General features: G+C 29.4%; 34 protein-coding genes and 1 pseudogene across 74 annotated transcripts; 17 read left to right on the top strand and 18 right to left on the bottom strand.

The window, feature by feature from the left end:
• The first annotated feature begins 815 nt into the window (after positions 1-815).
• Positions 816-5,142, top strand: LOC126835279 (protein Star). Of its 3 annotated transcripts, none has more exons than XM_050567759.1 (6): positions 816-1,209; positions 1,282-1,303; positions 1,582-1,772; positions 3,044-3,238; positions 3,404-3,643; positions 4,716-5,142. In XM_050567759.1, exons 1-6 carry the CDS (start codon positions 1,189-1,191, stop codon positions 4,890-4,892), a joined length of 846 nt encoding a protein of 281 aa, XP_050423716.1. In that variant the 5' UTR covers positions 816-1,188; the 3' UTR covers positions 4,893-5,142. The 3 variants fall into 3 exon arrangements, with proteins under 3 accessions (XP_050423716.1, XP_050423715.1, XP_050423714.1); XM_050567757.1 differs by having other exon boundaries at positions 817-1,209; positions 1,282-1,314; XM_050567758.1 differs by lacking the exon at positions 1,282-1,303.
• Positions 5,143-9,397: 4,255 nt separating this feature from the next.
• LOC126835687 (arrestin domain-containing protein 3-like) lies at positions 9,398-36,528 on the bottom strand. Of its 2 annotated transcripts, XM_050568431.1 has the most exons (9): positions 36,398-36,528; positions 27,650-27,856; positions 18,089-18,205; positions 17,895-18,016; positions 17,716-17,811; positions 15,507-15,686; positions 12,759-12,971; positions 10,730-10,844; positions 9,398-10,398 (listed from the first exon to the last, which is right to left on the bottom strand). In XM_050568431.1, exons 2-9 carry the CDS (start codon positions 27,759-27,761, stop codon positions 10,235-10,237), a joined length of 1,119 nt encoding a protein of 372 aa, XP_050424388.1. In that variant the 5' UTR covers positions 27,762-27,856; positions 36,398-36,528; the 3' UTR covers positions 9,398-10,234. The 2 variants fall into 2 exon arrangements, with proteins under 2 accessions (XP_050424388.1, XP_050424389.1); XM_050568432.1 differs by lacking the exons at positions 27,650-27,856; positions 36,398-36,528 and adding an exon at positions 19,696-19,836.
• Positions 36,529-43,872: 7,344 nt separating this feature from the next.
• LOC126835335 (prestin-like) lies at positions 43,873-73,789 on the bottom strand. Of its 9 annotated transcripts, none has more exons than XM_050567829.1 (4): positions 73,610-73,789; positions 73,192-73,265; positions 48,177-49,131; positions 43,873-46,478 (listed from the first exon to the last, which is right to left on the bottom strand). In XM_050567829.1, exons 2-4 carry the CDS (start codon positions 73,209-73,211, stop codon positions 45,444-45,446), a joined length of 2,010 nt encoding a protein of 669 aa, XP_050423786.1. In that variant the 5' UTR covers positions 73,212-73,265; positions 73,610-73,789; the 3' UTR covers positions 43,873-45,443. The 9 variants fall into 9 exon arrangements, with proteins under 9 accessions (XP_050423786.1, XP_050423787.1, XP_050423788.1 ...); XM_050567830.1 differs by having other exon boundaries at positions 73,614-73,789; XM_050567831.1 differs by lacking the exon at positions 73,610-73,789 and adding an exon at positions 73,330-73,392.
• A 218-nt stretch (positions 73,790-74,007) lies between these two features.
• On the top strand, positions 74,008-78,681 carry LOC126835154 (SCL-interrupting locus protein homolog). Of its 3 annotated transcripts, none has more exons than XM_050567464.1 (8): positions 74,008-74,274; positions 74,361-75,127; positions 75,253-75,372; positions 75,929-75,992; positions 76,080-76,177; positions 76,262-76,374; positions 77,314-77,442; positions 78,383-78,681. In XM_050567464.1, the coding sequence occupies exons 1-8, from the start codon at positions 74,209-74,211 to the stop codon at positions 78,499-78,501; spliced, it is 1,476 nt and encodes a 491-aa protein (XP_050423421.1). In that variant the 5' UTR covers positions 74,008-74,208; the 3' UTR covers positions 78,502-78,681. The 3 variants fall into 3 exon arrangements, with proteins under 3 accessions (XP_050423421.1, XP_050423420.1, XP_050423422.1); XM_050567463.1 differs by having other exon boundaries at positions 74,010-74,274; positions 78,380-78,679; XM_050567465.1 differs by lacking the exon at positions 74,008-74,274 and having other exon boundaries at positions 74,392-74,513; positions 74,611-75,127; positions 78,380-78,681.
• LOC126835156 (iron-sulfur cluster assembly 1 homolog, mitochondrial) lies at positions 76,419-80,534 on the bottom strand. Its single transcript, XM_050567468.1, has 5 exons — positions 80,315-80,534; positions 79,518-79,571; positions 79,344-79,449; positions 78,790-78,952; positions 76,419-76,607 (listed from the first exon to the last, which is right to left on the bottom strand). Exons 1-4 carry the CDS (start codon positions 80,390-80,392, stop codon positions 78,804-78,806), a joined length of 387 nt encoding a protein of 128 aa, XP_050423425.1. The 5' UTR covers positions 80,393-80,534; the 3' UTR covers positions 76,419-76,607; positions 78,790-78,803.
• A 2,711-nt stretch (positions 80,535-83,245) lies between these two features.
• LOC126835155 (mediator of RNA polymerase II transcription subunit 26) lies at positions 83,246-89,825 on the top strand. Its single transcript, XM_050567467.1, has 4 exons — positions 83,246-83,308; positions 88,134-88,208; positions 88,276-88,503; positions 88,567-89,825. Exons 1-4 carry the CDS (start codon positions 83,246-83,248, stop codon positions 89,209-89,211), a joined length of 1,011 nt encoding a protein of 336 aa, XP_050423424.1. The 3' UTR covers positions 89,212-89,825.
• Positions 89,826-91,498: 1,673 nt separating this feature from the next.
• On the top strand, positions 91,499-104,503 carry LOC126836205 (PHD finger protein 20-like). 2 transcript variants are annotated; one of them, XM_050569402.1, is made up of 18 exons: positions 91,499-91,720; positions 92,311-92,454; positions 92,562-92,707; positions 96,436-96,524; positions 97,494-97,563; positions 97,632-97,796; positions 98,166-98,277; positions 98,530-98,696; positions 99,808-99,893; positions 99,976-100,202; positions 100,666-100,764; positions 100,828-100,964; positions 101,942-102,081; positions 102,707-102,873; positions 102,947-103,078; positions 103,428-103,516; positions 103,605-103,733; positions 103,800-104,502. In XM_050569402.1, exons 1-18 carry the CDS (start codon positions 91,668-91,670, stop codon positions 103,940-103,942), a joined length of 2,295 nt encoding a protein of 764 aa, XP_050425359.1. In that variant the 5' UTR covers positions 91,499-91,667; the 3' UTR covers positions 103,943-104,502. The 2 variants fall into 2 exon arrangements, with proteins under 2 accessions (XP_050425359.1, XP_050425360.1); XM_050569403.1 differs by lacking the exons at positions 91,499-91,720; positions 92,311-92,454; positions 92,562-92,707 and adding an exon at positions 93,336-93,355 and having other exon boundaries at positions 103,800-104,503.
• Positions 103,979-108,659, bottom strand: LOC126835870 (gustatory receptor for sugar taste 64f-like). The gene is made up of 9 exons (XM_050568718.1): positions 108,628-108,659; positions 106,562-106,788; positions 106,131-106,334; positions 105,958-106,073; positions 105,607-105,831; positions 105,095-105,249; positions 104,873-105,038; positions 104,180-104,269; positions 103,979-104,116 (listed from the first exon to the last, which is right to left on the bottom strand). Exons 1-9 carry the CDS (start codon positions 108,657-108,659, stop codon positions 104,057-104,059), a joined length of 1,275 nt encoding a protein of 424 aa, XP_050424675.1. The 3' UTR covers positions 103,979-104,056.
• A 1,970-nt stretch (positions 108,660-110,629) lies between these two features.
• LOC126836206 (BTB/POZ domain-containing protein KCTD5-like) lies at positions 110,630-114,128 on the bottom strand. The gene is made up of 5 exons (XM_050569405.1): positions 113,746-114,128; positions 112,527-112,635; positions 112,270-112,460; positions 112,082-112,204; positions 110,630-111,042 (listed from the first exon to the last, which is right to left on the bottom strand). The coding sequence occupies exons 1-5, from the start codon at positions 113,941-113,943 to the stop codon at positions 111,013-111,015; spliced, it is 651 nt and encodes a 216-aa protein (XP_050425362.1). The 5' UTR covers positions 113,944-114,128; the 3' UTR covers positions 110,630-111,012.
• A 261-nt stretch (positions 114,129-114,389) lies between these two features.
• Positions 114,390-125,047, top strand: LOC126836203 (uncharacterized). Of its 3 annotated transcripts, none has more exons than XM_050569399.1 (3): positions 114,390-114,559; positions 119,864-121,144; positions 123,297-125,047. In XM_050569399.1, the coding sequence occupies exons 2-3, from the start codon at positions 119,889-119,891 to the stop codon at positions 124,588-124,590; spliced, it is 2,550 nt and encodes an 849-aa protein (XP_050425356.1). In that variant the 5' UTR covers positions 114,390-114,559; positions 119,864-119,888; the 3' UTR covers positions 124,591-125,047. The 3 variants fall into 3 exon arrangements, with proteins under 3 accessions (XP_050425356.1, XP_050425357.1, XP_050425358.1); XM_050569400.1 differs by having other exon boundaries at positions 119,854-121,144; XM_050569401.1 differs by lacking the exon at positions 114,390-114,559 and adding an exon at positions 119,159-119,330.
• Positions 125,048-126,470: 1,423 nt separating this feature from the next.
• Positions 126,471-137,988, bottom strand: LOC126835697 (glycogen phosphorylase). 2 transcript variants are annotated; one of them, XM_050568445.1, is made up of 14 exons: positions 137,591-137,988; positions 130,913-131,197; positions 130,713-130,844; positions 130,518-130,629; positions 129,707-129,852; positions 129,330-129,644; positions 129,105-129,268; positions 128,642-128,756; positions 128,388-128,570; positions 127,941-128,066; positions 127,655-127,876; positions 127,151-127,413; positions 127,005-127,071; positions 126,471-126,927 (listed from the first exon to the last, which is right to left on the bottom strand). In XM_050568445.1, the coding sequence occupies exons 1-14, from the start codon at positions 137,834-137,836 to the stop codon at positions 126,754-126,756; spliced, it is 2,550 nt and encodes an 849-aa protein (XP_050424402.1). In that variant the 5' UTR covers positions 137,837-137,988; the 3' UTR covers positions 126,471-126,753. The 2 variants fall into 2 exon arrangements, with proteins under 2 accessions (XP_050424402.1, XP_050424403.1); XM_050568446.1 differs by lacking the exon at positions 137,591-137,988 and adding an exon at positions 133,141-133,478.
• Positions 132,211-149,947, top strand: LOC126835701 (uncharacterized). Of its 6 annotated transcripts, none has more exons than XM_050568460.1 (3): positions 132,211-132,250; positions 146,223-146,759; positions 147,689-149,947. In XM_050568460.1, exons 2-3 carry the CDS (start codon positions 146,223-146,225, stop codon positions 148,256-148,258), a joined length of 1,107 nt encoding a protein of 368 aa, XP_050424417.1. In that variant the 5' UTR covers positions 132,211-132,250; the 3' UTR covers positions 148,259-149,947. The 6 variants fall into 6 exon arrangements, with proteins under 6 accessions (XP_050424417.1, XP_050424416.1, XP_050424412.1 ...); XM_050568459.1 differs by lacking the exon at positions 132,211-132,250 and adding an exon at positions 133,219-133,504; XM_050568455.1 differs by lacking the exon at positions 132,211-132,250 and adding an exon at positions 143,286-143,496.
• A 1,048-nt stretch (positions 149,948-150,995) lies between these two features.
• On the bottom strand, positions 150,996-168,259 carry LOC126835700 (reticulon-1-B-like). The gene is made up of 6 exons (XM_050568454.1): positions 167,449-168,259; positions 163,515-163,550; positions 151,717-151,927; positions 151,425-151,633; positions 151,251-151,356; positions 150,996-151,181 (listed from the first exon to the last, which is right to left on the bottom strand). Exons 1-6 carry the CDS (start codon positions 168,026-168,028, stop codon positions 151,124-151,126), a joined length of 1,200 nt encoding a protein of 399 aa, XP_050424411.1. The 5' UTR covers positions 168,029-168,259; the 3' UTR covers positions 150,996-151,123.
• LOC126835698 (serine palmitoyltransferase 2) lies at positions 165,706-174,933 on the top strand. 8 transcript variants are annotated; one of them, XR_007685241.1, is made up of 11 exons: positions 166,032-166,181; positions 169,855-169,926; positions 170,021-170,185; positions 170,563-170,717; positions 170,775-171,139; positions 171,275-171,438; positions 171,501-171,662; positions 172,309-172,571; positions 172,662-172,791; positions 173,490-173,568; positions 174,676-174,933. XR_007685241.1 is itself a non-coding variant. In XM_050568452.1 (10 exons), the coding sequence occupies exons 2-10, from the start codon at positions 169,864-169,866 to the stop codon at positions 174,772-174,774; spliced, it is 1,566 nt and encodes a 521-aa protein (XP_050424409.1). In that variant the 5' UTR covers positions 165,706-165,724; positions 169,855-169,863; the 3' UTR covers positions 174,775-174,933. The 8 variants fall into 8 exon arrangements, 7 of the variants coding, with proteins under 7 accessions (XP_050424409.1, XP_050424407.1, XP_050424404.1 ...); XM_050568452.1 differs by lacking the exons at positions 166,032-166,181; positions 173,490-173,568 and adding an exon at positions 165,706-165,724; XM_050568450.1 differs by lacking the exon at positions 173,490-173,568 and having other exon boundaries at positions 166,032-166,177.
• Positions 174,934-175,317: 384 nt separating this feature from the next.
• LOC126835704 (transcription initiation factor TFIID subunit 11) lies at positions 175,318-177,647 on the top strand. The gene is made up of 4 exons (XM_050568462.1): positions 175,318-175,629; positions 175,705-175,792; positions 175,904-176,000; positions 177,369-177,647. Exons 1-4 carry the CDS (start codon positions 175,442-175,444, stop codon positions 177,500-177,502), a joined length of 507 nt encoding a protein of 168 aa, XP_050424419.1. The 5' UTR covers positions 175,318-175,441; the 3' UTR covers positions 177,503-177,647.
• A 974-nt stretch (positions 177,648-178,621) lies between these two features.
• LOC126835703 (uncharacterized) lies at positions 178,622-182,276 on the bottom strand. Its single transcript, XM_050568461.1, has 7 exons — positions 182,162-182,276; positions 181,890-182,073; positions 181,616-181,769; positions 180,498-180,611; positions 180,225-180,409; positions 179,165-179,375; positions 178,622-178,867 (listed from the first exon to the last, which is right to left on the bottom strand). The coding sequence occupies exons 1-6, from the start codon at positions 182,232-182,234 to the stop codon at positions 179,174-179,176; spliced, it is 912 nt and encodes a 303-aa protein (XP_050424418.1). The 5' UTR covers positions 182,235-182,276; the 3' UTR covers positions 178,622-178,867; positions 179,165-179,173.
• Positions 182,277-187,191: 4,915 nt separating this feature from the next.
• On the top strand, positions 187,192-189,358 carry LOC126835534 (UDP-sugar transporter UST74c). The gene is made up of 3 exons (XM_050568194.1): positions 187,192-187,565; positions 188,070-188,781; positions 188,840-189,358. Exons 2-3 carry the CDS (start codon positions 188,105-188,107, stop codon positions 189,147-189,149), a joined length of 987 nt encoding a protein of 328 aa, XP_050424151.1. The 5' UTR covers positions 187,192-187,565; positions 188,070-188,104; the 3' UTR covers positions 189,150-189,358.
• A 1,271-nt stretch (positions 189,359-190,629) lies between these two features.
• On the bottom strand, positions 190,630-196,542 carry LOC126835772 (polyhomeotic-proximal chromatin protein-like). 5 transcript variants are annotated; one of them, XM_050568576.1, is made up of 10 exons: positions 196,249-196,542; positions 194,959-195,312; positions 194,599-194,895; positions 194,389-194,529; positions 194,164-194,323; positions 193,357-193,828; positions 192,592-193,286; positions 192,335-192,522; positions 191,215-191,355; positions 190,631-191,157 (listed from the first exon to the last, which is right to left on the bottom strand). In XM_050568576.1, exons 2-10 carry the CDS (start codon positions 195,289-195,291, stop codon positions 190,933-190,935), a joined length of 2,652 nt encoding a protein of 883 aa, XP_050424533.1. In that variant the 5' UTR covers positions 195,292-195,312; positions 196,249-196,542; the 3' UTR covers positions 190,631-190,932. The 5 variants fall into 5 exon arrangements, with proteins under 5 accessions (XP_050424535.1, XP_050424533.1, XP_050424530.1 ...); XM_050568578.1 differs by lacking the exon at positions 194,389-194,529 and having other exon boundaries at positions 190,630-191,157; positions 194,530-194,895; XM_050568573.1 differs by having other exon boundaries at positions 194,389-194,895.
• An 8,251-nt stretch (positions 196,543-204,793) lies between these two features.
• On the top strand, positions 204,794-207,043 carry LOC126835769 (autophagy protein 5). 2 transcript variants are annotated; one of them, XM_050568569.1, is made up of 6 exons: positions 204,794-204,943; positions 205,123-205,208; positions 205,520-205,645; positions 206,356-206,480; positions 206,557-206,757; positions 206,820-207,043. In XM_050568569.1, the coding sequence occupies exons 1-6, from the start codon at positions 204,911-204,913 to the stop codon at positions 206,924-206,926; spliced, it is 678 nt and encodes a 225-aa protein (XP_050424526.1). In that variant the 5' UTR covers positions 204,794-204,910; the 3' UTR covers positions 206,927-207,043. The 2 variants fall into 2 exon arrangements, with proteins under 2 accessions (XP_050424526.1, XP_050424525.1); XM_050568568.1 differs by having other exon boundaries at positions 204,794-205,059.
• An 18-nt stretch (positions 207,044-207,061) lies between these two features.
• On the bottom strand, positions 207,062-209,706 carry LOC126835768 (surfeit locus protein 6 homolog). Its single transcript, XM_050568567.1, has 4 exons — positions 209,485-209,706; positions 208,716-208,751; positions 207,763-207,840; positions 207,062-207,684 (listed from the first exon to the last, which is right to left on the bottom strand). Exons 1-4 carry the CDS (start codon positions 209,603-209,605, stop codon positions 207,077-207,079), a joined length of 843 nt encoding a protein of 280 aa, XP_050424524.1. The 5' UTR covers positions 209,606-209,706; the 3' UTR covers positions 207,062-207,076.
• Positions 209,707-213,535: 3,829 nt separating this feature from the next.
• On the bottom strand, positions 213,536-217,496 carry LOC126835633 (uncharacterized). The gene is made up of 4 exons (XM_050568338.1): positions 217,106-217,496; positions 215,300-215,468; positions 214,600-214,657; positions 213,536-214,518 (listed from the first exon to the last, which is right to left on the bottom strand). Exons 1-4 carry the CDS (start codon positions 217,182-217,184, stop codon positions 214,291-214,293), a joined length of 534 nt encoding a protein of 177 aa, XP_050424295.1. The 5' UTR covers positions 217,185-217,496; the 3' UTR covers positions 213,536-214,290.
• Positions 217,497-219,230: 1,734 nt separating this feature from the next.
• Positions 219,231-225,395, bottom strand: LOC126835217 (uncharacterized). 3 transcript variants are annotated; one of them, XM_050567637.1, is made up of 11 exons: positions 225,327-225,388; positions 225,006-225,197; positions 222,658-222,892; positions 222,372-222,573; positions 222,137-222,313; positions 221,815-222,071; positions 221,540-221,751; positions 220,405-220,762; positions 220,073-220,336; positions 219,820-220,016; positions 219,231-219,397 (listed from the first exon to the last, which is right to left on the bottom strand). In XM_050567637.1, exons 3-11 carry the CDS (start codon positions 222,862-222,864, stop codon positions 219,265-219,267), a joined length of 2,007 nt encoding a protein of 668 aa, XP_050423594.1. In that variant the 5' UTR covers positions 222,865-222,892; positions 225,006-225,197; positions 225,327-225,388; the 3' UTR covers positions 219,231-219,264. The 3 variants fall into 3 exon arrangements, with proteins under 3 accessions (XP_050423594.1, XP_050423593.1, XP_050423592.1); XM_050567636.1 differs by lacking the exon at positions 225,006-225,197 and having other exon boundaries at positions 225,327-225,395; XM_050567635.1 differs by lacking the exons at positions 225,006-225,197; positions 225,327-225,388 and adding an exon at positions 223,395-223,596.
• A 91-nt stretch (positions 225,396-225,486) lies between these two features.
• Positions 225,487-228,761, top strand: LOC126835218 (endonuclease G, mitochondrial-like). Of its 2 annotated transcripts, none has more exons than XM_050567639.1 (5): positions 225,487-225,801; positions 227,099-227,292; positions 227,728-227,964; positions 228,042-228,186; positions 228,299-228,761. In XM_050567639.1, exons 1-5 carry the CDS (start codon positions 225,586-225,588, stop codon positions 228,383-228,385), a joined length of 879 nt encoding a protein of 292 aa, XP_050423596.1. In that variant the 5' UTR covers positions 225,487-225,585; the 3' UTR covers positions 228,386-228,761. The 2 variants fall into 2 exon arrangements, with proteins under 2 accessions (XP_050423596.1, XP_050423595.1); XM_050567638.1 differs by having other exon boundaries at positions 225,489-225,801; positions 228,042-228,222; positions 228,299-228,757.
• A 38-nt stretch (positions 228,762-228,799) lies between these two features.
• Positions 228,800-232,862, bottom strand: LOC126835219 (mitochondrial glycine transporter-like). Its single transcript, XM_050567641.1, has 7 exons — positions 232,593-232,862; positions 232,386-232,492; positions 232,236-232,320; positions 231,908-232,087; positions 230,845-231,016; positions 229,753-229,910; positions 228,800-228,974 (listed from the first exon to the last, which is right to left on the bottom strand). The coding sequence occupies exons 1-7, from the start codon at positions 232,647-232,649 to the stop codon at positions 228,855-228,857; spliced, it is 879 nt and encodes a 292-aa protein (XP_050423598.1). The 5' UTR covers positions 232,650-232,862; the 3' UTR covers positions 228,800-228,854.
• A 4,090-nt stretch (positions 232,863-236,952) lies between these two features.
• On the bottom strand, positions 236,953-253,663 carry LOC126836267 (fatty acid synthase). Its single transcript, XM_050569517.1, has 24 exons — positions 253,321-253,663; positions 253,003-253,155; positions 251,304-251,477; positions 250,034-250,473; positions 249,532-249,960; positions 249,278-249,415; positions 248,988-249,218; positions 248,199-248,920; positions 247,581-247,842; positions 247,138-247,498; positions 244,450-244,629; positions 243,189-243,340; positions 242,943-243,110; positions 242,587-242,871; positions 242,288-242,490; positions 240,304-240,844; positions 240,060-240,239; positions 239,801-239,999; positions 239,381-239,710; positions 238,922-239,169; positions 237,852-238,838; positions 237,522-237,782; positions 237,216-237,461; positions 236,953-237,144 (listed from the first exon to the last, which is right to left on the bottom strand). The coding sequence occupies exons 1-24, from the start codon at positions 253,535-253,537 to the stop codon at positions 237,046-237,048; spliced, it is 7,206 nt and encodes a 2,401-aa protein (XP_050425474.1). The 5' UTR covers positions 253,538-253,663; the 3' UTR covers positions 236,953-237,045.
• Positions 253,664-257,454: 3,791 nt separating this feature from the next.
• Positions 257,455-259,243, bottom strand: LOC126835241 (uncharacterized; annotated as a pseudogene).
• LOC126835240 (CXXC-type zinc finger protein 1-like) lies at positions 258,951-265,645 on the bottom strand. Its single transcript, XM_050567692.1, has 11 exons — positions 265,422-265,645; positions 265,235-265,356; positions 264,645-264,735; positions 264,482-264,584; positions 263,998-264,158; positions 263,583-263,777; positions 262,166-262,303; positions 261,568-261,726; positions 261,326-261,487; positions 261,094-261,231; positions 258,951-260,098 (listed from the first exon to the last, which is right to left on the bottom strand). Exons 1-11 carry the CDS (start codon positions 265,434-265,436, stop codon positions 259,895-259,897), a joined length of 1,488 nt encoding a protein of 495 aa, XP_050423649.1. The 5' UTR covers positions 265,437-265,645; the 3' UTR covers positions 258,951-259,894.
• A 227-nt stretch (positions 265,646-265,872) lies between these two features.
• Positions 265,873-274,918, top strand: LOC126835239 (bromodomain-containing protein 7). Its single transcript, XM_050567691.1, has 11 exons — positions 265,873-266,160; positions 266,419-266,724; positions 266,810-267,051; positions 267,152-267,444; positions 267,515-267,623; positions 268,241-268,424; positions 268,489-268,624; positions 270,281-270,603; positions 271,260-271,406; positions 273,516-273,697; positions 274,415-274,918. Exons 2-11 carry the CDS (start codon positions 266,514-266,516, stop codon positions 274,589-274,591), a joined length of 2,004 nt encoding a protein of 667 aa, XP_050423648.1. The 5' UTR covers positions 265,873-266,160; positions 266,419-266,513; the 3' UTR covers positions 274,592-274,918.
• A 2,323-nt stretch (positions 274,919-277,241) lies between these two features.
• On the top strand, positions 277,242-287,142 carry LOC126835450 (transportin-1). The gene is made up of 20 exons (XM_050568047.1): positions 277,242-277,568; positions 278,244-278,319; positions 279,345-279,598; positions 280,152-280,285; positions 280,350-280,431; positions 280,622-280,744; positions 280,823-281,002; positions 281,082-281,238; positions 281,384-281,536; positions 281,602-281,774; positions 282,181-282,330; positions 282,872-283,033; positions 283,173-283,280; positions 283,363-283,609; positions 283,715-283,813; positions 283,879-283,974; positions 284,851-284,926; positions 285,125-285,299; positions 286,127-286,241; positions 286,297-287,142. Exons 1-19 carry the CDS (start codon positions 277,464-277,466, stop codon positions 286,232-286,234), a joined length of 2,658 nt encoding a protein of 885 aa, XP_050424004.1. The 5' UTR covers positions 277,242-277,463; the 3' UTR covers positions 286,235-286,241; positions 286,297-287,142.
• Positions 287,143-291,183: 4,041 nt separating this feature from the next.
• Positions 291,184-294,078, bottom strand: LOC126835269 (F-box/WD repeat-containing protein 9-like). Its single transcript, XM_050567744.1, has 8 exons — positions 293,780-294,078; positions 293,543-293,714; positions 293,329-293,468; positions 293,025-293,254; positions 292,703-292,955; positions 292,355-292,471; positions 292,106-292,285; positions 291,184-292,026 (listed from the first exon to the last, which is right to left on the bottom strand). The coding sequence occupies exons 1-8, from the start codon at positions 293,858-293,860 to the stop codon at positions 291,955-291,957; spliced, it is 1,245 nt and encodes a 414-aa protein (XP_050423701.1). The 5' UTR covers positions 293,861-294,078; the 3' UTR covers positions 291,184-291,954.
• A 15,247-nt stretch (positions 294,079-309,325) lies between these two features.
• On the top strand, positions 309,326-322,064 carry LOC126835270 (short stature homeobox protein 2-like). The gene is made up of 5 exons (XM_050567745.1): positions 309,326-309,746; positions 317,411-317,646; positions 318,127-318,184; positions 320,674-320,828; positions 321,468-322,064. The coding sequence occupies exons 1-5, from the start codon at positions 309,545-309,547 to the stop codon at positions 321,657-321,659; spliced, it is 843 nt and encodes a 280-aa protein (XP_050423702.1). The 5' UTR covers positions 309,326-309,544; the 3' UTR covers positions 321,660-322,064.
• Positions 322,065-330,685: 8,621 nt separating this feature from the next.
• On the top strand, positions 330,686-334,643 carry LOC126835291 (glucosidase 2 subunit beta-like). Its single transcript, XM_050567782.1, has 9 exons — positions 330,686-330,900; positions 331,001-331,213; positions 331,400-331,575; positions 332,324-332,547; positions 332,611-332,689; positions 333,418-333,697; positions 333,754-333,944; positions 334,018-334,155; positions 334,215-334,643. The coding sequence occupies exons 1-9, from the start codon at positions 330,798-330,800 to the stop codon at positions 334,371-334,373; spliced, it is 1,563 nt and encodes a 520-aa protein (XP_050423739.1). The 5' UTR covers positions 330,686-330,797; the 3' UTR covers positions 334,374-334,643.
• Positions 334,644-335,213: 570 nt separating this feature from the next.
• Positions 335,214-338,881, top strand: LOC126835492 (uncharacterized). Of its 3 annotated transcripts, none has more exons than XM_050568128.1 (5): positions 335,214-335,482; positions 335,555-335,621; positions 335,695-337,003; positions 337,062-337,183; positions 338,103-338,881. In XM_050568128.1, the coding sequence occupies exons 2-5, from the start codon at positions 335,601-335,603 to the stop codon at positions 338,304-338,306; spliced, it is 1,656 nt and encodes a 551-aa protein (XP_050424085.1). In that variant the 5' UTR covers positions 335,214-335,482; positions 335,555-335,600; the 3' UTR covers positions 338,307-338,881. The 3 variants fall into 3 exon arrangements, with proteins under 3 accessions (XP_050424085.1, XP_050424084.1, XP_050424086.1); XM_050568127.1 differs by having other exon boundaries at positions 335,214-335,496; XM_050568129.1 differs by having other exon boundaries at positions 335,214-335,621; positions 335,671-337,003.
• Positions 338,882-338,895: 14 nt separating this feature from the next.
• On the bottom strand, positions 338,896-339,760 carry LOC126835493 (cytochrome c oxidase subunit 5A, mitochondrial). The gene is made up of 3 exons (XM_050568130.1): positions 339,547-339,760; positions 339,308-339,452; positions 338,896-339,234 (listed from the first exon to the last, which is right to left on the bottom strand). The coding sequence occupies exons 1-3, from the start codon at positions 339,648-339,650 to the stop codon at positions 339,010-339,012; spliced, it is 474 nt and encodes a 157-aa protein (XP_050424087.1). The 5' UTR covers positions 339,651-339,760; the 3' UTR covers positions 338,896-339,009.
• Positions 339,761-347,887: 8,127 nt separating this feature from the next.
• Positions 347,888-396,390, top strand: LOC126835582 (uncharacterized). Of its 2 annotated transcripts, XR_007685226.1 has the most exons (8): positions 347,888-348,355; positions 374,404-374,540; positions 388,037-388,250; positions 391,664-391,705; positions 393,371-393,531; positions 395,042-395,201; positions 395,389-395,590; positions 395,764-396,388. XR_007685226.1 is itself a non-coding variant. In XM_050568256.1 (7 exons), the coding sequence occupies exons 1-7, from the start codon at positions 348,301-348,303 to the stop codon at positions 395,499-395,501; spliced, it is 882 nt and encodes a 293-aa protein (XP_050424213.1). In that variant the 5' UTR covers positions 347,888-348,300; the 3' UTR covers positions 395,502-396,390. The 2 variants fall into 2 exon arrangements, 1 of the variants encoding a protein (XP_050424213.1); XM_050568256.1 differs by having other exon boundaries at positions 395,389-396,390.
• Positions 396,391-409,351: the final 12,961 nt, after the last annotated feature.

Raw genomic sequence — 409,351 nt, 5'->3', positions numbered from 1 at the left:
GATATTAAGTCATAATAATAACTGAAGTTTTCAATTTTTTGTTTATCTTTTTTTGATTAATTCTTTAGTTCCATTTAACTTTTAAAATTTTGTCAACATTTCAAACTTTAATATTTTTAAAAATATTTATTCAAATACTGGATAACGACCAGTCAACATTTTTAGTAAATTATTTTTAATTTAAAAAGTTTAAAAAAATAATGATATAAAGTACAGCCCTATCATTAAAAATATATTTATAAAAATTCACTATTGTAAAATAACATGGACCAAATGTCTTCAAAAAGACAGCTACAAAACTGTAAATATTTTTAAAGAAAATGAGTGTCTTACGTTAAATTATAGGGTAAATGGATTATCTTGTATATTATGCTGCCTATATATAAACATCAGGCGTACACGATAATTTTTGATAAAAGATAAATAATTGTGATAAAATTTGAGAACCCGGCACGCGACGGAATATAACAAGGATCTTCGGTGAGAAATAGAAAATTTCACGATTTGCCCACGAGGAGCGCTAGCAGTATCTCACTTTTTCATATTTTTTGATAAGAACTCTTGTAGAAGCCGATAGAATCACAGAATTGACTAAATTAGTCTAACAGAATAGACTATATTTAGTCTATTATGTGATAGAACATTGCTACGTATGGCCGTTGTGCCGTGTTATCTTTTCAGTGGTTGTGCAACCATTTATCTATAGCCATGTTTGTGGTTATCTCTGATAGGAGTGTTAAGGACTGATAATGTTGTCAATTATTGACATTAGATAACGATTCTTATCAATACACATGTATACATTATGAGTATTACTATAATTATAATCTAGTGTTCGGTGCCAATGGTTGAAGAATATCTGTAATTTTTCACTTTTACTACAGTTTTAATTACTTAGCCTGACTTATTCTTATCGTATACAAATGTTTAACTATATATTATATTTTGTCTCTTGTGCGATTTGATGAATACAAGTTAAAACATCTATGCTATGTAAAAAGATGTAGTATACTGTTTTGCTCTTCTTTCATTTACTTATGTAGGAAAATGTATTATTGTAATAATTCAATCGAGTAAAATCATTTTGGCTCAAAATGAAACGTATATCGAAAAAATGTTGTCTTTTGTTTATACTAGCTTTTTTAATGATTTGTATGTTCAACTTTTTTACATCTAGACATAATCCGGATGACTATAAATCTTTTGAAGGTGAGTTTTCCTTTTCTTTTTACCAACTTATATGCTTGTGTTATTTTCAATATTTAAAATATTTAATTTCAGAAGTGTGGAGTACATACTACAGGTATCCAAAGGGTAATACTAGTTTGAATTTACTATCATCTATTAGACTCAAAAATATAATATATCAATTAGTAATTTTAAATATGCATGTATATATTTTAAAGATTGCATGTTAAATTGTATTTTTTTTTAATAAAATACATTTACTTAGGTAGTTAATATAAATAAACGTTTTTTTTAAAATAGTGTCTGTGTTTATGCATGAGCTAATTTTTTGTATAAGTTGTTTTATTTATGATATTATGAAAAAAAATTTTTTTTATTTTTTGTTTTACTTAGATGATGGTTTAAATGGCCCGATAATTTCAATGAACAATTCAAAATTGGTAAAAAAACTGAGTGATCATTTTCTAGTCAAACCTTTACAAGAAAATAAAGGTAAACGGTTGCAATACAAGCTTTCCAATATGCAATTAGTTGATACATCAATGGGACAGGCTACAGAAATAAGCAAAATTATTGATTATAAAGTAATGACCTACAAAAAATTGAGGTTTTCCCATGACAAAGGTCATTTAACAATTGAAGTAGAAAATTCCAACCGTCTAAACAAAATATTAAAACCACCTTAATACACATTCTTGCTACACGGATGTACAGATAATCATTAGTTTCTAATATTGTAGGTATTATATTGATGCATTTAATGTTTTTAACCTAATAATTAAACGGTTTACTCACTAAGAGAAGATATTAGTCTTTTTTTAGCAAACACCACAAATCAATAAACTAACAATTAACAAAAACTTGTATACTATCATACAGTACGAGTAGTTACATTGTAATGTTCCTTATAATTACCCGTTTATTATTTTTAACATAACCTACTTATTATCTTAACAACAGTTACCAACAAAGTAAAAACTATAGATTATACTAGTGGCAATCATTTTATATTAATACAATTATGTAATTATTATTAACATAAAAACATTTATATATAAATGTTATGTTATGAGTTGATTATAATGGAAAAAAGTTTTTAAACTAAAAAAAATTAACCCGTTGTCCGAAAATAATTGTTAAGACCCTTTTGACGATTACATTGTTTGTTAAATTTTACGTGTTTGTCAAATTGTTTGATTGTACTTCATTGTATGCAGGCTTGTTTGACGCAAACGTCATGCCACGACAAGGAGAAACCCAAAATTAAGGGGATGTTTGACAAATTTGTTTGATGAAAACGTGAAGTTTGACCAAAAAATTGTCAAACAAATTTGATCGTCTACAGGGTTCTTTAAATTTAATCATTTAATGAAGTTGAATTAACCAATCATTGGCGCAATTAGAGGAGGACTAGGGAAGTTCAAATCATTCTAAACTCGTTCAGACTCTAAAAAAATGCCAGCAACAAATAGACATAGCCTCCAAGTAAGGGTTATAATTTTTAATAAAATTCTGAGGAAGCTTTCAGAGTTCTTACAATGTCTGAACTTCGTTAGCCCTCTCTCTGGTTCCACCAATGTGACCAATCATGTGCCACTGAATGATGTATAAGGAATCTCTAAATGTCTATTGGTACAATGACCTTTTAATTATCACTCATACCCTGCATGCATATATTTTTCAGGACAATGAAAATTACTAAGCTAATTTTTTTGGCTTTTATCATATAGTGTAAGCCCTTTTTTTATATTTTTAAGATTGCACAAAAAGTGTTGTAATTCCATGGGCCTTTGTCATTTTAAAGCCTTCTCCTTTTTTAAAATTAATTTGTGTTAAAATACTGGTTTATTTTTAGAAAGGAGGATTCTTTATCGAATGTGGTGCTTTAGATGGTGAAACAAGATCAAATACATTATATTTTGAAAGATTTTTTGGTTGGAACGGATTACTCATTGAAGCTGATCCGTTAAATTTTGCTAAAATGTTAAGGAAAGGTCGAAGAGCTTATTTATCACCGACTTGTTTAAGCATTAATCCGTATCCAGAAATTGTAAGTACTTACACTTAGTACGGTATGTGTATAAGTGTCTCAGTTTAATTATATAAACTGACTTGTACAAATCAGGTTTCCCAAATATTTAAACTAGTAAAAAAATATAATCGTTTTTTTGTAATTTAATCTAAAATAACTTTTTCGTTTTGATGGTTTCTACAGGTATCTTTTCTTCAACGTAGCAATATGGGTCGAATTGCAAGTGATGAAGTGGTAGAAGATGAAGTAATACCAAATGATATAGAGAGAAAAAATGCGCCTAGAGTTAGAGTTCAGTGTTTTCCTCTTTATACATACTTGTTAGCACTTAATATTACAGTGGTAGACTATTTCAGTTTGGATGTGGAGGGTTCAGAACTCAATGTGTTAAAAACAATACCATTTGATAAGATTGACATCAAAGTGAGATTACTCTATGACATTATATTTGAAGTAATGACAACCAAAAGTCAGTGTTGAGCATTCTGCATTATCTAGATAAACAATTTGTCTGTACTTACTATTTTTTCGACTAATATATCGTTCAATTATTCGTAATTTATAATGTTAAATACCAAGTTTAAGTTTTTTTTTTTGTCTACTCAAAAACCGCATCTTAGCCTTTTTAACTTTGATGCAAATCTGAGATGGTAAGATCTTAAGATGAGTTTTTTTGTGTGTGTGTCCCTGTAGTCTATACCTACTATAGCTTTTGAATCATACGACCAATTTACTCGTTCAGCAACTATGTTAATTAGAAATTCTATCTAGCTGGTACCAAAGCTTATAATTTTAAACGTAAATAAATGTTCAAAATATTTTGTGTGCATTTTTAATAGTTAACGAGGTATATTTGAACTTTTAACTTTACCTTTAAAAGAATCAACTGACTGATCGAGTAAATCAGTCCAAGGGTTTAAAAGTTGAAGAAGATACGAACAAAAAAATAAACAGCTTCATATCAAAATTAAAATTACCACCTAGAGAACTTTTAAAAAGAGGCGAAATTAAAAAACTTTAACTTATCATTATAGAAAAATGTATTATTTGAAATAATCAAAAAATAGATACAAAGATTGTTTAAAACTTATTCAGTGTTTTTGAATAAATATATTATTTAATTAAAACATTTATCTATACATTTAAATGATTTTATTCGAATATTTTTTTTACCTTTTATTTGTTATTAAAAAATGTTATCTAGATAACCATTTGCCACTGCCCAAAAAGATAAATTTGGCAGTTTTGATCAAAAAAGCATTTTTTAAAAATACAATAATTGTATTTGTTTTTCTATTTCATCTAATTTTGAAAAATATATTGAAAACTAATAAACATAGAGCATAAAAAAACTTTAAAATCTTAATATTTATTTTGCTTTCCTGCAAAATTTTCTTTAAATCGCATGCCTTTTAGGTTCTCACTACTTCATTTATACAATAAATAGAAATAGTTCATAATAATAACAACATTTTATAAATGTTTTTTTTTTTAGACTCTGTCAGTAGAATTCTTTCATGTAAAAGAGGGTGATGATGGTGTACGGAAATTTTTGGAAGACAAAGGTTATATAGTGACGGGAAAAGTGACCCGAGATGACAGATTAGCGAATGATTACATATTTGCAAAGCCATCAGTATTGAAACAAAACATATCGTTTTATGAAACCTAATAAGTGTAACACACACTATACATAATGAAAATATATTTCCAATTGTTTGGACTGAATTTAATAATGTGGTAATTGATAAACCTACATTATTACAAATAATCTTTAAACTTGCATACTAAACACGTGGCCTTATAAGAATATTAATAATTATTTTGTTAACGTTTGTCTTGAACAAATAATATTTATTTGGAAAATATTTGCAATATATACTTTTAATTATTGATCATATGTGTATTTGATTTCCTATCAAGGACATATTTGTATGTTTTAATTTTAAAATAAATGTATTTTACATAAACCTTATGTGAATTCGTAAATCAGTATATGCTTGTGTGTGTATAAATTCATTGCGATTTATATTTCTAGTCATTAATTTGATAAATTCACTTATTATTATTATGATTTTGAATTAATATTTTGAACAGCAATACAGTTGAAGGGTACAGTAGAAGAAGGGTAGAAATCCATTTATAAAATTTTTTTTCAAATAGTTTTTTATCAATTTTTGTCATTCATTTTTTTTTATTTATTCAATAGATCGTTTAAATAAATTCATTTTTTTAATAGAATAACATTTAATGTGATTTTTTTTTTGTTCTTATGTAAGAGGGAGAGGAATTCACGAACTTTGCTATACTCAAAAATATTCATACATGGACTAGTCCCTTCTTTCCCTGTGCCCTTCAGTTGTAATGAAAAAAACATTTACTGTACAAAAAATTTGTTACAATTGCTCAAAATTATTATTTAATTGATAAACTAACTATTATTTATGTTATTGTTAGTATTATTATTATTACTGTAATAAGTATAACAAATGTATTTTTAGTAGGTAGATATTATTTATTATATATTATTATTTTAGCAAATGTATTAATATATTAGCAATGAATAAATTTGGCTGTATTTAATTATTTATTTACAAATTGTACGTAACACAAACTAACATATTGGGTACTTAGAACTAATATCAATTAATTGAATTATTCTTATTTTGTACAGCCAACAAGAAAAATGTAATTGTTTTCTAAAAATAAATTATATTTTACATTTGTGACGTAATATTAATAATGCAGTTGTATATTATAGTACAAATATTAAAAAGGTGTTAATTGTTAATTGCTGTGCCTGCATAAAAGCCTGATTACATTAGCGATATTATTTTATTATAATTATAAGTATATAATTTGTTTAAAATCATAATAAGTGTATTTTTATTATTTTAGAATTCAACATTGTATAATAATTAATATAGTTATTTTCAAAATAAGTTGTTTTTTATTTTTACTAACATGAATAATTGAACTAAATTCAAATAGTAAATGAACATTATATTCATTCATTGATAACATAAAGGTTACAATTAGGTTGTTACTTGTTTAGAAAACCAAGAATAATTTTAACAAGGTTCATATTATAAGAATAAAATAAATGGGTCTAAACCCTTGTAGATACTCTTTAAAAGTTTTGAATTTATCATAACACATACTTATAAATTATAGTATTATAATAATAATTATACATATGTTCCTGTGAACTTTGAGAATTATAGCTGGTCAATGTGAAATACAAATTAATAAGTTTAATATTCACATACTTTATTGACTAATGATAAAGTTAGACAAAATAAGTTACTGATAATTTATTATTTATTTAATCATCCAAGATTTTCACTCATAAGTCGTAAGTTATGATCTGGTCAAAACTTTAAATAAGAAAGTACAAAATTGTTCTATTCCATTCCGGATGGGCATAATTTGATTGTTAGCTGTATCTATATTTGTATATAATTTTTTAAAATTATTTAACATAATATTTAATGTTACTTAGCAATTAATTTCAATATATTAAGCGGTAAAAATGTAAAACCTAAATGACCCCATTTTCATTAATGCGTGATTGATCTTGCAGTATTTGGGCTATTGTCGAACTTTGGGAAATTTGGGGTTAAATTTTGTTATTGCGAGTTGTCACAACTCACATGGCCATGGCACAAGGAACTGAGGTCTGAGGGTTACGAATTTTAAAACGTGTTTATTTATTGATCATAATGATATCCTCAAAACATAATATTGATCCGAAAGTCACCTAAGACCATGTACCTACCCTACTATTCATAAGGAATCTAAAAATTGATTTTTAATTACAACACTGCATTATTTCTAAGACCACATAACGCATTCCTTTAATTTCAGAGAATTAGGAACAAGTGATTCCATTTGGAAAAAGACATTTTTCTATTGGTTTTTTTTATTTTTAGTGTAACACCATTCGAATCACCATCAGTTTTTTCAGAGATTACTCGACGTAGATAATTAAAATATGAAACGTCTGTATTAAGTATTAGCTTAATACACACGTAACTCATAAGTTGAATTTTGACTTACAGGTTTAGTCTGTCAGTTGTTATAGAACATTATTATTATTAGCGTATGGCATATTTTGACCGGGAGGCGGGAGTAGGTCGGTGCTCTAACCTATTCGAGCCTACTTTGGTCGCCAGATGGCGCATGCCATTTCTGCCATGCAGTCGGAGAGGAGGATGGCGGCTTCTTTTGCTCGCCCAGCAAACGGTGTCAGTGAGCACTGAGCGCTAACACACTGCCGCCTTACCCATCTGGCCACTCCTCAAAGTTGTCATAAATGTTTCAGCGAGTTAAATAGGTTACGCCAAAGCCCGCAAAAGGGTGGCCTAAAACGAACCCCGAGATATTAGGAAAATGTATGCTCTGAAAATTACAATTTTTTTGTTTTATTCTTCGTTGCCGTTATTAATTGATGTGGTCGCTGGTCCCTTATTTCGTTAATTAAACAACGTTTAATGTATTCTAAAAAAAAAGAGGAAAACGCTTGTTGGCGTTTATCAAGGTTACCCTATATATTTTATTTATTGGGTCAATTATTTTGCGTTATGCTCTGAGCCGACCTGGCCACACTCGTATGCCCCCCAGCCGTATGGAAAACAAAGAATGGGCAACAAAAGTTCAATCTATGTTTCCCTTGAAATTCCCGAAAATCAAAAACATTGTCAGTATATGTAAATAAATTTGACAAATTATTTTAGAAACATTAATAGGCTTGATTAAAACACATATACATTAAAATATGTGCTTTTTCACATTGATGACGAAATCAGATTTAGTCGGTCGGAATTACTTTTGAAGTTATAAGTTTCTTTTTTTTTTAGTCCAATAACTTCGTGAATTTTGCCTTTTTTAATTGTTTTTCCAACATTTTTTTTATGTTAATAAAATGGCTCAAACAGAAATTGATTATCATACTTACTTTTCAAGCTATAGTCAGGCTTGACACTTTTTAATACAAAAATTAATTATTCTTCGTTTGATCCATGACATTTTTAACTCATTCATATAATTTACTATTTACTATTTTCAACTTTAAGTTGTTAAGAAAACAAGTATGTACCTAACGAATATTTATAAATATTTGTTTTCCAAATTAGTCGTGACTTGGGGGGGGGGGAAGTGATATATTAATTTCTGGGGAAAATTACCCCTTCAGATCACCCTTGTATATTATTATTATTTTTTTGTTTAATTATTGATCATTTTTTTTTTTTAAATCCCAGTGTATTTTTGAGGAAATTTTTATGGGTGCCCCTTAAGAGATTTAGAATCCGGGGCCCTTTGGGTGCCAAGCCGACCCTAAACTTATGCTAATACATAATAAATCTATCAATTCTACTTAAGTAAACAACTGACAGTACGGGACACTAACTGCACAATTATTATTTGCACTATCCAATTTTTTTTTAGAAGACGTTAAAAAATTTATAAAAAAATTTTTAAAAAAATGTATTCTCCTGTAATAATTGTATACTTATATACCCTTTTGGTTTTCACCATTTGCCATATTTATAACTAAAGTATAATATTATTTAATAGGTATGTATAATATATAATTGTGCGATATATATCTAGTACTCGTATTAAAACAGCAAGTCATAGATTTTGAGTATATTATTATTATGTCGGTAGTCTGTACGATTGTCTGATTTGACGTACCTTGATTTTATCAGTTTATAGCATAGTGTAAAATATAAAGAGGTGAACTCAAATTTACTAGCTTCTATGCGATAGTGAAGAAAACAGAAGGACTAACAACAGTATGAGCACACAAAAGAAACGATTTATCGAACGGTATTTTTTCTTCTAACTGGGCAGGTTTTTTTTAGTCCTTCTGTTTGCGTCACATTAAAACTACTATAGCCAACCCTTGATTTTTACATTATAAAACCAACATTATCTATCCACCAAAAAATTGTATACATTGATCTAGGTTTAAATATTTTTATCTTTGGTTGAGCATAACACGTACACGACTTCCATATTTCAAAAATACATAAAAGATTTTTAGAATTTAAAATACTTAATTAAAAAGTTTATATAATAAAAGTGCGAAAGCCAAACATTAATTTAGATTCATTAAAAAAATAAGTAATAAGAAATGCATAAACAATAAACGTACATAAAATAGCAGTCGTTATCAAATGTACGAAGAAAAAAATCTATAAACTAATGTTGAGTTGGTTTGTACAGCATATTTAATTTAGATTGATTTTTTCAAATTAAATTAAATAAAACAAAATTAATAATGAAAACATTGAATAATATATCAAGATAATAATTACCATAACAGCATAACTTGTCTTTATTATTGGGTAACACGTTTTTACCGCAGCCTAATTATCTGTGGCGAGGTTAGTTATAATCATGTGATGTTATGGCAGAAGAGGATAAATGAAAATTGCGATTTTCGGGTTAAGTTTTAAACTTGTATAATCAAGAAAGATGATTATCAAAGACTAAATCACAACTAATTAAAATCACTAAAAAATCAAAATTAATTGTATGGTAACTTATATTGTGCTTATTCGTTGATTAAGGGTAAATGTAAACGCTAATATATCATACTCCTTTGGCCAACAAGGAATACATCGGATTTTAATCTACCCTCTCACTCCTTACATTTTAGATAGATTTTATTATCTAAGATATTATACACTTTCGCCATTAATTCTCAACTTGCGATAAGCACAATATGTTATCTAATAAGCCTACAGTTCTTTAATTTGTAGATATATTGGGTACAATTTATTGTACATTTTGTGTATATTCTTCTTCCAAATTATACTTAGTATATTAAATAATAATAATCTACACAGATGGTGTTGATTATATGTTTTTCAAGTATGCCCGAAATTTGTGCAGGTTTGTCTGAATTATCGTCAACAGACAACGTGTAAATGTTTAATAGTGTTATAGAAAATTATAATTTATCATTCCCATCACTATAACACAAACGCGGGGTCTCATCGTTTATTAAGAGGTGGCGATTGGATTAGGAACGTCATCGGGCTCCCTTATGGACACGTATACAGGTCTGTATATAACAACCTGTTCTGCATGAGTACCGTCGTATACGTCGCCAAGCATGAACTCGGGTCCAATATATTTGCCGCCCTCCACATGTTCACACGCTACACCTGTGAACAAATAATGCACATATAGTAGAAAATATCAGAGAGATATCAATTATAGATAAGATGATTTGACTAGGCAGTAAGATTAGAAAGAAATTAAATAGTAAAATGGGCAGAAGAGAATAAAGAGAGGGATAGATCAGAGAAAAAAGTGTATGTTACAAAAAGTAGATACGTGGAGGTGTATGGAGTTATAGCTGTAAAATGGTAACGAATAGAGGAATGCGTAGAGAGAGACATGAGTTTAAATTGGATTAAAATAGATTTTTTTAAGAAAATGTAAACATACAATGTTTAAACATTTGTAAGAATACTTTTCCCGAGTTTTACTTACTGTAATATATTTTTGGTGTTTGGTTACGATTAGGTATTCGGAAAGGTACCGTTCCAATTGTTATTGGAAAACACATGTTAAGATCTTCGACGCCATTACCCAAATCTACACAAACCTAAAGTTATCAAATATTATAATAAAATTATTTTTTAAATATTTTACTTAATATTGTGCTAAATATTTTATGAAAATGAAAATTGATTTACAATCTAAACATTAGATTAAACATGTACCATCTGGCAAAACAGTATTCGGAGTTGGCTGCAATGCAGCTGAACAGGCTACAAAAATATAAATGGATCTTTACTAAACTGTACTGAGTTCGTATTTTTAAACATAATTCTGCACTTTTTTATTTTATAAATGTCTTTAAAATATAAAAACATTTAAACAATCTTACGATTCAATGGTGAAAAGCAAACCGTAATCACTAAAATCACAGGTCTGCTGGTCGTAATTGTCTCTGCAAAGTGCAGCTTGCCTGTATCTGTTTTGATGTCATTCTATAATGAGTGTTATATTTATTATTTTATATGAAATCGGTGTCACTGAAGTTTCTGATACTTCATATTATTATTATTATTCTTTTCGAAAACAAGTTATAAACGGATAAAAGTGTGATCAAGTTATAATATGAGTTTGGCAGTTTTGTATTCACGAAACGTTTCTAATAACCCGTATCCATTGCAAGTGATATCTTATAGTAAAAGTTTTAATAACACTTATATGGTATAATATATCTAGGAGTCGCTTTGTGAAATTGTATGAGCTAAGAGCGTTTAATCTTAAATTCTTAAGACGAAGGCACACGTCACTCGGAACAGTACAACTAAACACACAAACCCATATTACATTTACCTGTTTATGTAATAATATTCAAAATATCTCAAAATAAAAAAAATCATAATATGCTGAATTAAAAAAGTCGGGGTGAAAGATATAATGGTAAATACTGTGATTTTTAGTACATTGATTATTTTAAATAACACAATCTGCTTTTGCCTTTTATTACCTATCATACTACATGTACACAGGGTGTCTTTCGTTGTTTTAACAATTTAATATACAATTTAAATGTAAAAATACCAACGTTATCTGAGTTACCCTGAGTCAATAAACTTTATCTTAAAAACTCTTTTTTTTTTAATTTTCTTAATTATATTTATTTAAAAATTTAATTTATTTTATTTAAAAAAAACTTTAAAATAGTTTTGTGAAATTTTAAACACGTTTTTCTCAAAACAATGTTTTCAAAGACTGTGACCACTATATTTTAAAAACTTCTCAACATTTTCCAGTGGAATTTATACAGCATTTTTTAGGCATGGAAAACTAGTGCTTAAATTAATGATTTTTTTTTATCAATAATTTTTTTTTTATAAAAAAGTGCTTTTCCCCTTAAACTGCATGCATAAACTATCAGATTAAGTACTAGGACAAAGTATTAAACTAATCATTTTTTGTCTTTAAGTGATTTTAAATAAACCACTAAGAAATAATAATGGTGACCGTAAGGCACTATTATTGTAAAAGAGTGTCCAATAATCTAGCTGATAACTTGATCCAAACTTCATATTTTGGTTCGGATTTTAGGTATATAAATTTTGTTTTAAATATAGTGTGAAAACTAGGTATTATAATATTATGTAAAACAAAAAACAACATACAACAGATTAAGAAAAAATTTAAATGCCTTTTTTTTTTAATTCTCTAATTATCCTTTAAAAATTAAGACGTTCACCGAAATCCCTGGAATTTCACTTTACAAATTTATAACGTTCAAAATTCAACCAATGTCTTGTGATATGCCAGTAAAAAATATTATTTATTTTATATCCCTTTCCGCCTCCCATAAATTGTAAATATGCAATACACGCAAAAGATGTTTTGGTAAATATTAAGTTTTCATACATGACACCGAATTTACAGCGGCATATTCACGTCAAAAAACGATTAAGACTACTTAGATTAGCATTATAAATGATATTATACTTAGTTTTGTGTGTGTGGATTTTAACTTCTACCATACCTGTAGTACATAATAGATTTGCAAAAGTTTGCAGATACCCAATACCAATGTTGGCGGCATCACCGGTAAGATCAGACCATCGGCAGAGTCCCATTGCGACACACACCCATTTTGGATGGGTTCGCCAGTATACTCCAGCACTAAATGTTGGACGTCCTTTTGATATATTGAGTTAGTCGGACTCTGCTTCTTTTTGATTGTATAGTGCACATTCTGGAAATCAACATAATAGCTATTGTTATTTTGTTAATAGAGTTTATTTAATGATCTATAATTTTATTTAGTAATAATATTTTGTCCCCAATGAGACATGGTGTGGCGCAGGGGTCAACTGAGATTAAGCTGTGTCTTTCGCTGGTTGTTTCCAGATGGATGACGTAGTACACGAACCCAACAACCAATCAATAAGCTAGTTAATGGCGATGCTTAAAAATAATAATGTTAATAATATGAACAGCAGAAAAACAAATGAAATAGAATTGTATATGAAATATTTAATGAAATCAGATGGATAGATTATCACTTTCAATGAATTGTATATAATGATATTTTATACAATCGTAATAATTTCATAATTGTAATAATGAAATTTGCGGATGACAACGGTCAACGAGAAACCACCGAACCATTACCACTTCCCCATGATGGGCAACTCTTGTCACTAGTAGTGCAGGAGTTGTCCAAACCGACCTAAAAGGTCGTAGACTAAAAAATAAAGAAATTAAGTGAAATTATTACGATAATAATTTTAAAAATGAAATTACTTTTTATTTTGAGATAGATATTTTTAAATAATAAATTACAATCTGTTTCTGTGCATAAAAAATAATATAATCCATTTTAGGATTCCCCGCATCGTGTATAGTTTAACTACTATAGGAGAATATTTTATGATACGTTAGCTATCCCATTGTACTCCGATGAATTATGTCAATTTCAGTGGCATGAGATTAATTTATACTACGAATCATGGATCGACCGCTATTCCAAGTATGTAAATGACATTTCGACGTTACTATTAAAAAGATGACAAATATGTATACATTTTTAATTAAACCATGAATATACGGTAAAATTCGTAAAAATAAATTAAAAATATTGAAGACAGTAAAGTCAGCATTGTTAGCATTACTCAAAGTTGGCACTACTAATTGAACTGCAAATTTAAGAGTTGCGCCGACAGCGGAAACAATAAGAGATAACAGATTTAGATGGTTTGAATGTATTGAAAATATTGAGGGAAGTGAAAAAGTATTACACTTAGAGGATTGCCGTAGAGAGATTTAGTCTTCTTCTTGTGTCTGGTTAGAATAGCTAATAATCACAGTTAGTATAAAAATAGGTAATAAATATATAAATAAATAAATAAAAGCCAGTACAGTGGGGTCGGGGTATAATGGGGACGGAGAGGTCACAGGTCTACAGATTTTATTATAACTGAAAGTGATAAAATCACTTTTAAATAAACGCTTCGAATCTGTGGATAGTATGTTCAAACCAGTTATAGCGGTTTAGAAGACATCGTGGGACCAGCAATAATGTACTTAAAATGTACTATATTTTAGTCTTGTGCGGGGTGGAAACGATAAGGGTTGATCGTCTGTCTATAAAAATGTACTGTCATAGTTACCCATGTATCGTAATTAACAATATAATGAAAATATTTTCATTACCTGTTAACTATTGGCTTGTTGAATGTTGGTTTACTCACACATAGCAACCTAGAAACTGACTACGGCCAAAGTGTAAATTTACCCCATTTTTGGTGTTTTTCCTTAAAAAAAAATTACTACAGATTTTGGAGAAAATTGTATATGTTGCTAAGTGATAACCGAGGTAACCACAGCGCTACACCATGTCTCTCAAATTAATGTTAAGTATGATTGAATCTTTATGAAAATTTTGAGGCGTACATACAGCAGCTTAGCCTTTCTAAATATGAATTAGAAAACTTCAACAAATTGTACGTAAGGAGTTTGTATATTTTATTAAAAGAGGTAAGATCTCACGAAATGTGAAAATAAACATTTATTCCCCGTGAAAATATTATGCCTTCAGTAAATTGTGCAAAACCGATATTGTAATTCTCACAAAAGTACTCTCATCTCTTACGCCTTGAACTTATTATACTTTTAACTTTATTTTTTAACGTTAAACCCTATACCCTAATTTAATTAAATATCTTTATAACTTTAAATAATATATTAGCCATGCATTTATATAAATACAATTGAATTGTATTATTATATTATCAACTCAAAATAAGTTCACAACATCAAGAAATTTAATCAAACTGGGGCTATTTACATTTTATAGTAGGCGTGGGTGGTAGTTGTTGAATTTTAAATGATGGTAGTAAACTGTACCTAATTGTATACTTACAAACATATATTAGTACGTTTTTGGTTCATAATAATACATTTTTTACAGATTTAAAATTTTCAAAATAAAATATTAAAATTACTATACTATGCTTTTCAATACTATTTTTTAATATTTTTCTAGCTAAGCAGCTGTTATTATGTGTTAAAATGTTACATCATTAATTATATAAAACATTTTTTTTTTTTTAGTAATAGTTGGATATCTGAAACTAAATAATTTTTGTTTAGTACTATTTGTACTTTAATATTTTGCAAGATTTACAAAAACATTTTTTTAGGGTATAAAGGAAGTAAAGCTGTGCTGTGAAAAATGTTTTTAAGTGTGCAGTTTACTACAATTATTAAATATCTACAGAATATTTACTTGAAATAACTTGACTTTGAGCCTTATGTCACTTTTATTTTGGTTCTTTATGTTGGCTTTAAGCCGCAGTGCCTCGCCGCATACATATGCCGTTCTCTCTAGATAGCAATCCAACACTATTTTGTTCCTTTTGTAACACATGCAGCATCTTGACATCTTTTCCACCTTTTCAATAGGTTTCTAAAGGCAAAAAATTAAAATTAATAGTAAACACCTTAGTAGATTATCAGCTGACGATGTATATTAACCGTGCAATGTTCAAGTTTATAAAATATATTATATAATAAATAGACATTTTTTTATGTTTAGGTGAAATCAGTTAAGTACAATTAATTGATTTAAACTCGGGCCAATCAGTTTACTCTCGATTTCCCGAAATCCCTTGCCGACCTAATATCATTACACATTTTTATACCGTGAACCGTTTTAAGCCAGACTACTTTTATCAGGACCATTAATTGGAGGGCCAACATAAATGGGTTGTGTCAATATAAAACCGCCAATAGCTGTGGGGAGAAATGGAATTAGAAAGTCTTAATTGAAATAAAACAATCATATTATAACAATGATTTCTTATATAAAAGTAAAATAAAAAATATATTATCAGGTTAGGTGGTAGCTCAAGTCGGCTACTGGCGCAGTCATTGCCCCATTGATTACTGTTTATGGCATTTGATTGTGTTTTCATTTCTCTAATTATATGCAACATGTTTTATTTAACTGTATTAAAAAAATATTTAAAAAATACAGTATGTGGTATTTTAATTTGTCCAAATTTAAGAAAGTGAATTGAGAAAAACAATTTTCCCTACGCGCTAGTTCATTCTGTTAAAAATACTTCAAAGTTCATACATTCATTTTTTCACATATATTCATTTGTAAATCATTTTTACTTATTCTTTGTCAGAATATGATTATTTATATTGAGTTAATGTGACCCATTCTATATTTGTAATGTCCTTATCCTTTCATTTCCTTATCCATTACAATAATGAATACAATTATCTGTATTCAATCTGACAGATAATTAATTGTATTATATACAATTATATTCTTGCTTTAATTAAAACGGTAATATCAAATAAAATTTAGTTAAATATTTTCGGGAAGAAGCAACGTGTGGGTTTGAATATTAATTAAGTAATACGTGTATTGCGGTGTATTACGGTGTGACCTACCTTGGTCTCTTACGATTTATTAAACTTTCAAAACAAAATTATTCATGATAACAGATAAACAAAATAATAATATTAATCTTTTTTTAGATATAATGTATTTTAATAGCTCTATCTTAATTCTTACTAAATGCCTACTGAAGGTTATAGTACATTTTTCAGGCTCTGGTTAATCTTCTAGTTATATAGAGTTTATCGAGAATACCTTTGTTAAATACTATTGAAAAAAATCACTGACCACGTATCTACACCACACTTCTTTGTACAATTGTTTTTTTTATAATCTATGAGAATACCAAACGACTTTATCCTAATTGAAATAATCTGTCAGAAGGGCCTCAATGAATCTTATTAGATTATTTGTATAATGTTCATAACAACATTGAGCAACTTATCACTTATGGTTATATATAATAAAATAATAGGGTCTGTCGTTAGCGCTGAAGATGACAACATTGTTGCCGAAATACGTCGCACACGCGGAGAGTATATAATTTTTTATGGTTCAGGGTTTTAAATATTATTTTATTGTTTCATACTTAATCGAATAAATTATAAAAATGTCTTACAAATGAAACTTGAACTCTGTTTACGAGGTAGTGTCGTTATCAGTCCTGATAATATATTATTGACATTGTCAGAGCGAGAGTTAAAATCATAGGGTAATCGGCTAACTTCCATACAAAATATAATGTTTAAAAAAAATGATTTACAAAATGTAGATAAAATATTATTAAAATACGGAGAAAATTATCATACTATTTAAAATATATGAATAAACATAACACAGCAAATATTTTTATAATACTAAAACAACATTTATGAAATATTGTTGTATTGACATTTAATATCTTGCCGAAACATGATTTTATAATATAAACAATATTTTTGAAAATCTTTTATAATACATTTTTCCTGTATGGGTTGTTGTTTTATTATATTTATCTTATTGTTTTGCGTATACTAGACGTACCATAACTTTGCACAATAAAAATATCGTTAAGATTGTATTTATAATGGATTTTTCTACTTACTAGATATTGATCGTCCATGCAATCTATATGCGGTCCTATGACAGTAATGTATTTCATCCCATGGGGCGACGATGCATATGGAATATCGAGTGTAACCTAAAGAGTATCCGAGAAAAAAAATTAAAAATGGCTTAAGCTATACATTTTTTGAATTGTGTAGTTTTCACATGCATTCTTACCTTAATGTAGTATCTAATATATCCCGGTTTGCTTTCAAATGAACACGGTAGTGAAGTCTGAGGTAACTGAAACCTAAATGGGAATTGGTGTAGTCCACGTGGCAAAATTGGAACAGAGCTGTCTAATGAAAATATAATTCACAGTAAGGTTTATTTGTATCAAACGTTTGTTAATTTTATTATGTATTAATTACCCCCTAATATAGACTTATTTTCCACAAAACATTGTTCGTCCATTACAGTCGGCCCGGCAATGTTATCTAAAACTTTCCATTCGGCGTGAGCTTTTCCTCTGAGTACTATCCTCATAGCTGTAAATTAAAAATAATTATTGTTTCTTTAGATATTGCTACATCAAACGACAGTAAAAAAAAACATATGATTAAAATATCATTAACTCGAAAGATATATGACACCTTTTCTTTAAATTATCGTTTTAATCATAGTTTTTGTGAAACTCGTTTCGTTTAACAATTGCATGTTTAATTATTTATTGATTTATTATTAGGTATTATTAATATTAGCTGTTTGCTTTGTAAATTATTAATAACAAAGTATATCGCTTTTATAAAAGCATTTTAATATTATTTACCTCTATGCTTCAACTACGATAAGAGCATTTTAAATATATATATGGTTATAAACTATTTGAGTTCTTGTTAATTACACTTAAAGAAAATTAATTTTTAGCTACGATACAATTTTAGCATGCTTAGCCTTGCCCCCTTAATCCGAAAACAATACTAAATAGCGACACTAAAATTGCGTTATTAAATTAGCACGCCAACTTAAACATATAATAAATAATAACATATAAGATGCCATCGAAATAATAACGAATCGTCACAACTAAAGCTATGCTATTTCCACTTTGGTGGATTATGTCTATCGTGCGAAATATTGTTAAGTAAATTACTGGTCGCTTATTAAGCGACCATAAACTAAAGGTATTATATTATGTTTATGGTACAGTTGTCTAAAACTATTGCATACATGTATTTTTTTTTCGAAAATTATGTGATACTACAATTGATTCTGAGATATCAATGCCAAATAAAAAAAAATTAGTTGTGTGCCAAAGAAAAGACATAAAAATTTCAAAAAAGTTTAATACAGATTTTTCAGAAAATTTTAATATTAAATTTGCTACCTACAGTCCAATTTTCTGACCTTAAGTCCTAAAACTTTTGCCAGAAAAGCGAAATAACATAAAGTTTTCATCCCTTCTGGGGGAAAAGGTTTATAATAGTTTTTTTGGATATTACCTAATAAATAAGAAAAAATATATAACTTCATATTTTTGAAATGGTTTAATATAATTTTCCGAGTGAATATTAAATATATTTACAGTATAATTTGTACAACCTTAAGTCATAAAACAGCTTTAGAAAATAAAACTGAAATACAAACATCAATGATATCTGCTCAAGAAAAAACAAGCTTAACAACAAAAGGGGCATGACTCCCACTGCATGGAAGTACATAGGAACATGGATATGTCTTAATATACAAGTATAGGACCCTGACAAACCCTGAAACTGAATTAAGTAGGTACACAATTATGACGGACTCACAAACTTTGTTTTCGGTAAAACTAATTTAACTGTAGTTCCTAATAATAAATATTTACAGGAACTACTATGATGATGTTTCATGTTATTATCATAATAAACGCATATTATTTGCAATGTTTTTATGTATTAATATTAAAAGCTATACATAATCGGTAATAAGGCTATGTCGCTGTAAAGTTAACAGCGGGTCAAATAATCCTACTGTTCTCGTGTTACATTGTTGTTACCGTATCGCCTTTCGAATCGCTGACCCAGACAGTTTAAATTCACCATTTGAATCCATTTTGAAATACAAATGAAGGATTTTCGCAGACGTTTACACTGCGTCCTATAACCTAATTTGACGGATGATCGGCCGCTTGTGTTTATCGATTTCTCTCCTTATTATCGTCCGACATCATTATACGAGTGCTAAAATATTCATTAATTATTATTAAGGCTAATACATTTTTTTTGGGGGATTTTCACAATACACGAGTACAAGTAATTATCATAGATTTGTATCATTGTTTATTAATTTTTCGTCTGCGAATCTTCCTTTTCACATTTGGTTTTAAGTCCAAGGACAAGCGTGTATTAACGCGCAAATACGTGCTATTATTACCTAAAGGACAATCATTTTGGGTCACAAAAATAAGTCTCACGTGGTCTTTTCACTGAGGTCGTTCTTATGACTTAGAACTTTGAAACTACATTATATAATAAATTTGAAAGTATCATACGTTTATGTTTTTATCTAAATAATTTATAAAATCAAGAATGATCCTCTTCTTCTCCTTGATTCCATTTATTTGGGGTCGGCCACTCCAAAGAATGAATTACGTAATAAAAAATATTTATATTTATTATTAATTTTATGTATTTTTTACACAGCAAAATTACGTTTTTCTAAACTTTTTTTACTGAAAAATAGAATAAACGAATTTTTACATTTTTGGTATCAGGATATACCTTCCGGAATTCCGACACAATCTGTATCAGGTATTGATTCTGTTCCTCATTCTTTGTTATTATTGAATTATACGGTACTAAGCAGAGGCTAACATTTTTTTTTACCTAAAAGTACCAATTAAGGTAATTTATTAATTCATACTTAATAGTAACACTGATCCTCGACAATTTCATGTAAATTAAATTTTTTTCGTCAATAATTTGCCCTTGTAATACAATAATCAATTTAAAATAGGGAAATTGCATGTATTTTAAACGGAAAACTTCTCCTTGTTACAGGGAATGATTAGGATCGGATTAGAAAGTTCAAAGTTGGCTTAATATGTTTTTTTCAATCGAATGGGGGCACAATTGAAATTCGGAAATCGTACAATTAAGAACCACCCTAATCTACATACATCTTTCAGCGCTCTGTATACCTACATACTTAGGTAACTGAAAAAGTATATATATATAAATGCATTAGGAAATTTATGTATTAAGAAAATTAGTGTAATTATAATTGTTAACAAAAAGCATTTTACAGACGAGTCTGCAACCACGAAAGAGCATTTTCATGTCTCGTTGAAGTACCGATTAAATTTTGCGTGCTACAACACATAATTTAAAAAATTTAACATCCCCATTTAACAATCATTTGGTTGCTCAGTCTTACACAATATGTATGCACCAAAATCCATTTTTAAATTTTAATATGAGAAATGTCAATAGAATAATTTTGTGAACTATACCAAGTTACTTCTATTCTTAAATAGCTATATTTTAATTATGTATTTTCAGCATGCTTCCTAAACTCATACTCGATGATTAACGCTGGGATAATACTCTCTTTTATTACATACTCGAAAACGTTACTAAATTGTAAGTAATAACTAGAAACTTTATTTGAGTTATCTACAAAGTTATCAGAGTGATCTACTGATATTCTAGTTGTTGATTTATATCTCGCGCTTTTCTACATTTCTAATCATTTGATAATTAATTGTTTCTCTTTCCTTTGATCAGTCTTGGTATTGCACTTCAATAGTTTACAATTAATTAGAACCTTGTTGCCTATAATGATTTCTTAGTAGTCTTAGCTTTGTTGTTATAATTAAAAAATGTTTTCTTTGTTTTGTAAATGGATTTCCCTATAAAAAAGAATGTCCTAATTTTGCTTAAGAACTATTTATATTTTTTTAAGACTTTGTTTCCGGTACTACTTTACACGTGGTTTCCAAGTATTGAATCGTTAATTTTATTTGAGTAGTTAACTTTAATAACAAGATCTCAACAAGAAAATAAAGGAATGTTATAATGAAAACTGAATGGTGAAAACAAAAAGTATACAGTTTGTAAAAACAATTATGAGTTGTTCATTAGTTAGACTTAATGTACTCGTATATTGCACATGTACAAGACCCTAACCAGTTAACAACATATCGCTTATCCGGTGGAACAATGGTGTAAGTGCAAATTTAACTGTTCTTCAGAAAACGTGATTTAAAATTTTAGTGTAATGGTAACCGTACACGATGGTAAACGACAAAACTGCTCTCTAACGGTCAATAATAGGTATTGTCCGTAATACACTTATGCCATTGTTTTACTCGATAAAATGAAATGTTATCGTACTGTTTTCGTACTTAAGTCAAAATGTCAAAAATTTGCACTTACACCATTGTTCCGCCGGAGAAGCGATATACCTACCGTCATAATAATACATTTTGTAAACTTGAATTTTTCATAAGCCGGTAAAGTATAAGAAAATTAATATTTTCGGTTTATAGTAAACAATTTTTCTCAATTCTTTGCTTCAATGCATAGAAATAAGAACATTATCATCTAATTAAATGAGAAAATAAATGATGTCAAATTGAAAATGTGTTCGATGCGGCTACTCTGTAAAATAACAAAATAATAGACCTCCCCGGATTTAATTTAATTTAAAAAAATTTAGTGTCTATTTTTCAAGCTCGTATTTTAAGGATCAATTTTCAAAATAATGCAATTTTTAAGAGAAATAGTGAATTTGACAAGCAGTCAATTAAAACAATTGTACAAACACAACGCGATGGCTATACATAATGTTTTGCGGTCGATTCCTAGTTACAACATCCAGAAAGATATAAAGGCAAAAGTAATAGACCATTAGCTATCAAAAGCAGAGCATTTGTTTTTATGAGGTTCATTGTTTATTATAGGTAGTTTTTAGTTTTACACGTATTTTGGTCATTATTGAACATAACAATTGAAAAGAAATTCCTGGCAAAAGGCCAAATGATACTGCAAATCATGTCTGCGAAGTATTTTTCAATATTGAAAGATATTGATGTATTCACTACCGAACGAATTTAATTTTAAAACCATAAAAGTTTAAACTAGATTACGGGGCTATATATCATATGCTGATTCGTACGATTTACCTTTTTGGGAACACGATTGCGTATGGTGGTTGTATAACAATGGAAACCTGTAAAACGTCACGATTGCGTATGAAACGTTGCCAAATTTCTAATTATACAATTTTCAAAGTACACCATAATAAGTTTTGTGATTTTAAAGTTAAAAACTAATTATCTAAAAATTACCATTAAAATAATTTATAAAATACAACTTTTTTGTGCATGGTTTTTACAAAAAAAAGTTAAGTATAGATACCAAAATAATAAAAAGGATCTACCCATTAAAGGGGTCGGAGCACAACTAGTTTTCATGCAGTTTAGGCCAATAAGCGGCTCTAAATTAGACATAACTGAATTTTCAAAAATAATATCATAATTTTGAAGGTCTTCAAAAGAGAAAATTGAAAATCGTCTTCCTATGAAACCTAGAACATTTTTCAACAATTGCATACATATTTAAAAAATTTAAATCCAACATTGGAAAGTATGTCTTATTTAGCAGTGCTTATTGGTCTAAAACGCATGAAAACTAGTTGTGCTCCGACCCCCTTAATAGGAGATTGAATCCGTTTAAAATGAGATGTAGCCATATTTTTATTGATACCTTTTGAAATTGAACATATTTCCCAGGTGGCAACGTTGCACAAAAATAACGTACGGAATCGTGTTATAAAAAAGGTACCGCCGATGAGCAGCGTACGCAATCGTATTCTACCCCTCCCAGCTAAGTTTTTTTGACAGCAACTTTTAAAAATTAAATGGTAACGCATACATTTTATTAATTTTTCAATTTTAGAATAATGTACTAAGCAAATTGACTGGTTGATAACCAGTTTTGGACAACTATTTTTAAAGTTATAAGAGTTCAAAAGTTAGGATGGGAGGGAAAGTGCGGTTGGGAAATTCACAAAGATAAAAATAATACCTACTGCACTTGAATCTTGAATAACTTCAAAAATAGTTATCCAAAACTAGTTACCGATCAGTCAAAATTTGTAGTACATTATTCTCAATTTAAAAAGTTACTAAAATGTATGCGTTACCATTTAAGTTTCAAAAGTTGCTGTCAAAAAAACTAAGTAAGGAGGGGGTGAAAACAAAAGAAATACTGAAAAATTGAGCATAAAAACATTATGGAAAAAAAATTCAATAATTAATGTAACCCAATGAGATATTGAGTGGCCCGTGATAAAAAAATCACCTTGTATATATATATATATATATATATATATTAAATTTTGAAAAAACTGGTGGCATGGAGAACAACGCTTTGGGTCTAGTGTACGTGCACCGTCTACACTTGCGCATACTGACCTGACTAGATTAGGGTTAAATACTGTTTAGAAGTGCTTTCTACCATTAACATCGACTTATTTATTGTGCAAAATGCTTTACAAACTATACCGCACCTCTAGAACGAGACTGCCACAACTCAAAATTTATCATTTTTGAGTTATGACCACTTTCGGGTAGCCAAATATCAGCTCTACTCAGTGGAAGAACGCCACAATTCAATAACATTTTTAATTTTGCCACTAGAAAGATGTGTTATTGTAGAATTATTCAATTTTTAGCTAATTTTCAAAGCAACAAAGCCATATTTACTTTATGACAACATACATTTTTTTCATTTATCCAATTAATATTATTGAAGTCAAAATTCAAGACTGCCTCATTTCGATTTGTGGCTTTCTTACGCTATATAAAAAATAATTTTCTGGTTCTGTAATTTAAAATGCAACACTGCTATAATAAATTTTACGGCTACAAAATGTACATAGCTTAAATTCAATACTGCCATATTTTAGTATATGGCTATCTTAAAATCATTTTGTGTATGCAATACAGACACATCTCAAAATATGGCAGTCTTGCATTCACTTATAAAATTGTAAGCGGATATAAGTCTAACTTTTTGGGTTTAAGTTAATATTTCATAACATTTGAAGAAGTCATATTGTAAAAAATGTTTGTAAGTATTTAAGTTTTTATTTTCAAACGCATAGCTAAAAAAACGCTGTAAAATATCGTAGTTACAAACTTCAAATCACTTTTTCTCAAAACTATAAATTTTGAGTTGTAGCAGTTTTGTTCTAGAGGTGCAATTATTACAAGTACCTTTAGTATACATTGCTAATATAGGTATAAAAATGTATGGCTATGATTACAACCGTTTAATATGGTTATAAAATACTAATTTCCCCAAAATGAAATAAGGTTTTTATTAGGCAAATACGTAAATTTTGTTTTACAACTTAAATATTTATGAATAGTATAATGTATATTTTACATTGATTATGTATCCAGCTCAAGTTGTATAAACAGTATTTAAATTCTAAAGAATTTTACAAACAAACCTATTTCCGATTTGCACCCAAGTCAAAAAAATAATAATCTGGTTAGTTCATTGTTTAACGTATCATAAGGTTAAGTATATTTTTAAGAAACAATTTCTTTTATGAATAAGCTGTAGGACTATTTCTCTGAATCACTAGAATCACTGAATCTCGAATTTCTCTACTGGGATTACCGTTGTTACTTTCAAACTATTTCCATCAATATTAATAATACTATATTATTATTGTTATTATTTATTAGTTGTGTGGGCACTGTTTATGTGTGCCAACAAGTATTGGGCACATCTGTCCATTTATCCAAAGTCATTGCGACATGACAAAAGAGGGATTAAGTTGGAAGAGATAAAATGGAATAGTGGAGGGAAAGTGAAAAGAAAAATAAATCTCAAAGATTACTTCGGAGTCGAGTATATTGCGTCGACTACCGAAAATAGGGTAACATTCTACGATGTTAAGTTTGTTTATGCCTCTTGCCCGTACTACTAAGACCCCAGAAGTTCAGTATTTCCAAGTGTCGTCATGACTGAAATATCGATTTGTCAACAAAAACATTCGCATTTCCTTTTAAATATAGACCGTATAAAAGTGTAAACCTACTTACAGATTGTATAAAATATTATACACACTGCATTCATGATTATTAAACACAAATAAAAAATGATATACCGCATCAGTAGTACTAATCTGTTTGTACACAAGAACGGAAAACGAAACATGATAACTGTACAGCAATAAACGTAAATAAATAAAAGGGAGGACGAATTGATATAATAGAAATATCAAATATCAACCCCAACGACTTTACCTTTGTGGTAATCTAATGCACGGAAGACTGTGTCCGAATGTCAAAAATGATAAAACTGACCGGTTTTCACAATTTAAGGTAACATTAATTTTATTACATGTTTTTTTGTTTACAATACTCGTTTTACATCCTTACTTTTACTGTTTCATGTCAACATTAATCAGTACTCGCATTATCCTTAAAACAAACTGTAGTAGTCAATATAATTGCCTTTCTTTCTTCAACTTATATGAACAACGTACACACAATACCGCAGTCCATAGTTAAATACTGGTTGACATCCGTGGTATTGTTGTACTCAACCAATAATTTTGGAATTGTGACATTTCAAACGGATGATACGCGTCACATAATATGTACACTTATATTATATTAGTCCTTGTGTACTTCGTGATTCTTTTTCTTAGAATTGTTTTTCAAATTAAATATTCGCTCACGCAGACAATCGATGCAATTTAATTGCTTTTCGACAACATTATAATTTGAATGTACCAAAGAAAAAGCGGAATAAATGAAACAACAGCTCAAAATACACTTCACCGATTCGGGAACAAATAATTGATTTTGACATGGAAATGTAATATTATAAATATACATGATAAATAATACTTTTTGAACATGTTTTCTGATCAAACGCGAAATGTAAAAATAATAAAATTTAAAAAAAAAATTATTATTACTATTATAATTATTTTAAATAAAATACTCTTGTAGAGTTAAACAATCATCTATTAATATTTAAAACAAACCCTAAATATTTGTAAGTGGTCAAATTAACACGAATAGTAAGTAATAACAGTATGTATAACACATCCAGTACATCTTGGTACTATTCAGCATTCATTCACTAAGTTAGTTCGCCCAAAAGGGTGGATGGGATCAAGATGAGTTGAAGAGGTTATACCAATAATTAGTCTATTCACATTTAAATTAACTGGGAATGTTATACATTTTTCCATATCCCTGTAGTCTGCAATATACATTTTAGTTTTATTTATGGCAAATGCATACAATAAACTACTATTACACAACCAAAACAAAGATAAAACCTTTTACATGTTATAGTTCCATTCTAGATCTACCTTCGGTCAGTGTGAACCAAGTCCATCAAAGCTGATTTACAGTAATTGGTTCCTAAATTGTTTTTCGTATAATCTACTCGGCTAAGATTTAAGTTCAGGGCAGGAGCAAAGATGGAGGTAAATATATTTTTATCTGCGCGCATTTCCCAACCGCACTTCTTCATCCATCATAACTTTTAAATTCTTTTAACTTTAAAAATAGTTATCCAAAACTGGTTATCGACCAGTTAAAATGTTTAGTACATTATTCTCAATTAAAAATGTTAATAAAATGTATGCGTTACCATTTAAGTTTCAAAAGTTGCTATCAAATTAACCAAGTTGGGAAGAGTAAAAACAATAAAAATGGTGAAAAATTGCGATCATATTGTATAAAAACATTATGAAAAAAAAAATTAAATTATTAACTAAACCTAGTGAGATATTGAGTGGTTCACGAGATTATGATCACCCTGTATAATAGCAAAACAACTATATTGACAGAATGAGTACCTATTCTGGTACTAATATTATAATATGATTGTTAGAGGACAACCATTTTACATTGAATCGACGTACTGTGTAAATCTAAAACTATTATAATTTCACTTATCGTAGCTTACATTTTAGCTTGAAGTTCTCGATTGTGTTTAAAATCACTTGGCCCTCAAGTATTTCACCGGCATAAAACATTTCCTTATCTAATTGTATTTGAAAATCTTTTATGTAGTCCATGATGTCGGCGACTGCTGTTAATTAAACAAAATTATGTCAAGATCTTGATACTATAACACAGTTGATACATTATTCAGTGTCATTTTCTACAAGTTCTGAAAAATACAAAACAGATAAATAAATTAAATGATTAACTTTTATATATTATATAGGTATATTTAGTTAATTATTAGCGTCGACGTACATAAGAATATCTATAAGGACTCACATTTATTTATTATATTATTAATTTAGTTCATAAAATTATTGTATAAATAAACCCACTGCTTTTAAAAATAAATTTAATGTACATGGATTGTAAGGGTAGAAAGTAATTACTTCTACGCGCAAATGAATATAGTAAAATTAATAAAAGCAAAATGGTTTGATTTCAATGAAATTTACTAACCACTCATAGATGTTGAAGGGACCAAAAAACATTATTTATTAAACATTTAATGAACGTACCCGGCATTTAAGAGTTGGCTTAAAGTCAGGACTTTAAATCTGAAAAGCCCAAATACCTTATAGTATTAAAAACCCAAAACCAAAATATAAGATTAGAATTAAAATAAACGTTTATTTTCGATTTTATTCAGCAACCAAAATCAAAAACCTATTACAAAAAATACTAAATAGAAACCGGTTACTAAATGGTAGTGTAAGTTGGGTTTCAACTAGGTCGATAGTGGGAACAAAGAGGTCACATGTCTACAGGAATGATTATACCTGTTGATTTACTCATGTTGGCAACTAGGCTAGCAAACTAGTACTCCAGGTTAGCAACCTGGAAATTGACTACGATCCGGTCAAAGTGTAATTCTCCCCGTTTTTCGTTGGTTTCTTTTATAAATAACAGTTTGTCTATTCATTATTGAGAAAATAGTGAATGTTATACTTTAAAGGCTCCGCTACTTTTTTAATTCACCAATCCTCTCAACCTCGTAAAATTTGTTAATTCTTAACCTAATAAAAATGACAAGACATACTTATCAATAAATCAATCAACAAAGCGATAAAAGAACGTCGGTACGCTTGGTGGTCGTAAATGGGTGGCTTGAGTGATATGGACTCTGTTGTAGGTAGGAAAGTGAACTACGCTTTGAAAATGAAATGACAAATGGCATAATATGTGCTTGAATGTATGTATTAAGGTATTATGGAATTCCGAACACGCAAAACGCACAAGGATTCGCTTGACCGACGCCAACCCTTGTAACAATTCTCGACCCTTACTCGCCATTCTCTCAGCATACGTACACCATGCCCGTGTAACTTCACAATATCCCCAGGTCGTCCATTATCACTACACCCTTGAAAATTGCAATAATGCCGATCTATTGTTATTTTTTTCACTACCACTATCTATAATGTATGATGACCTGTATTATTTGGCTAAAATTAATTCTATCTTTCCTATAACCTGACCATTTTAAAATTGATGTTTCATTAGTTGTTAGTTAGTGTTAATTTACTAAAACTTAATAGATTATACAACTAACTCAAATAATACAACTAAAAAAATATCTTTTTTACGTTGGTGAAGATTTACAAAAAAAAATATTGTTATGTTATATTTAAGAAGACTAAATACACAATAACATATACAGCTGAAACAACTTCAAAAGGGCGGTGGTGGTAAATACAAAAGGGTATACGTGTAGGCAATTTAATGTTCACTGGGTTTTGAACAAATGTATATTGAAACTAAACGCTAAGAACAAATATATAAAACTTTTAAACGCTTGAAACCACGATAAAATATAGATATCGTTATGTAGTATGGTCCAATGCGCATTATGAAACAATTTAATTCTTAATGGAACCTAACAAAAGTTGAGAATGGGTGCCATTTACGAAGTTCTAGACTGATAAAATATTATAGATATTGATCTTAATCTTGGTTGGATACTTGGATATTATAGGTTTGCCAATAAAATGAGAAATCCAGTTAGAACGGTGATAGTTTTCAGCGTCATTGGTATATTGGTTGATAACACAATAATGAAATTGACTATACTATAGTGTCTATTCACCCGGTAGTGAACAGTCCTGTATGTAAACAATTCAAACGTTTTTTTTTTGGTAAATATTGACCAGTGACTTACGTCTAAATTATAATTGTATACATAAAACAAAAGCAAAAACACCGCTGTAAATGCTAGTGCTTTCAATCATTATTCATTACGTTTCTCAAGAAAACAAAATTAACTATTTCTATTGTCCTCGAGTGGCATACTAAAATAAGCAATCACAATTTTGTTATTAAAACTCTGTTTGAACTTAATTGTCCATACTAATATATAGTTTGCAAATTAATGATACGTGTGGTTACTAACACATTTTTATACATAAAAATAGAAATATTTTTTGTAAACTAAATAATTTATTCACTTTAAATAAAGAAACATGGTAATATATTTATTAATTATTACTAAAGTATTAGAGAACTGTATGTATACCCAGCGCACAGTGGTCTAAAATGAATTTTTAGTGCATTATAAGTAATACCTTTAATTTTTTATGTTAGGAAACCGAAGGATAGGTCAAATTGTATGATTTGTGATCCCTAAATTTAAGTTTAACATAAATATACATTTTTTTTTTAAACAATTTAGAACAAATCTCTTATTTTAATGGTTAGGGAATGGAGTCTTTTTGTGAAATATTATAGATATTTTTTCAACTTCGTAAAAATATTGTTTTGTATATAGACTTACATATTTTTAGGATTACTAATTTCAATTATATCATTTTTTTAATGAACTCTCAAACATTCAGAGTTAGGAGCGGTTAAAATGCGTTAGAGTGTTGTTTTTTAGTTTTGTACAATTTATTATATCGCATATCGGTTTATATTAATTTGGGAACGCTGAACTCGAATTTTATATAAAATCCTGTATTAATATCCATTTAAAATTCGTTTTTATAGTACCTAACTGATAAGTTATAATCTATTTTCCAAGGTAATAAAATTGCCAGCAACTCAAAAGTGGTTAAAGGGAGATAAAGTAGCTTAAAATTACTTTAAATGTCCATATGATATTTATTTAAAAAATTATAAAAGTTAATTAAAATTGATGAAAGTTAAAGTACTATAATATCAGTCGAAGTTCACGGGATAAACGAACAAAGCATACGTGTTTGCTCAGGATAATACATTTCTTATCTGTAATTATTGCGATGCAGGTATCCAAAAGGTTATACTTGAATTTTGAAATCGGTATACTATAGATAACCAATAATTTGTTATTGACAACTCTTTTTTACTACTGTTGACGCGCTAACGTTCATATTGGACCACAAAACAATAAAATAAATACAAATATTTTACTTTAGTAACTAATGATTGCTGAAAAGAAGAATAAGGTCACCACGGTCTCAATGGATATTATAAAAAGTTGCCACGCCAAGTAAGATTAGGTTAGGTTAAGTTGTAATTATCACAAAAAAAGAGAAGCGAAAAAAGATATATTAGGGATATTTGGTAAAAAATTGTTTTCATAATGCTCGTAAAGAGAAAAACAGAATGATTTTAATCATAATATATTATATAATAAACATCAGCTATTTTAGCGTTTAGGTTAAATACATGTCTTTAATGTATTTAACTTGTAATAATAACATTTATACATGTTGAAAGCTATAAATTAAATACTGAACAGTTGTTTCGAAAAGAAATATTAACTTGGAGTTATTAGTTTTTGCAGATTCGAGCACTCTCATTTAACCGCCACACGCTATGCACAAGTATAACAAAATTGCCTATAAAAGTGTCAAAGCCACAAACTAATTTTGTTTATTTTCTAAGCCAAACGTGTGTTCATAGCGGTTATTAAAAAAGACTGTATCCGAACTTCTTCCGGCAAGTCTTCTCGTTGAAATCGAGTAACGTATAATCGATAAAAAGGAAAATATTAAATGTGAGATGCACATTATAATATGAAAAACAGTGCATTTTTTTTTAGAGCTAATGTGGAAATATATTGTAGACAGGTTTTCAAAAGCGATAAAAAGGAAAGTTATTTGTAGTTCATTAATGAGCGAGTTGTTATTATATTTTTAATTTAAACATTGTGTGGTTGTTCATGATTCGTGTGCGTTTTTAAAAGATGAAGCGAAAATAATCTATCTGCTACGCAAAAATGTCTAGTTACAATAATTGTAATTCACAATTTAAGTTTGTTTAATTAATTTCTCATTTCACTGTTATCTCTCATACTAGTGGACAAATAAGCCCAGGCTAATAAATATTTCATTTTTTTTAAATATCGGGATACTGCCATTCTGAATAGATGCACCTCAGTTTGTATCAAGTATCATTTTCGTATCTGGGGGCTTCAGTACTGTCAATTAGTTTTGTTCCATAACACATCACTAGTAGCTATATAAACATGAAAAATAATCCCTAATAATTAGGTTAATGGAGACCCGCCTTTTTTTATATATTGTTCAGTTTTTTGTATGTTGACATGGATATGTCTTATGGCTGGGGGTCATAAGAAAATCTATGCATGCGTGCATCACGCTGAGGAAAATTTGTGCGTGTGGCGCGATTTAGCGTTTGTAAGTGATTATATATTAGAGATAAGAGATTAGGTTCTCCTAATTATGTACACCTAATTTTAAGTAGGTACTATAAATTTTGACATGGATAATATATCTTATGACTGGGGTCATTCTGAAAATTTGTCCATTTGAATCATGGAAGAATTATGTTATGAAAATAACAGTTGCAGGATATATAAGGATATTAGGATACATAAGGATTTAAGGACGTATAAGGATAGTCAAATGAATTTGTTAGGTAGGCACTTACTTATCGGCGAACCACAGATATTATTTAAGAAAAATGTTGAATATTGTTAAATATTGCCAGTAAATCGATTAAGGCCAGATATTATAAAACAACTAAAAAACGTTTGACCAGGACATTTAATTAAGACAATACTATCATCATATATCACAAGGAGATTATAAATCGGAAATAATCATATACTTATCACTATCAGGACATATCCATGTAATGATGTATCTGCATGAAGTTTTATAATTATAATTCGTAATTATATTTTGTGTAGTTATTTATGTATAACATAGATTGGTGGATTATTTTAAGGAAAACAACGAAGGAACCTAAAAAGTAGCCCTAAAAAGTATAACAAAAAAAATTTGATACTAAGAAGTTGTTTAATATTTAGACTCGGAACTACTGAATATATCTACTATATTTTATTGTTTATATTTTATCTAAATTTATTCAAATAGAAACTAAAATTAAGACATTATAAAGTTATTAAAATAGTTTAGAATGTACATTACAAAAGGTTTTATTTTCTAAATTACAACTGTAGTAAAATATGTTACCTACTCAAAAATAATTATTGTCTAGACAGTAGACCCTTATCAGTTATATACAATACATATGTGTTTATGTATAAATATGCATTTTAAATAATTTTTTAGATTTAAAAATGATATTATTCCATTTTTATTACTATCGAAGTATACAATGTATAGACTTTTCGAGACTTCCTCAGATAAACGGCCTGCAATAGGATTATAAACGGTCCCAAATTAGTGAAAACTATTTTTGTATACAGTTCTCTCCATTATATCACTACGATTTAACAGTTGGAACTTGGAATACATTTAGGGATCTAGGGTAAATTTACTTGCACCCTGTTACTGTAACCCACGCTCTTGGAAATGTGTTTCATTTATATTATTTTAATTATTACTAGTAATCATAGTAAAAATCACTAGTGTTCATACAATATACGTAACGCGTGCTGAGTTCATTAAGTGGAATTTAGTCGAAACTAAATTCTAGTCTTAAGTTCTAGACTAAATCAAAACCATTATTGCTCTAATTTCAAAACCAATAGAAATAGTGTAAACATTTCATTTTAAACGGGAATATTCTCTAAACTATACTCCCTTTGGATTATAAGTTTTTTTTAAAACACTTTTGAAATTATTTTCTTTTTCTCTTATTTAATAAAAACTTAGGCATTGTCGCAGTGAATATACACTTTCATTCTTCGAGTTTCATCGTTTTATCTTGGGAGTAATAATGAGATAGTTTCCTCCTTGCTTTCTTCATACAGTATTCTAGCCGTTAAATTTGCTCCAAATTTCACTTAAAATATACAATGTAAATTTATGCATAATAGTCTTATACACCAACATGTATTTACGCATGTGTTATACATTTATATACATATAAAATACGTATACATTTATGCCTGTTTTTTTCTTAAAAATACTTAACGTACTAAGAAGCAACATTTTTTTAAAATATATATTGGGAGTGGAAAATTGTTTCTATTGTGGCTTGGACTCCTAGATACAAGAATTTTCTAGTCTAGAAATTAATTTAATTAAAAATGTATTTAAAAACTATTAAAATTATTAATTTTCTAATATAATGAATTAAATAAATACTAATCAATATTAATATTTAATATTACTTAATTAGTTTATAACTGAATGTTTCAATAAAGGATATATTAATATATATTATCCATAAACAAAAGAGGTCAGTTTGTAATAGTTGCATTTTGCTTACAATTTTTATACATTTTAAAAGTTAGATATAATAGAAATAAAAAGTAAAAATTATTCAAGTAAGAAAAAAAACAGTCACTCATCTTGCGTAACAATATAATATAAAAATAACAATATAATTAACCAACACTATAAAGTACTTAATAGTATAATAAAGTAAAACTTGCATCAAGTTATAATAGAAATTCAAAAATATAAATCTTTCAGGTAAAAAAAGTTGAACACAACCCAAACACCACTGACAAGATGGTATTTTTTAATTAAAATTGTACTTTATAATTTTATACACCAATTATTAATAAAATATAAATGTATAATACGTGCCAACCCTGGTTGTTACTTGTTTCTACTTATATAAGGTTGTCTCTTCTTTAATTTAAAATATTTTATATCAAATAACATTATATGATATTATTTTATCCAACTTCTATAAAAAAAAATTATAAAAAAGTCCTTTGTTATTTTAAAAGTATTTACAACTATAACTGGCCCGAAAAACTTAAAAATAAATTAAGCCATACTTAAACCATAAATCAACTTAGTCACGTACAAATATCGTTAGATCGAATATTTATTTAATTTTTTGTTCGGGGAAATATCAACAAGACATTCTTTTATCGAACAATAGATTGATTTTATTAACTGTTGCAAGTATTATTATTTTTGTTCAAAAATGTATAGTAATAATGTAACATGGCATATTTATTTTAACTGTGAATCGCATTAGCACTGTTTTACAGACTTAATATAGTGATTGCATGTAAAATGCATAAAATAATTAACAAAACAGATTTTATCAAAAACTTTAAAGTCTATTTAGTACCGACAAAATCATTCTTTTAATTCTTAATAACTTTAACTGTTGACTGTTATTTAAATTGTAGTTGCTCTTTGGTTTTATAATATACAGAACAATTTTGTATTTTATTTAATTTGCTACCTATAATATGCTGTTAATCATATAAATTATAATAAAAATGTCGACTAAATTTAAAAAAGTATAATACTTAATTGTTGGTTTTAAATAAAACAATATTGTATTGACCCCATTTATTTATAAGTACTTATTTATAAGTATTCCCCTGGCTGTAATTCTACGTATAAAAGATAACTAATTTTAATATTAGAATTTTTTTTCAGTCGTAGAAACTGTAAAAAAATATTAGTTGTTATTACCTAAGATAGTTCCTTACTTCCTTATCCCAATTTTAATACCTACCCTATTTTCTGAATTCTTTACTTTGCACAAATTCCTTTATTCTACAATATATGTCAAACGTTAATGAATTACTAATTATATCAAGTTTTCTAAAGGTTTTTCTAATGACTTAAAAGACAGAATATTTTATTTTGTGTTACTCCATATTTATAATTCGGCGTTCCAAACTCTACTCGGTCTAAATCATTCATTGTCGTTCAGACTGGCTTAATACGTCTAATAATAAATATGTGGAGTAGATATTCATCGACATTTAATAATTAACACAATACAATATACTCTATTACATACATAATAACGGTTAACCTAACACGGTTATTCTAAAACAAGAATTGCCGTATCCGTAAATTACTTAGTGATTTTTTTAGTTATATACACATCTCGTTAAGTAATTTTTAAAATTTACAAACAGAGGTGGCAAATTAAACAACAAATTGCCATTTATGAACATTTCAACGATACATTAATGTAGGTAATAGCAGCTATTTGATTTATTACAAGTAATTTGCTCTATTACAATTATGTTAGTATAATGTGTTTTACCATCAGATCCCTTATGGTTGAACACGTAAAAACAGTAAGATAAGAATACTCTATGTATAATTGTCTTTTGTTAAAACGCAACATTCTTATTATTTTAAAGACGTAACACAATATTACAGTATAGGTACATATATGTATTGAGTGTGAATTAAAAACATATTATGCCCGTCATAGAGATATTTATTTTGTATCTATGAGTCTTCAGTATTTCCGTTAATTACCTCTGTGCGGCAATTTGAATGTTATATAACACACTATTCGTTTGTAAAATATAAATATTTATAATAATTATAACGTGTTGAAAATTAAAACGATCATTACTCACGATTCGAATGATCTGCAGAATATGTTGTATTGTTTGTCGGTGCGATTATTATTTTAAAAATTGATGATATGTAACAATAAATTTAGTAACCCGAAAGAAAATTAAACGACTGATGTCTAGCATTGAACAACTCTACGGTGGAACGTCGACGAGCCAACTGAAAATCTCCAAACGGCGCCAAGCGGCGACCTCCCCTGGGAAACACCGCTAGGGGATGTTGCTGACGACGGAGTGTGCGCGCATAGTAACCCCAAAACAACGTATTTATGCTCCAGTCATTTCAGAGGTACACATTTGGAATTTAAAAAAAAATAACAACAACAGATACAGACTTAGTATCCGTATTATTATTACCTACATTTATAGTAGTGCCACGGATAGGCCGAATAACCGAATCGACATGTTTTTAACTACATCGTGAAAAAACGCTTCACGAATAATATTCTTATAAGTTGGAATCAAGTTGAACAAAAATGTTTTAGTGTAATCATCACTCACTTTTTTTTCTCTTTTTTTTTTGTTAATACTTAACGCATTTTATTTCGAACGATTCATCTTAATAGGTTTTTGTGAAGTATACACGTATACACTTATAGAAACAAGCCCCTCATTAATTTGAGTAAATAACGCAGGCAACGGTGGTTGCTATACAACAGCATCTATCCTTATTGTTACTCCAATTCAAACTTAAATTAATGTAGCCATATTATGTACTGTTTTTGTACGTTTCGTTTAATACGTTAGTTTTTATGATAACTATATTACGGTTCTTACGATAATTTTGTTTGTAAAGTGCGTTTTAACTTTTCTAACGGCAAATGAGTTCACATTTAACGGGTCGCCTACGTTCACCCACCCCATCTCTCGCCCCCGTGGTAGGTTTCTTAAACCAATCGAGCAGCGTGTGGGCTTTATTTAGTTATTTCAGATAGACTACATCGCTGTCGGTTTACGGAATAATAAGCATAGCGGGTAGGCTACAAAAACACAACCTTTGCAACGCTGCAAACGAGAATAAATAAAATATAAATGATTTGCTGGTAATCCCTGAACGAAAAAGCGAAAAAATGTGATAAATAAAATTCTATATGGTCGATAACCAGTTTTTAGTAAATAGTTTTAAGATTATTAAAATTAACTTTGGCCATTAGCTGGTGAGTTTTCGGTTGGGTTTGTGTAGGTGTGTAACCAGTGGCGTAGTTATGGGGGGGATGATGGGGAGTAAAATAAAAACATAATACCTTTAACCTACCAAGTCCTTATCTTGGTTTTCACATTGTACCTATCATACAGTTCCGAAATCAGCTCTTCAAGCTCTAACTGAGTGTGATGATCAAATGTTTCCCAATTTATTTAAAATTATAAACATTTAATGCACATTGGCAGTATCAACCACCACACCGGAGCGGATGTTTTCCACTCTAAAAAGAGTAAAGACATATTTGAGAAACACCATGTGTGAAGTAAGAACAAAAAATGCTAACATTTTATGCATTGTGATTAAATAATTGTCAATGCATCTTAATAATAATTAACTATTATTTCTTTTAAAACAGGAACGGATTGGATTGGATTGAATGGATTAGCTATGCTGGCAGTTCATAAAAATATAGAACTAGATACTGAGGAAATAATAGATGAGCTAGCCAAAAAACCTAGAAAAATAGATTTAATTTTATAAATAAATTATGACCCCTCTAATAAAGTTAATTTGTTTCAAATATTCAATGTATTATAAATTATCAAGTATTTAACTGTGTACAGAAGTATATTAAAAAAATCGAGTGAGCCGTGGAAATTACTCACAATAGTTATGTGTAAACATTTTTAGTTTTTAAGTGTGGCATAATAAGTACTACATACAAGATCCGATAACATGCGATATTACTAAAAAATATATTTGCATAAAAAAACAAACCAGTAAACTTGTGAAACACAAAATCATTTTATTTTACAATATTATATAGTTTGTGTTGCAAGTTGTATAAGACGGGTTACGCACCATGGCTGTGATGTACAGCTGCTTGGAGTATATACAATTAGTTTATACAATAATAATATAAGTTATGCGAAAGTTGTTAATGTATAATAACATTATATGATATGTGAAAGTTTCAAATGAATAACGATATAAATTACAATGACACTGACGATTATCCACACTAGAAACAGCGGCAGAAATACCATGATAGTCAGTTGTTTCAGCAACAGTGCATAAAAAGTCAATATAAGTAGCAAAGGTGCAATAGCCGTGAGTAAGAGAACCAGTATTACAATACTAGCAAAAATCAGCACAATAGCTACTGCACTGACCACAACTGCGTAACGCACCTTTGCGAATAGGCCTTTGCCTATTTTCTGGATGCCAGTCAGAAAGGTCGTTCCAACAACCTGTTAAATACATTTGAAGAATACAGCGATAGAGTTAAATTTCAAAAATTAATTTTACACTCACAAGTTCTGGTCGGTGGGGTAGGTATATAACTGTTAAAAACAAAATAATATGTAAATTTCTAAGAGAAGTTTATTACTTGTGTGTCGACCTGCAGGTTCGACGAATCCGGTTTTCCGCATTCAATAAGAGAAGTTCTGTCAAGTCTTTTGACTTCGGGCAACACCATGCAAAAACCCGGGTAGGAAATCATATCTACACTCCAGTGCAAATGGCGGCTATCCATCGTCAAATTTCAAATGACTTCATGTAGTGCTGACTGGCGCGTTGTTCCAATCAACACAACGACCATCAACACAAAAACCGTAGAATATAGTTTATACATATTGTATTAGCTGTAAGAAATCCTTTGAAACAGGAAAAATTAGCAAAAACGGTTTGGAGAAATATGTTGTTTTACACTGAAATGGTGCGGTGAAACAAATGTAATATTAACATCAATAATAACAGTTACGATATAAACAAGCCGTTTTAATACATATGTACCTATATTAAGAGTATTTGCCAGCATATAAATAAGTCTATAATATGTTTTTATAATAACATATTTGTTACTTTTTCTTTTTTGAGTGCCGTATTCGTATATGTTAGACCTATCTTCTAAGACTAATTTCCAACTCATAAATTCTAAAATTGCAAAAAAATTTCTAAAAAAAAAAACCCATACATTTTATGAAAAAAATTGTGTTTATAAAATATTATTTTACACCAATTCCTTATAACTATATAGGTATATTGTAGGAAAATGTATTTATTATTTTATCGGGTGAGCCCTGCATTAGTTCACTCTCAAAATAATTGTAATTTTTTAGTTTTTATTTTTGAAAACATTTTTACTACAATATTGAACAATATTTAAATTTTTATCTTTTTTTTTTTTGAAATTTTCTGGAGCTTTATCGACCTTAAAAACTATATATTTATTTAGTTAACTGTATAAGAGTTTAATTAAAATTTTAAATTAAGAATAATTTACTAAAAGCATTGTTCGAAAATCAATTTTGAATAATCATTTTAAAGTTCTTAAGTTTTTAAGATTAATTAATTAATTTATTTATTTATTTTAAGTAATATATATTTAGTAATTTATATTAATCAACTCTTATCCTAAATTTGTAGTACATTATTCTCAATTTAAAAAGTTAATGAAATGTTTGTGTTGCCATTTAAGTTTCAAATGTCGATAAAGCTCTAAAAAAATACTGCAAATATAAAAATTTGAATATTAAAAAATTGTTTTAAAAATAAAAACTTAACTAAATTTCAACAATTTTAAGAGAAAACTGGTGTAAAGAATCGGCCGGTATATCCTAGGAGTTCTCAAGTCTTTTATTATCATAAAAAAAAACTAGTGAGCCGTGGAAATTACTCACAATAGTTATGTGTAAACATTTTTAGTTTTTAAGTGTGGCATAATAAGTACTACATACAAGAGATGATTCGATGTTAATACCAGGAAATTCACATAAAAGAATATCTTTTGAACAATGTGGAGCAGTGGAGGTCTTTTTAAATCGTTATCATACCAGAATCTATCACATACACTACATACAGCACCAAAGTTATTGTGTAAGAACCTCGATTGAAATTGAGCGTGAGCTTTGGAATCAGGGACGGCGCCAAGGGGGAGCGAGGGTGGGCGGTCGCCCCTCATAACAAATTCTTGCCCTTCTCTCGCCCCCCCCCAGATATTTTGCTAAATAGTATAATTTTAAATATTTGATTATTATTCCTAAGTAACTTTCCTAAAACCCAGATTTTGAAAAACTGTATTTTTATGTATACAAATTTAGTTATTACAGAAATTGTGAAAACAATTGTTGTTTTGATGTAAACCTGTTTATCTATACAAATTTAGTTATTAGTTATGACATTGCCACTAAATGTGGCCTTTTTTTATCAATATATTTTGAGTGTTTTTGCAATAGGTTATCAATAATCCGTCGCCCATATAATTATGTGTTTTGGTGTATATTTATACATATATATATATATATATATATAATTATAATATTTACGTTTGTGTTTGTGTTTTCCAAAAATTTAGTGTTTATTGACGGATTGTTTTGGTTTAATAGAATGTAGGTATAACACGATAACTATAATCTCCACTGACTGGTTGTTAGGCGTTTTATAAGCCTTCATTTTTACTTCGACTTTCATAGAGTACAATAAGAGCTATATGATGGCCGACAGGTAAAAATAACGCTTATTTAAAAAAGTTGCCTTACTTAAATTGTACACTAGTATATATTGTCTCTTAATCTGTAATAAATTCATATTTTATACTATTTCACTGATAAATATTAAAGTCATTCACTGATAAATTATTATAATTGTTTTTTATTGACAGAAGTAGGTAAAATTATTGTGGTTGCCCCTCCAAAAAATTCACTTGACCTTTTCCGCCCCCCTAGGAAAAAAATTCTGGCGCCGTGCCTGTTTGGAATGTTTATAATATTCATCATATGAGGCCACAGTGGTATATTCTGAAGTTTCAATAGTAGTTCTATCTTCTAATGATTGTTCAAGTTCTGATGAAGTTGATAACATTTACTGAGGCGAATGGGATATATTTGGAGGATACATTATTGACAATGTAGTGGAAGTACTAGTAGATGCTACTTGAGAAGTTCTGAAAATAGTTTTTTGGCGCTCTTTGAATTCTTTTTGTCTCTCCGCGTTTGTCTTAGGCATAGCTAAAATGTTACAAAAGTTGTTTTTTTGTGTGAAACGGGATCGAAATCAAAGTTATTTATTATTTATTGGTTATTTATGTAACGATCTAGTTTTCCAATGTTTGGTTTTCTAATCAACTTATTTACTTATTGTAAAAAATATGAAATTTATACTAGATAATTAAAAAATTATTTTTCTTACTACTCTCTTAAGAATCATGTTGTATGAACACAGCACTCGTAGATGGTACTTGGTACAAGATGGTATAAGCTGGTTCCAGTCTTATTTTTTTGGCCTTATGGCGCTCTTCGTATTTGTTTGGTTGTTCCGCGTATGTGTCAGGCATAGCTTACATGTTACAAAAATATGTTTAAGGTGAATCGGAATCGAACCCAGTTTATTTATTTTACGTTACGGCCTAAACATATAAATATACCTATTTTTTTTTTTTTTTTTAATAGCAATGATATGTAGTTGTTAATTATTTAAATTTAACCACACAAAGAAATAACATGAAAGTAAAGAGAGAGAAAACTAAAAAAAAGTTTTCGGATTAAACGGATTGGAACTCCGGTTCGTGAGCGTCTCTTACTTTACTGCATTACGCACTTGTCGATGCATCTAATTTAGTTAAATGGATACATTTTTATTTCTTAAGCACAATATATCAATTAAAAACACGAAAACTAATGTGAGCCAAATCGGTCCTTCGTGCACTGTAATACCTCCAATAGAATGATCGTTAAACTAAATAATATCCATACCGCTTTAGCTTATGACAAACATTTTATTGGTTTGTAATAATGATGAGTTTTTAAAATGTTCTCTTCGGGGCTATACCAAATCCTTTTTAACCGAAGACATAAAATTTAATAATTAATTACAAAAAAAATTATTTCATATCATTTTTTATTTATTAATTCAATAGTTGATTATGTAAGCAATTCACTATTGTTTCCTTTCAAAGCCTAAAAATCGTCGAAATATTGAAACATCTTTAAACACTTTTGACATTTTTATGTCTTTACTTTGAAACACAACCGGAAAAATCGACACCGACACCGGTTATCATAACGAAAAAATCAGCTGATTTATCTGATAAGAGAGATAAGAGATAAGGGAAGGAGATAGGAATTGGTCTCACAATATGTACAACTACCGATTTGACAGTACCCTTAAGCTATTTTCTGTGTCATTTCCCCGAAAATAGAACAACATCCTTCCTCGCAATTTTAAATCTAAGAAACAAGACAATCGGCGACTGATTTATGGGCAGGCAACATAGAGAGTTGAGTTAAAACATAGGAACATAGCAAGTATGGCAACATAGGAAGTTGCGACAATTCATCTGGAGGTGGTAATATTTTTTTTACAAACTTAAAACCACTGTAGAATGGCTAATATAATTAGTTGCCTAGAGGCGGAAAATATTTAAATTCACCTCTGAAGAAAATATAGCCACATTTTTTAATGGCATTTTAATATTATCTAATATATAATTTCCATTGAATGGTCTTTGAGCAGAAACTCGACCACTAAGGTTTAAGCAAATAGATTTATGTAAATATTAATTTGTTATGAATTTATATTTTAAACGGACACATAAACAAAATAATACATTTCTCAAAATAATCTTTTTAACAATGAACAAACACTTAAATTTAAGTACGTACAGCGCGTTTTAATAAACAAATATATATAGGTATATTATATTATAATAATTTTGATCTAAAGACTAGGACGGTACGATAACATTACAGACTAAGTACCCGTTAATCACGCACTATCGTATCGTTATATTATATAATAATAAGTATTGAAATTTGTCAATAAAATACACGCACTTGCTAAATGCTAGGTTAAGTTTCTCTGATGGTAACTTCGGTTTACTTAAGTTAAGGACAAAAATCACTAGTCACTGGACAAACCACGGCGGCGATAATATAATCGCACCGATCTACTGATACGCCGACATCTTACATACAAAAAAAATGTTTTTTTTAATATAAAACACCTATACACAATTTTAGAATCCGAGTAAACCTCTCTTCTAAACCGTAGTGTAATAAGCGTTTTGACTAATAATACTTAATAGATCTAAAAATCACAATATAATATAAATCATGTGGGTGTTATTACAGTTTATTGTATGACCCTGTAGTAATCGGAAAACTAGAAAAAAAAACATAGCCTAATTAAATAAATAAAAAACAATCAAATACATAACAAATAGTATTATAACAAGAATATCGAAATAACATAATATATTATATTATAATAGATAATACGTATACCTATATAATAATGTTATATATTTTGTGTATAATCAAAATATTAATCATAACTATTAGTTATTAGCATTTCATAACAATCATTATATTATATAATTTATATACATACAAGTAAAGATAATAATTATTTTATCAAATAACATCACAATGGAATGACGATAAAATATAAAGATTACTATTATATTAGAAAGAAAAAACAAATCTATATACAAATATTTTACCAAAAACCCGTAAAAAAACTAAACAACACAGCCCGCAGTCGACATACTATTAGTATATTAATATAATATATTTAATTAACAATAATAGGTACTCTCGTAGGGGGGTTCGGTGGTGTCAAACGCAAGTCAGGGTGCTTTCGCCAAAACCAATAATTATTAATCTGCGTCTGAATTGTGTTTACACGGTTCAAGATGAGTATGTGCTTAAGGAACGCGACATATAGCCAAGAGAAAACCAAACGTTTCCCAGGAAAAGCGTGCAGTATGTCTATTGTGTCGATTTAGCGAGAAAGATTTTCAAAAAAAACATCAACATCAACCCTATATCCCTCTCCAGAACTATTCTACAATTAGAAAAACGTATGTAACCGTTACTCGAATGGAGACAAACAAACCCCATCCCAACCGCGGAAGCAACCTAATGTTTTTAAACATTATGCGTCTTGTTGATCATCCATCGTCAGTTATAAACATCGGACGATAATCTGATAAAAATTGTCAGTAGAAAAATAATTCAAACCTACTTCCTTTGACTTCGGCGAGTTAGGTCGGACTGGCCTGGTTCCTCTCTCTTACTCTATCGACAATCGGGTTGGCGCAAAATCCGAACAAGGTCTTCAACGTTCGTTTCAATAGATATTTATGGTCAATTTCGAATCAACTTCACAAATCGCGTTAGTGCATAATAATTTCAGACGGCGTTTTCGATCCGACCACAGCAACTTGACGTCCCTTGCGGCTCGTTGATAATTGGTAATAAAAAAAAGGAACCTTCGTTACAACAACACGTGTACCGATTAACCACGTCCGACGATACCTCCTATATCTGACCTGCAATTGAAACGGCCTACAGTAAACGATATTGAAGGTCAAGATGATGATGTGTTCGTCTTTGCGTTGCTGAAATTATTGCCAATAGCTATTTATACCTTATCGACGGTAATGTGGACGTTATTCAAAAGGTATCCGTTAACCGGTAAGTTAGTAATTATTACCCGGGGATGGATAGAGGAACTAAAAACCCGTATATACGTCCGACCGATAAGAGAATCTCTTGAGCAATCGTAAAGGGAGCAATACTATATTGTGTAGGTCAGGGATAAGTGTATGTAATAATCAAGCTTCGTTCCGTATACCCGAGAACCCGCGCTAAGACCACGAGGAGCGTTGACGTGAATTTCAAAATTTATCTACAGTTTAACACTACTGTCGGTCCAATCGGTAGCGAAACAATTAAAACAACACCCGTCAGTTTAACGACATAACACTTAAAAAATATGAATAAATAAAATTAAATTTAAAAAATTAGCGGTCGACCGAAACGAAGGATTGAGACTAATGCGCTTTTGGTGGAAGCGATTGACGGTTAGGTTGTCGAAGAATGGACACATACATGGCAAACATCAACTACTGTTGTCCTGGTTATAATAATAAACAGCGGCGTCGTGCACGGACGGGAAAAAGTGCACGGAACCGAATCTAGGCGATTGCATGCAGTCGTAGATGTTCCCCGAAACAGCAGCCACGTACACGAACAGGCCGGCTCCGTTGAGCTGGTCGACAATCTGAGCGAACATGGACAGGCCCGACGTATCGATGTAGTGCATGCCGGCCAAATCGAATATGACACACTGAGTTTTCACCACCGTCTCCTTGCCGTTGTTTATCGATATGGTGATGGGCACCATGTCGCCGCCGTCGTACCGCGAGAATATGTCGGTGATCTTTTTCTTGAACACGTTCCGGTTGGTCACGTTCAAGCTGCCCGAGTAGTGGATGATCCTGAGTCGGGGCACTTCCACCGCCTTCTTGTACCTGGCCATGTCCACGTACAAATCGGTGTCGGGTATCCGGCCCAGTATGTACACGCCGCTGCCGATGCCCTGGCTGAACACGAAGAACAGCGACACGACTACGCCGGCCAGCAGGCCCACGTCGATTTCCACCAATATGACCGTCAGGTACGTGACAAGCCAGATGATGGCATCCATTTTCGACGTTTTCCATATGCGGCAAATGTCAAACACTTGCAGCAAGATGTCCTTGAGCGCCACCACGGTAATGCCGGCCAACACACACCTGGGAAGTGGCTGGAACAGATGGCCAATCCACAGAACGACGGCCACCAGCAAACCGGCCGATATGATACTGGCCATTTGGGTTTTGCCGCCCACAGTCTGTTGGGTGGCGCTTCGGGACAACGATGCGGCGAACGGAAGACAAGAGAAAAACGAACCGAACACGTTGCCTACGCCCTGGGCCAACAACTCCTGGTTGGTGTCTATTGAATATTTTAGTTTTTCCGAAAACAACAACGCCATCGACATGGTAATGGAATAGGCCACTATGGCGATTATAACGCTCTCGGTAAGCACGCTCAACAGTAAATTTACCGGCGGAGGCTTGAAGTCCGGTAAGCCTCTTTCTATTTCACCGATCTGTAAAAAAAAATATGTTTATATAAAATTCAGTGCAGAAACACAACGATAGTATTTTACGCGCATGCGGTTATTTATCATTATTTTCGTAGATTTCTTTCTTGGCCGTAAATTGACATTAGTTAGACAAATTAAATGTGAACTACTATAGAAACCTAAAAAATCATATTTTATGGTTTCTACGACTTTAGCGAATTTCTTCTATTGTAAATCGAAACCCCAATTTTCTTAAAATACGTTTACGTTATAAAACAAAATGTTTACATACCAATAGTAATAAATAATAATGTTATAAATTATGAATTAATGTGTAAAATTAATTTTTATAAGAGAGTAAGAAAACTGGCAGAGAGAATCCGTACGGATGTGTAAAAGAGTCTTAAAAGAGTCAAGATCAAATTTCAACGGTCACTTAAATCATTGAGGATTAAGGAGTACATCTCTCTCTATCGTTTAACATCCGCTATTCCCATCGATCTTAGACGGTTTGGATTTGACATTTTTGGGCTTATAGCTGGCTGCTGACCTAACTCTACCAAACAAATTGGCTCCAGAGAGAGGTGCAGGTGGGCATTTCTCCTCCCAGACAGTTGCCCGCCCGGAGGAACAAACCGCCGCGCCAGTGGCCGAGATTCGAACCGGCAAACGTGCGTTGGTACGTTACCGCCTTATCTGACTCCGTCACGTGCATCATACAATTCCATTCACTGTGGACGTTATCGAACGAAAAAAAGAAAGCAGAGTTCTCATTTTATCTATACCGTATCAAAAAGACAAAATAACTTAAATTGAATCCGCGAAGAGACCGGCTAGAAGACGGCTAGCCGTAACACCGTCGACAACTCAACCGAGAGCTTAACACTTTACAGTATCTTTAGTTTCGATCATCTTTTGTCTTGCGACACAAGGCTCAACATTTGGCACATTAACTATCCTGTAGATAGCGATTTACCTGTCTAACATAACATAAATGATCAAATACAATCTAAAGACCTTTTATTCGGTAAAATCCGTTAGTGTTAAATGTTAGTTTTATACGGCGAATTAGCAACAAACAGTGCATTCTTCGATATTATTGATATTGTCATCGTGAACACTGCAACTCACTTTAATACTTTCTTACTTTGCTGGTTTATACTGTGCTTGGTTTGGACTTTACTGGTATAAAAAAACCATCTATTGATTCGCATCATAATTAACTGAACTAATTGTTATAAATTCTAATTTTAAACGATATCACATGTCCATTGGTACTGTATTACGTTTTAAAAAAGTGGCATGGAAATAACTGACATTCATTGGTCGTCACTCGTTAACCGACATTTTATCATACCGTCAATAATAAGCGACGTGTTACAATCAATTAAATCAACAAACTACAGATCCAAAGTGAATCTAATCAATGTCTATAAGGTGATTAAATTTACCCCCACCTGTCAACGCTATAGAGCATTCTTAAATTGCTACAGATTAATAAGGTATCACTGGGCGATATGCGTGAATAAAAAGCCTAACACTGTGCCTAGTTGCTGAAATCTAGGTGTAGCAATTTCTGTAACATTTATTTTTTCAAGTTTGTTCACCTTATTAATAAAGTAATTTCTACTTAAAGCTCCCATTACTGTATAATATAATATAATAATACTACAAGCATATAGCTAACGGTCTAGGACTTAATATATGTCGTCCATCACTTACTTGTCTAATGTTGTAGTCGGTGGATAGGCTAGTAAACTCGAAAACGGCCGACCCGATAATGATGACGATCAGTTCTATCGGTATAGGTATCAACAGTTTTTTGTTGATCCACGCTTTCACGTGCAAGTTGTAGATGAGCAACATCGCTATGGTCATGCAGGACACTATGACCGTGGCCACGTTCAGCGAGCTTATGTGGTTTCCGATATCACAGTACGTGAGCACGATTTGGAATAACCCGTTGTGACTTCCGATTTTCACTCCTAGCATTTCTTTCATTTGAGATGTGACCACGTGGACGGCGGCACCGGCCGTAAATCCACTGACTAGAGTCTCGGACAGTATCGTGCAGACCACGCCCAACCGGAAGACGTACATAAGTATTTGCACGAGCCCGACCATCAAGGTGACGGCAGTGGCCACCTCGATGGGCGTGTACAGCGGCACGTGCGCCTGCGACACCGAGTCAGTAAACGGTTTAGCAAGCACGGCGGCTGTTTTGTCGTTGACGTTGGCGTATTGGTTAACTACCTTGCCGGTCATCAAGCAAATAACCGAGAACGTGCCCATTGATACGTGCCTGGACGTGCCCAACAAGCTGTAAACGATTACCGGTAATATGGCCATGTACAGACCGACGGTGGGGTCGACGTTTCCGAGCATGGCGTACGCCATGCCTTGCGGTATGTTCAGGACGGCCACGGTGAATCCGGCCACAAAGTCTTTAAAGAGATCCTCCGACCAGTTGTAGTTGGTGAATAGCCAGTCGATAGCCGGTACCACGGACTTGGCGTCCGACCATTTCAGCTTGGACACTTTTTTCCGTTTGCCGGTCTCCTCCATATTGGTGTCGCCGCCATTGCTATAGACGTCGTTGAGATCCTCCAGCTGGTAAACGGGCCGTTTCACGTTGATCACTACGGAGCCGCTCAGTTTGCCCATGACTCGGCTGTACCTGCAAACGCAAAGCGAAACACTGAAATTATACTGCATTTTTTTTGTACAATATTCATAGAAAACATAATATATTATGATAAGAAAAAAATATTTTATCATCAATCGTAACGACATCGAAGCGCTACGACTAACACGAGATTAAATACGTAATTATACAAGCTGTCCCGACCCGGCGTTGCCCGTGTATTAGTGTATTAGGCACACAATCAACTGATTGGATCACTGTATCTCTGTGGTATGAAAAATGATACCGTAGATCTATTGATAACTATTGCCACTATTGATAATCATATAAATTAATAGTAATTAATTAAAAACATTTTCTATCGGATCAAATTGTGAACCTTTCTCGAATCAACTTAATCGCGTACACAAAATTTCATAAAAATCTAATATAATATAATGTGTACGTCTAGATCTAACCAATAATTATCCACCAAAAACCTTTTAAACAGCTCAACGATTATACACCATAGACGAATTCCTTATCGCTTATAATAAATTACAACTATTTTATCTAATAATTTAACAATACTTTTAATTTGAAGAATACTCTTCGTTAAAACTCAAAGAAATTCACTTAAACATGTCCAAACAAAGGACACGCCTATAATAATTGTTCAACAATACTACGACATTGATAAAAGTTGTCACGCAAAATTTTAAAAATAATTCATCAAAATAGAATATTTATGTTTCATACATTTTACAGTCCATAGTTATTTACTACTATTATCAACTCTAAGCATATAAATACTTAAGTCATTATCTGCTAAATAAACATTGTTTCTAAAGTGAATACCCAACAAAGAAACTAAAACACGTTATACCCGGTTGCGCCAAGGTAGCAGAAATTAACGAGTTTTGAGTCAAACCACGTGGTCATCGGTCCGACCTCCTCAAAATTTTTCTTCTTTTGGTCTAAAAGGAGACTTTTTTTTTTTTGAAATTTTGATTACTCATTTTTACCCCTAAAATAGAAATGTTTAAGTTATTTTTCAAGAAAAATCGATTTCGACCGGTTTTAAATTTCTGAAATTATTATAATAAAATCAAAGACTCAGATCAGTTGTTTTAATCTAATAAAGGAATTAGCCGAGATTGATTTCTAATTTTTTTTTGTAATTAAAATGCTTTTTTTCTATCTGTAAAAAAATATGTAATATCAGTTTTGTTATTTAAAATATAAAATATGTCTTAGTAATAGTTGATTTTCTGCATATTTAGGTAGTAAAGAGTGAAAAATGTTCCTTACAACTAAAATTAAAAATAATACATGGGTATGGGTGTGGCGTAGTGGAAACCTCAGCTGCCACGCGGCATCTGAGGTTAACTGTGTCCGTTGCTGCTTGATCCCGGATGGGTGACCACCCGGGATATTTAGCTGCAACCCATGCCATGTCCCCACCACACGTGTTCTATACCTACAAAAATCGAACCAAACACAAAACCCAACCAAAAATCTAACAAACAGATAATAATGACCAAAGTTATAAAGCTTAAAAAATTACAAAATATAAAATTAAAATTTCAACTAACTTAAATTATTAACTCAATAGATATTAATAGAAGCAAGAGAAACTAAAACGTTGATCACTTTGGTGCATGTTTTCTTCTTACCAGTGATTATTGTAGGTATGAAACTGAACCACAGAATTCTTAATAAATTACATCTATACACAACTAAATAGTATTATTTTGATTTCTTTTCGTAAGGTGCATTTTTCATTTTTTACTCACAAAATATGCATAACATCAAATTTTACCAAGACATATATATGTATATTTTTTTTTATTAATAAATAAATTATATATTTTTTCAGATTTTGAAATTCAAAAATGATAGTTACAAAAAAAAATAGAAATCAATCTTGGCCCATTCCCATAATTAGATAAAAACAACTGATGTGTGTAACTGATTTTATTATAGACATTTTAAAAATTTAAAACTGGTCGAAATCGATTTTTCTTGAAAAATAACAAAAAATCTCTATTTTAGGGGTAGTATATTATAGAAAAGTGATAAAATTTCAAAGAAATAAATGTCTTTTAGATCAAAAGAAGTTTAAAATAAAATTCGAAAATTTTGAGATCGGTCCGATGACCGAGTAAGACTCAGAATGCCCTAGTATAACATTATACAACTATATAACTACATAACACTAAAGATGTTATGAGTGACATATTTCTGAGAAATAAAAAATAAACACAATTAATATGGTAAATAACAAATGATCTTGTACTTCAGTTACTTATGAATTATGATAATGATTAAAAACAATTGTACTGCCACTAGTACAAAATTATGTTCAGTGTCGCAATAATAGTTTATTTAAGGGGAACAGAAAGTACTATTTAATAATGGGCAAAGGATAGGCATTATTTGACAAAAATTAATCTAGTAGCCATTTTAAATATGCTGTCTAATTTTAAGGTGACAAAGTATTTAGTTTTTTTAACAAACGAATAAAACCTCTTAAGTTAATTTTCTCCGAGTTATGGCGAACGTTTGATAAAAAAAAATTACACTTATGAAGTTCTCTAAGGGGGCTAGCTAAAAAGCCCATTTTTGATTTAGCTACTAGAAAATTAGTTAGCTTTATAAGACGAAACTATAAAAAAGGAAAAATACATCTTAACAACTTTATAACAAAATAAACATTTTAAATCGGTTCGGTAGACACTTCAGAATGTGACTATCGCATTTTAATCTTTATTTGTTGCTTAACTATGGCACAATGTTCCTACTCAATTAACAGACTTTCGACCTATAGACTTGCTAGCATGTGACTAGTACGACTAGTAATAGTCAACATTGTTAATATTAAAACGATAAATCGGCCGTTGTAAAAACAAAGGAGCCTACATTTTTATTAATATCCACATTTGAAGAATAATGTATCTATAAACGCATAACTGTTTTCATTCCTCAGTTTAGTACCTGTCGATCAACTCATTTAACTTACTCAAACCATCACAAGATAGTTTGAGACATAATTATCCTTCGAGATAATTTAAAGAAAAAAGAAGTGTTGCCACACAAAGAATAACATGCTAATGAAATATCCTAATTATATATATATAATTGACACAATCATTTAGCAAACAACAATACCAACCTTCAGCGATATTTCTTTTATATTTGGCTCGGTGGTTATCGTAAGGTTATTTATCATTGAACTATAATAGAACGCAATTATTTATATTATAATAATCACGTCATAATAACGAAATCTTTTCTAATTATAATTAACTGCCCTAATATCCAAATTATCAAACGAATTTGCTACTTTATCATTTACTGGATGCCTCGTCTAAAACATCGACTGTCTCAGCAAAAAAATCGCTACTTTATTTTTGTAACTTTAAAAAAGAGAAAAAAAACAAAATTTCGATTTTGAGTTCATATTTTATTTTTTATGTTTTCTTATACAAGTTTCTTTTACTCGTAGACAGAAATTTAAAATATTATTTCGTCGGAAATAGAGAAAAAAAGGATTGTTCGTTTTTGTTATTAACTCAAATCGAGTTACGACTTTCTACGCTGTAATAGTCAATATATGTTTTTACATTGTATGTTATTTATAAATGTTTTTATTGATATATCATTGATGACTGATCGATTGATTTTCATTACACATCCGTTAAAAATCTGCACAACAGTTACATAAGCCAAAAGTATAAGCTTTTAAATAATTATAAGTAGTATACCCTATACCGTATAAGAGCGGTAGTGCGCAGAAACACATTAATCTCATATGCAGCTAGGAGTGGATACGCTTTGGTTTTTGTACAATACTGCTCTTAACTGGGATATAGTAAAGAAGAGTGATTTAATTTAGCGCTGAACGTATTGCATGCATTACAATTAGATTATAGTATCCTTTATACTCTATACTAACTATACTTCTATATCTAACTTTTTAAATTAAGAATAATTTACTGAAAATTTTAACTGGTCGATAACCAGTTTTGGTTAATTAAAAATTTTAGGATAGGAGGAAGGGTAGTGAGTAGTAATATTTTTATCTACCCGCATTACTTAACCGCACTTCCCCACCCGTCCTAACTTTTAAACTTTACTTACAATAACTGATTAAACCCAATGAAACATTGAGTAGAATACTTTAAAAAAAATCACCTTCTATTATCTCTTAGTTGCTATGTGATTTATATCTTAATCTAATTATTTTTTTAGCAGTTAGTATCAATTTTAAAGTATCAAACGGTATTTCATTTTTACCAAATTTGTAAATGTTAAAAATTGAATTTTATAAATTATAGTACCTAAGGATAATACTAAATAGGTAAACCCAACCCAATCTTGTATAATCTGACCTAGTCGAACCTCCTTTAAAATTAATATATGCCACTAACTAACTATAGTGAACTGAAATTTTCTATAACCTCTATCATTTCTATAAACAAAAGTTTGCAGTTATTTTATTAGTGCTGAGATATTGAGATAATTTAGTGTAAACACTCACTTATTTTATTTTATCAACTATTTTTTATACCAGTTATAATAATAATTTACAGTAGAAATATAAACTAACTGTTGAGAGAAAAATCTTAAAAGCAATTTCACTAATTGTAAGTAACTAAAAAACGCTTAAACAGATTCAGTCGTTCCACGACCGTTTAAGATTGAAAGTCGTAAAATCATAATATATTATGGCCAATACATTTTTAAGATTTTGTAACAATAAACAAGAAATCAGTAATAGCCCTAAAGCTAAATAATTACACGTATAATTTGTAGTTTCGTATCTGTATTCGTGTTGGGGATTGATTTTTGTAAATGAAGTCGTGGCTATAAAATTTACATACATCGTGCGAGTGTAAAATATCTTAAAAAATGTGTTAAGAAATTTGTTGGGTAATAAAAATAACTATTCTCGCTGTAGTTATAATTCCATGACTCACTGAATATTTAAAATCATAAAAAAACAAGACTAGTGTATTGTTTGTTAATCATTTATATTACCTCCACTTGCAGCAGCTGCACAAAAGCTTAAAATGAGTTTTTAGTTTTCAAGTATTTTATTTAGATGGTTCTGATATTAAACACATGTATATGTGTTAATATGAAAAAATAAAAATACATTATAATAGACATGACATTTGCAGATGGTACTTTTTTAAAAAATTATTATTTTGTTTAAAACAAGTTTAAACATCATTATTCTTAGAATATAAAATATAATATTAATTTTTCCAAATTATTTTTTAAAGTAACTCTTTAAGTTTAAACGATTCCAGGTATACATTTGTGTCATTTATTCAAAATTATCTTCTGAAAATATTGACTGTTCTAAAACCAGTTTCGAATAATATTCACTTTAATTTTCAAAAAAGACAATTCGTTAATGATTTAAATCATGTTGTATAATTTCATGGCTATCAATGAGATAAACCAAAACAGACAGGAAAACCAAATGTGTTGTAAATGTGTTATTATTACATGTCAACATTAAAAAAATGTAATTTTTCTTGTCAGGCAGCATGAACAATTAAGGTAAAATAATTCAATAGTTTCTGAGATATTATTCTTCAATTCCCTACAAATTTTAAAAAGCAGGGAATAGTACAATTATTTATGTGTGACCCGGCACACGTCTATATTAGTTAAATAAATTTACATTTACCTATATTGAAACGAAATCCAGTCCTCCCTCCTATGTCTTAGGTTCTAAATTCTAAACGACGAAGGAACCAAAAGTTGAACACGTTTACAGTAATTTAAATTTATATAATATATAAATATTACGATTATGACTGCTATATTGTTTTTGTGGCTGGGAGCCCGTCTTTAATATATTATGGATTATAGCAAAAATTCCAGTAAAAAAGTGATAATTGTACGTAATCCTCAAAAATAAAATATCAAACACTTATCAGTCTCGGCCTAAGTATTCCTTCTGATTGATTATTCTGTATTATTCTTTCACCAGCTATAATACAAAGATGAATTTTAAATCGACAAGTATAACAGTATCAATAAAACAACTACTTAGTAATAATTATTTACTAAGATAGGGAAGTACAGTTTAGTAAACAATCACTTAATATTATTGGATCAACCAATTGTACAATAATAAACATCTTAAACAATAGAAATAATAGTAGTAATTAATACATTAAAATTATATCTATTACAAGATATAAAATAAATATATAGATAACCGTACTATATGACGCATAATATAAAACATTGTCTATTTAAGCATAGATTTGTGTTGAGTGTATGAAATACAGATAATACTGAACAAAACCCTTTACTAGCACAAATATCAAATATATAAATATATTATAAATTAATCGTCAAAGTAATTAAAACCTACAATATATTATATATATTTTTTAATAAAAGTTTTCAGCGTACTTACAATCAGAAAAACTTCATTAGCTCTACATTTTCTTAAAACGTACTGTTGTTGATGAGGTAATTAGTACAGACGATAAAATGATTAGTGAACTCAACAAGGTACTCGATAGTTGATACTGTAAGGCTTAACTATTTTATTTAAAACAAAAGTATGTTGAAATAATAGGTTATAGTTTAATATGAAAATATGATAAAATGCACATCACAACAAATATAATAACTTCATTCGCTTATTACAACAAACAATTATCTGAGCAACAAACATTATTCGATGATCGAAAATAGCGATTAGATGTGTGTAAATTGAAATGGTTCACAATAAAATACAGAAGATTATTTTGAATCACATAACTATCATATTAATATTGTCATTATATCGTACGGTAGGAAAATCATTTTTAATAAACTATATTAGTTGTGATATCATAATATCATAATTTTTGTAAGTTACCTCTATAGTTTTTTTATTAACCATCTTCAACAATGAGCGATTATTATTAAAAATAGTTAAACGATTGAAAAATTGTACTCGATAACATTAAAAACTACTAATTATTGACACTCGTATAATAGCGACAGATTTTCTTCTCCCTACCCCATATGTACAAATAACATTGTAACTATGTGAAAATGAGTCATAAGAATAAATACTTTTTTGTTTTTCGAAGAGAAGAATGTCCTTTTTTCTTTGTTATCATAAATTTTAATTTTAATAATTCAGTTCAATAATCGCACGGCGTTTGCTTCAGTTACTATTCGGGCCACTGTTATTATTATTATTTTGATATTATTTACTTAACGTTAAAACATTGCTAGTACAAGACGTATATTGCCTATTATATGAAGAGAAAATAGGAAAAGGCAGGCACATTGTAAAATCAACAACGATTTATATTAGTATAAGAAATTAAAATATTTTAATTAGCTATTCGTCTATTCCTTAAACTTCAACAAATAAACCAAAATTACCATAATAATAATTTAATGTTAATCGATACAACTAACAAAAATATGCAAATCATTAAAAATAGATAAAAATATATCAAAACTTGCTGAAATGATTTAACTAGACATTACAGGACATTTGCTGACAAACCACATACATATAGTAACTTTTCTAAAATTCTCAGAAATTTTCTAGGAACTAATAGACATAAACACATGCCTAAACTATACTTATACCTCACTAACTGGTTCTATTATAAAGCTATGAACTAACTTAAAATGAACAATTTATAATTTAGCCTAAAGTAAAAAAAAAACGTTCGTTGCATGCAGAATCCGAGTACCTATGTCTGGTCTCTTTAGTAAAAATAGAATGCCAACGGAATTTATAGCAAATATAAGTTAATAAAAGCATCCGTTCTAAAAACTAAGTACTCATTAAACTTGTTAATCGCAACGCGCAGACATACCGTCAGATTAAAATAAATAGTACATAAATAATACACATGTATTGCGCACCATTTCGTTACAAGTGTATTTAATTTTTTAAATATACAGCCGAGGTTCAATTTACAAATATGCAGTACAGTATGATTAGTTAATCACAGTGAATATCACTGAGAAAATATAAAATAATAACTAAAAAGTAAACATGGGGCCAAGGTTAGCGAAATGAGAGTTTGTTTGTGAGAGTGAATTGGAACATGGTGGCATTTTTAAGTAAGTCGGAAGAAAGATAAAGGATGTGAAAGGGAATAAAGGAACGGGTATGGCGCGAAGGGGTGTCCTCACATTTGCGGTCATTACCTTTTTGGTGGCACTTGCGGTCACTCTTTTTTTTAAACTATTATAACTTATTCAAAAGACACACAACTAATAATTTTGTTGAAACAGCAGATTGAACTTACAAACTAATAGACCTCTACCAATTTTTTTAGCTCTGTACAATTCATTTGAGAATTAATTTGATTGGATAGGAACCAGGAGAGGAAGCGGAGGTTCGCCAAATGCTTATGATCGACAAAGCATGAAAATCCCAACACAAGTAGGACAGGTGAATAATCGTGGGGTGGGCAGGAAATGTTGAGCCTCAAAGCAACCGTCCGGAGGAACTTAGTTTGAACACGCTCTATCATGTTGCCAGCGACAGTTTGTTAGGGTCCCAGAAGATAGAATCGTACTCAAAGTAGTTAAGCGTACACCGTATACGAGCAACATAGAGGGATTTGAGTGGCGCAAGAAGGCGAAATATTATTTCAGTTCATTTAATCAACGTAAAAATTACAAATAATTATATCATGTTCTCAAATTTTGTACTTATGCGACTTATCATTAAAATAGGTTTAAAAGAAAATAAATATCACAATACGTACAATAACACTCGGTTTAAAACCGCATGAGTGTTAAGGAATCGCGTACCTATTTAAAAAAATTTAAAAATTAAAGAAAAGTCAAAAAACGTTTAAGCGTTTCCCGGTACGCCATTTACAATATTTTTCGCATAACAAATAAAAACGTTTTAACTTAGATACCCTGGGAACTTATTATTATAGTTGCACAATAAAACCAAACATAAATTAGTATTCTTAAACCTAATTCCTAAAATATACAGCCCATAGTCTGAAGCATTCTGTTATTTACAAAAATTAGGAAAAATATATTTTTTTCTCAAATACGATATCTATACTTAAACAAGTATAAATATAATGGATATATTTTTTAAATTATGATGTAAAGTAATTTTACGAGCGGGTTTTCTCATTATAACATAACAATGGATACGTGTATAATGCACCGATAATGTTTTAACTGACAAAAGTCAAGGTTAAACCTAGCCAATAGTTCATATTATGAAAAAAATTATTGTTTTTTTTAAATTATTTATTACATTTTGTTAGTTAAATAATTATTATTTTACTATTCTAATCTAACCTAACTTACCTCTATTTTTATTCAACAATGAAATATTTCTAATGGCTCATTAAGGAATAACGGTTTGTACATTCAACCATAATTTTGTATTAATTTAAGTATCTTAATTTATACTGAATCCAGGAAATTTTAATTTTTTCCAAACAAATAATTTTGTTTGCCTAAAAAGTTGTCATTAAAATTTGGCAAGTACTAGAATCTAAGATAGAATTGGGCATCATTCGAATGTAATTTAATTTAAATAATTTAGTGAGTAAGAGTTTATTCGTTTATCATGTTATACTTTTTTTTTAAAGAGAATATTCTTAACTCATCGTCAACTCAGAGTGTTACCTATTATTTTTTCAATTTAAATTATGATATTTTATTTTAATTAACTGTGTACAATTACTATTCTTAAATTATTTTAAATTTCACTGAATTTAACACTGATTTACGATGTATACTATTATACAACTGATTAATATATAGTTGATATTATGATTAACAATATTTTACATTATCCAATAATTATCGACGCAAGCGTTAACCTACAACAATCGTAAACCGACTTTAAAATAATGTAATAAATAAGTTTTTGTAATCATTAATCTGACTACTGATCTAAAATAAAAAATTATCATTTAATAAACAATAAATAAATTAGTATAGCGTAATGCCTATCAACAATATTTACTAAGATACACGCTATTACATAATAGTAATACTATCATAGCAAAATGTCATTTAAAAAATAATGTCGAAAATAATCATGGCGAGTGATAGTTATTAAAGATTAAAATCATAATAATTACATATTATTGTGCTTCTCAAAATGACTGTGCAACTTTAATAATAGTGACATAATAATTTAACTTGTTATAAAACAAACAATTTAAAGTATACCTTGATTATCAAAATGTATTAAGTGGTCATTAACCATAACAATTATTTAAGTAACCGCTCTGACGTCATATAATTTATATCAAAATTTGATATAATCAAAGCATTTGAATTGGTCGGCCGATTTATTTTCCGACCTTCATGACGATGTTATAATAAAGACAAACGTTACCATCGATCAATGAATTGTCATGTGTCTTAACGAGAGTACGATGTTGTAACACTGTAACGATGAAATGAACGCACAAGACAAAATAAAACAAACGAACAATTATTATTATTAGCCAGTGACACACATAAACCGTCTGATATGTATTGAATTTCAGAAAGAAAAAAAGGCAAAAAGGTTGTCAACTAACAAAACCAAAAGCCGTGTACTTGTATAGAGAGCGTAAAAAAACCGAGTGTCTTCGAACAAAAACAAATACTAACACACTTTGCGATTCCCTCTCTTCATAAAGCCTCCGGCATTAGCATTTAGCCTAGACGTCACGGCTAATGTTTGCATGCAAGTAATACATGTTGATCGCTAACCATTCAAACGCAGATGACAACCAACAACGTGTGGAAACCAAACAAATTATCTACGTATATATTTAACATACATAAGGGACCAGGGTAAAATATGTATACGCAAAAGTAGTTTCCCGTCAAGAGTTCAATGTGTAATTGATTACATTACACGTAACACCTATGAACTTCTAAGGGTTTAAACCCTTCTAGTTTCTTATAAAAGAAATATCCCGATTCAAGAATGATTGACACATCACTAGCTATATAATACACTTTATTGTTTGGCCGTCATCCCTCTTCTTAAACAATTTAATTCTCAATATTTTATTTGACTTAATACTTTTGATAATTTTATAGTAAATGTTAAAAACGCTTAAGATAAATCAATGTTAATGTGATTTTTTGCTTAATTATTTTTTTTTATCGAAATGTCCATTGTTTTATCAAAAATTTCAATTGAAAGCTTTTAATAATATGTCAATTCATTTTAAAAAAAAAAATTTTAATGTAAAAGAAATATGTACATAATAAATGTATTTTATTAATTGATTAAAACTTGTACGGCGTTTGTTAATATTATTTACATTTACAAATTTAATAATATAAAATATAGCAAAAACACAAATATTTATAAAATTTTTAATTTACCTACTGTGAAGGCCGAGGTTGTTCTATGTATGTGTGAGTGCCTTTTAATAAGTACTTCGTTAATCAAAAATTTGTTCGAAAATCTGCTCGGTTTTTTTTGTTAACGTCCGACGTTTGGTTACAAAATAAAAATAATAATAAACAAATTTAACTAAACATAAAAAAACAAAAAACAATGGCAATCTCAAACAAACACACCAGCACACAAATTTGTTTTTTAAATCACGCGGTGTGGACGTTAATGTTGACTTTATCGCAATGACGGGTGCCTCGCGATTTTGCCGTTTATTAACCGAGTCGGAACGCACTCGTCGAGGACACGGACTCACGCAGCTCTTCCGAACCAACCGCGGTTGCAGTATGGCTAATTTTAAACAACACGGCAGTTATTATAATTTTACAGTATTTGATGATTGTGTGTGTACATAAAATTGAAAAAAAAAAAAGTATAAAAAAAACACAAAACCGCCAATTAAACCGTTCGGTTGGCGCTTCCGACTTTACGGCGGTGGGTTTTTTATATTTTTATTTTTTGTTAACTATTGTTTTAATCTTTTTTCTTAATTATTAACTATAATATAATAATTACAATAATAGTTTTTTTCCGTTCTGATGAACAGCGAACTTATAGGTATAATATAACGTATACAGCTAGTATAATAATATTTTAGAACGACGCGAACGTGGGAAAAGCTAAACGCCTCTAACGTGTGCCGGTCGTATAACAATTGAGTATAGGTAAAAAACATGTATAAGCACATGATCGTGCCACGCGAAAGGTGGTGAACAGTGTTGAAATTTCGCGACCCGACCGCGAAAACTGGAAATTCTAGTTGCGTTTGCCACCGACCGTCCTGTGCGTTTTTGTATACAAATATAATAAAAATAAAAATAAATCGGTCAGTCAAGCTATGATAAAAAAACGAGCCAAAACGGCAACCCGATTTATATTATTTATTATTATTTTAATATAACAACACGGACACCCTGCCATCGGTTGCAGACGCTTTAAAATAATAACACAATATAATTATAATACATGAATAAAATTCTGAAAGAAAAAACACATTAGAGAGTTTTAAATAGGAGATACTCGGTATGACGTCCAAATATTACTTTTCTAGTGTTCGTACACCAGGTTAAAATGGTATCATTAAATATTCTGATTTTTTGTTCGGGGATAAATCATAACTATTACCTACGGTATAAATTCCTACCAACATTTATTTTTATTTTTAAATTACACAATCAGCTCCAAATTATAAAGTTTACAAATCTAGAAATCACAAGTCTGAGAAATTGACAAACGGATGTGGTCAAAACAGTATTCATAAAATGTAATGTTTTTATTATTTAAATAGCAACTAAACAAAACTAATTTGATTTAAATTATTCAACAACAAACATAAATATGCAAGTTTTTATTTACTCAATATTTCATTTGCTTAAATTCTTAGAATATTGTCAATGGATAGTCGTTAAAAAATAAATTGCTTATGAATTAACAAAATATTATATTATTTTCAGATTTTACTCGCTTTCGATGTTAGGTTTCTAGGGCGAATTTACTAGATTACCCTATTTATACCTATCAGAAAAAATCTTCAACTCCTTAATTAAATTACAGCCAGGGTAGATTGAAATAAAAATATCAATGAATCTAAAAAACTAAATTATTAATTATAAAAATATGATGCAAGCCCGAGGATGAATTAGTTTTAAACTATAACAATAATGATCGCTGGAATACTACAGTAATTAGTATTACTATACAACATTAACTCTGAATCACACTATTATTAATTAGTATCGTCATAAAATAATAAAAATCGACATCTTATTATTGATAAATTTGTATTACTAAAAAACACCTTGATTGGGTTCCATTTTTTTCTCCGTAACCATTGACCGAATTAACAAGGTTACTGCGAATATTAATTTCCAATCATCCTGGAAACTTTGCGGTAGCCAACTGTATCTATATGCTTATGTTGACCCGCCAGTGGCTGTAATCAGCACCGGCCATCGTTAGGAACAAAATAATAAAAATATGTCTATAGTATCGATCTATCGAAGGTTGTTGAGTTGGAGAATTGATAAATCACATGAATTTTGCAACACATTGTGTATATTATACAGTAAATGTATTAAAAGGATGTTGACCTAATGCCCTAATATCGTTGCGCCATGACCGTAGAAGTTGTATTCATGGACAGACCTTTTCACACTTGACACTACCCTTCTGCATTTTACCTATACAACATAATGTTGTACAATGTTAAGAGAAAAGTAATAATTTTAATGTAAGAACAAAATTACTCATAGTAATTTTACAAAAATAGTTTAATAAAACCTTAGTATAATTTTGTTTTCTTAATCGATGGTCATTTATTATCTGGATGTAAACTTTGAGCCTGATTTTCTCAAAATAAATAAAATTTCACTTATATACCCCTTGTGTTCTAGGCAACTCATTTGAGTACTGTCATACCATTAACTTTAAAAAAAAAATGTAGTTCAAGAAATGGCCATAAAGTATCAAAACGAAAGTTTAAAAGTTGAACCTCGATAACAACACTAACATTCAGTCAAATTGTGATCGCTTGAAATAAAATTCGTGTATTACTATGGTAAACGTATACCAAAAACCTCTAATATTTTTCAATTTTTAATAACAACGAGACAGCAATACATTACAATTTGCGATACGTTTGATACAATAACAAAACTTAATAGACGAAACGCTCTTTTATTGGTAAACAAATACAAACTTAACAATGTCAATTTGATTTATCAAACAAAAAACTCAAAAATAAGATAAAAAATGTTTTTCTTTCTTTTGAGTTTTAACAAAATAATATGTTTAATAACATTGTGTAAATAAACAAAAATAATTATGTTTTACTAAATTTTGAATGTGTATACACAAACAGTTATTTATAAACCCTATTAACCCAATATATCAAACAAATAACTACAAAACAGTTTATATGCTAATAAATAATTATAATAATAACATATTACATAACAATGTTTAATTTAAATACGTGTTTTGATGTACAAGCAATCAGTTTTTACGCCTTATCCTTTAAAAAATTAAACAATTAAAAAAATACTTAATTCTTATTCAATTATACCTTGGTGTAGCAATTCGTAAGTATTAGATAATATTATGTATATGTATAATTAATAAAAATTACTTTTACAATAATTTACAACTACATTTGTCTCGACCACTAAGAATTTATCATACTCTCGGTTTAATGACGACCATGAGAGATATTAGTTGTATTTTTAAAAACATAATAATTACTACCACGCAATCTTATTTTTATAAAAGAAGCAATTAGCTGTTGCCTGTTGTCGCGTTTTAAGACAATCTGACAATAATAGTGCGTATTCGAGAGTTAGTTTCTTAAACTAACAAAAAATATACATCGATACCTTAGAGCACACAAGCGCTACGTTAATTTTTTTTCAAAATCGTGATTTTGGGTTCATTTGATACAGTTTTTTATCACGAATTCAGGTATACCAAAATCACGATTTTTAAAAAAATGTACATAGCACTTGTGTGCTTTAAAGTATCGATAATATGGTTTGAACAGATCTAAAATAATGAATTTTAATTTTTGTCCAAAATAAATTATGCTGATACATTAACAATCCCTTCATTTATTCTAAAAGTATTACAACGCTCTACTTTCATTATTTTGAAACATAATTGAGAAAGAAAACCCACGCACTTTTATAGAAAATTAAGTTTGATTCTCACTTGCTAAAAGTACGAGATTAGTCCTCTTAAACCTAAGGTAAATTTTTTAAAACTAAGTAATATGTATCGTGGAATAAACAAGTTAGTAGTCCATAGGAGGACGAGTGGGCGAGTGGTTAAGGCGTCGGAGTGTTCGGCGCTCACTGACGCTAGTTTGACACTAGGTCACGGGCTCTTCGTTTGCCGGGCAAGAAATCGTCTGGTGTATAAGAGACGATGACATCCCCCTTTTCGACGACAGACTAACGACCCGTACCGGATAGCGAATCTGTCATAAAACCGCCTTCCAAGGAGATGGCAGCGACGGCCTTACATCGGTAACTACTGGAGTCCACATACTAAATATTAAATAGTAAATATTTTACCTACTCCTGGAATGCGAGATAAATCTAGAATGAACAATATATCCGCCTACAATTTGCTAACCATATAAAAACATAATAAAGGATATCTCGAATTATACTATTTTTTGCTTTATATAACATACAGTTAGTAACACTTACACATGTCATATATCGTTACAGTAGAGAGCGTTATAGATAAACGTGAATAGGTTATCTTTTAATCAGTTGTGTTACACGGATTCATTGTACTATATATATAAAAACCTACTTAATTTCTTCGATATGAACTATAAAATAAATATGATTATACAATTGCCTTACAAATTGCAGTAAAAGCAGACAAATATTTGATAATAGTGTAATCAATTTATATGTTACACTATATAATATTGTATACATTACTCATATCAAGTTTTTAAGGTCCATTGGTAAATCATGGTATGAAAAGGCAAACATAGATGTTTTATTCACCATAAAATGTAACATTTGTCATGATAATTTTTAGAACCCCCGATGATACTAAATGAAACGTATAACGGGAATGCTTTAGTAGAACATACTAAAAAAATACCTTTTAACAACACCCATTACAAAAATGTTGCCCATTTAATTTTGCTAACAAAAAAAGCCCATCAGCTTGGCTAAACAACAGGTTAAATTTATGTTTTAGTCAATATAAATTACGTGTTTAGGCAACAAAAACGTTTAGCATCGAAGCAAAAAGTTATTAATTTCATAATAATGTGTGTGTTAAATATTTTAAAAACATATAATTAACTTGTTTTTTGTACAACTTTGTAAAATGTATAGAAACAAACTGGACACGTTTTATATTTTTTTAACCTACTTGATCATAAAATATTATAAATATTAGAACGCTAAAGTCGAACAAAATTTCTACTCTGTTCCTTCTTATAGAACATCCACATTTTTTTTATACACACGATAACCTATTAAAGTGCCTAATAGACAATGAATATTATATACATTACTATATATCAGCCTGATCTCTTAACCATGCTCGAGAAACTATCATTATATTACGTCATAACAATAAAGCATTTTCAAATTATTTTGCTCTAAGCATAAATAAAATCTTTGTAAAATAGCATAATTTCAAAACACGTGTGTTGCTGGCTAGAAACTAAACATTATTAACATTATATACATGCGTATATAATTCAACTGAAACTGTTGAAAAAAATCGCTAATGTCATTATAATTGTCAAACTATGATCTTGCGGTTTAACACAGACGCCATGGTGTCATCAGTATAATATATTATTGTGAAATTCGGATGTAATTCGATAACTTGCCCACTGTGTGGTTGCAACATTTTTTTTAACTCTTACTCCTCTTAACAAAACCACTATTGTTAATTAATATGGTAGGGCGTAGGCCGACAGTTTCGAACTTGGAAGAAACGGTATTTTTTTTAAAAACGTAAAAACTGAAAAGACACATACCGATTATCACTGGAGTCGAAAAACGTGCCATAGTTTTCCGCCTTGATTATGTCTCCATCCATAAGGAAATCGACTGGTATCAATATAATGTATTTGGTATAATTAGGTATATAACAGCAAAAACTACGGCGGTTATTCACCTTTACCAGTACGACGACGACTTACTACTAACACACAAAACCCAAAACAGTTCAATACGGTTGTAAATTGATAATGTACAAGAATGTTTAACCGTATACTTATGTGTTGACGGGATAAAGTACTCGAAACAATACACAGATAGCAAAAGTACACATTTATAAGTAAAGCTAAATTAACAAAAGGAAATAAAATATGAAACGCCCGATTTAGATAGCTTCTAGATTAAACAATTTACTGATTTACACTGTGATTAATGATAGAGTGAAAAGTATACATATCGAAAAAAACGTGGTACATTAATTTGTTCTCGGTATTCCAAAGGTTAAGCCATGGCAGAAAAATTACACGACGATTAGATAAATATATTTTAGATTCTAAGCAGATTTACTATTTCCTATGAGAACGATATCTCTAAAATTCTTTGACAGGGTTTTCCGTATTGGCCCAACAATATATCAAAATAGAATGATAACTCACAATTCCAAATTAAGGTCTTTCTACTCTCAAATTTGAGTATGAATAATATACAATCTCTTAAGTCCATGCCTTATGTTACATTGTTATCAATCGTTCTGTTAATTCAATTCTGATTTCCTATTGAAGTTAACACTTAAGTCTAAAAGATAAACTATAAACATTTAACAGCTACAACAATACAATCAAAACAATTACTTCTCACGCAACAATTTAGAAGTATAAATAAATGAGGTTTAGAGGAAAATATTAGTTATATAATATTATAAAGTATAATATTAGTTTAATCTTTCAAAAATATCATTAATGTAATTAAAGAATTTTGAATACATAGAAAATATTATTAAGGCATTCGTGTCCTTAATATTCAATTTCCTGACAAAATATGTACATATTTTTTTTTTGACATGAATAAATTAAAAATATTGTGATAATATATTTTTATTTTTATTTTTCAATAATATATTATTAAAATATAATTTTGCTGTGCAAATTGGGCATTAGGTACGCTACAATTCTTAATTTCAAAATTAGTTCGAAATGAAAAATGGGAAATCTAGGTAGTATGAATATCATGACTTGTATACGTATAACTTATTTTTTTAAAGACAACAATATAAGCTACACAACTGTATATTATTTTGCCTATACTAAAAAAATAGGAATCTTAAACCAATTATATTGTTTACGTAACCATAACAAATTGTTGTTGCTTTAAAAAAATATTCAAATTTTGTACTGTCCTACAAATTACAACTTGATAATAGAACGGCCTGACAAAATTTCTAGTAAAATTATTATTATAAATACAAATTTTAAATATTATTATACAGTTTTAATAGTCTACTCTACTGCATAAAACATTTGAAAAATAATTAATAACTTGAGATTAAGAAAATAAATATTTGCAGCGTTTATAATAAAAAAATATATTTTATTATTGTTTTCTAAAAAAATAATAAAAATCATTATATTTGTAATACGTATAGGTGTGTCAAAACTGATAATGTACTGCTATTTTATAAAATTTGTTATTGCTTATTAATTGTCTTATAAGGCCTTTAACAATAATTATATTATTTTTTATCAAAACAAAGCTATGCAGATTGCGTTTCACTCGTTCGATGATTTAAGAGCAAACCCTCTTATTATAAAATCGAAACCTTGACATTTTAAAAGAAATGTCATAACTTATTTTCAATATATTTATTATTTTGTTTCATATGTACTGTAAAAAAAATACATATTTAGAACAGTCATAACTCATTTCCAGGAAATATAATTCTAAGTAGTCAGTAAGTCTAATTTGGACACGGCCACGGTCACGGTGTTCATTTATTTTATTCACAGCTTAACAGCAGATAGCATAATATTGTGCAATATATATACAGTGTAATGTAAAGTTCTACTGAGCTTCAAATGAGACATTCAGGATACTTTATGGGTACAATAAATGGTATTTATTTTTTTTTTTTATTTTAAAATTATTTAAAATGGAACTCGTATCTCATTAAAAAATTGTCTTACGAAAAAAATAATGTCAAATTTGAAATCGGGAGAAAAAATCTTGTTGAATTGATATATAACCCGATTTTTTTGTATCGGGACACATTTGCATCCATTAAGTGGCCGACATCTGACCGAAACCAACATAATATGGTAAGGGACACATCATTATCAGTTAGAATTATATACTCAATTCAGAGTCGTTAGAATTATTTTATATTAAATTATGTGTCGCATGTCATATGTTGGTTTTGGTCAGATGCCGGCCACTCGGTATATTTATTGTACACATAGAGCATCCTAAATGTCTTATTTAAAGCTCGGTAGAACTTTACATTACACCCTGTGTTTAATATTGTGTTATAGCAGCTAAACTCTATGCGTAAACGCAGTAACGCCTACAATACATATACACTTTTTTTTAATTACTGACTGAGCGGTATAATTAATTATTGCACTTATAAAGCAGCAGTAGTATGTTAACATCAATTTTTTGTTTTTATATAGTTAATATCTAACTAAATTCGAATTTATGTGCAAATTTTGTGTTGACAATATTACACGTTATTATCGTTTGATTAAAAGACACATACTTGCCTTTTTTTTAAAAAAAATATAAAAGACAAGTTTAAACTGCTTTCATGCAGATTGCAGAGCCTAAGATCAATGGGGAAAAATTTAATTTATTTGTTGACATCTTGATATTTTACATACTTTAAAGCATAGTCTTTCGGTCATTCGGGAGACATTCAGCATACTTCAAAAACTTGCAATTCCAGAGGTTGTTCTTAATTGAAATATTACTTTGATCTCCGAATTCCGTAAATTATAGTAGAAAATAACCAAACCTCAAAAAGTTAAATATTATTTTGTTTTTATTAGTATTTTCAGAATAAAAGAATTTTCCAATGATTTTTATGAGGCATTTATTAATTCGGGTTTCTCTTATATCACAATTCAATTTGACAGAAATATTATTTTTAGATTTATCAACCAAACAATTTTTTCCTTAGAAATTTTACGTGTTAAGGAAATTAATTTGTAGCAGTTTTGGGTTTATAATTGAAAAATTTATTAGATAGTGTCTGTTTAGTCCTATGGACAAAGTTCCCCCAATTTTTTAAAACTGAGTAATTTGTATTTTTTTTAGTTATAATTTAGGTTACCCATTTTTGTGAGCTATACCTCAATACTATAGCCACCATTTTTGTTAGGAGAACACTAGATAGTACAGATTAGTTGCACTTAAATTCCCTAAACTTTTAGTATATTGAGTATATTATAATTGAGTATACTTTTTCACTCACACACAACCTAGAAAATTACAACGGTCAAAAAAACTGAATCTAATGAACACCAGTGATATGTCCAAAGAGCATAAATAATTGTTTAACTACAAATACCCGTAAAATTCTATGTCCTTGGTGGATTTTTTTTTAAGAGCTCAAGAGTTAAATTCTATACCTCAAAAATGATATTAAGTGGACTATGGACATAGCCAAGGTGAATCCACCTTGGACATAGCACTTGGTGAGCTTCGAGGTATCGATATGAGATATCAGTAGATTGGGAAAGTTGTATAGAAGGGAACGAGCAAATAAACATATAGATTAGTTGAATACTTTCTTAGTTACAAGTAAAAGAGTACAACATTTTTGAGGTCTCGAGATACTTGTTTTATCAAATATTTTATATATATGATAACCGCGCGGCGCCAGGTGTTGTTGCTGACGGAGAGGAATCAGATCGGATCGGGTCGGGGGAACGCCCACCATTACAACAAGACGTCGTTACTGACTGAGGTATATAGACAAACGACAATGCGTTGTGTCTTTGTTAGATTCGACGCCTTGCCAGTGATTTTTATGTGTTGGGTATTTTTTGTTATTTATCTGGTATTGTTGTAGTCTTCTTATGCATTTGCAATGATTATTTTACTACCAGTAGAACATTTTATATTCACATATACTCATATATCTCTGAAGTACTCAAAAATGTAATTAAAAACATTAGCACGCTAAATGCACAAGTTGTCACTCATAAAGATAATATTATAAAACTAAATTAAAAAAATAAAATGTTTTCATTTTCGCAATTCTATATTCTGTAATAATAAGTGAATACTCTGTGTCATTTCTACTTCTATGTACAAAAAAAACTACTGATGTCCCAACAATAACACTTCGTTAATTCAGTGTGAATGGTCGCTAAGTTAAAATAAAAATAAGTGTTTCAACATAAGCTTTAAAATATGTGATATAGTATAAAAACTAAGTAAATACTATAACGCAATGTATGTATTATACATCGTTGTCAACAAATACAAATTACAAATCTGTCTACATTTAAAAAAACAGTCATGAAAATTTTGTTTACATATTGATAACCACAAAAATTATTTTTTCAACTTTTAGCGGGAAATTATATGTTATTAACGTTTATCACTTGATTGATAATTAGTCTGTAGTCGGAACAAATAATAAATATAACAATAAAGTTTACTTGGCAGGAAGTCGAGGTTTTTTTTCCTACTTCCGACCTAGTAAATATAGCACTTGTTATAATAGGAATATAGTTGGAAAACTATAGCAGGAAAACAAACTTCGACTTCCGGCTAAGTTAACTGAATTTAAAGGTTTTCACGTATTACATTATGGTATTTACTTTTCCTATATTATATCACGTATTTTAAGGCTTATGTTGAAATACTTTTTTTTTTTACTTGGCAACCATTTACACTTGAGTTAACGAAGTGTTTTTGTTGGGATATGTTTTAACAGGAAAGAGGAATCTATTTTGATAACTAATTTTTTCCACTTCTACAACGCGTACAGGCTTTATTTTTTATAAAGTTATGTTTCTATTTTGAACAGAAAGTTACTACAAATAATCCCATTTCAGTTTTTAAAAAACATTTGGATTCTTCAAAACATTTACAATAACATTAAGAACGAAAATAAAAAATGAACTTCGATCGATACATCAAACAAGAATTGAAAAATGTATATCTACGTTTTTAACGTTCCTTTTTCCCACCGATCGTGTTTAGATAGATGCTTTAGATTTGGCATTTTTGAGCTTATAGACCCTGGCTACCGACCTAACGCTACCAAAAAAGATGGTTCCAGGTGCAGGTGGCCATTTAAATAATATTCCATACAATTTTTTAACTAATTTGAAATTTTTTTTTTTTAAAGATATTTTAAGTTTAAAATACGTAAATTATTGGATGTTTTTCTCAATTTGAAGAGGTTCAATAAAATCTTTCAGGTACGATTTGTAATCTATAGAGTTACTACATTAAGATATCGGTTTAGTGATTGAGAAGCTATCAACACAAAAAAACATATCGTGTTAAATACAATACTTTCTCAGCTATGTATCGAAGAAGATAAATGTCAATGTAGGTGTCACTAAAAAAATAGAGAGAAATTTTAAAAGGGTGTTCAAACATCAAGTGGGACATAGAGGACTCAAAAGATCCCAATTAGGGTTTTATTCTACTTCGCTCTAATGTTACAAAACTTTACCCAGAACCAATTAGTTTGTTATGAGTATAGCATAACTTCGTGTGACGGAAACAAATATTTTTGGTACGTACTAAGCAAAGACCGCGATCATCTTGCCCTATGCTAAATTGAACCGAATTGGGTCAGTAAAAATTATCGGAGGACCGATACGTCCTTTTTTACGAAGTATTTATTTTTCTACTCAGACCATCGCGATTTTTTTAAGGTTCCTCTTTTGGTCTAGGACGGGCAAGACTTATTTACTGTTAATTTTTTTTTCTGGTCGAAATGATAAAGAAGCTATATAAAAATTATTTCAGTCACTAGGCTACCAATAAATACGTGTATACGTTACTTAAGGTATTGTCCAAGACTCCATTCCATATAATATCACCCTCCATATCTTAGTTTTGAACTTGCGACTTACAACTGCTTGTGCTTATATCGATTTTCTCTGATAACTTTTTACAATTCAATAAGCGCTTTGCATGTATAGAAAAAATTGAATTTCTTACGGTATAACATTAAAGCATGTATATTTTTTTGGATTTAACAAGGTACAAAAATATACCGTTGACGTAGCAAGGAACAACGAACGTGTTGGTAACCAATAGCAGTATATAAAAACCTATTTTTGACGATGGCGTAAAAATGTGTCTGAACTTGATGACACAAATTGTTTTGTGTATCCAGCCCAAAAACATATCTATGTTAATAATTTAGCGGGGAAATCCACAGCAAATAACTTAATAATTTGATAATGAACTATTTACACTAACATTAAAAACAAATAATGAAGCTCCGTTAAAAAACACAGTTTTTAATTTTACATTAAACATTTTTACACAACTATTAATTGTTCAAAATATTTTTTGTATGGTGGCAAATTGGGGACGGCTTGGAACAACTTTAAAATCCATCTAATTCAGCAACCAAAATAAATTATACCCACGCGGATTTTGTCAATATTATAGAAATCCCCGCATATTACGTATAAGCGTTTTCGAATTTCATAAAATTAAAAAACTCAATTTGTCAACTCTCAAGTGTGCAAAAATTATGATCACAAAATATTTCCGTCCTACATTATCAGCAAAAATACGATATATTTAAAACGTATGTTAACGGTCGGACAAATAGAAAACATTTTTAATCGATAACTGTCAATTCTTATATTTGTAAATGCTTAGTGTTAATGACCCTTGGACAAGGTAAGCATCGAGTTCTACTGAAAACTCGCAATTAGTCTAAACGTATAGACACGAAAAGTTATTAGATATAAGTATTAGTACTGCTGTATAATTTAGTCATTATAATAAGAAATAAGCTAACGGCACGGCGGTTGAACTGAATTTTAAATATAAATCGTTTTTACTCGGTACGAACCACAGGCCAAGTTGGAGGGATGTAAGTTTCAAAAATATACACGGCTGAGTCCATAATTAAATATTATAACACGTTTTTATGGTGCATATTGTTTGATTGAATCTAAGACTATGGATAAGAAATAATTTTGTTTTTTAAATTGGACTTACCCTTTTCGATCCACGTCCATTTTAATAGGATTAACAATTATTACTGTAGTTGGTAACACTAAAGATTTTTCATCCTGGAAGTGAAACAAAATTAAATAGGTACATTAATTAATTTTTTTTAATTTTAGCACAACGCACTGTCAGCTAATTTGGAAAAAAAATCGTCAACTCGTATGTCGATAAGTTTAATGGTCAAATGAAACACGTTACTAGTATTTTTACATAACAAGGAAGTAGACATTGTTTGACCTTACATGCGATATGCACGACATTGAAAATAGTGAATGTGGAATTATCAATTATCATTTTTAGAGTCGTGAAGAATACTGTAAGCCGTTTCAATACATTTCGCCATTATAAAACACACAATGTTAAGACAAAATATAATTTCAAAAAATGTTGTAAAACAAATACTTACTTACTTTAGATTAAGAAACAAAAATTTAAACCGAACCATATCACACTGTTAACACGCATTAAAATAGTTTAAAACATAATTACATTTTTGAACCATTATAACAATTTCAGGTAATTACATTTAATTAAAAAAACGAGCAAATAGCTGCAGAACAGCAACTTAGTCAACCGCTAAATAGCAGTTGACCATTATTTTTACGAAATAGTGATACTAGATTATCAATATGATTTGTTATCGTTTAAGAGATAAATATTTTCCAAAGATGTTTGAATTATTTATATATAACTAAGATATTGTAAAAGCGGTGGAAAATATTGATAACCACAAAAATTATTCTTTCAACTTTTAGCGGGAAATAATATGTTATTAACGTTTATCACTTGATTGATAATTAGACTGAAGTCGGAACAAATAATAAATAAAAGACTTTTGATCATAAAACATAAATCATAATTTGTGCCCTATCATACGTATTAAAGTGTTATTATAAAAATATATTAAAATTAATAACCAAAATTACTCAAAAAAAAAACCAGGTGGTACAATTTATTGTTCTAATTGTTTAATAATATTAAAGTATATACTGAAAATAAGATTCGATGTATTTAAACGGTCGTTATGATGAACTTGAACCACGTCCTGTTCCCAAACCAACACAGTTTCAAGTAATTTTCATTTAAGTTATAACGAACATTATGATATTGTGTATAAGACAAATCGCATTATTTGAATATTCTAAATAATTTTTCAGGAAATAATAGCGAAACCTGAGGTTCCAGAATTATCATTGGTTTTTGATTCCGATAATAACTCAAAAGGCTCGCATAAAAGTCCATCGACAATCACCAGTCGAAAAACCCAAGAAACGTATAATGAATGGAAATGTCGTCAGAATCGTTCACCGGTGCGTAGAGAAAATCATTATTATGAGCCCCGTGAAAAGCCTTATTCTTCTACGTCATCTTACGATTATGATCATTACACTTACAATCGTTTCTCAGATAACCAAAGGTCTTCCTATAAATCTGAAAGTGAATGCCACAAATGTTCTTGTCAAAACACTCCAACGGTAAAAGATATATACTCTATGATGCAGATGCAAAATGATCAGATGAAATTCTTATTGGAAACTATACAAAAATTGTTAGTAACTGTTTTGGCTAATCAACAAACTTCACATAAATGTTGCTGCTCTGAACGAGAAAATTGTAAAAAAGATATTAGTATTTATAAAGATAACTTTATGCCTAACAAAAATTTAAATCAAAGTGAAACCTCTTCAAATAAATATAATGAAATTCAAGTTCAAGAGAAACCACATGTTTTTAAAACAAATGATAATAATCTGAAACCTAACATAACAGAAAATGGTTCAAAACAATATACTAGTAAATCTAGTAATAAAGCTAGTAAACAAGATGAAAATACTAAAAACCCTAAAGACCTTAAAAGTGATGACCCGCATCTTAAAAAAGACTCGAAAAAAGAAAAAATAGAAAAGGCATATTCTATTCATAGGTATTAAATAATATTTATAATAAATTATGTATAATAATAATTTTAACACTACAGACATGTTATTTAGTTTCTTTTTTTATTATTTTTGAGATTTTAGCTTATATTTATTTTGTTTTATTAATAAGTGATGAATCATTCGAGTTAAATGAAAATGATGTTCAAGTAGTTGAAGCACCAATATCACCAGAACAATCAATTCATATTGAAATGAAATCGTCATCGTCTGATGATGATTGTAGCAATAGGTAATGTATTTTTTTATTTATTGTTGTTCAATAAAACTATAATTTTATACAGGATAATCAATTTAATGTAAGACTTATTTCTCAAAAAAACTAATTGTAGTTATTTAGTTTGTTTTTTTTTAGATATTTTTGTTTATGTTATTTTACAATATTATTAAATTATTAAATATTTCTAGCTTTTATTAACTTCTAAAACTTAAATGGTAACGTGTATATTTCGTTAATTTTAGAAAATAATGCGCCTAGATCAAAATAATACTACTCGCCCGTCCCTTCCATCTTAAATTTTAAACTCTATTAATATTAGTTATTCCAAACTGGTTATTACCCAGTCAACATTTTAAGAAAACTATTCTTAATTTAAATATATTCGTAAATTAAATATATATACCATTTAAGTTTTAAAAGTTTATAGAGCTCTGGAACAAACAAAGAACAGAAAGGTAAAAATTTGAATATTGTGAATTAACCTAAATTAACGTATCTCCAAAAATAAAAACTACAAAATTTTATTATTTTAAGAGAAATAATCCCTGTATTTACATTAATTTTTTAGTGAAAATGAAGATGAAAACGAGAAAAAGATTGAAGTTGGATGGACAATGTACAATAACATTCTTGTTAGTAGAAATAACATTATTTACCCTTTTGAAAAAAGTTTTAACATATACATGGCAAACATTGTTTGCATGGTTCAATGTTTTTAGGGACAAGTGAACGACCTGCTGAAAGATAAAAATGAACCGAAGTCAGATGCCGTCAAACCAGTAGAACATGTCCAACCTCCTATAATAACTAAACCAATGTAAAAGTTTGTTAACCTTTAATGGCTTCATTTCATTGTCAACAAACATTTAAATAGATTCAATTATTTTCTTTATCACTTTAGGAATTTTGAATCGTACAAACATTTTATGTTGCCCAAAAATGGTGAAATTGACTCCAGTTTACAAATGCAAGCATTAGCAATGCAATACTTATCACCCGAACAAGCTGTGAAATGTATGTATAAACAATATCTTACTTTTTGACATTAACTCAAATAATATTCAACAAACAACAATTTTTTTATTAATAAAAGTGATAATATATACAACTTAAATCAATGTTCTTCTCATAAGAGTTTACTTGTTTCACATATTATGTATATTTATTACTTATTAAGCACTGACTAACGCTTTTCTATTTATTCTGTGGTCAAACATAATTGGTTCTATGTGTATTCATCCTCGAACCTACAAAATTAATTAAAATAAAAACTCATTAAAAATAAATTTTTTTTATTCATTCTTATTCAAAAGAATAAGAATATATTGCATTTCATACAAATTGTGTAAAAACTTACAACATTACCTATTGATCATTAAACTATTTAAACTCTAATCACATATTTTACTCTTTCTAAAGAAGAAAAATCAACATTAATTGTTGATCAATAGATATGGAAAATCTTGATAATGTATACAATTTTAAAAGTTTTTCAAAATTTGAAAGGTTCTATAGGACATCCACAATACCTAGTATCTAAATTTGGTTACTATATATATATTTATCAAGCAAAGCTTTAGCTGATCTGAATTTTGATGTGATTTTTGTCTTATTAATTAAGAAATATTTATTGTGATCTATGAAGAATTGTATACGTCATGTATAGTCAATGCTGTGGCCTGGCATAGGTGACACTACAGCCTAGTATAAGCAATTCAGTAGCCTGAAATTGTACATTTTATTTTGTTTAAAAAAAATAAGGCTATTTCACTATATTTAACGCAAACTATTTAAATATCAAAATAAAAATAGGGCTCAAAAATTATACCTACCCTAACGCCTATGAATTAAATACCCCGTGTATAAATACCCATTAATACAAAAATATTGTGTATTACTATCTTTTACTATTGTCAAATGTTAAGTAATCATTATTATTTTATTTTTTTTTAGTTGATATAAATCAGCATTTAGTACCTGCAACACAACCAAATTTGAAGTCTGCCAATAACTTTTCTTTTGCAACATTACAATACATGGAAAGATATCAGTTAATCAACCCACAGAACAATTACACGCCAGGTAATAGAAATTCCATTAAGCATGATATTTCAACCAACTAAACAATCTTTAATTTTATGTAATTTGTATGATATTTTTGTAACAGTAGTAACAATTTAGGTAGATATAGTTAAGAAGAAGTCATACCACCTATTCATTAAGGAGTTCGGTATAGGCATTTTTTTGCAAAATTCTAATTTAATGTTTAAACTGCGATGTGTAATTATTAGTTAAGTAATTAGGACTCCTTTTCATTAGTTGATTTATTTTTCGGGCAATCACAGCATCCTTAACAGCGATTTAGAAAAAAAATTAATCTAAACATAGCTACATAGAATGCGTTTTACTCGATCCATAGTGGTTTTAGAGCAAAAACACCTATTTTAAAATCGAAAATAACAACATTTCAAAACAAAGTCATATCATATTTTGAAAATAATAACGTGAATAAAAGTAAGTTGCTTTAAAAAAGTATAAAAAATGTGATTTAAAATTTTTTTTTTTTGTTAAAATAGGTTTATCAAAAAACCTAATTTTACCTAAAAACATCACGGAGCGAGTAAAATGTATTTTGCTTAGGTATGTTTTAATGATGAAAAATTGGGTGTATAATGTCCTCTTAAGAAAATAAGTAATACTGTGTAGAAAACAGAATGTTTATTTCTTTTTCGTTTAACTTCCAAGCAGTCGTGCTTTTGAAAACCTTATTAATGGTCGCGCCACGGTATTTACACCGCTTCCTAACATGAGAGAACTTTTTTTTTGCCTATTGTGTTTATAATCTATCAATTAGAGAATAGAGAATTCACACCAGTATGACTTCACACATTTAAAAGCAGTGCTTTATTTTTCAATGAAGCCGGTGGTAACACCGCTGGTGCGACTGCTAGGTGGATAAAACTTATGAAAATAGCTAATGCTGTAAGTGAAAAAAATCTCAACTTGTATTGTTTTTTAGAAGTGATCCATAAGTTATCTTCGGGATCTTCAAACAAAAAAAAAAAATCTTCACGGAAGAACAAAGCTCAGTCAAAAATACTTAATGTTACAGAGCTTAAACAACAACCAAAATTATTATAAAAACAATTTTGATGCGTTTTCATAAATTAAATTTTTTTATAGATATATATATATACTTAAATGTTAAACCTACATATTATGTTACAATTTAATATTTAATGGCTCATATTTTATTAATTATAAGATCCACATTGTTATCACTATTGAATAACTAATACCTATCATATAATTACTTTATATTTAAACATAATATTTTTTATTCATATTTATATAAACATTTTTTATTAATAATAAATTATAACTAAAATTTTGAATTAAGAAAAAACCTGGTTATATGAGTTGACTTACTGAGTATTCAGTATTCAGATGTTAAAACTTTCACCACAACCACATATTCCTTTGATGTTGGGATTGTAAAAGATAAACTCTGATGATAATTTTGATTCGACATAATCCATTTCTGTACCGAGCAGTGTTAACTGAGCTTTTCTATCTATGAACACTCTGATTCCTAGAACAAAAGAATATTTCAAACAGTTTTATTTATTTAACTTTGAAGTAAAAAAATTGCTGCCCAATGTATTGGTTTTGGACTTTATGAACGAATAAAACAAAATATATAAATTATCCATCATTGGTGATGACTTGTTACAAAACCTTTAAAAGCTATTTTGTACTTAATTACTTCAAGTTACTGCGATAAAAATTATAAAAAAAAATACAGCAGGAGACACCGTTTTGACAATCATGCATAGAAAGTTTGTATATGAAGTTATTACTATTATGATTATCAGATATACACTGTATATGACTCTTTAGAATTAACACTAGTATTTTTCTAAGTATATTTTAATGTTGGGTATGGTAACTATCATATTATATTACTAGTTATAATAAAGTACCATCTTGAACAACTTCTTCATCTAATTTATGTTTTTCACTTGCGTAGTCAAGAGTATAACTAAGGCCATTGCAACCACGTTGTTTCACACCAATTTTAAGACCAATCTAGAAAACAAATTTCAATACATCTAATTATTTTATTGATTGCGACACATAAATGAAAAAATCCTTACATATTCCGTTTTCCCTGAAAGAATTTTTTTCAGTTGTCCAATGGCCGAAGGAGTCTACAATAGTCAAAAAAACATTTCAATATTAACCCATACCATTTACATCATATATTGGTTCCTAACTATTATGTTCATCTTAAATTTTATTAATTTTAATAAAAAATGTTGATACATATTTCACCTTCCAAATAAGCAGAGCTATACTCTATCTAAGTCAAGTTTATTCACTTGACTGGTAAAAACTGTTTGTATTCATGAATCCCCTCACATTAATGTCATCGACTATGAGTACTGATATCAAACGTGGGTAAACTTAACTTGAATAGAGTAGAGGTAGGCAACATTTTTTTTGCAATGTAACCGGAATCGAACCAAATACCTTTAGTACCAAATTCAACAGCTCATACCACTCGCATCAGAGTTAGAAAAATTTGTTTTTTTAGGTATGCATAAACCTAATAACACCCATAGGTTTAGGGCTAATACCAAATATTTACTGGGCCTAAACTAAAAGAATCTGCTCGTCTTTTTATGCCAACTCTGTTGCACATTATTAGATACAATTAAATAATTAATACCTTATAAGATTATCTATAATATTATTAATTTAAGCAAATTCGGCATTGATGAATTAAGAAAAATTCAAAAAACTAAGAATAAGCTTTTTATGTAGGAAAAGTTGTGAAATAGTTATTTATTTCTTAGTCAGTTTTAATGGGAAAAACAAAATACTATTAAATAGTTGATGGTTAACTAATATATACTTAAAGAGTTTGTTAAAATATAATTCCAATACAAACCAAGGTGAGTGCAGCTTTTGTCTGCCGTTTAGCTCCGATGACCGCTTTTATTGAGGCAGAAGCTATACGTCCGGCCATTGTAATTTCTTTAAATACTGAACATATTTCTAATAGTTATATACAATGCCAATGGCACAATCTTAAATTAAAAGCACCTAAGCCAAAATAAAATGAATTTTTTTTCATAGCATTGTACTGTTATGAAATAATAACATCCTAATCATTTTATTTTTATCATGTATGTTGTTATCAAATACTATCATGTGTTCATACATCTTATACCAACTTTACTACTATAACGTAATACCTACTATAGTTGTAGTATAATATTGTATATAGTGTCCGTGGACCGCCGTGAGGGCGCTACTCGTCTATGATTGCCACACTTCATGACGTACACGCATTCGAATTCTCAGTTAGGTAATAATGTATACGTATATTTAAATAATTTAATAATATGTATACAATTATGATAGCCATTAGCCATTATAGTCGTGACCGCACTACCGGAAGTTCCATCTATTTTATTATAAATTATAATATTAGTAAAAGGACATAGGCAGTGTTACCAATTAGTGATAATAAACAATCGACTTTAAATTAATACAAATTGTTGAAAAATGAAATAAGTAAATTATAAATGTAAAATACATTTTCTTCACAATTAATTTTCTAAAGCAATGTTTGTACATATTCAATACTCCTCTAATAATACGTTTTACTAGTTAGAGGCTTGCATGGTATTGAAATAAGAATTATTTAAAATCGTAAACTATTTTCAGCACTAAAATATGTATATACTAAACATTTATACGTTGTATTTTTTATTAGAAAACTCGATTAATATTTTTTCAGCTAGTAAACTAAAAAAAAGAAATTAAAATTCCTTTAGTTTCACGTAAAAATAATTTTAAACCAACGATTTAAAAGAACAGCGTTGAATGGAAGAATTTCTCTAGCGTTTTGCGCTGTAAAATTACAAGAAACAATAGTTTATTTTTTTATATACTTAAAATTATAAAAATGCATCCTATCCATTTTGTATAGCTTTATAAAATTTGTATATGTATATTATGAATAATGATAACATCATTATCTTTAAGGACCGTGATATTTGACACAAATCGATTATTATACTTGACTAAAATTTTCTACAACACAGGTAGGTACCTAAAATAATTTTAAAATCCTAATTGTGTTTTTAATGATAATTATCCAAACAGTAGCTATTTAACACCAACAATAATTGCATCATGTCATGAATGCATATTAACAAAATAGAATTGTAAGTTAAGAAACACGAAATCGTTTTACGATGATAACGTTTACTAAATATCCAGTATTTTATTTTCTTGAATAACGTCTCGTATTATTTAATATTAGATATTTTTGTTTGTGTAACCGCGATAAAACAAATATCTGTGACCTAGTTAGTTGATAGCGTTTCGCCTCTAACAATTATTCAGTTTTTGCGATCTGTAGTTTCCAATAAAATCACTAATCATATGTCTAAATTCAAAATTCTTAATAGTTAAAATTTCAATAAAAATCTAAAAGGCGGTTGACTAACTCGAAACCGCTGTTCCCATATTCTTTTAGATTTTAGTGCTCTTAGGAGTTGTGTAAACAGTACAACTATTTCACACAATACTTTGATGTTTTATCACTTTTGACGATTAAAAGAATTTTTTTGGTCAGCTTTGTTGATATAATTATTTTAATATTTCTATCCGAAATGGTACCTCAAGTTTTTAAAACCAATTGTTAAAAAATAAAGGTTGTCCGTTACCGTGGGTATGACACCTAGAAGCATAACATTAGTATATAATATTTGTATTATTTTTTGTTCATGCTCATACGTATATCTTAATATAGTTAAGTTTTTGGGCGCTAGGACGACGAAATCGTCGTTTTTGGATCTGTCATTAACGACATAGATATGGAAATTATCAAAAATCATTACCATAATGACCGGACGCCTTTAAGCCTACACTAAACCGAATATCGTGATCGTTAGCAAACTTTAGTTGTTACGACCTCATACTGTACTATAACTTTTAAGGTTGTTGTAATCGAAAGACGAACTATCGATGGTACGGACACACGAACTGTGTCGATATGAAATTCGCCAACGATCTGCCCCGTTATCTTATTTGACTTTCTGAGTAAGTAGGCATGAAAAACATACTAAACTGTAAGTAAAAGGGGATTAACGCGTGGAGCCGCCGATTAAAATGTAATGAAACATAATATCATTTAAACGCCATTGCAATAGAACTCGGCCACATTAAACGGTTTCCACTTTCCACGGCTGACACTTGGCTACAAAATACATAGAAGGCACGATTACATGACTTGTATATGTATATATAATATCAATATCATTATTATCAGGTGTTTTCGCAATTTATCGTCAAAACAACCGTAGAGTGTAGACCCAAGACCGTAGTGCGACTCGGCGAGGCGACAGTTTAGACACCAGACGGCTTTTGTTATCAAAATTCAACGGCCGTTGCCAACCTACAGATAAAATCGTTAATTGAAAAAACGTCCACAGACGGCAGAGGTTGCCTTCCATTCATTTTCGAAGGCCACGGCCGTTTCGCAGCGTCGACGTTGAGCGATCGGTAGCAAGGCGGGTCCGGGGTCGCTAGTAGACGAACGGCGGGGAGACCGTAGCGCAACGTTACGTCTGATGAGTGCGGCAACGTCGCAGTAGCCGATCGGCTGTGATCGTCGGACGTCGCCTGCGATCGGCCCGTGCCGTTCGCGTAGCCTGGTCGCTTTCGTGTGCCCAACGCCGCCAATCGCCGTTACTGCGGCTCGGGAGCCAGCGGCGGCCCTCAGTGCACGTCCGCCATCACTGTAAGTTGTGCTGTGCGTGCTGATGTGGGCCGACGTGCTCTCCGAACTGAGACCGAATAGGGCCTCATGCAGAAGACTTTTTTCGACATAAAACATAGGTTATTGAGCGCATTGGACGATGAATACAATGTAAGACACTATTATTTTTACAAAACTCCCGTAATATATATAATTTTCTAATTTTTTTTTTGTATGAAAATAACTTGGTCGAGTATATCCGATAATTTGTATTTTATTGTTAATTTATGAACAGTGGTTTATACGTGGTGGTGTTTTACTCGAAGGAAAACGTAACGGCAGCCTGGTTTTTTAATTTCGCCGTGCGTGTCCTGTAACCTTTTTAGTTTCTCCTGTCATTCCTCGACGTACCGTCCGTATGCGTTCAGACGAGCCGTCGACGTCGGCGTGGCGTTAGCGGCCGACGGACGCCCGTGCGGCCCGAGACATCCGCGAGGTTATGTGTGCCGCTGCGGTCGCGGTAACGGGCGCGCGCGCGCGGTGTCCGTGTGTAATGGCCGAAAATAGGTTCCACGCAACGTCGACGGCGGGCGTAGCGAGCACTGATGCACGTTATTCCATCTAACATGGCTTTACGTGCGACACTGCGCATGCGTAATGTCGATTATTGTAGTTTTTTTTTTTTTCCTTCTCGCCGTTTCTCTGTTCTCTACCGCCGCCCATGCGTTTTCCATGTCGTTTGCGATTACGCTTCGAGCGTACCGTGAAAATATTAACCTCCGACGACATCGCTGGTACTTCTGTTTTTCTTGCATTTCTTCCGTCGACTACCTGCAGGTGTCGTAGTCGCCTGCTGCTTAATGCGACCATTTGTCTTTTACGGCGGTTAATCGTTGAAATTCCATGAAACAATTATTTTGTCTCGTCTTCTTGATCGCGATTCCAGTTCTCCATAGAATGTGACAACGACAACGCTTTCCCTTGGCGTTCGCCTTTTATGTATAATATTGACGATATAATTAATCATTGCGTTCGATAGATGCGCTAGGTATTATCAGGAAAATACGATTAATAATCTTGATTCGCGACAGTATTAAAACCGCGCGTCCTCATAGCCACATGTGACATTCAAAAAAATATATTATCTACTAAATTTATTTTTCTTGAAAATGTACAGTATAAATGAACGAATGTTGAAATAGAAATTTATTTGTACAAAAAAACATTGACGAGGAACAATACTAATAAATAGTTTAAATCCGGATTTTCTGTGTGAAATTCATGCAGTTTTGATTTCAGTTTTATATCGTTAACATTCGTAATAAATATTTTTAATTTTGATTAAACAAATTGTGTTAGTATAGAATATTTTTTAGACTTTTGAATAGCTATAATAGTGTTTTAGCAGAAATTCTGATTTCATCCTTAGTATTCATTTCGTAAAGGAAAGCTAATGACACCCGCTGTTAAATATATAAAAACCAGGCTGTTGCACTAACTGTACTCTTTTATGTTTGGTCATGGTTTTGAATAATAAATCTTGAACAAACCCATATTCATTTACGTTTGTATGCTTAAAATAACTGTGATCTATAGTAGGTTTATTGTATTTTAATCTGGGATTGAAAACGTTACCAAGCCAATTTACACAATTGTAGGTAATATAATAGTCAGATAGCTTAAATAATTATGAACTTTTAATAAAAAAAAAGTAAAAAAGGTTTTAAAGTTAAGTTGTCCTTTACAGGAACAATATTTGATAAAAGTTCCAAAAACCATAACTTGATTTTTTTTTTACCTGGTCTAAACCAGTTAAGCTATCTGACTGTCATGCTTCCAATCATTTGAATCTACTTTTGTGGTAGTTATAACAAGGAGTTACATGATATATACTACTACAATCCCACTTGAGTCGCATTAAAACATTATTTACAGTATAAGAAAATAATTATTTTTCTTACACTAATTGTTTTTGAAATGTATATTTTGTATAATTGTTAGGATATATTGAAATACCTAAAATTAAATAGTATTGCCTAGTTTATGTCTACATACATAATTTGTATTATTTCTGTTTTTTGTATGTCAACAATTCATTGTGGTTAGGAAGAAACTATAAACCAAAAAAGTATTCCCTTTAGTTTTACAAAAAATAACATAACACTTAAAACTTCTTAACTGATTTGTGTCTTGTTTCTTGCATTTCCTACCTTAGTACAAGTTAAATTGACATTTTAAACAGTATAATGCATTAAATTATATTTAATTTGTTTATTAGTTACATCATTTCTAGTTAAATGTGTTTTCTATTTTTATTTAAATTATATTTTATATTAATATAATATGTATTATACTATTTATGTACTTTTTGTTTTAACAATTTTTACTTACAGTAATAATAATAAAATTATATTAATTGCCTACTTGTAATTTATGAGTACAACATGTTTTCCATTTATTTTCTGTTTCTTCTTTTAAATACTCATTACTATTGTTCAAAATGAAAAAGATAACTGTTAGGACTTAACATATCCTATACTTTTATGTGCGTACTGTATTTATAGTTTAAACATTCTTAATCTAGATCATTATAGGTCAAGGAAACTACAAATAATTAAACAAACAAAAATAACAAAACATCTAATATAATTTATTTTTTGTCGATCACACATTTTGAGATATTATGTCTATTTTTACAATTATTTATTTATGATTAAATATTAATCCAAGTATAACTTGGGGTGTTTTAATTTGTATACAAATTTTAAACAAGTTTTAAGGTTGTTATTTAATTTTTTCCATTCCAATATTTCCTATCCTTCATTGCCTGTTTTTGCTTAGTACATTCACAATTTAAAGAATTGTTTAAAGAAAAATAATGCACTTCTTAATAGGCTTACGTAGTAATGTTGCCTATTTAAATAACGTAGTTATAAAAAAAAAATTGAAATTCTTTAGATTCAATTTATAAAAAAATTATAATTTTATTAAAAAAAAAAATTGTATTAATTGTAAATAGGTAATCACCAAATCAAATTTTAACTTTAAACTTATAATTATTCTACTTAAGATGTTTATTTCAAACATCCAATATTACATTTTTTTCCATTTTGTTACTATTTTATAAAAAAATCATGTTAAATTTTAAAACAACGTCGAAACTAAATTTAAGGAAATTTCAAGTTGTTAAGAAAACAGCCTATATTGTTCAATGAAATTCTTAACATATGTGCTTACAATACTATGTGTACTCTGTAATTTTGAAGAAGTATGGCATTGTCTACCTACTATTTACTAAAATATGGTGATCTGCTATAATAATATAATACCTTTTGTTCAAATATCTTTAAAACAACAAAATGTGAAAAATATATAAATATCAATAAACAAAATTAATTAATGTTGACAAATTATTTTAGAAGGATTACATTTTTTATTAAAAAAGTTCTTGCAAACAATTACTTTTAAGGAATAAATAAAAAAATAAACCTACTATTTTATTTTAATATCTGGAATTTATACATTAATTTTTTTTTATAATTCAAAAGAGCTGTTGACATAAGAAAATAATCGCTTGTTGATATTAATTTTGGATAATAATAATTCTAAATGTTATACATGATGAAAGCAGTAGACGGTGGATTATGTTATAATTACTAGTAATTGTACTTCTATATATTATAATGTACTCTATTACTATTTACTTCTCCACTCATCTTGACATTGAAATATTTCCCAAAGGTCAATTTTGTATAAATAGTTTGAATTTTTCAAATAAAGGTAAATCTGTATTTTCCTTGGAAAAAATACAATAGGTTGAGTGTGTTTTTTTATGATTTTAAATATTATCTCCGAGAAAATAAGTTGTTTAAATTAATATATTTTATGATGTTAAGAGAAATGATTTATTTACAAATTTGGTGTTTTAACAATTTATTATCTGAAAAACTTTTCTGTTGAAATCTAGAATTTAAAAAAGTTATTTTTTTTACCGATAAATTATTATTATTCTTATTCATAAATAAAGTGTATTTAAGGTTTTAATTGGTCTTAGTTATAGCAAGGTCATTCTTTAAAAATATATGTATTCTATATTTTAAAATTAATCCAATAAAGCGGGAGGTGTGGCGCAGTGGACATCTCAGATGCCACATGGCACTTGAGGTTAATCTGTGTCCGTTGCTGCTTGATCCCGGATGGGTGACCACCCGGGATTTTTAGCAGCGACCTACACTATCAACCTCGGATGCATGGCTGAAATGCCATGCAACCCGGCGACCGAACTGGCATAAAGTTAGCCATAGCCACTCCCGGTCAATACGCTATATGCATTATTATTATAATCCAATAATATATGACAATGTATAGCTGTAGTATTAGATTATGGTTTTTTTTTTTGTTATACTTTTGATAGAACTACAACTCAACTAAGTATATAAGTTATCTAAAATCAAATTTATAAGAAAAATTAATTATTTCCCAGACATTCCAGTTTTTTAACATTAATGTTTTTTTTTAATACATATTTTAAATATTTGTCAATAATTAAACACATTTCCATTAAATAATAATATCTTAATACTAACTTTCTATGGACCTTTCCATTTGTCAACGTTCACACTTTAATTTTGATTATTATTTCTTGTACTTTTTTTGGCTTTTTATTTTGGTTGAATTTCTTATACATTCAACTTATTTTTATTTAAACATACAGTTTATGGGGATAAAAATCTTAAATTATATGTGTCTATTGAATTTAAAAACAGATTCCTTCTCGCTATTGCGTCGAGGCTTAAAATAAAATGTTCGTACTACAATGCATTAAATTTATTAATTAAATAATTTTTGTACTCTTGATTCTTAGTTTTTTTTTTAGCTTTAGACAAATAATGCCAATAGTAAACATTTTTTCTTGTAATGGTGTACTATAGTCCATAATTGCACCTAACCAGTCAATATAAAAGCAATATTAAAAAAAAAAATTTTTGTGATATAGGTTACCGACATGTCTACAGTGTTTGAAGTCATTTCAACCCTTGAACAACTTTCAGTTACCACCGAGGTGCTTGAGGTATATATCAATATATTGGTTGTTAATTTTTATTTTGTTATTATTATTGTGTAATTGTTGATTCTAGGCAACTCGGATTGGTAAAATGGTCAATGAATTGCGACGTAAAACTGTGGACAAACAATTGGCTAAACGTGCAAAAGAACTTGTACAACGATGGCGTAACTTGATGATAAATAAAGCGGAAGCCATACAACAGGCAAAGCTGCCGCCTTCCTCGCAATCCAATGGCATGCTTAATAATTGTTATAAAAGACCAATCACTTCGCCAGATCAATGTACAGCACCTCTAAAAGTATGAACTTGTTTTCTTGACTTGGAAAATTAAATTTTTTTGTTAAATACGTTTGTAATTTAGAAACCAAAACTAAATGGAATATCCACTCAGAGCTCAACCATCACGTCTCCACCTGTTAAAAAATCACCAGAACCTATAACTAGTCCAGTCAATGAGCTCGAACAGGACCCAGAACCCGCTCAAGATCCTCCAGTTCCCAAAAAGCGTGGTCGGAAAAAAGGAGGTAAGAATTCCTCAAAATTAGGAATCAAAACTTCTAACCCTGTAGATTTAGAGAGAATGGTAACCATTGGATCCAGTAAACTCAAAACCACTCAAGAAATAATTGCGTCATTGCGAAAAGATGACGAGAATTATCAGTTAGAGGAAAAACCACAGACGCCTGTGCAAGAGTTCCAAGACGAGCTGTCTACAACACAGGTTGACAAGGCTAGTCGACCAAATGTTGCGGATATTGATCGCCAAATACAGGAAATATATAACAGGTTACCTCCGCTGGATTTAGGCACTATAGACTGGAGTTCCCCAACCCCATCGCCGACACGATTGCCTCCATCACCCACTGATTTAATCGATGGAGCTCAAATCGAAGGCATTACTGGTAATTGGGAAAACGAAAATTTTAGAGAGTGGCATGAGGTCTTGACTAGGACAAATGATACTGGTGAACCGCTTGTCATACTACCATACGTGATAATTGACTGACAGGGATATTTTTTTCTACTAGACTTTGTGATAAAGACATTTCAAGTCTTAATATTGTATATAATAAAAAGTAACTTTTTAATTAAACTGTAAAAAGAAATATTTATAATATTTACATAGACATGTATCCAATTACTTAATGTGTCTTATGAAAAAAAAGTTCTTTATATTTAATTATGTGTCTTGTAATACTGTAAAAAAAAAACCTTTTGTTTATCCATGTATAATTTATTAAAACTAAACGTGAAAATATCCTTGATCAAAGTAATTAAATGCTTTATTTTCAAATAGAATATTCAATTTGATTCATTACATTGGCAAATTAAGCTAGTCAAAGACCAAGTTTAATTTATAATAAAATTAATGTTATGAATTGTCTTGTATTTTTTTTATATATACACACATATTAATAATAAATGTGTTTATGTGTCAGCAAACAGAAACATTTTGCATTAAAATTGCGTAGCATATCTGTGCCTTTATATTCATGTATTTTTTGTATTATTATATAATATAATATATAATCAAGTTCTCATCATAAAATATTACATGATGTGTGTTACCATGGTAATAATGTCCAATAACTGTTAAAAGAAAAACTAATATTTTGATCTAAATTAGGTACATTTTTAAACAAGTTGTTCACTTTTCATTATTATTTATTTACGTTCATATTTTGTTTTTTTTTTTTTTTTTTCAATCAAAGAACTTCCTAAATACCTTATTGTTTTAGATAAATTGTTAAATTATTGTAAATATGATTTTTTTTTCTTTTTGTTATTTTTGACCTATAGTTATTATTTTATTGACGTACATATTCATCAATAATTTTTTTTTTATCATAACACATTTACTTGGGTACATTTTCTATGTAATAGCTGTTAAGCGTACCACAAGTTACTCTTTTGATTCGTTTCACAGTATTGTGTACTTTGTTGACGTATAATAAAATACAATAATTGGTTCTTTTTTTATTAATTATAGTGTTTTGTTATTATTCCCTGATATCCGTTTGTATTGCATCTTATTATATTGACCAATACAATACATTTTTTTTGTCGTCAAATATTTTGACATAGATTTGTTATTATATAGTAATTGTTATGAATGTACATAACATTGGACTGATTCAAAAATAATATTTTTTTTCTACCTTTGATTTGTTTTTTTTTTTTAAAAAGAAGAAATATTTAAAATTTCCGCCTTCTAGGACAATTCTAAGTGGTTCCTATAGAGCCATATTTTTCCCCACTTGATAAAAACATAAAAAATAAATTTGTAATCAAATTGTCATAACTTCAAAACTTTTTTTTTTTAATATATATATATATATATATAGCCTTTATTATTATTATAAAATATTTGGCTCAACAATTAAACAGTAAATGTAAGGTTACATTATTGACATGAGGTTACAACCTTCAAAACTTATAAATCTTTTTTTTTAATTTAGATTTTGAGAGCTACCAATGAAAATTAACAAGATCAAATGTCTAGTATTTCTTAGCGTAAAAGTATCAGTTTTTAGAATCTTTTTTAAATTTAAAAAATATTTATGAGTTATAACGATTTTAATAAAAAAATATTTTTTATGTATTAATCAAACGAGGAAAAAAATGATAGCGTCTCTATATGAACCGCTTAGAATCGTCCTAGAAGGCTGAAATTTTAAATATTTCATTATTTTCGACAAATAAAAACGATTCAGGGGTTGCAACTTGCAAAAAACAATTTTTTTTCTGGGACAGAATGTATAATGATTACGTTAACAAACAAAAAATAAACTTCTATTACAAAAGACGACATAATTAGGAATTACATACAAGTGTTGTCTAAATGCAATTGAGGTTTAAATTGTTCTTAACAAAGTCTCTGAACTGATTTAATTAACCGTTTATTTATGCTTAATTAAATAATCATGGTAGTGTGTACAGTAGTCAGTATGAACATAGATATATATATATATATCGTTTACTATGTTCTGGAGGAATCATAGAGCATAGATAATAAAAACCATGTTTTTAATATCTATGGGAAGAACGTGAACTAGATTTATTTATTTGATGCTACCATAAACACTAAACAGGCAACAGCGGGACGGGGACAACCTCTGACGCGACTGGTAAATACAAGCAAACAAATGGCGCCCAATACACAACATTCTTTGTAACGTCTTTGGTTGTTAGGGTTCTTTATCAGTTATTTCGCATTAACTTTACTTGGTTTTTTTAGTTAACCACATTTTTATCTATATTATATTATTGTATACTGTATATTAATTATTATCATCTTACTTATATAGTAATAGTAATTGGTAATTTTAATCGTCGATAAAGCGTTCTTGTTAGTAAAAGCCGCTAACATTAAAATAAACGTTGTATTACGAAAAATCTTTATTTCTTTTGTATTAATTAGTGTATATTATCGCCTAGTACGTTTTTATTTAAAGTGTATCAATGGATTACGACATCGGAACTAAACTTTTAATTCAGTCTCCTGGCAATGATTGGTAAGCATATGTAATTTTTAATACACGTTAAGTTAAATTTTAATTAAAATGTATTGATTATCTTCGAGAACAGTCATGACGTAACCGTATTAATAAAACAATTATCAAATCGGTTCATATTTTATTCAGTTTGGGTTTAAGTCTGATTTTTTTACTAAAATAGGGGCTGTCTAGAATGACATATGTTTTTAGTTTAAAATAATTAGAAGTCGACATAATAAAACCAATGACGTAAGTAAAAAGATAGGTATGAGACATGAGTTATGATCACAACATACCCAGTGATACACATACCCATCAAGTGTCTGGTTTGCCGCTACATGAAATATATATAAAATTTAAGTTTAGAAAACAAACCGAAACAAAATAAGAAAGTTATAAAAATGAAAAATGTATACCCATTTATTTTGTTATGGTTATACTATAATGTTTTATAATATTCATGACTGATTTATCTTTACTGTTCACTTCATAACATATGAATTTAATCTGAATATTAAGAAATATTAGTTGTTACATTATGAATTAAAATTTAACAATTATGGTTAATTAACATAGTCATTGTAATTGTGAATAATTTGTTTTTTTAGGGTGCCAGCTGTAGTAGAAGAAGATGATGGAGATGAAATTTTTATATCATACACTAATGGTAACTGTGCAAACGAATGGATTAATAAAGACAGTCATCGAATTTGGCCAATGAATAAAGAATGGGAATTAAATAAAAATCCCAGGTAGTATAATTTTTTATTAATTAATAAAAATGTAGTATTGATATGTAACTTGTAGTTATGCAACTGAACTAATAAAATGTTTAAAATAATTACTAAAATATTTTTAGTGAGACTCAACAAATTGCTGTATCTGAAATAAAGCCAATTGAAACCCCAATTGAAAAAGAAGTTGTAAAAAAACTTTCAACTGGATCTAAGTCTGCTGGCGTATTCAAAGTGAAATTTAAAAAAGATGCTACTAAAACAAAAAAAGGTAGGGTTAAACTCCTGAAATGAATGTGTAAAACAAAAATAATAGGATAATGTTTTTTATTATGATAGGCATACTGGTCATATATAAGAATGTATATTTAACAAAAATATTTTACAGTATATTATTATAGTTTTTTTAAAAATTTAAACAAGAGTAAAATGTCGAAATTAGTGAACAAGTTGTGTGAAAAGGATCAGTTTGGAATCTCTGTAAAAGAATATTATATTTGGTTAGGATGTCACATGATGATTACAGTGTATGTTGAAAAAACTTTTTCAAATATTTTATCAATTGACTACAATTTCATCAAATAATATTTTATGATTAACCCCCAAGAATATTGTATTTTTCTATATTATCACGGTACATAAAAGTTACAAGATAAGTGTTGTGAATTAGATATTAGTACTCAGATAATATGAAGTAGTGAAAAAACTGTACCTATGCTTATAATCTCAATCATTTAGTTAGATTTTTGGAATAATCGTAACTTAAGTTTGTTGTGGTACAAGTGGTAAAATACTTTTTCTGGGAGTGTTTTAGAACAAATTACTAATTGATAAGAGTATTGATAGTAAGATCATATTACTCTACCTAATAGCCTTAGATCAATTAGAAATAATGACACTAGTGACAATACTGTGAACAGTAAGTATACTATGGGCGGTATCATGTAATAGCAAGTATATACTTTTTGTTAAATTCCTTTACCATTACGCATTGCACTTACAAATTTGAAGACTTGTCAATTTTTTATTTTTTATTTACTATAAGATAAACAGATATTTAATGCCTTTACACTAATCATTTGTATATATATCTATTGGTGTTCCTACAACTCTTCTTTGTATGCGTGTCCTCATGACAAAAAATCTTCTACTCTATCTGCAGGTACATAATTTTTGTTACGAGTACACTCATACATATAGCACACAGCATAAACCCAAGTAGCTAAGCATCATAGGACACAATGAAACAATGTCTACCCACCTAAAAAATAGACGAATAATTTAGTATTATTATATTAAAATTACATATTTGAATGAAAAACAAAATATATATATATATATATATTTTTTTTTTTCAAACCCCTTTTTCTTTGTTTTTAGAATAGTGTTGTTGCGGGCACACGCTTGCGATATCCAGCAGGCCAATACAGTAGGCAGCAAATATTTTGTTACTGTATAAGAGTATATATGAGAAAATATCTCATTTTGTCGCACGTAGTGTTCAAGGGAAATTGGAAAACAGGAGAGGGAGAAATGTTGCGCTATGAGATGTGTCTCCCCGTTTTTAATTTTTGTTTTATTTTATTTTAAAGTAATCGTTATTATAGTTATCATAGTTTGTTTCATTCTGTTATGTTATTGCCTGGTTTGTAATTAATTACTTCAAGATCTTTCAAGTTCATAAATAAATTAAATAAGAGTGTAAATAATATTGAACATAATAATGATTTCATTAGTCAGATTTTAAAAGATGGCATTCAAAACTACTTTTATGAAAGAAAATAAAAGCGTAGTGCTATTTTTTTTTTAACATCTCGACCTAAAGACCTACACTTCTCCACTGATAAACTCTACAGCTACTTACACCTCTGAAATTATCTTATGTGCATATTTTTAGTGTCATGTTAAGCAACACTATTTTATAAAAACTGTACTAAGTCTACTTAAACTAATATTCTTAAGTATATTTATAATATAATTTCTTCTATTAATATATACCAAGTATGTGCTTCGTACTACTATACAAAAAAAAGTAACTTAAGAATACCTATTCAACTAAAAACTACATGCTTTTTTGGTGACTTGCCAAACAATTGATAAGTTCAAACAGCTCAGTTACATTATTTATTTGCTATTAATAGAGTAGAGGTAGCTCTTTTAAAATTTGTACTTAATTTTATTTTTTCTATTCTACTGTCAGAGCTATAAGGTATTATACTAGGTGTAAAAATTATAATTTTTTATTTAACTTAATATTTTAGTTTGAAAATTTACTATATACCGTAACTACTTAAAATTGAAATATTTTTTTGGGTTTTTCTAGATTTACAAGTTGACAATTATTAAAGGGTTTTTGAAAATGTTAAACATTGATATTTTAATTTAAGTGTTATTAACGGGTATTAAATACCACGATTACACCATTAAGGGGCCTCTACTTATATTCATTTATTTATTTAAAAAAAAAAGTTTATTAAAAACAAAAAAGTATGAAATTGATGAGATCACTCTTAAATAAAAAACTTTGATGTGAATCTGTAGACAGTAAAAGTAATAATTATCAATACAATTTGTTGTAATGAAATTATATTTTTAGTATTATGCTAGATATAATTAGGGTTGATCGTCTGTCTATAATATTCCTTAATAAAAAATGGTTTATGTTATAGCCCCTTTAAAGACCTCAAGATCTCTCATTTTGAATATTTATTAGAAAAAAGTTATCACTGTTTTGAAAAAAATAAAAACTTTAACAACAAGTACTAAGATAAATAATGAACATAATAAAAAAAGGTATATCATTGTCTCTAAAATATTATCATCATTCTATTTCATAATAGGTGGTTTAGTTCTACCACCATTAACCGAGTAAAATGCATTCTGGGTAGCTAGGTTTAGACAAAAATATATTTAAAATTACGGGCAAGGTTGCTGGTAGTAAAAAAAAAATTGAATATCAAAAAACAGTCCTAATTACTGAATTTCTAATTACATACTACATATTTAGCTTTTTATTAGGGTTTTACAAAAAAATTACCTATACCTTAAAACCTTAATAAATAAAGGGGGTATAAGTCTAAACTAAAGCACCTTTTCTAAGGGAAAAACTTTTTGATATTTTTTGTTTTTTTATGTTATCAATAGAATTATATGCAAAGAATATTCCATTCAAATTTAAAATTAATTAGATTAGTTTTAAAGAATTTATAGTACACCATAGTTTTAAGTTGACGTATAATATATATATATATATATATATATATATATATATACATAATAATACATTATACATTTTGTGGGTATTTTTCGTATTTTTGACAGGGAATGTATGTATAACATAGCATACATTTATTTTGTCATAATAACATAATTTCTTTTACTAACTGTAAAAGAATGTAATAATTTTTATTATTTTTAATTTAATTACGGTTTTTTTTTGCGCTTTAAAACATTTTGGCTCAATTTTTTTTCTGGTCAAAGACCTGTTTATAATTTGATTAAAGCTCAAATTTTTGCTATTTTCTTAAAAGCACAGAATATCATTTAAAAAAAATCAACTAGGAATTTTCAGTGGAATAAACTAGAATTATGTCAATTGCCATATAAAACAAATACAGTTACATTGAATAATAAGTTAAATAAGGGATTAAGGTATAATTGTGCTGGAATTCTAGATAGTCGTTAAGTTTAGTTACTTGTATAAAGTTGAAATAGTTGTTTTCAATCGGGTCTTTCCCTAAAAGTTTTTCCAAGTCTGTTGGTAGATTGTCTTTAGTTTGGTATTTTATATGGATTTTTAAGTTGCATGTTTTAACAATATTTATTAAACTTACTAATTTATTAAAATTTAAATTATTAAACAGTTTATGTAAAATCAATTTTTATTCATCTAATTTTTATTTATATAAAACTAACTAATATAACAATTTTATTAAAACTTATAATATTATGCTTAAAAATATCCAAACAATAATTTTGTATCTGTTGTATGTTTTCTAGATACAAAACACAAAGAATCAAAAACATCAAGAGATATTAAAAAAATATCTGGGAACAATCCTAAACAGCAGTTGTCAACTAATTCTACAGTAAGTACTTAATTACATCATTGTTTATGAATGTTAGATGAAGTGGCAAATTGGGATAATGCGGCAGTACTTTTTTACAAACTATTGGCACTTTGAAACTTACTAGGTTACTAGCTGTTTTTCTCTAGATAGACAAAAACAATCTGGAAAGATTTTTTTAACTATTTAAAATTTTAACAATCTTATACTTGATGGTTTTTTATACCTAATCTGTACTGTATTTTCAGTATAGAAACTTGCAACTTAGTTTAAACTTAGTACTTAATAGTACTTAATACTTGCAACACTGTTTATTTTTAGCAGTCTTAATAAAAAAAACAAAACACAACTCTACCAAATAATACGTTTGAGGAAAACATTGTTTTTTTCAACGATACCTAACAACAATATAATATACAGGTTGCGAGGCAGGAATAAACCTTTTTTGAAATAAGTAATACAACGTTAATTATTAAAAATGAATCATTAATTTTTTTATTAGAAACATTCATCTGTTTTCTAGTGTTCCTACAATCCTTTTTGGGTGTAGTGATTTTTTGAATAAGTTAATCAATATTAAAATGTAGTTGAAATTGCCGCAGTGTTCACTACCAACTGACTTGTCTGTATGTATGTATATCGTAAGCATAAACGTGGTGTGTCAAAGTAGACAAAGGCATGATGGCTACTAATTAAAAAAATACATCTCATGAAGAATAAAATAACATAACTATTCCTACACTGCACGCTATAAATTAGCCTTACTCATATTTATTAGATATATTATACAATTTAATTTTTAGGAAATTATTATTTTTTTTTTTTTTAATTGTGTTTAAATGAATAACCTAACATAAAATATATTAATGACCTTATTAATACCCTCTATCAGTCGCTCAGGGTAAAAATTTACCTTAGTCACACTAAATTTAAGCACGCGACTAGTAAAAATTTAATTTTATTCTAATTTATTTTCTTTATTTTTTTTAGAAAGATTCAAAAATGTTCTTACAAGATTCAGACAATTCTAAAATGATAAGACCTGGAACAAATAATGATTGTAATTAAAACAAATAATTAATTAAATTGATGATGACTAAAAATGTATTAATCTTATCCTATGCTTAGCTCTTTCAAAAGATTTGCCTCTAATTGAAAAACCTATTGACGAAACAAGTAACTTACCAAAATCTGATAACTTTGAAGAATTACTGGAGGATATAGAAGCAGAAGCAGAAATTTGTTCTCCCACAAAATCATCCATACGAGGCATTGACAAACAAAAAAAGAAAAGTAATTATTAATTACACATAGCAGTATATGTAACACTGTTTTTACTATTATTGTAGTCGTAATGACAAGGTATTTTTAAGTATTACTGTGTATTTAAATATTACTAGCTATTATTCTAAATACCTTAACAATTTCATAGTTTTCCTTTTTAAAAACACATTTAATTTTAATTAATGTTATTTTATAAATACTACAAAATTAAATGGTGGAGTGCAGTATTATTATTTTTATCTGCGCACATTACTCAACTGCACTTCCCTTCCCATTGCCTTGTATTTATACTTATATGTGTATAAACGATTGAAACATAGTTTAGTCCAGTTTTTTATTTATCTTAACTTGTATTTATTGTTTTATATTATTTTTAAGGGAAAAAATTTTTTGGACAAAGAAAACGACCCGAAAAAAGACCATGTTTATCAAAAAGTATTGAAAATAAAAAAAATTTGCTAGTTGTTAAACTAAATCCTCACAGAATAAAGTAAGTAAAAAAAAAACTCTCAAACTTTAATTGATTTCTTGATTTTTATAATAAAGTCGTGTCCTTTTTTTTTATATATACAATATTATCGCGTTTAAATGAGAGGGCGGATTTAGTACATATCAGCTACCTCTACCAGACTTCATTATTTTAAATAAATATTGTTGTCACGATTTTTAAAACAAATTACTTGAATAAAATTCAAAGTTCAAAATAATTAATTAATTCAAAATAATTATTTAACCATTACAGAAGAAAAAATACTTCTACTCCACATAAATCAAAAAATGTAAACCACTCAACTCCTCCAGCAAAGAAATTGAAGCTCTCGTTGCCTATCAAGGATTCAGTAGAAGAACGAAGTCCTCAAACACCTACAACATTTAGTCAATTAGCCAACAATATGATATTGCAAAAAAGTAATAAATATAATTTAAGCTTCGATGATATTGGTTTTACAATAATGTGGGCTTTTTTTGTGTCTGTATACATTGTAATTTTTTTAATACTGGACCAATTCTATCGAGTAGCAACTCTATAATTCACAAATTTCATCTAGTTAGTACTTTAGGGGGTAAAAGTTGAAAAAGTTCATTTCTTTACGGTTCAAATTTGAAAAAACAAAAAAAAAACCATATGAGTTTTAAAGTTTTTACTTTGAGAAAAATTGTTGAAATTTACAAGAAATATTTATTTGGTATGCCCCTATACGTTAATAGTCTCAAATTTAAATTATACCTATTCCCCCCTCCGCGGGGGGGTGCAAGGTTTTTGTTTTTTAGCCGTAATTTTAGGACTGTTTAGTTAAAAATTTGTCTGAAGTTGGAACTCTAATGTATACATAGCATATAAAACGAAGAAAATAATCCAGTATAGCGGGGTCAGGGCATAGAGGAATTTTAGAGCATAGTGGGGTTGGGGCACAGTTGATTCAGAGCATAGTAGGGGCGGATAGGTCACAGGTCTACAGGACTTTATTATTAATAAAAGTGATAAAATCACTTTCAAATAAATGCTTTAATGCTAATTTTTAAACACTGCGCCTCACTTTAATACTTTCTTGCTGGGCTGGTTCATACTACTGATTCGCATCAAAGCGTTTATTTGAAAGTGATTTTATAACTTTCAGTTGTAATAATTCCTGTAAACCTGTGACCCACTGTGCCCCAACCTCATATTACTGGCTTATAAACATTTATTGTATCTTTGTAATTATTAAATTACTAAAGCTGTCACTATGTCACTTTGATAGTCAAATAACTGTATGAAATAAAAATGCATGAAAGGCTTAAAACATTTCTGTCGGACAGTAATATCAGTGGCAAGACACAATTCATCAGACATTTCTGAACTAGGCTGAAATAAATGTTCCAATTGGGAATTATTGACTGTTGTATTTTCATTATTGAAAACTTGTTTTTGTCTATGGCCACATAAATTATATTTTCAATTGACACATTGTTTCATAAAAAAAAAATTATCGTATGATGGGTTTTCTAAAATGCTTATATAATTTTATTTTTATTATAGTAAGATTGGAGTCATCCAACAAACAAGGGTTCAGATGTCCTAAACAGGAGTGCAGTAAATTGTTCCGTAAAGAAAATTTATTAATGGTCTGTACTCAGTAGATAAGTTTTTATTTGAAAAAAATGTGTTCCAATTTTTTTTTTTTTCATTTGTTATTGTAATTTTTAGATGCACATCAAGCATTATCATTCGGAGTACACTGACCTTTTAGTCTCTACACCAAATGTAACTGATCTCGCAACGGCTAGAATTGAAGGTGAAAATGTTGATGATTTATCGCCATCTTATTTCCTACACAGAATATCTCAACTAGAAGCAAAGAAAACAGTTGGGAATACACCTTGTGAATCACCATCAATCAATATGACGCCACCTTCAACATTAAAATTTCCAGAGTTAGTGTTTTGTATTTTTTTTTTTTTTTTTTTTTTACAAGGTTTTACTACCAAGAATCAAATAACAAATTTAAAATTAAATTCAAAACATTGTCTGTATATTGTTCCACCTCAAATTTTAACTTGAAACAAGTAACTAGATGTTGGTTAATTAGGGTCAAACAACAGACTATTTAAAATAAAAAATTCTTCTTTTCTTTTTATTTGAAATAAACAGTCCACACATAGTATGTACAATAAGCACTATGATGAATAAGAATATAAATCCAAACCTGTACTACAAAAAAAAAAATAGAAATTAGCACGTGTCATGAGGGTGTTCAGTTTTTAGTTTTAGGAAAACTTACGTATAGAGATTTCTATAAAAAACCACTAGTTTAAAAAAATTTAGAAATTGCAATAACAAAAAAAACATAAACATTTATATTTTTAAATTATTAACTATAATATTTTATTATATTAGACTAGAATTGGACAATGTATCATTCCAATCAGAAAATTTGAATTCATCTTATGTCTCCAATGATAAAGTAGAAAATGTGACTCAGTCGTACGAATCAAAGTAAGAATAGAATGCATGTTAACAATAACATCTTAATTGGTATTATTTTTTTTAATTTATTAGGGATTCTGGTTTCTCTACTGACACAATTGAATTGGGAAGATTGTTATCCGAAACATTTAATAAAGAGTCTGCTTTAGTTAAAGAACCAATTATTAAGAAAATACCTGTGGCGGATACTTATGAAAACGAAACTCGCGGTAAGCTATACGACATGTTCTAACAAACAATGTACAACACAATATAGTTTTCTCCTATGCCTTTATCCCAACTATACAGGGTCAGCTTAGCCACCCTTATCTTAAACCGCCAATCCAAACAATCTCCTACATCATCTTTATGTTCACCAGCAGTCCCCATATCATTCTTAATTGCGTCCAGCCACCTTTTTTTCGGTCTCATCTCCTCTTTCCTCCTATGTTTATTTTCATTACCTTTACTGAATTCTACTCCTTTCTCCTCATAACAATCCTCAAACCATCTCGGTCTATTTTCTCTTATTTTATCCGTTATCAAAGCATAATTACTTCTTACGTATTCATTCTTTATCCTATCATTTCACTGTTCTATTTTCCTCTGTACCGCCAAACATTCTACAATATAGTCGGTCTCACTACACTAATAGTTTCATTCTAATTTCTCGTCACATAAAATACTTGATGCTTCTCTCCACTTCTTTCCTCTTGTCTTCTTCCTCCTTACCCATACTCTATATATTCTGTTTTAGTTATAATATTAAATAATAATTCTAAGTCCCTTTAAATGCTATTCTCCACTCCTCAAACCTATGCTAAACTTCTTTCATATTTTCCCCTACCAAAAATATTATCTGCAAACATAATGCACCATGATACCTCATTCTGTATTTCCTTCTTAACTTCATCTGTTAAAACAGAAAACAAGTAATAAGGGCTCAAAGCAGAACCCTAGTGCACACCTACTCTATCCCTAAAATCTTCTGTTACTTCACACATACTTTTGACACTCATATTTGAACCATTATACATATCTTCTATCAAACTCCTTTTTCATTAACGCCCATAAGCATCATCACGATGAAGCACCGTTAAATGCCATAGAACTACACTAATCGCACTAATTTGTACTAAAGACCTATTTTACAATTATTTTTGCAATAATATGCAATTATCTATTTACAATTGTTTTATTGTTGCAGACAGCTGTGATACCATAAGTATGACTTCAGATCGTCATTATAAAATTAAAAAAAATAAATCTGAAATTGAATCTTTACGTAAAGAAGAAGTTATAAATTGTTCTTGTGGATCGAATCAAGAAGACGGTTTAATGATTCAAGTATAAGATTTAATCAACTTTATCAATACTATATATCATATGCAATTTTTTTTTTTGTTTACTTGAGTAATCTTTATTTTATTACTTGATCAGACAATATTTAGATGTGACTAAATTGTTTTGTTCATTTGATTAATGATATGTTTTTTTCTTTTGACTATATATTTTTCAATTATGAAGCTATAATATTTGGAGTAGGCTCTCTAGAAAGATCACAAAAAAAACTTTGAAAAAAGTTCATGAGAAAAATGTTAGATTTATTACTGATTTGTTGGCTAAATTATTTCTTAACATGAAAAAAAAACAGAATTTTTATTTTTAAATGAACTTTTAGGTAGTGATCAAATATTTTTCCCAAATACTTTTTTGAAGTTTTTTTCATAATTTGTCCAATGAGCTCATTCCAAATATTAACTTCAAATTCAAAAAGATATAGTCATAAGAAAAAAATATATCATTTTTGCACGTTTTAATCAAACAGTTAAGACAAAATAACTTTGAGTCACCTAAATATTATCCAATCTCCAAATGTTGACATTTCTTTTCTTTAACCTTAAAGATTATTATTAGTAAACAAAAACAAAATTTGTTTGAGTCGTTCTAATATATATGTATTTTTTATTAGTGTGATGTTTGTCTATGTTGGCAACATGGTTTTTGTAATAAAATTGATTCTGAAGATCAAGTTCCAGATAATTATATTTGCTTTAGTTGCCTGAATCCTTCGAAGAAAAGACGCTCTAAGCAATACGATTATTTACAAGATTGGAGAAAAGAAGGAAAAATTGCTACGTAAGATTTAGTGCATGTTATACAATTTATATTTAAAAGTATTATTATTTACATTTATTTATTTCTCTCCTAGTGTTCTACAACATAAAGATGAACGAAGAAAAAAAGATGAAAATATTTTAAAACAAACCCATCAGTTAGTTGCTGAAGTCATTGAACATAATGACTATTTGCATAGTCTGGTTGTTAAAACTGTCATTTACGGGTATATTTTAAACTTTTTAAGGATTATATTTCTTATATTATATTATTTTATATTATACAAGCTATCCGGACTTGGCGTTGCCCAAGATTTAGTCTGCCAGGGCTGAGTAAAATAATTCCCACCCCCACCTTCATCCCCATCCATCATCTCTAATATCTTATCATATATCAGATAACAGCGTGACAGCGTTTTTGTGACACTTTTTTCGGTTATTATATCCTCTTACTCAAGGGTCCCAGTCTCAGTCCTATATATATATATATATATATATAGATTAGTTATATTATACTATATTAATTATATTGTATTACTTACGATTTTGTCCAATTAAATATGTTTTTCTTTATAGGCAAACTCCGGATCATCCTAAATTGTATTTGTGGTCTGATCAAAGTTCAAATAGAAACGATGAACCTCCTCCTGATAAACTCGAAGAATGTAATTTAATATTGTGTTCAATGTATCTTATATTGTTGATTTTTTTTTTAGTAATAATTTAATTAGGTATTGTTGATAATTGTTTTAGTGTTAAGAGGTCCAGTGCCAGAAAAACCTATCAACACAGCTGAGTGTCGAAAAAATTTGCTTGACGAAATGAATGAAGGCTTTGATAATTTAGAAGCCAGAATCAGTTTGTTTGAATCAAAAGTTAATGGTAATTTTAATTCAACTGTTATAATATAAAATTGATATTATAACTACGACCAACTACGGTTTACAGGCATAGAAGACCAAGTGAATGGTAGTATTGATCATGAAGTCTTATCAAATACTGTAACAATGTTAATAAGAGATTTAAAATCAATTCGTCATCACTTATCGTTAGAAAACAAAAACAAGGAAGCCACATCTAACAGTACTTAAACATTTGTTTTTTTTTCTTATATTTAATTAGTTATTTATAGTTTCACATTTACAGATATAAAAGTATATAAAAAAGTATGTTTTGTGTACAACAAATTATGTACTACTTATACGTTATTTTGTATTTTGAAGTTGTATAAGCACAATTTCATAGGTTAAAATTGCTCCTGCAACCTAAAAGAAATAAAGGTGCAAAATTGTTTTATTTATATCAATATGACTTTAGGATTTACTTACACCTAAAAGAAAATTCCTTGTGATTGAAAACATTTTTAGCCCGGTTAGAGCTACATAGTCTGAAGTCACCTCTTGTAGAAACCGCTGGGTCTTAGGGAAAATAAAACTATTTATATAATATCATTACATTTATTTTGTTTTAAAAGATTTTTGATAATTTTGCTAAAAATTTTAATTTTACAGTAAATAACCTAAAAAAAGAGTTTTTCAGAAATTATTTTCAGTTATTTTTACCTTATTTAATATAAACGTATAGATTAGTTTTATTTGTCTTATACCATCACTAAAAGCATAATAAGTTACCACTGGCTTATTATTAGAAACTATATATATATATATATATATATATAATACGATTAAAACTATAGTAACTTATTATTTTTTAGCTTTGATGTTTTAATTTGGCATTTGTTTTTTTTTTTTTATTATAAAATTCTTTGGTTTAATATTTAATTATGCATTATTAAGGAATATTATTAAAATAATGTAAAATATACTTATTTGTAATATTTTAGTCTGTATCTTTGATTCTAAATTATACAATAATAAATGTATATTTTGTTTTTTATATTATGCTATTTTTTTTTTTTACTCGCAATAAACCGAATCATTATTTACAAGATTGTGAAAGGCAATGTTCCTACTATAAAGAATTAAAATGGAAATTTTCATAAAATAAAATAAATAATTTACTTCTATACTGTAACTGTGTGTTGGGCACATGAATATTTCCGGAACAATTTTTTTACTCTCGTCGTTTATAGCAGACGCTTGCATGACGACTGCAGTTGTTCGAAATACCAGAAACAGGAATGAATACATGTAGAACAGCGTTCTGAAGTAGCTGTGCTTAATGGAACTGATAATAAAATTAAAAATTAAGTAATTAATTTGGTCAACTACATTATGACTCACTCGATTTCTGTAATCAGCTGAGCGCAAATAAAGTAGATATTGCTGCCTATTGACAGCGCTACTATAATATTTATGTGATCGTCAATTTTTTTTACTAGATGAGTAAGAGATGTGTACGTTTCGCGGTATTCCCTCCATTGTGACATGGTTAACATCTGCAGAATATAGGTAGGTACATAATATTTAATAAAAGGAATCCAAGGTACAGACATCTGTATCTATATAATATGATATAATGGATGTATATATGTATAATGGTACTGTGTACAACTGCCAAATCTATAAACCGCCTGACGTATGTAAGTGAAAAAAATAGATATGCATTGGGTCTGAAATGACCCAGTCTTGTTTTTTGTAACTCGGCGAATGACCTTGGCATATTCTATACATTTCTTATAAAACTGTTAAATTTTAAACAAATTATTTTTAAATAAAAGCCCTTTCTCTCCGAAAAATGTACACTATATGTGTATCATAGAGATCTACCATCGATATAGTTTCGGTAAATTTACCTGTCCTCTAACACTAAGCATAGCGTTGGTTAGCTTTTTGAACTGAGCCGCCAGAGCTGAGCTGACCAACATGATAAATAGATCCGTAAAGTTCCAGAGGAACGTCGCCGATAGACTTAGCCACATCACCAGAAACCCTTTTACAGGATTGTAACTGGTATAATCGTCATACAGATACCAGTGGGTTTTCAACGAAAACCGTTCGAGATATCCTATGAACGACACCTGTAAGTTTGGCAAAGATGTTTTCAATAAATTGTCAAGTTTATCTTTTTTTTTCAGTAGGTCCAAATTGTTATGACACATAAAAATCATTGACAAAAAAAAATATACCATGTCGACTGAACTCACAGACTGGTCGATCAAGACGAAACTCGTGTTGGCATCGTGATCCAACAGGGACATAGCGGCTATGTCGTCCTTTCCCCCGGGTCTTGTGTTCAGCCAATTGTGTAAACCGTGTTCAGCTGTAAACGATTATTATAACCACGAGAAGAAACATTTACAAGACTTGCACTACAAACCGAACGCCAAAGTGAGTAAGACAACGGCTAAGTTGGTCGACTTCCACCCGAGCAAAGGTGCGCCAAATCTTTTCATAGACACTTCCACGGAGCGCCAGTCTTGCATCAGCTTTGGCCATTTTTTCGCCAACTTAATGAACATCCACAGAGCACAGCAAGCGTTCCCGTAGAATATGCTACCCGACGTGGCTTTTTTTATTCCCCCTGCGAACAGGTAGGTCGTGACCCAACATTATCATAATATACTTACCCTTACAAAGAAAAAAACAGAAGTCACTTTTGTTAAAATGGCATACAATTCGTTTTTCTTAAAGATTAAAATAAAAGCGACTTCTCTGTTTTTTTCCAGTAACATATATTATAACATCCACGATCCACCGGCCACATGTACCGTTTGCCAGGTGTCTCTATAAGTCGCTGGGGTACTGTACCTTTGGCGGTGAGATTATCTTGATTTAGATTTCTTATGGTGTAGTCAAGTGAAAATATCTCTATGGCTGCGAATCCACAGAACAACAACACTGAGTAAATGGTGACTGGCGATAACCAGCTAAAGGACAGTTTGTAGACGTCCCTCTTGTAAATACCGCTCACAGGAAACACACCAAATACGGATGCGAACGTGAGAACATACCGAATGTAATAATGAACTCCAGTCCTAAAATTCAAGTTGTTACTTGTTATGAACCAATAAGTATACTATATAAACCTTTTAGCGTAAGTAAATTTAGGTAATACATACGCTTTAAACAAGCGTAACACTGTATTGACTTATATAGGAAATTCAAAGCCAAGCCGACTTAAGACAAAGGTATGTATTATCTTCCATTCTATCCAATATAATATATGGCATTGGAAAAAGTTGTGTGAAAATCTCGAGAAATGGATTTAAATGAAAATGGAACGTTACTAGCATATGCTGACGTTGTAGTATTACTCGGGGACTTTCAGACAATCTAAGAAAATACAAAAAAATCTAGTAGAAGAACGAGTTTAAATATAAACGAGAGTAAAACAAATTACATTAAAAAACAAGTATTATGCAAAGTAGAGCAACAGAGCGATATAATTATGTATCAAAACAAATAAATTATACATCACTTACCTACTTATAGCTTATAGATATACCTTTTGCTGAATATTGGTTTTTTTGACTTGGGATGGGGGAACTATTAAAAAAAAAATTTTTTTTTACTTTAGGTTTATATACACCAAAAGACGCTAGTTTTGTAAGGTATTACGAAAACCATTTTAAAAATTATCTTTTTTCACTACATACTAATGTGGGAGCCAAATCGAGTTTTTTAGAAATGAAACGTCATATTTTTTTTATTAGAAAAATAAGTTTATTATTAGTCTTTTGCCTGGTACATTTTTTCGGTTCCATCGGTACTAGAGTATTGATTGCTAAATGTGATTTAAATTATGACGTTTTCACAACGAGCACAATTAAATGAATGGTTAATTTGTCCAAAATAACTGATCAATGGTGAATGTTATTAATAAGTCGATTAAGGCCAAATTAAAAAAAAAAAAACATTTGGCCATAACATAAAATTAAGACTATATATTATTATTCTTTAACGTCGCGATCATTTAATGAACGGTTTCAAGAAAACTGAGTCTACTATGTTCTTCTTCTGATTCATTTTTTTTTTCGTAAGGGATGGAAAATAATATTCATACACTATATATATACAGTACTGTATAACATTTATACAGTTTAGGTGGTACTCGCCTGTTTAAATAGTTGTTGAATTCTTTTGCGTTAAATTCCTGAACAACGTCACTGCAGGGAGACACTGAGTTATGTTGTGTTCTCTTTGTACCGTAACGAGTAGTTAAGCTCGCCGGGATTTTGGTATGCACTTTCATCCTACAAAATGTAATGACTGACCGATTGTAATACGGTTGTCTACGGTTGCAAACATATTTTGATCGCAGCCCGACCGTACATATTTTTATAGACGCCTTTAAACGTGCAAAAACATTCTAATGAAAGGTCTCCACGACTAGAAACCGTGTAATTATCGGTGGACGTACTTGTTTTATGTGTTTTCCTTTTTACATTTTTCATATCCAATGTTTATGACGGGTGAACAGTATTTACGAGGACGTCTCTACGTTTACCTACTTGTCCGCAGGGAGTTAAAATAATAATTATTATTAACGCGCGCACACCCTATAATTTTAACCGTTTAACGTTTAAAATAACATAAATAAATAAAGGTGAAATGAATTATTAATTGAAAACCCAGTAAGCGGGTTATGGCGAAATGCGACTAACATATATAGGAGCGACGTGTTTTGTTTTACCGTCAAATAATAATAATAAAAATAATCATTATCGTTAATAAAATTAAATACAAAAAGTAATAATAAATGTTTTTATTCAAACTTAGCAATTATCTGTCAAGCGGCACAATAATAATGGTGTTGCAATTTGCAATACATAAAATATAATTTTACGTTTACTCTCAGACATTTTATCCCAAACCCTGCCCCATTTCTGTAGTCTGTAGGACTCATAGGCGCAATTAGGGAGGGGCTTGGGGGTATTAGCACCCTCAATTTTAAAATAAGCACCTTTAATATTTTTCGTGTTAATGTATTAAAACCTCTGCTTATCGAAATGTTAATTAAAAAAAAACAAAAGCTTTATGCAGAGTTGACAACGGTATTTATTATTCAATATAATTAATCAATTTTTGGTGGCTATCGCACTTCCCATTAAATCTACATCTTGTAAACGTTCGTTTTCTGTTTTAAGAAAAATGATGATTTGACTTACGGGTTCAATGAGACAGGGGGCAGTCTTACAGATTTGCCAGTATTATATACAGAAAATATGACAAATTTAATTAACATAAACAAAGTTATTTACAGATACAGCAAAATATAAAAATTCTGTAAATTGTAATATTGCATATATTTTTATTATTTTTTGCAATAAAATTTAAATGCTAATAAACTAGTGTTAAATAATAAATTATTATACAACATCCTTGCTCAAAAAAACCATTAACCTCAGTTCATCAACTTAGGTCTTACCCTCCAAATGTGTGTCCCCGCCCCTTGCTCGCCCTACAGGCCATCAATTCAACGTAACCTCAGGACCTCCTAAACACAATTGTATGTGTTATTTTTTTTTGTGCGAATTTTAAATAAGTTACAAGTTATAGAATTTTCAAAATGTGGCTGCTATCTGGAACACCCTGTATTATTTATTTACTGTTACGTAGTATGATTATTTTTTTTTAAGAAATTCATATTCTAATCGAATCGGCTTTTCTTTTATCTTATTGTTACTTATTACTATCTTCCACCCACTAGTTATCTAATGTTTTTTTTCCTCCAAAGACCTAACTAGAATGTTTTTAAACCTTATGTGGACGCATATTTAACCCATGATTTTGAAATTGTGGGAAATGCAGTAGGTATGCATATCCGCTTAGCATACACTTAAATTTGGATCACAAGTGTGATATTTATTTAGCTTATTAGCCTTGATAGACGCTACCCGAAATCTGACTAAGATCTTAATTTAAAAATATTGCAGATGAGGTTCTTCCTTAAATTATTTAATTATTAATAAAACATTTGTCTATGTATTAAACATATACACTTAATTAATATATAAACACAATATTACTTTGAAAACAAATTATTTAGATAATCAAAAAAAAAAAAAGGAAAAATTAAATAAATTATACCAAATTTATTATATTTATTTGCAATACGAAAAGAAAGCTTATGAATTAATATGTTATTTATGTATAATTAAATTCATGGTAATAATTAATGAACACAGAATTTCATATTATATTATGTTTAACACTATTACCTGACTGGCAATAATTTGCATAATTACTTTTTAATAAACAGAACAAATTAATGTAATAAATAGATCATAATTAATAAGTAAAATATTACAATAAATTAATACAAAATATTATTATCACTGATAATACTAACTATTAAGAGTTTATCAAAATTATATTCAAGTTCAATCAGTTATAAAAAACAAAAATATTTATAGGTAGTATAGCTGTAATGGTCAAATATTTCGTATAATTTATATAATGGATGAATAAGAAATATTTATAAAACAATAACAATATATTCTATAAATGTATATAATATAGGTACATACTATATACTAGTATAAATAAATTTACATAAGCCATTGTAAGATAGTGACGTGTAAAAAAAAGTAAAAAAACTGTATCAATGAAAATAGACCAAAGAAACTAATTTACAAAAGAGTAACCATATTACTTAAAATTAATTAATAATTATTAATATATAATGTTTATACCTTTTTTACAGATGCTATAAACATTAAACGACTCTCAGTCCTATATTTCTGTCTATTATTAGAATTTAATGGTTAAAAATATTAAGATTACAAGCAATTATCGACAACAATTTACACAACATAAAAGTAGTGATCGTTATAATAATTATAACGATTGCAATTATTGTAGCAACATAATATTTTTTGAGTAATGAGATTACAAAATGTTTATATTAATTAATCTCCAATATTTATAGATATATTTAAAACATTTAAAATAGAACTCATAGTGATATTTTTTTGTAGAATTTTAAATTATTTTACAGCAGGAGATTTACATATTTTCATTAACAACTCAGTATGTAAATGTAAAAATAACATATAATAAATTAATGATGATTAATTTACATACTGGAACTCTACTAATAAATTAACAAAAGCAGAATTATTTGATTATGATCTAGTGTTTTGACGAGTATTCATAAATCTTCCAACTGACTTACTACATAGATCTTTGGTTACATAATATATCGTCTTGAAAAATTTGCATACATGCATGACAACCGATTTAGTCGACTGTATATATCACATACGGGATGCTCTTTGTTGCAATTCCTGGAATATTTTAAAATACATTAACAACTTACTGGCTGCTTGTAATAGTTGTTAGGCAATAGAATATAATAATCAATAGGACAAATAATTTATAACATCATGTGTATCATAGATCATAGATCAAAACATAAATAATAAAACATTATTTGAAAAACAAAAAAGAGGTGAAATATTTTATAAAAAAGTAAAAAATATGGAAAATTATGTTATTTATGCATAACTATTTTAACTATTTTGATGACTATGGTCGTTTAATCGATTTTCTATGAAATTTTACCTCTTTTTGATTTTATGGAGAACCCAGTTTGAAATTTACACATGAAGGGCACAGGGGAAAAACGGTAGTAGTCACATTATGAAATTTTTTTTTTTTAAATAGTTTTTTTCAATTTATGCGATTATTTTTTTTATTTATATCAATAAATTGTTTAAATAAATACATTTTTTATTAGAATAGCATTTATTGTGATTTTTTTTGTTCTTTTGTAAGAGGGAGAGGAATTCACAAACTTTGTTTTTGCTATACTCTAAAAATTTTATAATATGACTACTACCGTTTTGCCCCTGTGCTCTTCACTTTTTATGTAAAACTATCTCAGCTTTTTGAAAAATATTCGAAAAATTCTCAAATTTTAGGCAACACAAAAAAACAAAATTTTTTTAGATTATAATCTCAGTTCTAATAACTTTCTGTTACTTGAAAAAGTAAATCAAATAATATTTTTTAGTTGGCCGAAGATAATATAAAAAAGATGTATCACGAAAAAAACTCAAAATACTTTTGACGACCATGGCCAAACAAATTTAAGAAAATTGTTTTCATCGTAACAGACATGCAGTGTAATTTTCAAAAAAATTTGAGGTGGTCGCTCTAAATGTTTGTTCATATATGGTGTTTTGACCCATCTATTTTTTAATAATAAAGAAGTTATTAATTGAAAACATCTGTTCTTTAGGTGCCACCCTACATATAATGTGTAATTAAAATAATTATAAAATTATATTGCAAAAAAAAATAATAATAACAAGCAATAATTACTTTGGCTTTGTCGGTGGACTCAGTCTTTGGCGAATCAGCAAGGCCTTCTTCTCTTGACACAACACACAAAAACTCGGCTTGATCATAATTGCCATAATTGTATTTGGATCCAATATTCACCAACTAAAAATGAATAGTTGTCATTTCATTAAATATAATTAATATTTATAACAATATACAAAAATTACTTGTTCGAATTTCCATTCATCAGACATTGTAGAAACCATCCACGTGAGTTCATCTTCATGACATTGCAGCACTCGATAAGTATGCTTTTTTGATTGTTCTGAACAGAGCTTTTTGTCTCTCTGTTCTATCCGTTCTTTAATTATGTTTATTAATTCGGTTATGTTGTAGAATTCGGCTTCTTCCAATACACCTATATAATAAAACAATAGTTACCATAACAAATATTAAATATATTACAATAATTAAATATAGTTACCTTCTTCAGCAAGGTTTTTATTTAATACCAATTTTCCATGTCTAAGATAATTTAAAATCGGGCTAAAATAAGTAGGATCACGATCGATCATGTACGCTCCCGTTTCATCCTTAAATAAATAAAAAATATTAACAAAATATATAAAAAATTGTAAGGTGTCTAGAAATAAAAAAATGAAACAAATTGTTTTTAACAAATGTAGGTATTTTATATTTTAATTTACATATTAACAGGATGCTACACATATCACTTTTAAATAGGTTATATATAGGCAATGTTTCTTAATAAACGTTTAAACTTAAAACGATAATGTGAACTTTTTTGGATAGTAATGACAATTTGTTTTTTTTTCAAAAATGAATTTATCAACAGTATAAACCAAAAAGTGATTTAATTTAAAAACTCATCAAAAGGTATAGTATATTAATGTTATATATACTATGTTCTATATCATATAAGGTGTATCCCACATTCCATATCCTAAAACATTTCTATACAATAACACACTTATATAGGATGAAGTATAGATATAGTATATTCTAATGTTCATGTTTTTTCTCCATTTTTGATAATAAATATGCCCAGCAATGTATACAAAATGCTTACCCTTTTTCATGTATGAAAAACGATTCCCGGTCATTTCCTCGAATCCAAAATCCCGACAACCCTTTTCCCGACAAGCTATTACCCCGACAATAAAATCTGGTTTAATCTAATCAAAAAATGGTTTATTTAGTATAGTTATAGGACGATTTTGTGTGCCAAGATGCGAAGGAAGCAGCAAGCAAGATCTGCATTCAGGAACACATCCTTAGCAGCGTCACTAAATAACACTGGCTACTTAGCAGCCAGAGTGTTACTTATTATTATATATTATTATTATTATACTTGTTGGGAAATTTCTTGTCGGGAGAAATGTTGTTGGGAAAAGTGCTGTCGGGATTTCGGATGGTAATCATGAAATGCCTAGTCTTTTAAAAAGATTATCTTCGACTACAACAATTTTACAGACTTAAACACTTTGTTGGGGAGAAAATGGACAGGTTTTGGAAAAGGATTCTTAAAAAAATGAATCTATAGTGTTTTTAGAAATACATAAATCCAGAAAAAGTTTAATATTATAGATTAGAAATATATTCCCTTTTTTTTGTTAGTTGAAATAATTTAGTCAATAGTATTTAATATAGTTTTTGATTATCTAACAATTATAACAACGTACCATGTCGGATATGAGTTCAGATTCTTCTGAACAAAGTCTGCATAAAAAGGAGTTAGGGTCCTTACATAGAGTTGACTTCGTGGTCAGAAAACAAGTACCTCCTACGTTTAGCTTGACCCACTGTGCGGTGTTGCTTAAGGATTTGTTTAACTTTAATCGCGATCCTTTTTGCTGAACTACATTGTCATTAGCACTCATTGTAGTTACACAGTAATTACACGGAAGAGAAAATTGTAAAAAATATTATTGACAAGCTATGAACTAACAAAAAAAAAAAACAATTCAAATTATAACATACACGTTTTAACAGAATTATTTTCGTACACATTAAATACTTTCTTCTTTGAAATTTTAATTTTAAAACTAAAAAACATTATCATAACTCAAAAAGTATCATGTTTGATAACAATGGTAGGCGGGTTCCCATAGACATAAAATATATTATTATATCCATGATATTACAAGATCGTGATTATAGCTATTAGTTGATACCATAGACCTATAAAGATCCCTTTCTTTATAGGTCTATGGTTGATACCACTCAACAATATTGATACAATTCACAATTTGTTTAACCGGGGATACCTATCATAATTGGTTTATAGTATACCATAGTGTTACCAGATAGCGCTTTCCGAGTTCATTTCATGTGCATGCGGATTACAACAAGTATATTATTGTCTGTATACAGTTCGTCAACAATACAGATCGTTTTGTATTTAACTTGTCAGCACGCTTTTCAATCACAAACTTTAAAATTTAAATTTTCACAAATATATAATTTGAAAATGCTAAATATCACCGTCAGATGAAAGTAAGTCTACATTTTTCAATATACCTAGTTTTATCGTGCGCTCGGACAGTAATAACACATCAAATAGATACCAAACTCTGTACAAGCTCCACAATACTGAATACACATTATTTATATTATCTGCTTTAAAATTTAAACAAAATATATAATAATTCATACGAATTTAGAATGCTAGGATCAAGAGTAATGTTTTTTTGATAAAAATAACGACTAATCATAAAACTAGAAGACGTAGTACCACAGAAACAATTTAATTTATTTATCATAATATTCTGTGGTTTGTAATATTGTTTAACATTGATAACTGATGTCACAGGACACAGAGTTATTATGGGCTTTGGCTTGTATAACTCAACAGATATATATAATAAACTATGTAACTATTGTAACAACCACGATGTAGAGAAGATAAGGTTACGCCACTCCAACCAAATCAGTGGGCCAAGAAATTACGGCATTTTGTCACGTAGATAGCGCCACCATTCACCCGGAGTCCGACTTTTACATGGAACTAATAGGGGTTTTTACATATTATTATCATACGTTATGCCGGGTCCACACAGAGGTTTTTAAAAAACAAAACAAAAACTCAACTTTTTTCTGTTTATAAAAAACAAAGCTGTCAAAAACATTTGTCCACACGGAATTGAAAAAAATTCTCAAAAAAAAAACATGAACAAAGTTCAAATACTATGTTTGTATTTTGTTTTTGTTTTCATCTATCCATACTGAAAAGATCGTTTTAAAATTGTGTTCATACTTTTATACTAGTTTAGACTTTAGTCTGCTTTCGAAGTGCGATCTATTCGGTTCTTGGTTAGTTCGTTTTTATTTTTTTTATTTTAATAATAAAATTGTTTAAAAAATTAAAATAACAATGTGGAAACTTAAAAGAAATATCGAAGATAGATTTAGTGCGTCAGTTGTTTTAAATTTATTTTTATAATTTAATTCTTTGGTATTCTATAATATTGGAGTTTCGCGGTATAACTCGATCAATTTACATGTTTCATCTACAGACCATTTTTTTTACTCATGGTATAAAATATAAATAATTCAAAAACAAAAATACAATTTAAATTCACAACACACAAAAATAATTTACAAACGAAAAATCGGTACAGGACTAGTCGCTTGAAATGGTCTCGACTGTATTGACACGATGGTCGATGAATGTTTTTATTTTTATACACATTGTGTCCAAACCGACCTATAGTGTTCATAAAAACACAAACAAAACAAAAACATCAACAAAATTTCCCACTACTAACGGGACATTTTGTTGAAAAAAACAAAATTGTTTGGAAATTGTCAAAAAACATCGTTTTTTTGTTTTGTTTTAATATTGTTCGCTCTGTGTGGACCCGGCATTACTGTCATTTTTATTGATAAATAAAAATATATTACGTGTAATTTAATTTTAATTTAGACTATAGATTATATATTATTTTAAAAACCACAATATTCGTTTATGTAGTCTAATAAATGTATTATTTATTCTAGTTCCTATTCGACAAAAGACGTTTTTGGTCGAACGTTGACTATCCTTTTATAATAATATATATATACCACCACCCCCCCCCCCCCCGCTATATCGAATTTTAAGCACCAGAGAAGTTTTTTAAATTGAGTTTATAGTTTTTGAAGGTCTAAAGAATAATTGCACGAAAAATGCAGTTCCCTAAAAACTAAGTGAAACTAGAAAATTTTACAAGATAAAGCTTAATATAGGGTAATTAAAAGGGACTTATAAAGTAGGGTATATTAAAACGGGGATCGGAGAATTATTTAGCATATGTTAATTTTAATACCTCTGACTTAATAAACGGAGCCTTATCCATTTGAGTGAACACACTTTAGTACGCTTTTACATAACAATAGATAATTTTTTTCCGATTGTTATGTGATAACCACGTCGACGTCATCAATATAGATTACGTGTTTTTTAAAATAAATGCGGGCAATGCTTCTGGCGACTTGAGGCTGACGACCAAACGATTAAATTAACAATAACGCTTAATTGCAAATTGTAAAACAATATAAAAGACAATTAAATTCAATGATATTTTGTCAGTCGACTTTACCGTAACCACATGTCATCACTCAAGAGTGCTCGGTTGTCGCTGTCCGTCTACAAGGTTTAAGCTCGAGAGTTCGTTCATTTAACACCTAGTAGTCTCTCCTCTTTCCTCGTGCACTTGTCTGGCGATTCGTTCGCACCTTATACTTTCCTCTCCACACACACGTGTCTTGCGATTCGTTCGTACTGCGTGTGCTTACATTTCCTTAGGTACTCGTGTCTTGCGATTCGTTCGCACCTTGTACCTATCCTTTCTCAATCTCTAATTCTTTTTAATCCAATGGTAAACAACGCCTCTTCGACATCCGCGAAGAACCCGGACGGCAACCCGTTATACTCTAGTGCTCTGACTGTGTATACATCAAGAGAGTAGAGAGTCTCTTTTTACTTTCTCTTTGTCTTACGACACGATTATTTTAATTTCTCAAAATAAGTATCACTTGTATAAGGTGGATATTTATTACATTCATAAACCCCAATTAAGTGTCTCCGAATACGTGCAATTCCTAGGGACGAAGCAGGGATATATTCTCTACATTGTGTTCCTAAGGATGATATTTGCATCACCAATAATTGTTTATATTTTGTGTCTACATAATATACCGCGGCATATATAATTATATAAAATACTGTTGTTCTTATTCATTTTTATCGGTGTCTTTGGCCTATGCCTTATGAACTTAACTTACGTTCATCATTTAAGGAAATTATCGAATATTAAGTTTTATTAAATGGATCCACGACGTCACTGATTAATTGCTCTGTATAGTTAGACCAATTATATAGACTGGCGTTTCAAAGTAGGAAGAAAACTAATATTCGAAAATTGAATTTATTCCCTTTTGAAATACCATACCTCATATTATACAGTATGGTGTAATGGTCAGATCTCCTTGAGATACAATATTGACCATGCCATGACACGTGTAAAACATTATTGCTTACTGTTGTTTTGGGTAGATTTTAATTAAGATGTAATACTTAGTTAGCATTTAAGCATTTTATCATTGTACTCAATTCTATGTAAATGACGTTGTTAATACTTGTTTACCACAAGTATTAGGATATGCTAGCTTGCATTCTTGTACTATAAAACCCCAATGAAACAGCGAGTATGTATTCAATTGCTCTTACTTGTTTTACCCGTGCAAGTACTGTTTATAAAAGTGATATATTAAATTGAATCAAATCTATCTTGGCAGTTTATTTGTTTTACTAAAGTCTAAATCATTTAATTACTATATTTCGTATACTGTTAAGATAGTGTTTGTATTGAACGCTACAGTTCATTACAATGGATAATTTTTATGAATGCTACTGTAGTTATTAAAATGTATTAATATATACAATTTAAAGTACAATAATATACTTATAATTCATTTATAGAACAATTCTACACTTATGTATTATTATTCCTATTATATAAAATTTATAATTAAGTGTAATGTTATGTATAGGCTATTGAAACCTCTTTTCTTTCACTATCAACATTTTTCAATTCCTTATTCGATTTAATTAACAACTATACATTTATCCTAATATACCTATTAATAAATGTATGTTCAGATTAATGTGTAATTAGTTCTTAGATATTATATATTTTACAAATAATTAACATAAAAAAAATAACGTTTATCGCCCATAAGCCGTATAGAAAATATCGGCCTCCGGGCGAATGGTGGCGCCGCCTGTGCAGCAAGGCTGAACTACCAAAATGCCTGAGCATTCGACCCCGTAATTTTACTAATAAGAAGTTGAGTAGCGTCACCTTATCTTCTCTACATCGTGGTAACAACTAATAAACTATTGTAATAACTATACTATACTATTATGATACAGTATATTAGCTTACTTAGTTTTTTTATTGCTATGAGCAGCGTCATGTTCTTATGATTCATTATACATTATGTACAACTATTACATAATAGTGCATAATATTTATTGTTTTGACAACGCATACCTACATTTTTAATAAATATGAATTATAATGTTTCTTTTTACTTCATTCAATAATTTAGCTGTGGAAAAAAGTATTTTTTACGATTTCTTTGTTTAATGTTATGTTACTCTATAGCCTATATTACTGTTATTATTTTACTGAATTTTAAATAGTAATAAGTAACAACGTTTGTAAAAAATTAACAAATCCTTAAACACTTCTTTATCTTTAGATCTCTCTTCGTATAATAGTAACATATGAGTTATGATTAATCTGTTTAAACCTTACGTTTTTTTCGTGGGACGGTGGACATCCTAAATAATAATTGTTATGTTGACATTATTTATTTAGGGTATGGCACATTTAACCGGGCCTAGTTTGGTTGCCAGATGGCGCATGACATTTCTGTCATGCTTAGAGGGGTGGTGGGAAAGCCAGACTCTTCATTTTGCCATGAATACGTCTGTTCGAACTCGCCTACAGCCGTTTGTATACCTGGAACCTGCATGTATAGAACGCTTTACGGGGCACTATACCTACTTATCTCTGAAACTACTGGATCGATATACCTAAGCGCGTTTTTTTTAATTCGTAGATAAGTCCTCAACAAAGAACATAGGCCTTATGGTTGATGGAATGGAAATGTAATTACGTCTGTAAATTCGGTGTCATGATCGAAAAACTGAGCCACAAAATGACCTGCAAATTGATGACGAAATTCCAGATAGATCCCAGCTATAGGACATAATCATGTAAAAAAAATGGCTTTAAAAACTCATAAAATATAGATTTTATTGAACATTTTTTCCTACAAAAGTTGTTAGTTTTGACGAGAACATTTTTTTGGTAAACAACCATTTAAAAAAAGCGTGTTCATATAACATATAATTTGTTCGGCCATTTCGAATTTTGTATCATTTTTTTAATCTTCTTTCAGTGTAACTCTAAAGTTTAAAGCCACTATAGGACTTTTTGATTGAATTAGTTTTTTTTGAAAAATATCCATTATTATTTTAAAATGACACAAGTGGTATATTATACAAAATTTATTAATACCAAACTATTTTTTGATTTCTTCATTAAGAATATATTTATTTAGTGAAATAATTATTGACACATTACACAGTAATAAATAAAAACCATTGTTTTAGCTTTAAATTTAAATTTTTCAAAAAAATTGACGAAACCGAACCCTACTATATTTTAGGGTATATACCTTTCTCTTAATGTGACTTTTAATTGACATTGGGGATATTATAATTTAATGAAATATAGTTTTTTTCAGATATAATACATTAGAAAACCATTCTATGATGGATGAATACGGAAATCCGACCCCCGGGACGTCTATGGAATTTGAGAATATTGTCGTTACTGCAAATTCGTGTGATTTTACTTGGTTGGTAAACGAATTCAAACACAGCGATACCGACGAAGATGAAAAACCCGATGTATCTAATGACGGTTATATGTTTGACGGTAATTACCATGATTTATCGGAACAGAAATCACAAGGCGATCCGGATGACGGCATGAAAGATTTTTTCGACGAAATCAGGACAATTGATTTTGACAGTATAGAGCAAAAGAGCAGCAGCTTACGCGAGGAGTTGTTAGATAGATGTGTTAGCTTTATCGACACCATAGGCCGCAATATTGTCCACTTGGAAGAAACGAGGAGTACCTTTATGACAAACATTGCAGTGTCAAAAAGAAACGCGGCCAAAGCCCACAAAGTGATTAAATATGAACGAAAGTTATTGTCAGATATGGCTATTCCAGACCTTAAGAAAAAAGCGCATCTGGCGAATTTTTTCAAAATAGGGCTATCGAATTGTCCACATAATCCTCATTTGATGGAATTATACGAAACCGGTAGGCTGATATTGTCTTATAACGGCCGGTTCATACTGGAAGAATGCGTGGAGAGAAACTTGTGGAATCAAGAGTTCAAGAACAAACTGGAGCAAGCCATACACGAAGAAGTATTGGACAAAATCAAAACTCCTATGCTAGCCCAACAGGCGCGGCTAGGACGAGATCTGGTCGCCATTGACGACCCGGTCATAAAAAGAAAAATCAAAGTCGAAATCATGGAAATCCAAAAAGAATTGGACGTGTTGTCAAAGACGCCATTTCAACGTTTGGTTTTTCAATTCATGGAGTCTGACACCAAGTACGACTGGCTTCACATCGCCAAAGTGACAAACAAATCGGACGTGCAGTGTCAGCGATTCTGGAACCTCATGCTGAAGCCCTACGTATCTAGATCCAAATGGACCAAAGAAGAAGACAAAAACTTAATAAAACTCGCCAAAAAGTATGGCGAGAAAAACTGGACGCATATCGCCGAAGAGTTGGAAACAAACCGCAATGAGCTGCAGTGTTTTGTTCATTATCAAAAGTACAAAGGGAATTTATATACAAAAGGCAAATGGTCCAAAGAGGAGGACATCAAACTTATGAGAGTGATCAAAGAAAATTCAATCGAAAAAATGATCAATTGGCAAAAAGTATACTATGGCATGCACGACTCGGGGCGTTCAAACGACCAGATTTACAACAGGTAGGATTTTCCAGCTGTTCTGACTTAAATTAAAAAAAAAAAAAATTATTTTTATTTTATAATCTTTATATGTTACTAAACAATCAAGCATTTTTTTTTTATTTTACATATTTTAATAGCCAAAAAAAATTAATTAATTATCGGCATTTTTATTTTCAAAATAACAGAAAAAACAATATGTGTTTAGTTCACTTGGCTATAACTCCAGTTCAAAAAATGTTGAAATTTTACATTTACACCAGTAATCATATACTAATGAGATCCTAGAAAAAAAAAGTTGATTTTTTGAACATTTTTAATGGCCTATTTTTGCCACCTAAATTTCATTCTCAGACCACTGTGCGGCAGATATAAATTATGATGTATCTGTGGCTTATGTATGTATAGCAAAAACTTTCCTCTATAATAATACCCAAATACACTACCCAATACATCATACCTTATGATGTAATTTTTTAGCTACAGATGAGAGGTATGAATGAGTCGTTGCGTCGCCCGTCCCCGATTCAACAAAGTCCTTAATAAATTTATCACATAATGTTTTATATTGTAAGGTTTTTTTGTAATTTAAATTTGGTTTAATATTAAGATGTGACATTAGTGGCGTGCGCAGGAATTTTGTATGAAGAGGGATGTCATAAATAATGTCATGTAATTGTGGTTAATGTCTTTGATATCACTTATCAGTTACCACAGCACATATTTTCGATGATAAATTTTGTTTTCAACGAGTACGTACAAATTACATACTACATAGTATGTTGATGAACTTCAATGTTAAAAGTATAAAAAAGGCCCTTGGGGGGATCCGGGGATATATCCCCCTTTGCACGCCACTGTGTGACACATACATTTTATAATACTTATAACTCAATGAATTTGGACTTTGTTGAATAGGGCCCGCTCTTTTCTTTTTAGTAAAAAATAAAAGATGTTTAACATTATTTAAAAAATGTTGTTAATTTTCGGTTGTTTTCAAAGTAATTGACATTTTAACAAAAATTTGCTACAATTGATTGGTAAATTGTTCTTGTAGTAAATTAATTGTTTAGTTTTTTAATATATTTAACTTTTTTAGTATATTTTAGAAAAGCATGTTTTTAAAAGAAGTTTTTTTTAAATTAATTAATTTAATTTTTTACTTTTTAGTCCTATTAAAGGTACTTAATAATTGTGAATAGATTATTGAATTAATTTTAGAAGATTTAAAAAAACATGACATTTTAGTGAAATGACCTCTATATTTGACCCCCCGGCATTTGCGACCTAGATGCCCGGGTCCCTTCCGTGTCAGGTACTTAGTATTTTTCATCTGAATTTCCTTCTAAAAATATCTGATTTTAAAACTGTATGCTGTAATTATTTTTAACGTCAACGTTTGACGGCTATCGATATAGTTGTTATGTGTGGGTATCCCGATATCAATGTTATTATAGATCAAAGTAGTCTAAAAAGCGGTAATTACGTGGTGTTTAGTTTTAATTTTAATATAATTTGTGTAAAATGGAAGTAACTAAAGAAATGACAAGCGAAAAAGGTAAAACCCTTAACATTTTAAATGGTTTTAAATTTAGTTTCCACAAAAAACTGATACATATACAGAATTAGGTACTACTATCGGTTACCTATTGCACATGTAAAGTAAAATACACACTATAATTGATTATTCTAAAATAGTATACAATTTGGTAGTACGCAGATTGCAAGTATTTATGTAAAGTTATTAAAAATAAGTAAAGTTTCGTTGTACTGTGTACCTGGTTTAATAGGGATCGTTGGGAAGGAATTCGGATAACCTTGAGAGGAACTCGGATGAAAAATATTGAATACCTGGTACGGGAAGCAACTAGTAGTTTATGACCCAAAATATTACGATAAGAAATAAAGGTCACCGGAGGGAACTCAGATATTCTTGGGAGGCAACAAGTGTGCGCCCATTTTATTTGAATAATTTTTTTTTCTCGAAAATATGGGTTAATATTTTTCTTTTTATTCGTTATTCGAACTTTTTATCTAGAAAACGATATTACTCAACACTGCTCTAGTGACCTCAGAAACTATTTAATATTTATAAATATATAACAAAAACGCTCAAATCAGCTATTTCACGCGTTTTAATGCTCAAAAAGAGAAATTTAAATGGATGTTTTAGGTGGATGTTTAGCTTGAAGCCGGGTATCAAAAAGGGTCTACTGGACGACAAGGAAAAGATGATAATCAGTGCGGCCCAAAAAAACAATATTCCAGCTTCCGTCGTGTCTATGAATCTGACTAATAGAACTACTACGCAAATTCGAAACGCTTATCGACGAAACTTATCCTATTTGAGCGAAATATATCGTGGCGGTTGGGTTCCCGAAGAGGACAAGCTGTTGTTGAGTGCCGTTAACCGACACGCGCCCAATGAATGGACTTGGTCTGAAATATCTAAGCAAGTGCCTGGACGTAATGCCGAACAGTGCCGGCACAGGTTCAAACTAATCGAGAAAAAAATCGAACAGAATCCGAACCTGACCATCGATTGCTTCCCGAGGGCCACGCATACGTACCGAGTAAAAACACTTCCGGAATTGCCCGACGACTTAGAAAGCGTTCACAACGTTGTGTTCGAAGGATTCAAGGAAAGTCGACAGTCCCTTAAGGCGCGTAACCAGCTCGAAGAAACGGACGCCGACCGCAAACTCAAAAAAGCCTTCCTAGATAACGCATATATCAAAAACCATTGTAATTTTTCCAGCAAGTGCGAGCTACTGAATTATGTGCTCAACTACTTGGGGGCCGATCTCAGGGTTCCGGACGAAATAGTGCACAAAGACGATTTCGTGGACGAAGGGCTTATGTCCATGTTGACTTACCTTAAACAATCGTCCAACCAAGCGTTAACGTTTCCTAACGCTCATACGGGACCGGACGAAGGGTGCGACATGGTAGACTTTGATTTTATCCACGAAGGGGTCCAAGGCGCTTTGAGGACCAGTGACATAATCAATTCTAGCATGAGCGAATTGCGAGGCCTTATGGACATACGGGTGAGAGACATCGATTGCCTAATTAAGAAAGAGGTTAAGAAAGAGTTCAAGTATCCAGAAATCAAACAGCTTGTGTTACCTTTGCACGCAATGGGTTCGGTCCCACCAAACTATGAAACATTCAAAATGCTGTACACGTACGTATCGAGTCTGAGTAGTTGTCTGAAAACCGATACCACGATAAACCCCGGTGTAGAATTCGATTGGGACAGTGAAGAGTCAAAAAAGCTCCATCATCGCCTGGTGACCATCTTCCGGTGGCCCGCTCTGTTCTCAGGAATGGTCGACTACAATGTGGACAAATTGAACATGCTAATCAAAACCGAAGTAACCGAAGACCAGATTAATGAGACCGCCCACCATTTGGGTCTCGATAGAAAAAAAAAACCCGATTTCAATCTGAAACTATTTTTATAGGTCCCACTACTTTTGTTTTTACACACGAATGGTGTTTTTTTTTTTAAGATATTTCCTAAAAACCGGCACAGAGTTCACTTATTTTTAATGAAAGTTTAAAAATTAAACCTCAAAGTTAAAATTGATATATAGAGAAGTCGACACAGTTATTACAGATATAGTTATTACAGTAATAAGAAATTAAACCGTAAGAGTGAGGCAATAGTACAAAATCTCATAAACTGTATAATGCATACCAAACATTCAAAACCGAACGCACAAATTGCACTTTAAATTGTGTTGTCTTTTTAACACTTTTAGTATTGCGTTTTGTAAGCCCTTCTAGTTCTAGAAAAAAAAATTAATTACCAATAAGTGTTTCCTAATTTCTTTCTGTATTAACAATAAAATAATTTGCCGATCATCACATGTGTTAAATATGGTAGCCGAACTACAAAAAAAAAAAAAACAAACTCCGTCTCTTTTTGGAATATGAGGGTTAAAGTTCCTTTCATGATTTTAACTATTATTATTAGGTATTATACAATATATTAAAGTATTATATAAGATATTATAACTAAGTCAAAACTAATAAAAAATTAACCCTTCACTGCATGAATTTTTTTTTAACCATATTCTATAAATGTTCTTAATACTACTTAAAACAATTAAAATACATTTTTTTTTTTAGTTTTGGTTTCATGGAAAACGCTAATTAAAGAATTTGGAACATTGTGCATACAAAGATGTATAGCATGAGCGGGTATAAACAATAAATATAATTGTTCCATATATGGAACATTATGCAATGAAGGGTTAAGCAAAATTACATTTTCAAGTGAAAATTTAACAAATCATATTTTTCATTTTGAGTAATGTGGTTAACATTATTCCTATATTGGTTAAACCATTGATATAATTTTAATTCAATATTCCTTATCCGCACAGTTACAAAAAAAAAACATGTTTAATGTTTACTTTGTAAGTTATGACATTTACTTAATCATTTTTACTTGTTTTTTATAGTTTTGTTATTTGATGTGTATATTGCAAAAGACTGAATAGTTATAGAATGTTTATATATCAATATCACCTTTCACTGTTATTTTTTTAGAATAATAATTTTGTACCTTACAATGTTGCAATGTGTTAACACTTTTTAGTTAGTATTCTCAATATTTATATTCAATTGTAATTTTGTAATAAAAATATTTGTTAACAAATGTATTAATTTTCAAGTAAACAGGTTTTTAATGTAATTTGCGATCTTATTATTTATTTCAAACGAATCTATAAGAAATGGATATTGCCAACAGATTTGATATTTATTAGAATGGACATAAAACACTTATTGTTAACTAAAATTTAGCTAACATTAATAAAAAAAACAGCTAACAATTCTATTTTAGTTAGTGTTTTTAATAGAATTATGTAATATTAAAAGTAGTGACAGGACATTACACAACATAAGTTAATCTTAATAATCGGTATAAGTCCAAAGGCCAGATTTGTTAAAAACTATTTTAAAAAATATGTATAAAATACATTTTAAATATTATGTTTAAAAAAGTATTTAAATACAATACATATTCAAACACAATCTCGGAAATGTATTCACAATAGCTGTGTATGTGTAATTTTAGTTTCTTAAAAACTATTTTTTATTAATTTTGATTATTTAAAAAAAAAAATACAATGAATTATAATGTAATTATTAAGGACAATTTTAGTCCTATTCCCTTTTTGGCTTGCATATTATTCAATAATTATTGTTGTGTATATATTGTATAGATTATAGAATTATTAAGATAATATCGGTTTGTATGGTAAATGAATAAATTATTTATTTTGTTTCATCAAATACCTAGAAGTTTGATTGAAATAATAATAATATCGATACATTATTATAAAATATGATATTTAATGCATTAATATTTTAGTATTTGACAACATAATATAATTCACTAAAAATTAATAAAAACAGTGAATATAATAAAAACAATCAACTATAAATTAATAATTTGTTTCAAATTTAAATTAAGTAATTTTAATAAAAAATAATAAAACACAAAAACTTGAGGAAAAAGTGAGGAACACAATTTTGTAAAGATTAATAAGAATCTATTGCTTAAAAATTATACATAAAAACATATATTTGCATCTATTAAATAAAAACACAAGAAATTAGACTTGTGGCTTTGGAAGATCAGCAATGCGCTCATGGGGGGCTGGTAACTTTTCCCATGTTGGTTCAACACCCCAGATATCTCTGGCATATTCAGTGATGGTGCGATCTGAAGAGAACTTTCCTGACGAAGCGATGTTTAAAATGGCCATACGTGTCCATTTTATTTGGTCCTGAGTAAATTCAAAAGTATTAATAATATAATGCTTTGTTATGAGATTGGGGGAAGTGTACAAATTTACAAGCATACCATGTATGTTTCGTCGACCTTGTCTTGGGCTTTAATGTAGTCCTCGTAGTCGGCTAACAAGAAGAATCTAGTGAGTGAACAAAATGCTCGTTGAAATAATTAACTTATCAACGTGTTTAAGCTTACAGGACAATGAAAGTTCTCACCTGTCCCATTTAAGAAGTACGTCGACAATATCCTTAAATTCGTCTGGATTGTTGGGGCTGTAGTAACCATTTTGGATCTGGTCGACGCATTGCTTGAGTTCCGGATTCGATTCATAGTATGTATATGCATTGTATCCTTTTCTCTTTAACAGTTCAACATCGTCGACTGTCATTCCAAAAATGAACATGTTTTCTGCTCCCATCTCTTCAGCCATTTCCACGTTAGCACCGTCCAAAGTGCCGATGGTTAACGCGCCATTCAGCTAGAAAAAAATAAAAGTGTAGAGTAAAACTGACAATGGTAACGGTGATCAGTTAAATTTATATGAATAAAACCGTACAAAAAAAATGTTTGTCGGTAAATGGGCGTTTAAAAAATTATGAAGTTTTACAAGATTATTGGCAGTTTTTCAAAGATATTTATAATTTTTAGGACATAGAAAATATTACGATTGATCAGTTGACTATTAAAATCTCTCTGGGTCCTATGCCATCGGTACTTACCATAAACTTCATGTTTGCGGTTCCGGATGCTTCGGTGCCGGCTGTGGAAATTTGTTCGCTGAGATCAGCTGCGGGTATAATTTTTTCGGCAAATGTCACACGGTAATTCTCTAAGTACAACACTTTCAGGCGGTCACCAACCACGGGATCGTTATTCACTATGTTGGCTACGTAGTTGATGAGCTTGATGATTTTTTTGGCCATATAATATCCAGGAGCAGCCTAGTACATAAGTATAAGAAATTAATATAAAGCAAATATTTTATTTCTTAAAGTTTTGTCTAACTTTTCCGCCAATCATCACGGTTCTGGCAACAAATTCACCATCTGGATTTTTCTTGATTCGATTGTACTGAGTGATAATATGCAAGCAGTTTAGCAATTGTCTCTTGTACTCATGAATTCTTTTCACCTAAATTAAAATAAAATAAAATGAATAGATTAAAACATTTACTAAATGAGACAAATTACTAAAATGTACTATCACGCGCACAAAAAAATATTAATATTTTTTAAATAAATTTAAAATGTTTATGGCCAAAAATATATTTGTATAATATTTTCACATTTTTTTAAAATATTAATTTAATATTTTGCTGTCAGAGATAAAATATCTACAACACTATACACAACATGTAACTTGAGCGTTTAGACTAAGATTAAAGATAGGATAAACCTTTTATCAATTAGATTTTAAACAATAGAATAACATTTATTAGGATGGATTACATACTTGAATATCAAACATTGAATTAGGATTAAGCTTGACATTATACTCAGTTTCCAACCAGTGAGCTAGTTTCATTTTGTTTTCTTGTTTAACTTTTTGTATGTCTAACATGAAACTCTGATCATCCGCTAGTTCCTTTAATTTACTGAGTTCTTCCAAATGTGTTATCCAGTTATCACCGATTCTCTATAAGCAAACATAACATAATTTATGTTAGATTCCGTTTATAAGTACTTAGACAAAACTAAGAGTATTACCTCTCCAATGATATCAGACAAATTTGGGTTGCAAAGAAGCAACCATCTTCTAGGAGTAATTCCGTTGGTTTTGTTTTGGAACTTTTCTGGTGTAAGCTCAAAGAAATCTCTGAATCTGTAAATAACCAAATACAACAGACACATTTAGTATGTACTATTTCACCCTTGCAACTTTTTCAAACAATTTGAGTGAGAAAACTGAAACCAAAATTATAATCTTATTTCAGCTTCACAGCTGTCACACTTTCATTATTCATAATTAGTACAGCCTAACATCTATACTGATATCGGCAAGTATGGCATTTTTCATGTTAAATCAGTCTTGCAACTTCACTTTCAAAAAAGTATCGTCACTATTTTAAGAAGGCGCCTACACTTTCACAATTTTTTTCAGACCAAACACTTGAATACCCTTAGAAAATTTGAGGTAATTTTATTATCATCGATTTAGTTTTAAACTTACAAGTCGTTCTTAAGGATATCCGAGTGGATACGAGCAACTCCATTGACGATGTGTGATCCAACAATAGACAAATGTGCCATGTTTACTCTTTTGTCCCCGTCTTCTTCTATCAGAGACATTCGCTTCATGCGTGCTAAGTCACCCGGCCATTTCTTTTGAACAACCTGTGAGCAAATTATAATCACTTAATAATAATTCTATAGTGCAAATGTTAATATTAATTACTTGTAAATGTAAGAAGTTAATATGGTAAATGATTTGCATGTGTCTCGGCAACATTGAACCCATTAATGACACAGCCCATCTTTCCATGGCTTCAGGTAACACTGTGTGGTTGGTATACCCGCACGTCTTCACGGTTATGTCCCAAGCATCTTCCCACGTTAAACCTTCAATGTCGATCAGGATTCTCATCAATTCAGGAATGGCCAAAGATGGATGAGTGTCATTCAGTTGTATAGCAACTTTAGATGGAAACTCGGAGAAGTCGGCTCGCACCTGTGCTCCTGGTTTGGCCGCTTTAAACCTCCGAATAATGTCCTAAAAACAATAAGCATCACTACAGCACTCCACTATATAACACTCACGAGTCTAGCAATTACTTGTAGTGTAGCCGAGCACATGAAATATTCTTGTTTTAAACGCAACTCTTTACCTTCAAATGAATTGTCATTGGGGTATAAAACGCGAGTAATGTTTTCGGCCAAGTTTCTGTCGAGAACTGCTTCAATGTAGTCGCCGTCATTGACTATAACCAACAATTAAATTTTACTTGTTTAGGTTGGAAAAATCTCGTGAGTGAGTCAATTTTTAGATAAGGGCATATCCAATAAAGGTTGTTCCTTAATAAATTTGATACACTCCAACCATTTTTGGTGGAGGTATTATTATACATAGTAAGTGAAAGTTATATGTTAAAAAATTATCAAATTATTTTAGGCGTTTTCCTAATTTTAAGAATGAAGAAGTGAGCTCATTCAATTTTTACCTCCTTAGAAGTACAAAGACACTATTTGAGATCTATAGATATGCTGATTGAGCAAATCATTCCAGTAGAAAAAAAGTTACTGTGTGTACACACAATATAAAAAGGAAACTCATCATTAAAAAATTAATAACTTTTCTTCAGCTATGCATCTAAGCTAAAATATAGCTGAAGTTTATTACTAATGGTATTAGAATAATTGGAGTCCATTGGTAGTGTGATAGGATTTTAAGCAAAAGTTAAGAAATTAGTAGGGAATGGTGGTGAAGTAAAGAAGAAGTTATATTTATATTAATCTATATTTATGTACATTTTAAAACTTTCATTTAATTTGTTATTTTTAATGAACTATGGTTGAAGGTATATTTTAATACTTTAAAAATGAATAGTTTTCTAACCTAATTTCCCTTAAAAGAACTAATACTTACAGAATTTTAAGTTGAATTCTACAGGAGACTTGGCAGACCACAGACGCATAGTGTTCACAATATTATTTTGATACCCCGGGACCGGACTGTCATAAGGCATTGCAAATACGACCTAAACAAAAAAAATTGGGACTATAAAATATCATTCAATGGTTCTTATCAATAGATATTAATATACAAATGTATACATTATACCTGAGTGTCGATCCACTTTTTCCCAGTCGGTGTGTCAAGAACCTTACCAAAGAAATGAATGGGTAACATGTACTCAGGTCTAGCCTTTTCCCATGGATTTCCAAAACGAAGCCAATCGTCAGGTTCTTCGATCTGCAATATATTTGTTATAATTTATAAAATACTGAACTGGCATATCATTAGGAATTCGTGAGTTTTACCTGTTCTCCATTAATGATCTTCTGGGCGAATATACCGTATTCATATCTCAAGCCGTATCCATAAGCCGCCAAACCCAAAGTAGCCATGGAATCAAGAAAACAGGCAGCCAGTCTACCCAAACCACCATTTCCTAAGCCCGCGTCCTCTTCGAGATCTTCAAGTTCTTCTATGTCTAATCCCATTTGATATAACGCCTCATCGACACTACTTTGGATACCCAAGTTAATCATGGTATTTTGTAGAGAACGACCTACCAGATATTCAAGGGACATGTAGTAAATACGCTGAAAAAAATGATTATTCAAATATACAGTTAATATTTTGTTTATGATAATTTGACACACATAATCATGTATTTCAGACTGGATAAAAAATCTTAATTAAATCTTTTTAACATAAATTAAAATTATATAATAGCAACGAAATTTTTATAAATCTATATACTTGTGATAGATGAGAATATATAAAGTTTTGGTAATTTAGTATTGGGATTGCAGGTATTCTGAAATATATTTTTGTAAACAAGTCCAAACTAATGATGTACTTATTTTTAATGCTTTTTTTTAATAAGCTTGTTTTTCTCAGCTTACTTTTTCTTTTTGAATATCTATTTGTAATTTTTAAGTTTTAAATCACTTCTTAATATTGTAGTAAATATTCATGAGTCGCTTGCAATAGTAATATGGCAAGTTGCATGTTGTATGTCTAAAGTGTTAGCTTTAGACAGTTTTTTTTTTCCCCTTTATTAATAAATACACAATCTGTTCCAATTTGGTATAATCAGAATATTGGCTAAAATAATAGTATAACATGAAAAGAACATGATAAAAGAAGCCACCCATTGATGACACTTTTAAGTGATTATTTTTTAATTTTTTGTCTGATTTATGTCTGTTCATTCAGTTAATAGGTCTCTACACCATTTGCGCTTCAAGCGTCTCGGAGGATTACCAGGAATAACATTAGTTGACAGACCTTTTATTAGGGGATTGGAGTGAGTGGCTAGTCGAGTGTGGAATCTTTTGTAATATGTTATAGCTTCTTCTTTTACAGTTTTAATTTTTATATCAGTATGGAGGGTATAATTTGAAACGTATGGAGGGGAGTTGGTTAATTTTCTTAAAGTAATATTTTGAAATGCCTGGATTCTATTTAAATTTGATTTTTTGGCATTTCCCCATAGTTGGAGACCATAGGTCCAAATGGGTTTAATATGGGATTTATAAATTAGTAGTTTTAAGTTTAAGTTAGTATGTTTGTTATTAATAAGTAACGTTTTAAGCATGCGGATTCGAAGGTTTAATTGAATTCTTTTTGCACGAATATGATGGACCCAGGTAAGTCGGCGGTCTAGGGTTAAACCAAGATATTAAAGCTTTAGACAGAGTAAATTGTAAAATAATGTGAAGTGATAACATGGGTTATTAATATTTAATAAAAAAAAAAAAAACCATTGATACCTGTGACCCAATTGATTATGAAACACTACTTCTAATTGGCACGATTAACTTGCAAGGTATGAAATTCATTATGAAACATAATGCTATTATTATCATACACATTGACCCAATTCGAACTCAAATTCAAAGAAAATGGTAACTTATTCATCTAGACATTACCAAATATTTTATTGAGATTTATTAGTTTTTAAGTAAATTGGATATTTTATTTTTCAATAGTACCTATTGGTTAGATGTGTAAACGGAATAAAATGTGTTAATATCAATAATAAAGCAATCAATTCAATACACGCTACAAATCATTTGCATTAAAAAAATGTATTTTTTATTTTAATAGTCAATATTAATTGTTTAAGTATAAACTTATATAAGGTTCATCGTCAAATTTAACAGACATTTAAGTCAATTTTCTTTAAAATAGATAGTTATAGTAGTAAAAAAAAAATTTTGAGTTAATTATTATTTTGTTCACTAGCATATTTTTAGTCATCATTATGGCGTGAGAGTAGTGTAGATAATATTATATTATATTGCATACAGAGGGTGTGGCGAACTTAAGAGGGCCATATTATGCTCATTTATTTGACTATTCGTGAGTCGAAGAAAAATGTATTTAAATGTAATTTAATGTATTGAAGAAAAAACAAAAGATAAATATTCCCAACATTTTAGTCGATTACAGCTGATTATTTTGGCGAAAGGTGATCGAATTTAAGTAGGTTTAGTTAAGTATAATCAGTTTTAAAAGAGTCGGCCTTGAACATCACCTTTGGGTCGGTTTCGTGATAGTGTTGCTGTGTGCGAATCCATCTGGAAGTCAGGTTATCTCTGACCATGTACGCGAGAGCAAAAAAATAGTCCCTGACCGTCGCTACGTTTCTGTCTTTGACCAGAGTGAAGTGCAAGTGCCTGTTGAAGGATTTTTTTAGAGAAGTAACGTCCTCCAGGCCCGCGATGGACCGCACACTTATTTGCTTCCGGAGCTGATCGATATTCGACATGGTTGACAATAAATAAACTGTATTTTACTGTTGGTCGACGGTCAAGAATAACATACGGTGTATATAACGATTGCACGGACGACAATGCGGGACTAGCAGCACTGGGCGGCAGTCGACTGCAGATCTCGAGGTAAAGAAGTGACAAAAATATTTCATGGGCAATTTGCAGCAGACAGTGTCGACAAAACATGTACAGTGTACATAACTAAAATTCAAAGAATTAAAAAAAAAAATACCCTAAATTTGACCCTATAAACCAATTTTACCGCAGCGTTTAGAGTTTGCTCTGATATTATAAGACTTTCTAGATGACTATTATATTACCATCAGCGTTTGAGTTTTGACACATTTTTATTTTCCCTTCACCGAACGACTTAGTAATAATATTATTGTCTATGCGCCGCAAGTATTTTTAGATGCACACACAACCACGTTAATGGCCTGTTGGCCACGATTCACAAACATGGTGTGTTCATCATGTACAGTACTATTATAATCGCATCGACTATAGGAATATTATAGCGCAATTACCATAAACAAAATACCGAAAGTCCTCTATGAGTACGATGATGATTAGTCGATTAGTTATTATACATTTTAGAGCCATTGCCCACTTGAACCATTATTAAAAAATATGATTTTTTTTTAAATGAGTAGTTAAAAAATACAATTGTTCATCGGAAGATTTTGTGGGGTTCTGCACCCCTTGAATTACTTGTTATTATTATCACAAAGTAAATGAATTGTTTATATTAAATTATAACAACGTTGGTTACAATTGTTTCGGGATTCCTACATTAGCTTACCCACCCAGGTGGGTAAAATTTATAAATATATGTATTGATAGAGAAATAGAAAATTATTTTAAATTAGCTTTTGTGTTTATTGAATATTGTTGATTCTAAACATACTATGAGCATTATAGGTATCTTAATATAGTAGTAGTGTTATGCGATAAATGCAGCCGCGCATAATGTATCTATTTTTAAACAGTTTCGCGCAAAAACTGACTAAAAAATTAGAAATTCACTCTAGCTTGCATTGGGCCTCGCTAAAACCTCATGGGTTTTCTATGTAGGTATTTAAGTATTTAATAGTTTAAATAATCGGTGAAAAATGTGCTCGGAAAAACCTATGTGCTTTTTAATTTATACTTGTATTTTGTCGAATAATCATTCAAAACTCGTTTTCTTTTAAGCAGTATATTTTCAGTTGATTTAAGTTCCTAAAATAATTAAATACAATTTTAAGTCACTATTTAGTACCATAAAAATCTGAATTATTTTTTTAATAAAAACAAATTAATATTTAATAAAAACAAATTAATATTTAATAAAAAAATATTAATATTTAATAATATAATATAACAAATATTTAATTTTAAATACGTAAAATTATTATTAAGTACTATATTAGATACATTTTTTTGATTTATGTCTATATTAAAAACAATTTCTAAAAATACAGGGTTATCCAATTATTAAAGAAAAACACTCATTTTCTTGAAAAATAATTGCAATTTTTATAGTTTTTTTTTCTCGAATACATTCTCATTTAAGTTTTAAAAGTTGATAGCACTGGTAAAAAGCACTAGAAAAGGTAAATATTTGATATTTTTATAATATTACACAATAGCATAAATAAAAATTCGTTTAATAAGTAAAACAACATAACTGTAATTATATTGCGAGAAAATGAGTGTCTTACGTTGAATAGATTTTCCGATAAATTAAAAAGTCTTCTAAATAAAATTTATTTTTAAGTATAAATACATATTATTTATTCATAAATGTTTTGCATCATTGAATAATTATATATTATGTTTGCACTGGCCCCAATTGTTATTAAATATTATAGAAATAGAACCGGGAATTTTTTTTTTCATCAATCGGGAAATTGATTTAACATCATTATGATTATTATTATGGTGTAAAATAAAATTAATTAATGGTAAAACCAACATATTGACGATAACAATTGTATTAATATAATAAAGGAAAATTCATTACATAGAAAAAACTTTGCGAATATATTATATATATATAGGTGTATATATAATTTATTATCAATGAGGTTTATTTTCTTACTCGTCACAATGAAATTGTATAAAAATGTAGTTTTCAAAAAATATCTGGAAGTAAAATCTATTAAAAAAATAATACGCTCCATAATTTGTTGATATATTACCAAAAATCTGTGCAAAATAGGTATAAAATTATGTTGTGCTATGTCAATGTGGCAACATCCAGAAAATATGTAATAATATTTGTGTGATACAGCGATAGTGTATTTTCAACTAAACCGTTGCCAGATATCCATGTTTAAATATAAAACTTCTTTCATCAAGGTCAAAAGTTATTAACCTTGAAACAGTAGACATTTTTAACTTAATAAAGGAATATATTATGGCAATAGACCACAATAATCAATAGAAAAAGACTTATTTTTTTGAATATTAACAATTTTTCAAAAATATTCATTATTAAGAGGCCTTAATGATTATTGTTTTTTTAAACATCATTTTTTTCTTCATTACATAATAATATTCTTGATTTGATCACTTACTTTTAAGTTAACAGATTTATTAAATTCTTAAATATAATAACTATAATGTAACTTTTAAATAAAAATAAATGTTTTCCTATTATAATATCTAGTCGGTAAATTTATGGCATATTTTTATGGCGATCGAAAAATATGTCACAAGATAGTGCATGTCAAGTTTACATTGTAAACGCATATACCTTTTACGTGACAAAATATTTAACAGACGGTATACTTATCTCCAATTCTAGCCTTTTTAAAATATGCCAAATAAGTAAACTACACAGAGTAGTATTACATATGGTAGGTTTTAGTACAATTTCATAAGAAACGTTATGGGTATAGACCGTAGTATAGTTTGCATAGGTCAGAGCTGAATAACGTAAACTAATTCAATATTTGTTGAATTTTTTTTTTGGCATTGCAGTAAGTACATAAATTTACACTTTAAAGTTTTGAAGCAGCTAATGATAAAGGGAAACGAAACAAAATGGTATATACCTACATTTTATTAAAAATGCGATTTATTTGGCTCTTCGAAGAACCAGATAAAATTGTTAACATTTTAAATTTATTTTTTACAATAATACTATTTTATTTTAATTAATTAAGTTTAATTATAAAACTACAGTTACAAAACGTACATATATTATACACCTATGTTTATAACATTTATTTAAAAAAATAATTTTATTATTTAATAGATAAAAAAAATTCAAATTTGTAAAGATAGACAGGTCATAAAATTTGAGTATAATAAATTTTTATGTCATCCGAAAGATCCAACCACTATTTCAAAAATAAATAACCAAAACCATAAAATATAATTTATATGAATAACTCAAATATCTATGTTGAACTATTTAAATTTTAAATGTTTATAAGTATTAAGCCCAATAAAATTCCATTGTACATTCATTAGTTTTTAACTGTACAGTATACCCAGACAATATTTTAGAATATATTAGAACTTTTAAAATTATAATTTTTTTATACTTTTACAGTTAATAGTTTGCCAAATTTCGAATTTACAAAAATAAAACCCCATTTCTTAAGTGCTAAAATCACAAGGGACATTTAAACATAATAAAAAAAGACTGTATTAACGTTTTAAACTAATAATTTGCTAAAAACTTCGACTAGTCGATAAGCAGTTTTTAATAATTACTTATTAAGTTATTAAAGTAAAACATTTAGGACGGGAAAAAGGATAGACTGTAGTATACTTTTTACCTGAGCGATTACTAACTAGATTGTTAAAATTACCAAAATTTAATATTTTAATGTTACTAGCACTACTGTTAGGATGAAGTTTGCACAATGCTTTATCGAAGTGAACCAAGTAGGAAATTTTATCCTGCCCAAGATTTAATGGGCAAAGATGGGCATTATTCAATACATCTTTATTCAAATATAAAAACAATTTTCAAGCATTTAATTCATGAATAATTATTTTTACTTTTGAACAAAAATGTTTTTATTCGTGAAAAAAGTTATTATAAAAATCTTCAAGTTTGATAGTATATATTTATAAGGTAGGTGTGAATGAGCACGCATTACTTTTGTCTAATTTACATAGTTTACTCAATGTTATATTGGTCACGCAGTTTATCAAAAAGTAATACACCAGACGATCAAAAAAAAATTGTAATTGATATTTTGGGAAACTTACTTTTGGGTTTATCGCGTATTGGTGTTGTTGCGTTCTGATCCATCGTGAGACCAGACTATCCCTGACGGAATGCGCCAGTGCGTAGTAGTAATCCCTAACGGTGGCCACGTTTCTGTCTTTGACCAGGGTGAAGTGAAGGTGTCGGTTGAAAGTCTTTTTCATGGCCACCACGTCCTCCACGTCAGCGATGGATTTGACGCTGATTTGTTTGCGTTTCTCCACTTTGGGCTTGTTGTTCACCACCATGATGCAGTGTTATTTAAACGCTAACTTGTAAAAAAAAAAGAACGAATAAGTTTTGTTTGTGATAATTAATTTAGTGAGTTGTAGCGAATTTTAATCACAACGTCTAAGACTCGCCCGACTTGATAGCTGGTAGAGCACTGCAGTCGGCGACCGGTTTTACAACGGGCATCGGCCGCTGACCGGCGTCCTATCCGAGTGTACCCTAGTTTAGATAAGCCGAACTCATTAAAACACGGCTAATCGCTTTTCGTATCAAAGTCGTGTTGGGTTTATACTTTTAAAAGATAAATTACGGCTGTTATTCTCATAAATACACTACATATCACAGTGTTATCGTTTCGGTGCCGCCGATGTTGGCATAATATATAATATCTAAATGGGCAATCTAATTTTAGAATGTAGACACATGTTTTTTACAACAGCAGCAGCGTCCCGTGGGTTTATTTTGTTTTTAAAGCTTGGTCATGCGGACGCTCATGTGAGGACAAAGGTGAACGCATGACCGTTTCACGAGGAACCGGTGGACGCAGCTCGTTAATTGCTGTTTTAAGACGGTGAAATTCCACAGTTATAGCACTAAATTTTAACGATTAACACAGTACCAATTAGGTAATGATATTTACAAAAATCCCCAACTATTCGGGGTTGTAGTTAGAGTCTCTAGACTATCACTATCACATTTCTATAGGATAAATTACAATTTTTTTCCATCAAAACTGCTTTGCAAAAGACAAACGGTCAATATTCACAGTAAAATGACCAAAAGTTCACAACACATAGAAGAGAAGAGAACGTTATCTGTGTCGTAAAGTTTTTTTTTAGTAATACTCAGTCTCACTAACTTAAAAATGAAGAAACAAAACAAAATCTTTACGAACGAATGACTTAGATTGTGTTTGTGATCAAAAAATTAAATAAATCATTAAGGCATAAGTAAAGTTCTTCTCTGTGTACTGTACAAATTATGAAATTCTACTACGAGTACAACACTTTGTCCTCAGCACAATGAAATTGCGGCCAAAATACAGGTGGTGTGTCATCATCTGCGATAATAATTTAATATTTATATTTGTCTGTTTAATAAATTAATTATTAATAATATCTATAAATAAAAAAGCTCGGGGGGTGATTTTTTACCTAAGTACTAAATTTATAAAAACATCAAAACTTATAAGCAGGTATGTGGTTGGTACAAATTTGAAGTTAGAACTTCAGATTTTAATAAATTGCTAGATATTATGAAATATTAGCTATGGGTGGTCGTAATTTTTTTTAAGTAATTATTAATTAATTTTTATTAAAAAATAATAATTACACTATTAATTTACCATAATCTATTATGACATACATTATTAATACAATTATAAAAAAAAGGTTATCTCTACAAGTAGTTAATAGTGAATAGGTAATGCTTGGTTTTAATTAGCGTTGCCAAAAAGTGATAACAAATATCCTAATTAATATTTATTTTTAGCCAAATTTAATCATCTCGTAGCAAGGTTGTGTGCATATTTAAATTATCAATGTTAACATTTTCCGTTGATATCAATTTAACACATAAATGTAATAAATGTTTAAAAAGTTGATGCATAACCATTAGTTATAATATATCATCAATAGAAGCGACACGGCCGCTCAGCTTTAATTAGACGTGATTGAATGTTCTCGAAGTCCAAAAAAACCCGAGATAAGACCTGCTTGGTCGTCAACAAAATGTTGTATGGAACTTTTGTTTAAAAGTTTTCACGAAGAAGTTAAAATAAAAGTTTTTATTAGAAATGTATTTTGCGAAAATCCCTCACTCCCCCTAGTTAGCCTTATGGGGATATTGTCATTAGGAAATACAAATTAATATATTTAAATATATTTATCAATAAAAACTATTCAATCTGTTTATTTTAAATTTAGAAAATAGTTTAGGAATGTTTAAGTGGTAAAAATGTTTATCAAATTAAAATACTTACCATAATGTAGTAACACAATTAGTTTAATAAAATTGAACATCACAATTTTTTAATGAGATCAGAATTATTAAATTTGGTTAAAATTAAATACAAGTTAACCTTTTTTTTAAAAAATCAAGCTATTATCAAAGTTGTAAGGATTAAAACTTTTGTTGACTTTTGCGTTTTTTCAGTTCTTAACAAGGTGGCATCGTTTACGCCATGTAAAACACTTACAATAACACAGTTATTTTGAGGGCATACAGTTATAAAGATATAATTTACCATTTTTCTGATTAATAAAACATTTTGAATAACTGTTATTTTCTAAATTCCCAAAATGTATACCAGATAACAATAATCTTATGTGTGCGCAGTGGTATTGGATGTCACTTGTCAGTTGTCACCCGATATTTAACTGTGTATGTCGCTTCTTGATCCCGGATGGGTGACCACCCGAGATTTTCAACGGTGGCCATCATTCCATATCCGTATTGTACGTGTAAGACAGGCGCTTAATATTGAACTTGTATAAGGGTCAAACCACTGAAATAGAAGTAAATGAAAGCAGGAGAGAAGCGAAAATTCGTCAAGGAGTAAGGCAAGGTTGCCCTTTATCTCCATATTTGTTTAATTTATTTATTGAACATGCAATAGATGAAATGAAAGACCACTCTAGAGGAATATCGATAAATGGGAAACGGTTTCACTCCATCCGCTTTGCAGATGACATAGCTCTTCTAGCTGACAGCGAGGAAGAGTTGAATTTAATGCTTCATATACTTGACTCGTCTCTAGACAAGTACAAACTAAAAATTAACTCCAAAAAAACAAAAGTTATGGTTATAAGTAAAGTTATAACAAATATAAATATAACGCTCAACAATGAGCAGTTACAACAAGTAAATGAATTCTGTTATTTAGGAAGCTTGATAACAGATGACAATAAAGCTACGAAAGAAATAAGAAGACGAATTACATTAGCAAAACAAGCTTTCGAGAAAAAACGGACACTTCTTGCTAATAAACATCTGAGTATAAGTTCAAGAAAGAAATTCGTAAAAACATACATTTGGAGTATATTACTATATGGTTGTGAATAGTGGACGATAGGAAAATATGAAAAAGATAGGCTGGAGGCGACGGAGATGTGGATGTGGAAGAAAATGACAGGAACAAGCTGGATAGAACATAAGACGAATGAAGCAGTGCTGAACGAGGTCAATGAAGAAAGAACAGTGATGAACACAGTAATGAAAAGAAAAATAAAGCTAATTGGTCATCTACTAAGACACAATGAGTTCATCGCCATCATTATAGAAGGAAAAATAGCTGGTAAAAGAACTAGAGGAAGACCGAGTAAGTCCTTTTTTGAAGAAATCTTCCGTTGGATGGGTTGTACCTCTTACCAAAGTCTTAAGAGGAGGGCATGTGACAGACATGATTGGCTACAACAACAAGGCTTGGCCTTTAGAAGCTGATGATGATTGTACGTGTTTACACTACCCAAAACCAACTGGTAAAAAAATAAATGTAGTTTCCGAAGCTAAAAACATAGTAATAATGTTTGTACTGTCAATATAATATTTGGAATCCATTGTGTAATATTAATATGACTCGCGCATAGAACATTTTTCACATTTAAATTTTTACAGATAAATACGGAAAAAACAACAAGACTAAGCCTAAACAATATAATATAATTAATTTGATTCAATCGAAAATGGTTTTGTTTTTAATCAGTTATGTTTATTTACGTTACACGTTGCATAACTTTGAACTTTTGAAATTGGCATATTATTGATACGTTTACACTGATAAAATTGTAATTAATAATGTAATTATAAGATAACGTGTAGTCCATAATGCTTTACTTTAACATAAAATATACAATCATGTTTCATCTTAAGTCTTATATTATACAAATTGTATTAAATAATTAGTAATTACCTACTATAATACAATATTAGTTGAATTTGTTGCTTTTTACAAGACTAGATTAAATTTAATGAACAAATCGATACAAATACAAATAGATACTAAATGCAAATTAAGAATACAAAAACAATTTTATTTCTTCTTTGCTTTGCATTGAAGTTTAATGAGTAAGAATACGATCACATCGAGAAAATATGAACCGAGAACTTTCCCCCACAATGTTCCAAAATTGAAAAAAGCTAGCCATAGTTTTTTGAAAATATTATTTTGGTAAAGATTTTTTGTTTGTAAAATTTCCAAAAATTGCATTTCAAAAACCTGTTTATTTCACTACTATTATTTTAAAAATAAATTGATGTGTAAGATGTTTGGAAATGGAACTTGGTGAACCTATGTTATAATTTATTACAATAAAAATAAAATGTACTACAAAATTGTTTCTATAATTTATACTAGTAAATAAATGAAATGATAGATAGTATTGTAATTTGTTTAAAAAATAACCTTATCTTTGTTCACGTTTCATTGGTTTCGTTAGTAAAACGAGCATTGATATTTTAACTTAACGGCGGGGCACGACATATACATTGATTATGCAAGACGCGGGGGCAATATCTAATAAGTAATAACCACACGTTATTTTGTTAAATTTAAATTTTACATTCATCTACTAGCCATTATGTATTTACCTAAAATTACAATAAGAGACATACACAATATAATTTATTTTATTGGTGAAAAAAAAACATAGCAATTCATTTTGTATGGGATCGTTTTCCAAAGTAATTGGAACAAATGTACTTTACCGGGCACCCTTTTTTTCGATTTTTTTTTCTTTTAATCGATAGTACGTTTAATGCTAATGAATTTTTTGCCGAACGTCTGTAACTCCGAAACTAAGTTCGTCCGGCAAAAAATTCATTAGCAAAATTTCATCAGCATTAAACGTACTATCGATTAAAAAAAAAAAAATCGAAAAAAAAGGTGCCCGGTAAAGTACACTTATACCAAATAAAAAATAAAACATCTTAATCCCCTCAATAAGAGGTGAATTTTAAAACTGATAACACATTTGGGTTTTGTGACCACTAAATCTCACTATTCGTCATTTTTTGGGGTACATAATATTTGAGAACTATTAGTATTGGTCAGATTTTTTTTATTTTGCAACCCTGTGCCCCCCCCAATTTTAAAGAAATCCTAACTATTTATCGGATTACTAAGTTATCGTAGTTATCTAAAAAAAAACAAATAAATAAATATTTAAGATAATCCTACAATATAGATTAAAATAGACGAATATTTATTTTGTTGGGACTTGGGTATAACATGAAATGGTCATAAAACCAAAGTAACTAATAATGGCAATACAAATGATGATAATGGAAAATAATAACTATCAATAATAAAAAGTATAATATGTACTGTGTACAACCATAAGTCACAACATATTTTTGCAAGCCGGTTATTGTTTTTTTTGTCGGTAAAGTGTTAGTTTTCTACAAAACATACGTGCGGTTTATAAACATTTGAACGCGACAACTGCAACTGACAACAGTATTGTTTACTCACGAGTCGGGTGTTGGCATAGGTGTTATTCTCAGTCAGTATTCGAATGCGGTTTAACAAACAAACTCTATTATTGTTATTTTTGTTTTTTGAAAATTGCTATTTGTTCGTCGTTTCCGCTTGTTTGCTACTATCTGGTCTTATCATTACTAGTGCACGTTTTCGGTCGGGAAATTATCATTTGGGATATGTTACACACTGCTTAACAACGTAAGTCCCAGTATGTAGTATGTACACTCGAATGTCTATTATCTATAATATCGATTGTCTAATTTAAAGTCAATAATCCTTTAACAGGAGTAATTTGCTCTAAATAAACTAGTATTTATGGTCATCGTAGGCTGTTATTATATATGAAGTCATTGTTTTATTATACTTATCGTGGGAGAGTATTATATACTTATAGTGACTAGACTTCTCTTTTACGAGGGTCAAGGGTTTTTCTTCTTTTTAAGGATGTCCTCGGTTGTCGGGCGTCTTTCAAAAAAATAAATCAAAACGTCTTTTATTTTTACACGATATGTTTATTTTTATATTTCTAAATAATTATTTATAAAAATTCGATTCTGTTTTACTTAAAAATAATTTATGGCGTAATGTAACGTTGTAATGTAACTGTAATGCCTATTGCCTACCAATGTCCAAATGCTCGCATGTGTATGCCATTATTATCGCCACTGTATTATTCGGGCGTGCTCGGTTCGCGACGTGGTCGCTCCACTGCTTGTCGGTTTTTATTGAATTATATGGAATCTGGTGTTTTGTTTGGAAATTTTAGAACCAACTAAAGTTATTAAACACCCGAAGTCTGTTGATGACATGCGTATGAAGTTCCTGAACTGTTCACTGATTTCTTGTTCCCGGTGAGTGTTCAGTAAATCTGATCCATTATACAAGTCTCTTATACAAAGCTGTTTGCCATCATCTTCTATGTTTTCTTCGGTTTTTATTTTTGTTAATAATACTGTTAATTTAATTTAATACTATTAGTTAATATTTTATTTAAATAGTTTTTCGAATAAAAGTTGATTATTCGTATAAACACAAATAACTATACAAATACTGACTAAATTAACTATTATACGTGATTAATTTCATTTACTCGTGACTAATTTAACTATTGTTCAAGATTAATATTTTGAATCATTGTTATTCGTAATTAATGATTTGTTTTTTACTTAATACTCGTTTGATCAATGATCATTTAATTAATTTATATTAATCAATTAGTTTTAGGGGAAACAAAAAAAAAACACTCATAGTTTAAAATCATACATAATAATATTAAATTGTGAAAAAGTGTATCTCTTAAATCTCTAATAGCTTTATTCGCGTGTACCAACAAAAAAGTTAACTTTTTAGTTTTGGTCATGATTAATTTTTTCAATCATGATTTATTCAACTTTTGCTCATGATTAACTTTTTCAATCATGACTAATTTAACTATTATTCGCGTTAAATTTTTTAATCATGATTAATTTAACTATTACCCATGACTATATATTTCAATCATGACTAATTTAATCGTACTTCAAAGTTGAAATTTGTATTCATGATTAATTGTATTTGTTATTGTATGATTAAATTAATCATGATTATGTAATGACTAAAATGTTTAGTCATCGAGTTAACTTTTAACTTAAATAAAAATTGTCCATCTCTGATTGTACATTAAAATGAAAGCAGCATTAGCAACTTTTAAATTTGATATTTTGATAATACGTGCGCACATTCACTAGGACGTTTGGTAAAACAATGATTTTAAAGCGTTATACTGTTGTGGTGTTCAGAAATAGTATAGTGCTATAATAAAATATGTTATATGACTGTGCAACTATTGACAACCATGATATAAGTACTTATATTATTATCTATTAGAAAGTTATTTCCAGAAATGAACAGAATTTTGCTAGTGTTCTCTGCAAATCAAACGCTAGATGAAACACCTAAAGCACTATTGAACTGGGGAACCATGTTTACTTTTTGTACTTTCTTTGATGAGTAGTTTTCATAACAGTTTGAAAGAAGTAGAAAATGAAAGGGATTAAATCTGTGAGGTTATTAAATAATAAATTATTATTATTATTATTTTCATTATTTATTTGTTATATACAATCTATACAATGTAGTATAATGAGTATAATTGATAGTTCTGTTTACAAAATAGCATGTTTGAATTGAGTAAGAAACCGCCTGCCGACGACACTCAACTGGATTTTTTTTTTGTTACTGTTGTAATAAGTCTCGGCACCACTTACGTTTTAATCTTTTAGGAGGGTTTCTTAGCATGTCATGCTAGGTTTTTAGCCAGAGTGTTTGGATGACTGAATAGTGAGTTGTGATATCTGTTATATGACTGTATAAAGCATCCAGGAACTGTTTTCATGTTGAAGTTATTGCAGAGAGTTATGTTTGATACATACTAAGGATAATTAGTGATCGGACAAAACGTTTTGTTTCGGACAGTTTGTATTTTATTAAGTTTTTATATTTTTGCAGCTCCCTAGATTTGTAAGCCGTAGGTCCATAATTTCTTAGCAACTTCAAAGGTATTCAAATTGAAACCGGGGGAAATATAGAATACAGTGTTTCTCCAGGGGATAATGATTTTGGAGGAAGTCATAAGAGAAATGTTAGAAGCGAGCGAGCTTTATACTTCTTCTGTAGCATCGTTGTCTGTTTCAGGTGAGAGTGGAGTTGAAACGGACGCACACAAAAGACAATCTGATGGACGGCTGTAGCAAAACGGCAAAAATATAGGGCGCAAGGTCGAGGGTATTGGCGGTCCGCGATGGTAACGTCAACTGATTAATTAGGTGAGCGCGGAGTGCATTGTCGGGGGTGCTGTGTCCGTAGGTTTGTATAGCCATCGTTTAAGCGTTTGGTACACTGTCATTAAAAACAGCTATAATGATTATTTCGTTTTATTTGTATAGATGAAGATAAGTCGCGGGCAAATAGTGAGCGTATGTCCAAAATGCGTACATTTGGACAGGGCGACCAAAGAGGACTACGCGAACACCTTGCACGCGGGCGTCAGTAAGGCGATGGACGACATAACGGGACAGATTAAGTCCATCTACTTTTATGTGGTATCCACCATCATGGTGATAGCGCTGTTGTTCGTGGCCACGTATCTAGTGGTCAGGTGCAATAGTTCGTTTCGGCACCACAACAACGACTCGCACTTGAGGTCTTTCCATAGAAGATCGGCGCCCGCCGATGTGGTGGACGCCACGTCCCTAGTCAATTCCAAAAAGTTGTACGCTGAAGAACCAGACCGCCGAGCGACCAAGCTGATTGCGCTCGATTTGGGCGTGACCGACGTGCACTACGTGTTCATAAGTGACTCGTGGCCGTCATGGATGTCCATGTGCTCACTGGAGTCCGCGGTGAGCGCTGTCGGCGACAATGGACGTGTCAACGTGTTTTTGGTAAACGGCACCAAGACTGACCACCAAAAACAGAAATCGGTCAGTGTTCACGCATTAAAACAACTATACTATTTTAACGGTGACAGTATGCATTTTAATTGCAATAGTATATATAGTATGTATAAAAGGACTATTCAGGCAAGAAGTGGGGGGAATGAATCTTTGGATAACTACCGTTCACCGTTGTACTATGCTTGAACTTCATCGCTACGACTTTATTCCTTTGATCCCCCTTGCATCTTCTAACTGTGCTATCTTATACATACCATTGATAAACTATGCAAATATTTAAAATTTGGAAATCACGCTAATGCATTGCTGGCTCCCACTTGTGAACGGGAAGTTGTTCAACACGGCGTGGGCTATTTATGTATAGTTAATCAATGCTTATACTATGATAATTTTTGTTCTGTACTGATTTTACCTTTATAGTAACCATTTTATATTTTGGTATACATATACAGGAATTTATTTTCAAATTAAATGTTATCTTACTTTTATTAAGGACGAAAACATAATGCTAAAATTGTGTGCCTAACTTAAGAAAAACAAAACAAAAACCCTTTAATTTGAATGACTCATTTTTTGTTTTCTTCAATGATGATGTTTCTTAACGATTTTATACCCTAGACAGTTGTTAGTCTATCGCCAGAGAGGATCAAGGCTCTTTTTTATTAGATAAATATTAACCAATAAACTATTTTGTGCAAACCAAACTGAACAAATTGTTATCTATAAACAAACAACTACAAATTATAAAAATTAAATCCTACGTTAGTTTATATCTTAACGGTTGGGAAATGCTTAGCTTTTCGTCTAGATACAACACATTAATAATTCAAAAGTTCAATAGGGGAGGGGGCACTAAATCTTTTATCCAAATATTAGGACGCCATTAGTATATTTAAATATTAAACATGTCGTTTATCGGTAAATATAATGTAATTGACTTACTATGTACGATGTAGGTAGAACTATTGGCCAGCTTGGAAGGACTGTCGGCGACGTACGGCAATCGGCTAAACGTGGTGAACGTGGATCTAGAAGAGTGTCTGGACTGCTCGCCGTTTCGGGGGTTGAATCTGGACGGGCGCACTGCCCTGGCCAAGTTTGTCGTCGAGCTGGTGTTGTTGTGGCAGTTCGGTGGCACCGTGCTGGACGCCGGTGTAGTGGCCGTCCACGGCCACGTGTACCGGGCTTCAGGCACGGCAGTTGAGTACGACCATCAAGAAATCAGTTCGCCGATCGCATGCCACGATTTCATTTACAACGCAATGTTGTGTACCAAGGACTTCATAATTGATGCAAAAAAGCCGTTTGGTACGAAGAGCGGCAGATGGATAATGGACAAGACCGTCAAGGTGTTTCGGTACGCCACTAAAGACGTACGGCCGTTGAACGAACGTGTGGTATGCAAGAACGGTGTGGTGACCGACTATTGTTACTATGTAGAAGCCGACCACGTAGAGTACTATGACACATCATATGTGCACAGTTTCTGTCCCGTTGTATGGAACACGTCCCAAGTACCCGCATGACTCGACAAAACCATCCAAAACTATTAACTAATTTCATGATTATTGGCGCTAAGCTCTCAATTTTTAATTTTTTTATTTACACTATCATTATAATTGTAAGCAAACGAGTAACAAACGATTATTATTTAAGAATTAAATAAATACGAGTAAGTATAAATTAAAATTCAGAGGCGCCAAACCTGTTGTTTCACATACCATGATAAGTGGGCGATTTTTTTTTCGGGAGAACGGTTAGGTTAGGAGCACGGGAGGAGATCTAAAGGGTCATCTTTTCGCTCTCTAACGCCCGCAACGAGCCGGCGACCTCCCCTTAAACCGCCGATGTGTTATGGGGGAGAATTATATCATTTTACTACCCGTACGAAACCGGGTACAACAGCTAGTTATAAAATTCTAAAAAAAGTTATCTGAGCGCACGGCATTGCGCTAGGCCAAGTTCCAGCAAAACCAGTGTATCTACACGAACCAATTCATCTAGTTTTTCTAACCCACATTTTAACAGAGATATCTTGTTGTTTAAGATAAACTTTTGAAATTTGAAACATAGATTAAGTTCGAGTAGCTTAGGTTAATGTAAAACATTGAGCCCTTAATATTAATCCATTTCAAAAGGGGAGAATTTCAAAGTTTTAATTTTTGTTACCGACTCACTCAAAATTAATGACGCTTTAGGGAGTGTAGTTCTAAATGCACGATGTGTGTGACGCTCAGATTCCCGCGCCGTCGAAACAAACGCGTTCTCTTTCAGCGTTACAATAATATGGCAATAAGCAATTGTTTGTAAGTAAATACTTATCAAATATATTGTTTTCTTATTTTTTTTTTCGGTTATCAAATACAGAATATTTTAATAATCGTAATAATATCATTATTTAATTCAGTCTGTATACTCTATATCCGTGTTTTTTTCGCCGGAGAATTCGTTCGTTCGTTCTAAGTATAAAAAATAATAGCCAGTGCCGCTTTTCTAAGAAAAATTGTATTAGAGAAAAATCTAACGCGCGGCTCTATGTTCGAAATGCTCCCACTAATGCCTCGCAAAAAGGAATGATATCTCAAAAACAAAAACCGAACAGTGAAAAAGGGCCAAGTTCCAGACCTCCTCCCAAAAAAAGTCAGCCTATCAAAGTCTATATTGTGGCCAAGTCTGTTTTATGCTTTATTCTGGAAATTCATGTTTCATTCAGAAACTGGCCAAGTGTCGAGCAATACATTATACAAAGAGAGGTGTTGTTAAGAAAGTAGGAGTGAAGTAAATACATTTGAACACTTATTCCGAAACCCTGCTAATCCTCTACAAGTGATTGAAACATTTTCTGTTTCTTTAATTTAGACGAATGAAATTTTATATTTAAGAGAAAATGAAATGAAATAGTAAAAATATCTAAATTAGAAATACATAATTAATCCAAAACAAACCATAAAATATAAAAACCTCGTTGAAAACTTCAATTCAGAATTCAAAAATACAGCTCAATTATAGTTTAATTAGGCTATTATGGTTATAAATATTAAATGCTAGTCTAATGTTGTTTTACAAGAATTAAGTAGTCCCTAAAGTTGGCACTCTCAGTTATTTCGCAAATACACGGGTTACAAAAATGATATATTATATTATTACAGTATTATGCTCGTATATTTTTAAAATAGTCAAATTTTATAGATTTTGTAAGACGTTCTAAAAATAATTAAAAATGGAATTTCGTGTAGACATTTACATCGAGTTACTCTCGAAAGTTGCATTTACCTAAAATTGGGCAGCCAACTCAATGGTCGCCCGCACATTACCTAAGAAATCAAAATCGTAATACAATTTTTCCGATTCTGGCCAAATTATAAAAAAAAACAAACATTCTCAATTTCTCTTCAAAGCTAATATTATTTTATTGTAAAAATGTAAGCACTGCTTAAGACAGATTGGTAAATTACAAAAGAATCGACATGTATATTTTTATGAAATAGTTTAACAAATACCAGAGGACAAATTCAATATGAAATAAAAATAAATACACTTTATGTAGTTAATGTCGCTGTATTAATGTTAAAATGTATAATATTGTTTAATAAACATACAGATATCTTTATTTAAATGTAATCTTATATAATTTCTATATAGCGTAATAAAAGTAAATTACTGAATACATGATTTTGATTCAAAAGAATATATATATATATATATATATTTATATTATTTTATATAAATCCTGATTTGCTAGTAAGGTTAAACTTTAAATGAGCCTTAAAATTTAGATTTACATACTTGTAAAATATTTATATATTGTATATAAATAGCTAAACTCAATAAAACTGTATTGTATAAAATACATTTTAACCCTACTTAAATGTATGTAGAATAATATAGAAAACTAGAACAAAATGTATATAATCGAAAAAACTTAAAAGCCTACAACAGAGTAAATATAAGTATACACAAACAATTAGCGTTGATACATTAAGCTAGCTTGCTTCGCTATTAGCTGATGAAGGTAAAAATGTGTAAAATGGAGAAGACAAAATAACATTTTACCGGAAGCTAAACCAGACTATACACGGTATATATCATATAATAACTCACAAACCTTTACATGAATATAATATTATTATGTATAGTGAAATAATATTGACACAAAAAACATTCTACACGCGTTCCTCCCTATAATAAGTTAGAAAATAAATAAATTAACCTAACGGGATCGTCATGTGTACTTTTTGATAAAATAGTAGAAATGTTGTATATTAAATTTACTGGGACATGTTTTTATGTATTTATAAAAAAAAAAAAAAATAAGAATAATTCATGTTGGCCTATAATAGAAATTGTCGACCACAACAAATTATGATGGTTCCGTAAACCAATATAGGTGTTTATTCCTTCTTCTTTGCTTCCGTCTCTTTTTTGCCAATTGGAATAGCAGCTCTCACTCTACAAAACATAATTTTATTATAATAAGCAGGGTGTAAAGCAGTAAAATAACATAATAAGTTATCTCACTTGTTAGTCAGATCAGCAATTTTGCTTCTAACCAAATCGATGTTTTGATCAATTTGAGTCTTGTTGCTTTCATACACCTTTGGCAATGTAAACAAGGCGAGGAATCCTAAAACGGTAGGGAAAATGATAAATACATTAAATTTTTTAGGTACAAAATCAAATTTGCCATCTTACCAATAATTATTAAGGTGAGACCGTTGAACCATGCTCCTACATAAGTCATTACCCATAGGATGCCAAATAACTTGGCGGAGTCTACCAAATCTTCAACAATCAATAAGCGACGGAGTTCAACTAGCACTGCATTGAGGTGTACAATGATTAACTTGCTCAATTCTTCAGCTTTTTCCTCCGGCAACCTGACGTCTAAGTCCGAGACAAATCTAGTTTATTTAGTTAACAAATTATAATTAATTTAAATTATCACAAAAATTGTAACTTTATTGATTAAAATCATTAAACTTACTGGAGTGGATTGTTTACTGGAGAAGCCTTATTAACTGTCTGCATTACAGTGTAGTAAAGACGTACTAAAAGGCTTCCAATCTGTACACCCAGACCAATATATGCGACAACACTGAACAAAGACATGTATGAGAATGACAGCAATACAGTTAGTATAGTTGCAAACACAGCGCCAGACGATACAGGATTTCTCCAGTAAACCAACGCTTCGACTGAAAAAAAAAAACAAACAAGAATAGTATTAGTCATGTTAGGTTTTAAAACTAACTATCACACGGGAACCATAAAACCACAATTGTATTAGGAAAAAATCTATTTTACCAGATACCTTTTTTTATTTAATCGAAAGTACTTTTTACACTATAACGAACGAATCTGTAAAACTTTTGCGCCGTTCGCCATTAGGTAGTTTAGAAGTTAAGATCGCGCGAATACTGTGGAACGCTGGCGAAAAAGATGGTCTCATACACTGTCGGGTTTGGACCGGGAGCATTATTGGTTTCTTTTGAGTTAAATTGAACGAAAAGTAAGAAATTTAATTAAAACTCAGCAATGGCTTGGTTGTACGTGAAAAACATTAGAATAGGATAATAAACGTAACATGACGCAAATTCTTGATAGACCCCAGCCAAAAGTCAAAACACTGATTGAGTAGTTAACGAAATAAAAGTTTAGGACCGATAGTCTGTAAATTGCCGATTTATTAGAATGGATTCTAGAATGGCTGTTTAATAAAATTACGATATTTTTTAAAAATCGACTAAAACTTCGCACAACTTTAAAGAAAAAACTTTTTTTTTAACCTATTATATTTTATTTATATAAAACATTGGAAGAGAGTTGGTATACGTCAAGTAGGTATTTAAGAACAGCGGTAAAAAGATAACAATAAAAAATGTTTGATTGTTTTTCAAGTGTTTTTCGAACAAAAATACAATCTACATATTTCGCACAATTATAAATAATTAATAAGTTATTTTCGAAGTGAACGTTAATAAGAGTAGTAAATACCGATCGTGCATTTTTACAATCCGGTTTAATATTATGTATATAATTATTATGCCAGGTGGCAATTTAAAATATGTAATTATATAGCAAAATTAATGGTGCTCGTCGACATTTCGAAAACGATAAACTAAAATAATGTTCATACTTTTCAACAAAACGTAATGGTACTAAATAGTTTATAAAATATCTGGTAAAGATGGGTAAGTGGATAAGTGGGTTCCCCAACATCATGTCTAGGATTTTCGCAAAGAGTGGATGCCACAATCCAGAGGTGTTTGAGGCCATTGACTCGTTACAGCAAGTAAAGTCAATAGTTGAATGACTGGCGATGTGATTTACAGTACCGCGGGGGTTTCCTAATATTAACGCAAATCAGAAAATAACTAGCGTTAAATTTAATACTCATAGACTTAATACACACAAATTAGTCTACGGTTATAACAGAGCAATGTTTATATTAGGTTTTATGAGGATAGCTAACACACAAGCTATATAAAAGATAACACATGGCAAATAACACACAGATAGAAACGGAGTCGACATATAAAATTAACTTCAAATTAAGTAAACAAAATGTTTTTTACTACGAAGATGTAGTAAAATAAATATACTGCAATACACGTTGACGTGCATATTTTTCTATTTTATACTTGGACACCCTAACTTGTAAGCCGAGAGGGTTCAGGTTACCCGTGATCCGTGTTAGCGTTATGTAGAAAATGATGGTGAGAAAAGGTTTGTTTAAGCTTTGACTACGTTATACTCGTGCGCTATAAAAATAATAGTCTCAGAATTGCCCAGAACAGATAAAAGAAACTTGTAAATGCTAAGATCGTTTCCTCATGATGGGGGGTGAACTTGAGCCACAAGTTTAGGGTTATACTCTGATTAAAGATAAAGGTTTCAGCATACCTAATAAATTGGCAATTAATCATAAAGCAAGTATCGAATGTCAAGTAAACCGATTCATTCTGATTGTTTATAAAATATTCATCCATTTTCCGTGGTACAAACAAACAACATCTAGTGAGGTATTGAGACTGACAAAGAAAGTTAGAGAGCTAGAAGACCGCCACGTTACAGCTGTTCATCTTTGTAACCAACCAGATTGATATTAAAAACCGAAACCGGGGTAACGGAAAACGGTCGAGACTGATCACCTAACGGTACAATATTCAATGCTGTTCGTATGTAACCGGTCGTGGCCGACGGAATACAAGCCAACCCAGAACAAAAAATAAAACTGGACACGAATAATTTATAACGTTTTATACGTTACAGTGACGACTTCTTGAAATACAAACCATAGATCTTATACATTATAACATATTTAGCTAATTCGACGATATAACACATTTAAAAAATCATTTGTTTACTCAAATTTAATGATCTGACCACGGGTGACGGGTTGATTTTTAACGTCCCAAGGGGCAAATTGATATATTTATTTTAAACACCCTAAACGGACATCACGTTTACATCCCGGTTTATGGGTTATAAAACTTCAAAACAAACCTGGTCCCCTCTCGGGCAACACCACGGCAGGCGCCGCGTAACCGTTGTTGGATCTACTGTACTTTTTGGGCGCCATTTTCAAGCAGAGAAACAAACACGATGGTGGACAGTAAAAACAACAGTCGACAGCAACGAAATAGAACAGTCGACGCGCTACTTGAACACCGTACAACGACGACACTAAGACGGTCTAGAGACTTGGCCGGGCGAACAGCGACGACGATATAGGATCCACCGTACGCCACAAGACAAAACGACGGCCAACGAATTCCACGTAGCAGAGCTAACCCCCCTCTCCGCCCCCACACCACCACAGCTGTTCTGTCCCACCATCGCTGTGGCACTTCCACATGTGCGTTCGGGCGGCGGCAACGTCGGGACTAGGCTGATACGACACAAAAAAAAAACGGCCGTTATGCTCTTATGTTTTTATTGTCGGTGTTAGTATTGTTGAAGTGTAACTACTAACTTGGTACACGTATGAATATTGATTAACAACAACGGAATATGGATCGCACGCGGCCGATGTGTTGTCCACCAACACGTGTTCAAACATACACACGAACACTCGCAAATAGCAAACATCACCATCGCTCATCAAAATACTGTTGGTTTCGGTATAAGTGGATAAGCCAAACCGACAAAAATCAAAACCTGATGTTGGCAGTTGATAAATGATAATGACAGAAAATCATGTATACAGTATACTGTAAACTCCTCCAAACATTTACGTTCCAACTTATAACGTTGTTTTCAGAAAGAATAAAATAATAAGAAAAAAACTTACAGGTGCTGTCATAGGAGAGAGAATAGGGTTAAATCGGGGGCCGGCTTGACCCTCTCTACTCTCTCCTACATATAATTTTGACAGATAACAAATAGTAATAAGTACCAATAGTTAAATTATAAGTCGTTATTAATATGTATATTTTAAAACAACATATTTCAAACGATCGAAACCGAGAAAACCCGTCGTCTATTAAATAAAGGAGAGATATTATTTTGTAAAATATTGACTATTGTTGAAATTGTATTCTTATTGTAACTATTTATTCTTTAGAATATAATAAAATACAATAGCGTAAAGCGATACTGCGGTCAATGATAGTCCACCATTGGACTAAGATTTTTAACTGCAAATTAAAAAAAACAATGCCTTACTTTTTTAGTTGAAATTTTAATATGAATAATAATCTACGACTGAAGTCCGACGAATTTAGAAATATATATATATATATATATATATTATATATATATTATACTACTACCATTGATAATTAATGTTTCTACTATCCGGCCTATCTGTGTTTTCACTAAAGTTAATGTGAAGATGATTTAAAATATAATATTAGGTTAGGTTACCTACCCAATAAATTAAATCTTTATTTTACGTTAGTTGTTTAGTATGCGATGATGGTGACGTCGCGATCAAAGTGTTTATACTTTTACAAATTTTTTCAATTTTGTAGGATATGATTTATTGATTATATAAAATATTACGCATAGACACTAGTAAAGAATTTGATTAGAAAATTTAAAGTTGGCAATTAACAGTTATTATTTAGGATTACTCTCTTATCCTAATTGTCAAAATTTGGACACTAAGTTCTATTACAGGCTACAGCTCATAAGGATTAAAACTGTCTGCTCGTAACTTTTTACACGTCCACAACTATTCAGAAATACTTAAATGTTTCAAGTTTATAACGAAGATAGAAAAACTCAAGCTTGCGCTCATAAATAAAAAGTGGCATTAAAAATAGATGACAGGGTCAAACGTCTGGAATGAGTCGTGTAAAATATTACTATATTCTACTAACAATCTGTACTTCGTTCATCATGTGTCTTAATAGTTTAATTTTTTAGTTTTTGATTATTCATTATTATTTATTACTTAAATTCTATAAAAAGTAAAACCTGTTAAATTTAAATTTTGTTTAAATAATATGTTATAAATATATAATTTATAAAAATCAAATAATAAAGTCGATAAATAGAAAAAGGCATCAACTTGAATATGAAATCCTATTTTTCTGTAACATACAAATATGGCAATAAGAATATTCTTATACAAGAGTAATGAACTGACATACAATAATATAATTTCTTCATGAAAACTGTGACTTTGAAATTCTGTCTATGTTAACAGAAATTAAAAATTATTATTGTTCCTGTAATCCCGCCTGTCCCTGATTACACCGTGGTAACCCTGTACATTTTAGATAACCCAGAAGGGTATTTAAGTTGAATTCGATAAATTATGAAAAGAAACCAATTTATGAAATCAATAACGGTCTTCATAGACAGGTGTTTATGTCCTCCCGTCCTTTAATGATTAATGTGAACAAAATGATTTCTCGTTGAATTGCAATAACGCAGTCAAATTTATGATTATTTTTAAATTCATTCACTAGTATGATTTATTTGTTATTTGTTTATTAGTTTGCTAATGAACGCGAAAAAGAGTCAATAAGAATTATTGCATAACATTTTTATTTAAAAGAAGTGTTAAACGAAAAAATATGTCAATATTTAGAATACTAAATAATATTGTATAAGAATACTTTAACGAATGTCGGTATTGTTTAATTGAAATAAGTATAAACAACTCGACAAATTTTTAACGTCAAACTAAACAATCAAAATTTGTAAAGATTAACATTTAATTTTAGAAAAATTACAAGTTAAATCAAACGATTTCCGTACTTTGGTTGATACACATTGTAATTGTCTATATTAACATTCACTAAAAAATCCTTGTGTTTTGAGTTTTATACGTTATATTAAAATACATATTATTATGAACGTGAGAAGATAAAAACATGTCGAAGACGGTAAGTTGATTACTTAAAAAAACAATAAAATTATTATAATTTATTACCGAATACCGTTGCTCATTAATCATAGTAATAGTTTCATGTGTTCATATGCAGGTAATACATGAAGAACAAATTACATTTTTAAAATATTTATTTAAAATGAAACAAAATGATTTATTGTTTATTTGTAGCAAAATAGAACGGAGCACTGATTTTCTATATGCGATAAAAATGTTTTATTTTGTTCTTGCGTTTTGTTGTGAATAAGAACATACGAAGCATTTAAAGATACAGATTTATAAAAGTTCGATTGTCAAATTAATTAACGGGAACACGTTTAAAAAAAAATTAACTCAAAAGTTGTTACTATTACCAACCCGTTATAAAAAATTATTCATCAAATAAAATCATTTAATGTAATATTGATAAGCGTTGTGAAGGCATTTCAACATAATACAATATAAATGAAACCAAAATTAAAGCTAACAAATTACATTTATATTTAAATAAATGTGTTAAATAATTTAATAATTAAAATTTAAACATTCTATTTTTACAATAAATATGGTATAGTTGAAGGAACAATTTTGTCTGTAAAAAATGTTTGAATTTTAAATATAACCTAGCTAATTCAGGCTTAGGTAATTTTAGTTGTGTATAGATATATATATTTTTTAAATACAACCTACGAGAAGATTGCCGCCACGTATTGGTTTCGATTGGAACTGTCCCTTCTGTTTTAATCTATTCTGTGGTTAAACTAGATTAACCACAGTAGTGATGGGCCTAAATTAGTGAATTTCAGCCATTCCCCGTGGTACTATGAACGCTATCTATGTGATAACTTATGCTGACAAGTGTTTAAAAACCATATGAAACAGCATCGACACTATGTGTTATGTGTATACATTACACTATAGAAGCTATTAACTACGCATTTTTAACTACTCGGAATCTAAACTGTTAGATTTGCAATCTTAAATATTTGTATACGTCGAGTTATACTACTTTAAATATCTAATAGGTCAATAGGCGTCTAACACATTGAACTTTAAACAAACACATGACTCAAACAAAATTATTAAATGCAATATTGATAAGCGTAGTGTAGGAATTTCAACATAATAAATAATAAATAATAAAATAAAAACCAAAATTAAAGCTAACAAAGTAAAATTTATAATTGCGCAACATATTATAATATGCATTGATGATAAAACGTAATTGTTATGTACATAAACAATTTTGAGTCCTATAAAGAGACCGCGATCAGTTTTGAATTTTAAATTTAAATATCAACAATACTAAAATTGATCGCAAAGAAACAATATTTCGGGTACAAAGAGGTGGTCGTTAAATTTGAATAATAAACTAGACTCTAGAGCTACCTTATTATTAGTTATTATAAACATCTGCAGCTAGTTCAAAGTTCACATACATAATTGTTTATATTCGATATGCATATTATAAGTATGTGCTGAAAACAACATACACCAAAAAATTTTTTTTTTATTTACAGAAACATTATTAGTTTTGCTACTGCTTAATTATAATAATAACTAAGTAATAAAAAAGATTTGTTATGAATCGTTTTAACCATTATTATAATTCTTAAAATATTTATATAACATTAAAATTATTTTATTTTATGGTGTATAACATATTACTTTATGTCATCATCATCATGTAACTTAACGGGCCATGAAGGCCCAACGCTGCCACCATGAGATGGTTTCTTGACGAATTCGCTTCCGGGACGGGTTGTCAATCCGTCGCCGAAGAGGGGGATGGCGGTTCCTTTTTACCGGACGATTGCTCGCCCAGCAAACGGAGCGCCTGTGACCGAGTGTCGAACCGGCGACAGTGAGCGCTGACACACTGCGGCCTTATCCACTCGGCCACTCCTCTTCTTTTTATTACTTTATGTAATCAAGAAAAATAAAAAATTGAAAAATGACTAATTGAGATGTTAATTTTCAATTGTAATTGTAAAATTGCTTTTAAGTGTTGTGTATATTATTTTAAAGATAAAATAACTTTAAAATTGCAAGGAAAACTAACATCTCAATTAAATCAATTTTCAGCTGTCTATTTTATTTTATTTCAAAATATTACATTTTTATAGATAGTATCTTTAGATAGTAAAGAAAAAACTGTACGTCCTAAATAAAATTGATTTGAGAAATTATTAATTCAGCTCATTATGTACAGGATTCTTAAATCATAACTTATTTCAATTAAGTATTTAAATGAAATTTAGTCTTAAAGACGTAGAAGGCACACATTACAGTTTTAATAGTAGTATCGTTCAAACTAGACATTCATGATTCATTAAATAAACAAATTATTGTATAACATTATATCATTCGTTTTATCTGTCTTAATTTTTTTTTTATGTTGACAGTAATACATCTCGTTTAGAACAAAATATAATCTCGGTTGTGTTTTACCAACTGCATACGATATTTACAATGAAATAATAATACATTTAAAAATTATACATGTCAACGAATAATGAAAATACGCAGTTAACTCCCATCTTATTTACTAGGTTACCTAAAATTGTAAACAAAATAATGAAAAATAAATGCTAAACAATGACGGCCGAGGACAGCTTCAGCAATAATGCAAAACATTTAAGTTAAGAATAATGCGAGGTAATCGATACATACAGGATGTATTACGTTATAAATTTACAGGTAAATGCGATTTAATTTTGAATGTAATAATACGTCAATTATTACTCTATATATAAATTATAATACATCTACTCATATTATCGCGTTATGGTATTTTAGTAGTAAACAAAGTACAAACAATAGCTTTTGCACAATGGAAAAGTAATAAGGTTGTAATTGTGTACCTTCCGTCATTGTCGTGTTTTAACGAATTTACCGTACAAGGTTACAGAAAGCGATACTACTGCAACGCATTTAACGACTGGTCGAACATCTTGCCGCTTAAAATAAACCTCGTTTTTTACCTTGCTAAGCTAAACGGTCTTCCGACGCAGTCCCCCTAGCGGAACAATTTTTCGTTTGATTTTTCCATCGCCATGTTATTATTTTTGGGTGGAATACTTCCCCTTGCCCGCCAAAACGGTAATTAAAAAAACCCGTTTCCGCGGCAGCCTCGCCAAATAAAAAACTTGTGCAAATCTACTTACGTTGTTCTTTTTTCACTCCCATGGCGACAGACAATTGTATACTGACGATTTACGATTCCAACTCGAAAAATTGTTTAAAAAAAAAAAACTGTGCAAAACTATCACTACAACTGCAACTATCGATGACACATATTCGACGGACTATGGGCGCACTGCGGTAATGTATTTTTTTTTTAATGGGTATATATTTTTTGTCTACCGATCTATTTTTACGGTCGACACACTGGCTCAAGCGCACGTTTATTTCTAATTATACTGTTCAGCTGAACTCAGCAAATAGCGCACAGCGCACACCACGGTTTCCGAGCAAACGAATAATGCGCACACCTACAACGAGCAACACACGACAACACTGCACTGCAAACGGCCGACGGTTATCCCTCGCGAGCCAACACCCCCAACGAGACAATGGAACAGATCAAGGACGGCAACGGCGCTGGCGGAAGCATAGGATACTGACGCGTTTCTACTACTGAGTACTGATGGGCTACGAATGCTACGATATGATCACTACTACTGCGCTCGTGAGGGACAAATGGTAATGCGTAGCGGCGCACAGGGCCCTTATTGCGTCGCAACATTATAAACTCGGCGTATACACACGCGCTCCGCGTGACGATAACATTATTATTGGCGGTAAACACGATCAATATTTAGGCGAAGCCGATGGTGGCGTTGGCGGAAGCCTGTTGTTAGGACACATCGCCGCAGGGTCAGGGATCGCGGTGCAATAAAAACAAAGAAAAAAAACCAAAGAACCAGCTGACATCCCAAAATCCCAAGGTGTAATTAGAACCAGCAGTCTGTAGTAGACTAACTATATATTATAACATACAGCAGCTGCTTCTATGCCAACGACATAGTATAATATTGTTTTGTCTAAGAGCCCGTCCGAAGGCTGTCGTTCCGCAACACGCACAACGCAGCACACCAGTGCTTTTGACTACCATCCGTCCCTTGTTTATTACCAACGGTCGATTATAATTATATTCATTATATTACAATTATTTCTAACACGCGCATAATAATTATAATTCAACTAATATAAATAATATATTGTTTATGACTAAAAATAGAAAAGAAATCTGGATATTTTATTTCACGTCATTGTCCTTAAATGCATTACTATGTTTTATTCTAACCTAACCCACACTAATCATACATGAATGAGAACATTTAGGCGTACGCATCACACAGCCTACAACCGTATTGGTGAAGTAATGGAACCCAATTTTTTAAGAGCAAAAAAATACCAATGACGTACTCCTAATATTATACAATATGCATTATCCATCCGACTACTGGATACATATTAATTACTAACGGTAATTTCATTTTATCTTTTTAATCCTTATGGAATATTTTATTAAACTACTGATTAACAAGATGTACGGCAGTTTGGCAAGAAAGAATCTGACTCGGTCCACGTAGTGATCACACTAAGTACGCTGTACGACGTTATCCAACCGCGCCAGACTAATATTTTTTAGATTTTATCATTAAAAAAACGCGTTTATGGGTTTTATCACGCCTTATCGGCTCGACGGACTTACACTAGTGATGGGAATTCAAAAATACGGATTTTCACAAAAAAGCAATTTCAGCCATTTGAAAATATTATAAATATTCATTCAAATTTCAAGTAAAATGTTTGTTATAAAAAATAAAACAACACCAAAAAGATAAATTGCTTTTGGATTTCGGATTTGTTGAAATCCGAAAGCAATTCATTTTCAAAGTTAAGCTTTTTTTTTTTAATTTTCAATAAAACATTTTACTTTGGTACACTGTTTTATATTTAATGATATTTAGTATTTAAAAGATTTTTAAGTTCCTTAAATATAGTTTTATGTGAAAATCTGGACTTTAAGATTCTCTTCACTAATTTAAACGGGCAATAAATAAAAAATTATTTTACTCACTAAATTAAGTTTTATTCACTGAGTACTAAGCTTTCTTGGGTAGCTAAGCTACCCAAGATGGTATAGGTCCCGAAGACTTGCCCTCTAGAAGAGGGGGTAGTGGGAAAGGGGATGCCATATAAAAATAATCAAAAACTACCAAATAATCAACTTTTTGGGATAAATAAATATCCGGGCTACGCAACGCCGGATAACTCTGTTAGTACAATAATAACTGTAATCGAATTCATTTAGTCTAATTTCCCGATCTTAAGTCCTAAAACTGTCAACAAATCGAAAGAAAGAACAAATTACCACCCATTAAGGTTTAATATTTTCTTCATTTTTTAATGCATATAGTAGTATTAAATCAAAAGAATATTAAACAAGTTTTGAACACATTAGACTTTTTTTCAAAAAGTTATAGTGTATCGAAGTTTTAAGTTGAAACATTTTTATAGTAATTTTCTCGATTTAGTAAGGATAGAGGTTAATTTTCCATTTTTTGCGTTCAAAAGTATTATTCGATTTTTTATCTATATAAAAGACTTACTACATAAAAAATACTCTTTATATTAACTTAAGATATTAGCGATTTGTGTGATCGACTGTAATGTTATTTTTATCCGTGTGTAGCCGCGCACTACTCGACTACATGTCAACTTCTCGTCTTAGAATGCAAATAACTCGAAGAGTATTTATTTGGAAATTTAAAATCAGTTATAATTTTTCATTACATTATTGTTCTACATAAATATCAAATAGCAGTGCTATTTGATATTTTGTTTCATTTAGTTACCCACCCTTAAATAATACTCCTGAAAATAATATTTTCAACTTGAAAACAAAAAACTAATACTGATAATTCAATCAATAATTTATTTTAAATAATTAATTAACTAAAAAAAAATTTGTAAATTGAAATCTCGATCACCCCGTTTTTTATTTAATAATAATAGCGAACATTTTTTGTTAGCTAAATAAACTATTTAAGTAGTCCAAACATCAAAGTTATTGAAAGTCAAGGTTGTAATTTATCATTCAATTTATCACAATTTTTTTAATTTTGTCGAGTTATTCATTTAGGGTTGACTACAAATTATTGTAATATCAACGAACTATTAATTGTTTAATAAATGGAAATTTATAATTATTAGTTTTTCACATTTACACATTAATTATCAAGTTTTAAAAATCGGTTATTACTTATCAACATAAATATTATATTATAAATGTATGAATCAATGAATATATATATATAGTGTGCATGTGAACATACTGTGTTGATTATAATTAGTTCCTTAAAAATGCATTCACTGTTAACTGTACAAAGAAATATCTATGTAAACAGTTAAACGATCAAAATAATAAAAATTTACATACAACATACCTTGAGGTGGTAACTTCTCCGGGTTGAACCATTTATCTGAAAATAATGAAATCATTGCTATTATTATTTATAAAAATAAAGTTAACTTCTGGCGATAGAGATTATTTGATATACATATTACAATAATAACAAATAGTGAGTATTAATAGTTGACAGTTGTAAGTTATAAAAGGTAGTTGGTAAATGGTTTTTCTTTTCATGCGAGATTAAAACACTAATTTTTTAATCAATGTCAAACAGGCCGGCCTAATTATGTAATTTTATATACAGGTTATCTATAATATAGTATCAGATTATTATAATTTACTAGTTGTAAATTCTAAGATTGCCTAACGAATAGTTTTGTTGTATTTTAAATGTAAAAAAACGGGTAAGAAGTTATTACAAGGAAGATAAACACTGTAGTAAATACATAAAAAAAATGCAGGTAGAATTAATAAGCATCACTCACTAGGATGAATAACAACGTTAAAAAAATCGATGACAGTGAGTCGATTGCCTTTAGATTGTTCAGATTCTGTGTCCGCATTCATTTTAAATAATAGTTTGATAAATCGATATGCCAAGCCACTACTGAAGTCACAATAATATTATAATACGACTTATAATTTGACTAAAAACGGTAAATATAAAAAAAAACAACGTTCGAAATATTGTTGGTTATTTCTTGTTAGTTACAAAACATGAACTAACGTCTACTCTCCACAAATCAACGGCGCAACGAATGGCGATTGTTGCCCATTTAGTATTAATGATATAGATATCATTACAAGACCGATAATATTCTACTAAGGCGCGCGTAAGGTCATACTTACAAGATATAAATAGGCGTAGAATTTCACATTTTTCAGAAATGAAATAAAATCTCTTCAATTGTATCATGTACGATAATATAATATACATATATATATATATATATATATATATATATATATATATATATTATACATAGAGCAAGTATTGTAACAATTAAACAACCATATAATGGTTTATATGACATTAATAAATAGAAAAAAAAAAAAATTTTTGTTGCGCGTCAGATTGTCAAATTTCCCTACATATGTAAGTGTAATTCTGTTAAACAATCTATTCTTTGGATCTCCTAACTCCTTTCAATAAGAAAAAAATAAAAACAGATAGTTGAAAACCACTAATCACCATACAATTTATTAACGCAATTATAAAATGGGGCCCGGGTGCAGGGGGCTTTATTCTTTAAGAATCCCCCTGTGTTATACAGTGTTAACTAATGTGAAAATGATTAAATTTCTGATTTAGTTTAGGGTATAAATTATAAGTGCACATTTAGTGAATTTCCTATTTAGTCATTTAAAAATTGTTATTAGATCAGTTAATTGCTGACCCAAAGGAAATATCCCTCGCCCATATATACTTTTAACAAAAATAACTTAAAAATGAATTATTCAATATTAGTTATAACTTATAACTAATCGATATTTTTGGAAAAACTTAGGTGTTTTTAAAAATAAAGCATACAAAAAAAAATGTGTTTTCAATGAAAGCATTACTCCCCCCCCCCCAAATACAAACTTCTGTATACGCCACTGTGAAGAGGAGCTGGAAGCAGCAAATTAAAATTATTGTTGTCTACTGTCATTAACAGAATAATATATTTTTTTTAAAACCATTATTAGGTATTAGGTATTTATTAGGTCTTCTAAAAGTTTTAGTGTACTAGTACATCCGTCATCTATACAGATTTAAAGATCAAAACTAAATCTAAAAAATTTGAATAATGGTTTCTAATAGCTTTACTGATAATCGTAAATGTGAAAATAAAGTCTTGATATTTAATTATATAACATAGACTTACTGTTACAGTAAAACTGCTCAGTTTTAAAGAAATACAATTTTTTTTTTAGATATTTCGCTATAACTGATGTAAAGTTCTGATCTTGCTGTTTAGTGCTTTATTTTTCAGTTGCCTCTCCAATTTTATAATTTCTACATAGGTGAATAGGTCTACATTTTTTGTTTTCATGCACCACAACATTAAATGAGAAAAATTCACATAACCTTGTTTGGTAAAAATTGTAATAATAAAAAACTAAACTAATTGTGAAATGATGATATGGCCTCGTAAAAAAAACAATAAAATACTGATTTGAATCTACATAACATTGAATAACAAAATAAATCATAAAACTATTTCAGTGTGCAGTTTCATGTCATAACATAAGTTATAGAAAGTAAGTATCTATACAATTCTTTGTAAATTAATATAATTATATAAATTAGTAAGTAACATAATAACATAATTATCTAATACTTTTAAAGGAATCTTCTTAAAATAACACATTATAGTGTGGTTTGTATCTTGAATATTTAGTTTCTAAACATATTATGCATATTCATTGTTAAAAAAAAATGTTAATGAAACACTATATTATTATTCATAAAAAGGGCTCTTGGTGTCAATTTTAAACAGCCATAATATTATTCAACAAAATAATTATAGAGGAAAAAATTGTGTATGCTTTATTATTAATACGCAATACATAATGCATATTAGTAGTCAAGTGCTTTATTGTGTGCGAGTTAAACAGTTTAAAAAGATGTGTTAATGGATAGTATTAAAAAAAAAGTTATTAAATTTTCATATATAAATCATAAATACACATTACACAGTACAAACTACTGAAGCTAGTAAGTAAATATTTTAAACTAAGTTTTATTATTTAGTGGCAAGAGTAAATTAATTATTAATATTGGACTTGACCTGCTCTATACAACATATATCTATTTTTTAGAATTAGCTTTATGTCAATAGATTCATCAAATTTTGTAATAAAAATTGATATATTATATAAGTAAATTTAGTAAAAATTTAAGTTGAGTAGTATCTAAAATTATTATGATGAATTTTTTTTTTTTACTGGACAGTTTTAATTTATACAATATATTATGTTAAAGTACAAGAAAAAACAAACTTTTACTTATTAAAAAATTAAAGTCCATTAAACAAGCTAAGATTTAGCTATTTACCAATTATCATACACTAACTATTTAATATCATAATGCATTAGCTATTAATATAACTAATCCTCATAATAAATATAAAGTAAAGCAAATTGAGTTACTTTTTCTGTTTTCGTAGATGTAAAAATATTTTTCCTAAATAATAACAGCCTTTGGATTCTAAATATCTAAAAGGGCACCCTAAATACATTATATATATTTCACACAGTTTTACAATTATTTATTCTTAGCAAATCCCACTTATTGTGTTAAATGGTCGGTCCCAGAGACTCCACTGCCCCAAAAAAACTGGGGGCCTCTATAGAATTAATGATCCATCGTGTCATAGATATTACTAAAAATATCATCATAATGATGTTCATTAATACAAATTAAATACTCAATACTTATGAAAATATCAAGACAGCCTGTGGTATAGCCGAGATGCCATAAAAAACTATGAATCATTAATCAACCCTATATTATAAGTACAACAAACTATAGTGCAAATTTAATTTTTTTTTTATTCTCCTAGGCTCCTAATACATCATAACCGGACTTTTAAATTTCATAAAATTATAAATTAAAAAACTCAATGTACCCAAAAGCGAATTATTTTATAAAAAGGGAATAAACTTTAAACAAAACACCTTTAGGGAATACAAAAATAAAATGTTCAATGAAAAAATTAACATTAATAGCTGTAAAATTACCATAAGAAAAATAGCACTATATGAATAGCATCAATTTTATGTCGCTATCATTTTTTTATCTTTGTATCAACAATATTAATCTTTTCTTGCGTATTAAGGCACAAATGTACTTAAAATTATTCTGCCGTTAGTCAACCTTTCATAATTTATTAGTACGGCAGATTATAAAATTATTATTTATTATAATTGAAAACTCATAAAATAATTAAAACTTTTAAACAGTTATATAAGTTAATCCTCACCTAGACCAATTCTGCTAAACAGTTCTTCAGGTCCAATTTTTATATCGCATACATCTCCCTTGTCAGCTGAATCCGTTTTTACTACCACAGTAGAATCATCTTGAAGGACAGTATCCATTTTAACTTCTATTTCTTTTTTTGGAATAAATTCAGTTTTAGGAACATCAATTATTTTAGGTTCTTCTTTAGTAATTTCTACTGGTTCTACATAATCTTTCTCTTCCATCTTTGGAATTTCAGCACTAGGAATATCGTCTAACGTATAAGAATATGGTTTAGGACTAAGCAATGTTTCAGTTTCTGACATTATATTATGATCGTCTTTAGGATCAACTTTTATGTCAACTTCAGTATCAATATTCTCTTTAGGTTCTTGTTCAATTACCAACATATTTTCAAGGGAGGACAATTTTTCAACGCCGACAACTTTTTCAGGCATAAGTATGAGATCGGAATTATCATCTTGAAAATTTGGTTTTATATCTTCCGATAATAAGTCATCATCTGGGTCTGATGAAATTAGTTTTGGTGCGGGTTCCAATATGTTAGTGTCCAAATCCAGAAGTTTCTGATCTTCCATTGTAAATTTACGTATTAAAAAAGTATACTAAAAACTAATAGGAAATTTTGCAGTCTATGATTGTATAGTGTAGACAGTGTACCTAGTCAAACATCCGTTTTTCTCAAAATCCAAATAACTGAACATCCAAGAAAACGTGTGATATTTGATAAAAATAAAAAATAATTTAACTCCATAACAGGCAACAGCTGATAGTAATTTGATAACTTTTAACTTGAGAATCGATAATCAGTACCATGACTATATAAATAAAACGACCATAACCGCTACTCGCTAGATAGTAGATAATACTAGATGCTTGCGCAGGCCGCAGGATATTATATTTTCTTCCCCAAACTTGGAAAAAAAAATATCACGTGTAATTTCTCGTTATAACATCTTCCATGTCTGGGGATGTTATCTATGTTATAAATTGTAATTCCGTCATGCAGCACGATTTAAGATAATATTATCTTAAATCGTGTCATGCAGGGAAGACATAGATAATAAATGTTTCGGAATAACATACTCAATGAACGGGCTTAATACAAATATTAAATATGTGTGTAAAGATATGTAAAACATACAATAAATTTATAATATGACTTCATTAAAAAAGTACTCAAGAGTGGAATTTTCTTCCAATGTCACTAATTAAATACTGCATTATAAACCAAACACCTTCTTTTATCCATTTAAATAAAATATACGTATACAAAAGTAAAATATAAAGTTAAATTTTTAATGACCGATGAATAGCTATCGACTCAAAATTTGATGTTACTGGCATTGAAAATGTAATTATCAGTCACGAGCCGCGAGTCGCGACATAATATCATACAATCATTTTTTAACCGTGCGCCATATTTCTTTAACTGGGAACACAAATGCGCATGAACAGATCACCTCATGACGTCATCAGGTACCGACGGCTCGCTGGAACTACACGCGTCACGCATGCTCCGACCTCCGTCTAATAGTAAAAGATCTATGATTTTGTGCCGGTATGTTCACCATGTTATCTTTTGGAACAGAGTGCCGCCCAAAAGTTCGTAATCTAACGATTATGCCTGTTTTATTTCGTCACAGTAAATTTAAACCATGCCAATCGTAACAGCACGTTGCTATATTGTCCGTGATTCCCACTAATATAATAATTATATTTATAATATTAAGTGGCCTCGCGACTGTGTTACAATTGGGCATAAATAGACCCTTGCAATTTCCATCGTCCTATGTTCCCATTCTAAAAAAAGTTTTTAATTCCTAATCATCTCTTCTCTGGTTTATAGTACCGGCTTTAAGCTGTTATTATTTTCCAATATTTTATAATAGTTTAAACAAATTTGTTTACAAAAACTATTTTCATATAAAAACAAAAATGAGAAAAGTTAATCAATACTACTGAATCACAGTAGCGAGGTTCCTATAACAAAATAAAACTGTTAATAAATTTTTAAACAATTTGTCATATTGTTTCAAAATTATTTTGTTGACTGGATGAAATAAAAAAAACAATATAACAGAAATAAAATTTCGCATTTAAAATTTCTTGGAGGGCTGTATTTTAATTTGAATTTTATAACGAACAGTACAGCGTACGATAGGTTAGTAGATATTGATAAGGGATAAGGATTAACAATCATATTATTAAATTTTTTTATGTTAAATTAAAATTTTTATTTCTTTTTAAACTTACTAAACAGTAATCAGCATAAACAATATTTTGTGTTATTAACAATGCTAATTGTAATTAGTTACTCAATTTTTCAACCAATTGTAACAATTAAATACTTAAGGGTACATAGAAAAAGTTATATTTATTTTAACTTATTTACAATTTTCAGAGGTAAACAATGAATACAGTGATCAATAGCTTTTCTAAAAATGAATCAGAAATACACGAATTTCAACAAAAGGTAACTTAATTTAGTAAAACAATTTTTTCATCTTTTGTTTACTATTTATTTAAAAAAATAACTAGTATAATGTTTAGTTAATTTTTTTTCATAGAGACCTAAATTCATTTATGCACAGTGCAATACTGAAGAATCATACGAAAGAATGCCATTTTATACCACAATAATGGCCACTTTGGGATTCTATTTTTTGATAATTATTGGCTTGGTGAATCATTTAATATTTACTCCCAAAGTAGCAACAGAGAAAAATCGAGATGTAAGAAATATTTTTTATTTTATTTCTTATTGGTATATAATATTTAAAGTTAAGTAATAAAGTAATAAAATAATAAAATATTAAAAAATATTCTTCCCAAAAAAAGAATTCACTTCAGTATAGTAGTGTATATAATATATGTATCTTTCAGTAGTAATGCTATCATCATCATTCATCAGTATTCAAAAATGTCATCAGGTTGAGCTTAGTCTGTAGTAAATTACACTTATACACTACTACTGAAAAATATTTTATTTTTATTGTGAAGGTTTTTTTAAATATTTATTATACCATATATGGAAAATATATATAACCACAAGTCTTGCTCAGGGTTTTTTCCAGATAAATACTTACAGCCTCATTTTTTTTTTGCTTAGGGTTATCCTCCATTGTACAACAAGTTTGAAAGTATATTTCTAAGGTATGTGTTTCGGCGAGTGAAAGATTGTTTTAATCGTGTAGTATGTGGTCTACCAGGTGGATTAATAGAAATTCGTGACAGAGTTACTCATGATAATAACTGGTCATTTGAGTAAGAATACATTTTTTTTTTTAAATGATTACCTTATTATATGTTATATTTTTGCAGGGTCTTAGATACAACATCTAAATTTTTGAATTTAGGTTCATATAACTATTTAGGTTTTGCTCAAAATACTGGATTATGCTTTGATGACACAGTTAGAGCAATAAAAAGATATGGCTGGACAATTGGTAGTTCTCGTCAAGAACTAGGCACCAACCCTTTACACCTTGAATTAGAAAAACTTACAGCTGAATTCTTAGGGGTTGATGATGCCATAGTATTTGGAATGGGATTTGCTACTAATGCTCTCAATTTACCAGCCATTATTACACCACAATGTTTAGTCTTAAGCGATGAGTATAATCATGCATCAGTTATCTTAGGAATTCGATTATCAGGAGCTATATCTATGGTCTATAAACATAATGGTAAACCAATTTTATAATATAACAAATTAAATACTCTAAAACGGTGAAGATTTTTAGAATAAAAAATGTATTTTATTGTTTTTATAATGACATAAATTAAATTAATTTTAGAAAATATTTTTCTTTTATTATTAGACGTGGAAAATTTAGAAGAACTGATCCGCAAAAATATTGTAACTGGTCATCCAAAAACAAAAAAACCTTGGGAAAAAATATTTATCATAACTGAGGGTATTTTCAGTATGGAAGGATCTATAGTAAAACTTCCTGAAATTATTGCTATAAAAAAAAAATACAAAGTAATATTTAACAAAAGGAATATTATATAAATCAATGATAATTTAATAAATGGTATTTATAGGTATATTTATATGTTGATGAAGCTCACAGTATAGGAGCTTTAGGACCAAATGGAGGCGGTGTTTTGGATTACTACAAGTGTTGTCCAAAAGATGTAGACATTCTGATGGGAACATATACTAAATCGTTTGGTTCTGCTGGAGGGTATATTGCTGGAAATAAAGTTTGTATAAATAAACTCATGTTTTTTAAACCTACTAATTATGTAATACTGGTTTATTCATCCAAAGTTTAATTATTATGAATCGCTATTTTTGTATGTTAAATAAACCTTGCGTAGACTCTCTTTTCATTTCTTATCAGTGTTGTTGTTTTTTTTTTTGAGCTCTGAAAAATATTTCTAGAGGGGGGTGTGGACATTTCTTTAAATGTATCTTAATGTAAGTTTTAATTTAATTAATTTATATTATTTAGTAATTTAAGAAAAAATTATTATACAAAGATATGTATCATAATACCTCATTAGTGTGAGGATCATTACTTAAATCATTAACAATGAATGTAGAAATTCTCGGTAGTAAAATGTGGCCAATACAACCTTCTACATTTTCAAAGAATATTCAAGTAAGACATTTCTAGTGTCCCTAAAATCCCCTATTCTAACCCTACTATTCCCCATTATAGTAGTTATGTACCTCTAAGGCATATAGAGTTGCACACCTAGAGTTACACATCTAGAATACAGTTAAAATAACATGTGCAATATCTACATCCATTGTAAATTAATTAAGGTAAAGAATAAGAGATTATTATATTTATAATTAAAATTATTTAACTAAGCAACTTAAAGTTTTTTGTTTAAATTTCAGGATTTAATAGATTATCTAAGGAAGAATAGTCATGCTTCATGTTATGCTATGTCTATGTCACCTCCAGTCGCTCAAATAATAATAAGCTCTATGTCAGTAATAATGGGAAGACGGCAGTGTGATGAAGGACAAAGACGAATTAATCACCTAGCAAGTAATGTTCAATATTTCAGGAAGAAGTTAAAAGCTATGGGTTGTATTGTCTATGGTAATGATGATTCACCTGTTGTTCCTATGCTTGTGTATATGATATCTAAAGTGGGGTGAGAAATTAGTCACATTTTGTTTAGCAATATACTTTATTCAGCACTGTAAATTGTTTTATTCAACTTAAAATGTTTTCCTATGTTTAGAGCTACAATTCGAGAGTTTAACAAGTACAATATAGCCACGGTTGGTGTAGGATTTCCAGCTACACCTTTGTTACAAAGCAGAATACGTTTTTGCATGTCTGCTGCACTTACTAAAGAACAACTTGATGAAGTAATTATAGTTTGTATTTAAATGTATTTGGTCAAAGAACTTATACCTATAGTGCAGGCGCGTGGCGGAGTGAGATAAGGCGTCAGTGTATCGACGCACGGTTGCCGAATCGAATCTCGGCCATTGGCGGTTTGTTTCTCAGCTATAAGCCCAAGAATGCCAAATCTAATCCGTCTAAGCCCTAATTGCCAGGAATTACGGATGTTAAACGTAAGAGAGAGAGAGGTCAAAAAACCTATACCACAAACGGCCCAAACATATTTACAAGCCCGTACTGGTCCACCAGGTGTGCCCTAACCCTATAGTCAAATAGCGCCCTGCACCACCATTTTCAGTGTCTCCCACCATCGCGCCCCAGTATTTTAGTGCGCTGCTACATGGTACTTGTTATCCACCCTAACCTTGCACAAGCTCTGCTATTCTGAGGCAGGCGTTGGAAACTAAAATACACAAGCATATAAAGGTAGAGGCTCAACCAAACATGTTCATATAAATGAATAGTATTTGAATTACAATTTTTTTATAAAAAAAAAATACTGTACACCTATGACATATCAACTGAGTGAGTTTCGGATATATCCACGTCGAATGTTTTGTGCCGACGTTTCAGACTCTTTGCAGAGTCCATCTTCAGGGCAACTCACTCGGTTGATATATCAATCCACGAAAGTTTTAACGTATTCATACCCATGACATAGTTTTAGTGACACCTCACAACCCACATCATGCTGCTATACTTCGCGGTCGAGCATCAACTATCATATACTTACAATCTGGGTATGTCATAATTTTGGACATAAAAACAGAATAAATACAAAAATTTGTTGGGCAAGAATACACACATATTTAAATAATTGAATTTTTATATAAATACGAGTATAATATATAATATATGTAGGTATATATTTTTCCTTCAAAATACCAAATAATTGTTGTTGAAAATAATTTAGTTTTATTTCTTCATCAATCATTGAACCATCGTAAACTATACTCTATAGTAAATTGTCTATAAAGTTGCGGCCAGAGTGGTCTGAAAAAAAAAAAGTAGAATATAATCAAAAAAGTAATAAAACTAGCACAATTTAAGCTGTTAAATATACGATTCGTGTTAAATACTAATGGTATGTCCTACAAAAGATTTGAAAATTGGCTACCAAATTATGTTCAATTCTTCTGACGTCATCAACTTGTAAGTAAGTTTTCAAATCAATATTTTGATTTTCAGAGTAGTATTGTGACAACCTAAAAAAAAAAAAGATTATATTTTCCAACTTAAATTTTTTTATTTTGGACCACTGAGTGCCTGTAAACATTTTAAAAATAATTTTAGAAGCTATTACAGTAAAATCAGTTTTTGTCAGTGAAAAGTATAATGACAGAATATAACAATTGATAAGTTTATTTCAATAAAATTCCGATAAAGTATAGCTTATGTTAAAGTAGATATAATTTTAAAAGTAAAAAGAAAACATAGAAGTTAAAATTTTTATGTTCAATATCATAAAAACTTTAAAATGATAAATTAAAAAATATCTCTTTATAATTAGATAAATTAATCATAATTAATTAATCTACGGTTTACAATTTTTCATATATTCTGCAAACTTTGTATTACACACAGAAATAACACATTTTTGCTGTGACAACATTTTTCATTATGGTGTAAAACATCTATATAAATGAATCCGTGAATCACGTGAAATAGGGAGGTCTAATTTTTTTTACAAATTTCAATGAATATTTGTTATACGAATACTTAACTAGATGTTGTATTTATACATTTTTTGAATGACTTTTTTTTTAACTATCGGGATCTAAATTGTATAAGTTCATGTTTTAACTTTTAACTACACATTTTATTCATAACTGTATTGTTGTTAATAGGTTCTTGAAGTTACAGAAAAAGTAGTGGATAAAATTGGCTTGCGATACTCAAGAAAACCTAGACCTACTACTCATATTCTGTATGACGATGGAATCTGATACTATTTTTATAAAAGCAAACTTTTTGAAGTAATTTAATATTATTTTACTAGTATTGTATATGACTAGTACACTGTTATACATGTTCTATTTTTGAATAGTCCGAAAATTACTTATTATTGTGTTAAAACTTTACGATTATTCATGACATATTATATTTTACCTAAATATAATACTATGAAATTTAAATATTTTCGTTTTTTATTCCTTATATATATATTGACAGAGATGTGCAAAATGGATTGCAATCCATAATCGATTACAGAGGGGAGGGATTACGGATTACATTTATGATCTAGGATTATTTGTGATTGTATACGTGTGCGGTGTAAACTGTAAACTAGGCCTATGTCTTAGACATTGGAAATTTATTTATTTATGCGATTTGAACAAAGTGGTAGCAACCTTTTCAAAACGAACACTTTGGTGTACACTTGTTATGAAAAATAATACAGTTTTGGTAAAACAAACAAAACTATTCTTATTATCAAATATTAATGATAAATGATAATATTATCTTATCAATACAGTCGAGATACAAACAAAGATTGATTTAATTATTACTTTTGATTTTTAAACTACCATTATTAAACAATAAATATTGTTAAAAGAATAATTTTTACCCTTTAATATTAAATTAAAAGAAATAATACATAATATAAACAAAATGGAAAGTATTTTCAACAAAGATCACGACAATGAATCTTCAAGCTTCAAAGATTATAGCCAAGAAGATATGTTTTTAGCTCCAGAACCAAAACGTTCAAATAACCATCAGTTATCAGACTCGTTTAGTAAGAAAAAGAAAGACAAAAGTAAAAAACAAATTGAATCAGAAGAGAGAGAGAAAATGCGGTAATTTATATAGTATAATATTATATTACAAAAGTGTAATTAAGCTGCTACATGGTGTTTTCTAAACTATTACAGTGTACTTGTATCAAACTTCACAGAAGAACAATTAGATAGGTATGAAATGTATAGACGATCAGTATTTCCTAAAGCTGCTATTAAAAGGGTTAGTATGGGAAAAGCTTGCAAATTAAGTTTTAAGTCTTATCCACTAATTGATAATGAACCTAGTATAAATACCGCTTACATTTTTAAATGCTTACGTGTTTTTTTTTAGATTGTACAAACTATAACAGGAAATTCAGTGTCTCAAAATGTTGTAATTGCTATGTCTGGAATTGCCAAAGTATTTATTGGTGAAATAGTTGAAGAAGGTAAATAAAATATTTATTATTATGCAAATTTGTAATTATACAATACCTAATAATAATGACTTTTCTAATTTAAGTGCCCAATATAAATTAAAATCTAAAATAATATTTTACAAGTTTATATATCATTTTGAAGATGAAAATATAACAAATCTGAAAAGTTTTTGAATATAGGTTTTTATTAAATACTAGTTCTTGCACTGTACCAAACTCTGTTTGCCTTTATAGATTATTTATCATATGATAAAGTTGCAAATAATGGCGAGGACTTGCCAGAAATCTTAATTCAAATATCTAAGTCTGTTGTAATTCCTTTTAAGCACTTAAGCCAATGTATTTTAAAATACGGATCACCTATTCAAAGTCTGCGAGTTAAATCTGATATTGATTTTATTAATTACCTTAAAGACCATTTCCTTGAACTAGTAGCTTTTCATTATGTATTTATATAATTATTGAACACCACATTTATCTACAAATTAGATCCCCTTTCAACTTTTCCACCCTAGCCTCTAGACGTGAGATGACTTATATTTCTTTTATTTACAAATTAATTGAACTTTATCTCCTCTTAACTGTTCTATTTCCATATTCTACTTATTGACACAACACTAATTATTAAATAAATTCTTCAACTCCAAGAGCTATGGCGTGCTGTAACAAACACTTTTTCTTTTCACTATTTAGCGAGATTCTAAATTTATATTTTATGTTATGTTAGACACATAAAATGAGTATAGAAAATAATTTTAATGTATACTTAGGTACTAATATATATATATTTTTTGTTACACAATATATTGTTTAATTTCTAAGCTTCTTAATTTATATAGCTGGATATTTGCCATTTTATTAATTTGAATAAATTATTATTATTATTATTGCAGTATAAATAAATTTAAAAAAATAATTACCAAATTAAAGGCCTATAGTTTTTCATCCAAACTAAGCTTCCTTGTTACTGATTTTAAATTTTCAGTTATAATAAACTTTAAATTATATAATAAAGAGTTTATAATAATTTCTTCCTGACCTGTCTGTGATAACACATCTACATTGCAATATAAATTTTAAATAAATATTTAAAGAGCTGCGGGCATTTCAAAACGTAATGACATTTTGCCTGTATGCCTAAACTTTCGACGGTCGTTACTCTCGACTTATCTGTTTTTCCCTGGTTCGAGCGCATAAAAGATACAATACGTCAATACAAATTATTATTTGATACCAAAATCTCATTTTCAAAAAAAAATTGACATTGATTTTTTTTCCCCGTAGCCCCTTATATACTTATTTTTACTTTGTTAGCCACTAGGATATTAATTATTATATCATTTAAGTCATTGGCAATTATTTTTATTATACATTTAGCCCTTGATATAATGGAGGCTCAAGAGGACTCTGGACCATTGCATCCTAAACACTTGAGAGAAGCTGTTAGAAGGCTAAGAAAACGAGGAGCTATTCCATCATCAAAAGGTAGAAAAACCCCATTTTATATTTAATTTATACATATTAAATAATTATTGAAATCATGTTTTTAATCAATTATTTGTTTTTATTTAATTGTACTATTTATTATATTTGACTAAATTGCAAAAGTGATGACTTATAAGAACTATAAAAAATAAAATTTATTCTTACTGCAAATGTGTATAAAATATTTGTTTAGGAATATATCATAGTTTATATCTTCCGGTTTTAGTTTATGGCCTTGAAGAGACCATACTGATACTTTTCAACCTATTTCCAAAAAATGAGCTTATCTTTTTTTTGCAAATATACAATTTTTGCAGATGTGAATACCAATTATATGTGAGAACTTATATTTAAAATGTTCCAGTATGAACTTCTATTATTAGAATTTGTATGAAACCGTTTTCACCACAACTTATACAACAGATTTATTAAAAAAAAGTTCTTACGACAGGTTTTTAAGGAAAAGTTATTTTGATAAAAATTCTTGTTGGACTTTTATGTTAAAAATTTAACTAGAAAAGTTCTTGTGAATGTATTAATATTACGTGCTTCTTTTTTTCTAATCTTCTATCTTACTAGTTTTCTAAGTTACTTAATCATACATCTCTCGCATCTTTTTCTGAGTTTAATAGCCTAATAGCAAATAACATTGAACCAAGGTTTTCTTACTTGTCGTTGACTCCCTATTGTTACTACTGCCGCCTTTTGGATGATGTTTTTTAAATTCTACCACATTGATTCCACCTCCTATTTTTTTATTTATGTGCAAGCTATATCTATCAGACCCCTAGGTTATTTAATTTAAGAACATCCAAACGCCACGCCTATGTTTCCTTTAAGACTCTTTTCCTTAGTACAACTTTTAGTTTACCACTGACTAAGAAGTGGTCTGACCCACGCCAGGTTTTCACATTCGCGTTTACAAGGATATGTTGTTCTGATTCACATATTTAGCATCTGGCAAGATCCATGTTTCCTTATGAATATCCTTGCATGGGAACATGGTATACTTCATTTTTAGATTTCTACCCGAGGAAAAATTGATTAGTCTATATCCATTATCATTGAAGACTAGATGCAATACTGTGACTTCCAATACTGGATTTGTAAAATTCTCTTCCAACTTTCACATTGAAATCCCCTAAGATTACTTGTATACAATTGGACGGAATCCTGTTCAGGGTATTTTTTTAGTAAGATGTAAAAACTATCTTTAACATCATCTTCATTATCTTTAGTTGGCGCTTGTGCATTTAAAAAAGTCACCCTATCTCACTTTAAAGGTTAATATGGTGAGTTTCGGGCTAACTACTCCATAATCTACTATATGTGGCACCAAATTTTTGTTCACTGCAAAACACCGCATCCTCCTTGACCATGCTGCCCACATGCTCCAAAAAAAAAAAAAAAGGGTTGTATTAAATTTTGTTGTATTAAATTATACCTTACTTAAATGTCATTTAAAATCCTTTATAATTTATAAGATATAATATAAAATCTCATATATAATTTTTTTAGAGTATTATATCACTTAACAAATTGTATGATTTGAATAAAATTGAAATTTTAGATTCATTCACGATTAAATGTATAAAGAAGAAAACACAAATTACACATTAGTATGATAAAAATTGTAATAAGATATATTTTTAATTTTAAATCGTATTTACATACACATTACACAATACCTTCAAATATTAATACATTTTTATTTGTATGATATTAGTTGTAGCAGAAGATATTAAACGCAAATCATAAGGAGACATTTGACATTCTTCGGATAGATATTCAGTTATTAACTCAATTTTTTCATCGTTAAAATCCAAAAAGTAGGTTGCTGTTATAATTATTGCAGCTGCTGTACTTATTTTTCCATACTCAGCAAATAAAAACTGCATTCTAAGGCCAAAAATTAATATCATTATAGAGATTAGAGCATCATCCTAATTATTATTAATAATTAGGGAATCTAAGTTCATGCTTTTTAAACAACCTAAATATGCAAGTATTTATGTGCTAAAAATTACCTATGTAAAAAATGGCCTCTCTTACAAGTCCATAACATCGGCACATAAAAAAAAAACGGATACATGCCAAAATTATCAAGTTAATATTTCAATTCATGAAATTTTTACTCATGTATATCAAGGTTGTGTTTTAATTTTTTTGTTAAAAACTAAAAATTTACATATTATCTTTTTGTATGAGCACACTTACATACCCATAAGTGATACATGGGTGGTTCTTATTTTCCAAATTTCTTTTAGTTCTATTTTGTGCAGTTGGGTGAAAAAAATAAGAATAGATTTTGTGCCATTTAAACAAATTAAAGTTGAGGTACACAGCGTTTGAATATTTAATCAAATTACTTCATAAAACAGTTGACAAATAATTATAATTTGTTAAACGCAAAAATAATAAAGTATAAATAGATATTGTAATCAAACGTGAAATTACTAATTAAATTTTATATCCACCCTTTTAAAATGAATTAATAGCAATAAGTTTCTACCAATTTTACACTTATTAATAGTTTCCAATTACAATAAATAACTATTAAGATTATCGTAGATGTATCTATTATATTGATAAAAACTTTAAACAAATAAATATTTTAATACAATTTTTAAAAAAATTGTTGATAGTGTTTTTTTGTTAGTTTTAGATATTTGTCTGGGTTCTTCTACTATGGCAAAAATTATTTTAGATAGGAATAATTTTATATACTCATATAATTTGTTAACACACTTTTCACTGTAAGAGTATTGCCTCTGTCCTATTTTTTTGTACTGCAGGTGATCATAAATCTCATTAAAATGTATGTAAACAAAGTCTGTTAACATTGTACACATTGACAGTAAATCAGTTTTGTTTTCATAATCAATGAAGTAAATGAAATACTCCACAAACAAAAATATTGTTGGCTCATTTAACTAAAAATATAACATAAATACAAGTTGTTGTTTAGAAAAATTAAAAACATACCAATACAATATATCCTTATTCATTTTATATATTTACTTTATAATCAATTGTATTAAATACATTAAATTCAGAACAAATAATACTTTTTATTGTGTAATTGTGTCCACATCGGTTCAAAATATTTTTGATTTTCTTTAATTTTCTTAGGCACTATAATTTTAAAAATAAGTACAATATGCTTAATTATTTATTTTTATTAACTAGTAAATGGATAATAGTACTAGAATGTGGGAAAAAATTCAACAGGGAATCACATGAAGAAGTAGAAATGGCTTCAATGATTAGTTTTATAAGACAACAATTAGAAAATGTCTAGGACATGTAATGTGTATAAGTGAAGAAAAAAGTATCAAAACAGTAATATCCTGAAAGCCTACAGTAAAGAGACCACTAGGAAAACTCGGAAAAAGGTGGTTTAAATAGATAAGAAAGAATATGAGACCACAGTAAGAAGACATTAAGAGAAATAGTGATGGCAGCAAAAACTCTTGTAGCGTAAATGCTCGTAAGAGATTAACACCTATTAACAAATTTTACATAGAAAAAAGTATCATAACATTAAGGGGAATGGAAAGCGTTAAAATTTTTACAAATAAAGACTAAAACGTGGAGTCACTTACCAGTATGTGTTCTAACTTGTCTACCGAACCGATTTCAACATTTTTTTTTTTTTGTTATAAAGTTTAACATCTACTTTACGGGGACTAAAAGGCCGATTTTTCATTTTTGTTTTCAAACAAAATTTATAAGCATTTTTATTTTTACTTTTTTATAGTTTTTTCTAATACATCCAACTTTTTTAATCGCTAAATAAAAAATTGGCCTTTCAGCCCCCAAAGAAAAAATAGTAAGCTTCACAATAAAAAAAAAAAAAATAGACTTTTGTCCAATAGATACACCAGAAAAAAACTTCTACAAAAGTTATTTTTATCAAACTTTCGCAGAGTAGAATTTTTTTATGGTTGAGCACCTGTCAACCTTAGTTTAAGTAAAATAAATATGAAATAAAAGAATCTACACTATTTTTTTTTTTTTAAATTAGCACAACAATTGCATGCATGTATAAAAAAGAAATAATAATTATACCGGATCTCATTTTTAGATAATTATAACATCTAAGTAATAATTTTAGTATATATTTATAAACTTCTTACAGTAGATTGTTGTGAATATTTTGTTACCAACTGCATACATGACATAATATAAAGGCATGATTGTTTTTGACAAGAATCTAAAACTTTTAGCCACTTCTTATTGTAATGTTTATAAACTTTGTAGTATTTTTGTAAAAAATATTTATTTAAGAACCTACAAAATTGACAATAGTGTAATTTTAATATGTTATTAGTTTGCAACTATAACTTAGTTATAATTTAGCCAAAAATATTTAATTTTCAACTATATTAAAAAGCAACTATTTAAACTAACCGATCAAATAATTCAACACACTTATATTTTACACTGTCATTTACACCACAGAGTTCCGCAACTTTGAATATAAACATGACCACTTTTGGTGAAATAGATCTGTATAATAAGATGTCATTCAATGTAAAATTAGTTCCCAGAACTTCATTTTTATACAACATGAACCATTCTCTATTATATGTTTCTGAAACATTAGTATTAACAAATGACATGATATCAAAAATACTTTTAATAATTAAAAGTTAGTGATATACAAGATAATATTATTATACTTTCGGCATGTTCTTTGTAATTTGTTTCACCAGGCCAAAGCTTTATGATATTAACATTAAGGTTATAGTTCATTTTCTTAAATTTTAAACTATATATGAAAATATGATAAAAATGTTTTTCATAATAAAAATTTAGGAACTATATTATTTTATTAATATTGTTGTATCATGTATTGCGATTTTAATTATCAAGTTCTTAGAGTGACGTGCATTAAATAAAAAAACACTTTCGATATTGTAAATAAATATAATTATTATTCACTAACACGAAATGAGAAAAACTGAAACATAATCAAGGAAATATAATTAACTGCGGACTGAGGTACCCTTACAGAGGTACCAACTATTAATATTCTACAGTTCCAAGAATACATTTATTACACATCCCGCTGGTCTATTTTTAATATTTCAGTTTTATATTGTCCCGTAGACCTCTAATTTTATTATTAAATGTTAGTTCTTGTTGTTGGAAAGAAGTGAATAGTTATTGCGGCTGGCTGAACTTAGATAGTTAGATGTAATAAATAAGTGATAACCATAACCAATATATAGTTCACTGGGCTATTTTTCGATGGTGCGGTAAATGTCGGGTACACTGAACTGACTACATGGAACGCGCATTGTGAAAATAAATTGGCTACACACGGATTCCGCCATTTTGAGTACTGTCACGGATAAAACGGTGTAATATATCACTTATTCCATGATAGAAATCTGATAACATCGTATAATCTTTTATCACCGGTTAAAAAAATGATATCAACAATATGAAGTCAGAAACCATCATCGAAAATCACTCAATAAAGTTAGATACGGTAGGTAAAATTAGAAAACGGACTCAAAATGGCGGCCTCCTAAACGGGTCACTTTTATTATATGGAAAATATTTAAATATGCATTATGCGCGTTCCATGTATTCAGTTCAGTGGTCGGGTATCGTTAGGTGGCACTGCGCTACGGTTATATTTTAGTAATGATTTAGTAATTTAGGGAAGGTAACATTGTGAGCGCTGCAAACGCTCTGATTGACGCATGTGCTGCTACACCATTTTTCAGTTTTCACACAACCGTCTAGTGGCGGGCTTTTTTTGTAACTGGCAACTGCTGTTAGTCGGCTGCTTATGAAAATGTCCCCTAGTAGGAGGCTGCCATTTTGTGTACCGTTATTGTTTTGTCCATGATATTTATTGTTTTTTCTATGATTTATCATATATATATATATATGACAGTGTTATCACATTGACCCACAGATATATATAATAAACTAGATTGCTATAACTAACGCACGATGTAGAGAAGATAAGGTGACGCCACTCCAACCAAATCAGTGGGTCAAGAAATTACGGCATTTTGGTAGTACAATTTTGTCACGTAGATAGCGCCACCATTCGCCCGGAGGCCGACTTTTACATGGAGCTAATAGGGTTTTTTACATATTATTATACGTTACTGTCATTTTTATTACTATATAAAAACATATTACATGTAATTTTATTTGATTACAGGACTATAGATTATATATTATTTTAAAAACCACAATATTCGTATATGTAGTCTAATTAAATGTACTATTTATTCTAATTCCTATTCCACAAAATACGTTTATAGTCGAACGATGACTATCCTTTTATAACAATATATGAAATTATTCTATACGATATATAATATAATAACACGTATTATGTACAAGAAAACAATTTTCCTCAACCCCTCCCTCCCCCTTCCTATATCGAATTTTAAGCACCAGAGAAGTTTTTTCAAATTGAGTTTATAGTTGTTGAAGGTCTAAAAAATAATTCGTTATAAAGAATAACGAAATTTCTCGACTTATAGTTCCGAAGATATTTTAATTCTTACTTAGGTAGCCGCAATTCCCCTTAACACTTAATAATTAAAATATAATTATTAAATTATTATTATTTATTTACTTCAAGTTCTAAATTACTTCATAGAGTAACATTGTAACAGTTATATAATAAATACCTATAATACTTAAAACACAATTTTTTTTGGCTCTAGTGGGTTTAAACCCGAACCCTTCCCCTGTAATACACCACTGTACATAACAATACATTCTTTCCGATTATTTTAATTTACCCCCGAAAAATAAGCATCGCTTGTGTAAGGAGGATATTAATTATTTTAATAAACCCCAATTAAGTGTCTTCGAAAGCCCGACTACCGTGTAGTTCAAGCCCAAATATACGTGCAATGCCTAGGGACGAAGTAGCGACATATTCTCTGCATTGTGTTCCTAGAGATGATATTTTCATCACAAATAATTGTTTATATTTTGTGTCTACATAATAAACCGCGGCATATATAATTATAAAATACTGTTGTTCTTATTCATTTTTACAAATAACATTCATTGACTAATGTAGATCTTTTAGATTTATAATTTATTGGCAATATTTGCTCTACTATAGTTTTATTCTATTACTGATCTAGAATTTAGAAATTATGACCATGTATACTAATGACTAATTAGTATTGGAATACTACTTTATATTAGTAGAGTAGCTAAAATAATAAAATAAATAACTGTGCTGGACAAAGACTAGATCAGAATAAATTTAATTTAATTAATTATGAAAGCTATATTCTAGTGCTAATATTTACTTTAATGCCGTTAAAAAACACAGTTTTCGCAATTAAAAAGTTAACAAAATAATTACTTATTACTAAATAAGACAATACAAATAATAAAAACTCCAAATAAAGAATAATTAACATAAAAATAAAACGTTTATTGTCCATAAGCCGTAGAAAGTATCGGCCTCCAGGCGAATGGTGGCGCCACCTGTACAGCGAAGCTGAACTACCAAAATGCCTGAAGCATTCGACCCCAGATTTTTACTGATAAGAAGTTGAGTGGTGTCACCTTATCTTCTCTACATCGTGCCTGAAGCATTCGACCCCAGATTTTTACTGATAAGAAGTTGAGTGGTATCACCTTATCTTCTCTACATCGTGAACTAACGATACGAACAAGGTGGATTTATCAGGTGTTAACACTCGCTACCCATTACCGTACGAAAGGTTGATGGACAATATCGCACCAGTTGAACACTCTGCTAGATCGCGTTGGTTACCCGATAAAGTCTCAACAATGCATGTACAGCATACGCAAAATTGATTTAAATTGAAGTTATTTACATCAAATATCAATTATATTAAAGTTTTATTAATTTTGGTTGTTGTAATACATTACGAAATTTATTAAAGTGTTATTTAGAATTAATTATTTCAATTAGTAATTAGTTATGCCCAAATAGGTACCTTTTGGCTTCTGCATTAATAAGTGCATACCTTCCTATACTGCATTAAATAAATATCAATGTTGAACTGAAATATTACTCAGTACAACATTGATAAAAAAAAACATTAAAAAATGGAGTAGTTCTTAAAATATTACGCATTTCTTGTACAACAATAGTACTAAAAAATAATATTGAACAGAAATTGTATACATGACAGCAGTAGTCAAAGGGTTAAAATACTGGGTGATTCTTTTAACGCCCTACATTAGTTTACTCTTAAAATAATTGCAAATGTGTAGTGGTTATTTTTGAAAAACATTTTGATTATACTATATTACTATATAAAACAATATTTAAATTTTTATCTTTTTTAGTATTTTCTAGAGCTTTATCAACTTTTGAAACTTAAATGGTAACGTAAATATATTTTTAACTTTTTAAATTAACAATAATTTGCTGAAGATGAAGTGAAGCTAAATTTCTGTCGGCTCTTGGAATTTTTTGATTCCATTTATCAATCATATCCTACATAATAATAAAACTATATAACTGAGCAAATTGAAGTTGTACCCTATGTTTTATTGCATAATATATGTTGGAATTCCTAATTTAGATCTTACTCAACTCTACCTTTAAACTGTCCCTAACTTAACTATATACAATATTTAAAATTGCTATTAAATAGATTGCTGCATGTATTCAATAATTATTGTCAATTTTTACTAGTCTATACTTGATATTTGTTTTAACTTTCATTAAACTGACTCATTCATGTTTTAGTCTGGCTAAGAAATTGTTAAAAACTAACTACTAAATAGTATAAAGTTCTGTACGAATACCATGTCATAAGAATTAAACCCGAAGCATCCTAAATCATTATCGAGTTTACCAAATATTTGAGTTAGCATAATATCTGCGAAGGATGAAACATAGATGGATATTTTTTATTTTCATTTTTGTATGATTTAATATCATTGGGCAATCCAGTATTGCACCCAGGTACAAAACATTTGTTGGGCATTATTTGGTTAAAAAACGTAACTAAGTCTTAAGTCTAAAAAAATCTTAATTGAACAACGTGTGCAGCATTAATCGCGCTCAAAGGGATGATTTTCAAAACAAAAGCTCATGTTTTTTGAGACTTTATCGGGTATCCAACGCCATCTAGCGGAGAATTCAACTGGTGCGTTTTTTTCAATCAGTTAATCGGCAGAGTGTTAACACCTGCTAAATCCACCTTGGATACGAATTGTAGCCGACGGTCGGTCCGCCATTCTGGTGGGATATATGTGTGTTACCAATGCATATAATAACAAACACATATATATATGTGATTGTTATAAACCACAGATATATATAATAAACTAGATTGCTAACTAGCGATACGAATTGAAGCCGACGGTCCGTCATTCAGGTGGGATTTATGTGTGTTATCAATCCATATAATATATATATCTGTATATATTATTATATCAATATTATATATATATATATATATATATATATATATATATATATGTAATTGTTATAAACATATATTATTCTCGCGTGATAAGGTTCTAATTCCCACCGAAATGGCTGCTTCTATCTTCTCTATTGGTGGCACGTACAGCTAGCAATCTAGTTTATTATATATATCTATGATGCCGCCATATAATATTAAAAAAAAATGATGATATTTTATGTTGTTACCACGATGATGGTTACTTTACATGTGTTAACCTGTAATTTTTCTTATCTATTACATGCATTATCAGTTAATTTCGGCAAAGTACTTACAAGTACTAGTAGATAGTATTTAGTAATCACTAATCATAGTTAATAATTCATATTTATTATTTTATATATTTAGTCACATCTTGAGCCTTGACGGCTTGATTGATGTGTGGCTTCATTTCTGTAGTTTTAATTTTAAGAATAAAGTGTCAATGGTTATTTATACAAAATGTGTGCTGATATTATTACCTCTATATGGTCTATCACAATTAAATCAAATCGTACAATCGTTGGAATTAGAAACACAACCTAAAACGGAACAATAGGTATTTCTATAAAAGTCTTATTGTTGTAATCGACGTTGAAGTGCTATGATACATAAGAGTTAATATTTAATTTTTATCCAGTTTTAAAAAGAAACACAGGTAAGAACATTTATCCTATTAATTCTCAATCTTTTAATTTAACATCCTTAAAAACCAGAGTCTAATATACATTTTAAAATAAATTCAGTTATATATTTTTCTATTGCATTTGATCCAATATTATATTGAACATTAATTGTAGCTACTATCATTGTATTATTCAGTAAATTATTATTCAATATTAGCATCACTAACATCTTTTATCTATCTAGTTACTATACTGATTCCTTATTGTTTCTATTTTTATATATTTTGTATATTTAACTCATAAACATAATATTATATAATTTTATTTATATTTAGTGTTTACTTTTTAAATATTCTTAAACTTAAAAAATATATTTCCGAATAGTCAATATGCTTAAACTAAACACTTTGACGATAAGCAACTTATATTTGTAATACCCTAAAATTACATTGAAATTACAAAATAATAATATTTTAAATTTATTTATTAAACTGTTACTGTCATTTGCTAATTTATGTATGTAATTTTTTTTACAGTTAAATAGTCAAAATGAGTTAATGTATACATAACTATGGCTGAAACAAGAGAGGATGAATCTCTTGTTGATTCCTCAGTGATAACTTCATTTACAAAAATCAGTACAGCATTGTTTTATGCAGCGGCATCTATGCTAATCACTGTTGTAAATAAATCTGTACTTACTAGTTATGGATTTCCATCATTTCAATTCTTAGCTATCTGTCAAATGTTTATGACTGTAATTGTGTTGTTTATAGCCAAAAGTTTAGGAAAATTAAAATTTCCAGACATTAATAGATATACATTTATTGATACATTTCCAATGCCTTTAATATACTTAGGTAATATTGAATTTGGTTTAGGCGGCACTAAAGAACTGAGTTTGCCAATGTTTACCATGTTAAGACGTTTCTCTATTTTAATTACTATGTTAGGTGAATACTATTTACTCAGCATTAGACCAAAATTATCAGTAAAAATTTCTGTAGGTTTGATGGTATCTGGTGCTATAATAGCTTCCAGCAATGATTTAGGGTTTAATTTTCATGGTTACATATATGTATTATTCAGCGATGTGTTAACTGCCGCTAATGGAGTTTTCACTAAAAAGAAACTAAATTCAAAAAAAGAAATGGGAAAATATGGACTAATGTACTATTCATCATTATTTATGATGCCACCAGCATTAATACTTATGTATCTCTCTGGAGATTTGGAGAAAGTATATAGGTAATGTAACATAACCAGATTTATTTTTGTGTGTACTTATCATTTGTTGTATTTTCAGATATGGCTATTGGTTACATATCCCATTTTTAATACAAATGTTTGTATCATCTTTTATGGGTTTTATCTTAAACTACAGTATTATGTTGTGTACACAACATAATTCTGCATTAACAACTACTATTATTGGATGTCTTAAAAACATATTTGTTACTTATTTGGGCATGTTTATTGGTGGGGATTATGTGTACACTTTGAATAATTTTATTGGAATTAATATAAGTGTGATTGGTAGCCTTTTTTATACTTATGTCACGTTTAGACCATCCACCCCTGCTCAGATAAAAACACCTGGTACCATAAACGTGTAAGACTTGTACACTAAAATCCCCTATATTTAATATTTATTTTAATTGTTATCTGTATTTATTGTATGTACAATTCATACAAATTATATATTATGTTTATTATGTAATTTTATCAAATGTATACAAATAAATAATATAGTTAGCTACCTTTCTTATTTTTTTTAGATTTTAAATAATAAAAAATCAAAATTGTGAAAAGGCATTTTTTAATCAAAATAATGTCGGTCTTTTCAATAAATAAAATTTCTTAGCAAAATGTATTTTTAATTAATTTAATTTTAATGTCCTTTGTTTTTTTACTTGTGATATTAATAATTGTGTTATATTTTCATTCAAACAGGGTCGACTTCCTTAAGAGGGCGTCGCACCGGTGATTTTTCAGTGGCAAAAACATGTTTCTAAACTATGTATTGAGCGTTATACTTGGAATAATGAAAAAAACGCACCGTCTTGCCCTCCGGATTATTATTCACTATTAATTTTATAATGGGTACTTTTACTCTAAAAGCAAAATTAAGCGAGTTATTTTTAGTCTGCTTAAACATGTAGAGATGAAAAAACATTTTTAAATCGCTTTCAAGGATACTGTGATAGTCCAGAAAATAAATTAGCTACCAAAATAGAGTCCTAGTTATTGAACTAATAATTACACATCACAGTTTAATCTTTAAATTAAGATTTTGTAAAAAATTGCCTATACTTTACTCCTTAAAAATGGGCGGTGTGACGCCCTCTTAATGATTCTTCACATGTTTTTAACCATCATTAGTATGCAATCAATTCAATTCAACATAAATCCATATCTTTTCTTGTTATATGTAGAATATATTCACTTTTACTGGATTCTACATCCCTCTTTACTAATATCTTGATATTTTTACTATGTCATGCAAAAATATTGTCTATTAATTTTAACAACTTTGAGACAGTCAACACAAAAGAAATAGGTAGAATTATAATTATTTTTATTAAATATTTACTTTCCAATAACAACTCTGAAAACATTGATATTTTTTGCATTAATAGAATTAGTTAAAATCTTCAAAGATCACTTGGAATTTGCCATAAGTATAGAGTTATTCTAAAAATAGAAATTATAAAGAATTTTCGAAATGATAATAGTCTTAAGTCACTAAAGTTTTAGATATGTGTCATCAGTACTTTGCCTTAAATGGGGATAGTGACACCCTTACACTAGACGGTTACTTGCTTAAATGTAAATCTAGTAGCAGTAAGCGATAACACTGCTGCCTTGCACATTTGGCCCATCATGCTTTTTCAATGAAAAAATCATACTTAGTTTATAGTATAAAAACTAAATATATATATGGTTCCCAAATATTATAAATAAAGGCTGTATAATAAATTAATAATACTATGTAATAAAAAAAATTGTAATTTTACATTTTTCATTACATTGAAAAATAATAAAAATCTGTGAACACAAGTTAAAATCTATGATGCACAGTAATAAAATACAAAAACGCACTTAATGTTGATATAAAAAAAAGTTAAGTTTAAGAGTACAAATTTAAGAAAAAGTCGAAGACTAGGAAGAATCTCTTAAAAAATTGGAAATATTTATTAAATACTCATTAAAACTAGGTACTTAAAAATGACATGGTTACATTAAGTTTTCAAGCCAATTAAACAAGTAATTTAGGACAATTTCAGTAGCCTAGGATTTAAAAATAACACTCGTTCAGTGTCAATTAAATAAAAAAATTAAATTACATCAAATACAGTCACTAATTCACTTTAACAAGTGCACATAATACCAGTCTTTTTATTGGGCATTTGCAGGGGGCACAAGTTCTGGGTTTTCTGAACGCATCGAATCAAGCTTGGCGAAAATTTTTAATGCAGGCCCCAACTTCATAGACATATCTCGTATGAGATGATCTTCTTTGAGTAACATTAACGCTTGACCGTCAATCTCATGACTTTCAAAGTCTGCAGCTATTTCTTCACTTTCAGTTAGTTGACCAATAAATTTCCTAACATCTTTAACCTGGAAAACGTTCACATAAATAGTTGATTTTAAAGAAGACATAAAATAATAACATACAGTCCATGTTAGAGGATTTATAGATGACAATTCTGTTATCAAATCAGTCTTGTTTTCTGAATCATTTTGCATTCGGTTCGGTGGATCGACTGATGAACTTGTATTACTAGAATCGCCCACTGATCCAATACTTTCACACTCCTAGCAAAAAAATCAGCATTTTTTAAATTTAATTTGTTTTAACAATATTGTTAGTAAAATTATAATGAAGTCCAATCAAAATATATATTTAATAATTTACTTTTTTTTTTTAAATGGCCAAGCACTTTGTCTAGCTAAATTAAATAAAGGAAACAGTAGAAAATTAAGGGCTTAACTGTCCCAAATATTTCTTATATTCACTCTTGGTATGCAGAAAATAACAATTATTTTAAATTTTTTATAATACAAGAAAAAAGGTTAATTTAAAAATATAATTTTATGGCCAATAAATAAATACTTTAACCTATTAACGCCCGTAGCTATTTTTTTTCTAATTTTTGAGTCCCAAAAGGGACCACTGGGCGCTAATAGGTTAAACCATTAACGCTGGAATATTACAACTTTTTTTTTATTGTCGCAAATAGTGAAATTTCCACTAGACTTTTATTTTTTAAGAATATCTTTGCCATTGCCATATGACAGCGCATAATGCGTATGGGTTCTAAGGGAACCGTTTTATATGGCATAAATGAAAAAACATTGTAAGAACATAGGAGCATAATATTTATTATGAAAAAAATTATACTACTTAAGCAGTTGAATAGTTTTTCGTTAGAAAAAATAATAGAATATATTTATTATTTTTTCTATATGAGAATACTCCTTTAAGGTTACACATCAACTTTTGAAGGAAAAGCCCCCCAAGCCTAAGTAGTACACCATAATGTCTAGCCTTTCCCCTCTTTTAAATAGTGACTCAGCTACGCTTATCTAGAACTGCCATCAATTTCATACTATTTTGATTAAATATTTAAATACAAGCTACACATAACTAAACACACACAACATATACATTTGATAATTGTAAAGAATTAAAATATTTAAATGAAGCCTAAACCACAAAAAATAACACTGGTATGACATAACAAATACTTAAAATGAGCACATTTTTAGAACTAAATTAAAAAGCTCAACATACCCAATTTTTCCCATTCTTTTTATCCACTTGACCATTTTTCAAATTATTTTCAAACATTTTAGAGCATTCTTGAGAACAAAAACGTTTCGATTTCTTTTTTATCTTAAATTTCTGGAGTTCTTCATGTTTTCCACAATAATCACACTTGATATTCTCTTGAGAATTTATGTCCGATTTAGATTTTTTATCTAAAAAAAAAAAAAAAAAATTCAGTATCAACTATAATTTAAGAAACATAATAAAGTATCAGTTATTACTAGGAGGTTCATCATCTAGTTTGATGTTTTCTTTATCTTGAGTACTATTAGCCATATCAGCCAGAGTGCATGAACGGTTTACAGGGAATGGTTGATCTGCCTCTTGAATGACAAATCCTTCGATTACATGAGTTAATACTTGTGGCTTTACTAGAGCCTTAGGTAATCCCTTGTCCCTACTGTTATCCTCATTTGTTGTAACTGGCAATGTCACAGATGAACTTTCATGTACCTCAGATGCTGAGACATTAGTTGTTTCTTGTGATTGCATAGCATTCATTTTAGAAGATTCATCAGGTTTAATTGGAGGAGTCATAACAGGCGTCGATTGAACCTGAGGTAGAGCAGGAATTGGAGATTGTACTGAAGTATGAGGAGCACATGATACAACTGGTATTACAGGCCTGTCAAGTATAGTAATTTGTTGCTGGGGCTGACTACTGACAACGGCTTGACCTTGTTGCAACTGATGAATGTGAATTTTTTGTGGAGAATTCATAGACAACGGTTTAATTATTTGTTGTTGTTGATACGTAACTTGGGGTGACTGCATGCTCACAATTTGATGATTTGGAGATTGCATGCTTACTAACTTTATTTGTTGTTGAGCTTGCTGTTGTTGTAAATGCTGAACTTGCATTGTTTGTTGCTGCTGGATCTGAGGCACTATTTGTCCTGAGCTTGTTAAAATCATTCTGAAACACAAATAATATAATACTTTAGTAATTGTTGATAACTAAAGCAACAGTTTTATATTTTAATTACTTGTTAGCGTTAACAGTTTGTTGCGGGGACTGAGATTGAGAAGGTTTAGTTTGATTGGTTTGATTAGCAGCATCCGATTTGTGCGGAGCTATACTAAATCCTTGACGAATATTGGTTTTGGGTCTTACTTTAAGTTGTGATTTTTGCATTTGATTCAGATGTTGTGTACCAGTTGATGTTTGAGTTGAAATTGTAGCATTTGGACGAATTGTATGGCCTGATGGTAAAATTGAAAGTTGGCGGTTTGCTCCCATACCAGTAGGAGTGGCGACTACTTTGGGTTGTATATCAGCGCGTTGTGATTTTATTGCAGTGGTCGTTCCGGCACTTACCATTTGTCCTATATTTTGCATGACCCCACCACTCGTTTGCATCATTGTTTGGCCATGGTGTTGTTGGAGATGTTGAGGAGGAGGATTTTGTATAAACATAGGAGTTTGAACTTGTTGTTGGCCGTCTTGCTGTGGAGTACCTAAATAAATTTACACAGAGCGATAATTAAAAAAACAATAGTTATTTATTAAAAACACAGGTAGTACACTTAGTAATAAGTTATCAATTTACATTAACTTAAACAAGCGTATACAAAGACCACCAAATGTCTTATTGGGAAACAAAGTTAAGAGACCCCATTGGGCAATTTTATTTTCGGAACATTATTAATTGTTCTTGAATACCAATTACCCAAATATGTTATATTCACCACTATCATATTCCCTCCGAGTCATACAATATTAATACTTCATAACATAAACATTTTTCAACAAAGCACAATATTAATTATTTAACATAAAACAAAAAAATTACCTCTTATAAATATTGGATGATTTTGTGTTGTTAATAGTGCTTGAGGCTGAGGTGTGGCCCATGTAATTCCTTGGGGAAGAGAAGTGTTAAACTGCCAAGGTGAAAATTGCATAGGTTGAGCATTTTGTTGTACAGTTCTTCCAGTAGCACAACTTGTATACTGAAAACAAATTTTTTTTAATGAATATACCGCTATAACTAAACTAATATTTAATGAAAATGTACAGTTTGTTGCATTTCATTCTGCTTCATATTTGGCTGGCTACTAATCACTCCCAGTTGACCGATGACAAGTGTTTGATTAGTAGTTGTTGGTATAGCAGCGTAACCAGCAGGAAACGAAGTAGCTTGTCCCTGTGATAATACCTGTTTATGTGCATTAGATGTGGTGATCATCTGCTGAGATTGAAATTGCTTATTTGGAGCTGCTATCACCTGTATAGCACCAGAAGGTTGATGTTGCAACATGGCTCCAGGCATAATTAGCTGACCCTGAGCATTATACTGCAAAAATTGGGCTCCCTGTTGAATTAACTGAACTCTACCATGATTCCAATCATTGATTTGTTGAATTTGGGTTTGTTGTTGTTGTTGTTGTGGAGCTGGTGTTTGTCCTTGCATAGGATGTTGTTGTTGAACTTGACCCTGTTGTTGAGCTTGTATGTTTGTCATTTGTACTTGGCCTTGTTGCTGTTGTGGCTGGATAGTTGAAATTTGCATTTGTCCAGAAGTCTAGGCAAATTATAAAAATTAGTGATATACATCAAATAATTGAAAAATACTAGAGAAAATTACCTCAATAGACGACATTGATGCTGAGGAATGTGGAATGCCATTGGTTCCATCTGATGACATTTGCATCGTAATTGTTTGCTGACCATTGGCTACAGCAACTTGCTGTGTTTGTTGTTGCTGCTGTTGTTGAGATTGTTGTTGTTGCATGTCTACCTGATTTTGAGGCTGTTGGATCATAACTTGTATTTGCTGTGGTTGTTGCATTTGTTGCATTTGCTGGGTTTGCTGAGTTTGGCCTTGTTGCTGTTGATTTTGTTGTTGTTGCTGTTGTGTTTGTTGCATTTGTTGTACGTCTGTGGCGGCAGGCTGCTGTTGTGCCGACGCCTCACTCATTTTTAAACTCGCTCATAAAAACTGTAAAAGTGAAAATAATATTTTGTTATCATATATTAATAATATAATTATGATAAAAAAAAGTAACTGGCAATATGTACTAATAGTACAAATAAAAATGGAATATAATCCTTATATATATTTATATGTAAAAGATCAGACAAATTATATGTTCCGATTTTTTTGGTGAGGCCTTTGAATAATTTCCCAATTTTTTTTCACAGAGTAATTGAAAATACTGAGTTGTACTTGGGTTTACACTATTCGTTTAATATTAGACTTTAAATTTACTTTTATATATTTTTAGATAGGTTCTTTTAGTTGAATTAATTTCTATCAGTTCAGTTATACTTATCAATGCTGATTAATCATTTTTTAATACAACTTGGCCACTAGCTTAACTTAGAGAATTCACCAGAGGAACGAAAATAAAAAATTAAATTATTGATATCATTACCATAAATATTTCACACCAAAACATGCACTCTTGCAGGCAAAAAAAAAAAGAAATACTTAAGTAGTAATAACAAGATTTTAAACACTTGGCACAAGATGTTATGGAAAAGAACAAGAGAGGGGAACGAGACGGAGGCAATATCCCAGATACTGTACGTTGCATTTTACAACAAGAGGCTCATAACCACTACCTGCTGGGAGTTGTTTACGACCGCTTTCATTTCCATCGCATTAACATACAAAACACACACACGCACAAACGAAGATACGTTAACCTGTGGTATCGGATGACGGCATTACAAACGGAGTCTACGAAAACCTCGCAAGGGCGCAAAACGGAATACTAGCAGTGAACACCTAACAGCGTACTGCGTACAGACAACAACAACATAATAATAATAACAATAATACACAATCAATGGACCATAGCAGTTAGCACCGATGGCTGTTATCGATTATCATGTCGACAACGATCCAGCGGCACCACCGCTGTTCGCTCACCTTTGAGTACGCCGTCGGACTGGAAAAACAAATATGCGTTCGCGTCGCCACGGCCGGGTGGTGGAAAAATCGCAAGTGCACCGTATAAAAATGAATTAAAAAAAAAAAATAAAAACTGATCATTAATCAATTGTTGTTTATCCCAACGGCCGCGTTCCGAATGATAATTCTGATGTTGATATTATTATCAATACCGTACCATGCATACTATATTATTATACCATAAGTATAACGGTACGACATCGTTTGTGACGACTGACGACAGCGTATTCACGTATCCCATTTAGATATTATACTGTATACAGTCCACAGGACTGTCGCCGTTCGAATTCCCCCACTGCCGCCACTGATTTATGGGGTCGGCGCGTACGAGGACGGAGAGGGGGATGAATGGCCGGCGGGTTGGCGTTGGAAACGCAGCGCGGTCGCGTTTGCGCACACCTCTCCCCTCCCCTGGCTACGGTCGTCATCCGGACTGACCAATGGCGGCGGCGCACCAATAAAGGCACTTGCGCGCGTACGCCGGATTCTTTGGGTGTAAATTGTAATATAAGTAATAGCTCGAAACCCGGAGGGGCTGCGCTGCGCACGTCGTCTGACGACCACGGGCCAACGTAGAGCATACACAGAGGACATCGGGACAAAAGAACGCGCAGCATCCAGCATCACTTAACAGTAAACACTCAGTCCGTATTATATCGTATAATAATGATAGCAAAAACCCCAGCCGACAGTACAATACAATAATAATATCATGTTATAATATTGTCTCTGCGACAATTCCGTGAAGCGTTCTTTGTCAAATAAAACGCGTAAACGCATTTTTTGCATTACTCATCACCGTCCTATTAAAATTCTCGAACGAGGACATGCTGACCACCTTTTCCCATCGCGAATCTTTTATCTCATTGTCTAGCAGCCCGTTTATAATAAATATTATTAGATGCATAAAAAGGTTGTAAAATCGCGTTGAACGCATTATAAAACCAGTTTTTAAATATTAAAATAAACCCAGTTGTACTCGGAGGTTTATCTCTATATTTATATAGGTACACGATCTAAACGGGCGGGTTATATACATATTTTTTTATTTTTAGAAGTACCAAACGGTGTTGTTTTTAACGCACTCTGTATATGATTAAAGGAATACTTTAAAAACGGCGACCGCGCTGACTAAAGATGTGTTTATATATATATATATATATATATATATATATACACATACTTGACAATGCATGCAAACGTATGATATGCGCAACGCGCTGCACGACTGCGGAGTACGAGAGAAATGAGAATTGGCTGGCGACGGTAGTGGTTATAATATGATGGTAGGTATATAATGTGTATAGTAACTACGGCCGGCACTGATCTCATCCAATACACGCTTGGGAGGTGGAAAAGTTTTACGAACCCACCCACCGAAAACCAAACCAACCGACACGCGCACTCTATGTCATTTATCGTGTTTTGCATTATACCCACTTCAAGTATCCGCCGTGGTTTATCCAGCCCACAGACGCGTATATGTGTGTATGCTTATGTCATTTAAATTTTGTTTGTTGTTTGGCGACAGGAGGGCAAGGCATGAATGATGGGGCGCGTATGCCGTAACCTATATAATATTATGGAGTATAGAAAACTTAATCATGGTTGGAACAAATTTTTCAAAAATATACGTATAGATACATGTATAAATACCTACATTGTTTTTAAAATATTCTTAGGTACATATTTGTGTGGTTACAACGAAAAAAGCAACTTCAAAATAATACACCTACTTATGTCTTATAATACGATATAGGTACATATAATAAAACTTTTTCAGTCCCTGTGGCATTTGGAAGTAGTGTGGATATATTACTACTAGTGGGTACCTATTATACCAACATATATCAATTACCATAGGCGCAGATGCAATTTTTTAATTTGGGGAGAGAGTTGCAAAAATTGATCATACACAGACCCATGGCGGCATCGCCTACCCACATAATTCACCGCAAATGCTACTTTATACAGCCAAAATTTCAACCTTTCCCTTTATAATCGAGAAAAATACGTTAAAATGTGCATAATTTTCGACTTTCAAATTCGGAATAGTATATAAGCTAAATAGCTATAACTTAGTAAAAAATCATGAAATTAGTTATTTGGGTTACAACATATTCTTTAAAAAAATAAGTCTTGTCTATTTCCTATAAGTTATATGGAATTTTGTTTATATTAAGGTCTTTTAGGGGTGGTTTTTGGGTTCAGGATTTAAAATTTGATAGTTTTGTGTGATGTATGCAATTATAAAGTACAAACAATTTCAAACATTTGTTGACTGTTGTCAGTTTAAGGAAAAACTAAAAAAACGTACGAGTATAAATAATTAGATACCTACCTACGTATATTAATTTTTTTTTTACCTACTTTCTAAATTAAGTTTTTTTATTGAAGCGTATTTTTTGAAACTTATTTCTTGCTTTTAATTATAATAGCTAATATCTAAAGACCTGCTACTCCCCTACAAGGCTATGACCTATTCTATTTTTTTGCTCTTAATTCCATTTCTAAGGCTTGTTTCACACATACACGGTTTTCCGTATACACCGTAGATACGTGTCTACTATGTAACTTTGAACCGTGTGGACTCTAACAATACATACTAATAGTATTTTATCAAGTATACCCAAATTAACATATTTTGTCACCTCTTTTCACGGTAAAACATTAATAGTCAACTGTTGTGACTTGTGTAACCATAACCATAGATATACAATTTATCTTCATCGAAATTTTCCTATTCATTATTATTTATTAGTACCTATGTCCTATCTGCAAGGGGTGGACACTCAAAATTTAACAAGGTGGATAAATTTATCACTAAAAAATGTAGAGACTATCTTCTTATTTATCAATTAGTAGGTACAATGTTATTTCTACACGTTAGATGTGTATAGATATAATTTTAGGATAAATGAGAAATAGCATAGCGGCCTCCATCCGAAAATCATTGTTTACATTAAGTGTCCTCTCTGATTTAATCTACTCTGTGGTATGTATAATGTATTCCTGGAATTCAGAACTAAAAATACATCTCTACTTCTGTTTGTAAGTATATGAAAGGATATGCTGTAAATCATTTTCAGTATCTAGCAAAATTTGCTTTATGGAAAACTGTGGGAATGGCGTGCATATAAACTAAAATATATTATGTAAACATAATTTTACTTAAATCAAAATGATTATTTTTTTTGCTCGGTATAAAAATATACTAGCTATAATTTTACTGTTAATTTTTCGATACTTAATTTCCCAGTTTTAAAGTATAATTTCTTTAAACCAATGCATGGTATTCCCCAAGAAGTCGGTAATGTCACGCACCACTTGGCAAATGATTTACCTAAACAATATTAATTATATATTTTAAAACTGGCTAATTAATTATTAAATTATTAACATTCATCTTATAGCCAGTATATTTCAGTGCGGCGGCTCGTGGTGCACAAAATAATAACTAACAAGCATTTACAATGATGTAACATGTTTTTACTGGTTTAAAATAATGTATCTTATTAATAATATGTAAGTAATTTATCATAACTTAATTATAATTAAAATTAAAATTTTTAGTTAAATATTTGTTTTATATGTAAAGTTGAGTCTTCTCTCTTTAGATTCAGCAAAAACGTCTATAACTTTATTATTAAAATCAGGAATATTCATAACGAAGTTATGAATATTCCTAAAAATATACTATATTTTTATACAAACAAAAAAATAATCATCACGATTTAAGTAAAATTATGTTTACACTTTACAGTACCTATACATATTAGGTTATATACACGTCATTCCCTCAGTCTCCCCTACTCTTATTAAAAATCACGTGCATGCCATTGCCCATTAGCCAACTAAATGCATGTTATTATCCCGTTAAACTTTTTCAAAAAATACAACTATAGTGAGGATTCAAAATATATACCAACATCATATGACTATATGTATTAAAATTAAACCTGAGATGGTGATCAACTAAATTATATGTGTTACAATTAAAAATAATGTAACACAATTTAACTTATCACGTTAAGCAAAACCAATTGTCAGTAGCAATTATACCGTTTTTTACGTTTGAGCTTGTATCTCAGAAAATATATTTTATTTTATTAATATTTTATCAGTGTTAAAATTATTTGGCAGTTGATAAGATTTATTTATTATCTAATCGTTTTTATCTAGTAACATGAACAATATCATAGTCAGATTATGAGAATTGGCAATGTGTTAGAGCCTAGTATTGCCCGATGCGCGACATTCCCCCAGTTTCTCCTATTTATTGCTTTTATATTAGTTTAATAATTGTGACATCCGTTGACAAGGAGCTCTTATTTTTATTGTTATTTTATTTTAATGGGTATAAACTCTAAAAGTATGTATAATAAACTTAAAACTGGTATGGCGATCGTTGCACAATACGAGTAACAAAAAAGCACCGACAAATTATGAGGTAATTAACAAGCTTTAGAATTTAAATAGGCTAGAATGTTTAGTAACAGATTTCTGATTTTACAATAATTATTATAACATATAAAATACACATGGTGCTTATAAATGCTAAAAGCGAATCAATTACAAACAGATCTGTGATGAATGATATAAAAAGTGGGGTTAGACTTAGTGGAACGAGCTGGAACAGGAAAATTTAGAAATTCCGGTCAATCGTTATTATTTTTTAAGAATATTATACAGAAAAATTAAATCTAGTTTATTTCTTCGCTTTTTAAAAAAGTTAAGATTTAAAGATCAAGGATTGGACTGTAGGAGGAATGAGGTGCTCTAGACATGTTGCAATTAAAACAAAGGAAGCGTATAAACGCATATACTAGACAATTTCCAATACCTTCTAGTTTTTATAGTTTAGTTAAGGCGAAAGTTTGATAGAAAATTACGTATGGGGCTAAAACACCGATTTTTGATTTAGCAATTAATAAATTAGTTCGATTTATTAGAAAAACTATAAAATAGTAAAAATATAAATGTTTTTTGAACTTGCTTAAGCTGATAAGCGATAACCTTACTGAAGAGTAGTTTTTGTTTTTGTGTTCTAGATTTAGTGATAAAAAGTCATTTGTATCTGTAGGTAAGCGGTGTTTATTACGGCAACAATTTTCCTGTGGACCTATTTACTCGATTAGCACCTCTATAGGCCGTGATCGTGTACGATTGATACTAGTTGGTGGATCAAAAGTAGAAAGAGTCAACTTCATTACTCCTAAAATTGGTACAAACCAAAAAAAAAACATGACTGGTCAATTTTTTTTTATAAACGATTTTTATTTAGGTACAAAGTTGTCAGCATCCACAACAATTGTTCACAATGGTGATTTGTATTGCCTTATAATGTAAGATATGTTGAATGTATGATTAAATCTATGCGATGGTATTTTGTAATATATTCAATGCTAAGAAATTTAATTTTTTTACTAGCGAAATTGCGCCCTTGTAGATAAGTAGGACTGATTTACAAAAAAAACACCTATTTTATATACTTCACACAGAGTTCAAAATGTAAATGTAAATTGTGTATATTTCCAATAAGTGTAAATCGTACCACTTACCACTGATGTTAGAATAATTTCTCCTTCACCAAACTTTTACCAAATGTTCTACTCACTTATAAGTAAGTATTGCATGAATTTGAAAAAATTTTCGTTCAGTCACATTTGTGTTGTGGGTCATTAAAGTAAGTAGTTTTCGGCGAAATACACACGTTTGGAGCCATAAATTAATAGCAAAAAGAAACTAGGTAGCTTAGGGGAGAATGGGGGAATACCAGTCAGTGGGTAATACCGGTCAATGGCATACCTCTTAAAATATGATAGCTAAAATTTAGGTGAGCACATAATTTGATAACTGTTGCTACCAGAATCTAATACCAGATGTTTCAAAATAATAAAGAACTTATTTCCCACCAAAAATTTTTTTTTATCACTTCTGTTGTAATATTTTTCCAAAACAAAACTCATTTCAAATTAAGAATTTCTAATTTTTTACTATGTTGACTGTATCTAATATATCACAAACTGGCAAGAATTGCATTTATTTGCTCATAATATACCTAAATATTACAGCTTTTAAGTAAATACATGTATTTTAAAAAAAATCTGATAGGGGTAATACTAGTCAAAACTGATAGAGTAATAATGGTCTAACATAACTTATGTAATCTTACCTAACTAATATTTCCATTAAATATACAATGTCTTTGAACAATATCATTGTATAATAAATCTGTACTGATAACATGATATTTTGATCATAATTTGTATGTTTTTTAGGAACTTTAATTTTTCCCTATCATTTTACAATTTACATGTGTTTTGGTAACTGATATTACCCCGCTATATGGGTAATGGCGGTCAATTGAAGGGGTCCGTGCAAAAACGAGACAACTCCAATTTTGGCCGTTTCCAAATAAGAAAAATTTGACGAGTATATCTGTGTAAGGACGAGACAAATCCGACCACCGGTATAGGAAATATAATGGAACTGGAGCTGTCTGGTTTTTTTTTTCCATTGAAAAACCAGATAGCTCCGGAGTTATCTGGTTTTTGCGCCGAATGTTGTCTACACTAAAATCAGTTGTCTTAAAGTAAGAATAAATAATATTAATAATTTTTTGATAAAAAAAAAAAATTGAAATAATAAATACAAAGTTCGGGTCAAAAAACAAGATAGCTCCAACAATTTTGGGTTAATTTTAGCTCACATCTCAAATCAAAAACCTTAATCAAATCACGTACTACGTCATCTTTTTCATCATGGTCTAATATATATTAATTGATATTACCATTAGTTTTACCTTAAACTCAATATTTTTAAAATAGTTTTTTTGTTTCTTGAAAAGTTTAAAAAAATGGAGTTGTCTCGTTTTTGCACGGACCCCTTCAATTGCACTTTAAAAAAAAAAAATTTTACTTAATTTTAAAAATCTGAAACACACACATAACACCTAACAAGTTTATAGTTCGATTTCAAGAGAGAACGGAATTTCTGGACTTATAGTTCCAAAAATATTTCTAGTGGCCGCAATTCCCCCACCTTCCCCTATGTCCTACCTAATCAGTTCCTATATTAATTATAGAGGAATTTGGGGTATTTAAGTTGTTATCATTATTATTTGAATTAGAGTATACAAAATATGCAATATATATATATATATATATATATATATATATATATACACAGTCTGACCTGAATACTGGCTGGTGGTGTTTGGATCAGACCGGAGTCGAGCGGTGCGCACACAGAGATAACCGGTGATAACCGTAGGCGAATTAAGGTACACAAATAATGATAAAGAAGTCCGTATGGTATGCGTAGGTGCGTGATGGTAAATCTCGACTCAAGAGCATAACAATAGTATGTAACGCGAATGTCATCTCAGTGTGTCAGCGCTCCCTACCTAATTAGGTAATTAGTGATGTGTCAATAGGTTCGGGGCGCGAAGTAACGGTCGGGTGAAATGTGACCGTTACAATAAGGTGTAATTTATTTTTCGTCAAGATATTATTAGGGGGTAGTATTTAAATAAAATTATAAAATGTCACGTGCCTAATCAAAATATATGATTTTGAAGTTGCTAATTTAAATTTTAGTATAGGTTTTAAAATGTACTCTAATAGTCTAATTTAAGGGTAGGAGAGGTACATTTTTATATGAATTGTAAAGTACCAAATAGACCTATCAAAAGGAAAAATATATATTTTAATGACACTGAATTCAACTATAAGATCAAATTTTTAACCCATTCAACATAATGATTATCTAAGGGTTATTTTATATTTAGAGATTCAATTACAAATGTTTTTGCATTTGAAAATAATATTTCATTGTAAATCTTATACATTACCTATTTGATATCAATGATCCCAAAGCCATTATGATGGCGTCCGACATATAATTTTAAATGTTAAATTAACAAATGTCTATAATATAGTGTATACAATATAAATTTTACAATTTTAAATTATACAATATGGGTTAAAGCATTAGGTAGCATACGCAACAAGCGTTAAGAAAACATTTTAAGCAAAAAGTAATGACCAATCAGTGACCTGCATTATATACATATGAAAGGCACAGGGGATTGGGGAAGAAGGGTAGTAGTCTAATCGACGATTTTTCAGGAGAGCAAAAACAAAGTTAGTTTGCGAGTACAAATCTGTATGTCAACCGTTTCCAAAGCGCAAAGTTGGCCCCACTATAACCTCTCTTCTACCAAATTGATTTCGACACTTAATAGTAGCCCCATTGTACCATTGATTGGTGTCATTATCAAGAAATTGAAAAAATAGACTAATACCTTTTTCCCCATTGTGCCCTTCATATAATAATTACATATTTACTACAAAAATATAAATTATAATCTCTTGATAGTAGGTCTATCCGTCTATGCACTGTGCAGTGACAGGGCCCCACTGACGGGCGACGGCTGACTGACTGGATAAAACACCAATACGTTGATAACAAATATTTTATGATAAATTGATAACACAATCAATATTTATAACAAAAACTATTATAATGTATTTTAATATTTAATTAACAAATTTAAAAAGAAAATGTACTTAAATTTAAATTTTAGATAATTTGTTTTAAATCCACCCAATGGCAAATGATACGGAAATCCTTCAGAACTTGTGGAATGGTAAGTTAGCTGTATGTTTTCAACTAGACGAACAAGAAATTCATGGTATTCAAAATCCTGAACCCATCTACTTAATGGTACCTAGAATGAGTTATTTTCCACTAGTGTGTGACAAAGTAAGACAATTGAAATTTATTTACTCTTTTATATGACACTTGTAATTTCATTTTTTTATTTAGGTTAAGAAACATTTTGTCAAACATGTAGACCCCGAAAAACAAGAAATGGAAATGTGGTTAGATTTTAATAACACTGCATTAAAATGGTAAGAGAAATACATTTTAATACCCCTAGAAATGGGTGGACAAAGTCCAATGGACAAATTAAGAGCAGCCCTAAATTTAAAAAATGGCTATTTTATTTATTACAGTACCTCCCTGTACCAGGTCTGGTTTATATTATATTTAGGTCTGAATATAATATAAATAACCTTAAGTGGAAGCGATCTAATCGGCAAAATTGTTCCTCAGCTCAGACAACCCTATCTCTTGTTCTCTTCATAAAAAGTTCTTGATCGATATTGTGAAATTTTAGAACATTTGATTTAACTTTTAAAATTATTCGCCATTTTTTCAGGAACTATCCTATAGGTGTACTTTATGATCTCTTTACTTTTAAAGACAAACAAGCAGAATTACCATGGCAAGTTACAGTTCATTTTGATAATTTCCCAGAAGATCAACTGATTCGATGTTCTTGCAGGTAACATAAATTTATATAATATTTACAAGTATAAGGTGTCAACTTCAGTTAAATGAGTATTGCCATTTGTTATCATTACTACTAGGTTAATATTTTATTACTAATGTTGCATCTTTGTCACATAAAGGTCTAAGTAAGTCTTTTAATTAGGAAGGCAAGAGCTGAAATCTCAAGCTTTTTTGGTTTTTACTTGTACCTGAGTAATTGGACATATCATTGTCATGAAAAACCCATCCTTAAATTTACTCATTAGTTCTATCCATGATTATAAGTTACCATCCACATCTATTACATGAATAAATCAGGCAACTGCCTTTTAAGAAACCATGGTCGTCGTATAAACAACATTGATGCCACTGAACTCAATTTCATAAATATTCTAAAGATAATAACATACCAACAAATGTTAATGCAATAAAAGAGGGAAATTGATTAGCAGAAACCTCAGACAAATTACAATAAAGACTATATCACATTCAAACAATTTTGATATAATTTATAACATGACAGTTCTTCGAAGTGATGTATTTCTTTTCTAAGAAAGACATTATTTAAAATAAGTTTGTTGGTTATAACTTATAAGTAACTATTTTATTACAAATCTCACAAGCAGCAACATAAGAATCAGTAAAAAAATGATAAAACATTTTAGCCAGGGATAATTAATATATTTTATTGTTTAATTTTCAAATAGGTGTGTATTTTTTTAGAGAAGTAGTCGAGTCAAATTTTATGTCTTCAATGAAAGAAGCGGATATGTTAAAGCATAAGAGTCAAGTTTTTTCAACTATGCAGCGCCACCAACATAACCAATTATGGACCGGACTGTTAAATGGTAGTAATTACAAAAATGATTATGTAGCTTCTGAAATATTAATTTGACAACATATAAATATACATACTTTCTATAGATAAATTTGAACAGTTTTGGTCAGAAAATAAAAAACTCATGGAGCCTACTGATGGTGCATGTTTTAAATATATACCAGTACATTTTTACCATTCAGGTTCTTTAGTCATGACCCAATCGTTAGTTAAGCCGCTTACTGATGAAGGAAATTATGTAACATTAGAAGAACTTATTAAAATTACCTATCCATCACTGGAAAAAGGTAAGTCTAATGTTATAATTCACTTATCATTCTGAACTTGCAGATTTTAATATAAATTTCAGTCGATATTTTCACACATGGGATACATATTCCGAATGATACACCAATACAGTGGATGAGCGAGCACATGAGTTACCTTGATAATTTCCTACATTTAATTATAGTTTAAGGTGTTATCTGTAAAAAAAGAAATACACTTTTGCCAAAATAATTAAAACTGTAAAATTTGATACGTTTTTGTAATATATTTATAATAAATATATGTATAGTATGATTACTGTTTTTATACATTTTAAAATAATTTTTTTAAATTTTATTATTAATTTACACCAGGAACAAACCGGCCTTTTTTTATTGCTTTCTTTTTAATTTTTTCTTTTTTGTCTTGTTTTCTTTTTAATAGATTATTTGTACGCTTATCTTGTCTTTCTTTTTTAGTATTTTCAACTATATTTTTTCTTTCTTCCCATTTAGTTTTACTAACTTTCTTTTGTCTATCCTTTCTGGCAATGGTTTTCTTTAATAGGTCAACATTATCTTTTACTTTTGTTCCTTCAGCTTTGGCCAAAAGATTCTTCCACGAGTCATGTTCTTTTAGTTTTTGAGCTTTGGCCGTTTCACCAGATTTTTCTAACTCTTCATATAATTGTTGTTTGGATTTTATCTCTTCTAGAGCTTGTTTTGCATTTGTATTAATGACAGCAGGTACACTAGTAGTTTCCGCCCCCAAGAAATTTATTTTGTTAAATACTAATTTTGCTTTTCCGTTTTTAACTCCATTTACTTTTTGAGTTTTTTCAGCAGATTTCTCCACTTCATCAGTAGATTTTTTTTCTCCTTTAATTTTTTCATGAATTTTTTTCTTTCGTTTTATCTTGTTTTGAAGCTTATTTTTTATTATTTTTCCTCTATAAGTGTATTTTTTTTCTGAAAATACAAAAAAAAAAATAAGATGATTATGAAAAATAGCAAATAAAAAAAAGTTGTATTGAAGTCAAACAAAACCTCGTATTGCTGCAAGTCTGGTGTGTAGTTCATCTAAACTTTGTGCTCTGTGTATTTCGTCACTGGCTAATATTGGTTCTAGAAATTATTAAAATAAATATTTACTTGAAAACTACAGTTAAAATTTGAATTTTTATAGTTAATAATTCATCAGCCTCCGGGTAAAAATGAGTTCATTTTTGCCAAAAATAGGGTTATGTCACCGTAAAATTCAAATTTTAATAAATAGGTATAAGAGGTTATCTCATTGCAACTTTTAAACTAACCCTTTTTACCTGGAGGCTGTCGATTTTTGTAATTCTAGGTTGCTATGTGTAAGTCAAACAGGTATTTGAAAGTATTTTCTTTACATTTTTAATTACGATATATGGGTAATAATGCCAATAATTATTGTATTCACCCAAATACTAAAATCACATTTTTAGCACACTATGTCATTATATTGCTATTAATGATATTTGTATTTTTAGTATAACAGATTTTCATCAAAGTGTTAATTTGAAAGTGATTTTACCACATTCAGTTGTAATAATTTATTTAGACCTATGACTTCATCTCCTCAATATTTGCTCTGTCCCCATTATGCACCAACCGGAAACCAAACTTTACTGGCTTTTTTATTTTTATGATACTTCTAAATAGGATGTATAAGTTTGAGGCATTTATAAAACCTACTCACACACACATTTAAATGACCCTTCTTTGATTACATTTTATTTTAAATAACCGAGTTTGATTCACACAACACCGTGAAATGGAATTTATCCAACCACATCATGCAATGTCTGCTTGTTTTGGCGGGCCTAAGGAATTAAAATAAATGTGGAAAATGTATACTTGGCCATAGGCCCTTTCAAGTGTTTTTACATAAATTAATATAATATAGTTTTTTTTATAAAAATAGATAAAATAAAAACCATGTCAACAAATTATGAAAACTTTTAATAACTTACTTCGAACTTTTATACTACAATCACTGTCTTCTGAATCTATAACACATAAAACAAAACATAAATTTTGTTTAAAGTTCATTTTTTTTGACATTTTTTATTTATATTTTTAATGTTTAACAATAAGTGTGTAAGGTATTATAAAAAGTAACTAACATTCTGTAATAAATTATTTTTTTAGAGTTTAAAAGCCTTATGTTTGTTGAAAACATTATTACAATAACCTAGATTGAAATAAGCTAGTCAAGTTTAAAAATGTAGAAACTAAAAGTTAAAAAGACCAACATTAAAAACTCTTTAGAAAAGTAAATATCAATATAATAGAAATATTTTTTGTGTAGACCTGTAAAATAGGAGCCAAATCTTAATAGTACTTACTGTATTTGCTTTAGGTCAACATTTCAATTGTACTTTAAATTTTAAATAGAAGAAAATGATAAAAAATTCATGGTTTTAATTATATTGTACTATTATAAAATTGATGACTTAGCACACAGATGTTACGATTGCACTTTTTGGCAAATGGTATTGATTAATGTAAAGGTAGAAAGAGGTTCCTAATAGCCACCTGCATTGTGTACAAATAATAGAAGACAGACTCAAACTCCATTCTTGAATATTTTTAAAAATGTTGTTTTAACATATCTGTACTATGCAATTGACAAAAAACATTGAGCAATTAATTATTCAAAATTGATTTTATTAGCAGTAGATAATTAACTTAAATATTTACTCTAAAAAAAAAAAAATTCAAAATGCACATGTTTTTTACCTGAATCTTCTACTCGCACAGGCAATTTCACTTGACTCAACACAGTACTAACAAACTCAAATTCTTTATTAAAAATATCTTTTACGTCTTCTTGTTTTAAGGAAGTCATAATGAGATGCATTTAAGAAAAAATCGTCAATAATTTTTAAGCTACGAATAACAAAACAAAAATTAAAATTTATTAAATTTAAAATGTGATTGTAAAATCTAACACATTATATTGATCATTATCAAATCTCAAATATCAACATATCTTTTTATCACCACTCTCGCCAACGTAAATTTGAGCCAAAGACCATATATAACTATAATATTGTAGATTTTCTTATACATTTTAATGGAGATAACACAGTTACCACGAATGTTGCGTGCTACGAATGACAATTGCTTCGACGACAATAGACACGAATACATTAGTAAATGTTACTGCGAAATTATGTTGCTATTTTTTTTTGCCGAGATTTACAGTTACATACTTACATCGAAGTACAATTTTTAATTACTGCTTCAAATTACATTTACCTTAATATGACTTATCAAAAAATCTTGATGTTATGATTTCGCTATTTTATAATTTATAGTAAAACTAAGTTTACTTAAACTCGGATTAAATTTGATTGATAAATTCAGAATTATTTTAATCTTAAACCGAGATTAGATCTACGACATTTTAACCGCCGATTGTTAAAATTGGTTTTAACACTATGTTTTTTTAATAATAACAATAATATACAATATACAATTTATAATAGTAATAAATTTACGCTATTGAGGTAATTTACAATTTGTTAAAATTAGTTTTATACAATAATATGTTTAAATATGTACAACAATATGCATTAAACTTAAAAAATAATTTACCAATTACAATTACAATTATAGAGAAAAAGAAAATAAGTATGAATAAGTACACTTGTAGTGTTAATAAAGGACCACGTATAAAACATATAAATAATAAAAAACCTAAGTTGAAATTGTTTATTGAGAGCACTCGACTAATTAAAATTTCAAAAAGTCAACATTTTTTATTGAATTACGCGAATTTGGTTTACTGGAGCGAGAAAAATCGTAGGAAGGTACATTAATATTCATTACACGAAACCAATCTTAATTTTTCAGGACAGTCTATTATATTTGTATAATTGATGATATAGGTATTTATTTATATGATATATTTTTGAATATATCATAAAAATTCCTTTTACACGAAAAAGGTGTAGTTTTAAAATGCTGTCAACATAGTATTTTACAGTCGATTCAACAATTAGCTTTGTTTTTTTAAAACTTTAAAAAGTAAACAGTATAGGAATCGTTTCTGGATCAATTGAATTTTGTCGATTTTTATAGAATTGATAGGGAGACTATATTATAATTTATAATAAGAGCATATTCGAGGACTGACCAAACCAAATTTTAGTAGGTTTAATGTATGTGATTTATGCGTTTTATATTGTTAACACTTTTACACAGGGACGGATTTATGGGAGGGGGCTCGCGTGGGACAATCCTTAGGGCCCCACACAATTATATTAATGTGAGGCCTCCACAAAATAAGTACGTTGTAATAATCTCTTGGTGCAGTACAACGTTCATTACTTAGTAGTAAGTTTCATCTCAAATTTTGGAATAATTGAATATTATTACATAATGTTTATTTTGGATGTTGCGGTTAAACGGTAACCGACAAATCGCAATGTGATCCTCCAGCACAATATTTTATCAAGTATGGAAAAAAAAATGTTCCCGAGCCTAGTCCGACACTGGTTTAAAATTAAATAAACGTTTTATAAATCATGACCCGGGCTTATGCTTTTGAAATTTACTATATAAATCATAGACCATGGATTAAACATTTAATGTTTTATAAATATAATACATATTATACGAAAATACAGTTGTAATATATTATGTTAAATAATAATAATATTATTAACTTAAATGAACTTTGTGTTAATCGTTATCAATAAAAGTATTTTTAAAAATTTAAAAGGGTACAAATAAAAAGTATATTTAATTTATTATTAGCTCAGTATTAATTTATAACGTCGGAAATTATTAATTGGTAAAACATGAAGTTTACACGATTACACGGCAAAGAAGATATATATATATATATATATATATATATTATATATATTATTTATATAATATAGCTATTTATCTAGCTTAAGAACATTGGACGTTTGATCATCTAACAATTTAAAGTGGAATAGTTGATTTAAAAATAGACGCAGCCATATTTAAACTAGTAAATGATTTTGTAAATTAATTTATGGTTTTAGAATAATTGGTTGTAAGTGGTAAGTGGAAATAATTGGTTTTTAAGATAACAGTCAGTAATGACACAATAAATAATATAATATTAATTGGTTCCCAATAATTAATCATTTGAATTAACTTGAGAATAAATTGTACTATGTGCATAAAATCATAAAAAGGTAGCTAATAAAATAATAAAACATTCTAGAATTCAAAGCAATTTAATTTTTTCACTCAAAAAATGCACAAACATGTTAATTTTTAAAGGCAATACTATAAATGATTATTTACAAAGGTTAAATTTTACAGACACAAAAACTCAGTCAAATTTGAACATATACTATATATTTATGTTTCAAGTTTCATTGAAACTAAAAAAATTACTTTTATCACAGCCGTATAGTTTGTCTAAATGTAAAAATATTAGTCAATACTCAAAAGTAATACAAATTAAACATTATAAATCTACTATAACTTCTTAATCATATTCTTAAGAGTCTCAATAAAATAGAACAACAAATGACCAATAACAAAAACAATTACCAACTATTATTTCTAACTAAATGCATTCAAACAAAATCCTGGGGATTTTAGGTCTTAAGTTAAATCCAATTGATTTCCCACAAGGTTCTTCGATTTGAAAATTAGGAAAATATTTATTTAAATAAATTTAACACAACCTATTATATTTTTTTACAATTTTCATTTCAAATCACACAAAACATTTTAAAAAAATGGTAATTATACGAAATTTAATTTACATTGATCATTTATCAATTGGTCTTTATTCTTAAAAAAACTATACTTAAATACTGCTTTGTTATGGATTTTTTTTGTAAACAAGCAATAATATAAAATAGCATATTTTAGTATTATTAAAAAAAAAAAAACTGTTTGTAGTTAACATAATTCTTATCACCCTAATGTTCATAACACAATATTATTATAACAATGATATATTTTTAAGTTAAATGCAAGAAGTAGTATGTTGTAAAAAAAGGATTATATGGTTTTGTTAAATAAAAAATAAGAAAATAATTAGTTGTATGGTTTGAAGGTATTGTTTACTCAAGATATTGTTTGCTGCAAATTTGTTGAGTTTAAATGCAAAATTAGGCATCTTCTTTTAGCGTAATAAAAATACATAAAATAATAGTGTTAGTATTATTATTTCAATGATATATAAATACTGTTAGATACCTTTTTAACATACAAATATTTATATTTGAAATCTATTACGCAAAAATTCCAATAACTTTCTTACAAACAGCAAACATATCTACAATAGGCCATTAAGTATTAAGAGTAAGTGTACAAAACATTATTAGTAATTTGTGAACCAGTCACAGTGCTTAGAAAAGTAACTTAAATTTGTAATTAATTGTAACTAATTGTAATGACTAGCAGCATTGACTAAGTTGTTGAAAAGGCATCACAAAATCTACTTTGTTCTTGTGTGTAAAACATTCTTACACTTTCTACTACATTCACAATTTCATATATCTAGTTAAAAAACATGTTACAATTACCTCTACACAAAACTTAAAGGTCATAAATCAAGTATCTAATTTAGTATCATGACTCATGATACTAAATTAGATACTAACATAATTATTTCACAAAGAAAAAAAATATGCGTGTAAAAAATGTTAACCTGTGTTTTAACCTAGTTTCAAATAAATTTATAAAAAATTGCCAATATTATAATAATAAAACAAAGTGAATGATAAAACAAATTTTAAATGTTAATAAAGAAATTTTACACTTCTTAGTAATTTTGTGATAGCACGACCTCTTAAAACATAAATTTAAATTTAATTGATTATATTCTTAAATAATCGACTTAAAATAGTTATTCTTTAGTATACAATTCATAGAGAACATTATATAATATATATTATACTATATTAAAATAAACTTTACGAATTGTTGTCAAGTCTTTTAGTTAAATTATTAGCTGCAATGACTAAAATTAAAAATCAAGCTTTCAGAATGAAAACATACACCCAATGGCATTGTTAAGCATATATTTATAATTTATATAGGTAATGGGAAATAGCTCATTAATTGGTATTTTTAAGCATTGTCTACACTAGCGAACTGCAAACTGCAACAATCACATAACATATGCATGTCTTTTTAATAACGTTTTGCTGTAATACAAATGTGATGCAAGTTTTGGGTTAAGCTCGCTAGAATAGACAAGAAATAATTATGTTTTATAACAAATATATTTAAAAAAAGAAAGTTGAGAGGAAGAAAATAATTTATAGTTAAGAACATTCTATATGTCGTAATCTAGACAAAACATTTACCTCAAAGTATGGAAAGTGTGGTTTACTAAATAGATTAAGAGAAATAGATATATTTTCATACTAGAACAAAACACGGCCAATGACAGACAACAAAGTCTTACAATAACTCCAGAAACGCATTATTAAGTTAAATGTTCTGTTTATAGTCTCAGTGATTAGTCTACGACTATAATAATGTGAAAGTTTGCTGTAATGTTAATTAAACATGTTTTGTTTTAAAGAAGTTTGTACTTTATAAAAGTTCAGTATGGAAAGCACAATGTTCTTGGTCGAATTGGATAACCGAGTTGGAGACGTTAAGTTGTGGTGACCACGTACGATGTAAGGAACGCGATATGTTATTTGACCAAGGCTTTGGAGAATTACGTATTCGAGCACGTTCCCATTCCATTAACAATGCATGTGTACGATGCATTCTTTCTAACCGTTGTTCTTCAATTGATTCTTTATAATCAGCACCCTGTTAATCAAGTAAGTTAATATGTATTTAATTAGGAAAACTTAATTCGTCCTATAAAAAACTAATTAATCAATTTCGCACCATTTCTATTTTTTCATCCAACATTTTGAAAAAATTAAGTTGACTAGATGATGGTTGTCTAAAAAAAAAAAAGTAAATAGTTATAAAACAGAGCTAAAAATAAAAATAATCTATCAGTAAAACACAAGTCTAATAAAAAAAAATCCTTAAATTGATATATAAATTAAATTGATTAAATAAATAGAGGTATGCATGGATGTATGGATAAATTGATGTTCATGTCCAAATAATTTATTTTATTTTAACTAAAGAAACTTCTCTTTATTATTAATTATCTCGAGAAAACCCAAGAATTTAGTAAAATAATACTAATACCCATAATATCATAAGGACACATAGCCCTTCAGAGAATTGACTAAGCGGTCTTTGAAAAATGTATGAATTATGTACATACAAAAGTTAAAATTTTCTTTTGTAATATTATTATTGTTAAATAAAAGTCAACAGCTGATCTACAAAAGATTACTACACTATGATTTAAACTAATTTGAATTATTCAAGATATTTGTAGATTTTGCTCATTCACTTTAACTATTTATTAACTTTTTAAGCAAATAATTTTAAGCCAGATATACAATATCTACAAAATCTTTCTAAAAGTATTTATAGTAGTTTTTATATGGCTAAAATAATGGTTTGTGTGGTGTCTAATGTACATTTTTGTGTCTGCATATAAGATTAAAAAAAAGTTCATATTTACGGATTGACAAATATTGTAGGAGATTGTGGTGGTGATAGGCGATGTTGTAATGGACTAGTGTCATCCACTTCAGATATATCACACAAGTTATTTACGGATGGTGTACTTGTCAACTGCATTTGTTCTTCATTATGATTTTCATAAGTACTTGCATCACTTTTTTCATCATCTAAAATTATTAATTAAAACATAGAGAACTTAAGTTTGATAAAATACACCCTCGTAATTTTTCACAGCACTTTGGTTCTATACCTTATTCAAAGTATAAACATACAACAATTAATAAAAGACAAATTGTATATTTTTATTATCACTTAATGATTATTTACAATCTTCCTACACGTATTCAGTAGTAATATAAACAAATGATTGTATTACATAATGATTAAAATCATATTACAACAGTATATAACAGTAGGCGACGGGTGCCGGTTACCAAGACAGCAGACATTAGCACCATAAGCCTATTATTTAATGTTTTAATTATGATTCGCGTCGCCGACAACAGCTCTATGGTAATGGTGCCGTCGTCGCACACAGCTCCTGCCGCCTACTATCATATACACGGAAAAGTTTAAAGTTTAAGTAGCTATAACTTTTGAACTAGAAGAGTCCAATTCAAGTTCCTTCGGGATACTTTGTTAGAATAGGGGCTAACGCCCACAAACTCTCAAAGGAAAAAAAAACTTGCCTGAATTAACCTGATACTACTCTGACAGCATCAGCAACCTAGCGAGACTGAACTTCAGCTACCATTTAAAATAATAAAAAATAATAGGTTAATGGTTCTAATGTCCGCTGCCTTGGTAACTGGCGCCCATCGTCTACTGTTCTATACACAGAAAAGTTCAATGTTCAAGTAAGTATAACTTTTAAACTAGAGAAGTTTGCCGATTTCTGATTTCAGATTTGTAGTCAACGTAAAAAATATTACTAGATGATAAAAATAAAGGTGTCCAGTAAAGTAAATTTATGCCACCATCTATCTATTAATTCCACATTCTTTTAGGTCTTAATAACTATGGATTAGTTTGGAATAGTGTAATAATAATCTAAAGGAAGCAATAAATGAGATACACATAAGTAGTTAAATATAAAATACAATTTTAGCAGGAGAGATTAGAAGAAAAAGCTTAATCAGGAAACATTAAAACACAAAACAATTAACTTAAAAGGGAGTTTTTGTAAAATGATTTACCGCATAGGTTAACAAATAACACTAAAGCTCAATTCATATTTGCGGTCTCGGATCGGCCTGGTCACGGTCAAGGATTATGACGTATTATTCACATTTACGGTCACAAACAATCAAATCTAGACAGTTGGCTCCCTTGATTTCTTTCCAGATATTGGATTAAAAATTTGTATCACAATATTTACCATGTAAAAAATCGTACAACACACTAGTTCAATTAAAAATTCGTCATCTATTGTGAAAAATGTAGGATACAACCTAGACTAGCGCGATGATTGATTCACACTAGGCAGTCTTGATCAAAAAGCTCGCGATCGTGGCGATCACGAGCTTTTTGATAGAGACAGGATCTGACTGCGACCAATAGTGTGAACCGTTCCATTAGGTTATGCACTACCGATTTTTACCGTATAGTGACCTGACCGAACCGATACCTCGAATTTAATGGGGCTTCAAATTATTTTTCCATTATTAGTATAGGTACGTATTAAATAGTATAAGTGTTATCTGCTAAACGATACTGTACAACATTTAAGGTTGTGCATAAACTACCTTTGTCTTTGGAAGTTACAATAAAAATTAAAAATTAATAGTTACAACAAATGTATTACCTGAATCCTTACGCTTATTTTTTTTCTTTTTGGATTTCTTGGTGAAAGATAATCCAAAATGACTTGGGCCACAGCCCATACTAGGCTCAAACAGTGTAAGAAATATTTGCTTTAAAGCTTACATTGATAAGTTTTGGTAAGCAAACTTTGCTTGGTATGTATAAATCCACATAAAACTGGACCTAACATTTAATACGAATTCAATGATATTCATCTATACAAATTTTTCAATAATTTACTGGAAAACTAATGTTTTCTATCGACAACTTTGGTAATTCATTATATACTCATTAATATTAATTAAAAGTGTTATAATATGTTATATCAGCCGTTTAATTGGAAAACCAAAATATATATTTTTTGAATTTTTTTTACGATACGGGATACCTACTAATATTTGTTTGATAATTGTTTCTATTCCGTCATGTTTTGGACTGATAACAAAAATGATAATAGAAATTCGGGAAACGTCAAACGAATAATATATAAAGGCTAAATCACAGAATAGTCTCGACTAAAAATGGCTACACTGCAAATTACTACGGCAGAATAATGAACTCGATTTAAAAATTGTTTAGAGCTTACAAATTATAAATTATTTTAAGAAAGTTCGATGTTGTCTGATAAGGGCTAAGGCCTCGAATTTAATTTAAATTTTAAAAGAAAACACGTTATAGATTTATAAAGTTCTCAATTAAAATATAATTAAAAAGTGTATGATTTTTAAGTTTTTGACGAAAAAGTCATTATATAGTCTTAGCTAATTGAGAAAATATAATAAAAAAGCAAAAAACTATGTCGCGGTACACGCGATTGAAGTAAAACTTCAACTATCATTACTGGACATTGTTTTATAATTAAGTAATTTTGCGACGAGTTATTATTTTGTGGCTGGTAAAAGTGATTTTGTTCTAGAATAAAAGACGTAAACCTTTGCCCATCATTCGATTAAATCAACAAAATGCATTTTGGTTATTTCCTTGATGTGTCGTAAAATGTATACCACATTCAATGTTGAGAGATCATTTTAGTTTATAATTTGAGAATAAGCGTTCGGAAAAATGTTAAACGTTTCACGGCAGGATTGAACCGTGGACCTGTTGTGTTAACGGCTAAACACCTCATATGACATAAAATCGTATCGCAAATTTCTGTTGTGTCTAGACTATAAGTTTTTCACTATTGTATTCTACCAAATTTCTATTTAGACACTTGTTTATTAACTTGTGTTTTTCAAGACTAAATAAAGTATCAAGTATCATTTTTTTAAATCTGCATTTTGAAAGCCCTACTAAGTAAGACCTACTCCTACTAAATATTAATACCCGTAGTGAAATTTGATAGGATTATTTTCAAATTATCTTCATTATACCTAGCAGCTTTAAAGATTTTTTATAGTCGTTAAGATAATATCTTAACATGATTTACATCTATTATAACCAAATGTTTTTAATTAGTCACTAATAAGTGTTAATAAGTCTTAGTCTAAGTTCTTATACCCATTTTACTTTTCGTTTCAAAATATAGATCCAGTGAGCGTGAGCTTAAATGACAGAAATATATTAATAAAATATTTTATATTTTAAAAAAGCCAAAAAAGGGAGTGGGCTAGTGGCCTCCTTTACAGATTAATAGATTTTAGAATTGTGAAGAACGCTGATAATATAAATGCATAAAAACAAAAAATTAAAAAATGTTCCAATTATTAAAAATATTCGTCGGATGTATCAAATAGTTTTCATGTATTATTAACTGAATAAAATAAAATAATATAATAGATATACACATTTATTTTTAAACAAATTTTATCGGAACTATTTAGGATGACTGTAGTTAACTATAAAGAAACTTAATAAAGAGCAAATTGCATATAACTTATAAGACAGTTAGTTTAGCTATAACTATAACCTAAATTTGTTATAATAGTGAAACATAATATAATGAACTTATAAGAGTAAAATATTGTATTGAAAAAACTCTTAGGTATAACAATTGCTTAACATAATTAGTACATTAATTAACTTAAAGAAAATAATCTATAACAAAGTCTGTAAGTATAAAATTGTGTTAGCTGTAGTCAAATAAATGTATGATATTATAATTATAACATATAATATAATAAAACACTTTTTAAAAAATATATATTCAAACATAAAATTTTAAAATTCTCCATTTATAAATGATGCAATTATTTTACCGACATACTTATCAAAACCCACAATATACAACATATTGCCTCTTCCAAGATTACTTTGTTGACTATGCTTACCATTAAGGCAACATACTATAACTCTAAAACAGACATATAAACATTGTATAATTTTAATTTATAATTATAAAAATTGAAACAAATGTTTTATGTTTTAAAAGAACAAAGCAAGTTTTTATTTTTTAAAGTTATATTAATTTTAAACAATTATAATTGAATAATACCATAGATTTTAAAATATTCAAATATTTCATGTGGGATTTCCACTGTTAAGAGTTACCCTCATCACAATTTATAGGTGAGCAAACGTTAGAAATTCCATTCTTGAGAATCATATATAACTACCATTTTTTCAAAATGATAAGTTTTATTGAAAAAAAACATTATAGCACGTAAATACAAGGTTATTAAAAAATGTACACATTCACCAATGCGACATGGTGTTTATGACTTTAAATATATTATTATTTATCATCAATAAAAAATAAATCCAAATATTACTCACTTCACTGGCTTTTTCAAGAATTTACTGTATTCACTCATTGATTTTTTTATGTTTAATAAATGCATATTATTAGTTCCTAAAAATACAAATACATCATATTCCATATTTTTTTCTTTAGCCCCATCTATCACAGTCATAGGGTGCACAGGTTTTACAGTAGTATCCTTATTGTCAGTATCTAAAGGTTCAACAGGTGGCTAAAACAAATGGTATTATATTATATTGGTTTTTATAAAAAATTCCTAATAATTACTTTATACAAAATACTCTTTAAATCTTCATAAGTTAGATATTTGTCTTCAGGAATTTCAACTGGATCATTTATTTTCCCAATGTCATCTAAACATGTTATAAAGGGTTTTTTGTTAAGTGATTTTTCATGCCCAATTAAAGACAATGTTATCAATGTAATAGCTTCATGAATGTGTATTAAACGTGTATAAGCACATCTTTTAAGTTTAATATATGGCCGACAATCATATGCTATTAAAATACGACTTCTTGTAGGTTGTAATAACTAAAAAAAATGTCAAAAATAATTTATTTAGATTGAATTTATTTTGTTCAAATAAATGTATTAATTACTTCTAGAGTTCTATTTATTAAATCTTTAGATAGCAGCTCTACTATTGGTTGTAATACTTGTGGGGGTGGCTTTAACAATGTAATAGTTCCAATTTGATTGGTTTGATTCTCCTTTGACATAATTGATTCTACAGTAGGTTTTTTTTTATCAGATTTTGATGACTTTAGTTCAATTTTCTTGTCTACACTAGATTTGGAATTAGACCTGCTATTCGAAACGGAACCCTGTTTTGATGGTGCAGCTTGATTATTTTCCCTTTGCTTTGACTGAACAATTACTTTCAATTTGTTTTCAGGTATGCTAGTGCTTCCATTTTCTTGTTTTTTTGTTAAGTTATTTTGTAATTGTACAATATTTCTAAAAAGAAAAACATTTCATTATGGCATGTAGTATTAATTTGTTTTGTTTAAAACGTTGGCTACCCGGCGTCTCACAGCATGACAAGCGTTGGCTACCAAGTTATTTTTGAGAAAACTTCCCTGTAATACTAAAGCAGTATTGTAGGAACTAAATAAGATAAAAAAAAACTCAATAACACCATTATGATCCAGTAAATATGAAAATAAAGAATAAAACAATTTTAAAACCATTCAATGTCACTTTTCTGGTACTCAAATGAAAACATAGTGAGAGTGACTGGGTATCTGACGCGTCATACGAAAAGTAGCACCGTTCGTGACTTCTTATAAAGACTAGCAACGTTCACAGATTCTTACAAAAACTAACATAGTTATGACTTCTTACGAAGACTAGCACTGCTCGTGACTTGTTGCCCTTGGTGCCAACAGTGCAAGTTTTTGTAAGAACTTGAACGGTGCTACTTTTCAAAAGACACGTCGGTGTATACTTGGTAACCAACAAAAGTTTTATAAAAATAGGCTCAGTAGCCAACGTTTTAATGATTTTGGAATCTATATTTTACGAACACAAGAGAAAGTCATCGTTTGACTGTTTAGGGTTAAAGTAAAAAAATTAGTAGAAAATATGGCAGGTCAAATTTTATTGCCTTAGAAATATGGCTACTGTGCCTATACATGAATAAGATACAGAGTTAAAATGCAATGGTATAAACTATAAGTAAAATATAATATAAACTTTAGTGAAATAAAAATAGTTATAACACAAATTACTTACGGACCAGTCCTGCTATATCTAGCATATTGAATGAACGACTCTATAGGATGTATTTGTTCTTTTTCCAAATCTTTTATGTCGTTAAATCTTAAAATGTAATGCCATAATACGTCATGAGGAGGTCTATTTATAAATAACTTCCTTTTAGATAAATTAAAAGTGCATTCCAATAGTGATCTAAGCGGCATATGCATTATAAGTGAAGAAATAATCTAAAAATATATTAAAAACATTATAATACAATAAAATAAATAAATTATTTCTCTTCAACTGACTTCATTATCATTTAGCATAGCTTCAGTATTAATTAATTGTCCACCCAATTTGTTCAGTTTAATATCTTTGTATAAATTCTCAACATTCAAATATTGTAAATTATGTATTTGTTTTAAGTAATTGTATATAAATGTTAATTCATTTCGCTCACGTTTTTCACAGTCACTTTCATTTGCAACTGCAATTAGTTTAGGTTTAAATATTTCCTCAACCTTTTCCATCCCATGAAGTGTGTAAATAATATATATTTGATGATCTGTAACAATTTTTTTGTATAATCAAAATTTTTTATGGATATACTTTTGATTTGTATTGTTGTACTTGGATTAGATGAATGAATATGAATGAGTTTCATTAAATCTTTATGGGTCCATCCCTCAAATTTCTGATTTATTGTGATTTTTTCAATGGTTTTTAAAGGATCTTCATTTAAATACCATTTAATCAAGGCCTTACGAAACCCTCTTCCAAAACCAGATAATTTTTTAGATAAAAAACCTGAAATTGTACTTAACATTTTTATTTTAACATTGAATTTAAATAAATATTAGTCTACCTTGTTCGTAAAGAATATCTATAGCGACTTTACTAAAGTAGGTAAACATTAGGAATTTCATGCCATCAGTACAAATTAATGGAAAAGCATCATAAGCCGCCTTTACCATTTTCACACAAGATTTATTTATACTTGATTTAGCACAAATAGCCAAAGAAAGGATTAAGTGTTCTTCATTGTAAAGTTTGCCTTCTTTATGAACCTGGTAGGCAAAAATAAATTACACTAGTTAAAATGAATTGCATTAACAATTTAACATCATTAAAATATATTTGTATAATAAAACCTTTAAAATGATTGGAACAATAGAATCAATTTCATCAGGTTTGTTTTTCTTCACAATTTTTCCAATTAATTTTACACCTATATAACATTCATAGTGAATTTTAGTCCAAAACTTTTGCCGAATTGGTGGAGGAACATAAATAGAATGTTCATGTCCCAAATAAAAGAACCGGCGCAATTTATACTCAATTAATGAGTATGATGACATATTCACTCAATTTATGGCAATAATAAACCTAAAAAAAAACTTAATTAATACTATGAAACCATATAATTTTAACCCTTTGTTGGTATAAATGTTAATAATACAATTAAACTATTCAGTATGACTGTCAATTTTATTTAAAACTTTATATTAATATTTGTTTTAGTTATTGTTACTATTGTTAATATAGTATTATTTCTATAAGAGGTACATACAGTTTCAAAACAATTTCTCGTTATTTAATGGCGCCGTCTATTTATGTATGTTAAAAAAAAGGTTGCCAAATAAATGACAAATCCCTTGACACCGAAACCGTGGATACTAACAATGAAATAAATGTAGGTAAAATTTAGATACCTATTGTTATAACTAAAATTTCATAAAGCTTATAGCAACTAGCTCTAGGTCAACCTAATAGTTCATTATTGTATAAGAAAATATCTATAATAAACTGTGAGTAAATTTTATTTTATTGTGATTTTCTAGATACTTGTTAAATATTTGAGTTAATTAGTATTTGCAAATATACTCACAAATTGCAACAAATATAAATACAACAAGAAAAGAGAAAACAGTGTTAGTTACTGAATCAAAATAGAATGAACAATTAATAGTGTCGATTGAATGAATTTGTATACAACTAATATGACATTATTTTAGATGAAAAAAGTAACGATAAATTTTTAAATTCAAAATGAACGTCATATTGTTTTAAAAACTTAGAAACAAATATTGCTTTTCATAATCATAACTCAAATGTAGGAAATAAGAATGACCAAGATGATAAGGATATCACATTTAAAGTAAACTCAAATGGTGGACACTGATAAAAATGAACACGGTAAAGATCCTTATCACTAAAAAACGCGTCGGCCATCTTGTAAATATACTAACACCATAATAAATTATATCAATACATTATTATTTTTAGTTCTTCTTCTTCTAGGCTTTTACAGGCCTTTAAGGCCCATCGCCGCAACAACATGTTGTCTCCGCCCCTCTCTGTCTCTTGCGCATTCTTCTGCGTTTCTTACATTCAGTAGTTTTAAGTCTTCCTGTATTCTATCCACCCATCTCTGTCTAGGCCGTCCTCTAGGTCTCTTAGTGTTGGGTTTCCATTTAGTTATTAAACCAATGATTCCTTTGGACCTCCAAACGTGTCCTACCCAGCTTATCCTCGTACTTTTTAGGGTCCCAATAATGGTAGGTTCTTTAAAAAGATTATCCAATTCTTCGTTGTTTCTTATTTCATTCTCTCCATCGTTATTTCTCTTTGGACCGAAGATTTTCCTTAATATCTTTCTTTCAAACACTTCTAACTTTTTTTCATCTGATTTTGTCGTGGCCCATGCACTACATGCATACAGAGCAATTGGCTTAAATATGACTTGTTTAACGTAATTTTAGACTTTATGGATAGTAAACTTGATTTGAATAATGACATTAGACTAGTATAGTAGCATCGATTTGCTGCCATCAGTCGTTTTTTCATTATTTTTAGTAGTATGTATAAAAATATAGTTATAATTTATTATGACTATAGCACATTTAGAACATGGCCGTCACTTTTTTGTTTACATTTAAGCAACCGTAAACACTATGTCTAATAAAATATATCTTTTCGACAGTGAACACACATAACACTAAACACATTATCTTCTTCAATACATACATCGATCAAATTTTCGATAACCTTATAAAGAGTATATTATTTATAAATAATGACTGATATAATAATAATTTAACTCTACTTTCATTCCTTTGATTTTTTTTACAGTATTTTGTGCTAATTTTTCTCTTAATTAATTTTTAATTATTATTTTTCACTTAGCTGTATACATGTAATATTTATACTATAACCACTATTTAAATATTATTCTAATAATTGTAAAACGCTATACCTATAATTAAGAATTGTGTTTATGTATTAATAAAAACCGTGAAAGTTTGCTGTCGGTTGGCCACCCAGGATTAAGTGCAGCACGCCAAATTTGGTTGTATACAAAAAATTGGTATCTTAATTTACCCGCTACAAATATGTAGTCTGTAGATGCCTTTTTTTTTTAATCTTCACCCAATAGTCTTTATTAATTTTTATTTGTTTTCGTGGTTTTAATTATTAAAATACCATAAAAGTGGGTTACTTGCACAGAGTATAGACCAGCAGCTTATATCAAAATAATATACATGGATTATAGACTGAGCTTCGGAACTATAAAGGTGTCTATGATCTATTCGTATCTGGATTAGACTTTGGTACGCGTCTATGGTATGGATACACGATTTTCAAGAAGTTCAAGAAGAAGGAAAAATCCGATATGTATCATTGTATACCGCTGTAACGTACAATAAACTTCTTTAACACTAGTTTGTATTGGTATGTATCGAAAGGTATTATTTCCTTTCTTTCTTCGCGCATAACGGATTTTTCCTGATACGTATCACTACAAAAAATCAATACGTACCGAAAAAGATTTCTTGAAAATCTTGATGTAATCTTGAACAATTTTTCGATTTCGAGTTCTTATTGGCTGTCTCTTCTGATTATTCTGTGATATTATTATTTATAAGTGATAACTGGTTATCAAAACCATTGATTAATTTACATTTGTATTTGGTATTTAATTATAAAATCAATGTCAAAACTAAACGTTTTAGAATTTAGTTAAAATTCATAATATATATTATATTTAATTTTTCAAACTTGTATTACCTATTTTTAAAATGTTTTTAAAATTTCCATCCTTAAAACAAACATTTTCAGCTGCTATTGTTGGTGTTTCAAGTTTTTGTTTTGGAGTTTTGTGGGATAGTAAATTTAAAAATCTTCAAAGTTCTAACTATGTTTCAACTTTTAAAATATTTGATGCTGTCAATGCTGATAGTATTGTTCCCATAGACCATCAAACCATTTTAACTAAAGAACAAAGGGTATCTCAAGTAAGATTATACCTACTATTATATTATCTAAAATAAACTACACAGTTCATTCAAAAAGTTTTAGGGCTAATTTCTTAGCTTTGATGTGTTAGTACTTAGCATCAACTAAGTTTTACATTAACTAATATATTAGTTTTACAATGATGTGATTTTTATTTTGTGACCGCAATAATTTTTTTTTTCTTTTGTACTGATTTACTTGAGTATTAACTCAGTTGATCCATAATTGTATGGAATTTGTACTCAGAAGTAGAAAAGTTCATCCCTTCCCCTTTAAATCGGGAAAACACACAGAAAATGTACATATTTTTGTAAACTAAAAATTATGGAGCTATACATTTTAAAAAAATAGTCAAATTTGTATGGAATATTCTTTACATATAGTACTATCGACAAATCAAACAAATATCATAAACCTTTTCTCCAAAAATAGGTAGAACTCTTTTTCTTTAATTCACTTTTTGTGAAGTTAGGGATTAAGATCTGATAATTAGTCCGAAGTTAGGTCTAAAATAGAGCTAAACAATATACAGTTTTCACAAAAATCTGTTGTCAAACTTTTTTTTATTGAGAAAAGACCAACAAAAATAGGGACAAATTACACTTTTGCTATTGTAATTACAGAGTGTATCTCCATACCCACTGTACTAGCTTTTTCTAAGATAAAAATAATGAGTTAGGGCAATAATTTTTATTCAGTTTTTAACATACGCCTTTTCTACACAAAATTTGAAATGCTTATTCAGTCGCTTGAAGGCTTTGGGGAAATCAGCTTCTGTATTGCATTGTAATATCCTTGTCACGTTTTGTTGGATGGCCCCACACCATCAAAAACGCTCTGATTCATGGCGGTTTAAGCTTTGGGAGTAGAAAAAAGTATGCCGAAGCCAAATCCGGGAGTTTGATGTATAACAGTAACTGATTTTTTGGCCAAAAACTGGGACTCAAAAGCAATGAATCAAAAGGGCGTTTTTGAGGAGTACTGGAGCAGTAAAACCCATTGCCCTGTGCAGTACCATTGTGCGGGTGCACTGGAATATTGCAGAACTACTTTTTGGTAACTTGGAAAAACCTAATGTTACTCTGTTCTGTCGTATGAATTATAATATGGCATAGTAAAAACTTGCATTTTAAATCACCACAGTTCACTTCTATGTTTAGTTAACTACACACATAGTGCTACTTTAAATGTTTATAAAAAGTTAGTCCCGGAACTTTTTGAATAAACTGTGTATGTATTATAATACTTTTACAGTGAGTTTTACCTGTTAAAAAGTAATCTATTTATTTTTATTAGATAATGAAATACGGATTTCCAGGACTGGAGAACGTACGGTCATATAATAATTTTGTTTTATCATATGATCAAAGAAATAGGATACCTCATTGGGTTTTAGAACATTTAACTCCTGAGAGTGTAAAATATAATCCCAAAGTTGATAGATCATTGTGTGACTTTTTTGAAGATACTTCTTTTCATCATTTTTATAGGTAATTTTTGTTATTAAAAGCGGTGGCTTGAAAAATCTATTTATGAGGTTGTTGTTTCTCATTACAATAAGGTTTTGATTAGTAATTTTTTTTGTTAATATTAATGGTAGGATATTGATATATTATTATTTTGATAGTTGTTATGCACAATGATACTACCACAAAGTGATAATAAATTTAACATTTTTTTTTTACTACAGTGTCACTGTAAGTATCAAGTAAACCTTTCTATATACATTTTATTTAACTTGATAATATTATTTTAACAACTTATGTTTTACTATTATTAAAATTTTGCACATGCAAGTGTGTACTCATAATAAAACTATTTAAAGTTTTTGTATTTCATTAACAAAATCTTCTTTATTGTCTGATTACAAAAAAAAAGTTATAAACAAATTATCATTGTTACTTAAATTGAATTTTGAATTTTAGAGCCACAAACGCAGATTATAAACATAGTGGTTTTGATCGAGGTCACTTAGCTGCTGCTGGAAATCATAAAGCTAGTCAAGAATTTGTGAATGAAACGTTTGTATTATCTAATATTGCTCCCCAAGTTGGTAAAGGGTTTAATCGAGATGCATGGAACAATTTAGAAAAATATGTGAGAAAAAAAGCTAGAAATAATAAAAATGTATATGTGTGTTCCGGCCCATTATTCTTACCAAAGTAAATTTATTACCTACCTGTATTATTTAGTTTATTCACTATAGGATCTTTCAGTAATTTATTATAAATGACCTTAGGAAAGGAGAAGATAATAAATTATGGGTTAAATATCAAGTAATTGGTGACAACCATGTTGCAGTTCCTACTCATTTTTATAAAATCATTGTGACCGAAGGAAATGATTCAAAATTCTATTTGGAATGTTATGTTATGCCAAATCAAGTAATTCCTAATAGTATACCATTGAAAGATTTTCAAGTACAGAACTTTTTTTAATTATAAATAACATTTAATAATAAAACCAAGTAATCATTTAATTTTTTGTGTTTTGCAGATGCCCTTAGAAGTTATTGAACGCGCGTCGGGCTTACAATTTTTTAAACAACTGACACTAGATAAATTTATAAAAATAAATAGTTAATGCAATAAATACTGTCTTAATATATTGTACAATATACCAAATATATGAGTAGTCTACTGCTGATTTTAAATTAAATTAAATTGTAATTATTAAAAGAATGTTTAGTTATATAAACCATAATGTCAACCTAACAGATAACATTTAACTCTGAAATGTAAATGTTCTATTTATCATATTTTATCAGATAGCTTTTATTTAAGCCAATATTTGTACATAAATACCTACAGTCTACACAACATTTTTTTGTATTTTCTCCTAGCTAGTAGATTGGTTTGTTAAAAAAAGGGATTCACTGTTTAGTGTCTTTTTCAACACCTCTAAAATGCTTGAAAAATAATAAATCCCTTTTGAAGAGAAGGAAAATCATAATTGTTAGCTTTTAACAAAAATACAAACCTTTTTTTTAAACACAACTTAAAATTTAATTTATTTGAACACATTCTAACAATATTATAATTTAGATATTAAATCACATATGTTTTAATTGTATTAATAGTGTTTCATATACTGTCCAGGACAATGCTGTCATTAATGTTCGTCTGGTCAATCGCAGAGATAGCCCTTTAAAATAACCAATTGCTCCATATTTCTGCAAATAATTATTATTATATGATTATAACGGTAATTACCAATCAGCATGGACTTCACCAAAAGGAAAATCAAATTTTACTAAAAGAAAGTTTTTTTTTTACAACAAGAAAACATTATAAATTACATTTTTTCTGAAATGAAACAAAAAAATACTTAGTATGATGGTACAATTATTGTACTCATCCCAATTTTGGAACTACGATGAAAATATCTGTTTTGAGTGTCTAATTCTATAGAAAAGTTTTAATCAATTTCGATATATTTTAGATGGCGGCAGCCGGCAACATTTAAAATTAATGGACAAGTTTCAGATAATTAGTAGTCATACTTGTAGTGAAAATTAACCAAAAAGTCTACTTGCCATCAGAATCCCACAAGAAGTAACATATTTCTTTTACTTATTATAATACATGTTTTATGAACACTAGAGTATCTATAAAGTAAAATTCTTATTATAAGAAATAACAAAAAAACAACATATTTGTTTTTTTAAAAATTTAAATACGTCTCGACTACCGAGGTCAGGTTTTGGCCTAGCCCCCAACTGGGTTCGGACATTCAACTCAATTTGTGGAATTGATTTACAAGGAAAACAACGAACATAAATTAGATATGTAAAATAAAAAAAATTGTTTAGGGAGGCCCTTTAGAGAATTAGAATCAGAGATCCTTAAAGTACCAAACTGACCATGTATAAAGTTATTGGCACCAATGATTAGGTACGTATTATCATTACAGTAGCAAAATAATAACAGTAATTGGGTTAACTTGCTTACTTGATTTATTAGTATTATTGTATCAAAAAATAATAATTTGTCTTTCGATAATTGCTGACTTGTTTTAATTACATCAAAAGGATGAGTTATCAACGAAGCAAATAATCCAGATAACAATCCACAACCAAAAATATAAAATGAATGACTATGGACAGATTCTGAAAAAAAAATATAGCGCACAATTTTATTTCACTATGATTTTATTAAACATTATTTCATGTTAGACAGGAGGAAGTCATAGCCCCACCATTTAAACAAGGAGTTAGGTGTAGAATATTTTTGCAAAATTTAATGTAAAGGTTAAACTATGATGTCTAATGATTAGTTCAGTAATTAGGACTATATTTTGGTAATTTTGAACTATCACAGCATATTTGACAGGTATTGAAACCATTTTTTGAAATCTAAACATAGCTATGAATATTCTCTATTATTGACTAAATAATAATCGTCGAAAATTTCTTATTTTTACATATTTAAAATAATGAGATCTTTATCTAGGTTCTCTCGTCAGCTTTTTATTTTTATAAGCCCAACATTCACAATTTATATTTTAATTCTGACATGTTTTTTCTTATTTAAGTAGTGCTAGTATTTAAAGGTAAAATATAAGTTTTCTAAAAAAACAGACCAGAGAGTCTAGTTAAAGTTCTTCTCCTTTTAACAGTATCAACATGTTTTTCCATGATCATTTCACTTTGACCTATAGCTTTCCCATAAACACGGTTTTACAATTATTTTTAAAGGAAGTGATGTCCTCTTAAATAATAAGTTTATAATTTAGTTTTCTAAAAATTTGTTTAAGAAATTTATCAACTTTTGAAACTATTATGATATAATCAATAGTTTTGATTAACAATTAGAACTACCATCGAGTATAAACTAGAACCAATACTCAATGGTATTACTTGATATAGAGGTTATTAGTAGCTAAAAGTGAGACTTAAAAAGAAGTACAACATATAACTCTAGTTTACCTTTACATATCTTCTCGATTTTTAATTTTAAATGCTTAAAATTAATTTTAACTTCAACTTGTAAATTGATAATTGGATATTTTTTCCATAAATTACAGATGTATATTTATACTACCTTCAACCTTTGCTATGTCTTTTAGTTTTACATAAGACATAAAATATAAAGCAGAAAAAGGAGCATCACGTAACACTGTGGCAGTCCATCCACGACACAGTACTTTCCATCCTTCTAATTTATAAATATTCAATAGCCCATCAGCCAAACTATTATAACGGTATTGACCACTCTAAAATAATTAAAAATAATTAGTTTAAAGTAAATAATTTATACAGATGATTGAATACAATATATTATTCTAATTAATCAGGCCTTATTGCAATCTATTTTTACCTAAAAATCAAATATGCTTCACATGAAAAACTCATGGCTTGTAGAGTGGATTGATTTACAATATTTTAATTATGTGTGTCAAAATTAACATTTGAACATGAGGTTTTTTTTTTAAATACATTTTTGTAGTTTTTAGTAATTGAATAAAAATATGGAGATCAATGCGAACTGTAAAGTTATTCTATTTCAACCTATAACATTTTTATCAAAATATGACCACTTTATAAGGTGCGAGTTTTTCTAGTAGACATTTTTCACAATTAAAATGGATAAAGCAATTATAGAAAAAGTAAAAATCATATCCTTAAAATAAATTGACATAGTTGAAATTTATTAAAACAGCTGAAAAATCCTGAATATATTATGTTTTATTAAGAAAAATTATATACAACTTCATTTTTTGTTAACAAGTATATTTTTAGATAGTTTTAAATATATTTTAGAAAACTTAATCTCGTAAGCTAATTACTTTTATTTTAAACAATATGACTTAATATGCAATTTATTCTAGCAAGTTTCCTTTTTTTTGTAGTAAAGTTAGGTATAAATTAGAAATGGAAGGAAAAACTGTGTTTAATAATAACTGGTTAGAATACATATGTATGATATCATGTGTATATGAATAAATGAGTTTTTCTATTATATAAAATAAAAATAGTCATTTTTTTGACAACTTTAATTTGTAGTAGTTAGGTATTATACTAGCATAATTATAATACTTAAGTCCCATTTTTTAATATGAATCTAATAATTTAGTTCATAAACATTTTCAATATTTAAATCTTACTTCTAATCGAGTTTTTAAAACTGTAAAAGGCATTAGTATAGAAGCAACAATACATCTTGAACTAAAACCAGCTATCCCAGAGTTGATCATAGAAGGTTGATAGTTATTGACTAATTGTGAATGTAGCAGTTGAGTAAGAGTAATGTGAATGCCAACTCCTGGAATATTACGTGCTAGAGACTAAAGAAAAGTTTTAGTTGAATATTTATTATTTCAGTTAAAAATAAAAAAATTGTAGTTTTTTGAATAAACTAGATTAAGTATTTAAGAGTATATTAATATTATTTTTTTTTGGAGTGAAATTTAACTATTGAGAATACATTCTTACTGCAGTTAGTCCTCTCCAGAAACCATAAAGAGAATCTTGTTGCCAGATTAATTTGGTTGCATCATTTATTCTTAGCTTGTTGTTACTAAAAAAAAAAGAGAAATAAATTAGCATTAAAAAATGAAATAATAATAACTGGTATGAATCTACTTTTTAGGGTTTTGTAACACAGTTTTAACGACATCAAGTGGCTGAAACATAATAGTTGAGAATAATCCGGAAGTTGAACTAGCAATCAATGATTTTACAATTGGGTACTGTTAAACATAAAAATAAAAAAAAATTATATTGTAAATATAAATAACACTTTATTAATTTATTGTATTATAATTTATATTAAATAAAATAACTAGGTACTTGTTGAAAAATGTTGAAGACATAAATGGCTGAACCATTTTGATCTATTGATGACATCTTGGTTAGAAGATCTCATAACTAATGTTATTATTGCATTCATTTAGTATACCTTGTACAATGTAATTTATCGAGTACAAGTGTTTCACGATTAAACTTTGAAGTGAAATGTTACATGATACTTACACGACTTTGTAACAAAGACAAATAAAATAAATACCAAACTCTTCTATATGGCAATATTGTTGTACTAATAATAAGTGAATAATAGTAAGCATTGATAATAAAAATCTCAATGATAGTGACGGGTTTGTTGTTATCTATAAAATTACAGATTATATTAATAGTATAATATCAAAATATGTAATACTATGTTCCGTGTCCCAAAGAGCAGAGTTGGTAGCAGGACAAAACGTCAAAACTCCGCCCGACAAATACCCGCCAAAAAAAAACCGCCTCTCAGTTACGCTAACGGGGAACATTGACAATATCTGTATACAATACACGATTATTAATGGTGTTAGTTATGATCCATCTTATTTGACTATATTGATTTTTAATTATGAATTTATATATTTGACAATTATTCTAGAAATTATTATTGTAATAGCTTTGTTCGTTTTGAAAAAAAAGTGTACACTATTAGTGTACCTACACAATTAGAGTAGTGTCTGGGTTAAGTGTAAGGGGTGTGACACAAGTTTTGTTTATAAAGTGAAACATTTTAAAAAAAATGAAAACTTAAATACTTATTAAAATAGTTTAACGAATAATAAGGTGTAATTCACTGAGTTAATTGATATTATGTAATATTTTTATTTACAAATCCCATAAAGCAAACTAATTTTAATATTTTAAAAATGCTGTCAAATATGTTTTCATTTTTTTTTTAAAGATGTTTTGGCGCAAAAAACTTAGTTTTGAACTTTTATTACGCATATAGGATATATTTTTGTAAAAAAGCATATGTTTCTACTTTGGACAGAGGTTACCTAAAATTACACGCTTATGAAAAAACACTTGAATTCTTCAAAAAATTATCAGGGCATCGATCGTGGCACAATTTATAAATTATTTTTAATTAATTAATTATTTCAATGTAAAAAACTCCAATATTGAACTTTTTTTAACTGAAATAAATAATTAACAAAAAAATAATTTTAAAATTATGCCACGATTAATGCCTTGAAAATGTTGTGAAGAATTACATATATTTTCAAAACTAAAATTGGAGTATTCTTAAAAAAAGTACGTTTGAAGTAGAAACACATGTTTTTGTACAACAATAGATCCTACATGCGGTATAAAAATTGAAAAAAAATAATGTGACAAACAACATTTCATGTCATCGTTTATACGTTATGATTTTCTCTTTATTTAAACGAAGGAGCAACAATTCGTTACAGTTAAATTATTATCTACACATAAGTCGTCAAATAAAGTATTATTTTTTATGATATTTACATTTAAATATTTCATGTAACTCTGGTTTAGTAATTTAGGATAGGCTCAATAAAAGAGAGATGATGAACCAGCTTAGAAATGTCATTGCCGATATTTAATATAGAATAATAACTACTTTGTGTCTGGAAAACTATAATTAATTGCATTGTATGGCAGTTACGTCAATAAAACCCCAAAAATTATGCACTAGTAAATTCGATTTGTAGTATAATTACCTGTTATGCGAAATGCGAATATATGATTATAAACAGGGTAATCAAAAATATTAAACGTTTTACTTTACAGTAATGTTTTTATGACGGGTTGGAAAAAGTGGGGTTAGGTGGAAAATGTAATAGACTAATATAAAAATATAGGGATAGTGACGAGTGGTCAAAAGACGAATGCTTCGGCACACAATGATTTAAGTTTAATAAAAATTATTCCTAAAGCACTGGAACATATTTTGTAAGTGAGTTTTAAATTCAAATTAGAAGCAGTAAATCGCTCAGAATATTGATATCAGGCTGATTGTCTTTTTTTTTATTGTACGTATGCATTTCGTCCTGTTTTATTTGCTTGTTAGTTCAATTATATAAGTATTTAATACTTAAATATATTAATTTAACTATGAATCCTTTAGAAACGCTAATTCGACGTTGGAAAGTTATGGTGAAAATGAGTTGCTAAAACAAAGTAAGCCTGGTTGGTATATTACGGGTGTAATTAATATTTTTCACCTCAGTAAAAAATATATGCTAAACCCGCCACTGGTCAATGTCGCTATTTATATAATTAAGACTATAGTTAATCGTAGATATTCCAATAATAATTAAAACTACAATTGGTAGATGTCCATTGCATCATTACTTATAAGTTATAAATTATAATGAAATACTTATTATCGAAGATATTATTATTTCTTTATTTTTATGGTCATTATACTTATCCTTTTATTTAACTACTCTTAAACAGAATTTAGCTATTAAATTTCATTTTCATATTGGATTTTGTCTAATATTTCATATTGATAATTTAACTAGTATTAAAAATTAAATAAGATTTGTAATAATATATAACATATATTTTGTAAGTACCTATACAAAATACTATCTTTGTCATTTGTAGTCAACAATGGCGAATACAGACTTGCATTTAATAGTAAGTGTTTTAGAATATAAATATAAACATGATCTTCATGAATTTCAAGTTACTTATAAAATACAACAATCTGGCACTAATTGTTTGTTAAGAGGGTGCCACACACCCGTTATTTTCTTAAAAAAACCCGCCTTGCGCGGATTAATTTTACAAAAGCTGTAATCAAAACTAAGAAACCAAATTTTCTCAACGTACATCAATAGGACTATGTCTGCCAACTCATTAAAGACTATTAAGAACTAATTAAGACTACAAAACTTGATAGTGGCGGCTTATGTCAAAGATTATTTCATAACACCAACATAAATTCTGATAACTATAAACTTTAACTGTTGTTATTATTATTGACATCCGAGTATTGTATCTTGTGTTTAGATTAGTCAAGTCCTTGGTCTTGACTAATCAGTCTGTGTGCTCGTCTCGTGCAAACTAGGCTTAAGAAATAGGGTCTTACGTCAGGAAAGAGTTGTTCTGCGCAGTTACCGTTATATTTGTAACATAATTTATATAAGTAATAGATGAATTGGTATTCGTTAAATGACATGTTAATGGTAGAAAATGTTACAATATTATAGTAATTTCTTTGTCACTTTCGAGGACTAACCGACAGCCGACCTGCTCATCAGTCATGAAATCTTAGGTCACAATGGTGAAGAATAAAAAGAGGCATAGGCCAACATTTTTTAACCTGTCTGCAATAGATATAATATTACAGTCTGGTTATCTAAATTGTTTTTATTTTTTGAAAATTTAAAAGTATAATAACTTGTTTTTTATTTTTTTATTTTGTACATTTATTTTTAATGTTATAATGTAATAAAATGTATATTACATTAATCAAAGTTGTTTTCGTTAACTTATAAAATTGTATATGAGCATGTGTTGTTCAACTCGCTTGTTTTTTTTAACTAATCGGTTTTGTAATTTAGTTTATTGCACTATAGTATATTTATAATAATTAATTTAAATTAATTGTGCTAGTGTTTGTATCAAGTTATTCGTGTTATTTACATCTACCTTGTGATCAAAGTCACGCGACTCGCACGTATAAATACAACAATCGCGACTACCATCTTTTCCCTGCATCACCACAGTGTTTATTAACATACCTACTTATATGAACAACAGGCTAAAATAGCTGGCACTGAAAGTTCATGGATTAGAATGACTTAACTGAATGGTCCAAAAAGTAGCTAGATGTACTACAAATATAAACTACATTTTAAAGAATTGAAATTACATTTTTTTTTTGTATATTTTTTCAAATATTTAGGCTTTTTTTTATTTTTTGTACATTTATTATTTTCGATACTAACAGCATATTTTGTATTTAAAATTTATTTTTATCTAAATATACCAATAAAATAGTAAAACTATAGATTTTTTTTTTTGGAAAATTAGAGAATTGTGCGGTGTACCATAAATAAATATTATCAGACGAAAAAAAATTGTTTAGTATAGGCCATTTTCAGCTCATAAATGCATGGATATTTTGGTTATATTTAGAACATAACTTTTAGGCTCTATTATCCTAAATAATGAAATTCTACCCTGTCCTATTAATAACTGTTATATGTTTTTAGGACAATGAAAATAAAGCTAAATGACATTTAATAGACAATATTACATCCAATTAAATTTCTTTTGTAGACTGTAGTCCTATACAGTTAAATAAGATTAAACTAACCAATTAGCTACCTACATTCTTCGCGACTACAATTGTGAATTTTTCATACTTTTACCAACTTCTTATGCGTGATAATATAATTAGAAATACTTCATGTATTTTATTTAAAATAAATAACTCATTCAACTAAAACACACAAACAGTGGATATTTACAACATTTTAGATCATGACGATTTCATAATAAGTTCAGCAACTTTTTTGTTTTCTAACATTGTGTAGTGATTTCCTTCGACAAAGTGGACAATGACTGGTGTTTCAAAATACTGTAGGATAAAAATAAATTTGTTATGCATTTAAATAGTTTCTAAATTATTAGTAGTTTAACAGTTATTACCTTTGAGAGTCCATAGTCTTCAGTTATTGGAAGACTGAATTCGTCTGGACGTATCAATAGAGCAGGTGTCTTTAAATTACCATTCGGGTTTTCTTTATAAGAGATAATTGCTTGTATTTTGTAGTAGACGCTTGTCAGTAATATTTTTTGGTATTCTTGGCTATAATATGAGTCTTCGGGAGATTTACTTATCAAGAAATTCAAGCGTTCTTCCCATGTATTGAGACTGTAAAGCTCAGCTTCATACTAAAACAAATAACCATTAGAAAAAAATATATCATTCACCTTAAGACTAATAAAACGTACTTTTGACTTGTCTGTTGGCCAAACTAAATCGAGGAATCTCATTATTAGTTTTACTTGTGTTTCGTGCTCTTGTGATCTTTCACCTCTAAGCGAAAACTCAGTGGTAATTTTCAAAAACATAGGACCACTATCAATCAACCATAATTTTCCTTTGCGATTATTTTTTTCCAATAGCTTAACTAGTTCAAGTGCAATGAGTCCACCAAATGAATATCCAAGAATTAAGAATTCTTGATTGATGGGTAGTCGCTCTTCGAGTACCTACAATAATAGTTAATATATTTTTATGAATAGTATTAGTACAAATATAAGCATAACAGATATACGTACTAAATAATGGGCGGCTGCCATGTCTTCGATAGTTCGTGCTTCACTCTTTATATCGTATTGTAAACATAATATTTGCATGTCTAAGTTCTTTGCTAGAGGTTCCATAATTGACGAAATACCCTCAAGACCCGGTATAACGAATAAAGTGCGTTGGCTACTGGTAGGTTGTTCTATGGTGGAGCCATCATCGCATAAAGATGGTATACGCATAATAGAATTGTAAGCAGTCGCTTCATCTCCAACTACACGAATCAAGTAATTCAAGCCCACATCAGGTAAGTTGGTAATTGATTTTATATCTTCAGTTTTCTTTTCGTTTTTGTCGTCTGATGATTCAATTTCTTGTAACTTAGCGAATGTCAGACTCCTGATGTCCTGAGGAGTTAAAAAGACTTCAAACTGTCTTTCCAAAGTTTGTTTTATTTCCACAGCCATCATCGAGTCCATACCCAGTTCAGCTAAGGTCGAATGTAAACTAATAGTCTTCAAATCTCTAAGACCAAGTATATTGATTACGGTATCGACTATCGTGCCCGCATTACTACCGGTTGCTCGTTTTTCTGCGACCACCATGCTTGAAACTATAGGATATGTTTTCTGGTTTATTAAATCATCTAAGATTTCTAAACAATTCCCAATTTTTTGCTGTAAAGTGCCGCCAATGACTACTTCTTGATCGTGGTCTTCTGCCATGTCAGCTACTAAACCTACATCACCCACTGCACCCCATTCTACAGCCAATGCCGGTAAGCCATCCGAATGTCGTAGTTCGCATATTCTTTCCATAACAGAGTTGGACATACCATAATTTGTCTGGCCAGCATTTCCACGACCACAACTGACACTTGAGAAAATTACAAAATGCTTGAGTTGTGGACACATAGTCCTAGAATATTTATCGAGGTATACTGTTGCAATAGATTTAGGCCCGGCTGAAGCTACGAAGTTTTCTTCTGTTTGGTTTTCAAACAAAGCATCTTTTAAAACCTAACATATATACAACACATATTTTTAAAGTACCTGTATTATCAAATAGATATTAAAACGTTGTCATTATATTATTTACTTACCACGGCAAGGTTAAATATTCCAGCAACGGGTCCCATTTTATTGGCTTGTGCCAGTAATTCTTTTACACCTTCCTCGGTTGTAATGTCTGCAGTTGATATGACAACATTAGTGCCATAAGATTCCCATACACGTTTTCTCATAGCTTGGTATCCGTTTCTTATACCGGACCTTGTAGTTAGAACAATATTTCGAGCGTTTCTCAAAACCAACCAATCGGCCAGTTCAAGACCAAATCCTCCAAGACCACCTATATTCGGTATGAACTTTTTAAACGAAATAATGAAAATATAAAATTTGTTGTTTTTTCATAATGGTCGTCTAACTATTTGTTTTGTTCTATATAAAAAAATATCTAGATATTTGTATGAACACATTACGATGCATCCTAACATCTATGAATACGTACCTATGTAGTTTTAGTTTCTACTTTTAGTTTACTAGTAATTGTAAATAATTACCACAAATTATACAAGATGAATTTTCGTCAAACATCACTCGTGGATATGCTAATTTTAAATATGGTTTTGGTTTAACAGCAATTCCTTTTTCTTCTTCAGGTCGAACTTTTATAAGTACTTTGCCAATGTGTTTACCAGCAGCCATATATCTAAATGCTTGTTCTATTTGATCTGATTCAAAAACAGTTCGCACTAAAGGCTTGATAGCACCCTGATCGATAAGTGTTTGAACTCCATCCTTTAGCAAATTTTTCCATTCCTTTGGACTATCGAATAAAGAGTCCAACATAACGCCGTGGAAACTGATTTCTTTTAAAAACACTTCCATACCTATGGTAAATGGTTATATGTTTTCATTACGTCATGTATAATTTTGTTAAAATGTGTTGTACATATATTTTTTTTTAAAAGTAGACTTACCCAACATACTGTTGTTGGCCAAATCAAACTTTCCGATTTCTAAGAAACGTCCACCAGTAGCTAAACATCTCACGGAGGCAAGAAGTTTTTCTTCTGCTAGTGAGTTTAATACTATATCTACGCCTCTACCATTTGTTTCCATCATAATCATTTGCTCGAAAGAAGTATCTCTGGAATTGCCAATATGACTTTCTGGTATCTAGAAATTAGTTTTTGTTAAACATATTCGTGAAAATAATATGTTCAGTATATTATATACTTGTGGGAAATTGTTTTTAATGAATTCTCGTTTTTCCGGCGTCCCCACCGTAGTGAAAATTTCACACTCATAATGAAGTGCTAAGTATATCGCAGCTTGGCCAACTCCACCGGTACCAGCATGAATGAGAACAGAATCACCCCGTCTTATACGACCACTGAGCACCAAAGCGTAATACACCTAAAGAAGCATTACAGTTTAGAAGTTAATGTTGGTCAAACATTGAAAGAGTTCTATTTCTTACAGTTCCATAGACAACTGGAACAGTTGCCGCTTCTTCTAATGTCCAATCATCGGGTATTTTCCAACTTATATATGGATCATTACATATTAATGTAGATAAAGCTCGACATTGTATCATTCCCATATTTCTTTCTCCGCGTTCAGTCCATCCAGCATATTCAAAACCTATTACACTTTCTTGATTGATTCGACCTTTAGCCACCACCTCAGGAGCAAGCTTTGCAGTAGCTAACATAATGTCACGGAAATTCAAGGCAGCATAACATACATGTATAATTTGGGTATTATCTGACAGTTTCCTTGAATAAGGTTTTAATGGTCCAGACAGCCATTTCAACGATGAAAGATCTCCTCGTACCAATGAATTTATATATGCATGTTCGCATTCGACCAAGGATGGTGGTTCGAGAACCAAATGTCTATACGAGCCCCAAGCATTGTTTTTAAACACATTTAATGCTAAATCTTTTTTCAGTTGTTCCTGGTAAAATTGATTATCTAGAGAGAAAGCTGGTGCATTCGAATCCATTATGAATACACATCTAAACAATTACAATAAAAAATGGTTCATTTATTAATTAATTATATAATTGTAAAAAAACAACTAATTTATATTCTTGCTTTTAAATTTCTTCGCTTCAATAAAAAAAAATATTCAAAATCTTTAGCGATCGTTTAAATTTAGGAATTAGTACTTATCATAAAGTTCTATATAATAGAATGTAAGGGTTTATGAGAGTAGATTTAAAATGTACTGAAATATCTCATTTTTCTAAAAAAACTTAAGCAGCACTTGCGATTATACAGGGTGTAATGTAAAGTTCTACCGAGCATTAAATGAGACATTAAGGATGCTCTATGGGTACAATAAATGGTATTCATTTTTTTTTTAAATTTAAAAATTATTTAAAATATAACTCGTATCTCATTAAAAAATTGTCTTACGAAAAAAAAAATTTCATATTTGAAATCGGGAGAAAAAATCTTGTTGAATTGATATGTAACATGATTTTTTGGTGTCTAGCCACACATACGTCCACAGGGTGGCCACCGAGTGGCCGGCATGTGACTAAAACCAACATATGGCATGCGACACATCATTTAATATAAAATAATTCTAAGGATACCACTGAATTGAGAATAAAATTCTACCCAAAATGATGGGTCATCTGTCATATGTTGGTTTTGGTCACATGCCGGCCACTCATTGGCCACTTGATGGACGCAAGGTGGCCAGATACCAAAAAATCATGTTACTTATCAATTCAACAATATTTTTTCTCTCAATTTCAAATCTGAAATAATTTTTTTTGTAAGACAATTTTTAAATGAGATACGAGTTCTATTTTAAATAATTTTAAAATTAAAAAAAAAATTAATACTATTTATTGTACCCATAGAGCATCCTGAATGTCTCATTTGAAGCTCGGTAGAACTTTACATTACACCCTCTATATTATAAAATAATTAAATATTTAAATAAATTCTTGACCACAAAGATAATTCTCTATGAGTATACGTATTTCGACAGCAATGTTACCATCATCAATGCATATAACAGACTGAGTCAGTCAATAATAACATTGCTGCCGAACTACGCATATGTTATAGAACATTATTTTTGTGGTTAAGGATTTATTTAAATATTTTATTTTTATTTGTTGTTAGCGCTGAAGATGGCCAAATAGTCTCCAAAATACGCGTATTCATGTACATTTTTTTTTGGATTGAGTTTTTGATAATATTAATTTCAGTAAATTGGATAAATATAATGTACAATCAAAAAATCGAATATGAAGCCTTTTTGTTAACTCGAACCCGACCAGTTAGTATAAATGGTGTAAGTAGAGATTAAGGTTTTTTCAAGCTATTATGTACAGGATACAGTATTGGTCCTTTACCCTATATTAATGATTTCTATTAAGGTTCGAATGCACTAATATTTTTTTGGCTAACACTATTGTTCTAATTGATGTTTCGCGTACCTAGTTCTATTGCCTTCTGGTTCCTTTCTGATACAATTGAAGAGACCAATTATTCCGTTAGATGTATCATTTTCTGCTAAAAGTATGACTTTCTGTTTGGCTGTAGCTTCGTCGCTTTTCAAAGCATTTTGCAAAGTAGGCAACCATGAAAATTCGGTGCTTGAAATTTTTATGACGAGTGGAGCACCGTTCTCTTCAACTGGCTAAAAGTAATTTTAATTATATATTTGTGTTCATTAAACATAAGTTTTTTTATACCATAATTTTAACATAAACATGAATATAGCATTTTGTCTTACTTTCTTAACGAGGAAAAGTCTTTCGCTTTCTAAAGTAGCATCGAAACATACATCAACAAGATTTGCTGGTGGAACTACATTTTGCTTTTCGCGGGATAGCAAGAATCCCCCAGGTTTAAGTGTATTGAAAACTTGTTCTAACAAAACGATGTCCTCCAGAACTCCAGTCCCGACCGAAAAAAGAACTGATTGGTCCCCTGGTAATTTTTTATCTTCGACCGTTATATTAGATGGAATGTCTTTCAGTTGAGGATGATTTCCATCAGACAATACAGTTACTTCAGGCTGTCCATAAAACAGAAAACAGTTTTTAAAAAAAAATGTACGTTAACTGGTCGACGATGCACACGAAGTACCTGTAAAAGTGGTAAATCCGCTAAAACATTCAGAATGATGGGACTTATTATTTGGACGTCTGAATTTATAGTTTTATTCAAAATTTCTACCGTTTTTATATTGATACCCATTACGTTTTCAATAACCAAGTGCAAAGAAATACGAACAATATCATCTAATGAATATTTCTAGAATATAAAAATAATTAAGATATTACACAAAATCAAACAATAATAATTACTATAATATATTTAGTTTATATTTACCAATTGAGATATATTTGGCACAAATACATATTTTTCTAAAACAGGATCAGCAAGTGGCTTCCGCTTAGAAATTGCATTTGCATGAAGCCCTCTAATTTCCACACCTCCAGATTGTATAAGATCTATTTCCGGATACACGTACACAGGAATTTCTAATAAAATTTGTAAAAACTATTAATTTTCAACAGGTTAGCCAATTTACTAAATTACTATACAGTTTACTTAAAAAAAATTCAAGGTGATCCATTAAACGAAAGCCATTGTTATACCAACATTTTAAATAAAAAAATAATCTGTGATGTTGACTAGTCGATAATCAGTTTTGAATAATTAATTTTGAATTTATTAACGATTAAAAGTGTAGATAGGGGCAAATGAGCTGCGAAATAGAATTTGTATTTATGTTTACTCCACTGCACTTCCTCTATGTCTAATTTTAAAAACACTAATAGATTATTTTTGTTTAGTAGAATATATATATATAATAATTATTATGTAAATAATTTAATTAAAAAATAGTAAAATAAAATAAAAAATTTTAATTATATTCCGAGAAAATAAATGACTATACGCAAAATTTTAAATAGGTATATAAAAACATTTTTATATAAAAATAGATATATTGCCTAATTTTTTATAAATCTCAAATCGATTAAAACTAATTTCTTGTGTATTGCAATTGTATCTATAAGCATTGATTATAAATATAATAAATATAATTTATAATCAATGCTATAAGATACACAGGTATAGGTTATCTAAAACTGATTTAGAGATTAAAAATCTTAGAACACTAGGTACCCATTTTGGATGTTTGTTAAAGTTCACCTTAAATAATACAATTTGAAGATACAAAGCACAATAAACTTAGCGATCTTTTAAGTTATAGTTATAAAAAGCGTGCACTGTGCACATAGTTGGGCATTTTTTATTTAAATAACGAGTAATAACTAATTTATTTGAATAATCTCTTTATACGATACTATTTTAAGATGACTTATCCAAATAATTGTTTTATTTAAACATTTTTATAAGAATAATCGCAATAAAGTTTTTAAATTATGTCAAAAATAAAATAATTAACCTAAGAAAAATAAAATATTTAAAAAAACTCGGAATAAATCATTTAATCAAAGTTCTTTTTTATTTGAATAATTATTATATAAAACTATTCGACGGGTATTCGAATAAAAAATGATTTAAATAATGCCCAACTCTGACTGTGCATTATTATTTATACTTATGTGTTATAAAATATTACCAGTATTTTCAGTTGGAAGAGTTGACAAAACCGAAGCGTGCTTTTTCACATCAATTGTAAGTTTTTGTAAAGAGGTTGGAACAAAAAGTCCTCTAGTATCTTCTCTTAGAATTTGAATTTGTAACATATTGTCCATAAATGCAACCCAATTATTAAACCATCCAATACTTCCAACAGTAGCTGAAAATGTTTAGTATTAAAAACATATATAAAAAAAAGTCAGTATAAAAGTGTCGGGGCATAGTGGTAACGGAGTATATGGTGGCCGAGGAGATATTTATATGAATTATTTCAACTGAAAGTGATAAAATCAATTTTAAAAAATTACTTCGTTGTGAACCTATAATTATTGTAGAAATACAAATCCCCTGTTGGTCCAGGGTTAGAATATGTCCACAGTAACAGGAAAGTTTGGACTTGGAATAAGAAAGCAAAGCGGTGATAGAATTATAGAATTCTGTAAGGAAAGGGATATGATAATCACCAACACAATGTTCTCACTGTGATTGATTGAAGAACTAATACTGTTTAAGGTTTTTGTACAAAGAAATAAAACACAACATATTATTAACTAACAAATACAATAATGATTATTACAAGCTAAAAAGAAAACATACATAGCAAAACTAGCTAATAAAGATAGTAACAACATTATGATAACACTCGTAGCCAAAACGCAGAAAATATACTTGGACTATGCCTGAAGGAGGTAATAGGTATCAGTTGAACTGTATACTAGTTAAAAAATAACATAGAAATCAAGCAAAGTAAAAGTTATCCGGTAGCAGATGTAGATTCAGAACATACTCTTGTAATCATAAAAACAAGATAATGCCTATAAGAAATCAAGAGACATAGAAAAAATTAAGCAGGAAGAAACAAAATGAAAATTTTACTAAGAGGTAAATGGAATAATTATGAGAAAAACAAACAAAAAACAGGGAAATGACGAGGATACATTGGAAATGCTTAAAGAAACAATCACAAAAACGGCTGACTTAATTTAGGAAAACATAAAAACAATCCGATAAAGCCATGGATTAGCACCAAACTAGTAAAACTCAAAGAAACAGGAAGAAATTATAAAAATAGAAAAACAGAAGAGAGTACAAAAAATACAGAAACATGGTGAACAGAGAAGCTAAGAGAGCAAAAAAGGAATGGGTAGAAAATCGCAAAAGGCTGAAGTGTTAAAGCTTGTAAAATTATAAAACTATTTTTTGGTACAAACAAAAGTGGAGTAAAAATTCTCAGAGGAAAATACGAAAAAATAGTTTTGGAAGAAAAAGAAAACTTGATAGTCTGAAAGAATACATTGAAGAGTTGTATAAAATAGAAAGCATGGATAAAAGGCATAGAACCCCCCAGAAGTGAGAATGAAAATCATGACTCTATCGGACCTACCATCCGATGACGAGGGAATCCGATGATCGTGATGACGAGGGAAGAAACTGAATCAACAGCTAAAACATAATAAAGCCCCTTGAATTGATAATCTGAATGGCAAACTGTTGATGACCTTAGAAGGAATTGGAAAAGAAAGTACTGTGTAGTATAATAACAAATGCCTATGAAACAGGTCCTGAAGACTTCGAAAAATGCGTAATAATACCTATACCATAGAAGAAAAATAAGGAAAAATGCGAAGAGTATAGAATAATAAACCTAATATCACATTCGTCGAAGATTCTAACAAAAAAAGTACATAAACAGATAGAAAAGAAAATAGAAGAAAATTTAACAGGATATCAGTTTGGGTTTAGAAAGAATAAAAGAACAAAGGAAGCAATAATGTGTCTTAGACTAATCATAGAAAAAATTATAGCAGACAGTAAAGAGAACCTAGAAGGAATGCTTCAAACAATTAATAATACACCTAAACAAGAATATAATATGAATATTAATAAGGCTAAGACAAAAATACTAGTTTATAGCAGCCAGCAAGTAAATACGAACATAAGTATGGACAGTATAAAATTAGGAAGCAAAGTCACAAGTTTCGGGAAAAGTGCCACAGACATGAATTGTAGAATAGTACAAGCCAAGCAGGTATTTTTCAAAAAAACTACTAACCACAAATGCAATAAATATAAACATTAGAAAAGCATTAATAAAAACATTTGTGTAGAGCTCAGTTTTTTTGGAGGGTTTTCCTTTAATAAAAAAAGTTAAAATACAGATTTTTGAGAAAATTGTATATTTTATACCTCCACACTAGATCTACCTTCAGTAAATTTGTACATCTAAGTCTTGAAACTTTGCTCGAAAAAGAGAAATAAATAAAAAGTTTCCGCCACTTCTAGAGGAAAGAATTTATGATATTTTGTTTAGTTTGTTAACGTTTATCTATTGTACTTTAAGTGAAGAATATTCTATAGAAATTTAGACCTAATTCGACTATGTTCAAAATATTTGTAGCGTGCTGTAGTTTAATAATTCGTACATTTTTTTAGTGTTATTCTCGATTTTGAAGGAAGAAGGGTGTACTTCTCTCTTCTGACTACCAAAGTATCAATCGCATACGATTACGGACCGATAGAGATTTGCTATTCGGGTAAATCAATCCACAGGACTAACACACAATAAAAAAACATTATTGTAAAACTTAAACCTTCCCAGCTACCGCATCGAAAGTAAAACACTTCATTTCAGAGATCTAAAATAGTGTATTAAAAATATAAACCTTACCATCTAGATTTACTCGATTTAAACTTCTAAACAACCCGTGGTAGTTGTACCCTCTGAGTCTCAACTCTTTGTAAATGTCTTTTTTGTTGAGATCTGTTTCATTGATGACGTTTGGATGAGGTGGCATGTCGATCATTTTTTTATTGACATCGTTTGGAATATATAAACGACCAGTAACAACAGGTGCTCCACTCTCGACCACTTCAAATGTTCCACTACCTTTTTGGACCATTACGACGAATTCCACGACACCGTCTTTAGGAATATTTGTTGCTCTTTGGAAACGAACGTTCTCAAAACATATTGGTACTTCAGAATAAAGCTCTCCACGCATCAGAGCAAGTGTTTCCCAAGCTAAAACCTTTTTGTTTACAAAATTAAAATGTTAAAGAAGCTTAGAGAAAACAATTTTAAATCGTTGTTTTTATAGTATTCAATCATACTAGGTAGCCGGTAGCGGGGAATAAATTTCTGCCGTCAATGACGTGACCACCTATATATTCGTTTTCATCATCCTTCAAAGATATTGAAATGTTACGCTCGCCTGATTTTATTTTGTCTTGCACACGGTACATAGTGACAAACCAGTCTTCCGAATGTTCCCATCGCACTAGAGGCGCAATCATTGGTGTGCCTCGACTTACCGGAAATTCGATTTCCGGATAAAGTTTGCTCAATTTCGGATTAAGACCCAATTCAAACAGTCTGTACAGAGCAAGAATATTTAGGGTCGAATATTTGTTTTTACTTACGTTATATAAATGTATAATATAATTTGACAGATTAAACGTACAAATAAACAATTACAATTTTATTTTAAATATCATAATAGTCAGACACAATATATTTATTGGCGCAACTAAAGACAAGGAAGCTAGGGGAATTCTTTCAAATTTTTTCAGGCTCTCGAAAAATGTGGGTAAAGCAAATCAGACATATCTCCCAAGAAACGGTTTTAATTTTTACCGAAATTCTGGGAGAGCTTTGAGAGTTTTTAAACAGTGTAAACAGCTTTACCCAGCCCTTTATTAGTTGCGCCAAAGCATTTATTATGATCTTACTTTCCAAATGCTGTTAGCATATAATCGAGTCCATCATCACGGTTTTTGTTCATCAACTCGATGTTTGAAATGTTCTTCTCCGACGATTTTAGAATATTTTGTAAAATTCCATGAGGACCTACCTCAATCACTGTTGCATTTTTCGGTAAACGTTCTAGTGCTTCGCCAAACAAGACGTTATTTAACAAATTGTTTACAGCATATTCTGCTGAAAAGTGTTTCGCAACATCGGTATTCCATTTGTCTTCAGGTATTGAAGTGCTTATCCATTTTTCTGAACGCTTTTTGGGATTGGACACAATTTTTTTAAGGTATTCAAATATTTTTGGTGCTGCTTTTTCGAATGCTTTCGAATGATAAGGTGTACTATTCGTACTGATAATTTGAGTGAAAATGTTTTTCGACTTCAACTGAGAAATAAATTGGTCTACTTGTTCTTTTGCTCCTATTATAGTACAGCTGTTTACCGAGTTTTGCCAAACAACTTCGATGTTTACAGGAAGAGCGTTTTGTATTTCTTGATAACCTATGCCAACAAACGCCAATTCGCCCGAAGGTAGTTTTGATTCTATTATAGCAATTCCCGTGTAATACGCAAGTTTGATTGTCTCCTCAGTCGTAAGACACCCGTCGGCATATGCACAAACATATTCGCCCAGCGAATGACCAATTAAGAAGTCTGGAGTAATTTCAGCATAAGATAATACATCAAATAACGCAATCTAAAAACACAAGCGAAGTATTATAAATAAATACTTTATTTCACATTTTTTAAATATGTATATTTACTTGCATAGCTGCAATTCCCACAATTAAGTTCACGGGATTGTTGAACGTTCCGAGATCCAAGTCAGTTATAACTTTTATCAAATCGACTCCTAACGGTTTGAGAATATTGTGGCATTTATTAATTGATGCACTGAAAGCCGGTAACTTCATTAATGACTTTCCCATTCCTGGCCATTGAGCGCCAATGCCCGAAAATACAAAGCATACAGGTTGTGTTTCGCCGGAATAATACTAAAAAACAAGCATTGGGTTTTTACAACCGAATTCAATGAATCAATTAATATTTATACCTGTATATCAATTGGCCTATTTATTTTTAAATTTTTTGATAGAATAGTATATCCTCTGTAAATATGTCCAGGAATCTCGTCAGCTTGAATATCGTGGAACAAACGCACATATTCTCTATCTAGCGGTCTTGATATTAACTTTAAACATATTAATCATAAATTAGATATTTTCTATTTTTTATCAATTGAACATCATTGCATAATATTAGTGTATACTTAATTTCGATTGTATATTGTTTGGTATAAATACTTACGTCATTTAGCATAACTGACACAGCTTCTTCTGTTCTGCCAGATGCCACTACTAATCTAGGTAAATCATCATCAGGAAGGCCATTGTTTATTTTATTCTTCTTGTTCCAGTCGAGTAATACGTGACAATTAGCGCCGCCAAAACCAAAGGAATTTATTCCAACCATACCACCATTCCAAGGTGTTTTGTCAGCGACTACGCTAATACGGCCGTTGAAGAAAGAGCTGATATCTTCCCTAGGCGTGTTAAAATTTATGTTGGGAGGTATATAACCAGTCTCCATGGCTATTATAACTTTCGCCACAGAACACAGTCCTGACGCTGGCTCTGAATGTCCAATATTGGATTTCACAGAACCTATTAATAAAGGCTCTTTGCGACCAGGGCAGAATACGTTTTCAAGAGCTTTTACCTCTTCAGGATCGCCGACCTATTGAAGTAAATCACTAATATGATTAATAATATCCTTGATAAACAATTATGAAGTTAAATGAAATAATTACTTTTGTTCCAGTTCCGTGGGCTTCGATCCAAGCCAGAGTATTGGGTTTTATTTCACATTCTTCGTAAAATTCTTCTAATAATCTCTGTTGTAACGGCCCCGAAGGGTACGTGATTCCTTGTTCCTTGTAACCGTCGCAATTGGTTTTGGCGTGAATGAGCCTGGCATATATTCGTTTGGCACATTTCGATTTTTGTAAGTATACAACGCAAACCGCTTCCGATCTAACGTATCCATTAGCTGCTTCGTCGAACGATTTACACCGTCCGTCCATGGATAGTACACCCAAACGTGCAAATTGAAGAGATACGTACGGATGAAGACACAGGTTACAGCCACCGACCAATGCAGCATCGCAATGGCCATCGCGAATTGCTTTGTAAGCGTGCTCCAATGCATATAAACTCGAAGAACAGGCAGAGTCCACAGTGTAACTAGGACCTTGATAAAAATTGAATACATTACTATTTTTAAAAGAGAATTTAATAGATTTTTTATTCAGTATTGTTTTTAAATACTTTCTTTTTTTTTCTACTCTAATAATAATTTCTAATGCTTAAACTAGAGCATCTATCGTTTTTTGTCAATCTGCATTTTGAAAGTCCAACACCTAATTAGTATTCACTAGGAGTTGAGGAAAGCAAGGAATATTTTCTTAAACAATTTTTTTTTATTAAACCGCCTATTTTAATAAAAGCTTCTGCTATAGACTTGATCATACAATGTCCCGCGCATATCGGCGACAGACAATATTGTATAACAATGAATAAACATTCATAGGTGTAACTAGGTCTCTGAACTAGAGGGGCTACAGTGCCAGCTGTTGTTTTCAAAATACTTTCGCACTCCCCCCCCCCTACCTCATGTAGGCAAGTATCAGAATATTTTATAAATAATATTTATATCTAAAATTTTAAAAAATTAATAAAATAAGTAAATTACAATCTGAGCTTCGATATTTTTCACCAAATACATTTATTATAATATTTACTCTATTTTATTAGACGTCTTTCGTTTAATGCATACACAGATCTTAGAAAAATCTATCTTGTGACATTGTTGAGCGAATATAACATGTGTAGTTACGGATGCGACGCATTATGTAGCCTTTGAACTATTAGAGCGCTTTTCTAGAGACTTGGGGGTAGCTGTGCCTTTGCAAACATTAGATATGATATGGATGAGAGACAAAGCTAGTTAGGGTAATTGATAAGATTGAATCACAAAATGTGTACGACTCTACTGTTTTCCCCGTAACAACAATTTCTTACCATTCACTCCCAACCAATATGATATTCTGTTGGCGAGCATTGCACGTGCACATCCCGTGAGACCAAAACCATTCACTTGTAATCTTTCGTAAAACCATGTTTTCTCGGACTCACTAAAGCAAGCTCCGACAAACACTCCTGTCTTTGATCCTTTCAATGATTTGGGAGAATAACCTAATGTATACAAGTATAAAATATGTTTAATAAACCAAAATAAATATTATATCACGAACATTTATCTCTATCTAAGTCTTTATATGTTATTTCATTATAATATCATACGCTTAATTATTGTTACAGGACTCGGTTATTTGAATGTCTACTCAAAATGAAAATACAAAGCGATTTATAAACATAAGACCCTAAATTTCTTTAAAAATAATTGTAATTTTATAGTTGTTCTTTTTTTAAAAAACTTTAATTATTGTTATTTTACAATATTATAAAAATTACGAAGTATTTACCTTTCTTAGTATTTTACAGTGCTATTAACTTTCGAAATTTAAATAATACGTCTATATGTAATTAATTTTTTTTAAATAAGAATAATTTGCTTTAAATGGTGACTGATCGATAATCAGTTTTGATTGATTACTTTCAAAGTTATTAAAGCTTAAAATTTAGGACGGGAGTCCTTGTGCGATTGAGTAAAAATAATATACTACACTCCGATTTCGCACTTCCAACATTAATAACTTCAAATAAATTATTTAAAACTGGTTATCGATCCACCAACATTTTTTGGTAATTATTCTTAATTAAAAAAATTAATAAAATATATACGCTACTATTTATTTTTCAAAAGTTGATAGAGCTCTTGAATTTACCGAAAAACATAAAAATTTGGATGTTGTCTATTATTATAAAATAACATAATAGTTAAAGTGTCTTCAAATAGAAAAACTAAAAATTTGAAAAATTTAAAAAAACGAGTGGCTTATATAAATAGATTACCATGTATGTTACAATAGCGTTGAGTGTTATTTATAAACTATAGGTGACAGTTGGATAGATTAGTACATAGGTGAAACGGGCTACCGCCCGACACGAATTAATTAGCATGGTTGTATAGAGTGACTTAAACAACTTATTATCTCATAATTTTAGATAATTATAAAATTTCTTAATGTTTATATTTTTTGTTATAAAAGCTTTAGTTTTGATTAATTACTCCTCAAAATAAAAATAATAACCAATAACATTGTGTACCTAACTAATTTTTTTTTTTTTTTGAGTATTTTAAGAGACATTTTCTAATAAATTATCTATAATTTATTTATTGGAATTTAGTCCTGAAAGCCCAGGCACGAAAATTCTGCTAAATGTAATCGTAAAAAACAAAATTCATAAATACATTTTTTTATTATAACGCTTATTTTTAATTAAAAACAGTGTGATTACGCAGGAGGTTGGTAATTTCTTTTTCCGTCAATAAACATTTAAATACAACTTTATTAGGTATTAAATTATATGTTTTATGTTTATTCAATTTAATTTTAAGAACCTAACAACGAAAATAAAGCCTAAAGAAAAGGTAAAAAAAAAGGTTTTTATCGTCCTTGAACTGTTATACGTTCTTAATATATAATATGTGTATAGTATTATTACGGTACCAATTGTTTTCTTAGTAGATAATTGTTATAATTAAATTGTAATAAACCTCGGCGCTTGTAAATATATGTTTTTTTTATAATTATACCTGAATCCATAATTGCTTCGTACGCTTTTTCCAGGATAATACGACACATAGGGTCCATTGTGTGAGCTTGTTTATAATGAATACCGAAAAAGGCCGCATCAAATTTATTTACTTCGTTCAATTTTCCAGTACGCTGAGGAATTTCCGGGTGTCCTATACAAACAAACAACGTCGAATGTAGTGTTTAATAATTATATAATATTTATAATAACTATAATTGCATATTTATAATTATTATGTCGTCTAACGGTTTGAACAAAAATCGGTATTAATAGGCATACATATTTATATGTATATATTAATTATTGTGATCCATACCAATAGTCCATCGTCTGTCGTCGTCCGATATAAGGTCCACTTTATTGAAAAGATTTTCAGCGAAATTCGGTAGGCCGTCGGAGTTCGGGAACGATCCAGAAAATCCAGATATGACAATCTCGTCACCGGGATCGCATTGCACTAGTTTCCGACCGGCGTTCAACGCTATTTCTCTGTCGGCCTTGATCTTAAGCTCGATGGCTTGTTGTCTTGACATTTTCCCGACTAAAATATAACGTACACTAATATACTAAAATATATTGTGTGTGTGTGTGTTTAAATCTGGTTATCGTCGGTCGTCGTCGCTCGAAAGGGAAAAATACACTGTACACTGTCAAGAAGTGCGAACCTGCCGCTGCTTTTATTTTTATATAACCGTTACATATTTATTAATTGTGTAAATGAATCTACCCAGTGCACAGGATGCGCCGGTGATTTGCATATCGTACGATCGGTACAGGTCTTAAGGTCGTAGATCAGCGCATGTGTCTTAATCTAAGGGCGAATAATTTAACAGTTTATTATGTACAACATTCGGAACCACAAAATCACAATAACATTGTATTTATTGTACGTTTAAAAACTTAAAACGTGCATTTTAATGTATTTAAGTATTGAAAACACAATTACTAAAATTATTTTTAGTCAATGTATTTGATTTTGCATATAGTCACACATCCGATATGATGTGTAAATTATGTACGGAGTTATTGAATATTATTTTTTTTTTTTTTTTTGTAATATTAGGGAATTATATTATATTTATTTTTGATATATTTTAAATTTATATCGTAATCAAATACTTCATTCTGGCCGTGCAACATGTCTCTACAATAAGAAAAAAAAAATTGCGTCCATGTACCACACTGAGTTTTAGATATTGTATACTATAAATTATCAGATAAAAACGGTTAAATCTATAAATCCGTGGAATTAATGGAATAAATTATGATTGTAATGTAATTTCGTTACATATAATTTGTATACTTTAGAACTAGAAGCATATATGTATAATGTATAATAATATACTATATGATAACTAGCGTATTGCTGATATTTGTAAAATCCAAGGAGGTTAAGGAGCTGAGACCCTTCTACCCATACGTTTTTTTTAGTATTATGTAGTATTATGGTTAGATTTTTTTTATAACGGAACTCAGTGCTCAGAAAACGTTTAAGTTTTAATATAATTTGTATTTTATAAATTAATGGAAAACACGGATCCAAAACTTATCGACCAGTCAACATTTTTAGAACATTATTCTTTATCACTATTTTTGCTAACCTAACCTAACTTAGCAAAATTTGTTGTAAAACAAATTATAACGTTATTCGGTATAACATTCTCGGAGCAAATAAATTAAAAACATTATTCGGTTTAACGTTTTTGGGGTAAAAAAAATTATAACGTTATTCCTAGTTTACGTTCTTAGATATAATTTTGAACTGAACAAATAAATAACGGTTAACGAAACCCTGGTTTTTCGACATTCCTGAAAAAGTAATTTTTTTAATTGTTACAATTTTGATATACATAGGTGTGCGATATTATAATAATGCATACAACAAATAGCAATCACTGTAAAACCAAAAGACAATACAAGTACACCAACCAACTATAATTGTAAAATTAAGCATCATCTGACATCCTGTCTCAAAACTGGTATTGAACTCTATAATATAGTATAGGTGAGTTCAATAAGTACCTATAGGTACTTATTCAAAACACTTTGTAACGTAATGCAATTTTCCATGATCAAATTTAAATATTAATTAGCTAGGTACTATCAACTAATTATAATTTTGAATTTTCTATACAAGATTGCAGCTGACAATATTCTATACAATTTAAATGACTATTTATTTACTCAGCGTGGAAAATATAATAATATAATCATGTTTTTGGGCTGGATTCACAATTAAAAATACGTTCAAATAAATGCACACCTTATATTATAAAAAGTTCCTTACTTATTGTTTTTTTTCTCGAAAATTATAGTTAGGTAGGTAGTTATTATTGGAGGTACCCTACATCACGTCCCACAGTAGTTGATTTCATAATAAAACGCATTTCATTTTTTAAGTAGTTTAAATTAACAGAAAATAATTTAAGTAAAGACTTTTAGTTGTAAAGTACAAATTAATTCGTAATTTGTAGTTAATATGTTGCCTAGTTGTACTACAGTCTACATGTAATTTGCATAATGCATACTGTAAACACAAGAAATATAGTCGTATACACGTATTAAATCTTCTTAAATTAAAAGCGCCTTTATGATATGAGGTTAAAAATATAATATATAAATTTAGCATTTATAAAAAAATAAGTCTGTATCAAATATAAACTTAATTTTTTCTCATTTCCTTTTGAATTTAAAATTGAATGTACAAAAATCTACCTAACATTTGTACAAATACGACAGAGGTTATGAAATTATTATGGTCATTAGCCGTAATCAAGAGGATTATTTTTAGTTTAAATTAAAATCAATTGTAGTTAAGCATTTAAAAAAATGCAAAGTATCCACACTAAAAGCGGATACATAGGCACATATGTCATATGTCTTATGACCGAGTAAATGTCAATTTAAGTATACCAACATTTCTAATTTTCTAATTTTTTTGTTGGCCAAAAGTTTTTTTAGTAGTTTTTAATATTTGGCCTTAATCGATTTATTGGCAATATTCACTTGGTTAGTTATTTTGAGTCAATTTTCATTCATTCCATTCATTCAAGTTAACTGGTCGGAACCAAGAACACCGTAGCAGACATATACGGCCTTATATATATATATATCACATATGAAAATGTCTTCTGTGGTTGCGGACTTGTACGCAAGCTGTCGACATCAAGCCCATCTTTATCACCAATTCCATCCTTTTACAACAGCTTGCGTACGAGTCCGCAACCACAGGAGACATTTTATCTCTGATCTCTTATCTTTAATACATTAACTCTATTTTATCTTTAATCTCTTATCTCTAATCTCCTCCTTCCTTCCTCCGCAGCTGCCGAGTGTGACGTCAGAGTAACATCTAGCGTTTCGTTTCGGACACATTTTTAGAATGACCCCAGCGATAGAACATATACATGTTAAAATCTTCACATAAGATATATTTTCATTAAATTATAATCTGAAATTGGATCAACGTTCTTCAAATTTATTTTACAAGTGAAATTTTGGTGTTTATATTAATGAAAAAATATCATGAATATGATAATGAATAGTGAATACTAAATTAAAATGTCTTCCAATGGGCCACAATAGCCTTCTTTATATACACAAAATACAGAACCTTACAAATATGATGCCTTACATCTACTCTTTTACTTTTTCTACTCTTCACTGCATAGCTCTTAGTAATGAACAATTATCACTTTATTCCTTCATTTCTTCCCATAATGCCCTTTTCTCGATTTCTGAAAACTTTCTAACTAAAAACGTCGTTATTATTAATTAACTTATAATGAAATAGTTAACTTTTTTTCTTCCAAAGCATTTTCTATAAACAGTTTTTTTTAATGTAATGTTCTTGATATTATAGTTGTTATACATATAATTTAATTATGTAATGTATAAGAACGTTTAATATTTATTTGTACACATGTCTATAAAGGTAATTGTCAAAAAAACATTTCTGTAAAATAAATCTTTAAACATTATAATAAAATTATAAAATTACTTTGCATATCAATTACATTATTTTAACATTTATTTTTAAGTGTTTTTAACTATGCGATAAGGTATACAGGAACGACAGAATATATGAAAACAGATTGTTCACTCGGGCCTATAACAATAGGATTGAAAATAAAGCTCTATGATGGCCCGCCAATATCAAAGTGACCGTCTGAAGGGAATTTGTTTTTAAACGTGTTCGCGGGCTTTCGCATTTGTTAAATAATTCAGTTAAACAGAATGTTTCTCTTGTATTTACCAAACATTTTATAAGTATTAATAACCATAATTTAATAATATTATTTTTACAATTACAGTTGTTTTATATTATCTTACGCACTATATAATAGTATGACGTATCCAAGGGAAATAATTTTAATTTCAATAGTAAAATACAATTAATAAATAATAATACATTTAATAATTAAACATTTTAAAATTCCCAATAAGTACATATAATGCATTATAAACATAACATATCCATACTTATTAATATATCATTTTAATTATTTCTAACATAGAGAAATAGTAAGCTGTCCACCGTATGGCATGACAACTGACAGAGCAAGCATTAATCAACTATGAATAGTATTGACACGCAGTATTTAATTACATTGTTATTGTAAAAATAATATAAATTAAAAAAATAAATAAAATAATACAAACTATTATAAAAAAAGTATTAAAACACTAGTATTGCATATTTATATACCTAGTTATGCATGTTTTAAAATAACCAATTTTTTATTTACTATAATTCTATAGGCTACTCGGATAAAAGTCGTGTCTTTAAAAGTATAATTGGCGTACAAAATGCGCATACGCGCCTGCTAATAGATTAAAATAAATAAAAAATAACGAACATGAAATAATTAGTAAAAATGAATAAATCACAAAGGTCACATATATAAAATAGTACAATTGTTAGTAAAAAAGTATAAAAAGTATTAATAAGAAATTAAAATAATGCATATTAATTTATTTATACATGTTTTAAAATAGCCAATTTCCCCCTTTTTTACATCTAAAATAAATAAAAATAAACAGTAAAAATTAATAAATCACACTAACGTCACATAAATAAAATAGTCAAATGATTAGTAAAATGGTAAAAAAAAAATGATAAAAGATAAAAAGATTATTTACAAATGTATTAAAATGGCCAATTTCCTATTCTTTCTAATTTTTCTGATATTGACTTTTTTTTAAAAAATTTAATTGCGGCATGAATCCGGAATCTTATAAAATAATCTTTATTAAAATAGATATAAGGATGGTTAAATGTAATATATAGCATAGCTAATTTTAATTTATTTCCTACTTCTTTTTCAATGGAAATTAAGGGAAATCTACTCATAAACATATTTTCAAGCTGGTGAATAAAATCATAGAACTCGTGGTGTGGCATCATTAGATTTCCAAAAGCGGAATTATCTTTGTCTTCGTATGCTTTAAAATAACAAAGTAATAACGGGGTATCGGTTTCTTTTTGGGTTTTAGCGTAATTAATGCAGATATCACAACTATGTTTTTCGATACATTTTTTCATTAAAAATCCACATACATAAGTAAACGTGGTTTGTTCCGGAGCGATAAATTTCTATACCTACTCAGTTGAATTTATTTGAAGTGGATTTTTAAATTGAAAAGGCGTTTTTTCGGGAAACAATACTTTAATAGAATCATTGTCAATGGGGTTTTCATTCATATTACTTATAATAGCATCCGAGTACTGTGTACAGTTTGCATTTTCAGAATAATGGAAATGATTCTGGCAAAACATTTTTTTAAACGACCAAAAAAATTGGACTGGTGTCGGATTTATATTATTACCAGTATGCTGTTGCCTAAAGGTACCAAACAAATTTTCTAAGCAGTCCTGGTTAATTCGATTTGTGTACAGAACAGGTCTAAAAGGTCTATTAAAATATTTCAAGCCGGGTCGCTTTGATAAATTAAATGTCAAACAATTTTTCCATATTTTCAATAAAATTAATTGTGGGCAGTGATGCATCAGGTAAAATGTTTATTTCTTTAAAGGCTTTCATTCCAGCAGTGACACTCATACTAAATACTTAGGCGGCTAAATAAACACGCATTTTTTCAAAGGGCCCAGGGAAGATATGAGAGTGTTAATTTAGGAGCCGCTCGCAAATTATTTTTGTTGTCTTCAGAGTAAAAAGTAATCAAATGTTTTTTTTAATTAAGTGGCCATCAAATTAAAAATTATGTTAAAAAAACATGTTCTGGGTAGCTTTTAATAAATGGGGAGGGTTTTCATATCTGTTCTTCCAACGCAAAGCAATTTTGATGGGAATTTTGTTTTTAATTTATCTTATAGGATTACTGTGATAATGTAACGAAAGATGGCAATCGCCAATCACTAAAGAATCCTCATTACTGTATTAATAAGTATACACTGTATTGCAAGCTCTTATTAAGATTTTGGGAAAAATTGCCTATACTTTACTCCTTAAAAATGGGTGGTATAGTGTCCATTTATACGACAGTATTACAAACTATTAAATTTATTTACCAGTTACCAATCAAAAATATTGATTTAAAATAGTTGAATTACTCAAGTAGCTATAGGTAACAATTCTTGAATGATTTACTGAAGTTTTGCCTAGAAGGTTCTCAGCAAACACAATGATAAATATTTTCTTGGTACAATTCTGGGTAAAACAGAATCAATCAAATAACAGTTATGAATTTTTCATATTTTTATTAAATTTTACATCAAGGTTAATGGATAATTACAATTGAATTATGAATACAAATTTTAAGGGATAGAAAAAAAACACAAGTACTCATAAGTAAAGAATGTTTCATTAAACACATCCAGAGGTCACCATTCTTGTAAATGAATTTTCATTCAGAATAGTAACTCAGCACTATTCATCAGGTGCTACGGTTAATTTTGATAAAGTACTAGGATTGTTTTCTCTTTGATGTTTGGAATTAGCTTCAGATGTAAGGCGTTCCATCATATCATGGTCATACGTTGAATGTAACATTAAAGCTAAAACACCAGCACGTGTTGACATTCTATGTCTTATCTGCCGTTCTTTCTCAACTAATTCATCTAGTTTTAACCACTATAAATAATACAGATATGTAAATAAAAAAATATCAAATTGATAGACAAAAGTAATTATATTAAATTACATAATATGTGATGCGGAAAGCGAAAAAGGAAAAGGGAATAATTATTGGAATCTTCAAAAATTTGAAGTTCAAGTTAGAGGTATTAACTGAGTCTTAATTGATTTTTAAACAGTTTGAGAATGGTGCGTATTCGTAGTTAAAATTATGACTAAGTTATTGTAATTTTAAGTTTGCCAACAAAAGATTCCTTTTTACATCACATATAATAAACACAAATTTGTTTTTGCAAATTAATTTAAATATAAGGTAGCATAGTTACACATTACCAACATCATATTTGTTATTTTTAATATATAAAGCTGAGTTGACGTCTGTACACACTTTATAATAAGATACATCGCAGGACCGTTCAACTCAAATTATGCAGGGCAACTTAATTTGTCTGGGATATAAACAAAGTGGAGTTATTAACCTCAAAACTTACTCTCTCCACTTCCAGAAACTACATTGCAAAGCAATCAAATTTTAATTTTGTCTACGTAAAATTAATTAATTGAGGAACATTTTGTTAAATTAGTTTGTCGTTTTATAAAAATTTAAATAGTAGCACAATTATTGGAAAAACCAATATCCAAGTAGATACACTGACTGAATAAATGTCAGTTTGAATGTGGAAAATTATCTCGATATAACTACTAATACAAACTATGTGAACCGTTAGGTATAATTATAATGTTTCGTATCAAAATTCAGCGACGGTTAAACCCCTATTACATTCAAAACTATGAACTGATACAGTGATAGGAAGCCTTGTAAAATTTACATTGATAAGCTGTCTGTGAGACCGGTGCGAACTAGTTACAAGTTAAAAACAAACAGAACATAGGGGAGAAATATAAAGCTACAAAGCAAGTTGTTCATACCGGGTAAGAAGTTGGCTATTAAATAGCATACTTAATTAGTTATACATGATAATTTAATGTACCTGGCGAACTCTTTCCATGTCAATTTCAGCACGTCTTAATTTGTCCCAGCAGAAATGTTTAATGCAATTTTTTTTTGGAGCGCGACAAAATTCCCCAGTTAAATTGAATACATTTGAAACCAATGGACAACCACATACCTAAATTCAATTAATTGAATAACAATTTTTTTTTTTTTTTAATTTGAAGAATATAAATAATAAAAGATACATTAAATATTAAATTATCATTTACCTCAGTGTCGCTTATAATAGTAAAGTCTTTGAAATGTTCTGGACATAATACTCTTAATCTTTTACAATAGGTACCTTGCGACGAGTTATAAAAATCACAAAACATGTTGTTACCATCAATTCTAGTCTTGTATATAGATCCAAATGATGATTGACTTTCATACTGAATGTATTTAATACATTTATGAATTTATTAATTTATAATACTCAAACAGTCTTATTTAATTATATTTAAAGTTAAACCTTGTTAAAACATTTTTCCATATGTTTAATAGCAGTTCTAGTATGTATTTCATGTCCACAAGTCACACAATGCATGCTCATTTCTTCATCAACGTCTTGTACTTCTTGATTTAGATCCACAGTTAGTAATTTCGACTTTTCTAATAATTTATCTAACTCCTAAAGCAATAAAGATAATAAAATATTTAGTTTCAAAATTCCAAGGGGATAATATAGATCATAGTATTTAACATAATATTTTTAAATAAGTTAACTCAGTTTTAAAAAACAAACGATAGATTGGAAGCTCCAAAATTAACTAACAACACAAATATTAAGAGCAATAAATTGTATAATTATTTTTTTAACAAGTTAATAATATTATTTAAAATTTTTAAAAAATAATTTATTTAAAAATCGCAGAAGTAATTTTAAATTTATAGTTCAATTTAGAATTATAATATATTAATTAAGGCCCATGCATGTTGCTATTTGTCAAAAATTTAAATAAAAGCAAAATATGTTTTTCTACATTTATATTCATCATCATGTCCCTTAAAAATAAAAGTACCTGTATACAATACTAAAATATAGCTAGTTTAATTTTGTAAATTTTTACCTTATGTCTCTTGTCTAATTCTTTTAATATATCTCTGACTTCTAGCTGCTCCTTCCTTACTACTTCTAAGTTTTTTTTATTAGTTTCTTCGGCAATGCATGGTGATAAACTCCATTCTTGGAGTCTTGGAGGTAGCACCTATAAAAAAAAAGTTAAATATTTTATAGATATCCTTCTTATATAACAACTGTGGTCATGTTTTTGGTTTTACATTTTAAAAATATAATACAATTTGAAATTGATTTTAATTAATTGACATAAAATTATTAAATTAGGTTTTTTAGTTTATACTTAGATACATTATTATATTATCAAAATACTCTGATAGGTATTATAGAAAATTGGACATTTATCTTAAAGGTAGTTATTTTTTAAATGGTGTATCTCATTTCTAATTTAAGAAATGTAATTTGTTAAGTCAATGTTAAATTAAAAAGCTGGGGAAAATAACAAACATATATTATATATTTAAAATCTTAAATTATCTAGTCTTTGACTTTTTTGAAAAATGTTTTTGTTTATCACTCATGTAGAAAATTTCGAAAACTACAAGATTCAATATTTAATTTATTAGCTGTTAACTTTATGTGTTAAAAAAATAAAAATATGCAATCTAATAATTTAATATTTTTTTAATTCTCACATCAAATGAACTGGCAGTTAATGGATGGAAATTCCACTATCTAGCTATTAAACCCAGTCAGACAGCAACTGGAGGTTGAGTGACCACCAGAGTATATTTGCTCTAGACAATATTATTTTAAAAAAAGTCGTAATAATTATAAATGTATTAATATTACCTTTAAAATTATAAATATTTTTTTTTCCCTAGATAGTTTACGGTAAAGGATGGGGGGAAAAACAACAAGTGATTTACCCATTTGAATACATTGGAAAATCGTTTTTTCCATTGCCTCACCCTTTATACAAATATTTCTTAAGACAACTTTTTAAAAAATTACTAAATAATACAATAAAATTTGAAAACTTTTTATAACACACAATAATTAAAAAAAAAAATAATATCTACTAAATAGGTCTTCACTATCATTTGTAAATTTTGAATTTGTATATTGTAGCTAATTTTCTTTTGCCTTAATTGTTTTATGAATATATAATTTAGTTTGAAGCTGAGTAATTAAATATGTATAGACAACCGATATTTATATTTAGTATCGAATAAGTACTTATGTCGTGGCCGAGAGAATTAACGCAGCAGTGCTTTTATGTACTAGCTGTGATTTGACTTTGTCACTGGGCTTTTCTTCCGCTAGGCAGGCAACTGTCTAGAGAATGAAATGACCACCTGACTGATGTGGAAGGAAACGAGAAACCACCACACTATAAATCTCCTTCCCTAGGATACAACTCTTGTTTTTATAAAAGTTGTCAACCAACCTAAAAAAAAAGTACTTACATGAAAAATTCTTGCATTGGCCAAATTTATCCCACATTTATCCGAGCAGTATTTTGAATTATGTCTAGCCATTTGTGTACAACCAGGGCCATAACATTGGCCACGATTTGCGACTGGTAAATTAATATTGTGTTCTGCATCAGAACTCGAGTCTTTACGTTTTCGTTTAATGGGTTTTGATGCTGATCTATTTTCCTATTTTAAATCATAATAATATTCTGAAATTATCTTTATAATTTATAATCAGTCATTTTTAATATAAATATAAAACTGTGTTCACTTAATGAGTAGATATAGATATATATAAGTTGCAATAATCAACATATCATTTAAATGCAGTTCTGTTAGGTCATCATGATACACTCTTATACATACATACAGAAGTAAATTAATTAAATTCAATTTTTTGTAAGACCTGTTTGTTGAGTTTTTGACATTTTCTGTTTTCACATAAGTTTGTTCCACCAAATCTTCGCATTTCAATACACCCAAAACACAATCCACAGTCTTCAGTTTGTTTGCAGTTATCACATCGACCACATGATTTGTACTTGTGATGATGTCTTCCACGATTGTCTAATTAAATTTATTACAAAAATATAATACACAATGATAGTAAAAAACAAAATTTCTGTCATGTAATGTAAATTTATTTTATTAATAAATAGATAATCTTTATTATTAAATTATCTTGAGACTTTTGGACAAATATATTTTTTGAGAAATAATCAAACAGACAATAATCAGTCAATAATCAGACAGTGCCACAAAGATTTACTTGAAATGCCAAAAAAATAGGTTCTATACAAAAACTATATTAATTTTATTATTGAGCCCAAGGAAAAAACACGTTCCCCTGATTCAATATTTTATGATGAATAAACTATGTATATTCATACCAAGTTTACTAGTATCAAATTGATCATTTTTTTCTTTATTTTCACTACGACTTAATGAAGTCTTAAATACTGTTTTCAATGTAGGGTCTTCAGATTTACATTTCTAAAAAAAAAAAAAATAGTGTAAAATACGCACATATTTAACTTTATAATATATACATACATCACAAAAATATTGTTTAATAAGCTTAGATTGTTTTCTTGTTATTCCTATACAGTCACCGTGATACCAATCTTCACATGCATCACAACCTCTGTAACAATTTATGAAACTATAAATTTTAATTTTATTTCATTTTTACTTTTATAAACAATAATAAGTTAAAATCAAAACAAATACTTTTGCACTACAATTTTAGAAAGGAACTTCACTAATTAGGTTTGAAATAACCTTTAACCCTTTTATGGCTGTACCTTTCAGATAAAATAATAGATCAAACTGATGACTGTTCAAGTAAAACAACTATGCGATTACTTCACCATACAGGCTTACAAATTATCTACATAAAACGCTAGTGCGTAATGAAAAAATTAACATTTAGCTGCTATGGGTATTGTTGAAAATCCCACAAGTCCTACCAAATTAAACCATTTATCTTTATTGGTTAAACCGTAGTAGTTATGAAGTGATCCATGTAATATTTTTAGTTTGAGTGAATAGGTAAAGTTCATTTTTTGTTTGGTTTTCCTGTTTTATTCTATGTTTAACCATTACCGCCAACGTGTTAAGAATTGACAATTAAGTGTATTTACATCATAAATCTTGAACTATCAGATGATCGACAAATACAGTAAGCTTGGCCATCTTGTTTAAGCAGAGTAGCGATTTTTGACTTACGCTCAGGAAGCATAAATTGCTTAGCTATTTCTTCTTTCTAGAATTACAAATTATTATTTATAAAAACACAAAGTTAATCTTACACTACATCTTAGGACTTACAGAAAGTCTGGACATTGTTAATATTTTAAATGTAATTGGAGGCTAGAATCTAAAACTAACTATAATTAATATTAAAAAATGAAATCCAACATCTAAACAGAAATATCATTTATTAACTATTAATTTTAGCAAATAACTAGTGAGTAGTGACTTGTAAAGTTTATTTGTAAATTACAGGAATGCATTATTAGTTAAAAAATAACCCCATAAATAATAAAGATTCTTCATTATCTGTCATGAAAAATTAAAAACAATTTGTATTATCTGCTGGGAAATAGTGCAGTGTATCTTGTTAAAGAACGGAAAATACAAGCGTTCTTTTTAAATTTTAATCCATGAATATTCATGGAAGAACATCGTTATTGTTTTGTCTAACCACGAAAATTACTTTTCCGTTGATAAAATTTAGGGGTGATTGTGATTTGTATAAGATTTTTACTATTATGTTTTTTGTTTACACTTTTGACTTTAATCGACTATCAACATACACAGTTGCAATTTGCATTGATTAATTAGTTAATCATTGTTATTTATTATCCGTCTACCTACTTCAAGTGTGTTTTTTGTAATTCCAGTTTTGTGAAAATTATTAATAGTATACATCTATACTATAAAGTATTTTATTAAACTATTATACTTTTATCCTTTTTAACATTTTTATTCAAACTGGCGTCTTTTGATGAAGCTAATGAGTTTGAAAGTAAGAAGCGAAAGAAACACAAGCGAGATAAATATGAAGGTAAATTGAATAAGAATTTTGTGTGGGAAAATGTTGAGTGTTAAACCGGTGGCAGTAAGTATTAATGCACTGCCGCCTTACCCACTCAGATACTCGTCCTCCTCAATACAGTACTGATAGTTTTACTATGAATAAAACAAAAAATAGTTTGTTCCAATTTAAGTACATAGGTATCAATTTAATTTTCTCCCAGTTTTCAGTAGTATACAAACGAAACAAAATTTTTAACAAACTTGATAATTTATAATTTTGTTTCAGACAAAGAAAAACCAGGTGGTTTAAAATTGATTTTAAAAGTGGGTAGTGGGAGTTGCTTACCTACTGATGAAGTAGTTAATAATGGAAATCATGAAATGGAGGATTATTTAACAAAATCACATAAAAAAAAGAAAAAGAAACACAAGCATCATAAAGAAAAAAAAAAGAGGTTGCGGGATGATGTCATAATGCATGAAGATGTGAGTTTAGGTGAAGAAACTCTAGCAGAAGCACCGTTGTCAAAGCGTAATGGAGATTTGGGTAATGAAAACCGATTGCCATTGAAATATGATGAGTCTCAAGTTGGTGAGTTATTACATTATAATTTATAATATAATATTATATATATATATATATATATATATAATTTTGTTTTAAATAAATGTTTTAGTTTCAAATGAATGGGTATCAGATGATGCTAATAACCTTAATGAAAACCGCCAGACCTTGCAACAATTACTAACACATTTGTTGAGAGCCTTAGAGCGCCGTGACCCACAACAATTATTTGCTTGGCCAGTGACTGATCGCATTGCACCTAATTATTCTCGTATGATATCTAAACCAATGGACTTTGAAACAATACGAAAAAATATTCAAGGCAATCGCTATGGTAGTCTTAACGCATTTTTCGTAAGATCACATTATTATAATTATCATATTTCTTTAGATGTTTATTACGTCTATGTGGACTATTATTATAAATGTTTATGGCATAATTTACAATTTTTAGGCTGATATCAAACTGATGTGTGAGAATGCCATGACATACAATCAACCAGAAACCATTTACTACAAGCAAGCTAAACGTCTTCTTCACGCAGGTTTAAAACTTACTGGTCCTGAAAAATTGAAAGCTTTGTTAACTGCATTGCCTGGAATGGCGAATATCCCACCATCTCAATTGGGTTTTGATATTAATCAGGATTACCATGGAGATACGTCAAATGATACAATAATTGAAAATAATGACCGCTCATCTGAAAGACTCCTTGATATTGATCAATCAAACCAACGCAAATTATTGTATATTTTATTATTATATTAAACTGCTCATAAGTCTATGTATGCATTTAATCGATTACTTTTATTTTAGATCAAAGTTTGAAGCAATACCTGATAATATGACACCTGAAGAAATCCTTAAACAAACACAAAATGCTGCTAAAACTGCTTCTGACAAATTGGCTACTAAAAATACTAAGGTATTTTATATAATACTATGCTTTTTTGATTTTAAACCATGAAGTGTAGCTTAGTTGGGTGTCTAGTTATTAACCAGACATTTCTTAGTATATTTTGAAAAAAATCTAATTTAAAGCTTTATCTACATATAATTATTAGTGAAGTAATTAGGACTTCTTTGGTAGTTAATTTTTTTTTGATTAACAGCAAATTTAAGTGTTTTTCAAATAGATGTAGTTATGCAGAATGCGTTTTACTCAGTCCATGGTGGTTTTAGATCAAAAGCTATGTATTATGATGAAATCGAATGATGATACAGTTTTAATGACAATGACAAAGACTTCTATTTTTAGTATGTCATAATTTAGCTTAATACTTGATGAAAATAAGGAGTTTTTTACTACTTAAAAACTGTGAACTTTTTATCTAAGAAGTATTTTGATAAAAGCATGTGTCATTGTTTTTAAAATATTGTTCTCTTTCATTTTTACCATGGGCGATTTTGCTTTAAAACTATGATGGACCTATTTAAATGTATTCTGAGTAGTCAGGTTTTACTCTAGAAATTAGTAATTATAATGTCCTCAAGTTAAATTGATATAATGTCAATAAATTTTATTTCTAATTTTTTTAATAGATGGGATTTTTAAAACAACAAAACAATGGATCTACATCTTTGTCAATCTTAGTTCCAAATGATGGTATTAATCCAGAAACAGGAGAACGTCCTGTTCTTTTAGGATCATTAATTGGAAAACTTACTCATGGAGTTGGATCACTCTCAGGCTTTCGTGAAGATAGACGTAATATGGTGAAAACTGGTGCGTTGTTAACATTTGTATATGAAATGTCACTTTATTTAAAAACAACAATTTTTTTGTCTAGTAAAACCTTTATATTATGGTGCATTTGGTTCTTACGCTCCTACATATGATTCAACATTTGCCAATATAACAAAAGAAGAATCTGATTTGGTTTTGAGTACGTATGGAGATGAAGCATCTGCACAATATGCAGAGAGGTAAATAAATAATTTATATTTTAGACTTTTGAAACCTTATCAACTGTTATATATAAAATGGTTGATAAGGCTTAAAAATTATTAAGTGGCATACCAAATTATTAGAGCTGCCGATTAAACGTGTAAGTAAATTAAAGCCGCAATTCTATACGTGTATTTTAAATACACGTGAAGGACAAGATTCGTGTAGTTTGAATACACGTGTAGAAGTTTGTGTAGTTATAAGTACACGTGTACCTGTAACTACACATATTCGGTATTCTTACAACTGTAAGTTTTAATAAGACCTGTAGTTTTACGTGATACTCTTCTTTAATTAATGCTTTTCACTAAGATAAAGTATTATGGCCATTGGGTCAAGTTAGTGGAATTTCGGTTCCTACACGTGTATTTATAATTACACGAACTTATACTCGTGAATTCGAACTACAAAAACTTTTCCTACAAGTGTATTTATAATACACGTGTAGAATCGTCGGCTCTACAAATTATTTACTACCTCTTTCTCTTTCTCTCGCGTTGGTTCATCTTATTCTCAAACATGATGTGGATGTTTGGCATTTTCGTAGCTAATATCCAAGCTTGTAGTTCTTCTCCTGGTTCGTCTGTGTTGTTATACCCCCAAGTAGTACTTTGGCTGTTAAAATCGCCAGTTACTAGAGCGGGGTTGCTGATAACTGGCAGAGAGCTGGGTGCCCAGTTTAACATTGGTGGTTTGTATACGTTATATATTGAGAATCCATTTATGCTGACACCTATGGTAGCTATATCGCCGTGTGTAGTTGTGTGTAGGATGCTATGCGATTTTATGGTATCTTTGACGTAGATAGCTAGTCCATACTTTGGATGTAGGTATTGGCATGCGAGGGTAAATCCAGTGATTGAGTATTTTGAAGCCCTATCTTGTGGGACATGAGTTTCTTGGAGAGAAAGGACGTCCGCTGCTTCATCCTTCGCAACGCGGGCAAGATAGTCACATTTGGCTTTGGACAGGCCTTCGACGTTAAGTTGAAGTACTGTGAGAGTAGGATCCGGGGTACAGTTTAGACCGGGGGGTCCTCGTCCATGCGGTAGCCTTGAAAAAGGCTGTTTTCATTGTTTGATGTTAGTGAAACGCTCATATATTGGCCGTGTATCCAGCGAAGGACGGCAGTCGAAGTGTTGGCTATTAGTCGTCTTACGTATTTCCGAAGAATAACTGCGTGCAGTGGTGGCCTCGTGCAGGCTGCCAACAAACACCCCCTTTAAAATTGATAGCTTTCAAAATTAATTCCTTTCTTAAGATTAGATGGGCAATCCATATTGCAAGGGATATTATGTCTATACTATATATACATATATTAATTATTTTGATATTATGCGGCATGGCTTTCCATGCATTGAAAACGGTATGTAGTATATTGCAGTTTCAACCGAAAACACCATTTAATGAGACGACACACCATTATTTTTTCCTAAAAAAAAATTTAACAAATTCTTATCTGCTTAACTAGTATTTTTTGAATAATGACGAATGATTGTACAATTATGACATTTATTTTTAAACTTGCTTTATTATTGATAGGAAATATACAATATCTATAATAGCTTGTTCAACTTGTAATGTTAAATTTCTTTTAGAGTAATAATAATAATAATATTTGTAATTTTATTTAGTATCTTAAATTTCACCAAGGATTCTGATTATGCTATGACTATGGCTGATAACTTGCTTGATTTAATGACTGGTGGAGATCATAGAAAAACAAAACGTATCTTAGAAGACCGAAAAAAACAAAAAAATATAAATGAAGACAGTAAGAAATCTATTCAACTACAGCAACCTGGGTCTGTTCAACCATTAGTTAATTCACAAGTTAATATTGGGTTATCAAATAATATATCTACAAATAATCAAACAAAAACAGCACCAATACAAATTGACCAATTAAAATCACTATCCGAGCTGGGAATTGATACAAAATTTATTGACTATTTCCGTAAGTATATTATTTTAAGACAGTTCAACTAATCCCTGCCTATTACGATGAAAAGAATGTTCTCAAATTTTTTTAAAATTATTTTGGCCACGATCAAATAAAGTATTTAAAATTTTTTTTCTTAACTCTTCTTTTTTTATAGTATTCTTTAACAATAAAAAATAAGTATTAAAAATCAGTTTCTTATGTAAAATAATCTCTGCTTTCTGAAAAAAATATTTTTAATCATTTTTGTGTGAGTGACAGAAAGTCATTAAAATTGAGTTTATCATCTAGTTGGTTTTTTCGTGTTACCCAAAATTTAAGGATTTTTCTAGTATTTTTTCTGGAAGTTGAGATAATTTTACACAAAATGTGTAAATTTAAAACTTGGTTCTCCATAAAAACACTTAGAAAAACAAAAAAAGAGATGAAATTTCATAGAAAAATTTCAAAAAAACGGTAATAAATGACCACAATAATCAAAATAGTTATACATAAAAATAAGATTATTTTTAATTTTTCCACTTTTCTATGAAATTTCACCTCTTTTTTTTTTTTCAGCGCGTTTTTATAAAGAACCCAATTTAAAATTATTAAAATATATTCATATATTATTAAATTTAAATGTCTGTTTTTTCAGTTTTTTCATTTTTTTTTTTTTGTTGTGATTTTAGAAGAGCAAAGTGTATTTCAAGATAGATTAGATCAAGTTGGTGGTTTATTAGGCCGTTTACAAAATGTACAAAACCAACGACTTAGTGCTCCTCTTCCACAACATCTTTCCCAAATTGCACAGCCTTCTCAACATGAAATACAATTAGGTAATCAACATTTCTATTATTAGGTGCTTCTTATAAATTGTTAATTAGTTTTATAATAGAGTCACTTTATTTGTTTTTTTTATAAAAACTATTATTTAATGAAAACCCAATAGACAAAAATATTCTCTTTAATGCGAGTACGTATTTCGTCAACTACGTTGCCAGCGCTAACTGAGGAAAAACCAGCAATACATTTTCCTTATACAGTAGTGATGGCGTCGTACAGAAAGCAAAGACTTATCGTTAACCCTATTTTTTACAAAATACATTAAATGACTGTAAAAGACTTAAGATCCAATTTTAGTGTAGGTGAGATAAGAAATAATTATAAAAGACAAACTAATAAGTGGTACTTTTTGGAAAATCATTAAGAGGGGTCCCCTTATTAACATACTAAAAATCCCACCCTCCACCTTTTTACTAATATTTTGGAGGAAGTTATAAATACCTCCAAAACTGTTTTGTTAAATTCTTGAAAAATATTATACTTAGGACAAAACTTTTCCCACAAAAGTTGTTCCTTGTGTAATTATCTATAAGTTTGCTCCTTAAACTAAATTTCTTAAGTACTAAGTTGAAACATTATTTTTTTCGTTGTCTAACATTGACAATATTATCATCGCTATCTTCATTGGAATTTACTTGCACTTTGTAGGTGTTAATGACACCAAGTTAAATTTCTTCACAGCAAGTTTAGTAAAACACGAATAACAGAAGGTGTTCAGTGGTGTTTCTTTTTTTGGTGCTCCATAAGTTGCTTGCAGGTTTTTTATTGACACACTGCAAACTTATTATGGCGATGTATTGGAATTGTAATAAACTATGGACACACAGTCTAATCGATCGCTGAATGTGTGTGTTTCTTTCCTTTAGTTTTCATATTTAATTTGGTTATCAACTATTTTAGTTAATAAATGTAAGAAAGGTAATTTTTCATTTTGTATATAAATTGAATTTATGGGTTTTAAAAATTTAATTTTTGTTAATAATTGCATGTCAAAATCTTTGGGTTTTGTTAGAATAACACCAACATAATATCTTATCCGTTTTCTTGGAAATTTGGTAAAACTGTTTTTGCGTTTTCAAGTTTGTCTATAAGTAACTCATCTATAAAAGGTTAAACAAAATAAAGAAACAGCATGAGCAATTCCTTATCACCTTTCTCTTAGTATGTCGTGAGTGCTGATGATGATAGCATTGTTACCAAAATATATGTGTAGGCTAAAATATATTATTTTTTAGTGTAATACTTTATTATGTTATTACTTAACCATTTATAACCCCAAGTTTTGCTTAGGTTTTTTTTAAATTAAAATAATTAAAATGTTTACAGTTTTTGTGTTATCCAAGATTGCTTAACATTTTTACCACTAACTAATTATTAAAATAAATTAACTACTTATGGGAGTGATGCAGTGGTATGAGGTGTCAAACTTGGTATTAAAGATATCGAGTTGGACTCCCATGACACTGTGAAACAGATATTGTCTACCCCACCAAATACAAGCTTTGATTATTTGAGGGGGGGGGGGGCAAAATATCAGAAATATAATCTAAAATAATACTGGTAATAATATTATACTCGATTATCATACATACGTATGGATTCATAGATGTAGGGGTATTTAAGTATGCTCATACTGATGGAAAATATGTTTTTTTTTTTAATAATAATTATTAAGTATTATAAAATGAAAAAGAAATGAAATGTAATACTCTGTGTATTAACATATGTAATTGTAATATGTAATATGTAATCTGATTTTGCCATGTGTTCATTAGTTTAAAAATATTCAAAAAGATTCATTTCATGACAACACAAAATATTATTTTTCAAACTTTTTGAGTATATATATAATATATATATATATATATATGTATATTTTTAACTTTTTTTTTTATATATTTAATTTTTATACTATTTTCATGGCCAAGTTTGGCTGTTTTTTTTTAACAAATGAAATTTAATTATTAATTAGTAAACAGTGTCTAACAACAACTAACAGTATGAAAAGTTAATGAAATTCACAAATTACAATTGCATATTATCGTATTTTTTTTTATTATAAATTTAACAAGTAATCATTAACTGTATTATTTTAATAACAGCGGATAAAATTACTGAATCGCTGACAGAAAATTTAAAAAGAGTTCCTCCTTCAGCTGTAATGTCAGTTACTGGCGTACGAAAAGCAATGGGAGTGGCCCAAATATCTCAGATAGATATTGGACAAAATAATTGTCATTCATCGAGTGTAGTAATAGGTTCGTCCAGCCACCAACAAACACAGGTATGTTGCGTATAATAGTTGGCTTTTTTTTCCAATTTTTATTTTAATACTTTTAAAAACTTAGTTCTGCTCTTAAAGTTTTGTTTTTAAATATATTACTGATTTTTTGTAATTTTTCTCTATCACAAGTGTATTAAGCTATTAGCAAAACTTAAAACAAATTTTTAAATTATAATATTTCAAAAATAAAAAAAAAAACATGATCTTTTACATAAAAAAATCAAAAATCTGTTTCCTACAAAGCCTAGTAAAGTTTCCAAATTATTCTTAAAGCTTTACAGAATTGTAATCAGACCATCCTAAATAACTGAAATTTTGTCTGGCTTTTTTATAAGTGAATAATTAATTTATAAAGCTAACTATTTACGATACCACATTGTTTTTTGTGTAAACTACATTGGTATATTAAATACATTGCATGTGTAATAATTGAAAAAAAAAATGTGTGTAGTTAAGGGTTGATCTAATGAATAGTTTTTTATCTTTTTGTCTAGGATAATATTAACCATCATTAATATTAAAATTCTTTCACAATTTATATAAATATGATCATAGTCCATAAAATGTAGTTTTTAATAGTTTATTTTGGTCTTATTAAAAATGTATTGATCCCATGTAGTACTTCCTAGAAGTAATGTCTGGCGTGTATGTGGCGATTAACATTAAACTTTTAGTTAATATTAAATATAATACTAATTGTAATGTGTCTAACTTAAGGTATCATTGCTTAATGATGGAATACAAGAACGTGTCGATGCTGTTGAAGGAACTGTCTCAGGAGTTGATCTAGAGTCAGAACTTAGAGAATTTCTTGAAAGTGATCCAACATTAACTAGTTTTCCATTGCATGACGAAAATGATCGAACTATTGAAGAAATATTGTCAGAATCATAAATTATAAAAATGTATTTTATCTATATTATATTTATCTTGTGGATGTTTGAGTTTGTATTTTAAGTGGTTATTAGCATATAATAATACTAGTAGTAAAGTTTTTATGACACTAAATATTAATTAAATGTTTGTTTTTAATTTATACATTTTTTTTTATTGATTCAAATAATTCTTAAAATAGTATAAGAACAAAAGTATATACTATAATATTACTGTATTTATTTTATAATCTGCTGATATCTAGACATAAAACTTGCATTTTATTAATTACTTAATGTAAAGTTGAATTAGAAGTAAATGTAAATAAAATGTCAAACACATTAGAAATAAGAAATCGCTTTTGGCCATAACATATGTTAAATAAAATTAACATTTAAGTATTTTTCCATGTTTTACATTATAAGTGAATTATTAATATTATTTAGGTATACAATAAAAATGACAAATTGTAAATATTTCAAAACTTAGTCATTAATTATTACTTATTATTATACTGTAAAATATTAAAACAATTTAAAATTGTAATAGTTTATAGTGTAACATATTGAACAATTATAATACATTATTATACCCATGTGTTGACTATATTTTAAGGTTTAAATAAATAGCATTGTGTATGCTGGTTAAAAGTTAAGACCGCTGTCATCATCTAGCTTTTATCATGCAAGCTTAACAGGACATGAAGGCCCAACACTGCTATCATGAGATGGTTACTAGGCAGATCCGTTTTCCAGGAAAGTAGTCAGTCCGTCGCTGGAGAGTAGGATGGCAGCTCCTTTTCACCGTACGATTGCTCGCCTGGCAAACAGTGCGCCCGTGACTGAGTGTCAAACTAGCAACAGTCAGCGGTAATACACTGCCACATTACCCACTCAGCCACTCCTACTCCTCCTCCTCGGCCGCTCTTAACTATAAAAGTATGAAAACGAATAACTTAAAAAAGTCTAATATTGATATTAATCTTATGAGATATTGACTGGTTCCTAGTTAGCGAATCACTTTTTATGTACATTTTAATTATATACTTATTTAGATTATCTATTTTTATTACTAACTATTAAATAAATATTTCCCCAGATATAAATTGGTACAAAATAAAAAATAAGTTACACAAAAAAAAAAAACAAACATAAAATAAAAAGACAACACAGTGGTCTTAAGGGATAAAAGGAATGGAAGAAAGAGAAGTCCGTATAGTCGGCACTCGGCATATTCTATGTTATGACAAAATATATCCATTACATTATTAAAATTTAACATGTGTATACATATAATTATGTATGCCAAATAAAAAATACAAGATATCATTAAAATCGTACGTCAGTCAGAATGTTAAAATTGGATATATATGTATTACAAAATAATATTTCTATTATACAAACAAGTGTACCTATAAAACAAATTTCATTTGGTCCACAAAAAGCACACAGTACTTAGTAAAATCTCTTAATTTTTCTTCTATTTAGCTCCATAGAAGTTAGAACTAAATAAAACATCATTATTCCTGGCACTATGTCCAATTTTTATGTAGCTCTGCATAATTTCCTAGCAGTTGGTATTTGTAAAATATTTTTTTTAATAATCTATAGGCCATTATTGTTTTGAAGAAATATATGGTTAGAGTTATTTGCTTCAGTTTGGATAGAATACTTCATACAAATAATCTACAGATATATTCATCGATGATAATTGTTTTTGTGTTCAGTTAAACACTTATTTTGCAATTCACGACCTTGGATTCTCAAATCTTGTTTACTGAGGATACTTACAGAAAGCACTTAAATAGTTTGGGTACACATAAAAACTCATAACAAGGCTGCATTCAGAATTTGATGTTGTGTTCAATGAATTTGTGGAATACGACAATTTTTTATACAATAAAAATAAATAATGATATAATCCCCTACTAAAATTATTATCTTCTTCTTGTCTACAGCCTCAAGGACCACACTGACAAACGAAGCTCGTTCTACCTATCTCACTACCTAGAGCTAATTCCCTCCAATATATATGTGGATCTCAAGTTTTCTTTTTTTCATTTCTAATTTGATCTACCCATCTTGTACGTGGGCACCCTAATAGTCTTTTATTTTAAAGGATACATTGTACGAATTTATCAAAGTTCCTAAGAAATCTTTCCTCCACGAGTATCCTGTCCATTGAGTTTTTTCAAAATGTAATAATTTATGTATAAGTATCAATATAATTATTTAATATAATAATTAATATAATTCAACTAGGTATTCAAGGCAAAGGATTTTCTATTTCCCTGGTTTAAAATTCAAAGCAACTTACAGCTTTCGTGTTTGTAGTTTGACGTTATTTTAGACCATATAATATATAGGTAATTAACTTAAGAAAGTTTTTCATATATTTAAAAAAAAATGCATTTTAATTACATTTTATATTTAAATTTGTGTTTTTATAAATCGTATAGGATTCCCGAATTCCGGTTATATACAGCACATAATTTGTACGTACCTAACCTAAAATATATTTTTAAATTTGGCGCCACTCACGCGGCATCGTTGAGGATGGAGGCATAGCCGGTAGAAATACGCGTGTCATCGTTGAGTCCGTGTTAGTAATCGTTATTAAAAAGAGAAAAATATTTGTTATCGACTTTACAAATATTATCGCATTACGGCCGATTTTGGTATATCTGCTGTTAAAAATTTTGTCGTGTCTACTGTCCACAGTGCATATTCATTTTTCAGTACCCGTTGTTAAGGCCTGAACCGTTTTGATCTAAAAAAACTTTTTTTTTTGTATACTTGTTTTTGCTCGACAATTTTATTATCTTTTTATAAATCTTGTATTTTGTTATTTAGAACGTGTTAGTAGTTGTTCTTTTCGTTACAATCGGTGTAGCATGATAATGACTTGGCAACCGCAAGAAGAGGGATTAAGGCAAATCATTCAACTGCTTAAAGAATCTCAGTCACCAGACACTGTAATCCAACGAACAGTGCAACAAGTATCCTTTAAATCTTAATTACCAATCATTATTTACACCAGTAATCGTCTGGGTAAACTATAGAATTAGGTAGTCACATTTTGAGTATGGTGTTGGAAAACCACCTGCTGTAATATTTTAAGCTTGAGTTTTTATGAAAAATTTGTTGTGTTCCAACATTCACAAATTTCAAATATTTTATTTACCTAAAAGTACCTGTTGTGTTTTAAATAACATTTTATTTAATTATAATTTCCCATTTTAATAGTGATAAGACCCTAGTAAACTGTAAGAAGTTAACGTTTGTCTCTGTATTTGTAATATTATTAGAGGATGTATTGGTATTGTTTGCTTTTTAAAAATTGACGTTTGATTCATTAATTTAAGTGTTAAATTTTGGATTTTTGAAATTGTTATGAAATATTATTTTTGTAGTTGAATTTTGTAAAACACAATAAATTATTCAATCAGACTATTTAAATTTATACACATAGACTTATTGTTAATTTCTTATATATGTATATCAAATTGCAACTAACCTTTTCAACTACTTTTATTCACTTATAAATTTGAGTATTTTGACGCTAAAACCAGACAATTTCATTTTGGTTCTTATATTGTATTAATTAATTGGAAATACTGTAAAAGAAGAATTTGTTTGTTCTTTATATAATTTTTCTTAGTAATATGAATTAGAAACTAGAAGAATTGAATCAAGTAGCTGATTTCAACAACTATCTTATATTTGTTCTGACGAAACTTACATCGGAAGGTAAGATTATTCACAACTTATATGATGGGTCTGGATGGGTACAACTACTTAACCGCACAAAACTTGAAACAAAAATTTAAGTTTTTCAATATATGTATGATAAATTAATCTAAAAACTTTGGACAAATTTTATCGATGTAGTTTGAGAAAGCATGGTAAATAACATGTTTTACCAAGAAATTAAAATACAAAAAATATTACTGTAAAATGATACTAACCAAAAACACTTCATATACTGTTAATTTATCTTTGACTCTACAATATATAAAAAAGTTAATGCTGATATGTAGTTAAAGTTAATTATTTGAAAAAGTCATAAGTTAAATGGTATAAAATTAATAACATTTAAGTTATTACCTAACGTATACTTTTTAAATTAAAGTAAATAATTTACATTAAATTTCATATAAAATCTAATAATCAAGTTTAAAAATTACATTTTATTTATTTGTTATACCTGTGTTTATTTAATAACATTTATGTTGTGTCTAAAGATAAACAGTATATTTTTTGATATTGCACATACAGTGCAGTGTACTATAGCAGTGCAGTAGTTATTAAGCATGTGCAGTAAGATGTATAATTTTGCTCGTCTATTAACCTCGGTTAGATCTTGGATACAACACGTTCCATGGATAAGATAGACTGGAGGTCTGTCCAATGTAAATTATATAAGCTATTTATTATAATTGTCAAGTGATAACATTTTTCATACTCACGTAAACTTACAATAGTTCTTATGATGTAGCTTTCATCAGTTTAAACTTATTTATTAATTTAAATTTTAAACCCCTCCCAAATGAAAGGTTAGATTAGGTAATAACTCACATACTTAATTTGTTTTTATATTTTGTTTGAAAAAAATAATATACTAGCATAGAAACTAAAACATGTTACTCCCAGCTGTGCCAGCGCATCCGATCATTTTTAATACTATTTTTAAGTAATTTAATTGTATAATGAACATTTATGTTGTATTGTATTGTTTTTAATAAATAATTGATTGATTTTTTTTTGTCATTTAGATGAACCTACAAGATCATTAAGTGGTTTAATTTTAAAAAACAATATCAAAAGTCACTATGAAACTTTATCTCCTTCAGTAACGGAGTTTGTGAAGTCTGAGTGTTTAACTGCAGTTGGAGATACATCACCATTAATAAGAGCAACCGTTGGTATACTAATTACAACAATAGCATCACGTGGTATCAATACATGGCCTGAATTGCTGCCAGCTTTATGCCAAATGCTCGACTCCGCTGATTATAATGTTTGTGAGGTAAGATAATATAAAAAATATTATACTTGCGAGAGAGAATGCATAACGTTCACACATTCAAATGACTGTGCTACACTGTCTCAAAGTTAAATTTCTGCCACGCACTTTGTGTCACTGTACAGCGGTCACTAAAAATCAGAGCACTCCAATAGTGGGCGATGTGTTTTGTTGGTGGAAGGTGCTCGAGGAAGTTTACTGGTAAAGATGCAATAGAATGAACAAGTTACAGTAGGCAGTCATTTACGTTCTCTCATGAGACGGAGTATAACAAATTACATATTGGTTAGGCATATTGGATAGTATTTTATAATAAACTGACTCTTCTCTTGTGAGACGAAGTATAACTATAGTGCATGAAATAAATAATATCTGAACTTCACGAATTTAAAGAAATTCAATTCTAATGCTTCCAGCGTAATTAAATAACTAAAATTAAAAATAATATTTAAAGTGTAGTTACTCATTCTTTCTCTTAAAATAGTAAAATCAAAGAAATCTGCATTTCTCTTTATTCCTTATCAATTATCATCGTTTAAATGTTTTATTATTTTAGGGTGCATTTGGAGCACTGCAGAAAATTTGTGAGGATTCATCTGACTACTTAGAAGATGACAGACAAAACAAGCCTCTTGATATTCTTATTCCAAAATTTCTACATTTTTTTAAACATTCAAGCCCAAAAATTAGGTAAAACTCTTTATATTTTGTATAACTTTAAATAATTAATAGAAATGTTACATGATTTTTACAGGTCTCATGCAATTGGCTGTGTGAATCAGTTTATTGTCCAAAAAACTCCTTCTTTAATGAATCACATTGATATGTTTTTAGAGGTAAAATCAAATACATTTTTATGTCTGTATTATAATTTCACTTTAACTTTATCTTTAAAGTAAAGATAATTATTTTCAAGTATTTACTGAAGTAATTCAATATAACTATTTAACATATTTTAATATTTGGCAAAATTTTAAACTTCGGCAAACATTTTAGTTTTATACAATTCTTTAACTTTATTTTTAGAACTTATTTCATTTGGCAGTCGATGATGAAGCAGATGTTAGAAAAAATGTGTGTAGAGCAATAGTTATGCTTTTAGAAGTAAGAATGGACAGATTACTTCCACATCTCCACGATATCATAGAGGTTAATATATTATTCTTATAAATAATAATATTTTTATTTATGATAACTTTTAAATATTTTATCATCTCTTGGACACAGTATATGTTATTAAGAACACAAGATCCAGATGAAAATGTGGCATTAGAAGCTTGTGAATTTTGGTTATCTATTGCCGAACAACAAATATGTAAAGAAGCTCTTACTCCTTATTTACCTAGACTTATACCAATTCTTGTTAATGGAATGCGTTATTCAGAAATTGATGTAATATTGTTGAAGGTTTGATCTTATAATTCCTTAATAACATTACAATCATATAATCATTTATTATAAACATTATTATGTTATTTATTTATAGGGCGATGTTGAAGAAGACGAAAATGTTCCTGACCGCGAAGAAGATATTCGTCCGAGATTTCATAAATCACGCACACATGGTCATGAAGAAGATAATAATGAAGAAGAAGATGAAGATAACTTAGGAGATGATAGCAGTTTGTCTGACTGGAATCTAAGTTAGTTAATATTACAAACTAAAATAGTATTTTTTTACCTTTTTGTCATCCTTTTTTCCCTGTAAATATTATTTAAGTATCAAAATGTATTGTAAATAATGTTTACCAAAATATAGTTAATACTTTTGTTATTTAAATTATCTAGGGAAATGTAGTGCAGCTGCTCTAGATGTATTGGCTAATGTATTTAAAGAAGATATTCTTCCTATACTGATGCCTATTTTAAAAGAAACCCTTTCTTCAAATGAATGGGAAGTCAAAGAATCTGGTATCTTAGCCCTTGGTGCCATTGCTGAAGGTATTTATTAGTTAAATTAATATTTATTTTTCCGTTTTTTAATTTTGAATGAATATTTTTAATAGGTTGTATGAATGGTATGATTCCGCATTTGAATGAATTAATTCCTTACATGATTAATCATTTGAGTGATAAAAAAGCATTAGTTCGAGCTATAATATGTTGGACTCTTTCTCGTTACTGTCACTGGGTTGTTAGCCAACCACATGAACAATATTTAAAACCAATGATGCACGAAGTAAGTTAATACATTTTTGTAAAAATTATATTTGTAATGACTAAAATTAACTTGAATATATAATAGGTCTAATAAAGTCTTATCTAAAACTAAAGTGTATTATCTAAAACTACATGTTCCAAAAAAAATTACCAAATAGCAAATAACATAACATTTATTTATCTTTTGGGTTAAAATTAATAATATTTTTTCTTATGACTATTATTAATATTTATCCCTGCAGAAAGGGACTAGACTACTCTCACGGTACATCTATGGGGGATTGTGCTTAGTGGAGGCTTAGTAGTAGGGTGAATGACCCCAATAAGTTGGGATGAAGGGGAAGGAGAAAAAGAAGATAATAGTTATTAATATTTAATTTTAACATTAATAATTAACAATATAATTGCTTTATTTATGTTCTTAGCTTTTAAAAAGAATATTAGACTCCAATAAAAGAGTTCAAGAAGCAGCTTGTTCTGCTTTTGCCACATTAGAAGAAGAAGCAACTACAGAACTAGTACCATATTTAGGATTTATTTTGGAAACACTAGTCTTCGCTTTTAGCAAATACCAGGTAATATAAACTCAAACAAAATCATTTGTGTATTGTTTAATTCATATTTTATTGTTTAGTATATTTAGTTACACTCTAATTTGAGTAAAAAAACATTTTAGTTATTCTCAATTTTGAATAGTGAGTGGCGAACTGTTATAAATGTTGGCCTTATTAATAAGGTATTAAAGTAAATTCTGTTTTTAAGACTGTATATAAGAAAAACATTGGTCAAACGATAAAACATTTTTTACGAGTCCTACCACTTACAAAAAAAAATATATATATTGTTAAACTTTTAATTTATTTGATCTTATACTTCTTTCATCCTTCCATTTCACCATCTTTCCTTGGACAATTAGAGTTCTCTTTAACAGCTTATGCGTTACTTTAATACTGACCATCTTTTTCAATTGATTAATTTTCTCTGTGTTAATGTCTGTAATTATTATTTGAAATTTAATGTATTTTGTATTAAGTACTTTGCCCATATTGTAATAATAAAAAAAAAAACTTATCAGCTTCATATTAAAGCTAAAAATAATAATTTCCAATGTTGCAGCATAAAAACTTGTTAATACTTTATGACGCAATTGGAACTCTAGCTGACTCAGTTGGTCACAATTTAAATAAACCTGAGTATATAAATTTACTAATGCCACCATTAATCCAAAAATGGAATGCATTGAAAGATGAAGATAAAGATCTTTTTCCACTATTAGAAGTAAATATATTTTTTAAATAGTTAGTATTTATTGTAATTGTTTTTAACTAGGGTAATAGTAAATTGTTTGTTCAAGGTTTTTCTACATTAAATTGTTCATTCAATTAAATAAAAGTAATTATAATGTTTTTTTAAATAGTGTTTATCTAGTGTGGCGACTGCTCTGCAATCTGGATTTATGCCTTATGCAGAACCAGTATTTAAAAGATGTATTTCTCTTGTGGAACAAACACTAAATCAAAATATTGTAAGTTTTTATTTAGGAAACCGTACATTTTTATTTAATTATTATTCATATTTAAATAATACTGACATTGTTGCTTATTTAGGCAAATTCACAAAGTCCTGACCAGTTTGATGCGCCTGACAAAGATTTTATGATTGTTGCTCTTGATCTTCTTTCTGGATTAGCAGAAGGATTAACAACATTCATCGAGAGTTTAATTAGTGGATCAAACACCTTACAATTACTTTATCAATGCATGCAGGACCCATTGGCTGAAGTGAGACAGAGTTCATTTGCTCTTCTTGGAGATTTGACTAAAGCGTGTTTTCAACATGTACATCCTTGCATAGGTAAAATTAGATAATATTTACAAACTAGTGTTCTAATGTTATTTTTGTATTAGGAAAATTTAATTGGGTATTTTTACTTTTTTATTAATATATGTTGATTTTTAGGTGATTTTATGCCAATCTTAGCACAAAACTTAAATCCTGATCAAATTTCTGTCTGTAATAATGCAACATGGGCTATTGGAGAAATTGCTGTAAAACTTGGTAAATAATCAATCATTTTAATACTATATTCTTGATTTTTTTATAATCAATATTTAATTTAACAGGTACTGAAATGCAACCATATGTACCAATGATACTTAGTCAACTAGTTATAATTATGAATCGGCCAAATACCCCTAAAACATTATTGGAAAATACAGGTAGATATATTTTTTGCCTGTTTTATTAAAACAAATTAAATAAAACGTATATTACTGATACTACATTAAACAATTACTATTAACAGGTTATTCTTAAACTAATATATTGCATACTATTTAATTTGATAAATGTGTACATTATAATAATGTATACATTTTATGTTTGATAGTGCAATATTGTAAAATGATTTATAGGTTTTAAAACAATCTATACTCTATTCAAATTAAGAATGAACTAACGCAGGAACTAAAACGCATTACTCCTGCTGGGCCATTTAGGTTTTGCGTGGTGATTTGTTCTTAAGTTGAACAGTATGTAATGTAGTTCATTGAATAATCATCAAAATTATTTTTTCAACGTACAATATATTATTATAGTTAAATATGATTTTACTTAAAAATAGTTAACACCTTTACTATGGTTGTTACATTCATATACTTAATATATTTATTTTGAATTTTAGTATTTTTTTTATCTTGTCTTTATTATACGTTATTTGAGATATAGTTTAAACTTAATTAAATATTAAATTAAAACAAGGTATACATTAAAATATTTAGTACAAAGTACTGTTACTATAACTTTTGTACTAAATTAAAAATTGTAATGTTTACTACAGGTATTGCAATTTATTCTGCAAACCAAATCTATAGTTAATAGCTAAACATAGTAGAACATTTTCTTTTTACGCTTTTTTTCAAGTAATTAAGCACAAGAAAAAATAAGGTTATGAAAATAACATTAATTTATTTTCTTTATTTTTTTGGTAAATTTGGTCGTGTTAAATTATTATTGTTTACTATTTTATATTTTGTTTATTAATGAATTTATTTTTTATTAGTTTTTTCGTTCTTGTTTTTGTTTTTTTTTTATAGCAATTACGATTGGCCGACTAGGTTATGTATGCCCTCAGGACGTCGCCCCGCTGTTACAACAGTTTGTACGCATGTGGTGTGTACCAATTTTTTTTTTCAATTTTTCTTTATTTTATTATTATTATAAGTTTATAATTTGAATTCAAATGTTTTATTTTTTATAATTGGGTTTGCAAAGGCAACATTTTCAATTAATTTGTTAGTGTATTAAATTTTATGTGGCTTAACCTTTTATACCAGTTTTTTTACTATTATTTTTATATATTATTTTTAGGTGCACATCGTTACGTAATATCAGAGATAATGATGAAAAAGATAGTGCATTTAGAGGTATGTGTCAAATGATCAGTGTCAATCCAGGTGGAGTAGTACAAGACTTCATATTTTTTTGTGACGCTATTGCATCTTGGGTGAATCCCAAAGAAGACTTAAAAGAAATGTTTTATAAAGTAATTTTTTTTAAAAATTATTATTGTTAATATGTTTATAAAATTTGTAAGTTATTAAAAATGTATGCCATTTTACAAGTAGGAATATGAGTTAAATATATCAATTTGATTTAAGAAGACGCCAAGGCGCTACTCATAAGGTTTTTTGTGCCAAAAAGGCTTTACTATTCTGTACACATTTTTGAACATATTTTGTCATAAAAAAAATATTTTGACATTAATACTAAGATTAAGAATATTTTTGGTTTACAATCGGTTGAAAAAATAAAAATATTTTTTTAAAATTCAAATAGTAACTTGAACTAAAAAAATTCTTAAAAAACCTCATTGACAAGATCAATTTTTTGTTGAAGCAAAAAATAAATTTTCTATTTTAATTTGTAGAAGTTGCATAGAGAATGGGGTAGGCTGTTTATTAGAAAATCATTAATGTGATAAAAATCGAATAAAAAAAAAAAGAAAATTTATAAAGTATCCTTATTTTTAAATTAATGTAATAGCTTTTTTAACTTAAAATTTTGTTTTGTTTTTGAAAAATTGTCTATATGTAACCCTTTAAAATGTAGTATGCCTGTTGTATTAAATTATGTAATACGATTTTCTTAATCCTTTCAGCACTAACATACACATGTATAAGTGTGTTCTAGTCCCTATTATAGTGTTCTAACTGAAGTTTTTAGTGTGTTGCAAAATAAATAGTTTGTGATGAAAGGGTTAAGAAGAAGTAATAGCCCCTATTTATTAAGGAGTTATGTATAGGCAATAAAAATCAAATATGGTTTTTGTCTATAATATTTGAAGTTAAATTTAATATTTATTCATTTTAGATATTACATGGTTTCAAAAATCAAGTAGGTGAAGAAAATTGGACAAGATTTACTGACCAATTTCCTCCACAGTTGAAAGATCGTCTGTCAACTGCCTATGGGATCTAAAACAACTGTAAGTTTGTTTTTTTTTAACATGTGAATATTATTAAAATATATTTTTTTCTTAGGAAATTTGGGGCGCAGCATGGGTGATTCCAGCGTTGCATCTTTTGGGTTTTTTTCTTCAGTCATGTGTGCTGAAAACTGACATCTTGTAGGGTGTGCGGGAGGGAAGGGAGGGGGGAGATAAAATAAATTCGATAATACTTAACAAATTTATTTTAACATTTTTTAATTTGTTTAATGTGATAAAATGTTCACAACCAAATTTCATCATCTGATTTGTCAAAAAAGTTGGTTCTGCTGTTTGCATTATCAAATTTTATATACCATTATTATTTGTCTTCTACATTTATTTTGTTTATTGTTCTTTTTTTACATTTTAGTTTTTTATTTGTAGAATGCTTATAACAGTTGTATGCAAACTTGAAGCGTGCTAACCAAAATGCTTGAGTAATTAAATTAGCCCATTTGTGAATTCCTCATCGACTTGGGCATTAATTCCTAAATAACTATATTTATGTCCATTAATTCCTTAAAGTTCCTTAATTATCAACATTCCAGAGTGGATCCCTCTTCCTTTCCTTGTAAATGTGACCATCATATTGGAAAACAAGTATTTTGGAATTGACTTTTCAAATTTTGCTAATTATAACATTGTGCTATTGATTCACATCATAAAGAATTTGGTTTCTAGTTTGATGTACAAATTGAACGTTTTAGATTTTTTTTATGTTTTGTATTTTAACTTTATTTCTATTAAGTAATACATTTTATTAATTATTCGCCATTGTTGTAAATTAGTTTTGTTAAATGTATAGGCTTGTTTTTATTTCATGTTTTAAGTTACGAGTGCAAATATTATAAAAACAATATAACATATTGTGACTAAAAACTTTTTAAATACCTGATTAGCAAAAAAAAATACTAACTTGTCATAATATTTTTCATATAATCATGATATTAAATTAGTAATAAAAAGTAAACTATAGTTTAATTTATAATTTATATATTTTATCTATGAATTGTATTTGAATGTAAAATTGTATGTATCTCTGTAAAAATCTAATAGATACACTGACTAAACATAACAGTTATCATTTTTATATCTTATTTGTATTTTTTTCCTACTAAAATTTTTCTGTTTGTTAATTAGGAACACAAATTTCATATGTTTAATCAGCTTTGTGGTGAAATAGTTAATGTTTTCAATTGTCATTACTTTTTAACATAGTCATCTTAATAAAAATAATTAAATATATATATATGCTCAAAATACAAATAGTAAAAAGTGTTTTTTTCACACAGAATGTTTCAGTTCAGCTAAATTACATTAGTTGATGCCTAACAAATAATATAAACTGTGATAAAGTATCCCTATGTGACATATGCCAAGACATCTAACAATGTATCCATTAAGGTTCTTTCATACACGTACGATTCGTATCCGTTCCATCAGGGCAACCGACGTCCGACTATTCAAAAATATGAACTTCTTTTTAAACGAACGCATTCACATCAATCCGATCCAAGCTTTCTGAGCTCAGACCGAGAAAAAAAATATTGTTGTTAACTGATTTTCAGTCAGTGCAGGATCGGATATGTATGAACTAGGAACACGTTCCGTAAGTAGTTATCATTTGGCTTATGAGATATAGATGTTTTTGTAGGAAAACTCAATAACGCAAATTACACATGTACCTACCTACTCACGACTATGCAATAGCCCGTAAGACTATGATAGCGTGTTAGTTTCTGTTTTTTGTACTTTTCATTATAGTGCCCAAGTTATAAATGTTATGTGTTTTTGTTTATAAAATTATGTAAAATATTTACTATTTAGGTAATAATTACTGTACAAGAAAGTAAGTTATTATTATGTTTACATTATCATCACCACCATCATTAACAATTATTTTGAACATAAAAAATATATAAATAATATTATAACGTAAAAATAATAGGTAATCATTTAGTATGGTAAAAATGAAAAGTATATATAATATATGGTATATGGCCCATTTTTTACAATTTAAAAGTACACCATCACTTATTCTAATTTTTTATGCACATGGCTCTACAAAAAAATCATACCTGCAATTTAGGAGTTCAGCTAAAAGTTAAATACTCAAAGTTTTATAAAGCTTAAGGATTTTATGTAATTTTTTTTTGAACTTTTTCAAAAAATTAATTTGCTTATTAAAAAAAAATTTTAAATTATAAACTGTTGACATAAAATTTAAAAAATATTTTTTCTCTGAGGATAGCGTAATAAAATGTACATGTAAATTTTTTTTCGTTTTAGTTTAAAATATTAAAAAATAAAGAAATTGACAATTTGTTTTCTTTATGCCATAAAACTCAAAAAGCATGCCAAATATGAAATGTGCTTACATTTTTTTAATTCTTTATTATTTCGGGTTCTTCATTCACTCAAATTTGAAGGAAATAAGAGACGCACATAATATAACATATAATATAAGACTGGCCGTTAAAAAAAAAAGTTTGCCCACTTGAAAGTATAAAGTTGACCCTAAAAAATGATGATCCTGAAAGTTCTAATGCTCTATCTCAATGTTAAGGGGTGTCGGTGAACTGTTTTTATTTTTTCATAAAATGCAATTTTAATGATTTTTTACGGTTTTTTGTGATGATTAAAAAACTTTAATGTTAGACAAATAATTCTGGTATTAGAGATGCTTTTTACTAAAATATTTTCAGGTTCTAATTTTGAAGAATGTTGACTGAATTCACATTACTAGAGGCCATTATGCCACCATACGGTTTGTATGCCTTAAACGATATTTACAATTTCATAATTTTGGTCGAAAACATCTTATTTTAAATTAAACCGTTCTCAGAAACGGTCACGTTGGTTTATTATAACAATAATAGCGTTAAGGTCATTATCAATTATCAATTCCTCCAAAAAATTGTAGAAAATCTCAATAAAATACGTACCTTTTCGAAATGTAATTTTAAAATACCTCTGAAATGTAAACTTTTCACTGAATAACTATAAAGAAAATCTGAAACCGTGCTCCGATAATAATTATTTAGTAGTATATCATTTTTACAGACTTATGTTAAAGTTAAATGTTTTTGAGACCATGGTGAACGATCCATCATTAGAATCTGAAAATATTTGAGTAAAAAGGCATTTATTTCTAATACAGTAATACCAGAATTATTTGTCTAACATTAATTTTTTTAATCATCACAAAAATTCATGGTCAAAAATCATTAAAATCGCATTTAATGAAAAAACAATAGCAGTTCAGCGGCCATCCTTAACATTGAGATAGAGCGTTAGAACTTTCAGGATCATATTTTTTTAGGGTCAACTTTATATTTTTCAAGTGGGAGCAAACTTTTTTTTTAACGACCAGTCTAATATATACAGGATTGGGCAATGAAACGGGCGACTTTAAAATAACAAAAAAAAACCTACAAGATTTTTTTATTTATTGATACCACCTGAAAGTATATAAAAACGGGTTAATGTTGTATTTAATTTATACGAACGATATCCGCAAGATGGTGTCCATTTCGAAGCAAGCATTCGTCATGGCGTCTTTAAAAACGGGATATGACATTTCGTAACATTTCCCGAGAGATTTATGGGTCACCTCTTCTTGTATTCTTTTGTTTAAGATTGTCAATTGTCCTCGGTGTTGTTTGGTATAATTTATTCTTAATATAACCCCACAGAAAAAATTCACAAGCTGTCAAATCAGGCCAAGGAATATCCTCATTACGAGAAATTATACGATGCTTCGAAATGGACGCCATCTTGCGGATATCGTTCATAAAAATTAAATACAAAATTAACTTGCTTTTTTATATACTTTCAGGTAGTATGAATACATTTATTGAAAAAACTCTTGTTGGTTTTTTTTAGTTATTTTAAAATCGCCCGTTTCACTGCCCCACCATGTATATAAGTTGCCTATAAACCAGTTTGGCATAAAAAGCCGGTGTTGTTTTTTCAGGTAAAATTCCGCTAAATATTTTTAAAAATAGTTACTTGGAAAAAAAATGTTTTTCTGTATTTAATTAATAAATAACATTTCTGGTACTTTTTTTTTTAAGTAATCTATATCTATCTTTATATAAAAATAATAGTACACCATTCATCCGATCGCCATGAAACTTTGGGAAGTTGTTAAGTACACTCCTTAGTTGGCCTCTAACACAGTGAAAAATAATAATAGACAGACTTATGACGTTTATTACACAATAATGATATATATTTATTTAAAATACGCTATAATAATGAAAATCATGTTTTTTGAGTTGTGTCACTTTTTAAGCGGGGGTGCGATTTGTAGACCAAAAAAAAAAAACGAGACAGGGTATGCCAAAGCTTTACAATATACATTATACAGCCTGGAATACTGACTTTTTTTGTAATCTTATTTGTAATTATTTTACTCAGCCCAGGCAAACTAAATTCTGGGCAACGCCGGGTCGGGACAGCTTGTATTGTATATTTGTAAAAAATAATTATTCAACATAATATACACAACATAAATCACAAAACTATAGGTCTTTTAGTAAAAATTATAAATGATTGAAATATATTTTTAAACACGGGTTATGAAAAGGTTTTTTTTGTTAAGACCCATCGAGTTTCTGGGTCTTTTGGAGTTTTATTATAAAAATCCCTAAATACAGGTAGCAAGTTGCGTTTTTTCAAAAATACCAGGGTTTTTACCAACTCCGCTATAAACCAATATTTTGAGCAAGACGTGTTTTTAATGTACAAATAGTAAAGCTAAAAAAATTATAAAATGGACTTTTAAAGTCATTGGGTTATTATTTATATTATATTAGTATACATTTAACATTTTGCTGAACAATTAATCACAATAGTAACATAAAATAATTAGTTTAATCACATTTATAAATAAATAAGTACATATATATATATATAACTATTAACTATAATATAGAATAATACTATCAGTATGATTATTTTTAAGTAGAACATTCGTGAAATGCTTATTTCTTGTGACAGTTAATATGCAACTATTATTACAGTTAATTTTTTATTTCAAAATAATAAGTTTATTTAGTATAGGCATTGATTATACGTCCAGGATGGTTGTACTATGCATGTATAATCAATGGTATAGGTGTTAAAAATAAAAAATAATTAATAGTTATTAGTGACTAGAGACTAGTTTTTAGCCGAAGGAACAAGAAAAAGTTATAAATTAGAAATAAAATATCAAAATTAATAGACAGAAAATTTGTTTCCATAAAAAATAAAAGATCTCCAAGAATATTATTTTATAAAAAAATTAATAGTTAAAAAGTCACAATAAAATATAGAAAATCTTTATTAGTCTACAGTCTTTTAAGAAGGAATTTAGCATAAGTTAACTGACTTATTAGGTTTTAGTCAATTTTAATTAGCAATTATTGTATTCTTATAGTTTGGGATACCAATTAAAATCATAATAAAAAAAATTATTTTTTTAAAAATAATAAAGGATTTTTACTTCATAAAGCGTATTGTTTATAAATAAAAGATTTAATCGCCTTTCAGTTATTGATTTAAATTAAAATAAGGTTAAATGGTTCAGAATTACAATGGGACCCTATTCACCATTTTGTATTTTTTTTTTAATTAAAATGGTTACAGTGATAAAATTTGAATTATTAATAACAATAATATAAAAGTATTCGTGGAATTGATTTGGGTATCACAGTCAATAAGGTCACTTTTTTTTCCATACTCGTACTGAACTGTCAACATAACCAACAACTAGTGTGTTATTTTGATAATCTATCTGTAATTATTATTAATTACATATTTTAGTAAAAAATAAGTAAGATTATAATACTATGAAATTACAGTATTGTACTTACTGATGTTATTTCCGAGCCTGAATCAATTTTGGTTATAACTCTTAAAGGAGAAGTTGGTGTTATGAAGTACACAGCTCCTTCATTACCACCAATAATGATACTACCGTAATTTGTGCATTTAATACAATTTATTTTATAACGTTTTCTACTTGTATTTAAAGGTCTTACAAAATTCACAGTCTGTAAACAATAAAAAAAATAATGCAGTTAAGCTTTTTTTTGGTATCAATAAGGTAATAGACAAAATACCTTAAGTACGTCAAAAGCCCCATCAGAACAATCTAACCAATACATATGATCACGACTATCACCAATAAACAACACATTATCATAATAAGAGGCACACATTGGAAATCTGCTACTTTTCTAAAAAAATAAAGAAAACAATATAATATTAAGACAATACATTGAGGTGTTGTACTTATAAAAAGCATATTTATTGGTAATCATGTATTAGACACTTTTTTTGCTACTTCTACACTCTTGACAAGATTACATAAACTCGAAGGACATTTTGCCTTATCTCTGTAGTGTAGGGATAGAGCGAGAGTGTACAGGTAACATTAGAAGCATAGTATGTTTCAATAATATTATTACTTCAGCAAGATACATTGATTTGACAGTTTTCTGAGAGCGCAAATCCCATAAAGATATAGTTCTGTCTTCACTCAATGATATTAAATAGTAATCCTGAATTAAACATAATTCGATAATACTTCGTGTGTGAGGATTCAGTTCGAATAAATGTTTTTCACTATCACGAGGATCAAATGCAACCACTTTAGGAGTATAGAGCCCAGCAGCTATAAAATTTTCTTTACAAGTAACTGTAAGGACAGCTGCGTCAGTACTATTACAGAAATGCCAATTAGGTAGGTATACAATAATTTTAATCTAAATTTTAGACATCATCACTTACGTAAATTTATGAATTGGTTCAACATCTTGGGAGAAGTTATCCATATTCCATAATTTAACAGATGAATCCCATGAACACGATAAGAAATGGTTAGCATCATACATATTTAAACCCCATACCCAACCAGTGTGACTATCAGCTTTATGGGCAACAGGATTAGTATCTATCCCAGTTGTATTCCAAAAACAAATTGAACGATCTCTGGATGCAGATATGCAATGGTCTCCACTCTGTAAATATTAGATTAATATTTTATGATAAATACAATAGTATTAAACAGTTACCTTATTTCACATTCACCTACTTTTGTCATCATAACAGCATCCACTTCGGAATAATGAGTGCCATTGAAAATTAAATTATCAGTATTTATTTGATAATCACTCCAGCAATTTTCCTCCAACTCGGTATGCCAAGCAAATTGCTTCCAGTTGAAAGTTTCCTCTGCATAATTAATAATAATATATTCAACTTAACTTAGGCCTCTTTTTCTATTGATATTGTACTATTTAATCTACCTTTAAAATCATTTGTCAATGTAAATGCTACATCGCAATTATTAAATTTTTCCAGTGCTCTTTTTTTCCATAAATAATTGTCACTAATTATACCATTTAATTTTTTACAAACATACATTAATGAGCGTAGTAAAGTATCAGCATCAAGTCTTTCGCAAATCATAAGAAATACCTGGAAACGAATAATCGTTTATTCAGCAATTGTGTGCACTTTTCCAAAACACTACATTTGTTTACCTCGATTGGAATAGAATCTAATGATACCCGAGGCACCATAACACCATCATGTACGTCAGTAATATCATCAGGAGTATTCATTTTACAGTTTCTCTGGTAAAATTATTTAAAAAAATTAGAAGTAGTAGAAAAAAGTCTTCTAATTAATGAATACAATTGAAAGTTCTGAAAATGGGAGTATACAGTTTATTAAAAACAACAAAACACTACATTGCATTACATTCGTACAGATGAATTATAATTTCTAGTTTATACATTGTGGTAAAAATATGTGTGAATGACTTTTCGTTCTAGTAACATTTAATTAATTTCTGGAATGTATTGCTGATTACTTTCATATCAACAATCACTTACCTGATAAGTAATAAGTGATACAGGTAGACTTAAGGCCACGATTGTGGCGCTCTCTGGTAGTTTAATTTTGCAACTATCAAATCATTTAAACATATTAGCGCGCGAATTTCGAATATTGATAATGTAATAATTACAAAATGTATTTTTAAAAAGTATATTTTGACATTATATTATATTATATTAATTATTAATTGTTATATTTGTAATATTATTGAATTTTCATTAATAAAATGAGAAAATACCGCTTATTTCATATGCAAAAAATTAAAAAAAAATTAGCTAAATTTGTTTCAACTTGATGTAAAAATGCATATTTAAATAGTATGTGTAAATAATAAATATATATTATAAGTAATTAAAAACTATGCTTACTATGATTTTGAATTTGTATTATTTCATGATTAAAATGAATCCAGGAAGCAAATTTAATTCAATTAACCGTTTAAAGAAGAGAGAAAGAGAAACGAAATAGGAAGAGAGAGAGGCAATCATTTTTAAATAAACCATTTTTTTTCTTTAAATAAAATTCAGCAATTTAAACTGCAATTTATTGTAATTGCAAACAATACAATAGATATTAGTGATTTATTAGAAATTTACCTTTAAAACAATATCTGAAATGTTATCCTATAAATTTACTAGGGACTTTGTTGAATAGGACCCACGCTTTTTTTTTTAGTCAAAAATTAAAGATGTTTAACATAATTTAAAATTGTAGTTAATTTTCGGTTGTTTTCAAAGTAATTTACATTAAAAAAAATGTGCTACAATTGATTAGTAAATTGTTCTTGTAGTAAAATTATTTTATACTTTTTAGTTCACTATTTTACTAAGTTTTAGAAAAGCATGTTTTTTAAAAGTGTTTTATTTAATTTAATTATAACTTTAGTTATTCCTTCTAAACATTTATTGTGTCCCTTTATTAACCATACTTTTAGTTATTATGTATATTTTTCTGTGTATCTACCTATTTAATAAAAAAAAAATTATAATATTTTTAATTATCAGTAAATTTATACCGTCACCAAATAGATACATTATAATTTTTGTTTTCTCGTACAATGCTAGTTAATAAAAAATCTTAATGTACATCATAGAATCATAGATACCACAGATAGGGTATCAGTTTATGTTAGAAGTATATTAATTGTTTAGTGGCGTTGGTATATCGTGGTTATTGTTGTAAAATCTATGATATAATTAATTATTTAAAAAAATCGAAGTTAGTTACATGTCGTAACAATTAAATATCGTGGTAAATATATACTCGAAGTTATTAGTTATAGGAATATCAAGTTGTGGTAACAACTTTTCATAGCAATGGTTTTTTGACCAGGTTTTGACTAATGCTTATTTTAAAAACTAGTAAAACTAATAAACTCCAATAATGTAAACACTTCAATTAAAAATGATCAATATTTTTCAACAATTTGATAATTGATTATATGACTAGTAATAGACAATAGTATAGTTATTTCATTTTTAAAGGTATAATAATTTTACATAATATCAGTACTATAGATTATCGATAGTATTTGAATATCTATTAACTACAAGACATTGAAATTTCAAATGAAAATCGGCTTCCTATTTAAAATAGTCAAGTAGCCAAAGAACTGAAATATCTTTACAGACAATTTAGAGTAGAGTCACTTGTGGTTTTTGTTGTACAATTATAAATAAACCCGAACCATAACAAAAATATACTTATGAGCGTATACGTATTACGGCAACTATGTTGCCATGAAGCGCTAACCACAGACTCAATGCCTATACAAAACTCCTTAAAAATATACCGCATACCCTTAAAAGTTAAAGAGTTTAAGTATAATACATATTGTATGGACTAGATTGAACATGCTATTGAATTCACAAGCGAATAAAATTTGAAAATTATATTATCAAAAGATTATGATTTTTTTTTAAAATTTGTTTTTGCTTTCTTTTACTTTTGTTTTCGTGGTTTGTGCTTTAAGTACAATTATTTTGCCTCGTTCACCATACTGCACACACGCTCTTAAGACAAATCCTGTACACATTATATTATTATATCTCATGTGTGTATGTAACATAAAACTATTTATAAACATTCTTGAGACACTTCCCTTCTTTAGAGCTGGCCGCAATAACTTTCTCGTATGCGCTGACATACGATTTTCCCGTAATTATAAAAAGTAAATATCGCAATTAAATTTTTTTTCTTCACTAAGTCTATACTTTTCAATTATTGGCTTACACGAAAAATTGACATAATTTATATCTTACTTGTATCTTATAGATGGTATGCATTCAATTATGAACGATTATTGAAATTTAAAATATTGGCGGTCGGGCCGAAAATGTTTGTAATTCAAATGGCGTGATTAAAAAAAAAAACAACTAAAGACGACGTCATGGCGTGGCACGATAACGTTTCCGAGTGGTTAGATGATATTTCGCTGTTTGCTTTGTAATTTATGGTAATATCATTATGCATATAGCTTGATTGTCGCTGATTTTGTGTTTGGTTTACGGGGCATGAGGGTCGGTCGGTGTGGGCGAATTCCAAAGTTAACTAACTTCGGACCTGATTGAATTATACTATATACACTGCAGGGTGCGACGACGGCCACCGCCCTTATCACCGCACCCCCTGCCCGGTTTTGGGCGTTTTTAATTGCAACGGCAAACACGGCTCGTTTAACGTTCGTTTGCAAATCCTAGTACAGTTATAGAGGGTAAAAAAAATAACGTCGGTGCGCCCCGTCTACAAACCGGCTTAGCCTGCCCGTTTACTTATTATATTATTGCGCAGTGTTGTAGGTACGCGTGCAATTGACGATTTCGTGCATGTTGTCCGAAATGCTTATACGGTTGGGTTTTCTCCTTGTTATTATAATATAGCAACACATTAACTGTACGCGAACCAAAACCAATTAAATTTCCATGTATTATATCGCAGTGTCCAACGAAACACAGACTGTATGAAAACAGATGGCTCACTCGGCATGTAAACAAAAACCAAGACGTCACGCAGTGGCGGATCCAGTGGTTGTCCAAGAGGGGGGGGGGGGCGAATTTTCGTTTTTTGTAGGTATAATAAAATTACCTTTTTTGTTTTTTACTTTTTATTAATTGTCCACAAAATATGTTACAATGTATTCATTATTTTGATTAGTTATTTTTTAATTAATTATTATTAATTCAGTTTAATTTTGACCCAATAAACTTTCATTGAAAATAGCTACAACAAGTTTGTTTACATTCAAATACATACTTATAATTAAGCAAAGTACAATACTCAGATATTTATAATATAAAATCAATGTCTTTTTTTTTCTATAGCAAATCTTTCAATAATATCATCTACATTTAAGGGGATTCGATACTGGCCGTTTTTTTTTCAGTCAAAACACATCATTTTTTGTCAATCGCACGGGCCAAACCAGTAATCCGATAAGTAATTTGAACACAGATTTGAATTCGCCACGAAGTTTACTTTAAATCGGTCAGAGTACTTGTTTCGATTTTTAATTTAACCCTTCCAAATTTGATTTTAAAATTTGAAATTTTAAAATTTTATAAATATTACGCTGACCAATCTCAAGTAAACTTCATGACGAATTTAAATATGTTTTTAGCGACGGAACAAAAAATTTACTATTATATTATCTAAAATAGCTTTTACTCATAGACAAAATGATTTAAATTGAAAATAATACCATGAAGCTTATACAAATTAACAGGTAAATTAATTGACATAGTCGAAATTTATTACAACCACTTTTTTCTTGGGCCAAAACTCGGGCCAAGGGGGGGGGATCGCCCCACCGCCCCCTCTCAAATCCGCCACTGCGTCACATGACCAAAATGAAATTCTGAAATTCCCTTAAGGGGAACAGAAAGCGCTATTTATTAAGGGTCAAAAGATAGGCAATATTTGACAAACATTTATCTAGTAACTATTTGAAGTATGCTAACTAATGTTAATGAAAAAAAATATTAAGTTTTTCTAGTTATGAAACTTTGAAAACTAAGTTTTTTTTCTCCGAGTTATGGCGAATGTTTGATAAAAAAATTACTTTCGTAGAAGTCATTTTCCGGCGCATCTATTGGATAGAATTCAATTTTTTTTTTTTTTGTGAACTTACTTTTTTTTCTATAGGGGCTAAAATGATCACCCATTTTAGCCCCTATAGAAAAAAAATCTTTGATTTAGATATCAGAAAATATTTATTAGAAAATTTGTATTTATTAAAAAATACTATAAAAATGTAAAAATAAAAACGTTTATAGTACAATTTTGAAACGGAAATAAAAATAGGCCTTTAAGCCCCCATAGAATATGTTATACTTAATAGGAAAAAAAAAGTTTAAATTGTTCGGTAGACATTTCCGAAAGTGACTTCTTGTTTCAGTCTTTAATTGTATAACATTTGGCGCTTTCCGTTTCCCTTAAGTAATAATTGATTTTTTTTATAATGTTTTTATATATTGTGATTTCAATTTTCCACCAATTTTTATGTTGCTATCAAAAAAACTAATTTGGGTGTGGTCAGGAACATACAAATTTGTGGAAAATTGAGATCACATTATACAAAAACACTATGGAAAAAATATTCAATTATTACATAAGGCTAGTGAGATATTGAGTAGTCCATGATAAAAAAATCAGCCTGCAGTAATGATGCTATACAACAATATTTTTAATACATTTATAAAAATTAAATCTAAAAAATTAAGTTTTGCATATTGATCTATAGTTGTCGATAACACAAGTGAGATAACAAAAGCGTTATAGGGGTATTGTATTACATAAAATATCATAATATATTAATTTAAAGTATAAATATACTTGCGTTTTTTTGAGCTATCAAATATAATAAAATAATTAATGTATGGTACAACCCAACTGGGTTTTTCTTACATTACAGTTGGCGCGACAATTTAGTTGATAAATTATTTAAAATTTGATATGCCTTAGCGAACAAAAAATAATTACTTTTCAAATTTATAACAATAGTCTAATTACTCTAATTAAATGTTAATGGTACTATTTAATAAAAACTATAAGCACTTAATATTCCGACAACCTATGCAAGATTATCTTCGCATATTTAAACATTTAATGAATTTATAATCAGATATCATTAATTGTTTTGTAATAATATGAAGATTCACTTTATAATCGAACGTCTGAAATTATTTTTGAAGTAATATTACCTTCATCCTTCGGTGGTTGTTAATTGTATCTTATTTCAAAATTTGAAGAAGTTAAACATTTGAAAAAGTGTCCCCTTCCCATAGGCGGAGATTCGTTTAATTTTATTTTGGAAGGGCTAGAATTTGTCTAGCTCAAATGACCCGCAAAGGCTTCACACCCCTTCATCATTACTTTGGCGAGTGATCAAATAATTGGGGGGTGGGCTAAGACCCCCCCAATCACCGCCTATGTCCCTTCTCCTATATAGTAGAAGAAAACACCTAATAAATTTACAATTGTTTGACTTACATACTAACATACATTGTAGTATTGTACTAACAATAAACAGTGAAAATATTAATGGTTTCCCCTATAAGTGTAGTATTCGGACTTAAGATCTAAAATTATACTGTTCACTAAAGGTAGATCTAGTGTAGTGTGGCCGTAAACATTTAAAATGTTCAAAAAAATCTGTAGGAGGTCAAATTTGTTTTATATTAAAGGAAAACAAGTACAAAACTAAAGAGAGTAAGGGAGAGGGATCTGATGTGAAAAATCGCGGTAGCTCGTATTAAAAAATGTAAAAACCACTTGGAACTCGGCTGTTCAACGATTCAGGCTTAGATACTTTTTTGTTTTGAGTTATTCTTTTATTCTTTATTTCAATTGCAATTTTCGATGTAGTTATTAATATATATATATATATATATGTATATATAATACACTAGTATTATACACAAATAATAAAATATAGTAATTAGTATGATACACCAATATTATACTTTTATTTTTCGTCGATTATTCAAAACCGTGCTTTGCGACTTGTTTCATTTGTCAGCCGATTGTTACTATAGTCTCTGTAGTATAGAGTATAGGTAGATTTTTGTTAAAAACCTTGTTTCATACTAGATATAATATACATTCGCTGAGCCGTCTTTTATGCTTACAGTCTGATCTGTCCTTAATTGTAAAAACACTGTCAGTGTAATTATCTATAAACTAGCCCGTTATTGAAATAAATGTTTTTATAAAGCAAGTATGATTTTTATAGAATTAAATCGACACATCGGCTCGATGTTGGCAAATGTTTATACTTCCTACACTATCCTATGACTACTCTCCCTTGTCCAAAAGTCAATGGTCATCCACTTATATTTGTAACTTTCACTGGCAAACACATAACTGAGTTAACTGCTGTTGGTTATATAAAACTAGCCCCGCGGACACCCTTTTGCCACAATCAGCACTCAGACGCCCGATAAGTCTTGCGGACGGTGGCGGTGTCACTAACCTATGTATGTATATATAGTTTTAGCAGCGGACCCTCGTGGAGCCCTTAGCCGACGCCTGCACAACCTTGGCCGAGATGGACCGGCGGGGGAGGTAAGATGAAATATATAAACGTGGAGTGACATAACTTGTTAAAAATTGAGATGTATGGACGTCGTAAAAACGCTGGACCTTCAATAAAAACGGATTTCCGGCAAATAGCCCTTATCCCCCGGTCAACTCTCGCTTTTCGGAAGTATTTGTTTCGGATACGCAAAAATAGTGCCCATCGACAATATTTTATACGGACGTTTAACGTCTCTCGTAAACAATGTTCGGGACCGACTTTCATAACACTTTTCGTGCCTGTTATTACTCAGTCTCCAGGCTAAGATGCCCCTTACGCGTTGTATTTTGTTATATTTAGCTTTACACTGAGCCGCTCTGAGCGACTAGTTTTAAAGTATAATATTTATATACGTATCGGTTACTTTATTTTTTAAACGTCGTTCACGACAAAATCAAAAGGATTAAATATGATTATTCATGTACTCCCGAACTATAACTACATTAAGTATATACTATTTTTCCCTAGGTTATTTATTAGAAATTCAGAGTTTATCTTCAAATAGTCTAAACGCTTAGATTACTTAGAAAATAATTCACAAATATCATCATTATGTAGCTTATATCCAATAAAAACTTAGGCGGGTGACATTTATATCATGGAACAAAAAATACATTTTACGAAACAAATTTCCCCCGTGTGTCACCCTTAGTGTTGTTCAAACCCAAGTACAGTATACATCAGTACAGTAATGTTAGCAAGGGAAGTCAAGATGATTAATAATTTGAAAGTGATTAAATCACAGTGAAGCACGATTTAATTTTACTATTTTGTTTTTGGACAATAATTATTTTTAGTCTTTTACTTATCCATAAATTTGCCCTGAAGCGTTCAAAATTAATTAGTTTTAAACACTAAAAAAATGTTACAACCTACTCCGAATCAGTATAATAAATTATTACCTACTATGTTAGTTTGTACAACATTAGGTCATACCATGCTTCAATTTTGCTAGTTTTTTATACTGGTGATTTAGCAATACAATTAAAACTGATTTCAAGAAAACCCTTCGATAATTTCGGTATGCTGGTTGGTTAGCTTCTTACTTCGAAATACTTCTTTCAAATTCATAACTTTGCTTCCTCTCTACTGCACTGGTTTATACTCTCTTAGATTTATATATTGTGGCGAAATTACTGTGTTAGATTTTACCAGAGCTGACTTTTGCCCATAAAAAAAATGCCTCCCTTATGAGGCTGAAGTGTTAAGCAATTGTTTAATAAAACATGATATATGTTTCTTTCAAACGTTTCACTAAATTTGGCTTTAGTGTTGTAAACATATCTGTCATTTTTAAGTGGACGTTTTTATAACAGGTACCTACATTTATTGGACTATTTTCTAATTTGCGATAGAAGTAGTGGATTTTTTCAAAATTCAATACATACAGTATTTTCCGAATGTTTTAATCATAAAGCCTCATAATAAATAATTCTATATTACTCATAGGTAATACAGAAAACCAGAAAAGTTTAAGGTACCTGAAATTAAAAAAAAAGATAATTTGAAAAACGTTAAAATAACATTTTTGTAAAAAAAAGGTTAATTTTTGGCACAATATTTAAAATTAAAATTTTATTGGATAAATAAATTTTTTAATAATATAAAGTAAGAATAGTATAAAATGTATAATATATTACAATACAGTAAAACGTTATTTAAACCTATTTTGATTTTGTAATAAAATAACTTGCATAATACAATGCAAGTTAAATCGTAAATTAACATAATGTTCTTGTATACTTAATAGTAACGTTAACCTTTATAATGGTGCAATAGAGTGCTGTATAGTTACCGTAGTTGAATAAAACGTGTATAATACTAATTGTAAAACATTTAAAAACACGTGTAGTGCAAACTGATGATAGGCACTGGTCCTGAGATTATTATTTTTAGTAACAAGTAAAATGTAAAATAGTTTTTCTATGTGACATATCAGTTGTATAGATCAATCACATATTTATACGATACAAAAAAACACAATAATATCACTATAAAGTGGTGTATAACAAAAACTTTTGTTTAAAATTAAAATGTTTGAAAAGTATTAATAGTGACACTAATCAAAGTCTTGAATTATTTAAGCATAATAATTTGTGGAAAATTGAGATCACATTATATAAAAACACTATGAAGAAAAATAATTAAATTATTAATTAAATCCAGTGAGCTATTGAGTAGCCCATGATAAAATAATCACTCTGTACATTAGTGTGTGTCAAAAAACATTTTTTTCATCTTTCATACTGCTACCTCCTGAATGGATAGTTTTTACTTTCAAGATGATTTTTGATCCATTAGAAAAATTGTTAGCTAGGTGGAACAAAAGTGAGAAATATCCATTTAGCAGGTAGCCCGTCTCTCGAATTTTTTTTCGACTTACCCTAATAATATACTTATGCATATGCTCTAAGTTTTACGTACTTTGTTAGCTGGAAAGCATACCGACAAAAGACAAGTTCTGATAACCGTTATTTATTTATTCAGTTCAAAATTATGTCCTTGAACATTAATTATAAAAAATGTTATACATTTGTTTATTTCGAGCCCGTTGTAAAGATGAGAATTGTTTTGTCCCAAGACGTAAAATAAAAAACAATTATATTTTTATATTCTTAATTAGAACACAAATAATATATTAAAATATATATATATATTAATAGGTTATAATTATGTGATTATTTTATTTTAAATGACCGCGGATTTATTAGAATTTATAAGGGCGGGGCGGGGTGATATATTTAATTTTTTTTATATAAAATTATTGACTTTTTCTATTTTGACTAATTAATTTCTACCAGTCATTTTTAAATAGTTTATTTTGTTTTTGCTTAATATTAAGAATACTATATCATTATTTTTTTCAATTTGTTGACAAAGAAGTGATACGATAAAAGCTTTTAGCTTATTTGTAAAATTTGACATAATGCTATAATTGCAAATTATTTTTGTATATATTTATAGTGGGTTAAAATATAGAATCTAAATAAAATGTTTAAAACATTTAAAACATCAATTATTTTTTTTTAGTTGTTAAATATTGATACTAATATTTAACTTGTTAACAACTTTTTATCTTTATATTTATAAAACGACACAAAAATAAAAATGGTAGGTTCGATCGTTAGCCTAAAATTCCATAATCTAACTCAAGTAGTTTATTACTGCACAGTCAAAGATGTGGGTAACGAAAAAATTCTAAATTAGCCATATATGTTTAATCCAGTTAAATTCAAAATTTTTAAAATGCATTAGTACAAGTTAAATTTATGTACACAAATTCGTTTTTTAAAATTAATTTCGCGCTAACAGTAATAAATATCTGTTTCATCCCAATGTTTATATTACTTACACAATTAATTATACTGCCTGACAATAATATAATTTTATACATAAATGTTTGCAAGTATTTGTTTGTAATTTTATAAACAATAAAACAAACAATATAAAATTTAAAATGTTGGTAATCATATTATACATTTTCTGCCCATCATTTGTTTTATTCGAAAAAAATATATTATTAACAAAATATTAGAATATGTCCATTGTACATATCATCTGGGATTGTAACATTACTTCATTATGAATGCCAATATCATTTTTGTTTCCTTAATTGTTTACGTTTTCATTCCTGTATTACAATAATTAATATGATGCACGATGACACGAATTGGCAATATTGTATTTCCTAACCTGGGGCTAATTACACGGTCGTTGCCGCTGAACCGTTCATCTTCAGTATTGAATTAAATCACAATTTATTCTACCCTTATATCTTATTGAATGAACTATCGCAACTACAACCTGGAACTGGACTAAGAGTCAAGAACTAATAGGAAGAAGCGGTTTTCTCTGTTCTCCCAGCTAGTCATTTGCCACATTCTATCGAAAATCGTTTTGGACAATTTTTCCACGATTAAACGCTTTAATGCTCTGTCTGTTGTTTACCTTTCGATCACCGTGTCGGGCGGATTTGACCACAGTGTGTTGTTGTAGCGTTTGTGCGTGTGCGTCATGCGTGTACAACATGATTATATTACACGCGGCGGCTATCTAAATATTATTATATTTTATACATAAACAGCTTTATTTTATAGTGGATTGCGTATTGTACACGTTTACTTTGATGGGCATATCAGAGGCGTCACGGATCTCGGTGGGTCGCCGGGCGGGCCCGTAAAAGTGTTTACGAGTACTGGGCGTTTTATACCACCACCGTGTAATTCATTAGTTAATTGCCGGACGCGCGCACTGTTTAATTAAAATTAACGGTTATAATATATGCGCGAGACGTAAACCCTGGGCGGGGTGCAGCGGGTGGATCTGGGAGGCGTCTTATACTTAGGCGGCGTAATTAAAACTGAGCGGCCTACCGAGAGCATTAATATGGGACGGGCGGGAGCCGCTTTTACATTTCTCTCTCACTCGCTCTCCGGAGCTCACTCACTCATTCTGTCTTGCCGGGTATTAGGGGGTCCCTTTTATGAGGAAATCGGCATGCCATTGGGTAGGGGTAACACACCGTAGTACCACTCTGTCATATTTAGTGAGCGCATTGATTAAGCAATCTATACGCAAACTGCTGGTGGTTTAATTAATTAAATTTTATCGAGTCAAGAAGTGCTAAAATGCACTTTGGCCTGGACGTTATACTATCTATATAATGACCATATATTTATATGTATATGTATGTATGTTCAGTGCATATTTTACACACACACCTACCGGGTTATGCAAACAGTCGACTATGTGAAACAAAGTTATAATAATAACAGTTAGTTTAGGGACCGGAATTTCATGCTCTAACAACGACTGAAAGATGCATTTATGTGCTAGAAATGATTTAATCAATTATGACACAGATGCGCTTCAGTATTAGGTATTTAATTTTCTTTTATTATTATTTGTTTTTTGCATGTTTTAGTGAAAATATGTTATATTAGTACACAATTATTTATAAATTATAACATTGTCACATTAGAAATCACAAATAAAACATCTTATACAAACAAAATAATTGTTAACTTTCTTTTTCGTCTAACAATATATTAATTTATTTTATAACTAGATTTATAATTCTATTTTTTCATAAACAATTTTTCTCTTTTTTTGTTGGTTGCTAACAAGACATTTTTATAATATGTTACACAAATCGAAAATATAAAGAAAAAAATGCGTAAAAATTGGAAACGAAATTCTATGTATTTATAATTATAATTATTCAATTATACCTACATTTCAGTACGAATAATAAAACTGAAATAAATCATTTAGAGTTTATAGTGTAGGTAGCTAATTCAAATTTAAAACTCGCCTAGTTATTTTCCCTGCCATTAAGTAAAAATACGTAAATGCATGAACTTTCGGGCCCTGGATATAACTGAGTAAGCTGCACACAACGATAATTATTTTGAGTAATATTTCATTTAAAAAACTATTACATTTACTTTTTTTTATAATAAAACTGTCACAATATTTTCACATCATGTTTGCTCAAGAAATTAAAAATTATACATGAACTATTTTCTAAATATCATACAAATAAATAATAATATTACATCCATAGTATTTTCCCATCAAATAAACGCAAAAATTGTAAATGTGTATTTATTTTTAAAATGCTGCTTTTGTATTATTTATCTTAGCTTTTTAATGTACTTACCCTAATACCTATTTAATGTTATACATATATTTTTACACAAAATAATTGTGACACCTAAGTCGATTTTTAATTTAATTACTATTTTTAACCATTAAATAAACAGTGCGTGATTTTAATTTTTTTTTAAAGTTGAACGATCACCTTGAAGTATGTAAATTCTATAATTGTATTATACTCTAATTCAAAAATAATTTTCAAATATTTCTTCATTTATTAGTTGTAGGTTATCTGTGACCTATATTTTTAATTTTCTACTTTATATTGAACAAGTATTCGCAATAGTATTTATGATGTTAAAAGTTTACCAAAAAAATAAAAATAAATTAACACATAAGAAATAGTAAATGATGGATTCTTACTCTTTGTTAATGCAACCGGTAAAAATATGCTCAATACAATTTGCATGTTGTTTGTTATTACAAGTATGTATGTTTACTATGAGTCGTGAGTTTTGTGTATTTTGAGAATTTTATTACAAATATTTAACAGTATTTCACATATTTGCAAGTACATTCATTCGTGACTGGGTAAACAGTCATTTCATATGAGTCGCATAGTTTCGGATCAACTGATGGCTTTATTTGACTTTCAATCGTTATTCTATAACTAATACCATACTAAACGCGCTTAATAAATTTAACAGGCCGGTCTATTTAACGATGTCGGAATATATTACATAGTTAGTATGTTGATCGAATCATTAGTTTTTAAAAACGATGTAATTTATAAGCACATTTTTGATCAATTTGTTTAAACGAAAAATATTGGTGTTTTAGAAAAAACGGTAATAGCATACACAAGCATAACCATAACGTAGCCAAAAACCTATAAATTAACCTCACTTTTACTATTGCGAAGTTTATAAATGCATAATATTGTAAAGTTTATAAATATTACCTCATCAATATATACCGGGTGATTATTTTAACGCCCTACACCAGTTTTCTCTTAAAATAGTTGATAACTTTTAGTTTTTCTTTTTGAAAACATTTTTGTTTATGCTTTATTACAATATTTAAATTTTTATCTATTTTAGTATTTTCTAAAGCTTTATCAACTTTTGAAACTTAAATGATAACCTATATAATATTCTATTAACTTTTAAAATTAAAAATGATTTTCTGAACATTTTTACTGGTCGGGATAACCAGTTTTGAATAAATAGTTTTAAAGTTATTAAAATTTTTAATTTAGAACAGGACGAAGGCTGGTGAGTAGAGTTATATTCTGAACTGCGCGCGTTTCTCAACCACACTCCTAAATTTTAAATAGCTTGAATAATAATTATTCAAAACTGGTTATCGACCAGTTAATTTTTTCATTAAATTATTCTTAATTAAAAAAATTAAATTAAACATATAAGTTACCATTTAAGTCTCAAAAGTTGATAAACCTCTAGCAAGTAATAAACAAGGTACAAATTTGAATATTTTCTAATAATGTACTATAACATAAATAAAATATTTTCAAAATGAAATACTACAAAATTTTAATTATTTTAACAGTAAACTAGTGTAGGGCGTTAAAAGAATCACCCGGTATTTATATTAATAAAAAGGAACTCCGTTTGTCGCTATACTCTCGATTTTTTCTGCAACCACTGCCACCCACTCGTGTAGTAACAACCCACTAGTTGTGTGAACGTTTAGCCCATTTATAATTTGAGAGTTTAGTCGGGGTGGGTGTAGGTGGTGTGTGAGCATGAGCGTTTTGAGTGGTCAAAGTAGCTCTTTCGTACCAACGGCGTTTAAATGATGAGAAAGTAATTATTTGTAGTAAAATAATAAACAAAACAATAAACGTGGTCGGGTCTGGTTTGAAATTATTTTACTATACCTACTCAGTACTCGTACTACTATTATTATAATCCAAATTTCTACTTTTTCCCGGCCAGCCGCGGGAATACAAAACTATATGGCTTGCAATACTACGTCAATTTAGTTTAAGCTAGTAATAAAAAGTAAGAACTTAACATTCTTGTACAAGTGGAAAAGTGAAATGCGAATAGATAAATTTTAAAAAAACCTTCTAGAATCTTCTTGGCATAACTTTGCGATCGTATGGGTCTTCGCCCCCGCCACCGAGATTTTTGCCTATGCAATCTAGTTGTTGAATATGAACTTAATTGTTGGGGTCTTTGCTTAACGTTGTACGTTATTATTTCAGATTTTTTATTAAAACTTATTTTTGTTGCGATATTAAAAATCGCTTATGTTATCGAAACGCCAATTGACAATATTAGATTATAACTAATTTATTATTTGAATTATATTTCTTACTCAAATAAAACGAGGAGGAAACGTGAAAAAGGTTGGTAAGATTTGAATAGACAAATATATGTTATTTCAATCTGGCAGACGCCTATTTGCGGTGTAGCAGTTGTCGAAACGGCAATATCGAAATTGAACAATCCTATCCCGGTATATATCAATCACCCTCAATGCGAACCTCATGGGACCACCGCCGCTTCCGCCGTCGTCTCGGTACCGCTTTGAAGTCTCAGGAAGCCTTTAGCGAAGGTGTTCGTGGTTCAGGGGCGGCGGCGGCGACAATTCGTGGCGTAGGTACATAAGATTCCGGCGCGACGGTCTGTGGCGGCTGGAGGTGGTGGTTGTAAAAACAGTGACAAATTCATTGTGCCCAACCGGCGGACCCGAGATCATTTGTCGATAATGAATTGGACCCCTCCGTTGTGCATCGCACTTAATAAATAAAACCACTGGGGCGGGCGCCGCCCATACGCCCAATGGCCGCGCGTTAAATTGTTCTGCCCCCCTGCCGAGCGAACAACCTCGGCCACCCCTCGCGCATTCGTCACCCCGGCAACCGCGGTTAAAGGGCCGTACCGTGTTTACATAGGGAAATCTCTCTTACCGTTTTAAATCGCACACTGGATCGCGCCAACACACACACACAAAACCCGCGCACATTATATTCCGATTGAGTGTCAATAACAACGCCGTCGCGGTGCACCCGTTTACCCGGAGCACGGTGCTCAATCGACATGTAATCGCGCGGTAACGCGTTATCGTTATAAGGCCGTAGTACCCCGCATGGACCAGTTGGCGAGGTTTGCCGAGTTGTCGCCCGTCGCTGTCGTCCGATACGCTTTGCACCTGTTTACCGCTGTCGTCACCTACACGTATTCGTGCGGCCGCCGGCTCGCTGACCATGGACTCGCGAGCGTCATCTCTGTCCCCAGTGATCGACCCAGACGACTCGAGATCACCTCCCGGAACGCCGCCGCCGGTTCAGGCGTTATTGGATCACGACAAATGCTCTCAAAGCGACCATCGCGTAGCGTCCAGCGCGACTCCGGCAAGCTCGCCTTTGCCTGAAGATCGTCACCGGGTCCTTATATCTGCTATTACAGGTAGAATATTATAAATCAAATACGTATACAGTATCTACAAAATTCCATGCAACTGTATTGATACAATGGTATAGTATGCTGTATGTGCACCGTTTATAGTCTTGTAAAAAGCTTGCGTCTACTCTAGCCTATACTTAGCAATTCACCTATACCACGTGTTAAAAATCATAAAACATTTTTTTCTAGTTCTTTTATTTTTTATTATAAATTGTTATTTAATTTATTATTTTGAGCATACATATTAACGATTATTTGGGAAATTATGGATTTATTGATTAATTTAAATCATCTGCAAATGATTATAAATCTTGTGGAGTTGGAACTCGAAGGGTATGAAAAACGACGATTTCACCCCACTGAAAATGCATTGGACGGTAATTATTGTTAATTTAAATAAATATATAGAACTATTTTAGTGTAAAACAAACTAACTCATGATATGTTATTAAGATTTAAACGATTGTCAGTTTATTACTAAGTTTAGACTACCTAAACAGAACGTCCGAGATCTTATACATGAACTAATAACTCCCTTTATCTACTATCCTACTAGACGCTCTGCTATTAGTATCGACCGAAAGGTATTTTGAAATACGATTTGCGAAGCCCAGTGCAAATTATAAACGCGAGGCCTAAGATCGAAATTCGAACCACCGTATTTTATTCATATATAAGTATAATATTTTAGGATTGTATTGTTAATAAAAAACATTTTTTTTAAATTTGTATTATACTAATTTACATAACTGTAAATTGTTTATTATTATTAAATTATTAGTACATATTAACATACATATATGATATAGCCCGAGTCCATAGGTTATTGTATGAAAAATAAAAATAAAAATAAAATGAAGAAAATTATAACTTATAACACATAGCGTATACGGTATATTATATGTACATATATTATGTATATTTATTAATATATATATATATATATATATATATACAGGGTGTCCCACAAAGATAAGACAAATAAAATAACTTTTGTTCTAGTGAATATTTTAGAGATTCACCACGTTTTTTATTGCACTTAACTATTTTACTTTGTTAATTATTTTTTTGTTACATTTTTTTTTTCAAGACAATCATTTCATTAAGAATAATATTTAAAAAAGAATTTGAAAAAAAAATTTGTATTTTTACTCATCTATTAAAAAGTTATATGAATTTGAAAATTTTACTCAACGTTTAAAGGCGGTATCACAGCTACGTCGTCTGTCGTGTCGTGTGCCTTATATCATCTTCTGATTGGCCGTTGTAATCACGGTATCAGCAACGCATTTTAATTAGTTTTATAACAATATTCATTCATACACTAACCGTTCGTTTATATTTAATATAGATTTTAGTCTTTAGTATTTAGTCTTGTTCTATTTAAAAATTGAGTAGATTGCTCTCGATCAAACCGGGTGTCAAGTAAAGTGGTATAAAACCAACAGCCCCCGACGATACATTAACTAATGTTTAATTTCCGGGTTAAATTGTCTTTTATTTGTTACCATAGCTCGGACGTTATTGACTAAAATATTTTTAAATTTCAAATCAACATATGTTGATAATATTTTATAACGATTTTTTATCATATCTATTTTAATTTAAGTCAATGTTGATGAAGTACATCATGATCTTCAGTATTTTATTCCAAATTTTATGTTATACGGTATATTAATTGATACTTAGAACTAATTTTATGTAATACCCACAAAATAATTTAGTTACCAAAATATTATATTTAACACGTATATATCCACATGTTACTATGTAGACTATAGTCCTAAACAATAAGAAATTGTATTAATACAATATTAAGTTATATCTATTAGAGTTACTCATTTCAAAACTGTAGTCTATAAGTCCCCAAATGTTATCCATGGTGATAAAAAGTTTAAACAAAATAATTACCTAAATTTCAAAGCACGAATTATGATACTTAATATCTTAGTTTGTGTTTCAAATTTTATACAACACAAAACCACAGAGAACTTGAATCGTTGTTCGTCAGTATTTTAGTGAACGATTTTTTAGATCTTCTTAAAAAGAAATTTAAAGTTGTCAAACTTAGAAATAAGATAGTAAAAATAAGAAATGTTAGTTTATCTTAATAAATGTATTTTTATTGATATCTGTTTATAGGTCTTCAATGACCAATATCTGTCTTGTTTTAAGTAACCGGTAACGTTTACTTTTAGATTTTATGCAGCAAGATAAATTATTTATGCTCTACACAATCATTTGTACAAAGCAATATGGACATAAAAAACGTTAAACATTTATAACGCTATTCGTTTTTGTTAGTAGACAGGGTTGTTGTGTACAAACGGTTTTAATTCTCTTCATCATACATTTGTGGGTCATTTCGCCAAAAGTGTTATATTTGCGTCTATGGCATATCACTAGTCATTATCATTATTTTTTGGCTTGTCTCAAAAATTGGCCATTTAGGGTATTTAAAGGTCAACAAAATTTGTCTCTCGAAATCATTTACATGTTTCAGTATCAAAGGTAAAAATAATTTAATAGCCATTTCCTCATACCCCGGCTTGTGCTATGGTTAAATCAGTCATAAACATGACCTTTTAAAATCCGCTACTGAAACGGTGATAAGTTGCTTAAAAAAATGTCATTGGAATTGTATAGCAGAACTGTTTGCTACAGGATGATTTTTAGAGAAGTACCATCCAATCAACAGTAAACTACGGATATCACATTTTAAGTGTATCCTAACATTACCTCACTTCCCAATCAAGTTTTGAATTTGTCTCCAGGGTAGGGATGGTTTAAGGAATATGTTTTTAAGGAGTCTGCAACCTATCAATTCTATCTATTCTATATTGAAAGTAACCACTTTTCACAAAATGATCTTTACATTTTACAGGTAGTACTAGCATATCTTGGGATATGCATTTTGTGATTAGATATTTATAAAAATACACATGTCTTTGTGCAGTGTGCGTAAAGTTTAGTGTGTAATCCCTGTGTATTGTGTAATGCTATAAAACCATTTTTCACATTTATTTGATATATTAAACCTAACCTTACCTTACCTTATTATATTATCACAGTGTTGACCTACAATAGTGAGCCAGTTTTGGTTTATTCCTCTGACAAGAATCAAATAATGTTATGAAAGCTATGGCGTCTTTTTACAATTTTTGTAATTACTACTCAGCAATTTTGGGTTGCGCACTCTGCTTATTGTCTGTATAGGAGACGGGTAATTGAATAGGTGTAAAATATCTACTAAACATACGAAATAAGTGCATTCTTAAAACAAGAAAAAAGAAGGAAAAAGCAACGCAATAATGTGGATTGGGGTTGTTTAAAAAAAAAAAGACAGAACAATCGTGCCACGTCGTAGGTACATATATATAAATAAAAGTTGTTTGGCGGCGTAGGTGATTGAGTGCATGGCGTCCACCAAATTTCATTAGAGCTTTGTAGTTTTTGCAGTGAGCAAAAATACCAAATTGGATTTTTTGCCGCTCTCCCCTCCTGTTCTGTGTTTGCCGCTAGGTTTTATTCGTTTTATTAATTCGAAGTCGGTTACAACGCCGGATTTATTTTGCTTTTTTTTTGTTTGTTTGTTTGTTATTTTTTAGCGTACAAACATACACTGCAAAACAAACCGACCTCGTGAGGGTTAGGTGAAATCATTATCATTACACACCTGCGCGCGTTGTAAATAATTGCATTACAGGTATGAACTTTTTAACGAGACCATTACAAAATGTGATATAATAATTATGTCATGTGTCATGGACGCACGATGATTAGTCAGTGACTGCAATGGTTTTTGTGGGTATACCTATTTACCTGACCGACATTGCGGCCACCACTCGTATTCGCCTTTGGGGAATTAAATGACTCAATCTACTCGCCATAAAAAAAATTGGTTAAAAATCTCACATTTAACCGAATTAAGAGAGATTTGATGACTACTAAAAACGACCATTTCGAATATTAGATAAGTATTCAAAAAATATATCCGAATAAAAAAAATTAATTTTTCAAATAAAAATGTATTAATTAAAAAAAAAAAAAAATATATATATTTTTTTTTAAGAATGATAGCATATAAAATAGGCAAAGTCGGTACAGATCTAAAAGTTATTGAATCTAATATTAGACTGACTAGTTTAGCTCATCGTCGATTTATTGCAGATGTTTGTTGGATTCATGGTCTAATTAATAATACTATAGACTGTCCTGAAATATTAAATATTGTTTCTCTTAATGCTTCTTCCTTTTCCTTACGCTCAAACCAACTATTTCATATATCCTCCTACAAACAGAACTATAGTTATTATTCTCCGGTAAATCGCATGTTAATGGGTTCTAATAAAGCAATACATGATCACAACTTGGATTTATTTACGATTCCTTTAGCCAGGTTAAAAATGATTCTTAATAATGTCGTTTAAATATTTTTGTATAATTTTTTAATTAGTGTTATTGTAATGATTTATAACTAATTTAAAAAAAATATTATCCTGTACTCTATTGCCCCATGGGCATAAACTATTTTTTATAGTTAAATAAATAAATAAATATAAATATATATATATATTATTTGATTACAAAAGTGTTATTTTAATAATCACCTTTAGATACGATTGAATTAAATAATGATCAACTTTGCTGGTAAGGTGTTAATTGTTGGTAAGACAGTTTTTTAAAACAAATAACTCATAATTAAATATAATAATAGTAAAATTAATGACGGTAAACCGTTTCTCAATTATTTTATTATATTATAACTTCTACTACTTTTATCATTAAAGTATGTGTGACAAATAAAACGTTTTTCTAAACGAAATTCCTAAAATATAAGACAATTAGACAGTAAGTGAAAATTATTATATTTCATTAATATAAAAAAGGTTTGTCGAGTGTTCGTAATATCATTGAGTATATATTGTACAATATTTATATACATATATATACTCAATGGTAATATTAAAAAAACAATAAAGTGTAAATTGACAGTAGTCGTGTCTCCTGATCACATCTCGGGTACACAAATAAGTATGTGTTAAGAAATAACCATAATAATTTTCTCACTTGATTTGAATAAAAAATGAAAAAGCGACCATTAATATTTATTTATAGTAACTATTTATAGCATTTTCAATGAACGCGAAAGAACGGTAAACCTACTGTTTAGGTAACTAATTAATACACGTTTGAAAGGTGTAAACGAACACAAGCGCTATTTAATGCACTGGGAAATCGTTTTCTCTTCAGCTATCTGTCTTTTTCTTACTCTGGTTCCCTGCCTCTTCACCATCTCTCCGTCTGAAGTCCGTTTATATCTATATTCTTCTCTTAATTAAAGTAATGGGATTAGACTAATCCAGGACATGGAGAGGGCACGACGAGGACGGAGGAAAAATAAAACGTCTTAAAGCCTTAACTGAGGGGCGGGACTTGGTAACTACACCCCAGAGTACTTCAGGGCAGCAGACTTAAATTAATTGCCCCGTAACTCCAGCAAAGCGTCTCATCGTCGTAATTTTATTTCATAATAAAAATCGTATTCTTGTAAGAAGGATTTACACCATAATATCTTCCCTTTCCGCATACTTTTTTTCATCTTTTTTTCAGTTTTACTAATTCAATTTACTTCAATAAAACAACGAGCAACGCTCTCCTCTTCGCCATAAGAGCGAACGCCTTTTTTAAACCTGTTTGTATTTATATAAACAAAATAAATTTTACTTTTGTTTATTAAACCTACAAGATCTGCTGATAATTAAATTTAAAAAAGTTACAGATAATGATATTATATTAACTGTACTATATATTTTACTGTAGTTTTTCGTTTGTTGCAGGTTTCCCAGGACGATATAATTTTTAATGTTAACCTACTAGTAAATATAAACCAAAAAGTATTACGTAATTTGTACTTTGATAAAACTAATAAGCGACAAATTAATTAACAGACAAATAAAAACATAGTATTATTGAATAAATTACACAACATATTTTAATGGTGCTTTGTACAGCAAGATTAATGTCAATAGAATAACGTTATATTAAAAAAATAAACACAATTCAGTGTTTGTGTTCTCTCCCTATGTAAATGATCCTGTTATGTGTGTAAACAGTAAATATTTTAAGAACAAAGACAAAGAAGACCAAAAACATAAACATAAGGGTTTACCAAAAAAATTCTTACATGTGCGCGTTATCTGTACTAACTTTGATCAATAAAAAATAAATAAATAATCTTTTATAGGTGAGCTCAGACTTTTCGCTTCAATGCGAAGCTGAGAAGGTAATCATTTTCATCTAACTACTATTACTTTTAAATATTTATCCACACATGACACATTTGTCGTTTATTGTAAATAAATAATTGTTAGTGTTTTTAGTCATAGTATTCTATTTTCGCGCCTGTAAGTTGTTGTATTTAATGTACACGCTCGGAATGCAATCGTTTAGATAGGCGTGTCTCAAATTAAATAATTGTTAGAGCTATACGAGTAGCTACAAATCAGGGTAAAAAAAATAGGGATGATGAGATACCCGGAGAGAAGATGAATAATGAAATAAAGAAAGCGATTAAGCTAAGCTTTTTAATAGCATTTAATAGCTTCTGCGCGCTCGTGTTTAATTTGCCAAATGGTATTAAACGCACATATCCAAATTAATTTTATTTCCACTTCACTCAGACGACCCTTCGAAAGCAGGTACTTAAAGCCTTAATCTCCTGAAAAATCGCAATGATAGTGACAATCAATTAAAATATTTATTTGCGTATATACAGTTGTCGTTGCTAAACTACAAGACATTTAATGAAAGACTATCTAGAGAAAATACATTTAATTCGTTAAGCCGAGTATGTAATCGAAAATAACTTCCCTTTTATTGGAAGTATTTTTATTTTTTAGATTAGAGTAATAATAAATAATAATCCAAATCAACATGAAATCATTATGTTTTATAAATTATATGCTTACGACTAATTAAAAACAAACAAAATATTTCAATTTATTCGATTATAACTATTATTAGTATTTGATATAATAATTTAATGAGTAAAAATCCATTTTAATTTTCAATATACTTTGTTGATTAGGTTGACAAGCGCTAGTCAGTTTCAGGTTCTAATTTCCATAACATTCTACTTACAAAAATAATGTTATTCCTCTTTAAAAAAAAAATGTCTTACTTATATTAATAAAATATTCACTAGGGTAAGGTATAACTTCTATATGCCATAAATATTAAAATAATATTATCATGTATTAATTTAAAAATGGATTAAAATACTTAAAATATATTTGGTTTCAATAATAAGGATAAGGGGTCTAGCCACAGTCAATTAGCTGCGCCATAAAAGTGAAACCTACATCTAAATTTGATACGTCCAATTAAAAAAACAACTAAAAATATAGTATTTTTGCCGGGCTATTGATTTTATGTAATTATATTTTAACAATACAAATGTTTCCCAAGTATTTGAATACTCCAAGAGTAGAATTTATAAATATTGCATAATGTGTCATTCATTATTATCGTTATTATTGGATTAAACATTTCAATGTTTTCTATGATCTTGTATTTTTATGAATACAACAATATTTCCTTAGATGTGTTTCGTTATGTATAGGTATATTATATTTTAGTAAATTGGTACATAATTTTAATTACAGATTTAAAAAAGTCCAAAGATGATATTACTGATGATTATCGTCAAAGTTTTGACGAATCGAAACTTAACAATAACAAACATCCCGGATCGTCCAATAAACAGCGACGTAGTCGAACTAATTTCACACTAGAACAGCTCAACGAACTAGAAAGGCTTTTTGACGAAACGCATTATCCTGATGCGTTTATGAGAGAAGAACTTAGTCAACGGCTTGGTCTAAGTGAAGCTAGGGTACAAGTAAGTCAGTATTACTTACACAATATTAAATATAAGTAGACTATCGTAAGCTATTAGACTAATTATTATTGGATAAATCCCGGTTAACTGTCGAGTAATTTGTTGTATAAAGATTGAAGGCCATTCAGTAGATAATAAATTGACATTGACAATAACATATTAAACCTTCAAAAAGCTTCAAATAACTACTAACATTATTATAATTACTGCTAAATGACAGTTGGTTTGTTGCCACTTGATCCCGGATGGGAGTCTTAATGCACGTGTCTAACATGTACAACCCCAAACCAACCAAAATACCAATGGCCAGCAAGTCAATAGCTATGATTGCCGAGGCTATACAATTTAATTAAAATCATTAGTTAAATGACAAATGAAATTGACGTTTTTAATTTTAAAAATTATTTCAACCCGTTAATTGAATTGTACTTATTTAGTACATTTAACTAACCCTTACTATGATTTTTTTTTTTTACTTAGGTATGGTTTCAAAACCGACGAGCCAAATGTAGAAAACACGAAAGCCAAATGCACAAAGGTAAAGTCATCATATTATACTCTATTTTGATATTTTAAATTATATTTAGTACATACTTGTTTTATGGATCCGCAGATAATGAGCAAAAAAACTATTAGGTTGTAGTCAGAGCTACAACCGCTCATATTTACGTTAATAAGTCTTGCTGTACTTTCTGGAATTATCCAAAAATTGAAAAAAAAAACGCAAATAATCAATCCAATAGTTTTTAGACTTAAGTAGAGGTAAATAAAAACCATCCTTTCACCTTTGCGCCATCCTCTCCCATACCTCAATGGCCCAATGACTCGTGTAGCGCAATTTGTACATTTGAGACCTCGAAACAATCTATCAAATGATACTGCAACCGTTTGTCTGAACGCTCAAGTTTTTATACATGGCACCAAATTTACTAACGTATTCACGTCAAAAAGTCTTTTACTTTCCTGCCATAAATATAATGCATTAATTATATTCACATTAAAACCCAATAATTACGTTACCAATAGGCGGACGATGGCTGAACCGGATTTTAATACTATTCACTATTTCACTATACAGGGTGGTATAATTAATGTTATATAATTAAAATGTTGTGTTTTTTTTTAAATGTGATTATTTGACAGTATTATAAAATTACTAAATATTTACCTTTTTTTAATATATTTCAAAGCGCTTTGAACTCTTTAAACTTAAACGGTTCCTCCATAAATATAAATTGAATTTACTATTCAAAAAAAGTATGATTTGCTAAAAATGTTGACTGAACGATAACCAATTTTCAATCATTTCTTCCAGCTATAATAATTGCTGTAGACGCATGATCTCTGCCGCCCCAATTTATTCCGTCTTATAATTATCATTATAATTAAAAGTTTATTCATGATTATATTCTAAAAATCGGATACTCGTTTTTATAAATGTTCACACATAGTAGTTAAACAATACTCACGTGACCTTTATATTATTTATTACCCGTTTGCGTTTTTTTTTTGAAATTCGTTAAGTTTAACTACGGGCACAGGAAAAAAAAATTAAAAAACAAAACAAAGCACCCGCGCGTCGCATTGGTAATAAATCGTACTTATCAACGGGTAGGAGCGGCGGTGGTGTCGACGGGGGGGTGGGGGTGGCAAGAACTATAATTTCGTTTTAATGTCAAGGGGCAGTACACAATAATCATATACAAACGCGATTAACGTACCGCAACACATTTTATGCTCGATCATTAATAACAACAATAATATAATTCGGAGCCCAAAAAACAACGAGCGGTATATTACTACTACGCGGATTGCGCAAGGCCGAGACGGCGGGGACGGCGGGGACGGGTAATGTGAAAAAGGGATGCGCAACACACACACACATATATTTGTACAAAGGCCGAGGGAGTGGAAACAATTGGCACCGAAATATAGGAGTGAATCATTCGCGTTCCAATTGTGTCCGTATGTGTGTAATTGAATAAAAACATCTCCCGTCATCGTCGGTTTGCACTGCCCTCGGGCGTGGGGCGAGAGAGGCCTTCGGAGGTTACCGTTTAGACTGCTCTAATCGCTCACTGGGGTGCAATCGGGTGACAATCACTTGCATACACACATACACACACGCAACACTTAACTTGATTAAGCAACGAACGGATATGGTTTATTTGTAATCCCTCTGATCTGCCCGACCGGCTTTCCTCCACGCTTTCTCCGCCGTCTTCTTCTCTCGTGCTACTTTTTATTACACCCACACACACACACACATAATATATATATATATATATATTTATAGCAGTCGGTAAAGTACTCTTCGACTGGCCTGTCGGTCTTGAATTTTCTACGTTGTTACTTGTTAGACCATTTGTTTTTTCAACGAGGCGAACGATCGTTTACTAATCATTGCAATAACACGCAGCAAAAATATGAAAGATGGAGATTTGTGGGTTTCATACCTGTGAACACCCTGTATACAATAGTGTATGTGTGTCATATCTTATATGGTCTCCTTAGTTTATACGTCTACATAGACATTATATTACTACGAGCTTATATTTCTCGTACTGTCTGTAAACCTGTGACCTAACCCCTAATATGCTCCGTCACCACTTTGTTCTAAGCCCACTGTTATGTTTTTCCTTTTTTTTTTAATGTTATTGTGTAATACGATTTTTTATAAGAATCATATAGTTCAACTGTTCAAACAAAAAATTATCAATTATATTATAAAATAATAATATAAAAAATAACATTTACAATGTGCTGCCCTATTTACATACAACATTTTACAAACCCTAGTATGCACATAATGCCTTTGATTGTATTATACTTTACAATTTTACTTCTGTTTATTTAGGTATTGTTATTAATTTTTTGGCCTTATACGTTTTAAATATATTATCTAAAATAATACTTAATCGAATTAAAATATCATAATACTTTATACAAAGCAATAAGTTGTTGGCAGTGATTATTCCGACCCCCTTTCTATATTTTTCTTTTAAATTATCTGTACGATCTTTTCAGGTCTAATGATGCAGCAAAATGTCTCCACGCCTTTGGAACCTTGTCGGGTTGCTCCTTACGTGAACGTACCCAGACTGCCACAGCTACAGTTTAGCACAACGGCCGCAGCCGCATTTTCTGCATTCGATCCGGCCATTTTGAATGCAGCACAGCAGGTATTAATTCTTACAAAGTGCACACGTGGCAAAACTTTCTTTGATTGATCCTCAAATTTTGATTGAATTATAGGGTAAAAATTAATTATTTACTGTCTAGGAAATGTTAATATTGTTAATTATAGAATCAGGAATGCGTAATAAAATGAAAAATAATATATAAAAGACACTGGTTTGCAAGTATTAGGAAAAAATAGAGAGACTGTGCCAAGACGATTTTATTTTTTATTTTATTGGACGAAACAATAATGTAGGTAAAAACTGAAGGAAAATCTAATGGATGCTGATAAATCGAACGTTAGAGATACAGAGATGGGAAGTATGAAGGGAACAAATTAGATTGGCTAGCTCCCCTTGAGTAATATAAGGTTATGAATTATAAATAAAAAAAAAAAGTCTATAAGTATTACTGTTTATTTTGAGTAATAACAAAAAGTGGTGGCTACTATTAGTTATTGTCTCGTTTACGGCAGGTTAATTATTTTATGGTTTGGTCATTATTATTATTGTGTCTGTACTATTATTATTAATAAATCGAAAAAATTTAGATGGAAGATTTACATGATATTTAAAAATATAAATATATTGTTTTAAACAAATTTATTTTCAAGACATTAAAAAAAATTGTTTAAATTTCAGTTGCACTACGCGGTAACTATGGGACGAGGCGTTCTATGTCCTTCTCCATACCCATCTGGAGGACTAAGTCTAGCTACTCTAGCGGCGTTACATCAAGATAGACTGATAACCAAAAACTCTAGTATAGCAGACTTAAGGTTAAAAGCTAAAAAACACGCAGAAGCCATAAGCAGAGATCAAGAAATTATTTAATTACATTCATTGTAATTATAATTTATATTTTGTTTTGTATAATATACAGTGGCGTAAATAAGAGGGCTCAGAGAGTACAGTTGTACCCGGACCCAAACGTTTTAGGGACCCGAATACTAGTTTTTTTTTAATATACTTATATATATATTTATACGTATAGTATACATTTTTTACCCGCGGTTATTTTTGTACTCGGGCCCAAATTTTAAAGTTGCGCCACTGATATTATCAGTTGTTTACTTCAAAGTATCTTTTAAGTGAGTACTAGTATACTTAGTAGTTCACGTCTCTTTAATTTATAATATGGTAATCATATTATGTTCTTCGACCTACCTGTTCTTGATGTACATTAAAGTGAGCATGAGACTTAAAAATTAAGTGTACTAATCAAAATTTGTTTCTACTTTTCACTGTTTATTTCTGCAGATTGTAATTTTTATGAGCTTTAAGAATCTTTTTTTTTTTTTGTATTTTTAAATCTGTATACTCATTGTACTACTGTAATAATTGAAATAGTAATGTGTTAAAAGGGTTTTTGTACCGAAAATTCATATTATCATAATAATATGTTTTATTTAATTGCAATAATGGTAGTTAAAATGTTCAATTATGTTTAAAAAAAAAAAAAAAAAATAGGAAGTCTACACACTAAATATTTTTAAACATAAATGTGAACAAATTTAAGCATGAATAAATATTGAAATCTTCTTAACCTATAGCGATAAGAACAAAATTATATTATTTAATATGAATGGTATGTATACAGTATAACCCTGACAATGAAAAACCGTTCTAAGTAATCATCCCCATTAGGGCATTATCTAGTGCTTTAACAAAATCATACTTCGCAAAAATATTATCACATCATATTTCAAAGTACCGTTATAATTTGTAATGCGCCAAGTGTATAGATGAATATTGAATAGTCATTACTCATTGCTAGATGCATATATACTATGATTTATAAATTATAATAATAACTTTTACAATGTAGTATGTATAAAAATGCTAACTATCGGATTATTTGTATTATCGGTAATATCAATAAAAATTATTACAATTTTTTTTTTTTTTAATGTATAAAAAAAATATAAATATGAAAGGTTACATTTATGGTTACTATATATATTATATTATGTTATTAAGTTTAACTTATTCGTGTAGACTGTAGATCATATGGAATATTGTGTATGATTGTGTTTGTAATTACATTTTTATTGAATAAAAAAAAATCATAAATGCATAAATTGTAGGACGGATAGAAAATACAATTATGACGATTGCAGCGGTATGTTTCGTTTGACCGTGTGCGGTTCGGTTTGGTGTTAAAAAATGTAGGGTAAACCCGGCACGATGCAAAGTTAATGGCGTTTTAATTCAATCTGGGAATAGCAATTCAAAATGCGCCCGGGGATGTGGAGTTTGGACTCCCGCTGATATACACAACATACATACATAGTTATATACATATTATATCTTGAGCAGCCCTCCGGCCAGTGGTGATATATGGGCGGCGTGGGAATCCGCTCGTGCGCTTGTATATGTGTACGCGTTGGAATATTCAAAAAAGCCCAAACCCAGTTTGGATACCTCATAGAAATAACCACAAGTGTTATTATTTTATACAGAAAAATACTCGATTCGAATTCAAAAGTTTAAAGTTTGGCACGCAGTGATCACTGGTCGTACCTACACGGCGCGGCGTTTGTAAGCGCAACTAAACTAAAGAAAAGCGTGAGCCCCACTCAACAAAGTCCCTAATAAATTTATCAGATAATGTTTTATATTGTAAGTTCTTTTGTAATTTAAATTTAGTTTAATATTTGTGTGTGAAACATACATTTCAAAATACATAACTCAATGAATTTGGACTTTGTTGAATAGGGCCCACGCTTTTCTTTTTAGTAAAAAATTAAAGATATTTAACATTATTTAAAATTGTAGTTAATTTTCGGTTGTTTTCAAAGTAATTGACATTTTAAATAAAATATGCTCCAATTGATTGGTATATAATATTGTTCTTGTAATAAAATTATGTTTTACTTTTTAGTTCACTTTTTACTATTTTTTTTTTAGAAAAACATGTTTTTCTAAAAGTTTTTTTTAGAAACAGACGGACTACGCTGTTGTTATACAGCACAGTGGGTCGGGCCCAAAAAACTTCTAACCTTCCCAAGTTCACCACAATGGTAAATAACTATACAACTCTCCAAAGTAAAGATAAATCCTGATTTTTATCATTTTTTTATTCCCGTGATCAAATGCTTTTTATGCAAACTGTTTTTTTTTTTTTTTTATTGTCATACGCTTTTTTATTAAAACGACATAACACGTCTTTATCAATACAAATCATAAGAGGGGGGGTATATTTTATACCGAACACAGGTTCGAAGAAGTCACCTCCAGTTAAACATAAAGTTTACTTATTCTCTAAATCGACGATTTTGGACATTGTTTTACATAAAAGGCATTAATGTGTTGTAATTTGTAATTATGCTCTAATTTCTACACTTAACTAGTTAGTTCTACTATTGGAAGTGCGGTATGCGCCATGCGGTTGCCAGTTTTGATATACCTGTCATTCAATGACAAGACATTTTTCTGCATGCTCTGTAAAAGAAAGCCAAAGCAGTATAATAGTAATATAATATAGTACATTAGCTTTTATTCGGTCAGCCCAGTTATCATACACAAATTTTAAATATGATAAATAATTGATAAAGCATATTCCACTACAGATTAAGCGAGTGCAATCTGTTTAACACCGCCCATTAATTATAATACTGCTCAAACAGTAACATAGTGTAGCATCATTCAGCATTCTTATCGTCAGCACATCATGTTGATGGAATATTGTTACTCTTTTTTATTATTAGCATCATAACTACTGGCCAATGTCTCGGAAGCAGCAGAATCAACGTTAGGCAGAAAAAATTCGCAAGACTGATAGAGCTAAGGAGGCAAATCGTCGTCGTAGGTCATATCGTAGGCAACAAAACTTGATTGTTCCACCCCATATGAGGTTCAAGTGAAAAGACGAACGTTTATTAAAATCTTTACAAGAAATTAAAGAACTCATGAGAAAAGTAAGAGGTGGGCTTTTAATGGTAGAATAAAAAAGATTAAATCCCGAAGGCCATATAGACCGGCAAAAGGAAGCTTTGATTATGCTAAAGCAGCAGGACTTTCTGATAAGTCATAAACATCTCAATAAGGATGGGCTGTGGAAAGACCAATGAAAAAGATTTTACCCAAACCAATAGTTCAATTTAAGAAACGTGAGACAAAGAACGCAAGGTATGCCTGGAGCAGGCCTAGGAAACCCTTTCTTCGGTCCAATTAGACCCGGAGGATGGCACGCTAGACAAGGAGGAGGGTAAAATAGACCCGGAGGATATAGATCACAAGGAAGACCATGATCCCAAAGTTCATTTAGACCTGTTACAGGGTCAGGTGGTCCTCAAACTACATTAAGACCGGGAGCTGGTCCAACTAAATCACAAACTTTAATAGAATCTGCAATAGAAACTATAAAGCCGCTTAGGTCTATGAAAACAATGTGATTGTAATAGGCTATTTATTTAGGCTACTGAGTGACTCAGATAATCCACATAATGTAGAAATGAAGCTAATAGAAATAACTCGGTAAAAGAATAAAATTAATTATCACCGGATAAGATAAAAATGCAATAAAGACTGAGAATCAAATAAAATTTAGCTCAGTTGAAATCAATTTTATTCATTGAATAAAATCAATGAAAGTTTAAGCTCACAATGCTAATTTATATATATTGAAGTACTATGATAATTTATTGTATATCTAAAGCTTGATTGTTGTTGCATATGCTTGAATTGAACTTTGTAATTATTTTAACTGATATAATTGTCTTAAATTTGAATTGGCTAAATGTTCAGATAAACATAAATAGTCGATTAAAATATTATAAAATATGTTTTAACACCAACTATACTAAAATTTGAATATTAACATGTATGTGTTCAAACATTAATGACTATTTTTATGCGTATGTATAGTTCATTAACTATAACCTACACTCTGATTACATGTCACAATTTGATAAACAAAATTTAAAATAACTAGTGTCAGTCTTCAGTTTAAAATTAGACTAAATATAGTGTGGCCCAATAACATAACTTTTTTATAGGAAATCCAAAAAAATCCTCTTTTTTCCTTGTTTTAAGTAGACATTTCTCTCTTGCTTAGTTTTTAATACTACTTTTATATAGTTTTTATAGAAGATACAAATTTTAAGGCCCCCGCCTGGCGGCTACTGCAATATTGACTTTGATTTTCTAATACCATATTCATTATTTAAAAGAAACTTGGGTGTTTTAAACAATTTTGTATGTACTTGTTTTACTGTTAGGGTCTTTTTAAGACTAAAGAATATGTTTAATTTTCACATTTTAAATTAGGTAGCAAGAAACGTAAAAATATAATAATTTAGTTTTTATTTGATTAACATTTGATTGAAGAATTAGTTGAATGGTTTAGAGTTAACGCGATATTAACAGATTGAAAAAAATGCAAAAAAGTTTATGGTAATCCCCCAGGGGTTAACCATTCGCGTTTTACAATGTGTATAACTCCTTTTATTAAGCAGCTGAAGGATCAGCTACTCGGTTTTGCTGGGACGTTTCTTAGTTTGGACAGAGGATCGGAACGGCGAAAATAATAGGTGCGAGCGGACGCTCAGTATACTTAAAAGATTTTATTAAAATAAAATATGTTAAAATTTCTTTAACAAATAAACCTAATATTATAATATTACAGGATAGCCTCGCTGGCAAAGTCACAATACAATCAGTTAATAAAATAAAACATAAATAAAAACGTACATAAAATTACCTAACCGGCTCGCTAAACACAAAATAATAAATAATAATTACAACCGACTCGCTGTCGAGGTTTACTCACTGTAAAATATACATTGCCCGCTGCTGGCAGAAAACATATTATTAAAAAAACAGAGTGTAGTTTCGTACAAATTATTATCGGACGAGTTTCATATTATTGAACAGAGTTTGTATTGACACCAACAGCAGGTCATAGGGTGTCATTAGACAATTGGCACTGGGCACTAAAATTAAGTCAAGGAATAAAAAAACTCGTCTGAAACCACAAACATATAAAACATACTAGGTATAGCGAATGACCATACGAAAATTGTGTCAGTCCGTCATATTATGCAAAGAAGGCAATATCATAATGTAAATTATGTGTATTATACATATCATTAAAATTTAAACATTTACATTATGATAGTATTGCCTTCCTTACATATGGCGGACTGACAAAAATTCATTTATTCCTTGTAAATGGTTGTCCGCTATCTAGTATGTATACAGGGTGTCATGTAAAGTTCTACCGAGCTTCAAACGAGACATTCAGGATGCTCTATGGGTACAATAAATGGTATTCATTTTTTTAAAATTTTAAAATTTTTTAAAATAGAACTCGTATTTCATTAAAAAATTGTTTTACGAAAAAAATAATGTTAGATTTGAAATTGGGAGAAAAAATCTTGTTGAATTGATATGTAACACGATTTTTTGGACAGATTTTCGTCCACCAAGTGGCCACTGAGTGGCCGGCATGTGACTAAAATCAACATATGGCATGCGACACATAATTTAATATAAAATAATTCTAACGACTTTGAATTGAGAATAAAATTCTAACTGATAATGTAGTGTCCCTTACCATATTATGTTGCTTTCGGTCACATGACAACCACTCAGTGGCCACTTGGTGGACGCAAATGTGGCCAGATACCAAAAAACCTGTTTACATTAAATAATTTTAAAATTAAAAAAAAATGAATACCATTTACTGTACCCATAGAGCATCCTAAATGTCTCATTTGAAGCTCGGTTAGGACTTTACATGACACCTTGTATATATCTGTGGATTGTGTCTAAAACAGAAAACTACACCCTACTGAAAAACGGATCCGGCTGGTTACGCGGACAATACATAAACGGCTCACTGCCGGGAAAAATCGTTAGTCTACCAGTTACAGTTTAGACGTTTGGATGACTGCTCTTAATAATAGATTAGTACAGTGGTATTTAAATTTTGTTATCCCACGAGTCCTTTGAGTCTTCACAATATTTTAACGGCTTCCGAATTATGAAGGGATACGGAAAGGATATTTATTAAGGGGCAAAGGATAGATATTTGACAAAATTTAATCTACTGGCCATTTTACATAATATGCCAACTAATTAGTAATTTTTAATAGAAAAAATATTAAGATTTTCTAGTTATAAAACTTTTAAAGTTATTTTTCTCCGAGTTATGGTGAAAATTTGATAAAAAATTACTTTCGTAGAAGTCATTTTCTCGCGTATCTATTGGACGGATTTAAATTATTTTTATGCGAGTCTTACTATATTTTTCTGCGTAGGGGCCAAAAGGTCGATTTTCGATTTAGCTATCGGTAAGTTAGTTTAGATTTATTAAAAAAGTAAAAATATGAACGTTCGTGATAAAATTAAAAAAAAAACTACAAATCGACCTTTTAGCCTTCACAAAGAAAATAGTAAACTTTATAACAAAAACATTTTTTGAAATTGGTTCGGTAAACAGTCAGAAGGTGGCTTCGCATTTTATAGTGTCCATTCGTGTGAAATGTGGTGTTTTCTGACTTACGTAAATCAGTAACCTCTACGGCCACATTAGGTGCCCTGTTCTTCCAATGTTGGGTAAAAATATAAGCATAAATGCGACTCTGAGGAGCACCCGGCTATTACGGAATAGAAGTGTATTATTACTAGGATGGGTTTAAAAAAATCGGATTTCCACCAAACACGCGTTTCCAGTGATTTAAAAATATTATAATTTTTTTTTTTTTTTTTATTAAATAAAGTCCGTGACAGCTGTGGTCATTGGACTGTCATTATTTTACATAATTAATTAACAATCTTATGCATTATATATGAGTAATTTTATGAAAGAAACAGTTATATTTTTAAATTTTGTTGATAAGCTTGGAATTGTACATGAAATCTATGATGCTTTTGACGTTGCGTGGGTCTGGATTCAATGACTCGGAAAGCAATATTATAATTGTGAAATATGTATTCAAGTAAAATGTTTTCGATGAAACACACTACCGAAAAAGATAAATATTATGGTTTTTTCGTAAAAATATTTTACTTAGGCATGCGGCTTTGTATTTTAATAATATTTAGTATTTATACGATTTATAAGTGTAAAATTCGGATTTTCGGATTCCCTTCACTAATTATAATTCTACTGCAAAAAGGAGTGTAGTATTGTTTAGACCTTAAGGAGGGCGTCGCACCGGTGATGTTCAGTGGTAAAAACATGTTTAAGCAGACTGAAAATAACTCGCTTAATTTTGATTTTAGAGTAAAAGCACCCATGATAAAATTAAAAGAAAACAATATTCCGGAGGGCAAGACGGTGCGTTTTTAAAAAAAAATTAATTTTTTGAAAATTTACAGTCATTTAAAAATGTTTATATAGTTGTTATTTCTAAACTATGTATTGAACGTTATACTTAGAATAATGAAAAAACGCACAGTCTTGCCCTCCAAAATATTGTTCTTTTTTAATTTTATAATGGGTGCTTTTACTCCAAATCCAAAACTAAGCGAGTTATTTTCAGTCTGCTTAAACAAGTAGAGATGAAAAAACATTTTTAAATCGCTTTCAAGAATGATGTGAAAGTCCAAAAAATAAATTAACTGCCAAAATAGAGTACTAGTTATTGAACTCATAATTACACATCACAGTTTAACCTTTAAATTAATATTTTGTAAAAAATTGCCTATACTTTACCCCTTAAAAATGGGCGATGCGACGCCCTCTTAATGTATTTATTTTTGTTCCTATTTTCTGCTTCTAATAATTACTGAATCGACTTTGATGAAATAAAAAAAGTAGGTAAGTATTTTTTTTTGTGTTCAAAAGCGAGGTGGATGCATTCAACTAGAGACAAACTTTACTGGTAGCATTAATTTTAATAAATACAGATACACATAACGGCGACCGATTTTATATGCGAGATTCCCACTGTCAACAACGGTACTCTCGTCAGCACTTGGATGGGTGGATGATACTATTTATAGTAGAAGATGTTATATAACTTACAATGAGATTAACACGATGAAATACTTCTTCTTACAAGTCTGAGAAAATTTCCCTGCAAAGTATTACCATTGTTTATAAATATTATAATAATAACAATAATATTATTGTAATTATAATATTTATAATCAATAGTATTACCTAGCAATGGCAATCATGCCTGTTTATTTTATCATGGACACGATTAACGATTTAAATTACTATTATATTAAATCGTGGTCATGGACGAGGTTTAGGGTACCACGGCTAATATGGTATATAATTCATTATCTATTAACCTAGGGTAGGTACCCCTGTTGACGGCGGAAATCCTGCGACATTAATTGAGTAGTAAAGTATTTTTGGTAGTTCGTATGCATTGAACATTGCATTAATTTGTTAATTTAAATTTAATAAGCAATTAGGTATATGCTTTTATTATTTATTTTATAGTTATTCTTGTTTATACGCGATTATATATTATCGTTCAAGATCATCGGGTTCAAAGATTTTATGTACTAATAGTTACACGATAAAATAATTTTTTTGTATTGTTTAATTCGTTCATTTACAACAGTATGACTTTCTATGTTAGTTAATCGTGTAAAGAACGTGATTTTTACAAGAAGAATTTATGTGTAATTCAAATCGAAAGTTGTTGAGATGCTACACTAATGTTCTGATGGTGCGATTTATGTTTTTAATTAAAAATAAGTTACGATTTGTAAAATAGTAAAATAGTAACAAAACATATTGAAGACTGTTGAATAATAGTAATAATTGTTATTACCTATTACCAATGTTTTTGTTCGTTGATAATAATTTTTTTATGAATCATGGTTACTGTTAATTGCTAGGTAGCGGCCATCTTTTAGTGGTCTGTTATCACAAAATCGTTTATCTTATCTTTTCACCGACTGCCGTCTGGAGTATTCGTCTAATGAGTAATGATTTACAATTTATTGTTTAGTTTTTCCTAAAGAGTTAAATACCAAACTGTTAATTTTTTTTTAAATGAAATGGGCAATTTTTCCATTGTCATTACATTCCTAAATTATATTCTTATAGTCTCATTAGTATCATGTTCAACTGCGTTAAAGCCAAGGGGTGTTGCATTCGACAGTAAGTAAAACACTTTATTAGGATTCTAAATTAAACTCTCCTACACACATAGCCTTATATTTGCCAGTAAATTATTCATGATATTTCATTTCAATTTTAGAAACCTTTCTGTATATACCAGACAAAGATTTCTCATGTCTGGATGGGAACTTAGTTATTCCATTCTCACATGTAAATGATGACTATTGTGACTGCCCAGATGCAAGTGATGAACCAGGAACATCAGCTTGTCCTAATGGTACATTCCATTGTATTAACACTGGACACACTTCTGCTGTGATACCATCATCACGAGTAAATGATGGTATATGTGGTAAGATTCATTACATTGCTATAGTAAAAATAAAAATCTTATTATTTTTTACTAACAAACTATACATGTTGTTATTTTACAGTAGTTTATTCTAATAATGCATTGAAATAATAAGTAGGAATACTAATATTTAATAAAAAAAAACATAAAATAGACAAATAAACCATGTAAATCACATTTTTATAGATTGTTGTGATGGTTCCGATGAATGGATTAAACAAAGTACATGTAGTAGTACCTGTGAAGAACTTGGTCGTGCAGCTAAAGAAGAAGCTGAAAGGGTACATCAGTTGTATGTAGCTGGTTATGAAATACGAGAACAGTTAATCGCCAAAGGAAAAGAATTAAAGGCTGAAAAACAAGTATAAATTGTATTTATTAATTTTTTATTAGTAGGTAATGGTACTGGTAGGTAATGTGCATAAAATATTTTAACTTTGATGCAAACATTTTATTATTGTTTGGATTTATAATTTAGTACACACTTTCAATAGTAATGGGGATTAAAAAAAAAATGTTTATTAAATATTTATTTGAATCTTATTTTTCTTTGCGACAAGTGCGAAAATTCAAAATTATATTTGTTTTTTGCTAAGACTTTTATCTTTTCCACATAACTTAAAAATGAATAAGCGAAAAAATATTCAAAACGATTGTTTTTGCTGGTTTTAAATGTGCTTTACTATATAGTAATTTTGTACTACTATGGTGACCTCATATTTGTTAATTATATACAATATAATTATTCTAAGTAACTAATCTCACTACAATCTATACATTCAGTAAGTGTATGATAATATAATATAAGGTGTTTAATCAAAGCGGTTACCAAAAGTACTCGGTAACCAATAAAAGGCACATTTAATTTTGTATCAAAATTGATTGTATTTAACTTGCATACATTTAAAAACCCATAGCTCAAAAATCATTGAAATATTTTCCCCTTACTCAGGCTGTTCTATATTAGTATAATTAAGTGAACATTTTTGAAATAACCCTTTATGGTTACAATTTTTCCATTATTTTTTTTTTTATCCAATCAGACATATTAGTATAAAATAAAATTCATCTACTGTTGTTTTATTATTGAAGTTTTAAAATTTTACACAGGCCAGAATTTCCACGTTATTAGAAGAAGAAAAAATTGCTGATCTTGTAAAGAACAATACATTAATAAAAAAACTAGCAGCAGAAGAAGTCGAGAAAATAGCATTAGAAAAGTATCGTATTATGGATGAAGAAAAGAAGAAACAAGAAAAAGAAAAAGAATATGTAAACAATCAAAATGAAGCGTTTGCAGTGTTTAATGAAATTGATACCAATAACAATAATAAGTATGTATCTATAGTTATTAATTGTTAGGAACAAAGTGTATTATTTTCAAATGTTATATTCAGAATAGAAGAAGAAGAAGTGAATGCGTATACTACATTTGATCAAAATAAAGATGGTATAGTATCGCAGGATGAAAAAGAGGTAAGTAATATTTATTTTAAATTACAAACATTTCATATTAAACTTCAAAAAGTAAGTTTAATTCAGTAGGTAGTAAAAAGGTCAACGTAGTTAAAATCAAAACTCAAAAAGAAATGTACTTTAATAAAATGGGAAAAATACGGGATTTTTAAAAAATACATTGTAAAGAATGTGATAAATGCTATGTAGGTCAGACAAAACGAAATATTAAGTTCGGTTTAAAGAACACATAAGGAACATTAAAAACCAAGAAGTACACAAATCTCCTGTTGCAGAACATTTATTGGATACTAATCATAGCATCATATTAGTAAAATTATTAAAAAAATGTAAATAACTCTAAAAAACATAATATTAGGGAGACAATAGAAATGTTCAAATAGGAACAATTTGTTAAACTGGAACTTGAGTCCATTACAGAACATTTTATTTAAATGTATAAAACGTGTTGACGTGTTGCTATATATGTATAAAGAGGTGTTCACCCCGTAATCAGTCTTAGCCTGTCATTAGCACTGAAGATGACAACATTGTTGCCGAAATACATCTACGCATAGAATGTATTATTTTCATGGTTAAGGAGTTGCTTAAAGTTTTTTCTAGTCCTAATTTCACTGTAAATAAATGTCTAGTAATTTAATATTTGTATGTTATGGAATTTTCAAACATCTACAAGTATCCTCGATTTTTAATTAACCATACACTAAAAAATAAATATTTGTCTCTAGTATTTTATGGAAGATAAAAAAGAATTAAGTTTAGAAGATTTCATATCAAATGGCTGGAATCGCTTAAAACAGCTGCTGTTTACTCAATCAATTGATAAAAGTCCAATTGAGCAGTCTTCTAATGAAAAACAATTTGAAGACGAAGTAGATGATCTCCATGAAAATGATAATGAAGAAGATAATGAACAAGAATCAATTGATGATGAAGTTGAACACATAAGTACCACTGATGAAATTGATGAATCACAATATGACGAAGAAACAAAATTAAAAATTATCGGTAATAAAATATTTTTTACTTTTTTGAAAATGTTTTAAGTCTTAAAAATTTTTTAGAAGCTAAAAACATTAGAGAGTTATTTGAAGAGGCTGAGAGAAAAGTTAGAAATATTCAACAAGAAATTTCCCAATTACAAGAGTCTTTAAATAAAGATTATGGTCCTGAAGATGAATTTGCTGCTTTGGATAGACAATGCTTTGAACTTTCTGACCATGAATATGTTTACAAATTGTGCCTTTTTGATAAAGTATTTTCCTCATTTATCTAATTTTACAGTTTATTAGATCTATTAAATATTTGTTCATTTTTTTTTTTCAAAGGTGACTCAACAATCTAAAAATGGAGGGCCCGAAGTAAGGTTGGGTAATTGGAATGGATGGATTGGTGAACAAAAGTACCGCACAATGGTATATGATAAAGGACAGCATTGTTGGAATGGACCTCAACGTTCAACACATGTAAGACATATATTTATTAGAGGTAATGTAGTCGTAATAAAATTCTTTATTCAAAATAGGTAAGCTTAAACTGTGGACTGGAACCTGCCTTGATTTCTGTAACTGAACCAAACCGTTGTGAATATGCGATGGATTTTGTTATGCCTGCTGCTTGTGTTAAACACAATGAGAGACCATCTGCACCTATAAAAGAAGAATCTGAACATGATGAATTATAATTTCATCAATAACTCAATTGTTATTTTCCCTATTTTTTGAAATTTAAAAACAAAAATTATGTGAATAGATTAATGCGTTTTTTTTATATAAATTGTAAAAAAATATTTTTATTGCTACAAATTAAGTATTTGGTAAAAATAAATAAATAAATAATAAAAACGTAACAAAATATTTGATACTTTATAGCATCAATAATATATTAAATGTAATTTATGCTTAAAAAATTGATTCTTCTTAAGTCTGGTGTTAATAAAACTCTACAACTGTTAGATGTTTTTTTCTAAGGTATTGAAGGGGTAGCACAAAGTTTTAATTTTCATTTTTCATCAACCCTTGCTTTATTTCCCATTGATTTGAGTCGAAGATGAGGGTTAAAAATACGATTCATAACAATTTTATTACACATAATATATTTGTTATCGTACATTTAGTTGTAAAAAAACACTAGTATAGCAACGTTTGAGATGTCATTACAGGAACATTTCTATGTTATACTGCAAAAAACTATTAAATTAATACCATAACTATTAGGTTGCCATTTGATCCAAAATATAGGATGAATTATTTGTTGGAGCAAATGTAATGTAGAACAAACTCATTTGGAAAAAATGATGTGGGCCAAATGTATATTGGAACAATTACAATTTGTCCGTTGGCATAACTATTTAGCGGGAAAAAAGCTGGTTGGAAGTTGGAACAAATGTCTCGTCGAATAAAAAAATTGTGGAACAAAAGGTAGTGGTCCGATAATGACCATGATTAAAGATATTCTTATTCGTGATTTAAATTATATACTGTATGCATTGATAATAACATTTTTATTATCAATGACTGGTGTATTAATGATAATATCAAGGTGGATTTCTACATTGGATAATATTTATTGCAAGGTAGATAAATCCACCTTGATATATTGTTATATTTTGTTAGTTGTTTTGATATCCGATATCACTATATTATAGAGAGAAGAGAATGAAGTGGATGCCAGTTTATTTTTAAAGTCCTCATTAGTCATTTTTTCTCCTCAACTTGTGTACGGAGTATTTCGTACTTCGGACATGTGTAATACCTATATAGTTGACTGCCAATGAATTAGAGTCTCGTTTATGTAACAGCCAAGAGGTAATGCAAAGAGTAATAATATGCAACAGTTACAGGCAACACCTATTCATGTTTTAAGGTGAAACACATCTGATGAATAATATTATTCTACTTGGAAAAACAAAATGGACCAGTTACCTTCAGAGGTAAAAATGTATTGTGTGAAAATATTCAAACTACTATTGTAAATTTCAGAAAAAAAACTTTTTTTATTTGTAGATAATAACTCTTATTCTGGAATACTTGTCGTTTGATGACCGAAGACAGATGGCATTAGTCAATAAAACATGGTATTATGCATCTCTACATCCATCATTGTTGAAAAAAGAATTGCTAACGTATTATGAAAAGACTACCGAAGTAAAAGGACAACCGACCCATTCATTTACTACACATGAGCTTGAATTATTTATAAATATGGTGTTGCAAACTAGGAGAAGACTGTTGAACTTGAAATTTTGCAGTCTGATTTGTTTAAAAGATTTATCCATTTTCGAACAATTAGGCGACAACATCGTATCGCTATATTTGTGGGATTTATATTGCTTGACTGATGATCTACTTGACGCCGTGGTAAAATGTCGAAATTTAGAGACGTTAGAATTAAAAAATATTAGTTCTATTTCTATTACTGTTAAGTCTCGAGAACCACTTCTCAAATTAAAACGACTCGATTTTAATCAAGTAAATCCGTCTGATAGGGAATTTAATCAGATAATCCTATGTGCACCGAATCTCAAAGATATAGGCTTTAGTGATTGTATTTTAATAGAATGGATACAAGCAATCCAACGATTTTATCCTAATTACAGAAATAACGAAATAACAGAAGAGTATAATTCTGATGACATATTTACTCCAAAGAATATAGTTAAACATTTAAAAAATCTCAAGCACTTAAACATTTTGAGGCTAAACCAATGTTGTGACAGGTTTTTACAGTTATTGAACATATTAACTCTTGAATCGTTGACATTGGATTTGGTTAGCATAGCTTCATCTAATTACAGTTATTTAGAAAAATCTATAGCAACACACATATCACTAATTAGCTTAGAAGTCATTAATTGGCCTTACGCATTGTTACCAGCTATAACAAAACTGTATAATCTTAAACACCTAAAACTTATTTTAGCAGATTTTATAGTCGATGAAAATGATACTAATCACGTTATTAATTTTACAAAATCTTTAAGTAATTTAAAAAGCTTAGAAAAATTAACAATAGTACCTTTTGTAGATCATCCTTTTTTTCCAAAAGTTAATATTCCTGACACAATATTAGTATCATTGAAGTCATTGGACTGTTATATCGATTCTGGTATTAAACTCTCAAACTTGGGACATAATTTAACATATCTAAGAATTAGAAATGGAAACATCTTAACAACAGAACAGTACAAATTGATTTTTAAAAATTTAACCAAATTAAGGTACCTGCGGATTGGTTATTGTCGTAACATGAATGATGATATAATGTTAGGGGAATCTTCTCAAGACCAAAACTGTTTAATATCAAATCTCAAAGGTACATTTGGTTTTTATTAACTATACCTGTATAATAAATTGTGAAATATTGATTTTAGGATTGGTTTCTTTAACAATTTTGGGAGCAAAATTATCGCATACATTTTTACGCTCGATTAAACTTCAAGATTTAAAACATTTGAACATGAATGAAATGTCAGTACGGGACTGTATAGAATCGGTTTGTATAGATTTCTAAAAAAATGTTTAAATTCTTAAAACAGGGTCGGTCTGGCGCCTAAAGGGCACCCAAAACAATGTTATCTGTACATTTTATAGGTTTAACACAATTGTACAGTGGTTGTACAATTGTGTAAAACATATAAAATGTGGATTTGCTACACTTTGCATATTGTGTTAAATTCCAGGGCCCAAGGATGAGGAGTCTTTATAGGTAATTCATAAACGTACATCTGGGGATTATTTTTTGATATAGCTTTTTAATATTTTTTTATTATAAAAATAATAATAAAAAAAAAATGGATTTGAAAAACCCATGATGATAATATACGCCGTGTATTATTGTTTAATGTTTTCTAATATTATCTTTACAAACAAAATAGTATGGGCGTGTGGCATCCTCTTAGGTTCTAATTAAATATTATGTTAATAATAGTGTATTAAATTTACAAATAGAGGATGCAGAGGTTATGTCCACCAAACCGATTTTAATTAGATTTTAACTAGAGATTACAATTATTACACAGGTACCCATGTAAATAAGAAATGTAAAATACTCATGGAACAATACTGTAGATAGCTAGGTTTTAACCTGTTATTATTGAACAAATGATCCTCATCTAATTTATTAGAACAAGGTCAGTTTTATTTAAATTTCAAATTATCTTTGTAACTTAGACATGCACCTTAGTAAGCATAAATGATTAGTTATGTTTGTCCAAACTTATAAGCTAATCAAATGTAAACTGCAAATGCCCTAAATAATATTATAGAAAGCGCAAAACTATCAGTAAAGATGTTATTTCAAATAGTTAACGACCTAAGATAATGATGTTATTAAAACAAATAAGTACTTATCTCCTCATCGAAACTTGAATTGTTACAAAATCATTTATATGTAAGTTTTTTTTTGTTTTTAGAAAAGTTTTACTGAATTTGATGATACTTTAAAACAACTAGGCTTCAATGTACCAGCATTGAAAAATCTTCAATTAGGAATACGTCGTGATGAATATAATTTACTCGGAGAGCAACGCGTTACTATTTTTGAGTCTCCTTCTAGAGTTAAAATTATTAAAACTTATTTTAGAAAATTACTTAATTTATTAATAACAAATTATTAAATGTAAATATGCATTTTTGTTATTTAGTGTTATTATAATTTATTGTGGATAATATATATATTTTTTTTATATATATTTGTTAAATATTTTATTGATCATTGTTAGTAATGTCAGTAGCTATAATTAAGGGGATTGGATACCAATTATTCCCGCCTCTGTTCACCTTGTGGGCCACATAGGAATTTACTCTAGCAATAAGAACCAAAATTAAATTTTAATCAAATTGAAATGCGTTAAAATTTAAAAAGTAAAAAACCCATTAGCAATTAATTCTGTTTTCAATTTCCTCATTTCATCAGTAAGTCGATCGGTACGATGGACAAATCAATATCTACATCCATATGTTGTGTGTGAGATACAACAGAGACAGAAATTGGTATTCGATCCTCTTAAGGTGTTTATTTTACCCCCACATGCATACTACGATTTTATGAAAATTAATGTTTATTAAAAAACTGATTACCATCTTATTATAAGATTTTATTTCACAGTAATAATTTTAATTTAATAAATACTGATTAACAGTAAATTCAAATTAAGAAATTATATTATATAATTATAATTATCGAATGTAATTAATTATTTAACATTATTCGTGACTAATAAGATTAAACTCTTGTATATTTGTTTATAATACCAAAGAACAAATAGTATTACAGATTACTTCTAATATTTATTCTTAATTAAAACAACATTTTGGTAATTAATAAATGTGATCAACATCATCTAATGCCAACTCTGGTTTATCATATCCAAGGGCTTCGGGTGTATCGATACCCAATTCTTCGAGAGTCGGGGAAATTTCTTGCAAAATATATGGGTAAATTTTGTTATCAATTTGGCTCTTGATTCTTACATTTTCGAGGAATCTGATAGCCAGGGCATAATCATTAATGCGACGACAAGCTTTCAATGCTGCAATAATAACCTAATAACAGTCGTTATAAAATTATTATTATTTTATTTTATACATTGACTTTTTAATTAATATAGAAACAAACCTTAGGGTCAGCAACTGCATCTTGACCAGCCAGATCATTCATTGCTTTTCTTGCTTCCCAACCGTCAATATCATTGCGATTAAAGTAAGCTTCATATCTAGAGTAAAATTCCTCATCGCTTTCTTCTTTGACTTCCGACATAAACCTTTTATGAATAATAAGTTGCAATACAATACTTTTACATACAAGAAATTTATGGATTTCATCTTTAGTTTGTAAATTGAAAAACTAAAATTTACCTGATGGAGACGGCCATTGGTGTAGTTGGTTTAAATGTAGACTGTTTAATTGCAAGAGGTCCTCGGGACATTTTTACACATGTTCTTACAATATTAGAAAACATTTTTGGTTATTTATTTTGAAATAGAGAAAAGAATTAATGGTACTAAATAGATTAAATATTCACAGGACAGGTCAAAGTGTTTTATCTAAAAAGCGTAATATTCTGAAATCTTGTCGGACGAAAAAATTTAACATATGGAATTTAGTGAGGTTATAACTATGATAAAATGTCAAGGAGGATGAAAAGCATATTTTGTTGGCGTTATCAGCTGTTCGGCTGGCAATATCAGCACAGAACACGATTAAGAGGACGCCACACCGGCCATTTCTAAGGAGTAAAGTATAGGCAATTTTTCGAAAAATCTTAATTTAGAGTTTGTGAACTAAATGTATACTTATTAATACAGTAATGAGAATACTTTGTCGGTTGCAATTTTTTTTGTCAGACTATCACAGTCATGTCTATAGGATAAATTACAATTTTTTCCCCATTAAAACTGCTTTGCGCGGATTAATTTTTCTCAGGCTTCATATATAGTTAAGGAAAGAAATTCATACATATTATTTATGACAAAATTATCTGTGTTCCATCATCCGTATTTTTTCGATATACCTAATACAACCAACGATAAACCATTTTTAAAAAAGTCCTGTTGTCGCGTATTCCAGTGGTATCGTCGGAATCTTGAATACCATTCACAAAAAAACTTCAATTTCCTAATCGTTTGTCTTAAGGGGAGGGTATGGTTAATTCGTGCAAAAAACGGCAAATTTTTGTGAATTTTTTTTGACGACACGGTTAAAATCTGTTTATTAAAACTAATGGTACATTAAAGTATAACATTCGAAGAATATTGTGTAATATTTTCATGTAGAAATATTAAAAAATACGGCAATGGCGGCAATTATTTGGAAGCGTCTCGGAAAAAAGTAGAATTGCGGTGCCCCTCAAAACTCGATGCTGGATCATCCGAAATTAAAAAAATCAAGTTCTTTCGTTAGATAATTGCTTTCCTCAGGTAACGCTGGGAGGGTTTTTTGAAATTTCAATTTTTCACTTTTTGGGAACACTTTGAAGGGAAAAACGCGATTTTTGCGAAAAAAATCGGCTAATTTGTTATTGTAAAATAAAAAATATTAACAAATTTGAAAAAAACTTTCCAGCGTTACCTCGTTAGTTATGCACTGAAATAGTGTTCAAAATTTCAAAAGGATCGGTGTAGTAGTTTTGAAGTTATGGTGGTCACCGACTTTGAAAACGTGAGTTGTTGGAAAAACGCTTTAAAGTTAACGTTAGTGCGCTCGGGTCGGGCAGCTATAAAATTCCGACAACTCATAACGTCGTCAATTTTGTTCCGATCGACTTGAAATTTTGACACAATATTCTTGAGATATTATGCATTCAGTTAACAAAAAAAAAAAATTAAAAAAAAAAATTTTTATACCCTCCCCTCCCTTAATCTGTACGAGGCCGGGTACACGGGCAGCTAGTATATATTTATTTTCATATGGCTATTCGTCCGGTAGTAGGCTTAATTCAGATACCTGCTTAGCAGAATGGGTTGGTCACTCGTAGGTTTTTGCCATAAACCCAATCTAAACCTTTTGCATCTTAGTTCCGAATTGACAGTTTTCTATGAATTTTTGATACGCCGTTCACAATGATAAAATAGTGATCGATTTTTTTTTAAAGCTTCAAATAAATAAAAAATAATCATTGCTTTAACTTTTACTTCAACAGTTTTTTTGTCAAAAAATTTAGTGATTTTTTCAGAACTTACTTTCAAAGTTTAGCTTCGAAAAAGGGCTGAGAAAGTAATGTTTTTACAATGATGTGTTTTTCTTCTTTTTCTCTTAGTTTCTGAATCCACGATATCTTCTAAGCCGCTGAGCTGATTTTTTCGTGCAGCATTTATTTAGACCAGAAATCGTACCATAAAGGTATATTACTGGGCCAAAAATTAAAAAAGTTTACCCCTTACACTTCAAAATCGAGAAAAACAGCCAAATAATGTACATATTTTCATCTTAACGCTCTATACATTTTTTTAAAAATGTTGAATTAGTTCTAAATTTGTATGAATATTTATAGTAGGTACTACCGATAAACGATTGCAAACCAAAAAATGATCATGAACTCTTTACCCTAGATACCTATTTTTTTAAATTTCATAGTAATATGCATGAAAGACCTCCAAACAGTAACAATTTTTAAAAGCTTCGTGTCTAACAAAAAAACATGTCAAAAGAAAGGGTTTTATATAAATTAAAAAGCGATAATAATTGTTTTTTTGCCTTAAATATTAATAATATTAGTATACTGAAATTCAAGTTTTAAATTTCTTCAATGAAAACATTTCCTACACCGAACTCCTCTTAAGACTTAATGGGAACAGAACGGAGTAAATACTTGTAAAGTAAATATTATCACTGTAATATTAAAGAAATATTGCCAATGGTCGCTGCGATTAAATACAGGATTACCTGTCTATAATTGGTTTTTTAAAACTGTTTTGAACTTAAAATAGGTAGGTAAACTATAAAAGTGTACGACATGTAAAAATATATAACCATATTAAAAAAAATTGACTATTATTATTACTAAAGGTACCTACCATAAAAAAGGGAAATATTCAATAGGTACTAGTAGTGTTCTTTACACTACTGTAGACATTGCTGATATCTGTAGTTACTGTACTATGTCAAAACAAAAAAACCAATATTGCAATAGAGAGCGCTAGCATATCCTCAATATTAAAAGTACGCATTAAGATTTTGGATTTATCATAATAATTCTCATACGTTGTGTAATATGAAAAATATTAAAATATTAGTTTTTTAATAAAGTTAAACAAAAATTATAACGTTGTACCTAGGTCCTGGTGTATACAGTTTATTATTAATAATACATTTTCTATAAGAAAAATAATAAATTGCATTATAGTATAATAAGAATTTGTTACATTAACCATGATTAATGATGTACCTACATATAACTATAATTGTAGTATGCATTTAAAAATGTCTAAGCGGCACAACACAATAATATATATTTTTAGAAATATTTAAAGCCAACAATTGCAGCTTTGAAGGGTAGCTGTTAAATGTTTGAATAAATACTGTAACTGTATTATGTAGACTATTATTTATACATAAATACTTTGTTTATTTTATAAAACTAAATATATCAATAAAATGTACTTCATTTTTTGCTATGTTTACTTAAAATTGTAACTAATAATTCTTTAATTCTTACTATAGATGAAAAAAAAATATCTAATTTTAGTTAGAAAATGTAAATTATGATGCTCGTATAAAGTATCTAATTTATGACTAAGAGTCTAAACGATAAAAACTTTTGAAGCATTTTTTTGTAAAGAATTTAAATATGAATAGTTTTAAAAATGACTTTGTTTAGATTTATAAGCATTTATTTTTGAAATATAATTTTCTTTGAAAATATAGAAATAAATTTGTTTTTAAGAAAATAATTTAAATGTTTTTGTCTAATCTAAAAATCTATATATTTTCATAAATTAAATTATCATCGACATTTATGTTTGATTGAAAAATGAAAGTATTTTGTAGTTTATAGAAAAATATTAAATACATATACATAACAAAATTTCAATTATAATATATTTGTATGAAATAATTAAATAAAACTTAGCCGCAGAGTAAATTTACAAAAAACATAATACTTAGGGGGGATTCGAAGTCTTAATGAATTCATTACAATTTATAATATAATTCGATTAACAGCTTTGATTTTTATAAAAACATAATAAATTATCAATTTTAATGATATTATATGATAAAAAAACTATTTTATATGTGCTCAATAAGTAGGATAGTATGTGTATAATTATTATACTCATTGATCCCCTTCGTCTTATCGAATATTATAATAAAAAAAGATAAACTGAAAAAACACTTGAAAACCAAAATTCTTAGTTGACTTGATTTTACTGACTTAATAGTGTTGTCGACTAAAACATTAGTTCAGTCAACTTAAATTTAGTTACTTTAACAACTTAGTGTTAGGTAGCGTCAACTTTAAAATTGTTGGTTGTCACTGATAAACCCCGAGATAAAGCCAATTTTTTGTAGATGAAACACATTTTTCCCATTGTAAGAACCAAAATTTAAATATATTCTATGAACTATAAAATTCACAATATATGTTATTATTTCGGAAAATAATGCGGTTAAAATCTGTGAAAAGTTCAAACTTTTCAAAGTTTCTGTACCCTAAGGGATTTGTGTCTTCGTCGTCTCAAATTTCAAAACGAATTAATGTAACTGCATAGTATTTTCTTCTACCTTTGCTACATTTCTCTAAGAATGGAACTATTCAGTTCTTAACGTGTCAAATTTAATGAAGCACGTTCATCATCTCCAGCGGCCGTTGCTGTCAAGCGCACGAAGACAACATATGCTTTCAACAGAGCGATGTGAACCTGTCAACACGTTGGACTGTTCTTATGCTGCTTATAATTATTATTTGTACTTAGCTGTATGTCATATTTGACGCATTTGATTTGTAAAAATGTTAAAAGTCCCTATTAAACAAAACTAGACAATGTGCGTTGTAAATGAGAAATAATTAGTTAAAATACATATAACTATTTTTAAACAATGTTCTCAAAGTAAAATCTATAACTAAGCTGCTTTAATTTGTACACACACTTAATACTTTATTGTAAATAGGTATGCATAGGAGTACTGTGAAAGTAATGTGTAATAGAGAAAATGTACTTCCTATAAATATGTTCATTTAAATAAATATCATACTAAAATAACAATTACTGTAAAAAGAACCTTAGTGATGCTTTAATAATTGACCAGATGCCACGGATCCGGGAGTGATTGCAGGTTACTTATTAGTACTTTGTGTGTAAAACCATTAGTATATTTACTCATAGATACATAATAACAATCAAGTTGTTGTTATATCTGAAGTTTAATCAATAAGTATTAGCTTTAAAGATTATTTATAAGGAGACAAATAATGTGTAAGAATATTTTCCAAAAGTCAATAACGAAAAAATACCACACCACCATCCACTGTCCCAGGATATAACTCTTGTTAGATCAAACGTTGTCAAACCAACTTAAGTCGTAAAAAAAAAGTCAATATTATAAAATATTGTTCAAAAATAAATTAAACATAGATTATATGGTTTAAACCGTTTTTATTTTAAAACATAAGCAATTGACTTGAATGTGTACTTTGAAAAAAATGTAGACATCTCATTATATAGGTACAATGTGCATTATGTACACAACAGAGGTAAATTCAGGCCAATAATCTTAGCTGTCGAGACCTTTAATAAATAAATAAATAAAGGTAGATGCCGGTTTTTCGTATTTATATTAGCCGTACGAGAAAGCATTGTTAAAACATAATACAGACTTCTCAATGTACTTTTGACGTGCAATTATTCAAACAAATACTTTTGTTACCAAATAATAATAGGTCGTTATTTAATCAAAATAATATTATGAAACGTTATTTTATTATAATAATAATTTTTTTAACGTCACGCTGAGCAGAAAAGTTAAAAAAAAAAATGTTCATAGCCGTCCACGACTTTCGGTGAACTCTCATCTTCCAATTCCGCCATACGGTCCCTTTTATCCTACTTAAATATAAATAATGAAGGGGATTAAAAGTCTTTAAAACTTTTTCTTGCCCAAAATTTAGTGCTCTGACTTGTCTACTAAAAATTAACATATACTTATTCAATCATTTTATTTAAAATACCAAATAACTTAAAGTTAATATAGTTATTATAATATTAGGCTTGCGTTTTTCTGGTTGTTCTCAGGACAATAGTTATTTTTTATTTAATTATCGCTAACTTAATTTATTTTACAATTAATATAATATTATATGATAATATGATCTATTATTATCAAGCGCATATATGAATTAGTCAAATAGTGTTAACTCCAGCGGCATAATAAAAAGGTTAAGCCCTTTACTATTTAGTACCAATAAAAACGTGATATCAGAGTAGAATATTGACATCGTGGTGGGACTTCACAGACATAGGAAAATGGATATTCTCCTATTAGCCCTCCTCTAATTGTTCTATCGGATTACTCTAATAGTAGGTATCACAAACAGAACTTTATAGTATATTGTAACTCTGTTGAAACATTCAATACTGAGGGAATCAGTCCCTTCTAATCAAGTTAGACTGCTTACGCACTGTGCCACACAAGTAAACGCTGTAACACGTAACAAGTTTCGGCTAAATTTTGTAATAAACCAATCGATTATAATAATAATAATAATAATACCATAATTTTCCGAGCACAAATAGTTCCTCACGTTCACTTAAAACTATGTAGTTTATTAAATACATTTCATATTTTTACATCAAAATACTGATGACTTTTAATACAAATGCCAATTTATCATAATCCATTATTGTCCATCAAGTTAGCACGGTATTACAATTTAAAGCTTAAACGATGATAGCAAAAGACGTATAGTTCTTGCAGACAACCGAACATGCTGTTTACTTTTTTCAATTATTTTTAAAAATGTTTTGTTACATCTTCTTTTAAATTCGGGATAGCCATTTTATTAAGAATAATTTGCTGAGAATTTTGATTGGTTGATAAACAGTTTTGAGTTATTATTTTTTAAGTTATTAAATGTTAAAATTTAATACGGCATGTAGAGTGCGTTAAAGCAATGCGCGTTGAACATTTTGGTTAGGTTTAGCACGCTTAACTATGTTTTTTTAACTAACTTATAGACAAATAAACTATTTGTTAAATTACGACTTGATTCTAACATAAGAATACTAAGTTTAATTATTACAATCTCATTAACATCCTTGCCAGCCATACCAATTTTATTAGCAATCATATGCAGAAAACGTTTTTGAAATGTTTTAATTAATTTTTAAGGCACACTTGGAAAGGTTTCCAAACAACAGAACTAAATTCGAAGACCGATCTTACCAAGGATATATATAATAATGCTGACCAGTATTAAGGATTCTTAAAATCGATACAGTTACGGTTTAAAAATTATATTAAAGAATTATTCATCGCCAGTCGATGTACTTAACTCGCTAGGGTGATTTTTATTCTGTTTTTGTTTAATATCATTTTCCATGTATGAATTGAGTTTAAGTTGAGCAATGTGGAGGTTTTAGAAGACGGAGAATCTATTTTATTTTGACTGAAGGTGATAAAAATAGTAGAAGTGTACCATTTGCTTGAGGTAATGTGAAGTAGAAGATATTGATGGCCGATGGGTTTGAAACCAACGATGATTGGCGGCTAAAAGTAGGTACGTTGCATTTTCGTTATGATAACAGATAATGTTATCCGTAATATATTACAATATTTATTATTCATGTTATATATTCACGATAAAATGTATACCTTGATGTCCGAAAAAAAGGAAGCCACTATTGCTTTTTTGAACTGTAAGTTGCAATTTCAAAGCTTTTATATGTGTATGTATGTTATCATAGTGATATGTTACGAATTAGAATTTAGAATATTGGCTAACTTGACCGGACAATATGGGTGCACATCAAACGTGTCTATAGATGGCTAAATTATAATTAATATTTTCTTTTTTTCGAATCTAATATAAATTTGCAAACAATTTACGGGGTGGTTTTCCTAAGGTTTATGGTGAAGGTATTTACCGTGCTACTAGTATAGCTATATAATAAAGTAAAATATGCATCACACGGTCGGCGGCGTCTAGCCTCGCCTAAGTATAACACGTGCACGTGTGAAGGCTAATTTTGAATAATGTAAATATCATGTACAAAGCTCGTTTAGCTCGACGGTACCGGCACACATAACTCGCCCGTAAAATAATTACCTGCCCTCCTACCTGTCGGGAGACCCTTCGTTTGTTATTATTTTTATCCCGTTTTTTATTTGTTTTTTGTGTTAAATGTACACTCACCACTATTCGGACAAGACATAATGTCATGATGAATCATCGCTCAACGACGAAACGTTCGACTTAGGGGTAAATGACTCACCGGAGGTGGTTATACCATATAATATCAAATACATTATTATTATTATTACATGTTCACATACAGTAATATAACACGGCGCACCACCGAGTGATGGCCAATCGTCATCAAACCGCACACGCACATGGCGGTGAATCATGTGTTCGGTTCCCCCACCCTAGACACACAACGGTTTTAGACATACAAAAATATTCGTTTCACACACACACTCAAACTCACACGTCGGAGGCAAGCATAAAATAATATTATACACACACACACACACACACGAGTCACTTGTGTGGACTGAGTAACAATATCTAAACGACAGCCAAACGGTCTTGCAGTAGTCCCATGTGGCTTTGGCTCGACGATACCGTGTGGATAACCGTGTCCGGGCGCGAGCGAGTGCAGCTTTTTTTCTCTGTTCATACCCCGCTGACCTTATGTGTGTACACTGGTCGACAGCTTTAATATAATAGTATAAACACAAAAATATTATTGTTCATCGCAAATGAATGTGAAAAAATTGTACAGCCAAATGAAATTTCGGAAAACGATCGAGTGCGACCGCCGGTAAAACCGTTATAGGACTTACATTTTCATTGCCGTGGAAATTTCGCATGGGTTTACGGGTTGGCCATTTCGGACGACCGGCATCGATAGTATTGTTTTATCGTGATAAAATGAACCGTCGACGATAACATGAAGTGGATTTTAATTGTTTATATATTTAGCGTTTTAATTCGAGACGGACGCGGTGAGTACAACGGTTTAATTATTTTGCAATACAAAATACTAGTTTTATGTTTAAAAATATGTTGTATACTTTAACGCTTAATAATTCTTCTAGTCCTAACAAATTACTTGTAATATTTAAGCCCATTTGTTGGCCGCTCCACTTTTATTTTACTAATTATTTTTCGACTTAGACCAATCTAAATATTAACTAGTTACGATTTCTGAACGACAAATATATGCTATTTGAGTAAAATATACTTGCCAAGACCATAAATGTCGAAGAAGTTTTTTCACTTTCCCATTGAAACGGAGAAAACATCACAAAAATTGATATGTTTGGCCATTTTTAAATATGGCATGTTATAATCAAAAAAAATTCATAAGTCAAAATACTCCCAAGTGCACTTGGAATTTTTTTTTAAATATAACCATCGATTTGGAGTGGGAGACCAAAAAAAAACAAACATCTAAGAACCCTAAGAAAGGGTGGAAACACTTTTTAGTTCCCTTTACAAAGCGATAGTTTTAGAGATGTGTTCTGACATCTAGACGAGAGATAGTTCTAGTGTGTACATGTAAATAATAATATTATATTAAACTTTCCAGTCATTTTATTTTTTATTGAGAAAAACTAAACAAAAACAAAATATAATAAAATTATAAACGAAACATTGGCTTTATGTAAGTTTTTATTGTTATTGGTTTTCTCTCGAGTGATTGTATCACTCTCATTCGTAATAACTTTTACAATCAACCCCTACTCTACTACGCCTCGTCAAAATTATGTAAGCTTTTTTTATTTCTACACCGATTTTTATTAATAAAAAAAAACATTAAATTAGGTCACTATTTGTCCATTTTTTATTTTCACATGTCCACTGTTTCATATATCGATAGTCACTATTGCAAGTTGTCATGCATAGCTATAAAAACAAGCCGATAGACAAATATTGCGCTTTGGTACTACAAAATATATTGCAAAGAACTTCTAGGCAGTTATTTAAATAATTTATTATAGTATTTATGTTTTTTAAATATAATTGGAAAATGGTAAACTACCAAAACTATCGACGTGATCTAATGAAAAAACACAACCGACAGACACATTGTTAGTAATAATATCAATTCATTTTTTTTCTATACCATATAGTATTTAAAAAACAAAAATGTAATTTATCATGACACGGTGGTGACCCTCGACAAATATTACAAACAAGGGGATAAAACTCCCTTTACATTTTTTTTCCGTGTACCGTATGATTACTGTAAACATTGTTTACATCCCTCGTGTGATTTCTCTTCGACACTTTAAATTAGGTTATCATTTTATAAAACCTATTTTGGTAATAGTTTTGTTTCTAACTTTAATTTTTCGTTTTTTTTCTTTAAAATTTGATTTTAATTAATATTTTTAAAATAGTAATAATTTTAGTTTAATTTAAGTGTGATATAGACATGTTTGTTGTATATACTGCGTTATAGTATTATATTAATTTATGCGTTTTGAATAACAAGTGGAAATCCACTGTGTGTATACATTTTATTGTTCGAGTGGGGGATATGATTAAGTGATTTTGCAAACAAATACTAGAATGTTTAAACGATATCATCAAATACCGGGCGGACTAGCTTGACTGTATAATATTACGTGAAATTAATAGTACACCGTCAATAACCCAATTATAATAGTATACAAGCTACACCGCTGTAAAATGACTGATATATTGACATTTTTATGAAATATGTCTGCATACAATTGTTTACAAATTTTCGCCTTAATCTAGTTTGGTTATGCAGTCTATTTAAATGTATGTTGAAGCTTATCATTATTAAAGAAACTTATGTAATTTATACTAATAATTAATACGTAAACATTACTCCTGGGAAAGTTATTTTCTAAAGTGATAAACGGTTCTTTTTTGTTTTTAATTTTAGTTATATATATATATATATATATATATCAATATTTCTGTATAATACTATATACATTACAATTTTTTTTATGCATTTACTAGGTTATTGTTACGGATATTGAGTTATCTTAACGATAAATCATTTATAGCCAACAGTTAATTGGGATAATGCGGTCACTAGAAAAATAGTAGTAGTCATTTGTTATAGACGTTATTTGAATGACTTTGACCATTGATAAAAAACCTTTCTAGATAATTTTTATTCTCGCGGAATGCTAACAAGTTATATTTGTTTTTATGTATAGATAATGATATATAGTAAATAGTTACATTGATTTCCTTCTCAGAAAGTACGGTTTTGTCGAGAGTACTCGACAAGACATCATCACTTTGATATAATAGGTTAATTGTTCTATAGGCTGTAATTGTCTGAAAACTATATAAGTCTGTATGTTGTCTTCTGACGATGAAATCGTATAATATTGTTCATTTGTTAAGAACTTACAACTCAGTCGTAAAAAGACATTCTATACGCTGTTTAGTGCATATTGTTTGTAACCATCTTTAAACCTACACAGACTGTTCCCCTCAAATCACTCATTTATTTCATGGCTTAATATGTCATGTATTTAAATTATAGGGTACTTTAGATTTCCTTTGTTTTTTTTTTTAAATTTTACACTTCACTGCCGGTGAACTACAAGAAACTGCTACCAAAAAGTGAGCAATATTATTTTTAAAGTAAATTTAAACATAAATCATATTATACAGATAAGTATAACAATTTACAGCCATTTACCAAACCTAATATTTTTTATTTATTGCTTAATTAATATTGTTTACAATTTACACAGCTATACAATTCGTTATACGTTTTAGATTGATCATAACTAGTATATGATTCATGTATAATAATTATAAATTAATTAAAACGAGCGTCAGTCAAAAACTTTAGCCGCAACAGCTAAATATATTAATATAATTTCTCACTGTCGTGGGACGAATGTTTTTTTTTAATGCGTAGTAATAATAATAGTTCATCCAAAACATTATTTTCGGAATTTTAAAGAATAAAATGTTTAAGAGGTTATCGTAGTTTGAATTTTATTGTTTCTACTAACCAGTGTTTTTTTTTTTATACAAATGTCAGCTTTATAATAATTATTATATAAATAGATATAGGTATAACATACACTATTTTTCTGGCCCAAGGTGGCGTTTTTGTTATTACCATGTACTTTACTAAATGGAGGGCACGGGGGAAGAAGGGCAGCAGTCCAATTATGACAATTTTCCAGGAGAGTAAAAAAAAACAAAGTTAGATTGCGCGTACAAATCTATACGTCAACCGTTTTCAAAGCGCTAAGTTGACCCCAATATAACCACTCTTTCACCAAATGGATTTCGACATTAAAAAAAATGGACTACTACCCTTCATCATCTGTGCCCTTCAAATGTTTATAGTTCAAAATACAGTCTATCTTATAGACGAATATCGATTACCTACTGCACTTTACAGTTACTAAAAAAATACAAAATATTATTTTATCTTTTATCTAAGAGGAATTTTTGGACTACTAAAATCAACCTTTATATGAGTAGTTTTTGTTGAGAACTAATCTGATATAGTAATTTATTATTACTTAATTATTTTAGAATGTAAAAGAATAAATATTAAATACTTGACAGTGTTTTGTATAAATTTAATTTTCATAAATGAATCTTAGGATAGAATAGCGATCAAGCAATGGTTTGCTTGTTGTTTAAATGAAGGTTGGCAGTTTGTAATATGTTATATAAAAAACATTTTTCATAACTAATAATACATGTGATATATATATATTGTAATTTTGTGCATGAATTGAATTGCAATTAAAAACTATAAATTACAACTGTCATAATTCATATTTATGTTTAATATTATTACATTAAAGTTGGAATAATGATACTTGTATATTGTATAATAATTATTAACCCTTTTGTCGTTAATGTTAATTGTTCTAATAACCACATAATATATTATCTTCTTGGCCTTGAATTATTTAATATCAATGCCACTTTATGCGCACCGCGAACAGATAAACCTCGGTTAAATTTCCTTAGATATGGCGATGAAAGGTCATTCTGTGGACTTTCTTAGGTCTTAATATTAAAGAGCAGGTTATTAAGGACCTGTGTATTTTTGGTCGAAAACAACACATTCTATTTTTAACCGTACTCTAAAACGCGTAATCCGATAATAGTTTTGAAAACAGAAGTACATTTTTGAATACTTACTCTTTTGAATTACTTGCTTGATGTAATGGTCGAAGTACATTTTTAATTATCGTTTTCAATGTTATTGTAAAAATCATTTAAAAAAACTTAAAAAATTGCAATTTTTTACATAGAAATTATTAATTAACTAAAAATAATTTTAGAACTGTGCCACGGTCGTAAATGTTATGAAGAATCCAAATATTTTTCAAAACTTAAATTGTATTATTTTTAATAACGTTCTGTTCGAAGTAGGAACATGTTTTTTTACAAAAATAGAGCATGCATACCGTTATAGAAGTTAAAAAAAATAATATCCAATATCAAAACAGTTCCCTCTTTCCTATGTTAATACTTATATGTTCACAAATTTTAGTTTAGTGTTAAGTTTTAGTGAAAAATTTCCTATATAATGCGCCTTAATAAATATTAGTGTAGAGGCCCTTTAATGTTTGATAATATTACACTTCGTTATTTACGATTACTAGTTTAGAGACAATAAGAGTTTTTATACATTCAACTATATAGTTAATTTATAAACAGACACATTCATTAAAACAAATAAACTGTGCATTTCATTAATAATTTGCGTTTCAAAACTTTTTGCGCTATAGCTTTTAACACGACTCAGAATACAATTGTTATTAGGCAAACACGTATGTTTTGTAATACTATTTTCTGTTTTTATAACTCGTATAAGTTTTATTATCTTGTTTATTCTACCTGTATCTCAATAATTATTTATAATACCGATCATTACACTTTTTATTAAATGAGAAGTTATATGCATCTCGTGGGTATCGATTTTTAATTCTAATTAAGTACAATTGATTAGAATAACGAAATTTATTTGTCGGTGTGATCCATTACAAAATTATATAACTCTTAAAAGATCTGATGACTGAATCTGGGGGTCAGGTTCTGCGTGCGGTAACTTTGTTGTTAATAGTATAAGTTAAATTAAATTTATCAACTGTTTAATTACAAACAAATGCTGTGTACCAGTATACGTATAATAATATGGTGCATCTGTTTTCACACCTATTCGCACATGTGCGCTCCTCCTCTGTTCACGCCTGAATGCCTAAGCACTTAATCATAGTAAAATTGTGTGGAGAAACTCCTGAACACCATTTCATACATCATCTAAAATAAATTAATGTCTGAACTATAAAATAGTTTTAAATAACTTTTTTTTTTCTTTTCGCCCAATCCACATCGTAATGTTGCGTTTTTTGTATTAGAAGAATGTTCAGTGAACATTGATGTATTTTTTTGTTTAGGGACATATTTTATTATGAAATTAAGTGCATAACTAACGCATAATGTTCATGGGTACTTAAATTTAATTTTTACTGACAAATCATGTATAATTATATGTATAATATTAGTACTTATGCTTTTTCAAGTTTTCAAACTGAAAGTAAACTCTAACATATTTTAGTCTACAAAAATAGCGTTAATAATATAATAGACCTATAAATTACACACATATAAGTGTAACAAGCGCTGCTTATGTACGAGAGGTGGTGGAAATTAATTATATTGTATACTATGTATGGGCGTTTTTTGTATAAAAATAACTTAAAAAATGGTATCAGTCAGTTACCGCATAAAAACACTTTTACAGATAAAAAAACGTTTTTCAATCAAATATTGTACGCCAAATGTAGGTATACTATACACATACGCGTTACTCAAAAAAATAACAAGATGGCGCCATCCGATCCCCACGTCGACTCCTGCGTAGTTAAATTTGTACAATTAATTAAATAGGTCTAATTATGTATTATAAATAAATGTGTATAAAAAACATCCTCTTGGCCTTTGGCAAACCAACACACCGCAATACATTATCGTTGAATGACGTTATGAATTGGACGGGTAATAAAGCGCGCTGGCAGCGTGTTTCCGTTCTTTAGGAGATGTTATCCAAGTGCAATCGGAGCACACTTTGGACAGGCCAAACCGACTGCGTTGTACTCACGTACAGCCGATCGTCGTTTAAAATTATAAAAAAATAACTTGGGTACTTTGCGAGGCCAGAGAAAGATTGTAATTATTAGTCTTAATATAAAAATAATATAGATACATATATAATACAAAAACGTACAGGGTAAAAAGACTCGATTATTATAAAAATTGATTTTATATGGCTTATTTATGATCTATGTCTATAATATGACTATGCATCAAGACGAACAAGCTTTTAATAGCTGTTGAAAATATTTAAATATTTTGGTTTCGGATGATACAATTATTTAAATCGAAATTCTTCTTGTGAAAATGTCGAAGTTGATCTACTAATCCTCATTATCTGTGCTATTCCTAGTTATGCTCAAAACCAAACAATTCGAAATTGTCAATATGCCAAAAAACACTTTTTTTTATAGTTTCAGTCCTTTTTTAATGTTGTTTTTTTAATTTTATATTTTTTTAAATTTAATTTAGCCTATTTGTACAATTCTAAAATTCGCTAAAGAGAATTGAAAGTATCTAAAATTATAAAAATCACGAATTATTATAGTTTGAGATGCGTTCTGACTTATTTAAGAACCAAAAAGTTACAATTCATTAATATGTATTAGGGATAAAAATGTGTTATCTAAAAATAATGTCTCACTTGTTTAATAAAACAAATATTATTTTATTTACAACTGAATAATGTTCATTGGAGATTTTAATTTTGGATAATTGTGTGTGTCACGTGTGAAAAATAATTGTTTACTTATTTGGAAATAAATTGTGTGTATTATAATATTATAAATGATGTCGATGAATATAAAATTGCATTTACAAATTATGTTTTACGGGCTCATTGTAACTAGTAAAACAGCTTTTTCAGAATGATATTTATTAATACGAAATCCCGAAACTAATGTGGACCGTCGCGTCGAGAGCTCATCAATTTTGTATATTTTCATTATTTTAAACACAAAGTTTTAAAAGGAACGGGTTTTGTATGGTGATTAACACACTTGGATCGTAAGTTCCTTACTACGCGGACGGATGAGAATTTTTTAGTAGCCATTTTTAGAATTTTTGCCTTCTAAAAATATCCTTGTGATGAGATAGTAACAACAACAACAACAAGCGCTAATGTTTTTCTGGGTTGGTGGTTCTTATGAGATTTCTTTTTTACGGTCCAGACGTTCAATGACTTACAGTCAGCTGATTCCTGTCAAATCGATGCCTGATGTAACCCTCTGAAGACAATATCTTATGTGCTAAATAATTTTTTTGTTCATAATTAGTAGTTACTACTTTTTTTGTGTTTAGGAAAGCTTAATATAATATAATATCTATTATATTTTTCGGCGTAAGACTTAATTTTACAAGCAAGCTGATTACATGTTTGAGTATAAGTGATTATTTGTTAAAGTTTCAAATTATAGACTGTTAATCGAATAGAAGTTAGACTTCTGTAATTATACATCTATAATAAACATAGCATTGATAAATTGCTAATTTACAGACGTATCCCACAAGTCTTTGTTTGTGTATTGACGTTACGGACCTATTGTGGTGCGATAATGAAATCCAAAAAGTTTTAATACATTCATTATATGATTTAATTAAGTTTATATGTAACATTAAAATATCACTTATAATTTTATGTAAAACATGCATAACAATAATAACATGGAACTATTAATAAACATATTACTTTTCAATAACTTATAGTAGGTAAGTCATAATATATGATCCAGGCTTCTAGATTGATTAGGTATACTGGAGTTTGCCAAATAATTTGGTATGAACCGTTGTGATACATTTTTAATTTATTGTTATTCGGTTTACAATTCTGAAACTAACACAAGAAATATCATGTTCACAAATAATAAATCTTTAAAAGGTTGGTCGTTCGTAGAAGGTAAGACTTTTTGTAATGGAATGGGGTCGGAATATTTTAAAAAATGCATCGCAAGAACATCGAATTTCTTTTGGTCGTTATTTAATAGTATTTGAATATTATACATTTTATTTTCATCTTATGCCGTATTATAATACTTGCTTACACATAATAATGGTTGTATAGTACCAAAACATATTTAAGCTTAAAATCAGAAGTTTGTAAAAATTACATTTTTTTTCCAAAAAAAAATAATTTACATTGTAGGAACACATAACATATATTTTGTTGCATGAATAAAATTTAATATTACTATTTTAGGAGGAAATTATCTAAGCTTAATAGACGTTTTCAATTACTTAATGTGTACAAGTTACCTATTGATTAAGAAAATCACAGTAATAGTTTGGCGTCAGTCATCATATATTTGATTGTCTGATACACATGTTTCAAATGTTCAAGTTGCGACTATTAAAGTAGTTTATCGTAAGATAGGGATTCTGAATGGAAAAGTTTATATCTGGATTTGACTGCTGCTACAGTTACGGTTTCGACATTGAGATCTTGGGATGAAGCATTTTAGAAAAGTCCAAAGATATTTGACATGTGTGAGCTGATTTGGGTGAATGTTTTAGAAAATCAAGTTTAAATAAGATAAGTTTTAGAATAAAATAATATATAACTTTATGCTATACTATATGCGTACAAATTACTACGATAAAAGTCATTAATGTGATTACTAATATGTTTATATTTGGAAATATCAATTAGTTCAGTGCCGTACAATTATACCTACGCCTCAGATATTATTAGAATATGTATATTGACTGGTAAAAATGAGGACATTATAATTTTTTAAATTGAATCGTCATTGAAAAATTACTTTATGATGTGATTTTAAGTATTTTTATTTTTAATATAAATTACAATAATATGTAATAATTTTGTACAGTAAACATTGTGTGAAAATGATTTCTAAAACTTGACATTCTTTCAAACATGACTTTCTAAAAAGTACCTAAATACAGCGTGGACTAGGATATACAAGTAAGTTCGAGGTTTTTTTATGGAGTTAAAGGTGGTTAATTAAGGGGGAGGGCGTTTTATTGATATTTATTTTACGTTGATCGATTTCGGGCTAGTAATATGGGCTTAGAAAACATTGTGTCTGTGATAAGCTTTACTGTTATCACAGATAGAGTTCTTGCAGTAGTGTGTGTTGTGTGTAGTTTTATTCATAAATATGCCACATGTTGCGTTTCATTTTTGAATTATATATTATATTATATAAACTGTGACACCGAGACGTTTATCTGGTCGAAGAGTGGACGGTGTGGCAGACGACTGTGTGATAACTGTCGTCACACGACAAAAGAGTTACACGGTATCGAAAAACGAATGATTGCCTTCAAACGAAATCGTATACTAATGAAAAGCCTTGTTTAAATGATTCATAATTGCTGGGTGATCGGTAAATAATAATTATGGTGAGAATGTTCATATTGTTATTAGTTAGCACATCAGTTGTCAATAGGCAACTATACCTACATTTGAGGGGGTGCTAAAATTATGTATACCTGACTAAATCTTTAGTTTTAACATAATTCTTATGTTAAAACCATAAGATATAAAATAAAATATTTAAAAACAAAGATATTCTAAAATAAAAAAAATTTGGAACAGAGTTATTAAATTACATTATTAAAATTGTATGCGTGCAAGTTAAGGATTGAGGTTCGAATGTTTGGGGGTGTTAATTTTGAGTCTGTGGGTGCTATAGTTCCCCTAGAACCTCTACAGTTTTCACACATACATTTCGTTCACATTTGATTTTTATTCGCTAATTGTTTTTTTATGGGTACGGTTAAACTGCAAAAATATGACGCGTAAGTGCGCTCAAATAGGAAATATAGGTGATATATTATATATCATAAGAAAACGCCCTCTATGTTACTCTACTATTAGCCCTATACATCAGCAGACTTAGGGATGAGCACAAAGGAGCCCCTCCAATTTGAAAATAAATCACTTTATTTTTTAGTTAGTTTTGAGCTATACACTTTATGTTATTTTTAATTATTAAATTAATTAAAAACCTACTCAAAAATCAAGTCTGAAATCCGTCCACGCCCCTATAAAATACATTTTATAAAAAAGGTTACTGATATAAAATTACACGAAAGTATAAAAACTAGCCCTTCAAAAATATGGCGGCATGATTTTGTGTAGACACATCTTTAATTTACTACTTTGATCTCATTTCTTCTTTGATTTTGGTTCGGTGCTGCATCATTTTCTTATCAATTTTTTTCAGTTTTGTTTTCACTCCTCTCAAATTTTGGAATTATTATTTTTTTAAATAAAATAATACAGTGTGTAAACAATAGATGTTTAAACGTTGTTATTGTTATTCTAATACCTACTCTATCAGTATCTGTATACAATATGTCAACGTTACACGCCAATAACATACACTATACAGCACAGGTTGCTCACGTTCGTTGTAGAATTTGTATACTATTATACAATGAATGAATATGTTTTTTGGTATGTTTTAAATCAACACTTTACTAACTATTAAAAGGTGTAGTGTATCATAGAAATGACAAATAAGAGAAATTCGATTTTATGACACGTTCAGAATTCAGGAGTTGACTGTTCAAGCTTTCCAAAAATACCAATTTATTTTTTGTTCGAATTTTTAGAAGTAGACACAAAAACCGGCAAAGCGTGCCACAACAATCAATGAGAGCTTTAGTCACAGATGAATGTTAACATTACACGTTTATAGCTTTAGCTCTAGCGTAGAATTTATTTTTATGATAATATTATTTTAGAAAAAATAAATTAGTTTAAGCGTATAGTTTATTATTATTGGTATTTAACATATTTTTCTAAACTTGTTTAACATTTTTGCATTAAAGCAAACGATTTGTAAACAATATTGAGTCAATATTGTTTCTTTATAATTTTGAGTTCATCGTGCTATTGGTGGAACGTAGCGACGGAAACGACTGTTTGATTGAAGTGTAATATTATGTTCGTTAACAGCCTATTCTGTCTTTGTTTCTTTTGGAATAGTTACAATTTTATACGGACGAATAATAGAATATTATCGTATGATTATCATAACAGTTCAAAGTCGGACTTGGAAAAATGTCGACGAGGTTTAAAATTCAAGGGGGCGCTTTCTTAAAACGCCGGTAGTCGTAATGGGCCATCGTCTGCGTGATGAATGCACACACATGACAATACGTGCTCCCGGTAGACCTCTGGAGAAAACCAAATAAAAACAATACCGGACAATTATTATTATTATTATTTGTGCGGCGTGTGTGCTGTTGTTCCCCGACATCTGCTTGTCGTGCCGCCCGATAGACCCCAACGAGCAAACAGACATAGCCGCAGAATGTCACACACACACACATACCGCACAATATACGTTTCACCACAACTATACACTACACTACTTTATCGTCGCCGCCATCTATCTCCAGCGGCACAACAATAGAAGAACTACGGGCCATACGCATTTGGCGCGGTAAGTTTGTGTTTATATGTGTGTGTGTGACTCACACGGTATAGCGCTGCTCGGCCCGAATGACACCCGTGTCGGTCAAAAACGGGCGCGCGTGCATCGCGTATATATTTATAGCATTCAAAACGGAGACCCCGTGCTCTTCTACCAGCTCTTCCGCCACCCGTCCTGCAGTAGGCTCTTTGCCCTGAAACACGGTGACCATCACCCTCGCTCGCCAAGTTTTTATTGCCCTTCGCGTCAGGCGCTGGAGAACACACAGCAGCCGTCGTCTTCGGGTCGCGGAGACTGATACAGAGACAGAGAGAGAGGTTATAATATAGTATGTTATAATATTATATTAAAAATAGTGCCGCAGTTCTGAGCAAGTATGAGGGGAAAAAAATCAAAATCGCAAAACGACCCCGCGTGTAATACGATAGGCGGGAAAAACACAATATTATGTTATTATCGCGTTGGATCGAGTTTGTTGTGTGGGGTTAGCGTTTTAGCTATAGACGGCACCTGGGATTCCAAAGACATTTGAGTTTTTCGCGCACGGTCTGAATAATATTCCGATACAATGTTTTAGAAAATGAAACGAGAAAGCAAAAAATGTAGGAATAAAAAAACGTCGTCGAAAAAATATTACGAAGGTATCGCCACCGTTTTACCTTTTTTTTTTTTGCTTGTTTTTTACTCGTGAGTCTATATAATGGTATCAAGTAAATGTACAGTTTGTTTACAATATATAGGCCGTTACAACAACGAATTGACAGAGCTGAATAAATATTATTAATTTTAAAACAATTATATACACGAGGGGTGTATAAATCAAGGATGTTGTAACGAAATATCAAATAAGTGATTTCAACGTTAACGATGTTCTCCTAAATCGATTTTAATCATTTTGGTTTGTCAACAATGTGCGTTAAAGTTTTTTTTTTTTATAAAATAAAAAGATTATGATTTCAGTGGCGTTCGTTTTTTTTGTATTATTATTTTTAATACGCATATAATACGAATGAACACGATTCGTCCTCGTGATATTCTTTTTGTCCAGACGGATAGTGCCATAGGGATTTCAGAATCTTTGGTTATTTTTTTCAACCACTTGGTTTGCTTTTTTAAATGTATCGTGAGAGTAGTCAGTCGTTCGACTTGTCAAGAGAATGTGTAATGGTGATTTATTATTGTTTAGAATGCCTTTGATCGCGGTGAAGTGCACTTCTTAATTATTCTTACTTACTTAAATATGGCTTCCAAGTTGCTGCTTTCTTCTTCTTTTGATTCCTACTCCGTTTACGACAGGGAGAGAACTGCTATAAAAATAGCAGTCGGAAGTAATGGTTACTTATAAAAAATACATTATATTATTAAAAGTGACAGGAATATCCTGTGATATGAATACGTGTTCGAAAGAAGTAAAACCAACTTCAATCGATTTATTCCGTTTAAACTCTCGATATAATAAAAATCATAAAACCCGAATAGAATGTCAATTAACTAATTTTTATTAAAAAAAAAAGCCATTTGAATAATATCTCAGATAAATATAAACATATTCCAAAGCTAGTAATCAGTTTTCATTTATAAATGTCTTACACGTGTCCGTACAAGCTACAAGCATGTACAAGTATACGTGTATATTTTAACTACCAATTTTTATGTCAGCTTGCATTCGAAACTGATTGTATAGTAGAATTATAATTCAAAATAGAACATAATACTTTGTGTAAAGAGCAAATAATATGCACTGTGCAGGTAATCATTATTATCACGTGTTATTATTACCTTACATTTTAATCAAACAAAATGTATGTTAAATAATACCCTCAATATTGTTTAGTTAATATTAACGATTGTATTAATAATAGAAGCCATGCAATATAGAAGGGAACCAGTTACTATTGTATCCTTCGAATTAATTTCCAATAGCTTGGGGGTTTGGTGTGAACGAATGTGTCAAGGTAGCTGTGTTAAATTATTATTATCTCTATAGTAAATATATTTCCCCAGTTTAACGTTTAAGTATCAAGCAATGTCTATACTGGAATGTTTTGTATAATTTCATTCAAAATGATTTGCCAAACTTATTACAACAAGTTCCATTGAATGTACATGAAACAATGTGATTTATGAAAGACGGTGTACCAACATACCACACTAATGCTCTCAGAATTTCTGTACCTCATAATTTCTGATAGGATAATTGGAAAACGGGCAGAAAATTAGATAGTCTGCAGGTCAGTTTATTGTATGGCAACCTCAAAGCCCCGACTTGACCCCCTGAGATTTTACGGCGTTATTTAAAGGAAAAAATGTATGCTACTGAAGTGACGACAAAAGACAATTTGATAGACCGGATAAATACTGTGGTAAGGATCAATAAATTAAATTCTAAATATTTACAAAAAAGTTAAAGCGTCAACGAGAAAAAAGTTAGAAATGTGCATAAAAAATATGGCAGCCATACTGAACAATATTTATAATTAAATTGTAAACAAAAATAATATCAAGTTATTTTTATTTAACTACTTATAATTTATTTATGACGGTAATCTACTTTTACATGTGTATATAAAATTATTACTCTAATCTAATACCACTGTATACACCAATACAACTGTACACCTAAATTTTTGAATTAAAAGTTAATTTAACTCTTAAAACTAAAAATAATCAATACACAACTCATTATGAAATTATCAACTAAGAAGAGAAGTCAAATCGTTTTTCGTTGGACTGTAAATGATATGAACCTTTTTTTAGATATTAAGCATTTTGTACTGAATAACGAGTCATTTTTTCTTAAAGTCATTATTTCTTAACTTTAAATTTTAGACTTTAGAAAAAAGAAAAACGTACTTATTTGACAGTACTTCAGATGTCAAATCACTTATTACTTACCTTACATTTTGGGACACCGTGTATAATAAATCTATGACCCTGTCGACGTCGAAAATGTGACAACTTTATTTAAGTTATTCAGTTGTAAACGCGAAGAAAATTGTTCGTATTTGTTTAGGTTAGTTTCAACTCTCACAGTCTCAAACAATATGTATTTGTTGCCGAAAAATAACAGTTACAATCAATACACATAATATTATTAATAACAATCCTATTTAAAAATTTTTCACATTTTTTTACATCATGTTTTGGTAAGAAATCAAATAACACAAATGTTCTAATACTAATATTCAAAAATATTATACAAAAATGGCATTAGTAATTAGTAATAATACAGACACAGTATTATAAGTTATGACAAAGCTATAAAATAAAATATTATTTGCATCATGCTATTGACTAAATAGCTCGTAAAAGTAATTAAAATAGTTTTTAATTTATTACTGAGTACAGGCTTTCCTCGTCAACTACAGTTCACAAAAATAATTAGCATAAAAAAAGCGAGAACATAAACTATTACATGATATATAAATGTTAGCTTTACATATTATGATTTATGTAAAAAAAACCTTTTTATCGTTCAACACCTATAGCGTTTTAAATAAATAACAAATTTAACATACGGTAGATTTCCTATTGTGATTGTGTGTATATAATTTACCTAATTTAAATACATGCATATCTTTAGTTATTCGTGTTTTACGGCTGGCTTAGGCATTTTGTCATTGCCAGTTTGGGCCCAAGTCGATTTGCATATGAGTTATATTATTATGTTGACGCTTGTTATAGCGTCAGGTCCGTCCAACGGCGGCCGCATACGTCTCGTGCGATGATACAGTAATAATTTTGGATAAAGATGAATGCCTTTTGCATAAAACTGTTGAAATTAGTTAGATACGGTCCCTGGTCGGACTAGGGCGCAGATCAAATTAATAGGCAGCGGACAGTTAAATTAAACGCTTGCTCACCCGGGCCTTAATAAGGGGTTTTGGAATTATTAGCGGAAGACCCTCATCTACCGCCGCATCTGCCGTACATCCAACATGTTATACACAACAGGTGGTGCGGTGGTTTTATTTAAAACTGTTGTTTACGAAAAACACACCCCGGGGATTTAACAGCAGTTTTATCGTCACTGTGTATTCGCCGAAGCGCTTTTGTACGGAATCTTTATAGATAACTACCAGCGTTGTCGTTTAACGATGGTTTTCAATCCATCCCTTCGGGAATCGCAGCAAATCAACCGCGTGAAACATTATAAAACAATATTACCATGTAGTTCACTTTTTATATTTTTTTACGCAATTATCATTGGCCCATAAGCAATATATATACACTGCGTGTGCACAGCAGAAGCTGATGTTTTGCAGAGGGCAAAAATTCTAAATATTATGTATATTATATAAGGTATAACATAATATTCTATATATGATGGCATATGATGTGTCCAAGACAACGTTTTTTTAGTGTGATAAACTGCAATAAAATAGCCGTTCTTAAATAAAATTTCCGAATTACATTTTTATAATACTCTACAATAATCTGTAATATTATCTTACCGATTCTTACTTATTCTGCACTTATTTATACTGTTCTTGGTTTGGTCTTGTACTTGTTTGTTTAGTCACAATCAATAATTTTACAGACCATTTTTTTGTGAATTTACAAAACGCTCGCGCCAACAGTTTCAAAAGTACAATCAACAAGTATAGTTTTAGCATCCGAAGATTAAAAAAAAGTAATTTATCGCCGTAAAATTTAATCGTAATTACGAATAATTGAATCAACTTGGTCGTTATCTTTAATCATGAGTAAATATAACATTATATTCTATTGGTGTTTTACAATGATTTTGAAGCCTTAGTATTTTATATAATATATTATACTGTATTCAGCTCTTTCTCATTATTTTCCTTGACCGGATTCATTTTTTTATACAATCATAAAAACAGAATACAATGTACTCGCAAAAAATGTATTTTAAAAGAGCCAAAGAACAATATTCTTTAGAAATGATTAATATTATAATAAAAATATATACAGGGTGTTCCAGCACGAATGGTAAGTAATAGGTGATTCGACATCTGGGGGACCCCCAAATAAGCCCCCCGTCAGATAGCGATGTAAGAAAATAAATATTAACCATAATCACAAAATTATATCAATATAAATAACCTAATGAATATATGCAGTGAAGGGTTTAATTAGAAATAAGAACCAATATTAATTAATGACGTACTAGAGTTGTACAAATTATTGATATACATTTTTATGTAGTGTTAGGTTAATATTATATTATATTTAATAAGTGAAATGGTTTTTTTTTAGTAAGTTGTAAGTAGAAAATATCGCTTTGTGTGGCAATTTGTATATGTGTGTATACGATTGGTTATTTTTCTTTAACTGACTTCGTTCTTTGTTAGTTAAATTTGTTTTAGTCTTTTCCAACTTCAGTCTCAGACATTTGGACTCCTTATTAAACAAAACATTTAATTGTTATTGTCTTATAATAGTGCAAAATTGACGAAAATAGTATACGGATCGTTGATAGAGTTTTAATAAAAAAACAACATATTTTCCTACTTATTGTGAGTAAAACTATTAGTTACTGTATGTTAATAGAATGTTGTATTGTTAACAAGTTTTTAGTTTATAAATAATTAAGAAATATGAACCTGAAACGTCATTAATTTAGTTACACCATTTGACATTTCGTATGGAATCAAATGAGTACAAAATATATTACTTGTGAAGTAATTTTCCCATAAAAAATCACGTTGAAATGTCATAAAGATAATTTTAAAAGTTAAAGTTTTGTTAATTTCATCTGTTCTTCTTTTAAATTGAGTTAAAGCATACGGAAAATTGTGGTTGCATAGACTGTTAACAGCACACGGTTCTATCGTCACATTACAAAGCAGTCTCTTAACTTCGTTACTCTTACATAGTCAAAGTTTAATCATGCATAGGCACTATTTTTTTAAAAAAAAATTCGAAGTTTTGTTTGACACAACATTTTTTTAATATAAATGACACAAACATTTTTAACTTAAAATTTTTTTAAAAGGTTTTCACTGAAAATTAGATACTTCTGGTCAGCGGTTTAATTAAATTGTTACGATGCTCGCGAGCTTAATGCATCTCTGTTCTCTGTTTTGGCCATTGTGTATGTTTTTGTGTGTCTTATGTTATTGTTTATGCTTAAATATTAATAAATATATAACTATTGTCTATTTTTGCTTATTTTAAACCCAACTAGTTTAAAGATACTAGTTAGGCATATTTTGTATGTATTTGGCTCATCGCAAATAATGGTTCATAATGTCAATCGTGTAATAGTATTCAGTAACACAAATGGGCTGAGTAGACGGATTGACTAAAGCAACTTATATACTTTCCTTATCCGATTTATTTTCGTAATACTACTCATTAAGAATAGATTTTGTGAGATTGAACATATTTACATGGTTTTAATAGTAATGGGATAATGACTAATATAAAATAGTTGTAATAATTAAGGACAAAACTACTGAAATAATGATCTCATCTTGTCTCGGTTGCTCTCCTTTATCATTGATTTTAAATCGTTATGTACCTACTCAACACTTATTTAAGATTGAAATGTGCTTTTTTCATGTAGTGTATTAATTGGTTTGTGGTATCAGGTATAACCTTGAATTTATTTCCTTCTTATTTTTTTTACTCAAAAATCGATTTTCTACATTAAAACAAATCAATTTTCTTGTTTACTCGACTTGACTGTACATTATAAACAAGCCAATTGTAGAGTTGTGTAAATGCGTTTTATTCATTTAAAACATAACTATGAATGTAGTCACATAAAACTGCTAAGAATGAAGATTTTTCTTACGTATTTCTCAATTTCTTAACAAAATATTCGAGTGTAAATATACACACACACACACACACACACACATATATGTATATATATATATATCTATTTGTAAGTCAAGTGGGTAGCGTTTACGTTTATAGGTTTGGCTTCTGTTCAACAGAGTAATTATAATAAAGCTGTTTTACTTATATATATTTTTTTGTTCTCTTGATTTCCACTTAGTCTTATGCCATATGATGTGTCCAAGACAACGTTTTTTTAGTGTGATAAACTGCAATAAAATAGCCGTTCTTAAATAAAATTTCCGAATTACATTTTTATAATACTCTACAATAATCTGTAATATTATCTTACCGATTCTTACTTATTCTGCACTTATTTATACTGTACTTGGTTTGGTCTTGTACTTGTTTGTTTAGTCACAATCAATCATTTTACAGACCATTTTTTTGTGAATTTACAAAACGCTCGCGCCAACAGTTTCAAAAGTACAATCAACAAGTATAGTTTTAGCATCCGAAGATTAAAAAAAAGTAATTTATCGCCGTAAAATTTAATCGTAATTACGAATAATTTATTTATTTATTTATTTATTTATTTATTTACTTATTTACATTTGTTGCAGGCAAAGCCCAAGGTACAGATAATATTAAATTAACATTTACATATAGTTATTTAGAAAGATAAAATAGATGTGACAGTATTAAAAATTAAGTTTGAAAGGCATTAGCTAAGCGCATCATTCGATGGATGGGTTAGTTTCGCTCGTAATTGGCGTGATGGAAGGGGACATAAAAAGGAGCCGATGAGCGAGAATGAATATTAGGAACCCTAAAATTAACTTCGGATAATAATTCAGGTGCATCTATAGAGTTATTTAAGAGCTTATAGAGAAAACTTAAGTTGGCATTAACTCTGCGGTCGGCTAGACTATTAAGTTTTAAATAATTGAATCAACTTGGGCGTTATCTTTAATCATGAGCAAATATAGCTTGCCAGAAATTTGCCTAACACGGGTGGTATTGCCATTATAAGTGATGTAATAGAAAAAAAAAAATAGAACCATTGTTATACGAAATTCAGAGGTTAATTTTAGTTAAAGCGAATTATTTTCTTTTAAAATAATTATTGTTTTGTGTCGGGAATTTAAGTTTATAATATCATAACCAAAATATCAAACATATTCCTATATGGTGCGTTTTAATTATTATACTACATAAGCTTATGTTTTTACATATCAATATGCCTAACTAGGCACAGCGCGTCTTAAGTGTCTTCTAAAAGCATTCCGAAACGATTTAATCCACCGCTACTGTGGGGTGCGCGACTAATGGTAGCGGATTTAACACGGTCATAAATTTTGATAGGCCCCGAAAAGCAAGAGGCATCTGCGTCCGAAAAATTAAACAATGGAGATTGGATAGAGAGACAAAAAAACGACCGTACACTATTGACATGCACGGTTTTTACGGTCCTTATCAATCTTGTGTTGTGGACCATGTGAGCCCTGATGGCGGTGGCGGTGGCAGCACCGCGGTTTACCGTATACGCCATTATTACTTTAAAAAGTAATTAAAGTCACTGCGACAGAAAAGCAATGATAGAGAGAGAGAGAGAGTAAGCAAGATAGGGAACGTGAGTTTCCTTGATGGATCGCCTCTTACGATACCGGCATATGGTCACCAAAACGAGACGATTTTTCGTTATACACATATTTCGTGGTTATCAAACCGTAACGGGTATTTTGTGTAAAAACAATTTAAAAAAAACAAATATGTACAGTCAAAATACAAGTACATTATAAACAATAATTCAAAAGGGAATAATCGACATAATTTGTTGCGGTAACTATATAAGTCGTTTTTTTTCCTTTTACCCTTTCGCCTATTCGGATGTATTCAATTTCACGGCGCATCTAAATTCTTCATGGTGGCGGTTGTCTCACGCGTGGCTAAACATCAATTCCATCATCGAAGAAGACGGTCGTAAATTCACAAGGAAACAAAAAAAGTAATGATAATCGCACACAAAACGGAAGAAAAAACAAAATATGCCCTTAAACTCACTAGAATGCCAATCAGGGAAGATAAGTCTGTGGTTCGCATTGGTGGTAAAAATTCGAGGTCATCCTTCATAGTTTGTATGTAGAATCTTGTGTTCCTTATACGGAAAAAAAACTATTGGTTTTATTAAGTTTTTTATGATTCAGCCACCAAAAATAGGAACACACATGATTGAGCGGCGCGTGTGGTAGTTTATATGAGCGCTATAAAAGTTTTATATTTTTCTGTACTTCTTAATATATACGCTAAAATGCTTAAATATCAGAACAACTACATACATATACATATACATGTACGTTGTATATACTTAAAACACCACTTTTTAGTTAATTATAGATTTTAGTATGCACTAAAACCTACCACGGGTACCACCAAATAATAATGGATTTCCAGATTGTCGATTATACATTAACCAAGTGGAGTTTTCAGTATGGTCTAGTATGATCTATATTCTATACACATTAAACAATCAAAATCATTGAAACATTCTGACAAAAGTAGATGTTTTGGTATGTGGTGTAGATAGAGAAATAGCGACGAAAAGTGAAAGACAAGTACGGGATAATGCGAAAGGAAAGAATATTTCATTCTTGTAAATATTTTTGGAGTTTATGACATGATAGTTGCTACCAATTATAACCAAAAAAAAACTTGTATTAAATTAAAGTACAATTCTCTACTGTAAATAATAATTATTTTAACATAATATAATAACGATTTCAAATAATTAGGATTTTTTAAAAGCTGTTGTCATACGGGCTTTTAAACCAATTTTCGTTTTCGCCGAAATTCACTATACATACATGTACCGTTAATATAATACTACTTAGAAAACTGTAACGCAAAGCACGTCTTGGAAATACTCTCAGTAACATTACACTTGCACGTGGTCTTAATTTAATTATTTAGACTGGTAATTACATTGGGCTAAGTAGATTTTCGCTTACTTTATATTATTTTTAATACCTCCATAAAGTCTAATAGAAAATATACCGACTGAACCATTAACCATACTAAGGTACGGCAATTATTACGTAAATTTTGAGATTTTCTTTACAATACTGTTGATAAGGAAAATGGATAAAACCCAACAAATCATTGGTGGTAATTGTTAAAAAATATATATATATATATTATTGAGGTCATGTACATTAAACTAACTAACTAAAAAGGGGTTTTTTAAATATAAAAAATCCTTTGTGTCAGTTGTTTAACATTAATTAAAATAAGTATTTTAATACATAAAATATTATCATACATATGGTTTACATTATAACTATACCACTCATTTTGTATTCCTTAATCGGACGTGAATAATTAAAACCGTACAGACTGTAGTCGAATTGGTGACACTGTGATGTCTGGTTTTTAATAAGTATTTTTGAAATAAAAAATCATAGTACTGAAATATTTGCTTAAACGTATTGTGTAAAAATTAGATTACAGTAGGTCGTATAATAATTTGTATTATGTTTAACTACTTATTTTAATTGGGCGTGTCTTACATGAATCTAATTGAACAAGTTATAGGATTATCAAAAGATAAAAAATACTTTGTACTGGATGTATTTGGGTAATAGGAAAACACTTTTGTGATTGATTTTTAATTTTATGGCCGCGGGTCACATAGTCATACATTCAAAATTAGGTTTTTTTAGACATAATTGTGGTTTTGAATTGTTTTTTTTAGCTTTGATGCAATAGCTGAGTAGATATTTTTAAATAATAATTTAAACTTATTGCAAAAATTATCTAATTTGGATGCATATTTGACCAGTGGTCACAGAATTTTGTGAAATAGGTACACATCGACACATCTGCCGAACTAAACTGTTAGGTTAGGTATAATTTTTGTATTGAATTTTCTTTGAAAACTATGCTTTTTAATTAATTAATATGACAGTCCACTTAGTACGTATTATATTAATATAGCTGTTTGTGCGAATAGACTTTCTTAAGGTTTGGGTAGAAGTAAGAATAATTGAACATAACATGTTAAAATAATAACAATATTGCCGTTATTTTTTATGCAATACTTACTGACCAGAATCCAAACGTTAACTGTTATCACAGTTTACCATATTGGTGAACTATTCATTTAAATAATAAAGCCGGGTAGGTATGTCTACTCAATAAAAATGTCGAACTTCCATCACTCAACAAAATTTGTCTGCAGACTGTAGGTAATGGTGTATCAACGTTTGTAAAAAAGGTGATGTTTGCGACAAAAAAATATTAGTTGTTCATTAACCAAAGGTAGTAAATTGGAAACATTTCACGGAATATGACACATCAATCATTGCATGGGTTATGCTTGAGTTTCAACAAACGTGTTTTTTTTCAAATCTGCTTCCCCCCGTTTTTTATAACATCGATAAAAAAATCTTGAAAAACAATGTACGTTGTATAATGTTGACTGTTATTTTAGTGTCATAAAAAAGTTAATATTTTATCATCTAATACCAAGGAAATATATCCAATAAGAACTAGGTATATGGTGTATAAAAGCTAAATAAAAGGTATTAAAGCAGAACAAATATTGTTAAACGTTATACATAAAATAATTGAACTACCAGAAAAATAGCTTCATCATTATTGTGCTAATAAATGTACACTAAATTTCAATTTTTAATTATGATTTGCAAAAAATATTATGTACCGAACGTCTTAAATAAATTAATTAAGTGCTGCGTGGCGCCTTCTTAAGGATAAATTACTATATTAGTATAAATTACTTTTTCCTTATAAATCATTAACAAACAATGAAGTGTTAACAGTCTTATTTTATTTTGAACACCATCGTTTTTGAAATACTGAGATACTAATTAAAAGAATAAACGTAACGTAGGTATATTGACTCAAATTAATATTTTCATAACTTATTTCGAACTACTGTTTTGTCAAATATTTATTTTTATATTTATAAATATAAATTATATTTATTTGCTTATACTTGAAAAATCAAATTATGTTGATACTAATAGTATACTTGCATATAAAAGTGTAATCTAGTGAACTTAACGTTTAATCGGTATAACATGATTATTAAAATAACAAAAACAATGTATTTGATTGAGTGTTATGCGTGTGTACTAGTTGACGGGAAAGGTAATGTTATGTACTAGTATTTAGAATTGCTGTACTAAATGGTAGTGTGTACAAGTACAACTAGATATGCATATAACTATTTCTCCTCCTGTCTAAATTGTAAAACGATGCACACATAACTCTTAAACAGTTCAGTTGACAACTATACATATATATCTGCTAAACTTATTGTCATAGTTACCGGTAGAACACTTACGTTTGTTTGCTGCATGAATTACTGCACTGATGACAAAAATAATACAATAAAAACATTTTTTTCATTACAAATATGTGATACCACTGTGATGAGCAAAGTCATAAATCTGAGCGCACGGCAGTGCGCCGGCCAAGTTCTAGCAATGCCAGTGTATCTTTACGCGAACCAATTCTCCCGGTATTTCTAACTCTCATATCTCTGCTTCTTCTAGAGATAAACTTTTGAAATTTGGAACATAGATTAAACTCATGTAGTTTAGGACACTGTAAAAATATGAGCTGTAAATATTCAGCTCTTTCAAAATGGGAGGATTTCAAAATTTGCATTTTTTCAGAAACTGGCCAAGTGTTAAGCAATACAAATAAAAGAGCAGTGTTGCTCATGAAAGTAGGAGTGAAATGTGGTTATGAACTAAAGAAATAGCAGACTTGGCCACAATGTAGATATCACTACTTTGATAGACTGACATTTTTGGTGGGGGTCTGGAACTTGGCCTTTTTTCACTGTTAGGTTTTTGTTGGGGATCACCTTTACATGTAGTCATTAATTCGCGTTTACCATGTTTGTATACTGTCGTTAGTGCGAATTTACTTATTAATTCAATGGCTGTACGGATTGTATTAAATCGAATTCCGGGGATTAAAAATGGAATATATTTTGAAAACTAAAAATGCTAGTGCGCATTACCGGCGTCACAAAACGTGGAATCTACATAGTACATTATACTTGCTTAATACCAGGCTAACTATTAATTCGCATTATACTATTTGCGAATTAACGGATGTACATGTACATTTGGTTTGTTATGGTTAGCATATCATTTTACGGAACGTTTAGAAAACCATAAAATAAAACGACTAATATTTTTGAGGAAACGGCCGGGATGTCATTTAAGGCAACTGAAATGTTCGGCGAACGTACAATAAAAGTAATGTTAAACTACTATACGCTTCAACGTTGTTACTGGCTATAAATCATTGTTTGCGCAGTTCCGTGAAAAACTAGGCGTCACACGTTGAAGAGGATTTTTACGAAGAACATAATGTCGTTACAAAAGCGCGTAGTCGTTACTGCATTATTATTATATTTGTGTGGCGCAGTGCAAATAGTTGTCAAGGCAAAAGAACCGAATAGACACGTTTTTTCCGCTTTCAAAATGAAATCACGTCCTTTGAAGTTACTGAGAGTAGTTTGTTATTAAACTCGAGTGTTGGTTAGTGTGTGAGTGAGTGTTTACCGTACGTCTCGACTACGGAGCTCGAGTAAAGACACGCCTCGGGCAAATCCTAAACAACAATTTCCGTTAATTAGCCGTTGGTTATTATAGACTGAGATTCTGTTATTTATTTTTAATTTGTTTAATTATAAACGGGTAATAAACGGGCCTAATGTTATACAAATTAAGACTAAAACGCGAAGTCGCTTTCTCAAGTATTAGTGTTGAGAGTAATTCCGTGCAATCAATGAGGCCATTAAATAGATCTTATAAGAACACGATTTCCGCGACTTTCCTTCTCGACTAACAAAAGGTGAACCCCAGTTGTGGCAGATTTGCATGTTATACGAGTCTAAAGAAATGGGCTTCTTCAATTTAAAACACAAATGTATACTAAACAATTTCAATGAGATGACTAGACAATTGATCCAAACTCGAGTTCATACAAGAGAAAATAATAATGTTTTCAATGCATTAATATTTCCAAAGTAAAATGTATATTCTCCGACGCTATTGGACTATTGATTATCTTATTATTATATTTTTATTGACTGTGTAATACGACGAGATTACGAAAATTATCAAAAAATAAATACATTTTGTTGATTTGTATACGCTGTACATACATCGTGTGTGTATTGCGTTTTCGCGGTGTACAAGGCCTTTTTCCTTACGTTTTACGGCTAATATATTCGAAAGGCGTGCGGCGCTGGCCAAATTAGCCGACTGCAGCGTTATTTAGAGGTTATGTCAAGGGTGGAGGGGTGCCGCGAGAGGCGAGGCACAGCTCATAATATCGGAGTCTTGGCAAGATTGATGATGTCCCAGATGATCATCGTTTCCTTGTTAATGCCTTTGGCCTCGGGTAGTAACAGTGAGTGGGCGCGCGCGAGTGAGGGAGAGAGGAGAAAACGGGAGAAACAAACCATCTCTATCGCCGTCACCAAGTTTGATCGGCAAGAGGAGGTTATGAAAAAAACACCCCTTACTTAACAGATTATGATATTACCCCCGGTACCATCTATATACAGTTTACACTATCGTGAAAACGTTGTAAAGCGATAAAAAAAAAAAAAAAAAAAGGATAAAAATTATCGGTTTATATTGCGAGAGAACCCTCGTTATAGCGTGTAATGAAGATTCGTGTTTTTTTTAAAATTTAATTTTGTTCTCCTTCAGTTTCAGGTAGCCCGACCAAGAGAAAAATTGACGAACAGCTAAAAACGTATTTTGAAAGTGCTCCGCAAAATGTGTTCGCTTCCGCCGGCCAAAGTGTCCTGTTACCGTGCCGAGTTAGGCATCTAAACGATAAAGTGGTAAGTGACGTTATAATAAAATCATATTGACACACAACAGCTACCATGACACAAAATGAACCGTCAGAAAATACGATCATGGTATTTGATTGAATAACGAAGTTTCACGCTGCTAATTTACTTTTATTGTCATGACCTTTGTGAAAAAATGTCGTTTTTACTCGCCTACAACTTGAAAGTTAAAAGGCAATTGTTACGTAAAATACAAACAGCTCAAGCAGCCCATGTAACTGCCCCTCTTTAGGAAGGAGGTTTCCTGACTTTCTTATATATATATATATTTAATGTATAATATGCATTATGTTTGTGTAATATATACAAATGAATGTATTTTTAACATAAAATAATAAATTATTGTGTTTAATTAAATGTAGAATATTGACAAATGTTTTGGAACAGTCACGCGATTTTCTATTTTAGTCAATATATTAAAATGGGAAATGTAATTTAACTTTAATTACCCACAGTGGTCATAACAATAAATTCATTTTCCAATGTATACAAGTCAAAAACGTATTTCCCGTAGGGGTATATTACAGTCATCATACTTTCTATTATGTCATATAATAGTATTATTATATTATATACATCAGATAACTCTTCTGGTTCTAAACAAACTTTGAGATTCTTATCATGACCAAAAAGTAGTGGCGGGTTTTACACTTATTAAAATAACTTTTTAGCCGGTTTTTGTCAAAGTACCCGCCTAAAATTTAAAAAAAATAATTGATTTAATTTGTCGGTTTACTATTATGCGACCCTCAGCTTTCACTACTATTTATTATTTATTATCAAAGTTGGTTTAGTTCAAAATAAGTAAATGATGGACAGTTTTTTAAATTTATGTATAGCTTGTTTAAGTAGGTATAACATGTTGTAAAACGGATTCTATTTTTAAGTATCTCCTAAAACCATAATTTTTTTTTAGAAACATTTTTAAAAGCACGTATGAAATTCCCTCTATAAATGTATTGCCTATAAAATGAAGGCGTTCAACGTAGTAAATTTTTACGTTAGATAAATTAATATAACCTCTTAAAGATTGGAAACACTAAAATAAAACAGTTTAAATTTTTTTCAATTAAAGCTTCTTATTTTTATTAAATATTGCTAAAACTATTGTAAGAACTGTTTTTTTAACTTATAAGCCTTTATTATAATTATTATATATACTGTTAAAAAATAACATTTAAAAAATGAACTTCTGTACTCTTTAAATATAGTTCGTAATATGTAGTTATACTTATAAAAGACAAAGATATTAATTATTATTAAATTAATATAAAATTATAATTGAAATCCAACGCTAGAAATACACGACAGAGTTCATTTATCTAACCGTCCGTATGAGTTGTGGCTTGTCTTAACTACCATACCTAATTACATTTTAAGTCGTTGTGTAGCGGCAGTATATTTTTTAATAGACATTAGTAGTAGTAGATAGTAGACTCGGCACTTCCTCGCCGTCCGTTAACCTCGCTGTGAAAAAATCCAGCGTTGTAATATTATTTTTCACAAAAAAAAAAAATATATCTCCAGGTTCCGCAAAATGTTGTACATTATTCCTTGTAACTAGAAAGTATTCAAGTGTTCAATCAATCTAATTTTTCTACACAGCTTTCCCAATTTACTGAGCACTGAGCATGATGATCTATTCTGTCCAACCGTCCGCTCACAAACATTGGCCGATAATAGGGTAAAATGTATACGCGTTAAATAGAAATACTCTGTCTTGTGTATTGTGACACACAAGGGGGTAAGTGCTGGGCTTTTTTCATTTTTACTGAGCTTCACCGGATAGTAGTGGTATTATACACATAGAATGACATTTATTCGCACACCCACAAACAAAGTCCTCGTGGTTGAGATCTGCCTTTGCCGTCGACCACTTAACACTTTTGTAGTATTATATATTATAAATTATTATTGTATAATAGCTGGCGCAGCGTATGTATTTTAGACACGATGTGGAAGACGTTTTAATGATCAACCCGCTCGCCAGAACGTACGTATAATGGATCTAATTGAAACGACCTGGTGCATCATTAAAATCACCATTCCACCGAGCTCCAAGTACAGTTGTGTGGGATTTCAAATAGAATATAACTCTGTGCGAGAGGAACAGTGTGGATAGCGAATAATATGTGGTTACTATAAAATCTTTTGTAAGGGTAAAATAAGCGCACAAATGAAAGAGGCAGTCATTAAAGGATTCGCTGACGTTAAGGATATTCTGTGAAATTGATAGGGTAGCAAAGTGGATTGGAAATGATGACACATACAGTGAAGCATTTTGTGTTTTTTGTAAACACATAGGTACCATATCCATACTAAATATTAGGTACATACTTGATACTAAATATATTCCTACTTACGGCTCCGTTAGTATCGTCTTTTGTGCACATCACAATCAAGGTTACTAGATAAAATATATAATATTCGGTTCAGATAGGAGTTTAGTAGCGTTTTTTTTTATATCTATATCCATTCGAGTTTTCAATTTTAATCAACCTGTCCATGTTTTAATGCAATAACTAATGCACGTATCGAAAAAAACACATTAATAAAGGTTATTATTACTAAATGGTTGAGTGTTAAATATTTCAATCGTTTAGTTGTTGAACTAGAATAATGAACAGTTCTAACTATTAAAAAAGAATCATTGAATAGCAATAAATTAAAAGAACGTGAAAATTGTTCTTTTCCAATTTCTGTAATACAATTTACGTGTAATAATTTATAAGTAAATAATATTTATATATTTTATATTCATTAAAGCCTATAATTTTGCAATGACCATATTATTTATCTTACTATTCTTTGTCAGTGGCGTATATAGGGTATAACTTCAGAGGAGGTTATAAAACAAGAATAGATTTAATTGATATTATAAATTAACTTTGATTAAATAAATTCGCACATGTGCCGTACCAACCACAATTTTTTTTTTGGATGGGGGGGTTGAACCCCAAAAACCCTCCCCTATATACGCCACTGTTCTTTGTAACTTTATTATGTATAAATACTTTTAGTTTTTATTTTTTTGATATTGCAATAATGGTTTTTAGCTTATTAAAACTTGGGGCAAACTAAACGATTATTTATTTATGTATTAAATACTATATAGCTTGAAGTATTAAAAAAAACCATTATTTTTAATACAAATAAAAAAAAAACCGGAAATTTAAATTCAAAATATAGGTTCAAAAAGTATTTAAGCATCTCATAATTTATTATTCTATTTAAATTGATAATAATAATAATAATAATAAAAAGTATATATAAATGTCAAAGAAAAATACTACGTAAAATGTTTTTTTATGTCTTTGTACACTGCACTTCCTGACCTGTTGGAGCGAGTCCATGTTTCTTTTATCAGTTATTAGCAAGTATTTGTACGAAGTACATTATTTTGGTTTAAACTAAATAAAAACTAAAAAATATAGACTTCTATTATAATACATTTTTGTTAATGTCTATTTATATTATTTTCAAAACTCACATGTTCCATTTAAGTTAATAGCAAAACTCAAATGTTCCAAATGTGTATGGATTAAACTTGAACATGTTGATGGCATTTTTGAGTTTTTCAGCTCAAACTACTTTAAAATAATGTAGTATAGATTTGTTGTCCAGGAAACCCCTCTCTCGGTTTTTTTGCGTTTTCTGAAAAATGTGAATTTTGGATCTTGTGAGTTTTGATTCTAGCCTACTCATATACAGGGTGATCCAACTAACGTAAGACACTCATTTTCTCTGAAAATATAAATATTTTGAAAACAATTTTTTTCCTAAACTTTTAGGTACATATTTTACTACATTTTTAAATATTTTAAAACATTTTATCGCCAATCCTTATAAGCCAAAAAAGGGGATTTTTGGTTTTTTTAAACGGCAACATATGTTTTTAATTACATAAATTTGTAGACAAAAAATTTAAAAATGTGTTAGCGGTAAAATTTTTTATTTTTATTAAACTGTTCATTAGTTATGACTTTGTTAAGATACTACATTTCCTCTTAATAATAATCATATTTCTTCGGTTTGTCCAAAACCGGTAGCACATCAAATTCATATTTATGTTCGCATTGTCCAATTGGCGATAACATTCTAACAACTAGGAATTCACTATAAAAGATTTTGAAATAGACAAAGGTTCTCATCTTCAGATTACTTAGATTATAGGTTATTTATTATGTCTGATTATGGTACAGAGTACGGTAACATGTCAAATTATTTGTACGCAATGTAATAAAACTACTCGTCTTTGTAGTAACGATTGAAAATATTAAGAAATACAGTCAAAAAATCAAATCTTTATAAAGTCATAACAAATGAACAAATAAATGAAAATTCAAAACTCAAACGCTAACATAATTTTTAATTTTTTGTCTACATACTTATGTAGTTAAAAACATATGTTGCCATAAAAAAAAACAAAAATCCCCCATTTTGGCTTATAAGGATTCGTGATAAAAATTTTCAAAATATTGAAAAATGTAGCAAAATATGTACCTAAAAGTTTAGGAAAAAAATTGTTTTCAAAATATTTATATTTTCAGAGAAAATGAGTGTCTTACGTTAGTTGGATCACCCTGTATAATATAAATATTAGGTATATGGTTCAGACAATTTTTTATTGTATTGAGTTGTATATCAAAATAGAAATAAATGTATACATTAGGATGTTTCAAAAAAAAAACCTTACTTTAGAATTTTGTTTACAGGACCCTATTTGGCTAAACTTTAACGCCGATACGTGAAAGACTTAAGTAATCAAACCCAAATGTTCACAACATTATTTTTTTATATCAAAAGAAAAAAATGGAGGGGCGGGGTGCTACAAACAAATTTTGGATCACCTAATATATGTATATAATTTTCCATAAGTAAATAAAAGTTAAAAAAATTCTGATTGCTTAAAAAAATATTATAGCACTCAATCACTCGGTATAAAAATGATACTGATGAGACTGATATTTATTATACCGAATTTAATGACTGCTATAAGTACAAGTGTGTTTAAGTTGTTGACACTTAATAGCATAGGCGAGAAAAAGGGTTATAGAGTGTAATGCCGTGTTTAACTGTGCGACCTATTCGCATTTACTATTCAACCGGAAAACTACCCTCTTCAAGCATTTTAATGTAATACTTCATCTTGCCTCTTCACCCTTTTATAATATTTATTTAGTATACAGCTGACCGCAACCAAAGCTCGTCTAAAAATACATACAAATCCATTCAACATTTAACGTGGGAAGCTTAGTCCTTATCCTTTGACATATTATGCTGATCGTGTGGATGTTAAAATTGCTTGTAAATAGAGAATGAAACGAGTTTTGAAATTTGGTATATGTACGTTGTATCTCGGTACTTTCTTTTCTTAAAAAAAATAGTTCATATACTTTTTAAAACAAATCTCACACGCTTTTTTAGAATATTATTTTTTAAACACGAAAAATTTCATAAAGTCAGAGTAGTAAATTAGAAATTAACATTGATTAGGAAGCAAAACTGACTTAAACGTGTAAATTTGAAAATGATTTATAATTTTTTTAATTAAATTCTTTCTTCATTGAAAGAAAATCTGTGCATAGCATAGATTGTTTTCAACCTACCTCTTTCTACCCTTTAAAAACAATTTTTTTTTCTAATAGTAAAAGTGAAAAAGAATTTTTTCGGTTTAAAGTTTTATCCTTGACAAATCCTCCAATAAATGTTTTACAAATATAAAACCATTTTACCTCCTTAGCTTGGCATCCTCGAAAGTAATTAAATATTTAGTTGAACCTTTCAGTTGCATTACAGTAAACAAATTTGTTACTTTTTGTTATCTAATAAGATAAAAAAGTGCAACCAACTTTAAATAAAACACGCATATTTTCACTTAAAATCAAAGCTTGTAATCAATTTTCCCTGAAACAAGTAATTGTTATTTTATGTGACAAATATTTAAAAAAAAAACGTATAGGAAATAACTTTTTACTTCATTTTAAATTAAAATGACATAGAAGACTATATCTCTTATTATTAGACCTATAAGGTATGTTCAGTTGTAAAGGGTTTAAAATAATAATTATTGCTTACAATTTTCTAAAATATATTTAGACATATTTTACTAACTAATAAGTATTACATTTATCAAACGTTATGTTGTGTAATGACATTTAAGTTAAATTTTTAAATGTTGTTGTTATTAATATCAAAAGGTTTTTATAGTAACATTTGTTTTGTTTTTTAATTTTGCACTACACAGTAAACATATTATATAGTTTATTATAAAAAAAGATAATTACAATATTACTAATTTTTAATTAGTGTTGTTTTTTCTATTTTAATCATACGGGTTAAATTTCTAAGATACAAAAATTATATAATATATACAATATATAAACCGTACACAAATTTACTTTTGCATAATTATAATATATTAGTCAACTGACTAACTTATAATAATTTTATTTTTGATCAAAAAAAGGTTGCTTCTGATTCGGATATCATTTGGTGAAGCTCAAAGACATATTCATTTTACCTGTAGATAAATGTTGACTGCAATAATAATTCGACCAATTAACCAAATGTATTATTATTGTTATTTTATTTAAATTTTCAATACATTTTGCCAAATTAATTTCAAAAGACAAAAACTATTAATAAATTATGAATAGAAAAATAAGTCGGCCACGTGTGTTTAAAATAAAAATGTTTTTCTTTTAGGAACACAAAAATAATTACGTAAACTCATCTTAAACTTGAAGTTCAATATATGTATGACGTATGAGGTACTACAGATAGGTACGTTTTTCATTATAAATTTAATTTAAATGTGACATTTTTATTACATTTGAAATTGACTTTTCGTCGTTATCGAGAAACAACAGTTCTTCATTATTTGTGCAATACATTTTTTAACCTAAAGTGAGTATCATATTTCTTGTTAAAACAACGTAATAAACGTCTTAACTCCTTGATAATATTTTTGTGCCTTGAAAAAAAAACTCTCAATGTTGTAAATTATTGTTTATCCTCTTTATATATTTTATAATTAACACAAAGATCAACTGGTAGTGGCCAATGTCGGTATTTGTTTAAAAGAAAGAATAATATTTATACTGTATTCGCTTCGCTACGGTGATAGCATTGCTGCAACAAAGGTTCAGATTTCACAAAACCGGTGCAATAAAAACCGAGTTAATGAAACAAACTTATTATTTTTATTAGATACTAGTTTTCCAAACCAATTTTTAACAACCCTCATAAATAATATTTTGTAATACAGCAGCGTGTCATATATTTTTTAAAATATATATTGCGTTTAGAATTTTGCCATGGTTGTTTTTAGTAATAATACTGTTTTGCTTATATATTTATAGTAATTATGGTTTAAGATTATGCATTAACTGTAAATTGCATTTTTAGAAAAAAAAACATTTTAAACGTAACCTGTATTACAGACTTCATACTCTAAATATTCTGTTAATATATTGTAAAATTAAATCGAATACTAAAGTTGTTGAATTTTTTTTTATTAAAAGAGATTGTATATTTTACACTTACCATTTGAAAATCGTGTTTATAGATTATCAATTAACCATAAAGCTCAATATTGTATTGAGTAATATAATTTTAGACACGAGATAGAAGAACGATGCCGTGTCGACATATTCGGCAGTCAGCACTTTATTTTTATCAACTAAACAATGAATAATTATTGTCAGTGAGCAAAACATGTTTTCTGTAAAAATTAGGTTCATAGAAAAACAATAGTTAGGATTTTTCTTAAGACTGTGTCATTTGGTAATTTCAAATAGGTAATATTATTTTAACTTTTATTTATTTACAAATTCATATTATATACTTAGGTGGTGTTGGCAAAATGTAGTAACTTAATTATAAATTACAAAATGTAAAACCTAGGTAACATACATACATTTTGTAATTAACTAGGGTTATCACAACTGTCTGTAGATAAAGTTTTGTTACACAAATTATATTAGCTGTATAAAGAAGTAGGCAAAAATTACAGACTACTTAAAACCTAACGGCTTAAATTATAAAACAGAATATGCTTTAGCCTGCTGGCTCCTGAATATTGATTATTTCTGATCTATAATCTCCTTGCGATTTATGATGATAGTATAGTCTTAATTATATTGGCTCTGGCCAAAACGTTTGCATGACGACGACGACTCGTTATTGTTTTGATGGCATCTTATATGTCATATGTTACACAGTGTATATGAACGCCACATCAGAAACGTAATGGGACCACTACGCCCGTTTCAGTCGTGCAGCATTATACGAGTAGAGTTGCTGATGATGGAACACAGATAATTTTGTCATAGATAATATGTATGAATTTCTTTCCCTAACTATATAATATGAAGCTGGACAAAAATTAATCCACGCAAAGCAGTTTTGATGGGGAAAAAATTGTAATTTATTCTATAGACATGACTGTGAGTCTGACAAAAAAAATGGCAATCAACAAAGTATCCTCATCATTGTATTAACAAGTATACATTATAGTTGAAACTCTAAATTAAGATTTTTCGAAAAATTGCCTATACTTTACTCCTTAGAAATGGCCGGTGTGGCGTTTTCTTAACACGTCAGTGGTAAAAACAACATTAATAATATAATTGTTAATAATCATCAAAATATACTTCCTCGCGCTTTTCTATTGATAAAATCTAATGATCGGAAACGATTTTGAACAACAAGATAAACAAATGTCCCCGCCATTTGTACGATTCACAAATAACACATTACTGAGATATTGAATCACCGGTGCGGTGTACCGCTTATCGCGATAACAACAACCAAGTTAGTGCTTGAATAAAAAAATGTATACCGTTTATCGGACTGAACATATAACTAATAAGTGTATTTATATTATTGAACGGTAATCCTCGCAATAAATCTTGACAGTAAAACGCCAGAAGACAGATCAGGTTATCCCGTTATCAACCGTGCGATCCATGAAATTTGGCCGAGGAAGCAACGACTGGAATGAGTAGTTGACTGGAAGAAGTCGAATTCCATCAACCCGGGTTTTCAATGCTTTCTGTTCAAGTCAATAAGTGAATCCGAATTCACTTGATTTGATCTTATTTTTATGCGGAACAATAAAAATCCTATAGCAGCGCATAAAACTATCCTCCAACAATATTTCTATATATAATTATATATTCTACATGTTTATCATAATTTTAAAGTATCTATAATACTGATTTTATTAGATAAAATATTCAATGGTGAATTTATCAAACGGTTTTAAAGTTAAAATATAAAAATAGCACGATTTGTAAAATGTTAAAATCGAGATAATATTTTAATTACATAAACGTATCCCGACAAGTTAGTCTATAAATTTTTTATGTATTCTTCATTTAGGTAATTAATAATTTTTAATAAAGTTATTATAACTATCATATTTTTTATTTTATATGTTTTAAGCATCTTTAGTCCGCTCGTACAAGTAAACTCGTTCTTCGTTTGATCTATTTAATCTTATACATATTATACAGGGTGATTCTTTAAGGATATGACACTAATTTTCTCTTAAAATAACAGTAATTTTTTGGCGATACTTAGTTTTAAAGTACTTAGTATTGTAAAATATTAGAAAATATTAAAATTTGTATCTTTTATAACTTTTTCTAGAGCGCTATCATTTTTGAAACTTAAATGGGTATGTGTATATTTAATTAAGAATAATTTGATGAAACTGTTGATTTATCAATCCAGTTTTGAATTACTACTTTTAAAGTTATGAAAGTTCAGGACGGGAGGAAAGATGTGTCTCGATACAACCGCACTCCACCTTCGGTTTAAAATTTAAAACATAATAACTTTAAAAGTAATTATCCATAACTGATTATCGACAAGTTATTAAATATAATATGCGTTCTTATTTAAGTTTCATAAGTAAGTAGACCTCTGGAAAATGTTATAAAAAGAAAGTATTTAGTAGTTTTATTATTTTGTATATAATAATAATAAAAAACAAAAATGTTTTCAAAAAGGAAAATTATAATATAGCAATTATTTTAGGAGAAAATGGGTGTCTTATCCTAAATGAATCACCGTATATTATTAAAATATATCAATCTCTCTCTCTCTCTCTCTCTCTCTCTCTATATATATATATATATATATATATATATATATATATATATATTTATATTTTTTAATATGTATATCCATCTGAAACAATGCAAAGTAAGAATAAAACATTTTAAATGTCTCAGTATCTTATAAAAAAAAATACTATGCCGCGAGAAGCTTTTGTACGGCCTAAACAAGGAGCAGCCTCCATTATCCCATCGTACAAGGTCCCTTCCCCTTAGAACCTAAATGCGGTCTGGTATTGTTGTTTCGTGTAAATGAACGGCAGGCATGTCCGGTTTGCCCGGATCGTTAATAAATTAATGTATATTATATATATTACACGTAGTGCCAGCAGCTTGTCCTTCTGAGGTGCATAAATCCACACTGTAACTTGAACAGCTGAAGCGTGGTAAGGTCGTGGGTGGTTTTTAGATCAAACAGACCACATGGCTTTCGTTGCGACGGTACCGTGTAATAATATTTATATAGTAAAATTTTGCATTGACAGCGGCCGAAACTGTGAACTTCGGGAAAAGTTTGCGTGAATAACATAAATAGTATAATCTGTCCTATCATGTTAAATAAAATCATTTAGTCCTTGAAAATTATTTAAAATTTAAAAAAAAATACTATTTACCATATTTAAATAAAACTGAAAATACAGTTATTTTGTGTTTATTGCGTACATTTTTGATAATTCGTTTAAAAATGTACAAGCCTTTAGAGTTATTAAAATATTATTGATTGACGTTTTATATGTCTGCAATAATAATGATAATATTACAAAAATAAAATATCTACTGCAATAAATAGTGCATAGGAAAACGTTCTCCTAAGTTAATAAATTGTATTTTCAACAAAAACAATTTTTAATGTATTTCATTTTTCTCTAAACATTCTATTGTAGCAGGTAAATCAATTGTTAAGTTTAATGCATTGTTGTACGTATTTAATGTAATATTGTAAGACTCGCTGTACAAATTGCCTCAATTTATTAGTAAATACACTATTATTAATAATATAGTTATTATTGTTAAAAAAATATCGCAATGTTTATTTCCTGTCTCCTGATGTCTTTAAAAAAAAATTTGTTTGTTGTTTTCTAATACTGCCTATTGGTCGTTCTCTAATAAATAGTTTATTTTAAACGCATAGTTGAATCAAATATATAATATTATGGTTCGATTTATTAAAAATTGTGTGGCGTGAAAAAAGGAAAGTGACATGTTATTATTTTTTTTTCGGACATAAGTGTGGTCTATACCTAACTGATAACAATGCTCTACAAAATGTAACTGTGATAGATCAATATTTATTTCCAACAATAAATTTGATATCTTTAAGTGCAAAATTGTGGAAAGAGTTATGACTCTGACAGGGAAAAGTATTAATTTCTGTTCTTGTTGTTTATTCTAACTCCTATACTCATTCGCGAATAAAAAAACTTGAAAAAGTATGTCGGAAGAACATTTAAAACTTTAACAGTATCATTGTTCTCGGGTAAGTTTGTTCTTAAATGTACAATGTCGTTCAATGACGATACTCAATTGTTAGTATAGATTGAACACTTCATAACTATTATCCCTCGGTGTAGTTTAATGGTATCATTTATACACGTTATTATGTTTGACCCAGTTAAAATACTTATTTTTTTTGCCGACGTAAGATTTTACGCCTCTGATGGCCGGGGTTAGAATAGTCCATATCGGTTGTCCATGCTTGTCGTAAAATGCGACTAAAAGTGATTTGTAGAGGAAGCCAGCAACTCTTATAATATTGGGTGTGGACGCCGGTAACAGTAGAAACAGCTATACACCAAATAACATTCAGAACTCAGAAGAGATGATAGCCATATAGCTGGTGATTGCACTTCGATACGGAAGGCAAAGATAGAGCATTAACAATCCCCGTATCAGCAATGAACATGAAACTTTATAGAACCGTGGAAAATTGCTGCAAACCAATCTTTGGATTGAAAAATGACATCTTAGTAAATTGTGTTATTGCCACCAAATAGTTGCTTTTTTTCACGCAATAGCTTGATGTACATTCGTAACTCTAATAAATTCCTTATTATAGATAACATTATACCACAACGTTCATTAATGTAATTGTTAATAATATCAATATAATTATTGTTTTTTACTTTTGACTTTTACGTCGACAATTTATTGAACCTTCTTAAATTAGAATACATATTCTAATTCATTTCAATACATTAATCATTTAAGAATAATGTAATATTTCAAAACAAAACTGACTTAAACCTGAAAAATGTTTATCCATTTATAGCATAACTTATTATTTTTTTTAAATTGATATTTAAAAAACTATAACTGGCTTTTTCTCGAAAAAATGGAATTTTGGCTTAAGCTTTTCTAGCGCTATAAAGCCTTATACTACATATTATTCTATTACTAAAATATCTATATACCTATCAATCATATTATATAATCGTTGGTTTCTTTCAACAAAGACTTCTGATCGTTATGAACTTTTTCTGTGAATAGTTTTGAAACTTTTTTAAAAAGTTTTTTAAAACTAAAGATTAAAGCTAGTATGTAGTAAATGTATATATATATTGTGTAGCGTGTTTATTTGGCATAACGTTCACTCCGAGGTCGATTTCATTTCATTATTATTATTCTTTCTTTTACTTTTCAAAATATTTCTTATACCGTCTGTAGTTTTCATTTCGGCAGGCAGCCGGCCAAAACAAGAAAGAGGTGGTTTATATTAAACGATATTTTTTCGTATGGAATGGTGTAACGTAATGTGTGAATTATTTGGTGCGGCCTTTACCCTGTCGTGGCTAATCTGCCACCCTAACCTCTGCCTTTCTCTACCGTCAAAGCGTTTACTCGTAAAACGTTCTGCCTTAAGATTTATTGAAGCTGTAAACGGAACCGAATGAATAGTTACTAAAACAAAACGAAAATAATTTCCCTACATACAAGTTCAGACGCGGAGCACAGCGTATAGGGCATCATATAGCTGCTCTTATCGCCCAAGCATTGCAAATTTAAACTCACTAAGTAAAACGCTAAAACTGAAATATTTGAAAACAACCGCTGCATGTTGAGAATCAAAGGTGCTCCCAGTCTGGTAGTACCAAAGATTGTTTTTTCTAAGCAAAATATTAACTCAAGCTGGTGACCACTCCCTTCGCACACTATTTCTCCTTCTCCACAAATAATTGACTGGATACGGTGTCTAGATCATGTTAAAGCATTTTTTATATTATGGCTCTTATCTTCTTGAACGAAGATAATGTACTGATTAAATAAACAAAACATTGTTTCAATAGATAAAATATAATTATACTTTCTCCCTATTTTTAGCGTTATATATTAATCATTTTAATCATTATTTGTCATCAGGTCTCGTGGATTCGAATGCGGGATTTGCACATACTTACATCTGGTCCATTTTTATTCACCAACGATGGTCGTTTTGGAATACATCATCCACTACGAGAATCTGCAATATGGAATTTGCAGATTAAAGATGTATCACAGAGAGATATGGGATCTTACGAGTGTCAAGTTAACACCGAACCGAAAATTAAATTTCTTGTTAACCTTACAGTGTTTGGTAAGAAAACTTTAAAAAAAAATATATATTCTCAAAGTTTATACTTAAAGTTCAATAGTTTGTATGACAAGAAAATTGTTGAACCAGCGATGATAAGGATTTATAGTTTTATCAAGAGTAAATTAGCATTTTATGCACTTTAATTTATTTATTAATAAAATATGTTATAATAGTATTAGTATGTTATTATAGTATTTAATGTGAATATTAATTAACAAAGATCTAACTCAAGCATCCAACTCCTTAAAGTATACGATCATTGAGAGTGGTATATAATGTAAATAATGACTGTGGTAATTTTTTTAAATAGTAGGTATTATATCGAGATTTCTGTGTAAGGCAGATGCAAATTAGAATTTTCAAAATAGGTTTCGGCCATTAGTTTTTTGTTTAGACTACGTTCTGATATTGTATTACGGTTTAATATTATCTGTTTTGTAAATATAATTAGTATCTTATCTTGCCCGAAAAATCTATTATATGACTCTTAATCAGATCAATTCTAAAGTAAAAAGATTTAACATTTTATTACACACTACTCAGATGGTGTAGGCGACTCTAGAGCAAAAAAAACTGTTTTATAAATAGGTACTTAAAATCACCTTCACAAGAAGAGTATTTCAATACTCTCTTTCAAAAGAAATATGTTTTTTTTGTATTTTTATTACAATTAATAGGTATATATTAATTTGTTTAAAATTTAAATAACTAGAAAATATAGCTATTACGAATTTTGTAGATTTGTTTTTATTAATTTCACGCTTTAAGCTTTATTGCCAGAAACCTTGCTAATAGTATTAGGTTTACAACACAACTTAATACAAAAATACAATTTCAAATTATGCGTTCTTTTTTAAATTTGTGCCAGTCATGATATTGACACGTCTTTTCATCTGTCATGTTCGAAAAGGTTTTAGCGAATAAGATGACCGTCTGAAAGTACTTTTTTCGCTATTGAAATTGAAGTGAAATAGTGGCTGACAAATGCAGCTTGTGGTGCATTTTACTTGTTGAAGACATACCATTTTATTTTGCTGTCATCTCTTATTACAAGTGACACATGTAGGTACCATTGTAAACATTATTTCCTTTTACATACAAGCTGTATATTTATAATATATAGTAGGTACATACATTTTCAAATAAATATTAAATTAAATTTTCATGACTTTTTAACGCATTGTTCAATAAAAGTAAATAATATTTACCAATATTATTTTTGACAACTCGCATTTACGGGTTAAAAATAAAAGTTACATAAACTGTCAGATTACAAAATATATGTATCATTATGCGTTATGTAGCAAAATCAAATACCTTTAGTATGGTCGTAAAAGAAAAATACAAATTATTTGTTTAACTATTGTTTTTTTACTAAATTATAGGTTACCTAAACGCTTAAAACGAGATCAAATAATTAGTGGTTATCGATTAGTTATTTTGGCAAACTCCCAAACAAATTCCCTTTTGGATGGTACTCTGGCGGAGTAGTATATTTTTTTAGGGCTTTGTGGTTTAGCCATCAAGTCGTCATAAAATATGTTCATTGCCCATTGGGAAACAGAATTTTGTGCAAATGCACCGTTGTAGAGCAGTAACGCGCAAACTTTTCCCTTGCCATTATCAAATATTTAATAAACCGGAAATGACTTTAGCTAGGCAATAAGGAAACAACATTAATTTTGTTTTCGCTCATGCCCCATTCCGTATAATGTTACACTAACAAGTAACAACTATTCTAGTGAACAAGAGTATTTTTCGTTAAATAAATGGTAAAAATAAATGTACTTTATTCTAAAATGACTTTTAAAATGCTTCTTTTTTTTTGGTTTAATTTCACAAAGAGCACTACAATTTTATCTGTGAAATTACAAAACAACATATTATAATGTATTGTTGTCATAATAATACTATCATTGTTTGTTTTCGATGTTAGTTTATACAAATATGACAAATATATTTTTTAAGCTGTTTTTAAATCTTTCATACAAATTAGGAATTAGGAAATATTGTCAAAATAAGCTCCTCTATTATACTAATAATGCGGACCCGTTGACAAGTTTATGCTAAAATGATTTTGTGGTTATTTTATAATGTTTTGTTTGAAGTTGCTATTTATGTGTACACAAAACGATAAATAGCATAAGTAAAGTCAATAGGTATCTTAAAGGTTATACAAAGTGAGCTAGCTTAAGTTCTGCGTTCGTTCTCATACCACTCTTTCATTCTATTGTATTTATTACTTAAAATTTATTGCAATCCTTTTGAGCTTACAACCAAAAAAAGAAATAACTTCTTTATTGAGGATCATTAAATGTATATTAACGTTGAAGATTATTTTCAATAAGATTCGAAGGAAACCAAATAATACAACCATATTATATTTTTATTATTACTCGTTTTATTGAACACGTGTTGCCTTAGATTGTTTGATATAGGTACAGTAGTCTTTTTTTAGACAAACGAGCTGCTATCGAATGTGCTGTCAAAGTTTCTTTGCGAATGTGCAAAGAAACTTTATATATTTTTGTTTTATAATATTTAATAAAAAATTAAACCACAAAGTTTGAATTTTTACGTGACAATTGTTTTTTGACATAAATAATTTAAAGATAACTCAATCATAATCAGACGCTACACTGCCTATTTCTAAGGAGTAAAGTGTAGGCAGTTTTTCGCAAAATCTTAATTTAGAGCTTGAAATAAAGTGTATAGTTATTAATATTATGGTGATTTATTATTAATTGCAAATTGTTTTGTCAGACTATCACAGTCATTTCTATAGGATAAATTACAATTGGTTCTCGATGAAAATTACCTTGCGCGGGACAAGTATGCGAAGCCAATATTAACATAATAGATTACAAAAATTTTTACAATGGACAGAGAAGAACTTAATCTATGCCGTAGCGTTTTTAGTTTTTTGATGACTTAAACACAATCAAAATTATTCATTCGTAAAGAATCATTGTCCCCCCTTTTTTAATTTGTTTATGCAACTTTTTTAAGTAAACCATTTGTTGTGGAATAAATTACGGATGTGTAGCATCCTCTTAACGTTATCTATACATGATTGGCAATGTATTTGAGTGTAGTAATGGACAACGGTAATTGATCATATAAAAGTACAGTTCGTGTATTATAAAATCAAATATAGTTTCAATCAAAACTTCAACTGCAGACATTGTTTTTTTATAATGAAAATAATTTAATTATATACAATACACATAGGAATTTTTTCTGCATGTCTACAAAAGCTTAAACATCAAACAAAAAATACTGTAACTAAAGAGAATAATAAAATTGGTTTGATATAAAGGTTATAATCGTCTATTATATTATTAACTTATTATGATGTACCTGATTGGAAACAGAAATAAAAAATTCCAACCTAAAATGTTATATTTTTTCAGAATCGGATGTCATGATTGGCGATATGGGAGAAGCGCCTATTGGTAAGTAATAATATGTTATCACATGTATTTCCTTATTTATTAATACTTAAAAATTAACCAATGCCGCATTATCTAAATAGCTTTAAGTGATCTACTGCCTATATCACTGAAAAGTTGTACGATGGGTAATATTGATAGTAAATAACATATGTCGAATATTTTGATAATGTTTATTACTATTTTGTAACAGCTATGTTTACTTATATTATGTTTGAGTTTCTATTTAAATTCAATTCAAGTTCTTAACCTAGTTGCAGTAGAACACTATAATTGTCGTATTATAGAGTTTAAATGGTTTTCGGTCGTAAACGTTTTGGGTTGGTATGAAATTCTCAAATGGTCACCGGCTAATACAATAATGTGAACTCGTGTTCTCGCTATGAAATATATATATATATAAAAAAAACAATCTGATTGGTAAGAATAAAAGGAAATAAGAAAGGAATATAGCGAACCAAAAAGAAACGTTTAAGAGCCGGAAAGTATTTTGAAAACGGTCTCGAGTCTCCCGGAAACAGGAAACCACTTAAAATAGTTTATACGTACACGAAGTATAAACTACAAAGTGTGGTCTGCATCTGATTTTTATTATTATTATTTATGTTTTATTATGTAAAAGTTTTCTATGTCACCGTATTAAACGTTATAATACAATATTATAATCTACGTCATGTAAATTTTAATATTCCTGTTTAGACTTTAACACACACAATCAAAATGCATTGAAACGAGATTGTCAAAGTTTTTTCTTTAAAACACGTTTCAATAATTAATTTGGTATCGTTAATTTTAGGCACCTATATAAATTATTTTATTCGCGTAGTTTAAATGACCCTAGAGTACAGTTGTACAGTGCTGCAGTTTAAAAATGCATTAATAATAAAAAAGACCCAGACCGAAATACAGAGTGTTTAAAATAACTAAATATGAATTTTATGAAGTTAAAGATGAATAGAAGTATAGAAGATCGCGGAAAGATAATATATTGTAATGCTATGTATTTTTAACATTTATCTATTTTAATCTCGGCGTTTGAGTATTGCAATTTTATAAGCCCAGAAGTATTTCTATAAGCCGGTTTTAGACCAGTCATAGTACATTTTTGTTGTTGTTCTAATGCTTGTTTTTTGATATTATTATTTTTAATAGAAATATAAAATTACCTACTTAATTTATATCTATAATTTCTACAAAGTCAGCTGTTTGACTGATGTGTATGAATATGGCAAAAAATGTTAAATATAAATTCATTAAAAAAAAATACAAATATTTACTTAAAAACAAAATCGCTTTATGTAAAATGTTCGTTGGAACACTCTGTACTCGTATTGCCAAACGATTGAAATTATTAAAATTAACTGCTATTAATGTTGACACATATTTCGGTGTTTCTATTTTACATAAAATAACGAGCCGAATCTGTCTACAAAAATTCTTGATATAATTCTTTTGGATAATTAAAACTTATTTAACGATTTTGAACGTGTAACGGTGTTTTAATTGAAAACGGCTGAAGAGGAAAAGAGAACATTTTTTACCTCGCGTGAAATTTAAAAAAAAAATTAGACGAATATATTTGGAAAACTAAGCTTTGCGCTTGTATTTCGTTAAGGGAAGGATGTAACGATTTGGTATTGTAATATATTATTTATTATTATTTTGCAGATGACGGCGAACAAACTGAAGGAAAGACTTATAACAACGAACCATCAGAAAGGCGAATGACGCCGGGCGGATCGTTAACATTCACATGTGGCGTTCATCAGACCAACCTGACTCGGGAAACTATACAATGGTATCACAACGATAAACCAATTTTGATACAAGTATGCACATTATCGTTAAGAAATAAATCTTAAAATAGTTTCTGTTATAATATTTTATAGTAGTTTATAGTATTTAAGAATAATTTAAGTATTATAAGTTATGACAATATTTGTAATGCTGTCAACATAACTTTACATTGTGATTTCGGTAAAAAATCAAATATTAACCTAACACAAATAGTTTAATAGTTTTCCTAATTATTATAAATGTAATCTTTGTATATAAATTATTTCTTTAAGCGTCAAAGAAATACCATAGTAAAACATTGTCAGATTGTCTACTGAACCCAGAAAAAACATTTAAAAGGTTTTCATGTTTGTAGTTTTCGTTATGTTATACGATTATATCCTTGAAGTTTTAATAGTATCACAAAAGTATTACAAAGTTTTATTAGTGTTGAAGTGTATACATTATTGGTGGTTAAAATGTCTTAAAGTAATCTAAATATTATATAGAAGGAATACACCGTAAAAGTAAAATCGATTATTCTCGAAAAGACCTTTTGTATTATAATTTTCTAAGTTTATTTTTAAAGTATTGCGGGAATATCAGTAGTTCCATTTAACAGAAAATAATTACAATATTGTAGTTTTTTTTGAAAATTGTTTTATGTATGTTGTTATATAATATTATGAAGTTACCAAGTATTTACCTTTTGTAGTACTTTCAGAGCGCTTATCAACTTATGCAACCTAAACGTTTACGTATAATACATTAAATTAAGTTTTTGAAATAAGAATAGTTTGTTGAAAATGTCGATATATCAATCGAGTTTTAAATTACTACTTTTACGTTAAATCACACTATATAATTATCGATAGGTACTTATTAAATAACTAAACTGTAGTCGTTAAGTGGCATTTTTGGGGCATAAATATACTATTGATTTCTATGAAACTGACAGAAATTGCGAGAAAATAAAAATATATGAGGGTTGACATTTGGTATAAAATACGTTAAAAAAAGGGGTAGATAGTCATTTCTCGATATTGACCTAATTCTTTGCTTATGTATTCTTACTGCTGGTAAGGGTTTAAGACCTTTTGTACGTGTTACAATTTCAAGGGATCGGGGTTTTTATTGGACAGGTTACAAGGGTTAGAGGGTTGTTTGTCAAAGTTATCTATGAACATATTAAAACCAGCTGATACCCGTTTCCTCTTTTGTACACAAATATACGGCTGCGGGTATGTGTGTACTGTGTGTTGTAAGTCAGTAGACGCAATTGATACACGACAAATATGCAAAAAACATAAAAGTAAAAAGATAAACTAGTTTAACCATTATACTAAACTTGTTTTGCTTAAAATAGTCATAAATTGCAATTCGCACAAAGTTCTATTTTTGAAAAATAGAAAATTATTAAATCATTATTTGAAAACAGTGTACTAAATACAAATATTAGAGACGAATGTTTTTTTTTTTTATTTAAACTTAAATAAAAAATTGTGGTCCAACAACTCAATATTAACAGCCATTGTCTAACACTAACTAATAATATTTATTTAGGGCCACAAAAGCAGCATAAGTATCGAGACGGATAGATCGCCAAACAAAATAGTTAGTCGTCTAACACTGGCCAACGTTACTTACCCTGATTCTGGTAAATACACTTGCGTGTCAGGCTATTGGACTTCTAGTTCATTCACATTACACGTTATTCTATCAGGTTAGTTTTTAGTTTAACTATTAAAAAAAAAATAGTAATTTAATAGATAATTCGGAAAATACAAATAATATAAATAATTATTTTATTACTGTTCTATTAATATTGCTCCATTTTATTAGTTTTCTTATTATTAACTATTAAGAACTGTTTGATACCTACGTCATAACATTTAAATGTGTTTGTTTAGCCAATGAATTAACATTACAAGATGGCTTAACGGCAGAGGGATCTTACCACAGTGGTTGTGCTAAGTTACTATCAATGGTCATCGTTAATTTCATAATTCGCTCAAACAACTGATTTGATTCAGTCAAAAAACTGCAAATAGCTTTAATTTTTATAACTATAATCATGTATTTTTGTAATTAAAATATTATAATTTGCATTAAGTACGTACCATTAATTATATTATAATTAAAATATTTGTTCACTTTTAGGATATAAAAAAGTGTTACTTTTTAATAATATTTAATAATAAACATTCTGTTAAGATATTATAAAAAACGCAATCGATTTTATTGTGTAGATGACGACTTCTATTATAAAATATTATTGTTTTCAGAAAGTTAATTCAAAGAAAATAAATAAGTGATAAGAGTTGGAAGCAGGTTCATGGTTGAACGTGCTATAAATATCAATAACAACATATTGAGTGGTTCACGGTAAAATTATCATCCTGTATGTTATGAAGATGACGAGAGGAGCGAGTAAAGAAACGACGATGAAAGATTTGTGGATTGTGAGAAATGGCTGGTCTGTCCTATTTGCATAGAATGAAGTGAAGAAGAAAAAGAAGACTACATTGTTATTCCTAGGCGGTGTCAAAATCATGGCATTACCAAATGTGTTTTTTTATCACAATTCAAACTTTAGTAGCATTTAGAAGAAAATATTTTATCAGCCGCATGACGGTTATGAGTTATACATTGAGTTTTATATAAAATACTTAATTTATCAAGTAAACATTTTTTTTTTTATTAAATACAACTATTTTCTTCGTCTATTTTGTGTTTAAAAAAGAACACATATGATATCGTCTGTCATTTCTCCTCTAAAACCGTCAATAAACAAATATTTATTTTTTATTTAATCATTTATAATTGGGTTATTTATTACAAATTTATTTGTTATTCATTTAAAATGTATTGTTATTTATTAATCTAAGATACTTGTACATAAATAATTTATTATGCACGGATAATTTTTTGTATTCGATTTATTTTATATATTTAGTTATTTTTGTTTAGGATTTTAAAAACTTGTGTTTCAAAATAAATATTAAAAGTATTTAAGATCTAATAAAATTATTTGATTTATTTTAAAAGTAAAAGAAATATCTTATTTTTTATGTCTTATGCAATTTATTATTTCAATGTTTGTCAAACTCTGTTGGTTTAACTGGCGTGTGTTGTGCGTAATGGAAAGGACTATTTATTAAAAAATGTATAAGGTATACAGTATAAAAAAAATATTTGATAAAAATAAATTGATCTAAAAGGAATTTTTATCGTACAGTTTATGTTGAATTGCTTAATCACAGCCAATCGACTTCAAACTTTCAATATATTGTATGTATTGTAAGAAAATAACTTATTATCGTTTGAATTAAAAATAAAAGTTTTTCCCATAAATTAAAAATTATGACTGTTTAAATCCAAATTTCATTTTAAGATGACTCAATTGATAAGTCAGGATGTAAGGGAAGATCACCTTTTAAGGGAGTGTTTATTAATTTTTTAGGAGGAGTAAATGAGAAGAAGCGTGGGGTAAGTTGTGACACACTATTGTCTTGTATAGGTGTCATAAGTGAATTTTTTTTTTTGAGAAATTCAGTAATGCACTTTAATATATATCCAATAACCATACACATAATTTTTGCTACTAGAGGTATATTCATGGTTATTAGTTACTTCAGCGTTATATACTTTTAAACTTATACTTGTAAAATAATAGAAACATTTATAATAAATGTACGGTTTTTTTTTTAGGAAGTCTTCTTTTACTTCACTGTTGTTTTAATAAGATCAATTTTCCGAAGCAAGATTATAAAACGAATACTGTACCACTTAATTGAAGTAGTAATTAAATTTTTGTTGTACATAAAAATTAGTCAATTTTTCATGAGACTTGTTTTTTTTTTAATTTAAATAATATGTTTTAATAATATTTGGTGATTCGACTTTATTGAACTAAGGGGTTTTTCGACATTTAATTTAATTATAGTGATACGACCTTCTCATTTTCGGGTCGATATTATTTTATTAGAAACAGTATTTAACTATTTCTTTTTGCATGTTCATTTATTATATATAGTACTTATAGATATACACATGCGCGAAATTCTGGTTATGTGTTGTGTTAAAAATGCTCTACCATAACCTACGTTTTTCTGCGTCGTCAGTCTCTGCAAAAGAGAAGGCGTACTATTTCCACAAAACGATGCCGACATTTCATCGTAGTAATAAACGTCAAGAAAACTCATAGGAACGTTTCAGTGTAAATATGTTTCGAAACAAGTGTGGAGAGTGGCGGTATAAATTATATGCAGGCATAGCTATATTTATGTCGAGAAGTATTATGCTAGGAAAAGAGAAAATCGTTTTATCTAGAACGTTTTTTTGCGCTTTATCAATTACACAGATCTTACTCTGCTGCCATAATATGATATAATAACATAGAGATCATTTTACCACGTTTTATTCTATTGTTACTTTTGTGTAGTTCACATGAGTTCCATAGTAATGCATAATGTAAAATATATTTTTTTCTGAAAATGTTCGATAAAACAAAGACGTTTTATTTTAAACATACATTGAAGAAGAAAATATATGAAAATTTAAGCTGATTAAAGTTATCTATTTTTTATTTAAAATACACGTAAATTGCAAATAAGTAATAAGAAGTATACCTATTTTCTTGGAGAGAATGAATAATTGAGAGTGAGTTAGTTTTTTTTTTAATTTTCCTCTGATACCCGCATCTCTATAGTTCATATACCTTCGACACAATTATGTAATGAGATTTCATGAGTCGTAAATTACGTCACAAAAATGTACCATGTAACTGCGTTGAAAGTATACTATATAGGCTGTAGTGATGGGAAAATCCGGATTTTGCGAAGTTCAAAAAACCGGAGTTTTAAACTTTGAAATTCAAAATCCGGAGTTGTAGTATTCGAACTTCGAAATCCGTATTTCGTCCTATTAAAGGTACTTAATAATTGGTGAATAGATTACTAAATTCATTTTAGAAGATTTGAAAAAAAAAATTAAATTTTAGTGAAATGGTCGCCATATTTGACCCCCCGGCATTTGCGACCTGGATGTCTAGGTCCCAATATTTTGACGGAACATTGTATTGTCATCCAAAAATGAGTGTCTAGGTTAAATTTTAGCCTATATGATATCAGGAAGTGGGTTAAATTAATTTTAGAAGATTTGAAAAAAACATGAAATTTTAGTGAAATGACCCCCACATATGACTCTGTGTAGGGCGACCTGGATGCCCGAGTCCCAATATGATAACATTATATTATAGTGTCATCCGAGTTGAGTGTCTGTGCCATGTTTCAGCCTTCTACGACATCGGGAAGTGGGTTAAATTAATTTTGCAAGATTTGAAAAATATCCGTACAAACGTACGGACGTACGTACGTGTTAGCGAGTTAAAGAAAAGCATGTAAAAACTACTCAAATATAGCTTACAATTTTTAAATAGGTAATTGTTTTCAATATATCACAAATAGTGAACTGTAATACAGCATACTTACTTTGTATTTGAGCTAGATTACATATATGAAACTTAAAGTTCATTAGAAACATATAACTTAGGGTAATTTAGTTGAAGGGGTCCGATAATAGCATTTCATAGAGGATTAAAAGTCAACTAATTTGAACAATTTGGTCATCTTGTACTGCTGAATTAGTAATTACAAAATGGCTTTATAAATTAAAAAATCGGTAATTTGGCTTTTTATTTAAACCCAGATTACGGTTTCTTAAGTTCAAATTTTGAAATCCGGATTTGTCATTAAACCCGGATTCTTCGTAAAATCCGGATTCTTCGTAAAATCCGGATTTTTTTCATTGAACTTCGAAAACCGAAAACCGGATTTTACGGATTTTAAGAAAATCCGGATTTATTTCCCATCACTAATAGGCTGATAGTATAAGAAGTATTAAGTGGACATCAATAATGGTATGCTAATATACATCTTTTAAAAACTCATATTTACTTAAGAATTAACAATGTAGAAAACACGATATTAAAATAATATTTTCTATAAAAAAAAACCTCAAAATAAATTGTTTTAGGTAAAATATTTATCACTATTACTGTTTAATTGAAATTTAATAGTTATGAATTAAAATAAAATTTTATTTTTTAGAAAATTGTACACTTAATCTATAACGGCGTTTGAGATAGGCAAGCTGCATACGCTCGTGCTCAGGGTAAATATTATACTCGATGTTATCTTAAGCTTCTAAAAATTAAGTAAACTTATAAATCTATAGTTTGAATGATTGTTTTTTTATAATTATAATTTTAATAACCAGGCAATTCATTCAGTCTTGTGGAATATTTCTAAAGGTACTAGTCAATAATCAAACACTTAAAAATAAGCTAAAATAGTAAAAAGCCTACAATTTTAATTTGTTTTTAGTGGAAGATTTATTGAACATGACCAATTTAATATTACTAATTGAAACTTATAGAGTTTTGAGTATAGCGCCCACTGAATTTACGCCAATGGTTTATAAATTATAATGATATTTTTGCATTGAATTTTTATTATTATTATTTTATTTTGTTCAGAATTTGTCCAAAATTTGTTTTTTAATTTTTAGGTTTATATTTGAACTTATTTACTCTTTGTTAAGCCTTTACATTTTTGTAAAATTCAAAGGAATATCATTAATTATAAAATACATATTGCTATACTTAAAATCATAACATTTAAAAAAAGATACTACAAAGGTAGTGGACTTTCAAAGCCATTTCATATTTTTTTTTTTTAGTTTCAAGAAAAAAAAAATATATATTTTAAAGTTTATTTCTTTATGAAAATTAGAATGTTTGATTGATTATACCGTATTTTTCGCTATCAGGTTTCTCTGACATTTTGGGTGGCTCCAATCTAAGTACGCCTTTAGCTAAAAAGATAATAAAACAAAAGTATTGTACATTTATTTTTATTTAAAATAAACCAAGGTACCGAAACCAAAAACAATTTTAGTGCCATGAAAAATGTTTGTACATTCTTAATGCGACACGTTCATAGTGACAGTTTGGGTGTTGAAAATCTAATTTTTGAATAAGAAGAAAATACTTTACGCGTACCGATAGAGTGAACGAGTGAAAGAAAAAAAGAGAGGAAAAGCAATAAAATGAGAAACTTTTCAAAAAGTAATTTCATAAAGCGACTCTAAAGAGTGGAAAAAATAAGTTCTCTGAAGTTCTTAAATATATTTTTATTCTATTTTCCTCCCGCTCCTGTTTGTGGTGACAAACGTCCGGGACTTCGAAGTTAATGTGCACTTACATATTATATAACCCGTTTCCTCTCCAGAAAAATACCGTCTGGAATACGCCCAATCTCGGTTATGTGAAGAGAAGGAGGCAGAAGGCGGGTACAAAGGAAAAAAAAATATATTACAACCGCAGATGACAAAATTTGGTTACAACTTAAAATGAAAAAACTTCCAGTTCGCACGTACTTAATCATAATATTGCTGTAGGTTTTAACGTATAGTGTGTTTTAGCACCTAATTGCCGTTAGTCAAAAACGGAATGACAAAGTACCCACCTAATTGTATGTGTGTATAAATAAAAATAAAACAAATACATCCAAAGCAAAAATGATACTAAACTAATTATCGGATTATCAGTTGAATATTCAAGAAAAATTTTTCATTTAAAATGAACGAACCATCCAGCTATTTTTCATTAATTTGCTTGGATATTTTTGCTAATAAACAATATTTTAATGGGATTTTGAAATACATTTTTTTTTTATGAATCTTCTATATTGTATTGTATTGAGAGGAAAACAGTTATTACCACTATTCCTTGACAGTTAAACCACTCTAAGAAACCGAATGTTTATTAAAGTTTAATTCAGCTCTACAAACTTACCAACATTATTTAATAAAGCTACAATATTTAATAACAAACGATTTTTTTCTGAATTTGATCGACGTTCTTAACTACTTCAAAGTAAAATATTTTGTTGTTACTATTGATTTATAAACTAATTAAAAGTAATTTTGAAATATTTGTTAAAGTAATTCTAAATTAATTGCTAATAGGTACTAAATATGTTGTAAATAATGTTAAAGATATTTATAAATAGTATCAACATTAAACAAGTTATTTATTATTTAAATTTGTTCATTGCAAAAAATAATAGGCCTACCGTCTATTGAGACGCCCAAGGTTATTACAATTATGAACAATTGACATACACTGAGATATTAACAGAACGGACAAAAAGAACAAAAATATTATACTGCTGAGCAGGAATCAAAGCATTGTGTTAGTAAATAGTAAGACATTAGTTGTGTTTCACTTTATCATAAGTCAAGTAATGAAGTGTAGTCGACAACAATTGTCCTGACGATTACTACAGCTATCAACTTTGCCAAAAATTATTAAATGAAAATATACTCTACAATTATCTGGTTTCGTCATTGATAATCATTCGCCCACACTCCCCATGCATTGTAAACTTATTTATATTAAGGAAATTAAACCTACGGTGTTGAGAGATTAATAAAGTAAGAATACTTGAAAAATAATATATAAATTATTTATTTGTTCATAGCACAGAGTTTGACGTCGTTTTGCGTGAAAATTCAGTTATTATAGCTACACTATAGAATACATACAGGACATATAACTAAATGAGATATTGATTCAAGTTCAGGGATTTATCAGTCTACACAGAACATTACAATTTCTATTCCGGTCATAACACGTTAAAAAGATTAAACCAACACACTGCGATAAATTATATTTGTATAATGTGTAAATAAACGTGTACAATAAATGGCAAGTGAAGAGAATCCCCAATGGGCACTCTAGGATTAAAATTTAGTTTAAAGCTTCAGCATATGAATGGTTAAATCTCAAATTGGGCAAATGTGTAAATATATGCTAATGACCTGAACGTAATATTCTAATGAGAATAGAAAACCAATAAAGTAAATCTCCATTTTGATACAGCTTTAACCTTTAAGCTAAACGAGCTTAAATCGAATTATATTTAATTAACAAAATTACTTTATTATACAGCCGCAACTAGAACTACATTACAAAATATAATTTATTCTTAATAATGATTTAACAAAGAATATATACTCATATTTTTCAGTCTTTCGGTTACCATAATGTGTACATAGTGCATGTATTATAACATAAATGAGTGAATATTGGTTTTCAGTCGGAGTAAAATGATTAAACGTAAGGTTTGATAACTGGAAGGATATATGCAATAAACATTGTTTTAACATTTAAAACATTTATTAGAGAAGGTATTCATTTATTTTATTAATGGCATTTCCAACCAGAGAATGTCGCAGACCTCAAGTTCGGTCCTATAGTTCTGAAGATAACGAAAGGTAATCTTAAGAGTGAGCTGAAGGAAACTAGAATGGTTGATGTATTTTTTTACCTTAATATTGTTTTGAGCCATGTATAAAACTGTTGTGAGCCTAATCCGTCTAAAGAAAACACTGGTTTTTGACATATGTGTAAATATAGCTACATATTAATGGAATAAACGAGGTTGCTCTATAGGAAATTAAGTACAAAAGTTACTTCTCCGGTGCAAATGCTAAAAAAGCTTCTATAGTAGTATAAACAATTTTGTATTGTTTGTTTTGTTTTATAGTTATTTTTAACTATTCACTCTTTGAATACTTTTCAACTGTATAGGTGTACTCATAGGTTATTGCATTTGAATTGATCAACCAGACAATATGCAGTAGTAAGATGAGATTGATTTAGTAAAAGTGACGTCATACACAGCGTGGGATAAAAATATCATTACCGAATATTTGTATACAGCAATTGTATGGTGCACGAGGTTACCTACATAAATATTATGCAATATATTGTTGGGAAAAAACAAAAAATGTCGACATATTGTTATCTTTGAATACAAATGAGAATAATATTCAGCTATACCAAAAAACAACCTCTTTTACTTATTTATATTTATTGATAATATCATTTTTCCAATGAATTTTAAGAATATTATCATAATAAAATATACTTAAAATTTGCCTGTTATATATTTTACTGTTATATGCAGTGTAATTTATTCGTATAATGTTATCCTAGATCTCAGCAATAAACTATTAGAATATTATACAGACGATAAAATGTTACTGACTCACTCGTTTTATATTCTTATCAGGTGCTTAGACTATTTTTGAATATTTTAGCCATTGTGTGTACTTTACATAACTAATTCGAACCATATAAATAGTAGATAAAAACTGGCACAAAGTAGATTGCGATTGGGCTCAGAGTGCCAGTTTACAATGTGTTCTATCGAAGTGTTACCAATAAAGTAACACTAAAATATAATCTTTAGTTAGCATTAACTGTTGGATGAATAATTCATGAATCCTGTAAGTGATATAAAAATAATATCTACTGCTCAGCGCTAGTTTTAATATTTTTAATAAAAACTTAACACAATCGAACTAAAACTCTGCAAAGTACCTCAACTATTAAACAACTCTCATGTGATATCAATTTGTGTTAATTTTATAATCTTCATCACAACAGAATACTTCAGTTTTATTTAGCTGATACGTGTAAAGATATAAATACATATTTTTTTATGATACAAATTATTAAAGTTTGTTTATTTGACTGTTTGGGTAAAAATTATTTTAGTGCTATGATGAAGTTTTGAATTATATAATGAACTTAAACGTCTGGAGGTTGTTGCAGTTTTTGAATTTTAGAATAATGACAATATACTCACCTCAAGAGAATCTATGTAGAAGAAAAGGATAGCTGGCATCCATTTCTCGGGGCTTACGAATCGGACGCTTTTGCTTCATTGGACAAAAAGTCTACGTTATCATTAGTTTCCGGAAATCCGGCCAGATGAGGCCCGAGCTTTTTTTCTATTCATTTCTCGCCACGGATGGTTCAAATTTGTCCAAGATCCATGTTTAGATGAAACTGTGACTTCTTCTATTTTTTGTTGCTAAGCGGGATATCGTTGGAGAGGTTATATTGTCCAGAAGTACCTGACTGCGACTAAACTATTAGTTTCACAGCTACCCGACAATAATCTTAATTGGAAATGTTCAAATATGGACGCAAAATGATTTTTTCTTCAATATTAAATCCTAATAATACCTATATAGTTCCAGTAGGCAAAAGGTTCATTGAATTTATGTTGGTGAAGACATCATGGTCTTTAATGGCATTTACTGACTTAAACCTAACACCAATCCAATTATAATTAAAGGTGAGAGCAAAATACAGTTCACAAACTTGATTATATTTTAATCCATACCGTTTTTAAAACACCAGTTTTAAAACAAATTAAGTTCTTAAGTTCTTATTTTTATAGACAAAGTCTATAAAAAAACCTTGTTCTGCTTTCTCGCGTTTTTTATACAAAAATAATATATAGGTGTAACGCTCTGTTGAATACAAACGAAGTTTAGTTTATAAAATGACCAGAAAAAAATGATAAATAAACGATATTTTCCACGATTTATTTAAATAACTTCCAATTGCGATTACAATAGAATCGGCAACAGAAAGACACGAGACTACTATTTATTGGCGGCGCTAAAACTTAACCCGTAACAGCTGTACAAGAAGAGGTCGCGCGTAGCAAACGGTTTTGTAACTACAGTACTAGAAAAATATAATATAAAAACGCACCGGCGGTGTGCACCGCGACCACAACACGTCCATCATCAGTGTTTTGTGCTCTAGAAACAAAAGATTTTCGCATGATTCGGCAGCAGCCGGCTTCCGGCCGATTATGTTGGCGAATGGAAAAACTACGTGGACCATGAAATCCACAGGCGGGGCGCTACGGGCCGGCAAAAGTGCCGACGGAACGGTGTAAGAGAAGTCCGCCGAAAATGTCAATAAATCTTCGGGTTGTGCAAAACAAAAGTGGCAATGGAAAATGCATATACACGTTGAAATGACCTCGCGATTAATCACCGATCGTCAGTGCATGAGCGTTTGCCGTTAGTGGACTACCACGTCAAATCCATTTTTCATTACATGACATTTATAAACGTCGGCGGTACAACCCTCCCCAACAGGATATATTATTATAATGAAAGTTGTCGGCCACGGGCAAACGAGTCAAAAGCACCCACTGCGCGAAAACATAACCCGTGCCTATATTGTGTGTTCCGTGTCTTTCCCGTCTGTAAAAATTCTGAAATGTGTACCAGCACCAGTTACGTATACGTATATACCAGAATATCTAGTAACATTTTCCTAAGGGAGACTTATTTTTACTAGGAGTTTACTGGAACTTGGATTTTTCGAATTTTTTATTTTAAAAAACCACGCACAACATCTTATTATTCAAGTTCATACAAATTCTAGTAAAAACAAGTCTCCATTACAAAACTTTTACTAGAATTTTTAGTTCAAGCCCTAAAAAGTTATAGGCTTATAAGTATTGTACTATTTAGTAAAATACCAAACTTTGAAGTTATTTATACATTATATAAAAAAAAAGTGTACAAAAAAAATTACGAATCAAAAGATTGTAGTTAGATGTGGTAAAATAAACATTTTTTTTTTAAATTTTTACTTTAAGTCAGCATAATAACTTAATGAAATTTATAAAATGTTGAATCTGTTTTTCAATTTTTAGCTACTTAAAAATAAGAAAGAAAAATTGTTTAAGAATATTATAAAAAAGAACACTTAAATTACAATTGTTCAGTGAAAATTTCATTTCAATATCATAATTATTCATTAAGTAACGTGGCCGTGAATTAAGGTGTTTTTACAATTACAATAAATTTACGGAATATACAATCGCCTAAGTCCAACAATTTGTTTAACAGTTGTTTTCTTCACTTTTTCGATATTATGGAACTATTTGCATAGAATATATAAGTTTGAGGCATGGAATGACTCTACTATCAATTGAGAGGGTAGGTTTTTATTTATTTTATTACTTGATTTATGACTACTGCTATTCATGTAGTATTAATTGTTTTCAACAATAATAATTAATCTCTGTTTAAAAATTTAAAAAACCTAAGTGTAGATGGAAAACTATATCTTGTTATGATGGAATTGGGTTGGGAAATTCATAATGGGGTAAATTAAAAAAAAATGTTTTTATCTAAAATCAAGACTTCACCTAAATAGTAATCGTTGATATATATATATTCTTTCAACTGAGTAGTATTATTACGTTTTATATTTCTGTAGTCGTTAAGTAGTTTGAATATTTAATCATCTTGTTTCGAAGCGGAATGAATTTATAAGTCATTTTATCATCTTGGTAACTGGAGATTTCCCAAGTAAAAATGATTTGATCTAAGCATTAAAAAACATTAATTATCTATTGTAGAAGTTATCGGTTAAGTAAAAAGTTTTATCATTATCGGTATTGAAGAAAAAAATGCGATTTTACACGCGTTTCTACAACTTATTCTTGAAAACTTGAATTGTTTCCATGAAAAAGGTCTCTTGACTATACTATCTTTTTTTTAATTAAAAAAATACTGTGTTTTAAGATAAAAATATAATTAATTAAATGACAACCGAATAGTTTATAGTGAGAATTTTTTAACCTAAAGAATTTTGTAAACATGTTTCTACTTTTATTAACTTGCGCATAATTATGGAATTGTTTAAAGTTTAAATCTCGACTACCTCGTTTTTTCTCGTTTAAAAAAATCATTATTTTAAACTTAGTTGCAAATCCGAATCTTTTTTAAAGTTTAATTCTTGAATATTTTGTTTGATGGTTTTATTTAATTAAAAACCTTTGATATAAAAATAATTGGCGAATGTTTGTAAATTTTTAAAACAGTGAAATTTAAAATGTTTTTCTTATTATCATTATACGAATTATTATTAAAATTACATTGTTATTAATAAAAATAATACAACATTTTTATATAAAAAATAATAGTACCTACAAAATCTTTGTCTGCAGAACTGTAAGGAAATTTTGCAAGACCAGGGTAATCTCCTTAAGTCCCCGGCTAAGTTGTCTCAAGTATCTAATTTTCTTTATACTTCTTTAGATAATTATGTGATAATAATTGTTCTTGGAACAATTGTTGTTTATATTTTAAAAGGATATAAAATATACCTAATTTTGTTGATGTGTAAAATATGGACTATCTAATGTTTTAAAATAAGATTCTTTTTAAACGAAGAGATTCATGATTAAAACATTTTATTTCGACAAAGTATATACATATTTTATACAATGGTTTATTTACATTTTTTTAAGTCACTATTTTTCACAGAACAATTTAAACTTGAAAACTATACAGAGAAATTACTTACCTTTTAACATGCATTTTGTTTGTAGCTAGTGTTATAATCTATAATTGATTGATTATAAATAATGGTAAACTGGGGAATTATATAGTTAGTCATAGTATAAACTCATTATTTTTCGATATTTTAGTATATAATATGTAACGCACAATTTAAAAAATAATTAAACAACATTAAGTCGAAAGAGTGTAAAAAAAGCGTTGTTCTATAAACTAAACATGAATGTTATAATAAAAAACAAATTATGGGGTCTGGGTCATTCAACTAATTAGGATAATGCTTTTTAAAAATAAATAAGCAAATCTCTTTTTTTTTTACTAAAATATATATTACCATAATATGAGATTTACTTTTTTCATAAGCTCAATCCGTTGAAAAAAACATCAGCTATAAGAAAAGCCGTGGTAAATTTTTGATTAATTTTTTTATATATACACCAAATATATATACTTGCCATACCGACTTTGGAAGCCTTAATGCTTATAAAATTACTTACTATAGGATTTAAAAATGAAATTAAAGCGCAATAGAATTCACGCGGTTTCAGTCTCGCCTTTTGGACATTTTGTTTGAAGACTAACCTTTATCTATGAAGTTGCTGGGTTCTCCTACAGTACAAACACAAACGTTTGCTGTTTAAATAAAAAATACATTTTTTTATTAAAATGTCGTACTTACAATGGAGTATTTGTTTTGGAAGTTGATAAAACACGTTTAATTAACGTCAGTGTTTTTATTAATTTAAGTAAAACAAAACAAATGTAATGTTTTAAACATAGGTAACAATTTTAATAACAATATGAATAAGTAATTACTTTCAAATTGAAATGTTGTCCTAAAATTATATATTATAGTAATTTAAGATGTATTCATTTTAATGACATTGTTGAACTATTAGAATAATATAACCGCTAACCGACGTGTATGACATATAGTTTTACTTACATATTATTTTCTTTTTTATTTACATTTCAATAATTTTTGTTTTAAAAACTAAGTACAAGGGTAACTGATATTGTTATTATTATATACCTATTTTACTATTATAAATTATAATACACTATTATTACTATAATAATTCTAAAAACGGGTAGGTACCGATACATCATAATATAATATATTTAATATTTATATGTAATAAATAATGAACAAATTGTAAAAATTATAAGCGTAAATGAAAACATAAAAAATAACAAAACGAAAATATTATATTTAATACATTTTTCCCCCTACTTTTAAGAATGAAAATGAGGACAAAATATGAGTAAACTAAAATTTGGGTATACAATTAGCGTAGTTCAGGGCAGTATTTTGAAACAGATTGTTTATCACTTATTTCATAATGATTCTAAGCGAAGGTTGTGTATTCATTTTAAGATGGTAATATTATGTCAGCATATCTTTTTAAATACCGTTTATCAATATTGTCTACATTTAATGTAAAATGCTAAAATATGCTTTAAGATGTTTTTCAAGTAATGACCTAAAATGGGTTAGCATAGTTAGCTTATGCAACAAAACAAGATAAGCATAATCGTTGTATATTAGTTAGCATTAGGTAATGATACTTATTGTAGTAAAATGATTAATGTTACTAAAATCGTATGTCATTTATG

The sequence above is a fragment of the Adelges cooleyi genome, unplaced genomic scaffold, assembly GCF_023614345.1.
Source record: "Adelges cooleyi isolate 19-005CV unplaced genomic scaffold, UGA_ACOO_1.1 ACOO_flye_CR_arks_rails_tigmint_CR_PRNA_23, whole genome shotgun sequence".
Taxonomy (NCBI): Eukaryota; Metazoa; Arthropoda; class Insecta; order Hemiptera; family Adelgidae; genus Adelges; species Adelges cooleyi.
This window is presented reverse-complemented; position numbering and strand designations above follow the sequence as displayed.

Excerpts from the sequence above, each read along its gene's own strand:
- LOC126835279 (XM_050567757.1), top strand. The coding sequence starts at position 1,095 with ATGAAACGTATATCGAAAAAATGTTGTCTTTTGTTTATACTAGCTTTT. Across the intron at positions 1,210-1,281 it reads TGACTATAAATCTTTTGAAG|AAGTGTGGAGTACATACTAC; the intron begins GTGAGTTTTCCT and ends ATTTAATTTCAG. Across the intron at positions 3,239-3,403 it reads TTAATCCGTATCCAGAAATT|GTATCTTTTCTTCAACGTAG; the intron begins GTAAGTACTTAC and ends TGGTTTCTACAG.
- LOC126835687 (XM_050568431.1), bottom strand. The coding sequence starts at position 27,761 with ATGGACTACATAAAAGATTTTCAAATACAATTAGATAAGGAAATGTTT. Across the intron at positions 15,687-17,715 it reads GCATGGACGATCAATATCTA|AAACCTATTGAAAAGGTGGA; the intron begins GTAAGTAGAAAA and ends TTTTGCCTTTAG. Across the intron at positions 12,972-15,506 it reads TCAAAGTCAAGTTATTTCAA|AATGTGCACTATACAATCAA; the intron begins GTAAATATTCTG and ends GTTGATTTCCAG.
- LOC126835335 (XM_050567828.1), bottom strand. The coding sequence starts at position 66,088 with ATGGATGGAGACATAATCAAGGCGGAAAACTATGGCACGTTTTTCGAC. Across the intron at positions 49,132-66,026 it reads TTCGACTCCAGTGATAATCG|GTACAGCCGAGTCATGGGCA; the intron begins GTATGTGTCTTT and ends TTGCGTTTGCAG. Across the intron at positions 46,479-48,176 it reads CCGACTACAACATTAGACAA|ATCGGTGAAATAGAAAGAGG; the intron begins GTAAGTGATGGA and ends TTTTTTTTACAG.
- LOC126835154 (XM_050567463.1), top strand. The coding sequence starts at position 74,209 with ATGTATTTAAACGGTCGTTATGATGAACTTGAACCACGTCCTGTTCCC. Across the intron at positions 74,275-74,360 it reads CCAAACCAACACAGTTTCAA|GAAATAATAGCGAAACCTGA; the intron begins GTAATTTTCATT and ends ATAATTTTTCAG. Across the intron at positions 75,373-75,928 it reads GATGATGATTGTAGCAATAG|TGAAAATGAAGATGAAAACG; the intron begins GTAATGTATTTT and ends TTAATTTTTTAG.
- LOC126835156 (XM_050567468.1), bottom strand. The coding sequence starts at position 80,392 with ATGGCCGGACGTATAGCTTCTGCCTCAATAAAAGCGGTCATCGGAGCT. Across the intron at positions 79,572-80,314 it reads CAAAAGCTGCACTCACCTTG|ACTCCTTCGGCCATTGGACA; the intron begins GTTTGTATTGGA and ends TGACTATTGTAG. Across the intron at positions 79,450-79,517 it reads TTTCAGGGAAAACGGAATAT|ATTGGTCTTAAAATTGGTGT; the intron begins GTAAGGATTTTT and ends TTTGTTTTCTAG.
- LOC126835155 (XM_050567467.1), top strand. The coding sequence starts at position 83,246 with ATGCAGAAGACTTTTTTCGACATAAAACATAGGTTATTGAGCGCATTG. Across the intron at positions 83,309-88,133 it reads CATTGGACGATGAATACAAT|GTTACCGACATGTCTACAGT; the intron begins GTAAGACACTAT and ends TTTGTGATATAG. Across the intron at positions 88,209-88,275 it reads TTACCACCGAGGTGCTTGAG|GCAACTCGGATTGGTAAAAT; the intron begins GTATATATCAAT and ends TGTTGATTCTAG.
- LOC126836205 (XM_050569402.1), top strand. The coding sequence starts at position 91,668 with ATGGATTACGACATCGGAACTAAACTTTTAATTCAGTCTCCTGGCAAT. Across the intron at positions 97,564-97,631 it reads ACCTGGAACAAATAATGATT|CTCTTTCAAAAGATTTGCCT; the intron begins GTAATTAAAACA and ends TCCTATGCTTAG. Across the intron at positions 99,894-99,975 it reads GTAAAGAAAATTTATTAATG|ATGCACATCAAGCATTATCA; the intron begins GTCTGTACTCAG and ends TGTAATTTTTAG.
- LOC126835870 (XM_050568718.1), bottom strand. The coding sequence starts at position 108,659 with ATGAGTCCTACAGACTACAGAAATGGGGCAGG. Across the intron at positions 106,074-106,130 it reads CTTACTCACTTTGGCGTTCG|CTGAACACGGTTTACACAAT; the intron begins GTTTGTAGTGCA and ends AATCGTTTACAG. Across the intron at positions 105,832-105,957 it reads TCGTCTTGATCGACCAGTCT|GTGTCGTTCATAGGATATCT; the intron begins GTGAGTTCAGTC and ends CCAAACTTACAG.
- LOC126836206 (XM_050569405.1), bottom strand. The coding sequence starts at position 113,943 with ATGAGTGCTAATGACAATGTAGTTCAGCAAAAAGGATCGCGATTAAAG. Across the intron at positions 112,636-113,745 it reads CTGAACTCATATCCGACATG|GATGAAACGGGAGCGTACAT; the intron begins GTACGTTGTTAT and ends TATTTATTTAAG. Across the intron at positions 112,461-112,526 it reads TAAAAACCTTGCTGAAGAAG|GTGTATTGGAAGAAGCCGAA; the intron begins GTAACTATATTT and ends TTTATTATATAG.
- LOC126836203 (XM_050569399.1), top strand. The coding sequence starts at position 119,889 with ATGATGGATGAATACGGAAATCCGACCCCCGGGACGTCTATGGAATTT. Across the intron at positions 121,145-123,296 it reads AACGACCAGATTTACAACAG|GTGGATGTTTAGCTTGAAGC; the intron begins GTAGGATTTTCC and ends TGGATGTTTTAG.
- LOC126835697 (XM_050568445.1), bottom strand. The coding sequence starts at position 137,836 with ATGGTGGTGAACAACAAGCCCAAAGTGGAGAAACGCAAACAAATCAGC. Across the intron at positions 131,198-137,590 it reads AATACGCGATAAACCCAAAA|CGTATTTACTACATGTCCCT; the intron begins GTAAGTTTCCCA and ends CATTTTTTTCAG. Across the intron at positions 127,072-127,150 it reads GTACTTCTTAAATGGGACAG|ATTCTTCTTGTTAGCCGACT; the intron begins GTGAGAACTTTC and ends TTCACTCACTAG.
- LOC126835701 (XM_050568460.1), top strand. The coding sequence starts at position 146,223 with ATGAAGATAAGTCGCGGGCAAATAGTGAGCGTATGTCCAAAATGCGTA. Across the intron at positions 146,760-147,688 it reads ACCACCAAAAACAGAAATCG|GTAGAACTATTGGCCAGCTT; the intron begins GTCAGTGTTCAC and ends TGTACGATGTAG.
- LOC126835700 (XM_050568454.1), bottom strand. The coding sequence starts at position 168,028 with ATGGAAGATCAGAAACTTCTGGATTTGGACACTAACATATTGGAACCC. Across the intron at positions 151,357-151,424 it reads TCTCACCTTAATAATTATTG|GATTCCTCGCCTTGTTTACA; the intron begins GTAAGATGGCAA and ends CTACCGTTTTAG. Across the intron at positions 151,182-151,250 it reads ATTGCTGATCTGACTAACAA|AGTGAGAGCTGCTATTCCAA; the intron begins GTGAGATAACTT and ends TATGTTTTGTAG.
- LOC126835698 (XM_050568452.1), top strand. The coding sequence starts at position 169,864 with ATGAATACAGTGATCAATAGCTTTTCTAAAAATGAATCAGAAATACAC. Across the intron at positions 171,140-171,274 it reads TATGGTCTATAAACATAATG|ACGTGGAAAATTTAGAAGAA; the intron begins GTAAACCAATTT and ends TTTTATTATTAG. Across the intron at positions 171,439-171,500 it reads CTATAAAAAAAAAATACAAA|GTATATTTATATGTTGATGA; the intron begins GTAATATTTAAC and ends TGGTATTTATAG.
- LOC126835704 (XM_050568462.1), top strand. The coding sequence starts at position 175,442 with ATGGAAAGTATTTTCAACAAAGATCACGACAATGAATCTTCAAGCTTC. Across the intron at positions 175,630-175,704 it reads GAAGAGAGAGAGAAAATGCG|TGTACTTGTATCAAACTTCA; the intron begins GTAATTTATATA and ends AAACTATTACAG. Across the intron at positions 176,001-177,368 it reads TGGTGAAATAGTTGAAGAAG|CCCTTGATATAATGGAGGCT; the intron begins GTAAATAAAATA and ends TTATACATTTAG.
- LOC126835703 (XM_050568461.1), bottom strand. The coding sequence starts at position 182,234 with ATGAACTATAACCTTAATGTTAATATCATAAAGCTTTGGCCTGGTGAA. Across the intron at positions 181,770-181,889 it reads TGTGTTGAATTATTTGATCG|GTTCTTAAATAAATATTTTT; the intron begins GTTAGTTTAAAT and ends TCAATTTTGTAG. Across the intron at positions 180,612-181,615 it reads AATATTCACAACAATCTACT|TGCCTAAGAAAATTAAAGAA; the intron begins GTAAGAAGTTTA and ends TTAAAATTATAG.
- LOC126835534 (XM_050568194.1), top strand. The coding sequence starts at position 188,105 with ATGGCTGAAACAAGAGAGGATGAATCTCTTGTTGATTCCTCAGTGATA. Across the intron at positions 188,782-188,839 it reads GATTTGGAGAAAGTATATAG|ATATGGCTATTGGTTACATA; the intron begins GTAATGTAACAT and ends TTGTATTTTCAG.
- LOC126835772 (XM_050568573.1), bottom strand. The coding sequence starts at position 195,291 with ATGAGTGAGGCGTCGGCACAACAGCAGCCTGCCGCCACAGACGTACAA. Across the intron at positions 194,324-194,388 it reads AGAATGAAATGCAACAAACT|TATACAAGTTGTGCTACTGG; the intron begins GTACATTTTCAT and ends ATTTGTTTTCAG. Across the intron at positions 193,829-194,163 it reads TCATCCAATATTTATAAGAG|GTACTCCACAGCAAGACGGC; the intron begins GTAATTTTTTTG and ends AAATTTATTTAG.
- LOC126835769 (XM_050568568.1), top strand. The coding sequence starts at position 204,904 with ATGGCAAATGATACGGAAATCCTTCAGAACTTGTGGAATGGTAAGTTA. Across the intron at positions 205,646-206,355 it reads CTGATTCGATGTTCTTGCAG|AGAAGTAGTCGAGTCAAATT; the intron begins GTAACATAAATT and ends GTATTTTTTTAG. Across the intron at positions 206,481-206,556 it reads ATGGACCGGACTGTTAAATG|ATAAATTTGAACAGTTTTGG; the intron begins GTAGTAATTACA and ends TACTTTCTATAG.
- LOC126835768 (XM_050568567.1), bottom strand. The coding sequence starts at position 209,605 with ATGCATCTCATTATGACTTCCTTAAAACAAGAAGACGTAAAAGATATT. Across the intron at positions 207,841-208,715 it reads TTGTAGTATAAAAGTTCGAA|AACCAATATTAGCCAGTGAC; the intron begins GTAAGTTATTAA and ends AATAATTTCTAG. Across the intron at positions 207,685-207,762 it reads CAGACTTGCAGCAATACGAG|AAAAAAAATACACTTATAGA; the intron begins GTTTTGTTTGAC and ends TTGTATTTTCAG.
- LOC126835633 (XM_050568338.1), bottom strand. The coding sequence starts at position 217,184 with ATGGGCTGTGGCCCAAGTCATTTTGGATTATCTTTCACCAAGAAATCC. Across the intron at positions 215,469-217,105 it reads AAATAAGCGTAAGGATTCAG|ATGATGAAAAAAGTGATGCA; the intron begins GTAATACATTTG and ends TAATAATTTTAG. Across the intron at positions 214,519-214,599 it reads TGGATGAAAAAATAGAAATG|GGTGCTGATTATAAAGAATC; the intron begins GTGCGAAATTGA and ends CTTGATTAACAG.
- LOC126835217 (XM_050567636.1), bottom strand. The coding sequence starts at position 222,864 with ATGTCATCATACTCATTAATTGAGTATAAATTGCGCCGGTTCTTTTAT. Across the intron at positions 221,752-221,814 it reads CTATGCTAAATGATAATGAA|ATTATTTCTTCACTTATAAT; the intron begins GTCAGTTGAAGA and ends ATATATTTTTAG. Across the intron at positions 220,337-220,404 it reads TAATAAATAGAACTCTAGAA|TTATTACAACCTACAAGAAG; the intron begins GTAATTAATACA and ends CATTTTTTTTAG.
- LOC126835218 (XM_050567638.1), top strand. The coding sequence starts at position 225,586 with ATGTTTTTAAAATTTCCATCCTTAAAACAAACATTTTCAGCTGCTATT. Across the intron at positions 227,293-227,727 it reads TCTTTTCATCATTTTTATAG|AGCCACAAACGCAGATTATA; the intron begins GTAATTTTTGTT and ends TTTGAATTTTAG. Across the intron at positions 227,965-228,041 it reads GGCCCATTATTCTTACCAAA|GAAAGGAGAAGATAATAAAT; the intron begins GTAAATTTATTA and ends AAATGACCTTAG.
- LOC126835219 (XM_050567641.1), bottom strand. The coding sequence starts at position 232,649 with ATGTCATCAATAGATCAAAATGGTTCAGCCATTTATGTCTTCAACATT. Across the intron at positions 232,088-232,235 it reads TCTGGAGAGGACTAACTGCA|TCTCTAGCACGTAATATTCC; the intron begins GTAAGAATGTAT and ends ACTTTTCTTTAG. Across the intron at positions 228,975-229,752 it reads CAATAATACTAATAAATCAA|AAATATGGAGCAATTGGTTA; the intron begins GTAAGCAAGTTA and ends AATTATTTGCAG.
- LOC126836267 (XM_050569517.1), bottom strand. The coding sequence starts at position 253,537 with ATGTCAAGACAACAAGCCATCGAGCTTAAGATCAAGGCCGACAGAGAA. Across the intron at positions 242,872-242,942 it reads CGGATTTACCACTTTTACAG|CCTGAAGTAACTGTATTGTC; the intron begins GTACTTCGTGTG and ends TTTTATGGACAG. Across the intron at positions 240,240-240,303 it reads TTCCAGTTGTCTATGGAACT|GTGTATTACGCTTTGGTGCT; the intron begins GTAAGAAATAGA and ends ATGCTTCTTTAG.
- LOC126835240 (XM_050567692.1), bottom strand. Across the intron at positions 264,736-265,234 it reads GATAGTTCAAGATTTATGAT|AGGTTGTGATGCATGTGAAG; the intron begins GTAAATACACTT and ends AAATTGTTACAG. Across the intron at positions 263,778-263,997 it reads GTCAAAAACTCAACAAACAG|GAAAATAGATCAGCATCAAA; the intron begins GTCTTACAAAAA and ends GATTTAAAATAG.
- LOC126835239 (XM_050567691.1), top strand. The coding sequence starts at position 266,514 with ATGGAGGATTATTTAACAAAATCACATAAAAAAAAGAAAAAGAAACAC. Across the intron at positions 266,725-266,809 it reads ATATGATGAGTCTCAAGTTG|TTTCAAATGAATGGGTATCA; the intron begins GTGAGTTATTAC and ends TAAATGTTTTAG. Across the intron at positions 268,425-268,488 it reads ACGTAATATGGTGAAAACTG|TAAAACCTTTATATTATGGT; the intron begins GTGCGTTGTTAA and ends TTTTTTGTCTAG.
- LOC126835450 (XM_050568047.1), top strand. The coding sequence starts at position 277,464 with ATGATAATGACTTGGCAACCGCAAGAAGAGGGATTAAGGCAAATCATT. Across the intron at positions 283,281-283,362 it reads AAACACTAAATCAAAATATT|GCAAATTCACAAAGTCCTGA; the intron begins GTAAGTTTTTAT and ends TTGCTTATTTAG. Across the intron at positions 283,975-284,850 it reads AACATTATTGGAAAATACAG|CAATTACGATTGGCCGACTA; the intron begins GTAGATATATTT and ends TTTTTTTTATAG.
- LOC126835269 (XM_050567744.1), bottom strand. The coding sequence starts at position 293,860 with ATGAATACTCCTGATGATATTACTGACGTACATGATGGTGTTATGGTG. Across the intron at positions 293,469-293,542 it reads ATTGACAAATGATTTTAAAG|AGGAAACTTTCAACTGGAAG; the intron begins GTAGATTAAATA and ends TTAATTATGCAG. Across the intron at positions 292,956-293,024 it reads GAACCAATTCATAAATTTAC|TACTGACGCAGCTGTCCTTA; the intron begins GTAAGTGATGAT and ends TTTCTGTAATAG.
- LOC126835270 (XM_050567745.1), top strand. The coding sequence starts at position 309,545 with ATGGACTCGCGAGCGTCATCTCTGTCCCCAGTGATCGACCCAGACGAC. Across the intron at positions 309,747-317,410 it reads CCTTATATCTGCTATTACAG|ATTTAAAAAAGTCCAAAGAT; the intron begins GTAGAATATTAT and ends TTTTAATTACAG. Across the intron at positions 320,829-321,467 it reads TTTTGAATGCAGCACAGCAG|TTGCACTACGCGGTAACTAT; the intron begins GTATTAATTCTT and ends TTTAAATTTCAG.
- LOC126835291 (XM_050567782.1), top strand. The coding sequence starts at position 330,798 with ATGGGCAATTTTTCCATTGTCATTACATTCCTAAATTATATTCTTATA. Across the intron at positions 332,690-333,417 it reads TATCGCAGGATGAAAAAGAG|TATTTTATGGAAGATAAAAA; the intron begins GTAAGTAATATT and ends ATTTGTCTCTAG. Across the intron at positions 334,156-334,214 it reads GACCTCAACGTTCAACACAT|GTAAGCTTAAACTGTGGACT; the intron begins GTAAGACATATA and ends TATTCAAAATAG.
- LOC126835492 (XM_050568128.1), top strand. The coding sequence starts at position 335,601 with ATGGACCAGTTACCTTCAGAG. Across the intron at positions 337,004-337,061 it reads TTTAATATCAAATCTCAAAG|GATTGGTTTCTTTAACAATT; the intron begins GTACATTTGGTT and ends TATTGATTTTAG. Across the intron at positions 337,184-338,102 it reads TACGGGACTGTATAGAATCG|AAAAGTTTTACTGAATTTGA; the intron begins GTTTGTATAGAT and ends TTTTGTTTTTAG.
- LOC126835493 (XM_050568130.1), bottom strand. The coding sequence starts at position 339,650 with ATGTTTTCTAATATTGTAAGAACATGTGTAAAAATGTCCCGAGGACCT. Across the intron at positions 339,453-339,546 it reads CCAATGGCCGTCTCCATCAG|GTTTATGTCGGAAGTCAAAG; the intron begins GTAAATTTTAGT and ends TATTCATAAAAG. Across the intron at positions 339,235-339,307 it reads ATGCAGTTGCTGACCCTAAG|GTTATTATTGCAGCATTGAA; the intron begins GTTTGTTTCTAT and ends GACTGTTATTAG.
- LOC126835582 (XM_050568256.1), top strand. The coding sequence starts at position 348,301 with ATGAAGTGGATTTTAATTGTTTATATATTTAGCGTTTTAATTCGAGAC. Across the intron at positions 374,541-388,036 it reads GGCATCTAAACGATAAAGTG|GTCTCGTGGATTCGAATGCG; the intron begins GTAAGTGACGTT and ends ATTTGTCATCAG. Across the intron at positions 395,202-395,388 it reads ATTACACGTTATTCTATCAG|CCAATGAATTAACATTACAA; the intron begins GTTAGTTTTTAG and ends GTGTTTGTTTAG.